At 44.5% G+C, this 537,265-nt stretch overlaps 6 protein-coding genes, 4 non-coding genes and 2 pseudogenes across 26 annotated transcripts; 5 read left to right on the forward strand and 7 right to left on the reverse strand.

Moving 5' to 3' along the window:
- Positions 1-4,880: 4,880 nt before the first annotated feature.
- Positions 4,881-59,130, reverse strand: KDM3A (lysine demethylase 3A). Of its 4 annotated transcripts, none has more exons than XM_036872644.1 (26): positions 59,014-59,130; positions 58,260-58,474; positions 51,022-51,177; positions 49,688-49,798; positions 46,909-47,011; positions 46,083-46,207; positions 45,384-45,456; positions 45,191-45,279; positions 38,754-38,917; positions 36,674-37,188; positions 33,021-33,225; positions 24,041-24,255; positions 20,974-21,126; positions 20,740-20,835; positions 20,232-20,359; positions 18,516-18,711; positions 17,065-17,237; positions 16,436-16,672; positions 14,985-15,156; positions 12,476-12,563; positions 11,352-11,482; positions 8,017-8,136; positions 7,797-7,933; positions 6,378-6,554; positions 6,161-6,295; positions 4,881-5,589 (listed from the first exon to the last, which is right to left on the reverse strand). In XM_036872644.1, exons 2-26 carry the CDS (start codon positions 58,443-58,445, stop codon positions 5,509-5,511), a joined length of 3,966 nt encoding a protein of 1,321 aa, XP_036728539.1. In that variant the 5' UTR covers positions 58,446-58,474; positions 59,014-59,130; the 3' UTR covers positions 4,881-5,508. The 4 variants fall into 4 exon arrangements, with proteins under 4 accessions (XP_036728539.1, XP_036728536.1, XP_036728538.1 ...); XM_036872641.1 differs by having other exon boundaries at positions 7,797-7,936; XM_036872643.1 differs by having other exon boundaries at positions 7,797-7,936; positions 58,260-58,475; positions 59,066-59,123.
- A 58,143-nt stretch (positions 59,131-117,273) lies between these two features.
- TRNAR-UCU lies at positions 117,274-117,346 on the forward strand. Its single transcript has one exon. It is a non-coding gene; the product is annotated as a tRNA-Arg (tRNA).
- Positions 117,347-130,927: 13,581 nt separating this feature from the next.
- REEP1 (receptor accessory protein 1) lies at positions 130,928-244,839 on the forward strand. Of its 4 annotated transcripts, XM_036873236.1 has the most exons (10): positions 130,936-131,060; positions 183,573-183,645; positions 195,281-195,357; positions 205,422-205,542; positions 208,048-208,161; positions 222,321-222,371; positions 228,595-228,772; positions 233,380-233,415; positions 239,585-239,736; positions 241,757-244,839. In XM_036873236.1, the coding sequence occupies exons 1-10, from the start codon at positions 131,029-131,031 to the stop codon at positions 241,826-241,828; spliced, it is 906 nt and encodes a 301-aa protein (XP_036729131.1). In that variant the 5' UTR covers positions 130,936-131,028; the 3' UTR covers positions 241,829-244,839. The 4 variants fall into 4 exon arrangements, with proteins under 4 accessions (XP_036729134.1, XP_036729131.1, XP_036729132.1 ...); XM_036873237.1 differs by lacking the exon at positions 233,380-233,415; XM_036873238.1 differs by lacking the exon at positions 222,321-222,371.
- Positions 244,840-248,348: 3,509 nt separating this feature from the next.
- Positions 248,349-258,810, reverse strand: MRPL35 (mitochondrial ribosomal protein L35). Of its 2 annotated transcripts, XM_036873240.1 has the most exons (5): positions 258,701-258,776; positions 257,611-257,625; positions 252,331-252,520; positions 251,543-251,687; positions 248,349-248,695 (listed from the first exon to the last, which is right to left on the reverse strand). In XM_036873240.1, the coding sequence occupies exons 1-5, from the start codon at positions 258,741-258,743 to the stop codon at positions 248,507-248,509; spliced, it is 582 nt and encodes a 193-aa protein (XP_036729135.1). In that variant the 5' UTR covers positions 258,744-258,776; the 3' UTR covers positions 248,349-248,506. The 2 variants fall into 2 exon arrangements, with proteins under 2 accessions (XP_036729135.1, XP_036729136.1); XM_036873241.1 differs by lacking the exon at positions 257,611-257,625 and having other exon boundaries at positions 258,701-258,810.
- Positions 258,811-261,332: 2,522 nt separating this feature from the next.
- On the forward strand, positions 261,333-311,754 carry IMMT (inner membrane mitochondrial protein). Of its 7 annotated transcripts, none has more exons than XM_036872922.1 (15): positions 261,341-261,512; positions 277,180-277,253; positions 278,149-278,338; positions 283,923-284,034; positions 285,921-286,058; positions 286,350-286,457; positions 290,895-291,031; positions 295,905-296,008; positions 298,477-298,612; positions 299,146-299,275; positions 303,928-303,942; positions 305,270-305,493; positions 308,543-308,674; positions 309,655-309,784; positions 310,802-311,754. In XM_036872922.1, the coding sequence occupies exons 1-15, from the start codon at positions 261,468-261,470 to the stop codon at positions 311,413-311,415; spliced, it is 2,289 nt and encodes a 762-aa protein (XP_036728817.1). In that variant the 5' UTR covers positions 261,341-261,467; the 3' UTR covers positions 311,416-311,754. The 7 variants fall into 7 exon arrangements, with proteins under 7 accessions (XP_036728822.1, XP_036728817.1, XP_036728820.1 ...); XM_036872925.1 differs by having other exon boundaries at positions 285,954-286,058; XM_036872926.1 differs by having other exon boundaries at positions 285,957-286,058.
- Positions 311,755-316,458: 4,704 nt separating this feature from the next.
- PTCD3 (pentatricopeptide repeat domain 3) lies at positions 316,459-346,235 on the reverse strand. Of its 2 annotated transcripts, none has more exons than XM_036872975.1 (24): positions 346,101-346,235; positions 344,256-344,308; positions 344,110-344,146; positions 340,308-340,353; positions 335,479-335,547; positions 334,880-334,984; positions 333,200-333,323; positions 331,234-331,349; positions 330,629-330,699; positions 329,424-329,511; positions 328,976-329,036; positions 328,328-328,413; positions 327,215-327,359; positions 326,489-326,539; positions 324,288-324,377; positions 324,011-324,039; positions 323,026-323,132; positions 322,034-322,112; positions 321,846-321,936; positions 320,191-320,276; positions 319,563-319,711; positions 318,020-318,061; positions 317,433-317,591; positions 316,459-317,140 (listed from the first exon to the last, which is right to left on the reverse strand). In XM_036872975.1, the coding sequence occupies exons 1-24, from the start codon at positions 346,202-346,204 to the stop codon at positions 317,062-317,064; spliced, it is 2,067 nt and encodes a 688-aa protein (XP_036728870.1). In that variant the 5' UTR covers positions 346,205-346,235; the 3' UTR covers positions 316,459-317,061. The 2 variants fall into 2 exon arrangements, with proteins under 2 accessions (XP_036728870.1, XP_036728872.1); XM_036872977.1 differs by having other exon boundaries at positions 340,308-340,493; positions 346,101-346,224.
- LOC118906520 lies at positions 318,509-318,644 on the reverse strand. The gene has a single exon (XR_005022502.1). It is a non-coding gene; the product is annotated as a small nucleolar RNA SNORD94 (small nucleolar RNA).
- A 334-nt stretch (positions 346,236-346,569) lies between the features above and the next one.
- On the forward strand, positions 346,570-423,768 carry POLR1A (RNA polymerase I subunit A). 3 transcript variants are annotated; one of them, XM_036873436.1, is made up of 34 exons: positions 346,570-346,749; positions 353,370-353,574; positions 354,730-354,879; positions 356,326-356,433; positions 357,972-358,057; positions 358,445-358,548; positions 363,606-363,698; positions 364,994-365,099; positions 365,384-365,546; positions 368,149-368,319; positions 368,451-368,573; positions 371,200-371,430; positions 378,116-378,370; positions 383,079-383,270; positions 395,661-395,810; positions 396,855-397,038; positions 399,366-399,448; positions 399,568-399,726; positions 401,577-401,675; positions 402,675-402,827; positions 404,129-404,211; positions 406,022-406,187; positions 407,027-407,248; positions 408,165-408,379; positions 410,341-410,508; positions 411,434-411,569; positions 412,070-412,227; positions 416,934-417,060; positions 418,387-418,497; positions 419,082-419,381; positions 420,133-420,333; positions 421,614-421,731; positions 422,218-422,382; positions 422,766-423,768. In XM_036873436.1, the coding sequence occupies exons 1-34, from the start codon at positions 346,673-346,675 to the stop codon at positions 422,864-422,866; spliced, it is 5,163 nt and encodes a 1,720-aa protein (XP_036729331.1). In that variant the 5' UTR covers positions 346,570-346,672; the 3' UTR covers positions 422,867-423,768. The 3 variants fall into 3 exon arrangements, 2 of the variants coding, with proteins under 2 accessions (XP_036729331.1, XP_036729332.1); XM_036873437.1 differs by having other exon boundaries at positions 363,612-363,698; XR_005022420.1 differs by lacking the exons at positions 420,133-420,333; positions 421,614-421,731; positions 422,218-422,382; positions 422,766-423,768 and having other exon boundaries at positions 416,934-417,040; positions 419,082-419,219.
- TRNAE-CUC lies at positions 362,268-362,340 on the reverse strand. The gene has a single exon. It is a non-coding gene; the product is annotated as a tRNA-Glu (tRNA).
- Positions 423,769-424,558: 790 nt separating the features above from the next.
- LOC118906319 lies at positions 424,559-429,242 on the forward strand (annotated as a pseudogene).
- A 21,947-nt stretch (positions 429,243-451,189) lies between these two features.
- LOC118906532 lies at positions 451,190-451,295 on the reverse strand. Its single transcript, XR_005022513.1, has one exon. It is a non-coding gene; the product is annotated as a U6 spliceosomal RNA (small nuclear RNA).
- Positions 451,296-492,738: 41,443 nt separating this feature from the next.
- On the reverse strand, positions 492,739-494,582 carry LOC118906376 (annotated as a pseudogene).
- Positions 494,583-537,265: the final 42,683 nt, after the last annotated feature.

A 537,265-nucleotide genomic window follows, 5' to 3' on the forward strand; every position in this document is an offset into this window, starting at 1 on the left:
AGTGTTAAATGGTCTCTGAATGCCTGACATTGTCCTGGACTCTTCATGAATGTATGTTCTGGCATACAGTTCTAGAACAAGCTTGTTTCATCAATATTAACTTTTTGTTCTGGCAAATATTTCTCATCCACAATCATCCTATATAGGTCTTCCTTAAAAGCTTCAACACCTTTAGCATTGGCACTCACTGCCTCACTGTTGAATTTCACATTATGAAAATTATGATGCTTTTGAAGCATTGAAACCTCCCATGACTTGCTATAAACACTTGTGTATAAAGAGTGAATCGAAAATACTTCTTGCCTTAGCCTGGGTCATCAGTCAGCTAAGTGGTGTACGTTTCTGTATCTGGTCTTCTATGTGACAAGTAATTTTTCAATATCATCAATTAGCCCAGCTCTTTTCTTCACGATGATGGTGTATTTAATTGATGCTGTTTCACTGCATCATTGATTCACTTCTTAACCTTTAAGATGGTTATCATCAATGGAAAATTCCTAACTCATGTGCCATGATCATTACTGGCTTGCCACCTTCGTGCTGGGCAATTACCTTGAGTTTTATCTCAAGAGTAATTGCCTTCCTCTTCTTCTTCCTACTAGAAGCAGCAGATGCAGATGGGCGTTTTGCAGACATTACAGGATGTGAAAACACAAACCACAATCTGTACAAAATGCAAGCAACACAGTACACCGAAGCGTATTGGTTGTTTACCCTCAGGATCATATGGCTGACAGGGAGCTATCAACATCCATTTCTAATAAAAACTCTCAACAAAGTGAATATAGAGGGAACACACCGGAATATATATAGTGTCATATATGACAAGGCCATAGCTAACATAAAACATACAATAAAAAATAAAAAAGGAAAATCTGAATAGTCTTAGATCTGTTGAAAAAACTGAATCCTCTGTTAAAAATCCTACTGCATGTTTTCACTGATGAAGTGCTTCTACTAAACATTTTAGAAAGAAACATTACTTCACATACATTTTTAAAAATTATTTATTTATTTATTTGGCTGTGCCAGGTCTTACTTGTGGCTGGCAGGATCTTCGTTGCGGCGTGCAGGATCTTTAGTTGCGGCACGTGAACTCTCAGTTAAGGCATGTGAGATCTAGTTCCCTGACCAGGGATTGAACCCAGGCCCCCTGCATTGGGAGCACGGAGTCTTAGCCACTGGACCACCAGGGAAGTCCCATACACATACATTTAAAGCTATAAATTCCCATCGAAGCACTGTTGTAAACTGAATTCCACAACTTTTGAATGGTTGTATTTTTATTATTCCGTTCCAAGTATCTCATTTCCATTCTGATTTCTTCTTGATCAATGGGTTACTTAGAAGTATGTTGCTTAATTTCTCGACATTTGAGAATTTTGTAGTTTTATCTTTGTTTTTGGGTAGTGTATGGTTGTTCTTGAATAAGCAATGTGCGCTTGAAATGAATGTGTACTTTGCAGCCACTGGCTTTAGTGTTCTAATAAGTGTCAATTTGTTTGATAGGTTCAAATATTTTATATTTGTATTGGTTTTATATGTTTATTGTATCAATTACAGAAAGAGGTGGGTGAGAATCTTCAACTGTAATTGTGAACTTGTTTTCTCCTTTAATTTTGTCAAATTTTGCTTCATATCACTTTGCAGTTCTGTTATTAGGTTCGTACGTACTTACTTTCATGATTGTGAAAACAACTTCTCTCTGGTAAAACCCTATCTTAAAATCACCCTATCTTAAAATCACTTTGGTATTAATATAGCCATATTTGCTTTCATACAATTAGTGTTTGCATGATATAACTTTTTCCGTGCTTTTACTTTTAACCTACAAACTGTATCTTTTGCAAGTAGTATATAGTCAAGTCTTTTACTTAATCCAGTCAGACCATCTTTATCTTGCAACTGGAGCACAAGTATCGTCCACTTGTTGAAAGTTCACTTTACACTACTTCACTTTTATGAAATACCTACATTAGTACCTGTTTTTGCTAACTGAAAGAAATCTGAAGAGGATATTTGCTTTTAACAAAAAAAAAGGCAAGATGCGAAAACAGCATTCAGCGTTTGTTTTGCAGAGAGGTGTTGCAGAGGCAGCGTGCATCCTGAGCAGTGAAAGCGGCCCCGCCAAGCTCCTTCCCAGGAAACTACACTCAGCATCTCAGCATCAAGGCGCCATGGCCTTGAGCTGTGTCTGTGAGCGTCTGTGCTTTATGTCTATTTATTTTGTGCATCCATTAGCAAGATGTGTCCTAGGGAACCTGCTTCTATGCTTGCAAAATGTTTCAGAGGAAACCTCTACTTTCAATACTTTCGAATAGTGGGGGAAACTTGCATTTAGAAAAGTCCCACTTGTTCCTTCTTTCCTACCTTTTTAATCAATTAAAAAAATAAGAATGTCATTTTCTCATTCAACTCCAAAAGCTTTTCCTACTTGGAGTTAATTTTTATTTTGGTTAAGATATACATAACACAAAATTGACCATTTTAATCATTTTTAAGTGTACAATTCAGTGGCAGTAAGGATATTTACAATGTTGCACAACCATCACCACCATCTATCTCCAGAATTTTTTCATCATCCCAAACAGAAAGTCTGTAACCGTTAAACAGTAACTTCCAGTCCCCCTTCCTCTCAGCCCCAGTAACCATCATTCTACTTCCTGTCTCTACTCTAGGAACATGACTGTCCCTCATATAAGTGGAATCATACAATATCTGTCCTTTTGTGTGTTTGCCATATTTCACTTAGTGTATTTTCAAGACTCATCCATGTTGTAGCCTGTGTCAGAATTTCTTTCCTTTTTAAGACTGGAAAATATTCCACTGTATAGATTTGCCACATTGTTTATCTGTTCATCTATTGGGTTGTTTCCACTTCTTGGCTCTTGTGAATAATGCTGCTATGAACATGAGTCTACAAGTACCTGCTTGAATCCTTGCTTTCAATTCTTTTGAGTATAAACACCGAAGTGGAATTGCTGGATCATGCATTAATTCTATTTTTAACTTTTAGAGGAACTTTATCCAGACTTCTAAAAATATTGTTCCACTGTTGCTTAAGATTATCCATGAATTTACAGTTTCCCTTGTACAACGTTTTTTCTTGCATCATGATGTGGGTTACTTTTTTTTCCTAAGGATATTCTTTTTTTCTTTTTCTTTTTTTTTTAATCCTAAGGATATTCTTTCTTAAAAGTTCCTTCAGCAAGGGCCTGAAGAGAAACTCTGGCTTTTATCTGAAAATGTCAGTAAGAACAGGGAAAATAATTTTGCTGTGTCTAGACTTATTTTCAGGCATGTTCTCTGGCACAGTAAGAGTGGCATCTACTTTCTTGACTCCCCCTGTTGTTGTTAAGAAGTCAGCTGTTAAGTCTGTCACCTCTTTGAAGATCATATTTTTCCCCATTGTGGGTACTTTTAAGAACCTATTTGTTTTGGGTATTCTTTTAACTTATTACTGTTACTTACTACCCACAGGTGTGGATATTTTATTTATCTTGCTTGATTTAGTTAGGCTTCTTCAATCTGACATGTCAGTACTGGAAAAATTTCAGTCTCAGAATGTCACCCTCCCTCATCAGTCTCTTAATTCTCTGTCACACTGATGGTCAAACCTATACTTTTCTGTGTCCGCCTTATAAGTTAACACTTCTTTACAGTTTCCTGTTACTCAATGCTGACTTGTGTTATTTTTACCAATCTTTCAGTTTGTAAAAGAACTTTTTTCTGCCACTTAACTCATGTGCTGAATTTCTAATTTTAACCATCATGTCTCATTTCTGTAAAAGTTCTATTCAGCTTCTTTCCAATCTGGTCATGTCTGGCAATCTCATTCTTTCATCATATTCCTATACTCTCATTTCTTCAAACAAACATACTAAACATTTCAGAATATGAAATAAGTGCTGGATCATTCCAGAACCTACAAACTTTGCAAGTTTAATAAATACGGCAGTTTCAGGTTTGCATTGACTCTTGCTCATGGTAGCTTTCAATTTTCATATTTGTGGATACAATGCATTTGATTGTGAATAACAGTCCTTGGAACTATCATCTGTGGGACTCCTTTGAGGCCTGGCTTGAAGGTGATTTCCTCTATAGAGAATCCAAGTTTTCCTCTTCTTTTGCCTATTGGAGATTTCTAATCAACAGTGCCAATTCTAGATCCAAAACTGTATAAAGAAGCTTCTGGTAAGAAATTCCCAGGGAAGACGTTTCCCACTAAGATAGGCAGATATTTCTACTTATTCTTTTCAGAAAACTTTGTTTTTGAAAGTTCATCCATTAAAGATTTTGGTTTGAAGAGGGCTGACATTAGGTGGGGATCTTTGATCTCCTACTCTGAGCTCACAGGTAAAAATCCAGGCTCTAGGCCTTGTCTACGCTACTTGGTTTCAATTTAATTCCTTTTAGTACAGCTACAGCTGTCCAGGAGAATCAACGAGCTATAGAAAAGTGGCTTCTTTATTTTATTCCTTCATAGAGATGATTATTTTAGATACTACTGTTCTAAAACGTCTAATAATTTCATTTTCCTTTGTAAACTCTTAAACTATAAAGGGTCAGAAGAGAGACAAAGAATTTTGATCTCTTACCTTTTGAGAACTATTTAACCCATCACTATTTGGTTTTTTGGTTAATTGTCACTTCTAAAGGTAGTTAATCAGTGGTGTTTCTTTACAGAAGTGTGACAGGAGTTTCAACTTGGCTGGGGAGAAACCTGTTTCCATGTTAGCATTGTAATAACCACTCAGAAATCACTACAGCATCAAATTTCTCTGCTTTTAAGATGAGTTCCTGGCGCAAACTCTTACACCTGTAACACTGATGAAGTGTGTGTTGACTCTGCAACCAGAGAATGATGCCAATAAACTGAGTCAGAACATTATATGAATACTTTAATGCAAAATGCTTAACACTTAAAATTAGCAAAGCTTCATTTAAATTAAAACTCCGTTTAACTAAAGATGGTTAACCCCAAGAATGGTGCAGTAGTTGACCTCTGCTATATAATGCCAGTCCTAAGGCAATACAACGTCCAAATGTCGGCGGTCGCTTCCTCCACTGCTCTTCTGAACCCTAAGGGGTCGGGGAGAGGGTACTCAGACACAACAAAACACAACCCAAATAAACTGCGCGGTGATTCCTAAGAGTTATAACCCATTTGACTAAGCTGTCCAACCACACAGCTGGGGAATAACTGCAGGTCTTGTTCCAGAGCTGATAAGGGGTTCTGTTTTTACAGCTGGGTAGAAGCTCTGCACTAGGTGAGAAGTCACAGTTTAAGGATGCATGTTCTGTAAATAGTTACTACATATACACATTTAGTGTCTGTAAACACTAGAAATATACATTAGACAGAGTACCCTTACCAGGTGGGTACAGTTTAAAAAAGAAGATGAGGTAACATGAGTCTCAAAGTCCACAGGATTCCTGCCTGAAGAGTTTGAACAGCTGCCAGTACTTCACTTCCAATGTGCGGGGGGTAAGGCGCCTCTGGGACCCTCAGGGTTTGCCAAAACTGGATTCACTGGCTTTCAGCATAGCAACCGCATCTTTCACTGCATGGTAGATAACATTCTTCACCTGAAAAATCGAGAGAAAATATGGTCAGCTTACCATGAAATCTAAAATCTGTCAGTAAGAATAAACCTTCCCCCTACCAATTTTATACCATGCTCTTGAAATTCAAAACTCAAAATTCAATATGAAATGTTAATAATACTTGAAAGGCCCCTGGGCTCCTTTAGGCTGTTATTTTATACACATTTTAAACCCATGCCTCCTTTGAAGAACTTAAACGCTCATTTTCCCCCTTCCAGAGGCTTTGATCCTACGTGGCCCTGCCCCCAGTGAGTGCAGACACAAGCAAGCCCCAAGGTACAGCTCTATTTTTCAGTTTATCTATTTCCCTAGTTTTCCAAACATGGAATCATATGTTAGATGATTCACTACTGAAAGCCTCTAAACCAAAATGAGATTTCCTCCATGTTTATTCCTCCTTTGCCTAAGTAGGCAGCAGAACCAGACATAAAGCCAGTTCATCAACTCACTGTACCAAGTGTGGTATGGCCAAGTTTGCTGATTATTTTTATAAGGTCAGTAATGGGCTATGAAGCCAGAGTCAGAGAATGCCAGGAATCACAGCCATTTTTACCTGTAATTTATCTTCATGATTTGTATGAGTCTGTGACAGATAGCGGAATTCCTGAGTAAGCCAGAAGCAGTGTTTAACATGTTCTGGAGAAACAAAATCTTCAGCCACTTTGATACAGCTATATAAGTTATGAACCTGGAAAACAACAAGCCACATCAGTCACACATGCCAAAGTTTGTAGTGTAAGGAGAATAAAGAATAAAGTAATGGTTCTTGCCTGATGTGGAGCTCCTGCTGGGATAAATACCACATCTCCAAGAAACTGCACGATAGCCCAGCCTTGAACTCCATACTCTTGATGAAGACGCTTTCTTAGTGATCGGTCTAAATACCAGCTCTGATCATGAATGGGATCGTGGTCTGCGGGGTTTTCTTGACCTTGCTCTTCTGATACCTAGAATACATTCCAAGTATTATGAAACTGAGTAACATGCTGGGTCTCCATGAGGGCATTTTGCCCCCTGGACAGTGTGGGCAGTTAGCCAGTAAATGTCAGGCCTTCTGTAACATGTGTCCCTGTTGGCAGAAAGAGAAAACAGCACTCAAAGACATTAACTGAGTGAACCAAGAGGAGACTGAAAGAAAATGTGGGTTCCCTTCTGTCATTTCCTATAAACCGTGACTGGCAGTCTGCATATTTTTGTAAACGCTGTGTTAGGACAGTATTTTGGCCTAGGCTTTTGAACGTAAGTAGACTTAAGCTCCTTAGAAATAGACTTGCTACACTGCAGTTCTTAAAAATCTGTATTCACTTAACAATTTGAGTTATGAAACAGTCCCAAAGTTGGCTGTAGGTTAAACTTCTTTATTCTAGACCCAGTATCTGGCAGCACAGACTCAGGGTGACACTATCAAAGGAACAATATGGTGACCAGCAGGTTTTCTGGAAGAGTCAAATTATCCTTAGCTAGAAACATCTTGATTGAAGCAAATGCTGGTTAAGGGTCTAACCTGGCACCAGGCAACACCACTCCCCATGAACAACTGAAGAATACCAGCCACAAATATCTGGGCTGCAACTAGCAGCCTCAGTGGCGAATAGGTTAAAAACTGAATATGCCCATCTTTCCAGTTGCCTAGAACTTCCACACAGAACCCTTGCTGAACAACGTGCTAACTACTGGAAACCTGGAATCTTCAAAGTCCCTGTATCCCTTTCCCGCATAAGCTAATGGCCACAGTAGGGTGTGAAGTCTTCCTGACCTACTACGAAATAAGGGTGGATAAAACCAACAGAGACCTTAGTAACTCACTTGCAACACAGCTATCAAGAGCAAAGAAATGACACATGGACTTCTGAAGTGCTTAGATTTTTAAGGCAATAAAAACAAATACATACTACGTGATGATCAGAGGAACTACCTTGAAGGTAGCGCACAAAAACCTCCAGGTGCGCTATGACGTAACACACAGACATAAGAAAAAAGATAAGTTTCCCTCTTTTCAGAGGTGTGAGCCTAATCATCTAGAAATCGTTGTTCCTTAGCAACCAGCTTCAGCCTATCCAATCTGAGATGCCCAGATCTAACTTTTGAAGCTGTGATTATTCTCCAGTAACCCAGTCAGGTCTCGACATGTAGTATAATACTGCTATTCTGCATATCTCTCTTCACATGCCATAGGGTAAGGAGCACACCTTTTTAAGAAATTCTCGTATCTTCTCTGTGTCCTTAGCAGCATATATGTGCCAGAGGGCTCCTGGCTTCTCTTTTCCTTCAATAAATCGCTTTATCGTGAGTTCATCAGAATCTCCATCTTGGATGGTTTTAAGGACTTCTGGAGCAAGAGGAAGCAAACATCAGACCACAACGTCCCAGCTCAGAGAATAAGCCCCACTTTTATGCTCAGCACCCTACCTTCTTCTTGGTCACACTGTCCTTTGGGAATTCCCACATAGACCATGACATTAGCTGCATCAGATACATCTAAGTGAAGATTTGTTGTTCCATATTTCCGATCTTCTGGAGTAATTAATCCTGCAAACAGAAAATGCCTTAAATTTACTGAGACAGCAAAAACTCCCTCAGTCTTCCCCACTCCCTGGAATACGTGGTCACAAAACTTAAAAGCTACCTTTCTAATCATGTAAAAGTAATGGAACAATATTTAATATTAAGTTATTTTATCCTTTCAACTTTGGGGAAAAAAGTTCTTATTAAATATTTATTTGTAAGAATAAAAACCCAACTCCTAATACTAGCACTTGTTTCTGGTGAGAGGCAAAATAGGTTTCCTCCTGCTGAGAACAACTAAAAATCCTTGATGAAATTATTTTTAAAAATATCTTTTTAATGAGTCAGTATGCTGGCAAGAAAAGAAGAAAGCCAAAACTAGAAAGCAGGACTCGGGAACGGTACAGTGGACTGTTGAGGCTGGGATCTGCCAAAAGGATGTTTGCTCAAGCAGGTGAGCTCAAGCTTCGGTTGACACAGACTAGAAGGACTCTGGGGTAAGACGTGAGTCTAACAGAAACCCCCTCAGAAACACGTAAAGCTGGGCCCTCAAACGACTATGGACTCAGTGCAAGAAGGAACGCTGCCCACATGTTCCCTGGATCCCTCAACTGTGAAAGAGGTGAGCCTGAGCACGAGGTCCACGCTGGTGCCCATAACCCGAGACTCTAACCTCTTACCCCAGGAGAAGGCGCATGTGTTCAGCATTCGCCCTGAGGCTCGTCAAGCCCTGCGGTTACCTTGGACGCACATCCTGACATGCGGTCACTGCTTCTTGAATGGGCAGCAGAGCCAAGCATAGCTCGAGGTGGGCAAGCCGAGGCTGTTTTCTAACCTGCCAGGCCCTGAAGCAGCCCTGTCTTGTTCGGAGGCCAAGGAACTTCTCTCTAGCTTGCAGGGGCCTGTGGTTTAGGAGCAGCTATACACAGGAGAGGGGACCTTATCATTTCAACCGCGGACCATGGCCCTAGGGCTCAGCTGCACTGTCCTTTCTTTCCAGTTTGCTGAAACATCAGCCCTAGGAGGATGTAAAGCAACAGATATTGGACAAAAATCATAGGATATATGAGATTTCCTTTAAAATAGTAAAGGAAAAATATAAAGGGAGGAAATAAGGAAACAATTATGGAAAAGAACCTGAGAGCTGTTGTAACTGGGGGATGAGTACAGGGGAAGTCACTGTCCTGGACTCTCACGTTTTCAGTGCATTTGGAAAATTTTCTATAGTAAAAAATGAACAAGTAAAATCTGAGAAGAGAAAAAAGCAACTAACAAGATAGAAGGCAAATGAATGAAATGCACAGTTATCCACGAGAGCACGGAGGAATATCCAGAAGTCTGATTCCATTTATATAAAGCTCAAAAGCAGGTTAAATACTAAAGGATATTCTGCAGGAACACAACCATATATGGTAAAACTATAAATGTAAGGAAATGATAAACACAAACTTCAGGATGTTGGTTAACACTGGGGGCAGAAGGAAGGAGATGGAGCTGGGAGGAGTGAGGAAAGGTGAGCAAGTCTCAGAGCCTCGTCAGAAGCTGCTTGCTCGTTTGGCTGTTGCCAAACTGAGTAAAAAGTGTTCCGCAAAAGAGGAAGGAAATGACACCTACCCAGCCATCAGCCCAAAGTCCAGCCAATCCCAGCTACGGGTGACTGCACACCGATGAAACCAGTCTCTAAACTGAGAGAGCCTGAACTCAGACGGAACCAAAAACAACGGTCCCAGGGAAAGGATTCCCAGAAAATAGAAAATCCTGAAACAAAACACACCATGGACTTTTATGAAAAGGACACAAGCTGACACAGTAGGGGCTGCTGGGTGACAGAGTACTGGGGTTGGAGGCTGGGTCAAGCCTAGAAATTAGGAGACTTAAGTCCTCCTCCCGGACCTGCTACTAGATGCCCCTTGGATATCCTGATCAGGTCACCGTCCCCTCTATCGTCCTGAAGTCCTGGTCCCCATGTGTAAAACTGGTGCTGGAGCTGGAGCTGGAGAGAGGGTGACTATGTGGTCTTTCCAAAGAGCCTTTCACCCCACGTTGTCTGTGGAGGAGTCACAGCTCAGTCACCCAACTTCTGAAAAACGACTGCTCTTTAACGACGTTTATGATAAGGTGTGAGGGGTTTGAAAATGAACACGTTTTCTTTATTTTCAACCCCTAACTGCTTACTCTGAACGGGAACAATTTTGATAGGAAAAGCTAGTAGAGAGTAACACTGCCCTCTATCTATTGGTATCTAGGAGGAAAAGAGCTGCTGTCAAGCCATTTAAACCAAGCAGACTATTTATTTTGAAAACTTCTCAGATAACCACTTCTACCCTATAAAGCTGCATAATTTCTATAAGGCATGGATAATCACTATGCAACATTACACCATTTGCTTTAGTGGAAAAATGCTTCCATTTACGTAAAATCATTGCAAATCTTCACTGTGAACAGAATATGCCCTGAAGTCCCACCCATCCAGCTTCTTTGAAGGGCTTGGGGGAAGGGAACATCCTGGGCATCTAGACTGTGGGAACTTCCCAAGGTAAACTCCCCTCTTGGAATGTTCCCTGACCTCACTCCAGGTGGTTCCCTGGGCCAACTCCACCGGAACAGAAGAAGTCAGGGGCTGAGGTCCAAGCTCCTCCCTCTCCCAACAGCATCTGGAGAACATGGCAAAGATGCCAAAGACTCTGGCTTGCCACCCTCAAGTCTGAGAGACTGGAGCTGGGATCATTATGGGAGGAAGGAAATAAATCGGAGAAATACAATTCTAAGGGTGTTTTCAGTACTAACTTAAGTAACTAACTACTACCCACCAACACAGAACACTGAATTTAAGAGTAGCAGTTGCTGAAACAGCTGGAATGCTAGCAGACTGACCTAAACGTCCGGCAACATTAAAACAATTAATAAAATTACATTCATTCAATTATGTACCATGCAACCGTTAAAAACGATCACACTGAAAACCATTAAGCAACATGTAAAGATTTTACTGTATAATATTAGGTGTAGGAGAAACTTTTTAAATGGCCTATGCCCTACGACTGCAACTATGAAATGGAAATATACATACACGTGACCAAGGAGTGAAAGGAAATATGCAAAAATGAAGACTACTGCTGTGTTAAGGGTTAGGATTATAGACGTTTTCCATCTCTCCCTCCCCAAAAATCAGTGTTCCAAACATTCTGACTTGCCTTACTTCTGTAATAATTTTTTCAAGTGAGCCACTTCTTCCTTACCATAAGCATTATACATCTTGGGACCCAGATCTGGCCTAACAAAGTAGTTTGGCAGCCTTGAGGCCAAGTTCAGTTTGCCATCTCTCCTTGTGTACTCAGGCAGTGGAATGTTGGCCATCAGATCATCAAACCTAGGACAAGAGAACCATGAAATCTGCAAAATAAGCTTATGTTTCTAATATATCGTGGGATTTGATTTGTTCCTTCTATACCAAAAGGAACAACAAAAATATCTGTGCTCGTGAAGATGGAGATAGCTATCATTAACAACATTTAACATTAGCATATGGTATCACTTATATGTGGATTCTAAAATATGATACAAATGAACCTATCTATAAAACAGAAACAGAATCAGGGACATAGAGAATAGACTGGTGGTTGCCAAGGGGGAGGGGGTTGGGAAAGGGTAGGAGTGGTAGTTTGGGATTAGTAAATGCAAACTGGTATATATAGAATGGATAAACAACAAGGTCCTACTGTATAGCACAGGGAACTATATTCGATATCCTGTGATAAACCATAATGGAAAAGAATATTAAAAAAGAGTGTATAGATATGTATAACTGAGTCACTTTGCTGTACGGCAGTAATTAACACAACACTGTAATTCAACTATACTTCAATAAAAAATAAATTTAAAAAAACCAATATTTAAGATTAGAATTATAGTGCTTATGAACAAAGACATCTTCTTTCTCTCCTACAACACACATATATATCAAAATGATCTAGAATACTGCAGACAGAAGATCTGAAAAACAAATTCCTGATGATAAGAAGTAACACTAAGGGATATATTATTCATTAGTTCTGAGGATTCTCTGCAAGGTTCAAGCTCAATTCAGGAAAATGGATCTAGCAATTCCGCTGTCTTGTCTAAAGCAATGATATCACACTGTATGATACCCAACCCCAGCATGTCTGATCTCACTCCTGCCTCCAAATCAGTGCGTGCACGTCTGAGCCGGCCTCTTCTCTGGCGGAGCACTACAGCGGAAATGCGTGGAGTTTTCACTAGTGAGCCAGATTTAAAAGTCAGTAACTTCATCTCACCACCTCAAAAAAAATTCATCCTACCAAGTCAAGGACAGGATCATCTCTCCCCCTCCCCATAATCGTACCTGGAGGGCATCATATCTCTAAAATCTTCTCCTGGTGGCCAGTCCTTAAGTTTCAACACCATGGGCTCTTTTTCATTTCTCAAGCGGTCTGCAAGGGAACCAGAGTTACTGAATTGCTACTATTCATAACTCGGAAACAGACCAAAATCGATGGCAAATTAGCACTTTAAGCCTTAACAATGCAAATAAAACTTATCTCTGCAAGATCTTCACAACCTGACACATTTGATATACAAATATTATTTTTCTTTAATATTCCCCTCCTGCAAATGGCCGATCATTTTATTTCTACAGTGCCAAGAAATCCGTTCATACCCAGGAAGCAGCAAGGGGTAGCAAAATGAAGATCACCAACTAGTTTGTGTTACAGCCCTGCCTTTTCTAAATGATTATTCAACTGCTACTCCTTCTTTGAGATTTCAGCCACTCCCTTCTTTCTATTCCACACAGGCGGTGTTTTGACAGATCCAATCTCCTCCTATACAGTGTTCTAGAAGAACTGAGCAGCTCCCCAACTAACAAACAGCAATTTAACAATCAAAGCACCACAGATTTTAGAAAACCCAGTTTTCTGAGGCCAGCATGAAATAGAAATGACTTACTTTGCTCAGAGAGACTGAAGCTACCTGATGTCCTGTCCAGAGACAACTAGGGCTAATAGGGCCCACTTTCCCCCACCTCCCCATCTTCTAGGTGACACATACAGGGTTTAGTCAGAACTATTTTCTTGTAATAGCGCAGTTACCCACTGCAGGTAATGTGAAGGAACCAAGAACCAAGGAGCTCTAATTGAAAAAAATATGTTGACGATTATGATTAACAGCAATGGTAACTATTATTTCACTTCTTGCTGTGTTCCAGTCTCTGCTCAGTGTTTTAACCATTTAGTCCTTACAACTAAATCCGACATCCCAGCAAGATTTGGCACTATTTAATATTTCTACTTTTGGATGAGGAAACTGACAGATGCCTGAGGCTGTCCAGCTATTGAAATTAAACAGCAGAACTGAAACTGGAACCGAGTTTCAAACCTTATATTCATGAGGACTAACATCTGTATAGTGTCCTATAGTCAACCGAGTCCCATAACCTAGTTTGAACAGGTGCACACTCCAGGAGACAAGAAACACAGGAAAATACGGGTACAGTGTATGTGCAGGACACCAGTGGCGTCTCGGCGTGGGTGGGGTACTGGGGGTCTGGGCAGCAGAATCATCAGTATGCAAGAGGCAGGCTGCGGTGGCCTCTGGGCTGCCTTAACCATTTGCAGGCATGAGGAAGTGTGAGCCCCAGAAAAATGCATTTACCAAGCTCACATACACAGCAAGTACATATCAAGAGTCAGGATTTGAACCCACGCCTAACTGGAAAGCACACTGTAGTATGTGTGCCCCTCGATCCCCTTTCAAAGGACCTGCTGCCCAGACACAGCTTCGGGGTCTGCGTCAGCTGCAGAGAGCCGGCCTGCCAGGTCACGCCCTCCCTGGGGCACCGGCACCTGGAGACCGAGGGCGGTGAGGGGATAAAGGCCCCGACTTTCCCCACTTCAGCCCAATCTGAGACAATGAGAGGCGATGCCTGCTCCAGAGCTCCCCGCCAGACTGGCTGAGGCTCCGCTGAGCCTACGCCGCAGCCAGCTCCTTCTCCAGCCCAGTCCTGCTTCCTCCTCCTCCATTTCACAGACGTTGATCCCCACGTAAACATCTTACGGCTGAAACTCAATCCTAACATCTACGTGTGGAAACCCCCATCATGCCCTACTTAGAGTTAGCTATACCTTTGTTCTAAAGTTCGTTGAAAGTATGGGCCATAACCTGTAAACGTGGGTAATGGGAAATAAGGAAGCAGGAGATTACAAGGTAAAACTATGTCGTAAAAGAATGAGAATGATAAATGAGCAAAGTTGAATTATTGAGTCCAATAAGCATGAACTGGCCAAGCCCTCCAGCGGGGGTGGCAGCATGAGGCCAGGTGCCTGTGCTGATGAAGCGGTTCTCGGAAACAGTTTACTGACTGGCCGGTCCACGGAAAGGGCCCAAGCTCAGCACCAGACACTCACGCCTCCTTACCACCACCATCGCCCCTCGCCCAGGTGAAGCAGGCAGTGACCAGGATAACCTGCGTTAAACGGATTCACGTTCTCTGGCACGTTCAGTTCTACTTATCTTGTTAAACATAATTAAAATTTTTTAAAAATAAAGAGGCGATATAAAACCACCAGCTTTGAGTCACAAGCCCTGGCTCTGTGCTCCCCTCCCCTTGGGCACATTTCTGTCACAGGACAGACCTGGAGCCACCTGAAGAAGAGGTGACTAAAACCTCACTCTCTAAGGAGCTACAAAGCGAATTTGCCTCAGTTCAAAAGCATAAACTTTGTAAAAAGAAAGGGGAAGAGGAGATAAGACACTGATTTTAAACTCCAGAGTCATAGAAAATGCTGTCGCTGCCGCTACTCCCGTGCCCCCTCCTTTCACATCCTCAACCCCCTTAAAAGGTCTTTAATACATACTCGGAACATCTTCAAATCCATCCCAGAAGTCTCCTACTGTGGCTCCTGTGATGATTTCATTGGTTCTGCAATTAACAAGGTCAACTTCCTGATTTCCAAACTCTTTCCTGAAGGATTCCGGTTTCCAAAGTTCAGTGTTCAGTTTATGATGCACTCCGGACACCATCACTGGCTAAGAGGAGAGAACGAAGACTTTAGTTTGAACTCCCCCAGCTCCGTCCCTTCACCCGAGGCAGCCCTTCCTCAAACAGCTGCTGATGTGTTTCTCTGTGGCTGGTCCTCAGTCTCAGATCCCAAAGTGACAGCTTAGTCCCCTGAGTCACCTGCTACACACACCCCTCAAACTACACTAGTGAGCTTCTAAGAGCAAGGATCACACCTCCCAACTCAGATCCCACTACTCACAGAACACCAATGCCAAGGCTCAGGGCTAGGCAGGGGATGTGAAGCAGAGACAAAGGCAGCGAGAGCGCCCTGTCCAAAGAGGATGCTGCCTCTGGCCTGCAGCCTATTGTTACCAGGCAGGAACAGGGCCCTGGATTGCCATGTCTTTTGGTTATCCAAGACAAGCCCGAAATCCTGATCTTTATGTGAAAGAACCTGACTAAAATATTGGCAACAAGTTCAACTTTTAAAAAACATTATCTAATCTAAACAAAACATGCTGGTGGACTGTATTCGGTCTGTCATTGTCATCGTGAGCAAATCTTGTTAGAACACAGGACTGAAAAAAATAATTTTTTTTTTTTGGTTAAATACATACATTTTTCTATTTGACAATTCCCCAAGTCCTGGCCTTGTCCAAGAGCAAAGTGTTCCTTTAGTGAGGACTCCATGTGGCCCAGAAGAGAAGACAAAGATCCAGAAAACATAAACCAAAACAAGAAAGCAGAGGAGCAGGTCTACAAAGCCATGCATCTCCTGAACTATCAACCGAACCTTAAGACTGAACATCACTGCCCTTTAAAAAGCAGGCTCCTTCCCTTGGGAGACTACACACCAATTCCAGGTTGACACCACACGGCTCAGGGCCACCTAAAACTGTCTTCAGCACAAGGTTCTAATTAATGGAAGAGGGATGCCTCATTTTTATCCTATTTTGTCTAATCCCCCAAACCCCACCAGCCTTAGTCATATTCCCACTTCTCCTATTGAGGTTTATCACACAAGAATCACCAAGAGCCCAGAATGCTCTCATCAAAAATCCAAGGATGACTGGTTGGAAGCAATCAAAATCTCATCAGAGAATACAGCTCAGGAATGTCTGTGGTAAGAAATAAGACTCATAGCCACACTCTGCTCTAATTGTATGCACAGTAAACAATAAAAAGAGATGAAGTATATGCCATTTATAATCCAGGAAGTGGGAGGGGACGGGGGGTCGTCAGGAGTCTACCAAAGGCACCAAGAAGGGGATGTGAAGTGGGTTGGAAAGCAGAGGCCCCGCTTACCTGCCCTTGCTTCCAGCACTCCCTAAACACATTCCAGTTGCTCTTGTTGTTGGGATCTTGCAGGCACAGCAGGCGACTATCACACAGCCAGTAGTGAGGAGTGTCAAAGCCCAGGATGCTGGGCTTGATGGTCAGTCCTTGCGGCCGCTTAGATAAATCGGAGCAAGTCTTATTTTGCACCAAAGAGGCAAAGATGTCATCAAGGATTTTTGGTGTATTCTTCAGTCCATTTTCTGTCTGAATTTGAAAAAAAAAACCCACGAGCCTTAAATATGTCATTCCCTACCATCAAAAAACCCATTCCTATTATGGTAGGATGAGTATACGTTACATATCCAGGACAGAATCTAAGCCACGAAAGAATCTTACCCTCAAAAAGGTAAGTCCTCTTCCTCTACCTGACATCACAACTCTCAGAAGCGGGTACAGGAAAAAGTGTTAACAGGTGAAAATGACCCAGCCCAGAATTCTAACCATGTGAAGCCCATGTGCCAATGACACAGCCTCTGTACCCACGAAGGAAAGCATGGGACTCACCCTTCTTTCTACTTTCTATTTCAGTTTCTCTCTACTCTAACTCCAATTCATCTTTACAAGGTGGAGTAATAAACAATAAAACAAATGCGTACCTTTCCTGCAGAGGAATTCAAGAGATTTCGGAGGAAACCAGAATTGTTGTTGCTTACAGGTGTCAAAATTGTGCTGTTAAAGGTGTGGAGGACTGTGTTGGATTTGCTCAAGGGAGGTAGGGGTGGAAGGCATTTGATTTCATTCTTTAAAATTGGCATCGTTGGTTGTTTTTCTAAAAACAAATCAAAAACATCCAGATGGAAAAGCATTCTGAAAAGGCAAATCCCTTACTAGTCTTCTATTGATGGAATTACTTTGGAACTTGGTTTTCATTTACTAGAACCAAAAAAACTTAAGAGGATAAATGACATTACTGATTTAGACATGGATTTCCAACTGCTATTAAAAAAATAAATATCCAATATCTAAGGTGATACTATGGTAAACTGCATTTTTTATTTGTTTGTTCCTGGTATACAAAATACAATTTATTTTAGTAAATTAACACTGTAACTATCAACCCTGATAGATATGTTTACAAACACAGATTCTCTTAAGACTTTTCCCATGTATAATTAGATTGCTTACAAATATCAACAGTTATATCCCTTTCTTTCCAATTCTAACATCTCTTTGTTTACCTTACTGACTTAAATAGCCAGAACTTCCAATACAATGTTTAATGAAAGAGTGAAAGCAGGAATCCTTCTCTCATGCCTGAACACAGAGGGAAACTGTTAAAAATTATTCAACCAATTAAAAAATTCAATCACAATTTAGGATGTTTGCTGTTAGTTTTATCGTAGAAACTCATTAGATTAAGGACGTTCCCTTCTATTCCTAATTTAAGGTTTTTTAAAAAAAAATTATAAATAGGCTTTGAATTTTACTCTCTTCCTGTATCTCTTCACGTGACTTTTCCCCCGCTTTTTTAATGTTAAAACTACAGCTGCATTTCTGAAGCTCTGCTTGGTCACCCTGTATGATTCCTTTATTTATAGTGCTAAATTCTATTCACTGAGATGTTGTTTAGGATCTTTGCATGAAAGAAACTGATCTGCAATTTTCCTTTCTTTGTAACACAGCCAGAAAGCAGAATCACCAAAATCCTAATCTAACTACCTGATTCCAAACCCATGTTCTTTATACTATCATCAAGCATCCTGAGACAACAGCACAGATGAGAAAAATAAAGCTGAAGCCAGAACGTTGCAACTTAGACAAAATAGGAAATATACACAGGGTTAAAGGCAGAAAGGTAAAAATCACTATTAAAACACACACGTCTCAGCCCACTCCACTCTTGCCAAACACAATCTCAGCCTTACCTAGAGTTCTACCATAAGCAGAAGTTCTCTCCGGCGCTGCATTTGTGTCAGGTCTCAGGGTGGCTACAGGGAACCACCTTCCACTCCACACTACTTCTAACCACTCTGTTCTCACCGTAACTAAGGCTGCCAGGACCCTCTGGGAACAGACGGAAGTTCTCGAGAAGGCAGGAAACACTCACCCTTGTTTTCCTTGTTGACATTGCCGCTGGTCAGGTCTGCCAGCCAGTTCAAAGGAGATGTGCTGGCTGGGCAGGCAGGCTTCACGCTGCTGGCCGGCTTGGACGCAGCCTCCCCACCTACAGCCACGGGCTCCAGCACCGAGGGGTTCTGCTGGAGCACGGCACCAAGAGTCGATTTTTCTCCAACCAAGGAAGTCTGTGGTGAGTACAGAAGGAGAATCTTCCACGAGCTGAAAAATTACGTTTCCCTTTTCTTACCTTCTCCCCTAACTGCTCACCAGTAAGAGAGAAATATCCAAAACAAAACCACCTAATAGCCCTGGACATCACCACCACTGCAGTAATCTCACGACAACAGAGCAGAACTATGTAGGAGAGATTTTAACCTTTTAGCTTTCAAGTATTACTAGTAAAAATATAAGATGTAAGTGAAGAATGTAAATACAGCAAGACATCCACCCCCACCCTCGTATCCTCCCTCATGCTCGTTCATATCCCTATCACTGCGTTCACCATGTTGCTTTAAAACGCCCAGTTTGTGCCCATCTCCCCTGTGAACTCACCCCTGTATCATGAATAGGCACTCAAAACCCAGTGGCTGAGTGAGTGAACGAATAAATGAGGCAAGGTAGGAAATACAGCTGTGAATTCAGAAGGAAATGGGATGCAGAAAAAAGAAAATGCTCTTTTGATTTAGCATAGTGTAGTAGGCTTTAAAAATTGATGAACAGCCCTAAAAAGAATTCAAAACATAAACTGAACAAGAACAACAAAAACTGGACAGACAGAACACACCTTATTTTCCTATTACTTAAAAAACTGCCTTGACAACTCAGCTAGTGCGTTTATACATACATAAGAAGGAAAAAGGAGGGTCAAATTCCTGTTGTGGTCCAGGCCCTCACTTTACATGTGATATAATTCTGTGATGCCCAATTACCAGCACTGTTTACTATTCCTCTATTACTGATGAGGAAGCTGAAGCATATATACATGAGTTCATCTGAGCCAAAGTTATACAACTGGAAAGTGGCAGAAAAAGAATTCAAATTCAGTCCTGACTACAAAGATCAAAACTCTTCTACCTATGCTGCCTTCAACACCACAGCTTTATCAAAATGTAAAATAATTTCTGATTACTAAAAACAATGTGGGATAATGATTACTGGGGTGAGGAAGAAAAAGGGAGACAGCTGGGGGGTAGATGGGATGGTGAAGGTCAAGGGAATGTCACCAGGAAGAGGCATGTGAGCACCAAGGAAATGTACATTTTTTATGTGGAGTGAGAGCTACATAAAGGTTTGTTTCAGTATTATTTCCTTCAATTCTTCATATATATTATAGGTAAAACATATTTAATAATTAAAAAAATTTTAAAGCTTATCTGAATAATTTTTACTGTGTAAAACATGAGAAGTTAAAGAACCTATACAAATTTGACAGCAACTTATTAGGTAGACTATAATAGAAAAGGTTTTTGCTTTTTCAAGGAACAAAATTAAAAGCCTACTAAAAGAGGCTACAAATGAGGTCCACAAAAATAATGTGAAACTTGAGAATGGGTCTATAAAGTATCACATGAACCACATGAACTATCTCTTTCCACTGACAGCTCTCCCCATGTTCCTTTCAAATACACTATAGAAATCCTTGGGTTTTTTGAAAACAGACAGACAACAATCACAAGGATGGTGAATCTAGCATAAACAGTAATACCTGTTTTATGTCTTCCTTTGAGGCTGGCTTTGAAAGGAGTTTGAACTGCCTGTTTGAACAGGGACAATTTGCCTTTATTCCCCATTTTGCTCTTACAGAATGAACAATGTCTCCAACATCATAGAGGGCTAAAAAAAAGGGCACAGGCAAACATCTGAACAAGGATATTAGGTACTTTCAACCTCAACATTACAAAGCAAAAGCTTATATTTCTAACAGGATAACTTTTTTTAGCAGCATTTTTTTTTTAGGGTGCTTACACTCCCCCCTTTACATCCTAAGTATGCCTTGCCCCAAATGTGCCATTTTCTTTCCTTTTACAAAACTATTTACAAGGCCTTTACCAGAAAGTTTGGGGGCATTATTTAATACATTTCTCGACAATTTATGGTACATACTAAAATAAAGTCAGCAAGTAATTGTACTATACAAAGTAAAACCGAACTACCAGCCCCTATGAGCTACCCAAAACACAGGAAAAGGAAAATCATTGCACCACACGAAATACCTTTTCCAGGAATGATCTGCGTAGGCATGAGGTTCTCTGGTTCATGTATCTGACTCTTCACACATCTCAGCCAAGAGAAAGTCTTGTAGGCAGCACCTGCAAATAACTGATTTGTAGTAATTGCTCTTTATGGACTCTGGTCCCAAAAGTTTCAGAAATCCATCAACCACACATCAATGAAAGGCTTAATTTAAGAGTATAAGGGGCTTGGAGAAGAGTCAAGTCAGTTCTCACCCTGTTGGCAATTTTTCCTCTTCATCCGATAGCAATCCACACACACTCCAAACCCACACCGAGGACACACCCAGTGCAGGTTGAAGATGGTGGTGTCACACACATCACACATTTCTCGAACACCTTTGACAGCTCGCTTCCAAGCAACCTGTCCTACAAAAATCAATAAATCACTTAGTCTTGGGGACGAGAGGGCTCCTGAAATAAAACATGAAGTGGGAGGGGAGCTGATGCCATTCCTCCCTCTCACTGGAGTTCCCATTAACTGTTCAGCCTCCAGAGCCCATCTCAAATCCCCCACCACCGCCATGAAGCTCTCCTGGATTCCTTCAGCACTCCCATCAACTTGTATTTGTACTTCAGACTCAGGCCTCTTCACACTGTATGCAGTCACGTGCAGTTTTACTTCCCTCTAGGAGACTAAACTCCACGCAAGCAGAATCCCTGCTCAGGCTGTACCCTATCCCCACATCCCACCCCACCCTCCAAGGAGCTCTGCATAGTAGGTCCTGCTGAGTAAGTCAATGAAAAAAGCAGCATTGGTTACACAAGCTGGAGTTCAGACACAAATATAAAGGAGCAGTGGTTCTTCACATTTTGGGTCATGAGACCGTCTGAGACTCTAAAGGCAACATGGACCATGCCCTTCTCCAAAGGAAAAAAAAACTGACTCGAATACACAAACCCAACCTTCACTGTCGACTGTCAGGTTATTCACAGATGCCCTGCAACCACTCAGACTGCCCATTAAAAACCCCAGGCCGCCGAGGGAAACCTGGAGGGAGCAGCACATAAACTAGCGGGGGGCACAATGGTCCAAAGTCGGTTCCGTCACGCGTCAGTGTCAGAAACTCAATTTTTAGAGCCAGGAGTGATGCAGGCACCCAGGACCGACTCACACTAACCAAGTAGCCAACAGATTGAGGCACAATCAAGAATTCTATGAAGTAGCATCTTCGGTTCCAGTGGCCAAACCCTGAAAACTGGAGGGAGGGGCCTTCCAGGACTGGGCAGGAAATCGTACCCCACCCCCCGACCATGGAGGAGTGCCACATACGGCATTAGAAAGCTTCAAGGAGTAAGAGCAAAGGGAGGACATTTTCCTGCGTCACAGAAAAGCCCAATGTCTGCTGATCAGAAGACTGTTTTCTGTCTGTCTTTCTCTCTCTCCTGAACAAGACAGGATCAATACTGTCACATTCGTGTTCTACGGAGAACATCTTTTCCTAATCCAGTCAGTGGTTACTTCTTTCTTCAGACTGTCCACAAAAGAAATGACTAACTTCAGTTTGCTTTAAGTTAATCCAACTGCTGAGTGAACCTCTGCCATTCATTACAATGTAAAAGCTCAGTGCACAATACATAGAACTTTAGGCATTTTACAGATGAGATTTTATGAACTTCACCTTGGTCACTTGGATTAGACTGTTTTATTAGAGAGTAGTCTTAGATCTCTTAGCCACCTATTTAATGATTATTTGTCATTGAAAAGACGGAATAAATGTATAAAGGCTGAGACCCGCTTCCTCATCTCAGGATCAGAGGGTACCCCCCAACCCCCTCTCTAGCGACACCTTGTGGTGGCATCTTTCAGTATCACTCACAGTGAGTTCCTCTCTCCAGCTGACCAGCTTGTCACAGAGGAAATAAAGGGGAACAGGATAATCAAATAGGCAAGGAGGAAAGGTTAATCACAATTACATCTTTAAGGACACATTTTTCAGACGACTCACCTTGAGCAAAGAAAAACCATCAGTAGCTTAAAACAGCCCTTCCGCTTCAGGAAGCTACTAATATATTCCAAAAAAATGTTTTTGCAACCCAGTCATTCATATACTACCTCTAGACCAGTTACTTAAGAACTTTTCTTTAAATCTTCTCTTACTTAAAAGTATATAAGAAGAAAGCTTTTGTATCTCTACTGAAAATGGGAAACCAGTATCACGTGTCCTAAATAGATTATAGGAAAAACAACTTTAATACGATTCTTGACTTATCAGAGTCTCTACCCCAACAGAACAGTGATTATAAAGCTGCTCTTCACTTTAGCAGGACCCCGGCTGCCCATGGAGCTCACAATCCCATACCCCACCTAGATCTGAATTCCCGCTCCTGGGAATGCCAGTTCCCATTCCTTGGACTCTGAGATATAACAGTGTTCAAACTTATCCAATAAGTTATTTTTGTGCTTAAGCTAGCTTCAGTTAGTTCCTGGGACCTACAACCAAAATTTTTAAGATCAGTACGTGTGGATGCTTATATTGAAACATATTTGGCTATGCAAAGTCTGAAAAGATATCTACCAGAGAGATGGAAAGGCTTCACTTTTAACTTGCAACCATTTGGGAAAGATAAAATGATGGAACGAAGTGTGAGACTTAAAAAGATAGATGCCCCTTGGTGCTTCTGGCTGGATATCTCACTTCTAAGGGCACACAGACAAGAGGTGTGCTGTCCTCCTCGACACCGTACCTTGAGATGTCATGAGGGAGGTCTGGCTCTAATGTGTCACCCACACTGATCTCTGTGGTTGACTGGGCTGCCAGATTAGTGTGAGAGTGCTCTCAGGGAGTGGGGACACTGCACACACCCAGCTGGAACCTCCAAGTCTTCCCTGAAAACCTTGACTCTAACAATCATTTTCATCTGTGCCTGTTCCCATTTTCATGCCTGGGTCCCAGCCTCCTCAGACCCTGATTCAGTAGGTCTAGGGTACAGCCTGTCCATTATCTTCTTTGAAATGTTTTCTTAAGAACCTTTGTCTTAAAATAAATCCCTTTTGGTGAGTCCACACTTGTTGGTAAGGCTATGCAAATTCCACCACCACCTCACCTTTACCTTAACAAAAAATTTAGTAATTGCCCTGAAACAAACCCTGCAGACAGATTACTGACTGATGAAATCAATAGGCAGAATCTGTTACAATAGGAAAAATGCAACTTCATTATACCAAAGTCATCTACACTTCTGGGTGAAAATGAAATCCATGCAATTAGGACTTAGGTGTCATTTAGGAACAAAAATCGAGTTGGACTGAAAAATCCTACCCCCTAAGAGATGCTCTTACTGTGTGGCTCAATAGTTGACATAGCTTCCTTTTCAGAAATCACCATTTGACAGAAGTGGTCTCCAATGTTGGCCAGGATATACTTTGCCGTGTCCAAATCAGTCCCAACAACATTTTTGGTTAAAGGCAACCACAAGCCAATTGCTTCACTGTCATACTTGTTTGGTGTTAAGAAGCCTTCTACCCGCAATACACCGTGTTTGTTGAACTGTAACCTAGAGGGAGTGAAAAAATAAAAAAAGGATGTTACATACACGAAATAGTGATTTACATCTTGTTCCTTTTTAAATGTTATTTAAATCAAGCATTTCCTTCCCAGTTTTCTATAATCTCCATGGCTTATTACAGCCAATTGCTACTTGGCAACATCAACAGAAAGATTTTTAAAACCTCCAAGTTTTCCCCCAAAAGACATGGGGGGTTGGCAGGGAGAGGGAGTTGTACTTTACACTCGAACTAAGATCTACTCATGTCATTTCCAAGGACAGCTACTGAACCTGCCTGACTTGGAACTTAACAGCAAGAATAATCACAAGTCACCACAGAAGTAAACTGATAACAAATAGAAGGTGACAAATAATCTGACCAAATTTGAATACAACTACTGCTTCAAGAATAATGCTCAGGAGGGGAAGGCTAACCCTAGACAACACTGAAGCCATGACCATACAGATCCATGAGGTACTCAACACCCTTAGGAATCCTAGCTACAAATTACCATGCAAGCTTCTGGAATAAGAGGCAGTGTTAAGATGGGCCTCAGTACCTAAGAAGGTGGAGCAAAAAGCAGAATATTTTCTCAGCATTCTCTTTCAGCATCTTTGACATCTGCAATGTTTTTTTCTAAGCTATGCAATAGTTTTGGACTTATTTAAACACAACATTATACGTCAATCTAGCTGGAGACACAGAAGTAGACATAAAACTCCCAGGGAAGTAGGGTATGACAGGTATCATAACAGTCATTGAGTCTTACAGGAGTCAGAGGAAGAAGTGCTGACTATGAGTTTTGTGGGTCTTATATGAAGAAAACTTCATGTTAGAGACAATAATTAAGCTTGGCCTTGCAAGAAAAATGCAGGGACCTTGATTTCTTTGCTAGTCATTGGGCAGCTGCCGAAACTTTTTGAGTCCACGAGACACACATAAAGTTGTGCTTTAGAAAAAGCATTTGTCCAGAACTGTGTAGAATGAACTGGAAGGACACTGGGAGTTGCATAACAGATGCAAATGTATTTCTAGGAGTCCAAAGGAGAGATGCAAGCTTTTAATTGATAGCCCAAATTAGAGCTAGTCATAGTTCTAAAAAATAAATTTGGAAGCCATTTCAAATGGGGAGGAGATGGAAAACAGGACTTGGCAACTGAGCTTTACCACTGAGACCCTACCCCCTCCCATTTCATCTGCAGAATTTAATGAGAAACAAACTTGATAAGACTAATGACAGTGTCGATCTTCACTCTAAACATCAGGAAAAAAAAGGCTTTGCTTTTACAACCATGATAGTCTTTTTACCAAAGAAGTGAGTTTGTTTGAGTTTCTAATACACTGACTTCTGTTAACAGTTATCACAGCTCTAAATGCTATACACACATATTATCATGGTGCTTTTGCAATTTACTCAGGAATGAATGGGACAAACTACCATCTAAAAAACTCTTGTTCATTAAATAACCCTGAATCTGAAAGTTATCAGCACAGATATAATTACTGATCATTAAAATGCCTGTGCATTTAATTCAGTTCATCAGCAATCTTTAATCTTGATAAAACTAAAGGAGAGGAGAATAGGAAGAAATTAAAGTCAACACTGCTGTTTATGATTAGAACTAGTTGAGAATGAAACTACCTAGATTTCTGAGAAAATGTATGATATCTAAAAGCTCATCTATACCCAGAACAACACTGCTCATTTATATATCAAAAAGACCAGAAGGCTACCTTTCTCTTCACTCAGGATGGAAGAATTTAAAGAAAATTAATTTGACTTAAAGAAAAAAAAAAAGCAATGTAAAAATGAAAGTTTTTGCCTATAAAAGCAGAAAAGATTTTTTAAAGATACACCGGCTGGCAAAGGTACATGGAGACAGGAATGTTCAAACCCTGCCAGTGGGCATGGATGCAGGGCTATTTGGCAGAACTTATGTATCAAAGCCTTAAAACACACACACCTTCTGACCCAGTAATGCCACTTCCAATAACCTTTCCAAAATAAATAATCAGAGCTGTGGACAAGCTGATGATCATTTCTGTATTATTTTTAGTGGCAAAAAATACATAATAATCTTAACACCAACAAGGGAATTGGTTAAGTGAATTTTCCAACACTCTTATTATGGGTTCTTGCATACTTATTCAAAAGTATTTGCAAAAAAAAGTTAACATGATCGAGTGGTTCCTATTACGAACTGGGAAAGTATGCACTGGAGAAAGTAAAATTCAAAACAGTATATAGGGACTTCCCTGGTGGTGCAGTGGTTTTGAATCCGCCTGTCAATGCAGAGGACACAGGTTCGAGCCCTGGTCCAGGAAGATCTCACATACCGTGGAGCAACTAAGCCCGTGCACAACTACTGAGCCCGCACTCTAGAGACCGCAAGCCACAACTACTGAAGCCCGTGCACCTAGAGCCCATGCAGTGCAACAAGAGAAGCCACCGCAATGAGAAGCCCGCGCGCCACAACAAAGAGTAGCCCCCACTCACTGCAACTAGAGAAAGCCCATGTGCAGCAACAAAGACCCAACGAAGCCAAAAATAAATACATAAATAAATTTATTAAAAAAAAAAACAGTATATACAACACGCCAAGTAGGTATGCTTGAATATATTTTATGACCACATAAACACTAAAATGCACTGAAAAGTTAACAGTAGTTATTTGTGGTGGTTTTTTAGAACCTTCAGAATTTTTCTATGTTTGTTACTTTTAAAAATAGAACTTTAGACACCAGGCCGCCCTGTGCTCCTCAGGCCGCCGCCCTGCCCCTCCAGCGGCTCCGGGTCCCCACTGCCGCGCACCAGCCAGGCGGTTCCAGGGATTTGGACGTCCGTGTCTTTGGGGGACCACTACTTCACCTGCCACATGCTTGCAGGATCTGGTTCACAGGCCGGAGGTCAGGCCCGAGCTCCTGTGGTGGGAGCTCCGAGTCCAAATGACCGAACTAACAGAGAACCTCAGACCCCAGGGAATATCAACTGGAGTGAGGCCTCCCAGAGGTCCTCATCTCAGCACCAAGACCCAGCTCTATCCAACTGCCTGCAAACTCCAGTGCTGGACGTCCCAGGCCAAACAACCAGTAAGACAAGAATACAGCACCACCCATCAAAAAAAAAAAACAAACAAACAAAAAAATATGTTACAGGGCTTCCCTGGTGGTGCAGTGGTTAAGAATCTGCCTGCCAATGCAGGGGACACAGGTTCAAGCCCTGGTCCGGGAAGATCCCACATGCCGCAGAGCATCTAATCCCGTGAGCCACAACTACTGAGCCCGTGTGCCACAACTACTGAAGCCTGTGTGCCTACAGCCCGTGCTCCGCAACAAGAGAAGCCACCGCAATGAGAAGCCTGCACACCACAATGAAAGAGTAGCCCCCGCTCGCCGCAACTAGAGAAAGCCCGCACACAGCAACAAAGACCCAAAGCAGCCAAAAATAAATAAATAAATAAATTTATTAAAAAAAAAAATATGTTACAGACGAAGAAGCAGGGTAAAAATCTACAAGACCAAATAAATGAAGATGAAATAGGCAATCTACCTGAAAAAGAATTCAGAGTAATGATAGTAAACATGATCCAAAATCTTGGAAACAGAATGGAGAAAATACAAGAAACATTTAACAAGGATCTAGAAGAACTAAAGAGCAAACGGTGATGAACAACACAATTACGGAAATTAGAAATACTCTAGAAGGAATCAATAACAGAATAACTGAGGCAAAAGAACGGATAAGTGAGCTGGAATATAAAATTTTGGAAATAACTGCCAGGGAGCAGAATAAAGAAAAAAGAATTGAGGACAGTCTCAGAGACCTCTGGGACAACATTAAACACACCAACATTCGAATTACAGGGGTCCCAGAAGAAGAGAAAAAGAAAGGGTCTGAGAAAATATCTGAAGACCTGACAGTCAAAAACTTCCCTAACGTGGGAAAGGAAATAGTCAATCAAGTCCAGGAAGCACAGAGAGTATGACACAGGATAAATCCAAAGAGAAACACGCTGAGACACATATTAATCAATCAAAAATCAAATACAAAGAAAAATATTAAAAGCAGCAAGGGAAAAGCAACAAATAACACACAAGGGAATCCCCATAAGGTTAACAGCTGATTTTTCAGCAGAAACTCTGCAAGCCAGAAGGGAGTGGTAGGACATATTTAAAGTGATGAAAGGGAAAAACTTACAACCAAGATTACTCTACCCAGCGAGGATCTCATTCAGATTTGATGGAGAAATTAAAACCTTTACAGATAAGCAAAAGTTAAGAGAATTCAGCATTACCAAACCAGCTTTACAAAAATGCTAAAGGAACTTCTCTAGGCAGGAAACACAAGAAAAGGAAAAGACCTACAAAAACAAACCCAAAACAACTAAGAAAATGGTAATAGGAACAAACATATCAATAATTGCCTTAAATGTAAATGGATTAAATACTCCAACCAAAAGACAGACCAGCTGAATGGATACAAAAAAAGACCCATACATATGCTGTCTACAAAGACTCACTTCAGACCTAGGGACACATACAGACTGAAAGTGAGGGGCTGGAAAGAGATATTCCATGCAAAGGGAAACCAAAAGAAAGCTGGAGTACCAATTCTCATATCAGACAAAATAGAATTTAAAATAAAGACTATTACAAAAGACAAAGAAGGACACTACATAATGATCAAGGAATCAATCCAAGAAGAAGATATAAAAATTATAAATATTTATGCACCCAACATAGGAGTACCTCAATACATAAGGCAAATGCTAACAGCCATAAAAGGGGAAATCGACAATAACACAGTAATAGTAGGGGACCTGAACACCCTACTTTCACCAATAGACATATCACCCAAAATGAAAATAAATAAGGAAACACAAAATTTAAATGACACATTAAACAAGATGGACTTAATTGATATTTATTAGACATTCTATCCAAAAACAACAGAATACACTTTCTTCTCAAGTGCTCATGAAACATTCTCCAGGATAGATCATATCTTGGGTCACAAATCAAGCCTTGGTAAATTTAAGAAAATTGAAATCGTATCAAGTATCTTTTCCGACCACAACACTATGAGACTAGATATCAATTACAGGAAAAAAACTGTAAAAAATACAAACACATGGAGGCTAAACAATACGCTACTAAATAACCAAGAGATCACTGAGGAAATCAAAAAATACCTAGAAACAAATGACAATGAAAACACGATGACCCAAAACCTATGGGATGTGGCAAAAGCAGTTCTAAGAGGGAAGTTTAAAGCAATACAATCCTACCTCAAGAAAAATCTCAAGCAACCTAACCTTACACCTAAAGCAATTAGAGAAAGAAGAACAAAAAAACCCCAAAGTTAGCAGAAGGAAAAATATCATAAAGATCAGATCAAAAATAAATGAAAAAGAAATGAAGGAAAGGACAGCAAAGATCAATAAAACTAAAAGCTGGTTCCTTGAGAAGATACACAAAATTGATAAACCATTAGCCAGACGCATCAAGAAAAAAAGGGAGAAGACTCAAATCAACAGAATTAGAAATGAAAAAGGAGGAGTAACAACTGACACTGCAGAAATACAAAGGATCATGAGAGATTACTACAAGCCAATAAAATGGACCACCTGGAAGAAATGGACAATTCCTTAGAAAAGCACAACCTTTCAAGACTGAACCAGAAAGAAATAGAAAATATGAACAGACCAATCACAAGCACTGAAATTGAAACTGTCATTAAAAATCTTCCAACAAACAAAAGCCCAGGATCAGATGGCTTCACAGGTGAATTCTATCAAACATTGAGAGAAGAGCTAACACCTATCCTTCTCAAACTCTTCCAAAATATAGCAGAGGGAGGAACACTCCCAAACTCATTCTACGAGGCCACCATCACCCTGATACCAAAACCAGACAAAGACATCACAAAAAAAGAAAACTTCAGGCCAATATCTCTGATGAACACAGATGCAAAAATCCTCAACAAAATACTAGCAAACAGAATCCAACAGCGCATTAAAAGGATCATACACCGTGATCAAGTGGGATTTATCCCAGGAAGGCAAGGATTCTTCAATATACGCAAATCAATCAATGTGATACACCATATTAACAAATTGAAGGATAAAAACCATATGATAATCTCAAGAGATGCAGAGAAAGCTTTGGACAAAATTCAACACCCATTTATGATAAAAACTCTCCAGAAAGTGGGCATAGAGGGAAACTACCTCAACATAATAAAGGCCATATATGACAAACCCACACCCAACATCATTCTCAATGATGAAAAACTGAAACCATTTTTCAGTGATGAAAAACTGAAACCATTTTTCAGGGCAACAAGACAAGGTTGCCCATTTTCACCACTATTATTCAACATAGTTTTGGAAGTTCTGGCCACAGTAATCAGAGAAGAAAAAGAAATAAAAGGAATCCAAATCGGAAAGAAGTAAAACAGTCACTGTTTGCAGATGACATGATACTATACATAGAGAATCTTAAAGATGCTACCAGAAAACTACTAGAGCTAATCAATGAATTTGGTAAAGTAGCAGGATACAAAATTAACACACAGCAATCTCTTGCATTCCTATACACTAATGATGAAAATTCTGCAAGAGAAATTAGGGAAACACTCCCATTAACCATTGCAACGAAAAGAATAAAATACTTAGGAATAAACCTACCTAAGAAGACAAAGACCTGTATGCAGAAAACTATAAGACACTGATGAAAGAAATTCAAGATGATACAAACAGATGGAGAGATATACTATGTTCTTGGATTGGAAGAATCAACATTGTGAAAATGACTATACTACCTAAAGCAATCTACAGATTCAATGCAATCCTTATCAAACTACCAATGGCATTTTTCACAGTACTAGAACCAAAAATTGCACAACTTGTATGGAAACACAAAAGACCCCGAATAGCCAAAGCAATCTTGAGAAAGAAAAACGGAGCTGGAGGAATCAGGCTGCCAGACTTCAGACTATACTACAAAGCTACAGTAATCAAGACAGTATGGTACTGGCACAAAAACAGAAATATATATCAATGGAAAAGGATAGAAAGCCCAGAGATAAGCCCCCGCACATATGGTCACCTTATCTTTGATAAAGGAGGCAAGAATATACAGTGGAGAAAAGACAGCCTTTTCAGTAAGTGGTGCTGGGAAAACTGGACAGCTACATGTAAAAGAATGAAATTAGAACACTTCCTAACACCATACACAAAGATAAACTCAAAATGGATTAAAGACCTAAATGTAAGGCCAGACACTATAAAACTCTTAGAAGAAAACATAGGCAGAACACTCTATGACGTAAATCACAGCAAGATCCTTTTTGACCCACCTCCTAGAGAAATGGAAATAAAAACAAAAATAAACAAATGGGACCTAATGAAACCTAAAAGCGTTTGCACAGCATAGGAAACCATAAACAAGACGAAAAGACAACCCTCAGAATGGGAAAAAATATTTGCAACCGAAGCAACTGGCACAGGATTAATCTCCAAAGTATACAAGCAGCTCATGCAGCTCAATATCAAAAAAAACAAACAACCCAATCCAAAAATGGGCCGAAGACCTAAACAGGCATTTCTCCAAAGAAGATATACAGATTGCCAACAAACACATGAAAGGATGCTCAACATCACTAATCATTAGAGAAATGCAAATCAAAACTACAATGAGGTATCACCTCACACTGGTCAGAATGGCCATCATCAAAAAATCTACAAACGATAAATGCTGGAGAGGGTGTGGAGAAAAGGGAACCCTCTTGCACTGTTGGTGGGAATGTAAATTGATACAGCCACTATGGAGAACAGTATGGAGGTTCCTTAAAAAACTAAAAATAGAACTACCATACGACCCAGCAATCCCACTACTGGGCATACACCCTGAGAAAACCATAATTCAAAAAGAGTCATGTACCACAATGTTCACTGCAGCACTATTTACAATAGCCAGGACATGGAAGCAACCTAAGTGTCCACTGACAGATGAATGGATAAAGAAGATGCGGCACGTATACACAATGGAATATTACTCAGCCATAAAAAGAAATGAAATTGAGTTATTTGTAGTGAGGTGGATGGACCTACAGTCTGTCATACAGAGTGAAGTAAGTCAGAAAGAGAAAAGCAAATACCATATGCTAACACACATATATGGAATCTCAAAAAAAAATATGGCTCTGATGAACCTAAGGGCAGGACAGGAATAAAGACGCAGACATAGAGAATGGACTTGAGGACATGGGGAGGGGGAAGGGTATGCTGGGACAAAGTGAGAGAGTAGCATTGACATATATATACTACCAAATGTAAAATAGATAGCTAGTGGGAAGCAGCCACATAGCACAGGGAGATCAGCTCGGTACTTTGCAACCACCTAGATGGGTGGGATAAGAAGGGTAGGAGGGAGACGCAAGCAGGAGGGGATATGGGGATATACGTATGCATATAGCTGATTCACTTTGTTATACAGCAGAAACTAACACAACACTGTAAAGCAATTATACTCCAATAAAGATGTTAAAAAAAAAATGGAAGTTTATATTTTTAAGCTTCTTTGCTTTAAAAAAATAAAACCTGAAAAGGAGAATGAGAAGGAAAGAATGTGTAATAAGATCTAGATTCCTAAATTGACAGATTAAAAAGTATAATCTGTACTCAGTTTTAGACTTACTGTTGGTAGGAGAAGAGGGAGAAAAGTACATTATAGGGCTCAGGGTATCTCAGCTTTTCCCCAAATGGCTCACCTCCTGAAGTGAAAGAAGCGGCAAAACACGGGCGAGTCTTTCTGCTGCTCCTTATCCTTTCGGAGGCTGTCCAAGCGACACTCCCGGCACTTGGGCAGCTGCGCAACGATGTTCACGCAAGAGTCGTCCTGCACAAAGGCCTCACCGCTCTGCTGCAGCTTCTTGAGTTTGGCTGGGTCTGTCAAAACCGACTTCCGGGATGGGGCTAGAAAAAAAGATGAAGGAAAATGGGACCTCAAATTTTAAAAAAATCACATCAATATTTGACTGAATTCTATTCAAAAGGTCAGTTTTCCCAAAGGGAGAACTCCTCTTCTCAATTACTGGTTCAACTGTAGTAATTTCTAAAAATGGCTTAATAGAAGACAACTATCAGAACAACTGGAAGTTTTATTCTCTTTATAAAATACATCTCACTTGGTGAATCCATTTGGCAACTTAAAACCCCAGACTCACAATTCCAAGTTAGTGCATACCTCTATTCACAACCCTAGATAAGAAGAATGCTTCAAGAGAGGACCGTGCGGAAGTCAACTGTGTCAGTTTTCACACTCAAAAAGACTGGTTTGAGATGTGTTTTCCAAAGCATTCTGCAAAAGCTAACCATTCCAAATGTCACAGGTCCCTTGGCCTATAAGAGTTATCCTCTAGGGCTTCCCTGGTGGCGCAGTGGTTGAGAGTCCGCCTGCCAATGCAGGGGACACGGGTTCGAGCCATGGTCTGGGAAGAGCCCACATGCCGCGGAGCAACTAGGCCCGTGAGCCACAACGACTGAGCCTGCGCGTCTGGAGCCTGTGCTCCGCAACAAGAGAGGCCGCAACAGTGAGAGGCCCGCGCACCGCAATGAAGAGTGGCCCCCGCTCGCCACAACTAGAGAAAGCCCTCACACAGAAATGAAGACCCAATGCAGCCAAAAAATAAATTAATTAATTAATTTAAAAAAAAAAAGTGTTATCCTCTAAATGCTTCTAAGAGATGCCACTTGACCCTTGACATATCTTCTATTTCCTTCACACATATGTTCCGTTCAAGATTAAGAGCATCGGCTAAAGAGAGGATTTTGATTCTAAGTAAATGCATGTTTTAAGTTTTAACTTGTAATGGGCAGGAGAACTTGAAAGGAAAAGTTAAGATGGTTTCTAAAGAAAAAGGGAGAAAAAAATAGAGATGTAACATTAAAGAGCAACCACTGCGTCAGACCAAATAACACAGAGAGGAATCCATTTCTAAGTCAAAAGCCTCGAGGTATACAGTGGGCCCTCTACATCCGTGGGTTCAACCAACCATGGACTGAAAATACTACACGACCTGTGGTCGGTTGAATCTGCAGATGCAGAACCTGCAGATGGGAATGGGAAGGCTAACTGTAGGGGACTGGTGCATTTGTGGATTTGTGGTATCCACAGGGGGTCGTGGAACTGATCCCTCTCAGATACTGAGGGACTGTATTTCATATAAAACCGACAGAAAAGACCTATTCTCGGGGTCCAAGGGAGCTCAGAAGAGGAAAGTGGATTCCTAGGCAAACAAAAAACAAAAACACAACTTCTGGGGAACCACTCAAGAGACGGGTGGGAGACGGTGGTAAGTAGTCTTGAAAGAAACTAGAAGAAAGATCTCAAACCAAAGAAGGCTTTAAATAAAATAAGCATCTTTAATAATTACCTTAGAGGTGTTCTAATCTTACCTCTCTTTTAAAGCACGACTAGAGCACACTGTAAAATGCTAAATGGATGCCATCAGGCCTTGACCCCTTAAACATTCTTATTCAGTTAGTGAAAGAGAAGGTAAAGCAAGAAAGGAGGGAAAATAAAGAAATCAGTAGTTCATGATGGAATTTTAATTACTCAGATATTGGAAACACATCATCCTTTGAGTTGGACCAGGTTTTCCCAGACCGAGTCCAAAGATTATCGTATCTGTTCTGCCTGGGCTTAAAAGAGGAAATACCTAGAAATAAGCCAGTTGAACTATCTAAATCTAGCTCTTCAGGGAGGAGAGGAACAGCTGATCCCCAATCAACTCAATTCAGAGCAGAGCCACGGGAAAAAAGCAACACCAACTTCTGAGGAGCCACACATCTACTAAACAGAAAAAGGGCAGCTGTTCAACTCCAGCTTGTTTTTGTTCTCCAACCCCTAAGCAAGCAAGGACACACGGCAGAGGAGCAGTTTCCAGTCGAGTCTCTTCATACCCACAGCAATACTGGTGGGAACAGCACAGAGGCGCTTCTGATCACACGGTCTTACTCCTCAGCCAAAAGTCCCGGTAGACGGCACGCACCGGGGTGCGGGCTAGGCTTTTCATTTCTCTTGAAATCATTTTAGTTGGAGCACAGCTGCACAACATGTTAAGAAAGACAAAGCTGGACTCCGAAACTCACTTCTATACCTATAATGTGCTTACTGGTCCAGAACTTTGTTTTTTCACATATTAAAATAATTTGCCTTAAAAACTAGCTGAATGTGAGGGCTGATGACTCAAAAAGAATAAAGAAATAGAACAGGGACGTGGTTATGAATATTCACTTTCTTCGGGGAGTTACATAACTTCTGAGGAACAGTAGAACCTTATGCAATTAATTTTGTGCAAATTACCAGCTATATCAACTTAAGCCTCAAGAATGAACAAGCTGGGTTAGAAGTATTACTCAGCAAGGAAAGTTGTTTTCCAATTCCTCCAACTCTACTTCAAAAAGACCCCCAAGTCAAACCCACCTCTAGTTTCAGAGGCCTGTAGGAAAAGCTAGAGTGTGGATTATTCAGTTGTTACTTACCCAAATGAATAGCGTTTTTATTAAGTTTTTTTTTAAGTTAATTTTCCCACACAGCTGACAATTATCAAATCTATTTTTAAACTGTAATAGGCCTGAACCTTTTGACATACTGAAGCCAGTTAGTTCTATTAATTCTAGTAAGAGAGCATCTGATAACTACCACCACTGATACTCATCCTCAAACTTAACATAAGCAGTGTGAAATACATGTGCCATTTTCTCTATAAGAAGAGTGCTTAGTTCTAAATTGTGGGTGCAGCCGGACCTCCCCTTAAGCAAAGAGACTCTGCCTGGTGTTTCAGCACTGTCCTTAAATTCTTTAACTAAAAATCCCTTTTCTAGAGGTGGTGATGCACTTCCCTTTTTAAAAAAATTTCAAATCTGGACTACCTGTGTGAGCATAAAATTTCAATCACTTCCTTCACTCCAACCTGGCTGTCACAGAAAGATAAGTAATAGGCTGAAGATAAAGCAATCATCAGATCACTTTAGATTTTATTTCAAAATTATTTTCTTACAACCAAAAATTGGGAACCACCTAAGTCATACGGTAAATGCATATAATGGAATCCTTGCAGACTTTAAAATGTTGACAGGCACCTACACTAATGCACTGGGTAAAACTGTTGGTATGAACCCATATGTGTAATAGTTTATCTGTGTTTCTATATACATGGAACTAAGTCCACCAAAATGTTAAAAGTAATCATTTCTGAGAAGATTTAGGGATTTTACTTTCTTCTTTGGACTTTTTTGATTGTACGAACTTTTTCTACAGTCATTTTCCTATTATTTTCTCATAAGGTAAGAAGAAGATATGTACGTACTGACAACCATTTCTTACCTTCTACCAATAAAGATATGCAGAAACACTCACCATTCTGGATTTTATTGTTGCTTCTTGTACAACAGCTTTCAGTATCTCCTTTTGCTGAAGACTCCTTTAAATTCTGTGACTGGCAACCTAAAGTTGAAGGTTCTACCTTTTTTTCTACACAACAATTAGGACTATTACTATTGACATCTGCTTTCTCTTCTGGCTTATTTGAAAGGACATCAGATGTGGAAGGTCCATGTTCGAGATGCTTCTGCAGTTCAGGAGTACTGGCAATTTCCAATTCTGCCGTAGAAGAAGCCTTTGTAGGTAAGCACTCCTTAGGAAGGTCAGTCGATGATGGAGGAAAAGATTCCAAGCTGCTTTCCTGGTCAGTGTTTGTCTTCAGCTGGGTATAGTTTCCCTTTGGTTCACTCAGGGTTTTCAAGTCTCCAGTTCCAATCTGAGAGGACTTTGAAGAGAGCAACCCTACTTTGCAGACAACATCTGGTGTTCTCACTATTTCAGGCTTTGTATTTAGACAGGAAGAAAGTTCTGGTAAAATCTGTTTATGACTTCTGAAAAAGAGTAATATGAAAACTAGCATCTAGGACTCTTTTATCTCTTGCCTACCTTCCAAAAATAATTGCTTGGTTCCCTAAAGTAACCAGTATGAAAGAGAAAAGAAAACCGCTTATATGAGAGAATTTATGACAGGTTTCTGTGGGCTGGAGTTAAAAGTAATCAGTCAATGGCTCTGCAAAAATATATTAAACACTAAGAAAAAGATAACCCTAAATCCTATTTGCATGTTCTCATAAATCTTTAACTACTTCAAGTTAGTTCTACTTCTCATAGCAAAATGAACCTCAGCTTTCCCTCAAAACAAACTGAGTATCACATGGAACCAAAATCACCAGCAGCGCAAAACCCTATCTGACTATGAACGTGTTACCAGCCTTAGTACTGGACTATTTCACTTTTGTTTGGTCAGTGATCAAGACCCAAAGCAAAGGGAAGAGCCAGCTGATTACGTACTTGTTCACAAACCAATCTGGTACTCCCTCCACCCCCAATAGGGGCTATCCTGAAAGAAATTTTCTTTCTCTGAAATTCATCCTAAAGTTCTTTCCCCAGCAAAATGCAAAGTCCTTTTTTCCAGTTACACTTGTTTTCCTTCCTCTAACAAAGGATCTCATCCTGGAGAAGTTGTTCTCACTTGAGTACCTATACTAGACATCTTTGCTTGGGTACCACCGAACTTCTTACTGCTCCCTCTTTCTGCTCTGAAGACCACTCCGCCCTCTCTCTGACTGTGTGTGACTATGTGTCCCTCCTTCAAGCTCTCTCCCAAGCAGCCCGCTGTCCTCCCAGTGAACCGATGTGCTCATCCACTCTCTCACCTTATTGCAGTGGTCTTCCAAGCCTACCTTTCTACACCAGTCTCTGACCCCTATGTTAGGTTCTTATCAACTGCCTGCACAGGCCACCACTCCTCCTAAAAGAGATCCTTCCCTTAAAACTCTTCTCTCCATTTACCTTGTAGCCACTTTAAATCTCTGATTAAATTTTACATTTCTTATTATCCTCACCTGTAACTTAGTAACTATGCCTCATGACTCAGTATTTTCTCTACTGCCACATTTCTCACCTATACTTGAGGTCTGGCCTGATGAGAACCACTCACTGGAACCCTGTCTCCCTCTTCTCCACACCCCCACTGACCTCAGTCTTCCACATACAACCAATCTGCTCCCTTTTCCTTGAAAGTGGACATCTATTCTCCAGCTGTCTGTAGTATTTCCATTGACCATTCTCCCTGTATCAAGTCAAGAAAGCTCCTCTTTCCTCACACCCCCTTCTTTTCTGTAACCTTTTAAATGTTGTTCTGTATGCCTACTACACTTACCACCTCTGAAGGCACCTGACCAACTTGGAAAGTCTAACCTCCCTGGACAACCTGAGATACACTGGATGGCAGGTAATTACATCAAATTGTAGCTGCACTAATAGTCTCTCTATAAACACTGAATGTAGGGTCAGTCCTGCCACCTGAGCAATGTCAGCTCAGACAGGAAGAACCATGGCGAAAATAACCGTTCTTTGCATTATGATTCAACATCTTTAAATCATAACTACTCACCCTTGAGGAACTTTTGCTCCAAGGTTAGGTGGAGAGTTGGCAGCCTGGGGAGTACTCTGATGTCTCGGGTCCTTACTTGGCGGAGTTGCTGCAGTGCAGCCGAGCAGTATCTCCTTAAAAACTGTTGTGGGAACAGACTGTACAGGACACACACTGGGAGAGGCCTAAAAGATACCAAACCAAACAGATATTAAAAGGAAAGCCCCTAGTTGAGGCATTACGAAATGCTAGCAAGATTCAAGTTTATTTGCTTGGTTTAGTAGTAAACAAGCACACCAACATCACCAAATAAAAAGAACAGGACAGTAGAACAAGTAGTAAATCACAAATTAAAGACTTATACCTGAGAGCTATTAAATAAGTCACTCCAGCTTTTCACAAAACTTGCGTCTTCCTATAAAAGATCACACGCTGATCTTTTACAGACCTCTGAATCATTATGCCAGGAAAATGCAGCCATGTGGCAATTACTTTACTAATGCAATGCACAGAAGTGAGCTTTTAATCAACAGTCTTCAAATGGTGGCAGCTTCACATGCATTCAGTTCAACATTACTAAGTGCCCACCACGCACTTACTGCGTAGACTGGCAGGAGACCAGACCACATAGGACTCTTGCAGGCAGTGGTGCCTACTGGGTACCAACTTAAGCCTTTACAATGCAATAAAGGTTGAGGACATGGTTCCTGCTGGTAAGTGGCTCATCAAGTCACAAAGGTCATCCCAAGCTGCAAAAAATATCAAGTCATGACAGGCCTGTGGGACAAAGTTAGAACACTTGTCCCCTTCCACTTTCGTGTACTTTTAACTTTACAAAAATGTTAATAACGGATCAACTTCTTCCCAGTTTATACTATCCAGTTTATACTTTCCCACCATGGAAAGAGAAGGAAGAGATTAAACTCAACTCCAGACAACTAAACAGTCTATGGCTTAACCAGATGAAACCCACTGACCATCTTCACCAGCCTCTTCATTATGTGCTTAAATCTAAAGTCACATTGTCCTTTTCAACTGCGTCTCTCACACCACAATGACCTTTACATTCACCTTACCAAATCTAAACTTGCAAAATCTTCAAAGTTTCGTCTTCTAGTTACTAACTTCTAAAATTTGATGCAGAACTTCCCTGAGTAAATTTTTAAAACCTCACAATTCTGAATACAGACTATGTAGTCTACTCATGAATCTTTTTCACAGACATTTACTCTGACAGCCTTGAAAATACTGTCTAGTATATGCTAAATACAAATATCTGAAAAATAAGAATTTACTTAATCACTATTACAGTTTCGGCATAGCTTCCAACTATTTTAACGTATCAATGCTAAATCATCTGATCATATATTACACTACGTTAGCTCAGTTGGTTAAATATTAGCAGCTTAGTGTTCCCCAGAAGGATTTTTGGGGGGAGGCTTTGGCTATTCTAAGGACATCCTTGGGCTAGCCAACTTTACCTCTCTGGGCCTCAGCTTCCTAATCCTTAAAATGAGGAAATCAGATATTTTTATTCTGTACAACATCCATTGAACTGCTCGAGCCAAAAAACCCTCCAAGTCATTTCCCATATCCGATCAATGAACCAGGAAATCCTGCCTCTATTTCCAAAATGTTTCTGGAATCTATAAATTTCTTTCCGGGCCACCGTTACCACCATCTTTCCGCTAGACTACTATGTGTATACTAACTGGCCTGACTCCCTTCCATTTTTGCCTAAACCTTTTGCCTCCTATCTGAAATTTATCTACCACAGAGCAATCTTTATAAAACATAAATCAATCAGATGGTGGCACTCCACTGCCGACAAGAATTCTACATGGTCTGGTCTCTGCCAACCCCTGCCCCTCATCTCACTCCATTTGTTTACAGTGCTCCAACTATACCAGCAGCTTCCTTTGTGGTCTTCAAATGTTCTAAGCTCTTTCTTGCCTGCCCCTTTGCACTTGCTATCCCCCCTGTCTGGGCAGTTTTCATGTGGTTGGCTGGTTCCATCCTTCACTCTCAAATCTGCTCAACTGTCACCTCAGTATCTCTGATCACTCTTTCCAAAGCAGTGTCCCACAAGCCACTGCCTTACGCTTTATTATACTGCCATGTTTCTATCTTTCATTGTACTACCACACTGTGAAAATACCTTAAGTTACTTTTTTTTTTACTGTCCGTCTCCTCACAATGAAACGTAAACCCCTATGGACAGAGACCCTGCTCTTGTATCCACTGTTATACCTTTTAAAGCCAGGCACATAGGAGATGCTCAATAAAAAAGGCTGGTGGAATGCATGAATGAATAAATGCTCTTAGCACTTAATATTTCAAAGAGCTACAACTAAGTCTTGTGAGATACCTCAAGAACCAGGCAGTAATGCTCACCAACGTCTAGCACATATTAAGTGTTCAATAAATATTTGTTGGAAAGCAGGATGGAGGAATAGAGGGAAGGGGGGAGGACTCTGCTGATTTTACAATGGTGCTTCACCACACCGAGGAAAGGTTTTGTAGCAGAGTGGCAACGACAGCACAGTGGCTAAGAGCATTGGGTTTTGGTGTTAGACCCTGGTTGGAATCCAGTCTCTGACACTTCCTCGCACATTATTTAACCTCTCTAAGCTTGTTTCCTCAATCATAATGAGGAGTAATGAATGACAGTAATGAGAAAAAAGGAGAGTAATGAAGCATACTGTACAGGGCTGTGCTTTACCACAGCGCCTGGCACATAGATTAGCTGTCTCAAAGCAGAAAAATATCCTGAAAAGTTTCTCGGTGCAGTCACCATGTGTTAGAATTATCATAACCTGGATGCTTTTCCTTTAAGAAAATGAAGTATATCACTCTACAACTTTACTGAGGTTTAGCTCAACAGGGATAGGGCTCCGATTCCAAAACCCATCTCCACGTGCACACCACTGCATTGGCCTCTGACTTGACAAGGGTCAAAGTTTCTTCTTACCTGAAGAGTTTTCCCTGAAGGTCTTCTATACCAGTCATGGCAATAGTTCCTCCCTGCCAGCAGACGGAGATAATATAATTGAGCGTATAATGATATTCCAGAAAGGACACTGCTGGCTCACACTCCTCAGCAGACTCTCTCAATTAACCAGGCAACGTCCTAACTCTGAGGAATAGTCTGCTAGGCAGAGAAGACCTTCAAGGAGCCAGATGTTACTGGCAAACAGGTTTACCTGATCCAAAAGTATTCATCCCAGCAATCAAGAGTGTTGTCAACCTCAACCTAAACTCCTGTCATCCAAAGACCACCAAACTCTTTGCCAGTCCAACACATCTGGAAAGTGCAGACACAGTGAGACGTGCACCAAGTGTGTTACTGTACTCACCTTTCACTCACACATGTAAATGAACTCTCTTTCTTTCCCCACTTCTTCCTTTACCTCTCCATCTCCCCTGAAATCTAGGCTAGGCCAGTGTTTCCAAAAACTTGCCTGATTACAAGGATCACCCAGGATATGGAAAAATATTCACAATGTACTGTAAAGGAATCAAGGAAGCTACACAAGAGTATGGCTTTTAGTTTACCAAAAAAAAAAAAAAAAAGCCTCCACGAATATACAGGAAAAAGAAAAAGAAAAAAAAACAGGAGGAAGACAGGTATTCCAAAATGTGAACAGTGAGAGTCTCTGAAAAGTATGATTATGAGTGATGTTTCTTTTCTTTACTATGCTTTTCTGGGTTTCCTAAATATTTTTAAATGAGAATAACTTTTTTTTAAATGTAAGAATCTTTATTTTGAAAACAAGTGCAATGTAAAAGGAGAATAACTTTTATAATTAAAAAAATAATAATAATTTCTAAAATGTCAATACCCAGGTAAAAATTTACCATCTCCAAATTCCTTTAGAATGTGAAGATGACTAGGATAGTTCTTAAGAGCTGGAACAGACATTTTTTAAACATCAAATTTATTTCCACATTTTAGATGCTGAAGTTAAGGCTCAAATAGGTTGAGGAACTTATCTCCCAACCAAAGTTCAGGCTTTTTTGAAAAACAGCTTCTACTGTGTCCAGTAATCAGTAGCACACAAACCTACTGAGCTGGACAGTATGCTGACAGAGAGCAAAGACACAAGCTCCCTGCCCTTCAAGAGCGTGAGTCAGGAAGAGAGGATCACTTACATACGTATATGTTACCATATTTTACAAGCACCTCCTTCAAGCTTATAAATTTACTTGCTCAATTGCCTATCACATCACTGATAAACTTGACACTTTGAAGAACTGGCACCTCCACCAACAGGAGGTCCCCACTGACCCCAGTCCCGCTTGTACCCCAGGTCGATTTCTCCATGATCCATCAGGATGCCATTTCCTCGGGTCTGGTCCCCACCTCAACATAACATCATGTGGCTCTCCTTTTCATCTTACCGAACGTTTACAGTGATGCCTTCTCCATGACAGGCAACATGCAATCAACTTCTCCAAACTGCCCTTCATTACCTCTACGCAAGACTGTTAACAATTTATCCAGTACAAAACCTGACAGGTTACCGTTCTGCTCTGTTTCTCTTTCAGCTTCTAATACCACGGATTACTTGACAGTATCCCCTGTGAGTCTGCCTCTAAGAGGCAATAATCACTTGCCTGACATCCTCAATTTACAGTCCTTACTACATTACTTCCCCTTCGTAAACTTTAAGGCAAAATGAAAAGGTGGTAATGCTAATTTCCGTAATTACCTCTTCATTCTTTCCTGAACCACCTGAGGTCAAGCCTACACATTTGGAAGGAAGACAGAGGTATTAGATATCCTGGTTTACAAAGTTTCTCATCTAGTATCAAAGTTCCTGTGGCCTGTGCACAGGCTTAAGACTCAGGAAAGCCAGTCACCTTAGCCGCCCAGATCGCTTAGTATTTGTGTAGCACGTGCTTGCTTCGGTTCTAGTTGATGCAGTCCAGCCTGCCCTGATCCACAGCCGTAGATGCGTTCACTGACCCTGACCCATTCTCACGCCGTCTCTCCTTGCCCTGCCCCCACCCAGGCTCCAAAGTTCCCTCTACAATGCTGCCAACAATCTTAATATCCACTTGATCAATTTTAAAATTCTAAACTCCAGGGACTTCCCTGGTGGCCCAGTGGTTAAGACTCCGCGCTCCCAATGCAGGGGGCCCAGGTTTGAGCCCTGGTCGGGGAACTAGATCCCGCAAGCCACAACTAAAGATCCCACATTCTGTAACTAAGACCTGGTGCAGCCAAATAAATAAATATTTTTTAAAATAAATAAATAAAATAAAATAAAATTCTAAACTCCAGCCTGGAGCAGAACATCATAAAGGCATTTTTGACAATTATAACACGGTAAACTTTCCATGTACCACAAGTGCATTTGGATACCTAAGTTGTGAGAAAAGTAATCTGTACTGTAATAGGACCTAAGGATTCAACTCACTTAAAAAAGAAAAAGCCTTAAGTTTCTTTTTTTCCCTCCAGATTTCAAAATTTGACCCTGTCATTTATACCCTCCCTTGAGAAGTCTACCCCAGTCCCCCATTCCCTCATTAGGCTAGTCTGTCTAGGTTAATCTTTTGGGAATTCTGAATAAAATTGCCCCACTGTGTACACTGTGATGTCCTGAAGACATGTACGAGTAATTACAAAGCATAATAAATTAGGGAATTTGACCTAGTCTGGGATATAGGTTAAAATGATTGTAGAGGTGTTAGGTATGGCTTCCCGGAGGAAGCAACATCACATTAGAAAGATAAATGGGAGTTAATTAGAGTGAAGATAGGATTAGAAGAGAAAGGAGAACAGTGAGTCCTAAGGTTGGAGAAAGCATGAGGACTTGAAGAGCTAAAGAAGGCCAGCTTCTCTACAACAGGGAGGAGAGGGAAAAGCTGACAGCCTTAAGTTTCTTGATCCAAATCCTATTTCAGGATAGAATTAAATCCAGTACTTGAACTCAACAGTGCCATTCACAGAAGCCTGTAGTTTTCTAGGCAGAAATTAGTAATGGCAAACCAACCACTTCCTTCAAAAAGTGAGTACGTTTGTTCACCCAATCATAAATGACCAATCAAACCTCTCAATTATTGAGGTGGGAGTCCTATTCCAACACCAAGTCTACTCAGAATTCTAAGGTTCCTCCCCTCTTCTCATGCAAGGCATTCTTCTGATTTGACACACACAACTCAATTTATCTTCAAAAATACCTCCATATGGTGAAACTGTCAAATCGATTGACAATTTTCAGGAAACATCGAAACTAAAAACTTTTTCTTGACAAAAATAGTAAACCAGAAACTTATATTATCTCCATCTGCTTGAGTATAGAAATTACGGCCAAGATCTGGGACTAGCAAAGAGCAGACACAACAGCACAGAAGAGCAGAGAAGACAGCTTTATTACCACTAAACAAACTGGCCATGCACTGTGAGAATTAAAGAAAGGTTTACACAAGTGGCAAAAATAAAGCAAGGTTACCTCAGAGCAAGATTTTGCTTGTTTGGAAACCAGGCTTCCATTATTCTCAGAAGATTTGCGTTTTACAGCCCCAATTCTTGTAGAGTTACCTAAAATATTTAAAAACAGGTAAGTTGGCGTCCCTGTTTCTCTTAATGTGAGAAGGATAAAGGGGAAAGGAGAACAAAGATTTTAATCAAACAATGTATCTTACCACATGTCACAAAGTTATCATGTACAACTTCAACATGAATCAGTGATGGATCGACAATTTTCAGTGCTGGAATCTTAAAAACAAATAAATAAAACAAAGATACTGGGAAATTTAAAAAATGCTTAGGAACACACCAGAAATTAGCTCTATCAACATAACAGTAGGGGCTTCTGGGACTTCCCTGGTGGCACAGTGGTTAAGAATCCGCCTGCCAATGCAGGGGACACGGGTTCGAGCCCTGGTCCGGGAAGATCCCACATGCCACGGAGCAACTAAGCCCGTGCACCACAACTACTGAGCCTGCGCTCTAGAACCCACAAGCCACAACTACTGAGCACGTGTGCCACAAACTACTGAAGCCTGCGCACCTAGAGCCTGTGCTCCGCAACAAGAGAAGCCACCATAATGAGAAGCCTGCACACCACAACGAAGAGTAGACCCTGCTCACCGCAACTAGAAAAAGCCCGTGCGCAGCAGTGAAGACCCAATGCAGCCATAAATTAATTAATTTATTTAAAAAAACAAACAATAGGGGCTTCTTACATATAATTTCTTTTTAAAATAATTGTGATTTTTTTCTACTCTGATATTTTAATACAAAATAATAAAGGTGTTTAGCTCCTATAAGATACTATAATTCCTTTTTATAATTATCTTTCCCTGTCAAGTTATCTTACACACAGTTATCATCATCCTTACCTCCTCACAGTTGACTTGAAGAGTTTTTGATGTTGGGTTTCCATTTACAATGGTTGCAGAAAACCACTGAGTAGATGGGTCCAAGCTATAAATTTTTACTTCTGAACCAACTAAGTTTTTGTCACCTTAAAAAATAAAAATTAAAAAAAATCCTTAGAGCAATATGCATTATCTCCCAACAGCACCATTATCCAGGATAATCTTTTCCCAAGTCTTTAAAAATGCAGTAGACAAAAAATAAACATTAAAAGATACTGCTATAAATGCAAGAAGACAGACATTTCAGCAAAGCTAGGAGAAGATTTAAACTGCCTATTTTTAACCTTCACTTTTCTAGTGATTTATCTTAGACTTGCAATATATTTATTCTAGCATTTGTAGCAGACCATGTAGTATCAGATAACACATTGAGACGTAACTCATTCTCCTATGCAGAGTTTTAGAGGATACAAATTCAGGAACCTCAGCAAAACTGCTAAGTCTGATAAAATACTTACAATTGTGAAATTGACCAAGAAAATCAATAACAGTAAATGGCAAGATCAAGATTACCAAATTAACGTTTTATTAATTTTATAAGACTGAAATTCCAAACATATCAAATTCCATGTCAAAATATAGCTGAGCTTGTTTAATATCTACTTCACTTTTATAGTCTTCACATGATCCCTGAGCTTTCCAAATTTCAGAGACTTTAGAATACATTACAGAATAAATAAAGTCCTCCACTCATCTAGTTGCATGGGAAAAGCAGCAAAAGAATTTCTAACAAATTAGAATTTTTAATGAGCAAATGAGTGAGAAGGGCTAAAACATAGCTTCTTACCTTGTAAAAGATGGCTTTCATCCAAATGTTTCACAATCAAAGCTTGAAATTCTTTACTGACATTCTGATTATCGATAAGTGAAAGTCGAAGATTGTTTACATCCTGAAAAATGGAAAATCATTACATTTTAAGGTAACAAGTAAGAAGAGTTGTTTAAATTCCAGTGGATATTTCAATCAGTTTAATCACAGGGATTAAAGTAGTGTCAATTAGCCATCTGATGGCAGCAAACCATTGCAACGCCAATGAATTAGACTGGTCAAATAGTAGGAAACCATCAAACCATCACAAATATAAGGCAGACAGAAGTGAAGTCACCCCAAGCTAAGAGGAAGACAGATACTAAGAGTGGCTCAAATTTTAAATATAATAAGCAAACAACCTAGCTAGTCAGTTGATGTCAAAAATACTCTGTATCCCAAACTCTATGGATTAGGGAAATCACAGCTCCAAATGCAAGGGGCAAAAGACACATACATAGAAATCACTTAGATCCACAGCGGCAATTCATTGAAATTGCTGTTTTTAACAAACATCATTTCACACAGATTCATTTACCCTAACTAGAATTCCAAACGCATTCTTGTTTACGAAGGGGGCCGTGGGGGTGAGGAAGGACAAAATCTGAATGAATAGCGTTAAGCCTTCAGCAAGCCAGTTTTGAAACATTCAATTCTTGGCAGCTCTATTTTTTGGCACTATTCCACAGTGCTCTGGCTTTGTGTGTACACTCAGTTATGATAAATGTATACAGACTGTCAATAGGAGGAACCTGCCAAACCCAAACTGTATAGCACAGAAGCCCTTCCAATATCAGGCCTTCATGCTTTTCTGCATGTGAAATGGGTACACAGTGGCCAAAAACAGTTCATCCATTTCTCCCATTGGAAAGAACAGTCTTTTAGAGAGGTCATACTGGAAAAATTTCTTAAGCCAAATAACATTAGACTTAAACTAGGGGTTTCATAAGAGCTCAAAATTAATAACCAAAACGGGCCATGTGTTTTTTTTCCCATGCTACTGCAATTTCAAAAACTTTAAATGTGTTCTTCAATTCCTACTACAAGGTAAAATATCATGTTAATCGGGCGAGCCACAAAGGGCTCTTAAATAAATAAAACTTACTGACCTTTTTCAACCTCAAGAAACAAAACTGAAAAGGTTAAACACATGAAAGATATAAAACAGAACTGTCCTGAAAACAATGCTAAGAAGTAAAAACTACTCTACTGCTCAGTGAAGCAGACATCCACAGCCCCTGCTTTATGTTCCTTGGTCCTTAAGAGCAGTCATTCTGCCTTTTAATGTAGGAAAAATATCAAGATGCCTATCTGACATATGAAGATAACTTGTATCTGCAATTAAGTAAAAGCATCTTCCTCTGTTCCATTTACTTAAACATTATAATATAGGGTTCAGAGTGTGAATCTTGTTTTCACTCACTTCGAGGACATGGAAGTAAAAGTAAGACTTGAGTAGAGAAAAGTTAATGCCAAGGCCCAGCAATGGCAATGACCCTTGGTCCTAAACTGTCTTTTAGCAAATAAACTGGTTTAATTGTTCTACAGGCCATAGAAACAAGTCAGGTCACAAAACAGAAGTGGGTAAAGGAGATTACTAAGCTTCACAAATGACATATAAAAAAACCAATGTTATTATAAGACCAACATTATTCCCAAGGTAGTGATCTGTGGCGGTAATCTGTGTGTTCTTCCCCTCCCTCCCAGCGTTTTTATAATAAAGGAAAAAATCACACACGAGCAAGACCCAAGAGCCTAAATGTTGTGAACAAAAAGTGGGAGTTCTGCAAGCTAACTGGAAAGAATATGAACACACACACACACACACACACAATTCACATTGTTTGTGGTAGTTACGTTAAGTCACCACAAACACTGAATTAGTGAATACTGAACCATTCCTAGCGGAAAGATGGGGTTAGGTTCCTTCAAGCCTCTGGTCACAACATTGTCGTCAACCAATCAATACATAACCTTGTTTTATGTGTTTCGGTTGAAAAACCCACTATTTACTATATATTGCTGCAATACTAACCTCGAACCCATGGCCACTATACCCCACGGCTGAATGAAGCTTATCTAACACATGTATTTTCTCCCTAAGACACATCACAGCCTCCTTGCACTTAGGAACACTAGAGAGCACTTCAGCACTACCCTTGGGGGCCATTTTAAACAGTGAAATCACCAACAAAAAAGCACAAAAATGCAGTACTAAATAGACCTTGAAAAGGACACTTGTTTACAGTAGAATAGAGGAAATAAGAAGGCAGAATGTCACCTTATTCAACCTAAGCTGGGAACATGTGTCAGACAACTGAAAATTTTCACCACTCTGCACACGTCTGTGAATGACCATGAAAGCACCAAAGTACTGATTGGGGGGTTACAAATATATTTTAGCAAGTAAGCAAGTTCCCAAATACAGAATCCTTAAATAATCAGGACTGACATATATGTATACAGATATATGTATATATATGAATGATAGTCTTAGAAATTATCTTCATATCACCTAGGTGTTTCTATACACACACATCATCAACTGTAGTACGTTTGTCCTTCCAACCCCAAATAAACAGTACCAACCCAACGGCTAACACTGAGCAATGATGTCTGACAACTTAGCTGCTCATAAGATGGGTCCTTTTCTCTGTTAGATATCTGAATTAGAGCAACCAACATCAATATGTTAGTTCTCATATCAAAGGAGTCTGTATTTCTATTTTTAGGGTTTAATATTGTTTCCGTGTTTTACCTGTATAGGCTTTAAAAGGTCTTTAGAAAGAAATACTCTTTGTTGATCTCCTAAAAAGCGAATAGACGTTATGGATCCCAAACCAGCTTTGTCCAGCAGAGATCTGTACATCTGAAACAAAAGAAAATGTTTTGGCATCATAACTGTGTCAGCATAATTCTGAAAATGGGGACTGGCAATTTTTCATACATGTGGAAAGAGATAAAGCCATTCAGTTGTTTATTTACTACCAGTATCTCAATAGTAACTATTTATGCAACCACAACAGGAGCACGTAATTTTTATCCAGAATCAATAATTTAAATGAGATACACATTTGAGAGTCATTAACATATAGGTCTGGGTCCACAGATGTATGGCTTTCCCCAAATTTATGCAAAATATTGCTTTATGTACATTTCTGTGGGGAGACAGGGCCATGTTTTTAGCAAATTCTTAACAGATGGGGGAAAAAATACAAAGAGCAAACTACAACTTCAAACAAAACCCGACATCACTCAAAAATCTCCAGCAGCTCTTCTCACCCATGTGTAAAATCTTAATTTTGCTCATACGGGCATGCAGGCCCTTCACAAGCTGGTCAGTCTTTCAATCATCCTCTCAGCCTTTCAGCTATCCAATCTGCCCCTTCCTCCTTCAAGCCCCAGCTCATGTCTCAAATAGCCTGAACTGTCCTCTCCTGATCACTATTTTCCTTTAACTGCACCAGACTTATGGTGTGGAAATGGCACAATCATATACTGACTGCTAGCATCTTTAAAGCCAAAGAAATATGAGCCAGAGGGAACCTTAAAGATCATGAGACCAAAAGTGGAAACCCTTACAGGGGCCAGGCAACAGCTACTTTTCAGCTTCAGCCTACTGTTGCGATAAGGAATTGCTATGAGGCTCCAGTGTTGCCGTATCTTGCCATTTTTCCAAGAAAAACTGAAACTCTAGATTTTTAAGGACATTCTCTACATTTTTTAAATGTAGACAACTAATTTAGATTTTCTTAAAACACTGTGAGGGTCAAACCAAAAAGATTTGTATGTCTGTATATATCTGCTGGTTTCTAACCACTGACCTAGACGTTCCCCACATGACCTCCACCCCCGACTTTTCAAGTGAAGAAACTGAGGCCCAAGAAAGTCAAGGGTCAGAGTTGCAGGGCTCCTAGCAGGGCTGACAGGAGGTCCTGGGGGTTTTTCTGAATCTTCTACACTGTCATATCTCTGTACTATTATTTTCCAGAGGACCAAATATAGGCATTACGTATAGATTTTCCCTGTTTCACTCATAACGGGTGAAATACCCTCTTCTCAGGAGTTCAAATAAGCCCGAGTTTTACTCACTATCGCAGGCCACTGAACAATTCGCTCAGAAACTTCAGGAGACTTTCGTTCAGCCAAAACCAAGTTATGTTCCACTAAAAAGGCTCTCCTTAGAAGGCTGTAGACGTCTATCCATCTTCTCTTCCTCCAAGATTCCCCATCAAACTCCACACACACCTAGACAAACAGAATTGAAGGAAAGCAGACTTGATTAACAAAAATAAACATGAAAAATGCCTAAGTTGAATTATACCCTCACCATTCTACTCGAGTCTTGTATCTGAATATGCTGCCCCCGACTCCTGCTCTCTTACTTCCCTTCTAAGCCCACAATAAACTAACCAGATCTGTTAGTCTAACCAACAAGCTTTGGCTCCCAAACCACTTTGGGAAGCAGAGTCAAGGGATATGGAGACCAGTCTCTGCCCTCAAAGTAACCTCTGGGAAGCCTTAACAAAAAAGAACCCCCACATAGAAGGTTTTTACATATGTTAATTAGACATCAGAGCTTTGAGAATTGAAAGACAGAAATCTGAAACCCAAAGTACTTCTCGCAGGGCATTGTAATTCTATGTTGACATTGTCAGTGAGTTTAAGATGACCGCCCATCAACACAATCCACCACTGGCTTCCGAATCCCTCTGGTAGCAGCAGGACTCAGCACAAGGCACTTTCAACGCTTTGAGTTGAATAAACTGGGAAATTTATCTCAGAGTTTGAAATCCAAGACAACTTTGCTACATACAGAAACAAGTAATTGATGCAGGACCCCAGAATTTTCCAAAACTACCTCTAACTTCTTACATGAAAATTAAACTACCTTTGAAATACTATTTTCCAAGTAACTATGAAGTTTTCTGCTTCTGATCTGCAAAATACCTTTTAGCCCTAAAGTTAAAACCCTTATAATTTGTACAGATATTTTAAAACATAAAAAAAGAATTCAGTCCAAAAGTGGGTCTCTGACAGTAACCCATAAGTAGGAGTCAGTCACAAAACCTTAAAAATCATATAAATGTACCAAACACCTTAGCTTCCTTAACCCATTATGAATATGCTACCCTTTAATTTACTCTAAGTCTTTTAAAATGTTTCTTATGTTTTAACTGAGATATAATAAACTCCCTCAATATTCAGTGTAAAAATCACTATTTTAATTTGATTTAAAAGCTCTCCTCTTACTAGAGTGATGTCTCATTTCTGGTTTCAAAGAATTAGTGAATAAATCTATCAATACTTCATAATTTCATAGACAATCGTATCTCCCTTTTCAACCTTTAACTTAAAAAAGTTTATTTAATTTCCATTTATTCATCAGAACCCAATTCAAAAACCCTTTCCTCAAGGAAGCCTTCCCTTACCAAAGAGCCCCCCTCTCTCCCAAGAGAAGTCCCCTGCTAATTGTACTCAAAACTCTGTACTCTTCCTTCCTAGCACTAATCCACATTTTGAATTATTTATTTATGGTTAACTGATTGACATATTAAAAACTCTAATCCGTCAAAGTCTGTCTTCTTTTACTTACCATGTATTTCATCAGTCAGTACTCAAATACTTGCTGAATGAATAAATTTCTCTCTGAATTGGGCTCTTACCTTGTTTCTCTCATCCATTTGGAAGGCAGGAAGTTCCCAACTGATATACCACTAGCCTCAATCCCAAACTTTTCCAGTCTTATGGCTATAGACTATCAATCTTTAAAATCAATATAATTTGAGACCCATCCTATCCTTCTCCCCCAACCACAAAATATGCACCCCTAATTTCCCAGGCAACTTCCCCTGAGAAGCTGCATATCTTCTTGGTATGGCAGGCTTTTAACCTTGCAGTTATTACAGAATAAGTGTAAATGTGTCAAGCACCTACTATGTGACAAGGCCCTGCGTACTCTACCTTGGTTCTGTGTATTCCATCCATCACCATAACCAACCAGTGGGCCTTCACATCGGGCTTCAGAGACTGCCTATCTTCCTTTCTGTTTGCCTAACCATAGAATCCAGGTCCTCCGACATCTCCCCTAGTCTTTTTGCCCCACAGCACATCAACCTCAAACCCAACTAAGCTTTGGATGACAGTTTTCCCATCAATGTAGTGTAAGAGGAATGCACATCTACAACATCAGAACCAGAGAGATCTGGGTTTGAATACCAGCTATGTTGAAGCTTTCTTAGAATGATTTTACATGCATAAAATAAAATATGTAGGATTACAAAGGAAACCAATTAACTGTACCAAGGTCAAGAAGCTAAGCTCTCTGAATCTTGTGTTCTGGTAGCTTCAAAATGAAAGTACTAACACCCACCCTTCACTGAATTGTTAGGTAGATTTTAAAGGCAATTTATGTTAAGTATCTGGCAAGGAGACTAGGTAGTTTTAAGACCTCCGTGGTAATTCAAATCTTAATTTATCAGAGTATCACTTCTTCAGTTAGGAATGGGAGGAGGAAGACTTCAATATGATTATCTAACATCTACTCAGAAAAAAAGTAATCTAAGATCTTAAGTGGCTTCCCAAAATGTATGCAATATCACAGTTCTTATCATATCTATAAGCTATCTATAAAGCTTATGATCAACCCTAAACCAAATTTTAGACAAGGTCCCTCTTTATATCTCAATTTTTTTAATATAAATTTATTTATTTATTTATTATTTATTTTTGGCTGCATTGGGTCTTCATTGCTGCGCACAGGCTTTCTCTAGTTGCAGCGAGCGGGTGCTACTCTTTGTTGCGGTGCGCGGGCTTCTCACTGTGGTGGCTTCTCTTGTTGCAGAGCACGGGCTCTAGGCACGCGGGCTTCAGGAGTTGTGGCACACGGGCTCAGTACTTGTGGCTCACAGGCTCTAGAGCGCAGGCTCAGTAGTTGTGGCACACGGGCTCAGTTGCTCTGCAGCATGTGGGATCTTCCCGGACCAGGGCTCGAACCCGTGTCCCCTGCATTGGCAGGAGGATTCTTAACCACTGTGCCACCAGGGAAGTCCCTATATCTCAAGTTTTGAGTAATCTGAAAATTAAGTTTAGTTCTTTAAAAATAAATAAGTTTGGGGCTTCCCTGGTGGCGCAGTGGTTAAGAATCTGCCTGCCAATGCAGGGGACACGGGTTCAAGCCCTGGCCTGGGAAGATCCCACATGCCGCGGAGCAACTAGGCCCGTGAGCCACAACTACTGAGCCTGCACGACTGGAGCCTGTGCTCTGCAACAAGAGAGCCCGCGATAGTGAGAGGCCCGCGCACCGCGATGAAGAGTGGCCCCCGCTTGCCACAACTAGAGAAAGCCCTCGCACAGAAACGAAGATCCAACACAGCCAAAAATAAATAAATAAATAAATAATAAAAGTGTTTTAAAAAAATAAAATAAAATAAATAAGTTTAGTTCTTTAAAAATAAATAATAATACTTTGAAGTATTAGGTTGTGTTGGTCAAAACTTCACATTTAAAAAGATGACTTTTTAAAAAATATAATGAAACCAACAAGTTGTGAGCTTTCTTAAACATTCTTTAAAAGTTTCCTGTTTATCATAACCACATATCTTTCATTTGTGCCTTGAGGTCTGAAGTTCTATATATAAGGACACCCCCCCCCCACCAAAAGCCTCTTTTACAGAAATTTCTATTTAAAAAAAAACAACGGTAAGAATTCAAATTCAGGGGGAACTAATGTGATTTGACCAAGCTCCTGCAAAGTGACAGATACTAGTTCTCATTCTAAATTGTGTTCTTTCCTCCACAATCCCTTGCTCCACAAAGGAGATGTTATCTGTGCTGTCTGACTCCAAAGGCCAGAAAAAGGCCTATTAATTACAACTTACTACCTATAATTTCCAAATTTCCTATTTAAAATATAGGGCATTTTGTAAATACGTGCCTATTAGCCTATAAAATTTCTTGACCAGATGTTGGATATTTCAAGTTAATTATTTCAAGCTGTTCTTCCCAGATGGATAAATCTCTTTCCTTTAAGATATATGAATTAATATTATCTAATCAAGCCAACCTCAAAACCTCCACTTTTAGTATACACTAATCTTACCTAAGTATATGATTATGAAAACTATCAGAATGGCCAACTAAAGTGTTTCCAAGTTTAAAAGTAGGCACTTACACAATGGCATGGTTTTTAATCACGAAGTTTTTAATGACGTATCTACTCTATGCCCAGTACTACGGTACAGAATACCACTTATTTCACTACTTCACAAATTAGGAATTAATTCATTATGCTTCTATTTATGTCTTCTTACACCTAGACTCTTATCTAAAATCCCAGAGTCTAGCATTCATTTATAGGGGTAAACAGTTTTTATTACACTGTGCTAAGAGTTTCTCATTTTACATGGGTTGACTGTCAACAGAATCCACCAACATTCAAGTTTCAACTGTATGCAAGGATGAAAAAACTAGGCATTGATTGGTCAAGGCATCCAATTGCCAAAAAGGGCTTTAACAGCAGGAAATGGTACATATAGTTGGCAAATACTACTCATCTGCTAAGGACATCCCAAAGAACTAAGAAGGGGCAGAAGACTCAAGGAAAAAGTAGGTTCAAAGCAAGGAAAAAACCTAGACAAACAAGTTGGGTAAGGAAGGCATTCCCAGCATGCATAAGGAATAAAGCCAGTTAGGAAGCAATCTGCCTCACACTCAAACAGAGCAGCATAAAAATAAGGTTAAAGAAGTCCTTATAATCACACCTAATTAAGATCTGTTGTTATCCCAGTTAAAGAGAATGCCAATGCTCCATCGGAAGATAATTTCTAAACTGCTTTTCTATATACAAGTAACAATTTTTATGATTCCTTCATTTGTTCAAATATTTTAGCAAAAACTACATGCCAAGCAATGTTCTCAGTGCTGGGGATACTGAACCCAGCAAAAGAGAGTTGCTCTAACCTCACTCTTATTAAAGCCTAGTGTTTAAGATCTGGAGACAAACTTGGTCAAGTTATTTAACTTGTTTAAGCCTCAATTTCTAACACTAAAAAAATGTGGTTTACTATCTAGGATTTTTGTGAGGATTAAATAAAAGTATTTACTGCATGAGAAGTATCTATTATGTCTTCACCTAACTTCTTTGTAATCAACTACTAAACATTGTATCTGAGTAAGTGACTTTGTTACAAAGTCTTTCTCTAGATGAAACAAAGTTAACAAGCCTTGGTCTCATTAATTTCAACCTCAACTAAGGAAGCAAGTCAGTCTAGACAGACTTGTACTTCTATCAGTACTAAAACAGTTGCACACTACTTGAATTTCATTCATTCATATTCATTGCAGTCCCCCAACCCACCCCCAAAAACTCAATATCCCTAAGCCCAGGTCTTAGGCATTGTCTTAGTTACTCAGTTCCTGCCTGCATCCCGCCAAACACAATTGGTTTCAATGTTTCAAAAACTGTTTTTGCTAACACAACATGCCCTTAAACTTAAACCAATTACTTTATCTGCTACTCAATTAAGGAATGCAGCAATAAATCATGATTGGAAAAGAGACACTGAGTAGATTTCTTACATGAGGGCTGAGTTGTGAAGTCTGTAGGTAAAGCAAAAAATCCACTATAGTCAAAATTGTTCTTGAATTAAAATCCCCGTCGTCTCCAGGTTAGGCACCTTAGTGCAGTGGAAGACACACATAGCCAACTATGCAAGTCTAGACAAGATTTCCCTTCCTAAATCTATTTCTTTATTCTGAAAATGAAGATATCACCACCACTTCAAAGGCTGGGTGTGGGGGAGATGTGGAGATTAAAAAGAACACACATAAAGGACCTCCTAGATTCCCTTCCTAACCCAACAGGTCCGCAATCACTGCTGAGTAAGGAAACACCTAGTCTCTCATCATCTGCCAAAGAACTAAAGACTGTAAGGATTAATCTTGTTTCCACTCAAATCGGGTAAAAACAAATGCACTAGAGAGAATTTTACTTGGCACGTAAAATAAAGCGCCACAACTATGACTGAAGTCTACTACACAAAGCCCATTTTATTGAGAAAGATTATTAGCCTAAGCAAATAGGCTGTACCACATTACCTTCTTTCTGTAAACATCAAAACGCACCTTGCTAGGAGTGAAACCAAATTTCACAGTGTATGACAGGAGTCCTCTGGTGGCAGAGCCTCTGATCAGGGAGCACGATGACTAAGAAGGTGGGCTCAAGGGTCAAAACTTTCTGGGTCAGAACACAGGTTATGCCAATTCCTTGAACAGTGTTTCAGCAATCAACATATATTCAACTGCCAATGCGAAAACTTGCTTCCCTTATTTGAGCAGTTTTCAAGAAAAAGCAAAGATAACGACCAAGTGAAGATACTGAAACATATCCGTTACCCAGGATGGAAAACTCTTCTGTTCTGACAAGCTTCCTTCAAGTTATCACCACTTCGGAGTCTTTGTTGGGGACCTTTTTTCAGTTATTTTTGCACAAAGGAGTCTTTGTTGGTACAATGGCTTCCTCACTGGTAGTTTCCACACAATCCTTTCACACCAATACTTCTATTAGGCAGTACGATCAGAATTCATCTCTTTTTGAAAAGATCTAACTGAAAAAGGTTCTGCGTGTCATTCTGATTAAAAATCACTGGCCGCACTTGTTCCCATTTCTCTCCCTCCCCTCAAACACCCAAATGGAATATTTCAAAGCCATCCCTCCAACACACCATATAAGGGGCAGCTCCACCCCAGCCCTCCATATATGGTCATATCCCACACCCACTCACAGACTCATCAGAGACAACCAGGAACCCACTCCTGCCCTGACCCACCATATACGGACAAATACCCACCTTAATATACTGAAGAGAATTAAGCTCCTTCCTCTACACTCACACTTCTAAGTCTGAAAGTTTAAGAAGTTGGGTGAAGAAATTAGAAGGAACAAACAAAAAACCCGACTGAAAGCACTTCTAAGCACTAGCGCTCAATTCTCAATGATTCCAAACGTCACCCACTTGCCCAACTTAATATTAACAACACTCCCCCTTCGGAGAAATCATCGTACAGCCCTAATGAGGCACAGCGCGTGCAATAACTAATCATGTCTGAGCAACCCTAAGCCCATTATTAAACACGGGCAACTCTAGGCCAAACACACCTCGCTCTACACACCATTTCAAAGACTTTCAAGGTCTACTTTTCTGCACCTTCAGATCAGATGCCAACTTTCTGGTCGCCTTTTCAGAAAAGGGGAGGGAGGGTTGCTGGCTGTCTCGTTACCAAGGTAACTAGGAAACGTCCGACTGCCGAGGCCCGGGAGCCGGTTTTACCTTCAGATCCTTCTTAGTAACGTCGGTGTGGGAGACGGCTCGAATGGTCCCGGAGAGCCAGGGCCACTCGGCGACGCGCTCCAAGTCCCAGCTGTCGTGGCCGCCGTCGCTGCCGTCGGCTGCGGACAGACTGAGGAATCGCTTCCCTACCAATACTGGCCAACTTTCTCCGAGCGTGAGCACCATGGTTTCCACGCTGCAGGAAGGGCTCCTCCCTGCAAAAACACAAAAACAAAATGCAACGGGGGCGGCCGGCGGGAGGGGGCCGGGAAGAGAGGTCGGTGGGGGAGGCCAGGGCGGAGGAAAGGGTCCTAATCCCGATCGGAGGAGGGGACCCCCGGCGGCGGCGGGTGAGACGGAGGACCCCGCACCCGATCTCTCCACCCGCGCCCTCCCCGCCCCCCGATCCCTCCCCCACCGCAAACGCTGGCCCAAGCGTCGCGTGACCCTGGCTCTCCCAAGTTTCGCTTTTCCAAAACCTGAAACCTAAACGCAGACAGAGTGAGGGGAGAATTATTTGTGGCTTAAGTGGATTTCAAAGTGTTCGCCCCTCACCCCGGAAAAGAAAAGGCCCCGAAGCAGAGGGCCCGTCCCAGGCGGCCGGGTCCCCGCCCCGGGCAGCCCCGCGGGAGGGACGAGCCCGCCGTTCCGCACTTGCCCCGCCGCCCCGCCCCGACACCCTTCTACTCGGCCGCAGACCCCCAGCCTGCGCCGCGGCGCGGGGGCGGCGGGGCCGCGGGCTTGGCGCCTTCACCTTTCTTCCTCCGCTCCCCTCAGCCGAGGCCGCGGCGCTCTTACCCCGCCTCCCGCCTCCCGCCTCCCTGAGTCACCGGCGGCGGCCACCGTTTCCAGCCGCCCAGCCGACTCTAGCTCTATGACTTGGTTCAAGAGCTCTCACAAGACACGCACAGCCTCCCGGGCCCGCCCCCTCGGAGCCGCTTCCATCGCTCATTGGCTGAGTCCAAGGAGCTGGGCGAGACTCGTGGGGAAGGAGCCCATCGCCATTGGCCGCCCCGGCGAGGGCGGGGCGAGAGAAAAAAACAATTCCTCGGCTGCCTCCTCCCTTTCCCCTCCCCCTTCCGACTCCCGGACGACCCCCATTAGGTTAAAGTACACCGAGCGTAAGCGAGGGATCCCTCCGCCACAGCCATTCTTTCCATTTGTTGCCCCACAGGATGCAAAAAAGTCCCGAGAAATCGGTCATCAACTTTAGGACCCAGAGGAAAATTGCAGTGGTGCACAGATAAGACTGAATGGCGAACCCCAGGGCTGTAAGTGCTTATTGGATTGCTTTTCAAGTGCGTAGGCTGTCGACCGAAGATAGGCTTTTCACTTGGCGGAAGAATCTCACAGGAAAGGGGTGAGGGCGGTGCAGAGTCAGCGGGGGAGGGAAGGGACAGGAACGTGCGGTTTGAAGCGTACTCAGCTAGAGGGAGGAGCAACGGTGCTCTGGAGACTCGTGCGCAGGCGCTTTGCAGAGCAGAGGCTGGAGCTTGGGCTGCTGGGCGAAATGGCCGCGGGAGGCGCAGGCGCACGTGGTGCTGATCATGGAACGTCTAAAGTCCGCCATTTTGAAGGAAAAATGAAGAAAGGCATGGAGTCCCTGGGAAATGACGTTAATTAAATCTAAAGCAAAAGATGCTGTTCAGTACAACGCAGAATGGGTTTTTTTCTTTTCGTTTTTTAATGTAAAGGGAGGATGAAAAGATATTCTGAGTCTTACAAAGAAATGGAAAGACTAGATCAAGGTCATAATGATGTAAGAGATATGAAGAGGAGGTGTCTTTGAAGGACAAAGGAGTTGAGAGGTGATTGTGTCTTTTGGACCTGAAGTTTTTTGGTTGAATGAAGAAAACATGGAATGAAGTAATTGAAGATCTCTTATTTTATAAAGGCTGATGCTTGACCTGGCATCACATTTAATCTTTAAGATTAAATGAAGATTAAGTGAAGAACTCAAGCTCCCAATTTTACAAGTGTCAAAACTGAGAATCGGAAAAAGTTCAGAAATGTATTCAAGGAATTATAGATACAAGTTAACTCCAGGTGTTGATTTTCAAAATATATGTTCTGAATACATGACATTAAATAAAAATTTTAATTAAGAATAAACACTGAAGAATTAATTTGACTTTTAATTTGCAGACCATTGAAAAGGGGGGAAATGGAACAAAGAAAACATGTCCAGTACAACATAAGTCAGAATGGGAAGAAGGGAGGAATAAAAAAAGAAAAAAAAAAAAAACCTAAGCAGAAATACAGTAAATACAAAAAAAAAAAAAAAAAAATTAGAGGAGTAAGTCTAAATATCAGTATTTACAATAAATATAAGTGGGTTAATTTACTCAGACCTTAAAAAGACACACTGGATTAAAAATAAAATCCATCTGTAAATTGACCACCAGCAAACTCCAACAACAACACAGAAAGCTTGAAAATGGTGGGTTAAAAGAGTTTGTAATCTAATGGTAATTGAAGAAAAGCGATATAGCAATGTTAATATAATTGAAAGCAAAGGCATCAAAGAGAAAAGGATTTTATACTAATAAAGGATAAAGTCCACAAAGATAACACACACTCTTGAACTATTGTGACTCTGGGAACATATTCTAGCCTATGCTAAGACTAAACTTATGAGAAATTTTTGACAATTTGTAATAAGAGTATACTGAAGATATTTATAAATACATCTACCCCAGAAAGAGGCATCTCAGATTTTTAAAATAAATGAGGGTATGGAGGATCTAGATTACATAATTAACTATTGATTTGAAAAAAAAAAATAGCCAGGAACAAGTTCTATCAAACTTCAAATAACATATAATTCCTAGGTTACATTCATGGTTCCAGAACTTAGGAAAGATGGAAAGATATCCAATGCATTTTGTAAAACTTGCAAACCCCTATTATCCAATCTGAACCAGTAGAGTACAAGAAAGGAAAACTATAGTTCAATCACACTTATGAACAGAGATAGAAAATTCTTATATACAATATCAGCAAGTTAAATCCAGTAGTATATTTTTAAAATAATCACCATGATTAATTAGGATTATTATATGAATATGAGGATATTTCAAGATTAGAAAATTACTATATATCACCACAACAGGTTAAAAGAGAAAAATTGTGTTCATTTTAGTAGAGGCTGAAAAGAACACACACTCACAATGAACACTGAACTACCATGAAAACTAGGAATATTAAGAGCACACACATATTTAATGCTTATTCATGATTAAAAAATAACTTTCAACTTCCTACAAACCTAGGAATATAAGACACCCACCTTAGAAAAACACCTGCAAATATGAACTAGGAGACATCAACAAGGTTGTTCATTTCAGCATTGTTTGTGGCTGTGAAAAATTAGAAATAATCAAAATGTGCTTCAACTAAATAAATAAATGAAATGTGATACATATAGTGAAAAGCTGTAGAGCATTTGAAAGGGAATGAAATATATTTAGATGTACCAATAAGGATAGATTAGCAAAACACATTTTGAATGAAAAAGTTGCATTTGGCAATATTTGAAAATACACACACAAAAATTACACTATATGTGTTCTATGAAATATATATATTAAAACTCATAATGATGGTTACTAGTATTGGAGGGTGAACACTAGTATTGGGGGTGTTGGTCAAAGGTGATTTAGCATTGTTTGTAATTCTCTCATTTTTATAAGGCAAAAGTATTCATGTTACTTTTGAAATTTAAAGCTATATTTTAAATCCTATGAATGTAGTTTACTACATTAACACTCAAGAGTATTCATGACAAATTATTAGAACTAATACAAGCGTCGAGAAGGTGGTGCAATAAAAAATCAACAAAAAAAGATCCAAAGAGTTCCTATTCCTCAACAAGCATCAATTACAACATAACACAGAAAAAATGAAACCATTTATGATCATGAAAACTACAGAATACCTTGGAAAAAACCATAACATGAAATGAACAAAACCTGTATGAAGAAAACTGTAGAACTTTACCAATGGAAAGATATCCATAAAATGTATGCATAAAAGATTTGAAAAATTCCATTTCCTTATATCACTTGATAAAGATGTCATTTCTCCTCAAATTAAACTACTTTCAAATTAAATTTCTTTCAGTGAATGAAAGAATCAAAATAGAAATACAGTAAGTCCCCTACATACAAACGAGTTCCGTTCCAAGAGTGCATTTGTAAGTCCAACAAAGTTAGCCTAGGTACCCAACTAACACAATCGGCTATATAGTACTGCACTGTAATAGGTTTATAATACTTTTCATGCAAATAATACATAAAAAACAAACACAAAAAATAAAGAAAACATTTTTAATCTTAACAGTACAGTACCTTGAAAAGTACAGTAGTATAGTACAACAGCTGGCATACAGGGGCTGGCATCAAGTGAACAGGCAAGAAGAGTTACTGACTGGAGGAGGGCGGGGAGGTGGGAGATGGCAGAGCTGAAGGATCATCAGCAAGAGGAGATGGTGGGCAAGCTGCAATTTCAGTCACACCTGACGTTGATGGCACAGGTTCTGGTTCCTTGCTGGATTCAATTCCATCTACCCTCTTGAAAAAATGATCCAGTGATGTCTGGGTACTAGCTCTTTTTTTTCCTCATCATAGATGACATGGTAGCACTGGATTGCATTCTGAACGGCTGCTGCAACCTTCATGTACCATTCTAGGTTCGGGTTCTATGCCTCAAAAACTAACAGTGCCTCCCAAATAAAGAAAATCCCCTTGCCATTTCCTGCATCGTGAATCTCTTTGGTTCTTCAGTTACTTCTTCTTCCTCTTGTCTCTCTTCCTTCTTTCTCTGGGCCTCCAATTCCATCAGGTCTTCAGTGAAGCTCCTCGTGTTACACAGCAAGGAGTTCAATGAAGTCATCCTCTTGCAGATCTAGCTTAAAATAAAGATACTCTACTACTGTACTCTATACAGTACCGTACAGTAAAATGCACAAAAGCACAACCACTTGTAGAGGATACACGCACGTGACAATGTATGCCAGACGCGTGAACTAACTTAAATGATTCGTCATGTGAACGCACATTGGCATCTTTGAAAGTTCGCAACTTGAAGGTTCGTATGTAGGGGACTCACTGTATGTAAATAATTAAGAGAATACAGAAACAGATCCATGTATATGTGAACAATTAATTTATGATTAACACAGCATTTCGAATGAAGGTAAACAATAAACTATTCAATATATGCTTTGGGGTCTATTTGTTATCCATTAGGAAAAAATAACAAAGTCAGATCCCCACATCAACATTCACAAAAATAAGTTCCAGGTGAATCAAAGAGCTTGATATAAAAAAACTAATAAAATATTTTAAGATTCCTTCCCCTTTTCCTTCCTCCTTCTTTTTCTCTTCCTCTTCCTGAACATTTCAGTCCTAAGGCCATTAGGAGTGCAGAGTAAAGTAGGTTTTCATAAGAAGAGGCTGCCTGGCATAGAATGTTTGGGCTAATTAGGAGTTATGGCCTGGCATCCCAGAGCCCAAGTGGGATGAAAAGGGTAGATATACAGAAGGTCAACCTGGCATGGGATACCTAGAGCCCAAGTAAGGTGAGGCGGGCATCCATGAATGAGGGTCATCTGGTGTGGTATGTTAGAGTCCAAACAAGGTGAAGAGACTGCTCTCGTTGGGGGAAAGCCTGGCACTGGAAGTTAGAGCCTGGGGAAGGTAAGGAGAGCATTCACTCAGGGACCAGCAAAGGACACTGAGAAGACTAAGAGATACCTTAGAAGTAGGAGGAGAACAGGAGACTGGTGCATCCTGGAAACAAGGCAGGAGAGAATTTCAATATGGAGAACCATTCACAGAGGTCAAAGGATAAGCTGAAGTCAAGGCAGATGGAGGACTGAGAAGCAGGATATTGACACTTCCAACAAATATATTTTAGCCTGGAGGTATTGCCATACATCACTTCTATTAGTTTGTAAAAACTATCATCCAAGCTCCAGCATAAACATTACATTCAAAATCCTGCCACTAATTAAACGAGTTGACTTTTACCCCAAGGGACATCAGAAGTTTCCAAAAGCCCTTAAGAGTTAGCAACTAGAAATTTGGAGTCTGTTTGGACCTTGATTCCTCAATTGCAGAACAATTAGAATACAATTTTCTGTCTAAATCTGCTTCTCTTAAATAGCACAAGAATAGTGTTTTGTGTGAAAATTTAAATGTTTTATGTTATTTCTGTTAATGCATTGCACCTGTGACAATTAATGAAGCAGACCATCAGTACTAAGCGCCTTGCCTCCTTTTTTTTTTTTAAGAATTCTTCTGTTGAGGAATCATCTCCAGAGAAATGCACAGATCTTAAGTGACCAGTTTCTTCAATTTTACAAATGCATACATCTGTATAACCCACACCCCTATCAAGATGTAGAACAGGGGTCAGCCAACTACAGGCCAAATCTGACACACCACCTAATTTTCTACAGCCTATGAAGAATGATTTTTACTTTTTTTTTTTTTTTTTTTGGTCCAGCCATGCGGCTTGTGGGATCTTAGTTGCCAGACCAGAGATCGAACCCAGGGCCCCAGCAGTGAAGCACACCAAGTCCTAACCACTGGACCATCAGGGAATTCCATATTTTTACATTTTTTAATGTTTGGAAGAAAACCAAACAGTAGTAATATTTTGTGACCATGAAAACTATGCAGAATTCAAATTTCAATGTCTATACATAAAATTAGAACACAACCTGTAAACAGAGGGACCTCATACCTTATTTTCTTCTGTAGTTTCCTTAATGTCTTCAAAATGTGGTCCCTAAATATCTCTAGATAAATTCCCTGGATTAAGTCCACTGGAAAGGCTAATACGCGCCCCCCACCCCAGCCCTCCCACACAAAAGAATCTCTTTCTTAAAATCATATACTTCAGTTACTGACTTCTTACCATCTGGCTGAATGACTCTGTGACAAAATATTGTTTCAAAAGTTTTGTAGAACTTGTCTTTTAGTTAGTTGACTTATGGCTGAATATATTGTTATTTCTCCAGCTGTTTTCTGTTCTACAACTCCGACCTCAACAATCTGTGCAATGAGTGGAAAAGGGAAAGAGGGAGAATTTCACATGGGACAGTTCCTAGATGCAACCTCTTGTTTGTTTTTTTCCCCCAATGCTTTATTATGAAAAAATTTTAATATTACCCATATGCCTACCATCTAAGTTCAACAAATAACATTTTGCCGTGGTTGCTTTATTTATATAATTTTATTTACATGTATATATATAATTTTTTTCTGAACCACGCAAATTTGCAAATATCATTGAACTTCACCACTAAATACACCAGTATGCATCTTCTAAAAATAGTCTTTTCTTACAAAACTATAGTATTGTTATCTAATATAATTTAACATCCTGTCAATTTTCAACTTTCTCCAATCATTTTGAGTTTAATTTTGAAAAACAGGCATTCTTGGATCTCAAATATTCCCTTAAGGAAAGAGATGATAAATAATCTATAATTAAGAAGTTTGGATCTTTCCCTGGTCTCTAAAACAAAGTGAGAACTAAAGGGATTTAGTTCATTAAAGTTGAACAAACAATTCTTTTATGCAAATCTTTCTGTCTCCCTCCTAAGAAATCACAGGATAGTAATTATCCCTAAGAAGTTTTCCAAATAAAAGATTATACATGTTTGGATTCTTAATATCTACCCCTCTCCCCCAACAAAAAGTGATTAACTGATTTTAAATCCTGATGATGATAAGTTCTGGCTTTTCATAGTTAAATGATTTGGGATGCCTAAAAAAATTTTTTAGAACACAGCCACACCCATTCGTTGTTTTATGTATGGCTAATTTCATGCTACAACAGAGATTGTATGACCCCCAAATCCTAACATATTTACTCTTCATCCCCTTACAGAAAAAATCTGCCAAACCCTGACAGAGAACATTCCATGACCCCTGAATGTTCCTAAGTGTTATTTTCTAGTCAATACCCCTGCCCAGGTAAACTTTGTTCCAATGTCTATTACTATAAATTGACTTTGCCTGTTTTTTAATTTTATTTAAATGACATAATACAGTATGTATTCTTTTGTGTCTAGCTTCCTTTACTCAGCATGTTTTTGAGATTTATCCATGTAATTATATCTATAAGATGTTTATTTCCGTTCATTGATAGGTAGTATTCCATTGTCTAAATATGCCATATTTCGTACGTCCGTGCTCTGTATAATATCTGAATTGTTTTCAGTTCTTGGCTATTATGAATATTGTAATTATGGGGGACTTCCCTGGTGGTCCAGTGATTAAGACTCTGTGTTTCCACTGCAGGGGACTTGGGTTCAATCGCTGGTCGGGGAACTAAGATCCCACATGCCATGAAGTGCAGCCAAAAAAAAAACCAGTAATTATGAATATGTTTGGGTTTAAGTCTATTTTCTTAGTGTTTGATTTCTGTTTGTCTTATCTGTTCTGCCTTTATACTTTCCAACATTTTAACTCTTTCTGCTACTGTTCATTCCTTCCTGCAAAATCAGATTTCTATTTCATATTATTTCCCTTCAGCCTAATGAACTTTTAAAAATGGATTAACAATTTATTCAGTAATTTAGATGGCATAAGGACAAATAATCTGATAATCTGATAATTGCTCACTGTGTAATTCTGACTACTGACAATGCTAAGCCAAGAATTTGATATATATTCCACTCAGTTGTATTACAAGTTTCCATGTGTGTGATTTGATCAACAACAACAAAAATAATGTACACAATGTCAAGCTGTTTTTCTTTTTTCTTTTTAAGAGTAGCTCAATGATTTGGGGAGTATTAGTACAATACAGAAAACATAAGGGGGAAATGATATTAAGAATTTTACTTTGGAAAGAATTAATGAGAAAGCAAATTGGAAGATAAGACTTCATCTTTGTTTTCAAATAAGTGATCTTAATTTTTCTATATAGAAAAAGTTTAATTCAGTTAATTATAAATATACCTAAACCATGAATTTTTGCAGCTTTCAGGTAGAACCCAGCACTTTAACACTAATGAACTAATTTTAGTAGATCTTACAGTGTGCAGATGTGCTGCAGATAAATTCTTTCAGCTTCTGTCCATTTAAAAAGTCATACTTTTAGGGAATTCCCTGGCAGTCCAGTGGTTAAGACTCAGTGCTCTCACTGCTGGGGCCAGGTTTGATCCCTGGTCAGTGTTCTAAGATCCCACAAGCCGTGAAGCTTGGCAAAAAAAAAAAAGTCATAATTTTACCTTCATTTTGAAGGATATTTTTGCTAGATATAGAATTCTAGATTGACAGGGATTTTTTTTTCCTTTTACCTTTAAAGATGCCAATACATTATCTTTTGGTCTCTATTATTCCTGATTAGAAGTCAGACATTATTCTTATCATTGTTCCCCTGTATGTAATGTATCTTTTAGTCTCTGCTGTCAAAATATTCTCTTTACCTTTGGTTTTTAGCATTTTGACTCTGATGTGCCTAGGTGTGGTTTCCTTTGTATTTAAACTACTGTAGATTTACTGAGCTTCTTAGATCCGTGGGCTAATATCTTTAATTAATTTTAGTAAAATTCTTAGCCATTATGTCTTTAAATATTTTCATTCCATCTCTGTTCTTGTGGGAATTCATTCACACATATATTAAACTGTTCAGTATTGTTCTACACACTCAGATATTTTGTTTTGTTTTGTTTTCACTCTTTTCCTCTTTGTATTTTGGTTTGGGTAATTTCTAATGACTTGTCTTGAAGTTATCTAATGCCTGTGTGTAACCTGCCCTTTAAAAAAATTCTTTATTTCTTATATCATTTTTTTTTTATACCTAGCATTTCCACTTGGCCCTTTATTATAGTTTTCCTCTTTCTGGGGAAATTCCCCATCTGTTAACATATGTTGTCCACTTTCCCCACTAAATCTTTTACATATATATCACAGTTATTTTAAGTATGGATTTTGATTATGCCAACATATGAGACAGCTCTGTGTCTGGTTCTACTGACTATTTTCTCTCTTGACAATGGATATAATTTTCTTGTTTTTAAAATGTCCTTACACAGGACTTATTTGACCACATTATTGAGGCAATTAGTCTAAGGCTTATTTTGCCCTTCTGAGGACCCTATCCAATGCCCAGTGAATTATGATGCATTCTACTCTGCCTGGTACAATCATGGATTATTCCCAGCTCTCTGGTGACTGTGTTCCTTTCACACAGTTATTACCCTAGCTATGGGTAGTTTACTTACTCAAATGCTCTGATCAGCATTTAGCTAACTACTCAAGGTGGACCTTTTACAGTTATCCAGAACTTTTTCTTTGTGCAGCTATTTCCCTTCTGGTACCCTGCCCTGTGAACTCGAGCCTCCTTGGCCTCCCCAGTCTCCCAACTCTATCTGTTCAACTAAAGGAGACCTCCAGGCTCTGCCTGTGTTCCCACTCCTTGCACTGTAACCTGAAGCCTCTCTCAAAAAAAGTAAGCTGGGGCAATTGTAGGGCACACTTCATTTGTTTCCCTTCTCTCAGTTCTGCACCATCCAATGTTATGTCTGTGACCCGTTGTTTCATATAGTTTGCCTTGTTTTTTAATTTGTTTCAGGCAGGAGGGATGAATATGGTCCTCAATACTCCATCTTTCCAGAAGCAGAATTCCATCAAAGGTGCAATTCAGATCAGGGAGGAGAAGCTGAATTGTTCAATAAATGGTGGCAGCACATATATTAATTGGGGGTCCTAATTTGCAGTTATAGAGTCCATTGTTGATAGTTTTAATAGAAAATAAATGTATGAAGCAATAGGAAGTAGAATAAAAATTTTCCAGAAGACTTGGAGAGTTAGACTTTGAAGTGAAGCATTTGGAAACTGAGTTAGCTTGTTCAGCTACCCAAAGGAATGGTTGCACCATTTCTGGTGCTGGCACCATACTTTCCACCATAGATGTGCTGTTGTTGCTGCTGACTTCTTCATGGCTTTCTGCTGCACTTCATCACCCTCTTCAGGAACTACGTTCAGGTGGAAACTGTCTCCTCATTCTGCTCTTTTCCAACTCAAGACCTCACTTGTGCATACCTGGTTAATGAAACCTAGGTCATATTCCTCTTAGCCACAAGAGAACCTGGGGAATCCTCTTTCCTAGCCACATGAGGAGGCAGGGCACATAACATGAGAATATCCCCAGATATAGAAATGGGATTCAAATGACACTAGGTGGCCACAAATAAGACACATGATCCCACAACAAAAACTGAATAATCATCTGAAAAAAAGGTAAAGTTGAATTCCCTGTTTCATACCTCACACCAGAAGGTCAAAGAGTTAAGCAGGAAAAAGTAAAACAGTAAAGGTACTAACAGAAAACTAAGAACAACTGAAAAATAACCTATTTTATTTATTTTTTTGCATCTGTATCTTCTAATAAAGTATCTAAGAACTTATGAATCTAAAATAAACAACATAAAACCCAATTGAAAAATGGGCAGATGACCTAAATAGACATTTCTCTGAAGAAGATATACAGATGGCCACTAGGCACATGAAAAGATGCTCAACATCACTAGTAATTAGAGAAATGCAAGTCAAAACTACAATGAGGTACCACCTTACACTGGTCAGAATGACCATTATTAAAAAGTCTACAAATGACAAATGCTGGAGAAGGTGTGGAGAAAAGGGAACACTCCTACACTGTTGGTGGGAATGTAAGTTGGTGCAGTCACTATGGAAAACAGTATGGAGGTTCCTCAGAAAACTAAAAATAGAATTACCATATGATCCAGCCATCCCAATCCTGGGCATATATCCAGACAAAACTATAATTCAAAGAGATACATGAACCCCTATGTTCACAGCACCACTATTCACAATAACCAAGACATGGAAACAACTTAAATGTCCATCGACAGATGAATGGATGAAGAAGATGTGGTACATATATGTAATGGAATACTACTCAGGCATAAAAAAGAATGACATAATGCCATTTGCAGCAACATGGATCCAACTAGAGATTATACTAAGTCAGAAAGAGAAAGAATAATACCATATGATATCACTTCTATGTAAAACCTAAAATATGACACAAATGAACATATCTATGAAACAGGAACAGAATCACGGACATGGAAAATAGACTGGTGGTTGCCAAGGGGGAGGGGGCTGGGGGAGGGGTGGAGTGGGAGGTCGGGCCTAGCAGATGTAAGCTTTTATACATAGAATGGATAAACAACAAGGTCCTACTGTATAGCACAGAGAAATATATTTAATATCTTATGATAAACCATAATGGAAAAGAATATATATATATATATTTTTTAAAGGGAGGTCCAGGGAGGGTTTTTTTTTAATTCATTTTTAATTATTTTATTTATTTATTTTTGGCTGTGTTGGGTCTTCGTTTCTGTGCGAGGGCTTTCTCCAGTTGCGGCAAGCGGAGGCCACTCTTCATCGAGGTGCACAGGCCTCTCACTATCGTGGCCTCTCCTGTTGCGGAGCACAGGCTCCAGACGCGCAGGCTCAGTAGTTGTGGCTCACGGGCCTAGTTGCTCCGCGGCATGTGGGATCTTCCCAGACCAGGGCTCGAACCCGTGTCCCCTGCATTGGCAGGCAGATTCTCAACCACTGCGCCACCAGGGAAGCCCAGAATATATTTTTAAATGCATATATATGTATAACTGCATCACTTTGCTGTATAACAGTAATTAACACAACATTCTAAATCAACTATACTTCAATTTAAAAAAGCAAAAATAAAATAAAATAATATAAACAACATTAAAATGTACCAATGAAATGCTGATGACCTGTGAAACAAACATAAAATCCAACTAAATGGCTCTGCCTTAGGCATAGGCTGTACTAGTAGGATATGGGAGGTGTCTCAAAGAGTCTACAGAGTTTTCTAATCTGTATGACAAAATATCCACAACCAATCAGCTGTGCTTCTGAGTCTTATCCTCTAGGGTCTCTATTTTTGTCATCAGGTACATATCCAACAGAGTCCTTTTAGCCTTTAAGAGCTGGAGGTGAGGGCCATTTCTTGTGGTGTTATTAACAGTGCTGCTGGAGGTTCTTAACTGCACTGTGGAACAACAGACAAAGGAGAGGCAGTTGTGCAGTGGAAAGAACAAGGGCTTTGACTCATGAGCCCTGGTTTGTGCCCTGGCTCCCATCACTTACTGGATGATTGAGCACATTATCTAATCTCTATGGGGCTCAGTTTCCTCACAGATAAAATTACCCCAGTAATACCTACCACACTGGGTTGTTCATGAGGACAAAATAAAAATAACATGTATGTAATCTTATTTTTATGAAAGAAGAGATGTTCAGTTATGCTTATTTTATGCATACATATTCCATCACAATATTTATAAAATCAATTTTAAAATAGCACTTTCCTTTGAAGAATGAGGAAAATTATCCTTCTAATATATCAAGGAAGACATGGTTTGCATTGTGGAACATGAAACACGTTTTAAAGTCACACATTTTAACTATCCAGGGGCTTGCAGTTGAATTGGTGAGCTCAGGGGTTAAAAAAATTGAGATGAGTGAGGGGTTTTCACTGTCACTAATTTTGGACTCTCATAGACTTTCAGAACTCCATCTCATTTGCCTACAGTAGGAGAACATCCCCCTCATTTCTTGTCACAGAGCTCTGCTAAATTAAAACTGGTTTTATCCATTCTATATTTGGAGAAACATGAGTTTCATCCTTGCAGTTCCTCGTTTAACAAGAGCTGTAGGGACATAATACCTAATGTTGGAATCTTGAGGATGTATCGTGAAAAATGAACTATTTAATAGACCACCTTCAATATATGTTCTAACAGAGAAATTATTATGAACATCTCACCTCTCAAACTCCAGCGTATTATTGGCTTAATTATTTGACTTAGTGACCTTGGCTGTTACAACCAATAATAAGGCAGATTTGAGGATACTGTTGCCATGATAAGGTTCTAGAAAAGTGAAATCCCCTCACTGGCCCACTTACCTGCCATGTGGCATCCTCAAAACCATCTTTCATACTACTGCTCACATACCAGAATGACCAAAATCCAAATTACTGACAATACCAAATGCTGACAAAGATGTGGAACAACAGGAACTCATTCATTGCTGGTGGGAATGCAAAATGGTACAGCCACTTTGGAAGACAGTTTGGCAATTTCTTACAAAACTAAACGCACTCTCACCATGGGATCCAGCAGTTATGCTGTTTGGTATTTCCCAAAGGAGCTGAAAACTATGTCCACCTGAAAACCTGCATTCAGATGTTTATAGCAGCTTTATTCATAACTGCCAAAACTTGAAAGCAACAAAGATGTCTTTCAGAAGATGAATGGATAAATAAACAGGTATATCCAGACAGTGGAATAATATTCAGTGCTTAAAAAGGAATGAGCTATCAAGCCATGAAAAGACATGGAGGAATCGTAAATGCATATTACTAAGTAAAAGAAACCAATCTGAAAATACTACTTATTGTATGATTCCATTTGTATGACATTCTGGGAAAGGCAGAATTGTGGGGAGAGGAAAAAGATTAGAGGTTTCTGGGGCTGAGACGGGCAGGGAGAGGGACGAGCAGGTGGAACACAGAGGATTTTTAGGACAGTGAAAATACTCTGTATGATACTATAATGATGGTTACATGCCATTATACAGTATATATACATTGTACATAAAATGTACAACTCCAAGAGTGAACTGTAATGTAAACTGTGGACTTTGGGTGATTATGTTGTGTCAATGTATGTTCATCAGTTATAACAAACATACCGCTCTGGTGGGAGATGTTGATAATGGGGAGGCTATGCATGTGTGGGGACAGGGGGTACATGGGAAACCTCTGTACCTTCTTCTCAATTTTGCTGTGAACCTAAAACTGATCTAAAAAAAAATGGAGTCTCAAAAAAAAAAAAACCATAAAAACTTTTCACAAAATTCCACCAGAGTGGTCCTCCTGAAATGGTTGTAGCAAAAATATTTCAGTGGCTGGAAAGAATAAGTCGAAGACCCTTACCATGGCTTTTGAGGTCTTCCATGCTTCCCCCACCTTGCTGCTGCCCTGCACATATTAATTTTTTTTTTCTTCTTGGCCGCACTGCACGGCATGGGGGATCTTACTTACTCCACCAGGGACTGAACCCACACCCCCTGCAGTGGAAGTGCAGAGTTCTAACCACTGGACAGCCAGGGAATTCCTGCACATGTTAATCTTGATTAACATAAACATACCTGTAGTTCCACACCTTCACGCTGATGTTTCTTGATTTCATGGTTTTGCGTATACTATTCCAAGAATCTAGAATAGCCATTACTTCTCCAAAGCCTGGCTAATTCCGGCTCACCTTTGAGACACAGATCCAGTGCCACCTCTCTGACACTCCTAGGCTGGGCTGAGGACTAAGCCTTCTGTCTCCTTCTTTCAGGGCTCATGGATTAGGGTGGGTGAGTGAGGCGGGGGGATAGTGAACAGAGAGAGTAGTGAATGCTATGGTGGGAAAGTACAGGGTTCTGGTGGCGCCCCCATCTCATGCAAGTGACACTGCAGCTGATAGCCAGCAAAAGGAGATGGAGAGAGAATTTTACACCAAGGGAAGAGCTTGTGCAAAGGCCCAGAGAAAGGAAGCCAAAGAGTTATACTGGGCCCAGGTGGAAAGGAGTTTTTGAGCCATGTCAAAGAGTTTGGACTTTATGCTCAGAGTAAAGGGCAGCCATTGAAGGATTTACGCAAGTTTAAGCAGATCTGCCTTCCAAAAGATCACTTTGATCAACTGTATCATGAATTATAAAACAGAGGAGGTGAGAACAACAGCAGGGCAGTGAGTAAGGAGACTGTTTTCTTAATCAAGATGGAAGATGATGGTAGCTTGATGTAGGTTAGCCAAAGAGGAGTTGGAGGGAAATGGAAGGGTTTGGAAAGTAATAAGGAATAATCAACAGGACTTGGGGATACTTAGAGAGAGGCTGGTGGTCCCAGTTTTCTGGGTTGGATGGTGACACTATCCATGAGAGAGGAGACAGGTGAGAAAACTGTGCAAATGTGAGTTGGTCTAATATTTTAGATCTTTAGAGCTCAAAATTTTAGATCTCAGCTACAGAAGAGTCATTCAACATTTAACAAAGATTTACTGAGCAACTACTATGTGCCAGACCCTCCTCTAGGCACTGGGGATATAGTAATAAATAAAACAGAATAAAATTCTTGCCTCTCTGGAGCATACATTCCAGTGGGGAGATGGGAGGAAAATTAGTATATTGTACAGGTTATCAGAAGATGATAAGTGCTAGGAAGAAAAAAAAAAAAAAAAGCTAGAATAGTGTCCTAAGTGAGAAGGTTACCTCTGGACAGAGACCTGAGGCTTTAGGGGAACAAGCTATGTGGGTAACCGGGGAAAGAGTATTCCTGGCAGAGGGACCAGACAGTGTCCTGAGGCAGGCGTGTACCCCGCATGTCCCGTGGAGGCCAGAGTGGCTTCAGCAGAGGGAGTAAAGAAGAATAAATCTAAACAGGTAGCAGAAGGCCAGTCGCAGTCCTGACAGGCACTGTAAACACCTTGGATTTTAAGCTGAGTGAAATGGGAAGCCACTGAAAGTTTTTCAGACTAAGAGAGAGATGACCTGGTATATGTTTATCCAGGATCCTCCTTGGGGCAAGAATGGAAGTTGGGGGTCCAGTTAGGAGGCTATTGCTGTGGTCCAGGTGGGAGATGGGGGTAGCAGTGGAGGTGGTGAGAGGCAGTCAGGTTATAGATGTATTCTAAAGGCTCTGCTAAATGATTGAGTGTGAGGGGTGTGAGAAAGGGGAGAGTCAGGGATACAACCATCCTGATACACTGCCTCGTTTTCGCACGGTGGCCTCGCTCACTGATGCACTTCATGAGTGGCATTCCCTAAGTGACTGCGCTGACTTCTGTGGTTCACCACGAAGTCTATTTCCATGAAACATTGAGCTTGATGGTGCCCATTATGGTGTCTTTAACATCACCACAGAATAATTGATCCATGTTCTGTATCCTGTTAGCATGACCCTCAAGAAGCACATGCTTTCTGTTCTTACATGCTGAATAATGTTTTGAAATACTTAATTCTTTGATTCTCCCTGAATTTTCCCCTTTCTCTCTCCTCTCTGAAAGCCCCCCTCCCACCCTGTTGAACTCAGGAGTAACATTTGTTGGCAAAAGTGAAGTGGATCACTTTGAAATCAAAGCTTTAAGAACTAGCCCATGATTCTCCACATTTCCTCTCCCTTGGCCACAATGACTGACAATATTCCATCCAGAGACTGCCCCATCAGCACGGGTCCAGAAGTGAAAACAACATGGAATAGAGACACAGCTTACTCCTCAATAAACATGTAGTCCAAGGGAGAAAACAAAAAAACAAAAAAACCCAGAAAACAAAAACAAACAAACAAAAAAATCTTTGCTGCTGTAAACAATTGAGATTTGGGGGTCGTTTGTTCCCACAGCATCATCTAGCCTATCCTGACTGATAGACTCACCTAAGGACATGTCACAATAAGCAGGGCTGCTGGGCTCCTGGGGCTCAAACCTAGACAGTCTGGCCACAGTTATTGATTGGTCACAATATGTAACACTGTCTCTTTGTACAAATACAAAAGTTGCAGCTCAGGTAAGCAATAGGTAGTAACTATTTCAAGAATTCAACCTCACTTCTGCTTCAAGCCTCTACTCCATCAGGGGCTATAAACTTCAGTGCAGGGTTGGGTCTAACACTATACCATGGACATACTTTTAAGTTAGTAGATACAGATTTACAGAATGATCTTCCTAATTTGCACTACTCCCCTGTTTAGACTTTTCCAATGACCTCTTTTGTATTCAGAATAAACCCCAAACCCTTACCATGACATGGACATCTTCCTGCTCTGGCCCTGCCACCCCTTTGGTCTCCTCTCCAACCTCCTGGCCCATCCACACAAGGCTTCAGCCACTTCCTAGCCTCACTAGACTGGTCCCCACCTAGGACCGTGCCACTGGCAGTCAAGTCTGGAGCTTTCTTCGCCAAGATGTTCCTAAGACTGGCTTCTCCTACTCATGCAGGTTTTCAACTCAGCATTTATTTCTTTAAAAGGGCCTTCCCTGGCAAGCCCCTCGCTGCACTGCCTCCGCTTTTCCTACCCAGCCCTGCCCACCACTAACACACTTATTTTATTTTTGAAACTTATCACACCTGAAACTATCCTGTTGATTTATTTATTTACCTGTTTATTATCCATCTTCACCCTCTTTCGCACACCAGAAAGAGAAGAATTGTTGTATGTCTTGTTAACTGCAGAAAACCTGACTAAGAACCCTGCAGGAAAAGGGCTTAGTGCGTGGAAAGGCTCAATTGTGGAAATATTATTAACGTTATAAAGAGTCTCGATACATATTGTCAAAATGCTTTCCAAAAAAATTGGACAACTTACATCTTTCCCTGCACTGTTGATAATATTGGAGATTTACAAGTTTTGGTTTTGCTAATTTTCTAGTAACCAAATTTGAATCTGGTTATTTCAAATCTGCTTTTCTTTGATTACTAGTAAGTCTGAATATTTCTTATCCTCTTTCTAAACATTGTTTATTCACATCATTTGTCCATTGATGAGTTAGGGAGTTAGTTCTTGTCTTACTGATTTATATGCCTTCTTTATAATGAAAGGTAGAATTTTGAAGATCAGTAACTTACTGGGAGCTTGAAATCTATTTTAAAATATCCCATTGGAAGCCCAGAATAAAGACATGCTCACATGGTTTGTTTTGTTTGTTTGTCTTTAAACTTTTTTTAATATTTATTTATGTATTTTATTTTTGACTGCATTGGGTCTTAGTTGCGGCACACGGGATCTTCCTTGCGGCGTGCGGGCTTCTTTCTAGTTGTGGCCCGCGGGCTCCAGAGCACATGGGCTCTGTAGTTGTGGCCTGTGTGCTCAGCAGTTGTGGTGCGGGGCTCAGTTGCCCCACAGCATGTGGGATCTTAGTTCCCCGACCAGGGATCGAACCCACATCCCCTGCATTAGAAGGCAGATTCTTAACCACTGGACCATGAGGGAACTCCCTGTTTGTCTTTATTGGAGGGGGGAGTGCACGCCTAGTTAATAAGCCATGTCAAGGGGAAGACTACAAGGGTAGACAAAATGCTTTTCACAATATGGTAAAAAAATCCTACTGAAAACAGACAGGAGCCTATAAGTGAGTCAGGTAGGTAAGCCAAAGTCCTAGCTCAGGGTTCAAAATAAGATTCAAGGTGAGTTCCAAAGGGAATTGTGAATAGAGGACTCCCTATGAGACCAGGATTAGATGAAGCTACAATTAATAATATTAAGGCGAATTTAAAAGGTAAAGTAACTACTTCTATTTAATGTTTATTAATTTGCTTAAATAATTCTTATTAACTCTGTGTACTTGAGCTGTTTTAATGAAAAGTTGATTTGCTGGCTACTTTGTATCTTCCCCTCCAGATGTGCCCATCTCTTGTCTCTGTGCCCCAGGAGGCTGACCCTCCTATTGGGTAAGAGGTTGGATGGTGGGAGAGGGAGGAGTTGGCATGTGTGTTCCCCAGGCTCTCCTTTCCCTGCTGGACCCTGGGTTAACTGCATTCCTTTAGTGAAGGTCACATCTCCTGCTGGGTGGCTCTCTCCTACAACCATAGCCTCTCCTTCTGCGCCCCACTGACCCCTTCCTCTTCTTGCCCCTTGAGGTAATGGGTGGTGATGGCTCCACCTTGTTGTTAGCCTTGGAGTATTGCACCGTCCTTGTGATTAACTTTAACCCTGCCCTGACCCTGTAAATACAGTCCCCTCATTACGCACTTCTTGGTTTTCTTACTTGAGTGTGCTGTTTGCTGCCAGGATCCTGACTGATAAAGTGATGTTCCTTAGTAAAAAGAAGGAAGGAAGGAAGGGAGGGAGGGAGGGAAGAAGGAGGAAGGAAGGAAGAGAGGGAGGGAGGGAGGAAGGAAACTGTCAATCTGGTACTAGTACCAATTGGTAGGATCATAATGTATCCAAAGATGAGAAAATCTCTTAACAATCAAACTTACAAATCTCAGCAAACCCAATGACACATTCCCCTTTTTCTCTGCACGTCTCTGCTTACATTGTGTCCCTGTAATGGAACACACCACCCTTTGTTAAGTATGTTGGCAGAGACAACTAGTTGTCTCTGCATGTCCATTATCCTCTCTTTTAGTAATGAATCCCCAAGTTTTAGCTGGACTCATAGTCATCCAGCTCAAGATTACATGACTGAGCCTGCTCTATAACTAGATGTGGCCATGTGACTAAGTGCTGGCTAATGGGATATGAGCAGACACAATCAATGAGGTGCACCTTCAGGTCATGCCTTTAAAGGGAAGGTGTGACCTCCATGTTTCCTCTCCCCTTCCTGCTGGATGGAGTATTACAGGGTGACCAATGGCCCCGGTTTGTACAGATTGCTGAGATGCAGGACTTTCTGAGCTAAAACTGGGAGAGTCTCAGGTAAACTGGGACATGTCGGTCACCCTAAATGTGGATGTGATCGTAGAGATTGGAGCAGCCATTTTGAAAGCTGTTAAAGACAGAGGAGCTTGGATTCCTGGCTCCATGACTCTTACATAATTGAAAAACAAACTCTTTTCAGGCTATTGTTATTTTGGCTTCTTTTACTGTACCTAAACCTGTATCTTGACTAATGCATGTTTTTTCCTTCTATATTTTTTCTCTTTCATTTTCTCCTCCTTCTTTCCTCTCTTTCATCATCTTCTCCTTGAGAGCTCTTACTTCCTACTGGAGTATTATAATGGTTTTTGTTAAATTTACTTGTTTTATTTATGTTGTATTTTTAAAAGATGGCCCATTAGACGTATTATTACCAGATGACCCTGCAATTCCACTCCTAGGTATATACCCAACATAATTAAAAACAGGTATTCCAACAAAAGTTTGTAGATGGACATAGCAGCATTATTCACAATAGCCAAAAGCTGGAAACAATCCAAATATCCATCAACTGACGAATGGATGAACAAGTACAATGGAATATTATCTGGCAACAAAAGGTAACGAAATACATTGCTACAACATGAATGGACTTTGAAAACAGGCTAAGTGAAAGAAGCCAGGCATAAAAGATGACATATTGTTTTCCATTCATATGAAATATCTAGAATATAATATTGTATAGAGACAAAGTAGATTAGTGGTTGCCAGGGTTTGGAGGAGGGGGAAATGGAGTGTCACTGCTAAGTGGATATCCTTTTGCAGTGATGAAAATGTCCTGGAACTAGATCGTGGTGATGTTGAACAGCATTGTCAATGTGCTAATGCCACTGAATTGTACACTTAAAGATGGCTGAGATGGTGAATTTTATCATACTCTCTCTCTCTCTCTCTCTCACATACACACACACACACACACACACACACAACTCTGTGTAACTGGAACTGAGAAAGTATAGACTGGTTGAAAAGTATAAAACTGGTTGAGTTTTCTTCCTCTCTCCAATGGGCTTTTCTCCCTGTTTTACCTCTCCTGTGACTTCCTGGAGAGCTGGGGCAATAATGTGTCCAGGGCACAGTGTCTCCTTGGCTTTCATCACAGATAACTAGACCCCACTCCTCCAACCCCTTTTTAGGGAAGGGGCTCTGTTTGCTATTGGACTGAGTGATGATACGTCAGAAGTCAGAGGCAGCATTCTCAACAGCAGGATTTTGATGTGTTAGATGGTCCTCCATGGCAGATCTGAATAATTTGTTCCTAGTAAGAGTTAGGTCTTAAAGAGCTAGGACACCTTAGCATGGACACTAGGTTAATCCTTAAGGGGGGATATGGTAAATAGAATAATGACCACCTAAATATGTCCAGGACCTAATCCTCAGAACCTGCAAATATGTCACCTCACATGGCAAAGGGACTTTGTAGGTATGACTAAATTAAGGATCTTGAGATGAGAAGATTATCCTGCATTATCCAAGTGGGTTTGATGTAATCCACAATCGTCCTTATATAAGAGGGGGCAGGAGGATCAGAGAAGGAGATGTGATGGCAGAAATGAGAAAGACAGAAAGAGAGAGTTTTGAAGATGCTATTCTGATCACTTTGAAGATGGAGAAGGAAGGGGCCATAAACCAAGGAATGCAGGAGGTTTCTAGAAGCTGGAAAGGGCAAGGAAATGGATACCTCCCTATAGCCTCTAGAAAGAATTTAGCTCAGCTGACACCTTGATTTTAGGACTTCTGAGCTTCAGAACTGTAAGACAATAAATTTATGTTTTAAACAAACAAACAACAAAAAAGTGGCATGGTTGAACCTTTTCTTTTTCTCCCTCAAGAAAATCCCAATACCATAAAAATGCTTTTCTTTCCTCTCTAGCTGTCTTGAAAATGAACTCTTTTCTCCTAATGAGTGAATAATGAAGGCTATCCTTTGTTGATTGCTTATCACATAATTTGTAAGCTTTATCTTGTAGAATCTTCAAGATAGCCTTATAAGGTAGGTATATTATTCTTACTTTTCTCAGGAGAAACTTGAGCCTTTGAAAGTTTAGGAAGCTTGCCTAAGAGCATGTAGCTAAGAAGGGTGAGTTGGTCTGTCTTCAAAGCTGGTGTGTCTTTACCCCAGTCTTATACTATTTGTGACCCGGGATGTTAAAATGTGTCTGAACTCTGCCGTAGACCATTATTGACTGCTGCAGCTGTGACTGCATGTGTGCAAGGGGCTGAGAGGGGCCTCCTGGCAGCCCAGTTGGTTTGACAGGTTTAGCTGACAGCTGCCTACTATTGCAGTGTGGTTTCTCCCAAAGAGCAGCCTGAAAGGGGCTCCCACAGGGGACTAGGGCCAGAGGACAGGGGTCCTGCTCTCTTGCTCTATGCCCCCCCTCCAGATTCCTCCCTATGGGGCTGCTTCAGCCCTAAATTCCTTCTTAAACACTCACCCTTGACTGTTTTTCATGAGTATATCTTTCCTTTTTAAGGGTTTAGTCTGAAATAGTTTTACTTTTGTAATTTTGTATTGTCTTACTTTGTTTTTTAATTCTGATTTATGTTGCTCTGATTTATTTTATTTTATTTTTATAAATTTATTTTACTTATTTTATTTTTGGCTGTGGTGGGTCTTCGTTGCTGTGCGTGGGTTTCTCTAGTTGCGGCAAGCAGGGGCTACTCTTCGTTGTGGTGTGCGGACTTCTCCCTGCGGTGGCTTCTCTTGTTGCGGAGCACGGGCTCTAGGCTTAGTTGGTCCGTGGCATATGGGATCTTCCCGGACCAGGGCTCAAACCCGTGTCCCCTGCATTGGCAGGTGGATTCTTAACCACTGCACCACCAGGGAAGCCCCTCTGACTTATTTTAAATGGTATTCTCTTATTTTTTCTCCTCTCAAGTCTTTATCAGTTTTCTAATTTTATCTTTTTAATCTTTTCATATTTGTTTTGCTTTGAAATGTTTCCTTTTAAACTTTTATTTTGTATGCAATTTTTAAAATATATAGCTTTCCTAACATTGTGTTTGATTTTTAATCTTTTTGTTGCTGTTTTTCTCCCTTTAATCTTTTTCTTTTTTTGCCCTGCTATCCTTTAGTAGTCACTATTTTATCTTCAACATTTTTGATCTTCTGGTTCTACTTGTTTCAATATATGTTTTTTTTTCCCAATTCTTTACATTTTAAATTAATTGGCTTCCTTGTTTTGATTTATTTTATAATTTCTATTCTCAAGCTCATTGTCTCCTTTTTATCTGAACACATTATATTAGCTTTGGGATTTATTTAAAGATTATTTGGTGGGTTTTTTTGATATTTATTTTCATATTTTATATTATTTTAAATTCCTTTAAAAATAATTTTATATTTAAACTGTGCCATTGATTTCACCAGATGAATTATTAAGCTTCTGCCTTGCTTTGAATTTGTTTCATGAATTTAAATCATGATTCTTTCCCCCTCCTTTTCATTTCATTTCTTTATCCCCTTAAAAAAGATAACTTCATCTTAATAGTTGTATCTATTTCTTCTTTTCTTAACTTCTACTTTTTACTGTTTGTGTTCATAATGGTCATCAAGAAGTTGCTGGGAGGGTGGAAGCTTCTGCAAAAACTCTCACCATAAACTGGCGAGATTTCTTTTCAGCTCTGGCTACAGAGGTCCCTCTGGCTTCTCTTAATAGATTTCACATGCTCCTGCACTACTCAAAAGATTTAAAAAATACCAATAAGAGAAACAAATCACCCCTCCTGAAATGAACGCCCTTCTGGCCGTGGAGAGCTTGCTGTGCATCAGCGGAGGGGCATGGATTTAGCAGACACCTTCCTTGAGCTCGGAGAGCAGCGTACTCCCACGCAGCCACCGAGGCAGTACCAGAACTACACACGTATTCAAGCGGCAGGCGTGCACCAGGGATTATTTTAAACTGATGTTCATGTTCTTGGTCCTTACGCTCCTGAAAAAAATGTCTTCAGCAAGCGAATAGGTGTGAATCTCAGTCCATAGATACAGGTATGTAAGAAATGGAAGCTTCTTTACTTTTTATAACTCACCTTAAATTCCATGTCCAGCCTAGCAGAAGATCTTGAGTCCTGGCTGGGGTCCCCATCCACAAGGTTGTGTCATGGTTTGAGGGCCTTACTCTGGTCCAAGAAATGGGCGTGCCTAGAGTCTGTCTGGTCATCAGTGATCTGAGCTGGGGCTCTGCCACTCTCCCGCCCCACACCTGCTAAAGAAGGGGCATCTTTTTGAGGCTGACAAAAAGACAGGATACCCATTCCTCCAAAACCCACAGGTCCTCTCCCTCCCTGGCCCTTACTATTCCGTCTCATTACTCTCCTCCCAGACAGTCTTTTTGGGTTTGGGGATGACCCTTCTCTCATCTGAAATTTCTTCAAAGCCCTTGTTTATGCCCAGGAATTTCCCTTCCTGGTAGAATTCATGGCAGATGTGTGGGATACTTCTGGTTCTACTCCAGAGCAAGATGGGAAAGCAAGTTACTTAATATCTCTATGCCGATGTTTTCTCACTTGTAAAATGGGAATAATAATGGTATCTATCTAAAAGATAGATTTGTTTGTTGTAAGTACAAGACACGAAGTGTTAAGACAGTGCCTGGTACATACATAGTAAACACAAGGCCCATGAGCCAAGAGGGGCTTATACAGTTTTAAGTGGCTGAAAAAAATCAAAGGAAGAGGGACTTCCCTGGTGGTCCAGTGGTAAAGAATCCGCCTTCCAATTCAGGGGATGATAGTTCGATCCCTGGTGGGGGAACTAAGATCCCACATGCTGCGGGGCAACTAAGCCCCTCGCACCACAACTAAGACCCAATGCAGCCAAAAATCAATCAATCAATCAATCAATAAATATTTTTTTAAAAATCAAAGGAAGAATAACTTTCTATGACACATGAAAATGACATAAAATTCACATTTCAGTGCAAAACAGAAACAAAAATGAAAAAACAACTTTCCCATATTTCTCAATGCCTAAGAATCAAGAATAGGAGAGAGATTGGGTCCCAGTGTCTCAACTTGCAAATTATTCTGGTGTCAGGATGACTGGACAATTCCAGAGCCCAAGAAGAGCTTCAGCCATTGGAATATATACCCAGAAAGGAAAACACTTCTCTGGCCCTGTGACTTGTTTTGACTTTGAATGCTTTGAATGCTGTGGAAGTGATACAGTGTGGCTTCCAAGGTCAGGTTTTAGGGGCACTGTCACTTTTGTTTTCAATGGAATGCTGCCTTGAGTCCACTGTGCTCTGAGGAAGCCCAAGCTATCCACCTGAAAAGATCACATGGAGAAGATCCAAGATACCCCAGCCAACTACCCCCCCTGAGCCCAGCCCCCAGCTGACCCACCAGCCCATCACCTATCTCAGCCAATATTGTATGGAACAGAAAAACCACCCAGCCAACGCATACAATGACAATCATCACAACAATTTATGAAGAATTGTCAGAAATAATGAATTATTGTTTTAAGTCATTAAGTTTGGGGTGATTTGTTACACAGCTGTACTCTCAAATGCTAGAGAGATCGTATGAGCCAGTGCATTCCATCTGCATATCCCAACCTAGTTCACCCCAAGTGAATGTATCAGCTATTACCATCCTTAGAATCTGCTTCCTAGAACCAATTTTGATACCAATCATCTGATGTCAATTTCCCTGGAAGTTTAGCCTGAGACAGGGATGCATGTGCATCTAATTTATTGAGGGTATGCTCTCAGAAGAGAGGGAGTGAGGGAAGCTAGATGATACAGGGGAAGGAGCTAAGCAAGGATGTAGTCTCAGCCTCAGCAGTGTGATCACACAGGGGCCCCAAAAGCATGAATTGTACCTCAGCCCTGGTCCTACCTTGAGGCAGGGAGCTGGCCTTTTTTAAAAAACAGCTTTTTTGAGATATAATTTCACATACCATACAATTCACCCATTTAAAGGGTACAACTCAATGGTTATATCCATTGCCCTTTAGTTATCACCTCCCTATGCTCCATCCCCACATCACATGCCTTAAGCAACCACTAATCTACTTTCTCTCTACATTTCCTTATTGTGAACATTTCACATTAGTGGAATCAGACAATGTGTGGTCTTTTGTGACTGACTTCTTTCACTTAGCATGATGTTTTCATGATTCATCCATGTTGTAGCATGTATCAGTACTTCATTCTTTTTTTATAAGTGAATAACACTCCATTGTATGGATATACCATATTTTATTTATCTATTCATCAGCTGATAGAAATTTGGGTTGTTTATACCTTTTGTCTATTATGAATAATGCTCCTATGACTATTTATATGCAAGTTTTTGTCTATGTTTCATTTCTCTTGGATATATACTTAGACATGAAATTGCTGGGTACTACAATAAATCTCTGCACAATTTTTTGAGGAACTGCCAGATTCTCTTCTGAACTAGCTGTACCATTTTATGTTCCCGCTAGTAGTGTATGAGGGTTCTAATTTTCCAGGATCTTTGACAACACTTGGTATTCTTTGACTTTTTGATTCTAGCCATCCTACTGGGTATGAAGTGGTATTTTACTGTGATTTTGATTTGTATTTTCCCAATGACTAATGATGTTAGTGTTTCCAAGTGCTCATTGGCCATTTGTATATCTTCTTTGGAATCAGATCCATTGCCCATTTTATAACTGGATTATTTGCCTTTTTACTGTTGAGTTGTATGAATTCTTTATAGGTTCTAGTATAAGTCCCTTATCAGATACATGATTTGCAAATATTTCCCCCCATTCTGTGGGTTTTCTTTTCACTTTATAATGGTGTCCTGTGTTTTTGTTTTTGTTTTTTAATTTATTTTTGGCTGTGTTGGATCTTCGTTGCTGCACGCAGGCTTCTTCTCTAATTGGAGCGAGTGGGGGCTACTCTTCATTGTGGTGCGCAGGCTTCTCATTGCGGTGGCTTCTCTTGTTGCAGAGCATGGGCTCTAGGCACATGGGCTTCAGTAGTTGTGGCGTGTGGGCTCAGCAGTTATGGCACTCAGGCTCAGTAGTTGTGGCTTGCAGGCTCTAGAGCACAGGCTCAGTAGTTGTGGCGCACAGACTTAGTTGCTCTGCGGCATGTGGGATCTTCCCCTACCAGGGATCGAACCCGTGTGCCCTGCATTGGCAGGCAGATTCTTAACCACCGCACAACCAGGGAAGTTCCTAATGGTGTCCTTTGAAGCACAAAAGTTTTAGATTCTAATGAAGTCCAATTTATCTATGTTTTATTGCTCACAATTTTGGTGTCATAACTAAGAATTCATTCATTGCCAAATTCAAGATCATGAAGACTTACTTCTACGTTTTCTTCTAAAAGTTGGTAGTGTTTAGCTCTTACATTTAGGTCTTTGATCTATTTTGAGTTAATTTTGATATGTGAGATTGTGGTGTTAAGGTTAGGATGTAACTTCATCTTTTGCATGTGGCTCTAAAGTTTTCTTGGTACCATTGTTTGAAATGACTATTCCTTTCCCATTGAATGGTCTTGGTATTCTTCAAAAATCAGTTGACAATAGACACATGGTTTTGTTTCTGGACTCAATTCTATTACATTAATCTCTTTTTAAAAATACATCTTTATTGGAGTATAATTGCTTCACAATGCTGTGTTAGTTTCTGTTGTACAACAAAGTGAATCAGCCATATGCATGCATATATCCCCATATCCCCTCCCTCTTGAGCCTGCCTCCCACCCTCCCTATCCCACCCCTCTAGGTGGTCACAAAGCACCGAGCTGATCTCCCTGTGCTAGGCAGCTGCTTCCCACTAGCTATCTATTTTACGTTTGGTAGTGTATATATGTCCATGCCACTCTCTCACTTTGTCCCAGCTTACCCTTCCCCCTCCCCATATCCTCAAGTCCATTCTCTACATCTGCGTCTTTATTCCTGTCCTGCCCTTAGGTTCTTCAGAATCATTTTTTATTTTTAGATTCCATATATATGTGTTAGCATGTGGTATTTGTTTTTCTCTTTCTGACTTACTTCACTCTGTATGACAGACTCTAGGTCCATCCACCTCACTACAAATAACTCAATTTCGTTTCTTTTCATGGCTGAGTAATATTCCATTGTATTTATGTGCCACATCTTCTTTATCCATTCATCTGTCGATGGACACTTAGGTTGCTTCCATGTCCTGGCTATTGTAAATAGTGCTGCAATGAACATTGTGGTACATGTCTCTTTTTGAATTATGGTTTTCTCAGGGTATATGCCCAGTAGTGGGATTGCTGGGTCATATGGTAATTCTATTTTTAGTTTTTTAAGGAACCTCCGTACTGTTCTCCATAGTGGTTGTATCAATTTACATTCCCACCAACAGTGCAGGAGGGTTTCCTTTTCACCACAGCCTTTCCAGCATTTATTGTTTCTAGATTCTTTGATAATGGCCAGTCTGACCAGTGTGAGGTGATACCTCATTGTAGTTTTGATTTGCATAATAAATAATCTTGAAAAAGAAGAAACAAGTAGGAAGACTCAAATTTCCCAATTTCAAAATTTACAAAGCAGCAATAATAACTTTATGTCTATCTATATGCCAATACCACACTGTCTGTATTATTGATGCTTTGTAAGTTTTGAAATTGGGAAATTTGGGTCTTCCTACTTGTTTCTTCTTTTTCAAGATTATTTAGGCTATTCTGAGTCTCTTGCAATTTTATATAAATTTTAGAATCAGCTTGTCAATTTCTACAAAGAAGTCCACTGGGATTCTGACAGAAATTGCATTGAACCTATAGATAAATTTGAGAAGTTTAACCATCTTAACAATATTAAGTTTTCCAATCCATGAACATAGAAGTTTTTCCATTTATTTAGATCTTTAATTTCCTTCAACAATTTTTTACAGTTTTCAGAGTATAAAATTTGCATTTCTTTTGTTAAATTTACCCCAAGTGTTTTATTCTTTTTGATGCTATCGTTTAAGTGGAATTGTTTTCTTAATTTCCTTTTTTGGATTGTTTATTGTAAGAATATAGAAATATAATTAATTTTTATATTGACTTTACGTCCTGCAACTGTGCTGAATTTATTCATTAGTTCTAATAGTTTTTTAAGTGGATTCCTTAGAATTTTGTACCTACAAGATCATGTCATTTGTAAATAGAGATAATTTTGATTCCTCCTTTACAATCTGGATGCCTTTTATTTCTTTTTCTTGCCTAATTGCCCTAACTAGAACCTCCAATACAATGTTGACTAGAAATGGTGAAAGCGGGCATCCTTATCTCACTCCTTATCATAAGGGGAAAGCATCCAGTCTTTCAGTATTAAGTATGATGTCATCAGTGGGTTTTTAGGTAGATACACTTTATTTTATTTATTTATTTATTTTAAAATTTTATTTATTTATTTTTGGCTGCATTGGGTCTTCATTGCTGTGCACAGGCTTTCTCTAGTTGCGGCGAGCGGGGGCTACTCTTCATTGCGGTGCAGGGGCTTCTCACTGCAGTGGCTTATCGTTGCAGAGCACAGGCTCTAGGCATGCAGGCTTCAGTAGTTGTGGCATGCGGGCTTCAGTAGTTGTGGCTCACAGGCTCTAGAGCGCAGGCTCAGTAGTTGTGGCGCACGGGCTTAGTTGCTCCATGGCATGTGGGATCTTCCCGGACCAGGGATCAAACCCATGTCCCCTGCATTGGCAGGCGGATTCTTAACCACTGTACCACCAGGGAAGCCCAGATAAGCTTTATCAAATTGAGGAAGTTCTTTCTACTCCTAGTTTATCTAGTATTTTACCATTATAGGGTGTTGGATTTTTGTCAAATAATTTTTCTGTGAATATTGAGACAGTCATGTGTTGTTTGTTTTTTTCTATTAATATGGTATATTACTTTAATTGATTTTGGATGTTAAACCAACCTTTCATTCCTGGAATAAATCCCACTTGGTCATGGTGTATAATTCTTTTTATATGTTGATGACTCTGTTTGGTAATATTTTATTGAGAAATTTTGTGTCCATGTTCATTAGAAATATTGGTCTATAGTATTCTTTTGTTGTGTTGTCTTTGTCTGGTTTTGGTGTCTGGTTATTACTGGCCTCATAGAATGAGTTGGGAAGTGTACTCTCCTGGTCTGTTTTTTGGAGGAGTTTGTGAGGAATTGATATTACTTCCCTTTTCAATGTTTGGTAGAATTCAACAGAGATGTTATCTGGGCTTTTCTTTGTGTGTAGTTTTTTTATTATGAATTCAATCTCTTGTTATAGGCCTATTCACGTTGTCTATTTCTTCTACAGTCAGTTTTGGTAGTTTGTATCTTTCTAGGGATTTGTCCATTTCATCCAAATCATCTAATTTATTGGCATACAATTGTTCATAATATTCTTTTTTAAATTTAATTAATTAATTAATTAATTAATTAATTATTTTTTGGCTGCGTTGGGTCTTTTTTTTTTTTTTTTTGCGTTGGGTCTTTGTTGCTGTGCATGGGCTTTCTCTAGTGAGAAAGCAGGGGCTACTCTTTGTTGCAGTGAGCAGGGGCTACTTTTTGTTGCGGTGCACAGGCTTCTCATTGCAGTGGCTTCTGTAGTGCAGAGCTTCTCTCATTACTGAGTACAGGCTCGGTAGTTGTGGCACATGGACTTAATTGCTCTGTGGCATGTGGGATCTTCCCACACCAGGGCTCGAACCCGTATCCCCTGCATTGGCAGGCAGATTCTTAATGACTGCATGACCAGGGAAGCCCCATAATGTTCTATTATAATCCTTTTCATTTCTGTATGGTGAGTAACAATGTCCCCTCTTTAATTTTGGATTCTAGCAGTTTAAGTCTTCTCTCTTTTTTCTCTGTAAATCTAATATTTACTAAAGATTTGTCAACTTTGTTGAGCTTTTACAGAAACAACTTTTGACTTAATTTTCTGTATTGTTTTTCTATTCTCTATTTCATTAAGTTCTGCTCTAATCTTCAATATTTCCTTCCTTCTGCTTGCTTTAAGTTTAGTTTGATCTTCCCTTTCCAGTGTCTTAAGATGGAAGATGAGGTTAAGATTTGAGACCGACCTTCTTTACAACTATAAATTTCCCTCTAAGCAGTACTTTGGCTTCATTCTATAAGTTTTGAAATATTGTGTCTTCATTTTCATTCATCTCAAAGTATTGTCTAATTTCCCTTTTGATTTCTTCTTTGACGCATTGGTTATTTAAGAATGTGTTCTTTAATTTCCACATATTTGTGAGTTTCCCAAATTTCTTTGTTTTTGATTTCTAATGTCATTCCACTGTGGTGGGAGAACATACTTTGTATGGTTTCTATCCTTTTTAATTTATTTTGTTTTATGGCCTAGCATAAGGTCTCTCCTGGAGAATGTTCCATGTGCTCTTGTGGAGAATGTATATTCTTGTGTTGTTGGGTGGAGTATAACAAAAATGCCTGTTAGGTTTCTAGTGTTGTTCAGGTCTTCTCTTTCCTTCTTGATCTTCTAGTTAGTTGTTCTATCCATAGTCGTAAGTGGAGTATTGAAGTCTCCAACTCTATTGTTTAATTGTCCATTTTTTCCTTCATTTCTGTTGATTTTTGCCTCTTGTATTTTGGTGCATATATGATTATAACTGCTATGTCTTCCTGATGGACTGACTCTTTTATCATTATTAAGTGATTTTTTAAATCTCTAGTAACATTCTTTTGTCTTAAACTCTATTTTGTCTGATAGTAGTGTAACTACTCCAGCTTTTTAATGGTTGTTGCTTACATGCTATTTTTCCATTCTTCTACTTGCATCTTTGAATTTAAAACACTTCTTTCCTAGGTAGCATATAGTTAAGATCTAGTTGAGTTTTTTAATACAGTCTGACAATCTCTGCCTTTGGACTGGATTGTTTCATCCATTCACATTTAATGTTTGTATTGATATAGTTGGATTTACATCTGCCACTTACGTTTTTATTTTCTATGTTTCTCATGTCTTTTTTGTTCCTCTATTCCCCCTTTCCTGCTTTCTTTTGTATTAAGTGAATATTTAGTAATGTAGCATTTTAATTACTGTAATGATTTTTCACTACATTTTTTAAGGTATTTCCTTATTGGGCTTATCACATACATCTTAACTTATTAGAAACAACATCAGATTTATAGTAACTTAATTCCAATGAGATATAAAAACATTACTCCTGTATAGCTCTTCTCTTTTCTCCTTCCTTTGTGGTATTGTTATACATATTGCATCTATAAATGTTATAAACCCAACAATAAATTGTTATAATGATTACTTTATATAATTTTATGTTTTATATAAGCTGAGAGAAGAAAGAACCATATATATTAATACTTTTTGTTATATTAACCTTGTTTTTTTTTATATTTACTTATTTATTTTTGGGTGCATTGGGTCTTCATTGCTGGGCACGGGCTTTGTCTAGTTGTGGTGAGCGGGGGCTACTCCTCGTTGCAGTGCACGGGCTTCTCACTGAGGTGGCTTCTCTTATTGTGGAGCATGGGCTCTAGGCACGCACGCTTCAGTAGTTGCAGCTTGCGGGCTCAGTAGTTGTGGCTCGCGGGCTCTAGAGCAGAGGCTTAGTAGTTGTGGCACGCCAGCTTAGTTGCTGTGTGTCATGTGGGATCTTCCCAGACCAGGGCTCGAACCTGTGTCCCCTGCATTGGCAGGCGGATCTTTAACCACTGCTCCACCAGGGAATTCCCTATATTAACCTTTTTACTTGTCATTTCTAGTTCTTTTTATTTATTCTTATGGATTCCAGTTACCATCTGAAGTCATTTCTTTAGCCTAGTACAGCTTTGCTCCCTCCCACCCACATCCTTTGTACTGTTACTGGCAAAAACATTACATTTCTATACGTTATAGACCAAACAATACATATTATTTTTGTATACATATATTGTTTTTTAAATCAGTTGAGGAGAAAGAAGAAAGTACATGCATTTATATTGTGTTTTTAAATTACTTCCCTTTACTTGTGCTCTTTCCTCCCACCCCCCAGCTCCCACTTTGTGGATTCAGATTGCTGTCTGAGGTCACTTGCTTTCAGCCTAAAGAACTTCCTTTAGTAGACTTGTAAGGCAGGTTTGCTAGGAACAAATTCTTTCAGATTTTTGCTTATCTGGGAATGTCTGTATTTTGCCTTCATGTCTGAAAGATAGCTTTGCTGGATATAGGATCCTTGGTTGACAGCTTCTTTCTTTCTTTTTTTTGGTGTGTGTGAGTTTGGCTGCTCTGCACGGCTTGCAGGATCTTAGCTCCCTGACTAGGGATCGAACCCAGGTGCACAGCAGTGAAAGCACCAAGTCCTAACCACTGGAATGCCAGGGAATTCCTGACAGCTTATTTCTTTGAGCACTTTGTATATGTGATCACATTGCCTTCTGGTCTCTATTGTTTCTGCTGAGAAGTAAGTTGTTAATTTTATTTAGTTCCCTTTTAAGTAATACATCATTTTACTCTTGCTGCTTTCGAGATTTTTGCCTTGTCTTTGGCTTTCAGCATTTTTTTTAAATTTATTTATTTATTTATGGCTGGGTTGGGTCTTCGTTTCTGTGCGAGGGCTTTCTCTAGTTGGGGCAAGTGGGGGCCACTCTTCATCGCGGTGCGTGGGCCTCTCACCATCGCGGCCTCCCTTGCTACGGAGCACAGGCTCCAGACACGCAGGCTCAGCAATTGCGGCCCACGGGCCCAGCCGCTCTGCGGCACGCGGGATCCTCCCAGACCAGGGCTCGAACCCGTGTCCCCTGCATTGGCAGGCAGACCCCCAACCACTGCACCACCAGTGAAGCCCTCAGCATTTTTTTAAAAATTTCTATTTATTTATTTTTGGTTGTGTTGGGTCTTTTTTTTTTAACATCTTTATTGGAGTATAATTGCTTTACAATGGTGTGTTAGTTTCCACTTTATAACAAAGTGAATCAGCTATACATATACTTATATCCCCATATCTCCTCCCTCTTGCGTCTCCCTCCCATACTCCCTATTCCACCCCTCTAGGTGGTCACAGCTTTCAGCATTTTTATTATGATGTGTCTATAGAACTTTCTGTGTTTATCCTACTTGGGATTCATTTAGCTTCCTGGATGTGTAGATTATTGTTTTTCAATAAATATGAGAGATTTTTCAGCCATTATTTCTTCAAATATTTTTTCTACTCTTTTCTCTCTTCTACTTCTGTTACTTGTGTTACATATGTATTGGTGCTTAATAATGTCCCATATTTCTCAGAGGCTCTGTTCATTTTCTTCATTCTTTTTTTTTTCCTTTGTTCTTCTGATTGCATAATCTCTATTGACATAGTTTTAAGTTCTTTAATTCTTTCTTCTGCCAGTTCAAATCTACTGTTGAGTCCCTCTAGCTAAACTGTCATTTCATTTATTGTACTTTTAAACTCCAGAATTTCCATTTGCTTCTTTGTCACAATTTATATCTCTTTATTGATACTGTCAATTTGATGCAACACTGTAATAACATTTTCCCTTACTTCTTTAATCATACTTTCCTTGAGTTTATTGAACATATGTATAATAGCTACTTTGAAATCTTTGTCTGTAAAATGTGACATTCGTTCACTCTCACAGGTAGTTTCTGTTGCCTGCTTTTTTCCCAGGGTGTGGGTCATATTTTCCTTTTGTTGTTGTTGTTGTTGTTTTGTTAGAAACTGGATATTTTAGATAATACATTGTAGCTTAATTTTGTGTTTAGTGACTGGCTGGATTATTTTAATATAGTCTATCCCACCCATCCCCAGTGTTTATCCTCTGATGTTGTTTCTTGGGAATGCAGCCTTGGGTATGCCCATGGTCACCCAGGGATGACAGTAGTTTTGGTAGGGCTCTTTTTGATTATCTCTTTTCCTGACCACGGCTCAGCTGTTAAGCTCCACTAATTGTCAGCTGATTTCTCCATTGTTTTCAACAATGTCCTGGGGCATAAATTGCTCTACAGATTAAACCAAGAAAATTCAGCTCCTAAGAAGGGATAGTTCCCAAAGTCAGTTCTTAAGATTTGATCCCAGACAAGCTCCTCCTAGCTGCCTCTCTTCCCAGTACTTTTGGAAAAACCTGCTGGCCTCAGATTTAAGCTATATGCCCAGTGAGTCCACTAATCTCCTCCTAACTGCCTTTCAGCACAACCTCCACTGTCTTCAACAGTGCCCTTAGGCTTGAAGTTCTTTATACTCTGTTCCTAATAAAGTCAGTTCCTTGAGAAGAGATTAGGAACTATTTGTTTTATGGCTTACTTCTCCTCCCAGGCAAAAATCTCTGAGCCACAGCTCTGGATCTGGGGGTAAAGACAGAAAAGACCCTCTTCTCTCTGAGTGATACCCCCATTTAGGAGTTTGACATTGGGTGGATTGGGGGGCAGTAACCTCAGATCTCCTTGGCTTCTTTCTCTTGGTGTGAAATCACTGCCTTATGAGCTGGGACAGGGGTATTTGGGTCCCAGTATTCTCAGTGACACCATGCTTAAGGAGCACTTCCTCCTCATGAGTGGCGGCTGGATGGAAAATGGCAGCCCCCACCAGCCAGCCACTTTCCTGGGACAGGTAACTCAGGGCCAGATGAGAAATGTTGATGTCCTGCCTGTTGGGCTGCACCACACAGGCCTACAAGGCCTGTATTTGCCCAGCTTCAAGACCAAAGAGCCCAGAGTCAGCGACAGAGGCATCAATGGTTTAACGGATGCGGGAGTTTACACATCTGAAGCAAGGTCCTGTAGTGACGCTCCACCGTGTGTGGTGGGTAGCAGGCAGGACATGGAAGCACTCTTCGCTCCCAGGGGGAAGTGGAGATTGCCAGTTATAGGGGGAATTGACATCAGGTTGGCTCATCAGTTACCAGGGAAACTAGCAGAGGGGCATGCCCCTCAATCCCCTTTGATAAGAACAGTCACTAGCTGGGGCAGGGGCAAGTATGTAGGGTCAGTCATGGGCATAATATGTAGGTGAAGCAGACACTGGTCAAGCAGCAATGTACAGAGAACAAGAGAACACCGCCTTGGGCTTCCCTGGTGGCGCAGTGGTTGAGAATCTGCCTGCCAATGCAGGGGACACGGGTTCGAGCCCTGGTCTGGGAAGATCCCACATGCCATGGAGCAACTAGGCCCGTGAGCCACACCTACTGAGCCTGAGCGTCTGGAGTCTGTGCTCCGCAACAAGAGAGGCTGCGATAGTGAGAGGCCCGCACACCGCGATGAAGAGTGGCCCCCACTTGCCGCAACTAGAGAAAGCCCTCGCACAGAAACGAAGACCCAACACAGCCATAAATTAATTAATTAATTAATTTAAAAAAAAAAAAAAAAAAAAGAGAACACCGCCTTGAGTGGCCTGACCATACACTGCCCCTTTCAGGAAGACAGTTCTCCAACTCAGAGCTGGGGAAGAGGGGTGGGAGCCCTGTGTTCTTGGTTGAACCAGTCTGGAGTAGAGTTTCCATCTTGCCGAGTTGGAAAGTTGAAGGCAGGGAGCACATCTGAGTTCAAATACCATAGAACTACTCATATGGATCTTGAATAAATATTTCTTCACTTGCTGTATGTCTTTGGAACCATTTCTAGAGAATTTAAATGACTTTTTAAAAAATAATCTTCACCAGTTTCACTAGGGAGTGGGTCCACAGAGCTCCAGAAGTCCCTCTTCCAGGATCTTTCTTTTTGTATACCTAAGTTAGTAAGTCTTTGGTTGTGGGATGCCCTTGGATGGGAAGCAGGAAGAGGGCAAAATATCCCAGCTGCTATCCCTGTCTCAGGTTACTGGCAAGTCAAGATGGCACTGTTTGCTCAGTCAGGAAGGATAGATGCTTCTCCAAGGTGATGTTCTCTTCTCTGTTTTGTTTACTGCCTTCGAAACACACACCTGGACTCTGGGGGTGGGGGGGCATTGGCAGGGAGCAACGTGTTCTCACTTGGCCAGAGGGCCTGGGGTGTGGCCTTGGCACTTGACACACAGCATTTACTTCCAGACCCCATTGTGAGCCTGGCCCCAGCTCACAGCAGAGTTCTCTTGGACAGTGATTCCAAACTTCAGTTGTCCCAGTGGCCAGAAAATTCTGCTCCAGGAGAATTGGACCCTTAGAAATGGGGATAGAAGAGCCAGGATATTCTCAGTCCCTCCCACCCATGTTGGCTGCCCCTGTTTAGCCTAACATCTTTTTTAACAACAAACTACAGCTGACTGGGACTTCCCTGGTGGTCCAGTGGGTAAGACTCCACGCTCCCAATGCAGGGGCCCTGGGTTCGACATGTGATTGGGGAACTAGATTCCCGCATGCATGCCGCAACTAAAAGTCCGCATGCCACAACTAAGAAGCCTGCATACCGCAACGAAGATCCTGCATGCTGCAACTAAGACCCGGTGCAGACAAAATAAATAAGTAAATTAATTAATTAATTTAAAAAAATACCCTACAGCTGACTGTCATTGCCTCCTATTCCCACCACACTGGGCTCTGGGCTACAGTTACAGTGGCTGCAGGACTCTGAAAAAGGAGTCTCAAACCAACCCAACCTTTAAACCCTCAGAAGGGAAATGCTGTTCTAAGTTAGGGGATCTCAAAAAAGGCCTGTCGGCCATCAGGTGGTTAGCAAAGTCTCTCCAAGACCTAGAGTTCAGGGGGCCTCATCCTCATGTCTGGTCTCAAGGCAAGTTGCACAGTGTGTTTTCACACTCACCCAAATCATTCAACTTAATAGCACTAATAATGGGGCCCATTGCCATAATGTGTGCTATAAATTGAATGTTTGTGTCCCTCCAAAATTGAAGCCTAATCCCAATGTGATGGTATTGGGAGGTGGGGCCTTTGGGAGGTAATTAGATCATGAGGGTGGAATCCTCATGAATAGGATTAGTGCCCGTATAAGAAGAGGCTCCAGAAAGCTCCCTCCCACTTTCTGCCATAGGAGGTTGTAGGAAGAAGACAGATGTTGATGAGCCAAGAAAAGAGCTCTCACCAGACACCAAATCTGCCCATACCTTGACCTTTGACTTCCCAGCCTCCAGAACTGTGAGAAATAAACTTCTGCTGCTATAAACAACCCAGTCTGTCGGATTTTGTCATGGCAGCCCGAGCTCGGCCAACGTGACTCCTCATGTGCTGCTCAGAGAGCAACACAACATCATCTGTGAAACATTCCTCCTAAAAATATTGAACTGAATGTGATCATGAGGAAACAGCCAGACAAATGCATTGAGGGACGTCCTGCAAACAACTAGCCTGGAATCTTCACAAATGGCAGTCATCCCTCCCTGGGTATGTGTGTGGGGGGGTAGGAGGTAGGCTGGCCCTGGGACACTAGGAGGACCAGAGGTTCCTGGGCAAATATCTCCCACCCCCTGCAGTCCTCAGCCCATCCCTGACCTGAGCACAACAGACACCCCAGCATGCCCACTGCAGAATCAGGCTGGAGCGCCCCTCCCTGGGACTTGATGGAAACCGTACTTTTGTTTCCCCTCTTCCCTTTCCCTGTCCTGCTGACCCCACTCTGTGATGATTTTCCTTGATAAGTCTCTTGCACAGGACCTCTACGGGTCTGCTTCTGGGGAATCTCTCCAAAGTGGGGGTACCACAACCTAGCAGAGATTTTCCACTTTGCCCTCAGAGACTCCTCCTCAGGCTCCTCTCAACGTTTGACATCCCAGCCACTCTCCTGGGCACAGCTCTTCTTAAAACCTGTGTCACGACTTCTCCTTTCTGCTTCCTCTCTAACACCTCCTCCTCTGTTTCTCTCTCTGGCTAAGAGTGCTTGCTCCACCCATGAAGGAAGTGTTCCCCAGAAGTTTTTTTTTTTCTTTTCTCTCTACATTTTCTCACTTGACAAACTCATGTATTGTCATAGTTCAGCTGTTATCTCCATACTGGGTGGCTGCCAAAATCCATCTTCTCTCCTGAGTTTCAGTCTCACGGTACCACCAGATCCTGGCAGCTCATCCTCACTGTCTAAAATGGGACTCTCACGAATTCCCTGGTGATCCAGTGGTTAGAACTCGGCACTTTCACTGCAGTGACCCAGGTTCAATCCCTGGTCAGGGAACTCAGATCCTGCAAGCCATGCAGCACGACCAAAAAATAAAAAATTTAAAAATTTAAAATAAAATAAAATGGGACTCTCCTCCAACTGGCTTTGCCTCCTTGTCTCCTAGTTCTGGGATCAACACCTCCACCCTACTTCACTGTCACCATGGGATCCTCACTCTACTTTGTTCCCCTTTTCCAAGCACTGACCAAGGACTATTTGTCTTGCCTCCACAATTCTTGACTCACTAGCCCTCCTTTCTCTGTCCTCTACCACCTCAGTGAATCAAATCCATATCCAGGTCTAAGCCCCTCCCATTCTGCGTGGTCTCAGGTCATTTCTGGTTCTACTCCAAGATGTCACAGAAGTTGGAACAGACCCGGGGATCCCAAATTTCTCTCTGAAAGCATTACTAATGAATTCAATGACTTATATCAGTTTATATCTAGTAGATCCTCATTACAGTATTGATGTCAGAAAATGTTAATATCAGGAATTACAGGCATTTTGTGGTCACAGAAAGAAAGAAAGCTTAGGTACTATGGAGTAGAGAGAAAAGGTAAGTTAAATTCAGTTTACCCCAAACCATGGCATAATAAAGCCCTTCATAAAAGATTACTATATAGTAAATGAGACACATTTTCATCTCATGGACATGCATTGAGTTGTGAAGCTATGGTAATTTGCTGAAAATATCTGGATTAAAATACCTTTTTTCTGAAACTTTAAGTAGTTGTTTGTTTATATTATCAAAAGATAAACACCTTATTCTAATTGTGTAAAAGACAATCTATTACTGACACCATCAAAATAGAATTTAAAAATATTGACTTGCTCACTAATTATGTCACTGACATGTATTTCCTCCATAGCAAAATTTAACATGCATCTGTGTGGTATATTATTATTTATATCATCTGCCGATAACTGCAACATCCTTCTTCTGGGAAGTTGTCCCTACCCTCCAGCCACACAAGTCTGCCATTCTTGATACCCTACACTTCCAGTCACCAGTGAGGATAGATCCAAAGGATTCCCGGACCCAGTTCCAGTGTGTGTGTGTGTGTGTGTGTGTGTGTGTGTGTATGTGCGTGTGTGTTTGCGCATGTGCACATGGACTTCCCCACACCAGCAAGGAATTCTTGGACGCCAGCAAGATGTCAGAGAATTCAACTCAGTTCTGACACTATCTACCCAGAGACAGAATCAGATTCCATAGGTAAAAGGCTCAGTCCCACAAGACCGCCCTCCACTTCAGACACGAGTCACAAGCCCAGGTTGCTACCTGTACTTCTGACTGACTGGCTATAAATCAGATGTTCCCATGACCTCTTCTTGAGGTTCAATTAATTTGCTAGAATGGCTCACAGAACTCAGGAAAACCCGGTTACTCACTAGATTACCAATTAATTATAAAAGAATGTTAAAGGTTACAAAGCAGCAGCCAGATAGAGAAATACATATAGCGACATCCCAAAGAAAGGAGATTTTGTCCTCATGGAGCTTGGGGCCTGGCATGGTAGCACTTGGAAGTGTTCTGGTTCCCTCATGGGGAAGCTTTCTGAAAAGGGCCATAAAGCTATCCTTTTGGGGTTTTGTGGAGGCTTCATTACATAGTCATGATTGACTAAATCATTGGCAAATGATGATTGATTCAACTTCCAGCCCTTCTCCCTTCCCCTGAGGTCAGAGAACAGGAAAGGACTGAAAATTCTAACCCTCTAATCACATGGTTGGTTTCCCTGGCAATCAGCCTCCATCCATAGACTCTACTAAAAATCACCTCATTCACATAACCAAAGACAACTTTCCCTCCACCTCCCCCCAAGGGATCAAACCCATGCCCCCTGCATTGGAAGCACGGAGTCTTAACCACTGGAATACCAGGGAAGTCCCAACAAAAGACAATTTTATTACTCTCCACACTTAGGAATTTCCAAGAGTTTGGGGACCTGTGAGCCAGGAACTGTGGATGAAGATCAAATATATATGAGAAATGTATTTTGGTTATCTGAATGACCAACTATATATTTCTTATAAATCACAATATCACGGTGGGTAGTGCAAGCCAAACATTAATTCCTAAGGCATAATGATTGGGCCAGCAATGAATACATGACCTAAGCCTGGACAATCAGAGTTTTTTTGTAGGATTTTTCTCATTAGAACTTGGAGAAAAGAGCCCTATTTCCTCTCTGGCTGTGTGTTCTATGGCCACATCTCCTACCCCATAGAGGAGCCAGTCTAAGAGAACAGGCTAGAATGAAGAGAGGAAAAGAGACTCAAGCACAAGAAGAGAGCCCTGGCAGAGTTTAAGCCCTGGATCCAGCTGAATCTGAAGGTAGATCTACTTCTACTTTTTCTGCAGTCTTTCTCCTTGAGCCAATATGTTTCCCCTGCATCTATTTTTTAAAAATATTTATTTATTTTATTTATTTATTTTTTTGGCTGCGTTAGGTCTTAGTTGCAGCACGTGGGGTCTTCGTTGAGGCGTGTGGGATCTTTCATTGCGGCGTGGCCTCTTCATTGTGACGCTCAGGCTTCTCTCTAGTTGTGGCATGCGGGCTTCTCTCTAGTTGTGGCAGGCAGGTTTTCTCTCTCCAGTTGTGGCCTGCAGGTTTTCTCTCTCTAGTTGTGGCATGTGAGCTCCAGGGCACATGGGCTCTGTAGTTTATGGCATGAGGGCTCTCTCATTGAGGCGCACAAGCTCGGTAGTTGTGGCGCGTGGGCTTAGTTGCCCCGCAGCATGTGGGATCTTAGTTCCCTGACCAAGGATCGAACCCGCATCCCCTGCACTGGAAGGCAGTTTCTTTACCACTGGACCACCAGGGAAGTCCCTCCCCTGCATCTTTAAGCTAGTTTGAAGAGTCTTGACTAGTAAATCCTTGTAGGCAGAAACCGTGTCTTGTATTGATTTATGCTTCATGGAATCTAGAGCAAGCATAGCGTGAGGTCTTAATGAAGACCTGCTTTAAAAAGTAACACACAATTATCTGAGTCAGGTTTAACTGATTCATTTCCTTGGAATCTCCAAGATAAGCATGCAAATGCACACAAACATACTCACATACACAACAGACTTACTTTGGCCTTCACCATTTAGCAGAACTGGAGTGCATGCATGTGTACACACACATACATGCACACATACAAATGCTATTTTCTGGAAACACAGAAATAGTCAAAGGCCAAACTGCCAAAGCCAAGTTTTTTAGGGAATATATCCAGCATTATATTCAAGACATGAAAGAAAAACTGGTATTTTTGAGGTCTTACTTTCCCAGGAGTGGGCTTTGTGTTGTTTTCTAGTCCCTCTCATTTGCATCCCACAGTATCCTGTCAGGTAGATATTATTATCCCCATTTCACAGATGAGTGAGCTGAAGGCTCAGAGAATTGAAGCTCAAGGCCACATATCTAGTATCTAAATCGGAATTCAGAACCAAGCCTGGCTCCGTGCTCCTGTACCACACCTTGTGGATTACAGACTGCTCTGAGGTGGAACAGAACACAACAGTTCATTTCTGAGAACACACCTCATATTTTCCAGAACCAAGAGAGGTACACAGCTGAGGTCTCAGGCAAACCCAAATTCTGGGGACTCATCCACATGGAGAGAGGTGGGCACTCTGTTGACAGGTATAGGGTGGTGTCGGTGGCCTTGCAGCTGGTTTGCTCTGTGAGTCTGTGGAACCCACACTGTGAGGAGCAGGAACAAGAAGACGGTGTTGGGGGCAGCGGGAGGACCAGGGTTAGAAAAGGGAAGTAGACAAGAGCCAAGAGGGCGGGGCAGAGACCCAGACCTCCTCGTCCCCAGTCTTCTAGTTTTGTTCTTTGCAAACCAATGACCATCTTTCAACCCATGAACCACTGACTGTACATTGATACATACCCCAGGCCATCTCTCCTTCTTCAGTAAGTGGATGACAGATGTAAATACTACTGAAAATGCTGTCTATTGGGAGGATTTCCCTTCGCCCCTGTCTTTCAGACTTGCTTCTGAGGGAAGAGGTAAAACAGCATCTGTTCACTTGAGGCTGTATCATACAGACCCATCTGCAAACTAAGCCTGCCCTTTGTCTTCCTCTGTCAACTAGTCGTAATTCCCCATGAGGCTGTGGATGTGGGCTGAGAGTGAGATGGTAAAACAGTAGGAGCAAGAACCATGGGAGTACAGCTGACCTACTCATGCAATATTCTTGAGCTTTTAGACCTGCTGGAGCCTTATCTTCTTCTTACCATTTCCATTATATACTGAGCGCTGTTCCAACTTTATGACTCAGTGGATCAAATAACATCTAGTTCATGAGGGACAGTTTGGGTTTCCTGGTGCCCCATGTTCAAGATTCAATCTCTATCAGGGCCTTGTTCTGATAACTGGTGCCTGGGGGCTTGCGGTTTCATGGGATTTCCGGACTATCTTCTCTAAAGGGCACAGGGCTTCCTGTGTGCAAAAGAGGACCTTGTACCAAAGGCTAATTGAAAATCTCCATCCGTAACATGGTTTTGTTGCTGCATAAACCAGGGTAATAATGACTAACATGGTTCCCACTTCTACTACCTTAGTTAACCTTCATAACAATTTGGTGAAGTAGGTTTTATGATCTCCATTTAACCAGAGAGGAAAACCAAGACATGGCTCTAGATGTTAAAAGCCTTGCTCAAGTTCACATGGCTCAAAAGTGGTGACAGCTGGATTCAGAATGCCAACTGCAACAGCGTCCCTTTGCCCATCCAAAGTAGCTGCCTAAAGGCATGTTCACATCATTGGCTTCTGGAGTCTTCTCATCGCAAACAGTCAAATTAGATTGATCTAGCTTTGGCCAAGGGAGAGGGCATGTTGGGGGTAGGGGTGGTCAAGGCAGGATATCAATGGCTATCAATGGGCACACGCTGATTTTGTTGAACTCCAAAGGACCACATTGTCAAGGGTGATGACTACATTGTGATATATATTGAAGTACTTATGGATAAAATGATATCATCTAAAATTTGCTTTACAATGGCCGGGAGAAATCAGTGATGCAATAAGATTGGCCATGTGTGGATAACTGTTGAAGCTGATTGATGAAAATATAACTCATTATACTATTCTTTCCACATAATAAAAAGTAAAAAATGTATTATATTCACCAAGATAGACCACATTCTGGGCCACAAAACACACCTTAACAAGGTTAATAGAATGGAAACCATACAATATCTGCTCAGACCACAATGGAATAAAACTAGAAACCAATAACAACAAGATATCTGGAAAAATCCCCAAATATTTGGAGATTAAACAACATCCTTCTAAATAACACATGGTCAAAAAAGGAATCCTTTTTTTCTTTTTTTTACTTGGAGTATGAGTATAGTTGTTTTACAATGTTGTGTTAGTTTCTGCTGTACAGCAAAATGAATCCGTTATACATATACATATATCCACTCTTTTTTAGATTTCCTTCCCATTAGGTCACCACAGAGCACTGAGTGGAGTTCCCTGTGCTGTGCAGTAGGTTCTCATTAGTTATCTATTTTATATATAGTAGTGTATATATGTCAATCCCAATCTCCCAATTCATGCCACCTCTCCTTCCCCCCTTGATAACCATAAGTTTGTTTTCTACATCTGTGACTCTATTTCTGCTTTGCAAATAAGTTCATCTGAACCATTTTTCTAGACTCCACATATAAACAATATTATATATTTGTCTTTCTCTTTCTGACTTACTTCACCCTGTATGACAATATCTAGCTCCATCCATGTTGCTGCAAATGGCATTATTTCGTTCCTTTTTACGGCTGAGTAATATGCCATTGTATATACATACCACATCTTCTTTATCCATTCCTCTGTTGATGGACATTTAGGTTGCTTCCATGCCCTGGCTATTTTATTTTATTTTATTTTTATTTTTTAAAATTTCATTTATTTTTTGGCTGCGTTGGTCTTCGTTGCTGCACGTGGCCTTTCTCTAGTTGCGGTGAGCAGGGGCTACTCTTCGTTGCAGTGAGCAGGCTTCTCGTTGAGGTGGCTTCTCTTGTTGTGGAGTATGGGCTCTAGGTGCGTGGGCTTCAGTAATTGTGGCATGCGGGCTCAGTAGTTGTGGCACAAGGGCTTAGTTGCTCTGCAGCATGTGGGATCTTCCCGGACCAGGGCTTGAACCCGTGCCCCCTGGATTGGAAGGCGGATTCTTAACCACTGCGCCACCAGGGAAGCCCCAGTAAACCACTTTTAAGAGAAGAGAGGTAAGAAAGAGGGAGCTACACAACTAAACAAATATACTGAGTATGAATCTTAGTTTGCTAAATTTACTTTCCTTAAATCAAGTTAATTCTGACTCTACGACTTCATCCTTCCTACAAAAATCCATCTTGGGCACTGTTGGGCCCCTCCCCCTGATGCTGAAAGCTCAGCTTCTCTGTGCACCGGTGCCAAATCGAATCTCGGAGATGGAGTTTTGGGTGAAGCAGAAAAGGTTAGCTTTATTGCTTTGCCAGGCAAAGGGGGACACAGTGGGCTCCTGCCCTTGAAAACTATGTGTCCTCACCCAGGAGGATTTGATAAGGAATCTTGTTTTTGTTTTTGTTTTTTTGGCCACTCGGCATGTGGGATCACAGGTCCCCAACCAGGGATCAAACCCGTGCCCCCTGTATTAGAAGCACAGAGGCTTAACCATGGAACTGCCAGGGAAGTCCTTAATGAGGAGTTTTATAGCGCTAGTTCAAGGGCGGGGTTGCTGACAAGATTAGGGTGTGTACAGGGTGTCAGGTGGTGGGTCTCCTAATCTTGATGAGCTTCTCTGGTCCCTTTAATCTTGCCTCAGGTGGTTTCTTGGCTGCTCTTCCCTTGATTAGCAATTGTTTGAATCTGCCATTTGGAACTCAGGGAAGGTCATGGAGGCTGGTGTCTCGCCTACAAGAAACAGGGGACAAAAAAAAAAAAGAAAGAAACAGGGGGCAAAAAAGGCTTCCATGCTCAGGAGCCCCACAGGGTCCTCCTCGGTTTCACCCCTCCCCCTGCCCCTGCGGGGGTGTCATGGCGCTCCAAAATGCTGACAGAGAGCCCTGAGAATCAGAGAAGGGTCTCTACTCTCCAGTTCACCACAGTTGCCACTGTCCCCGAGAGAGGGAACAGCGGGGAAGCACCACATTCTCCGTAAGGTAAGTCTTCCAGCCCCTGGCGGTGTCCTCATGTGGCCACGGTCACGGAGCTCACGCCACTTTGTAAGGCAGCATCCCCTCCTTAAGACCGAGTGACCCTGGAGGTTAGCATTCCTTTCTTTGTACCTAACTTCTGTACCTTCTGGGGGAGGGGGGCTCAGGAACGTGTGGCTGGCTGGTCCCCCATGCCACTTCAGAGCCATGGGAAGTTAGGTGAGGCCGTGCCAGGACCTCTGTGCCCCTGGCATCCCACTCAGCCATTTTTACTGTATGGCTGCTACTGCATGAAGGCTTGAGAAACTGCTGCAAGGTACCAGAGTTCTGGAGAGAAAGAGGGAACAGAGCTCTTCTGATCTCAGATCTCCAAACTTACTGCATCTCTTTCTGGGCCGCCCAGATGGTAACCACTAGCCACGTGTGGGTGTTTAATTTTAAATTAATTTAAATTAAGTACAATCTGGCGGAGGGATAAATTAGGGGGTTGGGATTAACATATGCATACTACTGTATATAAAATAGATAATCAACAAGGACCTACTGTATAGCACAGGGAACTCTACTCAATACTCTGTGATAACCTATATGGGAAAAGAATCTGAAAAAGAATAGATACGTGTATATGTATAAATGAGTCACTTTGCTGTACACCTGAAACTAACACAACATTGTAAATCAACTATACTCCAATATAAAATAAAGATTAAGAAATAAAATAAATAAATAAATATTTTAAATTAAGTAAAATGTAAACCTCACTGCCTCAGTCACACTAGCCACATGTGTCTAGTGGCTACTGCATTGGCTGGTGCAGATACAGACTGTTCCCATCATTGCTGAAAGTCCCACTAGACACCTCTAAACTACTGTTTTCCATTTCATTTGGATCTAGGTGGGAAACCATCAGTTCTCTTGCTTCCTCTCCGGCTGTCTTCTATTCCACAAGCCAGAGGGAATTTTTATCTCCTTTCATCTCCTTTCAAGAGCATGTTTGTGTGTGTGTGTGTGTGTGTGTGTGTGTGTGTGTTGGGAGGGGGGCGCATACTGGTTAATTACAACACCCCTCCTCTCAACTTTCCCATTCTTCTTCCTCTCCCATTATTTCCTCAGTGATACCTGTCATTAAATTGCTGACCTTTCCTCGGACTCATGAGAAGAGGAAGGAGTTTGTCACTCAGTGATTTATTAAAAGTGTCCTATGACAGTGCAATTCCTTTTATTATATAGGAAGCTATTAAAATGGATATTGATTAGTACTCTTTATTAGTCAACGTGAACATTAGATTTTTTTGTTATTATTATGTTTCATGCACTTCTTTTACCATAATTGAGGTCTGTTAAAAAACAAGATTCTGGAACGCTGATCTGGCAATTGAAAATCTGAGAACAAAAGGAATTTCATCTTATCCCAGGGATTGTTTCAGAGGGAACATCGAATGTGAATGAATTGGTAAATATCTAGCAAAGCAGGAAGGAGGTTTTGAGGAGGGAGGGGGCTTCTGCAGTTAATAAATAAACCAAAATGCCCTGCTGTTGGCTGTCAGGCACAGAGTTTTATGAATACCATACTGCTGCATAATTTTGTTCTGTCTCTCTCCTCTTTCACAAAGACAGGAAAGATTCAAGAGAGATGTGGAAAGGAAATGAGGAGGGCAGAAATAGACCCCCACCCCCGCCCCAGTGGTGCTGTAAATAAACAGTTAAATGTCTGTGCTCCTGGAGGGGAATCAGATCTTGAATGTAAGCTTCCATAAGGCACTGTGAAGTCAAGCTTTCCTCCTGCTACTGAATGCTGGAGATGTGCATATTGTTTAAAACGTATCATAGATTTTCTTTTAATTATAAAAGTAACACATGCTCAGTCTAAGAAATATAGAAAATATAAATAAATATGAAGAAGAAATGAAAAATTAATCACTATCCAGAGATAAACACTATTATAATTTCCTTCTGTTTCATTATACACAAACACACCTTTTTTATTTTAACACAATTGGGAATATACTACAGAAACATTATTTGACTCCTTTTTCTCTTTTTACATCATGAGTATTTTCCCATTTCATTAAAAATTGTTTTAAAATGTCATTTTTAAAAAAAAATAAATTTATTTATTTATTTCTTTTTGGCTGTGTTGGGTCTTCATTTCTGTGCGAGGGCTTTCTCCAGTTGCGGCAAGCGGGGGCCACTCTTCATCGCGGTGCATGGGCCTCTCACTGTCGCGGCCTCTCGTTGCTGAGCACAGGCTCCAGACGTTCAGGCTCAGTAGTTGTGGCACACGGGCTTAGTTGCTCCACGGCATGTGGGATCCTCCCAGACCAGGGCTCGAACCTGTGTCGCCTGCATCAGCAGGCAGACTCTCAACCACTGCGCCACCAGGGAAGCCCCTAAAATGTCATTTTTAATGACCACGTAATATTCCATCTTGTAAACACACCATAATTTATTTTACCATTCTCCTGTTGTCAGACTTTTAAGCACTTTTTTTCTCTTATAAAAAGCATGGCAATGAACTTTTTTTTTTTTTTTGCATTGGTTTATTGTGGATCTCTAGAAGTAGAAATTCTTGATCAAAGAGAATGAATTTTTACACATTTTTTGATGCACTCATAGCCAGGTACTTATTAGGCAGGTCTCCATCTGCCTAGATTCCAATTTAGACAAACTTAAGCTGTTTCCTAAGGCAATGTGAGCCCCATGCAAATCAAAGGATACTGTGTTTCAGTGTTCTGAACATTCTAAGATAGTTATAGAGTGTGCCGGTTATCAGTTTATTGCTTTCCAGCTCCAACTTCACCCTTTTTGACTGGTCTGTGAAAATGGGGCTGGGACCTTTAAACATTTTTCCTTTCCCAACTGGCCTGAAAGCTGTGTCAGTAGAGGGCGCTGGAGAGACGCCGCAGAAGGAAAGCTTTGCTTCCTCCTTCCAGTGTGCTTGTTTAGCAGGTTCCTGCAGCAGGCACAGCTTCCCCAGCCCCAGGCACAGCTTCCCCAGCCCCAGGCTCAGCTTCCCCAGCCCCAGGCTCCTGCAGCACCCAGAGGCTAGCAGCTTTCCCTGGCACTCCCACCTCTGGTGGTTTTGCAGCAGAGTGTCTCTAGTGACACCGCAGTGTGAGCAGCTTTCCTTAGCCCCCTAGAGGACTGATTCTCAGCAAGTTCTGCTGCTGCAGCCTCTGGGTAACCCTGCTATCCTGTCCACCATGGCAGCCCTGGGGGTAACAGCTGCTCCTTGTATTTGCTATGGCTATATTCTTTAGAGTCCTCTTTGCTTCTTACTGGCCAATCCTTTGTTATTCCAATCCACGATTATAGTGAATAATTCTTTGTATTAAACTTTTCCTGTTCAAACTGGTCTGTGGTTTCTCTTTTCTGATCAGACCCTGACTGGTCTTGGAGCTAGACTGCCCTGATCTCTCTCACGGGTGATGCAGCCTGACTCCTCAAGCCAGCCTGGGTCTCAGCTCTGACCCAGACCCAAATATTCTATGTTGCAGTATTAAATAAACTGCTGAAACACTGATTTAAACTTCCTTTTAAGCTTTCAGGTTGAAAGCCTTATTGATATTTAATTTAGGAGGCAAAGTATAGGCACTATTGAACTATTGCTTCTTCCTCTTTTCTGATGGCCTCTACTCAGTAGCCACCAAGTTCAGTCAATTTCTCCTCCTTCTCTCCTCTTCTCTCTGTTGATGTCTCTCCATTCCTCTTTCCCCATTTCAAGCATCTAACCCTCTACACACAGCAATGCATTCTTGCTGTCACCAGGTAATTCTCCTTTCCACCTATTGCTCTACTCAAAACCAGCGGCATCTGAGTTAACAGTCCCCAGCCATGACCCTGGGTGATTAGTGACCTTGTGAACTAATGAAGATCATATATTTTCTCTTTTCTGTTATCATCCAGAGCCACCAGCAAATGAGGCTGCCTGACTTACAGGGTAAATAAGAGATATCAAGGATAACAGCTGTTCTGCTCTGTTGAGCATAAAAGAAAACCCTGAGTTTAAGGATATTTGAACTGTTATTAAGTAATAATAAAGTCCTTCTTCTCTGCCTGCTGGAAATTGCACACAGCCTTCAAGATCCAAATCACGTGTCACTGTTTTGCTACCTGAAAACTGGGTTTGCCTCTTGGTGGGTGTTGAGCTAAAAGACACAACCAAGCCAAAGAGCAAGAGAGAGAAGGATTTATTACTTGCAGCAAGTAAGAACACCAGGGATCTTTCCCAAAGCAGTTGTCTCCCCAGACAGCAAAATTGGGGAAGTTTTTATGCATATTCATGAAGAGGCTTGAGCAGAGGAGAGTTCAGCAAAGAATTTGGGAAAAAGTTGACAGAGGCCAAGCTTTAGTTGATGGAAGTCATGAGAGTCAGAAAAAGCCAACGTCGTCATTCTTTAGATTCCAGCTGACCTGGTGGGCTGGAGTGGGGTTTGAATTCGGGAAAACTGCTCAAGAAAGTGCTTCAGGCTAATCTTTGCCATTGAAACAGAACTGGGAGTCTTTACAACTGATTTATTGCCTTTGCTATTGATACTTCTTTTGCCTGAAAACAGTCATTTGTTCCTTCATTCTTTTGTTCCCTTAAGGTCATTAATTACTGAGACCTGTTCAAGGGCAAGCATTGTGGCCAGGCTTAGATCACAAAATGGCTTGGGCCAAAAATGGCTTCTCTTAGGTCAAGAAAGCCATGCCTGGTTCCCTTTCTCCAGGACCTCCTACCCTATGTACCTAACAGTTTCAGTAATATTTTCCCTCAGCTTATCAGTGGGAATAAATCCCTTCTTTCTTCTGTGCCCTTAATGTGTTTATCCCTTGGCTGTAGAGCAGATCACAGTTTGTCTGGGTTGAAATCAAGTTTCCCATCAGATTGTGAACTCCTAAAAGAATTCTTGTTCACTTTCGTGTTGACTCATAAGTGCGTAATTAATGAATGCTATATTGTTATATTAACAGCAATAAAATTGATCCTATGTAATCAACATTCAGAGGACAAGCAACACCCAGAATAAGAAGAACTCTAGATAAGTGGTTCTCAAACTGTAGCTTGCATCAGAATGCTGGAGTGGGGGTGGGGTGGAGAAGGAAGGTTTGTTAAAACACAGATTCTATGGGCCCCGCCCATAGAGTATCTAATTCGGTAGGTCTGGGGTGGGGTCCCCAAATCTGCATTTTTAACAAATTCCCAGGTGATGCTGAAGCAGCTAGTCGGGAACCACATTTCGAGAACCACTATGAGACAGGAGGGAAGGGGGCAGGGCACAACCATTAAAAGAATGATACAGCCATTGAGAAGAACTGGATATGACAAAAATTGGTTAGAACCAAGTAGGCCCAAGATGGCGGAAGACTAGACTTCCAGGGGACTTTGAGCCTCATTATACGCTCATTGTAATATATTAGCATTTGCTAAATGACACACCCACCGGCGCCATGACAGTTCCGAGGCCGAGCATAAAAGGCTGAAAGTGGGTGGTGGCCCAATTCCTGGAAATCCCCTGCCCCTTCCCCGAAACAGCTGGAATAATCCTCCCACTCGTTAGCCTATGAAATTACCCAGCGCAAAAAAACTAACCACCCTCCACACCTCAGGGCCCTCTAGCTTTTTGAGACAGACCACATTCAGTCTCTGGAATGTGTACCTCTGCTTTTTTTTTTTTTTTTTTCCCCTATCTTTATTGGAGTATAATTGCTTTACAATGTTGTGTTAGTTTCTGTTGTACACCAAAGTGAATCAGCTATGTGTATATATATATCCCCATATCCCCTCCCTCTTGAGTCTCCCTCCCACTCTCCCTATCCCACCTCATTAGGTGGTCACAAAGCATCGAGCTGATCTCCCTGTGCTATGCAGCAGCTTCCCACTAGCCATCCATTTTACATTTGCGTACCTCTGCTTTCACTTTACTGTGTCTTGAATTCTTTCCTGCTCGAAGCCAAGGACCCTCACCTGGTGGCCCGTCCCAGAAACTCGTCTGAGACCTGGGACATGACTATCCTCTTGTGCCCCATTTTCCTGCAACCCCTTTAATAAGTAGATATTTAAAAATCTACTTCTTACCTATCACTTTGCCTCTCATTGAATTCCTTCTGCACTGAGACGTAAGGCACCTGAGCTTCATTAAGTCCTGGGACACGTTGTGCAGCTTCAGTTGTAAGATTGTGGGTTCAAGTCCCATCTGAGGTGCGGTTTCAGCTGGGCTAGCGCACCCCGGTCTTGCTCAGTATTTCCTCCAAATGTGCTTCTGTCATCCTCAGATTAACTCCAGGTGTGAGAAGACCCCTCCAAATGCACTTTTCCCTAAAGCAGCACCTGTGGTAGAATCACAGATTCTTGACACAGAAACTTCAATTAGAGAAACTTCGGAGTTTTCTATTAATTGCAGTTTTGTATCCAAAGCGGGAATCCTTTTGACTGTCAAGTGGTCCTCCGTACTTCAACTTTCGTCTTCTATAACAGTCGATTGTCCTATTCCCCTCAAATTTTGACACTTTCTGAGTTGGACCTCAACAGCTTTCACCTCACCTGGCTGCCTCTGACCCGCCGGGGAGTGAAGATGATGTCAGCTGACCAGCGCCAGGGACTGTCCTCTGTGAAGCGGGCCCCTCCGGGAACCTCCCTTGTTTTGAAATTCTCACCCACCCGTTCCCGATTCTAGATCCTCCCAGGGCATAAGTGTTGGGACAGTCCGGGTTTGAACTTGGGTTTAACTTGGTGACTTAACTGAATTGCCGTCCCTCGGGAAGAGCCAAGCGCCTGCTGAAGGCAGCGGGTCCTCGGAGCCCCGTCGGTGGCTTTTTTCGCACCCACCCCGCAAGCTCCCCCAGGGGGCGCATGAGCCCCAGGATAGTCTCGGAGACGTCCCTTCTCGGGGCCGCACAACGCGGGGCGGGCTTCCTCTTGGCGAGACGGTCTTGGGAGAAATCGGGTCGATTTGGACTTGGGAGTAAGATTGCTGGGTCCTGTCTGACACTGTATTCCTGCGTGACCATGGGCAAGTTACTCACCGTCTCTGAAACTTCGGGAAATTGCAGGATTAGAGTGAGAAAAATACATTTAAAGCACTTGCCGCCAGCCTGGTAGATAACCGTGTTCTAAATGTTCGTGGCGGTTAAGTTTGAATCCACTGACTTCCACTTGAGTCGTATTTTCTCATCTGATGGAGGGATGTTTGCAGGAAAGAGCCAGGGACGCAGGGTTCTGCAATTAGAGGAAAGGTTGGTGGGGGGGGGGGGGCGGGTAGATGAGGAGGGGGCTTAGCAGGCTGGGGTGCAGAGGAAGAAACAAGAATTCAGTGAATGCTGTGTGCCACTTGCTTTATAGACACTGTTTGATATAATCCTTAGAATGAAGCAAAGGAAATACAAGAAAGCCATCCTTATTTTACAGATGAGTGGTAGAGAGGTTACATAACCTGCCCAAGGTCAGCATGTGGGAGTAGAGCTGGGGTTTGAACCCAGGAATTGAATAGCTGTGCTGCTCTTCTTACTGGCATCCAGTGGAAGCCAGGGCACGAAGGAAGCTCAGGGTAAGGGGCACCTGGGTAAGGAAGGGCAAGGGGGCTTTGGTCATGAAAGACACTGTCCCCAGTAGGCTGCTTCACAAAGTCACCCCCAAGTCTGCCTGTCCCACTCACAGCCCAGCAAGCCACCTCTCTCTGCCCCTGAAATTATATCCCAACCCTCCTGATTACAAACGGATATGTCACTTGATTGAGGCAAAGTTAATAGCCTGGTGCCATGCCGCCTGGGTTTGCATTCTCACTCTGCCACTATCCAGCTCTGAGCCCTCAGGCAAGAGTTTCGGGCCTCCAGTTAGAAATGTCTGTGTATAAGCAACTACTACATTTCCTTTTCGAAATGATGTTGAGGATAATCATTGATTTAGTAGAATTTAAAAAAAAAAAAGAGTTTTGGGCCTCAGTTTCCTTATCTGTAAGATGGGAGAATTTTACACTTCCCCTCTTGGGATTGTCATGAGCTTAAGTGAGTTATATTTGTGAGGCCCTTAGCCCAGTGCATAGAGGAAGTGTAGGTCCGGGTTATGGGAGTGTATCCCACATGTCAAAAGTTGGTTTGGCTTGGCTTTGCTACTAGCCAGCCTGGCTGGAGATTGAGCTCTTCTAAAGCATTCTTTTCTTCTCTTCCTTTCTCTTATACCAGTAGGTGCCCAGAATAAGTTATTGCAGTTTATCATTCAAGTGTAAAATTTTTTTTAAAATTTATTTATTTATTCATTTATTTCATTTTTGGTTGCATTGGGTCTTTGCTGCTGCACGCAGGCATTCTCTAGTTGCAGTGAGTGGGGGCTACTCTTTGTTGTGGGGCGCAGGCTTTTCATTGCGGTGGCTTCTCTTGTTGCGGAGCACGGGCTGTAGGCGCGCAGGCTTCAGTAGTTGCGGCACACGGGCTTCAGTAGTTGTGGCGCACGGGCTTAGTTGCTCCGTGGCATGTGGGATCTTCCCGGACCAGGGCTCGAACCCGTGTCCCCTGCATTGGCAGGCGGATTCTTAACCACTGCGCCACGAGGGAAGCCCAAGTGTAAAATATTTTGAATCAATAATATATTTTCTGTTTTCTTTTGGTAAAGACTGGCTTTTATTAATGCACTTTCTATCCTCTGTAAACTCTTTTTGTGCTGAATGTTGGGACTGACTATGCTAAATAAAATTTGTTGCATAAAAAAAAAAAACCAAAAAACCTCAAGGAGTCACTTCCTGTCTCTGGTCAGCAGTTTCCTCCTCTATAAGGTGGCAGCAGAATCCTTTTGGTTTTGCTAGCGCTAGGTGTCAGCGCTGTCCTATGCTCTTGACATGCATTGAATGACCCCGGAAGATAGCTGCTAGTATTATCCCCAGTTCACAGTGGGGACACAGAAGCTCAGAGAGGTGACGTGATGTTTGCACATCACAGGACTCAGAGGGGCAAAGCTTGGAATCAGAGTCCCTTTTTCAGACAGAATCCCGTGATGAAGTCCTGGGGGCAAAATAGTTCAACAGTTTGGCCCAGGGTGGGGGAGGTAGGGAAGGGCCTGGCACCTGTTAACATCTGCCTTCTGCCCACCTGTCTCCCAGCAACTGTCAAGACCCTCCAGCTCAGGAGACCACAGAACACTTTCCCAATGCATTTTATTTTATTTAGCCACAGATATGTCTGTTTTCTTCATGTCATGTTCAGTGTAACACCTGGCTCCTGAATAAAATATACCCACTCCTGCATTTTTACTTTTCCTTAGATAATCTTTCCATCTGGAAGGTTCTGGCTCTCTGCCCTACCCATTTTAATAATAATTAGAATACCTAATATTTACTGAGAGCTTACACTATGCTAGACGCTTAAGAAAAAAATCCTTTGAAACATTAGCCCCTCAGGCTTCAGAACAACCCATGAGGTTGGAATTAATTTTGTCACTATTTTACAGGTTTTTCTACACTGAGTGTTGCTTCTCCTGCTAAATCATGTCCTTCAGCTCTGTTGTTTCTTCCTTTCTTTTTATGGGCACATGTCTTATCTGCCCTTCTCTGTTACCTACTAGCTTTTTGACCTTGGGCACATTATTTACGTCCAACGGCCTGATGAGAGGCTAAAACGAGACATTGTTTGTAAAGTGCGTGGCGTGCTGCCTGGCATGCTAAGTGCTCAGTAAATGGTAGTTTTCATCATTACATTATTAATAAGAACTGGATCATAACCTCCAAGTGCTTTTGCCTCCTCATTGTCTCCCCAGCACCCAGCCTTGCCTATTTTTAGTAAAATTCTGCTCATTCACTAATGTTACCTCCACACTGGCTCATTTTATCATCTCTACTATAGAGAGGGGGCAACTGCGCTGCGGACTGCCTCCTGGCCCTGGGCCCTAAGCCTGGACTTTGCACAGGGCTATTTTCACAGGGCGTCCCTGTGGCTGGCTGTTACAAACCCAGGGCCCTGTATGCTTTGCTCACATGACTGTGATTCCCACCCCGAGCCCCGCCAGGGATGCGGGAAGAGCCCAGCCTCCAGAGAACAGGGAGAAAACAAAGGCACCTCCCCAGAGATTCTGAAGGCAGCTGCCTGTACCAGTTTCCTAGGACAGCCGTAAAAAATTATCACAAACTAGGTAGCTTAAGACAACTCAAGTTTATTCTCCAATGGTTCTGGAGGCTAGAAGTCTGAAATCAAGGTGTGGGCAGGACTGGTTCCTTCCTTTTTAAAAAATATTTATTTATTTATTTGCATTCGGTCTTAGTTGCGGCAACCGGGCTCTTCACTGCGGTGCCGAGGCTTCTCTAGTTGCGGCACGTGGGCTCCAGAGCACTTGGGCTCAGTAGTTGCAGCGCCCGGGTGCAGGGAAATTGAGAACTCAGCTAAGGGGCTTGGCCAAGGGGGAGGGCTGGGGGCGGAGAGAAGGGAGTGGTTGGCATCCGGGCTCTGCAGAGGGAGGGGCTCTACCCGTCCTTTCCCCTCCTATTTGCCTCCCTCCCCTGCCCCTCTCCATCACCCCTGCTGCCCTCTGGAGGTCAGGCTTCTCTCCTCCCCTCTGGGGGGTGTCCTTGCCCCTGTCCTGGAAGGTTGTACAGTTAGCTATGCCACACTCTAAAACGAGCCACAGTCTGGTGGTGTCTGTCTGCTCAGAGGCCCCCTCCAAAACCTCCCTCAGTTCCCCATTCTGCCCCCCACACCCAACCGCTGCCACCTAAATGCAGGTGGCAAAACCGTGGTGCGTGGTCGGCGCGTCAGTATCACTTGGCCAGCGGGTTAGAAGGCAGGTTTCAGGCCCCGCCTCTCAGGGTTATCATGTGATTTTCACGGGCCCTGGGCACGTCTACCTTCCTCCATAAAAAAAATACTAAAAGTTATATTTTACCACGATGTTGGTACAAAGAACCTAATCCAGGCTAGACTATGTTTCTTCTCGTTTTAAAAGAAATTAAAACATTTTCGTGGGCCCCAGGCACTGTGCCTAGTGTGCTTGGGGGATATGGCAGCCCTGCCCTCCCCCGGATATTTTGACTGGGAGGGGCTGGGACTTCGCACTTGAACATGATGCTGACCGCACTTAGAGGAAGGAAGCCGTCGGGGTTTTTGGACATGTTCCTAAGTGTAAAGAAGCAAGAACAGGTCCCAGGAAGTGGCTTTAGGGAAGACTTCTAGGTGGCTGAGGGAGTCCTTGACCTCAGGACCGCCCCCACCTCAAGTGGGGAGTATGGGGAGGGGGTCTGTGTGTGGTGCCGTGTGCTGCCATGAGGAGAGTCCTCAGGAGAGGCAGAACAGAAGGTGAGGTGGAGCCAGACCTTCTAAGGTTTGGACTAAGACAAGGGCTTCTGACCTTTGGCTGGGGGGGGTGGGGGGTGGGGGGGGGAGGGGGGGTGTCATTGACAGCTCTGAGAGTCACGGGAAAGCTTTGGATCCGCTGCCCAGAATGATGCACGCATGCACAAACATAAAACAGCATTTAGGGACTTCCCTGGCGGTCCAGTGGTTAAGACTCCGTGCTTCCACTGCAGGGACACATCATGTTCCATCCCTGGTCAGGCGACTAAGATCCCACAAGCTGCGAGGCTCGGCCAAAAAAGCAAAAAAAAAAACAAAAAAAAAACACCAACAACATTTACACAGAGTTTCTGGGGTCAACAGCAGCAACCTGTACCCTGGAAAAGAGAAGCATTGCACCAGCAGTGTCTCCCTACCTCCTACACGGAGGCTCCCTGCTCCTGGGTCCCAGAACTCAGGCTGGAACGCTCAGCAGCATTGTGGGCTACTCAGAGAAGGCAGTGCTGTTCTGGACGGAGCATCAGTTTCCATGGGGAAATACAGGCCTGCTTCTACAGCAGACTTTTGAAGGGCTCTTGCAGCACGACTGAGTTTGTCATTTGGGGCTCGGTTGTCCTGACAGTAATCCACGTTAATGAGCTCAACAGTAAGAACAGACAAAGCAGCCTTTTCTTGTAGTCCTGGCTCTGAGTTGAAATGCTTCCTACCTCCAAATCCAAGTGTCCCACAAGCATCGCTCTCCCGTGCCATGGCTAGCCAGCTCTCATCACAATAGTGTGGCTCTGGGTGGATTAATTAGAGTTTATGGTAACAATTCACCCAGCTTCTGCAGAACCTGCTTCTGCCTGGAGAGCAAAAGAAAAGACTTTAATTAATTCTGAATTAAAATAACTAGAAAGAAATCTCTCCAGTCTACCAATCAGAGAAGGCAAACTGAAAATTAAGCTAACCACAGAGGCCAGAATTTCAAGTTTCACACACTCAGCTAGCTCAAATTATTAATGTTGGTCTTGTACTTGAAGTAACTGTTTTCAACTAAATCAATTAAAATATAAAAGCAAAAGATTATTTGGTTAAAATAATAGTACCTGGTCATCGAATGTAAAGAATGTAAATATCCAGAATAAATGGGGGTGTGTGGGGGGGGTGTGTATCCTTTTAAGTTATCATTTATGGGGAATTCCCTGGTGGTCCAGTGGTTAGGACTCCATGCTTTCTCTGCTGAGGGCCTGGGTTCAATCCCTGGTCAGGGAACTAAGATCCCGCAAGCCGAGCGGTGTGGCAAAAAAAAAAAAATTGATCATTTATGAACTTTCATTCTCCAGTTCAGTGAGATAAAGGCTGGTTGCGACAGGGAAGCAGGAGAAATTTAGGGAGTGCTTCCTTTGTGTCTACCCTGGTACTTGCTTCATATGTGTGACTTCATTTAATTTAATTATCTTGTAAATAACCCTGTAGGAGATCACCATTTTGTGGATAAGAAACTGAGGTTCCGAAAGCAGTAGTTTATCATTATCATCATTATTGTTGTTGTTGTTTTTTCTACTGAGATAGACTCTTCTTTCCTGGATAGCCTAAATTTTCTGTTTCCTGAAGTCAGATGGGTGAACCAGGTTTCTTCTGGTCTGGAAATTCTCTGCTTGTATAATCTACACAGTTCTCACGTGTGGAGCGAGAGCTACTTGTTTTTCCGGACATGTCAGCCAGGTCTTCTAGAACAATGGCATTGCAGGGAAGCGTGAACTTCCTTCACATTTCTCTGTGGGACATTACCCTGAAATCTAATCAACTCTCTCTAGGCCCTTGTCCGGAGGATCCTGAACCTTTGGGAAAAGAGGGGTAGGCAGTAAGCTCTGCTCAGCACTTGTCCAGCCCAGCTGTCTTAGTCCATTCGGGTTACTACAACAAAATACCATAGACTATGGGACTTCCCTGGTGGTGCAGTAGTTGGGAATCTGGCTGCCAATGCAGGGGACACAAGTTCGAGCCCTGGTCCGGGAAGATCCCATATGTCACGGAGCAACTAAACCCATGTGCCACAACTACTGAGCCTGCGCTCCAGAGCCCACAAGCCACAAGTACTGAAACCTGCACGCCTAGAGCCCGTGCTCTGCAACGAGAGAAGCCAACGCAATGAGAAGCCCGCGCACTGCAAGAAGAGTAGCCTCCACTCACCGCAACTAGAGAAAGCTCGCGCACAGCAATGAAGACCCAATGCAGCCAAAAATAAATAAATAAATTTAGGGGGAGAAAAAATACCATAGACTGGGTGGCTTAACTGACAAACATTTATCTCTCATAGTTCTGGAGGCTGGAAAGTCCAAGATCAATATGCCAGCAGATTCCATGTCTCGTGAGAACCCACTTCCTAGTTCATAGTCAGCAGTCACTTTGCTGTGCCCTCACTTGGTAGAAAGGGTGAGGTGAGGGAGCTCTTTTTTGAGGGCACTAATCCCATTCATGAAGACTCCACCCTCATGACCTAATCACCTCCCAAAGGCCCCACCTCCAAATACCAACACATTGGGGATTAGCTTCCAACATATGAATTTGTGGTGGGTGACAGGGGGGCAGGGGGTGACATGACACACAAACATTCAATCTATAACATCAGCTTTGTGAAGTAGTAAATGAACTCTTTAGATGGTCATCAGTGAGACTGTTAACACTCTAGAAAGACGTCTGGAAGCTAAAGAGTTTGGGTAGAAGCTGGGGATGTGGTGAGAAGAGCAATCAGCCTCTTCTCTGGGTTGGATACGAGGGAATAGAGATTCTTTGTCTTCTGGGACTGCCAACCTGGGAAGATAGAAGTCTGGGGCTGCTGGGCCATCTGTCTTCAGCCTTCTGTGTGGCTACCGCCTCCATGCAGACACAAATATCAGAGAGGCACAGTAAGAGAAATACAGCTCTGGTAAAGTAGGCATAGCCTGGGAGTTTGTCTAGTGTTTTTGATTGATTGATTGATTCATTCATTCAACAAGCTTATATGCAACACCTGCCACATGCCTACCATTGGGTCATGAGCCAAGGAGCCAAAAACCATGGATGGATAAGCCAGGCCTATGTTCTCTTGAATCTCCCAGTCTGCTGGGATTGAAAGATGTGTAAGGAAATACAAGGCATTTCACTACTCCCTGCTAGGTGTGAACAAAACTTCAGGAGAAACAAAGTAGGGAGTGATCAGGTTTGCTCCAGACAGGATCTTATAAGATGTAGAAGAGTCCAGGGTGATGAGAAAAGGGTCTTCTGACATTGAACACAGCCAGGATAAGTGCTAGGTAGATGCTGCTATGTTGCATGCCATAGAGAGAAAGCCGGCAGTGGGGGAAGCAATATTAAAATCCACCTACAAGAGGGAATGTGCTGTGGATCCAAACCCCACTCTTCCACAGCTGAGCTGTGGGGAGTCTGGGCTGTGCGTGTGGGCGTCACGGTTCTCATCGCAGAGAATCAGTACTTGGGGCTTGGTACGCCTGTAGTTGGCTGTTGGTGAATATCCCTCAGCATCTGGGAGTCCTCAGCAGTCAGAAAGTCTTTGATGGGAATAGTTGGCCCTTTGCACACCTTTATGTCCATCTGTGATCTTGTTTTCCTTTCCATTCTAGGAATGAATAAACATCTCATGGGAATAATTGGAATCATATTAAAGACTTTATGGGGCAGTTTCGTTTGAGCCTCATAACAATCTTATCAGGTAAGCGGGGCAAAGATGATTTCCCTTACTTTCTGGTGGAAAACAAAAACCTGAAGCTCAGACAGGTTGTAATTTGTTCCAAGGTCAATGGCTCACTAGTTGTGCAGGCAGAACTCTGAAAATTCTCTCAGTACAGTCCACATTGCTTAATCCACATTGCTTGTCTAGCATGTATCTTACCAGGCGTATCTAAACTTGTGTGGGATGAGTTCAGGGGCCTCAGAGGTCCCATGGACCCTGAACTGTTACCCCCAAAGAGCTTCCCTCCATGCCTGAGTTGAAGTTTTTGTCTCCAGGTAGCCCTTTTTAAAATGCTGGGCTCCTACCTTGAAGACCTCGAAGCTTGGGCTGCTATAAAAGAAATGCCATGGACTAGGTGGCTTAAACAACAGGAATTTATTTCTCACAGTTCCAGAGGTTGGGAAGTCCAAGATTAATGTGCCAGCTGATTCAGTCCCTGGTGAGAGCTCTCCTCCTGGCTTGCAGCTGGTCACCCTCTTGCTGTGTCCTCACATGGGAGATAGAGAGAGAGAAAGAGAGAGAGAAAAAGCTCTCTGGTATCTCTTTTTATAAGAGCACTAATCCCATATGAACACCCCACCCTCATGACCTCATCTAAATCTAATTACCTCCTAAAGGTCCCATATCCAAGTATATCACATTGGGGGGTAGGAATTTAACATATTAATTTGGGGGGAACATGGTTCAGTCTATAGAAACCTGCTATGTGAAACATAAGCACTCATTAATAGAATCCAAATTAATTGATCAGTTTAGTCAGACATCACCATGGAGAGCAGAGTGCGGGATCCAGAGGGAATAGGACACTAGGTCAGCTTCGCCTTCTAATAGATAGGAGAATAGTAGAAGCCTGGGCATTATTGGGGAGGGGGGAGCTGAGTAGGTTTGGGCACATGGGAGGGGGTGGTCCTGATGTGGGAGTGATGGCTATTTCTAGCTTCTTTCTTTGAGCCCTATGATAGCATTGTACTTCTTAGCTACTCTGTGGTAAGGTGGGACCATGAGAAAAGGGTCAATGAGATATGAGCTCAGGGGGTATTCATCACTTTTGGACTAGAAAATTTAATCATCAGTGTGAGACTCTCCAGGGTACCCCTTCCCAAGCCACATTTCATTGGTGGCTGTTCTGTCAGCCTCAGTCCCAGAGTGAAGACTTGTGGAGTAGCCAACCTGTGATTGTCACGTGGCATGAGAGAGAAGTAACTTTGTGTGATAAGCCATGGAGCGCTTGGGGTTGTTTGTTACTGTGGCACAGCCTAGCTCTCTTAGTTGATGCATCGGGATTCATAAAATAGTAGGAGACTATCCGGGGCATCCTGGTGGGAAGTCACAGGGGCTAGGTCTTCATGCTCAATAGTTGAGCACTGCTGGAATCACACAATTCAGGCACACAACTCAGTCCTGCTGACTCAGTCTTCAGGATGTTGGGCCCTTCTCAATGAGGCCAGTGAATTCCTTAGGATTTGTTCTTTTTTTTATGAAGATGGGCCGTAAGTCCATCCTGTATGCTGACCATGATGATTCTGGAATATTGGCTGCTACTTTAGAAGCCTTAGGCTGGAGGGGGTGTGTGGGGGGTGTCTTGTTGGTTTAAACAAGAATGTATCCAAAGCTCTTGTGTGATGTGAGAAACATAATTGTCTTACAACATTTATTCATTCATTCAACAATACAGCAGTGAACAAAATGAACAAATGCCCTTATTTTCATGGAGTTAACATTTTAGTGACAAGAGACAGATGTCAAACAAGAAAATTAAGTAAAAAGATAGTATACTGTAGCAGCCGCCTCTTTTAAGTTACTCATGTTTGCTGAAGGCAGCCTGATCTAGAGGAAAGAGCATGGAAGGCAGTCCTGGGTCCCAGTACTGCCCTTTGCTGGCTGGGTGGCCTAGAGTCTCAGTGGCCACATCTATGACTCTAAATGTATAGGCTGTAGAGGTCAAGGGCAGGTATAACCAACATGATTACAATTCCCCAGCTGTGAGGGACATTTAAACTATCATCAGATATTTCAGGCATACAAAAAATAGACAGAATAATGTAAGAACACTCACATAACTACCTACCAGCTTTAAGTCATGAAACTGCAAACTTAGGGTGGCTTTGTAATGTGTCAATTTGGCCGGCCTGAACTGCATTTCCTAGAATTTCCTTCCCTGTGTGTTTCTGCTGAATTGGGCCACCAGAGACTTTTCGTGAGATTTGGAGGGCAGAGCTGAAGCGGCAGCCATATTATTTCTCACACATGGAAAGTCAGGGCCGTTGCTCTTATTGCACATTGTTGCTTCTCTGCTCACCTTGGTGGCTGGGACAGCATCCAGGCCTGCAGTGCTCCACCATGCCCTGCTTCTTCCTTCAGTTTCCCTGACCGCTGAGCCAGGTGTGTGCTAGGCTCCGTGACAAGGAATGCCAGCTTCTCCTGCAGGACACCCTTCATCAGCGCTGGAGGTGGTGAGTGACGGACACGGCTTCCCGTCCAATCTTGTGGGTTTCAGCTCACGCTCATGGGTTCTACCGCGTTCTCACTCTCCCCAACTTTACAACCGCCTTCCCTTCCTTAGCCCACGTTTCAGCTAGAGCATCATATTATATACAAAGAGGTAGATTTTAAAAAATCGATTTACCGAGGTATAATTTCCATATAATAAAATTCATACATTTTAAGTGTATGGTTGGTTGCATTTTAAAGTTTTGGTTTTTTTTTAAATTTATTTTTATTTACTTATTTTTGGCTGTGTTGGGTCTTCGTTTCTGTGCGAGGGCTTTCTCCAGTTGCAGCGAGTGGGGGCCACTCTTCATCGCGGTGCGCGGGCCTCTCACTATCGTGGCCTCTCTTGTTGCGGAGCACAGGCTCCAGACGTGCAGGCTCAGTAGCTGTGGCTCACGGGCCTAGTTGCTCCGTGGCCCCTGCATTAGCAGGCAGATTCTCAACCACTGCGCCACCAGGGAAGCCCTGGTTGCATTTTAAAAAATACATATACTAGGCCACATCCATCACAATATATGTAGAGAGAACATTTCTGTTGTGCTCTCCCCCAGTCAATCTTCTCTCTCCACCTTATAGAAATATCAATCTGCTTTCTGTCAGTGCAGATTAGATTTGTCTTCCCTAGCATTTCCTATAAATGAATAATACAGTATGTATTCTTTTGTTGCTGGTTTTATTTATTTTTCTCAGCATGAAGTTTTTTGAGATTCATCCATGTTATTGCGTGTGTCAGTAGATCATACCTTTTTGTAACTGAGTAGTATTCCATTGTATGGATACACCACATTTTGTTTATCCATTCACCTGTTGATGGACATTTGGGTTGTTTACTGTTTTACCTGTTACAAATCATGCTACTGTGAACATTTGTTTACAAGTCTGTGTGATCATACGTTTTTATTTCTCCTAGGTAAAATACCCAGGAGGTAAACGTATATTGGGCCATTTGGTAAACATATATTTCTTTCTTTGTAAAGACTTATGCATCATCTCATATTTATGCACGTTATGTGTATATTTTATTTGATGAATGAAATTTTTAAAACATTTGGCATTTTATAAACAACCAACGTGTTTTCCAAAGTGGTTGTGTCATTTTTCATTCCCATCAACAATGTACAAGAGTTCCACTTGCTTTTGAGTATTTGCTTTCAGCATTTGGTATTGTTGTTCTTTTTAAATTTAGTCGTTCTCCTGGGTGGTGGGCTATCTCATTGTGGTTTTATTTTATTTTATTTTTAAAGATTTTTTTGATGTGGACCATTTTTTTAAAATTTATTTATTTACTTATATTTATTTTTGGCTGCGTTGGGTCTTTGTTGCTGTGCGCGGGCTTTCTCTGGTTGCGGCGAGCAGGGGCTACTCTTCATTGTGGTGCGCGGGCTTCTCACTGCAGTGGCTTCTCTTGTTGTGGAGCATGGGCTCTAGGCACGCGGGCTTCAGTAGTTGGGGCATGCGGGCTCAGAAGTTGTGGCACACGGGTTCCAGAGCTCAGGCTCAGTAGTTGTGGCTTAGTTGCTCCGCAACATGTGGGATCTTCCCGGACCAGGGCTCGAGCCCATGTCCCCTGCATTGGCAGGTGGATTCTTAACCACTGTGCCACCAGGGAAGCCCGATGTGGACCATTTTTAAAGTCTTTCTTGAATCTGTTACAATATTGCTTCTGTATTATGTTTTGGTTTTTTGGCCACGAGGCATGTGGGATCTTAGCTCCCTGACCAGGGATTGAACCCGCACCCCCTGCGTTTGGAGGTGAAGTCTTAACCACTGGACCGTCAGGGAAGTCCCCTCACTGTGGTTTTAAATTGTCTTTCCCAGGCCGTGTTTTAAGTGCTTACTTCTCACAACCACCTCATGAAGTATGTACTATTATTATTATCCCCACTTTACATATGAGGAAACAGAGGCACAGAAAGGTAAGGCAGCTTGCCCAAGGGCATGACATACCTAGTAAGTGGCAGAACTAGGGTTCAATCTGGGCCCTCTTCCTCCAGAGATCAGACTTTTAATTCCTCTGCTGCACTAGCCTCCCCAAAAGGTTTTGGGTCCCACCGCAGGTGATCATTTATAAAGAGGGCTGGCAGCAGCAGCCAGTCACCTGAAGGGAAGAGGTGCTGCCTAAGTCACAGCTTTACAGCCTAAAGATGGACGTCTGAAGAACCACGTGCCAGGAAACAGAAGAAGCCGCCACTGCCAGCCCACAGTTGGGGGCTGGGCCAGGACGAGGGCCAAGGGGCCCTGGTCTCAATCTCTGCCTTCCCCTGCTGAGCTCTGCCGAATGGCAATGTGGCAGCTCTGTCTGCAATAGATAGCACAAGATCATCCCTAATCCAGCCACTTCTGCTGTTTGAATCCTGTCGGCACCCGGGGAAGGGCCCCATCTGACTCAGTAACCGTTATAAGAATCTGGGGGTATGCCAGGGGAAAAACTGTCTTGCTGCCTTGAATCCTTTTTGGAAACAGGTGGGGTATAAATTATAAATCAACATATGTGCTAGTCCTATAAGGGAAGAGGGAACAACCAAAGAAAACACGAAACCCTACAACAATGTCAAGTTTCCTGTGTATCCACCTCTGAATCCATGATGCTCAGGGAATAGGACAGAGCAATGGCCCCTGGACTTCTGAATTTCAAATACCAGTGAAGCTTAAAAAAAAAAAAAAAAAAAAAAGGAACTGAAGGGAATGACATTAGTTTGGTAGCTTTTTACTTTGCCGGGAAGGACATTAGTAAAAGAACAACCACTAATTGCTATCACCATTATGTTATAAAAGAAAGGACATATTAAGAACCCCAAAGGTATAAAAGACAATCTCAGAATAAGAGACGGTCTTTTAAATGGCATATGTTAGCTTTATGAAAAATGCACTATGTTACCTTGATTTTTCTCACTGAAAATGCTATCATTGCCGGGCACTGGTTCCCAGGAACCACTGGTGAAGTAGAAAGTTCACGGTCTGGAGAATCAGAAAGATGAGTTCAAATCCCAGCTTTGCTACTACACCTGGAGCTTTACTTGGCATTCTGATTATCTGTCTATTGCTATGTAACAAACTACCGCAAACTAGTGGCAAAAAACAGCAACAATTTTGTTACACTTATGTATCCTATGGGTCAGGAATTTGGACTGGACACGGTGGGATAGCTTGTCTCTGCTCCAATGTATATGAAAACTCAGCTGGGAAGACTCCAATGGCTGGGGGTGACTCTAATGACTAGGGGCTAGAGACATCTGAAGGCTTCTATGTTCACATATCTGGTGCCTGGGCTGGGATGACTTGAAGCTGGGCTCAGCTGAGACTGTCAACTAAAACACCTACATACGGCCTCAGTGTAGTCACATTTCTTTTATGCGCCTGGTGGCTCAGTCCTCCGAGAATGAGTAGCACATAAGGCAGAAACTACATGGTCTTTTATGACCTGGCCTTGGCGTCATATGGCGTCACTTCCACTATAAAACAGTAAAGTACTGAGCTAATACCTGACTCCCTGCATTCTCCTGTGCTCATGGCCTCTCAACCTGAACCTTTAAGCCAGCAGGCCATACCCTCTGACCTAGCAAGTGCAGGAGCTGCAGGTGCCCAACACTGCTTGAAGAGAGGCCAGGGACCTGCCTTCTGCCTTAGCTGATCTATTCCTATAAATCTACTTCCCAGGCCCCCCTAGCTCTCTCTGCCTCCTGGTCTTGGCACTGATGAGAACTGAATCCTCCACTTACAATTTTATACAGCCAATGATTGGAAGAATAGTCACAGACTAGATTTTTGGCTCTGTACATTTCAAACCTATTTCTCTGTCACTATCCAAACATTTCCAGGGGCAAGGCTGTAGGACACATTCATACCATGATCATACCAATCTTTAGCTCTGTACCCTTGTGTCTGAAGCTGGGTGAGTTGGCACAGAGGACAGTAGGAGGATTCTTGGAAGCCGTTCCTCCAGTGGAGAGTAGCCATAGCTTAAATTAGACATGGAAATGACTGCAAGTCCATAAATCTATATCTCCAAACCCTAACAAAATGTATTCCCAATTCAATTTCACTTTAGCCAGCTCCCCAAAATGCTTTTGACCACTTGGATAATACTCAGTACAAGGAGAAGTATGATTGAGAGTTGGAGTGGGAAAAATAGCCACCCCAACAGATCTTAATTAAAATATTTTACTTTTGCACATGTAATCATGTGACTATATTGCTAGGGTCCTGCCTAGGGTCTTAAAAGGGAAAAAATTAGAGGCCCTAAAACTCAAGTTGTTTTTTTTTTTTCATGGTAAACCACTTCTGGTTTATCTGTACCTTATGCTGAGTTTTCATATCAATATCAATCTTTAAGGCAAAAAATTGTATACAGTAAAAAAATTATTTATATGGTCCATAACAGTCTAATACAATGAGTTTTTCCTCAAGCCATGAATCAGATCACTTTATATTTTTGTTCATTTCCAGATGAAGCATTGGAAGTGCCTAGGATGTCTTGCTTTCAAATAGGAAGGCTAGATATTGTAATGAAAAAAATTCTCACTAAATTAATTGACAAATCTTACCTCATAACAATTAAAAATAACCAGAAGTTCTTGAAATGAATAATACGACTCTAAAGTCTTATGAAAGTATAAATGGCAAGAATAACAAGAAAAATTCAGGAAATAAGTGGAGGAACTAGCCCTACCAAATAGTAAAATATATTATAAAAAGCTACATTAATTAAAATTGTTTGGTAATAACTCATGAATGAATGGGCAGAACAGAACAGAGTCCCGAAATAGACCCTGATATAATAACAATTAGAGTATATCATAGAGATGGTCTTTCGAAGTAAGGGAGAAAATGGTGGATTATTCAATGAATAGTGTCAGGACAATCAGCTAACTCATACACTAAAATAAATTCCAGATACACTGTAAGATAAAAGGTGTGAAATTAAAATTGAAGCCACAACAGCAGAAAGCATGGGGAGATTTTTTTAATTAAAAATATTTTTAAATTACAAAAGTTTTTTTTTTTAATTTATTTTTGGCTGCATTAGGTCTTCGTTGCTGCACACAGGCTTTCTTTAGTTGTGTCGAGCGGGGGCTACTCTTGTTGCGGTGCGCAGGCTTCTCATTGTGGTGGCTTCTCTTGTTGCAGAGCTCGGGCTCTAGATGCGCAGGCTTCAGTAGTTGTGGCACGTGGGCTTCAGTAGTTGTGGCTCACGGGCTCTAGAGCACAGGCTCAGTAGTTGTGGTGCACGGGCTTAGTTGCTCCGCAGCACGTGGGATCTTCCTGGACCAGGGCTTGAACCCATGTCTCCTGCATTGGCAGGCGGATTCTTAACCACTGCGCCACCAGGGAAGCCCCAAACACTTTGAAAAGAAAAAAATACCATGAACAATGTCTGAAGGAAAAAAACGACAAACTGGAAAAAAACATTTTTAATGTGGATTGAAAGACTTATGTTCTTAATATATAAAATTTTAAATCAATCAATAAGAAAAAGACTAATAAAAAACATGGTTTCCTAGAACTACTGAGCCTCACATAGCACATTATAAACTTTTTTTCCTAATTTTAAAGATTAGCTTTACTGAGATATAATTACATAAAATAAAATTCGCCAATTTCAAGTGTAAAGTTTGGTGAGTTTTGACAAATGTATATGGTTGGTAATTACCATCACAATCAGGATATAGAATTTTTTCATCACCCAAAAGTTCCCTCTTGCCCTTTTGCAGTCAATTCCCTTCCCCCATTCCTGGCATCTGGGCAACACTGACGTATTTTCTGTTACTATTGATAGTTCAGGTACAAGCAGCTAGAATTTGTAGAGCAAAAGGTTTTGTCTTGATTGGAATTTCATATAAATGGTTGAAAGTGGAAGTGTCTTTTTCCTATTTTCAACTTTAAAAATCCTAGGGGAGAACTTTGGTCTAGCTTATGTCCAGTGCTCACCCATGGCCAATCGAGGTAGTAAGGACCTGTGAGAAAATGACACTTAAAAGATTGGAAAATTAACACAACGTTATAAATCAACTATACTTCAGTTAAAAAAAAAAAAAAAAAAAGATTGGCGTGTGCGTAGAACCATTCCCCAATGCAAAATGGAGAGATCTTCCCAGAAGAAAGGGGAAGGGTACAGGGTGAAAACAGATCATAAGCATCCACATGAACAGCAGTTCACGTGAAAAATAACTTAAAGTGAACCAGCTGATAGGGCTTTAAGAGTCGCATTGTCTAGAAGGCTGTATCCATCCCCTGGCCTGATGTTTTCCAGGGTCAAGGACAAACTGGAAGGGGTCTATGATGGAGAGATGTAATATGTGTAACAGTTACCCTGAAAGAGATAGAATGAAATAGAAAAGCAACTTTCTTCTCTCTGTTCTTTCCCCTTCTGTGTCCGTCAGTGCTTTGCAGTGTTGAACATGTTCTTTCCCCAACCCTTGAGTGAAATCTGGTTGGTCCCACTAGTTTCCTGGTCCTCTTCAGATAACAGAAAGACTTCCAGATATTTTAATCCCATGAACAGTCTCATTTCCTTCATGAAAATGTCCAGTTGTGTGCAATAGTCAAACCTGAGAATTTCATTAATAGGAATGGGGGCATCTCCAGCACAGAACTAGCACATGACCAGTTTCTCCTCTAATTTCCCACCCAAAGGCTTTCTTTGAATCACGGTTTCCCCCTCCCCCAACTCCCTCACACCCCCCACCCAGCATCACTAACAGCATTTTCTGACCTGGGGTTGGGGGGAGGGGATGGAAGAAGGTCCTATTTGCTTGGTAATGTCCTGATCTGCCTAGTAGGTATTCCAAGCTTTTTCTTGTCAGGTACTGTTTTCACCATATTACCTTGGGGAAGGTATGGTGAGGCTGGATCGGGAGAGAGAAAGCAGAAGGTTTTACAGTTTTGTTTTGCTCACGGTTCCCTGGACAGAACACGGCATGCCATGTAGGGCCACTCACTGTAAACACTGGGGTGGCTTACGAGGCAGACAGACAGAGGGAAATTGTGGTTTCTGCGGGAAGGAAAAAGCAAGGCAGGATAAACAGGTTCAGGATTGGCTAATTTGAATAATTTCAGTGGGCTCGAGGGCGTAGGAGCTGTCCCCGGCCATCTGGTACCTGGCCCTGGGGTGATAAGCCAGGCGTATGGTGGCCTGTGTGAGAGCCTGATAAAGCAGGTGGTGGGGTGTGGACTTATTTGGCTGCCTAAGAAGGGGAACTGACCGGTCCCTGATGGGCCTCAAAACTGGGTCAAAACAGCATTAAAAACAACAACAACTGTATTACAGGTATTTTAGGGGTTCTTTGGAGACCCCTTATCACAGAGGATGTTTTGTCTGCTGTCCCTTTATTGTGGGCAAGGTCTTTCTTCAGCCTGTATCACACCCACTCTCTCTCTACTACCTCTGAAGGTACATTTCCAGCCTCTTTCCCCCAAGGTCTGAGGTCTCCTTGCCTGTGCTAGGAAGCTGTCTTGGGCAGGGTTCCTTTAAAGAAGGCTTCGAGCTAGCTCTTTCCTGTGCCTCTCGCAACCGACACTGAATTATACATGACATAGCATCAGCAAAGGAGGACAGTGCTCTGAGAGGGCACCATGGAGGCGGTGAGGAAGGCAGCAACCAAGGCCAGGAGCAATGGACAAAAGTTTTTCAAGAGCACAAGGAAACAGTGTACCAGGCAGCACTTATATAATAAGGGCCAGGATTAGGGTGTGGAGAGTGAGGCACTCTCCTCAGCGGCAAAATGTAAGGGAGTGCCACAAAATGCCGTAATCAAGATAAATCACATTCAATGCAATATTTTAAAAAACACATTAAAAACGGGCATACGATGCACATCTTCCCTTTTGCCTAAGGCTCCAAAATGGCTCCGCAGGGCACTGGCACTAGGCAATTCCAGCTTCTAGCTTCCTCCCAGCCAGATCGTACCCCTGAGTCACTTTGATACAGAAATGCTGAGCAAACATCTAGGAAGGGCTTTCCTCAGGCAATAAACTTTATCTGAGGCATGGGGTGTATGAACAGGGGAGAGGGAACAGCACTTGTCCAAGGCCAAAATTCCTCAAGTGGAAAGGGCTAGAGGGATATCTGGGGCAAGGTGGTGGCAATGAGTTTGCAGGCAGGGACAAGATCTTGTAGGGACTCTTTAGAATTTTAACTAGGGGAGACACAGGCCCAGATTTGTTTCTTATGCAGATAATGCCTTGTGGGGGACAACTGGAGGGGTCAGATCTGGACACAGTGAAGTCCCTTATGAGGCTAGCGCAGTAACCGATCCGAGCGAGGGATGACTGTAGGGATGACTGTATCTCAATCAGAACAGGTGGAGACAGATCCCCAAGATCCAGGCCTCAGTTTCCCCACTGGAGCACAGAGGGTGGGGCGGCCCCCGGGTCTCTGCTCTGCCAACTGGACCACCTCAGGGTCCCCTGTGAGCGGCGGGGGCACCGGGGCGCGCAGGGGAACCTCCCGAATTCAGCCTGGGGCCCGGGGCCAGCGGGGCGGGGCGGGTCCGGCTGGTGCCCGACCGGCTCGCCGCCCAATCGCCGCGGGCCCGCCGTGCCCCGGGGGGCTGGGGCGGCCGCCGCCGCCGGAACGTGCCGCGGCTGCGCCGACGCGCCAGCGCCGGGCAGGGCGGCGGGCGCGTTCAGTCTGGCGGCGGCGGCCGTGCGCTGACAGACGTGCCCGGAGCGCCGCAGCCGCCAGCAACCGAGACGCGCCGCGCCGCCGGGCCGCGCCCGCCCGCCCCCCGCCATGGTGGCATGGATCATCTCCAGGCTGGTGGTGTAAGTGGCCTTCTTCCTCGCGTCCCTTCCTACCTTCCCCTCCTTCTCTGGCCCCCGGCCCCCGGGCTGCGCGTGCCCCTGCAGCGCCCGCTCCGGTCGTTCCGGCTATTAATACCCGGCGGCCGCTAAATTTAGCAGGTACAGTAGCTGCCGAGGTCGCGGGCGAGCGGGCGGCACAGAACGAGGCTGCTGCCCTGCGGGGCCCGGCCCGGGCGCGGGGGCCCGGCGGGCGGGGCCGCGAGGGCTGGGGCGCACGGGGCTTCGCTGGGGTCCGCGTCGAGCCGCGCCCGGCCGCTTTGTTCCCCCGCTTGGTGGGCTTGGCCGAGGCCCCGAGTAAGTGCGCCGCGGGGACACGTGTCCCTCTCCTTGGGAAGAAATGTTGGCCTGGGGTCGCCCATTGCCGCGCCCCGCCGCCACGCTTTTGTCAGGTGAAAATGACAGAGCCCAGAAGAGCCTGGGGCGCTGCCTGGAGGGATCGGCGCGGAGAAGGGCGGAGAGCTGGAGGCAGGGCTCCTGAGGGGGTTGAAAAATACTCCTCCTTTTTAGGGTTCTCAAATTGACAGCGGCCAAGGCAAGTGAGACGGAGGACAGATCCGAATCTTGGGGTAGCCGCCCCGCGTCCCCTTGTCTGATTCCTTGGGCGGGGGGTTTGAAGGAGAGATAGAGATGGGCATCTCCGGGAATCCACGGGAAATTTCCAAGTGACAGATGGCCACACTGACGGTGGCGATGACACCTGCCAGGCCTTGCGGGAGAGCGCAGAGTCATCTGGGGTGAGGCCTGTGTGAAGCCATTGCGGGTGGGCGCGGGGGCGTTTTGCTCTGTCAAGCCCCAGAGCCGAGTGGACCTTTGAAGAGCTCCTTCCCTCGTGGATTTGTTCTCCTTTGGAGGTAGACATGGCCATCTATTCCAGTTCCCCTTCTTTCCTAACCATCCTTGCCTGAGTCAGGACAGATTTGCCACCTGCTTGGGGAGCCGGGGTGAAATTGTTCTGGGGAGTGGGAGCCGGTGGTTGCCATTCCGGCTTTTTCTTTGTCTGAGAAAGAGGGGCTCCCGACTCTGGTTGATTGTGCACCATCACTCCCCACGTTTGGGAACACCTCCCATCTCCTACCCTTCTTTCCTGATTTTCAAAGAAGCCGGTCAGGGTAGCCTTCTGAAGCCATTCTCAGCATTGTCTCCTGGCCACCATTATGGGCTTTCTTCCCAAGGCCAGTGTATGTCCCTCTCGGCCCCCAAGTCATTCATTCCTTGTGGGCCTCTCCACAGCTGTTGCCACCTGCTGGGGATTTGTGCTGTATCTAGAGGAAGCATGTTAAATGTTTGGAAGATTCCTCCGGGCAGAGCTGGCATGAATAACCCAGGGAAGTGGCTGGCACGGCTGGGTGCCTGCCACTCATGCCTGATCAAGGCCTGTCTTGCCTTCCGGGTGGTATTTTTTTTCTCCTGAAGTAGTGCCGTGATTGTCAGATTTGCAGGTGGCTTCCGTGGGGGTGGGGCTCAGGGTGGGTCAGAGAGTTGAGTTGGCCAGGCTGGAGGACTCACTCCCTATAGGTGCTCCTGGGCTGGGGCTGGAACACTGAGGAGCCAGGGTTTCTGGTCTGGGGTCCATGTCACCATCTTTAATTTTATTAGCACCCACCCCCTGTATACTAGACAGCTAAGAGGGGTGAAGGGGAGAAACATGTGTTTGGGTGGGGTCTCAAGGACTAGCAGTTACTTTCTAAAACAACCACACTCCCCAGAAGTGAAGAATTTCATGTCAGAGAATTTAAATGACCATGAGAACTGCCCCTCAGGTCAGCCCAGGACCCTGTGCTCCAAGGGAGAATTTGTGAGATGTGGGGTTGTTATTCCCACTGTCAACTCCAAAAGGTTAGAGATATGACCTATCCCTTCAACCCCTAATTCTGTAGAGAAACCCAACATGGATGTGTCAGTTGTGAGTTGTTAAAACCATTTTAATAAGCAGCACCTGTTTTGCGTAAATCATACCTGTTCATTATAGGAAAATTAGAAAATGTAGATCAATAGATGGAAAATCATCCACATTGTTCCCATACAGAGATAGCTAATGAAAATTTTGAGAAGTATATTCGTCAAGCTGTGTTTCCCTAGGCATATATGCACATATGTTTATATTTACCATTCGAGAAAATTATCGATTCAGCCCAAATTTCCACAAACCTCTTAGCAAAGAGTAGAAATGCCATGTTTGGAGTCAGAAAACCCTTGATTCAGATCCCACTTCTGCCTCTTGCCAACAGATCCCAGTTCAGAACTCAGATCACAGGGGATCCTAGTTCACAAGCACTAGTTAATCTCACTTTACTGTTGCAAAGATTTCGACGATACATGATTTCTAAATTGCCAAGTACCACAGAGGACATTCAGTCAATGAGCGTTCGCTCCTGTCTTCCGAGAGAGGGTGTAAGAGCTCTGGAAGGGGCTTTCAGACATTATTCCTGCAGTTTTCCAACTGGCTTCCCTGAAGGCCGCTCAGCCTGAGTGGGTGGGCTCTGGGCTCCCAGTCCTGATTCCTTTTCTTTGTTTTATATCCTGGGGTTCTATATAAAATATAATTTGGAAACTATATGGGTTTTACTGCTAATAAAAACCACTGAGCCAGTCCTCCCCTCATCTGTAAAACTGTAGAGGGAGTGTGCTTTGCCCAAGGACACGCGGTGAGCTGGTGAAGAACACAGGCTCTGGATTTTTGGGTCAGTGCCCTTTCCACCTCTGCCTGTCCTTGACCTAAACTGATCTCTTTCAAGCTTTCAAGACCTCTAGTATGGCATCCTATGATTTTGTCCACAGGTCCCTTTTCCTATAAGCAATCTTTTCATGGTTTCGTAAGCCTCTGTCACATCAAAGAACATTTAAGGAAGACCTATCACTGTGCTCTGAGGATGCGGAGGGAGCGTCTTCCTTCCAACCAGAGGCGTCAAGACAAGCTGATGGTGTCTGGGGACAGCCAGCTGTGATGGTGGCTGTCTGTGTTGCCATGGGCTGTGAGCGTTTTTAGGGCAATGGTGCTAGTTCTTTTCCCCCTCCCACCTCTCGCCCCCTCCCAAGGCTCTTTTTTGAAGTACCTGGCACCTCAAGTGCACTCAGTAAAGGTTGGTTGTGTTGAGTGAGATCAGAGGCCCTAGGATAAGCAGGGGAGCTGGTCAGTGTTATCCCCTGGGGACAGAGGTTAGTGGGCGTCGGGACAGGCTTGTGCCCACTGGGCAAAGCTCTTGGAATGGGAACCAATTTGAGACGCTGCTCTCTTGCCAGCTGTCTTCCTCCTAACTCCCTTGGCTTAGCTTAGGAAGAATTAAGGAAGAAATATTAGTGCAGTAGCAAGGTTGGCCTTGTTAAAACCTGGTTGATATCTGCAGGGAACATGGGAGCTCATTTAGGACTGGTCTGCTCGCCTCCTTTAAAATACTCTGTTTTCTTTCCAAACAACTCAAGGCCTAGGTGTGAAAGCATTTCAAACTGTGCATTGGAGCGGGCACACAGAGGTTGCTCTGTGCCTTCTTGGGAGAATGCACTATCTTTTTTTTTTTTTTTTTTTTTATTTATTTTATTTATTTAGTTTTGGCTGCATTGGGTCTTCGTTGCTGTGCAAGGGCTTCCTCTAGTTGTGGCGAGCGGGGGCTACTCTTGGCTGTGGTGTGCAGGCGTCTCATTGTGGTGGCTTCTCTTATTGAGGAGCACGGGCTCTAGGGTGTGCGGGCTCAGTAGTTGTGGCGCACGGGCTTAGCTGCTCCGCGGCATGTGGGATCTTCCCAGACCAGGGCTTGAACCCGTGTCCCCTGCATTGGCAGGCGGATTCTTAACCACTGCGCCACCAGGGAAGCCCGAATGCACTATCTTGAAGCACTTATTCCAAGGAGCAGGTTTTGCCTCTCTGTCTCTGGACAGAATTTTGGCTGAGGCCCAGGATGTTGGCTAAATGGATCCAGAGCTTCCCACCACTTACTGGGTTAGTAGACCAAAACTCCAACTCACTGCATGGGGAAAAAGAGAGTCCTACTTCATAAATAACCAATAGCTATGCCGAAAAATGCCATTTTTCCACGTTGCACATCTTTAAAAAAATGTTAGTTTTTAGAAAGTAGAGTCTGATGTTTAAAACAGTCTTGAGTTGATAGCTGAAGATCTAGCTAAGTCCTAGGACTGTTTAGAGCATGAAGTCTCTGTGCCCTGGGTCAGGGATGGACATATAGAGAAGCCTGGAAGGAATGTGGGTTGTCCTCAAGATGTTCCTCAACTGTTGCAACACAAATGGAAAAAAGAAAAAAACATACACTCTTAAACATAAACTTGCCTTTCTTTGGGGCCTGCTTTAAAAAGTGGAATGCAGAAAAATGATCCTGTTAATGGAGGGTTCAGGTTAGTTGATGATTTCTTTCCTGGCACTGGATGTGGTACAGGGTAGGAGCTGGGTGACTGTTTCAGTTGAATTGTGAGAGGAAAGATGTTGGGTTCTAGTCTAAGTGCTGGTCTGACCCGCCTGCAGAATCCTAAGGGCAACTCGCACCTGCGCTGGGGCCCTGCTCCCGGTCTATGATACAATGTTATTGGCCAGCATCATCTTGGAGGTCTTAATAGTTCCAAGAGCCAGTGCTTCTCTGGGCCCCTTCCTTTCCTTCACGTCCCCCAGCCGGCCTACATGCACTGTGTTTATTTATAAACAGGGGCAGTATCCTCAAGGAAGTGAAAAACATCGGCCTAGATTTCGCTGCTCTTCTGCTGCCCTGGTCTTTGTTTATTAATCCTGCCTGCCTGCTGGGAAGTAGCTTTTGTGCACTTCTTCCTGCTGTGTCTTATTTGAAGGGTAGCTGACAAATGAGGGTCTCACCTGGTTATTAATGGCTCAGTTTTCCTCTTCCGTCTAAAGCAAGCTATCCTCTTTGGAGTGTATATTGTTTGGGGGGAGGAAGAGCCCTGGGAAGAATGAGGGAAGGGGGGTCAGACCCTCAGTAGCCACCTAGTGAGGCTGCCATTTTGTATTGTGTATGTGTGTCGTGTGTGTATGTGTGTGTGTGTGTGTGTGTGTGTGTGTGTGTGTGTGTATTTTCCAAGGGATTTCAAGAGGCTTGGGGATGGGGTAGACTTGGCCGTGTAGTAGTCAGAGTGTATGTTACCTTTGCAATTTTATTGCCAGCAATGAACTGTGCACGTGCCCAACTGGTTACCAGGATTCTTGGTGTCTGTGGGAATTTTTCCGAGAACAGGAGGGGGTTTGCATTTGGGCCGTGAGAGTATTTTCCTCTCACTTCAGGGCCTTGGGAAGGCCCTGATGGATTGGAAGATGGATAGTTACATGCATATGGTTTGTTCTGAACTTTCAGATCTCATCCATTTTCATATAGAAACACACTGTTTTCCCTCTGGGTTGTTTTAGTCGCACCCAGGGCCTTTCCTTTGATTTTAGAGAAAAAGTAAATATAAAGGACCAAGTATCTGGCACGCAGTAGGGGTGTCTGAAGGAATCTTGACAGTTAATCTGGTATTATAGGCCCTCAAGCATGGCATGTGTACCTAGACCAGGATGGCTAGTAGGTTTTATCTCTTATAATTGATTGGAGGCTGCCTGGGACCTGTCTTGAGATGGGGTATGAAGCTGAGCTGGGCTCAGTGGGGAAGGAGACCCCTGAATTATGCATGCAGGGAGGATGGTAACGGGGGCACACATGTTGGCTCAGTATTTGCTCTCCCAGGACTTCTCTGGCGGTCCAGTGTTTAAGACTCCGTGCTTCTGCTGCAGGGGGTGCTGGTTCAATCCCTGGTCGGGGAACTAAGATCCCACATACCGCATGGTGTGGCCAAAAAAAAAAAAATTAAAAGTTTAGTGTTTGCTCTCCCACACTTGGCCTGTTCCTGATCACAGAAGGTCTGTCCCACTGTCAGAGTTTTAACAAGCTTCCCTGAATTAGGAAACAGGAGGCGCATCCTTTACCTGAGTTAACATCGCCTCCTGACATCCTGCCCCCACCAGGCTTTGTCAGTCACCTGGCAGTTCTAGGCCGTAGGTACCTCCTTGATGCCAGCACAGGGAGCTGTCCAGCCAGTGGCTCTCCAGTCTGCTTCTTTCCTCTTAGGGTGATCACACATATGCCACCTTTTCCCTTTCTCCTTTGCCCTTCACCAGTCGCAGCTCAGTTACATTCTGCCTTGGCTGCTCTCACGTACTTGTGCATTCACATCCTTTCCACCTCCTTTAGGGATCTGTGGATGGTACTCTGGGCTTCAAAACGCATTTCCCATTCCCCTCTGGTCACATACCCCATCCTGTCTCCCTCCACTCAACCATGGAGGTGGGCAGTGACTCAGGCCTAGCGACACATTTCCTTGGGCACAGAGATTGGTCCAGAGGCGGGTCTGTGGCCCAAACGGAACCCCTAGATCCTTCCCCAGGGTGTCATGATTTGAAGCTGGGAGAGAAGAGCCTTGCCTATGGGACCCAGAGCTGGAACGATGTGAAGGTGGGGCTGCTGGTGGCTGCCTGGCACATGGAGAAGGCATGGTGGCCAAAGGGGCGAATTATGGCAAAGCAGGGGTGAACAGAGATGAGATACAGGCACGGAGAGCAGGAAGCTGTCTCCAGAGTCTTGACTCTGGTGACTCAGGCCCCGGTTCCTGCAGCTCCTCGTTTAAGGCCTTGATCTGTCCCATAGCCTAGAATGAAGGCCTGGAATAGTGCTTGTATTAATTAAGCATTTATTGTCGTGGTGAGGATGGATTGGGCCATGCTGCAGTAACAGCTCTCACATCCCAGTGGCTGGAGACAACAGAGGTTGATTTCCTGCTTTATGCTGCCTGTGCCCTGTGGGTTGGCAGAGGCAACCTGCTCATTGCCATCACCAGAGGCTCAGGCTGACTGAGCCTTCTCTGTCTCAGGGCGCTCTCATTGCAGCACAGGGCACCAGGGCTCGCTGGGGTAGGGAAAGAGAAATGGAGAGTCACGCACCAGCTCTTAAGTACCTCTAACCGGAAGTGACACGTGTCACTTCCGCTCACATTTCATCAGCCAAAGAAAATCATATAACCAAGCCTGAATTCAAGCGGGTGGAGAATTACAGTGTTACTAAACATCTGTGAACAGCCCCAGTGACCACCATATATGTTGAATGAATGAATCCTAAGCAGCTTCGCAAACCTATAAATGTCCTTTTTTGTTGAAGTTGGTGTAAGACGGGTTGGTTTTTTTTTTCTTCTTCTTGCAACTGGGACAGTCCTAACACATTCCTTTACCTCTTCATATTAGAAAAATCTCTCACTCTCCTTTTGACCTCTGTTCTTTATCTTGTTTTTGAGTTTTAAAAGGAAGTCTTAATTTTGAGGAGAAATCAGCAACTGTAGAGAACTGATGCTATTCCATGGATAAAGACCTTGAAGGTGCCCTACGATTGTCATTACACTCTCCACGTTTGCCTCCATCTACCTTCCTCCAGGAAACCTCCCTCGGGTCCCCTAACTGAAGGAAGATTTCTGTTCCTGGGTCCCCAGTGTGGCATTGTCACTTTTTACCTTGTGATGTGGTGGTTTGTGCATTTACCTCCCACATCTGTTTCTTAGTCTCCCTCTCAGCTCTTCATGGGCAGTAAGTGCCTGATGAGTGTATGTTGGCTCATGAATGAGTCAGGACCTCTCTATTCAAAGAGTGGTCTGTGCACCAATGACATCAGCATCACCGGGAGCTAGTTAGGAATGCAGAATCTGGGGCCCCACCCAAGGCCTGGTGAAGCTGCATTTTGACAAGATCCCCATGAAACTTGAGAAGCACTGAGTCAGGATTCAGGGTGTCATCATCTCCCCGGTGAAATGAACAGAAATGGACTTGCCTAATGTTCCCACTATTGGCTGTAAATGGGAATTCAATCCCAAGGCATCCATTTGTGCTGGACTGTGGTTCATCCCTCTGATTCTGAGAGGTCCCACCCCTGACTTTGTATGAGTTCTGAATAGCCTAACTGGATTCCACCAACGCAGCGCTCAACTACGAACCTTTCACAAGTGGGCTGCCGAATTGTGATCTATGTAAAATTTAGTTTTGCTACAGCTGGGGTTTAAACCGCCAAGACAATGCCTGTCAGACAGAATATTGCGGTGAGCAGCTCATGCTATTCAGGAGGGTGGGTTACAACCCACCGTGAGAAAGAAGCTGGTGAAATACAGTTGACTCATGCCGGGGACTCACAGTGGGTTTACAGGAACATGAAAGGACTTTTTCTCATGAGCCCTTGAGGCCAAAAACCACTGGTCCCTAGATGTCCCTCCTGAGGAAGTCACAGGACCCAGTGGGCTCTGTAAATGCTTCATGCCAGACCCTGTGTGCTGTGGAATCCAGGCGTGTCAGTGAGTCCTCTCTGCCCTACCTTCAAACCCTCCCTGCCCAACCAACTCCCACCTCCACTGCCACCACCCTGTTCCAACCCCAAATTATTGCTCTCCTGGACCATTTCAAAACTCTCCTAATTGTTTTCCCTGCTTCTGCTCCCATCTCTCCAATGTCTACGTTGTTTAAAATGTAAGATAGGGGAATTCCGGGTGGTCCAGTGGTTAGGACTCGGTGCTCTCACTGCTGTGGGCGCGGGTTCAGTCCCAGGTCGGGGAACTAAGATCCTGCAAGCTGCATGGCGCATCCAAAAAAAGAAAAAAAAAAAAATGTGAGATAGGTCTTACATAGAAAACAAACTTATGGTTACCAAAGGGGAAAGGGGGTGGGGAACAGATAAGTTAGGAGTTTGGGGCTAACATACAAACTACTAAATATAAAATGGATAAACAATAAGGACCTACTGTATAGCACAGGGAACTATATTCAATATCCTGTAATAAACCGTAATGGAAAAGAATATGAAAAAGAATAAATATATATATATATATATATATATATATATATGTATGTATAACTGAATCACTTTGCTGTACGCCAGAAAGTAACACAACATTGTAAATCAACTATATTTCAATAAATAAATTAATTAATTAAATATAATGAAGGAAAAAAATTTCAAAAAAACCCCATAAAGTAGGTCTTAGCTTTCCCCTGCTGTTTAAAAACTGTCTAAAGAACTCCCATCACACTAAGAATAAAATTCAGACTCCTTACCATTGTCAACAAGACTCAGCAAGGCCTGGCGCCTGCCCACTGCCCTGACCTCACCTTGTACTGTTCCCCCCTCACTCACTCAGTTCCATCATCCTCACTATTCCTAGAAGGCGACAAGCTTGTCCCACCCAGGGGCCTTTGCACTTGCTGTTCCCTCTGCCCTGAACACACTGCCCTGGATCGTGCATGGCCCTTTCCCTCTTTCCATTTAGGTCTCTGCTTACATGTCACCTATTCAGGAGAGGCATCTTTTGACCACCTTCTCCAAGATACACCCCACCCACACGTCTGTGCTTTTGTCCCTCCCTGAAACTATGCTTCTAATTCTTTTGCTTGCTTGTTTCTGGTCTGTCTTTCCACTAGGATTTGATCTCCATGACTTTTGAGACTTTTATCTTGTTCACAGCCGTTTTTCCCAGCAGTTCTAAGCTCATAGAACATGTTTAAAATGTATACGAATGATGACTTTGTATTCCCTCTGGGGTTAGAAGATCCTTTCTTAAACCTAGGTTTGTAGAACCTTGATTTGTGACCATGGCAAGTAACCTAACCTCTCTAAGCCTCAATTTTCTCATCTGTAAAGTGAAAGATTTGACTTCTATTTCTGGCAATATAGAAAACTATATAGTCTGAAACCCCTCCCTAATAAAACTGAATTGAACATTTTTCTAAAAATTTTTCATGAAATATAACAGCGATCCCCTAAAAGTATAGCAGAGCTTTTAAGTAAGTAAATTTGCCAGGAGACAAAACAGAGAGGGAATCATTTTGCAAGGCTGTAAACCAGTACTGTAGCAGCTGCACGACAGGTTACCCTGAGATTTAGCTTAAAACAACAACCGTTTTGTTATCGTCTCTCCTGGCTCTGTGGTCAGGAAGTTGGACAGGACACCGAACACAAAACTCATTTCTGCTCCATGATGTCTGGGTCTCAACTGGGATGATGCAAATGGCAGTGGCAGACTGGCTGTCTCTTCCTTTTTTTTTTTTAAATTTATTTATTTTAATTTATTTATTTTTGGCTGTGTTGGGTCTTCGTTGCTGTGCACGGGCTTTCTCTAGTTGCGGCGAGTGGGGGCTACTCTTCGTTGCGGTGTGCTGGCTTCTCATTGCAGTGGCTTCTCTTGTTGCGGAGCACGCGCTCTAGGCGCGCAGGCTTCAGAAGTTGTGGCATGTGGGCTCAGTAGTTGTGGCTCGCGGGCTCTAGAGCCCAGGCTCAGTAGTTGTGGCGCACGGGCTTAGCTGCTCCGCGGCATGTGGGATCTTCCCGGACCAGGGCTCAAACCCATGTCCCCTGCATTAGCAGGCGGATTCTTAACCACTGCGCCACCAGGGAAGCTCTGGCTATCTCTTTCTTTTTGTGTGTTGCAAGGCCTCTTCATGTGGTCTTTCTATGTGATTTCTCCAGCATGGAGGCCTCAGGATAGTCAAGTTTCTTACATGGTAGCTCAGAGCTGCAAGAATGGGTATCCAAGAAGCATCAATAGAAACTGCAAGACTTTTTATGAGCTGGTCTCAGAAGTCCCAGGATGATACTTCTGCTGCATTCTATTGGCCAAACAGTAGGTCACTAAGGCCATCCTAGATCTGAAGAAAGGGGGAATTAGACTACCTCTCCATGAGTTGGGTAGCAAACGGTTCACAGCCATCTTTAATATACCGCATGGGAGGACTGGCCTAACTTGGTTTTAATATCTCAATAGAGAAAAGAGGGGCCTTGGACTTCCCTGGTGGCACAGTGGTTAAGAATCCGCCTGCTGGGCTTCCCTGGTGGCTCAGTGGTTGGGAATCTGCCTGCCAATGCAGGGCACACGGGTTCGAGCCCTGGTCCAGAAAGATCCCACATGCCGCGGAGCGGCTAGGCCTGTGCGCCACAACTACTGAGCCCGCGTGCCTAGAGTCCATGCTCTGCAACAAGAGAAGCCACCTCAATGAGAAGCCCATGCACCGCAGCGAAGAGTAGGCCCCGCTCTCCACAACTAGATAAAGCCCATGTGAAGCAAGGAAGACGCAATGCAGCCAAAAATAAATAAATAAAATAAATAAATTTATTAAAAAAAAAAAAAAGAATCCGCCTGCCAGTGCAGGGGATGCGAGTTTGATCCCTGGTCCAGGAAGATCCCACATGCCGCGGAGCAACTAAGCCCGTGCACCACAACTACTGAGCCTGCGCTCTAGAGCCCGAGAGCCACAACTACTGAAGCCCTCGAGCCACAACTACTGAAGCCCACGCGCCTAGAGCCCGTGCTCTGCGACAAGAGAAGCCACCGCAATGAGAAGCCTGCGCACCACAACGAAGAGTAGCCCCCGCTCGCCGCAACTAGAGAAAGCCCGCGTGCAGCAACGAAGACCCAACGCAGCCAAAAATAAATAAATAAATAAAATCTACATTTAAAAAAAAAGAAAAGAGGGGCCTTGAGTCTGTGGGGGTATTAAGTCAGAGCTGAACGCTGGCATAAAGTTCAGACTTGAAGGGCGATTCTGCAGCATAATCCTGAGTAAAAGCATAGACCCCCAATCACTGAGAGATGACAGTGAAGCTTGTCTGTCTTGCCCAGGGTTCTTGGTGGAGGGAAAATCTCCCTTGGGAATTTGAAACCACCTATGGACCTGTCCTCATCTGGATTTGGGGTTTAACACATTCTGCACGGTCTGTGTACCCTTAGCTGAGAGATTAACATAAACATTGGTCTTGGGCCAGCATTACTCCTGGGACATCTGACAGAAATTAATACAGTCTCTCTAAGAGCTCTGAATACACATCATACAGAATTAGCCCCAAAGCACATGAATTCATACTCCAAATTTACAAACTGCCCTCCTAAGCAGGAGTTAACAAACACTACAAGGCAGGATTAGCCCTCCAGAAATAAATAGGTAAATAACATACCTATATTAATTGTATGTTATTTATATAAAGTAACTATTAATGCTTAGAGACCTTAGAATAAATCTTTCTAAAATGAAAAAGTAAAGAACATATAAGAAAATAGCAGATGCCGGGCTGGAGCAGGGAGAGGAATGGACCCATGGGAAAAGAAGCAATTCTAAAAGTAAAAAATAAAGTATTAAAATTTAAGACCCAATGGATAGTTTGAAATGATGAGGGATTGAACACCAAGGGGGTGATGTTTTCCACCCTGCTTCTTGGAGCTAGAGGGGCTCTTAGTGATTTCAGGCTCTTGTTGACAGACAAGGAAGATGGGACATGAGGGTTTAGTTTTAGGTCATTCATCAAGGTCAGTAACATGATCGGCTAGGCCAGGACTTGAGGCCAAGTCTCCAATTTCTGAAAGTGTTTTGATGTGGAAGAAAGAGGTTTGTTTTATGTGGTTAGAGGCTTGGACTAGGACCAGTGGGCGATTAGAAGACAAGTTCTTGTCATGATAGAAGGAAGAGTTTTCTAGTCATTGGTGCTAAAGTGAGGCAATGAGCCCCTGGCTTCCAACCCTAAGACCTTCCAACTCTGAAACTCCAGGATTTTAATCTTTTCCCTTATTATAGTGGAGGAAGGGAGAGAAGAGTTGTTGGAAAGATTCTGTTTTTCAGTGGGTAGGCCTTCTATCCTTGTTCGAGATTGATTGATTCATTGCTTGATTGATTCATTCATTGATTAACTGCCCATTTATTGACCATTTGCTTTGTGCCAAGCATACACTGGGCACCAGGGATAGAAAGATGAATGAATTCCAGTTGCATCTTTGAGAAGTTTCTGAGTTCACATAGCCAGTCAGTGGGGAACTTGGACTTGGATTCCAGTGTCCTTCCTGCCTGGCCAGAGTTCTTTCCGTTGGGTGGTTATTTTGTGGGTGTGTGTGAACGACTCTTCTGGCTTTGGTTGGAAATTGTAGGGAGGAGCCCTTTCACAGGGGAAGTGGTACATCTGATGTATGAAAGGAGATTAAACCACTGCTGTATCTCTGCCTGGGAGACACTGTGGCAGCCAATGTTGAGAAAGAAGAGGAGGCAGAGGAGAGGATGTGCTGCGTGAATACAATCAGGGACAAAGAGGTGGGTAAAGTTGAACATCCTTATCCACTGTATTAGTCTACTGTTGCTGCTGGAAGAGAGAACCACACAGTTAGTGGCTTAAAACAGAAATTTAGTCTCTTACAGATCTGGAGGCCTGAAGTCTGAAAAGAGTTTTTGGGGGCTGAAACCAAGGTGTTAGCAGAAGTGTTTCATTCTGGCAGCTCCGTGGAGAATCCATGTTTTGCTTCTGGAGTGTCTGTTGGCTCTTGGCTTATGGTCGCATCTCTCCAGTCTGTGCTTCCATGGTCACATTGCCTTCTCTTCTGTCTTTATATCTTCCTCTACCTCTCTCTTAGAAGGACATTTGTGATTACATTTAGGGCCCACCTAGATAATCCAGGATAATCTTCCCATCTCAAAATCCTTAATTTAATCACATCTGCAAAGTCTCTTTTGCTATATCAGGTAATATTCATAGATTCTGGGGATTAGGACCTGGCCATCTTCGGGGACCATTATTCAGCCCATTAAACCCATGGCTGTTGGCCCTGCTGCCACCAAGCTGAGGGGAGTTAAGAAGAGCCTAAAGAAAGAACACTCTGGGGGAATTCCCTGGTGGTCCAGTGGTTAGGACTCCTTGCTTTCACTACTGAGGGTGCAGGTTTGATCTGGTGCGGCCAAAAAAAAAAAAAAAAAAAAGAACACTCTGATGTTCTAACATCTCATTTTGTCTCCATTTCCAGACTCTCCTTGATTTGTAAAAATTAATTATTGCATCAATAGAAAAGATTACAAAGAAGTGGTTAGGGCATACAGTAATGGATAATAATACAATGAATACTCCTTTACTCACCAACCAGTTTAAGAAATAGAACATTACCTTCATTGTATCAATATACCACTGTTTACAGACATTTGGGTTCTTTCTAATTTTTGTTTTTCTCTTGCTCTTGAAAAGAAAAGACTTCCGCAATGAACATTCTTACATGTGATTCCTGGCGCACTGGTGCACAAATTTCTTTAGGAATGGAATGGCTGAGACATAGGGTATATGCATCTTTCACTTGACCAAATAACATAAATTAAGTTTCATAGATGTGTGGGTCTGTTTCTGGGCTCTTTATTCTGTTCCATTAATCAATTTGTCTGACCCTGCACCAGGACCACACTGTCTTAATTACCATAACTTTTATGAAAATTCTTGATATCTGGCCTGCCAAGTCCCCTCCACATTTTGTTCATCATAAATTGCTATCCAGGGACTTCCCTGGTGGCGCAGTGGTTGAGAATCCGCCTGCCAATGCAGGGGACACGGGTTCGAGCCCTGGTCTGGGAGGATCCCACATGCCGTGGGGCGGCTGGGCCCGTGCGCCACAACTACTGAGCCTGAGTGCCACAACTGCTGAGGCCCGTGCGCCTGGAGCCCGTGCTCCGCAACGGGAGAGGCCACTGCAGTGAGAAGCCCGTGCGTCGCGGCGAGGGGTAGCCCCCGCTCGCTGCAGCTGGAGAGGGCCCGCGCGCAGCAGCAAAGACCCAACGCGGCCCAAGATGAATAAATAAATAAATAAATATTAAAAAATAATAATAAATAAATAAATTGCTATCCAAAATCGTTTTTCTCCAGCAACATATACAATTTCAGTTGTACCGTGTCTTTACCATCACTTGCTATTGTCACACTTGAGACGTTTTGCCAGTCTGGTGGGTACAGAATGGAATCTCATTATAGTTTTAATTTGCATTTCCCTGAATACTAATGAGATTGAGCATCTTTTCATATGTTTATTGCCCATTCATGTTCTCTCTCCTGTGAAGAACCTGTTCAAGTCTTGCCAATTTTTCTCTTGTCCTTATCTTACTGATTTGTAGGAGTTCTTTAAATACTTTAGATGCTAATCCTCTGTCACTGTGCATTACACATGTTTTCTCCCAGTCCCTGGTTTATTTTTTCATTTTCTTTATGGTGTGTTTTGATAAACAGAAGTTCTTAATATTAGTGCAATGGATTTATCAGTTTTTTTCATTTATAGTTTATACTTTTTGTATAAAAAAGTATAGGAAAACCTTACCTAATCATGAAGGTATTCTGAAATCATGAAGCTATTCTCCTATATTGCTCCTAGCTAGCAGTTTTATAGTTTTTTTCATTCACATTTAATTTCTTAATCCATTTTGAGATGATTTTGGTATATGATGTGGAGTAGGACTCCAGAATTTTTTTTCCATAAGGAAAACCAATTGTCCTAGCACCATTTATTATAAAATATGTCCTTTCTCTTTACATCTGCAATGTCCAGCCCTGTCATAAATTAAGTTTTCCTGGATGTGTAAGTCTATTCTGGGCTCTTTATGCTGTTCCATTGAACAGTTTTTCTGGCCCTGTACCAGTACCACTGTTTTAATTACCATAACCTTATGAAAATTCTTGGAATCTGGCCTGGCAAGTCCCCCCACCTTCAAAAGCGCCTTAGCCCTTTCTCTTCCATATACATGTTTAGAATTATCTAGAATTATATATTACAACACAGACACACACACACACACTCACTCACTCACTCAAAAATCTGTTGGGAGTCTGATTGGAATAACACTGATGTTCTTAAGATATTGACTGTTCCAATCCATATACATATATGTATACATATACATGGCATCTATCTATATTAATTTAGATCTTCTTTAATGATTTTCAATATAATTTTATAATTTTTACTGTAAATGTCTTGTGCATCATTTGTTAGATTTATTCCCAGTTACTTGATGTTCGTTGATGCCAGTGTATTTGGTATCTTATTAAAATTTTCGTCTTCCAACTGTTTGTTAGAACAATGCATCCTTGCCACACTATAGGTTCTTTTGGGCTTTCCAGATAGAGTCATGCCATCTGAGAATAGCACAGTGTTGTGTCTTTCCAGTAATTCTTTTTTTTCCCTTCCTCTTACTGTCCTGGTTAAGATCTCTAGTACAAGATGACTAAAAGAGGTGAAGGCAGATCTTCTTGTCTTTTCCTGGTTTAAAAAGGAATGCTTCAACATTTTCCCAGAAAGTATTGTGCTTGCTGTAGGGTTTACAGAAATATACTTTATCACTAAGTTTTCTTCTTGTCCTAGTTTGTTGAGAGTTTTTATAATGAATGATACTGTATTTTAGCTAATGCTTCCATTGAGACGATAATGGGGTTTTTTTTTTGGCCTCTAATTTGTTAAGTGGCAAATTGTATTAATTAGTTTGCCATTAAACAATTTTGCCTTCCTGGATAAACAAAATTTGGTCATAAAGTTGTGTTTTTGTTGTTGTTGTTAGAACAACCTAGGATTCAGTTTGTTAATATTTAGTTTAGTCTTTTTTCTTTTTTAAAGCTATGTTTGTGAGTGATATTAGCTGTGCTGTCTTGTCTGGTTTGGGTATAAAGATTATACTAGCCTCATAAACCATGTTGAGGGCGGATATATCCTCTTTTTTATACCCTGGAATAGTTTGTGTAAGATTGGATTTCTTTCTTGCGTGTAAAATACGTGACCTTACCAGTAAAATTATCAGGGACAGGTGTTTTTTCTGTGGGAAAAATTTAACCTATCTATTCGATTTCTTTAATGATTATAGATTTTCTCTATTTTCTTGAGTTAATATTAGCTTAGGAGTTCATTCATCTTAGTAATTTTTCAAATTTATTGATAGTTAACAACACTGCTTTTGCACTCCATTCCTTTTTTCCTCTTTTTCTGGTACTCTCATTTAGATATATGTTAGGTGTTCTTACTCTGTCTTCCGTATCTCTTCATTTCTTATTTCCGATTCCTTTTTTTGTCTCTGCTGCTTTATTAATAATTTTCTTCATGTCTATCTCCTTAGCAGTCTCTAATCAGCTGCTGAACATATTCATTGATTTTAAAATTTCAATTATTCTATTTTAGAAATTCTATTTAGTTCTGTTTCAAAACTGGTCATACTTTATGGCTTCTGTTCCTTCCACATAGTTTAAATTCATGGATCTTTTATCCATGCATAATTTGTAACATCACACTTTGATCATTTAGAAACTATTGGTTTACCAAGTGAAATGCAGATCTTCTAAATGCTGACACATTTCATTATACAATATCAAAAATTCACATTCATTAATATCACCATCAATCCCATCAGGAAAGTCTTTTAAGTGTTGGGACACTGTCAGTTTCATGGTAGTGGATAAAAATTTTCCAAAATTCTAGTTTTAGCTTGAAATTGAATATTATCATTGGCAATAAACACTATTGGTTTTTCTTGAAGTAATGGGCTCATTTCGTCCATTTCCTAAAACATGCTTGCCAACTCTGAATAACCATTGTTTGTCAGTCATTCAAGTAACTGTATTGTTCCCTGAAAAACAGTGGATAATCGACCCAAGGGCTTTTCCTGAAGACAATCATCATACTTGGTATGCAGCAGTACTTAATGCGTGCTTCCCATTTCATCACAAGATATTAAAAACACCTGTACTCCAGCGTCAAGATTTAATAAAATTGATGATTTCTGCTATATCATCAATGACATTCTTAAATGAAACAGGCATTTTTTTTTTTTTTTCCCTACTGCATCACGGTGAAGAATACAATGACTACTGGTAAAGTTTAGTGCCATTGCCTTGATTTGTGCAAAGGCAGCGGTTTTACCCCTTATTGTTCTTACACCATCAGTGCAAGTTCAACACAGTGAAAAAGGCATATGTTTTAGTATTATTATTAAAATTGTTTCAACCTCATGAACCCTCTGACAGGGTCCCAGCAACCCCTGGAAAGGGTTTTGGTGTCTCCCAGGAGTCTGTGGATCTTGCTTTGGGAACCATTCACTGTTCTGTACAATCAACAATCATTTCCATACCTAAGAAAATCAACTCTCATTCCACAGCTTCATGCAACATGTGGTCCATACTCAAATTAACCCCAATTAAACAAAAATCCTTTATTTATTTTTTCTTGTTTCTATTTGGATCCAGTCAAAGTTCATACATTGAATCTGGCTGTCGCATCTTTTGATCAACGTAGAACAGCACCTGCACCCCCCGCCCCCCAGCTTTATGAAGAGTCTAGGCCGACTGTGATGTAGACGTTCTGGACTTCTCAGACTTGTCCTCATGATGAGACTCAGGTCATTGTGTCTACATTGTGTAGATGATGAGGTGCACCTCCCACTGCCTTCTGTCAAGAGGACAGAATGTCAGGCTGTCCCATGAGTGGTGATACCAAACTTGACCACTTAGTAAAAAAATTTACAATTTCTTTAAATCTAGAATTTTTAGTTGTTGTCAATGGCAGGGTAAGTCAGAGTCTCTTGTCTGATACTATTGGAAATAATGGTCTCCTTTTGATTCTTCATTTTTGAGGTTCAAAGTTATAGAAGTTAGAATTCTTTTGGTTCCAAGAAAAAAAATACAACTCATGCTGGTTCACATAACTTAAAAGTCTAGAATGGCAGTGACCCAGAATCAGCACCAGTCCAGCAGGTTCTCTTGGTCTCTCCCCTGCACTCATGTTAAGGCTGGCTCCCCTTGTGGACACAAGATGATTGCCAGCAGCTTCTAGGGGGGTGAATTTCTCATTGGCGTCTAGCAGGAAAAGGGCGTCTCTCCAAAAAAGAGAGCATCTTCTATGGGACACAAGAAGGCTTCTTTCCCAGAAGTTCCTAGCAAGCATCTCGCTCTCCTGATTTTAATCACACACCTGTCCCTGAGCCAATCCCTATGGCAGGGGGATGGGATGTGTAGAATGACTTACACCAGCCAAGACCCACCCTGGATCTGGGGATATGGTCAGCTTCTCCGAAGCACAGGGGCTACATGGGGCTGCGGAGAGGACCCAGAGAGCCTCTGCATCCTGTATCAAGATGAAGGCAAATATCCACCAAGGATTAGTACCCACAATAATGGAAAACACTTGACTGAGTACCTAATATGTGGCAGATATTGTGCCATCCTGTTCCTCATTCATTCATTCAGCAAGTTCACTCAGTCATCTCGTATCTAGTGCGACGCTACTGTGGGCTGCGTGCTGGGCCACCACTGAGGCGAAACGGAGTCTTCGCCGTCACGGCACTTCTCATGTAAGGCTCCGTGATGTTATTAACACAGCAGTCATACAAGGCGGGCATTACTACTTCTTTCCCAAATGATAAAGCTGAAGCCCAGAGGGCTAGGTAGCCTGCCCCAAGTTCCCCAGCAAGTTAGTGGTGGAGCTGGACCCAGAGAAACATGGTGCTGCCAATAGTGCCACCTGGCCCAGGACTGGGTGGGCCTTTGGGGGTGTAGATTCAGGCCCCAGCTCCACCCCTGATGGGCTGTGTGACCTTGGGCTTCTCTCTCAGAGCTCCTCTTCCTCTCTGTAAAATCGAGTGGGGTCGGGCTGAACCTCCTGACATGCAGGTTCCCTGGTTGTTCACACCGTCCCACCATTTACATCTCCTAGGAGTGCCAGCTGCTCTGAGCAAGGTAGACCTTCTCACAGCCTCTCAGCCTCTCTCCGGAGTCTCAGGGGCCCTGCAGGGTCTGTGATGTTTATGGTGAGTAGCTGTTGAGGACAGGAGACCCAGGAAGGAAAAGGCAGGACCCTCAGGAACTGCCTCCACCCACACGTACCAGTCTCCCCATTCATAAAATGAAGTGGGAGGTGGGTAGCCAAATGCTCACAGGGGTCCTGCTACGTATGTCATCTGAGTAGTCGTTGACAGTGTGCTGCTCGGTGCTGGAGGGTCACAGATCTGCGCTTTGTTCCCAGACCTAAAGGCAAAACTTGGGTCCCTTTTACTGTAATACAAGTAAGTACTTCTATTGGCACATATTTATACTCCATGTCAGATGTTGCATTGGCGGTGTGCGTACATTATTTCACTTAATCTTGACAGTAGTCTGATGGGATAGGTACGTAGTATTATTTCCATTTTACAGATGAGCAGTCTGCGGTTTAGAAAGGTTAAGGAATTTGCCCAGTTCTTAATTGTTGGATCCATTGGCTCTGTCTGATTTCACAGCATTTGCTTTGTCTTTGCTTCAGTGTTGCTGCATCCCCTTTGTTGGAAATGATCATTAACGGTGGAAGGCCGGGGGCTTCGCTGTTGGCCCAGTGGTTAAGAATCCGCCTGCCAATGCGGGGGACATGGGTTCGAGCCCTGGTCAGGGAAGATCCCACATGCCGCAGAGCAACTGAGCCCGTGCGCTACAACTACTGAGCCTGCGCTCTAGAGCCCGCGAGCCACAACTACTGAAGCCCGCGCGCCTAGAGCCCGTGTACTGCAACGAAGAGCAGACCCTGCTCTCTGCAACTAGAGAAAGCCGCACACAGCAATGAAGACTCAACACAGTCAAAAATAAATAAATAAAACAAATAAATTTATTTAAAAAAAAAGCAGTGGAAGGCAGTGAGAGAGTAAGGGTGCACTAAAACTCACGGAGATTCCAAAGTACTGTGCGCTGGGCTGGCTGGTCCCCAGTACTGTGAAAGAGGAATGAATGGTCTTCCACATGCAGTTTGGATTCCCTTCTGCAGGGAGGGAGGCCCATGCCAGCTGATATCGGGTAAGGTGTAGGGGTGAGAATGTGCCAGTTGTGTTTGAAGGACCAGACTGGCTTGAGTTGAGACTTCACGTCATGATGTCTGGGGAGTTCAGGTGGGGAAGGTCAGTTTGAGGTCAAAGTACAGGACTTTGCTTTGAGGCAGGAGTGAGCCAGTGAAGGTTTTTATAAGGGGAGAGTGATGTGAAAACAGTTATATCGATGTCAAGTTTGAAGCAGTAAGGGTTGAACCAGAGTCTTGGCAGTGGGAATGGAAAGAGAGGACTGAATTGGTAAATCAGTAGAACAGAAATAATTGACAGGACCTTGAACCCCACATGTGTATAATTGGAAGGATTTTTGGAAGTCATCTAACTTTATCTTGTCCTGACGAGGGGACTCCTCCTTTGGTGACATCTGTCACAGCAGAGCATCCAGTCACTTCCAATGCAGGGTCAGGGAACAGTTGCTTACATGGCTGTTAGCTTCTGGAACCAGCACATAAGGGTGAGAGTTACTCAGTGTCTGCACTGACATGAATAGTGTCCCCCAAGGTTCATGTCCACCCAAGACCTCAGAATGTGACTTTATTTGGGAATAGAGTCTTTGCAAATGTAATCAAGTTAGGATGAGTTCACACTGGCTTGGGGTTGGCTCTAATCCAGTGACTGGTGTCCTTATAAGAAGAAGGAAGTTTGGACACAGACTGAGACATGCAGGAAGAATACCATGTGACAACTGAGGCATTTTGGAGCGATGCCTCTGCAGTCCAAGGAACACCAAGAATTGCTGGCAACCACTAGAAACCAGGAAAAGACAACGAAGGATTTTCCCTTCGAGCCTTTGGAGGGAGCGTGGCCCTCCTGATACCTTGATTTCAGACTTCTAGCCTCCAGAGCTGTGAGAGAATAAATTTCTGTTATTTTAAGCCATCGAGTTTATGGGACTTGGTTATAGCAGCACCTTGAAAAACCTATAGTCCCCTGCTGGTCTCTCTGTCGTAAGAAGAAACAAGGGCTGCCCGGCATGATTGTCTCAGAGGACCTGTGCAGGCTCCAGGTGCTTGTCTGTTTCCTTTCCAGTGCTCACAGTCATTCCATAATCGAGTCTAGAATTTTGCACTGATGTTCAGGGCCCTCCATAATGTATCAGTACTTCTAAACGACCTTATTTTTCACTGTTCCCCATGACCATCCCTACACATGTCATGTGTTTTCCATGCTTTGACTTGAGTCACTGCTACCGCACTCCTGAAGGCCATACCCCTGTCCCCCCCCCCCCAAGCTATATCCCACCCATCTTTAATGCCTACTTTTTCTTCCTGGACCATTTTAAACTAAAGTGGGTTCTCTGTCCTGCAACCTCAAAGCACGTTCAGCTCGCTAGCACCAGTCATTGGGCAATATCCTTCCCAGCTGTCCTGAGACATCTCACGTGTTTTCTTATTTCTTAACTCATAATTTTTTTTTTTTTTATTTTGCCTGTGTCGATGGCTTGTCTCTTGGGCTCAGGTCTCAGTCCTTGAAGGTAGACAGTCTGTCTTTTGCTCCCTTTTCTGCTCTATACACTTTATACATTGCTGTTACTCAACATACATATAGAGGACTTTCTATGCAATGATAGGTGATCATTTTCTTTGTCTGGGAAAGATTAAAAAGAAGAAAGGTTGACTAGAAGGGAAATCTTCTTGACCTTTAGGGTGGAAATCATACTCTGGCTCCGAGAAGGTGATGATATGTCTGTGTATAGCTTTGGAGCACAGACTCTTTATCCTTCTCTCAGTAAGTGTAGCCCCGTTTATCCAAAAAAACAACATCCAGGCATTGAACGTCGTCTGTGTGCCTGCTTCTGTTACGGGCATGAAGAGGTGGTGGTGGGTAAGAGAGAAATGACCTTTATCCTCCATGAGTGTTGAGTTTTGTGGGCGATATTGACCAAGAGGAATACTTCTTGACTTGCTGCCCTATGGCTTTTCATTCAGGTGACAAGGTACAGACAGGCCTGGAGATCAGGATAGGCTCTGGGCAGCCAGGTTTGTGCTGGATTATCTGTCCTCTCCACCTGGCTATGGCTGATTGGATCAGAGGTGGACACCTGACTCAGACTGAACCAATTCTGTTTTCCCTCTCTTGGCAACATGGAAGTGAGATTCAGAGGTAGCCAGTTGCCATGGACTGGATTGTGTTTCCCCCCAATTTATATGTTGAAGCCTTAACCTCCAATGGGGAAGGTATTTGGAGGTGGGACCTTTGGGAGATAATTAGGTTTAGATGAGGTCACAAGGGTGGAGCCCCCATGATGGGATTAGTGACCTTGTAAGAAGAGACACCAGAGAGCCCTGTCTCTCCTCTCTCTCTCTCTGTCTCTCTCTGCCTCTGTCTTTCTCTGTCTCTGCCATGGGAGGACACAGAGAGAAACTTGGACATTTGTAAGTCCTCACCAGAACCCAGCCATGCCAGTACCCTGATCTTGGACTCTGAGCCTCCAGAACTGTGGGAGAATAAATTTCTGTGGTTTCAGCCCTCAGTCTGTAGTATGTTGTTACGGTAGCCTGAGCTAAAACACCAGTTATTCAAGAGGCAGGAGCCGTAATAAGTAAGTGTGAGGAGGTGTGCAGGCTGTGTTCTGCCATGAAGAGCATGTGGAAGGTGGGCCAGCAAGGAAGGAAGAGTGACAGGAGACGTTCAGAAAACACAGAGGTGCCAGAAACACTGCATGGTTTCCCAGGCTCTTCAGTCCCTGGTTCTAGACACTAACAAAGCCCAGCTGCCCTGGAGTTCTGGCTCTACCCCAGTGTCCTCCCCACAAATTCCCTTTGTTGCTTACTCCAGCTTTGTCAGTTTCTGTTACTTACAACCGAAAGAATCTCTACCAAGACCCTCCCATTTTACAGATGAGGACAACAAGAGCCGAGGGCTACATTGGTGAGTGACAGAGTTTGGGCTGCAGTTCAGGTCCTCAGACCAGCTGTCTGCAGTCCCGCCCTTCCAGGCTAGCAGGGTGAACTTGTTAAGCAGACCCGGGAGGTTCTGGAACCATGAGGAGAAATGTTATTCCTCTATGGCCAACCGTTTAAAATACCACGATCTGTGTTTGGTCATACTTGAAAGTGCCTTTCCAACATCACATGTGTTTTCCCCTTTTTTCTGTAATCCTGTCAAATTGAGTAGCAGGGCTGTCACCACTTGCATTGTTTGCCTTTGAATCTTGCATCTAAGAGATTCTTAGCAGCCTGCACTGGCTGAAAACAAAGGTCTGCCCAGTCTGTCCTGCGTTCTCTGCATTTGTCTGCCTTTTGTTCTTGTCATCGGATACACGTTTCTATCAAGAACAGGTGATTTTCTCCGAGCTATATGATAGGGAACACCTGACACCCGTGCCTGGTTTGGTTTCTATATTTATTTTAAGATATATTTTTTAAAAATGAGCTCATCATTAATTGGAAACACCTAACAATAGAAAGGAAAAGTTGTGACTGTTTCTACCAGCCCACCCCAACTGCCGATAACATTGTAGAGAATCTCTCTGGTAGTTTTCCACTTGTGAACTTAATTTGTAAAAATATGTAGCTGTGATTATACATAGTAACAATTTTGTATTCTACTTTTCCCCTAAACATGATGCTCTAAACAGTTCTGTGCTGTTTAAGACATTTTGTAAATATCATTTTTAATGGCTGTATCCATTCTAGTAAGTTGAGCACAGTTAATTGTATAGTACATCCTTTTTGGCATGAATGACAAGAAATAAATACATGAATGTGAGAGCCGTGCCTCTGTGAGACATTTCATTTGTTTCTGATTTTGTGTGTGCGTGTGTGTGTGTGCGTGTGTGCGCGCGTGTACGCCTGTCTGTGTGTTTGTAGGGAATGGTATAGTTCGCCTTTGTTTTTCAGATCTTTTCCTTATACTAGTGGAATTATGGATAAACAGGTGTGAGTCTTTGAAAGGCTTTTGAGACGTGTCATCGAATGGCTTTCACACAGGGAGTGCTGATTCCCATGCTAACCGGCAGTGAGAGAGGCCCTATCAGAATTTTGTTGTACGGTTCTCGGCCCTAGGCTCTGAATAAGTAACACAAGTAAGAACAAATAGCTGTTTCTATTAGTGTTCTTTGAGGTCTGTTAGGAGAACTCCTAGCCGTCGGTTTGTAGAAGATCACATGACCCTTAGCAAGAGGGAGGGACATGCATTTTCTTCCTTCATTTGATAAAGTTATAGTAACTGTTTGTCTCTAATGTACGGAAAAATGTTGCCAATGTGGTACTGTAGATTTTTTTTTTTTTTTTAGAATTGAAACTGTAGATTGTTTTACATAAAAATCCATCAGTCCTTTTTTTTTTTGATGAATGGATAAAGACTAGGTAACAATGCAGACCAACTGGGAATATTTTATTATGATCACATTTTTCAAGCAAAGGTGGGAAAATGAGGAACTAGATTGTCTTTACTTGACTGTTTTTGTGTATTCTGTGTTTCAGGAAGAGAGCCCTCTGTGCTTTTTAGATGAGGGTGGGTGGGAGAAGTCTCACAGAAGAGGTGGGACTTGATTTAGAGGGAACGGGACGCAGGGTGAACGTGATGAGGGCCACGTGAGAACGCATGTGGTGTGTTGGGTTTGGCTGGATCGGCAAGTTGGGCCAGATTGCAGGATCCTGGAAAGCTGAGCCCAGGATTCTGGAAAAAGGTTACTACTCTGTATGAAGTCGTTGAGAGGTTCTGAGCAGGGAGGGAATGCAAAATGGTTCGGACACTTAAGAAAACAGTTTGGCAGTTTCTTATTAAGTTAAGCATACTTATCATCTATCACAGCAATTTCACTCCTAAGTATTTACCCAAGAGATATGAAACCATATGTCCACACAAAGGCTTTACTCAGATGTTCATAGCAGCTTTATTCCTAATAGCCAGAGGTTATGGCAGGAGAGTGTCCTGAGGATGGATCTGGCCATGATGTGCAAGGTGGACCATTTTGGGTCAGGGCAAAGGGAAGGGAAGCAGGTCAGAAGGTTCTCACAGTCCTCCAGGAGTGAAATGAGACGGGCCAGTGTCATGAGACGAATAAGAAAGGGCTGAGTAGAAGAGTCACTACAGAGGAAAAGGCCTGAGATGTGGCTTCCAAGGGAGAGAAGGAGGTTATCTGAACAGGGCAGGTGATGGTATCTCAGATGGAAACAGGGCAGTGGTCTTCACAGTGTGTTCCCCGGACCAGCAGCAGCACTACCTGGGAACTTGCTAGAAAGGCAGACTTGGGCCCTACCTCAGACCTACAGACTCAGACGCTCTGGGCGTGGCCCAGCAGTCTGTGCTTTAACAAGCCCACTGAGGAATTCTGATGCACCCTCACGTTTAAGAGCCACTGACATAGGGAGATTGGGTTTGAGTGGGGGTATTTGATCCAAGAGGAAATGCTGACGGGCTGTTGGAGATTGGGGGAGGAGGAGGAGGCTAGGGAGGGGAGTGGCGGGGCTGGTGTGGACACTGGGCTTGCCGGATCTGTGCACACAGGAGTGTAAGGGATGCTCTGCGAGACGAAGTGGGGCAGGGGTCCCAGGCATTCTTGGGGTGTCTCAGTGAGACTCTTTGGTTGCAAGTAACAGAAATCTGCTTTAGATCTGCTTAAGCAAGAGAGGACATTTATGGGAAGGATGCTGGGGCAGCTCCTGGAATATGAGGTGCGAGAGTCCAGACCAGGAGCTGAGCATGGAGAGAACCCCGAGAGCTGCTCCCTCTGTCTCTGTCTCTCTCTTAATTCACTGAACCAGCATCTATCCACCTCCTTACTATCTGCCTGTTTTAGGTAACAATGATGAGCTAAAAAAGGAGACTCAGCTCTGCCCTTATACAGCACGTCTGTCTCTCTTAGCATGAAATATTGTCTCTGCTTCTCTGTGTCCCATCCTTCTTTTTGTCTCTGCAGACATCCGTTTCTGCTCTGGTGAGCATCTGGCCAGACGTGGCCACCCCAGAGCTGCTAGTTTACAGTCCTCATTTTCAGTAACCCGCAGGCCTCTCAGCTCTGATTCTAAATTCCTGGGGAGGAAATCTGAGAGGCCCAGCTGGGAGCCAGCGCTGGTTGAATCAGTTCTGGCTGGAGGCAGGGTCCTTGGTACGTACCGGGAGGGTGGGTGGTCCTTATGAGAGAGGCGAACGCGCGGCGCGGCTGTGCCAGTGTCTGTTCCAGAGCGCCCTGTTTTCATCGTTACTGGTGTGATCTGTGGGGGGAAAAATGGCTTTTGTTTCCTTTCATAATGAACTTCTTAACGGAGCAGTCCCGCAACGTTGCAGGGCCCTGTTGAGGGTTTGTGCGCACTAATTATTAGGAACCCTTGTTGGCCGAGGCAGGGGGAGAGGAGGAGCTTGCTGGTGCAGAGGGATTGACACGGTGCGTTTTTTCCTTTTGGGGGCGGGGCAGTAGCCTTTAAAGCCGCTCCCCCTGAGAGTCTGTGATTACGCATGAAACCACAGAGTTTGGGCTTCCAAGCCTGAAGGATGGGTTCTGGGCTCAGAGGGGAGAGAAGGGCATTGCAGTGGCTTCTGTGTTTCTTCCTCTTGGCCAGAGTAGATTCACCTTCATCTGGTTGGTGCTGTGGTGAATTTGGGTACATGCATCTTTCTTTCCCGTGAAATCTAAGGCTTGGTTGCTAATGGTTTTACAGGAATTGTTCCTTTGTTCTACTGGAATATTTATTTAAGTCCTGGGAGACCACAGGGCGAATGTATGAATGGATCTTTTACCCACTTTCCAAAGGGGGAATGCCGACTCACTGGTTTCCTAACAGTCTTGGTTGTAAATTGCTTCTTTAACCTCCTCTCTGCCCCTGAGCCATTCATTCATTCATTCACTCATTTATTCATACCTTCTGGGTGCCAAGCACTGTGTGAGGAGGTAGAGTTCATCCTACTTCGTATTTTCAGTCACGCGCCTTGCCACTTTCCTCTTAAGTTTTCCCTCCTCCCCTCAGCCTTTGGAGTGACCCTGGAAGAAGGTGCTCTGGGGAGTGACAGCTCCCTCCCAGCCTGTGCCCAGCTAGCCTGGTCCCAGCTGCACTGAGCACCTTGTAGCCCCAAACCCACAATGCTCACTCCTGTTTCTGGGGTTTGCTCATGTTTTCTCCCCTCCTGGAATTGTCCCCTCCTTCCTCTCCAATTTACCAACCCCCTACTCATCTTTTAACATCTCCTGGAGCATCTTCTGCTAATTTAGTGGCCCAGCCTCAGATCACAGAGCGCAGTTGTGGGTGTGATGATCTGATTGAGTGTCATCCAGCTAGACTTGAACTTGGTGATGTCTGGGACTGTCCCACTCATCTTTATATCATGACAGTGATGGATAAAGGATCAAATGCTACTCTGGGCAATAGGATGAGGGAGAAAAGGAAAGGATAAAGAAGACAGTTTAAAACCACTCAGAATTCCATTACAGAGGTGCATCTGGAGGAATCCTTAGGACTTTTTGAATACAGAAATTTTGTGTGGTTGGAGTTATACCGTGTATCTTCCTTTCCCATAACATTAATATATTAATATATCCTCGTGTCCCAAAGATTTCTAAACAGGATTTTGGTGACCTTTTAAAATTGTACAGTCCATTCCTTTTTTTAAATTGTTGGACATCTATATGATTTTCAATTTGTTATATAATCAGAAGCCATGGATTGTATTTGTGCCTTGATCTTTGTTTGCCGCTGATGATTTCTTTTGGCTGGATTCCCAGGAGTACAATTACTAGGTCAGAGGGTAGCAAAGCTGTAAAGATTTGAGAGATAAGGGCAAGTTGCCTCCCAGAAAGATTGTACCAATCTCTACTCCCATCTGCAGTTTTTGATGATTGGGTTTGTAAATTCTTAAAGAAGACGGAGGCAAAAAAAATGAAGCACTGATAGCCTCTTACTTGGCTATGCCTTCCATCTGGAGGGAGTGGCAACTTTTCCTGTGTTAGGAGCCCCCTGCGTGGAGAAAAGCCTGTTGCTCTGCAGCCCGTGGCCTGGACATTGGCCCTCAGTGACAAGGGCCAGCGCTATCAGCACAGCTGCCCTTTCCAAGACTCGAGAGCCTCCTGCACAGCTTTCCGAAGCAGCGAAAGAAGCTGCTTGCTGACCTGTGGTTAGGGGGCTCCAGGCAGCAGCGCATTGGCCACACATCCATTAGTGAGGAGCTCAAGCTTCAGGAAGCCTGTCGGCTTTATAAAGCCTACTGGACATTAAAGGGAAATGGAGTGAGGATGAAGCATTTGTTGCCATCACGGTGTGGGGAGGTTTCTTCTACTATGCATTCATCTGCGTGGGGCCTCCTGGCCGGTTAAGCCCAGGAGCAAAGGTGGGTTCCAAGAAGTCATTCATTTGCCTGATAGGAAATCGGACCTGCCTGGAAACTGAACTTGCAGCCTCTTGCACGTGTACATCTGTTGAAGTATTAAGTATACTCTGCTGGTATTGCTTATTTTTGCTGACGTACTTTTGGAATTGGTGCCATTTCGAGGACACTTAAAAAATAAAATGAGTCCTAATCAAGTTTTTTATTTTCCAGCTGAGGATGATCTCTCATAGATTATGTTTTTAAACTGACATTATATTGTCACTTAGTAAACTGAAAAAAATTAATTAAACCATTTAGTATGAACAAGAAGGGAGATGGGAAGCTAACACCTGGTGAGTATTAAAACTCTTTTGTTTTAATACTCTGGTCCCTTTAAAATTCTCATTTCATTTAATCCTTGCAATGGGAACTGTTGTGATTTCTTATTTTTGTAGATGAGGGAACTGAAACTTAGAGAAGTTAAATAACTTAGTCAGAGTCATAAAGCCAGTAAGTGGTAGAGATGAGATGAGAATCTGTGTGTCTGCTCCAGAGCCCCTGCCCTTCTCGGTATTCGGGGGTGGTTTTTCTCCTGGCTCTGGCAAGGGCTGGAAGAAAGGGCGCTGTAAGCCAGCTGCCATTATCTGCTCCTGGGAAGGACAGGGCCATGCGCTGCTAGGAAAGTCTGTTGTGCTTTCTGCTGGGGCTGAGGTCTGCTCTGCGAGGTGCTTCGAAGCAGCTTCAAAGGGAACCAGATGGAGAAGTTGGACAGCTCCCAGCTTCTCCGGCCTTAGACCCTCACTGTGGGTGCTGGTGTTTAGTTGGGGTGATGTGAATTCTTACACAAACATACACTTTGGGTAGGTACTGCTCGACTGGATTTCTGGCTCTCTCAGCTCAGAAACTAAAGCCTCACCTTTTGGTACCATCATAATTGGGTTTGTTGGTGGTACTGAGGTGTGAAGGGCTTTGTGCACGTGGATGCATAATCTACCACCAGGGAGGCCTCCGTCAGCCCCAGTGGACGTGAGTTCATGTTGGAGAGAAGAAGGTTAAGGGGACCTGAGCTTTCAGGCATCAGTTGTCAGAGGCTGTGTCTTAGTCAAGGCTGCTTTCCCTTTCTGTTTTTTTGTTTTTGTTTTTGCATGAACCAGGATAGGTAAAAACCAACTGGGGGACTTCCCTGGTGGTCCAGTGGTTAAGAATCTGCCTTCCAACGCAGGAGATGCGGGATCGATCCCTGGTTGGGGAACTAAGATCCCACATGCTGCGGGACAACTAAGCCCTCAGGCCACAACTACTGAGCCCATGCCACAACTAGAGAGAAGGCCACGCGCCGCAACAAAAGCTCCCACATGCCGCAACTAAGCCCCAACGCAGCCACAAAATATAAATAAATAAATAAATAAATAAATAATGTTTATTAAAATAAATAAATAATAAAAACCAAACGGACTTAGCATGATCCAAAAAGGGGAATTCATTGTAAAGAGGCAGGGAGTTGCAGCTGGACGCTATAGGGTCCAAGCACCTGGGCTGGATGCTGTTGGAAAGCCTGCTGTTCTCACTTCCTCCTCCTCCCCCAGACCCTGGTCTCACATCTCTGCTTCTCTGGCCACATCTGCTTCATTTTCTCTGCGTGTGTATGTGTTTGTGTGTACATCTGTGCTGCTCTCTCTCTGACTCTGTCTCTCTCTCCAGGTTTCTACTTTTCATCCATATAGGGCCAAACATGGGCACCTACAATGACAGTCCCCACTCCTGAGTTCGTATCTCTTTAGTCTAAGTATCCAGCAGAAACTGCTAACTCAACGTTTCTCAGTCCCGGTGCCGAGCCCTGGGAGCTACACCCTGCCTGTTCAGGGTCAGAGGGAGGTGGTGTAGTATGAACCTGACTGCTGGGGCCCACCCCAGTGTTTGAGAGTGAGTATTCTCAGAGGGGAGGAAGGAGGGCTGGATCGATACCCTGTCAGTGGAAAACTGAGTGAGTAGATCAGTTGGGCTAAAGAGGTAGAATTTGGACTGGACCGAGGAATAGAAGCTCCCAGGTAACAGGTTTCAGGTCAGCAGAAGAAAGAGCTCCTTAGAGGGGTCCAAGGTAGACCAGACTGCTTTGGGTGATTGCAAGTTCCCACACATGCAGGGGTTCAAACAGAGTCAGGAGTAGCATCCTAGGAGATCCAAGTGTCTGCTGGGGGTGGACCATGTGACCTTAAGGGCCCCTTGTGGCCATGACAGTCTGGCTGTGAAATGCTGCCTCTGCTGCAGATACTTCCCCTGGACTCTTCTTGCATAGAAAAGATTGGAGGGACATGTACCAGTATTTTATTGGTATACTAGTAATGGAAGGACATATTCAGTATAGCAGTTTTTTAACTACCGTTATTGCTGGATGGTGGGATTCTGGGTGATTTTGATTTTTTTTTTTTTTTTTTTTTTTGCGGGATCTTAGTTCCCTGACCAGGGATCGAACCTGTGCTCCCTGCAGTGGAAGCTCAGAGTCTTAACCACTGGGCCGCCAGGGAAGTCCCTGTTTTATTCTTTTCTGTCTTAATTCTTTTTTCTACAATAAACGTAAACAAGTAATGTAAACAAGTTATGTTTGTGTTAACAGTAAGCAAGTTAAACCCAGTGGTTGAGTTTCACTAGGCCAATAGGTATCGAATGGCTTGTAGAAGATGAACAAAAGGTGGTCTTTGCCCTCAGGGAATTTATGGCCTAATAAGGAGGGGTGATATAAGCACACATAAATCAAGCTAAAAGGAGGCTATGTTAAATGCTAATAGAATATTACAAAGGGTGTGGAAGGCACACATATATGATATAATCCTCCTTCTAAGAAGCTCAGTGAAGGGTTTCATGAAAAGAGTAACACTGGATCTGGGTGTAAAATGGTGGTTCTCAACCAGGGGCTCTTTTGCCCCCAGGGGACATTTGGCAGTATCTAGAGATGTTTTTGATTGTCACACCCGGGATGGAGGGAATGCTACTGGCATCTAGTGGGTAGAGCCCAGGGATACTGCTGAACATCCTTCAATGCCCAGGACAGCCCCCCGCCCCGAACAAAGAATTACCTGGCTCCAAATGTCAATAGTGCTAAGGTGTCTAATGCAATGCAAAGGATTTTGGCAGACAGAGATGGGGAAGAACCTTCCAGGCAAAGAGAATGATGGCAGAGCACAGTGGCAGAAACGCATGATGTGTGCACAGGAGTTAGCAGAGGCGCATGAGGCTGGTGGGGTGGGCCTGGCTGGATGGTAGAGGTCCTCAATGCCAAGGCAAGCAGTTTCCCGTGGGCAGTAGGGAGCCATGGCAGTTTTTGGAGCAGTGGAATCGCCCCATCAAGAAAGGTGTCATTTCTTCTCAGCCCAGCTTTGCCTCATCGCTTGCTCACCTGCACATCCACAGACTAAAACGCAGCTGTATTTTCCTGTTTTCCACCCCAGTCCGTCCATTCTTTGTTTTCCATGCATCCGAAGGAAAGCTGTGTCAGCACTCTGCCTTGCTGACCCATGATTCCCATCTGCTGGTGACAAAGGGATACAGCAAAAACACGATCCCCTTTTGACCACTTTACTTCCCGCGGCAATTTCCAGGAATCCACCACGGCGAGGGGTGACTGTCCACCTCTGTCCTGATGGCCTTGTAGCAGCTTTGCTTGTTTGCTTATCACCGCCGTTTGGGTGTTTGCTGACATCCTCACTCTATCTCAGGATGCAGAGTGGAGCGGGGGGTGGTGACAAGGGGACAGTTCATGCTCAGTGGTGTCCACAAGGTGCAAGCGGCCGAGCAGAGGCCGGGGCTGGAGCTGGGTCAGCCTTCAGTCATGGGGTGAAAGGATGCCTGAGCTGGGGGAGGGGGTGCCCCAGAACTTAACAGGATGCTCTCCCCATCTGTTCACTGCTGGCTCGTCAGCAGCAGAGCAGTCCTGGACACCTGCTGTACCAGGTCATACAATAGGTACCAGGTCAGTAGGTCAGTGATTTCCGAATGGACGAATGAGGAGACCGAGGTCTGGGGAGAGATGGTGTGATGGCCCAAGATCACCCCTCTGGTTGGGATCAGAGCCGAGCCTAGAACCGTGGTTCCTGAAGCCCAGCTGGGAGCCCTTCCCCTGTGCTGCACCCCGCTTCAGCCCACAGGCGCCCAGAGATGTCGTCCTGGGCGCTGGCTGTTACGGATCTTCCCCCAGACCAGACACCTTTACCCGGCTCTGTGTGCTCCAAACCCCTCCTGTTGCTAGGATTCCACTGCTCCCCAAACCAACCAACCAACCAACCAGCTAACCAACCTACCCTCAAAAGCAACTTGCCTGCTCTACCTGCTGCCATGGCAAAGGAGCCGTAGAACTACCCCACACTACATCAGAGGCTTCCGGTTCCTTTAGTTATACCTCCCAGGATAGACTATCCCCCAGGGATACCTCCAGGGACGCCTCAGTCCAGGCACATTTCTCCACAGACCAGTCAGGGCAGGGGTGCGAGGTAAGATCCTACTGGTGCTGAAGTTTGGGCCGACCTGTACCATTTATAGTGAAGCCTTCTTGGCCAAATGCACACAGGGAGAGGGAGTGGTGTGAAGTAGTCCATCGTGTTCCTTCTCTATTTTGGGAGGGACGCAGGCCGGACCTCAGGTGTCCTCTGAGACCCCCAGAACCTTCTGGGAAGAGGCATTTCCCTGGTGTCACACAGCCAAAACGAAGCAACAGGTCAGGGTAGGGGGCTTTTAGCATTCCACTGAGACAGTGGCAACCCTCCCCACGCCTCCCAAAAAAATACGTGTCAGAAATGTTAGTGTCCACTTCCCCACCCAGGCCCCAGGGAGGGGCTTGCAGGCAGTGCTGTCCTTGGTCTCCCAGCCGTGGGGCATTCCTGGGTCTTATAGGCACAAGGGCTTGACCCAGCCTCACCCAGGACTGACTGGATAACTCCCACGGTGGCTCCTGCTTTACCCCTCTTGGTAGGGGGACACCACGGTCCTCTGCACAGAGCTCCCTTTCACAGATCTGTGCAGCGTTTCTTTTCAAAGTATTTTCTTGTGTATCATACCATTTGACTGAACTACCAGCCCCTGTGGGGACACCCTGTGGTGCAGAGGAGATAAAACCAGTGAGTCTCCTGGGTGCTTGTCCAAGGACCGTTGTCCGGTGAGTGGTGCAGCACAGACCAGCACTGAGGTCCCTGAGCCCCAAAGCCTCCAAAGTTGTCACTCCTTCCGTGGGCAGGTAAGGGTTCAAGCAACTTTACAGCCAGGCCACATCCCCCGTTCACAGGTGCTGACCAGCTCCTTGGACAGGGAAAGCCTCTGGATGTCATGAGCATGGGAGGAGATCGGGTGGGTGGTTTGCAGTGCAGTGCTGGACACGGAGCAGGCACTGGGTCTGCGTGTCAGAGGGGCGTGTGGCACACACTCCCCGGGATAGGGGGTGGGGATCCTGAGGAGGAGGGGTAGACCCACAATGTGGTGGGATCCACACGGTCCCTCACGCTTCCCTTTGCTTTCAGCAGAACCCAAGTCGTGTTACCGTTTGCAAGAGCCTTGGGAAGTGGGCTTATGTATTAGATATTCTCATTTTAGACAAACCAACCCTCATGATGACTTAAAAAGATTTCCTCAGCAAAGCCTGAGGATTCATCATCATACAGGTAATATGTGATCAAAATATTTTACTGATTTTGTGCTGTCAAAAAAGTCAGGATATCAGTTTAGCACCGCGGCTTTGTAATCTCACGTTCTAGTTTCAGCCCTGACATGGACTCGCTGTGTGACCTTGGCCTGATTACTTAAATTCTCTGATCCTCATATTCGGTGTGAGAAATGGAGATTAGAATCATGCCTACTTCCTTAGAGCCATGCTCAGTAATTGACACTGCTTATTATGTGATGTTAACTTTTTTCCAAAATGTGAAGCAGTCCTTCTTGGTGTTGATTCCCTGGATAACAGGCCATCCCTCACCAGGACTTTCCCTTATGCCTGCTCTGTGATCATGGCCATTTGGGGCTCACAACAAATGGAAAGAAAGCGTATTGTTTTCATTCTGAATCGAACAAAATTTCTTATATCACCATCCTCAAAGCCAGCTCTTTCTGTTATTTTGTGTTGGAATTTTTCTCTCCTTAGTGACCTAGTTTTATCCATTCTCTTCAGATCTGCAAAAGCAAATGGGACAGATGTTCAGAAGTAATTCTCATTCTGTGTAGTTGAGAGGAATTAGCTGTCTTTTCTAAACAAAGCAAACTCTTTAGTGTATTTCAACTTCTTAACTCTTAAGCAGTATTCCACCACACCTTTTAGAGCAGTACCAAGGATTACCTTTCCGAGCATCAAAACTAAAATGTTGTTACCCACACCAGGGTCTCGCCTTCCTCTCTCAGGGCCCATTTGCACTTGACGGCTGGGTCCCCAGGAGTCGTGCAGCCAGCACGGCCCCTCGGCAAGGCACTCGCTGGCCTTCTCCCAGGGGAGCCGTGGGCTGCCTTACATCAGCCGTAGGACAGGTGTTCCCGATGACGGGGGGGTGCCGCCTCGGGGGGTGCTGCCTCCCTGCCCCAGGCTTCCCCAGGCTGGCCAGCTCAGGAGCTGCCTTTGTGCCCTAACTGTCCCTCATGATTCACATAACTCCCTCACCGTTGAGACGTGTGCTGGAGAGCCTACTCTCAAAATATAAATTGCACTCACTGGAGGAAACCTGGCTGTTTTCCACTTTGTTTCCTTTTCTCGGACTTCTGTGGTCTCATTAGGGAGGTATTCTGGACACCGGCCAAACATCCCTGCTGCAGACAATCTCTGCTCTTCCATGAGCAGGTGAGTCAGGCCTGGGTGTGATTTGCCTTCCTCTAGCTCCTCCCACTTTGGGTGAGATGACAACAGTGATTTTGTTAGCTGCTCGATCCTTCCTGCTGACAAGCCCAGTGACCTGGAATCGTGGTAATTTCTTATGAGCCACACAGTTTATAACCAAGTCACCTCAGATCTTTTCCGGAGCAAATCAAGGTATAAAAAAAAAAAATATATATATATATATATATATAAGGTATCAATAGCAGGAACATACTTAATAGTGAAACTTCTGGCTAGAATGTAATATACAGGCTTTTTTTTCCCCTCTACAACCAGAACCATTTCAAAAATACATATTTGCATTGCTTGCTAATTTTCATTCATCTTAAATGTCATTATATCCTTTATAATGAATTGAGATGGGTTTACAGTGCCTTCTAAAATTGGTAAATTTTATTTTGTTTGACAATTTCAGGAAATTCAATAAATAGCATTGTACCATGAAGCAGAACAGATGTAACTTGAAAAATTATAAATTTTGTTTTCTTCTAAATTTGTTAGAATGAACCACTTATGGATTAAATGAGCCAATGGCCTATACTCAGTATATTCTGTTTTTATAAAACTTTCAAGTGTGCAAAGATTTTTTTGGGGGGGATTCATAAACATCATACATTTATTTATTTTAATTGTGGTAAAAAACACATAACAAAATTTACCATCTTAACCATTTTTAAGTTGTTTTAAGTTCAGTAATCTTAAGTATATTCATGTTGTTGTGCAATCAATCTCCAGAACTTTTTTATCTAACATATATAATTAGATTTTAAAGTATATATATACACATATACATATATACATATGTACACATATGTGTATGTGTATATATGTGTACATATGTATATATGTATATGTGTATATATACATATACATAGAGACAGAACCATTTTAAAATCTGAGCTGCGTTCTATTCAGTTAACTTGGCTGACTTTAACCATAAAGAAATCAGTAACTCCACCCACAAGACCAGCCTCATTTGGCTGTATTTGTTCACGTAGTATCACAGGATTGTCAGGATGAAGGGTGCCACCTCAGTATAGCTGAGTGAGAGGGTTGGAAGGACCTGGGTTCATACCTGGGCAGGTGTGTCTACCACAGACCCACATCCCTGCTGCAAGGGAGACTAGAAAAGTGAACATCAACCATTTTCAGTTTCAGGTATATAATGTGAAAGCTTCCCTCCACTAGGTGGTGGGGGTCATTGCTGTGTGGGGAGCCAGAAGAATGATAAAAGCTTGTTACACCAGCTCACCAGCATCTAGAATTGTCACATCCTGTTAGGTCACAACTGTCTACCTGCCTTGAATGGCTTGGCGTGGCTGAGGAGATCACACCATGACACGTGCACTTGGGTGGTGAACGTAAGTGTAGGACCTCCAGGTTCCTGGTGCCCGTGTGGCCATGGGGAACCTTGGGAAACCCCTGCACTTGTGTCCATGCTGGTTCTGCCCCATGGGTGGTCTTCCCTACCTCTCTCTCTGCCGGAACCAGGTCTTGCCTTTCTCTAGGGTCCCACTTGAGTCCAACTTCTTGGGAGCCCACCCGTCTTCTTTTTTTTGATCTGTTCTTGTACTTTTATTCAGGAGTGGATCTAGGTTTCATGGAGCCTGAAGGCTTTACAATGGAGGGAAGGTGCTTTCTCTGAAAAAGTCATAAAAAATTTGATGAGCACGTTGCTAGGACCCCTTCCAGGACCCATGCAGCTGGGGGGTCTTGAAGCTTAAGCTTCATTAGCTTCACTGTAAACCTACTTCTGCTTTTTATGTTCATTCTCTTTTTCTCTTTTTTCCCCATTAAAAAAAATTAGAGTATGATTTGTATACAGTGAAGTTTACCCTTTTTATCGTGTAGTTCTATGAGCTTTGACAAATGCATACAATCATGTAACCATGGGACCTCCCTGGTGGTCCAGTGGGTAAGACTCCACGCTCCCAATGCAAGGGGCCCAGGTTCGATCCCTGGTCAGGGAACTAGATCCCGCATGCGTGCCACAACTAAAAGTAAGCATGCCGCAACTAAGAAGTCCTCATGCTACAACTAAAAAAAAAAAAAGAAATTATGTAAACTTTATCACAGTATAAATATAGGACAGTCCCATCACGTCCAAAAATCTCCCCATGCCCCTTTGAAGTCAACTTCTCCCCCCAACCCCAGCCTCTGGCAATGCATCTGTTTCTATCTCTAATAGTTTTGTCTTTTTCAGAATGTCACATAAATGGAGTCAAGCAGCAGGTAGCCTTTTGAATCTGGCTTCTTTCACTTAGCATAATGCATTTGAATTTCACCCATGTTGTTGCGTGTTTCACCCACTCTGTGCCCAGCGCTGGAGATGCTGAGATGGCGAAGGCCCAGTCCCCGCCCTCAGAGAGCTCACAGTCTAATCAAGGAGGCTCTTGGGCCCATCATCATAGGCTTTTCCTTCAATATTTAGTACACACAGCTTTGCCCTGCTAACTATCTTATTCTGCTACACCTGGCACTCCAACCACTTGGTGATCACCCTGAGGATAAAATCTCCTGCCTTCTTGAGGTATCACTTGGATTGGAAAGAGCAAGGGGTTTGAAGCCACGAAGACTCTTTGAATCCAGCTCACCCACTTAGCAGCTGTGTGACCTTGTGTTAGACTCAGAAATTGGCACAGAGTGTGTACTGAATGAATATCTGTTGAATGAATGAATGTAACCTCTTAAGTCCCAGGTACCGCCTGTGGAAAAAGGGTATAGTAGTCTCGACTTCACCTGACTGCTGTGGGGATCAGTGCCTGGTGCAGCACCTGGTGGGCATCAGTAAAGGTTTGTCCTGTTCCGCTCCCTTCTCTGGAGCCCTTTGACACCCTCCTCGGATGGGCGCGTGCACCTTGTGTAGACCTCCAAGCTGGGCAGGGTAACACCAGCATCTGCCACGTGGGAGCCGGGAGGGGCATGAGCTGAGCAGACAAGTCCCCAGAAAATCCCACAGTTACTCCACAGCTACCACCCCAAGTCCAGCTCAAAGCACCCCTCAGGCTTATTCCCCCACCTCCCCTTTCATGGTACAGACAGGAAGGCCCATCAGTCCTTTCCTCTCACCAAGTATATTCCTTGCAGGGAGCTATAGAGAAAGTCCACCAGGAGGAGAAAGCCATAACCCTTTACCAGGGGACCCTCTGGCTGAGGGTCAGGTGTCTGGTTCTCAGATCCTGGGAGGCAACACAGGCTGGCAGATGGGTGGCCACAGGACAGTCATTGTAAAGCAAATCTGTTCTTCCCTTCCAAACACACTTGGCAAGATTCAACACATTAGTTGTCATTAATCAGTTATTTGTATAATTACCTATTTGCGGGCTGCCTTCCCTACCAGAGGGCCCAGGGCACATAGTAGATGCTCAACAAATACTTAATGATCAGATGAAAGCTGTTTTGTGCCTAAAAGAATTGGCATTCGCAGTGACTATTTCTGTAGAAGGAAAGGGAACTAGGATTTGTCATTCCTCTACAGTGTCTCTGGGATGTTAAATCCTTACCTATAGTCTCCTTGTTTAATCTGTGCAGTGGCTGTTGAATGTAGGTGTTTTTCTTTTCTATACTCAAGGAAACTGGTTCAGAGGAGTTAATAAACACTCACAGTCCCATAGCTAGTCAGTGATGGAGCTGGATTCAGACTCAGGTCCAATGCCAAAGCTCAGCCTCTGGATTTCTTAAGAATAGAAATCTCTACAATTTAGATTTTAAAAAAATATTCAAACTGATACTTGAGCAGGGTATAAGTGGGTTGGATTGCAGAGTTTAACGCTTAACAGCATGAATTGAAAATTTGCAGCATGTTCTGTTTTGTGCTTTTCTAAATTGGATTTGAGAGTTTAATGCTTAACAGCATGAACTGAAAATTTGCAGCATGTTTGTTCTGTCTTGTGCTTTTCTAAATTGGATTTGGGAGTAAATCCGAATTTCAAATTCGGATTTTTGCCACACACACATTACACACAGCCCTACATAAGCAATAAACCCCTCTCTGTGCTAGGGCGATGTGGGCTGTAGAATGGTCCTGGACTTGAGGGCAGGAGGCCTGGGTTTGAGTCTTGTTGGATAGGGAAGGGGCCTTTGGCAGGTCCCTGAACCACTCTGAACCTCAGTTTTTCATTAACCGCAGAAAGAACCCCGGTTATCTCAGAGGGTTGTGGTGTGGATCAAAGGAGCAAATAAGTGAATGAGATGTTTGTGAGGGGGGTTCCCCCAGGAGGAGTTTTGTATGTGATCGTTGTCCCAAGTCTGCAGAGAGGAGTAGGGCTTGAAACACACTGAAAAGAAAGAGTCTACAGACAGGGGTCAGCAGAATCATGTGTCAAGGTGAGAAAGAAGGAGGTGGTTTGTTTCTGTTCTGCCGAGATCAGCTTGGGCGGAGAGAGAACCTCGTTTGTGTGAAGTTTGTGTGCTTGGAACCCTGTAATTATACTGTCACCTGGTGTCAGCAAATATATAATGCAGGGCCAGAGTGGAATTCTCTTGGGCAAGGAAGCAGGCAACATTCTTCCTCCCTCTCTCCTGGTCCTCATTCATTCATTCATTCATTCATTCATTCAGGGGCCACTGCAGGCTCTGAGCCGTGCACTGAGGTCAAGTCAAGAAGGCAGTAGAGTCAGATAGATCTGGGTTTGAGTCTGACCCCCTCCCCCGAACAGTTGTGAAACTCAATTATTTGATTTAACTAAACTCCAGTTTCCTCATCTGTATTATAAGGAAAACAATTTCTGTCTCATGGGGCCATATGAAGATGAAAAGTGAAGATGCTTATAAAGAAGTCTGCACAGTTCGTGGTACATAATGAACACCCAATAAATAAATAGTAGATTATAAATCATAGTAATATTATTTCCACGGAGCCAAAATGCACAGTGGGCCACTTTTGCTGTTTTCCTATTTTCTCCCTCTAGCCTTTTAGAAGGTCACTGTGGGTAAGCAGAAGCAGAGGCCCGAGGGTTGGGACCCATGGCAACCAAAGCCTAGGTGGCTTGCTGTGCCATGGGAACCTTGAGCTGTGCACCCAGCCTGAGAAGCTGCCCAGCTTAAGTTTCTGAAGAACGACTGTGAGTAAGGATGCTCCGTACAGCAGCACAGTAAAGGTCAGGCTTGCTCAGTTGCATTTAGAACCCAGGCCCATAATACATCTAAGACAGTCCTTTCAGAGCTATAGTATTTACAGGAGGTGTATTATGTTTTTTGTGAATCCTTGTTTTGTCACACATGGACCCCTGATATCAGGAAGTTGTCTCGGAGCTTGGGGGCTAAATGCCTGGTCAGCTTTATGCATTTTTGGAGACAACTATACACACACACACACACACACGCTTATACTTGTGAGTGTGGATTCTTCCAAATGCTTTTTCTTTTTAAGGTCAAGCTTCTTGAGATGTAATTAGTAAAATCTACCCTTTTCAGTATGAGTGCTTTAAGTGTGAGCTTGAATTCTGAGTTCTGATAAATGCATACAGTTACGTAGTCACCACCATAATCAAGATGCAGGAAAGTTCCATAACTTTCCAAAATTCTTTCACTCTCCTTTGTAGTCAACCCTCCCACCGTCTCTAGTCCTGGCAACCGCTGATCAGTTTTTGGCCCCTATAAACTTTCCTTTTTCAGGATAACATATAAATGGAATCATACAGCATGTTGGCTTTGGGGTTTGGCTTCTTTCGTGGAGTGTAATGCATTTGGGACTCCAGATGCTTTTGATTGCAGCAAGTTGGGTGGTTCTGAGATCAACATGGAAAACCAAGAGCATTCCTGTATACCATTAATAACCAAGAGAAAATCTAATTTATTTTTTAAATTTATTTTTTATTTTTTAATATTTATTTACTTATTTATGACTGCGTCAGGTCTTAGTTGCAGCATGTGGGATCTTTCGTTGTGGCGCGCGGGCTCAGTACTTGCGGCGTGCGGGCTTAGTTGCCCCACGGCATGTGGGATCTTAGTTCCCTGACCAGGGATCAAACCCACATCCCCTGCACTGGAAGGCGGATTCTTAACCACTGGACCACCAGGGAAGTCCCAAGAAAATCTAATTTTAAAAATGCACAGTACCAACAAAACCCCCCTGAAGTACTTAAGAATAAAGAAAGTGAAACATGCCCAAGATATTTATAGAGAAATTTATAGCATATCGTGAAAAGACATTAAAGAGGACTCAGTGGAAGAGACCGTGTTCATGAAGAGGAAACCTGATAAAGATGGTGATTCTTCCCAAGTAAATCTGTAACTTCAGTGTACTCGCAATCAAAATGCAGATAAGGTTTTTCATGGAACTTGACAAGCTGTCATGAAATTCATATAGAAAAACAAAGGCTAAGAATAGGCAAGACAGTTTTAGGAATATCAGGATTTATTATAAAGCTATGGAAATTAATACACTGTGGTATAGGTGCATGGCTAGTCGGTAGACCAGGGTAACAGAATGGGGAGCTGAAATAATACTATACATGTTAGGAAACGTTACAAGTGATGGTAGAATTGAAAATCAGTAGGAAAGAATTCAGTAAATGTTATTTGGACAGTTGGGATCTGTACAGAAAAGAATAAAGTTGAATCCCTAACTCATAACATACATAAAGATAAGTTCCAGATGAATTAAAACCTAATAGTGAAAAAGCAAACATTAAACTCTTTTATGAGAAGATGTATGTGACCAGATTTCCTCAACAAGATATTAAAAAAACAAGCTATAAAGGAAAAGATTGATGCATTTATCATATAAAATTTAAAACTTCTGTACAACAGAAGACACCACAGCAAAGTTAAAAGAGCTTTTTATTGGGAAAAGATGTTTGCAATGCATATGTCCAAGGCATAATTTATACCCAGAATTCACAAAGAAGTCCTAAAAATGAGTAAGAAAAAGATGAATAACCTAATTGGGTGGGGGGGAGACGGAAGGGATATAAATAATTCAGTTAAGGGGGCCAAATGGCCAAAAGGCATAAAATGTTGATCAACTTCACTTGTAATTGAGGAAATGCAAATTAAAACAAACATGATATACTGTTTCACGTCAATCAGACTGGCAAAAATTTTTAAATCTGACTGTATTAATTTGGCAAGAATGGGGAGCATCAGAACTCGTTTACACTGCAGGAAAGAGTAAAAACTGGTACAACCTCTCTGGGGAGTGGTTTTGCATTGTCTGGAGGAAGATGCTATGCCCTGTGACCCAGCAGTTCCACACTGTGTGTAAACCCTAGAGAAAGTCTCACATGTGCGCAGGGAGACGTGTATAAGAATGTTTGTTCCAGCCCTGTCTGTAATAGTGACAACTTGGAAATATGCATCAATAGAATGAATAAATAAACCGTAATATATTCATATAATGAATTAGTATACAGAGGTTAGAAATGATCTAGAAAGACAAGTCTCAACCTGGATCAAAATTTCAAAAACTGGCAAAAGGAGGCATACATTTATTCACTTTGGGGGAGAAAATGTGTCAAAGTATATCAAAATGTTTAGGATATAAACCCCTTGACTCAATAATTCTATATCCAGGAATTTATCCCACAAATATATTCATACGAGAGTGCCAATATGTAAATACACACAAACACACACACAGATTTCTTTACAGCAATATTTATAACAATAAAAACTAAGAAGCATATTAGGTATCTATTGCTACACAACAAAATACCTAAAAAGTTAGCTGGTTAAACCTACAGTAAACATTTATTATCTCACATGGCTTCTGTGGGTCAGGAATTTGAGGAAACTTCAGCAGGATGGTTCAGCTCAAGCTTTTTTCATTAGGCTGTGGTTAAGTTATATGGGGGCTGCAGTTATCTGAGGGCTTCACTAGAGCTGAAGGATCCACATCCCAGATGGCTCCCTCACTTGACAGGCACATTGGCGCTGGATTTTGATGAGAGATTCACTTCCTCTCCAGGGCTGATTGTGTGTCCTTGCAACACGGTAGCTGATGTCCTGCACAGAAAGTAATCTGAGAGGGGTGAAGCCACAGTGTCTTGTATGACATAAGTCTCAGAAGTCACACATTGCCATTTCCACCTTAGTCTGTTCTTTGGAGGTGAATCACCAAGTCTGGCCCACATTCAAGGGGACCTAAATTAAGCTTCACCTTTCGAAAAAACGAATGCCAAAAAAAAAAAGAATTTGTATACATATTTTAAAATCATTACAGGAAAAAAACTTAAACATCTGTTAATGAAAGGCTGGTTCAATGAACTATGACTGTTAACCCCTTCAGTAAAAAAAAAAAAAAAATTATAATACACACGTCTAATATAAAAATATGAATTACAGGTGACACTTGAACAACATGGGTTTGAAGTGCACAGGTCCACTTATATGCAAATTTTTTTCAATAAATATATTGGAAAATTTTGGGGGATTTGCAACAATTTGAAAAAACTCACAAACCATGTAGCCTTAGAAATATTGAAAAAGTTAACAAAAAGCTATGTCATGAACGCATAAAATATATGTAGATAGTAGTCTATCCTCAAATAAGGTGTGATATTTAATATAAATTAATAATGTGTTAGTTTTCTTACTGTTTTATAACTTTGCTTTCAAATAATTACATTATCATGCAGTATGCCTCTCTCTCTCATAATTGGAGAAATTATGTATCACCCTATCATCACAGATAAGTGGGTTTTTTTAATGTAACAATGTTTCCAATCCTGTATTAAGAATATTACTGTTGGAGTTCCCTGGTGGTGCAGTGGTTAAGAATCCGCCTGCCAATGCAGAGGACATGGGTTCGATCCCTGGTCGGGGAAGATCCCACGTGCCGTGGAGCAACTAAGCCCATGCACCACAACTACTGAGCCTGCACTGTAGAGCCCACGAGCCACAACTACTGAGCCTGTGTGCCACAATACTGAAACCCGCACCCCTAGAGCCCGTGCTCCACAACAAGAGAAGCCACCCCAATGAGAAGCCCGCCCACCACCACGAAGAGTAGCCCCTGCTCAACACAACTAGAGAAAGCCCGCGCGCAGCAACAAAGACCCAATGCAGCCAAAAATAAATAAATTTTTTAAAAAAGCATATTAATGTAATACCGTATGCCATAACAACTTTCTAACAATTCATTCATTAGTGTATAGGGTAGGCCACCGTGAAGCAATTCTATCTATCACACTGGGCTACCATAAAACAATCACATTGTTGCTTCTTCATTATCAATGTACAAATCATTATACCTGTAAATAAATATGAATTTCTTTTTCTTATTACCTTTTCATTTTTGATGCCTAGTGTTAGTAATACACATAACATCTACAGTGTTTTGTATCATATAAGACAATATTGATGTAGGTACTGACAGACGATTCATCTTGTAAACAGATGACATAAACTTATGGTATTGATAAACACAGTACAGTACTCTAAATGTATTTTCTCTTCCTTACAATTTTCTTAATAACATTTTCTTTTCTCTAGCTTACTTTATTGTAAGAATACAGTATATAATACATACAAAATATGTGTTTACTTTTTACGGTATTGGTAAAGCTTCTGGTCATCAGTAGGCTATTCGTAGTAAAGTTTGGGGGGAATCAAAAGTTATACATGGATTTTTGACTGTGCAGGGGTTTGGCATCCCTAACCTTCACATTATTCAAGGGTCAACTGTATATTTTCCGATTATATACATATACGCTTGACAAATTAAAAAAAAAAAATTTCAAAAACTGGGAATTCCCTGGTGGTCCAGTGGTCAGGACTCCGTGCTTTCACTGCTGAGTGTGCGGGTTCAAACTATGGTCAGGGAACTAAGATCCTGCAAGCCGCGCAGCGTGGCCAAAAAAAAAAAAAAAAACTTCAGGGACTTCTCTGGTGGTCCAGTGGTAAAGAATCTGCCTTCCAACGCAGGGGATGCGGGTTTGATCCCTGGTTGGGGAACTAAGATCCCACGTACCACGTGCCACCTAAGCCCACGTGCCATAACTTCTGAGCTCACGCGCCTCAACAAGAGAACCTGCGTGCTGCAAACTACAGAACCCACGTGCTCTGGAGCCTGAGCACCACAACTAGAGAAAGAAAAACCCACACGCCACACTAGAGAGAAGCCCACACACCACAACTAGAGAGAGAAAACCCATGTGCCACAACTAGAGAGAAGCCCGCACGCCACAATGAAAGATCCTGCGTGCTGCAACTAAGACCTGACACAGCCAGAAAAATAAATTAAATAAATAAATATCTTTTAAAAAATTTCAAAAACAAGTTTGAGTGAAAAAATTTCAGTGGAATACATACAGTGTGATTCCATTTATATAATGTTTAAATAGATATAAATAATTTTTTTGTTGTTTAGGCATGGCTTATGTAGTTGATAAAAACATGGTGAGAATGATAAGCACCAAATTCAAGATGGTGCTTGTTTGGGGGAAGGAGAGAGAGAAATGTATGAGGAAGGAGTATATAGGAGACTTCAAATATATCTCTCACGTTTTAAGTTTTCCCATATTAAAAATTGTAGCATATTTATTGGAATGCCAAAAGGAGCTCAAGAACCGAGGAGTACCCTTCTGTTAGAGAGTGAAAATGGTCTTGGAAATTAATTCTCATAGAAATAAATCAAAATTGATTCATAAACTGTCAGGAAAAAACCTACAGAGGACAGTAATTCGAAATTGTATATTTTTTGCATCAATGCTGAGCGAGCATCGCTGCCAGCCCTGGGGCCCCCCAGCAGGGCTGGGAAATGGTGGAGCTGGCAGAGGCAGGGGCGACCGAGTGTTAATGGGAACCCGTAGACTCGGCTGAGATGGAATCGGGTGCGGGCTCACCCTCTGGGACCCTCCACTTCCAGTGGCTGCTGCCCTTGGGCTTGGTGAGCCCAGCCCTAGGTGGGGCTCGGTCAGGCTTTCAACAGACCTCCCATCTCTCTTCTTATGAAATTATACCTCCTTGGAGATTAACTAGAGAATGAAGAGAAGCCCCTAGGCCCTACTTAGAGCAGGTATCATGTCATTCAAGCTGAAAGAAAAGAGCATATTGTTCACTTGGAAAGGAATAACAACTCCCCTCGTTAAATGCCTGACTGCTAGCACCACCCAGCAAATATCCTCTACTACCAAGTTCCAGTAGGTGATTCAGCCGGTCTGTAATGAACAAAAGACAACTGAATGAGGAAATGGACTTGTATTACTCAGAGGAAAGAAGAATGTCTTTTCTTTCCTTGAAAAAGAAAGGAGACTGACAAAAATTCTTTGCTTGCCCAAACTTTCGTCAGGTTCCTGAACCGTCTCCTAGGCCCATCCGTGTAGTTTGTTGTAAAATCTGGTTTTAGCAAGAACCTCCACCCTGCGCCCGTATCTCATCACCCAAGATGTCTGATGAGGTTCTTTGTCCTCCACCCCGCTTCCCCGCCCAGTGATGTCTGATCACCCTGGCTTGTCTTCAGCAAGAATCTGTTAGATTGGTTTAGCCAGAATACCCCTCATCCCTGATGTTTCCTCTTAGTAATTTTCCATCCACTGACCCCCACTGTGCTCCTTGGCTATAAATTCCCCCTGGCCCATGCTGTATTTGGAGTTGAGCCTGGTCTTCCCCCCCCACCCCGTAAAATCCCTTTACAGTGATCCCTATACTTATGTCGATAATAAAGTCTGCCTTACCATCTTCAAAAAAAAAAAAAAAAATTCTATATTTTTATGTTATTAAGAACAAAAAGCACAAAATGTAATCAATGTAAATTTTAATACCTTTTAATGTTCAGAGGAAACAATGTACCTTCATGACTTGGAAGACCTTTTGTGAAAATTCATTTTTTTTAATCTTTTTTATTGAAGTAGAGTTGATTTACAATGTTGTGTTAGTTTCTGGTGAACAGCAAAGTGACTCAGATACATACATATATATATAATATGTGTATTATATATATATACTTTTTCATATTCTTTTCCATTATGGTTTATCCCAGGATATTGAATATAGTGCCCTGTGCTATGCAGTAGGACCTTGTTGTTTATCCGTTCTATATATATTATAATAGTTTGCGTCTACTAATCCTAAGCTCCAAGTCCATCCCTCCCCTACCTCCTCTCCCCCTTGGCAACCACAAGTCTGTGACTGTGAGTCGTTTCTGTTTTGTAAATAAGTTCATTTGTGTCATATTTTAGATTCCACATGCAAGTGATATCATACGGTATTTGTTTTTCTTTTTCTGACTTACTTCACTTTGTATGATAATCTTTAGGTCCATCCATGTTGCTGCAAATGGCATTATTTCATTCTTTTTTATGGCTGAGTAGTATTCCATTGCATATATATGTACCACATCTTCTTTATCCATTCACCTGTCAATGGACATTTAGGTTGCTTCCATGTCTTGGCTATTGTAAATAGTGCTGCTATGAACATAGGGGTGCATGTAACTTTTCGAATTATAGTTTTGTCCGGATATATGCATAGGAGGGGGATTGTTGGATCATATGGCAACTCTATTTTTAGTTTTCTGAGGAACCTCTATACTGTTCTCCATAGTGGCTGTACCAATTTACATTCCCACCAACAGTGTAGGAGGGTTCCCTTTTCTCCACACCCTCTCCAGCATTTGTTAGAAAATTCTTTTTTTTAATATGGCACATTATTTAATAAAAATTATATATAACATGTACATACAGAAAAGTACATAGAACATATGTGTACAGTTTAATATACATTTGTGATTATAAAGCAAAACTCTGCATAACTACCATCGAGGTCAAGAAATTCAGTATTCTGGAAGCCCCTATGTGGTGTACCATTTCTTTTTTTTTCTTTTTTTTTTCTTCAGGCTCATTTAATCCATACAACAAACCATGATATAGTTATTGTTCTTCCCCTTTTTACACATAAAGAAACTGAGATTGAGAGAGCTTAAAACCTATGCCAAATCACCATGTTACCATAGCATGAGCCGTAATTTGAATTCAGTCTGTCAGACAACCTCGAAACCCCATACCCTATTCACTACACTACAGAGACCTCTCCAAGCTGGGGTAGATCTTACTTTCTGCTCTTATGGTGTACCGTTTCTTAAATTCAATTTGTTTTATCATAACATGAACAACTGTACAAATAGGCCTGCTGTTTTACATTTAAAAATTAATTTCAGAAAAAAATATTGCTAGTATTGATTTTTTTTAATTTTCAAGATAATTTGGCATTGGGAAATGTTGGCCCAACACTAAGATGCCTGAGAAGACTGTGGAAGATACTGTCGTTTCATGGTTTACAAAAGTCTTGGCCCCAGTTGGTGACGGTGGTGCCACAGCTTGTAGCTGAGCCCTAGGCCAACAGTTGCTCCCCTGCAGTCACTCCAGGCTCCGGGGAACGGTGGGCAGTCCTTCTCAGTGACGATAACTAGTGCCACAGTTAACCGTTAATTCCTGTGAGCAATACCTCTGTTCCTTGGTCAGAAGTTGATAGGTAGCTTCAGAGTTGCATTTTCCTGACATTGGCCAATGGGGTAGGTGTATGGTCTTTGCCATTTTGGACTGCATTTGCTGTCTGCCTGGGGCTCTGGGCACTTTAAAGAAAACTCTTGGGGCAGATTGTCCGTGATGGTTGGGTGAAGGGCCCAGGACCCAAGGACCGGGAAATATCACCCTAGACCAGGATTTCTCCGCCTCGGCACTTCTGGTGCTGTGGACTAGGTCGTGCTTTATTGGGGCTGTCCTGTATGTTGTAGCACGTTTAGCAGCGTCCCTGGTCTCCACGCACTAGATACCAATAGCTTTCTCTCGGCTGTGACAGCCACTTTCCAGACGTCGCCCAGATGTCCCCCAGGCAGCTAACTCACCCCCAGTTGGGAACCACTGCCTTAGAGGGTAGAATTCACATGAGGCTCATGGTCCCTCCACTGCAGCTGTGGAGGAGGTAGGAGAGGCAACCCAGCTGAAGGCCCCTAATTTGGAGCATTAGGAGGAATTAGGGCAAAGATAGGAGGAATGCAGCAGGCAGACAGATGGAGGCAGTAAGTTGGGGAGGGGCCTTCTGGGTAGCAGTAAATGGCAGTGGGCAGAGGGAGGGTGGGTGCAGAGCTCTGCGGCTCTGAGGCGCCGGGCAAGGCTTCGTTCACAGAAAACTGGGAGGAGTGTATTAGCACAGAGCCCCGTCTCCTCTCTAAAGAATGGCACTCAAGGGCTTCCCTGATGGCGCAGTGGTTAAGAACCCGCCTGCCAATGCAGGAGACACGGGTTCGAGCCCTGGTCCGGGAAGATCCCACATGCCACGGAGCAACTAAGCCCGTGCACCACAACTACTGAGCCTGCGCTCTAGAGCCCGTGAGCCACAACTACTGAGCCCGCACACCACAACTACTGAAGCCTGCGCGCCTAGAGCGCGTGCTCCGCAACAAAAGAAGCCACCGCAATGAGAAGCCTGCGCACCACAATGAAGAGTAGCCCCCGCTCACCACAACTAGAGAAAGCCCACGCGCAGCAAGGAAGACCCGACGCAGCCAATACATACATACATACATACATATATACATAAATAAATAAAATTAAAAAAAAAAAGAATGGCACTCAAGCCTTCCCTTCCCACTCTTGAGCCGACCTTGAGCTCTTAAGCAGCATTAGATCTTTCTAAGAATTCTACCGCTTTCCTCTTGACCTTGTAGAGAGAGTTATGTGAATCTCTCAAGTGGGCTGGTTCCTTGGAGAGAGATTGCAATTGTTTGACATTTATTCACCCATCAGACATTTGTCCGGCACCCACTTGGGCAAGGGCTGTGTGAGGTGCTAGGGACCCCACTAATCACCCAGGCCTGGATGGTCTGACTCAACCAGCCCAGGCAGCCCTGGGAGAAGACAGTAAGCCTGTCGTCAGGCTACCTACCCAGGTCACATCCCAGCTCGGCTCCTGGCTATTGTGTCTCTTTGGGCCTCAGTGCCTAGTCCCTAGTCTGTAAAATGGAGTAGTAAGAATTCTTATCCCATATGGGCGTTGAGAGAATTGAGAGAATATACAGGCTGTAGAGCAGTGCCTGGCATTAGTGAGTACTCAGTGATAGTAATATCATTATTTTTAATTTTTTTAAAAATTAAAACTACTACATAAGGACTGTAATAGACTTAACAAGTGTCAAGAAAATTCTGAGGGACACGTGATCAAAGACTCACAGAAGTGGCTCTTTTGAGATGGGTCTTAAAGGATTAGTGAGACTTTTTCAGGGGGGAAAAAAAAGGGTTGTGGGAAGATCATGCACTAAAATTCAGGCAGAAGAGCGAGACAGCAGGAAGTCACAGATTGTGAGCTTGTGAGCCCGGCTCACTGGGGGACAGCTGCTGGCCTTAGGGTCCGGAGCTAAGGGAGGGGGGTCTGGGAGGCCAGGAAGGAGAAGGGCCTTGTCAGGGGGACTCAGTCTGAATGGACATAAGTCCCAAGCCCCTTTGGCTTGGACCTGCTTCATTTGTTACTTCTTTTCTCCAAAATAGATTTAGAAGAACTTGCCATTTTCATCCCATTCTCCCTCCCCTGGGCAGTGAAATACTGAGTCTGCTCCCTTCCATGTCTGCGTTTCAGAGCTTTTAGAGACTGGAAAACAAATTCGTCTTGCTGTCCCTGTGCTGTCAAAAGGGAACCAGATGGGGGGATGCTGGCAGCCACTTCACATGCAAGTCCAGCAGACGGACGGAGCACTGACCTCCCTTGCCTGGGTGCCCATGCTTCCCACCTCTGTGACCGCTCAGGAGATGTTGTTGGCCACTGGGGTTCACGGAGGAGCAGATCCGTGGGCCACTGGGTTGAGATGCATTTTCCACCTGTCTCTTCTGCTGCTCACACGCTGCCTCAGGGCAGGGGCTGGACACCACCCTGGCAGATGTGGCTAATAAGCAGGGCATGTGTGCCAAAGGACGGTGTGTTTACTTCTCTGGAGCCTGCGGAGTTGTGCCCGAGGCTTTGCTGAATCAGACCAGTGCTGTCTGGCATCCCCTTGCTGCTGAGACCTCAGTCCCAAGGTCACGAGTGTCCCCTGGATGGCTCTGGCCTTTGCTTCACCACTCTCTGAAACTTCCCAGAGTGAACATATATTTACTGAGCACTTACCAGACCCAGGGGGTGTGGTTACATGAGCGAGATAGACACCATCCTCGACTTTGTGGAACTTAAAAGTCTTGTGGGAGAGACAGACATTGAATAAACCATTGCACGTGGTATGGATAAGGGCTGAGAAAGGGGACTATCCAGGGAGTGGCAGTGAAGAACAGGAGAGGAACCTCATCTTCAGGGGGTGCTGAGGTCAGGAAAGGCTCACAGAGGAAGGAAGACTCTCCCTGGTATCTGAGAATACTGCTTAGGGGGCGGGACAGCATGAGGGTGTTGGGGAGACCCCCCCTCTCTGAGCTGGCTTGTGACAGAATCCAGTGGGCTTCCCCAAGCTGCCTGTGTCTTTGGCACTGTGGCCATCCCTCTCTTAAATTTCTTGCTTCCTTTCAGACTGCTCGTTTGTCCCCTTAGCTGTCTTATCTTGCTCCCCAGATATAATTTCGGCCTTTCCAGAGGATGGCCCCATTTTTGGCTTCATGACCTCAAACCACCCTGCTGTGTTGCCAAATGACAGATTGAAGGAAGTGGGTGTGGAGCTGTAACAGGACATAGAGGTTCCTAAGCATGTCCCAGCCATGGGACATTTGCCAGGGCATTCAGAAAAATTAATCAAGCCTCACAGCAGCATTTTCTGTAGCTTGGAGTATGCTTCTTGCATCGAAGATGACATTTTCCATCAAATAGGATGAATGAAAATCACATTTCTCTTTTTTCCCCTCTCTCTCCCCTCCAGGCTAATATTTGGCACCCTTTACCCTGCATATTCTTCCTACAAGGCTGTGAAATCGAAGGACATTAAAGAATATGTAAGTAGCACTTTTGGGGGGCGGGGTGGTGGTGGTGATGGGGTTAGATGGGGGAAGCTGGGCATGAAGTGCAGGGGCGGGGCACAGATGCCCTCTTTGGTGGGTACTGGGAGCAGGGCAGTACGGCGACCTGCTGAGTGTGACCCAGGAGTCCTCTCCCGGCTAGACCTCCTCTTTAGAACTAGAGTGTGGAAGTGAGCAGAGCGGGGAGGCCTGGCAAGAGGAAATGGCACCTGGAATAGGAGGCCCCCAGTGGCCACAGGCCACTCTATGGCCTTGGAAGAGTGACTTCATCTCTCTGAACCTCAGTTTCCTTGTCTGGACTGGAAAGCAGCATTACTGGGAGACAGTCTGGCATTGGGGGCAGGAGCACAGGTCCTCAAGTCCAGCAGACCCTGCCTAGCAATTCTAATCCCCGTGCCGGTTCTGTGATTTGAACACCACACTGTTTAAGCCCTGTTGCTTTGTAAGCTTTTAGAGGGCAGGAGTTACCATCGTCCTATGACTGTTTCCCACTGCACCTCGCAGAGGGTTGAACACACGGGCAGGGGATTAGGAGTACTTACTGGTGGGAGGATTGTATTACTGTTGGGTGATTTGGGTGCCCCAGTCACAGCCCTAAATGTGCTGGGCACCTCTGGGCAGGAGAACCTTCAGACCACACGTTGATTGAAGACCTGTGGGGGGTGGCTGGGGAGGGAGGAGTGTCCCTCCCCAGGGAGGACAGTATCCCAGGTCGAAGTACGAAAGATATAGATTTTGTCATCAAGAGACTGAAGTCAAGTCCTGGCTCTGACGTCTGATTGACACAATGCTTGACAAGAATCTTAACTTCCAAGAGCCTCGGTTTCCTTATCTGAGCAGTGGGTGGAAATCAACAATCCTAGCGCCTAGTGTTGTGAGGGACAAAGGGTCTTTGCTCTGCTTTTACTCAGAAGAGCTCACTTGGCAAGTTAGGCACAGGCAAAGAAATCATTCAAAGCAGGTTTGGAAGTTCTCAGCTTTCCCAGGATGTCTTTAGGATGAAACCAACCACCTCCAGATCAGCTCAACCAGAGCTGCCTACACCCTCTCTCTGAGTTCCCTAGAACTGCTTGCCTGGCTTGCATTTGCTACGAAGCAGGGGATCCAGACGGGGCGTGTTCTCCTGTGGAGGCTGGGTCCCCAGCATGTGTCTGTGAAGGAATCTCAGAGTGTGAACTATAAATAGCTGTTAAGTTGCAAGCACAGAACCTCATGATTCCTAATGGACTCCGCCCAGGGGAAAGCCCTGGGCAGCCTCCTCCAGGTCACCCTTTCCCCGACTGCTTCCAGCCTGGGGACGGGGGACGCTGTGCCAGGAAAGGAAGCAAAGCAGGGGTCACCGCAGTTCAAGGTCTGATCCTCCGATTTGCAGGGGTAGAAACTCAACGCTGTCCGCTCATCCGGGAGAGAGCAAACCCTGGTGAATTGTTTTGCTGTATCTAAACTCACAGGAGCCTGGTTTATGACTAGAACGGCAATCATTAATTTAAACTGAAAAGCAGAGCAACTGTTTGTGCTGGCGGTGAGCACGTGCTTTTCCCAGGAGGGAAAGCTTGAGAGCTAAGATTAGACAGTTTCTCGGTAAAAATGGAACTGGAAGCAAGGCGCCCAGTGATATTAAGGGAGACCTGCCTCCTTTTCCTGCGCTTTTTCACATGCGCTCAACTCACACACTTGCGTGCATGCTCGCATGCTTTCTCCCACACGCATTCACACTCACTTCTTTCCCTCCTTTTGACCAACAGACCCATTTGTCCAAGAGAGAAACCTGGAAACTTCCTTTAACTCCTGTCCCTTCCTCACCACCCATCCCCACCCAGACGCCCAGGTGGTGACTATGACCCTTCCTCTCTATCCTCTTTATAATCTTTCAAACCAGGTCTCTCCTTCTGTGCTACCTCTCTCTTCAGTGAGGCTCTCATCATCGTTCCCTGGAATGTCACAGTGGCCCCCTGTATTTGATTTTTTTATTGCCACGGTAACAAATTACCATGAATTTAGTGGCTTAAAAGAACACAAATGAGGGACTTCCCTGGTGGTCCAGTGGTTAGAACTCCAGGCTTCCACTGCAGAAGGCACAGGTTCGATCCCTAGTCGGGGATCTAAGATCCCACAAGCTGCACGGTGCAGCCAAAAAAAAAAAAAAAAAAACCCACAAATGTATTATCTCACATGGAGGTCAGAAGTTGGATGGGTCTCACTGGGTTGAAATCAAGCCTCCTTTTGGAGGCTGTAGGGGAGAGTCCATTTCCTTGCCTTTTCCAGTTCCTGGAGGCCACCTGCAGTCCTTGGCTCGAGCCTCCTTCTCCATCTTCAGAACCAGCAGCATTGCGTCTCCCACCGTTCTTCCGTAATCCTGTCTCCCTCTGACGACAACCAGGAAAGGTTCTCCACTTGTAAGGATCATGTGAATACATTGGGTCTGCCTGGATAATCCAGGATAATCTTCCCATCTGAAAGTCCTTACCTTAATGACTGCAAAGTCCCATTTGTCTTATAATGTAATATACTCACAGGTTCTGGGGATTAGGACGAGGACGTTTTGGGGGCAGGGGCTGTTATTCTGCCTGCCATACCGCTAACTGGTTCCTCCACCTCCTGTACCTCATCTCATGCTCTGTTGTCTACATCACTTCTACAAGACTTTGAAAAATGGAAATCTATTCATTTTACTCCCCCTGGATCCTTTCATGGCTGCTTATTACCTGCAGGATGAAGTCCAAACTCCATTAGACAGTGTTGAACCTTCTTGATCTTGCTCTCCCTACTTTCCAGCCACTTCTCTACAAGCATTCAATGCTTCTTTTTTTTTTTTTAATATTTCTTTATTTTCTTTATTTTTTTGGCTGTGTTGGGTCTTAGTTGCGGCACGTGGGATTTTTTTTGTTGCGGTGGGCGGGCTTCTCTCTAGTTGTGGCGCGAGGGCTCCAGAGCACATGGGCTCTGTAGTTTGTGGCACATGGGCTCTCTAGTTGAGGTGTGCAGGCTCAGTAGTTGTGGCGCACGGGCTTAGTTGCCCTTCAGCATGTGGGATCTTAGTTCTCTGACCAGGGATCGAACCCGCATCCCCTGCATTGGAAGGCGGATTCTTTACCACTGGACCACCAGGGAAGTCCCACGTTCAGTGCTGTTGTTCTCAACACCCAAAGTGTGGTCTGTGGACTGGTGTTATCGACATCCCCCAGGAGCTAGTTAGAAATGCAGAGTTTCAAGCCCTACCCAGACCTCCTGAAGAAAAATCGGCATTTTTAACAAGATCCTCAATTTGAGAAACACCGCTCTTGACGTTCATAGCTTTTTATGTCTTTCCAAACTTACTGCACTAGTCAAGGTTTTGAGACAAAAACTTATACAGAAAGGAATTTATGGGACTTTGTAGGATTAACTAGAAGCCTGGGGAAAGATACTCAGAAATTGGGGAAGATCTGAGAAGGCTGGGTGACAGCCAAGCTTATACGTCGGGAAGGGTCTGGTTAGGAAGCTGCTGCCCAGGTCACCACCATGGAACTGGCTGCCAGCTGCCCATGGCTTTGGAACATTTCCTGAAGATTCAAAACCCTGGATAGGGGCATTTGATTTTTCCAAGCCTGGATAATAGGCCTTGCCTCCCATAAAGACCTGCATGCTGGGAGACGCCCTCCAAATGAGAAGGCTTTGGATGCTGGTAGTTTAAAAAAAATACATACACACACGCGTGCGCACACACACACACACACACACACACCCTCAGAGATACTGCACGTTTGGTTTCAGACCACAACAATAAAATGAATATCACCAAAAAGTGAGTCACACAAACTTTTTGGTTTCCTACTGCATATAAAAGTTGTCTTTACATTATGCTGTAGTCGATTGTGCAGTAGCATTATGTCTAAACAAACACGATACACACCTTTATTAAAAGATAATGCTTTGGGGAAAATGGCACCAATAGACTTGCTTAACCACAAACCTTCAATTTGTAAAAAAAAAAAAAAAAAAAAAACAAAAAACCACAATATCTGCAAAGTGCATTAAAAAAAGCGCAGTAAAACGAGGTATGCCTGTATATTATATATATGAAAATATATAGTATAATGATCTATATTACAGTTACTTCTTGGGCTGCACAACATCCACATCCACTTTTTTACCCAGGTTTTGGCTTTTAAAAAAACCTTCCAGGGCTTCCCTGGTGGCGCAGTGGTTGAGAATCTGCCTGCCAATGCAGGGGACACGGGTTCGAGCCCTGGTCTGGGAAGAGCCCACATGCCGCGGAGCAGCTGGGCCCGTGAGCCACAATTACTGAGCCTGCGCGACTGGAGCCTGTGCTCCGCAACAAGAGAGGCCGCGATAGTGAGAGGCCCGCGCACTGCGATGAAGAGTGGTCCCCACTTGCCACAACTAGAGAAAGCCCTCGCACAGAAACGAAGACCCAACACAGCCATAAATAAATAAATAAATATTAAAAAAAAAAAAAAAAAAAAACTTCCAGGGACTTCCCTGGTGGCACAGTGGTTAAGAATCCGCCTGCCAATGCAAGGGACATGGGTTCGAGCCCTGGTCCGGGAAGATCCCACATGCTGCAGAGCAACTAAGCCCGTGCGCCACAACTACTGAGCCTGTGCTCTAGAGCCCGTGAGCCACAACTACTGAAGCCAACGCGCCTAGAGCCCGTGCTCCGCAACAAGAGAAGCCACCGCAATGAGAAGCCCGCGCACCACAACGAAGAGTAGCTCCCACTTGCCGCAACTAGTGAAAGCACGCGTGCAGCAACGAAGACCCAACTCAGCCAAAAAGAAAAAGAAAAGAAACCTTCCAACAAGAATTCTCTGCCACTCATTTATTGATGCTTGCTAAATCCAATTCTTCATCTGAGTCCAGCTCCAGATCCAGTATCCTCCGGCTCTGACAGGATCTAACCTTATATTCAACACTCTAAAAATTAAATTGTCAAGTGAACCATCACTGATACACCCTATATACTATATTAGGGGGAGAAGGAGAATAAATAAAAATAAAATTAGTTAAAATATTTAAATCTATACATAACACAGAAAGGAAGAAAATGGATAGAAGGCACAGTCCTTATTTAGGCAAGTGGTCATGAGTTCATAGTTGGTATTTATGTCTTTTGTTAAAAGATGATTTTTAAAAGGGTAAAATAATGATTCTTGTACAAATATAAAATTAACACATGTTGAAAATTTTACTTAACTCATTAAGTAATGAGAGAACCAGTAAGGTGTTAAAAAACAGTTCAAAGGAGACTCCAAAGAACAGATATATAGAAGCATTGAGGAATGACTAAATGAATTTGTTCATAGATATTCAACTGATTTCTTGGGAAGTAGGGCCATTGGACCCAATTGTACCTCCATTGGACAAAATTCTTTGGCACATCTATAGACTAAATTATTTGCATTGTAATCAGTTTTCTGAAACTTACAAAGTTGCAAAATAGCTCAAAGACATTGTAAAACAAGACACCTGCAGAATTAAGATAACTCAGAAGGCTGCTCTGGACAGCACCTAGCATTCCACGGGACACCCATTCCAAAGTCTTTCGCAACGTTTCCTATTACTTCCCTCTTCCACCATCCATCCAGTGCTCCCCGGTGCCTTCAGTGTGGCTTCTTCTCCAAGCGTGTGGCCTAAATCTTCATTCCTGAGGAATCTGAGGCCTTAGTAGTCTTACCTCTGTAGGGTTGTAGTAGTGATCCATTGACTTTACCTCTAAATAAGACAATACTAGGGGATCCCCTAGAGGACCCTTAAATTCCATCCACCCTCCTTCCTGCCACATTGTGTAGTAGCAACTCTAGTTCCCCTTGATAAGCAGGATCAGTCACCCCATGAAAGCCCATAAGTCCCTTTATTATCTATTTCCTAGTGGCATGGTGGTCTTGAAATGGCCAGGTGACCTTCTAGTCTCTGCTTCCACTTCATCAGAACCATTTTATATCCCTCATGGAAGCATCCATCTTTCGAGTACTAAAGTTATTAAAAAGCAGAGCTCAGAGGTTTGAGGATGAGAAGCAGAAGTGTTGTGAGTGGGTTAGACCAGTGATTCTCAAACTTTAACATGCATATGAATAAATAGAGAGTTTTATTAAAATGCAGATTCTGATCCATTAGCTCTGGAGTAGGGTCTGAGATTCTACAAGCTCCTAGGAGTTTCCAGTGGTGCCAGCCCATGAACCACACTTTGAGTTAAAAGGAGCTAGCATTAGGCTTAATCATAAGAAACACCACCCTCATTTCCTTGGCCCCTGAACCTTTAGATTCTGGCTAAGATGCAGTACCTTGTGTTGGTCACTAGTTCAGAGAGGAAACTGCATTCTCTAGGGCAGCATATCACCTCACAGAATGCTGACTCCCACCTGGTTCTTTTCTGGAACTCTCCAAAGCTCTTGTAGCATTGTATAAGGCCAGCTGCCTCAGGGCATTGGGGTACATGATTAGATCAGTGATTCCCCAAAACATCAGCCTATTGTCATATTTCTTTTGCTGTAAAAGAGAGCCCTTGGTCAGAAGCAATGTTGGGATACATCAAAATGAAAAGGGCACTCACTGAGTCCACAGCTTGCTCTATGGCTGCCAGAAACATGGCAGTGGGAAAAGCAAGTCCACATACCCAATAAATGAATATTCCAGAGAAGAGTCTATGCTGCCCTTTCTATGAAGGAAGGGGCTTGTTATGATGAGCGTGCTCCTAGGATGCTGGGTGGTGCCTTAAGATATGGTACTGTCCTAGAGATACTTAGTCACTACTGCTGGCAACTTGGTGTCTGAGCAGGGTCGTGGCCAGGTCGCCCTTGGTGAGAGGGATGAACATTGCTGAGCGCATGTATTCCCTCTGTCTACATGACCACTGGTCCATGAGCCCATTGAACATACAATATCATGCTGAGGTAAAAGGCTCATAGACATCCATAGGGCTGGTCATCTCATCCACCTGATTACCAAGAGCCTCCTCTGCCATCAGGACCTTTTGGTGAGCATTAGCAAGAACCACAAATATTTGCATTCTGGGGGCCCATTCATATAATTTCCGAACCACCTCAACACCAATCGCTCAGTCTTGTCCCTTCCAAGTACCTCATCATCTATCCAAATTCTTACCTGGTGTTTTAAAATGTATCCCAGATTTGTTTTAATCAGGTATGGTAAGGCATGCAGACACAGAAATGGCTCATGGAGGAAGAAGGTTTTACTCACAGTTCCCTGGAAGTAGGAGGCACAGCACACCATGCAGGGCCACATGGAGAAGCACCAGGGTCAGTGAGGAGTTAGAGGGAAAGTGAGGGGGAAATGTGGGCAATGACCTTTATCATGGTTTCTGTGGGAAAGGCAAGGCAAGGCAGAGTAAGCAAGCTTAGAACTGGCTAGTTGGAATAATTTCAGCAGGCTCTGGGGTGCGGGGGCTGCCTCTAGTTATCTGGTACCAGGTCCTGGGATGATTAGGGCTGGGAAGTATTGGCTCAACCTACGAGAGCTCCATAAAGGAGGTAGTTTGGAGTATGGATCCTGGATTGGTCAGTTTGCATGTTTGCTCTGGGGCAAGAATGTCTCAAGAATTAGCTAGTCCTAGAGGGGGCAGTCTCTCTCCAGTCAGCAGGACCCCAGATGTCACAGCATCAAGACTACAGAAAATAAGAAAACACAGTTAATAAACCTGGTGACAGTATAAATGTATTACCTCAGGACATTTCTCCTTCCAGGCTGACTGTGCTGCTCAAAGTTCTGCCTGCAGGGAATTTCCTTCCCCACTCTTTCCAGGTCACCCCTGACTATACAGTTGTCCACTGTGAGCTCATGCCAGCAGATGGTGCAGACTCATCTGTCAACCAGGCTCACATTTGTCCTTTCTCAGTCATTTGGCATAGGGAATTCCCCGTGAGGCTGAAGCAGGGCCCGGATGCAGGAGGGAGTGTGAGAGGCTCAAGAAATATTAGTGTGACGGCGTCGGGGAGGCTAAAGGTGAGGCGAGGCTAAGAGGTGGCTGAGTTTGCTGTCTCCACAGCTCATGGGGGAGGCCTTTTGCAGGCTCCCAGGAGCCCTGGGAGCAGGGTCTCATGGGCTGTGGGGTCTCAGCCCGCCTCTGTGGCTCATGGAAGGTCAACAAGCTCTGCTTCCCACCCTTTATTATGGCCTAGGGTTACCACTGCTCTCCTGTCTTCTCATTCCTGTGCTTGACCAGTCCAGAGGAAGTTCCCAGTTATGCTGTCAACTGTCCCCTCCAGAGTTGCCCCCAGCGATAACCTCGCAAATCAGCAATAACTTTCTGTCTCTTTTTTGTATGCCGGCCCACCCAAGCTCCCCCTCATCTTGCAGGGAATTTTGAGTAGAATCCCTCAAACCTGGCAAGTTCTATTTCAAATCTTGGAAAAATAACTTACATTTGGTTTCTCTGAGGCCTAGTGGGGAAAACCATTTCCAGGTAATTTATTTATGGTTTCCATGAATGAGTCACCAGTATTTCATTTACCTTGTTAAGCTCAGTGAGTCATTCTCAGACCCTTCCTTCTGCATGAAAGTGTTTTAACATGGAAGAGTACATGATGGAAACTTCTTTTAGGCTAACACTTCCAGCCTCCTCTCTGCGTTGGCTCCCTTACCTTTGTCTTCAGCCCTAACCCCCCTCCTGAGATTTAGTTTTGCCTTTCCAGAGGCCTGTTGGGCATTCTTCTTGGATGTCCTCCGGGACCCTCAGACTGTCCTCTGCCTCATGGAGCTTAGCTTCTTCTCCCTAAATTGACTCTTTCTTTACTTTCTTGCTAGTGTGAGAGGCTCCATCACTATCAGTCACTCATGCCCTGGCTTCACCAGGACCCTTTCATCCCGTGTATACCTAGCCATCCATCTCATGGGGAGCATCTGTTGCTTTGCAAGCTATCTAGTTTTGTCTTCTCAAAAAGCCACCTAGACCAGTATTTTCCAAAGTATATTCCATCTCAACCTTTTTGAGACCGTTCTTTCTTTTCCATTCACAACACCCAACATTCTAATCCAGGCATTTAAAACATATTCACCTAGAACCTACTATGTGCCAAGAGCTGTTTTGGGTACAAAAGATATAATGATGTGCAAGAAGAACTGGTCTCTACTCTCAGGGAACTTACAATGTAGGAAGAAAAACATCAGAATAAACAGGTACTTTCAAAGTATCTGTACCATTTATCATAAATGGGTATTGGATTTATTAATTATTGATTCATTTTCTAAAAGATATGGGCCCTTGGCACATTTTAAGTTGGGTTTTGTCTTATTATTGAGTTGTATGAGTTCTTTATTATTTGGACACAAATACTGTATCAGATATTGATTTGCAAATATTTTTTCCCATTTTGTGGGTTGTCTTTTCATTTTCTTGATGGTATCCTTTGAAGTACAAAAGTTTTAAATTTTGACAAAGTCTAATTAATCTATTTTCTTCCTTCATTGCTTGTGTTTTTGATGTCACATTTAAGAAAACATTGTTTAATCCAAGGTCACAAAAATTTACTCCTGTGTTTTCTTGTAAGAGTTCTTACATTTAGGTCTCTAATCCATTTTAAGTTCATTTTTTGTATATGGTGTGAGGTAGAAGTCCATCTTCATTCTTTCACATGTGAATATCTAGTTGTCTCAACACACATTTATACTTTTTAAAGTCTTTGCTAATTATAAAATCTAGGTCAAATATGGATCTGTTTCTGTTGACCAATTTCTCTCTTAACCATGGTGTATGTTTTCCTTTTTCTTCATATATATAGCTTTTCTTGTTTATTGGACTGTTATGTATAATACATCATAGGAACTCTAGATCTGTGTTGCCTTCTTGTGAAGAACGTTAATTTTTGTTCTCACAGGCAGTTAAATTCTGACAGATCATCTTGACCTTGTGACAGCTAGGTTTTACGTTTTATTGGGGCAGGTGTATTTCAGTTTTGCTCTTAGTCCTAGAGCTAATTTCTTAGTCCTAGGGTATAATTTTTATTCCTAAGGTATGGCCTTTTAGGTGTTTCACTGGAAATTCCCAAATGTTTACCAAGCTCCTCTAATTTGGCAGAACTTGAACTCCAAGCTCTATTTCTCCTCCAGTGGGCAGAAACTGAATCTCTGCTCAACTCTCAGTTTTCCAGCTGTATTTTACTCAGTCACCTTGGAATATTTCCTGATTCTGTGCAATTCAGGAGCCAGCCAAGAAACTGAAAGGAATTTATATGTGGATTTGGGGGCCTACCCCCTTATGGCTTCCCTCTTACTGGGGATTTTTCCTTTTCAGTTTCCAGCATCATTGGCAGTCTCAAACTCTATTTTCCACTTCCTCAGGCAAATAAGACTATGGGTTTCTTCTGGAGTTTTATCTGCCCCATGATTTGCCAGCTAGGGAGTTTCCTTAACTGCATCAACATGGATTTATTCTGGTGTGGTCCCCTTATTTCAAGAGTTGGATCCTTTCCAGTTTCTGCCAGCTTCTGATAGCTTTTCTAGCCTTCAAACAGTTGTTTTAAAATATTTTATTCAGGGAATTCCCTGGCGACCCAGTGGTTAGGACTCTGCACTTTCACTGCTGAGGGTGCGGGTTCGACCCCTGGTCGGGAAAGTAAGATCCTATAAGCCGTGTGGCGTGGAGCAGCAGGCAATCAATCAATCAATCAATCAAATAAAATATTTTGTTCAGAGTTTATTATCGTTATTGGCAAGAGGATTAGTCCAATACAAACTACCCCACCATTTCCAAAAGCCAGAAGGAGCAGACCAAGGAATTTGGACTTTATGCTGCAGGCTAGAAGATTTTAAATGGAGGATTAATAGGTTGAGTTCATGCTTTTGGGGAGATTAGTATGGGGATAGTTTGTAGAATGGATTGGTGAGGGAAAAGCCAAGAGACAAGGAAGCAGTCAGGAGACCCCTGCAGTAGTTCAGGAGAGAGGGGACCAAGGCCTCAATTGGAGAAGAGAGACAGTAGAAATGGAAAAGGATGGTCACATGGGGGAGATTAAAAGAAAAGATCCAGTTTCTGGGAGGGACTATGGAGCTTTCCCACATGGAAGGGTTTTTTTGTTTGTTTTTGTTTTTGTTTTTTTGCCACACCATGGCATGTGGGATCTTAGTTCCCCGACCAGGGATTGAACCCACGCCCCCTGCAGTGGAAGCATGGAGTCCTAACCACTGGACCGCCAGGGAAGTCCCTGGAAGGGTTTTTAAATGACCAGTGAGGATTACCATCATTCCATATCAGAGAATCTGGCCAGGTTAAAGTTTATTCCAGGGTGTGTCTCTGTGGAGGCTTGAAAACTTTATTCACCTGGTGTTAGTCCTGGGCAAATGACCTGACTGAAACCTGAGTCACTGCTGGTCTTCAGGTCTCCCTGGCTCACCTGAGGGCTATTGAAGGACACCTAAAGTCTACTTAGAGCTTGAGCCTGGGTCAGTTGTGGAAACAGCCTGTTTGCCGCAACCCAGCCCCAAGGTCTGGAGTAGAACTGGACCAACCTGGGGAAAGATAGGAAAAGGGGTTACCAATGCAGGCCACTCTGCCTGGACACATCTCAGCATCCACTGTCGGGGCCTGTTCTCTTCAAGTTCGTAGCCATTCATCCTTGACCTTTTCTGCTAGCTTTGTTGCTTTCTCTTTCAACAGGTCAAATGGATGATGTACTGGATTATATTTGCACTTTTCACCACAGCAGAGACTTTCACCGACATCTTCCTTTGTTGGTAAGTACTCCAGGAATTGGGACTTTTCCAGGAAAGATGTTGCCAAGTGTCAGGAGAGAGGTGGGAAGGTCTGAAAGCAGTCTCAAATCTTATCAGCACAGAGAAGCAGGTGCAGGAATGCTAACTGGGACATTTCAAATCAATTAGTCTGTAAAATTGTTCTTCAAGTAAATATTTATTGAATGACCATATAAGAGCAGGTATTGTTCTTACAGTGATATAATGATGGGCAAGATAAACACAATTCCTCAATTAATGGAGTTGGTAAAGAAGCATTCATATGTTAAAAATAATAAAAAGGAGAAAAGCAGTACACAAAAGTGTGCAATAAAACTAAGTTTCTCCCCTACACCATTCACTCTCACCATTACTGCTTTTCACAATTGTATATACTTGTAAAAAATGTATGTGTGTGTATATGTACACACATATACACATACTTTTCCTTTTTTTAAAACAATAGTACTGTAGTATACCTAACAGTTCTCTCTTTGTTTCTGAAATTTATTTTTGAAATACTTTGATGTAAGCATAAATAGATCTACCTACTTTTTTAGAGGCCACATAGAATTTCATGGTATAGATGGATCATAATTTATGTAATCAGTCCCCTTTCGATGGACAGCTTTTTCTCTCTCATGAACAATGCAGCTATTACAGCAATGGACCAAGTGAAAATCATAAGCTAGGTGTTTGTATTCATATATTGTGTCTTAGCTGAAAGAGGCTGTGAATAACATACAGTATCCTGTTTGTATCTAAAGGGTCTGAGTTTGTGCACATGTGAATGTATACTAAAAATAGTGTGGAAAATACTTGTCGGTTAGCAAAGGTTATTTCTGCAACTTGGGATCATGGGGTCAGTTTCACATTTGCTGTGTTGTATGAATGTTTTACCATGATCAGGTTTCATCAGGGAAAATAATAAAGATATTTCCATTTTGGGAAAAGAAAAAGTTCTTACCCCAAAAAGGATTAGCCTGGACTTACCCTCTGGGATGTCCTAGATCAAAGACATCCACTTCTCTGAACACTACTTCACTGAATCCTGTCTTGGGTCAGTGGCCTTAATGACCTCAGTGTGTAGTTTTTCCCCTGAAGGAGCCTGGCTTTCATCTCTACTGGGAGAGATAGATGTCTCAGCTATTATGGCCTTAAGCTGGAAGGAAGGAATCTGGATTACCTAATTCAATATGCTTGTGCCATTCTGCCCTGTCCTGTGCCCAGATAAACAACAGACTGAAGATGGGGCTGAGTCTCCAGGACTGGAGACGGAACTCTACTGAGCCATTTTTTTGTCTTCCCCAGACCTCAGAGGCTGGCACTAGGAGGTGGACCTCATTTTCTGCAGAGCTACAGTGGGGAGGTTCCTGTCTGTCCTGCAGAGATGAGGAGAACAGGCCAGACCCAGTGAGGATTGTATAGTCGATTAAAGAGCGTGGCCAGCACTTCATGTCGTGCAGCCTTCTTAATGATGCCCTCCTTCTGTCTGGTGCCAGGTTGCCTCCTGCTGTCCTCCTGTCCCTTATCATGAACAAAAGCGGAGAGAGCGTTAGTCTCATGAGCTCTTTCCTGGGGGTTTCTGGCATTTCAGCCTTGCTGCTCTTTCCTGGGTGGAAATCCTGCCTGATGATGGATATGCTGTTCCCTGGTAGCTGGAATATGTTTTACCCATGGCCCTGGAATTTTAGTCTCGTGCCTAATAAGTGCTCAACAACTGTCTCTGGGATTGATTTGATTTTGATTTTGGGAGATGTATGACTTTTCTTTTTTTTTTTAATTAAATTTTTGTTTATTTATTTATTTATTTTTGGCTGCGTCGGGTCTTGGTTGCGGGATCTTCATTGCGGCATGTGGGCTTCTCTCTAGTTGTGGTGTGTGGTCTCTGTAGTTTGTGACGCGTGGGCTCAGTAGTTGTGATGCGTGGGCTTAGTTGCCCCGCGGCATGTGGAATCTTAATTCCCCGACCAGGGATCGAACCGACGTCCCCTGCATTGGAAGGTAGATTCTTAACCACTGGACCACCAGGGAAGTCCCAGTGTATTACTTTTCTGTTGCTGCAGTAACAGAGTACCACAAATTTAGCAGCTTAAAACAATACAAATTTATTATTTCACAGTTTCTGTGAGTTAGAAGTCCAGGTGGAGTCAACTGAGAACTCTGCTGAGGAGCTCACAAGGCCAAAACCAGGGTGTGGGTCAACCTAGGCTCTTATCTGGAGGCTCTGGGGAGATTCCACTTCCAGGCTCATTCAGGTTGTTGGCAGAATTCAGTTCCTTGTGGCTGTAGGACTGAGGTCCCCATTTCCTTGACGTGTGCCACCCTGTCATCTTCAAGCCAACAATGGCATGTCATCTCCATCTTCTTCTGTTACCAGCCTGAGAAAGATCTCTGCATTTGCTTTTAAAGTCTCAGGTAATTAGATTAGACCCACCTCAGTAATCAAGTATAATCTCCCTATCTTAAAATAAGCTGATTAATTACCCTAATTACATCTGTAGAATCCCTTTGCTACATAAGAAAACATATTTGTGGGTAACATGGGGAGGAAGGCCATAGGATCAAGGTCATGTGCTGCATGCCACAGGAAGGCATCTGACAACTAGGGTATTTGGAGCCTGTGTACAGGTATGGGTAGAATCCCCCCTCTCTTCGTGACCCATGTGGAGGCCTCATCTGGTCGCTCGTTGGTCCCTCTGAACTGGCGCTGTCCAGGCAGTTTGTGGGTGGAAAGTGAGGGTCCCTTGCCTCTCTCCTGGCACCATGGGCTCTGCTTCTGCAGGGAATGGTTCATTGGGACCCTTCCCTGCCTGCCTCAGCTCACAGCCTGGACACGCCCTCAGCCTGCTTTCTCTTTTCCTGCCAACCTCCAGGTATTACAGATCATGGTTTCCTTCTAGGAGAGTCCTTCCTCTCCATCCTCCCTCTCGCCCTGGGAATGGACACAGGATAGACCCATCAGACACAGGGCCCTCTTTCCCTTTCAGGGAATGGACACCAACTCAGCTGCTCTAAGCTCTGTTTATAATTGAAAGGGGGGTGGGGTAGTCCTGCACCTTCTGGCTTCCTAGAAGCATCTTTAACTTTTGTTTACTTCCAGGACTGGAGATAACCCCTCACGTGTATACTCTTCCCCTCACTCTTCACTCATCCCCATCCTGCTCTCTCCACCCCTCCAGCAGGGCAGTTCCCTCTTCATTGGTAACTTTTAAAAACTTTCTATGTTGATGAAGACAGCAATTGTGTATGGTCACAGAAGAGATAGTATGGTGGCTTTTTTCACAATTTGTGTAAGTGATTTCATTTAATTTTTTAAAAACTATAAAATACTACATACACATGACAAAATAAAATTGAAACAATACACTAAAAAGTAAGTCCCTCCTCCCGCAGTCCCTCAGCTCCCTCCCCAGAAGTACCACTGTTAAAAGTTAGTTGTGTTTTCGGGACTTCCTGGGTGGTGCAGTGGTTAAGAATCCACCTGCCACTGGAGGGGACACGGGTTCGATTCCTGGTCTGGGAAGATCCCACATGCCGCGGAGCAACTAAGCTTGTGCACTACAACTTCTGAGCCTGTGCTCTAGAGCCTGCAAGCCACAACTACTGAGCCCACATGCCTAGAGCCCGTGCTTCGCTACAAGAGAAGCCACCACAATGAGAAGCCCGCGCACCACAACAAAGAGTAGCCCCCGCTTGCCACAGCTAGAGAAAGCCTGTGTGCAGCGACGATGACCCAATGCAGCCAAAAATAAATACATTTTAAAAAGTTAGTTGTGTTTTGGAAATTCCCTGGTGCTCCAGTAGTTTGGGCTCTGCGCTGTCACTGCTGAGGGCGTGGGTTCAATCCCTGGTCGGGGAACTAAGATCTCGCAAGCCGCAAGGCCAAAAAAAAAAGTTAGTTGTGTTTTCTTCCAGAAATTTTCTATACACATTAATTGTATGTGTTTTTGACAGTTTCGTCACTTGCCCAACCCTCTTCGAAAACCCTTACCCCTTCAAGTGTGAAGGTGTTACATTGGGAGGATAGAGAGACTACACCTGCCCCATGCACCCCAGTGCTCTGCGTATGCCTTGGATGTGATGGTTGCATCTGGCCTTTTCTCCTCAAACACGTCCTCAAGGTCAGGGCAGTTCAAGGGCTTATCCTTATGGAATGTGCAGGGTCCTTCACTTCTTGAATGAAGGCTGGGATGGCGGTACAATGGCTGGGAGTTGACTTGGTTGGTGGTGATTGTGTTGGTAGAGTCAAGATACCCCAAGACCTCTGGGAAACACAGAATCTGAGTAGCCCAACCTGGAGGCTCTTGTGATGCATGGCAAGAGCCTGGTCCTGGTGTGATGATTCCAGAGGCAGTAGACATAACGTGCACTTCAGCGTTCGAAACACTGGGTCTTGAGGTGGGAGGCTGAGACTTTTAACCCAGGCATCAGCAAACTCTTTCTGTAGAGGTCCAGATAGGAAATAGTTTAGGTTTTGAGAGCCATATGGTCTTTCTCACAAGTGCTCAACTCTACCATTGTAGCACGAAAGCAGCCGTAGACAGTATGTAAATGAGTGGGCATGGCTGTATTCCAGTAAAACTTTATTTACTAACATAGGTTGTCACCATGGATTTGGCCCATGGGCCACGGGTTATTGAGGCCCCGGATCCATTCTAGCAAGCAACAGAGACCACCTCTAATTAACTTAAGGAAAAGAAGAGAAAACAGTGAGACTTTGTTGGTAGATCCTGGAGTAAATCATGGAATGGAAGGAAAGCTGAACAACTAAGAACTGGAAGGAGAGAAGCTGGCCACCTCGGGGACCCCAGCTCTGAAGCTCAGGGACTTTCCTTCTGTCCCTCAGCTGCCCGTCACTCCCCTCAGCACTGGTTACGCCCATGCTGAGGGCCTCCCAGTTCAAAATGTCACTCTCCAAGGGTGGACAATCTGATTGGCGCAGCTTAGGTCAGCTGTGACCTAGAGGTCACTTAGTACAAACAAGGCCGCTGGGGACCTGCTTGAATATGTCTAGGACCGGGGGAGGGGAGGCAGCTCCTGGGGAGGCTGGTCGAGGAGGTGTCTCCACCATCTCCATATATTTGTAGAACCTACTGTGTGCAGTTTCATGTGGGTGCTAGGTGGTTTAGTCAGAGTCAGCACCTCTAAGCAGCCTTCTGGGAAGGAAGCTCACCTTGGGGCGTTGCCAGTCCCAGTGAGGCACAGGTGTGGAGTACATCTCTCTCTCCTCCCATCTCATACTTTTCTTCTGCTGTGAAGTAGGTGCCTCATCTTGTCCTCTATTCTTCTATGTTGGTGGCTTAGAGGCAGGATTCTTTTTTCCGCTGTAGTGTGTGTGTGTGTGTGTGTGTGTGTGTGTGTGTGTGTGTCTGTCTGTCTGTCTGTCTGTCTAGCCTCCCTCTGTCCACGCTCTTCCCTTCCTTTCCTGTCCTGGCTAAGATACACAGCCTTTACTCCTACCCAGGATATCTCGTTCCACACTAGAGAGGTAGGGAGGTTTCCCACTTATGTTCTGTGGCGTGAGGCTTTAGATTTCAGCAGGAGCTCTAAGCTTCTTTTGATACCACAGGGCAGCTGGCATCCCCAGGGACCTTCTCAGGTGGCCCGCATGCCTTACCGACAGTCACTGGCAACTTAGACTAAAACTCGAGGCCCACTCAGTCCTAAGGTCATCTCCTCACTTGAATCTGCAAAGGGGAGGGCCCTCACCCACCAGAGAGTAATGTGTAGAGACTTCTGAGAGATTTGCTTTGGGCCTACCAAGGTTGAGCTGATGCCAGGTACACAGTAAGAATTATGAAGTGGATGTTTGTGAGCGGCGGATGGAGATTTGGAGAGAAGCAAGGCTCTTGATCCTCACTAAGACATTGTTCCGTATCACATTGCACATTATGGGGTCACCTGTTGGTTTCCGCTCTCCTGCTAGGTGATAAACCCCTAAGGGCGAGGACATGCCTAACCTAACTTTGGTTTCCCTGAACTGCTTAGCACAGACCTTTCACCTCCCAGCTTTTCAATAGAATTTTCCCAATTCATTCAATTGAATGAATCAATCAATAAGCTAGTGGTTATCTTTGAGTAGAAACCGGGGCAGGAAAAAAGCTTGAGGAGAGAAATTGAAAGAAAATGTAGTGATTGCTAACAGTAGGAGGCAGTCTTGAGATTCGAGTTTTGCTACTAAGAAAAGACTCTAAAGGAGCCTACTTTTAACCAAAGTCCTGGAAAGGTTGAGAATTAGCAGGCTGTAACCTCTTCCTTTTTTCTTCTCTGGATATTCATGTCAGCTTTCTGCCCAAGGAACAAACCCATTCCATTGTGATTCTTCTACAACTGGTTGATTTCGCTTCAAAGGAAGCTCCATCACCCAAAGTGGACAGGGGAATACAGAGGAGCCCTCTGTGTCCTGGTCTAGAGATGCCAGGGGACCACCAAGTGAAGTCTGCTACCCCAATTGGTCATTGGAGATGCTTTGCCAGCCTGACAAGAGAAGGTTTGGGAGGTGAAGCCAGAAGGTTAGGAGGCAGGAAGGTCTTCAAAGGCTGCGTCAGCATGGATGGGGCACCCGGGAAAGATCCTGAAGAACAGGAGGTTCAGTAGCAGGCTGGCCAGAGAATAAAGGGTCTCTGGCAGCCCAGAAGGATTGCTCAGGATCTAATGTTCACCCCCCCACACCTCCGCCCAGCCTGGGACAGGCTCTTACGGTTGGTCCTACACTGTGGGGGTGTGACTGTGGGGAATCAGACTCTTGTACCTATATTTGCACAGAGGTACAACCTCTATCTGTAAATCAGATGCCCGCAGAAATTCCACTTCTGGGCATTTTTCTAAAGGCACGTTAGCATAGGTACGTAAAGAAGCATGCTCCAGGAGATTCACTGCAGCTCTGTTGTAGTAGCCAAAGAGTGTAACCTTTGTAAATATCCATTCATGGGGGTCTGGGTAGATGCTCATGCCCCCATACACAGCCATTAAGAAGAGTGACTAATAAGAACCTGCTGTATAAAAAAATAAATGAAATAAAATTCAAAAATTCAAAAAAAAAAAAAAAAGAAGAGTGAGGCCTGGGGAATTCCCTGGCGGTCCAGTGGTTAGGACTCCGTGCTTTCACTGCCAGGGCCCTGGTTCGATCCCTGGCTGGGGAGCTAAGATCCCGCAAGCCACGCGGCGCAGACAAAAAAAAAAAATCCCCAAAGTGTACTGTTAATCGTGTGTGTGCGGTCGGGGGAAGCAAGGTGTAGGAGGGGTGCAGAGAATGCCACTAGGTGAGCATGGGGGACATTACGGGAGTCATATATACCCACACAATTGTATATCATAGCCCTAGTCCACTTCTGGAAGGATGCACAAGAAACTGGTGATGTTTATGCTTTTGGAAAAGCATCCAGGATGGGAAGGAGACTCTGCTATATACTCTTTGGGACTTCTAGAATTTTTTAAACTATGTGCACGCATGACCTATTTTTTTAAAAAACCCGTCTTTTACGTAATAAACAAAAGAGCAGCAGTGTGACAGAACCCCCTGGGATTATCCGTGAATCTTGGGTTGATGCCTGAGCTTTGCAGGTTCATTTGTCCCTCGGGGCTGACAGATACTTGTTTTCCAGACAAAACTTCCTTCATTGTTCATCACCAGAGTGTTCAATTATGGGAGAATCACACCTCTCTTCCTTCAGCTCCTTCCCTTTTCTGGCTGTGAAACATTAAACAATCTTGACATGAAAGTGTCCTTTAGTTGCTAAGGGAATGTTCAGGAAGGGCCTGCCAGAAGCAGAGGGCAGTGAACTAGGATGAGGAAAGGAGGAGGGGGTGGAGCCGCTGATTGGAGTGACCTGAGAGGTAAAGGGCTCTGAAGCGACTTGCTAGAAATTTCTCTTTGTTTTGGCTCTCTTATCAGGAAGGATGCCTGAGAGGGGTATACTTTTCTGATTCCTCAGACTAGCCCAGGTGTCACTTTCCCTCATCGCATCTGTTTTGATGGTACCCAGACTTTGTTTTCAGGTCTGGTAAGACATGCAGACACAGAAATGACTATCATGAAGGAATAAGTTCGTTATATTCACAGATCCCTAGAGGTACAGCCCGCTGCGCAGAGCCACATGGGGAAGCACGGGGCTGATCAGGACGCAGAGGCAGGAAGTGTGGGCAAGAGACTGTATTGTGGTTTCCATGGGAGAGGCTGTCTCTCCAGAGTCAGCAAGGTCCCAAGATGTCAAAGCGTCAGAGTACAGAAAGTTTAAAAATATGGTTAATACACATCCGGCCTGCCAAGTATGGTTGCACAGGTTGTTCATAGCACAAGATATCTGGCCAAGGAGGCGAGTGGAGCTGAAATTCGGATGAAGCCCTGCTTGCAAGCCATGTGCTCGCAGGACTGCATCCAGCCGAAGGGCTTGGCTTTTCCTCACACGTGCAGAGGCACCACATGGGTTAGCAGAGGCCCGTGATGGCACTTGTCTCAGGTTGCTATTCTATATTAATTGTGATGATTTGAGCAATCTCTGTTTCCTTGACTGGACTACCAGTTCCAAGGACGCCAGAACCTTGTCTATGTTTCTCGCTATACTGGAAGCTCCAAGAGAGCAGGGGTCAGGCCTTCTTTGCTCCCCATTGTCTCCTTGGTGCTCAGCACCAGCTGCCACGTATGGGTGCCGGGTGAGTGTTTATGGGATGCATAAACGAATGGCATGCAGGACTTTAAACTTCAGAATCGTGTGTTATCTGTACCCTGAACTCTTCTTTCTTTTTTTTTTTTTTTTTTTTAATTTTTATTTATTTATTTTTGGCTGTGTTGGGTCTTCGTTTCTCGTTTCTGTGCGAGGGCTTCCTCTAGTTGCGGCAAACGGGGACCACTCTTCATCGCGATGCGCGGGCCTCTCACTATCGCGGCCTCTCTTGTTGCGGAGCACAGGCTCCAGATGTGCAGGCTCAGTAGTTGTGGCTCACGGGCCCAGTTGCTCCGCGGCATGTGGGATCCTCCCAGACCAGGGCTCGAACCCGCGTCCCCTGCATTGGCAGGCAGACTCTCAACCACCGTACCACCAGGGAAGCCCCTGATCTCTTCTTTCTTTTGGCACCAAAAAGATCAAGACCTTTTTGCCTGCTGTTGGTTTTTTTAATTAAATTTAATTTTTTTAGTTGAAGTATAGTTGATTTACAATGATGTGTTTGTTTCATGTGTAAGCAAAGTGATTCAGTTATATATATATATATATTTTTTTCAGATTCTTTTCTCTTATGGGTTGTTACAAAATGTTAAATATAGTTCCCTGTGTTATACAGTAGGTCATTGTTGGTATCTATTTTATATATAGTAGTGTGTATATATTAACCCCGAACTCCTAATTGATCCCTCCCCCCCTCCCCTCCAGCCTGCTGTTGATTTGAGCAGGGTGAGTAACGTCCTCTTTCCTGGCAAGAATTGGGCCCCCATCCCTGCCTCTTTGGGGACTAAGAAGGTAGCCAAGGAGGGGAGGCTTTCATTCTCAGTCTGGCGATTCTTTGTCAGCTCCGCCCTACTGAAAATCCTTCTTGGCCTCCAGTGAAGAGTGAATGACCGGGAAACTGGGCACGGCTGGTTGTGGCATCTGGGCCTATTGGAGCCCCGGCTCCAACCGAAATGAGCAGAGCTCGGAAGGAAGCTCCAGCTGCTGTCAAGCACGGTCATAGGGTGATTGCTGGAGAGACCCCAGGTCCCTGGCTTGCTTGACAGCAAAAGAAAACACGAACCGGCTTTGGGAATTCCCTGGCGGTCCAGTGGTTAGGACTCAGTGCTTTCACTGTTGAGGGTCCAGGTTCAATCCCTGGTTGGGGAACTAAGATCTCACAAGCTGAGCTGTATGGACAAAGAGAAAAAAAAAAAAGAAAAAAATGAACTGGCTTTCAAGAGGCCTTGGGCTTGTGCCTTGGATGTGCTTGTGTGTGCATACACCTTCATGGGAATCTGGGGGCCAGGCGGCCGTGGGCAGGCAGGAGAGGTGTCTATGCCCCCAGGTCTCATGTTTCAAAGGCTCAGGGCGGAGTTGCCGAGAACCTAATGGAATGTGTATTTTCTCATCTCTCTCCAGGTTTCCGTTCTATTATGAACTGAAAATAGCATTTGTAGCCTGGCTGCTGTCTCCCTACACAAAAGGCTCCAGCCTCCTCTATAGGAAGTTTGTACATCCCACGCTGTCTTCAAAAGAAAAGGTAATTTATGTTGCTCTGCCTTGCACTCCTTCCAGCGAGTGAAAAAAATTTTTAAAGTGATTTAAAAAAAAAAGGCAGATTGTTTTATTGCAGGAGACTCTCAATTGACTCTTATTTTCCGCCTCCAACATTTGTTCCTTCTAATCTTTCTTTTTTAAGTCTATTTTTATGACCTGTTTAGAAATAGTGGTGAAATTCTCAAAAGGATATTATTCATCATTATTTATTGTAAAACATTTCCATACATTGAAATAAAAAACAGAAAAGGTTCACTCATAATTCAACTCCCCAAACTGAATTTCCTTCCTTTTATCAGGCTCAGCCCCTATCCTTTTGCAGATAGGATTTTTACATAGACTATTAAAATACTTCAAAAACTTAACATAAACAGGAAAGTTGAAGCCTAGAGAGATTAAATGATTTGAACTTGTACCCAGATAGCTGCTAACAGAGACTGGAATATAATAAATTTCTAGTACGTTTGCTTTATTGTTCAATGATAAAATGTATGCTACCAATGAAATACCTGCTACTTCAGTAATTATCAGTCAATAAGTATTAATGAGAATAGTCATAATAATTTGTTTCATGCTGTTTATCTTTTGTGTTTGCTTCGCTTCAAAGTACTTCACATACATCCTTGAAATGAAAATGTAGGTTTGTCTATTGTCAGAGATGGAAAAAATAAGATAGGGAGAAATTGCAGGAAGGGGTCAACAATAACTAAGGATTCAAGGAAGAATTACAACTTACACCTCTTGAAAAGAAATTTAAGCTACTTATAAGATAATGTCACTGTCTATAAAATTATTTTTTGTTAACATCTCCACTGAACCTAATTTGCCGGATTTGCTTTCAATGGATTGTTCCATTGTTTTCTTAAGATTTCATACAATAGTAGATGCCGAGACCACTAAAATAAACATGACCTCTGTCTTATTAATTTGTTTGGTAGCTCCTTTTTTAAGTTCAATCCAGTCTGTGAAACGTTTCTTTAAAATAAAATTTTAAGCGTATATTAAAAAACAAAACAAAAAACCACTCCAAATCAAAAAGCAACAACAAAAAAGCTGAGCAGATGCAATATTTATCTTCTGAGATCTTAGACACCATGGCATATCATCCTTTTTCACTTGGTCTTCCTAATGACCCACGACAATCACCACACATAGTATATAGTTCCTTCTGTTGACTTCTTATCTTAGAATAAATTCTCAGGAGTGGGATTACTGGGTCCAACATTGTATAATTCATTAATGATAGTATATGACTTTCTAAACTGATTGTGTGGTAGGATTCTACAGTGTGAATTAGGAGCACTGTTGGTAGCTTGATATATTCATTTCTATTGCTTCTGAAAGTTGGATACTTTGGACTTCCAGGGGAAGCCTTTGAGTATATCGGTTGGATGAGCAGCCTACTGTAGATGTTTCTGAGAATCCGTTTAGGAACTAGGACACACTTCCCCGTCTCAGCGGGTGGATTTTGAGGAATGGTAATCCCTGTCTCGACCTGGTTATCAAATCTCTATTCTTCCTACTTCCCTTTCTCCAAACACTGGACTTACCCTGAAGCTGCCAATGTAATTTCCATTGAAATGAAGGTGACTGACTCTTAAGAGCTGCCAAGAATCACTTCTGGAGTCAGCCAGGGGTCACAATGGAAACTTAGTGTTGTGACTTCTTGAAGAAGCTTAAACAAGGACAAGGCAGGGGGTTGACTGCTCACCTGCATACCTCAAAGCAAAGGAAGTGCACCAATGTGCTGAACTTCAAATGAAATGGAGGCCAAGCGTCATTGACTGAACTCTGCAATGAGCTCCTGTGATTACACAACAGCTGTTTTCTTAAAACAGTGACAACAACAACCCAACCCAACCCAAACAAACAAAAAGAATGAGCCAGCGTTGATTCAAATTTGAACTAAACCAATATCTTACTTGGTCTTGGTCCCTGAAGTAGATGTCAATCCTCTTTCCCACCTCACCTTTACCTTGTGGTATGATGCTAGATGACTTCTAATTTCTGCTTTTATTTTGTTATCTGTAAAATGATCTTCTCTATCAACAAAAATAACACCTATTTCTTTCTACGTCCTAATCCCTCCCATCGATATATACATGGGGAAGGATTTGGATATTGTATGAAATAGCTATGGAATAATAGAATTTCAGAGCTGCCGGGGCCTGACCTCCTTGAGATAAGGAAGATGACAATGGTTGTTGGTTATTGAAACCAGCCACCGTGTCAGGTGCTTTCCTGGAATGATCGCATGTAATCCTCACCTTGCTCCACAAGTTAGGTGCCGCCAGGGTCCTCATTTTTCAGAAGACAGAACCGTGAATAGAGGCTAAGTACTTGCCCAGGTCTGACAGCCAGTTAATGGCAATGCCAGAGAGAATCAGTGATTGGGCAAGCCCCAAAGCTCAGCGCTCAGGAGAAGGGAGAAAAAACAGAGATTTGTTTGAGCTTTCCAACTCAGTGTGCCTCTGGTTTCCTTTGACAGGAAATCGATGATTGCCTGGTCCAGGCAAAAGACCGAAGTTATGACGCCCTTGTGCACTTTGGGAAGCGAGGCTTGAACGTGGCGGCCACGGCGGCAGTGATGGCTGCTTCCAAGGTACCATGCTGGGACCTGACCACCATGGCTGTAACTTGCCCAGAGACAGGCTAAGGACCAATCAGGTTCCTCATCCTTTTTGGGGTCCCATTGAAAATCTGAGGGGAAAAAGGGTGAATCTTGCCCCCAGAAAACTGCACACCCACACACACAAATGATTTATGCAATACTGAGAGGTTCCCAGAGCCCCTGAAGCTCATCTGTGGGTCTCATGTTAAGAACCTCTAAAGTACTTGGAGTGTAATCCTTGGACGAAGAGAAGAGAGAAGGGGAGGGGAGGGAGCTCTTCTCTGCAATTTCCTAAGGTGCCCTGGGAGAGTCACCTAAATAGACAGGTGCAGAGACTTATCACCTGAGTGAGTGGGTGCACTCCATGCTCACGTGGCCCCACAGATCCAGGGGAAAGAACCCAGGGTCCTAGAATAAGCTGAGTGGTTCAAACGTGGAGGACAATGATATGTGTAGCAGCAGTAACTAGAGGTAGAGGAGGTTTGGAATAAATACTGGTCTTGTGGGATATTGTGATATAAGCAATTACCTCCTTCTTTTTTCCACCCAGCCCTGTTCAAAGGCCCTCCATGTTCCTTCCCAGCTTCCTCTCCCATCACATTCTCCTTGTCGTTTTGTCAGCTTCTCGTTATGTGCTCAGCCCTGAAAAATTAAATTGGTAGATGTTTACTCTCAGAGCAAATTCAGCAGGTTGCCCTAGTGTTTCCTGGTGACAACACCTTCCTCCAAATCCAAAGGTAGAGTAGGGGTCTACAGTTGGCTGACGGTGGAGGAAAGGCAGTTATGCTTATGTCTGGAGAGATACGATGGTTGGGAGGTGAACTGTATTAGCAAAGGGAAGCTATGAGTCCTGGGTGGCGATGTGAGGGTTTGGGGGAAAGAGAGGGTAGAGCTGTGAAAGGGTTTGGAAGAGGACGATTAATACAGATTTTCATGATCCATGGGCTCCCGGTGGATGGTGGGATGGAGGGTGTTTTTTTTGTTTGTTTGTTTTTTTGGGGTTTTTTTTAACATCTTTATTGGAGTATAATTGCTTTACAATGGTGTGTTAGTTTCTGCTTTATAACAAAGTGAATCAGTTATACATATACAATATGTTCCCATATCTCTTCCCTCTTGCGTCTCCTTCCCTCCCACCCGGATGGAGGGTGTTGATAGCCAGTTGGGTCAGGGGACTGAGCTGGGTTTTCTGGGTCCTGAACCAGGGAGAGGCACTTTAGGAGCATTTCTGGGAGAAAAACTTAGCACACAGGGCTGGGAGTTTGAAAAGCACCTTCCACATAAAGTCAAGGAGTTCTGCAGACAAAGGCTGGCGGGGAGACAGGATAACCAAAGGGGAGTGATTCCTATTTCAGAGAAGGACCAGGTGCTTCTGTAACACAGAACCATAGTGAAGTGTTCCGCTGGTACCTGGAGGGGCCCTGTCCACCTTAGGTACAACAGTAGCTGGCAAAGCGATGAATCCCAATGAGTATCATTGGAGGGGAAATTCCGCTTTGGTATCTGGAGGAGATGTATCAGGATTTACAAAGAGCAGTGAATTCCAAGATCCTTCTGTTTGAGGTGCAATTGTTTTAGGCTTTTGTGTTTAAGCTGAAAGAAAAGAGAACTCAGAATTGCTAAATTCTGAATTCATCAGGCTAACTTTGCCACATAAAGCTACAGAAGCCTCCCAGGCCCTCTCTCCACCCCATCTTCTTTGCTTCTGCACCTGAAGGAAGATAGGTTACTGCTCTTTTCTCAGCTCAGTTGTAGAACATCAATGTGGTATATTTATCAGGGCGGCTCAGTACGGGTCACCAGGCCACTCAGCCGTGTGTGTAAATTATATTCTTATGGTAATTCTGTAGGGCCATCCTTTTCCAGGTCTGCCTCAAGCTGGAGCCTCCTGAGTCTTGATACCGTCTTGGCCAGTCACTGCCAGTCCCTCTGACCACCAGCCTAGGCCTCCAGCCGGGCACCTTACAACTAACCTGAAGGAAGCTCTAGATAGTCTGAAACTTGCCTCAGAAAATAACTGCTCATTAGTTCTTTCTAGTTGGGCTAAAGTAGTGAGGGATGCCTGCTTCCTGCTGAATTTGGTTTCAGACAAGAAAATTTTCTGCCTTGTGTGGGCTTTGCGTTTCCTCTCTAAATATCTTGAGAGAGAAAACACTCTTTCCCCAAAATAATGCCCTCTTGTCAGTCGCTGTTAGACTGAGGAACAAATCCTGAGAGCAGGTGCGGGGATTAAGAAGAGACGGGGTCAGGAGGGTGGTGTACAAGCACACACACACTTTATCTCCCATCAAAACTCTTTTTATAGATTGCAGTAGGCAATACACATTTTTGTTAAAATCACAAGACAGAATCATCGGACAGTATTTCCTTAATGTTGAAGTTATAGTACAAAATATTCTGCGAACCAGAATATAAACATGCGTGAGAACAGACTGTGATTACCGAAACATGCCAAGGACAAACTATAGTTAGAGAAACCGCAAGCAACCTCACGGTCCAAGACTCATATCTTCTCTAATAACTCTTTCGGGTCCTGTCAAGAATTAAGCAGGACTTTGTCATGCTTTAAGCTGCAAGGACTGTGTCAGCTTGCAACTGGTTCCCAACATGTCCCCCTTCCTTATTTATTTATTTTTTTTAGCATGAGGGTAAGGTTTTTTTTTTTAATTAATAGACTTTTACTTTTTTTTCTTTTAAGTATTTATTTATTTATTTATGGCTGTGTTGGGTCTTCATTTCTGTGCGAGGGCTTTCTCTAGTTGTGGCAAGCGGGGGCTACTCTTCATCACGGTGCGCGGGCCTCTCACTATCGCGGCCTCTCTTGTTGCAGAGCACAGGCTCCAGACGCGCAGGCTCAGTAATTGTGGCTCACGGGCCCAGCTGCTCTGCGGCACGTGGGATCTTCCCAGACCAGGGCTCGAACCCGTGTCCCCTGCATTGGCAGGCAGACTCTCAACCACTGCGCCACCAGGGAAGCCCCCCCCCCTTCCTTATTTTTTAATGTGAGGTGGTAGAGTCTGACTCGGAGTTCTGCATTTGCTCGTAAGCCAGTTCACAGGAGGACTGGAAAACAACAAATACACAATAATATTAAAATACCAATAACAATTATAGGATAAAGGAGGTTAATAAGAGAACTCGGGGCAAAAGTACGTGTAATCTGGGTAAATATGTCTCGAGCAATTTCCACTGGATTTACATCTAGGGGAACTGCATGCTGGATATTTGTGATATCCTCATGTAAGCGAACAATATCAAGGGATAGATTGGAATGAGACCAAATTCCCAGTAAATGATTCTTAATCTGAGGCCAAGGCCATTGCGAATGATTATATGGCTTAGCGGTTACACAGATTGCAGAAAATTCTGCATGACAATGCATAGAAAAGGCAGTTTTTAAAGCAGCTAATTGGTCTCCAAGAATAAGAGCAACTTCTTCCAATGCATTAACACGACTTTCTAATTTTCTATCAATAGAGTCCTGAGTTCCCAAAGCATTAGAGACATTAGTGGCTAAGTTATTCACAAATGTGGCAGTATGGATACTTTGAGTCAGCGCAGTAGAAGCAGCTACAGAAGCAATAACTGCAATGAGCGCTGTAATTCCAGCCATAAGTAGCCCCAAAAATCGCTTGGGCCATTGTAAAAGAAGGGGAAGTTCATGACCTGCAAACCTGAATTAGAATACTAAGGACCTGCAACATTTACAGGGAGCATAACAAAGGGAGGCTGATGAACAAGAAGAAATCCCCGATTGGACTCCCCCGTGGTTATACAATTTGTCAAATTACAATTATCACGATGTATGTCATAAAACCCTTTTTTTTCGAAAACGTACACAGAACCAGTAAGAATAGCATAGGGTGATGGAACACCAACCATAACAAAAGCGGTTAAATTCCGAACAGGATGTTGTCGAGTCGCATTCTCTTCGTATGGCGAGGGAGGGAATTCACCATCAGGTCCGGATCCATAATGGAAGGAAGGGAGTTCTCCATTTGGTCCGGATCCCTAGAATCTCACCAGGCACTCAGGCACCCAACGAGGATCCTCAGCGTCCCTAGGAAACACACAAACATGCCCTCGTCCCCATATTAATACAGGATCTGGACCATTCCATTGATTAGTAAGAGGATCCCGCCAACGGACTTCAACAAAAGACAAGGCACGAGGATGCCAAAATCTTTCTGCAGCTGTCTGTCCTTGCTTATCTACGTTCAAAAAATTTAAAGTATATAAAGAACGTCGCAATAAATTGTGCAGGGTTGTGGTATATTCCCCCTTCTTTATTTTAAACCCCAAAGAAGATATATCTTCCCCCTGCTTAGAAGCTTGAAATAAAGCAGTTTGGAGTGGAGAAGAAAGACTCACAGGCAGAGAGAAAGTAGAAGAAACAGACATAGACCCCCGAGCCACTGAGGGAGGCTCATCAGGAACTTTCGTTGGCAAGGAAAAACCAGAAGAATGCGCAACAGGGGCTAGGGAAGCATCTTGAGTAACATCATGTAAATGTTTTACCCAAGTTAAAGCTTGGGCTAGAGCAGTAAATGAAGTTTTATCTAATATAGGGAAGTTTTCAGATCCCGCAGGTGCATTCTTAAGGGCTGCAAAAATGCCATCATCAGAATCAGGATTGTGATATCGTGCAGCCTCTTCCTCCAATTCAGCCTCATCCTCTGAGGATAACTTATCATCATCCTCCAGGGACTCTGAAGATGGCATGGTCGCCAAAAAGGGAGGCGCAGTAGGAAAGACAGGCTCAGGTTCCTCAGACAAATTTTGTAACTGAGGAGCAGAAGGAGAGCGGCGTAAAGACGCTGCTTTGAATAACTTCTGAATCTCATGAGTTGGGTCAAGACAGTCCCTTATCAAATTCCAAAGTGAAAAAGTATCTACAGGAACCTTAGAAGGTCCATGAAGTGAATAGAAAGTTTTCAATTGCTGACCTATTTTTTCCCATGTCTGAATATTAACAGTTCCTCCTTCCGGGAACCATGGACAAATTTCCTGCACAAAATGAAGAAAACGATCAAGCTGTTTATGCGTAACCTTAACGCCCCAAATGGATAACGTAGAGTACAGTAGCTGAATGAACAGTTGTCGTTCCTTAGATCCAGTTTGCCCCATTTTTACTCCTGATGAGAATAAAACAGAAAGAAAAACTACCTGTAAAACATCCCCCGGCGCAATCTCATTTACCTTATGCGTGCACGCGAAGTATCTCCGGGGTCCCTCTCAACAGCCCACGTACTCAGGTCCCTGTTCAGGCGCCACTTGTCAGTCGCTGTAAGACTGAGGAACAAGTCCTGAGAGCAGGTGCGGGGATTAAGAGGAGACGGGGTCAGGAGGATGGTGTACAAGCACACACACACTTTATCTCCCATCAAAACTCTTTTTATAGATTGCAGTAGGCAATACATGTTTTTGTTAAAATCACAAGACAGAACCATCAGACAGTATTTCCTTAGTTTTGAAGTTATAGTACAAAACATTCTGCGAACCAGAATATAAACATGCGTGAGAACAGACTGTGATTACCGAAACATGCCAAGGACAAACTATAGTTAGAGAAACCGCAAGCAACCTCACGGGCCAAGACTCATATCTTCTCTAATAACTCTTTCGGGTCCTGTCAAGAATTAAGCAGGACTTTGCCATGCTTTAAGCTGCAAGAACTGTGTTAGCTTGCAGCTGGTTCCCGACACCCTCTGTTTTTGCAACAGATGTGTACTTAAAAAAAAAAAGAAAAGAAAAAGAAGAAGTAAAATTCAACCTGGCTGAGGGATAGATCAGTGGTTTCCATAGTAACAATGGACCACTCCAGGCCGCGGCCAAAGGATGATAAGTCATCACTGGGTTCAAATCTGGCTTTAGTATCCAAACCACCTGGGAAGCTTTGTTTTTCATTTTTAAACAGATTCTCAGATATGCTGAATCAGAATCTCAGGCAGTGAGCCCTTGAATCTCTATTTTTAACAAGTTCCCCAGATGATTTTTAAACAGCCAACTCGGACTTCCCTGGTGGCTCAGTGGTTAAGAATCCCCCTGCCAATGCAGGGGACATGGGTTCGAGCCCTGGTCCAGGAAGATCCCACATGCCGCGGAGCAACTAAGCCTGTGCGCCACAACTACTGAGCCTGCGCTCTAGAGCCAGCAAGCCACAACTACTGAGCCTGTGTGCCACAACTACTGAAGCTCCTGTGCCTAGAGCCCTTGCTCCCCAACAAAGAGAAGCCAGCTCGATGAGAAGCCCTTGCACCGCAATGAAGAGAAGTCCCCGCTCACCGCAACTAGAGAAAGCCTTCGTGCAGCAACAAAGACCCAACACAGCCAAAAATAAATAAGCAAAATAAATAAATATATTTAAAAAAATAAATAAATAAAATAAACAGCCAACTCTTTACAGGTCATTGCCTGAGGGCCCATCCAGAACCATACACCACAGGTGATTAGGGTTAAAACAGTTAACTTCTTTAACATTCCTGGGATGCAGATTTAGCTCCTTAGAAGCATTAACCTTGAGAATGAGAAAGCTGAGTCCAGAACAACCTTGTCGATTACCCCAGGGGAACAATCAAAGCAATTTTGTGAAAAAAAGACACTCTGCCTGGTCACAGTGGCTAGGGTGACCATATAATGTTCAAACAGGACACATCTGAGAGTGAAACGGTGCTGTAATTATTATGCTGGAACAACAGGTAGAAACTAGGTCTGTTCCAAGCAAACCGGGATTTATGGTCGCCCTACTCATGGTTCCATTTTACATCTCTTGGACCCTGCCTGTCTCCTCCCAGAAAACACCCTCAACCTACAAATCAGTTCTCACTGTAAATATCCACTGCATTTAGCCAAACAGTTGCAGGAGAGAGGGTGAGGTGACTGAGAGCCTCTCTCTGAGTTCAGACAGATTGAAGGGAGGCTGGGACCAGGTGACCGGATGAGGAGGGTCACTCCTTCCTCATCTGCTCTACTTTCCATCCTTTGATGGCTCCCCAGGAGGAAACTGCAGAGCTTAACCAGAAGAATGAAAGATCTTCTGCCTACACTTTTAGTTAATTCTTTTTTTCCTTATAACCTTGAGCCCTGAGCCCTTTCTCTAAAAAAATGAAAGTTTGCAGGGTTTTTGGATCATCATGAAGTGTGAAGAAGCTTTGTAAACCATATCACTGTACAAATATAAGTTGTTATTAATGTTAATGTTTTATCTTAGAATAGAAAAGCTAAAACAAACAAACAAAATTACACGTTGGAAATTTCTCCCCAGGCCTATTAACCCCCAGCCCACCCCCCCAGTTTTCCCCAAGGTCTAATCCTTGCCCCCGGGAAGTAGTGATGGATGCATTTTTTCTTTCAGCAAAAGCTGCTCTGTCTCCTTCCTAGGGACACACTTCGCTAGTACCTTCTTTCTAAGTGTCCCTAGTCTCTTGGCTGGCTCTGAGCTTAGATATTAGCTGTTTCCCAGCCAGTAATTCCACCCAGAGGGAAAATTGAGCCCCACGTCTTTTTAAGACTAGAATTGGAAATCTCTCTCTTTTTAAAAATAATGCTCTAGAAACTCATTAGTTAAGCAAAACACATTCTCACGGGAAGAGAAACAATAGTGAGAAAAACCAATTGATCCAGAGTTTTAAAACTGTCAGGTAGTTTTAAAACTGACTTCCCTGGCGGTCAAGTGGTTAAGACTACGCCTTCCAACGCAGGGGGTGTCGGTTCAATCCCTGGTCGGGGAACCAAGATCCCACGTGCCTCGTGGCCAAAAAAAATCAAAACATAAAAAAAAAGAAAGAAACAGAAGCAATATTGTAATAAATTCAATAAAGACTTGCAAAATGGTCCACATCAAAAAAAATCTTCAAAAAAACCCCAAAAAACTGTGAGGTATCCAGTCCACCTTATTCCCCTTGACATTTGAACCATATCCTAGGTCTCTTCCACCTGCCCACTTCTCAGGCCTGGTAAACCAATCTTGCTTTTTACCTGTCTCATAACTTGAAAAATAATGCCCTTTTACTTTCCCTGGAGATCCTATCCCTAGAACAGTTCCACTGCTGCCAATTGCGTTATTAAAGTCACCTGTTTAAGACAGCTGGTCTAAGTAGAGCTGGCATTCTGTGAATTAGGGATGCTTCTTCCCCAGATTGCGTGTGGGATTTTTCCCCCCTAGAATCTAGTATTTCCTGTTAGATTGTGAGCTTCTGGCCATGAGTGACTCTGGACTCTTTTCCTTTGTTTCTTGCTTAGAAAAAACCCAAAACCAAAAACCAAACTTTGCTAACTTCTCTGGTGTTTTGCACTCATTAAACCTTGTTGATTGATCTGAAGAATAAACTTTTTGATGCCTCCAATCCTGCTCCGCCCAAAATGGTAGCCACTTGCCATGTGTGGCTATTTAAATTTAAATTAATTGAAATTAAGTAAATTTTAATATGCAATTCCTCTGTCTTTACTCACCCCCTTTCAAGTCCTCAGCAGCCAGTGTGGCTTGTGGCTGACACAGGGATAGAACGTTCCCACCATTGCAGAAAGTTCTCTTGGGCAACACTGTCCCAAGCCCTCTGTTTAGCCTCTTGGGTTCTCTTTTGCCTTATTTCCATCTTCTTGCCTGCAGTGCTCTGCTTTGACAAGGGCCCCTCCCTTACCCACTCAGCCCTTTGGGGCCTCTGTATATGAGGTTCATGAGGAAAACAGGGAGATGGAGACTCAGCCTATAGCATTGCCCATGGTGGATCTTTCATTTCTTCATCTTCTCCCCTGGTCCGGCTCTGCTTTCACACCATGACCTCCACTTTGCTGACTTGCCAGCCAAAGCTCAGGTACTTTGCCTGCAGTTATGGTCAGTGGCCACCAGGGTATAGCCAAGCCTTGGTTATAGCCCTAGCATCTGAACATCTAGGCACAATCACAGAGAGATAAATTATAGTGTTTCCCCACTCATTAAAAAAAAAAATTCCCACTCAATTTTGCTTTAAAAACAAACTCTTTAAACAGTTCAGCATAAATAGTTTTAAAAAATGTCCTCTCCCTCTGATCCTTATTTTTTATCCATCACTGCTTTATCTAAACCTCTTGCTTGAATAAAAATACTGCTTTCAAATGACATGGAACTTTATTCTTGGAACCAGAAGCTCATTCTGGAAAGTTCATAAGCCTCGTGATTTGGGGCTTCTGACCAGACTGGAGTTGTTTGCCTTTGCCTTTGTTTTTTTTCTTGCCAAAAAAACCCCACAAAAGACAAAAGCAAAAACTACCTGTTTACGATTAATCAGAGGGCAGGTGTTAATTTTCTTTTTATAAAACCTCCCTGTATCCGCTCATGCTTTGAATGTATTTCCAAGGAAGAAGAGAAGACTGCTGTCCCTTCTGGGTCCCTGCGTCTCCCTTGTCTGGCTTCGCACACTTGTGTGTGCTGAATCTAAGTGGCTGAGGACTCCAGGAAGTTTCATGCTTGTCCCCTTCACCCCTCAGAGGAACATTTCCCAGCCTCTGCGCTAGCTTATGTCAAGTTAGCCCTCTTTCTTCTGTTTTAGCCAAGGACTGTGTGACATAAAATAAATATTTAGGGCTTCCCTGGTGGCGCAGTGGTTGAGAATCTGCCTGCCAATGCAGGGGACATGGGTTCGAGCCCTGGTCTGGGAAGATCCCACATGCCGCGGAGCAACTAGGCCTGTGAGCCACAACTACTGAGCCTGCGCGTCTGGAGCCTGTGCTCCGCAACAAGAGAGGCCGCGACAGTGAGAGGCCCGCGCACCGCGATGAAGAGTGGCCCCCACTTGCTGCAACTAGGGAAAGCCCTCGCACAGAAACAAAGACCCAACACAGCCAAAAATAAATAAATAAATAATTAAAAAACAAAACAAAACTAAAAAAACCTTTCAAAGAGCATCTTTGGGCAGTGTTTCTAATTTAAATTTAAAAAAATTAATATTTAGAGTTCACCATGGCAACCATTTAAACACCAAGACTACATAAACTGTTATGGACAACCTGCTGAAAAAATTTAGGTAGAGGGTAGGGAATACTTCCCTCCCAGACAAATCAGCTTGCACTGGAGCTTATTTCCGAAACAACCTGAAGCAGCACCAAGCAAGCCTTGTCCACTGTGGTTCTACCATGCTCGCCTTTGCTACTCAACACCCTGTCTTCCTCCCGACGTTTCTACTTGGAATGTTACCTCACCTTACTCCACTCCATAGATGGTGAGGTGCATTAAAACAAACGAGACTTAGTCTCACAAGTCAGCAGAAGGGCTGGCACTCACGCGGAGTTGCTGGTCTGATATCACTTGCCCAATCTCTGTTCCAAGTTTGCCTGTGGAGATCATATGTAGCTGGATGCATCGAGGGTCCCAGTGGAAAGAGGGAAGCCCACCTGCCTGCCTGACTTCTGAGAAGAGCCTGGTTGAACCTAGGAGGTCTGAGAAAGCACTTTTAGGATCAACTTGAGCGGGAAGAGCTATTTCTTGGCTGTGGCGATGCACCTTCCTTCTCGGTCACCTCCTCCTCCCTGAATCCTGTCTCCTGTCTCTCCCTCCCTCCTCCCCTCACTCCCTCAGTGTTGGGGGGAATTCTCCAGGGCCCCACCTTGCTCTCCTCTCCATCCCAGAGCCACCTCATCCTTTCCCTCACCTTCAGCTGTCAGCACCTGATGCTCCTGGTTCCCAGATCAGCTTCTCTCCCAGGTCTCAAGTCCAGCATTTCTGGTTCTCTGAACATCTCCTCCCTGTCTCCTGGTACCTTCAGTCAACATCTCTCTAACTCCAAATCTGTCCCTCCTCTTGTGTCCCAAATTTCTGATGATGACAAAATCACCATCCTCTCTGGACCCCAAGCTCCAAATCTCAGTCATCTTTGATGCTCCTCCTTCCTCCGATTTACTCTTCAAGTCCTGCCCGTTTGATACCCCTTCCGTCCTTCCTTCCAGGCCCTCTTCCAGGCACCCTCCCTTCTAGCTTGGACTATTGCAGTAGCCACTCAAGGGGTCACTGCCACTCTCCCTTCCTGTTTGAGGCCTGTGCATTTGGCCCTGATCCCAGCCTTCCTGTCTAGTCTCTCCTGACCTTTCTGGTTCTTGTATACTGTACTTACAGCGCCACCTTCAGTGCTGTTCTAGAAATAGCAACTCTGCTGTTTCTAGAATTTTCTCTTTCCTGCCTCTACTGATGCTAGTTCATCTGCCCCTGTTCCCACCTGTTTGAAATCCTGTCCACCCTTCAAGGTCAAGAGCCACCTCCGTCACAGCAGCCTCCTTAGATTCCTGGTGGAACTGGTCTCTCACTTCATGGCACCCCAGTGGCCCTCTTGTAGTCATTTATAGCCATGTCTTATCTGCACCCCTACTAGGTGCACAGTAAGTGGTAAAGGAATGAAGGATGGCTGTTCATATTTTTAGCTGTCACAGCCAGGAGAGCAGTGCTTAGCAACAAGTATGGGCTTTGGAAATATGCAGACCCAGGTTAAAAAAATCCCAGCTCCAGGACTTCCCTGGCGGTCCAGTGGTTAAGATTCTGTGCTTCCAATGAAGGGGGTGCATGTTCGATCCCTGGTCAAGGAATTAAGATCCCACATGCCACGTGGCCTGGCCAAAAAAAAAAAAAAATCCAGCTCCCCCACTTGCTGTTGCACCTCTATGAGCCTCAGTCTCTTCACCTGCAAAATGGGCATGATAATGGTTTTTGCCACAAAATAGTCATGAGTCGATGTCCATAGAGACTTCCCAGGAGGCAGAGCTCATGCTGAGGCTACCTGTTAGTCACTTCTTCTGTGTCAGTTTGCTCTCTAAGGTTGATCATGATCTTCACTCACTGTTGAACCAATAAGAGAAACAAGTCCGATGCTGGCATTGGGAAGTTATTTACAATCCAGACTCTTGTGGAGACGAGGCTGTCTCCTGCTTGTGTGGATCTCTTCCCGTCTTTTCTCTGTGGTGCGGTAGCTTGGGCACAGTTGGGGCGTTGCCTGTGCCCTTGTCCCTCCCTGTCCACCTTGCCTGTGCTGTGTGGCCCTGGGCAAGCCACTCTCCCACCCTGGGCCTCAGGTCCCTCATTGCTCTGGGCCCGACTTCCGCCTCCTGCTCAGCCTTGAGGTGAGCAGTGTCTGAGTGGCAGCGTCTATATAACACGTGAGCCCCTGCCCCAGTCCCCACCGAGAAAGAGAGAGAGAGAGAGAGAACGAACAGGAAGGAGCCTTAGGTGCACTTACTTCACAGGGGAGGACACTGAGATCCCAGTGCTGAGCGGCTGCCCAAGGTCATGCTGCTGTTAGATGCTGCCCAAGGTCATGCTGCTGTTAGATGCTGCCCAAGGTCGTGCTGCTGTTAGATGCTGCCCAAGGTCATGCTGCTGTTAGATGCCGAGCTGGGCTGAGACGGATACTCCAGTTCCCAGTCCTGTGTTCCTGCATCACTCCAGACACCCCCATGGCCCCCCCCTCCACACACACTGAACTGACAATTCCTGACCACATTCTGCTTGGATCACACCCCCAGGCCCTGAGGCCCCACGGCTGAGAGCCTGAGGGATGCCTGTCTGAGAATTCTAGAGCCAGTCACAGCCCAGGGTGCTTTTAAGGTTGTCTGCCTGCTCTTCTGACCGTTTTATCTGGGACACCTCTAGGAGTTAAGAAGGTACATTCATATGCAAAAGACAGCCAGCAACTGCCCCCAAGGCAGGCTCCCACTTTGCCTTGAGGCAAGGCTGGGGCCACGCTTAAATGCAGGTGGTGGGTCGCAAGTTACGTTAAGAGACTAAAGATAGTTTCTTTAAAGCTTTATCACTGTGTCCTAATATAACATTGTAAATCAACTGTACTTCAATAAAAAGAAAAAAGAAATTAGGATATTGAAAAGCAAAACAAATAAACACACAAAGCGTCATCACTGTGATAAAGTGGGAAGTTGTAAATGTAGCTCCACTTTTCACTGAGCAAATTTGTCTTGTGGATGCCCCACCTTTGGGTCCCCTACTCCACTCCTGCTCCTTGAAGAGAGATCTGCCACCACTTTAACCTCCCCTCAGGGCCTGGCCTCTCCAAGGAGGAAGCGTGGACCAAGCAGAGCTTCCAGCTGCATCTCTCTGGCGGCCTTCTACACATGAGGGCTGGACAGCTGCTGCGGGTGGAGTCCTTCCCGGTGACCCCCGAACGCCATCACCTGGGTGCTGGCCTGACTCAGATGACCAGGCCGTGCTCTGCTTTACAGGGACTCTGCTCATCTGTGTGCTGTCATTGTGCTGCACAGCCCTGTGTCACTTCCCAGATCCAGGTCCTCATGTCCTCGGCAGCTGCTGTCAGCACCTCAGATCCAGCCTGGCCTCAGGTGTTGGCCAGTGTTCCCACCCGGCCTTCCCTCACCAGTTAATGTTCATTTTTGCACTTCATCTCCCGTTAAGGGCACTTCCGGTCTTTATTGCAGACATCCATGTGCCCACCTCCAACCTGAGGAAGGAAGGCAGAGCAGATACCAGGGGCCGTTCTCCATGTGTGCCACGCAGTGTGTCCAGAATGTTCTCATGACTCTAAAATCCCACTGTCTTCACTTTGCTCACTACTCAGAAACCTTCAGTGGAGCTCTCATGGAAGTCCAAGTTGAGGCAAAATACAGTTTTTCCAGACTGATCTCCCACTCCTCACCAGCACCCGAGCCTCTTCTCCTCAGACTGGTTCAATCGCAGTTTCCCAAATGCACCCGGCTTTTCCACTCTCACACCTTGGCTCCAACCACTCTCTGACCACAGTGTCCTTCCCTCTCTTTCTGATGGTGCAGCCCTTGCCTCGCTCAAGTCTGAGCTCTTGGACGAGGCCTCGCCGGGTATTCTAGCCAACAGTGCTCTGTCTCTGTCGCCTGAACTTCTGTCGCATGTTTTGTCGCCTGTCATTTGCTGTCTCGTACGCGTTTGTGTCTCGATGCCTCAGCCAGACCGTGAGAACCTTGGGAGCAGGAACCGTGTCATGTTTCCTATTCATGTTTGTTTCCCCTGCGGGGCTTCACTCAGAGCTTCAGGTAACACTCCATCAGCGTTGGCTGCGAATGAAGGAGTGAAGAAGTGAGTGAGTGAATGAGTGACTTGTAGGAGGCCAGGGCAGCATGGTGCCCTTCAACCCATTTTGTCGGTTTGGTGCCCATGGCTTTTTTTTTTTTCTTTTCCCCTTTATCAGGTGGTTGGATTCTTTCCTTTTGTCTCCTCTTTGGACCTCAGAGAAGGGCAGGTAACCCCGCTGAGAGATGTGACTAACTCCAAACTGATCCCTTCGGGAAGGGAGGCCAACAGCCACCTGTGCCCACCAGCCCATGGTCTGGATCGGAGCCAGGTGTCTCTCCTCCCGACAGCCGTGTGTGTACATGTGCGTTAATCCCAGAGCCGAGGCCCAGCCAGCCTCCTCCCAGAACCTCTTATTGTGTTGATTTGGTAGCATCTAACATGCAATTAACTTATTTGGTTTTTTGGTTTGTTTGTTTCATGCCTGGAGAATGAATTGAATTTGACGATTGATGCCATGGTGGGAAGGATCCTTTCTCTCTCTTTTGTTTGTTAATCCAATTCTGTGTCATGAACGAGAGGCCCTTGCCTTCCTCCAGCATGTTGAGAAGGAGCCGGCTTGGCCTTGATGTGGAGCATGTATAGCTGTAGAGGTTAACTGTGTTAGCGAGGTGGGAACCCTGTGGGAATTTAGAAGGAAGTACTTTTTTTTTTTCAAATATTTGAATCGCCAGTGGGAAATGTGGTTATGCTGGCGGCTTTGTTATCAATTGCCTGACTCACTAAAGCCTTTTGTCTTCGTTCTCATTGTTATCAGTTGAAGGCAGTAGAAACCATGTGAGGTGAGGTGGGCTAAGCTTTGTGCTCTGCTGGAGCCCCCTCCTGTCACTTGTGTCCTTGTCACTGGTGTCCCTTCCCCTGTGTGTCCCTCTGGAAAAGAGGACGTCGTCAAGGGCTTGCAACCAAACTTAGTAACTGTTGAATCGGGGTTCTGTGGGCCCTAATGGCAGGTATTCTGTTGGTGGTAAATTGTTTTACTTAGAATATCAGCTTTTTAAAGGTCTGGGTTTTCCCAGGAATACACTCCCTCCTCTGACTAAGAAAAGCATCAAAATGTAGAAAATTTGCTGTGTGTTAGCTACATGGATTTCTTATTCCTTACAAATTGGGGGAAGGATTAGGAGTTAAAAGTTCTCAGATTCACAGCATTGCAAATCAACTGTACTCCAATAAAAATTAATTGTGAAAGTTAAAAAAAATATTTACAGTACATATACATATAAATATGTACATAAAAGTACATATGAGTCCCTAAGGTTTATATCTTGGATCCATCTATAAAATTAGAAAAATGTAGTAATTAAATACAAATGAAAGACTACATCAATAAAATTAAAATTGAAATACAGAAAAGATCTCAGATTAATAGAAAATTCAGTGACACAGTTTACTTTTTTTTTTAATTTACTTTTATTTATTTATTTTTGGCTGTGTTGGGTCTTTGTTCCTGCATGCAAGCTTTCTCTGGTTGCGGTGAGCGGGGGCTACTCTTCGTTGCGGTGCACGGGCTTCTCACTGTGGTGGCTTCTCTTGTTGCAGAGCACAGACTCTAAGTGCATGGGCTTCAGCAGTTGCAGCACGTGGGCTCAGTAGTTGCGGCATGCAGGCACTAGAGTGCAGGCTTAGTAGTTGTGGTGCATGGGCTTAGTTGCTCTGCGGCATGTGGGATCTTCCCGGACCAGGGCTCGAACCCGTGTCCCCTGCATTGGCAGGCGGATTCTTAACCACTGTGCCACCAGGGAAGTCCCCACAGTTTACTTCTTAAAGTCCAATTTTCTAAGAGTTTTAGCCAGGAAAAAGAAAAGATTAAAGTAATCAGGAATAGATTCCCCTCCCTTGCCCCCAAGATACTTCTGTGGGATTTCTGGGGCTCTAGGAGCCCAGCTGAGAGAGCCACTGGATCATATGTTGTTGACGTGCCCAGAAAAAAGCAAGGTGAGTCTTTTAAAACAAACAGCATGTAAACAAGCAGCCACAACAAAACTGGGTAGACCATGCTTATAATACTGTGGGGAATAAAGAGGTCAAAGTATGACAATACAAGTAGGAGATTAGTTTTCATGGAAGGCTGTGGATGTGTTCCTTTCTGGTCCCATGAGGCTGGGCTCTAGAGTGCCCATGGGCTCAGTTGCCCCGTGGCATGTGGGATCTTAGTTCCCCAACCAGGGATCAAATTCGTATCCCCTGCATTGGAAGGTAGATTCTTAACCACTGGACCACCAGGGAAGTCCCATCTACTTCTACTTATTAAAAAGACTCTTTTGGAGTCTTTAGACATAGATTTTTCTGTGTGTCACTTTTGTATATGCAATAAAGGATATAGGCACAATAAATTGATTGAAGTCTTTCTAACCTTCACTTTCAGAATCTGATTCTTCTGAATCACTTTTCAACTCCGTTCATCAGTATCCGTTTATGAGGAGGCCACATCGCTCTCTGTGCTTTCTAGAGCGTTGGTGATGCAGAGCTTTTGTCTCTGAGATTTTCATCCATGCTGCTGATACCCATTCTGCCAGTTCTGATGTTGCCATTTTCTTCATCTTACTTGAAGGTGTCAGTGGAACGTGTTTTAGGCAACTTAGACTCAGATTCCTTCTTCAAGTGGGTCTTTTTTTTTTTATCTTTTGGCTGCACCACACGGCATGTGGGATCTTGGTTCCCTGACCAGGGATTGAACCCGAGCCCCCTGCATTGGAGGGGCGGAGTCTTAACCACTGCGCCACCAGGGAAGTCCCAATTGGGTCTTAAATGGTTTGTTAACAGTGAACAGTCAGGAGTTTCCATCGTCTGGTCATGCCTTTGGGAATAACAACCAAGTGCATTCATGTGTAGGCAGTGCCAACAAGGACAAGGCAACAGCAATTGTAAGACCCTCCCTAGTTTTCAGAGGTGAAAAAATGTATGTCTTGTAATTGATGAGAATTATTCACAAGAAGTCTAGGAGTAAATGGGCACTGTCAGTATTCCAGTGACTTAGTGATGCCAAGGCTCCGGGTGGATGTCTCTGTGAGTCTCCTTGTCACAAGGTGGCAGTTCCCACACTCAAAGGCAGAAAGCAGGGATCAGGGTCAGGCCTTTCTCCTTCTGCATGTGAGAGAGAGAAAATATCTTTCCCAGAAATCCCTTAGCAGGTTTCCCCTTACCTCCCATTGGCCAGAACTGCATCACATGGCCATGCATAATAGCTAGGAGGGAGTTTGGGAAATCTGTTTTTTTCTCACCACTTCGAGAACGGAATTGGGAATGACTTTTGGATGGTCAACTAACAGTCTGTCCCACTGTGGTCAAATACATTTGGGATATGCTGAGTCAAACAACCCAAAACACTACGACTTCTCAAAGCTTTTAATATGTGGCTCATTGAATTACAGAATATGTTTTTAAGCTTTTCCAAATTTAGGGAGTCCAAATTTATTTTCCCAAAAATAAGGAACCCAATTTTGCAGAATACCAGAGAACCACTCTTGGCTGTTCCCAGAATAACAAAATGAAGATTCTCAGAGCAGAGCTGAATTGGCTGGTGGAATAAGGTTTGTGGAAAGTGAATGGAGATGAGGTTTGCAGTAGAGACTGAGCAGGGCTGAGAGGTTCACAGATGAAAGGGCTGTATTGATCTGAACCATCTCAGATTGTTTTGATGGGTACTGGCTAATTTGTTTTCAAGAGCCTGTATCCATGCTGCCGTGGTTTCTTCTGAGACAGGACTCAGTCGATACTGAGCTATTATTATCTCCTTTTCTTTCCTAACCTCTACCACTTCCAGTCTTCATGAAACTAGTGATACTGGAGCAGGCCGACTGGCTTCTGGGACTGGAATTGAGTGCTTTGCTGAAATGGTCACGGACCTGTGTGATGCCTGCTGCCTCTTTTCCTCAGATACATTGCTGAGCCTTTGTAAGAGCTGGCAGACCCAGGGAAGGAGTTAGTCTGCCACCAGTTATTTGGACTTAGAATCATGAAGCCCCTCCTAGTTTTTTTGCCCAGAAGTGATCTTTTTTTTTTTTTTTTGGCTGCCCCACACAGCATGTGGGATCTTAGTTCCCCGACCAGGGATTGAACCCATGCCCCCTGTAGTGGAAGCATGGAGTCTTAATCACTGGACCACTAGGGAAATTCCTAGATGTCATCTTGAATGTTTCTGAGTAGAATAATCATGGGTCATTGGCTGATGGATTTGGAGGGGATTATACTGGGGAGCTGGTCTCCCCCCTCATTTTCTTGGCAAAGACCATCCAGCTGTTCTGTCTAGAAGGTGAAGCCTCAAACCCCTTGCCCACCGTTGTTCAGAAGCTGTATCTGAGGCAACCAGGGAGATTTCTGCCTTTCTCACATAATGCCCTCCAAACACCCCTTTGCCTGGATTTAGGATTCTAGTTGTATATATACATTATTTTATTTTATTTTATTTATTTATTTTTAAATTTATTTTTATTTTTGGCTGCGTTGGGTCTTCGTTGCTGCACGTGGGCTTTCTCTAGTTGCAGTGAGCAGGGGCTACTCTTCGTTGCAGTGCGCGGGCTTCTCATTGCGGCAGCTCCCCTTGTTTGTTGCTGAGCACGGGCTCTAGGCACACGGGCTTCAGTTGTTGCTGCACGCAGACTCAGTAGTTGCGGCACGTGGGCTCTAGGGCTCACAGGCTTCAGTAGTTGTGGCGTGTGGGCTCAGTAGTTGTGGCACACAGGCTTAGTTGCTCCGCGACATGTGGGATCTTCCCGGACCAGGAATTGAACCCGTGTCCCCTGTATTGGCAGTTAGATTCTTAACCACTGTGCCACCAGGGAAGTTCTGTATATATATTTGATTATTTAAATAGTTTTCTTTCTGCCGTTGTTAGTTTCCTGGAGACATGGTTTTTTAAGTATCTTTGGTAGGTTGAGAACTTATCATTTTCATATTTTAATGCATCTTTGTTTCATTCTGACATTTTTTCTAAAACTGTCTGCAAGCTCCTTTGTTTTCCCCTTTGCCTCTAATGAACTCATTCTGCGTTTGCTCCTTTAGCTAACTGACTCTTTTGCTAAAGTTACTTCAGTCAATTACTGTGCTTTGTTGGCTCATTTTCATTACTATTTAAGTAAAGTGAAAAAAAATCTCCAAACCCTTCTGCCATCTCTGAAAGCCTCTTACTAATGCTGTCATGGCCCTTGTTGGTTTCATCAATCCCACCCCCCAGCCCAGAGCCCTTGTTAGCTGCTCTCGCTGATTTTGTGCTGATTTGTTGGTTCTTTTCTATCTGCGGTGCCTGTGGTCCCCACGTCCTCTAGCCCTCTAGGACTACTCTTTCCTTCATTATTCAAATAAAATACCTCCGCCCCCCCATCCATGCATCCCATGTACCTATGGGAAGTCTGCATGCCCGCAAGTGTTTCTGAAGATACCCCAGTTTATCAATTTGCCTAGTGGTTACTTGCCTGTCACCTCTTGCTCCAAATCCCAGCCCAGTTCTCAATAATCCACGTCTCCTTACCAGCCCCTCTGCCCTCAGGTTTCCTTCTCCCCCAAACACGAGTCTCCCCCTCCAGCCCCTGAGGCACACCTAAAGCAATGCTCTCATCCCTGGGCCTTCCTGATAATCCTTTCACTTTGACAGATTCTCTCATCCAGACAGCGAGGCCCTTCCCTTTCATACGTATAATGGATTGATCTTGCTTTCCTAAACAAAAGAAGTTTCCCCCTGAGACAGCTTCTGTGGCTCCTTCAGAATAAGAAATGGTTACAGTCAACAGTGTTTTGTTGCCTGTGTGTTTTTTTTTAATATCATCTTTTTCCTTCCTGATTCATTACCTTTGGGTATTTTATGAAGCTCAAATGTGACAGTGGCAGTCAGTGTGACTGATGAACAGTCATGTGAACAGATAAAAGAAATGGCTGTTGTCATACATTTAAAAAATACTGTCTGCATTTTATTTCCTTTGAAAAGAGTAAGGACTGAGCACATAGATTATTAAGTTCCGATATTCCAGCCAGATTCTTGTGTCCTGGGAACTGAGCAAAATGTAGCTCTATAAGGATTTTTATTTATGTAAAGCCTGAGAAGCCGCAGACAAGCCCTGGAGAGTAGGAACCAAAGGCAGAAGTCGTTTCCTCGGCCCTGAGTCTGGCTGAGGCTCTGGCTTATCGTGGGGGGCGTCTGAAGGAGAGGAAGGAGACTGGAGCCAGAAGAACAGTTCCTGAGCCCACAGGAGGCCCTAGAACATTCTGGGCCTGGACCCCCTCAGTGTTCCCTGCAAGTACACCAGGTAGCTGGCCCTCTGCAGAGTATTCCAGAGGACTGGCCTCCACCTTGCTGACTGTCGGAGCCCCCTCTTGGCCTCGGTTGCGCTCGCCCACCACGGCTGCCCTGGTCCGTGGGGCAGGCCTGTGACGTGCGCCCCGTCCTGTGTTGTCTCCAGGGACAGGGTGCCTTGTCAGAGAGACTCCGGAGCTTCAGTATGCAGGACCTCTCCACCATCAGGGGAGACGGCGCCCCTGCTCCCGCAGGCCCCCCACCACCGGGGCCCGGGCGGGCCAGCGGCAAGCATGGCCAGCCTAAGATGTCCAGGAGTGCTTCTGAGAGCGCTGGCAGCTCAGGTAGGTGTCACTTCCCTTCCCCTCTTTTCCGCCTCGTAGGCCTTGCTTTCGTGGAGAGAGACCCAGGCCCCCCTAGGGCCCTTGCCCCGAGGACTCGCCACCCATACAGACGTCCATCAGACCGTGCCAGGCCAGACAAGGGGCAGAGCACCGCTTGGGCCAGGACAGACGGCTGGCCTCGGGGACTCTGATGGGGGGCAGGGTTAGGTGCACCAAAGGGCCCCATCTCCTCCATCTGATTATCTGGGGGGTTTGGGAGGGGTTGTGTAGTAGTACCTGCACCAAGCCTAGAGGCGACAGGCCCAGCTGGACCTGGGCCAGGGCAGCTTTCTCTGTGTTCTTCTTCTCTGACCCCGCACTCCCAGGAGGGCTTACCTGTCATGAGCCCCTGAGCATCTCCTCCCACCCAGCCAGGGCTTACGGCACGGTATCCCTTTTCCCTGCGTGGTATTTCCTGTCCTGTCTCTCGCTCTACCACCTCCTCCCCTCCCTGAGCCCCCCATGCCCCATGCATAACCTCGGCCACCACACGCAAAGGCCGCACTAGCTCTGGGGTCTAATTCCTGTGGAGACCAGGGCTTTACGGAAACCACGCCTCTACCTCGATGTCTGCCCCTGGTAGAGGGGTACCTGGGCCAGGATTGACCTGGAACTTTGTTTAAAAGTGCAGAGTCCTGGCCGCACCCCACCCCCGCCCGCACCAGAGGATTCAGTAGGTCTAGGGTGAGACCCTGGTACATGATGCTGTCGAGGTTGCAGCCACATTTGGGACCCACTGACGTCTGATCCCTCAGTGGGTTTCGGGCTTGTGGAAGGTAGGGGCAGGTATTAGAGGGCTAGGGAGTTGGACCAGGACTCAGGGTTTCCCAGACTGTTCCTTGGGACGATTACGGGGACTTGGCTCTCAGGAGCTGAGCACTGCTGCTGCCAGCAGAAGGGTGATGGGGAGAGAGCTGCAGGGGATTGTTCTGGATCATCACTTCCACCCCTCCACCTTGGTGGGAAACTGAGCCTGGGGGCTGAAACTGGGCCACTGTTGGAATCTCTGGCTGTGACCTGTGCAGGTGGCTAGTCTGCCCTTAAATGTATAAACAGGGACATCCAGGCCACCTAGACCTACGCTGTGTGCTGTGAGGTGCAGCCTACAGGGGCACCTCAGTCCTGCGCCTGGGGTCCTTCCAGGCCCCACCTGACTTGAGGGTCTAAGACATGGATGGGAAAGAGGGAGCCTCACCACTGCCCTGGGAATGACAACCCATGCTCCCCTCCAGGGGAAGGAGAACGGCTCAGGGCCCGGCCCAGCGTCTGCCAGGTTCCAACCCTATCAGGAATGGCCTCTCTACCCCCGGCACCAGGATTGAAGAATGTGGCTTTTCTGTTGGAAGGGAGAGATTTTAACCCTAGCAGGGTTGGGGAGGTGGAGGCTTGGCCATGGGGGTGAGGTCCACCTCAGGTAGGGGAACCCTGTCCCTGTGCCAGGGGAACTTAGTGTGGAATCCCAAAAGGCCAGGCAGGAGGGGACCTTGGGGATCACTCAGTCTGATCCTCTGATTTTACCAATGAAGAGACAAAGACCCAGGGAAGGGAGCTGTCACCAGGGTCACCTGCTGGCGGCATTCTCCTGTGGCCCCCTGACTCCTAGGCCAGTGCCTTCTCTCCACTCACCTGCTGGCCATCAGGTTTCCTTGAGCATCTACAGCTTCTGACCTCCTGGGCACTGTCGCAGAAATAGGGATGTGAAATGCAATTAGATATCGCCTCCACCCTCGGTCAGCTTACCGGCTACGAAGCCTCAAGTGAAAGCTGTCATTGGAAGAAAAAGGGCCCCAATTCCGTGAGGCTCAGTGGGCAGAGCTGGAACCAGTGGGGTAAAGTTCCAAGGGGGTAGCCACTTACTAGCTGTGTGGCCTGGGCAAGCCGTTTATCCTGTCTGCACCGCAGATTCTTTATCTGAACACAGGGAATGACAAGCCCCATTTGTAGGGTTGTCGTGAGGACTCAACCGAAATAATCCATGTAAAGGTGCTTAGGGTTATGCCTGGCACTCTAGGTAGTAGCTGCTGCTATTATTGTTCTTCTTGTTGATATCTAACTCATCTACGGAAGCACTTTATAATATGAAAGTATCCAGGACAGAAATGGGCTGCCTTGTGAGGTAGTGAGATTCCTGACATTGGAAGGGCCCAAACCAAAGTCAAATAGTCATACACCAAAGCTCTAGGGAGGGATTCCTGCTTTGGCGAGGAAGTGGGCCTAGCTGGCCCTACAGTCCCTTTCCCTCTTAGAGTCTATATTGTCATTATAGAGGTGAACGAAGCAGAGGAAGTAGGCTCAGGGAGGTCACACACTGTGCCAAGGCCACGCAGGACTGGAATCCAGGCCTCCTGCCTACACCTCCCCTTGGTGGATTATTCGTGGCAGCTTCAGAACTAGGAAAGAGAGAGGTTTGGTAGGATCGAAAAGGTGATGGATATTACTCAGCCATAAAACGGAATGAAATTTTGCCATTTGTGACAACATGGATGGACCTGAGGGTATTATGCTTAGTGAAATAAGTCAGACAGAGAAAGACAAATACTGTATGTTTTCATTTATATGTGGAATCTAAGAAATGAAACAAACAAATGAATATAACAAAACAGAAACAGACTCAGAGATACTGAGAACAGACCAGTGGTTGCCAGAGGGGAGAGTGGTGTCGGGGAGGGGTAAAATGGGTGGAGAGGATTAAGAGCTACAAAGTACCAGATATCAAATAGATAGGCTACAAGGATGCAATGCACAGCACAGGAGTATAGCCATTATTATTTATAGTATCTGTATACAGAGTATGATCTATAAAAATATTGAATTACTGCACCTGTACACCTGAAACTAACATAATATTGTAAGTCAACTATACTTCAATACGGGAAAAAAAAAAAGGCGATGGGAGGCATCCCCTGGGCTTTGAACATCTTCCCAGACAATCACTAGACGGAAGCGGATTTGGGCTGATTTGTTTGGTTCTGACCCTGCCGCCCTCCGTCCTCTGCCATGCCCCGGGGGACAGGGGCAGCGCTTTGGTTGCAGGTGTGCAGGCCGAGCAGGTAGAGTTCGCAGAGAACCAGAGAGCCTGCTGTGCTCCACACGACCTGCTCTTCTCACTGCCTGCCCTTGGCCGTGGCGCCTGTGATGTCAGGGGGCCGGCAAGGGAGGTGCTGACCTAGCAGGGAGGGTAGGGACCATTGGCCCTCGCCCTGGCTGTTCTGGGCCTAAAATAAAAGTCATCTCGGAAAGAAAGACCAGTGAAAGATGGCCCATGGTCTGGGCGTGGGGCAAAAGCACCCAGATCAGAGGCTCTGGGGCTGTCGTAACCCCAGAGTGGAGGGTCCGGGTGCCTGGGAGGAAGTCAGCCAAAGGAGGCCCAGCTTTGTGTGCCCTCCCAGCGCCCAGCCTCGGATGCCAGGCATGGTCGGGTCGGGGAAACGGCCCCCAGTCTGGGCTTCCATCCTGGCTGAGTGACCCTGGGCCTGTGCAGAGACGGTAAATGCAACACAGCGAGGCAGACGTCACCAAGCAGTCACCACACCTGTTCCCTCTGGGTCTAGATTTCAGCCTCAGAACCTTCCTCAGAATGATACCCCAGATGGCTGCTATCAGAGGATTTGACCTTGGCACAGAAAACGAGCTCAACTCGCTTCAGGTTTCCTCTGGAGAAAAGGCACAGGAATCCCTATCCAGCCTACATCTTAGGCTTGTGAGGAGAGCAGTCAAGGTTATTTGCAAGCCCTGGCGGGTGGCACCTGTTGCAGGCAGGCTGGGAGAGGATGGGCAAGACGCGGTAGCTGCACCCGGTGGAGTTGTGTGCAGTGTCGGAAGCAACGGTTTCAGTGTACATACAGGTAGAGTTTGAAAACACGAGGCCTAGTGAAAAAAGTACAAAACGGAATAAGATATTATATAACAATTTATGTAAAATAAAAATATAGGCCCACTGGTGTAAAATAACACTATGCAGTTTGCATCGCCCACCCTGTAGAATGGACTGGGAGGCATTTTGTCAGACGCCATTTATGGAAAGTCTGGCACGGAACCCCGGGAAGGGTACAAGGGAGTTGAAAAAAATGATCCTTGCCTTCCGTGAACTTGGAGACAGCTTGTATTTAGTGAGCACCTACTGTATACCAAGGCCCAGATGTGCACCAAGACCAGTAGACCGTGTAAGGTAGCAACCAGTTAACCGTTTGGCCGCTTTGAGGGTTCAGCGGTCAGTTTCCTGCAGGTCATTCTGAACTGGGAGACAGAGAGAGGAGGGGCGTCTGGGCAGGCACAGTTGGAGTTATTTCTCAGAGGAAACTTGGACGTCGTCCCCTGCCTTCCCTTGGGCTGCGGGACACAAGGACTGACCCCTGTGGGCCAGGCAAGGTCATTTTCTAGCACCCGAGAGGAAGCTGGATCCGGAATGATCCCCTCCCCCACCTCGGTGTCTCTACAGAGACCCACATTCCTGGGACCCCTGTATTGAACACACTGGGATCCCCACACCTCCCTGGGACCTCCCGGTTTGCCTGGGGCTGGTTCCTGTCAACTGGGGGCTATCACTGATGGTGCCCCCATCCCCACAGTGTGTACCTGCTGCTTCTCCTGCAGGACCCGGAAAGGTGAGTAGACAGCCAGCATCTCTGCAGCGTGAGGGACTCGCCTCGGGAGAAGGCTCTAACCGTGAGCTGGTGTCAGACCTGGGGGCTCCCTTTCAGCTGCAGGGTCTGGGGGTGGAGTCAGGAGGTTAACTCCTTAAAACAGCAAACATGGATTAATTTACAGCGAAGCCAGGCTAGACGTTTGGGAACGGCTTCACTGGGTGGTCTGGCTCAGGGACTCTCAAGAGCTCTGGTCAGGATGTCGGCCAGGGCTGCAACCATCTGAAGGCTTGACTGAAGGTGGCTGTCTTGGGACTGTTGGCTGGAGGCCTCAGATCCTCACCACATGGGCCTCTCTGGGGCTGCTTGAGCGTCCTTACAACATGGCAGCTGGCTTCACCCAGAGTGAGTGATGCAGGAGAGAGAGGGCAAGCAGGAAGCCACAGTACCTTTTAGGACCTGGTCAGAAGTCACACACCACCACTTCTGCCTTATTCTGTTGGCTGGAAGTGAGTCATTAAGTGCAGCCCACACTCCAGGGGAGGGGAATTCATCTCCACCTCTTGAAGGGAGGAGCGTCAAAGAATGTGTGGAGCTATTTTAAAACCATCCCAGGGTCATAGTTCCTTGTGCTCTGGGTGATGATGACACAGGCCCTTACCCAGCTCCTCTGAAGTGATGGAGCCGCAGGGGTTTCGGTCCTTGTGCAGCCAAGGGAGCCCTGGTCCTGCTTTGCCACTTACCAGCTGTGTCACTATGTGCGAATCACCTAACCACTCAAAGCCTTGATTTGCTTCAAATAGAGATAAAGATCCCCGCTTTCCCAGTTCACTGTGCTGTTGTGAAAATGTCTGTGAAAGGACTTTTTGAAGGGTGGTGATGATGATTACTGTTACAGCCAGGAGACCTCAGGGAGGGGAGGGGCCTGGGCTCTCCCCAGCCCGGGCAGGCCCCCGCTGCCACCCTCCCTGGGTGTGGGTGATGGCTTAGCGCATTGTTCTCTCCCGACCTGCTCCTGCGCTTTCCCTGACCTTAACTAGACACGCGAGGGACCAGAGATGGTGCTGGGCTAACCCAGCCCCCTTTGCTCCCCGCAATGAAGGAGCTGCCTTTGGCTCAGAAGGCGAGAGGGGCCGCCCCTGGCCTGCAGCTGCTGGCTGGTGTGAGGGGAGGAGAGAAGCACGCCTGGCGCCCTTGTTGCCTGTGCCCCCAGCCCCGGTGCCACTGAGACGTGGCTCGTGCCTCCCATATCAGTGGAGGGCAGGAGGATGTGGAGCTGCATTCTGAGAAGGGTCCTGTTTTCCCTTTATTTCTTCAGTTTTAAGACTTTTCAGTGCTAAGGTTTTCAAAGGTCTGTAGAAGACATGGGGGTTTTGGAGGCCATAAACCTAACGAGGACAGATGGTCCAAGGAGTCCTGAGCAGGACTGCGGAGACCAGCATCGTGCTGGAACACAGGAGTGTATATATGCTCAGCAAGGATAAAAGAAACGGAGGGGCTGCACGCAGCTGTTTCCAGCACTAGCGGCCAAGACTCGGGCCTGGCGGACATACTAGTTCGTGGGAAACAACCACAGGTGTCCCAGGCAATTATGGTTATTTCTATCTAGTCACCCTTTACAATTTTGAGTTTGTAAATTCCATGAGCCATTCAGAAAGCCTCTCCTTCCGGGACCTTGTCACTTGGGGGACCAGGGAGAGGAGAGCTGCCTTCTCCTCCGTTCTTGCCTCGTGGGCCTGCTCTGTGCTGCCCTCTGCTTGGGGAAGCCCTCGCCCTCCCCATGACACCTGGTGGTTTCATAATCAGAGGCTGCCTTTCCAGTACGTTTAAATAGAATTACAGCTGATTGTGGGAACTGAGTAGAGTTCGGTCTTCCTGGGAGCTGGGGGGATGGGGGCTTCTTGGGGACCGGACAGCAGGTGGGGCACGGTGGAGGCCTCCGGCTGGGGTGGCCCTGCTCAGAGTTGTGATCTGGGAGCCTTTGCCCCAGCCCTGCCTTTCTGGGCCCTCTTGACACCCAGGGCCCTGGAGTTCTTCCCCGTCTCCCTAAGGTCTTCTTGCGAGGAAGCAGCTAGTGATTTGTCCACACCATTTCCCTCTGTGATGGTGGGAAAACCCCTTGGCTCTCCAGGCCTCAGTCTCCTACTCTGTAAAGGGGGAGGGGGGGCGGTTTGAGCTCGATGCCCCTGGGGCCCTTCCAGCTCTGACCCGTTTTCTGCGGGTGAAGGGTGCTGAGTGTGAAGTGTCAGCAGATGGTGTCGGGGGAGGTTGGTCTCACACCCGGGGCTGGGGCAGTGATGCTGGGAGAGAGGATTTCAGGGGGTCACAGACGCTTTGGTCAGAGGGGCCCTCCTGGTCCCCCGAAATGATTTCCATCTGTGCGTCTCAGGCCCCAGGAGAGCGTTCTGCTCCATTCCTGCCCATCTGTTAATCGTTTCCTGTTGTCTCCTGCACATCTGTCTCTCTTTTTGTGCTTCTGTTATTCTCTCTCTCTCCCGCTCTTACCTACCGCCCTTTCTCCCCTCTTTTCTCTCTACCTGCCTTGATGTTCTATAGAGCTGAAAACTGAATTCTATTACTGCTTGAAATTAGTCATAGAGGTGGGGTTTTTTTTTCCTTTTTTTAAAAAAAATCAAGTGCCTGCGACATATAAAAAGCAGAGTCATCTCTTTTTATCCTCTCTATTAAAAGAAAGAGAGAATTGCATCTTTCTTGAGGGTGGCCCCGGGGCAGTTTCTTTCCTCAGCAGCCGGAGCCGTCAGAGGTTTGGAGCGCGGGCAGAGAGTGAGCGTGTGTCCGTGTGTGTATACCTGTGTGTGTGCACGAACGCTCACACGTGTGTGTGAGTCTCATCCCCAAAGGTCCTTCCCTAACAGAATATTCTCTTCTCTCTCCTCGGTGGCTGTCGGGGGACGCTGATGTGAGTGTTCCAGATGGGCGTGCCCTCCTCCAGATGCCTTTGCTGACTTTCATTAATGGCTCCCACTAACGTGTGCTGCGGGGGGAGTGTTTGCTAACCCCAGGGTGTTTGCTGCACTGGTGGGACGGGGAGGCCCGGGGCTCCTGCAGAAGGATCAGCTCGGCCTTGGAGGGCTGGGAGTTTCTCCCTCCCTGGCCTCTCCACGGAGAGAAGAGGTGCAGCTGCTTCCTAGCCTGCTGTAGACACGTTTGCTAATACAGAACGTCCGTCAAGGCCACACACTCACTCCCCTGCTGACCCCTGTCCTTTCCTAGAGGCCGCGCAGCCTCGGGCACCATGGTCAGCTCTGCGGGCTCAAGGCCTTGGCTGCCGTTCCTTGAGATTTGGAGGTGGTTGTGGCCATGACCTTGCATGAGATGCTCCTCATACAGGTTGTCTTCAGGAGCCATCCGAGTATTAAGATGTGGGCAGCAGTACCCTTTTGGGTGAGAACCTATTCAGTCACCAATTCTATTTGGATCTACAGGGAGAGGAGTGCTGAGGAGGCCCACCATCGAATTTTCTGCCCAGCCACTCATCTTCGTCCTGGTGCCCATCTTGGTGGGACCAGGTTCTGTGGGGTTTATATCTTCATTTATACTCCTCCCTGTTCCACAAAGGATTTAAGTCTGGTTGTGGAAATACAGATGATAAATTGAACCAACTAAGAAAAATGAAGCTTGAGAGAAAGGGAATAGGCAGGTAGGATGGAGTCAGAGTGAGAAGAAAAGTTTAAGTGCATGTCACAAACTCACAGACTGTCCAAGATGCTGGGCTTCCTGGCAGCCAGTGCAAAGAGGGAAACGCAGTTAAGAGATTCAGCGTCATAACACGGTAGCCAACCAGAGGCTCAGAGGCTCAGCTTGTCCACAGTGGTTATTCTCATGGGTCCCGAGAGTCAGGCAGAACATTACAAACAACATTCTTGGCAAAACCCCTCCATGAACACAGTGACCAGTAGGATTCTCTTTTTGGCAGGTTCTCTCTGTGGCTTCCATCTGAAGCTACTTCCAGCCCCCAAGCTGCCCACACTAACTTCCTTTGCTCCCCACCTCTGCTGAGGTTGAATGATTGTTTTCCATTCCTGCCTGGATATCTGGGTTCCCCTTGATCCATCGCTCCTAGTAGGCTGGAGGGTCACTTCTTTTCTACCCTTTAGTCCATGCTCAAGGATGCAGTGGAGAACAAACTCAAAGCCATTTTTGTTTCAGTCCTGAGATAGTCGTTGTTGTTGTTATTATTATTATTATTATTTTGGTAATGTGTGAGTTCATTGCTGAGTCTCAGTGACTTCAGACCCTGGGAGCAGGCTGAATTGTTCGATGCCTGAGGATGTTTTGGTGACTCTGGGCTGCCCTCTGAACCCCAGAGTGATCAGTACAGAGAAAGCCCTGGTCCCGGATTTAGAGGGAACCACATGTGCAGAGGCACAGACTCACACCAGTCCCCTAGCCCGTTCTCAGGATGTGGGGTTCTGTGCTGGGGCGGACGGAGCTGGCCAGGCTGCTTCTGCAGTTTCTGGCCTCGTCTGAGAGCTTTCGGGCCTGGGCTGGCCTGTCTCTTTTTCCTCCTGTCAGGTGTCCAGAAGGAATGTCCTTGTGATAGGTGTCGAGTTCTGATCTGGGACAAGAGCCAAGCCCTCTGAGATGATGTCAGGTCTCCACCTCGGTTAGTGGGGTTAGTGGGCGAGCAGCCACTGTGGGTACAACCCCGGGGTCAGGTGCTCAGAGGGGCCGAGGAGGGTCAGCCATAGCTCAGGACGCTTTCTGTGGGGCTGAGGCAGTGAGACTGACGGACAGGAGAACCAGGGTGCGCGGCACAAGCCATGTGGTACACATTCCAAGCCCCGCTGGGAGTAGAGAGGCAGGCAGGACCGGAGCATTCAGGGAGGGCTCCCTGGAGTTGCCAGCCTTCATGTTCCTCGGTCCTAAGGATGCAGCTGATGTGGCCAGGGGAAGGGACCAGAGGGAACCTAAACCCGGAGGAGACAGGCTGGGGAATGCACTGGAGCAAAAAACGCAAAGGAAGTTTAATGATCTCGGACTTGGCTCTTACTCAGGTGCTGTCTGAGCAGGTTGCTCCCAGCCTACAATTCAGCTTTGAAATCCGTGGTTAAGACAGCCCTGCTCTCGTGCTGCCTCCTGCCGGCTGTTGGGAGTATAGCAGCAATGACCGGGAAAGCGGCTCAAGATTAGGTTAGTTTTACTAAGCCCACACCGGGTGCTGTTATTCCCCTTTTGATAGAGAGAACACGTTTGGTGGCTGAAAATGTTTTTGGGAGAAGTAGCAGGGTGTCCCAGAAAGAGCTCTGGTTTTTATCTGCAGGCCTCGGGGTGGTTGGACCAGGTGATCTGAGGGCCCCCTGGCTGTGCATTCTGTGATTCTAGGTAAAAACAATATACGAAGCCTAGAAAGATGTGTCTCTGGGTGTCAGATAAACTGGGTATGGGCAGGAAGTATTTTATATCTCAACTGAGATAGGACCACATGGCCAGATGACATGAAATATATGCTCAGCATTGAACACTGCAAAAATACCGTGCAGTCAGTGACACGAATCCATTCTGGTGCTTTCCCTGTGGATTAGTCACGGCAGACCAAAACAGGAATCCTGCTGTCGTTTTTGAGGGGAAGACTGCTGCTAGATTCTCCTTCCACTAGGCTCCTTTGCTTCTCTAGGACTTAGCCTTTGAAGTGAAAAATCTACATAGCTTTGCTTAAGGTTCTCTTTGAAGGCTTCCTGGCATTTTACATCCTGTCTCTTAAAGAATGCTTGGAGCTGAATGTGCAAGTGTAATTAAGGCACTGTCAGCATTGCTGGTTTGTATTATAGAAAACTGTGCTATTCCTCTCCAGAGGTCACTGCCACCATCTTTTCTAGAGATTCTTCCCCGGAGCATTCTTCTGGTATGGCCTCACAGCTCTAAGCTGCAGGGTTAGACATGTCTCAGTTAAGGCAGCGCTGTCCCCACCTCCCCTGGTAGCTTATCAGTAGATTCTGAAGACTGTGCTCGTTCCCATGCACAGCACCTCACAGTCTCACAGTTGCAATGATCCTGGATCCTCTGCAGTACCGCTGGAGGATACCGGGGCCTCGGCTCTCCTAACCGGCCTGGCTTGCCGTGCTGTGTGCCTAACTTTGACCTTGCGTGCCCTTCTTCGCTCCTTTCTACACTGATCCCACCTCGCTGTACTTTGTCTCCTCTGCATAGATTGTAAATGGACATTCAGTGGTTGAGGGGGATGTGAATGAGGGTGGTGTGAAGGCGTGGGAGCCTCACCAGGTCCAAAACCCATTGGCGTTTTCCGATGAGGAGGAGGAAGACCTGCTGGATTTCATATACAAGTATAAAGCACCTCGAAGGACGGAGTTCCCCGTGGAGGTACACGGTGTTGGGGGCTGCGGGGTGGAGCGTGTGTTTGCACAAAGGGCTCTGCCCTGGAGAACTGGGGCTCCTGGGAGCAGCATCTCTTGGGGCACCCAACATCTCCTGAGTGCCTGGGGTGGGGAGACCTCCCTCCATCAAACAGGCAGGACAAGCCACTAGGTAGCGTCCAGCTACTTGCCAAGGGGTGAAAAAGACCCTACTACTTTTATTTGGAAATAGGGGAGGTGAGATAGTGCCTAGGGATTAAAAAAACAAACAAACAAAAAAACCCAACTACCAACCTAAGGTGATGTGTGAATGAAAAGCAACCAAATGAGCGTTTTGGAGGAAGAAAAACTCAGAATGTGTTATATGACAAGTCTTTATAAATAAAGCGTGTTCATCCCTGTATCTCCATGACACAGCGTAGTGCCTGGTACAACACAGATGTTCATAAAATGTTACAGAAGGGGCACAGCCCTTCAAAATGACCAAAACAACACACTTGATCTGTGTACTCTTGCCAGTTGTAGATGCAGATGGAGTTTTGGCAGCAAGAGGGCCAAGCCTAGAGCCTCAGGGCCTTGCTCTGTGCAGGGTCACCAGCCTTGGGCTCGGGTGCCAGGGCCTGCAGAATCGGGGGACCCCAGAGTCTTCCTCTCTGTCCCATCACATCTCCCCTCCTCCCCCTTCTGCTGAACACTGCGGCCTGAGAGTCCATCTGAGGCAAGTTGGGAGTCCCCCTGCCCACAGAGCAGAGACCCTTGTGAGACTCAGGTGAGGCAGTGCATGGAAAAGCTGACCTCCTTCCCGGAGGGCAGAGAAGGTGCCAGAACCATTCTAGGTCCTGAGGCTTTGTGCCTTTTTGCTTTTGTTTTTGTACAGCTGCGCAAGCTGCTTTACTGTTTATGGTTAAACTGCTTGAGGCAGATCCCTAAAACAGAGGTTTCACTGATTCTTTTCTTACTGTGTCCAGAGGTGGCTGGTAAACATTTCCTAGTCGCAAAGGTGTAGCGTGAGGACTCAGGATGTGGAAGGCCAGAGCCTTCCGTTCCTGCTTCTTTCTCTTCCGCCTCCCTTCCGTGTGCCCGCTGGGCACCAAGCTCCTTGCTGGGAAACGGTGGTGAACTCGGCCCTGCTCCCAGGAAGTCACAGTGTGGCAGGGGACACAGTGCACAGAGCAGGCACGCTCCCCCCGTGGGCGCAGAGTCCTCTGATGCCCTGTCACGTGCTAAACAATGTGAGAACCAAGGAACTGATCCTGGCTGTGAGTGGGCCATGTGGGTGGGGCTCAGGAGTGACTTTGGACAGAGAAGGGAGGAAGGACCTCTGGTCAGAAGGGATGGAGGTATGAAAGGGCAGTGTAGAAAACGAAGCTGAGTACAGAGAGTTGGGGCCAGTTGTGAACCCCCTTGAGTGCTATGCTAGAAAATATTTCCCTTTTCTTTTATTGTGATAGTAACTTCCCCTGTGATTTGTGTGTCCCATGGAAGGAGGGGTCCCTTGATAGTCATCTGTAGGGAAGATTAGGTGGAACCCTTCATACTTAAAGGCAGTGTTTCCTCTGTGGTATGGTCTGCTGTGCATGAAGGGATTTCACCTCCAGAAAGAGGACTGGAAATTTGGTGATGGAAATTTTAAGCAGGTACCAAGTAACACGAGGCTGGTTCCCCAGGGGAGAGATGGGGAGGTCTTTCTGCTGAGTCACTTGGTAAGATCACTTTGCTCTCAAGGCAGAAACAAGATGTGTCACCCTTCTGTGTAGCCATTCGCTTGGGAGATCCAGGGACTTAGGAGAACATGAAGAGGGAGGCGCCGGGCTCCTCATGGCTCAGCTTCACGGGGATATTTGGGCTGTGACTCCGATTCCTACTGTGGACACTCCGAGTGGGCCCCCAGCCGCACCAGCCTCTTCACACACGCGTGCGTTTGACCAAAGGAGCTGGAGTCTCAACACAAACCCAGCCGGGTGCTGTCCTCGAAAGCTTCCATGCTATGCCAAATTGAGGGGTCCTTTTTCTGTTTCCTCTACCAGGCACCGCCTAGAATCCTTCGATCTCGCTTCAGGAAGAAAAGTACCTCATCCTCGGCCACTGAAACCACGTGAGTGAGATGAGCCAACAGCGCTGGATCCACAGAATGTTTCTTCTCTGCCTTAAAGAGCTATTTATTCACTAATAACATAGAAACCCGCAAGCTGGTGTACTGAGCGTGCAGCCTCGGACGTGGCCTTTCCTCTCTCCCCTGTTCCACTTTTAAGAGTTTCTCTTCCCCCCTCCTTTTCTTTCTTTTGCTGGGGAGAGGCTAAAGGGAAAGGTAGTGCGCCGGGGGTCAGCAGTTTTCCACAACTGGACCGGCGTACAGACAGCAGTGTTTTAGAAATAGAAGAGAATCACCCCCACTGCTGGGATGCACATTTGTAATTTCTTGGTTGCATACTTCGTTTTTAGTCCTGTATATGCAAACAAAGCAATTTTCTTTTTAACTTTTTTTTGTTCTTGCTACTAGTACTTTGGACTACGGTGTACATATTTACGGCTTTTGGCTTAATGTAGTGGACTTGTAAGGTTCTGATGTGTAAGAAAACTGCAAAAGCAGAAGTGTAAAAAATTATTTTGATTCTAGAGAATGTCTCAGATGTGCTTATGAAGCTTCCAAATACAACTCGAGTACAACATCCCTTTTCCTGCAGGGCGATGGTCCATATTCTTCAGACAGTTAGTCAACAGACCAGAGAAGTTTAGAATGAAGAGAGGCAACATTTTAGTGACAGGTGTGAGTGTAACGAAGTCAGGGGAACAGCCTAGAATAAGAGAAAAGTCACAGGAAGCTTGTCTCCCCCATGGATCCAGGATTAGGAGCTTCTGAATCCTGACAGGGGATTTATCATTGTCTTAGGCAGGAGCCTCGCCCTTGGTAAAACTTCTCTTGGGCATGTAGACTTACAGAGCTGTTGTAAGGAATCATTTTGAGTGGTTCAAAAGTGCTTGACGATGACTGCGTCTCCATAATAGTACCCAGTGCTGTGACTGATTTCCCCAGGTAGAGGAGCCTACAATGGGAGCGCCTTGTTTTAGGAAACACTAAGCGAAAACCAACCCATCCACCCAAACAAAAGCAACCCTAGAATCATGCTTTGCTTCAGATACGCGGTGAAGTACACCTGAGACACCTGGGTAACAATCCAAACGCTGGGTTCTAGAAAGGTTTCAGAGGTTGAGATCTTCATGGATGTGACTTGCTCCTCAGCTCAGGGGCAGCTCTGGCTCATGCCCTCTGTTCCCTTCCTGGCCTGTGCAGAATGTGAACGAGAGAGATGTCGCATGCTCACGGGCACTCATACTTCATACAAGCCCGCATCGCTTAGGAAGAGAACAAATCACTGTCTGAGGGGACTCCCTGCTTAGATTGAGAATTTTATCTGAAAAGAAGAATCTGGTTTAAATAGCATTTTGGTCTGAGGCAGCTGCTCTCCCCTGGTAGAGCTGAGCCTAAATGTAGGACTCATATACTTACGCTTAGAGTTGGTGTTTCCTTTCAGTGTGATGCATGCAGTGGTCACAACGCAGTTACTTATAATACTTGGATTGTGTTTGTTCATAGATAGGCCCTGAACACTAGAGAGTGTTATGTACCGCATAGAACCTACTGTCAATCAGCTATAAACAGGCCCAGTTAAAGACTGAGCTACGCAAACATACATCAGTCTCTGCTGGTGACACATTGGTTGGATCTTAGCCACCACGGAGAGGGTTTTACTTGAAGTTGATTGTTACCAGATGTGCATATTTATATCCCTTTTCCCCACAGTGCCTCTGAAGGTGACTTTGTAATTTACAAAAGGATTTAGGAAAATAAACCTAAAAGCAAATTTGTGGTTCAGAGGGCAAACAGAGGCTGTCTGTTCATTGTCTGTGCCCCATACCCACCAATACCTAAACCCCTTAGGGAAGACAGAAAACCTGTTTTCTTCAAGCTCACTGAATAGTTTCAGACAGAGGAAAAATATATGCTTTAAAATGTATTTACCTGTCATTGGGAGTACCCAGAATTATCAGAAACAAAAGCAAAAAAAGCTTAACTTATTAAGCAGCTTTTTAGCAATTTTTTTTTTTTGCCAAAATAATAAATGCCTTTAGCAGCAGAGATTAAAATCCTATTGTGAACAAACTATATTTTCACCATTTTACAAGGGAGAGTTTTAACAAGTATGGGCTTTGAAGTTTGCACTCAACTATGCCAAAAACAAGTTTGAAGCACTCTACTCTCAGACATGCTGTATTATTTCTCATTTAAGATTTAAAAAATATAAAGGTATCCAAACTGCTGTCTTAATGTAACTATTTTTCCTTCAAGTGTTGGTTAGGGAGTTGGATTCTCTCTTAAAAACACTCACTGTACAACTGAGAGCAGCTGTCATATTTCTGGCAAAACATGTTTACTTATCCAACAAGCTGTATATTTGTGTGGACTGACGTAAAATGTGAATGCCTCAAAGTGTACACGTAGTGATGTGGAGTTCTGTCTAGAGGATAAAACTGAATGTTTTTCATTGGCTGATTTACAGACGCAGGCTGTTTACAAAATGCTAGCTGGAAAGTCTGTACTTTTCATGTAGTAATTTTCGGTTCTTTGCTATTGAGCACCTGTTCTGTTTCTGAGAAGATGAGACGTGGTATTGTATTTATAAACTGGAGAGTTAGGCATAATCCCTCCTGGCTTTGTGTGAATAGCTTGCTCACTTCGCTGGCCTCTGAAATGTGTGTTCTCTGTAGTATACTGTCCATGTGTCTGTGATAATAGTGCTTGTCAACCACGACCACCACCGAGTACCTTCCTAGTTGTTCACCTTGCACAGTATTGGAAATGGTAAAGGATGTGTGCTTCATTCACAAACGGCACACACTCAGAGAGCTGGCATTCTGGACTGTGACCGTGTACACTTGCCCTTAGTTTATTGCTGTAATCCCCATAGAACGATCTGTAATCAAATAGTATACTGAACTGTGCATCAAAGGGATGTAAAATTACAGTATTCCAAAGGTTGAAGTTCTGCTGTTTTGTTATAATGCCTGATATATATCTTGAATAAAGTCTTAACATTTTTCTTTTAAAAGACATCTTTGTAATGTTGGGCTTATGAGGAAAGAGAAAATACATAAAAAAAAAAAATGTATTCGTCAGCAAGGATTAGAAGCTGAGTACTCAGCCACTAACTGGCCTGGTGCCTGGTGACTTGGCTTTGTGCCTACTGCATAGAATTGTTGCAAAGAGAAAAAAATTAACTGATATCTGTGCTTTGAAAACCAGTTGATCACATAAATATAAATCTGGTACTATGTTTGTTTTACGTTTTTAAAGGTCACCAGTGGAAACTAGGTAGCTGTGAAAACAGGGCAGTTCATCTGCAAGGCAGTTTTAATTCTGCAAACAGACCTTTGGTCTGTTGCTTTCCTTCTAGGAACCTGTGTCCTCATCTGCAAATGCGGGAGAAGGGATGCAGGTCAGAAGAGGGCGGGGCACATGGAGATGCACCGGGAGTTATGGATGCCCTTAATGCCACTGCAGCCCTTGCCTTTAAGATACAAACGGGTACACGGACTTCCCTGGCGGTCCGGGGGTTAAGACTCCGTGCTTCCACTGCAGGGGGCGCGGGTTTGATCCCTGGTCAGGGAAGATCCCACATGCCGCATGGTGCGGCCAAAAAAAAAACAAAAACAAAAAAAACCCAAAAGACTTGGAAACTCAAAATCTGAAACGTCACAATGAAACACTCATTTACTTTGCCTTTATAGTCCTGTGTGTTTGACACGAGGACTGTAAAGCATAGCAGCAGCAGGTAAAGACAATGATACAGAGGACTGAAAGAAAGAAGAGATGCAAAGGAAGGCTGAAAATCCACTCATTAATCATTTCCTGAGCCAAGTCCAATGTCAACAGAACTGATATTAACCAGGTTAAGAGCTGACAAATAACAGAAAAGCAAAGTTATAAAATTTAAAAGCTGACTTGGTTCAGTGTCATAAAGAAGTATTTAGTATTTATGGTGCTAGATTACAGTCACTTGTTGATTTTGATGTGAATTTTCATATGTTGTTAGACTTGACTTGGGGAAATACACAGGATTCCAAGGAGATGGACCCGGGTTCTGTGACTTACTAGTTGTATTTTGGGTAACGTATTTAACCTTCTGTGAGCTTCAGTTTCTGCAAATCTAAACTAGGGACAGATAATATCTCCCTTGCAAGGTTGGTATGACGGTTAGCCGTCTTGTGGATACATGCTGGGACGTAGTAGGTGTTAAATAAATTCCACTTTTACATATACTTGAATGTCATTTAGATAGACCCTTTAATGTAATGAGATGTTTTGTTGTCAAACCATAAAATCACTGTAGATGATAAGCCCTGCTACCCATAAAACAAAAATTACATGTATGAAAATTCCCTTTCCCCTAAATCATCTGCCTGTCAGCCCTTCCACTTCAGTCCATCTCTGGCTGCTGGGGCCTTAGCCAGCCCTTGTCTCTACCTCTCCTGCCCCTGGCCCAGAAGGGAAACCAAGGTGCTCTGAGGCCCAGGGACCCTGTTGTCCACATTGCACTAAGAAGTCGCGGAGGTGGTAGAAAAGGTTCCTCCTCCTCAGCTTCTTCGGGCACCAGATCCATCCCGCTTCCAGGGCTGAGTGGAAGAGGTAAGGAGCCAGGCAGGTGAGAAATGATGTGGAGGCCTTGTGAGGGACTGGCTTCTGCTACCCCAGAAGCACGAGGAAATGAAAACCCATCAAAACAGAAAGCCATTCCATGTGTCAAGTTCTTGAGATTCTTGTCTCAAATCAAATGTCTGTTCTTGGGCTTCCCTGGTGGCACAGTGGTTGAGAATCTGCCTGCCAATGCAGGGGACATGGGTTCGAGCCCTGGTCTGGGAAGATCCCACATGCCGCGGAGCAACTAGGCCCGTGAGCCACAACTACTGAGCCTGCGCGTCTGGAGCCTGTGCTCCGCAACAAGAGAGGCCGCGACACTGAGAGGCCCGCGCACCGCGATGAAGAGTGGCCCCCACTTGCCGCAACTAGAGAAAGCCCTCGCACAGAAACGAAGACCCAACACCACAGCCAGAAATAAATAAATAAATAAATAAAACCAAAAAAAAAAACCCATTAAAATGTCTGTTCTTTATTAACTGGTCCCATAAATAGACACACGCTTGGCCTTGGAGTTTTAGAACACTCTCTTGTCACCCTTTTTCCTTTTAGTGAACACACACTGGTTTCAAGGAGTTCCTCCAATAATCCTAGTCTGACATGCCACAGAATTCCAATTTGGTTACCTTTTATCTTCATCTATTAATAGAGGAACTGCATCTTATCATCACCAACTATTATATTAAAGGACCTGAAGCAGTAATTGAGGCATAATTGTATTTAATAATGGTTTTTCAACCAGTCAAAATGCTCTGCTCTTTGAAAATGCTTCCCAGATGATTCTGACGGGAGAGCGGAGAACCACTGCCCTAGACTATAAGCATCCTGAAAACCTGAATTTTCCTCAATGCCGCTTACCTGACCCTCTTCATGTGAACAATGCTTAACTTTTGCATCGTTTCTAAAAATGACTGAGATTACTTTTCCCCTTTAGATTCTACAATGTGTCTTTGGAAAATTTTGGAAAAAGTTTACCCTCACAATTAAAAATATGAAATCTCAAGTGGATAAATGAACTTTTATAAAATACAGTATCTTTTAACTCTTGGTTAAAAAGTTTTTGTCTCCACTTATACAGCCTCTTTAGCTTCACGAATGAGCATACTGAAAGGCTATTTCATTTACTCCTCTCAATAAAAATCCTGTTCCAATGAACTAAGTGAGAACTGTTATGAATGCAGTGAACCTAGTAACCCAGACGTGTTACCACCCCAGGCTCACCTCTGAGGGAAACTGCTCACGTCACTATTTTTGGCTCCATGTGAACCTGCTAGCCCAATCAGATGGGCCAGGGTGCGCTCCTGACCTCAGAACAGCCAGCCCTACACTGGTCGGTGACCCCTGGTGAGGCCTGGTGTAAAAGGACAAACTGACCCAGTCAGAGTCTCTCTGCAGTTAGTTAGAGACTGGAGGTAGGAGCTGAGGGTCACGACATAGAAAAGTACCTCAAAGGTGCACGCTAGCTTTACTATGGGAAGCAGACAGTAAGAGTAAACAAAAGCTGTGAATCAGAGAAGTTGGTGAGGAAAGAGAATGGAGCCAGTGATGTAAAAAGAACTGAGCCCCGTGCATGGCAGACCCCAAGCCTGAAGATCCACCACTTCTGCTGCTGAGGCCCCTGGAGGTGCCTCAGATCCAGTATCACCGTGTAATTTCTGCTCTTCCTGAGGCCTGGGGGTTAGTTCTGGGTGGGAGATGGGGCTGTGAGGTGCTCCTGTGTTCCCAGGCACATATCCTTAAGATAATGTCACACTGCTTGAGCTAACTTGTTAGCTTTACAGTCTTTTTACGTTTGTCCTAGCTGGAGATTCCTTGCAACTAAATAAGCCTAATTGGAACAACTATTTAAGCCATTACCATTTGTTAAAAATAATCAAAATTTAAAATTTCTATTTCTCTGAACAAATCTGGGAATGTTTAATCCATTAAGTTTTAAAACATTGGTTAAGTTTAATGTTGGTACTGCATGTTTCCATATCAGTTGGTACAATTTACATCATGTCTTATACTATTTCATCTTCGCAAAGACATCATATACACAAAGATACACATTCAGTAACTGGGAAATCATAAAACTTCTGATCTATACTTTCAAGTTTGTTCGGTCATGATACTTCTGATAAAGATCATCAGCATACCAGTTTCGCCTCTTCCAGAAAGACGTTGTCATTTTATCTAAGAGCTTACTTTGGGTTTTATTGCAGAAGACAAATTCCCTCAAGCGTCTTTTTCTTGCAACCGTCTTCTTCCATAATTTTTTCTTATAACCAGCCTGTTAGGTAATATTACAAAGACAATTTAAAACATTATATTATATAGGAAACAACAGATATGTTAACCACTCATGGTTCATAGGCCCGCTGGAAACAAAGACTAAACTTTCATAGGGGCTGGTATGTTTTTCAGAAAAATGTGATTCTCAGTGTGGGGTTAGACAGAGAAATCGTGTGTAGTTTGAAAAAGGAATATTAATAATTTAAGAGTTTTAAAAAGATTATTTAAATTAAAGCCACAGCAAATAAAGCTAAATAAATCGTTGTGGCTGGTGAAGTACAGGGTAATGATCTATAATTGTAACAGCTAACTTTATATGCATTACCTTATTATCTCTTCAACAATCTTCAACAATAACATACTATTATTCTCATTTTACAGACAAAAGAGAAACAATTAGAGCAGTTAAGCAGCAGGCTGAGGTCGGAGAACTAATAAGAGTTCTTAACCACTACACTGCTATCTTCCTAAAGTGGAGGATGATGAAGGGAGTACTGGCTAGTTGGTGACACTTACGTTCATTTAAGGGGGCCTAAGTATTACAAAGGCTGAGAAGCAGAGTTCTCAAGTATACTGTGTCATTTATTCTTTTCACACACTGGGGGGACCAGTTTCTACAGTAAGTACTTTTCTAAGGAATAATGACTGCAGGAAAACTATTATTGGGAGTGGTGAAGGAATAATCCATGCATTATTAATTTTGAAGAATTTTTGGAGAAATAGATAATTAGATCGAATATAAAACTATAATCATAGCCTGTTTATTTTTTTTCTTTTGGCCGTTCTGCACAGCTTGTGGAATCTTAGTTCCCCAACCAGGGATTGAACCCAGGTCCTCGGCAGTGAAAGCGTGGAGTCCTAACCACTGGACCACCAGGGAATTCCCAATCATAGCTTATTTAAACTAGAAGAGACCTTAGTTGCCCCTCAGGTTAATGCTTGGCTACAGTAATTTATAGGAGAGGTGAGACTAGAAACGCAGCTACTGGTAAGAGCATTTGGGTCCTTTCAAACCAAGGGCTCTTTAGGGCAGCACACTAACTGAACAAAACCACAGCTCTTTGCTGAGAAGGTGCCTTGGGGTTCCTGACATGCCTTAGTGTCATCACTGTGACCAGCAACTTCTACAGTAGTGATGCTTAGAAATAAGGAAGGGTTATTTCAGAGTTCTGGCTTTAAAATGCCAGAGATTAGATGGTTAATTCTCATTACTTACAATTCTAAGTTGAAAGATAAAAAGAAAAAATCCCCATATTTGTGTAACAATTTTCTAGTTTGCAAGCCAATCTGGGTCCCTGTGGATCTCTGACATACAAACAGCTAGTTTGCTGTCCTGCCCATCAACAGCAGAATAATCGCCTTTGAAGATTATTCTGTGGAATGTAACCACTGTTAAAATGCTCGAGACTTTTTAGACAATCTACAGGTTCAGAAATGGAAGGAGGGAATAAGCAATAAAAATTAGGGACACCTGGATGAAACTGTGCTGCAGAAAATGCTTTCTGTTTTTATACATTAGTGTAAATTAACCCACCCAGCTTTTTGTTTTCTTCTTAAAATTAGATTTTGATGAAGCAGGCCATTCTGCATATGGAATACTTTTGGGGGCCTTGAGCAGGGACTAGGTATTATGATTGGAGAATTCGATCAGGTCATTTGTAACAGTGTGAGGGTTTCAGGGCCCAGTAAAAGGGATGTGGAAAGGAAGGCAAGGAAAACCACCCATTTAATTTTATCTAGGGCCAGATGAGGACCTGGAAATAATTAGTATAACAAAGGGGAGGAAATGTTTCCAATGGTCCAAAATTCATAACTATCTGCTGAATTACTTAGTTCAGCTACTTATGGATTATATGAGCTTCTACTGACTAGTGTAGGAAACTAACTACCACAGTATTGTTCCAATGGAGAAGTGAGCTGAGAGTTCCAATTAACTTATTTGTCTACAAATTTAGGATTGTTTATAACAGAGTACCTTTCAAATAGTGAGAAAATGCTACCAATTATCTTATTTTCACAGGGAAACAAATTTTGATCTTTAAAGAATTATTTGTTTGTTAACTCCCAAGTAGTAAAAGGGAATTAGGATTTGAAGTTATCAAAACTCAAAGGTGTTTTGCAAAACTCTGGTCTTCAGCTGCTTTCTAATTATCACCTACTCTGTTTCCATGAATAATAAGGACATGAATGGAATAGACCTGCTGCTGTGGGAGAAGACAGAGTAGGAATACTCTGTCAGAGTCTGCCTCTAGAGGCCATGGTCCCTGGCCAGAATAAGTATTGGAGTTCTGTCTGATATGATCACCAATCATACACACCAACAGAGAAAAACTTACAAAGTCAAATTTAAAACAAGTATATGAGGGGTTAATGTTCCACCATAAAGATTAAGCCACCTGGAGAACCCAATCCAAGGTAGGCTGGAAGCTATTCGGTCCCAAATCTGCACCATGGGACTAAGTCCTCGCTGAAGTCCGCTCCGCTGTTTTAATGCTCTGGGCTTAAACAGAGCCTCCCCACAGGTTATTTACATATCGGGGGCTTCAAAGGGATTCCGGTAATCATCAGACAAGACAGACATGTAAGAGACCTGAGATGAACCTGTCCTGCAGTGAAGACTTTCACCATTGTGAATAATATTTTGTTATATGAATAGTTAAAAATGTTTTCTTCACATGTATTCACTTACATGAAGAGATGCCTGTGAAGCCAGGACTTAAGCACAGCACTGTAAAAGCTGCTGGTAGGATGGGGGGAAGATGTGTCAAGGAACAAGCTGACTTCTGCTTCAGTTTTATCTAACCTCACACTCCTTTTCTAAGCAAGTAACTGTGTGAAGACTCACCTTCCTCCTTAGCCACAGGCCAGAATGAAGTCGAAGAAACCTATAGACGGCAGCTTTCACAGTCTTCCTCTTGCCTTTTCTTGAACTGTAGTATGTTACAGTTCTGACTGGTGGCTTCAGGATGTTTGGGAGCAAGGGGACCACTCTAAAATATATTAAAAAACTTTTAACTCAGCAATAAGACATTAAAGGATAAAATCCACTTCTATACTTAGAAATGAAAGCAGCAGCTCCACTGGAATAGCGCTCACTTTCAATAAACATTGTTACTCCAAATGATCCGTGACACTACACATAAGAATGGCAACTATCATCAATTTGCAAGTCCTCCATAATCTACCCCCTCAATCCCTAGGAGAGAATTTATCCTGCTATATTTTAATCACCTGATTCCTTATCCATCTGCCACTAGATTATAAACTCCTTGAGGACTTTAACTTATTTTTATCTTCGTATCGTTTTTGCCAAGTATGGTGCTGGGCACCCAGGAGCGCTTAACTAAATATCTGCTGACTGAATGAGCATGACACGCAGCCGAGCCTTGCAAGTTGAGCATCTTGTTCACCCCCCCACTTTGGCTGACAGCTTCCACCCAGCAAACCACATCTTAGAACATCAGAAGTGGGCCCTGTGTAGTCATCCCTGATGCTGGCATGTATATTCTCCCATCCTTCAGGCAAAGTCTATATAATAAACCGGCAAAGAATATCATCTACTTCTAAGATGTTGTAGGCATGAAGATTTTAGAATTTTTGCCCAAGCATCATGTTTACTGAAATATACTCAACCTATTGAGGACTGTGGCAGTCTGCCCACATGTCAGGTTTCTGACAGATGTGATCAGTCTGGGAGCAGAGGACACAGCCAGTGTCTGAATATGACTGAAATGTCGGGAAGACAGTGCAGAACTAAGACAGGCATTCTTGGAGCAGTTTCGATAGGCTGAAGATGCCAAAATATTCAGGGGCCGTAAGATTCCTGGAGAGAGAGAGAAGCATATATACTTAATATGACACTCCAAAATACACATCCAGGGAATTCCCTGGCAGTCCAGTGGTTAGAACTCGGCGCTTTCACAGCCGGGGCCTGGGTTTGATCCCTGGTTGGGAAATTACGATCCCGCAAGCTGCGGGGCGTGGCCAAAACAAAAACAAAATTATGCATTCAGATATTTAAAACGAAGCAATGTAACAAAGCAACCAAGTATTATACATAATTAATGGGTCCTGAGCATCAGACTCACACGTGGAGCTTTTTATCCTTGCTGAGGTATAGCTAACACACCACAAAATTACCCATTTATGTACAATTCAATGCTTTTTAGGAAATTTAGAGAGTTGGGCAACCATCATCACAGTCCAGTCTGATGTGTCCTAGTTCTACATTCAACAGTAGGAGACAAAAGACGTGTGATGTTAATTCCCACCACATCTTACACTGTGAATACACAGAACTCCCGCACATAGGGAACGGCATGGCAGAAACACAAAAGCTCCTCGGCTCCGCAGAGACGGCAGGTGGCAGGAGGAGGATTCATAAAGAAAACAGAAGAGGTACTTGAGCTTCCCTCTAGAAAATGAACAGGCCATGAGAAGAGGAGACACAGAGCCCAGGCAGGATGAACAACGTACGCAAAGGCAAGGAAGCCGAAACAAATCCATGTCGGGAGCGGGGACTGGACCTGCCACAGAGGCTGAGCACTGTTTGCCTGACTATCGGAGGTGCCTGGGGAGTAGTGGGTAACAAGGTGGGCAGCTCAGAAGGCAGATCACGGAAGGCCTAGATGTGTGGACTGAACGCAGTCCTCTTTATCAATCCTTCACACCATCATCGGACTCAAGAGTCCACGGCTGCAAAGCAGAATCACTCACAGGGCTCTGACTCCACTTGTAGATTCTGAGTGAGGCTAGTGTGGGACTCAAGAATGTGCATGTTAACAGAAACAGAGTCACAGATATAGAAAACAATCTACGGTTATCGGGGGGAAGGGGGAGAGGGATAAACTGGGAGATTGGGATTGACATATACACACTACTATATATAAATAATCAACAAGGGCCTACTGCATAGCACAGGGAGCGCTACTCAATATTCTGTAAAAACCTATATGGGAAAAGAATCTAAAACAGAGTGTACATATGTATGTGTATAACTGATTCACTTTGCTGTACAGTAGAAAATAACACAACATTGTAAATCAACTATACTCCAATAAAAATTTTAAAAATAATAATAAAAAAAGAATGTGCATGTCAATAAAACTCCACAGGATGATGGAAATGTCTGAAAAGAGGATTGCGGTGATAGCTGCACAACTCACTACATCAAACTGTACACACAGGGCCTCCCTGGTGGCGCAGTAGTTGGGAATCCGCCTGCCAATGCAGGGGACACGGGTTCGAGCCCTGGTCTGGGAAGATCCCACATGCCATGGAGCAACTAAGCCTGTGCGCCACAACTACTGAGCCTGCGCTCTAGAGCCCGTGAGCCACATCTACTGAGCCCGCGTGCCTAGAGCCAGTGCTCCACAACAAGAGAAGCCACTGCAGTGAGAAGCCCAGGCACTGCAACGAAGAGTAGCCCCTGCTCGCCGCAACTAAGAAAGCCCACACACAGCAACGAAGACCCAACGCAGCCAAAAATAAAATAAATTAAAAAAAACTGTATGCACAAAACAGGTAATTTCATGGTATGTAAATTATACCTCAATAGTTGGTTAAAAAAAAGCTCCACAGGACTTCCCTGGTGGCGCAGTGGTTGAGAATTTGCCTGCCAACACAGGGGACACGGGTTCGAGCCCTGGTCCGGGAAGATCCCACATGCTGCGGAGCAGCTAAGCCCACGAGCCACAACTACTGAGCCTGCGTGCCACAACTACTGAAGCCCGCGCACCTAGAGCCTGTGCTCCGCAACAAGAGAAGCCACCGCAATCAGAAGCCCGCGCACAGCAACGAAGAGTAGCTCCCGCTCGCCGCAACTAGAGAAAGCCCACACGCAGCAACACAGCCATAAATAAATAAATAAATACATAAATAATAAATAAATTTATTTAAAAAAAATCTCCACAGGTGAGTCTGATACTAAGTGAGGGCTTGGAATCACTTTCTTATTGTCCACTGCACTGATTTCACATGACAAATGAGGGGCAGTGTGGAGAAGTGAAATGCCAGTGTTTGAGCCAGACTGGGTTCATATTCTAGCTCTACTACTTACCAGCTGTGTGACAATGGGCCAGTTAGTTAACCTCTCTGTGCCTCAGTTTCCTCAAATTTAAATGAGGTTAATCATGGGCTTTCCTGGTGGCACAGTGGTTAAGAATCCACCCGCCAAGGCAGGGAACATAAGTTCGAGCCCTTGTCCGGGAAGATCCCACATGCCGCGGAGCAACTAAGCCTGTGCACCACAACTACTGAGCCCACGCACCACAACTATGGAAGCCTGCACGCCTAGAGCCCACGCACCGCAACAAAGAGTAGCTTCCGCTCGCCGCAACTAAAGAAAGCCTGCATGCAGCAACGAAGACCCAACGCAGCCAAAAATAAATAAATAAATAAATAAATAAATTTATTGAAAAAAATAAATGAGGTTAACCATAGGCAGGTAATGAGAATTAAATAAGATAAAATATGTAAAGTACTGGGAAGAGTGCCTGGCATAGAGAAAACATTTAATAAATGCTAAAAGCAGACAATAGAAAAGAGCTGAGGAATGCTTAAAAAAGATGGTATAATGTTAACAGGTGGCAGAAGGAAGATGGAATACTTAAAACTCTTATTTTGCTTTTCTCTTCTCCATCAAAGATAACAATTTCCAGTCACCTGGTGACCTAGTGGTTAGGATTCTGGGCTTCCACTGACGTGGCCCAGGTTCAATCCCTTCTAATCTCCAAGTATAAATAATTAATATCTCAAAGAACTGAAACTATCTGCAGACATGATTACAAGCCAGGAGGTAATCTTTGAAAGATTAAGTGAATAGGTGGATTGTAGACAACAAAATGTTCCAATTTTCACAGATCATCGGAGCTTGATATATCTCAATTATAAAACACAACAAAACTCTCAGAAGTTCTTGGAAACTGCCCCTGAAGGAGGTGAGCAGATGCAGTCCAGAAATAACTGGGTAAACTTATCTGTAGAAAAAAAAAATGTTAGAATGGATAAATAGAAATGCACAGAAAAAAAAATTTTTTTCATCAACCGGGAGTGAACTGTTCCTTGAAAAGAACTTCATTTCACTTTTTGATGTAGTCACCAGCCTGAGAAATCATGAGAATATCTAGACAGTGTATCCTGACTTTAGGAAGGCATGTGAAAAGGTTTCTTATATTCTAAATAAATATAGAAATGTGGGCAGGACAATAAATTAGGTAAATTCCAAGCTGACTGGAAACTGTACTCAAATTAGTTGATTGCTGCTCTCCTGGTGGAAGTGTCTTCCTGGCTCCCTAATTGACTCTTATTTTTCCCCAATTTATATGAAGGTCCTGAAGCTGTACAAGGCATGTTTAGCAAATCTGCATAAAAACCAAGCTGGGAACCATGGCTTATTAACATATTTGTGAAAAGATAGGCTATCTAGACTCAAAGTGATCTCAGTAAAAGGAAAAACAGACCAAAATTAACAAAATGAAACCAGGGATAAACAAACTGAGGTTAGAAAAAAATGGTTCCTGGAACAACAGGAAGGGTGACTGTGGCTTGAGAGCAGTTTCTGGGAAAATGACTTGGGGGGGCTTTATCCACCATGCCCTCTCCTGGACCAACACTTTGATTTAACTTGTAAAAACCAAAGTCCAACTTAGACTGTATTAACCAAAGGGCAGCTCACAAATCAAGGGCAGTAATTAACTGCTCCTTCAGTCTTCTGCCCTCTTTGGGAATTTCACTACAGACAGGCTTTCTCTTAAACACCCTCTTGTATGGAGAACACTGATGTTTTCATGAAGAAGGTGACACAAAACCAGTTTCGAAGGAGTAAGAGGAGGTAGTGGAAACAGGAGGCCAAAAATGGAATACGTAGTACGTTTGGGGAGCTCTGGGGAATTACAAATAGCCCCCCTGTGGCAGGAATCAAAGGAACGTGGGGGTAGGGGGAGGTGAGTGTGACAGTGTCTAAACTAGTCTTCAAGGTTTTTTTTGATCCCATACCCTCTAAATGAATTTTGAAAAATTATGTACCCTTGCACAAGATTTCAAGTAATATCTAAAATTTTAAATAGTTTAAAAAGGATATAATTTCCAGTATATTTCTAAAACTGACATTTAAAAATAAGCTGTCGCATCACTCTTTTAAATGTTTTCAATGGAATCTAAATACCATAGTGAGTTAATACCCGCCTACATCATCAATTGTTAAAAAACAAGGACAATAAATCCAAGTTGATGAAAATAAGAACTTTTCATCAAAAGATACTTTAAACAAACTAAAAAGGCAAGCCAGAGTGGGAGAATATATTGGAAACACATTTAAATGAGAAAAGACACACATCCAAAATACATAAAGAACTACTATAAATCAATAAGACAATTCAATAGAAAAATGGGCAAAATATTTGAGTATTTCACAAAAGAAATTCAAATGGTTAATACACACGTGGAAAGGTATTCAGGCTCATTACTAATCAGGGAAATGCTATTCAAACCGCAACGAGACACCACTAAATACTCACCAGATTGAAAAAATGTATAGGTCTAACAATACCAACTGTTGATGAGGATATGGAGCACACAGTGCTCGGTGACTTTAAATAAGCGCATCGCTTTGGCAGCATCAGGCAATGCAGAATATATACATACTCTCTGATTCAGCAATTCCACAGCTAGTTTTATATGCATAAACACACACACACCTTAGAGAAACTCCTGCACTCATGCACCATGACACAAGGCCAATCAGCTTTGTACCTAACCGCCCCAAAGTGGGAACACCCAAATGCCCATCAATAGTAAAATGGAGATTTGTAGGGTAGTCCCATAAGAGACCATTCTATAGCAATGAGAAAGCATGACAGCTACGTGTAAAATGAATGAATTTCACAAAGAAAAAGAAGACACAAGAGTACATACTATGTGATTCCGTTCCTGGAATGTAAAAAAACAGGCAAAACTAAACATATATTACTTAGAGATGCACATATAGATCTTAGAACTATTACAGAAAAAAAGACAAGGTAATAATAAAAGTGAGAATAGTGTTTATGTTTGGTGGAAAGGGGCAATTTTGGTTGAAGAGGCACACAGAGGTGAAGGCTCCTGGTAGTGTCCTATGTCCTGGCCTGGGTGTTAGTTATACCGCATGTGTGCCAGAGAGTTATTTGTTAAGGTAGTCATGTATGCTATATACATTTTTCTTTATATGTTATATTTCACAATTGAAAAATACCCCACATAAACCAGCTCTTCTGTAACAGTTGGAAACTTTACACTTTTTTCTTTCTAGTCTTGTTCCACAGAATTTTATCCTATTTTGCGTGAACGTAATTTACCGATCATCGTATCTTATTTGAATGATCTTTAACTTTTGCAAAAGTCCCTACAGTGACGGCAACCCTTCACTTCTGTCATCTCTCTGTCAAGAAGTCCTTAAGGCTGCCCTAGGGCCGCCACTGAGTGAAGCAAGCAGCCGCACTCCCTGCACGTTGTGTGCACTTCATACAGCCACGCTACAGCAGCCGGGTACTACACGACGCGCTTTACGTGCTCCAGATCATGTAGTCCTCAGGTGGATGGTGTTATCCCTATTTTAGGGCCGTAGATCTGAAGTGAGAGATAATTAAATAACTTTTCAAGGTCAAAGCTCGTGAGTGGCGGATCCTAGCCTCGATGGGACTTTTCTGTCCTCCTCGCCCCCCATCCCAGTCCTTCTGGTTTGTTTTCTAGGGAAGGCGGAAGGGCTAGGAGCCGGTAAGGAAGCCAAAACTGCGGGACACCCCGGTTCGCGAGGGTCCAAGAATCTCGGGGATCTCCGGTGCTGGCGGCCGAACACAGGCCGCCCCGGAGAAAATTCGGAACAAACCTCTGGCCTCATATAACGACACCCCTCCTTTCTCTCTTTTTTTTTTTTTCCCTGTTAACCTCCACGCTAAACGCCCACTCCATCCCGCACCAGTCCCTCCTCCTGTGAAGGCATGAATCGAGCTCCTTGCTGCCCACTGACCTGAGGCTGCTCTCACAGTACACGCAAAAGCGGAGGCCGCCATCTTGCCGCATTGCTTTACGGCAGCCGAATTGGATCTAAAAGCTTCGGAGCAAGAGGGCGCTAAGGAAAAGTAACCTGGGCGGAGTCGGGGAAGGGAGTTAAAAACATGAATAAAGGAACGGTCAAGTCTATCTTTATTGAATATCTTCTTTATGCCAGGCTGTCCTTCACCGCTGTAAAACAAGTGCCTATAGAATAGTGCCTGGCATATAGTAGGCTCTCAGTAAATTCTTACTGAGCATTTGATTGAAAGATGTATTTAAGTACCAGCATATTTGAAACAATTTCTTTTTGCTCATTTCATTAAATTAGTTTGAAAGAATAAAATGTATCCTTCCAAAGCTGGGATACGTTAGGCTAAATTAACAGGAAATAGCAACATTATTAGAATTTTTTTAAAAAAGTTGAACGCCAACTCTAATCAAATGAATGTAAGTATCCCGAGGACATCAGACACACACACTTTTTTTTTTTCTCTCTCTAATCAATAACACTGTTATTTGGTAGAACAGCACCTCAACTCTTCCTGAACAATCTACATACCTTATCTTATTCCTGAAAATTAGTGATCATACATTTTTAAACAATGTTCATTCAAACAGAAAATAAACAGCAAACCTCTCTCCCATCCTTGTAGTCTAAGATACTTGACGCATATACAATATATGGCACTATTTACTGGTTGAAATGGGTAAGGGTCAAACACTGAGTCTCAAGGAGTTCACATTTAATAAGGAGACAACTACAGACCATAATAGGCAGATAAATGACTGATGGGGCAGTTCAAAGTTAAGGAGGGAAGGCTCCTGGTTGGGGTGATCAGGGACAAGGAGATAGAGTATAACATGGATCTTAAAGAATGGGGAGGATTTTTTAACAAGGGCAAGGTCACTGTTGGCAGTAAGAGCATCAAGCGCTAAGGTGAGACGAGAGGAAGCCAAGACAGAGAGACACAGGATTTATTTAGAGCAGTGGTTTTCAAACTTTTTGCTCTTGGAACCTCTTTACATGCTTAAAAATTGTGGATCCCAAAGACCTTGTGATTATATGGATTATATCTATTAGAATGTATTATATTGGAAAGTAAAATTGAGAAAAAATTTAAATGTATTGTACTAGTTTCCTATAGCTGCTATAACAAATTAACTCAAATTAGGTGGCTTAAAACAACACAAGTTTATTATCGTACAGTTCTGTAGGTCAGAAGTCCAAAATGGGTTTCACAAGGCTAAAATCAAGGTATCCAGGGCTGTGTTCCTTCTGGAGGCTCTAGAGAAGAGTTTGTTTCATTGTGTTTTCCAGCTTTTAGAGGCTTCTTGCCTCTTTCCATCTTCAAAACCAAGAATCACATCACTCTGACTTCTGCTTCCATTGTCACACCTCCTTTTCTGATCTGACCCTTCTGCTTCCCCCGTCACTCCTAAAGACCCTTGTGATTACGTTGGGTCCACACAGATAATTCAGAATAGTCTCCCCATCTCAAGGTTCTTAATTTATCACACCTGCAAAGTTCTTTTTTGTCATGTAAGGTAACATATTCACAGGTTCCAGGGATTAGGAGAATGTGGACCTATTGGGCGATAAGTATTCTGCCACTGCACTTATTAATTCATTTTAAAACAACAATTATAAGGACTTCTCTGGCAGTCCAGTGGTTAAGAATCTGTGCTTCCACTGCAGGGGCACAGGTTTGATCCCTGATAGGGGAACTAAGATCCCGCATGCTGGCGTGGTGCAGCAAAAAAACCCAAAAGACCTATTACATATTAACACAGATATTTTTATGAAAAATAACTATTTCAAAATTTTAAAAAAAATTAGCGAAGAGTGGCATTGTTTAAACCTTTTTTGCAATCTCTGTAAGGTCTGGCTTAATAGAAAAGCTGGATTCTGAAATTTGCTTATGCATTCAATTTGTTGTGGTATCACTTGTCAATGTATCTCGGGGAAAACTCTACAATTATGTAGAATTAGTAAAAAACAAGCACATAATATCTTAATATTACAAGGTTTTTTTGATTTTTTAAAAATATATTTATTTATTGTGAGCTGTGTGGGTCCTTGTTCAGCACGCGGGATGTTCTTGCGGCAAGCAGGATCTTTTAAGCTGCGGCCCGTGGACTCTCTAGTTGTGGCGTGCGGGCTCTAGAGCGCACATGGTTCTGTTGCCCCTTGGCATGTGGGGTCTTAGTTCCCCAACCAGGGATCAAATTCGCGTCCCTTGCATTGGAAGGAGGATTCTTAACCACTGGACCACCAGGGAAGTCCCATATGAAGATTGTTTTGATTTTATGGACCCTCTGAAAGGGTCTCAGGCTCACCAGGGGTCCCATACCACACTTTGAGAACCACTGAGATGCTTTCTTGCTTTAATTCTCCGGAGTCACACCTGCCCGGTTTCCGCGCGTACCAGAGCCCGAGTTTCACACGCACTGCTACCCCTCTCATTCACCGAGTAACCCGAGCTTGGGGTTAAAGCCAAGAACCCCGAGCGCGACCCGGAAGGAGAAATCGCCCTTTCCGCCTAAGCAGGACCCACCCTCTCCCAGCGGCCTGGACAAGGGCGAGAGGGGGCTGCGCGTGCGCAGTGGCGTTGGCTGCCCTTCCGGTACGCCCGGCGCGGAGAGGCGGCACGGACGCAAGCACGCACGGACGCAAGGTCTACCCTATTTGCGCCGCCGCCCTAGGTCCCACTTACACCTGCAGCGCGGTCAGCCCCGCAGAGATGCTGCGAGCCTGTCAGTTATCCGGCGTGACCTCCACCGCCCAGGTGAGGACGCGGGCGCCGGGAGAGAGCGCATGGTGAAACTGACTCCCGGCAACCGGCGGAAAATAAGGGAGGCTTTGGCTCTGCCTAGGCCCGGGGACAGAGGCGTGTCTCAGTGCCGCCCTTATCGCGAGAGTCCCGGGTGAGCCCTTGAGGCAGCTAATTCGGGAGTTCGGTGGACGGGGATGACTTGAGAGTTATTGCTGAATAGGGATGGGGCGTGGAGAAGAGAAGGTGGCGGGGAGGCGGGCGTAGGACGGGAGGCACGGCTTCGGGGACATGCCATCCAATCAGCCCCGCGCTGCCCCAGTCTAGGACCAATTGAGGCTGCTGGCGCCCGGGTCGCCGGTTGGGCGCTTGATAGGTTTCGCGCAGCCAGTGGTTGAAGGTCGACGGGGGAAAACTGCAGTTCCCAGCAGGACATGCATAGCCTTGGCTTGTTGCATCTTAATAAGCAGGTACCTGGACTGCTAGAGTCCGCGTTTTAGGGGGTCAAGGTTGTAATTAATCAGGAGGGGCTGCCTTTCTTTTCGTAGCGGAGAACACCTCTTGAGCTATTCTTACTCTGAACAAAAATGAAAGATTGTAATTTATGGAGCTCGAACACCTGGTACTCGAGGAAGGTTAGGCGTCATGACCTTGTGCTCATTTCTGAGATTAGCCTGAGGATCTGTGTCTCTAGGTGCTGGGACAATTTTGGCAGACATTCAAGGAGCCCAGACACCCAGTTATTTTTATTTCTGCATAATTATCAAAGTAATTTTCTGAAATTAAAAATAAAAAAGGAAACCTATTCCCATTGCTCACAATTTAAAGAAAATTGGTATTTTGGCAAAATGTGGTATTTGCAAAACACGTACTGTGACTCAAGCAATTGAGCAAAATCCCTGGACACAGTGAGTTAGAAATAAAAGTCAAGCTTTTTTTTTTCAAGTTTGCTTATCTCCCCTTTCGTTTCCAGGGTAGGAGAAGCAGCCTCTTCTGTAGGAAAGTGCAGGGTAGTGTTAGTTTTCTATTGCTATATAACAGGTGCCACAGATTGCGTAGCTTAAAACAACACATTTATTATCTTACTGTTTCTGGACATGAATGGTCGGGGTTCTCTGCTCGCTGTCACACAAGGATGCAAAGTGTTTTCCCTGCTGTGGTTCTCATTTGGAGCTCCTCTTCTAAGGTCCTTCAGTTTGTTGGCAGAATTCAGTCCCTTGCAGCTGTAGGGCTGAAGTCCCTGTTTTCTTGCTAGCTCTCACCTCACCCCTCCTGGGGGCTGCCTGAAGTTCCTTCCCGCAAGGTCCTCAGAGGCAGTTTGTAACACAAATGTTTACTTTCTTGCAGGCTACCAGGAGCTTGTCTCTCAGACTTCAAAATCTCTTAACTTCCCTGTTTCTGATCTCCAGACCCAGATTTAAACGGCTTATGTGATTAGGCCAGGCCCACCTGGGTAACTCCCTTTTGATTAGTTCAAGTCAACTGATTAGAAACCTAATTACATCTGCAAAATCCCTTTTGGTATGCAACTCTAATCATGGGCTTAACCTCAGGGGGCAGAGATCATGGGAGCCGTCTTAGAATCTGGCCTATCATAGTGCCCAAGTGGGGCTAGGAGGTTGGAGGAAGCAGAACTGCCTTTCAGGGCAGAACTGGTGAGGTATGTTTTTGGAGCCCTCCTTTCAGGCCCAGTCTTGTTACATCATGGTTGTCACTGATCTGTCTCTGTCTGCCCTGAAGTCCAAAATTACTTTTTCCTTCCTTGCCTTTATCAAAATATTTTCCACTTAATGGGATCCCAGTTAGGAAATTAGGAGAAAACTGGTTAAAACTTCATACTAAAATATGAGCAGGCTTTTCTAGCCTGCAACCAAGATTTCTTACCTTCCTAAAACTGCTGTCTTGAAAAATTCATTGGTTTATTCTTCTTATCTCCTCTTCATTCTATAGTATTTGCTCCTGTTGCTTTGTGAAACTCTTTTTGCTCTTCTCATGTAGTATCTTGGGTCCCATTTTACCCTTCATCTCTTTTATTTTCCTTTGTTGAGTCGACTTCTTCTTGTACCTCTAGGAACTCTAGTACCCCAATGAACTTTCCCCCTCTCCCCCTTTCTCTTTTCATTTAAGACATTTTTCTCTTTTCATTTAAGACATTTCCAGCAAACTGGAGGGCATTCCACATATACCCTGTGCCTGAGGGATGCATAGCCTCCCCCTGTATTAAGATCTGCCACTGGAGTGTTACATTTGTTACAATTGATGAACCTACATTGACATATCATAATCACCCACCATCCATTGTTGACACTAGCGTTCACTTTTGATGTTGTACATTCTGTGGATTAAGACACATGTATGATGACATGTATCCATCATTATAGTATCATATAGAGTATTTTCACTGTCCTAGAAATCCTCTGTGCTCCACCTGTTCATCACTTGCCTACCCCCACCTCCTGGCAACCACCAATCTCTTTACTGTCTCCATAGTTTTGCTTTTTTCAAATGTCATATAGATGGAATCATACAGAATGTAGCCTTTTCAGATTGGTTTCTTTCACTTAGTAGTACATTTAAGGTTCCTCCGTGTCTTTTCATGGCTTGATGGTTCATTTCTTTTTAGTGCTGAATAATATTCCATTGTCTGGCTATACCACAGTTTATTTATCCATTCACCTACGGAAGGACATCTTGGTTGCCTCCAAGGTTTGGCAGTTAAGAATAAAGATGCAGTAAACTTTTCAGTGCAGGTTTTTACGTGGACATACATTTTCAGCTCCTTTGTGTAAATACCAGGGAGCACGTATGCTGGATCATATGGTGAGAATATGTTTTGTTTTGTAAGAAACTGCCAGTCTGTCTTCCAAAATGGCTGGACTATTTTGCATTCCCAGCAGCAGTGAATGAGAGTTCCTGTTGCTCCACATCCTCACCAGCACTTGGTTGTGGTCAGTGTTGGGGATTTTGGCCATTCTAAGAGGCATGTAGTGATACTGTCCCATCTCTTTATATGCTCTCTTACTGGGATTACATCAATTCTCAGAATTTTAATTCCTAAGCAGATGATTGTCTAGCCTCCGCTTTTGAACTTTGTACTCAAATTTCTAAATTCTTGTTTGATTTTGTCAAAATCCTTTCCACTCCATCACACCATCTTCTTAAATGTCTTCTGGCTTTTACTGTTGCCCTCCTAGAGTCAGTTCTTCACCTAGTTGTTAACAACGGCCTTTAAAAAAGCATACAGACCATGTCATGCCCTCCCGTGACATCCCGTCTCATCAGAGTAAAATCTAAACTCTTTACCGTGCCCACTGGGCCCTTCATGATCTGGCTCTTTGCATATCTATTTTTCTACTCGGCCTCATTCTCTTCTTCTCACTGCCTTTTCATTTGCTGTTTACCCTGAAGTCCTCCCATACATCTTTGCTTAGCTCACTCCCTTCAGATATTTTCTCAGCTATCACCTTCCCTTCAGAGAGGCCTTCCCTATCCAAAACAGACCTCTGACCACTCTCTCCTTTGCATCACTCTGAACTTACCCTTACCCTACTTGGTTGTACTTTGTAGCTCCTACCACCACCTGACATACTGTGTATTTATTGTGTATTTTCCATATTAAAATGGAAGCTCCTCAAAGGGACTGTATCCATAGTACTCACAATCGTCCCTAGCTCCTAATAGATGCTCAGTAAATAAACATGTCTCATTTGTGGCGTGTTTGAATGAAAGAATAAATGTGTTCTGTGAATTTTTCTTAATTTCTGTAAGTGGATGTGACCTCCCTTAAACTTAAACCTCCATTGGTTTTAGAACCTCCAGAGAAACAGAACCGATAGGGTGTGCAAGTAGATAGAAAGATTTACTATAAGGAATTGGCCCATGCAGTTGTGGAGGCTGGCAGGTCCAGCGTCCGCAGTGGAGGCTGGCAGGCTTGATACGCACAGACCCAGAGGAGCTTGTGGTGCTTTTTCAGTCTGAAGGCTGGCAAATTGGAGACCCAGGATAGCTGATGGTGCAGTTCCAGTCTGAAGGCAGTCTGCCGGAGAATTCCCTCTTGGCTTGGGGAGACTGGTCTTTTTGTTCTATTCCGGTTTTCCATTGACTGGATGAGGCCCACCCACATTATGGAAGGCAACCTGCTTTATTCATAGTTCATTGATTCAAATGTTAATTTCATCCAAAAACACCCTCCAAGTTGACATATACAATTTACTATCACGGCTGGCATCTAGCTTATCCTCGTGTCTGGGCTTAATCATCCTTAAATTCCTTACATGTGGGTATTCAGCAGAAATGAATTGCTCTTTCTTTCTTTCCCAAAAGTGAGCTTCAGAGCTCTGGTTCTTCCTCACTTTACTTCCCAGACCTAACACCATCTGTCTTCTTTTAGTCCCAGGACTGCATGGCCAGGCCCAACCTTTTTTGAGGTGGGCTTTGGGTTTGGAGGACCTGGGCTTTCAGCCTAGCCTGGCCCTCTCCCAGACTACAAATTTGGGAGTGGTCATCTGCATGTGCATTGATCTTATCTGCTTATAATTTTGAAAAAGAGAAAGAAACATTATTTTTGAGGGTTGACTAAGCTACCTTATTTAACTAAGACCAAGTTTGATAGCAGGGCTAGTTTAGGACTGAACTTGTGTGTGGACATTTTTAGCTATCATCTTCTGGAATTCTTTCTTTTCATTAGGGTTATAAAACACTGTTACTCAATAATAGATGTAGGTAGTGAGGCACATGTGGTAGAAAGTAATTTAGTATATGATACAGCCTGTTTGCTTCTATGCATATTAGAATCCTTTTTTTTTTAAAAATAAATTTATTTATTTGTTTTTATTTTTGGCTGTGTTGGGTCTTCATTGCTGTGCACGGGCTTTTCTCTAGTTGCGGTGAGCGGGGGCTACTCTTCGTTGTGGTGCGTGGGCTTGTCATTGCGGTGGCTTCTCTTGTTATGGAGCACAGGCTCTAGGTGCTTGGGCTTCAGTATTTGTGGCACGCGGGCTCAGTAGTTGTGGCTCGGGGGCTTAATTACTCTGCGGCATGTGGGATCTTCCGGCCAGGGCTCGAACCCATATCTCCTGCATTGGCAGGCAGATTCTTAACCACTGCGCCACCAGGGAAGTCCAGAATCCTTTTTTATTATTCTTCATTTTCATTTCTCTGGACCAGTTGCTTTCAGACCATTTTGAAATACATTTTACATCGTAACTTAGAACACAGGATTGAGAGTATATAGGTAATATATATTTTCACACATATATGCAGAGAAAACTAGAGAAATATCACCTTCCTGCTTTTGCCATACTGATGAATATCTGCTATTTCCTTGTCATAACTGAAGAGCACTTTTTCTCCTAGATATAGAATATGTTTTTACTGGGAAATAATACTGCTTTCATGCCAAACTTAATTGGATTTGTGTATGTGATATATTTTTAACCTTAATGCATGATTCCTATAAAATATTTTTAGTCAACTATAGAAAGAGTTGTTGGATATTAATCTGTAATTCAAATGTAGAACTTGCCATTAACTTCTGGATACCTTTTGTTTGTTTGTGTGGGAGGAATCCTTATGACAAATCTCAAAACCAAAATGTCAGTTACAGCAAACAGCCACATCTAGAAGGGAAACCCGCAACCTCCAGATAGGGTTCATATGCGGGGACTTGTATTCTAGTCTCTGTTTCCAGGATTGTGGTTCCTTTTCATATGTTCACTTTAGTTTGGAAGAGCTAAGGAATAAGTGGTCTTTGCAAGAACATTACAGGGCTTCCCTGGTGGCGCAGTGGTTGAGAATCTGCCTGCCAATGCAGGGGACACGGGTTCGAGCCCTGGTCTGGGAGGATCCCACATGCCGCGGAGCGACTAGGCCCGTGAGCCACAATTGCTGAGCCTGCGTGTCTGGAGCCTGTGCTCCACACCAAGAGAGGCCGCGATAGTGAGAGGCCCGCGCACCGCGATGAAGAGTGGCCCCCGCTTGCCGCAACTAGAGAAAGCCCTCGCACAGAAACGAAGACCCAACACAGCCATAAATAAAATAAATAAATAAAAATAAAATAAAATAAACAGGGACTTCCCTGGTGGCACAGTGATTAAGACTCCACGCTCCCAAGGCAGGGGGCCTGGGTTCGATCCCTGGTCAGGGAACTAGATCCCACATGCATGCCGTACCTAAGAGTTCGCATGCTGCAACTAAGGAGCCTGCCTGCCGCAACTAAGACGGGGCCCAAATAAATAAATAAATAAAATACTTAAAAAAAAAATTAAAAAAAAAATAAAATAAACAGGAGCTGTTGTTTAAAAAAAAAAGAACATTACATGGGAATTGTGTGTTTTAACTCGCTTTTTTGGGGTTTGTTAAAATCATGTTTCTATAGGTTGGAAGCAGCAATGCTAACCTTATAACATTTATTACAAGGCTATGTGTCAAGGCAAATTGTTTTGAAACAGTATTGTCTTTTCTACATTGTTGGTTATTATTAATAAAAAGGTATTCCAGAACTAAGAAATGTCCAATATTTTGTGTGTTAAAGTTAGGACGTTTAGTTTATATAAATAGAGAGTTTAGTTTGGTGCTTAAGAAAGAGAGTTCTGAAGGTAGACCTTGGATTTGTCAGTGGTTTCTTACACGTGACACCAAAAGACACAAGATAAATTGGATTTCACAAAATTAAAAAATGTTTTGGGGCTTCCCTGGTGGTGCGGTGGTTAAGAATCCACCTGCCAATGTAGAGCCAGAAAGTAGATAGTGGCTGCCAGGAGCTGGGGAGAAGGGAAAATGGGGAGACTGCTTAGTTGGTACAGGAATTTACTTTTGGAGTGATGAAACTGTTCTGGAACTAGATAGTGGTGATAGTTGTACAGCATTGTGGATGTACTAAATGCCACTGAAATGTACACTTTAAAATTTAAAGTGAATTTTATAAGCCAATTTTACCACACAGAGAAAAAAACAAAACACTTAACACCAGGCAGTTGCAGATGGCCTGATATATACAGAGCTAGACTTAAATATATATATATAATTAAAGTAATATAAAATAATATATAATAAACTTGAAGTAGCATCCATTAGCCAAAAATGGGACAATTTGAGTCTTCAAAAGGATAACAGTTGCAACTGGTTTAAGTTCATCTAAAGTGTTTAAATCCATGAATTGATAAAGATCTTGTTTTAGTTTGCTAAGGCACCTTGAGCTTGGGGTAAAAGATTTATTTACTGCCTCCCTCAGTTCTGGGGGTTTCCTGGCCTCAGCTGGGCATTTTGTGTCCCTCGTGAGGTTTTAGTCAGGCCATGGCTGGGGCTAGAGTCATCTCAAAGGCTTCCTCACTCCCGGTGTCTGGCAGTTGATACTGGCTGCAGCTGAGACCTCAGCTGGGACTGTTGGCTGGAACACCTACATGTGTGTCTGGGTTTCCTCCCAGTTTGGCGGCTGTGTTCCAAGAGCAAGTGTGGCGAGAGGCAGAGCCAGGCAGAAGCTGTATCCCCTTTATGTCCTGGTCTCAGAAGTCACAGGGCCTCACTTTCACTGCCCTCTATTAGTAAACTAGTAACTAAGGCGTGCCCTGGTTCCAGGGAAGGGCTCAGTTTGCTGGAGGAGTAGCAAGTTTCTGGAAGAGCATGTGTTACAGGAAATATTGTTGTAGTCAGTTTTGGACAATACAGTCTGCCTTGTAGCCACAACTTGCATTCCTCCCACATGTGAATACATTCACAGCCTTCCTCATAACCCTCCAGAACCTCATCCCATCACAGCATCAGGCTTAGACTAACGGACCAGGATCTTGCTGTCAAATCAGATCCCTTTGCAGCTAAGACATCTTGAATGTGGTCTGTTGGGTACAGTTCCTTAAGTGCCTTTCCTTTCAGTCTAAAGACCTGTGAACTAAAGAGACAAGTTATCTGTTCCCCATATACCCTACACACAGTACAGCGTGACACTCCCATCCAGAGAGGCACACAGCAGTCACCGTTCACAACAGATGTCAAATCCAACTGGCACATGTTGCTGTTTGCTTAATTAGGACTGAGTCCTCTTGCTTGGGAATGTTTCTCCATAGCTCTTTTTTTTTGGCTGCACTGCGCGGCATGCCGGATCTTAGTTCCCCAAACCCGAGCCCCCTGCCGTGGAAGCGCTGAGTATTAACCACTGGACCGCCAGGGAAGTCCCCCTCCATAGCTCTTGGTTCTACCCTCTGGGCTTCAGATTTCACCCTTTGAATCATCCTTCCTTTTCTTTTTTTAATTATTTAATTAATTAATTTATTTATTTTTGGCTGCGTTGGGTCTTGGTTGCTGCGTGTGGACTTTCTCTAGTTGCTGCGAGCAGGGGCTACTCTTCATTATGGTGCGCGGGCTTCTCATTGTGGTGGCTTCTCTTGTTGCGGAGCACGGGCTCTAGGTGCACGGGCTCAGTAGTTGTGGCTCGCGGGCTCAGTAGTTGTGGTGCACGGGCTTAGTTGCTCCACGGCATGTGGGATCTTCCCGGACCAGGGCTCGAGCCCATGTCTCCTGCATTGGCAGGCGGATTCTTAACCACTGCGCCACCAGGGAAGCCCCATCCTTCCTTTTCCAGATATGTCGCCTGTTGGCAGCTGAATCGTTTTCTCAGACTGCTTTCTGTCTGTAGAAGTTCTAGAGTCCAAAAACCTCTATTTGTTTTATACTCTTTTCACCTTTAAATCCAGGCCGGCCTGTTTTTTTTTCATCTTAAGGACTTTGTGGGTTTCTTGTGGGTCTTACTGGGGTTTTCTCCATTAGACAAAAGCCACACCCACAAATCTGATCAGAATAAGCTCTTCTCCAATTTTGGGCTCGCTGTGAGGCTGCTGTGGTCTCAAACCCCTAAGATTTTCAGTTGCCCTGTTGTTTAATAAAAAGAATATGGGATGCATACTCTTAAGATCCTTAATGGGCCTTTTCTCAGTATAAAAAGTTCTGTGAGGAGCACCTCCTGAGATCTTTCTGAGGTCTTAAAGGATCGTTGCTAACTGGAGAGGCTGAGAATGAGAAACAGTCTTATTTTTTAACCCACCAAGTACTGGCTCCTTTATATTTCCTTCAAATTTTGCTTGAAAGCTAAACAGTTTTTTTTGGTTTGTGTGTGTTTCAGAAGCCCGGCTCTATCCTTATCATACTCTGCTAAAAGGAAGCAGTTGGCACTTGTGAACGTTCTGCTTAGTACTCTCTTTAGCTAAATCCATCAGTTCATTAGGTATAGCTGTACCTAATTTTCTATTTTCCATGTCTTACCACGGGGGTGACGATTTTGATAAACTTCTGCCACTACATACAAAGATCCCTCTTTCCTCCAGGTTCCAAAAATATTTTTCTCACTTTTCTTAAGCCCTCACCAAAACAGCTTCTGTGAAGGCCATTAGGCTTCTGCTGACAGTCTCCTCAAGGCCCTTCCAACTTTCACTCCCCACCCCCCAGTCCCAAAGTCATTAACACGTGCCGTATGTTTTATAGTAGCACCCTATTTCCAGGTACAAGCATTTGTTTGGTTATAGCTGTAAAACAGATCACCTCAAACCTAGGCTTTATTTATTCTTTTACGGTAAATAATATTTATTATTATACAGATAAAAATTATATTGTATTATATATACTTATAAGGAAATAACATATAAGTAAATATCTTTCATTTCTAAGGAGGTTCCATTAGGAGGTTCTTGGGGTCTCACGAGCTTGCAAGGTTCTGGGGAAGTGGCAAGGTTCTAGAAAAGCATGTGAGATGTGAAATATGGCAGTGTTTGGAAAATACAATCTGTCACAATTAATAAATGAAAACCAAAAAACCGCACAATTGTTCATCATCAGAGGATAACTGGATAAAAGGATAAGAAGAATCAACCATTTATCCTGCCTTTCCTATATGAACTGTACTATTGAGTAATCAAATTGTAGATGAGGGGAAGCATCTCTTTATAAAATACGTCAAATTATAAATGAAAAATAGAATTAGAGACCACTTTTTGCAACTTCCAATAAATTAATGGATCTAGACATTGTACATAAGCACAATTGATAACAGCACAAAAAGAGAGGCAAGCAGACGTTGTGTGCCTCCCAATGAAAGAAAACACCACCCTCTAAAGTCTTGCCAAAGAGACTAAACCTGAGTCTGATCAAGTGTCTGGTTCCAGCTCCAGCTTGCAGGAAATACAGAGGACAGGAACGTGTTAAATTGCACCTTGAACAAAATCCAGTCTGTGGAAAATTCTGCAGGTTGAACAAGCAGATTTCTTCAACTGAATGATTACTGGAGGGAACACCTATAGAGTAAAAGACCTATGGATTAATAGACTTAGAAGATATCCATATTTTTTTAATAGGCAAGACTAAACTTTGTATCTAGGGATTCATACTTGGGTGATAAAACCGTAGAAAACTTAAATTTCCTGACTCTTAAAGCTCTGTTTGGAATATGAAATGCAACATAGACTATGACGGTAGCCTAATGAACAGGATACTTAAATTTTTTAAACCAGGAGCCACTATTTCAGATAAAAATCTATTTATTTGCGTCAGGATACAATCAATTTTCTTTTTTTTTGTACAGAAGTATGAAACTTCTTTTAAATTAATTTTTAGGCTGCGTTGGGTCTTCATTGCTGTGCGTGGGCTTTCTCTAGTTGCGGCGAGCGGAGGCTACTCTTTGTTGTGGTGCGCAGGCTTCTCATTGCGGTGGCTTCTCTTGTTGCGGAGCATGGGCTCTAGGTGTGTGGGCTTCAGTAGTTGCAGCGCGTGGGCTCAGTAGTTGTGGCTCACGGGCTCTAGAGCACAGGCTCAGTAGTTGTGGCACACGGGCTTAGTTGTTCCGCAGCATGTGGGATCTTTCTGGACCAGGGATCAAACCCATGTCCCCTGCATTGGCAGGCGGATTATTAACCACTGCACCACCAGGCAAGTCCCAAGTGTGAGACCTTTTATTGCTACTATTTTTTGGTCATAAAAGACGAATTTTTTCACATTTTATCCCTTCTTAAATCAGGGTGCATATTACAGTTGTTTAATTGAAAGCTCAGCTTTCAAAAACAAAAACAAAAACAAGAATATCCAGAAAAATTCTGAAAAAGAATAGTACTAGAAGAGAGGACTAGCTCTACCAGGTTAAAACCTAATTCTAAGATGCAGTAGTTAAAACATTGTGGTATTAGTCTATGAATAGAAGTGTGTGAATAGGTGGAACAGTGGAACAAATTAGGAAATCTAAATGCATCAAGGAATTGAGTATATTTTAAGGTGGCATTTCAAATTGTTGGGGAAAAAAATGGATTATTCAGTCTACGACTTAGGGACCACTGAATAGACATTTAGGAAAAAATAAAGTTGAATCCATGCCGTATACTTTACACTGGATTCATAGATTTAAATATAAAGAAGATGAAACCATGAGAGTAAAACCATGGAAGACTTATTTTATCATCGGAGGGTGGCTTTCTAAGAATAGGAGAAAACCCGGAAGTCATAAAAGATGGACACTTTTGGCTATAAAAGTATCACAAACTGGATAAAACCATTTGCAAGTAGCAGGGACATGGCTAATTTTTCTTCATGTGTAAAGAACACTTAGAACATGAAGATGATCAATCTTATTTAAAAGTGGTCAAAGGATACACTCTGATAGTTCATAGAAGAGGAAATAAAACAGATCATAAATATATTAAAAGATGCACAGTCATAACAGAGGAAACTGTGGTTAAAACTGCACTGCAATGCTGTTGGAGAGGCTGTGGGAACCCGCGTCCCCTGCACTGGGAGGCGGACTCTTAACCACTGCGTCACCAGGGACGCCCCTAATAGGGCAACATTTACCAACGTTTCAGGTGTTACTTTTAGGAATACTTTTAGGAATTGACCCCAAATGATGTATGTTTCTCATTGTTTATTATAATAAAAATTTAAACAAAACCTCAGTCACCATCAAAAAGAGGCTGGTTAAATATATTAAGTGACAACTGTTGGAGGCCAGAGGGAATGAAATGTACCCACCGAACTGAGAGCGTCTTGAGACCAAAACACAAGGCAGGCAGCTCCACATAATCAACAGATCAGTTTATTATAAGGTAACTTACAGGATGGGATCCGGCAGACAGTGATCCGGAAGCGCTCACAACTGCACTCTGCATGTCTGAGGGGCTATTGGGACGATTTTATAGTTAACCTAGAGTACAGGGGTACGTGCTTGGGAACAGGACGTGCATTCCTAAGTCAAGATGATTGAGTGGGTAACTGGTCTCATGGGTAGGGGAATACGTCAGCAAAGGTCTTCAATGTTTGGGGACTAACAGAGCATAGAGGCCCCCTGGTCCTAATGATTATTAAACAATATCTATTAAGTACAAAGCCTTTGATGACAGAGTAGCGATTTACCACACAGTACCATCCTGGGCAGGGTCTGTGGAAGGACAGGAGGAACTATGTGGGCCTAAGATGGCATCAGTTATGCTAACAGCCGTGCAACCAACCATACAGTGGAGCACTGAATCACTCAGATCCAGTAGGAAGATTTTCATGTGCTGATACAGAATGAGCTCAAGTGTATATTGTTGAGTGAACTTTAGTACAGGACTGGGTGTATGTTATGGTTTCGTTTGTGTAAAGGAGGCGTGCCCGGAATTCTCCGTCACAAAATATCTGAATATATAAGAAACAGATTAGCATTGGTTGCCTAAGGAGAGGGAATCTTAAGTGGCTGGAAGACAGAAGTATGAGGGAGTCTTCACTCTGTATGTAACTAAACATTTTGAATTTTGATTTTGAATTTTAGATTTTAAATTTACTTAATGCTAGGAACTATAAACTTACAATCACATCAAATATATCTGTCAAAGGGAGGGAAGAGGGGCAAGGTAAAAGTAGAAGATGGATAAAGGAACAGATTAAAAAATATATATTGCTGTGAATTAGGGTGTTCTCAAACTCTAGTGTTGAATTTGGCTCTGTATTACACAGAATCAAGTATCCATTATTATGTTTGCTGCTTGACATTCCAATTAGCTAATTATCCACTGTTAACAGTGCCTTAATTTTTGACTTGAATACCTTTTTATACCCATTGAGGTAAAAAAATGCTTTCTTAAACAAAACATAACTTTAATGGTTTCCTAATATTTCATCCCTAAGTGAACAAAATGGAGTTGTTGATATATGAAAGTAGATGCAATTCTGTTTGAAATTTCATGCTACTTGTCTTATAGAACAGTAGGGAAACACCCTTTTCTTGTAATTTCGGTTGAGAATTCTACACTAAAGGTACTAATTGAAATACTTTTAAAATACCAATTATAGCTGCTTTACACATTGTAAAACATACAGTTTTTCCTCCCCCAAGTGTATTAATATGTTAATTTGATGTTTAGCTCTAGGCTTTGGCAAATAGAATGTAAATGCAGCTATAATTCTAGAGTAATTTCATGTGCTCTCTGACATGTGATATATTTTCTTAAAATTTAAGATACTTTTAAAAGGAAGTTTGTGTTTTTCTGTTATTCCTTAGATGCAGTTTCATCAAGGAACCTAGAGAAAGCATTTTTTTTCCCTTGCTGCTGTTTGATTTCCTACTTGGTATAAAGAAAGATATTATTTCTGGATACAATAAGTTTGAAATTTCAAATTGATAGCTATGAATGGCCTTAAGTTTATCAAAACCCTCCCCAAATAGTATTTAGATGCCCAATTATTTGTTTTATTTAAGGGATCTACATTTTGTTAAGAAACATTTGATGTTATGTGCTTTACTTTGATTAAAACAAATCACACAACATTGTCTTGATCATTTGCTTTTGTGTAAAGGTAGACAACTTATATGGAGATAAGTATTTACATGAACATTTATGACATTAGTAAAATTAGTTTTTTTTCTTAAAACTATTGACTTTTAGTCTAATTACACATTAGGAGAAACCAAAATGAACTTTTAGATTTAGATGAATGCCTGTTGGAATTGAGTAGCTACATAATCATCGTAGAGATGGGAAACTTGGTTTTCTGGGTAGATTAAGCTAAGGTTGGATCTCTGCCCTGAGTGCATTCATATGTATCTTATAGTGCAGTGTTGTTTGCTAGACTCTGTAGGTGATTTTTCAGATGTCTGCGTTTACAAAGTAAAAATAGATATTTTATACTTTGTTTTGTTTTTTCTTGCCAATTAAGAAAACATGGTGCTTCCCTGGTGGCGCAGTGGTTAAAAACCTGCCTGCCAACTCAGGGGACACGGGTTCAAGCCCTGGTCTGGGAAGATCCCACATGCCGCAGAGCAGCTAAGCCCGTGTGCCACCACTACTGAGCCTGCGCTCTAGAGCCTGCGTGCCGCAACTGCTGAAGCCCGCGTGCCTAGAGCCTGTGCTCCACAACAAGAGAAGCCACCACAATGAAGAGTAGCCCCCGCTCGCCGCAACTAGAGAAAGCCTGCACACAGCAACGAAGACCCAATGTGGCCAAAAATAAATAAAATAAATAAATTTATAAAAAAGAAAACATGGCAAATTGTCTCTAAGAAATAATTAGCATACATAACATTAAAAGTGCTGATTGGCACCCCAGTGTTATAGCAGCAGTATTTACAATAGCCAAGAGATGGAAGCAACCTAAGTGTCCATCAACAGATGAGCGGATGAAGAATATGTGTGTGTGTGTGTGTGTGTGTGTGTGTGTGTGTAAAATGGAATACTACTCAGCCATTAACAAGAATGAAATTTTGCCATTTGAGCAACATGGATGGACTCGGAGGGCATTATGCTAAGTGAAATAAATTAGGCAAAGACAATTACTGTATGATATCACTTATACGTGGAATCTAAAAAATACACAACAAACTAGTGAATATAACAGAAACAGACTCACAGATACAGAGAACAAATCAGTGCTTATCAGTGGGGAGAGGGAAGTGGGGAGAGGCAAGACAGGGGAAGGGGATTAAGAGATACAAGCTGCCATTTGTAAAATAAATAAGCTACAAGGATATATTGTACAACACAGGAAGTATAGCCAGTATTTTATAATAACTATAAATAGAATATAACCTTTAAAAATTGTGAATCACTGTGTTGTACACCTGAAACTTATACCATACATCAACTATACCTCAATTTAAAAAAATGCTGATTGATCATGGTCTCATAGTCCCTTTTTTTTTGAAATCTTAAAAGTAGTTTGGGCTTCCCTGGTGGCGCAGTGGTTGAGAATCTGCCTGCTAATGCAGGGGACACGGGTTCGAGCCCTGGTCTGGGAAGATCCCACATGCTGCGGAGCAACTGGGCCCGTGAGCCACAACTACTGAGCCTGCGCGTCTGGAGCCTGTGCTCCGCAACAAGAGAGGCCGTGACAGTGAGAGGCCCGCGCACCGCGATGAAGAGTGGCCCCCGCTTGCCGCAACTAGAGAAAGCCCTCGCACAGAAACGAAGACCCAACACAGCCAAAAATAAATAAATAAATTAATTAATTAATTTAAAAAAAAAGTAGTTTTATATGAGCCTTGGGGCGCAGGAAGCATCACTGTTTTTAAGGGTTTGTAAATATGTTTCATGGTAAGTTGGTTTCTGAAAGTAAAATAAATTTTTGTTTAATGAAGACAGTTGTATTTGTAATAAAAGTACTACTACTGAGTTCCCAACCCTAAAGTCCTCCCAGATTCTTATAACTCTGTTGGTTGTGGTGTTTTCTCCTTCTTTTCTAGAGTTGTCTTTGTGGGAAGTTTGTACTCCGTCCATTGCGACCATGTCGTAGATACTCCACTCCAGGCAGTTCTCGGTATGTAGCATGTCTCCTTGTAAATAAATAGGCTTTTAACTGTATGCTGAGGGGCGTGTGTGTGTGTTTGTTCTTTGGATATGAGAACATCTGCTTAAAGTCTTTTTTTTTAAGGGGTACAAACACTGGAGCTTTGCCGTAATATCTTTGGAGCATTATTTATTTGTAGGTGAAAATTCGTTATGGTGCTCCTTTTGGTTCTTTGGTGACTGAATGGCATCCAAGGTAGACCCCCCACCCCTTTATGGCAAATAGATTTACATCCAGAACTCAGCACGTTGGAACTTAAAAAGTATTTGTTCTACTTGACATTTGTTTTATTGTATTTACGGAAATGTTTAAGGGAGAGGACTGTTGAAAATTAGTGATACTTGTTTTTTGGGTTCAAAGGAAACCTCATGATTGTGAACATGCCAAGGTTTTTTTTTTTTTTGATGTGGACCATTTTTAAAGTCTATTGAATTTGTTACAATACTGCTTCTGTTTTATGTTTTGGTTTTTTGGCCCAGAGGCATGTGGGATCTTAGCTCCCTGACCAGGGATCAAACCTGCACCCCCTGCATTGGAAGGCGGATTCTTAACCACTAGACCGCCAGGGAAGTCCCTGAACATGCTAAGTTTTAAATGTTAAAGGGAAAATTGCTTCATTCTTCCTATCCTAGATATTACTGTTAAAAAATTATCCATAAAGAAATATTATTTTTTGTTGTGAACATATTAAAAAACAAATCAGGGAAAGGTGATGTGCAGCTGTGGTGATAAACTGGGCTGCTGTGATCTGAATCAGTGATAGAGAAATAGAGGCTTGAGGTCTTTGAGACTCTTACATTAGTCTAGGGAAGTAGGTTTAGGAGAGCCGAAAAATAAAAATGTGTTTCCTATTTCTTTCACTTAGGTTGTCTCCTAGCAAAATTGCCGGAGCTGGCATCTTGTTTGTTGGTGGCGGTATTGGTGGCACTATCCTGTACGCCAAATGGGATTCCCATTTCCGGAAAAATGTAGAGAAAACCATACCTTACTCAGACAAACTCTTTGAGATGGTTCTTGGTTCCCCACCGTATACTGTTCCATCACCAAAGAAGCCGGTAAGAGTTTTAAGCACAATTTCAGTTTATCCTAGAGAATACTTTGAAAAGCAGGTTGTTTTCATCTTGAAAATATTTTGCCGGGTATATGTTTTCATTTTTTTAAAAATTGAAGTAATATTATGTAGAGCTGGGTTTTTATCCCTTTGGAGTCCCATAAGTGCTCTCATTTAGTCCACATGGTATAGAAAATAATTATGTGGCACACAAGGGTAAATGGAAGGGGCAGCTCAGGCAGAAGTAACCCCAGCTGCCCTGTGGATGGAGGGGGTTCTGTGTCAGCCTACAGCATTGCAGCTCTCAAACTCTGACTTAGAAGACTAAAAACATAAATGTAGAATGGCCATGACACAGGACCCACATGTCATAGTTAGTAATGGCTCCTTTTAGACCTCAAAACAGCCACAGAATTTTCAGCTACATACTGATTCTGTGATGGGAATACCTTCTAGTATTCCTGGAAGTTTGTGCATATTCTTCAGTTTCACCCTTTTTTACCCCGATAGGCTTACAAATTTTTTTTTAAACATCTTAACATATTTCTTCTTTCAAACGGGTGCTTGAAAAAAATGTATAAAAGAGAGCATGAATTTTTGGTGATTTGGTATTGGATATTTCTTTATGCTGTGAGGCTGGACATGGCTGACCAGTTCTTTTTTTTTTTAAAGCCATCCCCATGGGGCCATTTTATTTTTTATTTTTCAAAATAAATTTATTTATTTATTTATTTATTTTTGGCTGTGTTGGGTCTTCATTTCTGTGCAAGGGCTTTCTCCAGTTGCGGTGAGCGGGGGCCACTCTTCATCGCGGTGTGCAGGCCTCTCACTGTTGCGGCCTCTCCCGTTGCGGAGCACAGGCTCCAGACGCGCAGCCTCCAGACGTGCAGGCTCAGTAGTTGTGGCTCACGGGCCTAGCCGCTCCGTGGCATGTGGGATCTTCCCGGACCAGGGCACGAACCCGTGTCCCCTGCATTGGCAGGCGGATTCCTAACCACTGCGCCACCAGGGAAGCCCCCAGTTCTTTTTTAGAAACTGAGTAGACGTCTGTTCTCCAGTATCTAACATGGTCTCGAGACCAATCCTATGACAGAGTTACTATGTGGAAAAGCAGGTGCCCTGTGATTTCTCTCACCTCCACCCCAAATGACTCAACATGTTCTTGGTCTTCTACATCATTTATTCTTCCATCTGAACTTTAAAATGTCTATGTGGGCTGAGGGAGGTAGTGTTGCCGCTTCAGTAGTCAAGGAGCAGAATCCTATGACTTCATTCTAAAGTCCTGGGCCTATTTTAAGCTCCATGACCTGGGAGAAAGAGCTGGAAGCAATTTCAGGAGCATACAGTCAGGCTGAACAGTTCAGAGTAGTGTTCTTTTCTCCCTTGACATGACTTCAGGTGTCATTCTCAATAGCCTTGGCCTCTTCTTGTTCCACTTTCCCTACCCTGCTGAACATCGCCACTTGTGAACTTTGCATGTCTGTACTCCACCACCTCAAAACTTGCACTCTTCCTGATTTGCTTTTCATGTATTAAAGATTGTACCATGCTGTCAAGTAGCTCCATTAGAATTCTTGGATTCATCTTCACAGCTGCCCATATTTTGTAGCTATCCTATCTTTTTTTTTTTTAAATGTCATTCATTTCTTTTTTTTTTAAATTCATTTATTTATTTATTTTTGGCTGCATTGGGTCTTCGTAGCTGCGCGTGGGCTTTCTCTACTTGCGACGAGGAGGGGCTACTCTTCGTTGTGGTGCGGGCTTCTCTTGTTGTGGAGCACGGGCTCTGAGTGCGCGGGCTTCAGTAGTTGTGGTGTGTGGGCTCAGTAGTTGTGGCTCGCGGGCTCTAGAGCGCAGGCTCAGTAGTTGTGGCGCACGGGCTTAGTTGCTCCGCGGCATGTGGGATCTTCCCGGACCAGGGCTCAAACCCGTGTCCCCTGCATTGGCAGGCGGGTTCTCAACCACTCCGCCACCAGGAAAGTCCTAGCTGTCCTATCTTGTTAGATCTCTAATGTTTATTCTTTTTCTTTCCACCATCTTTATCTCATTTCTGACCTTTATCACTTTGTATTTAAATTAGCCCTGTTCCTCTCCCCTGACACACAGCCTTTCCCACTTCCTCCCAGTCTCCAACCCCCCAGTCTCTCTTCCTAACATGATCTAGGCCATCCTTATATCAGTATCAGAGAATCTTTTAGAATATGTGCTGTGATGTTTTCATGATATTTTCATCATATCACTTAATCAAGAACTTTGATTGCTATTGTTTTAAAGACAGAAGAGAGATTGTCTCATGTTCTGAATAAGGAAAGTGAAGCCAGGAGTGGTTAAATGTTAACCTGGGAGCTGGCTATTGGTTCCTTTATTTCTGTCGTTTATGGCTTTTGCTGGTTCTTAGGTTGATATTTATTACCCTTGGCATTCTGGCTGTCATTTACATTTCCAGTCTTATCTCTGTATGGTCCTGCTCATAAATACTTAGTTTCATACTTGTTTACCTTACAAATATGCCTTGTGCTTTTCATTCATTCATTTACTCAAATGTCAATCAAGTGATTATTATGTACCAGGCATTGTTCCAAGGTCCTTGGTAAACTAGAGAACTAAAGAGTGATCCTTTCCATTTGTACAACTCTTCTCATGTCTGTCTTCTACTCAGAATGACTTCCTTTCTTTTGTCTTTCAGTGTTCTCTTCAAGGCCTGCATCCTTCACTACACAGCTGAATTCCAATAGGAATTAATGTTTTTATTTTTTTATTTTTTTTTAGGGCTGGGTTGGGAGGAAGGTTGTGACTTTATTTATTTATTTATTTGTGGCTCTGTTGGGTCTTCGTTTCTGTGCGAGGGCTGTCTCTAGTTGTGGCAAGCGGGGGCCGTTCTTCATCGCGATGCACGGGCCTCTCACTATCATGGCCTCTCTTGTTGCGGAGCACAGGCTCCAGACGCACAAGCTCAGTAATTGTGGCTCACGGGCCCAGCTGCTCCGCGGCATGTGGGATCTTCCCAGACCAGGGCTCGAACCCGTGTCCCCTGCATTGGCAGGCAGATTCTTAACCACTGCGCCACCAGGGAAGCCCAGTGTTTTTATTTTTTAATTTGTACCATTTATTCAGCACTCTATACTGTTGTGTGTTCTTACAAACTTGTTTCTTTTAGAAACTATGCATTTTATTTCATGGTAACCCTTTTAGTGTCAACATGGTTATTTACGCATAGACAGTAAATACTGAGAGAAGATAAACCTAAAATCTTTTTGATGGACATAGAATAAGACCTGTCTAAATGGTGACAAATGTTATGTTCCTGGATGGGATGTAATATTAAAATGTCATTTCTCTTAAATATATGCATTTCTCTCAAATCTCTCTTAAATATGTATATATTTGAGAGAAATAATGTTTTTATGATGTGTGTGTATGTGTACATAAATACACACACAGACATCTAATATGAATTCTAATTGATTTTTCCAGAGGGTAAAGAACCAGACAAGATGATTTTAAAGTTCATGTGGAGGAATAAGTAATGTATAAGACTAGTCAAGGACATTTTTAAAAAGTGTTGGGGTAGGGGGTCAGAGGTCACTTGCTTTTCCAGATACTGACTGTTATAATCCTACTTTCATAAAACAATAAGGTTTTGACATAGGAATAGAAATTAGAGGAACAGAACAACGGAGTCTGGAAATAGATCATATTTATACACAAACACATACACACACATTTGTTGTGAGAGTGTGAGTTGCCAGAACCTTATGTGAAAGTGATAATATCTTAAAAATATACAAGCCCTCTGACCCAGCACTCCCTCTTCTGGCAGCTATCCTGCAGACATCACACTCTAGTGCTTTTCAGTTGTCTGTGGACAAGAATGCTTAACAAAAATCAGGAAACAACTTGAATGTCCATAAGTAGGGGAGTAATTGACCAAATTATGGGATTTGCCACTTCATTAGGATATACAATTAAATTAGGATATTATTCAACTAAAAAGAGTTTCTTGACCGGAAGCGAATGTACATAATGTGTTGTTAAATGAAAAAAAGCAGGTTACATGATAATTTGTATAATATAAAATTAACTATTTTAGTTTGTTTAAAGAAATGAAAAATTGTATATGTATATATACCTGAGCTCATGGGTGGAAGGATTAATTTCAGGGCATTAGCAGTGGCTCCCTGAGAGTGCTGGAAGGAGCAATGAAGGGGCAAACTAAAACAATGATGTATCTTGATGTTATTTTGCTTGTTATATAGTGAGCATGCATTTCATGAGTTAAAAAATAACAAAATTTTAATAGTAAGAAAATGGCTATATTTCTGATTTCTGGTAGTGACAAAATTCAGAACAATTTCTATTATGTTTGAGTAGTCATCTTAGGGATATCTGAGTCCCAATGCCAAGTTCTGGCAAAAAGGGGGACAACATAGGTGGTAAATGAAAATATTTCTGTTACTCAGTAATTTTCTGTGGCACATCACCTGGCAGTCCTGTTAATGAGTGGTGCCTTAAACTTAAGGCAGGTGGTTACTGAGAAAGAGAAAAACAGGCATCACTCACAATTGGATCATATATCTTAGTGTGCAGGTACGGGAATCTGGAGATTAAAGAGAAAAAAGATGAATTTTCATTTTTACTCAGAGCCTTCTAAAAACAAATTTGATTTTAACTGAATTTATTTAGAAGACACCATAACTGGATTTAGAATGCGAATGGAAATAGCCTTCTCAGTGTTGTATATATAAAAGGAATGGTGTTTAAAGGGAAGGTCATATATCATGTACTTTATTAGTTGCCCTAAGAGAAGTCTTTGTTACTATTAAAATATAGACTAGTCATTTGGAATGACATTTTTGGACTGCGTTTTTCTAGTACGATGGCTTCTCTTACTATGGTTAATAAAATACATTGTTTTGGCACATATATACAATGGAATATTACTCAGCCATAAAAAGAAACGAAATTGAGTTATTTGTAGTGAGGTGGATGGACCTAGAGTCTGTCATACAGAGTGAAGTAAGTCAGAAAGAGAGAAACAAATACCTTATGCTAACACATGTATATGGAATCTTAAAAAAAAATGGTTCTGATGAACCTAGGGGCAGGACAGGAATAAAGACGCAGACGTAGAGAATGGACTTGAGGACACGGGGAGGGGGAAGGGTAAGCTGGGACGAAGTGAGAGAGTGGCATGGACATATATACACTACCAAATGTAAGATAGATACCTAGTGGGAAGCAGCCGCATAGCACAGGGAGATCAGCTTGGTGCTTTGTGACCACCTAGAGGGGTGGGATAGGGAGGGTGGGAGGGAGACGCAAGAGGGAGGGGATATGGGGATATATGTATATTTGTAGCTGATTCACTTTGTTATACAGCGAAAACTAACACAACATTGTAAAGCAATTATACTCCAATAAAGAAGTTTAAAAGAAATTAAAAAATAAAATACATTGTTGTAAGTTGTTGATACCTTTATGTTAAAAGCCTGAAAAACTTGACTTTTAAAATAATACAAGATACTTTGTGCTGCCTGTTTTTAAGAACACTATCATATCTGAAATGTTAAATGTTTTTCATTTCCAAGATTCAGTCTGGTCCACTAAAAATCTCTAGTGTATCTGAGGCAATGGAAGAATCTAGACAGCCTGCTTCACAGCTCCAAAAACAAAAGGGAGACACTTCAGCTTCAACAACAGGTACCTATATTTAGAATCATTCTTTTAAAATTATAGGTAAATGAATTGTTTTAATGTGTTTGTACCCATGGTCAAGAGGGGGGCCCGTCCCCATGAAGGACTCTTCCCTCACCTTGGGGAGGGAGTATTCTCACCTGTCATCTTGGCTCTCATTTTAAGGGTTGAGTGGGATATGAAATTGGGCTTTATTGTGAACAGCTACTAAGTAATGGTAACAAGAATTGTCTTGCCTGCAGCACACTTATTTTTCTGTTACTTTTTCCTTTTCTCTGACTCCTAGCTTTCCCTCTCTTTAGATTTTAAGATTTGTTCTCTTTCCACACCTCTTTTTTCTTCCTGTTCACCAGCTCTTTCTTCTCTCTTCTTTCTTAGTGATGAAGTGTCTTGATCTAGTTTTGATCTGCAGATTTTTTTTTCCCTTGATGATTGTAATCCCACAATAACTTATAGCACTTCCTAGTCCTAACCTGGTCTGCATGCATTTGAATTTATTATGTTTCTCCTTTCACTTCTGTCCTTGATTAAATCACCTGACTTTCACTCAGTAAATACTGAGTATCTACTGTGTGCCAAGTGCTGGGTGTCTTTTAGGCACTGGGGTTATAGCAGTGAACAAAACAGTAAAAACAAACACACAAATGCTGTGAAGATTCCTTAGTGGGATGAGGGGAGGGAAGTCGCATATAAATATACAAGTAAATTATGTATAGGATGTCATGCAGTGATAAGTGTGGGAGGGAATATTGCAATTTTAAATGGAGTGGGTAAGAAAAGTTTCCTCTGGAAGGTGTCATTTGGGCAGAGACTAGAAAGAGATGAGGGAGTCAGTCATGTAAAGGGCTGGTGGGGAAGAGCTTCCAGGCAGAAGGATTAGCTAGTGCAAAGGCTTGGCGTATTCTAGCAAGGAGCAAATGAAACCCAGGTAGAGTAAGAGGAGAATAATAGCAATAGTAGAGAGGGAGCAGAAAGCCTATAGTGGCAGTCTTCGGAGGCCATCATAAGAGTTTTGCTTTCTAGTCTGTGTAAGATGGGAAGTTGTTGGGAGGATTATGAGTCAGGGGATTGATAGCTGACTTTTAATAAGATTACTGGCTATTGTGGAGAATAGATAAAGGAACCACGGACAGAGCAAGGAGACCAGTTAATGGGCTTTGTGATAGTCCAACTTTAACTCTTAAATGGGACCTTCAGTTTATTTAAAAATTTTTTTTCTCCATTTTGTTGCTCCCCACCCCACCATCTATTCCACCTTCAGAATTACTCATTTCTCTTCCATCAACACTTTTATTTATAATTTATAAGCTCTTGATTTTTCAACCTTCTTTTCTTTAAAAATATGTCTATGAAGTAATTTTTTTAACTGAGTCCTGTCCTTTACTCACTTGCCATCTAAACTGTGAACTTTTCTTGTTTGTGTTTAAAATTGCCATCCTGTTCTTGCCCGCACCTCTTTCATCTCTACCACTCTTCAAAGCAATTAAAAAATGGTTTTTGGTTACTTTCTTTTATCTACCTTCTTCATTACAGGCTGTTTTCTTATTTGTTATTATATTTCCATGCTATGTAAATCTTATGTCCCCTTCTCATGTTAAGATTTAGTACCATTTAGCGCTGTTATTAGAAGGCTTGCCTGAGAATAATGGTTAAAATGCAGGTGGATGCTGACCAGACTCTCTTCTCTTGTGCTTTCCCAGCCATTGCTCATTGTGTGTGGGTTTGTGCAGTGGGCAGTGCCCCTGACTGTTTGTGTGTTTGAGTAGTGGCAGCACATGTGTTTGTGTCTTTAAGGAGTCAGATGTGAAGTGGGAGGTAATAGTAGTGGATTCCTGTATGTTTCTCTGTTAACCCAGGAAACTGTAAATACCATGTGTAACATATATTTATAGCACCTACAGATGCAGCTCAAATTATTTCTGCAGCAGGTGACACACTGTCCATCCCAGCGCCTGTGGTTCAGCATGAGGAATCTACAGAAACTGATCACCCTGAAACTGGTGAAGGAAAACCCAAGCCTGCAACTTCAGGTAGTTAAATTATCTGTATTTGTGGTTATGTAAATGATATGCTCATCAAAACTATGCAATGTCTAGGCATTCCCTAAATTTCAAAGTCTGAATAAATCTTTGAAAGCAAGGGGTTTAAGAGCTGACCCTTTATTTCTTCGTGTTGGAATCATTGAGTGATGATGTGGTTTTAGAATCTTTATCACAAAAATGCCCTCAAGTTGATACATCTGGCAAGCACAAATGATGGTGTTTTTATGTCCCCATTAGCTGTTGAAATTCTGTGCTGAAATTTGATTTCCTCTCATTTAGTTTTGCTGCAAGAGGAAGCATCCTCAACTTCTGTAAGGGAGCGGCCACCTGAAGAAGTTGCAGCTCGGCTTGCGCAACAGGAGAAGCAAGAACAAGTTAAGATTGAGTGTATGTAAACCTGACGCTTCTTAAGTACTTGGGTCATCTCTCTCGGTTGCTCTCTTCTTCAGCTGTCACACAAGTTTCTCATCTGTCGGCTCTTTGTGGTTTCTTTAGTGGTGTTGCTCTGTTCACCATCTTTATTTCATCACTTGTGTTCTTTCAATCTAAACTTTTACCCAGGTGACAAGGGCTATTCTAATCCGCATAAATTCAAGTGATTCACGTACTTTGTCCTTTTGTTTTTATTATGGTTAGTGCTGAAGATTCTTTGTACTCTGCGGAACAGAAATTATTTATGTTTTGGCCACTTGCCTAAGAGTCTTCTGTTACACTCATACATATATTTGTGCAGGTTGGAATGGCTCCCACTCTGGTTTATTACCTGGCCTCTGGACTCAGTCTAGCCGCCCCCTTATCTGACATCATTGGGGGATGGAATGTTCCACACATTGCTGGTTTCCACCTAACCGAAGCATATTCCTTTTTAAGTTTCAATTTTACATTAGGTTTTTTGATGGCTTAAAGAAAGATGTTAGTGGGACTTCCCTGGCGGTCCAGTGGTTAGGACTCTGCGCCAAGGGCCCAGGTGTGATCCCTGGTCGGGGAACTAAGAGCCCGCCTGCCGCAGGGCCAAAAAAAACACAGGTATCAGTTACCTAAAAATGTATTTTCCTGTCTTAAACACATGGAACATAATTTATTGTACTGTGCTGCAATATATTGATGTCCCTGGAGGTAGTGTGCATGTAGCTTTTTGCTGGACCAAGAGATGTTAGTTTTAAATTCTTAGGACAGCTGTTTATAGTTTTTTGGTTTTTTTTGTTTTTTGTCTCCACGTTTTTCTGTTGTTTTTTTTGCCTTGAGTGGTTCTTGTTTTCCTTCAACTTGCTGGCTCTGTCCTACTCCTGGGAGGCAAGTTTGTTAGAATTGTGTACAGAGTAGAAGAGCCAGAATGAGCACAGATGTAGGGCATTCGTTTGATTACTTGGATTTGGTTTTTCGTCTCAGCTGTGTGGGTTTATTTTGGGGCTCTTTATTCTGTTCCATTGATCCATATGTGTCTCGTTCTCTTTCAGTACCACACTGTTTTGATTACTGAGCTTTGTAGTGTTGCCTGAAGTCTGGGAGTGTTATCTTTCCAACTTTGTTCTTTTTCCTCAGGATTGTTTTGGCGATTTTGGGTCTTTTCTGGTTCCATATAAATTTTAGGATTATTTGTTCTAGTTCTGTGGATAATGTCATGGGTATTTTGGTAAGGATTGCATTAAATATGTAGATTACTTTGAGTACTGTGGACATTTTAACAATATTAATTCTTCCAGTCTAAGAACATGGGATATCTTTCCATTTCTTTGAATCATATTCAGTTTCCTTTATCGGTGTATCGGTCTTTCACCTCCTTGGTTAGGTTTATTTGTAGGTATTTTATTTTATTTTTTGGTGTGACTTTAAATGGGAATTGTTTCTTTACTTTCTCTTTCTGATGTTTCATTGTTAGTGTAAAGAAATGCAACAGATTTCTTTATATTAATCTTGTATCCTGTCACCTTGCTGAATTCATTTATCAGTTCTACTAGTTTCTGTGTGGAATCTTTAGGGTTTTCTATGTAGAGTGTCATGTCATCTGCATATAATGACAATTTTACCTCTTCCCTTCCAATTTGGATACTTTTTATTTCTTTTTCTTGTCTGATTCCTGTGGCTAGGACTATCCAGTACTATGTTGAATAGAAGTGGTGAGAGTGGGCATCCTTGTCTTGTTCCAGAATTTAGTGGGAAGACTTTCAGCCTTTCACTGTTGAGTATTATATTGGCTGTGGGTTTGCCATAAATGGCTTTTATTATTATGTTCTCCCACATTGGTGAGAGTTTTTATCATGAAGGGGTGTCGAATTTTATCAAATGCTTTTTCTGCATCTATCAAGATGATCGTGTGGTTTTTGTCTTTTCTTCTGTTGCTGTGGTGTATCACAGTGATTGATTTGCATATGTTGAACCATCCTTGTGACCCTGGAATGAATCCAAATTGATCATGGTAGATGATCCTTTTTATATGTTGTTGGATTCGGTTTGGTAATATTTTGTTGATGATTTTTACATCTCCATTCATCAAAGATATTGGCCTGTAAATTTTCCTTTTTTTTTTGTAGTGTCTTTGTCTGGTTTTGGTATCAGGGTGATATTGGCTTATAGAATGACCTTGGGAGTGTTCCCTCCTCTTCAGTCTTTTGGAAGAATTTGAGAAGGATAGGTATAAGTTCTTTGTATATTGTTGTAGAATTCCCCAGTGAATCCACCTGATCCTGGATTTTTGTTTGCAGGGAGTTTTTTTAAATTATAGATTCTATTTCACTTCTAGTGATTGGTCTGTACAAATTATGTTTCTTCTTGATTCAGTTTTGGCAGGCTGTATGTTTCTAGAAACTTGTCCATTTCTTCAAGGTTGTCCACTTTGTTGGCATATAACTGTTCATAGTATTTTCTTCTTAATGATTTTTTTGTATTTCTGTGGTATTAGTTGTTATTTCTCCTCTTTCATTTCTTATTTTGTGTATTTGGGTCCTCTCTTCTTCTTGGTGAGCCTGGCTAGAGGTTTGTCGGTTTTGTTTACCTTTCAAAAAACCAGCTCTTGCTTTGATTTTTTTTCATTTTTTTAATCTCTGTGTTATTTATTTCATCTCTAATCTTTATTATTTCCTTCCTCCTGCTGAATTTAGGCTTTGTTTGTTCTTCTTTTTCTAATCTTTTAGGTGGTAGGTTAGGTTATTTATTTGAGTTTTATTTATTTGTTTTTGAGGAAGGCCTTTATTGCTATGAATGTCCCTCTTAGGACTGCTTTTGTTGCCTCCCATAGATTTTTGTATGGTTGTGCTTTCATTGTTGTTTGTCTCAAGGTATTTTTTGATTTCTCTTTGACCTATTATTGGTGTTTTAGTAGCATGTTGTTTAGTCCGTATGTAATAGGTTTTTTCTCGTTTTTCTTTCTGTGGTTTATTTCTAGTTTCATGCCATTATGGTCGGAAAAGATGCTTGAAATAATTACTATCTTTAATTACTTATCCTCAATTTGTTGGGCTTGTTTTGTGTCCTAGTATGTGGTCTGTCCTAGAGAATGTTCCATGCGCACTTGAAAAGAATGTGTATTCTGGTTTTTTGGATGTAGTGTCGCTGTAGATAGCAATTAAGTCTAACTGTTTTATTGTGTCATTTAGGATCTCTTTTGCCTTGTTGATTTTTTGCCTGAAAGATCTGTCTGTTGATGTCAGTGGGATGTTAGTCTCCTACTATTTATGTATTCCCATCAGTTTCTCCCTTTATGTCTGTTAGTATTTGTTTTATGTGTTTAGATGCTCCAATATTGAGTGCATATAAGTTAATGAGTGTAATATCCTCTTCTTGTATTGATCCTTTTATCATTATATAGTGTCCATCTTTGTCTTTCTTCTTTGTCTTTCTCCATGTCCTTTATTTTAAAATGTATTGTTTCTGGTACGAGTATTGCTGCCCCTGCTTTCTTATTGTTTCCATTTGCATGAAATATCTTTTTCCATCCCCTCACTTTCAGTCTGTGTGTGTCTTTCGCCCTAACATGGATCTATTGTAGGCAGCATATTATAGGTTCTTGTTTTATTATCTAATCTGCCACTCTGTGTCTTTTGATTGGAGCATTTAGTCTATTGACATTTAAGGTAATTATTGATAGGTATGTATTTTTTGCCATTTAAAATCTTGTTATCCAGTTAACGTCTTCTTTGTTCCTTTCTTCTTCTTTTGGTTTTTCCTTTTGTGGTTTGATGGTTTTCATTTGTATTTTGCTTGAATTCCTTTCTTTTTGGTTTTTGTGAATCTGTAGCGTGTTTTTGATTTGTGATTACCCTTGTTTTCAAGTGTGTTAACCCATTGCTATATCTGCTTGCTTTAGACGGATAGTCATATAAGCTCAAAACACATTCTAAAAGATCTACATTTTCTTATTCCCCTCCCCCACATTTTGTGATTTTGATGTCCTATTTTATATCTTCGTGTTTATCCTTTTGCTGTTCACTGTAGTTACAATCGCTTTCACAAAATTTTTTTGATTGTTTCTTAAACTATATGCTGGCTCATTTAAGTGATCTTCAATCCTTTTATATATTTGCCTTTCCTATTGCGATCTTCCCTTTCATATAGAAAACACAAAACATGTTTTATTTTGAAAAAATTCAGATATACATAAAAGTAAAAATAGTGTAATGAACCTGCATAGATTCACCATCTGGATTCAGTTATTATTAATATTTTATCATACTTTTAAGTGAAATTTTGATTCACTTAATCTGTATTTTGTTTGTTTTGAGGGGGAAATGCAATGCAAGACTCAACAGGTGAAGAGGGAAAGATTAAAGTCATTTGGTAGGAGGGATCTAGTTTTTAACTTTTTTTTTTTTTTTTTTTTAACTTCAGCACTAGCCAAGAGCTTAGAAGATGCTCTGAGCCAAACTGCTTGCACTACTCAGCAGGCTATTGTGGCTCAGAATGCTGCGGTCCAGGCTGTCACTGCCCACGCCAACATACTGAAAACAGCCATGGACGATTCTGAGGTGGGCCAAAGAATGTTAGACATGATTTCTTCCTTCTAAGTTGGGCTTTCTCTCAGTAAGCGAAAACGAACTAGAATGATGGTCTTTTTAGAAAAACAAAAAAAAATGAAAAAAAAAATTTCAGGTGTTCTTTTTAATGAATTTTATATATGGTGCTTTATCTCACAACAGTGATATGGTATAAGAATTAGTTCAGATTTGCTTTCATATCTTCATAGTGCTTGAATGTATTTGTTGTTTGCCTTTTTTCTTTTGCTTTAAAATCGCCAACTATTTTTTAAAATAAACTTTTTTTTGTCAGATACTTTTAGATTGACACACAGTTAAAAGAATAATACAGAGATCCCAGGTACCCCAAAACACCAGCTACTTTAAATGCTTATGTTGATTATTTAACTTACATTGGACACCTCAAAGAATAAAGTAATTACACTAATTAAAATGTAATACTGGGACTCGGGGCTTCCCTGGTGGCACAGTGGTTAAGAACCCACCTGCCAACACAGGAGACCCGGGTTTGAGCCCTGGTCCGGGAAGATCCCACATGCTGTGGAGCAACTAAGCCCGTGCACCACAACTACGGAGCCTGCACTCTAGAGCCCGGGAGCCACAACTACTGAGCCCGTGTGCCACAACTACTGAAAGCCGTCCGCCTAGAGCCCGTGCTCCCAATGAAAGAATCCACCACAGCAAGAAGCCCGAGCACCACAACAAAGAGTAGCCCCCACTCGCTGCAACTAGAGAAAAGCACATGCGCAGCAACGAAGACCCAATACAGCCAAAAATAAATAGATAAATAAATTTATTTAAAAAAAATGTAATACCGGGACTCAATAAATTTCCTTTATAATTACATTCAGTTATTCAGTATATAAAAATGTATCTTGACACCAAGTCATTTAAAGAATAAAATGGGGGGCTTCCCTGGTGGCGCAGTGGTTGAGAATCCGCCTGCCAATGCAGGGGACATGGGTTCGAGCCCTGGTCTGGGTAGATCCCATGTGCCACGGAGCGTCTGGGCCTGTGAGCCACAACTACTGAGCCTGCGCGTCTGGAGCCCGTGCTCCGCAACGAGAGGCCGCGATAGTGAGAGGCCCGCGCACCGTGATGAAGAGTGGCCCCTGCTTGCCACAACTAGAGAAAGCCCTCGCACAGAAACGAAGACCCAACACAGCCATAAATAAAATAAATAAATAATTAAAAAAAAAAGTTCAAGTTTGGGTTGAAAAAAGATTTGGTCTGCTACTTCCAACAAATGTAACTTAAAAAAAAAAAAAAGAATAAAATGAAATAGAGAACCTATAAATCTCAGGAATCAGGATCATGCATGATCCGTAAAGTTACTTTGCTACCATGACTGTGGTTTTTAAAATATTTAAATACACTTCAGATTGCTTTAGTTGTATGTACGTGCATCACGAAGGAGTTAAATTAGACCTCTGATGCAAACGGTCAAGAAACTACAACCTTTGAAAAATTAAAAGAAAATTCTGTTTTGTTCAAAGTCCACGAGAAAAATTTAAATCTTAGTCAGAGTTCAGTCAGGAAAGTAAAAACCACACAGGAAATACTTACTATGCTGGTTATACACATGTATAGAGAAGGCTGGAAGTTGCATGATAGCAGTAAGTTGAGTTCAAACCCAAGTAGGTTCTTTCAAAAGGACAGTGATTAGAGGCTTTAGATGTCCATGGTACTGCTTTGGGGGAAAGCTGCATAAGAGGGTATTTCCTCTTCCCGCTGAACACATAACATGTAGTGCATGTGGATTAGACAGTATGAGATCGTTTACAATAAGGATGTTACAACTAAAGGATACTTTATAGTAGCACAGTTAACCAGATTAGGGAACATTAGCTGGTGTTAACAAAATAATCAGAAAAACGTATTGAACACAAGTTTTGAAATGTTAAAAATTGATCCCAACTCTGTTTCTTGTAGCAAAAGAAGCTGTAGGTGCACATGGGCTCGTTCTATAATATATACTGAGTTAATTTCTCAAAGCATTGTTTGTAAACAGTTGGACCAGGCTTGATCGTAGGGGAATCCAATGTCTGTTTTACAGGACAGCTTATCCTTGGACCTCTATAAACAGGAATACCTTTAACACAGGGAGACACATTTTGGCCCCCAGATATGTCATTGACATTTACATGATTCATGAGTCTGTTTGGGTTAGTTATGAAGAGTTACCTTAATACAATACCAGGGTCTTGTAACAGCATATGATAAAGTCTTGGAAAATTTTTTATACAGGATACTGATATGGCCCAAACCAACAACAGTTTTTGATGTATTTTATTTTGCAAGATGGCTAAAGTGGCAGTTCACTGAATCTTCAACTTGATTATTCACACCATGAAATTAATTGGTTTTGTCACTTTGCAACAATCTGTGTAGAACATAAAAATTAGAAAAGTGAGATACAAAGATAGAAAAAAAGTACCAACTATTTCTTCTAAAAGCAGGGGTTCTTAACCTAGAGTTGGGTCTGTGGATAGAATTCAGGGGCTCGCTGAACTTGGATGGAAAACATCTTTATTTTCCCTAGCCTCAAAAGCTTTTCCTTCAATTACGAATAGTGACAACAAAAGCAGTAGTGTTAGTAGTATCCATAACTTTATTACCAAGAGAAAGCACAGGTATTTTCATATTACATTATGGTACTTGCAGATCTCTTGAAATAGCATTTATGCTCATCACTACTTCTGGATTAGGGTATTTATTAGTTCTACTACTAGATCTTGGTTTCTATTTCACAAAATTAAAAAATGTAACTTTTATGACCATATTTCAATGTAATTGGGCTTCTCTGCAATCTAATAGTTTCATTTTAAGCATTTAAAAATGTTATCCTGAGAGGCTTCCTCAGACTGCCACAGTGGTCCGGTGGCAGGGTTAATCCTGCCTTAAGGAGCTTGGTTGTTTAAACTTTGCATTGATAATGGATGTACCTTTAAAATCGAGATCACACTAGATGTCAGTAGGAACATAATGTGGAGAATTGCTTGTGAATGACCCAAACCAGAGGCATTACTTTTGCTGAGCCCTGTTCCCCTTAAAGTAGCAGGCCTGGGGCTGCAGAGGCAAAACCACTTCTGTTTCTAACAAGGGAAGACACGGGTTGGGCATCCCAGGCCCAGGACACCGCACTGAGATTGCACTCATGTTTCAGGTGTGCAGCAGCCCCCGTAGTGGCCCTCTTTGGGCGACTTGAAATATAATTACTGAACCAATTCAGTCGTTTTTTTCTTTGATAAAAAATATTTCTTTCTTTGGTAATTTAGTATGTTCCTATTCCTCTCTAAGGTCCTAGCATAGTATATAGTTACCCCTCAGTATCTGCAGGGGATTGGTTTCAGGACCCGCCACGGATACCAAAATTCACGGATGCTCAAGTCCCGTAGTTGGCCCTCCTGCATCTGCGGATTCAGCCAACTGCAGATTGTGTAGTACTGTGTTGAAAAAAATCTTTGTATAAGTGGACCCATGCAGTTCAAACCTGTGTTGTTAAAAGGTCAACTGTACTTTGAAGAGAAGCCATAAGGTGGATTTTGCTTCATACCTACACATAATATACTACTTTAAACTATATGTACTTGGCAAAAGAAAAGGGAGGGGGAAAAAGTCATTTAAAATAGTTAATAACTAATTTTAAAAATAGTTTTAAAGAGTTGAAACAGTTCCAAACAACATTCCGCTCATTGTTTATATGATGCAAAGTGAGAGGGGGATGGAAGCTGGACTCGCCTATGCCACGCCTTCAGTGATCGGCTTTCTTACACCACCTCTCTTGTGTGAGCGTCTTGCTGCACTGAGTGTGATTATAGTGTTAGAGGTGGTTTTTGTTTTTGGTATGATGTATCCCCTAAGTATTAGCCAACTCTGCTCAGTTGAAGAAGTGGCTGGCAGTCAGTTCCAGTGCTGGAGCAAAACATGTTAGACCTGCCTGAGGAATTTTCAAGGGAAACATATATATATATATATATAAAGATAAAATTCACATTCTGTAGAAGTCAGCTCAAGGTGGAGTGGGGTTCTTGGGTTCTTTTTTTTAAAAATTTAATTACTTAATTTATTTATTTATGGCTGTGTTGGGTCTTCATTTCTGTGCGAGGGCTTTGTCTAGTTGCGGCAAGCGGGGGCCACTCTTCATCGCGGTGCGCGGGCCTCTCACTATCGCGGCCTCTCTTGTTGCGGAGCACAGGCTCCAGACGCACAGGCTCAGTAATTGTGGCTCACGGGCCTAGTTGCTCCGCGGCATGTGGGATCTTCCCAGACCAGGGCTCGAACGTGTGTCCCCTGCATTGGCAGGCAGATTCTCAACCACTGCGCCACCAGGGAAGCCCCTGGAGTGGGGTTCTTGACAGTAGTTGATTTTCTCCTTAAAAATTATGGAGGCTCATTCTTTAGGGTAATGTTTTGGAGGAGTAAGGACCCTACAAATGTGTAAACTTTCTACTTATTCTTACTATGATTTCAGTAGACCTGCAAATAAGAAAATTTTAAGCACCAGTGCTTCATTGAAGAATGATTTAATCAACAAACAATTCATGACAAGTTATTGTTCTTACTAATCTTTTCTGCTTCATATCTCCTTTTGAGACTCTGATAAAAAATATCTCTCCTTAGAGAATGCTTGTGCGCTGGAGCACAGTCTTTTACAGTTTTGGTGCGGGTGGTTGACGGGAGATGGTTCATGGATTTCTTTGAGCCTGTACATGAACATTAGATTAAGAGTTCCTCTTCCGGAGAAATAGTGTATATAACTTTTTACCTTTGACTTTCATGTCACTACTTTCTGCATTTAGTCATGTTATTGTGACAATAATAGCAGTTATTCATGTTTACATAATTAAAACTTTTTGTTTAGATTGCAGGTGACAAGAAGTCAGCTCAGTGGCGCACAGTGGAGGGTGCATTGAAGGAACGCAGAAAGGCAGTAGATGAGGCTGCCGATGCCCTTCTGAAAGCCAAGTAATTACTCATGGGCTTTAACAAGCAATTAGGGCCTCCTGGGGGCTTTCTTTGTACTGTCTGCATAGAAAGAGGAGGCAGAGAAACCCTTCCCTCCCCTCTCCGCCTGTACTGTATTGGTGATAGGAGCACGGAAGCTTAAAAGGGAGAGAGGGAAAAAAATATTGATATATAATCCAGCCAAAATAAACTTGGCAGAAGCCTATATAAAAGATCTTGTATAAAAATCAAATTTTTCTTTGGATTATTATTTAGGTGATATGTGTTCTACAGATTTACTGAGGCTCTGTCATCATTTCAAGATTTTTCTGGGATGGCTTGAACAGTTTTATTAGAAATTAAAGAGTATGTCACAGTCTCTTTGCCTTAACTACCAAAGTAGTTAGCGTATAATGAGTCTAGTTTTATGCCACCTTGACCTTTCCTGGAAGTTGGCTAAAACTAGGATCAAGCAAGCAAACCAAGTACAAGATCAATCTCTGACAATGGGAACCTACATTTGAATAAAGGGCTCTCATCAACATTATGGAATTGTTATTGGGTGGGCCAAAAAGTGCCTTCGGTTTTTTAAGTAAAAATGAAAAACGTATTTTTCATTTTCTCCAAGAACTTTATTGCACAGTGTTTTCACTCTTTTGTTCCACTGCCTTCTGCCATTTTTCAGGCAACTTCATAATTCCATCTTCCCAAAACTTCTTATCTTTTTGAGCAAAGAACTGTTCCAGGTGCCTTTTACAGTCTTCCTGGGAATTGAAATTTTTTCCATTAAAAGAATTATGTAAAGACCAAAATAAATGAAAATCCGAAGGTGCAGTCAATGTGTGGTGAATACGGTGGATGAATCAGAACTTCCCAGCCAAGCTGTAACAGTTTTTGCCTGGGCATCAAACATGCAGTCTTGCGTTATCCTGATGGAAGATTACGTGTTTTCTGTTGACTAATTCTGGACGCTTTTCGTCAAGTGCCACTTTCAGTTGGTCTGATTGGCAGCAGTACTTGTTGGAATTAATCGTTTGGTTTTCCGGAAGGAGCTCATAATAGAAGACTCCCTTCCAGTCCCACCATAAACACATCACCTTCTTTGGATGAAGACCGGCCTTTGGTGTGGTTGGTGGTGGTGTATTTCGCTTGCCCCACGATCTCTTCCATTCCACATTATTGTACAGTATCCACTTTTCATTGCCCATCACAGATTTGTTTTAAAAATGGAATGTTTTCATTACATTTCAGTAGAGAATTGCAGGCGGAAATATGGTCAAGAAGGTTTTTTCCGCTTAACTTACGTGGAACACAAACATCAAAGCGATTCACATAACCAGGCTGGGGCAAATGATTTTCAGCGCTTGATTTGGATATTTTGAGTATGTCGGCTATCTCCCATGTGGTGTAACATAGATTGTTCTCAATTATTGTTTCGATTTGATCGCTATCGACTTCAACTGGTCTACCCGACCATGGAGCATCGTCCAGCAAGAAATCTCCAGCACGAAACTTCGCAAACCACTTTTGACACGTTCGATCAGTCACAGCACCTTCTCCATACATTGCACAAATCTTTTTGTGCTTTTCAGTTGCGTTTTTGCCTTTCTTGAAATAAAGTGTAATATGCCGAAAATGTTGCTTTTTTCTTCCACCTTCAATATTAAAATGGCCACACAAAAATTCACCAATTTTGATAATTCTTTTTTTAAATGCGTGCTGATATGACAGCTGTCACATACAATCTAACGAAATTGTTTAAGTGCTACTAAAGCCATCTTACGGAAAAACCCGAACAAACCTTTTGGCCCACCCAATCAATATTTGTCATTCAAATTTTTGCTGTCTTCTTAACAAAATAGAGAAAGAGAAGCCTTCTAATAAAGCCAGCATATCTTTTAGGAGATTGAAGGCATTATGCTCACATCAGTCGACCATGAGTCAGGGCTCTGAGTTCTGTGTTCTGTGGTTGGGTAGCCCATAGTCCATCCAGCCTGAATCGTGAGGGCTCCTGAAGACCCAGCCATTTGCTTAGTGAGCTCTTAGGCCTCCTCCCTTGCCTTTGCCTTCCTCAAGCTCTCATTGGCAGGGGAGTCAACCTAATCCTTGCAAAAGCTGCCATTTATTGAGTGCTCCTGATGTAGCAGGCACTGTGCAAGGTACTTGGCATGAATTACCTCTACTCCCTATATAAACGTGAGCAGCAAAGGAGAGGCTGGTCTGGGAGCTGAATCCGTCTCTCTGGTTCTGAAGCCTATGTGTTTTCCTGTACACCATGCTACTCGTCCGGTTCACTCTATAAATCTAGCTTCTCACCAAGGTGTTTTCAATTGTTGGTGAGGAAAGGTTCTCTGCCTGTTGACTGAAAAAGCATTGAGTAGTTTTTTCCAAATTAAATTTTTCATAGACTTAACAATTGTTTGTCATATTCTTTAATAAAGTTGATGAGGACTAATACTAAACCTTTGTTTTGTTTTATTGGTTTCCAGAGAAGAGTTAGAGAAGATGAAAAGTGTAATTGAAGATGCAAAGAAAGAAGAGGTTGCTGGGGCCAAATCTTACATAACTGCTGCAGAGGGGAAACTTCACAACATGATAGTTGATCTGGATAATGTGGTCCAAAAGGTGTGTTTCTTAGATCTTGTACAAGTACCTTTTATTTTTAAATGTAATTGTTTTGTCAAAGGATTTTTAAGAATTCTGGAAAGTAGTAAGATTCCTATCATCTTTCTCTCTTTTCCCTTGAAAAGAATATTAGTTGTAACTAATTTTAAAAACTTGCTTTGGACACGAAGTGGATTCTTCAGTATTGTTGATACTTTTTATAATAGGTAAATATTTGCTCATGGTCATTACCACTTATGGAAATTTCACAAGTCTGCATTTGTGATGTGTATGGGTAATTTCCTGTGACCCAGAGAAAGAGGGACAGGGGCACAGTGAGATGGGACAGAGCCTGTCCATGGCATTTGAATAGAATTAGAAGGAAACAAAGACAAGACTTACATTCCTTTTTCTGAGCTTGAGATTTCTTTCTATATATTGCTTATATATTCACAACCAAATGTAAATAAATAAATGAATATGACTTAGAATATTCTGGAATGTTTATGGCACTTTTTGTTCACTTTAACCACATACCCCTTGTATCTGTTCAGGTTAAAGCAGCTCAGTCTGAGGCTAAGGTTGTGTCTCAGTATCATGAGCTGGTAGTCCAAGCCCGGGATGACTTTAAACGAGAACTGGACAGTATTACTCCGGAAGTCTTGCCAGGGTGGAAAGGGATGAGTAAGTACAACTGAAGTGTTGGTACTTTCCCTTTTGTGTTTTTTTTTTAACGACTGATCAACTGATCTAAACTTGCTTCAGCTCCATTCTCTAGTCTAAACCCCTCTGGCATGCATATCTCATCTGATATGCAGTATCGAGTTTTCAACATTTTATTTCAGTCACACCTGTGACAGGTGACACACCTGGTTTAGCCATGATGGACACAAGTTCCAGCCAGTGTAATTTGGAATCTAAGTGAGTGAAGTGACACAACCTTGACTCTATTAGCATATTATATATATGTAAAATTATTCAAAACCTTTGTTACTTTAAAAATATTCATAATGAATTACTTAAGGCACACCTTATGACTGCTCTGTGACAACACTGTGGTTGAGAACTCACCCAGGGGTGCTGGGTGAAAAGGAAGTCTGCTGTGTGGCCTTCAACTTGCAAATAGCTCAGACTGCATGGAACTTTGATGGCTCAACAATTACACGTTGTAACTGCAGGGAATGGTCACATTTCCTTGAAGCTCTGTGAGAATAATAAGAATCACGGAGATTACCAGTCTCAACAAAATCAAAACAGTACTTCCTAAATGCCAGTGTCTGTTAGAAACTGAACATCAGGTAGCACCTGAAGAACTGGCATTATAGACTTCTCTGGGGTGAAGGTGTCAAGGCTGCATCACAGAACCGTGGCTGGTCTAAGGAGCTCAGGTAATAAAGACAGTGCAGGAATTTTAACAGCGTCATAGCCAACCAAGGAGATGTCATGGCAAGAAGTAGAGTCAAGGCTGTTATTAACTCAGATATGTAGTTAGTTTTTTTAATGTAGTTGACTCACTTAAGAGGGAGATAGATACCAGATTCTTGTCAAAGCAAAAAATAAAAGCAGGATTTGTAAGAGAGGATTAAATGGAGAATCACACAAAGTTCAGTGTGGGAACAGTGAGTCAGTCTTATTTGAACATTGTTGGTTAAACTTCTTTAAACTGACTAGCAGCAGAGGGGACAGTGTGTCCTTGAGCAGGCTCCCTTAGGCCACAGCTGTACCATTTCCCTCACCAGAATTTTCCAAGGGCGGCTTCATTGAGGTTACAACTGAGACAGATGTTATTATCCCAGAGACATCCTCCTCCACAAGTCACTCTACCACGTTACCTTTTTTTTTTTTGAAATATTTCCTGGGAGAAGTTGAGAGTAAGGTTAGCTTTTTTTTTTTTAATAGTAATCTTTTATTTATTTATTTATTTTTATATTTATTTTTGGCTGTGTTGGGTCTTCATTTCTGTGTGAGGGCTTTCTTTAGTTGCGGCAAGCGGGGGCCACTCTTCATCGCGGTGCGCGGGCCTCTCACTATCGCGGCCTCTCTTGTTACGGAGCACGGGCTCCAGACGCGCAGGCTCAGTAGCTGTGGCTCACGGGCCTAGTTGCTCCGCGGCATGTGGGATCTTCCCAGACCAGGGCTCGAACCCGTGTCCCCTGCATTAGCAGGCAGATTCTCAACCACCGCGCCACCAGGGAAGCCCACGTTACCTTTTTTTAATCCTTCTGAAGTACTTACTCACTGGTTTTTGTTTGTTGTGTGTGTATCTCTGTTCATTGGATGTAAGCTCCTTAGCTTAAACCTGACGTTGGTAGACAGTAGGGAGTCTAGGTTGGCTGCAGTAAATTAGATAAGATTGAAAGGGCAGGTCACGCTTTGCCTATGGAGAGTTAGTTATGAGTGCCATCCCTAGAAATTTGCATTCTCTCATCTAAAATACTTGTCTTTGGTCTTCCCAGTAGGCTAAATCCTACTAATTTTTCCATGCCAGCCTGTGAAGTTTTTAGCTTAAAAAATTTGGGGGCCTGGGTCAGGGGGAATTCCTTGGTGGTCCTGTGGTTAGGACTCCGTGTTTTCACTGCCAAGGGTGCAGGTTCCATCCGGTCAGGGAACTAAGATCTTGCAAGCTGTGTGGTGCGGCCAAGATAAAAAAAATAAAATAAAAAATAAAAATTTTTTTTTGGCTGATTTAAAAAATGCCCATTGTAAAGCATGAAAACATTAAAGCAGGTGTTCTCAGCTCAGGGCATTTTGCCCCCAGAGAATATTTGCCGATGTCTGGAGACAGACTTGTCACATTGGGGGGGGTAGAGGCCAGAGGTGCTGCTCAGCATCCTGCGGTGCACAGAACAGCCCCTCCAACTAATAATTATCTGGCCCAGGATGTCAGTAGTACCAAGGCTGAGAAACCCAGCATTAAAGAAACGTATCGTATAGAAAGGGAAAATCCTCTGCAGTGTAATCTTTGGATTATTTTTTAGAGGGAGGAAGGCAACCTCCTTTTAATTTCTTATTTTTAAAATAGATTGAAAGGTACAAATGGCACCTGCTGAAGTTTTTCCCTTCCAGCCATGCCTACAGCTGCAGAGTTTTCCTGCCAATGCTGCTGATTTCTTGTGTCCCTCTGGAGATAGTGACTTGTTCCATGATTACCTCAGCCCTCAGTATATGTTCTCGCTTCTGAAATCTGAACTCTTCCAAGACCTATACTAAGCTCATTAGTACTTATTTGTGTTACCAGTTATTTTTCTCTTATTAGTCTTATTTCCCTAAGTTATAAGTATCCTGGTGATACTCATCTGTCTAGTACTTTTTCTGTGTTCTCCATAGCTGAGCACAGTGGCAAACATAACAATATTTAGCTAACATTGTTGAGCATTATGTTATGTCTAGCACTGTGTTCTGAGTGCTTCACATGTAGTAACTTTTTTAAAGTTCATAACAGTCCTTTGAGGTAAGTTTTATTATTATGCCCCTTTTATAGATGAGAAAACTGAGACACAGAGGGCTTAAGTAGTTTGTCCACGTTTGGGGCTAGGGCCAGGATCTCATTCTTACCTACTAGCCTCACTGTTCTCTGGCTGATTGATTCGTGTTGGCAGCACAGGACCCCCTTTTGAGCTTTTGAGAAGAGGAATGATGTGATTATAATAAGTAGGAAAATTCATTTTTATGAGCTTGAGGGTGAGTTTGACATAGGGAGGGATGCCTCAGGGTAAGGAAGCTATTCAAAGGTGCTGGAGTAATCTGAGGGCGAAGTGATATGGGTCACCCAGTGTGTATGCCAAGGGCACTGAAAATGAGGAATAGGAAAGAGACTTAGAAGTGATCATTCACCAATTGTTTTGTTTTGTTTTTGGCTACACCGGTGTGTCTTGTGGAATCTTAGCTCCCCAACCAGGGATCGAATCCAGGCCCCTGTCAGTGAAAGCGCCGAGTTCTAACCACTGGACTGCCAGGGAATTCCCAGCAATTGGTTTGTTGAACCATAACTTGTATCTAGTGAAGTTGACGATGTATATACTCCTGATCCAACAGTTCAGTTCCTAGGTATGAGCTCAGGAAGACTCACACAGGTGCTCAGGAAGATTCATTAAAATGTTTATAGCAGCACTGTTTGTAAGAGCAGAAAAATCAGAGACAGTTAAATACCACACGTATGGCAGTGCAAATGAATGACCCAGACCATTTCTCTTGAACACAAATGTTAAGGAAAAGCAAAAAGTTGCAGAAGAATATGTAAAATAGGATACGGCTTACATGAAGCTTAAGAACATGTAAAATGAAACTATATATTGTTTAAGGATGCATGCATATGTGAAGTGTAACAAAATGAATGATAAACACTATATTCAGATAACAGATACCACTGTGGGAGGAGGGAGGAGGAGCCACTAGGAAGTGTGCACATGGGTGTTGCCAGGATGAGAGGATGAGGTGCAATTTGTAGGTTGTCAGTATTCCTGAGGGACATTTCCTTTATTGCTAGTAGACTAGTATATATAGCCATACTTACGTGCCATGTTCAGACTGACCTATTATCTCCTAACCTTGTCCATCTTTTGCCGGTTTTTCCTGCAGCATTGGGACAGATCCCTGTGTCTTTGGTTGAATACCAGATTAAGTAGTTGAAATTTTAGAGCCATTTTGGATGAAAAATACTTGTCTTTGAACTTGTTGAATCCAAGGATCATACCCAGGATGTTAAGAAGCTTATTCCGAGAGGCAGGAGACTGTCTGCGGGTCCCCTCCTGTCAGGTGTTCACGCAGTGGTACTTGTGATCGTGGTGGGGTACATCATCCAAACTCTTCAGAATGTTATTTTTTTTTCCTTACCGCCACGTCAGGCAGTCGTAGTTCTTAGTTTAATTTGCACACATTAAGCACAAATTTAATGTGAGTTCACTGTTTTCACATTTCCAAAGAAGAAAAATTAATTTCTTAAGTATTTGCAATGTTAGGAGAGCCATGGTATTGAGAACACAGTCAGGACTGTGACTTCGTGAGTCTACGAACTAATGCAGATGGGATAAACGAGAATTGTAGTTTCCATGTAAAAACTAAGTTGATTGCTTTACAAAAGTAGTTAGAGATGAGTCCCCGGAAACCAAGACTACTTTAATATCATTGACTCTCTTATTTTCTGAAATGTTAGAATTTACCTTGATTTATGTAATGTTTTCTGATCCTTTAAAAAATTTTGCTTTCCAGTACTAAAGTATGCTTTTTCTACTACTAGCTTCTGGTTCCTTCTTGCTTTCTTTTGGATATTCCTACTTAATGATTAATAACTGAAACATGTACTTACTTTTTTTCAAACTTATTCTTTTTCTTTGTAGGTATTTCTGACCTAGGTGAGTAATTATGTGTATTTTATGTTTAAAGCCTTCTGTTTTGAGTCTTAAAAGACTCAAGTCTTTTTGTTTTGCCTATGGTTCTTATACTAAACCATCTAAATTAATCTAAAGTAGAATTATGTTGCATGTGATAAATCTGATTTGTATATTTTTGTCATCCGTGTGCTCTCAGGAACAAAAATGTTTTCACTATGTGATTGGAAACCTGTAGATGTGATAGATATATATGTATATACATTTTAAAGTTTTTATTTTGTAAAATTTGAAACATTAATAAGTAAGAAAACTATAATGAACTCCTGTTTACCCATCACCCAACTTTAGCAGTTACCAACACATGGCTGGTTTTGTCTCATTTATTCCCCCAACTTATGTTGAAGCAGATCCCAAACGTTATATTCTTCAGCTTGTAAAAACTTTCAGTGTGTTTTTTAAAAAATGTGATCACCATACCATTGTCCCAGTCAACAATAATTCCTTCATGTCATCAAAGATATCTCTTAAGTGTTCAAATATCCCTAATCACTTTATAGAATGAGTTTTTTTAGTTGTTTTGTTCAAATCAGTATCCAAAGGAGCTACACATGGTGAATTTGGTCAATAAATCTCTCATCCTCACTTCGTTTTTTGCTTTTCAATCTACATATTGTGGAATTGAGTTGTTTATCATAGTATTTCCCATATTCTTTATTTTGCTGTTAGAGCCATAATTCTTAACCTGTGGTAATATATCAGAACACTTCTGGAGTGTGAGATTGGGGAAAGAAAAAAAAACCCATCAGAACCAGACTCTTTGGGTATGATTATTTTTAAAAGCTCTGCAAGTGATTCTGATGGACAGCTCTGACTGCAGGTCACTGTCCTGGATAATATTATCTGTGTCAGAAAAAGTAGAAAACTCTTATTAGGGAAAAGTCTGAGAGAATTTGGATTTGATTCAAGTTTTAGCAGAAAATGGAGAAGTGAGTACATTTGTAAGCTTTGTGTTTGTAAGCTTTGTCCTTAGAGGCAAAATTACGGTGAGTTACAAAGCCAATTTATAATCAGTTCAGATTGGAAGTACTACTAATTTGGGTTCCTGGAAAAAAACTGATTCTGTACTTGGAGGCCTCCCTGAATTATTTTGCTTGGGATTGAAAATGCTTAGTTGCTGGCCACGAGCTGTGAATTTCTGATTACACGGCAGCCTCTACATCTCTTTTTAAGTGTCAGCTCCTCTTGGCTTTTCTTCCTAGCTGTTTAAATTACAATCAGTTGAGGCAAGTTACCTTGTATATGTATGATTTTGGTGAAATCATTAACATTTTCACGTGGTTTTGTTTAGCTGACAAGCTGTCCGCCGACGACCTAAACTCCCTGATTGCTCACGCGCATCGCCGCATCGACCAGCTGAACAAAGCGCTGGCCGAACAGAAAGCCACGGAGAAGCAGCACATTGCCTTAGCCTTGGAGAAACAGAAGCTGGAGGAAAAGCGGGCGTTTGACTCTGCAGTGGCAAAAGCATTAGAACATCATAGAAGTGAGATACAGGCTGAACAGGACAGAAAGGTAAAGAAATGAGCAAAACTGCCTAATGTTTAAAGTGAATCTAACTTGTTTGCTTCTAGAGGTAATACCAGCAGTCACTGACTTTAAAATACTAGCTGTAAGTCAGGCCAGCCCCCCTCTTGAATGGAACTTTGGCCCTTGTTCTAGTCAGAACTTCTAGGGAAGGATTGGTCTAGCAGAGAGCCTTTATGTTGAGCTGATGCAGGAGTGTCAGAAAGTAACGAGCTGCTGGCATCCAGGATTATCCAGCTTGCCTTTTCCCAGTGGAGCCTCTGTCCCCTTAAGCAGTGCTGAAAGAGTCTGTTGGATTCTGAGTATATTTTTCTCCTCAAGTGTTTTTTTTGTTTCTTTGTTTATTTGGGGTGTTTTTGGCTGCAACACATGGCCTGCAGGATCTAGTTCCCTGACCAGGAATTGAACCCGTGCCCCCTGCAGTGGAAGTGCTGAGCCCCAACCGCTGGACCACCAGGGACGCCCCTCTCTGCAAGCATTTCTAAGTAGTTAGTGGTGAAGCATGGATGAAGTAGCTGTAGTCTTCTGTCTGAGCACATCGTGTATTAAATAGGTGTCTACAGGCTGATTTGGGAACCTGACTACTCATCCTACCTTCGGGTTTTCTCAGCTGCACAGTTGACCATTCCCTCCTCCTTTTTTTTTTTTTTTTTTTTTAATTAATTAATTAATTAATTTACTTTTGGCTGTGTTGGGTCTTCGTTTCTGTGTGAGGGCTTTCTCCAGTTGCGGCGAGCAGGGGCCACTCTTCATCGCGGTGCGCGGGCCTCTTACTGTTGCGGCCTCTCCCGTTGTGGAGCACAAGCTCCAGACGCGCAGGCTCAGTAGTTGTGGCTCACGGGCTTAGTTGCTCCGTGGCACGTGGGATCTTCCCAGACCAGGGCTCGAACCCATGTCCCCTGCATTGGCAGGCAGATTCTTAACCACTGCGCCACCAGGGAAGCCCCCCTCCTCCTTTTTTAAAAAAATTAATTAATTTATTTATTTTTGGTTGCGTTGGGTCTTCGTTGTGGTGCGCGGGCTTCTCATTGTGGCGGCTTCTCTTGTTGCGGAGCATGGGCTCTAGGCACACGGGCTCAGTAGTTGTGGCGCACGGGTTTAGTTCTCCGCGGCATGTGGGATCTTCCCGGACCAGGGATTGAACCCATGTCCCCTGCACTGGCAGGCGGATTCCTAACCACTGCACCACCAGGGAATTCCACTTCCTCCTCCCTGAAGCTCTTTCTTCCCTAGGCTGCCAGACCCCACACTTGCTGGCCTTTCCCCCACCTTGCTGACGCTCCTTGGCTTCCTTTGCTCAGCCTCTCAAATACCGGTGTGCACTGGCATTGTTCTGAAACCTTTTATCCATCTAAGCTGCCTCCAGGTGCTCTTCGCTAGTCCTGTGGCCTTGAAGTTTAAATACTGTCTATTACTGACACTTATACTGCTGGCTCTGACCTCTGCCTTGGCTTCAAGGGCTGTCCAGCAGCTGACTTGATGTCTTCAGCTGGATTTTCAGTAGTCATTTCAAACTCAACGTGTTCAAAACAAATTTCTTGATTCTCTCCAGACTGTCTCCCAGCCCCTCAGCTGTTTCTCTCTAAATAAACCTCCATCCACTCAGTTGATCAAGCTAGAAATCATGCTCAGTTGTTCCTCCATCAGTTTTTGCATCCAGACCATTGACAGAGTCTACCAGCTCTGCATTCAGAATAAATCCCTAAACGCTCCACTTTTCTCTCTTTCAGTCACCACCACCTTAGTTCAGAGTATCATCTTAACAGGGTCCCTGTGTGCATACCCATCTTTCTATGTCTATTTACACAGGCAAGTGGTCCTTATAAAATGTATTCTCATCAGACACTATGCTGCTGAAAATTCTCCACTGACTGCCGACTGTATTTAATGTAAAATCCAAATTCTTAACTTATACCAAAGAAGCCCCTTGATCTCATTCCTGTTTGCTGTGAGCCAGGCTTCCCTTACTTCCCTTATTTCCCTAATGTACCAGGTACCTTGGGTCTTTTTGTTGTCGTTTTGGCGCCTTGACTACATCTTTTGCCCTGGGGTAGCCCTGTCCTGTTCCCTTCAATCTAAAGTAGAGTCTCTGTATTACTTTCCCTCATATTGCCCTATTTATTTTCTTAAAAACAAGTACCACAGTCTGAGATGTCCATTTTGCCTGTCACTGATTCCTCTCTTGAAATGTATACTGCAAAAGAGCGAGAAGTTTGTCTGCCTTGAGCACCACGGCATCCAAGCTTATAGTAGGCACTGCCTGGCACAGGGCTGGCACTTCATAAATATTTATGCACTGACTGAATGGATTCATTTATTAACTATATTGTTTCTGAGAAAAAGGAAGTTATGATTTCCAGGTAATTAGTATTAAATAATTTGTAATATGACCCATGGCTAATTGTTAGGCCAGACATTATAGGCTTTTCATAGTTTTGACTTGATTTGGCCTGTGTTGAATCTAAATTCATATTAAAATAAGCAGTTTCAGAGGAGCTTTCTTTGTTGAGAGAAACTGTGTTCAGTAACTGTCAGATACTTGTTACTTTTCTTAACAGTTCTGCATGGTAGGCCTTATTATTCACAGACAAGAAAATGGAGACTTAGAAGATGAATAATTTCCCTAAGGTTACGGTGGTGGTTGCGGTGAAGCTGTGTTTGATCCCAAGTCTTTGTAGTTAGTTCTGTGGTCTCGGATTTCTTGATTCTCAGGGGAGTATGTGATGCAGGAAATGAGTGTTTGCTTTGTACAGGAGGCAGCCTGGTGATATGGAAGAAACTCAAGTCTGGGGGTTAGAGAGACCCCTGTTTGGAATCTGATTTCGCCACAGCCATGCGACCTCGTTTGAGTCACCTTCCAACATTCAGCTTTCTGACTCATATGAGAACTCGAAATAAGAATGTGTTCCCATGCACGGCTCATCGTAAGGGGTTCTGGACGTGGAAGCTGCCATCATCGTGGTTACTGGTCTTTCTCTCTTGCTAAAAGCGTGTGTGGAGAATTGAGAATTCCTCATTACTGTACTTGGCTTCACAGGTGGAGGAAGTCAGAGATGCCATGGAGAATGAAATGAGAACCCAGCTTCGCCGCCAGGCTGCTGCCCACACCGATCACTTACGAGATGTCCTCAGGGTCCAAGAACAGGAACTGAAATACGAGTTTGAGCAGGTGAGGACCTGTCGTAAAGCATCGTCTCCCCTTCAACCTCCTTTTCCCCTTTACGTTATAAACAGTCTCTGCTTTCCTTCTAATGTGCTCCATGTCGTTCAGTCTGAGAGTGTGGAAGAACAGGGAAAGATTTCTAATGGTGCCTATCCTTGCTGGAGGGGGACTTTTGTATATTTCACATCTGCTCCTTTTTACATAAAGGTGTACCTATGTGTTACTGATCAGATGTGTTTTGTATTTATGTCCTAGTCATTTGGAGCCTTCAAAGCTTTAAGGAGGGTTGGTACAGGGGGTTTCAGGAATGCAGGTAATAATACTTGACACATGTATCGCCTGCTTTATCGCCACAAACTTGTGGATTATGTGGTAGTTCTGAGATTTTTATATTTGAGGAAACATCCCGGAGAGGTTAAGTTTGGAAACCACAGCAAACCATCAGGATACCTTTAATCATAATTAGTTTCTACTCAGCAAGTCATTTATAATATATTAACTTATTATTCTGTCTCACAAGAAGGGAATGAGGTTTTCCAAGTAAGGAAATCTTCCAGAAAATTGAAATTTATGCCAGTATGAAAAGGTATATTACTTTGAATTCTCTTTGATGAGTATTTTGAGAAAAGTGAACTCTTAAAGTGGAAGATATTGAATACAATTTAATGTCTGGGTGGCCACAGAGTTACTTTATTTTCTAAAGTTGTCATTTTCTCATTTTAATAGACTTCTTTCTTCCCCTCCTGGTCTTCTTCCTCTAATATTAGGTTCCACTGGTAAATTTGTAGAAGATGAACCATCACATATAAGCTTTAGGAAATTTTTGAAACCTTACACATAATGTAGGAGTTTCATGACACCTGTTTTGAGATGTTAAAGGCCCTCTTTACTTTTGGAGGCAGCAGTTACTGGAAGACTTAGTGGCCCGATAAGTGACATGCGCTGAGGTAGCATCACTTTTCTCTGTGCACTGTTTACCGTTTCAGGACCTGTCTGAGAAACTCGCTGAACAAGAATTACAGTTTCGTCGCCTCAGTCAAGAGCAAGTTGACAACTATACTCTGGATATAAACACTGCCTATGCCAGACTGAGGGGCATCGAGCAGGCTGTTCAGAGTAAGCACACGGGCCTCTTACAGCTAATTTCATTCAGCCCTACTTCTCAGGGTAAATTCTTGCTATGAGGATAATGGTATACGTGCATTGACATTAGGGAATAAAGATGCCGAAGTCCCTCTAATAAATTTTATTCATTTCTTAGAAAATTAGCCCCAGATTTAATAAGTTTGTAGTATAGAGAGTTGTGAGAAGAAATTTTAAAGGATCTAAAAATTAAACCTAAGTAACTTGAAGTTTTACTCCTTTTGTGACCGGCATGAGATCACCATTTACAAGGCGGTTTACCCAACACACTTTGGTTGTGTCTCACGTGCCCTGAGTGGAGAAAAAGGTCAGTGTGCTGCACGTTCGCCCTCCAGGCTCTGCTGTTGGAGGGTTACCTGGAGGTGGTGATTTGCTGGTTCCACCCACCAAATGGATGGTAGTTATGCTGAGGCCTCCATGTGCCACACTGGAAGGGAAATGCCCTGACAGTGAGGATGCTATTAATAAAATGGGTTTCTGTGGGATGTGATGGAATCTTTTTTGTCAGGTAAGCATAGCAATAGGCTAAGTACTCATGAAATTTCAAGATCCAGTAGTCTTCCGTTCCTTTGTAGAAAGTTTCTGATGGCCTTAATGTAAGTCTTGGCTTAATTTAAATATCACATTTCTTTCTCAAACATTTCTAAAGATAAATGTATCTGAATTAGATACCCTGCATTCTCCTAGATGTCACAGGAAGAAAGAAGGGAGACTCGTCTGTGCACATCCACCCTCCCAGCTTTCTCCACGGCTACAGTAAAAACAAGTCCTCAGCAGATTATGTCGTGCCTTGTTGCCTCGTGTGAAGAGGCCAGCTAGGAAAGAACGCACCATAAATAAGTGGTGGGCTGGGCTTGGAAGAGGCTCTCTCCAGCCCCGTCTTCCACTTCTGTGGAAGGTGCACCAGTTCTCTGTGTGTATGAGGACATAGTCAGGTGGAGAAAAAAGTCTGTCTTTGCCTTTTTTTTTTTTTTTTTTTTTTTTAAATAGGTCACGCAGTTGCTGAAGAGGAGGCCAGGAAAGCCCACCAGCTCTGGCTCTCGGTGGAGGCATTGAAGTACCGCATGAAGACGGCATCTGCAGACCTGCCCACTGTTCCCCTGGGCAGCGCAGTGGCGGCGATCAGAGTCGGCTGTTCCGACAGTGAATTTGCCCAGGCTCTAAGCGCAGCCCTCCCTCCAGAGTCCCTCACCCGTGGGGTGTACAGTGAAGAGACCCTTAGAGTCCGTTTCTATGCCGTCCGAAAACTGGCCCACAGGGTAGCCATGATCGATGAGACCAGGAATAGCTTATACCAGTACTTCCTCTCCTACATACAGTCCCTACTGCTGTTCCCACCTCAGCAGCTGAAGCCACCAGCAGAGCTCTGCCCCGAGGACACAAACACATTTAAGTTACTGTCATATGCCTCCTATTGCATTGAGCATGGAGACCTGGAGCTGGCAGCAAAGTTTGTCAATCAGCTGAAAGGGGAGTCCAGACGAGTGGCACAGGACTGGCTGAAGGAAGCCCGAATGACCCTAGAAACTAAGCAGATAGTGGAGATCCTGACAGCATACGCCAGTGCCGTAGGAATAGGAACCACTCAAGTGCAGCAGGAGTAAGGTCCAGGAAGAGCCTGGTAAACTCACATTTCATGTCAAAGGAAATCGGCAGTAATACATGAAGGGTTTGCAACAGGGTCTCAGAATTGCCTAGAAATGAGCAGGTTACAGGTACTGTTCTAAATGTTAACACCTGTTGCATTTATATTATTCCTTCTTGCTGTCATGTCAGTCAACTCCAGGAGCACTTTATTTGCAACTTGTGTAACATTTTCTGTTTTTCAGGTTTTACTGATCAGGCTTGTGAGCCAACCAAAATAATGTTTGCCATCACTGTTACTATTGGTTTTGCCCTTGGAGCAAACTGAATAAAACAAAAATTGAAAACTGAGTAGCTTATCCCTTTTCAAAAAGTATCATTTCTAGTTTGTTGTGTATATGGAAAATTTCCTTGATTAGCAGAAGTATTAGAAGTAGCAATTCCTGGGCGCTCAGAGTTTCCAGGCTGTGAACTGGGTTTCAGATGCCCTAGGCCTGTTCTTGGCTTTGAAGGTCCTGGTGAACTGACTGCTGCTGGTCAACCTCAAGAGTGATGTAAATATAAGCCAAAATGCCAGTATATTTATAATTGGAGATATATCATTTCCAGTGATTCAAAGGCACTAGAAATAGTGTGTATCCCAAACTTCGATTGCTACCACAGGGAAAAATTATATTTTATACTGGGACCCAATACACCCGCATGCACCCTTATGTGAATGTATACATGAAACAGTTTCTGGAACCATTGCTTCTCCTTTCTACTTGTGATGTACTGTGTTCTGGTCTGTGGCATTAGAAAAATGGTGTCTTCTCTGCCCACAAATTAATTCCACAGCCCTCAGAAAAGTTCATGGCTCCCAGTTCTGGAACACTGGTAGTTGACCTTGCTCCTTTCTGGTATGTTGACTGTGAATCTCTCCATTGAAGTAGGGGTGGTGAGCCCGGAATCTTAAAGGGATTCAATAATTTTGTGGTATATTTGAACTGGATTGCTGTAAAACCCAGAGAACTTGCTTACATAGTTCACTTCTCTGAAGATTAGAACAGTTGCCATATTGGATAAGCATTAACCAGTGTTTACCTTTCATTTTTTACTTCATGAAATTACCGTCAACATATTTTTTCAAAATCATGATTTTTTGTTGGTTTTTTTTTTTTTTTCTAAATTTATCTTATTTTATTTTTGGCTGCATTGGGTCTTCGTTGCTGCGCGCGGGCTTTTCTCTAGTTAGGGCGAGTGGGGGCTACTCTTTGTTGCAGTGCGCAGGCTTCTCATTGCGGTGGCTTCTCTTGTTGTGGAGCACGGGCTCTAGGTGTGCGGCCTTCAGTAGTGGCTCGCGGGCTCTAGAGCGCAGGCTCAGTAGTTGTGGTGCACGGGCTTAGTTGCTCCGCGGCATGTGGGATCTTCCCGGACCAGGGCTCGAACCCATGTCCCCTGCATTGGCAGGCGGATTCCTAACCAGTGCACCACCAGGTAAGTAAGTCCTTTTTGTTGAGGTTTATGTGTTCATAAACAGATTATTGAAGAGGCATTTTTATCTGAGCAACATATCTGGAAATCATGAAAAAAAGAGGGTTGTCTATATATTTCTGCAGGTGTATCCCAGCTCCTGATTGTTACACTCAAGTCTGCATGGCACTTGACGTTGTCCTTTGATTTGGGGATCCAGTGGTTCGTTTGGCGTCATTAACCGTCCTTATGTTCCTCCTAAGTGGATTCTTAATTCAACACAATACATCTAGTTTCTCTGACTGGAACACACACTTCGTGTGATGTCCTTAATCTCTGCAGGTAGAGGGACTCTTGGCACCTGTGGGCCATTAAGCTTTTACTAGAAGATAATGAGGCTGTTCTAAATTAAGCCTTTCTTCCCTTTGGAATAGCATGAAATTGTAGAATACATTAACTTGCAAAGCTGACTAACTTATTTGTCATGTTAGAAGTGTTCATAATTTTTATTTTACTCAGGAAATGTGTAAAACATTACAGATTAGGAGGAAATAAATTTCTCTAGGAGCCCAGGAATAACTTCCTTCAGATGTGATTATCTGAGCTCACAGGAAGCAAGCAATACTGAGCGGTTTATTTCCACTCTCTAAATCAAAATAACGAAAGCCACTGGCTTTCAGTTTTAGTATTCCTTTAGCAAACCTCCCCAACCCTCATTGCATATTGAGAAACAAGATGTTGAAAGGGGACTCTGCTTGTCCAGACCTTGATTTTTCTTCCTGATGCCCAGTAAGATTCACATCTTCCTGAGCTATCACTCAGCAACCCCTTAGGTGAAAAGGGTCTTTACTTGGGCCTAAAGAGCCTTTGCGTGCGTTCTCAGTTCTACCTTCAAGGAGGTGGAATCATTAAAACTCTGATCTTTGCCTTAATGTTTAAAGTTTCTAAATCAATAAAGAAGGAAAATGTAAACTTAGGCAGTCTCTTTTTTTTAAGGCACGGTACTTCTGTATTCCTGAGTATTGACTTAAACCCTCTGCTTTCTTAACAGGTTCTGCATAAAAGCAGTCTCCAAGTCCCAAATTAGTTGTAATTTAAACTTTTAAAGTAATTTGAACTCAGTGCAGAAGAACAGATAATTTAACATAAACGGGAAATAAAAAGTGGTTACATTTCAGGCAAATCACTCATCAGGTCCAGTGGGCACCATTTACCTGAACCAGGGCTCGGCTCAGCTCCCCTGGTTTCCTCCCTGTGGATGCATTCAGGGGCTGGGGGGGTCTGAGAAAGCAGAGGGAGCGTTGAGGAGGAGGGGCTTTGCCTGGCCACGCCACCCTTTTCCACGTGGGGTGGTGACACGGTTTCACTGCTTGGTCCGGGTTAGCTGTATGGACACTGCCCTGGGGTCTCAGGAAGAAAGAGGAAGGGGCTCTGGAGGGACTGGGGGGCACACGCCAGCAAAGGCGCTGCTGTCGTGGGAACAGATGGCGCTGGTATCGGCAAAGCTTAGGTTTTCCTGGCGATGAATTCTATCGTGACCTTCACTTCTCTTGGACGTTCTGAGTTTTCAAGAGTGAAGTCTTGCTGAGCTCTGTAAACTTGGGTTTGATGTCCAGTGTTCCTTCTAAAATCTTCTATAAAGTCCACAGCTATGCAGGTCAGCTAGACAACTTTTTTTTTTTTAAATAAATTTATTTTACTTACTGATTTTTGGCTGTGTTGGGTCTTCGTTGCTGTGCGCGGGCTTTCTCTAGTTGCGGCGAGCGGGGGCTTCTTGTTGTGGAGCATGGGCTCTAGGTGCGTGGGCTTCAGTAGTTGTGGCGTGCAGGCTCAGTACTTGTGGCACACGGGCTGAGGTGCTCGGCAGCATGTAGGATCTTCCCGGACCAGGGCTTGAACCCGTGTCCCCTGCATTGGCAGGCAGATTCTTAACCACTGTGCCACCAGGGAAGTCCAAGGACAGTATCTTGATGTTGAAGGTGATCATATGGATGATGGTTTCTTTGTCCAGGAAAGGCCCTAGACAACATTCTTTTACAGGTTAGGCTCCTTCCTGGGCCAGGCTGGAGACTCCTTCACCCCCCCCTTTGTGTACCTTACATTTGCTCACTCCATGTCCTAGCACACTGCCTTCATCAACCGAATAAAATATGCCCATTTCTCGGGTAAGTTGCCACTCTACCACTGAGATCTAATCTAAGTGATTCTGTAAACCTTGCCCTGCCCATCCACACTCCTGGTGACTGCTGTCTCACAGCACGTCCTTTTACCAGCAGTAAAATAATTTACATCACCATCAGGTACACTTATACGTGTTTATCATTATGCATACATCTGTGGTGCTGTAAAAATGTCACGAAACTTTAACGTATGCAATGTACTTAATTTTCTAATCCATTTCATTAAAATATTCTAGTCATCATCTGCAAAAATTGATCTCAAACCCTGCAGTTTGAAAGACGTAAGACAATCCATTTTATAAGAGTACTCAAATGTTCTATTGGACCAAAACCAAAATTGATAGGTTATTAACTTCGGCATAGAAAAACAGAACACCTTATACTATTAGAGGCTAAAGAGAGAATGGAGACCAGTCCTGCAGGCCTTCCTTAATTTTTTTCTGAAAAGCTGGAAGCACTTATTTTGCCCAGAATCGGAATCTGGAATATCTGTAGCACAGAGTTAAGACCACATGGCCACATCATCACCCACTTGGAAAGTCCACGACAAATTCATGTGCCATCAGTCCAGATGGACCTTTTCCCCATCAACGCCATAGCTGCAAAGCACGATGCTGAGGATTGTTCTCTGGCAGGATTCCCCGGCAATGGGAAGTGTTCTGCATCTGTAAGGATCGCACTGAATGGATACTCAGCCCAGAAGAATCAGCCATTTCCAGGTGCTGATGAACCAGAGGGAAGGGAGGGGCCGAGTTTACAGAAGCTTCCAGGTAGCCAAGTTCTCTTTGCAAGTTTTAAGGCAAGATCAGAGGCTAATCTGCCCTACCTATCCCTTTTGCTCATCTGCTATGTCAAGGGGCTACTGGGGCGATGCACATGAATACTTAAGTAGCTAGTTACTGTCATTTCCCCTGCCCTCTTTCTTTGTGTCTCACTTAGAATCTATCTTAAATTCTGGTGATCGAGGAGAAAACATACGAGTCAATACTTAGGTTTCTGAGGATGTATGACTGGGTCCTGGCCAGAGGATAGCAAATGGAGATGGGGACAGGCACATGTCACAGACACATGTACAATACAGCAGCCCATAAATGGCAACCCAGGCAGGGTAAGGATGAAGTTGCTCATCTGAGAACTCCTGGGATGCCTGGGTAAATCTGGTGATCAGATTATGAGCTAAGCAGCCTGCGCTAGAAACCCCCGAGAAGCTCCTGCAAGCCTCACAAGTTCCTGTTTGCTTCCCATACCACTTTGAAGTCGTAAGAGAGGCTGGAGTAGAGGTTCTTGACCTACTCGATTACCAGCAATACACAATCATGTCAAGTAAGACACTTCAATCCTCTTGTCACCACATACATTTAGACCACTTTAAGTACAGCACAACTGAAGAAGGTGCCAGCACTCACACAGAAAGGGAGAGATGAAACACTCCTGTGCAAGCCCCAAGCCTAGTGGGAGACTATGGGCTATTTTATAAAAATAATGGAAATGCATACATATGTACCTTGGTTACAGTATTTACAGTCTTCATCTTCCCAGCTGTGCAGCCTAAACTCCTGACGTCGTTTAATCAGTTCTAAGATGAATAATTTCCCACATATAAATATCCCTGAACTTGGCTACTACTGACCCAGCACCAACTGTGATGTAATTGTACAAAAACTTCCTTTAGACGCTTTCTGAGTTGGAGGAAGTGTCAGGTCATAGCATCAGCCAACAAAGGCTACAGTCCCCAATGGGGGAGGGGCAAACCACACTGACATCAGCTGACAAACACTGCAGTTGTGCGGAGCTTAAGAACATCACAACGTGTGTCCAAAGAAATGAAAATGGTAGTGCCCCTTCTGTTCACATGGTAACCCTGGCATGGATGGTTTAGTTCAGGAATTAAACGTAAATAAGCGTTGTTATCAAGATTCACCAAATCTGTATTCTCTTGTTTTCTTCACATTACAATTAAATACTAACGTCTCAGTTCTCAAGTGTAATCACAACAGCCATGCTAGGCCACAGGAGCTCCTGATTCGACCACTTTTATTTGCCTTCGCCGACGTCATTGTCACTGTCACTGCTGCTGTCACTGGTCAATGCAGTTAGGTCTCCCAGGGCTTCCCTGTAAGAAAAATAAATGGGAGGGTTACACTGCAACTCAGGCTTGGGGCTGGGGAACTCTGCAGCTGCACTATAGCAACAAAGGAAAAGGTTCCAACCAGCAAATAAACCTATAGGCCTCCCTGACTTTTATGACAAACGAAAAATATCATGAAACCAATACATCCTGACTTTCTGCAAGGAAAGGAAATTCAGGGGGTAGAAAGCTACAAACATCTGAATGGGCAGACAGACAAACGGTCTGCTCCATTTTCATAACTTTCCTTGATGGTGATGATACAGGACCCACTTACTTCTGCTCCTGGCTGAGGGTGAAGTCAGCCATTAATCTCTGGGTGAGGCTCTCACAAATAGGTAAGCTGAAGGCACCTGCCAGCTTCACTATCTCAATGGCCTGGGCAGGGCTGCCGGATGCTTTTGCACTGCCCATAAACTCATTCAGCAACTCATTCCTGTAAAAGGCAAAAATGTCAACATTCCCCAACTAAACCCCTCAAAGATTTACATACAAAATCTAGTATCTTATAAAGATCAGTCATAAAATCCTCAACAGTAGCTTTGCAGACAGTTACATGAAGTCTAACTTTAAAGGGCCAAATAGATAACGAACACTGATTGGTTCATTATGCCTTCACTGAGGATCTAGCCAATGTATCCCCAGCGTGCTGTGATCACTGAGCACAGATTAAAAAAAAACAGTGCTTGCCTCAGGATGCCTTAGATGGTAGGAGTGACCGATCACCTACTTGCCTAACAGAAAAGTGCCCAATTGCCATGGCTGAGGTATGTGAGGAAATTCCAACCCCCTTCCCGCAATAAGAGTTAAACGCATGTGGCTAATCCAGGATGTACCCAGGCAGCCCTGTTAACTTGAACTTACCTAGGGATCTTATTATGTTTCCTGAAAAGCCCCAGCATTTTCCTGTTCAAGATGAGATAGGAAAAAGATTATGAATACTAACAGAACAGAAGGCAATCGAATGACCATAGCTTTTCTCCTGGACTCAGAGACCAAGTGTCCTTCCTAACAACCAGAGAGGAAGCTCCTGAAGACACACGTCTGTGAGCTCCACCAGCTCCCAGCCCTGTCTTCCCATCAGAATCACCCCAGGTGCCTCAACCCCCTCTTCCCAAACTTCATATATGCACATTACGTTACAAATTTCAAAGGCAAATCTGCTTTGTTGCCAGTGTTGAGAATTGCTGGGGTACATCCTCCTCCAGAGAGAGGATCACTTCAGTCCCCCCAGGGAGGGAATGTATGATATTATGTGGGCAGTGGGAAGAGAGGGACGCAAATACAATTTGATCTCTCTTCTCTTACAATCCAGTGTGAGTTCAGTGTGTCCTATGATGACGTTATGAAGAGCAGGCTCAGATTCAGGCATCAGTCTCATGTAAGTGCTTGCCGTCATCCTGCCACACGCAGGACAAAGGAGAAACACGTACACTCAGCTCCCATGATCAGCTGAGGTCCGTACCCCTGCGCCAATCATCACAGCCTGGTTCATAACAAGCGTGTGTCACCCTGCCCTCGTCGACAAGTCCAAGTGTCAAATGTTTCTCAGCAGCTGTGTAGCCGGCTGTGTGATTCGCCACCAGCTACGATCAGAGGAGGCAGCAAAGCCTTTACCAGCCCTTCCTGGAGAGAGCAGACACCCACACCGTGGACTGACCATCAGGTTCAAATTAAGGTCCTCGCTAGTGAACAGCCAGGCACTGGCTCTTAACACCAACACACGGTTATATCCAAAACAATACACATCGGAACCACCCAACTGTGACCGCCCCTAGCAAGGACTCTTCCACTGACTTCTCCGCTTTTGGAAAAACCACTATGCATAAGGTCTCTATTCACAGTTAAACACCAGAAATTAGTATGTGAGTGAAGTGCTGAAGCACACACAGAACTAGAATACAGTGGCACAAACCAAAGACGGGTTCTAGTCAAGGCCAGGTTTAGTAAACACTGGTAAAATGCCAGTTTCCGGAAGTCCCAGTACACAGCCCACATTTTAAGCTGGGGGGTGGGGCGGAGAAGCATCCAGGAGAGGACTTGAATAAACCAAATGACCAAAACGTTTTCAAAATTAGGATTCTCTGATCACTCTGTTCTACTTAAGTGAACGGAGAAGTGACTTGCCCACGAATACAGAAAACGAAAATGGAAAGAGAATGAGCCCACTGAACCACATCTTCTCTTAAACACACCATGTATACTGGTTCCTCTTCCCCAAGTTTGCTTTTTTAGTTGGTATTTGGAAATTCCTATAGAAAACTCAGTACGTAGAAAACTCGTTTGTCTCCTGATAAACTACACAGTATACCGCCAAATTAAAGAAACTCTAATGACCAGGGTAAAAGTTCTCTGAGATCCAAGCACAGATGCTTCCAGTGACACGTGTGGCATGTACTGTACTCACCAGGCTTCCTGGGTTCTCCCGGCCCTTAAGAAGAGGACGGCTATGTAGTTCAGAGAGCTGGCCAGCCAACTGGGAGCCGTCTGTCTGGCATCCTGGCTTTCATAAGTCGATTTGATATCTGCAGCACAGTCAGCAAATGCCACCTGCAGCTGAGATGCTCTGAGAGTCAGCAGAAATGCCCAACTGGTTTTATGAGAATTTAAGTTCAGGAGACTCCATAGGACCATTAAAATTTTTAAGCAATGCATTTTACCGTGGGAACACATCACTTGTACAGCACACAGTAATACAGTATTTAAAAAAAAAAAAAAGCAAAGCACTCTGCCCTGGGGTAATAATGGGATCAGCCACATATTTCAAATCCAACTATGGGTTTTCTTTTTAGAGAGAAATTTAAAAAAAAGGAAGAAGAAGGCAAGCTGCTATTAATTGTCAGGATTGAGAGGATCCATTTTCATGCGGCTTGCTTTGGACTAGAGGAATAAGACTGACTTCAGACGGCAGAGTTCTCCACAGTGATAGGCAAAACCATGGAAATGACCCTCACCGGGCCGTCAGTATTAGAGGATACACTGGGTAGTATACATCTAACAACGACAGCAAAACCTGAGTGTCAACACAAGCTTACCTCTGGCGGGTGCCGATCCCTTGCCATGAGCATCAGAATCTCTTCTTTAAGGTCATGGCGAAAAGTATGACCGTATTCTTTACTATCTTGAAACAAAAAAGAACAGAGTGAGAAGTGATCACTGGCATGTAAAACCAAGACTCTTTGGCTGACCTCTGTCCACTGTCAGCAGTCACCCACATTTTTTGGGGGGGGTGAAAACACACTGCTGACATGTATTCCAGGATTCCAGAGAACTAGCAGGATGATTCATGGTAGGAAAGGACGAATGAGCAGTGAAGGCCAGCACCAGTAACGTGCTCCCAGGCAAGCGCTGACACGGCACGCGCACCACTCTCCAGCAGCCACCAGCTCTACGTGGTTTTACAGCACGTGGGAATCGTCAGTAGTCCTTGCACACGATCATTAGAGCAGCCTTGTAAGGTAGGAGGGCAGGGCTGTAGTCTCTGTCTCAAGGGAACTGAGGCAGACAGAAACTGATTTTATGATGAGCCACCTAGTGGATGAGATGCAGCATCTTCTGCAGCCAAGTTACACACATAACCACACACACAAACCCCCAGTCATGGCTGTTTCCTAGAAACCTGAGTGTCACTGATTGGTTAGCTTTTTTTAAAAATTTATTTATTTTATTTATTTTTTAATTTTTGGCTGCACTGTATCTTCGTTGCTGTGCATGGGCTTCCTCTAGTTGCGGCGAGCGGGGGCTACTCTTCCTTGCGTTGTGTGGGCTTCTCATTGCGGTGGCTTCTCTTATCATGGAGAATGGGCTCTAGGTACTCGGGCTTCAGCAGTTGTGGCATGCGGGCTCTAGAGCGCAGGCTCAGTAGTTGTGGCTCACGGGCCTAGTTGCTCTGCGGCATGTGGGATCTTCCCGGACCAGGGATTGAACCCATGTCCCCTGCACTGGCAGGCGGATTCTTAACCACTGTGCCACCAGGGAAGCCCCTGGTTAGCTACTGAAGCACAGTGATGCAACATGGTATAGAGGAACGAACGGCACAGGCTTTGGGGGTTGATATTTTGGGTGTCCCAGGTAATTAACACTCATGTCACACAAGTGCACAAAACCCAGCCTTTTCTTGTCAGAAAGGAACTAATTTAGGTCTTTTCCACTACACTGTCACTCATGCAATCCAATATGTAACATGAGCAAATGACCCTGAAGTAGACCTCAACTATTGCATTCAATTTAGTCAAAAATGGAAGTTTTTGGGACTTCCCTGGTGGCACAGTGGTTAAGAATCCGCCTGCCAATGCAGGGGACACGGGTTTGAGCCCCGGTCCAGGAAGATCTCAAATGCCGCGGAGCAACTAAGCCCGTGCGCCACAACTACTGAGCCTGCGCTCTAGGGCCCACGTGCCACAACTACTGAAGCCCTCGCGCCTAGAGCCCATGCTCCGCAACAAGAGAAGCCACTGCAATGAGAAGACCGTGCACCGCAACGAAGAGCAGCCTTGCTCGCCACAACTAGAGAAAGCCTGCGCACAGCAAGGAAGACCCAAACAAAGCCAAAAAATAAAGAGTAGTAATAAAAAAAAAAAAAAAAAAAAAAAAAAAGGAAGTTTTCTTCCCTAACAATGTTAACATGCTTGTTAATCAAAACATAAGACAATAAAATGAGATGTGTCGGGACACATAAGCTGAAACTGACCTTTCCAGATCTGAGGAATCAATTCTAGCCGATTGGCCACATCTAATGCTTGGAGAAGATCTATCAGTGTTTGGGAATGTGGAAAGAATACCTGATTCAGAAGAATAAAAATACATTTTCAAGTATTACTCAGCAAAGACACCCACAAACATCTACAGTGATAAATGGTAAGTAATGAATCATCTTACTGAAGGTATCAGGTCCTTATACCACTTCAAGGTGACATCAATTTGTTCCATTAGACAAAGCAGACCAAAGAACTTGGAACTGTAATGGAGAAAGAAAGCATGTTTAGTTTAAAATCCGTGCTTAATAGGGGAATGATTAAATTACAGCACAGTCATATAATGACATTACACAGAATTTAAAGACAATAAGTCACACACAATTTCCAGTTACACAGGCCAATGCTTGACCCAGGAGGTGCTGCCAACTGTGCTTTCCAGACTTCCCAGTTAACACCTTCTAATCCTCCACCGGTCACTGATGCCACCTCCTGGTTACACTCCCAGCTCATGGTGAGGAGAGAGTGGATATCCTATTCATTTTAAAAGCGTTCAACGTAAAGCGAGGATTTGGACCACATAGAAGAGAACCATCGCACACCTATAAACAGGCTGCCTCCTTAAGTTCTTGTTTTTCTCTGCTTAAAAGCAAACCCATTTAAGGAGTCTCTTTGGGCTCCAACATGTTCATCTTCAAAAACAAATGAGGCTGCGGTGAAATCTTTAGGGACCCACCCTCCCATGAATTCAAAAACATAAAATAGGAGGGTTTACAGGGAAAAGATATATGGATTTAAAGTGTTACAGGGACGTCCCTGGCAGTCTGGTGGTTAAGACTCCACGCTTCCACTGCAGGGGTTGCGGGATAGATCCCTGGTCATGGAACTAACATCCTGCACGCTGTGCGGTGAAAAAAACAAAAAACAAAAACAACAACAAAAAACCCCAAAGTGTCACAAATAAAAACAGCTTAAAAGATACACAGCAGACATCTCAGTCTGACAAACCAGTTTTACCACTGCTTGACTCTTCAAGTGTTCAATTAACTTACATTGTTAAGTCAGGGTCAAGCTGCCTAAAATCAGGCTGCCAACAGCCTCCCACTTGCAGAACTGACTACTGGTTGCACACAGGTGCCCCGTTAATGCAGAAGGATACATTTCCAATACACTTACTAATAGAAATTACGCCGATGATCGGGTCCAATGAATTTCCGGTTCTCTCCAGTGTTTAAAAGGTCATGGACCTGGTAAGCAAGTTCTAGATCTCTGAGAGATGAGCACTGAAAATTTACAAGTAGTAAATAAGCATCATTCTGCGATCCTTATCAGCCAGAGTGGCTCATTATATAAAGAAAAAAAGTACAGTTACCTGTGGAAACATCTATGCTGATTTAACATTATTACTGGTTGACAGCAAATGAATTACAAGAAAATGGGGGGGAGGGAGGAATCAAAACAAATCACCAAGTTCTGTGAAATTTAAAACAAAATAACCTTAATCTAGTAATTATACCTATATTTAGTAACTATATGAAAACACCTGGTTGCCATGCACAAGACAGCTGGAGTGCTCACTCCAGCATGACTACACTGGCAAAAAACCCACGAAATAACTCCAAAACCCACCCACAGAAGTCCTTCCCTCCTGTGAAATAACTGTACTGCTGTCAACAAACAAGATAACATGGAAATGAGTCTGGACATGCATGTTTGAATAACCAACAGAGAAAACCTGGAAGGACACACACTAAAATGTAAAGCAATTATCCTTAGGGAATAGGATATGCTAATTCATTCTGAAACTGCTTGAAAATTTTTCCTATGATTAGCATGATAAGATGAAAAACCAAACTTAAAAACCATCAATTTAAAAAGTTACCAATAGGCAAATATGAAATACTCTGAAACCTTACTTTCAAACCTTACTTTCTGAAGAAAGGTATGAAAAAAGATAATGTATACAATAAACACAGGGCAGGAATGTTGTGATTTTGTAGAGATTTTAGAGGAATAAAAAATTAGAACTAAAGACGTGAATATAAGTAAGAGTCAGGAAGTGAAAGAATCAGGGAGAATCCCCCCACCCCCGCAATGATGAATTTAGGAGATGGATAAAAGAAAAAAGGAAAACAAAAGTTAAGCGAGAAATTGTACTTACAACCCTCATGGCTGACTGAAAAAACATATCTGAAAATCAAAGTTCACAAGAGCCTTGGTTACTATGGATAAACGTTTTCAAGTCAGTAACATTAATAAAAATCCTGGCAACAAAACTGGTAACATCGGCGTAAAAACTCAGGAGAGGAAGCAGAGGAAGCATACAGGTTCCAAAAATTACTAAGCTAAATTAAACCCTGTCCTCATCACAAGGCTCTAAGACCTAGCAGTCAGGAAAACGGGGCTCTCTGTCTTATACAAGCAATTTCTGTACATACCGTCATCCGGGTCCTTTGGAGAAAATTTCTTTCCCATTAATTCGTTCATGATGTCATAGATGATGAGGGACGATCCTTTTGAAGGGCTTTCTGCAGAACAAGAAGGCAACTGGGTTTTCTCATGAGTCCACTTCCTGTACAACCACCGGGTGTGCAGAACTAGTCCTAAGGCCGCATTTCTCCTTCCTCCACCCAAGGCACGGAGCTGGCTGGGCACATCCCTGCTAGAGGAACGAGCGCACCCTCTGCACAGAGAGCAGCTCTCCCCAAGACCCGGGGCAGTTACAGGGGCTCCCAGCAGAGGCTCTACCCTTCCTTCTTAGGCTCCTCACAAGGTCGACTTGCATTGAAACCGGAGACAGACAGACCCTCACTAAGCCTGCATACTTAGAAAACAAACATGTTTTTGCTAATAAACATTTGTGCTCCTTTTAAATATAACCAGGATGAGAGCCAAGAAAAAGAAAACTGTAGAATTAAAACGCACCTATGACATTTCCAGTTAAACATTTCACATTATTAATCCACATCCCTTCCCCACCTTATCCATATGCAAGCGGTAATATACTTTCCATGACAGCCCAGATGTACTTTTGAAGTTCAAGCATGTTTTCATTTGTTAGCAATCCTAATTATTCTATTAGTTTTATAATAACCTATTTTATATGTATCATTTCTTCATTATTTTAGGCTTTCTCCTTTGGGTAAATTCCTAGAAATTATTATTACAGGCAGCCAACTTATATCCCTCAGACACACCAACACTCCTCCCCCCACGGCCCTGGGTATTACTTAGGAAGCACAAGTACCAATGACTTTAGTTAGCAACCGAACCAAAGTGATATGTGATGTTGAGGAGAAATGGAATAGGCTTTGGGGTCAGAAGTAATAGTTTCAGCAAAATGACACCAAAGTTGAGTAAAATTTTGGAAGACAGAATTACCATGGAAACTGTTTACCTGTTTTCAAGATAAAGTCAGTTAACTGCCCTTACTTCCTGATAGGTGAGAATGTGAATTTTGTAAAACTAGCCCTCCAAAATAGATAATCAAGGTTTTCTGTTGTTTTCACACGTAAAGTCTACCACAGGAGAGAAGGACTAGAATTGTCATTTCTGAACCCAGAGGTCCTTCCTCAGATTGGGGAAAATGGTTAAGAACCAACAGACTGTGAGCGCCTACTACCTGCCTTCCAAGCACAGGACAGGACATTGTGCATAATTCATTTCATCATTACACTGTGATGGCATCACTCAAGTAAGGTATCCAGTTCCTTCTGACACAGGTGGTAAATGGTAGAGGTGAAATTTCAACTCAGGTGTGCCCTGCTCCAAAGTCCATTCAATAGAGCACAGCTGACCTAAAACTAGGTGACAAACAGAGCCTCAAGGTTCTCCCATGAGGTTTCAAAATAAGGTCACTGTGGAGCAGCACTGTCCAACAGCTTCCTGCAAGGATGGAAACGTTCTGTACCTGCATCGCTGAACACGTTAACCAGCAGCTACAAGTGGCCACTGAGCGCTAATACAATGAAGGAATTTTAAATTTTATTTAATTTTAATTAAATAGCCATGTGTGGCTAAGTGGCTACTGTATTGGACAGCACAGCTCTGGAGAGCAAAAGGAACTACAGTTTCTCCTGACCAAAACTGTACACCATCCTTTTTTAAAAATAATTAATTAATTAATTAATTAATTAATTCTGGCTGCATTGGATCTTTATTGCTGCGCACGGCTTTCTCTAGTTGCAGCGAGCAGGTGTTACTCTTCGTTGTGGTGCGCGGGCTTCTCATTGCGGTGGCTTCTCTTGTTGCGGAGCTCGGGCTCTAGGTGCATGGGTTCAGTAGTTGTGGCTCGTGGGCTCTAGAGTGCACGCTCAGTAGTTGCGGTGCACGGGCTTAGTTGCTCCGCGGCATGTGGGACCTTGCCGGACCAGGGCTCGAACCCGTGTCCCCTGCATTGGCAGGCGGATTCTTAACCACTGTGCCACCAGGGAAGCCCCACCATCCTTGTTAGTATATTTAATGACCTCCCTCCCCTCCAGCTCAAGTTTTACATCACAAACAAGAAGTTACTCCCCTCAAGAATAACGTTTTGCTCAGGCTGTAGACAAGGTTATTTTGTGAACTGTCTAGTCTTAATTCATAAGCAGTGAAGTTAGCCTAATTTCTACATAAATTAGTAGCATAATGACATACATACCATGTTGATAAAACAGCTGAATAATATAGTGATACGTTGCAAGCGAGGGTTCTTATGTTACCAGGTACATAGAGGAAAAAAATAAAATAAGTCATACACAGCTATACAAAATACAGCCTACTGAGGCACACTGAACTAAAAACATACTAATGTTGGTATTTAAGTAAAAGATACATTTCGGTTCCTCTGAACAAAGACATTTGCTAGCTCATATGATTAATGTAAAGGTGGAAAGGTGTCACAGAGATAGAATTCCTCTTAGAAAGTCCAGACACCTATTACAGCCAATGCACAATGAGTTTCATTTAAGAACACTAAAGCATACTGAAATGAATTGATTCCCAAAACATCCTTCAATAAAGTAATTACTGAAAAATATACAATACACTAGCACACAATTGGGTTCAAATACTTAATTATGCTAGAAAATGTCACGAGTTTAAAACCAGCCAACTGTAGGAGAACAATTCTCCCTAGAATCAAGAAATCCATAAAAAAGTACCTAAAATACTAAAAGAATGTAACTTCCTATAAACAACACAAAGATGATAAAAGAGCTCCCATCATAGTAAATACACGTAATTAAAATGTGCCGAATGGTGGAAAGGAAATTCCCAACACACTATGTAAACAGCAAAAGAGTTTACAGTCTCTTTTTTGCTTGTCTGGACCTGAAACCTCTGGTCAGCACTGTCTTCAGTGAGGGACACTAGGACACATCCTCACCTATTCCAATGGCTTTCATTTCCCGTAAAGTCTGTAAGGCTGGCAATTTTCCAAATGCATGAAATCGTCGGAGACATTTCAGAATAGTATTAAAAGTCTGTAGGTTGGGTTTCACGTTCTGTGCAACCATTTGTTTCAGCAGGTCCTAGGTGAATCAAAAGCAGGAAGTCTTTTTTATGCCTGGTAGGTAATTTATCCAATAAACTAATGTAACATACTAAAAAAGACTTGGGCTCTGTGCCTATGTTTAAAGTAGATTAATAAATACATCCCCAATTTCAGAATTATCTAGTAACTAGCAGGACCAGTAACACTGCCCCTTAGAAAAGCCCCTCCATCAGTTACCCTGACCCCACGTCATCAAGGTGTCCAACTGTCTTTAGCGGCCTAGTGAGTCTGAGACTGAAGCAAGAGAGCAGACTAGAATGGATTGCATTTTTTCCTTTTTTACATGCGCAGTATGGTAATAACACGGTTTCTATTCCTGCCACTTCAATCCAGTGATTTCAATCTTTGTGTTGCTGCCGTGGGCTTTCTTTAGTTTTGGAAAGCGGGGGCTACTCTTCATTGCAGTGTGCAGGTTTCTCATTTCAGTGGCTTCTCTTGTTGCGGAGCAGGGCTCTAGGCACGTGGACTCAGTAGTTGTGGCTTGAGGGTTCCAGAGCACAGGCTCATCAGTAGTCGTGGTGCACGGGCTTAGTTGCTCTGCGGCATGTGGGATCTTCCCGGACCAGGGCTCGAACCTGTGTCCCCTGCATTGGCAGGCAGATTCTTAACCATTGCGCCACCAGGGAAGCCCCTCAATTTTTTAAAACTTAGCTAATAAATTTTTTCAATAAATGTGTCTCATTTTAATGAAAAAACCATTATGAGAAATAAGTAAATAAAGCAACCCAGGTCTTCCTGGATTCGAGCTGTATGCTTGGGTCACATGTCAGATACACCTACGTAAACTACACGGTCGCTGGAAGGGTGTGAACAGGTCACCATGAGCTGAGCGCCCAGCACAGTGACTGCCATGAAGATGTTCAGTGAATGCTGCCTCCAGCCCACGTACTCCTAGCAAGGGATATTTTAGGCCCATTAGAAGACAAAGTGAGGGTTCCTCCTTACCAATATATTATTCCATTTTTCTTCAAATTTCTCATTCACCACCAATGCTGTTGCTTCAATCAATGAATTGAAGGTGTGTACATCAGCTATAAAAGAAGACAACAACTTTAACAAAATTTGGGGTTGAAGATTAAAGGCAAAGTGGTCATGCACACATGTCTACAAAACTAGAAAACTACTCTTTTCTCTGGCTCTGAACTCCTGCTTCAATCACCAATACCACAGGAAAAGATTAAGAATGAACAAATGGGCTTCCCTGGTGGCGCAGTGGTTGAGAATCTGCCTGCCAATACAGGGGACACGGGTTCGAGCCCTGGTCTGGGAAGATCCCACATACCGCGGAGCAACTGGGCCCGTGAGCCACAATTACTGAGCCCGCGCGTCTGGAGCCTGTGCTCCGCAACAAGAGAGGCCACGATGGTGAGAGGTCCGCGCACCGCGATGAAGAGTGGCCCCCGCTTGCCACAACTAGAGAAAGCCCTCGCACAGAAACGAAGACCCAACACAGCCATAAATAAATAAATAAATAAATTTAAAAAAAAAAAAAAGGAATGAACAAATGACTGAGGTAAGATCCTGAGATTTTATAGATGCCTGAGAGAAGGAAAGAAAAGGAAGGACAGAGGGGAATTCTCCAAACGCACTTACCGCGAAGTCGGTTGTTTAATAATTCAGTGTACAAGTTTAATGCCTGCGTAGGAGCTCGGTGCTGGAAAAGGGAAAGTATGAAAATTAAGGATCATCAAATTTGTTCAGTTAAGAAGTATGTGCGTATCGACTGCTCTAGGGTTTGGGAACACAGCAGTAAACAGGCATGGTCTCATTCTCAAGAAACGTATCCTCCGTGCAGTGGTTCTCTACTGGGGCAATGCTGCTTCCCAGGAGACGTTCAGTAATGCTTGGAGACATTTTTGGTTGCACAGCTGGGGCGGGAAGGATGGACCACCGGCACGCAGTGGATAGAAGCGGCTCCTCAACGTCCTTCAAGGCACTGGACAGCTCCACAACAACAGATTATCTGGCCCAACTGTGAACAGTCCTGAGGTTGAGAAGCGCTGATTTAGGGGAAGATAAAGATATATAAAACAAACGTTACCTTCACCATTCCTCGGATCATTGTGCAGTAGGAATGTGCGTTTTTCTCTGGCATTAGAGCAAAGATTCTCTCAGCGTTGTTTTTTGCTCTAGACACAAGAAAGTAAATGTGAACCAGAGGAAACAGGAAAAACCGGTAATAGCCACCAACTTACCATGTTCCAGGCACCGTGCTAAGCATTTTATGCATATAATTTCAAGTAATTCTTGCCACCCAGAGAGGAAGACATGGTCATCATCATTTTGAAAACAGGAAAAACTGAGGCTCAAAGACCTTAAACTGTCCAAGGCTTTACAGGCTAAGTGGCAGAACCAGGACTTAAAAGGTGTAATATATACTCAAGGTATTAAACAAAAAGCCAACTGCACAGCAGGGTACATAGTGACGTTTCCCCACCCTCTTTCAATTGGATACAATTCCCCAGAGGCAACCACAGACAAGCCGTGTCTCTAGAATGCTTTGTCCTGTTCTAGCCTATCAATGTGCTATGTTATACAAATCACGCTGTACCTTGATTCTCCCTGTTACCAATATGTCTTGGAAATCAGACAGAACCAGGATTTGGGCCAAAATGTTACTCCAAAGTCAATGCTCTTAACCACTATGAGAAATTATCAATATCTACTGAAAAAATTTAATTTTTGATTCTATTCATTTTATCACTTCAAAAAAGACTTTAGATATTAATGGTAGCTTCCCTTTTCCAGATATCCATATGAAATACCTTTCTTTTATTTAGATACTTCTACTCAGTTAATTTAATTCTGAAATGTTAAATGATATTCACCTTTTGTTCGGAAGTGAATACTTCTGTTTGCTGGCCAGTAGTCTGAACTTAGAACTATGCTCTAGCATATGTGTATTCTAACATAATAAAAAATTATGAATCTTTTAGAATTAGAGGTATATATTGCAAGGTAGGACTACTGACGAAACTACCGAAAGAACCATACCATGAAGGTTACATGGAGTTAGATGGAAAAAAAGAAGTCAGGTGTCAACCTTGTGCTGCTGGTTGGAGGTAAAGATCTAATGAAAAACGGTCCAAACACATATGAAAACCAAATGAGCCATTTATACTGCACACCGAAAACAAACTGCATTTTAGAATATTCCAGGATCGTACCTTCTTCAGGGGCTGATGGGGAACATTCCACGCACTGTACAGAGCCATAACACAAAGTTCTAATCATGCTGTAACATACCTCCAAGTAACTCCAAGCTGATGACCAGCCTTCTTCTTAGGTTTCTCGTTATTTCCCTCTGTGGCCTCTTCCTGAAATGAACCATCACCAACAGATATAAAACAAAATATGACAATGGAATGCATTCTCTGAGGAAATTTCAGAAAAGCAAAGGACATACAGATGCAGTAGAAGGCAAAAAGGAACCCCAGTGTTTATTAAGAAGTATTAATTTCTAAAGTATAGAGTATGCTCACTCCTCTCTGCCCACATACGTATGAATCTTTGAGGGGGCTGGGGCCAGGGGTTTCCCCACCCCCGTCCCTTACACATCATACTATCACTTTAAGTAACAACAACAAAGGGGCCTGTCCAAAGATTTCTGGTCAAAGGTTTGCTGCATGTGGCAGGCAAGGTCAAAATATTTTTAAGGAGGGAACCAGGGCAAAACAATTGTTAAAATCCATCTCTTTCTCCACATCACTTTTTGTCCAGGCTACGTACTATGCCACACCACACCTCAGAACAAATCTCTTCGACCCTAACACATGGCACAAGAACCTGCCTTAGTCTGAGGAGGTATTACTACCAAAAGAAACTTTAAAAATCACTGCCAAAGCCATTACCAACTCTTCTGCTTGCTCACGTTGTTGAAAATTATAATTAGTTGAGGGCTCTTGGTTACCACAGTAACACAATAAATCCAAGAGACGGTTAGCTGTTTCCAGAGATACGGTGGTTCCTGTGGGTAGGAGAAAAAAAGGGAAAGAAACCTTGAAACATCAAAGAACTAAAGCCTATTAGATTAAAATTCTTCACTGTTTCTATGAGCTGTGGCCTTCCTGGCTACATATTCAGTCTCATCCACCACTTTCGCGATGGATGAGTGAGTGTGCACTCCACATCAGCTTAAACACCTGGAGTGATGCAGACAGGACACAATCCCTAACAGTGCTGTGTGACAGAAAAGATAAAATACAAGATCAAGTTTGACCCTGTGCTCATTTGTTTTATGTACTCATACCCCCAGAGAAATTATCTCACGGTTCTAACTATCACCTTCAAACTGAGCCCTCTGCAAATGATTGCCACGTTGTCCCCCGGGCCCAGTTCCATTTTTACAAATGCAAGCAGAACTATTCCACTTGGATCCAGGCCCTCACTGAAATCCTTGCCTAGAAATACTAGCATAAATGCCTAATTATAGTAGCCTTTAAAAAATTATTGCTCAAAACATTATGTTCTCATCTTGACTCTTACGAAGGGGGAGAAAAGGGAACAGGAAGAAGTATGAAATATAATTTAGTGCTTTAAAAGAAAATTAACTGCATTTTTCTAAAGAAAATATACTGATAATACAAATGCCCATCAGGAAACTTAAAAGCCCAGAAAAGACAGCATGGCAGAGTGGAGGGGACACCGGTGATGGAGTGTAACTTGACTGGGTCTTACCATCTCAAAGCTGTGTAACCCTAAAGATTACTTGTAATCAGTTTCCTTTATAAAATGACTATAAGCACACCAACTCATAAGGTGTTGTAGAATTACATGCATAGCAAAGTGTTTGGCACTTATTAGGGCCTTGATAATAAAATTTTGTTTCCTCTCCCAGTATGTTGCCTCATTCCATTACTCTGAATGAGTCGAGTGTTATGGCTTTGACACACTGTCTTTAGTAATGCTTACTGAGCGTCTGCATGTGCCTACACCACACAGTGTGTAAAACAAAGGAAGACAAGTCTTAGTACTAAGATGTTTATCGTACTCAACAAGCTGAGGGAAAAGCCTTCCTAAATGATAACCTGCATCAGCAATTCATTTGTACACCTGAAGCTTTAACAGGCTACACACCAATATTGTCAAATCAAACACAGCTTTCTGCAAATGTTTCTTGTTGTGTTTAAGACTGTATTGAGTGACTCAGTCCAGTTTCTATCTCTTGCATGTTTGGCTGATGTTTTCTCCTAAATCACTGAGCAGCACTCGGGATTCTAAAACTTAATGCTGTTGCCTTCCATGTTACTATAGGTACATTCTCATGACAGCTTACAAGCCCTGCCACCTAGATCTACACCCCTGGAGGTTCATCCAGATCAAATTCAGAGAGCTGCAGGATTTGACAGAAGTGACTTTTTCAAGGCCACAGTGCTAACTGGTGCCAGAACCTATCCAAACCTCTGATCCCGCAGCTTAGCGCCCTTTCCTTTTTAAATATTTCTTTTTTGTCTGCTTTATGCCTTCCAAACATACTTAAAGAATATATAGGAAATGTGAATAGAGTATGTACATACCTGATGTTAAAAACAGAAGCTAAGGAAGAATGGCTGTATAATTTCTCTACCTGTGATACAGCACAAGAGGACAACATACTAACAAAGTTGCAAATCTACCCCACCCACAGTTTTAAAATGATGCTCAAGCAGAACATGAAATATGACTTATTAAACTATAAAAAACACAAATATAGCCACTGAGCAGAGGAAGTAGCATAGCACTTGTAACTTGTACTCATAACTTATCTGGATCACATACGTAACTGTGGCCCACTTCCAAGCCCATGTTCCCAGAGAGGCTTCAAATGAACTTAGTCACCTGCTTGCAAGAGCTGATCAAACATGTCCACAGAAGCTTTGACTTTTCTGAGCTTGATTCGTTCCTGCAGAGCAGCCTCACTTATACCTTCAATCTGAGGTTCAAAGTACTCAGGCATAAAACACTAGGAAAACAAGATGGCTAAAGTTATTGCAAACAGGGCAACGTGAAAGGGAACTGAGTAGGACAAAATTTTGATCACCAGCACACCAAAATAAAACTTCACTGCTCCGATTCATGCTTCATGCACCAGATACTATTTATCATTTTAACAAGAATACCTCTGTAGGGAATATAACTTATTTCAAAAAACCTCTCCAGTCTCCAAAACAAGATTACTTAGCGATCTCCTAGCTTGGGGCAGAGAATTTAAAAGCACCCAAACATAAATATTTAATCCATATCTGAAGAATCTAATTTCCAACTAAACTTCCAATTTCAAGGTGAACTTATTTTTCCCTTGCTAAAACCATCCTTCCTACTTTCCTCCCTATCTTGGTTAAAAGTGCCACAGTACACCCAGTTTGCAAAGACAGAAACCTTTCATCCTTGATACTTCTTTTACTCTAAACGTTTAGTACTACCAAGGTATGTTGATTTTACCTCCTCACCAATGTACCCAAATATTTACTGAAGGCCTACTACTTGATGCCAGGCACTAAGCTAGACACTGGGGATAAACAGACGGAAGTCATTCTCTACCCTCAAGATGCTCACAATCTAATAGAGAAAGCAAATAAGGAAATAATTATGATACAGCGTGAATGATAAATGATGTAAGAGGTCTCAGAGGTATGGGAATGCTGCCCGCGATGGGGGCAGGGGATCCACGGACGGCTTTAAGCAGAAGTGAGCTAAACATAGAAGAGTAGCTGTTAGAAACATAACGGGGAAAGGATGGCCAACAAATGATCATTCCACTGCTGCCACTGTCTTAGTTCAGGATTCTAATATTTTTATGGACACAATCACACTGACTACCTAATTTGTCCCCAAGAGTCGCTGCTTGAGAAGCACAAGAGGGTGTGTGTGTGTGCGTGCTTTGGAAAGTAGGGAGATGTGAGAGGGAGCAGTTTTAGACATAATGAGTCTGAGTTACTATTTCCACTAATAAACTCAGGAGGGCAGAGCCCGTGTTTCGCTCACCACTGTATGACACGCTAAGCACAATGCCTAACACACAGCAGGCCCTGCACACTCCTCATGACTACAGAACAGAGGCAGTTGGAAATACAATCTGGAGTTCAAAGTAGAGATACCTAGGCCAGATATACAAGAATGCCAAATGCAGTATAAGGGTCACTGAAGCAGGAAGATTTTGGACAGAAAAAAAGAGAAAGTGACTGAGCATGGAACCCTAAGAAAAAGACACCAAGGCTTAAGGAGTAGATAGAAAAGCTACTGAGGGAAACTAAAAAGGAATAGTCACAGAGATAAAGATGTAAGAGTCTGGTGTCACAGAAGCCAAATGGGGAAAATAAAATGAAGAGCAAAGACATATAGTTTAAAAAAAATAATAATAAAGGTTAGTATTGTAAGCAAAGATAACCGTAAACATTAAAAGACTTTTCACCCAAATACTGTAGGCATTCAAATGGCTACTTAAATATCAGCCATGAAAACTTAGTTTAAGTTACAATTACATAGTATTATCTGAAAATTGCAATTACTTCGCCTTACCGGTATATGAGGTTCAGCTATGTCTTTCTGAAAATATTTGGGATATGAATTAATAACAAATTTTGCTGCATTCTCCCCGGACTTCTTTGCCAACAAAAATGAATGCTATATAAAGAAAAAGATTTAGATATAAGTTGATATTACCTGTAATTTAAACTCAAGAGATCAAAGTCACCCCCTCAGCAAAAATTATTCTGCCCCCTTAAAAAAAAAAGAGAATACAGTGATACACAGAATCCCCATTAGAGGTTAAACTACATAATTATTATTTATCTACCTCTACTTAGTGTGACATAATTTCAGGTCACATCTTATACACAGCTTGAGGTATATAAAAGCAATGTGTTTAAACCGAGTGGATTGCTCTATAGTGGGAAAGAGCCCTAAGTATTAAAAACCCAAACCAAATACTCTCTCCACAGCCAATCTCTAAAACTTTTTGATAAAAGTAGTAAAAAATTCAGAAAATCTACCAATTTATCTATCAGCATCTGCAAACTTTTCAAGAGTTTTTACAACTAAGCTAAGTTATACATGTACTCTTGTACCCAAACCAACAAGATAAAACAATACTAGAAAAGTTTCATAAAAATACTCACAGATTCCATAGAGGATGTTGGTATGAGATAAGGGTCATCTTGAAATGCGTAAGGGGCAGCTGTAGCATCCTGTGGAGAAGACACAGAAGTCTCTTTAGCTAGATTTTTATTAAGAGGACGCTGTGGGTTTTGGTGATGACTAAAAACTCTGTAAAGTAAGTTTTAACTATACATGTATCACAGAAGCAGAAATATGTATGTTTGCAGACACTAATACCTACACTGTACCCATGGCTCTGTAGACTTGGTTGTAATTATGCACAACTTACAGCAAACAATGGCTCAAACCCCCATGACTGCTTTTTAATTGAAGGCTGCTATCACCAGGGACAATTGCTGTTTTAAACTCAAGGTCAAGAGCTTCGGAATTAACTAGCCTGGGCACCAGCTTCCTGCACTAAGGTTTCCTGCAAACGGAGGACAGTAGTTCCTGGGCCCTCTCAGGAGGCGGGAACAGCAGCAGCTTCTCCCGCGTCCTGTTGCCCAAGGTTCTAGACTTCTTCAAATTGTTCTAGGTAGAACCCTGAGCAAAATTAACTCTCCAGCACCACTAGAGGCTCACTTAGAACGGCCCTCAAATTACTTCTTCTAGCCTTCTCCTATCCCTTGGAGCCCCCTTCCCTGGGCCTTCTGGCAACTTTGTTCCACAGGAAGAACTCAACTTACATCCTGAATGTCTTCTGTCCCCTTGATGCCTTGTCTTACCGACCCGGATTCTCCAGGGAGAGCCTCGCTGCGGCTCTCAGAGGAAGGGTGCTCATGCCTAGGGCGCGGAGGCAGTACTCTTTGGGGCCCTCGCTTCCTGATGCCCGATGCTGTATTCCCTTTATACTCATTTGAGGCTCCTTTCATCTGGTTATACCACTCTCCACCAAGATGTGGTGGGTATGTAACGGCAACCCAGAAGAAGCAGTTCTAGGGTAGCTGCCCTGGACTATTGCTCCCTGATTACCAACTGTTGCTTGGCTCTGTCCTGTCCACCATCCTTATCCAATACCTGTTTGGGGCCCCTAGTTTTGTGACATGCTGGACTTCCCTTACTAGACTTACTCTTACTATTTGTTTCCTACATTTTCCTCCCTCAATGATTTCCAAGCCCTTCATGGTTTCTGAGAAACAACTTCTCTACTCTGGCCCTGTAGCTCAGATGCCTCACACTAGATTTATCCCCAACTGAACTTCCCTGACAGAGCTACTTCTCCCTCCTATCTTCTCTATCTCAGTGAATGGTACCGAGCACTCTGCAATCCCAGCCAAAGATCCTCTCCTACTACTTCCATTCAACTAACCTGTCACCAGGTGTGGTCAACTCTAGCTCCTTAACATCCCCTACCTACTCCACCGTCCCTTATCCCCACTGCCACCGCCTTAGTTCAGTACCTTCCTTATTCATTCATTCCATATTTACTGAGCACCTCGTATGTGCCAGGCATTATTCTAGCTACCAAAGAGACAATAAAATCTTATCCCCCATAGAGCTCACTATTCAGTGGGGAAAAAAACCTCCAGAAAACAAAAATAAATAAAACATAGAGTAATTTTAAAGGCAATAACTGCTATGAGAAAGGGAGGGAGGGAGGGAGGGAGAACGAACTATCAGAGAAAAGAACCATACATTTATTTTTTTAATTCTTTTTTAAAAAATTAATTAATTTATTTATTTTTGGCTGTGCTGGGTCTTCGTTGCTGCGCACAGGCTTTCTCTAGTTGTGGTGAGCAGGGGCTACTCTTCGTTGTGGTGCACGGGCTTCTCATTGCAGCGGCTTCTCTTGCTGCGGAGCACAGACCCTAGGCGCATGGGCTTCAGTAGTTGTGGCACACGGGCTCAATAGTTGTGGCTTGCAGGCTCTAGAGCGCAGGCTCAATAGTTGTGGCGCAGGGGCTTTGTTGCTCTGTGGCATGTGGGATCCTCACAGACCAGGGCTCGAACCCATGTCCCCTGCATTGGCAGGTGGATTCTTAACCACTGTGCCACCAGGGAAGTCCCCGAAACATACAATTTTAAATGGTGTGGTTGAGGAAGGCCTCAATGAAAAGGCTTAAAGAGATGAAGGAGGAAATTATGTGGATATCTCAGGGAAAAATACTCCAGGCAGAATAAACAGCAAACATTAAAGCCCTGAGGCAGACCCGGGCCTACTAAGAAACTGAGAATTAGCTGCCAGGAGGCCATGTAGAGCAGAGCCAGCAAGGAAGATGGCAGGCGATGTGGTCAGAGTGGCAGTGGGGGTGGTGGCTGAACACGTAGGGCCTCAGGTGCCCTCGGATGGACTTCAGCTTTTATTTGAATTATGACAAATGAGAGGCCATTTTATGATAAATGAGAAGACAAATGAGTTCTGAGTAGAAGAGCGATGTGATTCAACATTTTAGCAGGTCACTATGGCTGCTTAATCGAGAACAGTCTGTAGGGGGCAGAGGAGGTGAAGAGGACAGAGACGGCTGTAATTAATCCAAGACGGTAAGAGATGATGGTGGCCTGGATGACCAAGGTGATCATTGTGATGACAAGTGCTCAGGATTTGGATGCTGTGCAGGAAAAAAAGTTACCAGGCTTGAAACCGCTATCCGTAGAAAGGCCTGCTTACAAGGCCTGGTGGGCATCCGGGAACTTGGATCTTGGAGGGTCCCCACCATTCCCAGTACTGATCTAAACTGTACTATGTGGTTTATGCTGAACTCCTGCTTTCCTCTGGGAGCGTGGAATTTTGGTATGTGCCAGGCATAGACTCCGGGCACTGAGTCTCTAAAGAGCTTTCCTGGTAGACTTTTCCACGTGTTGTCACAACTCTGCTGGAGGAATTAAGTGTGTCCTTTGTGACTCCACTGGGAAAACACTCTTGGAAGCTTTCTCCTGGTTTCCTTTGGACTTTACCCCACGTGCCTTCTTCTTTTACTGATTTTGCTTTGTGTCCTTTCGTTGTAATAAAACATAGCTGTAGGACCATATGCTGAGTCCTGTGAATCCTCCTAGCAAACCACTGAACCTGGGCGTGGTCTTTGGGACTCCGTACACAGATATTTTGATGGAAGAAACAGAGGATTTACTGAAGTGCAGCACATGAAAAAGAGGAGCAACCAGAAGCATGCAGCTGCCATTAATGAGATGGCAAAGAATGTGTAACTTTTAGAGAGAAAGGGGTTGGGTTTTGGACATGTTAAGATCATTATTATACATTTGAGAGGAAAGGTTTCCCATATCCACATTGCTGTCTTTTCTAAAATATGCCTGATTATGTCACACCACTGCTTAAAGTCTTTCAGTGGACTTGAATAAAAATCAGAAGTCCCTAGCATAGCATTCATGCTCTTGCCTCACCTCTCACTGCTCTACCCCACAAACTCTTGCTTCCCCCATACAACCTACTCATTCTATGCCTTTGTGCCTCTGCTCCTGGTGCTGCCTCTGCTAGGAATGCTCTTTCCCACCATCCTGGCTTCTCATCGTCCAAGCATCGATCCGATATCAGCTCTTCTGGAAGTCCTTTCCCAGTCTGGGTCATGCACCCTCTCCTCAGTGCTCCTTCAGCCTCCCTCTCTAGAAACTATGCAAGGACTCTGTCTTAATTCTACAACCAGCACAGTCCCTGGTATGCACAGATAAGGGCAGAATGTGTGGTTACTGAATGAATGAATGACTATCCCTTGGATTTTAAGTGCCCAAACCCAGACAAGTCAGACAACTGTACACATAATTCTATAACTTCTTTGACTTGAAGGGGCCCTGGGCCATTCTCATTAAAAAACTGAGAACAGTCTCAGTGGCCTATTTCACGAGTTTACATTTCAGGTGCCTATTTATGGATAAGTGAGCTGAAAATCTCAATGTCTTGCTAGTGTGGAGATGCAGTATTTTAAAACCCGTCCTCAGAAACTGCTAGGGTATATCAGTGCATATTTGGCCCGACAGCCTGTAAGTTTAACATCTACAATAGAAGAAAAATTCTGGAAATCTGTGATAACGGTCTCAGGGAGGGTCAGAATCCACACAGACGTTGCAGCAAAAAGAAAGGACTTAATTACTTTAGACATTTCCCCCACAGCTGAAATTGAAAGTACAGTTTGCAGCTAATGAAAAATACAATCAATCAGAAAGTTCCATTTCTGAGGCATTTACCAGGGTTTCAGTTTATCTATCAAGACTACAGACTCTATTCTTGAACTGTCAAGAGAGCAAATTATTCACAAATAAATCACCAAGATAGCTGGAGCAATAATGAAATAGCTAGCACTTACCGAGCATGTCCTTTGTGTTAGGCACTGTCCTAAACCCTTTCATGTACACTAACTTATTTAATTCTCACCCAAACCTCAAGGTTTGGTGCTATAATTAAATCTCCATTTTATAGATAAGGAAACAGAAGCATCAAGAGAAAAGGTAACTTTGTGATAAAGATGAAACAAAACATTTGGCTCCAGGACCCAGATTCTTAATCACTGAATTACTTCCAGCATGGTGGGTACACTATTCTCAAAGTTGGTCTACAGATCACTTGCATTAGAGTATCACACCCAAACCGTTCCCCAGGAACATGCATTTCAACAAGCTCTTCAGGAGGTTAAGTTTAAAAATCACTGGCATAGTATAAAAACACTGAATTTGGAGAAAAAAGACATGGTACTAAGTCAGGGTTTTAATATCCTAAGTAGCCCTGGGCCAATCATTTTAAAAGCTTTAGTTTTCTCATTTGTCACATGAAGGGACTGGACTAGATATTTCTAAGAAACTCTCTAGATCTACAACAGTTTAATTGTGAATCAGGCAGAGGTATGAACATTACATTTATTATTAGCTGAGTTAGATACAAAAACCTAAGATTCCTACTTACCCTGTGTACCGTGGATGCAAGTGCCTGAAGGACAGCCACTTTACCCCTAAGAATGAGAATCACAAGTTAACCCTCATGAGGGCTTTTCACACTCACAAAGCGAACAAGTGATCCTACTCTCGGAATGGACTGGCCAACAACGAAGTTCAGGTCTCAAGTAAAGCCAGTTCTGATCTCTCAAGATCACTAGAATAGTAAGTTAGAAAATGAGAAAACTGTTTAGTTCTTTTGCCCAAAGGTGGTTAGTACACGTTCCATGCTACACTCTCTGGCCTGGTCCCTATAACCATCACCCAGGGCTAGCAATTTTCACCCTCATCTCATAAAACTGTCTAACCTGAATCTTACCTCCTCCTACCCATTTTTCTATGCATTCTTACTGTAGCTTTCTGTAATATTCTTGCCTTTATTATCCAAACTGGTGGCTCTTAATTCAGCTGTATATAAGGATAAATCACAAGCTGCACTCTGGACTTTTGAATCAGGGCCCCCAGGTTCTATGGAGAACTGTCACATACATTCTTACTGAATTCCCAGATGATTCGAGTTTAGAACCTCTCAACTATATAACCTTTATAAGAAGTTCAGGCCAGCCACCCACTGTGACTATGGGTAGAGACATTCACTAACTACTGAAAAGAGGAGGTTTCACTGGAATAATTGACAAAAAAAAATAATTTGGTTCCAAATGTATTTTTACTTGTGTTAGATTTTATGTATTTCATTTCAAAAAGGGAAATAAGAATAAACTTAATAAACCAAATGTATTTTTCTAAATAAAGTTTAAACATACACTCATAATTTAAGTCATTTGAAAAAAAACACATAGGAAATTTTATACTATGTCAAGACTAATTCCCTGACGTACACAACATCTACTGGATTTTCTAAAATCACACTTACGTAATTTCAGCAAGAGAAAGATATTCTCTTTCATCTCTCAGTATTCCCTAACTAAATCTTACGTTAGCATATTTAAGTTGTATCAAGTGAGTACATCTTTACAACATACTGAACAAATGTAAGTGAAAAAATTATGAACATTCAGATCACTCACTAAAAATAACCTCAATGAATACATTATACTTAAAAAAAACCCCAACAAACTAGACTATTATATCTGGCGTCATTTTGTGACCCCCTCCTACTCTACTGTAAGTTTGGTGTTTATACTTTCAGAACTTTAAAGGGTACTTTTACACACATACCACCATAAAACTAAAACGAAAACATATACTGTCATTCTTGATACGTGCTTCCATAAGTTTGACTGTATTATCCATGTTACTACGTGTAAATCTAACTAATTCCTTAAATGTTATATTGTATGATAACGGCTTTTCACTATCCCCTTACATATGGGCATTTGGCTATTTCAACTTGTTATTATTCCCAAGTTGTAAAGAACACTGTCATCCATGTCTCCCTGGGCGTATTTGCAGGGGTTCATCCAGAATGGCTAACCGATAAGGTGTGCACATTTTAGGTTGTGGTTCTGCCAACTTTCCCTTCAAAGTGTTGTTCCAACTGACTGCCCAAGCAACAAATGTATCTGAGCATCCATTTCTCCACATCCTCTTCTGGCCAGTCTGGTAAGTTTTAACATCCATTCCTTTAATGAGCCCAGTTACCTATGCGCTGATCATAATTGGGCTCCCTGCCCTCTCTACGGTAACTACACCATCCAGATTAGCGTGCTCAGAACACTCTATCCTGTCACATTCCTATATGAAAACTCACAATGACGCTCTACAATTTGTTAGTCTTCTACGGCATCTGTGATTTGGGAAAGATGCCTTAAAAGCACCTTAACAGCCTTAAAAGATGCTTCATCTCTCAAATAAGGCAACAGGAATTTGTAGTCTTTATGGTTTCTTCTAGGTCTAAAAGCACAAATTCCTGAGCCTGGAAAGCAGAGGCTCTCTATCAGAGAGCCTCTATCAATCGCTTTGTCTGTAAAGGGACAGACAGTAGGTATTTTTGGCTTTATGGGCCGTGAGGGCTGTTGCAACTACCCACCTCTGCCTTTGGAGCATAAAAGTAGGCACAGATAGTAAGTTAAAAAATGAGTGAGGCTGTGTTCCAAAAAAAATTTAACTGATACTGAAATTTGAATTTCACATAATTTTCATGTGTCATGAAATAGTCTTTTTTCAACTATAAAAAATGTAAAACCCATTCTTACCTCATGGGCTATAAATAAATAGGCCTCAGTTTGCTCTCTATCAACTACCTTATTTCTCCTATTCTAATAGAGCATTTTTCACAGGCCTGCCTGCATGGTCTCCTACTACCACCAGACAGATCATGATCATGTCCCACCCTACCTTACTGTTTTCTATATTTGTGGGGCTTACACTTTAGGGTTTATAAGAATTACCTGCAGGAATATGTATTTTAAAAATTCCCCGGTGATTCTGATGCCAATAAAATCATCTGACCCCTTTTAAGGTACACCTAAACTATGTTTTCAATAAAACTCACCTTGATTACTGCAATACAACCACTCTTGATTTGATCATATCCCATGTAGCCCCTAGTCATGTGTAAACAGTTATGTACACATGTAAAGCGGGTGTAAGATATAAAATATAAAATATGCACACAACTCAACTAGACTGTAGTCCATCTGAACACACCCTCAATACACTCCCTCTCTTGTATTCCCTGTGGTACCTTTGTCAGGGATAGAGGCACAATGGGTTGGTAAAGTGCACTGGACTGGAATGTCATTCAAGAAATGCCTCATTCACGATATGTGTATCCCTACTCTTATCTTGGTTCTGATTCTCAGTCCAGGGAAGACAAAAATGACCCTGAATATAACCATATAATAAAATACTATGTAATCATTCAAAATTTAAAACAGAGTATAGAACGGTACATCTAACAAATCAATTCTGCTAAACTAAATGTATACGTACAACTTCAAATGTTATATCCCAGAACTTTAAAATAATAGGTATCACCTATTGAGATCTGATTATGTGGCAGGAACTGTTCAAATGCTCATTTAATCCTGAGGCAGGTACTGTATTACCCACATTCTACTATGGCACAGACAGATTAGGTAATTTGCCTCTGAGTACAGTGATTGCTGGTAATTTTACTTCCTTTCTGCAGGTTCAATTTATCCCACTGAACAACAACCATTAGCTACCTTACTAATTAATGGCAATAACCATTAATTACTTTAGTAATTTAAGAAAGTTTTTTTTTTTTTTTTAAGTGAGCCTGAATCTTCAGGTCATACTCAAAAAACACCTGGCTTTTTGAAGGATCTTTAAATGCATTCAATAATATCATTACTATACAAACTTTTGTAAGTTTTAGTTCTTATATATTCAACAAATGTTTCCTATATAAGGCAATTTGTTCAAGGATCTATCAAGTGAGTTAAAAAAGCTAAATTTTGCAGTGTGCACCATTTGTTTTATTCTACCTCAGTAAAGACCATAAAGATAATATTTTTTTTAATCTCCCAACAACGTGAAAACTTCCTTAAAAAAAAAAATTACTCTAATAATGATGCTCATAATTGACCATCACCACGTAAACACTAACCCAAATTTAGTTCAGAAGGTCTTTTAACTCTTAAGTAAATCTCATTCCCCCTTCACTCACTACTCTCTACCTTCCTCTTCTATGTTCTTTCAGACCCCTAAGCTTTTCTCTCTGCAATGGTTCCCTCCCCAAGAATGCTCTCCCATTGCTATTCCCATCACTAGCTTCTTACCTAACAATGTTTCGCTCATAATAAGCACTTAACCACTTGCTGAATGAACAATGATTGAATACTCACCAAGTTTTCTTTTTTGGAATGACCACTTCTTCAGTCCCTTAATGTGAAAAATAAAACAAAGTGAATCAGTTTCCCAATACTACTACTATAAAGAAGTATAATGCGTTAATATAAAAATGGAGTTATTTCAATATATTTTTATATACCTGTTGCATCAGCTCCTTCAACCTCTGGGACGGCTGCACTTCCAGAATAAAATCTACAAAAAAATAAAAGCCCTAAAGCTAATACTCATTAATGAACTTCCCACCTCACCTCCACTTATGTGCAACTCAGCCAAAATTTTCCAATTATCACAGATCAAACTGGATAATTCATGTCAACGTATGCTGAGAAGATATGGTCTCAATGGCAAGTTGAAAACGATTACAAAATATGTTCCAGATATAGACATCATATTGCCAAAAAAATTTTAAATCAGGCCATCTAATTAAATAAAATCAGGGAAAAAAGGAAAAATTTAGTAGCACTTGAACATTTGAGCAGCTTATCTGAAATATAAGGAACTTTCACCTTTGAGAACCCAAAACACTGAGGCTAAAAGGGATAATGTAATGAGCTCCTGATTTTACATGGATGATGCCCTGATGACAATAGAAGATTATCCCACTTAAAGCAATTTTGACAAATTATGAAACTAAGATCACCACAGCCTTTCATTCCACTTCCTTCAACAATCAGGAATGTACCAAATGTATGTGTCCTAATTTAAACTTGGAACAATTTATATTATTTTTTTAACCTAAAATATAGAATTACTGACCCATGATTGAGTTTTAAAATGTTCTGATCACGCTAAAAAAATAGAGTCAATATACCACACATATAATGTACACTACCCTGTAAGTATTTCCTTCCTAAATAGCATTGGTACCATTCAGAAAATTGTCACGATGTGATTAAATGAAGAATTACTTCCTCTACTAGTAACTGGTCTCGGGCATCATCTTAAAACAATACCTCTCTGCTAGGGATCAACTTCAGAAAGGGATCAATTCTTTCAAATCATGCTGTTTCTCGTGACATGTATGTCACATACACCACTCTTGTCTTGTGGGTGAATGCTGAGGGAGAGATGCTGCGTCCAAATCAAAGGAAATGGGTAGGAAAACAACAACGCTGGGCACCACCGGGAAAAGGACTGGGATTGAACAGCAGCATTAAGGCTTCTGCAGTACCAGGTGGAGCGTTTTCTCTTTTATGAGGATTGAGGGAAGGTGTTACATATAAGATGTATGTATATTGTAAATTACACACTTCACTTGTTACAATTTTCTGATGGCTACTACTAGCGCCAGTTTACACATAAGGGAATTTTGTCTACTATCATTTCACAAAGGAAATGGCAAACATCGAATCCAAAATTAGGTTATTCCCAAATTTTCACAAGTTCCTGCCTCTCATACTTCCACAACGCCAGTTTGTACCGAGTGAAAAAAACTACACAAATGATACATGCGCCAAGTTTTAACAATCACAGCAATCCTATTCAGATTGTGTTCAGATCTTTTAGACTTTCCTGTTTTTATGAACACCTGGATGATTTCTATGGCCAAACATCCCCACAACATCCAGCATACAGTGGAACTCGTAAACTGCCTTTAATTTGGGAAAACCTGATTTTCCCCCCTTCCTCCCGGTGGGTGAAAACGAGTTAAGAGCGGATACAATTTTTCTTTCTTTTAAAACTTGGGTAGGGGTTGCCAATAGAATGCAGGCTCCACAACAGCAGGATCCTAAATCTTGACAAGAGTTCTAACCCCGGGGGAGGCGAACCCCAGCAATCAATATCCCCCTAACTAGCGCGTGTGGAGCCCTCCTTCAAGTACGCGGACTCCGCGTGCCATCTTTCCGGGACACGCGGCCGCGAGCGCACGCACGCGCATTCCACTCCAAGGTACCTAGTTCCCCAGTTCTCCGGGGGGAAAGGGGATACATATGGCCCAGGTGATCCTGGGGTCTTTCTCATGGATTCTCCAAGCTTCTCTTACCTGCTACTGGGGGCCCGTCCGCAGAGACCTGCCCGCCGACCCGTCAGCGGTAGGCAAAGCCCGCGGCGGACCCTCAGCCAGCGAGCCGACGATACGGCCGCCATCTTTGGCGTCTTCGCATAGCGTGCGGGGAAAGCATGCCCTCCACCTTAAGGCGGGGGTGGGGGGAGATGGGCGGGGAATAGCTCGGCTATTGGCTGAGACGGAACAAGACGAAAGCAATCACAACATAGGAGGTTACAGTCCCATGGTTTGAAAGATTTTGCTTCGGAAGTTAAAGGCTCAGTACACCTCATTTGCCTCAAAGACATTTCCTAAAATATTATTTTAATGTCTTATATGTATTCCATTATTTTCAAAATAAAAGGGCGAGTGAGAGTCGTGAAATTATTTTCCTTCCCCCCCTAGATCGGAAATGTTATCGTCCACGTAAATCTTCCCGTGAGCCTTTCTCGCGCGCGCAAGCGCAGTTTAAATCACATGGTGGCTGCGGGCCGCAGGCCGCGTTAAAAATATAGCCGTGGTGACTGGAATTTCTCTCTGGGTGTCAGAGCTCGGAACTGACCTGGAGGATGTTGGGCTCAAAGAACATGCCCTGGCGGCGGCTGCAGGGCATTTCCTTCGGGATGTATTCGGCCGAAGAGCTCAAGTAAGGAGTTGGTGGGAAGCATACAGAGCTTCTTGGGGTCGGGGCCACAAACTACCGTTCCCAGAAGGTCTGGCGCCCGGTTTCTCCTCAGAGTCCATGGCTGTCTGGCGCATGGCCTTCTGGGACCCGTAGTTCCGGGAACGTCCTGGGCTAGTGAGCACTACCTAGAACCCAGTGTGGCTAGGGAAGAGTTTGCCCTTGGGAAGGTGGGGGTACCCAGATTGCAGCGTTATCATCCGTCAGTCTCCTCGTTAATTAGCCTGCGTTTGTGTAGTTATTATAATGTCTCTGACGTGGTTTATTAAGCTCATGGTTAGTCTCCTCTTGTCTATAAAATGATGATCGTTCGAGACTCAATTCATGCGACAACTTCTCCTTGCTAGGACCGCTTATATTCTCTGCCTAATTACTAAATCAAAGGGGCCCTCTTCAGTCCTCATTTTGATCACCGTAGCATTTGACAGTCTTTCTCTTTTCCAGCACCTTATTTATTGTTTTCAGGTTCTTCTATTTCTGTGACAAGTACTACTTTTCTTCCCTTTATCAACCCACAAACATTTATCCATCATCCAGTTTTTGCCAGGCACTAAGCTAAGCATTCGTGATACATTGGTGAACAAGGTCCTTGCATTCGTGGTTTATATTCGAATTCGTCTCAGGCTCCTTAGCTGATTCCTCTTTTACTTAAATCTTGCTGTTCCTTGAGATTCTGTTCTGGTCATACATGCTGCTTTTCTTGTCCTAAATGTCCTCCCTAGACAATTTCACCACTTTCATGAGTGATACTCTCAAATTCAAATCTCCAGCCCAATCTTCGTTTCCTGATTTTTCATACTCATTTTTTTCAGCTGTTTTTTGGACATCTCTATTTGAATTTCACACCGAGTTCTTAAACTCCTATACCAAAAACTCAACAACTACTTCCCCTAAAGGGAGAGGGAACTTGCCCCTCCAAAATGGTGTACCTAGTCTAGTGCAAAATGGTCACTATTTTGTGACAGGACAAATATTCTAGATCTATTTCTCCTGACATCTCATTTACTTATTGGGCTCTTACTGTGTGTCACCTACATGTCTATTCGTTCTATAACCTCCTTTTCAACACTACTGTTACTATCTTAGATCAGACCCTTATCTCTTGTTTGAATTGTCTTTTTCTTCCGCCTCCCCCGCCCTTACACCAGTCCAGTGCATGCTCTACATTGCTGTTAAAATTATTCTTCCAAAGTGTAGATGTGATCATGCTACTCTCACCCTTAAAACCCTCCAGAGGCTTTCCATTTCCCTCAGGTAAATGATACTTTCTTAGCTTAGCCTACAAGTTTACCCATGATCAGGCCAATGCTGGTTTTTGCTAAAGCATGATCCCTTCGCTAGCCCTCACTTGCACATTCCATAAAGTGCCATCAGGTTTCAACGTCTGGGCCTTACCTCAAGCTATTTCCTCTGCATGCATTGTCCTCTCTGCCAGAGGGATCTGCTTCTCTGCTCTTGCCCCCGACCCCCAGCAGACACCTGGAGAGCATCTCTCCCCCTCTTAAGGCTCAGCTCAACCTCCCTCATTTTTGAGGTCTTTCCACACCTAGTACAGCTGTCTATTATGGTGCCTCAGTTACTTTTTTTGCTTGTTTATATTTCTGCCTCTCTCCACTAGCCTTGAGCTTCCTCATTCCTTTCTTTTATCCTCAACTCTGGTTGAATGACTGGATGAATAAACTGAGCTACAACGGTATGCTGGCCCAGAAATTTCAATTATATCATCACTAGGCGTACATAGATACTATTTCATCCAAAAGCAAAAGAATTGAATTTTTACAAGTTAATTGCAGAGTTTTTAGACAGGGAACTGCATAAGCAAATTTATACCCATTACTAGCATTATAGTACTATTTGAGTCTGGGGTTGACAAATTTCAATCATTATGCTACCTTTTATTGTGTTAAGTTCTAATAGCTTCCTAGGTCACTTGGAGTAAAAGCCAAGTCCTTAAAATGCCTTGGAAAGGTCATTCTGGCCCCTGCTACTTCTCTGAACTTACCTCTGTACTCACCCTGGCCTCCTTGCTGTTCCCGGAGCACCATAGTCACACACACACCTCAGGGCCTTTGCACTCCCTGCTTCTTCCTCCTGTAAAGGTGACCATATGGCTCACTCCCTCATCTCCTTCAGGCTTTTGTTCAGTATAATCTTCTCAATATAGCCTCCCCCAGCCATGGGCCCACTCTATTGTCCTTCCCCTTTTCTGCTTTACTTTTCTTCATAGGATTTTCTGCCATCCAATAGACTGTGTGCTTATTTATCTTGGCTTTTGTCTCCCTGCCTTCAATAGGATGTAAGGCCCATGAGCACAGGGATTCTTATCTGTTTTCCCAGCATCTAAAGGTGTGTCTGGCACATAATAAGCACTCAGTAGATATTTGTTAAGTGCACTCACGGGTGGATGGGGGAGCTATCTTTTCAGCACTTGGTACTATCAGTCCTTACTGCAACCATTTGTGTTGGTGCCTGCAGTTACAGGAGAGGAAATTCCTGTCCAGAGAATAAAATGACTCTCTAGGAGGCAGCAAAGGTCATCCTCAAACCCAAGTTTGCTAGTCTTAAACTCTTTTCTCTGCAGTGGAATCCTTGCTGATTGCTCTTCCCGTTGCATCCCATTCCTGCAATGATTAGAGGAGTTTTCTCCTCCTCCTCAGCTAGAGAGAGGAACTTTGCTCCTTACCACATAGAAAGACTTAGGATGAAGACAAAAAAAAAAAAAAAAATACATTCAGTTTTGGATGTGAGCTGTTTGTGTTGCCTTGACAAGCACAGGACACAGTTCTTCTGCCAGTTGACACAGGTGTGTGCTGGCCCCACCTGCCTATTCTTTTTCCATCCCTGTAGGCTCCAGGCAAGGGAAGTGAAGTACCAACTTACAGAACACGATAGAAAGGGGATCTAGTGGTACAAGTTTTTGCACCCAGACCTAATTAATTTGTGTTTGCCTTATGCAATAAATGTTCTCCTTGTTTATAACTCCAGTTAAGTTTTAGAGCTTAGTGTAAAATGAACGAGAAGAAATGTAGATGAATATTTATCCAGCTTCGAAGGAGAAAGACTTAGCCCAAAGGTAGTGGAAGAAAGCAGCAGTGAGTTTAACTCATTAAAAAATTTTAAATTATGCAAACAATATCATCAAGAAAGTGAAAAGATGAGTCGGAAGAAATATTTGCAAATCATGTATCTGACAAAGGACTTGTATACTGAATATACAAAGCACCCTTACAACTCAATAATAAAACAGCAAATAACCCAATTATAAAACAGGTAAAGGATTTGAATAGACATTTCTCCAAAGAGGATATATAGATGGCCAATAGGTACACAAAGATGTGCTCAACATCATTGGTTATCAAAACCACAGTGAGATACTATGTCACACCCACTAGGATGGCTAGAATCAAAAAGTCAGATCATAAAATGTGTTGGCAAGAATGTGGAGAAGTTAGAGCCTTGGTGTATTGCTGGTGGGACTGTAAAATGGTGCAGCCGCTTTGGAAAACAGTCTGGCAGTTCCTCAAAAAGTTAAACATAGAGTTACCATATGACTCAGCACTTTCATTCCTAGATATATATCCATGAGAAATGAAAAAAATATATTCACACAGAAACTTGTGTACAGGACTTCCCTGGTGGCGCAGTGGTTAAGAATCCGCCTGCCAATGCAGGGGACACGGGGTGAGGCCCTGGTCCGGGAAGATCCCACACGCCATGGAGCAACTAAGCCCATGTGCCACAACTACTGAGCCTGCGCTCTAGAGCCCGTGCGCCACAACTACTGAGCCTGCGCTCTAGAGCCGGCGTGCCGCAACTGCTGAGCCTACATGCCGCATCTACTGAAGCCCGCGCGCCTAGAGCCCGTGCTCCGCAACAAGAGAAGCCACCGCAGTAAGCCCGCACACTGCAAAGAAGAGTAGCCCCTGCTCACCGCAAGTAGAGGAAGCTTGCGCGCAGCAACGAAGACCCAACGCAGACAAAAATTAAAATTAATTAATTAATTAATTCAAAAAAAAAAAAGAGTACCCAGGAAATTTCCAATGCATTTGTAATTTAAAAAAAATAAAAACAAAAAAACTTGTATGTAAATGTTCCTGTCAGCATTATTTATAGTAGCCAAAATGTAAAACTAACCCAATAAAATATGGTGTATCCATGCAATGGAATATTTTTTGGCTATAAAAAAATGAAATACAGATACAGGCTACAGCATGGATGAACCTTGAAAACATGCGAGGTAAAAGAAGCCTGCTATAAAGACCACATAGCATATGATTTCATTTATGTGAAATGTCCAGATGGACAAGTCTCTGGAGGCAAAAAGTAGATTAGTCATTGCATAGGACTGTGAGGGAGGTAGAGACGGATGGAGAGTGACTGCTAGGGTTTCCTTTACTGGGGACGAAAATGATATTGTGGTGATGGTTGCACAACTCTGTGGATACACTAAAAAACACCGAGTGTATACTTCAAATGGATGAATTGTATGGTACGTGAGTTACAGCTCAACGACGCTGTTTAAAGAATTTATAAACTTTCGCCTGTGAAAAATGACAAAAGACATCACAAGCTAGGAAAGTATTTGCCACCAAAAAAGGTTAATGTCCTCATATGTAAGGAGCTCATGTAGACAATAATAAAAAAGTTAAGATTTTAACTTAAAAATGAGTTAAATTTTATTTTTTTAATTAAGTAAAGGACCAAAATGGCCTTTAAAACAAAACATAATAAAAAGATTAATTAATGTGACAGGGAAGGGGGTGGGTGGGATGCTGATTCACTTTGCTGTACAGCGGAAACTAACGCAACATTGTAAAGCAACTATACTCCAATAAAAACTTTTTAAAAATTAAAAAAAAAGATACATCCTAATTTCTGTTAAAAAAAATGTTTAACGTCACAGTGGGTAGCATTTTTTCACCTTAAATTTGGAAAGTTTTTAAGTGCTAAGACTCAGTGCTGGTTAGGACAGACAGGCAATCTACTTACTGTTAACCCATCTTTTCTGGAATGCAAGATGGCAGAATATATCAAGAGCTTCAAAGCAGTTCGCCCTGGGACTTCCCTGGCGGTCCAGTGGTTAGGACTCCAAGCTTCCACTGCAGGGGCCCTGGGTTCAATTCCTTGTCGGGGAACTAAGATCCTGCAAGCCTTGCGGGAGGCCAGAAAACAAAACAAAACAGTTCACCCCCTTTGATTCAAGGATTTCCCTCCACCAAGGAACTAATTATATTTTTAGGAAATAGTTAAAAGTTTGAATTATGCTATGCAAAAATCTTTATGCAGATAGGTGGCATGAGCTTACTTATAGTGGAGTTTGGCTAAATGAATTATATTAATTGACATATAATGAAAGATTGGGTAATTCTTAATTACCCAGTCTTTCCAAAGAATTTTTAGTGACCTGAAAACACTTAATGCATAATGAAAATGACAAAGGCAATGCTAGAAATAGCAAATGATCCCAGTTACTGTTTTTAAAAATGTATCCATAGAAAGAAGTCTGTTAACAGTGGTTTTCTCTGCATTGTGAGATTTGGATTTCATTATCTTTATTTTCTAATTTACAAAAAAAAAAAGTTTAAAAGCAAACTTGGCATGAACGTAATTTTGGTAAAAGTAGTTAGGTGTCCTGTGGGAGCCCGCTTTCAACCAAACATAAAATACTGCAATGAAACCTTTAGTAAAGCAGGTTATACTTCTCAAAAGTTTGCATATTTATGTTTAACTTTTCTCAATTCACTGTTCCTATATACTGGGATTATTCCCTTTGCTGAACTCTGTGGGTTTGGGGTTAGGTCTGGTCCATATCTCACCACACCCCCACCATTCTGGGCTTTGTCACCTGAATTAAATCACTAACCACTCTGAGCCTGTTTCCTCCTCTGAAAAACGCATATAGTGACGCCCATCTCAGAGGGTTCAAGTCAGACTAAATGCTGCTTATGATGCGTTTGGCGTGTAAGTCAGTACTTCTTTGTATAAAGTCGGCCAGTGTGTTCGGTTAGCGCAAGATTTGCACTAAATCTGGATTTTAAAGATGTTACCACTCACTGCTCTTCATTCAGCACATATTCATTGAGCACCTTTTGAGTGCAGGCTCTGGGCTAAATGCTGAGCTGCAGTGGGGAGCAAGGCAGACACCGAGTCTGCCCTCTGGAGCCGTCAGCACGTCTGAAGACACAAACATTAAATCATCCCTTTGGGGCTTCCCTGGTGGCGCAGTGGTTGAGAATCTGCCTGCCAATGCAGGGGACACGGGTTCGAGCCCTGGTCTGGGAGGATCCCACATGCCGCGGAGCAACTAAGCCCGTGCGCCACAACTGCTGAGCCTGCGCGTCTGGAGCCTGTGCTCCGCAACAAGAGAGGCCGCGATAGTGAGAGGCCCGCGCACCGCGATGAAGAGTGGCCCCCGCTCGCCGCAACTAGAGGAAGCCCTTGCACAGAAACGAAGACCCAACACAGCCATAAATAAATAAATAAATAAATTTATTAAAAAAAAATCATCCCTTTGTAAGTGCCGAAGAGGAAATGCCCTAGAAGTTGGGTAACCTTGTCTCACCTGGTCTTTTTTATCTCCCTAGGAAATTAAGCGTTAAGTCCATTACAAACCCTCGGTACCTAGATAGCCTGGGGAACCCATCGGTGAACGGCCTGTACGATCTGGCTCTGGGCCCCGCAGACTCCAAAGAGGTGTGCTCCACCTGCGTGCAGGACTTCAGCAACTGCTCCGGGCACCTGGGCCACATCGAGCTCCCGCTCACCGTGTACAACCCTCTCCTCTTCGAGGTACGTTCTGGCCTGGGCCACCGTGGCCGCGTGGGTCTCAGGGCGCGGGTGGGATTTGTGAGTGCCACCCCTCTCCCCAGGGCAGGTGTCTCAGGAGGTCAGCTCCCGACACATTGAGTGAAAGTGCTGTTTACTTGGCGATTTAAAACCTTGAGGAGCGAAATCCAGTACATTCAACTTGTCCTCTAGCCCTGCCTAAAGGAACTTCGGTTTGATTCCCATTGAGAAGAGCCACAGCTGGATTCTGTTTACACAGAGGGGAGAGCGTTCAGATCCATCCCTAGACCTTTTGTTCTAAGGGCTTTATGTCTTTCAGAAATGTGGGTGAGGCTTCCCTGGCAATAGAGGACTTTGGAATTCCCCAGGCCTCCCTGGGCCCTTCAGGTGGATTTGTGGGCTCTTGCTTAGTGGCAGGAAGAGCAGAGCTCCAGAAGGCCCAGCACTGAGCTGAGAATGAAGTTACTGTGCAGTCCTACTTCAACACTTTCAGCTTCTTAAGTCAGTTAACCCAGCCTCCGGGATTTGTTTTAAGCAACACAGGTGATAGTGTACGTGGACATGATTTTCGTCTGTTAATCGTATTAGGGGAAGAGAATTGTCTTAGTTAAATACTAAACATTTGAAACATTATTTTAAATGAAACATTTTAATTAAAAGTTTTCAGTATTTAGGACTTCCCCTGGTGGTCCAGTGGGTAAGACTCCACATTCCCAATGCAGGGGGCCCCGGTTTGAACCCTGGTCGAGGAACTAGATCCCACATGCTGCAACTAAACATGAAACAGTGAAGATCCCACCTGCCACTAAGACCTGGTGTAGCCTAAATAAATAAATATTTTAAAAAAAAAGTTTTCAGTATTTAAATGAGTACTAAATTTAGTATTTAAATAAAATAAAGGTAGTTTCCGACCTCAGACCCAAAGTAAATTTCTAGTATTAATGGATTAAAATGAAATCATAAGAGAAAATATAGAGGAATATTTATCAAGTTCTTAAGGTGAAGAAGGGCTTTCCAGGTCCATAGGGTGAAGTGGAATTCTTAAAGGAGTAAACTGACAACATAAAAACAAAAATCGTAAGTATGTATTACATTGAAAATCACTTTGACTGCTACGTCACTTTCTAATATCCTGTCTCTTTTATTCCCTCTCTTCAGAAACTCTACCTGCTGCTCCGGGGTTCCTGTTTAAACTGTCACATGCTGACTTGCCCCCGGGCTGTGATTCACCTGCTGCTCTGCCAGCTGAGAGTTCTGGAAGTCGGGGCCCTACAAGCAGTGTACGAGCTGGAGAGAATTCTGTACAGGGTAAGTGGGTAGTGGCTGTCATGGCAATCAGGCAAGCCAGAGTGGTGGGTACAAGAGCTACTTGTGTGTGGCCCCTAAGAATAGTCACCAGAATGCTTGAGCTTTAAGTCTTGTGACTAAGTACAAATAGCTAGGTGTGAAAACATGAAGCCATAAGAATAATTAAAGGACTTCCCTGGTGGCGCAGTGGTTAAGAATCTGCCTGCCAGTGCAGGAGACACGGGTTCGAGCCCTGGTCCGGGAAGATCCCACATGCCACGGAGCAACTAAGCCCGTGCGCCACAACTACTGAGCCTGCGCTCTAGAGCCCGTGAGCCACCACTACTGAAGGCCTCACGCCTAGAGCCTGTGCTCCGCAGCAAGAGAAGCCACCTCAATGAAAAGCCCACGCACCGCAGTGAAGAGTAGCCCCCGCTCGCCGCAACTAGAGAAAGCCTGTGCGCAGCAGTGAAGACCCAACACAGCCATAAATAAATAAATAAATAATTTTTTAAAAGAAGATATTGTCCTTGTCTCCAGGAACTCCCTCTCTTTATCCTCCTCGTGTGCTTATTTTTGACAGTTTGTCATTGTACTTAGCAAATTCTTTGTAGGAATGATCTGAGGTCTGGGATGCTGGCTGCCTTCCTCCAGAGAGGGTTCTTATTGCTTTTGCAATACGCTTGGTGGCCTGGGACCATCGTAGTCTGTGTTCAAGGCTGGACTGAACTGCAGCCTATGGGAAGCCAGGTGATTCTGTTCCAGGGCTGGTCTAGTTCCCAAGGACATAGCCCTTAGGGTCCCCAGCCTCCTGTGTTTGTGGGGTGCGATATGGCATGAAGATATCCTGTTAGATTCCTGTCCTTGCACTAACTCTAGGCTTTCATTTCTCTCCGCTTTATCATTTAAGACCTTCAAAATGAAAAGTTCAAAATTTTTGGATTGTAGAATGTTTCCAAGGCCAGGCTAACGTGTTGTGCAGCTCCAGGGATCATCACAAGTCTGTCAGCATCTTCCCCGGAGGGACATAACTACCCTGAGGGTTGCCCGAGAGCTGTGCAGTGCGGCATCCCTGCCTCAGTGCAGCCTCGGCCCCTGTGCTCTTTGACCTGGATTCCCATTTTCCCTTCAGTTTGGCCTTGGTTATCCCTCACTGTCCTGTCAGTTCTTCGGAGCTTTACATTTTCAAAAATATTTTATCCTGTCTCGGTTCTTTTCGCTTTTCGGTTTGGTCTGAATCATCTAGCCGACCACTACTGGAAGCAGAATAGTCTAAATTTTTATTTTTATTTTATTTTTTTAACAGCAGTGTGGCCAAACTGTTTTGGAAATGCACCGCAGCAGCCATGAGGTTTCTTTCTCTCCCCTCAAACGAAACTCTCCCATCCTTGGAGAGGCTGCCCCCTGGTGCTGTGCATCATACACTTGCTTTACTTTGATCATACAGTTTTTTTCTTTGTTTTCCAGTTTCTGGAAGAAAATGCTGATCCTACTGCCTTCGAAATTCAGGAAGAGTTAGAACGATATACAACCAAAATCCTACAGAACAACCTCCTGGGATCCCACGGCGCACATGTGAGTTATCCTGTCTCTGTTTCCCAAACACTCGGTTTTTAGCATAATTATCACAGTTGCCGCCACACTGTCTTTTGCGTATCCTTTGGCTTCCCAAAGTTTGAATCCAAGCTCTGCCTCTCGTGAGGCCTCTGACCTTGTAAGTTACATAACCGTCCCTGAGCCACCAGGTCCTCATCTTTGATGCCTGCCTGCAGGACTGAGGAGAAGGTTAGGTGAAATTAGTGGCTTGGGTACAACATCCAGTGAGGCTTATGCTCTGGCTTACGGTCTCACTTGGAGAATGAGGCCCACGCCCTGTTCTTCTTTCTCCTTCCAACACTGCTGAATGACTGCTGCCTCCCTGTCCCCCCCATCGCACCTGTGTTAGTGTTAATTTGTTCAGGGAATGAGTGGTCTAGGTAATCAACCTGCAGGGCTAATCTTGAGATCTGATTCACCTCATGCCCAAGTTTCACACCAGAGATTCTGATTTAATTGGTCTAGGGTAGGGCCCCAGGGGAGGGTACAAAAGCCCCCCGGGTGGGTCTCATTTGCAGCCAGTTCAGAACCACTGGTGTAGCTTAACTGTGGATGTGCCTTCCCTCGGAACTTTGAGGTCCATTCAAGGGAGGCAGCAGCTGCATCCAGAGAGGTTTCTTTTTTTTTTTAATATTTATGTATTTATTTGGTTGTGGCGGGTCTTAGTTGCGGCATGCGCGATCATCGTAGTGGCATGGAGGATCTTTAGTTGTGGCATGTGGACTCTTAGTTGTGGCATGCAAACTCTTAGTCGCGGCATGTGGGATCTAGATTCCTAACCAGGAATCGAACCCGGGCCGCCTGCATTGGGAGCACGGAACCTTAGCCACTGGACCACCAGGGAAGTCCCCAGAGAGGTTTGTTTTATTTATTTATTTATTTATTTATTTATTTATTTTTGGCTGCGTTGGGTCTTCGTTGCTGCGTGTGGGCCCCCTCCAGTTGCGGCGAGTGAGGGCCACTCTTCGTTGCGGTGCGCGGGCTTCTCATTGCGGTGGCTCCTCCTGCTGTGGAGCACGGCCTCCAGGCATGCGGACTTCAGCAGTCGTGGAACGCGGGCTCTAGAGCTCAGGCTTAGCAGTTGTGGCGCATGGGCTTAGTTGCTCTGCGGCATGTGGGATCCTCCCGGACCAGGGCTCGAACACGTATCCCCTGCACTGGCAGGCAGATTCCCAACCACTGCGTCACCAGGGAAGTCCAGGTTTGTTTTAAATTAAAGTAGCATTTATTGATCCTTGCTGTATTCCAAGCCCCCCCATTGCATTCATGATGTCTTTATCTTAGTAACAGCTTGGTAAGGTGGTCATTATTCTCATTTCCATATTATGAATGAGGAAACTTAAGGAAAGAAGTCGCTCAGTGATTGGTAGCGTTTGGCTGTATTAGGGTTCTGTGGGAAATTTTAAGAAAGGGGTGGCTTCCTCTGGTTTTTCAAAAAAAGGTGAAAACCACAAAATGAATACCTACTGGATTCTCTTCAGAATGGCACTCTGAGTTTCCTTGCCTTTTTTTAATAGGTAAAAAATGTCTGTGAGAGCAGGAGCAAGCTCATTGCTTTCTTCTGGAAGTCACACATGACTGCTAAGCGATGTCCCCACTGCAAGTGAGTGCCTTCCCCTCTGTTGTTGTTTTAAATTTTATTAAAGTATAGTTGATTTACAATGTTGTATAAACTTCTGCTATATAACAAAATGATTCAGTTATACATATATATATATTCCTTTTCATATTTTTTCCACTATGGTTTATCACAGGGTATTGAGTATGGTTCCCTGTGCTGTTTACCCATTCTATATATAGTAGTTTGCATCTGCTAATCCCAAACTCCCAATCCTTCCCTCCCCCACCTGCCATTCCCCTTGGCAACCACAAACCTGTTCTCTGTATCTGTGAGTCTGTTTCTGTTTCATAGATATGTTCTTTTGTGTCGTATTTTAGATTTCACATCGTTCGGTTTTTTTTCTCTCCTCAAAACTGTCCTCGTGTCTAGAACTGGGCGGTCAGTTGTCCGAAAGGAGCACAACAGCAAACTGACAATCACATATCCGGCCGTGGTGCACAGGAAAGCAGACCGGAAGGACACTGAGCCCCAGGGTAAGCAGGCCGGGCCCTAGGAGGCCCTCGGCATGTCTTTCATGTGTGGCCATCAGACGTGTCCCGAGCCTCGGGGATCCCTGGTCCTCCGCACCACGTGTTTCTCAGCTGCACATTTGTGGTGGGCCAGCAGATGGCAGGTGTCCAGGCTCTTAGGGCCAGTGGGCATCCTGGCGAGCTCCCGGCCCCGGCCTCTGGCGCAGAACTGACGGCTGGGCTGCAGGGCGAGGCAGCCCCTCACAGGCTGAATGACGCACCTCTTGCCACAGGTGGTTGGTTTTCTGAAAGATTCTCGAGGAAGAAGTTAAGAAATTTACCTGGCAAATATTTCACACCATTTTGTTGTCAAACAAGCGTGGATTTATTTTGAAGTAAAATGTAGGTGTATTTTAGAGAAAAACTGTGAGCAGCCAAAGACTGTTAGCGCCTCCTGCAGGCTGCTCCTGTCCTCTCAGATGCCTGGAGTAGCTCTGCTCTGCCCGTGGGGGTACCGGGGAAGAAATCTGAGAGACTTGGTACTCCTGCTTTTTCATTTTTGTAGTTGTAAGTTTGTTTAAAGATGCTTTTTGTTTTCTCTTTTGAAGTGAAGATTAAATAAGGTGTTCCATTTGAGGTACTGAGACCAGTGCCTGCTATGTCTTAGGTGCTCTGTAGATATTGACCGTTTGTTTTTTGTTATACAGTCAGTGTACCAGGGCGGGAAAAGCATCACCTGTGATGGACACCTCACTCTGCTTCTTATTCTGAGGGGCTTAGAGAAGGTCACTTCTTGGACCTTAGGTTTCCATCTCTATATAGTGGCAGCGACAGAACTTCTTGCCCAGAGTTGAGGAAATTTCATGTGCGAAAGTCTGTAGCATATTGTCTCTAAACCTTATTCCAGAGTTAAGAACCATAGAATAGGCAAGGAAATAAGTTCTCTTCCTGGAGTTGCATAATCTGTCTTTCGCACTGAGGACTATGGCAAGGCCTGGAGTAAGTAACTGCCTTACCCATTTGGGCCGCTATAACAAAAGTACCATAAACCGAGTGGCGTTTATAAACAACAGACATTTATTTCTCACAGTTCTGGAGGCTGGGAAGTCCAGGGTTGTGGTGCTGGCACATTTGGTGTCTGGTGAGCGCCCACTTCCTCAATGACAGCCAACTACTCCCTGTAACCTCACATGGTGGAAAGAGGCAAAGGAGCTCTATTGGGGTCTCTTCATAAGGGCACCAGTCCCAGTCACGAGAGTTCCACCTTCATGACCTAATCACCTCCCAAAGGTCCGACCTCCTGACACACCACCATTTGGGGGGTTAGGATTTCAACACATGAAACTTGAGGGAATACAAACATTGAGACCATAGCAATAGCAAACGTGTTTATTATTACTTTTAAAATAAACCTTCTATTTTAGACTAATTTTAGACATATAGAAGGGTTGCAGACATGGTACAGAGAGTTACTGTGTACTCTTTACTCAGTTTGCCCTAATGTAACATCTCAGATGACCATGGTGCATTTGTCAAAACTAAGAAATTAACATTGGTACACTATTAACTACAGACTTTATTTGAATTTCACCAGTTTATCCAGTAATGCCCTTTTTATGTTCCAGGATCCAATCCAGTATACCACAATGCATTTAGAAAGCCTGTTTAATGGTTAACCATAAACAACCACAAGGGTGGATTTTTCTACACTATATATAGCCCTTAAAATAATTTTTAAGGTTGGGAACTGCTGCTCTAGCCCTTAGGGCACCTTAGAAAATGTTCATAGATTGAGAACAAAGATGGTCAGAAATCTAGAGGATAACTGTTTCTTTGGGGCAAATATCTAAAAGTTAGGTAGCCTTTCAGTGCCTTTGTCAAATCCGTTCTTTGAAGTAATTTTCACTGCAGCTATGAGAATATGATGGTGCCACCCAAAATTCTGTGCATTAGAAACAAGTCAGCTGTAGTCTTCGATACTTTTTGGATTGGGTTTTTAGTATTTAGCAGACATTTACCTGTTGGGCACTCAGCCTCGTGCCCAGGACCCTGCCTCTGGCCGAGTCCAGTGCCAAAGTGGAGACCTGACCTTGTGGCCTCTGCTCTTGGGGGAGGCTGCGGGTGACGCAGGTCAGTAACTCCAGGGGGAGGTGATGTGGAGGCAGGTGAGCATTAGGAGCAAGGATCTGGCCACGTTCCTGGTATCGAAGGGGTCCAGGCAGTGAGGCCGGTGCCTCAGTGATCCCCACGTACTGGTGATCCCATGAGGGGCGCCGTAAGCTCGTGAAATTCACGTTCACTCCAGAGTGTTCCTCAAGCCCCAGGATGCTAGCATTTTCAAATGAGAATTCTTAAAGCCGAGGTACTCCACCCACTGTGATCTAGTCTTCCCCAAGTTATTTGACTTCCCGATGTTTGTTTTTGACACGGCAGCTCTTAGAGCTAAACGAAACACACATTAGGGCCGTTCTGAGGTCCCATCGAGGCAGATTTCATTTTTTTTTTTTTTAAACTTTGGGTTTATTTATTTATTTATTTATTTATTTATTTATTTATGGTTGTGTTGCGTCTTCGTTTCTGTGCGAGGGCTTTCTCTAGTTGCGGCGAGCGGGGGCCACTCTTCATCGCGGTGCGCAGGCCTCTCACTATCGCGGCCTCTCTTGTTGCGGAGCACAGGCTCCAGACGCGCAGGCTCAGTAGTTGTGGCTCACGGGCCTAGTTGCTCCGCGGCATGTGGGATCCTCCCAGACCGGGGCTCGAACCCGTGTCCCCTGCATTGGCAGGCAGATTCTCAACCACTGCGCCACCAGGGAAGCCCCAGATTTCATTTTTTGCAGGCTGCAAAAGTGTCCCGTTAGGAAGGGTGCAGTCCATGTGAGGAGGTGGCATCCCACAGGTCTCTTCTGACTCAAATCCAGTGAGTGAACAACCCCGGTCTGCTTTAGTCTGTGACTAAACTGTGGTGGGGTCACTTTCTGCCCTGGCAGCCCTGGGTCGGGGGGCTGGAGAGCACTGCCAGATGCAACTCATCTGCCTCAGCGCATCAAGCCAGTTTACTAAGAGAGAGGTTCTTTCCAGAAGTGCCCGCAAAGTGGTTCTTTAGGTTAATGGGGTCTTTTCTCCCCACTGAATGCACGTAGCTTTCTAACTCTGTGGTTTATCCCTGAAGGTCAGAGCCTCTCTTCATTGCATTCCCCACACTTCCTTCAATTGCATTAATTGGTTGAAATGTTTTGCTTTTATAGGAATCAAAATTTTAGACGTGTAACATCTTGACCGAGCAATTCCACTTTAATGATTTTATCCTAAGAATTAGGCATGCCCACAGTATGAAGTTGTTTAAAATTGGAAATGACTACAGTGCCTGTTAATAGAAGTAATTAAATTATGGTACATCTATTAATTGTTATCCAAGTTACAGATTTCTCTAAAAACTTTCAGTGACGTGTCTTCTGCAGTTGGTAAAGAAACCAACTAGAGAATTGGAGGTGGAATGAAGCTGGATTTTACAAATGTGGAAAAAAGCAGAAGAGTAGGGTTTTTAAAATATAGATTATCTTACGATATTTCGAACATGTGTGTTCAAGCCAGTGAAAATTTAGTATCTGCTGGGTCCTAGATACTGTTAGGTGTTAGGAACACAGACAAGACACAGTTCCTGCCCTGATAAGTACATTAAAAAAGAATACTGAGCAATTAAAAAAAATTTTTTTGGCCACCCCGTGCAGGTTGTGGGATCTTAGTTCCCTGACCAGGGATCGAACCTGGGCCCTCAGCAGTGAGAGTGCAGAGTCCTAACCACTGGACCTCCAGGGAATTCCCAAGCAATATTTAATTTCAGTGAATGTATTCCAAAAGAAGTTGATAGTTTTGAACCTAGAGGGTCACATTGCTTACTTATCTTTGTTAATCATCTAAGTGCTTGGGGCCACACCTCCTGAATGGCAGCCCCAAGTGTGATTTTTCTGTCTTACTCCGGGTATAGCTGATAAACAGTATCCCAGAGTCATCTTGCTTAATCTGAGAAACCAAAATCAATCTACTTCTTACACACCAGCAAGATATTTGTAAGAAGAAATTGAATATATGTTTACCCATAAAAATGTTCATCCTCATTTCTCCATAATTCTGCTGTGAAACTTTCTGGTAAAAGCCATGTGCATAAAGCTATGTATCACAGTGTAACTTATAATAGTAAAAAGATTGGGATCAACTCAGATATCCAACTATTACAGTGTGGTTCAGTCACTCAGGAAACATCCTCTCAGAGGAATATCATGCAGCCATTAAAAATGATGGTGATTGGCCTGACCGGTGCCCTAGGCCAGAGCTTCATCTTCATGACAGTTGTGTATTTTGGTCCCCTGACCTGCTCCATGATCACCACAACTCGAAAGTTCTTCACCATTTTGGCCTCCGTTATCCTCTTCGCCAACCCCATCAGCCCCATGCGGTGGGTGGGCACTGTGCTTGTGTTCTTGGGTCTCGGTCTCGATGCCAAGTTTGGGAAAGGAGCCAAGAAGACATCCCACTAGGAAGAGAGAGACTGCCTCCACTCCAAGAATATTTAAGTTATTTTCTGGAACAGTGACATCTCTTGGGAAAACAGACAAAATAGAGATAAAGGACTAGGTTTCAGTCTGGGTAAAAAAAAAAAAAATGAGGGTGAGACAAAAGCTATAGGGGGCAACATGCAGAAATGCTCACAAGATGACACTAAATGAGCAAAGTAGTACAAAATAAATCCACACCTGAGATTATAATGATCTAAAACTGTATAAACCGAAGGACCAGAAAAGAATATATAAAAGTGGTAATTGTGTTAACATGATGAAATCGTGGGTGATTTTTTTTTTCCCTTTGGCTCTACTTTTTTAGATTTCATACACTAGTTACATGGTTTTCATTACTTTAGAAATTAGATTAAGGGGGGAAAAATTCAGAGCAGAGAGTATGCTGTCCTAGAGATTGATTTTTGTGGTCAGATTGCAGGCTTGGCAGGGTGGGGAAAAGAACTGATAAATCCCATTAAGGAGGGAGTGCCTGTAATTAACTTACTGTGCTCTGATTCCCCTCTTCGGCTCCAGGAATTGAGGACGCTCAGTTGGGAAAACGAGGATACTTGACACCCACCAGCGCTCAAGAACATCTCACGGCTCTTTGGAAGAATGAAGGTGCTGTACCAGCCTAAAGAAATAGCCCTTTGCCTTCCTGGACTCCTTTACCCTGCCTTTTTGTTTTTATGTTCTCAAAATTGTGATTCTTGTAGATGTCTCCTGAAATCAAACAGTAGGTTTGGGGCAGGCTTCAGGGTACATTGTTGTTGATGCCTTATAGTGTGGGGAAGGCATGAACTTGACAGTTACTGTAACTGAGCCTGGTCGTTAAATGACAGCTGCAGGTGGGCATCGCTTAATACAGTTTGACATAAGTCTCGAAGGTTCAGTGTAACTCACTTTATTTTAAATGCCCATAAATAAAAGTTGGGGTTTTTTTTTTTTAAGGTGTCTATGGGAATTCCTTCTGTGAATCAAAAAATGAACTCTGTTTTTTTTAAATTGGGATTTTCATACATTTTAATTCCCTACAAATAGGAAAGTCTTCCATTAGTCTTTGAGTTTATAAGAAAAGCCCACATATCACCCACCCTCTGAGAGTGTGTTCTGGAACACTGAATGTAACTGCTGTGTAATGACAAGCACTTAAAAATGAAAATCTTGCTAAAGGGATAAGTGATGTCAGAAAAAAAATAGCACTCAAGTTAGTATGAGTGTTGTTGGCCCTGACATGTTTTATTCATTCTCTCTGTAGCTTTTTTTTGGGTTACCAGACACTTGAAACACAGCTTTGATCCATAGACGATCTTTGTAGCATCTATGTGGAGGGTTTTTTATTTTGTTTCCTTTTGTTGTTTTTTTTTTAATTGGGGTATAGTTGCTTTACAATGTTGTGTTAGTTTCTGCTGTACAATGAATTGAAACAGCTATATGTGTACATATATCCCCTCCCTCTTGGACCTCCCTCCCCATCCCACCCATCTTAAGAAGACTCACTATTTTTTGATTTGATTTTTGTTTGTTTATTTCAAATACGTTTTCTTATAAATACCAGAGTAATAAGTGTGTGTGTGCACGTGCGCGTGTGAGTCTGATGATCCAGGAAGGTGACCAGAAGCACGTGAAAGTTTTTGTTTCCCATCCTTGCCCATCTCAGCCCCTGGGCTGAGCACTGTCATCCCTGTAGCACCCGTCTTTAAACCCATCATCTCCCCTGTGTGTAGGCTCACAGCACCCAGAGAATGTTTTTTTGCTCATTAGTTTTTATAAAGACAAATGTAATCTTACTCTACATATTGTCCTACGTTCTGGGATTTTTTTTTTTTTTTTCCACTCAGTAAAATTTCTGTGGTCATCCTTCCGTGCTCTTACATATAGATTTAAATGATCCTTTTGGTTTATTTCAAACACAGGATTCTTTCTGAATTACCTTTTTCTGGGACTGGAAGATGTTGGCATGGAGTCCAGATTCAATCCCAGTATGTTCTTTCTGGATTTCTTGGTGGTGCCACCCTCAAGGTAATGCCCTTTCATTGGCTTTATTTCACCTGACAAAGGTTTCTGGACCAATTGAATAATGACCTCTGGGAGAGGATGATGGAAGGGTCAAGGGCACTGAGAAGTAGCGCATCTGTTCCACTCCCAGGTGGCAGGTGGTAGGAGCATTTTCCTTTCCGTTCTTCCTGCGTGCAGGAGGGATGTGGGTTTCTTTCTGAGTGTGGGGGTGGAATAGGGGCCGGTGGGAGGCTGAGGAACACGCCCTTCATGCTAAGCATCCACTGACGCCACGCGTCCTCCTACAGGTATCGCCCCGTCAGCCGCCTCGGGGACCAGATGTTTACCAACGGCCAGACGGTGAACCTGCAGGCTGTCATGAAGGATGTGGTTCTGATCCGAAAGCTTCTGGCGTTGATGGCCCAAGAACAGGAGCTGCCAAGTGAGGTGGCAGCACCTGCCGCAGATGAGGTCAGGGCCGCCTTGGAGCTGATGTCGTAGTTCTGACTCCCTACACTCTGGGTCCTGGGAGATGCCTGTTAGCAGTTCTGTACAGCTGTGTGTGAGCCGTGGGTTTGGGAGGACCAGGCGATGTCTGGGGGAAAGCATGGGTCTGAGCGTGGTCCCCGCGATCACGCCCGGGGTGACCTTGGTTGAGTTGCTTTAACTTCTTGGTCTTGTCTCCACTATAAGATGCATGTGGTCTGTGGTGGGATTTTATATGTGGTGTGTTCTGGGCCACCTGCTCTCCCTGGCAGCTCTAGAAACACCAGTCTGCTGCCCTCAGCTCTAAGAATGTCCCTCCTGGGTTATGGTACCAGAGCCCATGCCACCCAGCTCTGGTTTTGGCTCAGGAAGGTCTCCAGCATTGGGGTCAGGAAGGCAGTGTTGTCATTTGTAGGAATTTCCCAGAATAGGACTGTCAGATTTGGGGCCTCAGCTTACTCTCCAGTAAATGGTGGAGCTGAATTCAGTTTTCCTGTTTCAGCAGACATTTCCCGAGCCCCTTCAGTGGGCCAGGTCCTCGGTGGGTATAAAGATGAGTCAGGCACTCAGGAAGTTTGCTGAGATCACTGACATCCTTCCCAGCTCTAAGATGCTCTCTGGATGTAAATAGGAAGGACCGTCTCAGCCTTGAGTAGATAGTCAGGGCTTCCAGGCTCCCTTCCCCTGCTGGGACAGGCCCGTCACCAGGTGGCGCCACTGTCTGTCCTGGACACCCATGCTCTGGGTTACTCGGCCTTTCTGCTTGGGGTTTCTTTGGTTTTGCTTAAGTTTTCTGATCTGCTGGGGCAAATGTGCTTTGAAAAATCCTCAGTATTAGAGAAATCTGCCATCTGCAGGTCCTAGTTCAGTTTCAGAGGGAAGGCCTTAGGATAGCCGGCTCCAGTGACCAGGGCGAAGGATTTTACGTTGATGTCCCTTGAAACTAGGGCAGCCTTTTGTCCAAGAGAAAAAGCTAAATCTCTGCAGAAATGAACAGTATCCTCTCTGATTCCTGAGGTCCTTACTACCTGAAGTCACAGTGCCCTCTTTCCATCTGATTAATAGGGTGTGTTGTTTCTTCCCACGCTTGCTCCCAACATCCCATTCCCATGGCGGCCCTCTCACGAATCGTGAATGCCTTGTGTGGGTGGGCTAGCGCCGCTCCAGGCACTGAGAATGTACAAGTGAGACAGGGTCTCACTCATTTCACAAGTAGTCACACGGCCCTGAGTCAGGTGCTGCCATGAGAAGTGAGTTAGTCTGACAGGGCCTCTGTCATCATGTAGGTGACCGTCTCTCCCTGTGAGGCTCCCTCTGCCAGAACAGAAAATACACCTGTCCTCTCTGTAACTGAGAAGACCCTTCTATTCCTCAGGATTGAGGACAAGCCCACTTTATCACTAATGGGTTCCAAGACATTCTCATTTACTGCGTCTTCCCCCACCCTCCGCTTTCCCTCCCCTCAGTGCTGGCAGCTTTCTTCTCTCATCTGACCCACACTGGGACAAAGGACCATATGTCTCTCTCCTGTGTCGTACCCAACCCCATGAGACCAGACAGTGTCAGTAGGTGGTGCTCTAGGGCAGCTTACTGCCTTAAGGCCTGTCACCTGGGCAGGTGCGGGAGAAGAGGAAGAGGCAGAGCCAGGGACAGAAATATTGAAAGGATTGGTTAAATATTTCAGTGAGGCCTGGAGATCAGCCAGTAACCTGACATAGCCTTGATCTTAATTGATGGCACAGGAAATCATAAGGCAAACATTTTTCCTTTTAAGAAATTACTTCACCTGCATTTTTATGAGTGCTTTGGATTAAGGTTTTCCAAAACCATAAATAAAGCCGAAACTCCATATTAGAATCAGTTATCTCGCAGGATAACAGAGCTACATAAGAAGAGTATTGATATGGGAATAATTTCCAGGGTTGCCTTAAGAATTAGATACTAAGGGACTTCAGCTGCTCCTAGCAGATACATCCATTACCTTCTTGGCTTGCACACTTTGAGGGAATAAGCTACCATGTTGGAGAAACCCATGCAGCAAATAATTGAAGGTGGCTTCTGGCCAACAACCAACTAGAAACTGAGGCCCTTGGTCCAGTAGTCCTCAAGGAACTGAATCCTGCCAACAGCCATGTCAGCTTAGAAGTGGGTCCTCCCCCAGTTGAACCTTCAGATGAGACCCTAGCCCTGGCTGACTCCTTTATTGTGACCTGGGGGAGACTGAAGCAGAGAACCCAGTTAAGCTGTGCCCAGATTCCTGACTCTCAGAAACTGTGAGATAATAATTGTGTGTCAATTTAAAAGGAAAGAAAGGAGACTTCTTAGAAATTTGAGTTCATTTTACTCCCAGAAAGAGACGGGCTGGTAAATAGGTAGTGGGGCTGATGTTTTGGACAAGATAGATTGTATATGGACAAGATAGATTTAGGAGCACTTTTGTCGCTGATCTGTCAAGTTCAAAAGACATAAAGGCAGACTCCAGAGCTCATCATTTGTCAGAGCTCTAGTAAGAAAGAAAAATGGAACCAGGCCTGGCCTTTTTGAGGTTCTTCCATCACGCCTGTTTTCTTGCTTGTGTCTTGGCCAGGAAAAAGACCCTTCGATCGCTATGGACCGGTCCTTTTTGAGTCTACTTCCAGGCCAGTCCCTCACAGACAAACTTTACAACATTTGGATTCGCCTTCAGAGTCATGTCAATATTGTGTTTGATAGTGAGATGGACAAATTAATGATGGAAAAGTACCCTGGCATTAGACAGGTGAGCAGTAAGTTGGATCCCCATTGCTAGCCAAAGGGGTTAAATAATAAACATGTTTGTCTTGAAGGAAGAAAATGATAAACATACTTGATTTTTTTTAATGCTTTCTGTGGACTTTTTTCCCCATAAAGATCCTGGAGAAGAAGGATGGTTTATTCCGGAAGCACATGATGGGAAAGCGAGTAGACTACGCAGCTCGCTCAGTCATCTGCCCCGACATGTACATCAACACCAATGAAATCGGAATTCCCATGGTGCGTGCTGTTAGGTGGCGGATGGGAGTGGCAAGGAGGGCTGGGGAGAAGGCATGTGGCCGACTGCAGTGGCTTGGGTGGGGACAGCCTCTGCCTCTTCCTGGACCAGCTGTTCGGCGGGGACCCTGAGGCCCTGGGGTAGCGTTGCTCTCACTCCCTGCCAGGTCTCCAGATACCCTCTACCCACAAGGAAGACCCACCTCCCGGGCCACCAGGGAGCAGGGCGGCTGGGTGCATATCCCTCCCGCCTGGCTTCTTCCTGCCTGTCTTGGCCTAAGCTTTAAGCCTTCCTAGTGAGATTGAACGCATGACAGAGATGAGGAGGGAAGCGGGGGGGTCTCCGTCCCGTGTACCTGCCGGCATCAGGAGTCAGGCCGCGGAGGAGCCCCAGAGAGCGGGCATCGCCCATCCTCCCAGGTCCACAGGGGTAGGCAGTTTGCCCCATCCGCCCATTAGTGTTTCCTCGAGGAGCCAGCCTCCTTGTCTCACTCCCCCACCACGTCAAGCTGTGGTGCTTGTTAGCAGCGGCCCCTTAATCGGCTTCCTCCTTAATGGGCCTTGAGGTCCATAATAGAAGATGGTTTAATTCCCTCCACGGAGAGGCTCATTTCCTTGTGCACGGTCCCCCTGCCGCTCTCTGGGGAGGACTAGGGAGGAGCAGAGAGCAGAGCTCAAGTGTTCCAATGGCCTCCCACCTGCTGCCACCTCGTCCCTTGGGCACACATGGGCTTCCTGGGCAAGGGCTCTTGTGTGAGGGGACAAGAGTCAGAGAACGCCCAGTCCGATGCCCATGGCCTCCTGGGAACCAGGGGTCTTTGCATCTGGAAGCTGGGTCGGGTGTCAGGGAAAGGCATTGGGAAGTTCCAGAGTCCGAGGCCCTGGGAGGAGACCTGTTTGTTGCTCTCTTTGGACAGAGGGCAGGGGCTGCCCCTTTTGGCTTTGGCCTCATGGTGCCTCCAGGGTCCCCGGCTGTGGGAGAGACCTTTAGAGTTGCTCCTCTTTCCACCTTCAAAGGTCCTCTCTTTCTTGGATCCGGGTTCATTTGGTAATGGAGGGACTCTGAATTTCCCCCTCTGCCTATCTCCAGCCTGCCCCAAGCCTCAGGGCCATGGTGGCCTGGGGTGTTACTCGCAGGATAGCCGTGAGGAGCAGGGTGTGTGAAGCTGCCTCTTGGTCCCTGTGGCACGCCCTTCCCGTCTAGCATTGTGGACAGGTGTTAACAGAAGCAGAGGAGGTGAAGTCTGGGAAATAAGCTAGAGACCCAGCAGGGAACCAGACAGACTTAGCATGTCCCCTGCGAGGCTTACATTCCATCAGTGGAGACGCATCAACAGATACACAAGTATAGATCTTCCTCGACTTACGATGGGGTTATATCCCTGTAAGTTGAAAGTGCCGTGGGTCGAAAATGCATTTAACGGACCTAACCTACTGAGCAGCACAGCTTAGGTCTAACCTACCTTAAATGTGCTCAGAACACTTATGTTAGCCTACAGTTGGGCAAAATCATCTAATTCAAAGCCTATTTCATAATGAAGTGTTGAATATCTCTTGTTGAGTTATTGAGTACTGTCCTGGAAGTGAACAACAGGACGGCTCTGAGTGTATGGGTTGTTTACCCTCGTGATCACGGGGCTGACTGCCAGCTGCAGCTTGCTGCCCCGCCCTGCTTCAGGAGAGTATCATACAACGTTTCAGTAGCCCAGGAAGAGACCTAAATTCAAAATGGGGAGTGCAGTTTCTACTGAACACGTATTGCTTTTGCACCATCGTAAAGCCCCCAGAATCCTAAGTCAGGCACTGTCTGCACATATACACTCTCTCAGGCAGTGGCCAGTGCATTGGCAGAAGTGGAGTGGGCCACGGGGCGGGGAGGGCCTCTCACATAGAGCCACTCACGTCGAGACCTGGCCAGCATTTAGCAAGTTTCTTTACCTGGGTCTTCTCAGAGTCGCTAATGTAGTTATACGTGCCTTTGGAAGCATCAAAGGGTTTTAATATTCAGTAGCTCAGACCTCGCTTAACCAGGGAATTCATTTTTCTTGGAGTGTGGTGCAGGTCCGGTGTGTCAAATGGAGCACTGAGTTTTCTCATGTATCAGGAGACCAAATCCGTTTCATCTCAGGCCAAGTAAAGAGATTTGGGTGGCATGTCTGGTCTCAGGGCATGGGCCACCATCAATTAGAGATGGCTGCTGGGGGCGTGGGGGAAGTGTTGGCGGGAGAAGGTGGTACTTGAGGGCGGGTATCTGCTGTCTCTCTCAAGCTAGCGTTCCATGCTATTTTCCGTCTTTTGGGACTAAATGAGTGTATTGGCAGACCAGGAAATGGTGAAATTTTTAAATGGGTTAAAAAAAATTCTATCGTATAAACTACAACACTCAGATTGCTCTCTTCGAGCAGACTCTGCTAGAAAAGAAGACCCAGTCTCTTTCCTTAAGGGAGCGAGTCTGGAAAAATGTGGAAAAGACAGGGAGGATGCTGCTTTACTTGCTGAAGGACGACCTTGGCTCAGAGAGAACCTCTGCATCTCAGGGAAAAAGTAACGCAGCCTGTTGAGTCGGATCTGGGGGTCCATGTAACCTTTCTGCCCACCCTGAATTTTCACATCCACTCCTTGTTTCCAGGTGTTTGCCACAAAGCTGACCTACCCTCAGCCAGTCACCCCCTGGAACGTTCAGGAGCTGAGGCAGGCGGTCATCAACGGCCCCAGTGTGCACCCAGGAGCCTCCATGGTCATCAACGAGGATGGCAGCCGCACGGCCCTGAGCGCCTCGAACCTAACCCAGCGGGAAGCCGTGGCCAAACAGCTCCTGACACCAGCCATGGGGGCACCTAAGCCCCAGGGGACAAAAATTGTGAGTAATGGGCAGATTTGGTCAGGGGCTCGGCCAGCTCCTGTTGGCTCCCCATGACTGCTGGCTGTCGGCTGTGGCTTCAGTGAGTGCCGATGCAGGAATGCTGTGAGAGCAGTTCCAGCCTCCCCTTCCCTCCCCCCGCCCCCCGCCCAGAGGAAGCTGCCCCCAGACGTGGGTGTTCCCTAGGGCCTGAACACCATGAATAAAACTTCATTTGGCCATCCCACACATGCAGTGCAATTCTGGGTGCATGTCGGGGCTTGAAGAACGCTCTTTAATTATAACTCCGTTGTGGTTTGCTGCCCCTGAACAGGGCTGCTCACAGGGTGGTCCTCAGAGCAGCAGCGTCCCTGGAGCTGGTAGGAAATGCACATTCGTTCCTTCCCCTCTCCCTCCCCCCACCCCTGAATTAGTCTCTCTGGGAATGGAACCTAGGAATCTGTATATCAATAAGCTCTGCAGAGGGTTCCTCTGCGTGCTAAAGTTTGAGAACTGCCCTAAAGGAAGGGAACATTCTGTGTCTGGTAACTGCAAACTGACAGGTTTCATGTGATACTTCACTTTCGGGGGACTGCTAGTTCTTGCCTGTAGTACTGTGTTAAGGGATCCTGAGGCTTTATCTGGGCTTCACCAGAAAGAGTACATGATCGATTAGCAATGTCTGCTGAGGACAGATGGGTGGGTGACATCACTTGTGTCTGTGTCAAATAATAACCATTCCTGCTGGGAGGGGTATAGCAAATAACGCCTAACCAGGCAACAGTGGCGGAAGTTGCTAGAGTGAAATGGACTAGATTTGGGATTAATTTGTGGTGACTGCCCAGAGTCAGGGGATGACTGAGTGTGTCTTCCGCACCCACTTGCACATTCGTTAGACCTCCTCTTGCCCTCTGACACATCCAGACCCGGTGGCCGACTAGGTCTTCTTTTTAGTGGGTTTGAGCTCTACAGAGGACCATTGGTCCTTGAAGGAACTTTGGTTGGAGGACAGACGGGGAGAGGAAGCCTTGTCATGGTGACCATTGGTCCCCACTGCTCTTCACCGCGGCCTGTCCTCTTGCTTCCTCTCCATCTCACCGCCGTCCCGAGGTCAAGCAGTAACAGGCCATGCGTTTTCTGCTTTGCTGGCAGGGGGCACATGGAGACACAAATCTAGTCACCTGTTTTGTTTTTTTTCTCGTGCATTAACTGAGGTTTGTGTTCAGGCCCATGGGATTATTCTGCCATTTTTAAGTGCCTAGTGTTTTGCTAGCAGCTGTGAGAAAGATGCAGGAGAAATCAAGGTGTGTTTTTCATAACTTATGGTGAAGCAAGGCAGACACTGGTAATCTTCATACTAACTCAAGTTGAGCATGTGGAACAGTCTCACAGTAGGACATTTTGAGAAAAAAATTGAGAGAAGAGAGCAGAGTGGGGTCAGGTGGTGCCATGCTCCACTTTGCCGGGCACCGTGGATGAGATCCTGCTGTCTCGGGGTGGACGGCCCGGTAGGGGCACCCCCAGGGAATGAGGCCATAAATGTGTCACCACTGCTGAGTGGCGTGGTGGACACAAGGGAACAGCGACGGGGGACGGTGACTTTACCCACATGAAGCTGGAGAAGAAAAGAGGGCTGTGGGCAGGGTGGGCGTGCAGGGCGAGTTTGGAGTCATCAGGAGGCAGTTGAGGGCCAGCCTGGGGGCTGCAGGGGAACCGAGGGTGAAAGCAGGGTATGTTTCAAGGGGACCTTGAAGTAGGGGGGCTTGGCTGTAGGCTGGGTGTCAGGGCTGTAAAAGAGCGAAGGTGAGAAAGAAGCGTGGTTTCCATTGCCCTGGAAGGAGGTGTGTCTGGACCCTTCTGAACTGAGGTCATGGTGGAGAATCTAAGGGCTAGCTAGTCTCCTGTAAAAGGTAGAAATGTGGCACTTAGGTTAGGGGGCATAGAGTTAAGAAATGAAATTATCAGGAATTCCCTGCCAGTCCAGTGGTTAGGACTCTGAGCTTCTACTGTGGCGGGTCACGGGTTCCATCCCTGGTCGGGAAACTAAGATCCCGCAAGTCACATGGCGCAGCCAAAAAAAAAAAAAAAAAGAAATGAAATTATCAGAGTTAAACTCTTTGAGCACAAAGTACAACAGAGAGGAAATGCGGTGGGGGGGGGGGGCGCCTGTGGAAGCAGGAGGCAGGTAGGGAAGGACGCCGAGGGAGAGGGGCCGGCCGGGCTCGCTCTCGGTATCTGCATCTGTCTCCCACCTGCGCTGGGGAGGTTCTTCCCGGTCAGGACCAGCCCCGGAGTATCTTTGCTTCTCCCAGAGGCACTTAGTAGGTGTTTGTGGAGTTAAATATGAAGTTTAAGAAGAGTGAGGAAACGGAAGGAAGATGCAGATTTGTCCACATGAAGGTCACGTGTGACCCAGGAGAGCCGTTTGAACAAAGTGGGGGGAGCTGGGCTTCAGGGCCTTTGTGGTGAGGTAGCGAAGCAGTAGCTTCATCTATGACTGGAGCAAAAGCAAAAGGATATGGGGGTTTCTGACATTATTGGGGAGTGAGGATGGGCAGACGCGCAGGGGAGCTTCCTTCCCGTGGCCTTGTTACGTCTGTGGGGCTGGGGGTGGGCTTAGGAGAGGGCAGGTTGGCCTCACTGCACACTCAGGTCAGCTCGTGGGAAGCGACGGAAATGAGTTCTCAGCAGCCGGGAGACTGAGTGAGGTTGGCCCAGTCGCCTGTCCCCCAGCCTAAGTTCACATCCCGAGCACGCTGTCCCTGCCTTGTCTCCCAGCCCCACCTCTTGGCGTCCCATCGATATGGGCCTCTTTCTCCCCTTCAGGCCTTGAACTTGCTGTCCCTGCTGGGAATACTCTGTCCTCCCCGACACTCCCCAGCCGTGGCCCACTCGTCCTTCTGCAAAGCCTTCGTTCCTCTAGGGCAGGGGTCCACAGCCTTTTTCAGCCAAGGGCCAGATAGTAAATATCTTAGGCTTTGCGGGCCACACGGTCTCTGTTGCAGCTGCTCAGCCCCGCCTATGTAGTGTGAAAGCCGCCACGGCAGTACAAAGTGAATGAGCACGGCCGTGTTCCAAAAAACTCTAGTTACAAAAGCAGGTGGCCTGCAGTTTGCCACTTTTACAACACGAATGGGGTCCCCCCCCGTGTGTCCCACCTCACCCCCCCACCCGCATTGCATTATGTTGTCACTCCAGGTACCCCCATCTGTCTGACCTCGAGTTCCTAAACCCCGTGAGGACAGGGCAGGGTGTTCGGCCCTCCACTCTCCCCAGCACCCAGCGTGTAGGAGGCGCTCGGGAAACCCCTGTGGACTGGACCGGTCCAGGATGAGGTGCAGGAGGCTCTGAGGTGTGAGGGCCACATGTGACCTGAGGATGTGGCCCTGGGGCAGAGACAGGAAGGGCACTTATGAGACAAAAGTGGTCCTTATATCGGGACCTGGGGCCTAAAGGTGATTATCTTTAGTTTCCAAAATCTCGGTGATGTCATATGTAATGTTTATATATGTAGTCAGATACGTGTGCACTTACAATTCATTTGTAATTTGTAAAGTAATTTTTTGGTTAATGTGTTCCGTATAGATCAGGACCTGGGCCAAAGGGCCGGGTGACGTGACTGGGGGGGAGAGACCCAGGTCCAGGAAGGGACGAACTGCAGGTTAGATGAGAAGGGGGAGGGGTGAGTGGAAGAAGTCATTCCCCCTGGGAGCGGTGAAGTCTCTGCCCCTTCTCCTGGGCCTCGTAAATGGAGTAGGAAGTGGCCAGGACGGCCAGGCCTCATTTCCCGGCCCAGCAGTCAGCCAGGAGCAGCTCTCTGGCTCCGGCTCTGCCTCTGGGAACTCTGACCCGGGCACTGGGGCACACTAATTTTCGCTGCGGTATTTATTTAGAGACAAGAGAAAGGAAGGGCCTCAGGTTTGGGTTGGCGAGGGGAGCACGCTGTGCTCCAGGGCTTCTGTTTGGATTGGCTGGTGCCTGCTGGCCGGGCCTGTGAGCCTTCCCAGCTGTGGGGTTTGCTTACGCCGGAGGATGTCTCGAATTTTCGAGACTCAGACCCGAGGCGAGCCCGGGGTTTGGGACCCAAGCCACAGGTCCCGGCAGTTTCTTCCTTGAGAAGCTAAAGAAATAGACCTTGAAAGTCAGTTCAGGCTTCGTGACATGCCCTAGGCAGCCACTCATGGGAATCCTCAGAATCCAGGTCTCCTTGGAAACACGGACATGGGGGTGGGGGGAGGACGGGTTTGAATTCCTTGGGGAACAGAAAGACTGCCTCCCCGCTAGCTGCTTTTAGGACTGCCTTTTAGAATTTGAGGGGTTTGCTCCCTGCTTCCCTGAGTTGGAGGACACTTTCAGCCCAGCCGAACAGGGATGGGGGGAGGTGGGTGGGGAGCATCTCTTGTTGACCTCTAGCCTCTTTCTGTAGCCAGCTTTCTGATACAACTTCATAATGTGGACGACATAAGAAGAAACTAGACCTGGAGTAATTTGTTTCCCCCCAACCCGTTATCTGCTGGATAATTTAGGGGAGACTTGGGGTGGGGGGAGGCCTCACTGAGTCTCCATAATTCCTCTGGGCTGCTAAGGGCAGCCTGCAGAATGATTGGGGTAGCAGTTGCCTCATGCATTTTTTTTTTTAATTAATTTTATTTTATTTATGGCTGTGTTGGGTCTTCGTTTCTGTGCGAGGGCTTTCTCTAGTTGTGGCAAGCGGGGGCCACTCTTCATCGCAGTGCGCGGGCCTCTCACTATCGCGGCCTCTCTTGTTGCGGAGCACAGGCTCCAGACGCGCAGGCTCAGCAGCTGTGGCTCACGGGCCCAGCTGCTCCACGGCATGTGGGATCCTCCCAGACCAGGGCTCGAACCCGCGTCCCCTGCATTGGCAGGCAGACTCTCAACCACTGCGCCACCAGGGAAGCCCTGCCTCATGCATTTGTTTTTTTATTTTTATTTATTTATTTTTATTTTATTATTTAAAAAAATTTTTTGGCCGTGCTGCAAGGCTTGTGGGGTCTTAGTTCCCTGACCAGAGATTGAACCCAGACCCCCGCAGTGAGAGCACGGAGTCCTAACCACTGGACCGCCAGGGAATTCCCATGCATTTGTTTTTTAAAGTGGCGTCTCTGTTCATCATTTGGGAAGCCCAGTAATTAACATAGCGTAAGATTCAGGGCCTTATACTAAAGTCAGCTTCGTGGGCGGAGGTGTTCTGTCAGGAGGACGTGACCAGTGGCATGTTGATATTGGTAAGGAACGAGAAAGCGTGAGCGTTGGTTGTCTTTAAGGAGTAAAGTTACTTGTGGTTTTCATTCTCTTTAAGTTTGTCTGTATTTTCTGTATTTTCCTCCACAGTAAGCATCACTTGTGCAGTTTTTCTTGCTTTCTTTAGAAACAGTCGAAGATCTTTTAAAGAAATTTCATAGAAGTAATACACGCTTGTCGTAACACGAACGTCACTAAGACGTATAAAGATAAAGGTGATAATCTGTGCCTTACTCTTCCTCCCGTGTGTCCCTGCCTCAAGGAGAGCATAGAAACAGCTCAGTGAGGATCTAAGTACCCTTTTCCCTCGTGTATATAAACCCGTAGAGTTGGGTTGGGTTTTATTATTTATTTTTTATTTTTGGCTGTGCTGTGTGGCATGTGGGATCTTAGTTCCCTGACCAGGCATCGAACCCACGCACCCGGCAGTGGAAGCCTGGAGTCTTTTAACCACTGGACTGCCAGGGGAGTCCCCTGGGTTGGGTTTTAAATTGCCTCATCCTATCACCTTAGATGGCACCTGGATTGTTTTTCTTTTACTGGAATACATTATTGCCATCGCTTCAGGACTGTTATAGGGTTAAGTCATCCTTTTTCATCATTACATAATATTCCATAGTACATACCATGATTTAGCCACCAATGCCCCTTCTGTGGGGCAGCCAGGTTTTTCCCAGTTCTTGCCACTGTTAACACTGCTGCATAAACATACACGTTCTTAGAACCTCGCGTTGACACCTGTTTTGTTCTGAAAGGCCAAAAGGAAATGAGTTTTAAATGTTTTAAAATCTATTGTGAAATTGCTTTCCCAGAAGACCATGAAATTTAAACTTATTATTAATTTTTAAGTGCAATAAAACATTCGCAGAGAGCATTGAACTGGGAATCAGGAACCCTGTGTTTCAGTCCTGGCTCTGCTGGATGAGGTTGGGCAAGTATTTCTAAAACGTGGAATTCACATTTCGAATAACGTACTCAGATGTGGCCATGGCGGGGATTCTAGAGGTCTGCCAGATCTTTCTAGATCTGGCAGACCAGGAGTTTTGTGGTTATATGTAGATATGCTGTCTTCAGATGTGTCTATTTCTTTCTTCAGATTAATTCGCAGAGGAATTCAAACTCCGGAAAGGTCATGCATCTCTGAAGAAGACAGAGATTACTGGACAGGGGCCTGTAGCCTCATTGGCTTATGCCTCTGTGCCCAGAGCCAGGACACGACTGTGCTGGGCTAGCAGCTGTTTCTCAGAGTACCAGAGGGGCTTAGTAGCTGTTTCTCAAAGATTTCTAGGGTTTCACTCCAGACTAAAAGTTCTCCTTTTATTTAGTTGAATAAAACCTGAGACAGACAGAAGGCACACTCAGCCCAGGCCAAGGTGAGCGCTTGGAATAGTAGCGACGTTGCCGAAGTTGCCGCCGCTCACCCTGTTCTCCCCTCTGCCCCCAGGTATGCCGGCACGTGAAGAATGGGGACATTCTCCTCCTGAACCGGCAGCCCACCCTGCACAGGCCCTCCATCCAGGCGCATCGCGCCCGCATCCTGCCCGAGGAGAAGGTCCTGCGGCTCCACTACGCCAACTGCAAGGCCTACAACGCCGACTTTGATGGCGACGAGATGAACGCCCACTTCCCTCAGAGCGAACTGGGCCGGGCCGAGGCCTACGTCCTGGCCTGCACGGATCAGCAGTACCTTGTTCCCAAGGTAGGTCTGACCTTGAGGCCGTTCCATGGTCATCGCCAGCACAACTTGGCAGTCCAGGTCCGGGCCCTTGCCAGCTCCTGGAGTCAGTGGGTGGCTCTAGGGCAGGGGCATGTGGAACAGAAGGTCTTGGCTTCTTCCGGGTGGGGTCTTCAGCTCTCTATAGTGGCTAGAGGCAGGGAAAGGGTTCTCTCTTGCTGCCCCTTAAGGTGGCAGGAGAGAAGTTGTAACAGTCATCCCAGAACGCTGAGTTTAGTAGCTGCATAACAGGTCTTGTCTTCCAGTCGGTTTGGATTCTACAACTTATTAGCCTCTGGCAAGCATTAGCATCCCAGCTGTGAGGGTCCCCAAGGTCCACAGATGACTCTGATCCTTTGAGTCTGGACAAGCAGGAGTTTTAAGAGACCACTTAACCCCAAGGGTCCAGTTGAAATTCCCCTCCAGCCCATGAGCAATCTCCTCTGTGAATCCCTTCCTTTATAAGCCGTTTGCGTCACAGTGATTCACAATGACACATCATTCATTTGGGCTGCAGTGTGGAATAGTAATAATAATAAAGAATTATGGCTACCGTTTGCCAAACACTTTTTCAGTGTCAGACACTACAGAGCACGTTGGAGGCCTCTCCTTTCTTCCTCCCCACAGTCCTTGGGGTAGGTACTACTAACGTCCACATTTACACATGAAGAAACGGTGTAGGGAATTCCCTGTCGGTCCAGTGGTGAAGACTCCTTGCTTCCATTGCAACAGGTGCAGGTTGCATCTCTGGTCGGGGAACTAAGATCCCACATGCAGCACGGCGCAGCAAAAAAAAAAAAAAAAAAAAAAAATGGTGTAACTTACCGAAGGACACAGAGCTGAGGAGGAGGAGGAAGGGCCAGGAACTCCCAGATCCTTGTGGCTTGTTCTTTTCCGCTGTGCGGGCCCTGCTGCCCTGCCACAGAAGAGAGGGAGACCTCCGCACCCAGGAAGCACCAGAGGCTGCTCGGACATGTCCCTCATCGATTAGTAACCTCTCCTCCTGGGAACTTCTCTTCCCCCGTCAGTCCCACCTGGGGAGTCAGGCACGTGGCCAGGGTCCTAGCGTCCCAGCCTCGTTGCCTACCAGACACACCACAGTGGCTTCGTCCTGGACGCAGTTATTTGAATATAACTTTCTTTCCCTTCTCCACCCACCTTAGCTGGCTGTTGATTAGTGAAGGGGCTGACAATAGGCAGGAGGGGTTTAAGGGCCCACTCAGGTCCCCCAGAAATTAGAAGAAATAATTTGATTAATTTTTACTAATAATGTTACTAGTAATTAGTAATAATTTTGCTAATAATTAGAAGAAAAAGAAGAAATAATTAGACTAATTTGAAAATTGGCTTTTTGTCTTTTTAAGTAAATAATATCCGTGGTAGCTCTGATGGTGGTGGCAATAAAAGCCACCGTCTGCTGAGCGCTCCCTGTGCCTCAGGCACTGCTCTGAGCAGTTTGCAAACATTCTTAGTCCTCACAACAGCCTTAGGAGGTGGGTGCAATTTTCAGATGAGGAAACACCGGTGAGTGACTTGCCAGCCAGTGACAAAGCTGGGACTTGAACCCAGCGCCGTTGACCCCCAAGCCTGTGTGCTCAGCGTCGTGTGTGATCAGCCCCGTTGACAGGCGAGGCTGGGCCTGGGTGAGGGCACGTGGCAGTGAGTGGCTCCCAGGACTGAACCAGCCGTCTGGCTCTCTAAAGGAAGTGTCACATTTCACCCCGGGGGATACTACCAGCGAGCAGCAGGTGGTTCATTTTTTGCTGGCAGAAGTACCCTTTTCCCTCGTGTATATAAACCCGTAGAGTTGGGTTGGGTTTTATTTATTTACTCTGGACTTCAGCCTCATGGGGAGTTGGGGGGTGCTCCGAAGTTCTCAGGCCAATGAATTTGAATGTGCTATACTTGATTTTGATTGAATAAGGTAGCATAGGGGACCTCATTGCTTACAGCATGTCCTGCGAAGGGCTGGACTATTTAAAATCCAGATGTGCCTCATCATATGCTCACCTGCCTGTGAGTTTTAGGTCCAGAGACAGGGAGAACACAGATAAATAAGCTTACATCAATAAACTGAATTCTTAAAAAGTAAAAACAAAAAACAACTAAAAAAACCACTTCTAGGGGATGACCTGAGGGTTCACTTTACTTTCAGACAGATTTTTTTTTTTTTGGCCACCCTGCGCAGTTTGTTGGGATCTCAGTTCCCCAACCAGGGATTGAACCCGCGTCCTCAGCAGTGAAAATGCAGAGTCCTAACCACTGGACCGCCAGGGAATTCCCTCAGACAATTTCTTTTGTCAGAGGTAAAGAGCTTTTGATTCTTGATAAATTTTGTTTAGTCCTCAGTGCAATTGCTGAGAGGTGGACTCGTTATTTTTTTGCTAATCATTATAAAAATGAAACATGTACTTTGGTGGCAAAGTCCTAAAAGGACAAGAGCTGGTTTCCCTAAGCCATTTTTGGGTAATTTTTCTTGGTGTGTCTTTATTTCCCTTTGTTTCTGTTTCCCTTTGTTCATTATTCTATTTCTTCTCTATTTCTAGGTTCTCTTCCTTGACTAACCATAGTACCAGATTTAAGTTCATTTTATTGTTGGTTATATGTGTTTAATAGGGTTGGAGGTTGTCTTCTTACTTAAAATAGGAGATGAATGGAACTTTAGCTGTTTCTTTTCCAAGAAAACAGTTACACTTTTCATTTACATGTTTCTTTGTGGATTCTTTTTTTTTCTTCTGTTTGTTGTATCTATTGAGGGCCAATGCTTCCTGGAAGTTTTTTTTAACAAAGCTTGAGACATAGTTTCCAGACTTTGACTTAGCTGGGAAATTCAAGTCACAGAATACCCTAATTCTCAAAGCATCCTGACCAAAGACATCAATTGTAATGTCATTTTGCTGTGATATTAAGTGGAATAGGATAGCTGACAATTATCTGGGTTTTTGATTCAGAGATGGTCTTTCTGATCCTAAGCAGATTTAGGAAATTCAGAACTGTAAGTAGACCCTTAGTAAATTGCTTTAATCAGTATTCCTCCCTAGAATTCATGATTATTGCATTGAAAGCAGTTTAGCCATTAAGGTAATTTTCTAGTCACGGAAAAATCTGGATGGAGAGAGAAGGCACTGACTAGATCCAATAACTTATAATTATGTTCTTTAAAGGAAAAAAACAAAAGGGAAAATCTATATCTGCCCCCAAAGACTGTGGGATGAGTCAAATGCCTAATACTGTTTTGGGTTTTTCCTCTAAGCAAAATAAAACCTTGTCTTTGGAATAAGACACAGAGTGTAATTTTTTATTCATGTTCATAACTCAGAGCCTTCGTAAGAAGGGCTGCGTGCCCCATCTGATCTTGCCTTCCATCTGCACCACCTATTCAGCTCATCTGTAATAATTATCTTTGAGTTTACGTAAAGCCCGTTGCCACAGTATTGAGACTGTTTGACAGGCATCCTTTTTAGCCTTTGAATTAGTGTATGTGGTTAAATTCCTGGCGCTTCTCCATGGCTGCATTTGTGAGTTCCTTAGTTATGAAACATGGCCATGATATTGGACAGTATTTAACAAATAAGCAAATGATAACAATCTGTAGATCCAAGGCACAGATTTTTCTCAAGTTCCCATACCCATTGAAAAGGTTGCAAAAACTGCTTCTTAGAGGATGTCAGTGGGCACAGCTATTTTTACTTTGGTGTGCCTTATGTTGCCGTGAATGCAGACCTGCAGATAGGCTTCAGGAGACTGGGGATCAGAAAGGCTGCGGAAAGATGAATGTACCCACCCAACTGGGGCTTGTATAAAGGCCCTTGTTTTGACATCTGGTAAATAACAGCCTACCATGAATACGTGCTCCATTATGAAGAGACGCTGACAGCAGGCATTCTTTCCTTCTTCAGTCACACACGTCAAAGCCCTCCACAACCCTCTTGAGGAACCTCTGCCCAAACCCCACCCTCCCTGAGCTGGCCCATTCCAAGTCACTCCTCAGGCCAAGATGCAGTCCTGCCCCTCAGAGAGAACATTCCTGACCATCCTCCCCACCCCAAATCTATGTGGTGACCCATCCTGTTATTTTCCTCCAGTATTTAAAACTCTTTGTGATAATGTATCTGTCCAATCATTTGTTTACTGTCTAGCTCTTTCTCATCATGAAGGATCGTGTCTGCTTGGGCCACTGGAGTAGATTGAAGGTCTAACCCAGTGCCTAGGCATACAGTAGGCTCTCAATAAATATTTGTTGAATGGATGACTGATTTAGAGGAGAACCAGGCCAGAAATGTGTGAAAAATACCGAAGCGTAAAACCAAAATATAAAAACAAGGACACAGCTAACAGCAGCCAGACCAAATTTATGCATAAGTGCCAGAAATATGCTGGAGTAACTAGAAACAGATAGGATTATGGAGAGAAGGCTAGGGGGCCTGGATGAATTTGCAGCAGTATTGATACAGAACAGTGGGCAAAAGGCAAAGGTGGGAGCTGGTCAGGAAGCCCTGGTCATGTGCTCTGGTAGGCAGTTTGCTCTCAAGATGGGAAGCCCAAGCACCGGCCTGGTGCGGCTCAGAGACAGGACAGTACGGGGGTGTAAAGGAGGGCTGTTGCTAGCGGGCAGCTCCCAAGCACAGGGTTATGAATTAGAATGCCACTTCAGTTTTTTCTTTGCTCTTCTCTTATCTGTTTTGGTTTGTAGGATGGCCAGCCGTTGGCAGGGCTGATCCAAGATCACATGGTTTCGGGTGCAAACATGACCATTCGAGGCTGCTTTTTCAGCCGGGAGCAGTATATGGAGCTGGTGTACCGAGGACTCACCGACAGAGTGGGGCGCGTGAGGCTCTTTCCTCCTGCCATCCTGAAGCCCTGTCCGCTGTGGACAGGAAAGCAGGTAATTGGGAGAAAACAAATGGTGGCTATAAAAAAGGGAAACCGGGCCACTCAGTAAAGAGGTTTTTGTTCCCAGGAGAGCCCAGGCCAGAAACAGAAATGGCAAATCAAACAATAGTCTGACTCTCTCTTTGCTGGGGTTTTTGGGTGTAGATGGTTTCAAGGGAGTGTCTGCTAAGCGTAAGCTGCATGGTTTCTGTCCTTTGCTTCTAACTTAAACTCAGTGTCCTCATAATCCAGATATGGTGGTAATAGGCAGTGGTGCTGATGGTAGCAGTAGTTAAGGTTTGTTGGGAGTGCTTCAAATACATTATCTTACTTAACCCTCACAACCAACCTGCGATGCAGAAACCATCATTACCACCATTTAGCAGATGAGGGTAATGAAGTTTGGAGAAGCTGTTACATGCCCACGTCCATAGGAGACAGAGCTGGGATTCAAACCCGGGACTTTCTAACACCCAGACCATCCTACTATACTTAATCAGTTATGTGATCTTGGCTCTGTCAGCCTCAGTTCTTCATTTATAAAACAAAAGGGTTCAGGTTGATGAGCTCTAAGGTCTCTCCCAGCTCTGCAGTTCTTTAAATCTGTGGACCTGGGACTTGACTGCTTTTTAGTTACTAAGCCAACTTGTATTCCTGAGATAAACCTTACTTGGTTATGAGGTAGTATTTGCTAAACTTTTGTGTAGAATTTTTTGTATCTGTGTACATGAGGGATTTTGATCGGTGGTTTTCTTTTCTTGTCATATGTTTGCCTGGTTTTGGTACCAGGGTAACATTGGCTTCATAGGATGAGTTGGGAAGTATTTACTCTTCTTCAGTTTTCTGTAAGAGTTTGTATAGTATTTTTTTTTAATAAATTTATTTATTTTTGGCTGCGTTGGGTCTTCATTGCTGCGCACGGGCTTTCTCTAGTTGTGGCAAGCGGGGGCTACTCTTTGTTGTGGTGCGCGGGCTTCTCATTGCAGTGGCTTCTCTTGCTGTGGAGCACAGGCTCTAGGCACGCGGGCTTCAGTAGTTGTGGCACGTAGGCTCAGTAGTTGTTGATCGCGGGCTCTAGAGTGCAGGCTCAGTAGTTGTGGCTTGCAGGCTTAGTTGCTTCATGGCATGTGGGACCTTCCCGGACGAGGGCTCGAACCCGTGTCCCCTACATTGGCAGGTGGATTCTTAACCACTGTGCCACCAGGGAAGTCCCCAGAGTTTGTGTAGTATTGATATTATTTTTTCCTTAAATGTTTGGTGGAATTCACTAGTGAAGCCCTCTGGACCTGGAGTTTTCTCTTTAGGAAGGTTTGTTTAACTAAAATTTTTATTTCTCTAATACATATCAGGCTATTTAGGTTATCTCTTTCTTCTTGGAGGAACTTTAGTGCTTTGTTTTTTCAAGGAATTTCATCTAACTTATTGAATTTATAGGCGTAAAGTTATTCATCATATTCCTTTACTTTCCTTTTCTATTTGTAGAATCTGAAGGTGGGTCCCCTGTCTCATTTCTGATAGTGGTAATCTGTGTCTTCTCTCTTTTTCCTGCTCAGTTTGCTTAGAGGTCTGTCAGTTTTATTGTTCACAGAGAACCAGCTTTTATTGACTTTCTCTATTTTTCTGTTTTCTGTTTCAATGATTTCACTTTGATCTTTTTTATTTCCTTCTGTTTACTTTGGGTTTGATTTGCTTTTCTTTTTCTAGTTACTTAAGTTTGAAACAGAAGCCACTGATTTGAAACTTTTTTCCTTTTTTAATATTGACATTTTATATATAAAATTTCCCCTAAGCATGTTGTAGTTTCATTTACATTCACTTCAGAATACTTGCTAATTTCTCTTTTTTTGACCCCTGAGTTATTTAGAAGTATATGATTTAGTTTCCAAATATTTAAGGGTTTTCCAGATATCTGTATTACTGATTGCAAATTTAATTCCACTGTGGCCAGAGAACATACCTTGGATAACTTGAATCCTTTTCAATTTATTGAGATTTGTTTTATGACTTCAAATACAGTCTGTCTTGGTAAATGATCTGTGTGTCCTTAAAAATAATATGTATTCTGCTGTTGTTGGATGGAGTGCTCTGTAAATGTCAGTTAGGTTCAGGTGATACATAGTTCAAGTGTACTATATCCTTGCTGATCCCTTTCCTTCATTTCCTAAGGTCACTGTATTGAAAACCTTTGTTTTATATTCATGTTTCATGTTCATGTCTGCTTTTGTCGTTATTGTTTTGTTTCTAGTGGATGTGAAATCAGATCACCATTGTTCTATCCTGGCCAGAAACAGAAGTTGATTTAACAGAATAGATGGGGAATTTTGCAGTTAAGTTTAGTTCAGGGATTGGTGAGCTTTTTCTGTAAAATCCAGATAGAAAATATTTTAGTCTTTGTTGGTCATACAGTCTCTGAGTTAGAACTACTCAGCTCTGCCATTGTAACGTGAAAGCAGACATAGACAAGGCTTAAATGAATGAGCATGACTGCGATTCAGTTTAACTTTATTTACAAAAACAGATGGTGGGCCAGATTTGGCCTATAGGCTGTAGTTTGCTAGCCCCCAGTTTAGCTGGTTATATGTATTTGTCCACTTATTATTCCTATTTATATTCTTTTTATTATTTCTTTTTTATGTCTTTATTTTGTAAGTCATCTCAAGTTATCTTGGACATAAAGGGATTTTAATTCTTAAGTAAGTGTCCAGAATTTATTAGGATTTTGTTTAAACATAAGCAGTGAGTTCAAAATAGAACCAAGTAGTGGACAAAGACTGCATATCTAGAGCTACGAATATGTTCATTCCCTTCAATCTGAGAATCCAGCCTAAGGAAATCATCTGAAGTATAGTAAAAGATACTTGAAAAAAGCAGTCCATGACATCGTGGTTTATAGTGGTGGAAATTAGAAAAACCTAGATACTCAGCACTGGGGCTAAGTAAATTGCGGGACATCCATTTGCTAAGATATTATGTAGTTGTTTAAAATAGTGGTTTTAAAAGGTTATGTAACAGTCTGGAAAATTCTCTGACATAATGTTGAAAGAAGAAACAGACTACACAGTTCTATGTGTAATCACAGTTGGAACATGTTAAAAACGTATATGAGCAAAAACTTTGACATAAAAAAGATCAAAATGATAGAGTAATTTGGTTTGTGTTAGGAATAATTTCTTTTTCACTGTTTAACATTTCTGGGCTATGCTTATTTTATAATGAAATAGAATTGGAAAATAGGCCCAGGTTTTATTTCTGTTGCAGTTGAGATTCTTCAGTGTTTTTTGAGAGGTTGGTACAGGCTGGTATTTCTTTGCAAATAGATGAAAAGGGGAAGAGTGACTGCACTGTGCAAGAATTTGTTAGTGACTCAGTGTGATTCTACAGAGAAAAGCCATGTTTTGAATCAGGAAATAAGGAACTTAGCTTGGGAAATTTATTTGTACTGCCCTAGAAAATTAAGTCTTAGGCTATTTCTCCAGGGCATTTTATACAGCCTCTTGAGTGGTTTTCTTTCCACCTAAGAATCGGAGGTCTCTCACCATTTGTTGAAAATGAGAGAGCATGCAAAGGAAGAAGATTTGCCCGTCACTGCAGATCTCGAGCATATAGCTCAATGAGTGTTCACAAAGTGAATACATAAGTCGTCACCTAGATCAGAAAGTAGAATATCACCAACACCCCCAGAAGACCCTTCCAGGCCCCCCTCAATTTCTGCCCCTCCCCAAAAGTAGCCACTCACCTGACTTCTAACACTATAGGTAAGTTTTGTCTTTTCTTGAACTTTACATAAATAGGATCATAGAGTAAATCATATCTTTGTGTGAGTCACTCATGTCATCACATATGGTGGTAGTTTATTCACTTTTTTTTTTTTTTTCCTTAAATTTTATTTATTTATTTATTTATTTTTGGCTGTGTTGGGTCTTCGTTTCTGCGCGAGGGTTTCCTCTAGTTGCGGCGAGCAGGGGCCACTCTTCATCGCGGTGTGCAGGCCTCTCACTATCGCGGCCTCTCTTGTTGCGGAGCACAGGCTCCAGACACGCAGGCTCAGTAATTGTGGCTCACGGGCCTAGTTGCTCCGCGGCATGTGGGATCCTCCCAGGCCAGGGCTCGAACCCGTGTCCGCTGCATTGGCAGGCGGATTCTCAACCACTGCGCCACCAGGGAAGCCCAGTTTATTCACTTTTGTTGATGTGTGGTATTATATGAATATACCATTATATATTTGTCCATTTTACCGTTGATGGACATTGGGTTGTCTTCGATCGTCTTCATTTGGCTATTACAAATAGGGCTACTATGACATTCTTGTACATGTCTTTTGTTGAGCATATGTATGCATTTTGATGGGTAAATGCCAAGCAATCAAATTGCTGAATCATAAGATCTACCTTCAACTCTAATAAATAGTTTAATAAACAGTTTTCCAAAGTGCTTGTAGCAATTTACACCTCCACCAGCAGGGCATGAGAGTTCCAGTTACTCCTTATTCTCAGCAGAACTTCATATTATTGTCCCATTTCGTTTGGGTGTTTTTTATCTTTTGTTTTTTCCCCCATCTGTGTAAATTTAGCCATTGAAATGGGTGTGTAGTGGTGTCTTATTGTGGTTTTAATTTACATTTCCTTAATGACAAGTGAGGTTGAGCACCTCTTCGTATGCTTATGGCCACTGGGATCTCATCTTTTGTGAAGTGCCTGTTCAAGTCTTTTGCCTTTTTTTTAGTCTATGCCATTCTCTTATTAATAGGTAAGCGTTTTAGAAATATATCCTAGTGTAAGTCCATTGCCAGATACAATGTATTACAAATACCGTCTACTTGATGGCTGGCCTGTTTGCCCTTTCACTTAATGCTGTTTTCTAATGATCAGAAGCTCTTTATGTACTATGATTCACCAGGCTTTGCCTTTTATGGCTAGTCCTGTATAAAAATTACTTGGCTGCCCCAAGGTCATGAAGGTATTTCCCTGTATCATTGTTAAGCAGCTTTATTGTTTCCCCATTCACGCTTAGGTCTACTGGCTGCCTGGAGTTGAATTTTGTGGATGTTGTTGATGTGAGGAAGGGGTCAGGATTCATTTCCTTCCCATAGGACTATCCAGTTGATACAACATCATTGATGAAAAGACCATTGTTTTTCCTCTGCTCTTTAGTATCTCCTCTGCTGTAAATCAACTAATTGTATGTGTGTAGGTCTACTCCTGGACTCATTTCACTTCCATTGATTAGTTTGATTCCATTGCACCAATACCACACTGTCTTAATTATTGTAGCTTTATAGTAAGTTTTGATTTTCGATAGTAAAAGTTTCCAGCCTTGTTCTTCTTCATGACTATCTTGAATATTCTTGGCCCTGTGAATTTCCATATAAATTTCAAAGTCATCTTGTGTATTTCTGCAAAAAAAGTACCTGCAAGGAGTTTTTTTGGGATTACATTCCAGTGTTGAATCTTCCAAATTATGAACACAGTATGTCTTTCAATGACATAAAAGTCTTGTTCATCTTTCATTAGATTCATTCCTAGGTATTGCTATTACAGATGATATTATGTTTTAAATTTCCTAATTGTTTATGGTTGGTATATAGAAATACAATTAATTTTTGTATATTGTCCTTGATTCAGCAACCTTGCTGATTTCATTTATTAGATCTCTGCCCTTTAAATTATTTTTAACTATAGAAGTAACGTAAGTTTTTCGTGAAATAAAGAGACAGTAGGGCTTCCTTGGTGGCGCAGTGGTTAAGAATCCACCTGCCAATGCAGGGGACACGGCTTCGAGCCCTGGTCCGGGAAGATCCCACATGCCGCGGAGCAGCTAAGCCTGTTCGCCACAACTACTGAGCCTGCGCTCTAGAGCCTGCGAGCCACAGCTACTGAAGCCCACGCGCCTAGAGCCTGTGCTCCGCAACAAGAGAAGCCACTGCAATGAGAAGCCCTCACGCCGCAACAAAGGGTAGCCCCCGCTCTCCGCAACCAGAGAAAGCCCGCGGCAACAACGAAGACCCAATGCAACTAAAAATAATAAATAAATAAAATAAATAAATTTATAAAAATAAATAAATAAAGAGACAGTAATATGAAAGGAAAAAGGAAAAATTTCCTCTCTGTCCAATCCCATTCTTCACGTATGTGCATACTCTCATAGAAAAGAAATAAAAATGGAATCATATTATACCTACTCAGGAGAACCGTGAACCATGATTAAATTTGACATTCAATTTTGAGCTTGTATTTAAGACCACTTCTTTATCCATGATATTCTGGTGCCTGAGGCATGCACTTACCTCATCCTCAGGCACGTCGACCTCAGTTTTAACTGGTCTGTAAGACGGCTTACTTTAATTGAGCCACCAGGTCCTCCAAAGGGAATCCCATTATTTCAGGCAGTTTGTATTTTTAATTTGAACCACCCTAACACACTCCAAATATAGCATGAAGTTTATTTAACTGTTTTCATGTGCTAGGTTGACAGAACCTTTCTTGTAATTGCTTTGTGACATATTTAGTTCGCTTAATGCTGTATCATGGGGTCCATTCTGTGTCTGTACGTGTAGATTGACTTCATTCTTCTTAACCCATTCTGTGTTGTACCCAATAACATGGATATATATAATTGATTTAACTGTCTCTCTATTGGCAGACATTTAATGAGTGTCCAGTTTTTTTGTTGTTGTGGTTTTTTTGTTTTGTTTTGTTTTTGGCCACGCTGAGTGGCTTGTGGGATCTTAGTTCCCTGACCAGGGATCGAATCCAGGGCCCCGGCAGTGAGAGCGCTGAGTCCTAACCTCTGGACTGCCAGGGAATTTCCTATTGGCAGACATGTAGATTGTTACCTGTTTTTTCACTATTCTGAACAGTGCTGTGGTGGACACCCACTTATATCTATACTAGTGTACTTTTCGTTGGTATATATTTTAAATGAATTCCTAGAATTGTGATTGCTGGCTTAAAGGGTATACACATTTCAAAACATTTTTAAAAAAGAAGTCCATTTAATTTTTAGAGCATTTTTTGAAGTTCAATACAGGCTTCATATAAATAATTTAAATAATAAATAATTCTAATTCTTGTAGATTTTGCCTCCCTTCACAGTTTAAAAGAATGTTGCAGGTATTATCTTTCCTTCCTAGCATAGTTTATGACCAGAAAGTAAATTATGCACTTCTAGAATATTACTGTAGGTAAGGACCTCAAATCATCTTGTCTGGCATCCTTGTTTTTTTTATTGAAATGTAATTCATACTTACCAGAAAAGTTACCATTTTTGGTAAGTATATAATTCAGTGATTTTTTTTTTCGGTGTATTCTTTATGTTGTACAATCATCACCACTAATTCCAGAACATTTCCATAACCCCCAAAAGAAACTCAGTACCTATTGGCAGTCAGCCCTGATTCCTCCTTCCCCCATTCCCTGGCAATCACTTTCTGTCTCTATTGATTTGCCTATTTTGGACATTTCATATACATGGTATCATACAAGTTAGGTATGCTTTTGTGGCTTGTTACTTTTATTTAACATAATGTCTTCAAGATTCATCCGTGTCGTAGCATGAACAGTACCTCATTCCTTTTCATGGCTGAATAATATTCCATTGTATGGTTATACCACATTTTGTTTATTCATTTGTCAGTTGATAAATGGAATATTTGGCTCGTTTCCACTTCTCGGCTGTTATAAATAAGGCTGCATTGAGTATTCGTGCACCAGTTTTTATGTGAATGTGTACTTTGAATTCTCTTGAATATATAGCTAAGAGTGAAATTGCTGGGTCATATGGTAATTCTATGTTTAACTTTTTTGAGGAACTACCAAACATTTTTCCAAAGCAGCTATACAATTTTACATTTCCACCAGCAATATACGAGGGTTCCAATTTCTCCACATCCACACTAACACTTATTTGTCTTTTGTTTTTTAAATTACCATCTTAGTGGGTGCAAAGTGGTGTTTCGTTGTGGTTTTCATTTGCCTTTCCCTAATGATTAATAATATTGAGCATCTTTTCATATGCTTACTGGCCATTTATAATATCTTCTTTGGAGATATGTCTATTCAAGCCCTCTGCCCATTTATTAATTGGGTTGTTCGTCTTTTTAATTGTTGAGTTCTAACAGTTCTTTATATATTGTGGCTATTAGATCTGTATCACATATATGACACACAAATATTTTATACCATTGTATGGGTTGTTTTTTCACTTTCTTGATAGTGCCCTTTAACACACAAATATTAATTTTGATGAAGTCCTATTTATTGACTTTTTCTTTCATTGCCTGTGCTTTTGTTGTCACATCTGAGAATCTGTTGCCTAACCCAAGGGTACACAGATTTACAGCTGTGTTTCCATCTAAGAGTTTTATGGTTTTAGCCCTTACATGTAGGTCTTTGATCCATTTTGAGTTAATTTTTCTATGTGGTGTGAGGTAGGGGTCCAGCTTCATTCTTTTGCCAGTAGATATGCAGTTGTCTCAGCACCATTTGTTGACAAGACTATTCTTTCTCCATTGAATGTTCTTAGCACCCTTGTTAAAAATCAGTTAACCACAGATGTATGGGTTTATTTTTAGACTCTCATTTCTAGTCTATTAATCAATATGTCTATTTTTATGCCAGTATCATGTTCTAATTACTGTAGCTTTGAAATAAGTTTTTTTTTTTTAATTAATTTATTTATTTATTTTTGGCTGTGTTGGGTCTTCGTTTCTGTGCGAGGACTTTCTCTAGTTGCGGCGAGCGGGGGCCACTCTTCATCGCGGTGTGCGGGCCTTTCACCATCGCGGCCTCTCCTGTTGCAGGGCACAGGCTCCAGACGCGCAGGCTCAGTAGTTGTGGCTCACGGGCCCAATTGCTCCACGGCACGTGGGATCTTCCCAGACCAGGGCTCGAACCCATGTCCCCTGCACTGGCAGGCAGACTCTCAACCACTGTGCCACCAGGGAAGCCCGCTGAAATAAGTTTTAAAATCTGGAAATGTGAGTCCTCCAGCTTTGTTCTTTTTCAAGATTGTTTTGGCTATTTGGGGTTCCTTGCATTTCCACATGAATTGTAGGATCAGCTTGTCACTTATGTAAAACTGGCAGTTGGAATTTTAATAGGGATTGCATTGAATCTGTAAATCAGTTTGGGGAGTGTTGCCATCTTAACAATATGAAGTCTTCCAATCCATGATGTCTCTCCATTTACTTAGATCTTCTTTAATTTCTTTAAATAGTATGTTATTGTTTTCCACTTACAAGTTTTAGACTTCTTTGGTTAAATTTATTCCTGAGTATTTTATTCTTCGTGATGTTATTGTACATGGAATTGTTTTCCTAATTTCATTTTCAGATTGTTCATTGTTAATGTGTAGAAATATGGTTGATTTTTTTAAAAACAAATTTATTTGTTTATTTATTTATGGCTGAGTTGGGTCTTTGTTGCTGTGCACGGGCTTCCTCTAGTTGCAGCGAGCGGGGGCTACTGTTCGTTGCGGTGCGCGGGCTTTGCATTGCAGTGGCTTCTCTTGTTGCAGAGCACGGGCTCTAGGCATGCAGGCTTCAGTAGTTGTGGCACGCAGGCTCAGTAGTTGTGGCTCGTGAGCTCTAGAGCGCAGGCTCAGTAGTTGTGGCACACCGGCTTAGTTGCTCTGCGGCATGTGGGATCTTCCCGGACCAGGGCTCGAACCCATGTCCCCTGCATTGGCAGGCGGATTCTTAACCACTGCACCACCAGAGAAGCCCTACGGTTGATTTCTGAATGTTGATCTTATATCCTTTAGCTTTGCTGAAATCATTTAGTAGCTCTCATAATCTTTTGTGGATTCCTTCGGGTTCTCTCTACATAAGGTTATGTCATCTGCAATTAGAGGTAGTTTTCATTCTTACTCTCCAATCTGAGAGCAGCTTTATTCTTTCCATGCCTGATTGCCCTGGCTAGAACCTCTAGAACATTGTTGAATAGAGTGGCAAGAGCACACATTCTTTTCTTGTTCCTGATCTTAGGCAGGAGGCGTCGTCTTTGCTCACTGAGAATGGTAGGTGTAGGTTTTTCATTGATGCCTCCCCTTTATGAGGTTGATGATGTTCCTTCCTATTCCTAGTCTGTTGAGTGTTTTTATCATGAAGGGGTATTGAGATTGTCAAATGCTTTTACTGCGCCCTTGATTTTACGGATGAGGTGGCGGGTCACATCTCCCTGTCCTTAGATGGTTGGATACGTATGTTACCTTTCTCTCAGACTTCCCACCCTGACTGTGCCCAGCTGGCGGTCCCCACTGGGCATGTGGCACTGTGGTTGAAGTGCAGCCTGTGGTCAGCATCCCGGGGAAGTCACCCTCCTGCCTGTACTCCTCACCCCCTCTCCTGGCGGTGCCAGCCTTGTGAAGAACGGGGGCCGTGACCTTCCTGGTCATTTTCTGAGGGATGACGAGGACTTTTGTCTGCTCTCTTTAACGATGCTGTTGCCAGGTGTCCCTGGTTCCCGGAGCACTTGCGTGAAAAGACAGCTGCTCTCGTAGCTGCCCCGACCCCATTGTGCACATACAGATGCTTCTTTGTGGGGCACAGGCACACAAAGGGCTGTTGATGCCAGCTGACGGCTCCCAGCCCCTCCTCAGCCCTGGGCCTGTCAGACCGCTCTGCCTGCCCCCAGCCTGCCGTGTCTTTGGGAACGCGTGCTCTTGGCCTCTGTGGAGCTGACCCGTGGTCGTCCCCAGGTATGGCTGCCCCCATGTGGCTTCTCTGCGGAGCAGCTGTTTGTGAAATCGCCTCTCTCGGCCTCCTGCTGGCAGCCGTGTATTGAGTGGATGGCCATACTGATGGGCCCAGTTGGGCAGGGGAAGGACTCCCCAGCCTTCCAGTAGCCATAATTAATCCCAGTCAAATACATTTATTTCTGGTATTAGCTGTGGAAAAGTGAATTGTGTGGGAGCCGTTGGGTGGCCGAGCAATCACATCATCGGCGCGCCCTGTGATAGACCTCACACAGAGACAGCGTCCCACGTGCTCCCCACTCAGGACGCCTTAATAACTGCTTCTAAAGTGCCAGTCCTTCTTGTCAGTGTCACTTGGGAGGCTTATTCTTTGCAGCATTTACTTAGCTTCAAAGTCCAGACCAGGAATGTATTTGGAACAAGTGATCCTGCTGAAAGTTAAATCCGAGCCTGTCACTCCTTTGATCACAACCTTCCAATTACCTTTCCTTCTCACTCAAACGAAAAGCCTTCTGCCCAAAACGCATGATCTGATCTCTGCAGGGCTCCCTTCTCCTTCGTGGTGAGGCTTTCCCTGCCTATCTTATGTAAAATCCCAGATACTCTCTCCCCCTGCTCTACTCTGGGTCCTCCTTCCCCGCTTTATTTTCCTCCAAAGCGTGGATCCCCTCGGGATTGGAGGCTCCACTGAGGGCAGAGACTGTTTTATTCATGACTCCCCCAGCGCCTGGCTCAAAGTAAGCACTCGGTATATAATTGCTGAATGAATGAACGGATCTCATCTGTATGCTACACGTGAGCAATGCTAAGGCTAAGAGAACGTAACCCTTTGCCCCACAGCCCACGGCCAGTCAGTGATGGAGTGGACCCTGGGGCACCCCCTTATCCCCGAAGTTTCACTGCAGCCCGCTTCTCGGTCACATACCTCGGGCCTCCTCTGTGAAGCTCTTCAGAGGGAAAACACTGGATTCTTAGTCTGTACATCTTTTCCTCCTTGGTGCCCACCAGAAAGTCAGCACTGCTCTGTGGGAGGACATTACTAACTGTATGTGATAATTGTCATCTGTTTTGATGTGGCCTGAAAATGAGAGCAGGATGCCTCTGACGAGTGTTCCTGGACCTTTGCCTCAGTCCTGGGGCTCACGCTTTGCCTCAGTCCTGGGGCTCACGCTTTGCCTCAGTCCTGGGGCTCACGCTTTGCCTCAGTCCTGGGGCTCACGCGTCAGGGCTGCCTTTCCCTGGGCAGTGTTATGAGCCCCGCCATCTCTCTCAACCCTGCTGTCTTTGTTTTCCTTTTTTTTTTTTTTTTTTTTTTAACCACATACAAATTTAAATCTTCCTCTCCTGTGATCCCACAGCAATTTATTTTCCTTTTCTTCCTTTGGGCTCTTCAAGAACTTAATTTCAAGTCTAGGGGATTGTTCACTCTAAGAAGAAGTGAAGTTCTTAGTGGTATGTGTTTGTTTCCGATCCTAAACTGCCTCCTAAGTCATGTAAGCAGAAAAGTAAAAACTGAGATCTTGTCCCACAGACAAGAAACTGTCCCTTTTTTGGTGGTGGTGGGTTTTTTTTGTTCGTTGTTTTCTGCTTCACCTCCAGCTCGTCAGAATGGAGTTGTCTGCGTTTCAGGATGAACAGGGACAGGAGGTCCTAAAAGGGAACGTCTCAGCTTCCCTTCCCGCCATCCGCTTTGTCTTCTCTTTCTTTCCAGGTTGTGTCCACGCTGCTCATCAACATAATCCCAGAGGATCACGTCCCACTGAACTTGTCAGGGAAGGCGAAGATTGGCGGGAAGGCCTGGGTGAAGGAGTCTCCTCGGCCCGTTCCTGGCTTTAACCCCGACTCCATGTGCGAGTCCCAGGTGTGGCTGCCCAGCTGTGCGGGTTGGAGACCTTCTAGTGCTGGGTTTAGGCAGCTTGATTTAAAACCAGGACAGAGAGATGGAGACACGTGCACAGAAAGAGGAGTCGTGCCTGAAGGGAAGGAGTCGTACCCAAACTGTGTCGACTTCGGTTTTGGAAAGAGTAAGAGTTGACCAGTAGCATTTGACTCTCAGTATAAAACTCATAACCAGCACGGAAAGGCTTCTGTGGCAGAAGGCCTCTGAACTTGACTCAGCAGAGCTTGGAAATGCAGACCCTGTGTTTTCCCCTGAGACCCCTGAGAGGCTGAAGATCATTACGCTGCTGTGAGGTTTCACACCCCCCAGCTCTGTGCTTAGGAACCAGGCCTCGGGGGCAGCCCCAGGGCAGCCAAACCCGGGGGGCACAGTGCTGCTGCGGGAGAGCGACACACTGAAGATTGCCAAGGCCTCTGTGTGCTCTTGGTGGGGGAGTATCCCCAAGGCCCCAGCTCACAAGTGCTTTGTCACAGGGTCTAACACACATTGCATTTGGAACCCAAGCTGCCCCTCTTCTTTCCCTTCGTAGATTATATGCTTAATGTGTGTGGCACTGTGCAACTGGAAGTCCTTCCTTGAATTAGCTTCTAATGCTTGAACCCAACTTTATGGAAGTACAAATTCAGGCCTTAAATGATATTAAAAAGGTTGTGTTTTTCTTATTCCCAGGGTACAAGGAAGGGAGTACCTAGGCCAAGGTCACGGTTATGAAGTTTAGACGCTAGGTGTTCTCATTTCCAGTCACAAGGCTTTTGTCAAGGATCCTTGACTTTAAGTCAGTACGGATAGGTGGAGGGAGCAGGGGGGCAGAAGAACACACTGAAATATCTGTGTGTGTGTGTGTGTGTGTGTGTGTGTGTGTATGTGTGTGTGTGTAGTCTTCTTTGCATCAAGGGCTTGAGGCAGGTTACAATAGGGTTAACAAGACACGAGATGGGGTGGGGTTGGGGGCCTCACACAGGAGGCGTTGCCTCCAGCCCAGCGTTGGTGGCCGTCCCTCTGCAGGTGATCATCAGGGAAGGGGAGCTGCTCTGCGGGGTGCTGGACAAGGCGCATTACGGGAGCTCCGCCTACGGCCTGGTCCACTGCTGCTACGAGATCTACGGCGGGGAGACCAGTGGCAAGGTTCTCACCTGCCTGGCCCGCCTCTTCACCGCCTACCTGCAGCTCTACAGAGGCTTCACTTTGGGTGAGTGTGGGCAGGTGGCCCTGGGGCCCCCTCCCCTGGCCAGCACGCCCACCGGCATGTCTCCCCGGCTCTACTAGCAGCCTCCAGGGGAACAGCGGGCTCCTTCTACAAAGGCAGCCTCACTCGGCCACCAGCGACATTTCACAGCCTTGCTCCTTCTCAGTGCTCCCCCCGCCCCCCAACCCCCTGTTTCTTCACACAGCACAGAATGACACCCCCCTGCACCTTCATCTCCATTTCCATTCTGTCCCTTTCTCAGCCCCACCCTTTCTGGTTTTCGATCCCTGAGACCTATGTTCTCACACTCACACTCACCTCCATTCTCTCTTGCAAGTGCCCTTGCAGAATCCTCCAGGCACTCCGCACTCCATCTAGGGTCCTCCCTGTTGTCAGAAGTGCCTACACCTCCCGACGCAGCAGGTGAGGTTGGAAACACCACGTTGGGGCCGACCTGTCAGGTGATCCTAAGATAGAAGGAGGAACTCTCTGGTTTCCTCCCTGGAAATGAGAGCCCGCTGTTTTAGGAAGTGGGCTTTGGTAAAGGAAACAAGTGTGCAGATACTTTCCGTGCCCTGAGCTCATTCAGGGCAGCGCGTCTCCAGGTGCGCAGAGCGGAGCCCGAGCCCTTCGGCAGTTCCCTGTGAGGAATGGGTGACGGGGTGCGTGCTGAGCAGGGGCCCCAGTGAGCGTGGGAATCGTCCAGCCGACAAGACCAGCAGCGGTGGGACTGAGACTGTGTGTCCGTGGTCTGGCTGGCGTGCAGACACAGGGCCGGCGGGCCTGCCGCAGCTGGAGTTTGCTCGTTGGCCTGCAGCGGGGTCTGCATAACTGTATAATTTATATTAACTGTGGAAAAGTCAAAATAATGTAGTACAGGTGTGAAAATAATTTAAAATCACCCAGCATTCCACTGCCAGAGATAACCAGCAATGTCGATTTGATGTGTGTCTTTCTAGACTTTCCAAGTGCAAACACATTCAGAAAAAAGGGGATCCTACACTACCTAGTGTTTTGTAATCTCTCCTCCCTCCATTTGCAGATGTGTTTTATAAATGTCCTCTTGGGTGAGCAAATATAAACCGACATCCTCAGGTCTGTGGCTACAGACTCTTCTACTTGTGTAGATGTACCGTAGCTTATTTAACCAGTTCCTGTTATTAGACATTTAAGCTCTTTCCTGGTTTTCACGATATTGCTGGGATGAACACCCTTGAACAAATATCTTCAAAAACGAAAAGTAGAGGAAGATCCCACACCCAGACAGTGACGAGGACCAAACCGAACAGTCAGCTCTGCTTAGCACATGGTACGAGGAGAAATTGGCCGAAGTGCAAAGACCATCTGGTGCCGAGAGACTGAGAGGGCGCAGGGCCAAGCTGGGCGTCGAGCTCGGAGGGAAGGCCGGGCTAGCCATGGTGCCTTCTAGCCCTCGCAGCTGGAGGTCACTGGAGGGACAGCAAGGTGGTCTGGAGCTGACCCCATGGAAGGGCCCACTTTCATGGTTGTGGCTTCCTCACAGAGGGACAGTTTCTTTCCCCTCCTGCTCACACAAGTTCTTTAGAGGCTCTCAAGCTTCCAGGAGATTGCATGTGGGAGTCCCAGCCATCTTAGCCCAGCTTTGGAACAGTGCAACCTTTGTCTCCCTTCCCACTCAGACCTTGACCGAGGGACTTTGGAGTCCAGTAGCTCTCAGATGTAGACAGAAAATAGTTCATTGAAAGAGAAAGTGGGAAGACTTCTTGCCCAAGGTGAGGAATTCCTCAGCCCTTCGAAGCCAGAAGGACAGGCTTAACTGAAGTGACCCAGGCTTTCCTCCTTCCAGGGCAATGAAGGGGACCCTGCGGTGGTGGTCCCTGTCGCCCAGGCTTGAGCATGTCTGTGTGTGTGCCTGCACACGCATTCTCACAACCATATAGGCTGGTCCCTATGACGTGTGACTTCTGGGAGTCAAAACTAGGATGTCCTCTCCCTCCCTCTCTTCTTTCCTCAAACTCAGTTTTTCACCCAAAACGTCATCTTCACCTCTAGCCCATCCATCCAACATGTTTTTATTGAATGGAGGGAGTATAGCTGGTGGCTAAGAGCACAAGTTTGGGACGTGGGCTTGGATTTACTTTCTGCCTCTCTGACTCTGGGCTCAAGTTCGAGCCTTAGTTTTGTCATTTGTAAAATGGTAAGCCCTTAAGAGATGGTACGAATGTCACCATCATTATTCAGGTGCTCCCTGCATGCGTGGCACCGTGCTCCGTGCCCTGACCTCACCAAGTTCACGGCCTGGTGAGAAGTCAGGCCCGGTTGCATCCTAGCTTGTCTATTTCACTTCACAGGCGTGGAAGACATTTTGGTCAAGCCGAAGGCAGATGTCAGGAGACACAGGATCATTGAAGAGTCCGCCCACTGTGGGCCCCGGGTGAGGAGGGCCTGGGCGGCTACTGCCTGCCGCAGAGGGTTGGCCGGGCTCCCACGAGATGAAGCCCACACCCCCCTCACTTGGCTGCAGCCTCCGACGTTTTCCTTTTCTCATTCTAGGCTGTCAGGGCTGCGTTAAACCTTCCAGAAGCGGCATCGTGTGATGAGGTCCGAGGGAAGTGGCAGGATGCCCATCTGGGCAAAGACCAGAGGGATTTTAACATGATTGATCTGAAGTTCAAGGAGGAAGTGAACCATTACAGCAATGAAATTAACAAGGTTAGTCCAGCAGTGTGTGCACTTACCACCACCATTTTGAATGCTGGTTTTTTAAAAAATTACATTTTGATTCTCACTCTGGGCCCTTTGGAGCAATTTGGCTGTTTAATAGCTGACTGGGTGAGATGTGAGGTGGGGCGAGTAGAACTGATCGTTTTGAAAAGCCAAGGACTTCATTCCCTCACCCGGTTGGGGTCTGGAAAGGTCTTTGATTAATGCTGAGAAAGAAGGCATTGCACTATTTTTCTTTTTTCCTTTTTTGTTTTTTTTGACCACGCACAGCTTGTAGGATCTTAGTTCCCCGACCAGGGATTGAACCCAGGTCCTTGGCAGTGAAAACGCCGAGTCGTAACCACTGGACCTCCAGGGAATTCCCCACTAGTTTTCATTTTAAATGTTTGTATTTTGGGGTAACTGCATTAAAGGGGACAGAAGAAAATCTTTCCCAGGGGCCACTGCAGGGTGGAGGGGCAGAATGAAGGATCAAAAACCACCAGTGCTGCTTGTATGGGGGACCCAGGGGTGAAGACCTGGGCTCGAATCCTGGCTCTGTCGCGGGCTTGCTCTGAGATCTCGGGCCTTGTGTGATGTGAGCGGTCTGAGCCAGGTGTCCTCCCCCAGGGGCGTGGGGATGGGAAGAGCACCGGTCTCGTGGGCTTGCAGGGAGGATTCAGGAGCTAATCTGCACAGTGCCCTGGGTGAGGTGAGCGCCCTGCCAGTCCTCCAAAGCCCCTTCCTGCGCAGCTGAGAAAGGAGAGGGACGTCCCCACACAAGCCAGGATGGCATCCCGGTTCTCTTGCCTTCTCAGCCCAGAGCTGGGGCTCCCAATCCTGCGGCTTGAAGGAGCCCACCTGGCTCTCACCCTGCCTCCTGGGCCTTGAGGCCCCACCTGAGGAGGAGAAAGGGAGGCGTGGCCGGTGCCCAGCAGAAGTCAGTGTTTGCTCGTGGAGCCCTCTGACTGGCTGTCAGCATCCCCTCAGCTGCCAAGAATGCAGACCCTGTTGGTACAGTTCCGTCCTTGAGAGGCGTGGTTCAGAGGAGCCCTCCAGCACTGCATGAAAACCAGGAGGCTCAGCTTCTAGGGCTGACTGGGGATGCTGCGTGGGGATACTGGGTGGGGCGTTGTCTCAGAAGCGTCTTAGGATTATTTCTTGTTCCTCCATCTCTTCCCATCCACTCTGCCTCTCCTGTGTGGGGCTGGGTCTCTGCAACCCTACGCAGAAGCTTAGATAGACTCAGAGCTCCCCCCACCTCAGCATCTCCCTGGTCCCCCTGGGGGCTTTGCCCGCTTCCGCTGGCCCAGGAGCCAAGGTGAGCCTCCTGCTTGGTACTTGGGCAGCATGTTGGGAAACGTGAATGTGACACAGACGTTGGTCATCATGGCTATTGTCCAGGGCCAGGCCATGCTCTGCTGGACAGGTTCCCAAGGGCACCACCTTAGGTTTTATTTTTAACCAGCTGCTTTTCAGAATCACGAACTGGAGATGCTGGCCCCTCTGCATCTCCTTTCCAGCTTCCTGGCAGAGGTGTCAAGAGAACGCAGCGCCCTGGGCCATCCTCTTTTTTTTTTTTTTCTTTTTTTTCTTTTTTTTTCTTTTTTTTAGTTTTTATTGGAGTATAGTTGATTTAAAATGTTTAAGTTTCTGCTGTACTGGGCCATCCTTTAGACTTCTCTCTAGGGCTTCTAGCCAAAGGGTTGATGCCGGATGAGATTTCTTACCTCGCGTGGGATCTGGCGCTTCTCTCTAGATAAATAGTCTGTGTTGGCTCCTGCATCCTGGATTTACCTTCTGAACCTGGGATTCCCAAGAGGGTGAGTCACTGACCAGTGCGTGTGTTCTATCCGCAGGCATGCATGCCTTTCGGCCTGCACAGACAGTTCCCAGAGAACAACTTGCAGATGATGGTACAGTCTGGAGCCAAAGGTTCAACTGTGAATACCATGCAGGTGTGAGCAAAGGCGGGTGCTGGCTGGTTTGCAGAAGGGTGAGGTAGTTGCAGGAGGCACTTTTCAGATTTGTTTCTATTTTTAAAAGGATCCACATTCCGTACAAAATGTGGCAAGTAATGAAAAATACAAAAGTATGTAGAAATCAGTGCAGGTGCTAACCACTGTTAAGTGTTATAGGCAGATAATGATATTAGTATCCAGATACTGATGTGTATCAAACAGATACATATTGTAAACTTACATACTGTATTATTATACAGTCACATTATATATAAACACGGTGTGTGTGTATTTATAATCTTAGCTGAGATCCTGAAATTTTGCATGATCTGCTTTTTTCATTTAGTATTACATTATAGGGATTGTCGTAGAGGTTTCTTAACCTTTAATTTTTGGCTCATTATCTCCTCCAATTACTGCAGTGCTATCACAGCATTTTCACAAATTTTAGCAACTTTTAAAAAAAATCTTGATGACCTTGAGAGGGTCTTAAGGACCCTCTCATTCTCTGGTGAGTAGAGAGCAATAGGAATGGGCTTAAAAGGCTGGAGGCCATCAGGAAGCCCTTTTGACTAAGTAAAATCCAGACCCGCTGCCCTTTTCCCCCCAAGAACATTAATAGGCAGTTTTATTCTCTTTTGACCTGAGAATGTCAAAGATCACAGTAAACTACTTTTTCTGCTAGTCTCAGTTTCCCTGTTAGGACCTGGGGGGTCCTGACACCCACGTGATGCTTCTGAAACATGGCTGCTTTTACAAACACCGTCCATTTCAACTGAGTCCAAATGCGAAAATTGCCGTCATGGAAAGGAAGACATGGTTATCTTCCTGAAAGGTCAGCTTTCTTGGCTCGTTCAGCAATCTGGGTTGGCCTTCAGGAACTTGGATCCCATGCAGTTTTTCTGGAAGAGCAGGCCCCCCCATCCTCTGCTGGGACAGAGCATCATTTAACGAGCATGTGGGTCTTCAGTTGCCTTTGGGTTTCCTTTCTCCCAGATCTCGTGCCTGCTGGGCCAGATCGAACTGGAAGGTCGGAGACCCCCGCTGATGGCATCTGGCAAGTCACTGCCCTGCTTCGAGCCTTATGAGTTCACCCCCAGGGCTGGCGGCTTCGTCACTGGCAGATTCCTCACCGGCATCAAGCCTCCTGTATGTATTTTGGTTTTTCCTTAGGGCTGTTCTCCTCATCTCTTAGGCTCAACAGTAAGAGGCCTATGACCTTCACCAGCAGCTTTAAGCAAAGACAGCCAAGTAATAAGTGCCAGGCTATCCCTGCTTACCCACTAGACCCTGGGGCCTGCAAGGACCAAAAGGACACAGCCATGTCGTGTTTATCATCATAATGCCAGAGCCCAGCACGGTGCCTGGCACATCGTGGGTGCTCGGGAAGGATTGCTGATGAATGGGAAGATGAATAAGATCAATCCCAGCTCTGCCTCTTCCTGCTTTGTGCCCTTTGTCAACCGGTTCTTCCCTGCATCTGAGGGCAGCTGGGGACGGGGAGGCCCCTCACCAGGGTGCTCTCTGTTGCCAAAAGGAGCATCACAGAGATTTACTTCACAAAGCTTCCCTAAGAGAGCCTCCCCTGGCTCCTCCCTGACCTTGGGAAAATTGACCAGCTGTAGCAAATGTCTAGTTTTCCCTCGGTCAGCAACAAAACTCTCCCTTAAGAGAAAGGTTTTCTCCTCACACTTGGCAGAAATGGCTTTTCGACTGTCAGTACCTCCTGTTCCCTGGTCTAGTGCGTCTCTGCAAGGACGCCTCTTGTGGTCAGACAACTAAGTCCAGGTTGTGAACGGGACCGACCCTTCGTGTCAGGGCCACCAGCTGCTCCCAGGGCTCCTCCCTCAGTCCCACGCGGACCCTCCAGTGGTCATCCGTGGCCTCTGGCAGAGGGTGGTGGAGAGCTGGCGTAGACCAGAGAGTTCTGAACTCTGGTTGCGACCCCTTAGTGAATCATGAAATCATTGTAATAGGTAGTGATTGACTTCATAGAATGAAACAGAGTAGGGTGGTAAAGAAAGCATCAGAGTGAGGGATGGGGTCATTTCATAGAGTTTTAGCTCGAGTCATGTTATCTTTATCGGCACGTGTGTGTATGTATGTACGTGTTTGCTGATTACTGTGATAAACCCATTTCTCGTGGAATTTTGGAAAACACTACTACATGATGAGGCACCAGTGCCATTTCTGTTTGGAAAGTGGGGTGCATGTGGGGTGTGGGACATGGCACTGAGGACGGACTCCTGGGAATGGGAGCTGGCACTTCTGTTCCACTTGTCCCTCTGCGCTCGGGCAGAATAAGACAGAGGCAACCCCAGGAGAGGGCAGAAGTCCCTGGGGCCGTGGGAGACATCACAGCTGCCAGGGGCACTGGCTTGAGCCACCCTTTAGGAAGCACACTGTCCTCACTGCCACCCCTGGGACCTGGGTCCCCGCTTCTCCCACAGGAGTTCTTCTTCCACTGCATGGCCGGGCGAGAGGGTCTGGTGGACACCGCTGTGAAGACCAGCCGCTCCGGCTACCTCCAAAGGTAAAGAGCACCTGCTCTGCCACCTTTAGGTGGCATCAGCGTCGCAGGTCCATTCACCTCTGTCATTTTTTTCACATTTTCATTGACAATTCACTTAAGATCCCTTTGGATGAAAAAACTGCTAGAAAAAAATGCCCATGGGTGGCCCAAGACAGAAAATAGCAAATATTCTTCCCCTCCTAGAGAACTGGTAAAGTGTGAGCTCAGAGGTTTATAGGAAGGGCCCGTGCGTCGGCGTGTGCGCCTTTCCCCGGGGGGAAAGGTCCTGGGTGGTGATGAACTGGTCCCCCCCCCAGCCCCGGGAGGGCTCTGTGGTTGGGGCAGAGAGGATTCCAGGCCCCCTGAGTCTGGCACTCGGAGCCAGGCCGGTCTCAGTTTTAAGCTTCAACCTCCCACCTGCCCAAACAGGCCAGTCAGAGAAGCTACGTGTTCCCTTTCCTCCCAGAGAGGAGATTACACAAGCAGGTCTGGGCTGGGGCGCCCTGAGTTCCTGCATCCGGCATAGATTACAGGGCCAGATCCACCTGTGAGCAGGGGTTACACGCCACCTCCATCCTCTTAAATCATTCAAGGATACCTGTGGAGTGTAGAAAAAGCTAGGAAACGAGTGATCACGCAAGTCTGGGGGTGGGGGATCTGTGTGGAGCCATCTGAATGCAGGGCAGGGAAGAGGAGGGTGTCAGGGATCCCGGCTGGAGTGAAGAGCAGCAGCCGCTGGGGCAAAGGGCACAAAGGTCCGCAGGACCCCTGTGCCCGTGGAGGGTCATGGCAGAAAGGGCGCGTGCCTTCCTTCAGACAGCAGGGGCTGTAGGCTGCCTCTTGTGGGTGGCGACGGAAAGGGAGAAGCCGACGCGGCAAAGACGTGGGGCAACCTGCTGAAATGCACAAGAGGCAGGAGGCGTCAGGCCTGAGTGGCAGCACAGTGGCACGGTGGACAGAAAGCAAGACGCTGCAGAGGGGAGAGAGAAAGTGTGGCTGGCGTGAGGGGGCAGCGGCAGGATAATCAAGGGGACACGTTCCAGGGAGGGGGCCTGAAGCTCGGGAGAGGCCTGGAGATGCAGCCTCCGGGGCCGTGGCTGGTGCTGAGAGCTGCGGCCCTGTGAGGTGAGTGGCACCTCAGCATCTTCAGCAAAGGGACATGGGTGCTCAGCTCCAGCCTTGCCAGGCCCTGGGCTGGGTGCCAAGAAGATAGTGCCGAGCTCTGTCCTTGGAGCTCAGGGGAACAGTGGCTCCTAGGAAACCCCCTCTGAAGGTGGCAGGAGGAGAAACCAAGGCAGGGTGGCCAGAGAAGTAAGCTAAGGCCAACACCAAGGCAGCAGAGGGGGCAGGTTGAGGGAGGTAGCTGACTGCTGGGAGCACTGAGGGAAAAAGGCACCGGGTTAGGGCTATCACATCAGCATGTAGTTCCTAAGATCCCCTTTGTCCCTGACAGTCTCTGGACTAATGGCGTGAGAGAAGCATTGGATGGGGAGACAGCCCCGCTGCTTTGCCTGCCTCCTGGGTCTAAGGACACTGGTCCCGGGGGAGCTCTGCCATGCCAGGGAGCGACAGAGCAGGCAGTGGTCCCAGCAGCTGGGGCTGGAGATGGGAGCCAGGGTCGAGCGGGGCAGCCAACCTCCTCAGACACGTGGCTGCCGCCCCTGGCCTCGAGGTGCTGTAGCTCAGAGCCTGGGCATGGGAGCCAGCCTGTGCTGGGGGCTTGCCTGGCTGCAGAACAGCAGTCCCCTTTTCTGCCCTCCAACCGCTCCATCAGAGGCTGCCCTGGGAGGTGGCGAGCGTGGTGGGCTCTGAGCCAGTGGTCTCTGTACAGGTGCATCATCAAGCACCTGGAGGGGCTGGTCGTCCAGTACGACCTGACGGTCCGCGACAGCGACGGCAGCGTGGTGCAGTTCCTGTACGGGGAGGACGGCCTGGACATCCCCAAGACACAGTTCCTGCAGCCCAAGCAGTTCCCCTTCCTCGCTAGCAACTATGAGGTAGTGTGCCGGCCCCCGGCGCCTGTGGGTCGTGGGGCGGGGGCCGTGCGGTGGGCCTCCCGCCCTGAGCCTTGCCACTCAGAGTGGCCGCTGAAAACTAGAGTGGGAAGAGTGCAAAAGCACCAGGCGATGCCTTGGCACGCCTGACAATGTCAGAGCCCCTCCCTCTGTGTGCTTCATCCCGTGAGATGGCAGAGAGGCACGCATACGTCTAGAAAAACTGCACCATGGGGCATTTGCCTTGTGCTGGGCCCTAAACTAGAGCGCACCATGGCTGCTGTCTCCCTTCCTCCTCCCTGCAGCCTGGGGACGCAAGTGGCCCTCTGCCCATTTTACAGCCAAGGCAGCTGAGTGTCAGGGTTTAAGTGACGAGCTGGTGAGTGGCAGGGCTTGTGTCTGCACCCAGGCCCTCTGACACACAAGCCCGCGGTTTTCATACCACACCTTACTGCCCCGAGAGCGATCGTCACCGTTGGCTCAGCAGTCACCCTGTTTTGCAGATTGGGAAACTGACACTGACATGGCCTGTCCAAGGTCATGAAGCAGGTGGTCGAATTGAAGGTTGTGCTCTGGGGTTGGCTCCTTTCCATCCTGGCGCCATGTTCGGGAGGGACTCTGAGTGTCACGGTCTCTCCCTCGTGACCTCAGCTCCTGAGACCGCCAGCTGCCAAGTCTGACTGGCACAGAGTGAGGGCCCTGGTTAGCAGTGGGTGCTCAGACCCCCCAGGGGCATCGTGAGGGCTCCACACGGGCCACCTCCGTCCTGTGAAGTTGTGTGACATGGCCCTTGTGTTACGTCCTCATCTCTTCGGTTTTGTCTGTGTGGTCTGTTTGTTTAGGTGATAATGAAATCAAAGCACCTCCATGAAGTTTTATCCAGAGCAGATCCCCAGAAAGCTCTCCGCCACTTCAAAGCCATCAAAAAATGGCAAAGCAAGCATTCCAACACCCTGCTGAGAAAAGGCGCCTTCTTGAATTATTCCCAGAAAATTCAAGCAGCTGTGAAAGCCTTGAACCTCGAGGGCACAAACCAGAACGGCCGCAGCCCTGAGACTCACCAGGTAGTGCTGGGGTTGGGGCGGGGGGGTGGGGTGGGGGTGGGCGATCAGTCAGGGGTTGAGGGGATGAGGAGTTGTTTTCCCGGTGGAAGGTGCAGTCATGAAATCTGGCTTCATTCGGTGCTGGTCAGGAAACATGGCGCTCAAATAGGGATTTAAGGAAGGGGATCTTTACAGAGGTGTGGACAGGGTTCCAGGAAACGAACTAGGGCTGGTAAGTTGGGTTCCCACCCGCCCCCCACAGGCATGAACAGTCACCAGGAGTGGAGAGGGTGGCCGTGGGCAGAGGCCAGCTGACAGGAGCCCTCAGCAAAGAGTTCTGGGCTCCGAGGTCCGTTAGAGAGGGCGGGGGATGAATGCCCAGCCTCACTCTCCTCCCACATGCCCTTCTGCTTCTGGGACCTCCCATCAGCCAAGCACAGCTGGGAGCCGGGAGGCAGGGGAGCGCTTTGAAGCAGTTGCTGTGGGACAGCTTTGGGGCATCGAGCGTGTGGAAGCCTGGGTGGGGGACAAACAGGGATTCGGCACAGTCACCTGGCTTGTGGTGACTGTGTCCTTGTTGACCTGAGACAGCCCTGGCTTTGCCTCTCATCCCAGTATTATTATTAATAGTGCCCCATTTTACGCTAGAAGACACTCAGTTTGGACAGTAACTTACGTGGTCACCCTGCCTGTGCTTGAAGGGCCAGGACGAATCGCTTGTAGAGTCATGGTCACGCAGTCCGCCCTGGGATGGGTTCGGTTTCTCCGTGTTTCAGATGTCGAGATGGCTTTCTCATTGCCGTCAGGTTTCTGTCTCTTTCCCCTATTCTCATTTGAAGCCAGTGCCTTTGATCCTCCTTATCCTACTGGACCTCCCAGGAAGAGAAGCCTATTCCTGGTGTCCTCCAGTGTAGCTGAGGCCCATCCTTCCTTTCAGATGTTGAGGATGTGGGCTGAGTTAGACGAGCAAAGCCGGAGGAAATACCAGAAGAAGGCGGCTCCTTGTCCTGACCCCAGTCTGTCTGTCTGGCGCCCAGACATCTACCTTGCATCAGTGTCAGAAACGTTTGAAAAGAAGGTGGATGGCTACAGTCGCGAGTGGGCAGCTCAAGCAGAGAAGAGTTACGAGAAATCGGAGCTCTCTCTGGACAGGTAATGACATTGATTTATTGCACAGCACACGCAGAGGGAGAATCTGCTTCTCAGGCCCTTCCCTGCCCACTCTGGCAGCCTCCTGGGTTCAAGACTCCAGCAAGAAGGAGGGAAGTGAAACAGAGGGCACCTTGCAGGCCCTGAGGGCTGTGGGACGGATGAGAGCAGGTAGGCAGGAGTGCACCACCCCCCACCTGGGCCACGACAGAGAAGAGCGCTCTGCGGGGACAGAGCCCTGCACAGGTGGCCCCTCTCTTGAGTGTGGTGTGGTGGGCACAGTTATGTGAGAATCAGGGAATCTGGTCAGCAGCTGCCAACCCTGTGACCCGGGACAGACCATTCTCTCCCCCGTGACACCACAGCTCAGCCTTTCCTAAGGGGTTTGGTCTGAATAGTCCAGCGATCCTTTGAGTTTTGGGTTTCGAAGCGTCAAGGAAGAAGGACCCCATGGAGTCCTGAGCTTAGACTTATTCGCAAAGAAATAAGACAGGAAAAAGAAATCTCGTGGCCTAGGCAAGTGGGAAGCCAGGCATGGACCAGCACTGAGCCACAGTGAGTTAAAGCATCAGAACTGCCCCCAGGGAATGCCTGCTGGGGCGTCGGCCTCAGACCAGTCATCCAGGGATCCTTCCCACTCCGCTCGCCAAGCCTGGCCTGCAGAGCCGGAAGCCTGAGACCATCCGCTGTAGCCGGGCTGCTTGTGCTGCACCCGGTGGAGCCCAGCCAGGTGCGCGGAGAGGCTGAGGGTCCAGGGACTAGGACTGCAGCAGGGGGATGAGCAAAGAAGAACACTTGGGTGGAGGACCTGGAGGGCAGAGACAGGGCTCTTACTTTTTATCCTTCGAAGTACTTTCTCCAGCCAGGCCTCAGAGATCCGAAGATGGAGTAAAGCATGCCGGGTTGTGATTTAGCTACCAGCCGGGCTTTCCCTAAAAGAGCAAGACCCTGCTCCCCAGCCCCCCTTCGCCTGCCTCCCTACAGCTCAGGATGCTGCCCTTTACTTTCAGAAGGACCATGTGGGTCCTCCCTCCGACTGTGCTGCATCCGGAGTGGGGCGAGCTTGGCCCTGGGGAGCATCACTTGGGTTCAGAGGGCCGAGATAGGGAAGCAGCGTATGCTGCAGTGGCTCTCACAGGGGACCTGTTAGCAAGCAGCAAGCTCTGGGTGCAACTCCAAAGTTCTGGAAGTATTTAAAGGTTTTTCCTGTCGGGAATACTGATAGGCAGTCAAACCTCACTGGTTTGAAGTGATAGGGAGAGAAGACACATCAGGGCCACAGAAAGTCTGACTTTTGAAAAGAACTTGCATAGAAACGTAGTTTTATTACCTTCCTCTGTGTTCAAACGTAATGTCCCGTTTAGTCTCTGTTTGTTGAGCCGCTTCCTTGTCCTATGTTCCGGGGTAATACAGTGTTCCTTGGCTGTTCTAAAAGGGCCGGCATTCATGGGAAGAAGGGTTAGTAAATTACGAAATTGTAGAGTGCGCACATTTCCAATGTGGCCTGTAGCCATTTGCACTAATTAAGAAAGTAAGCACCCCTTCCCGCCTCCCCCCCCATATCCCCATAATTGCTCAGTGAACCTCTTCCTAGTTTGCACAGAGGGAGGTTTAAGCCCTCTCCAAGCTGTCACAACTAGTGGGCAAAAAAGAATTAACAAAGGGAAACGTGAATAGTGAGCTCACTAGTTCCATGACGTTCTCAGGGTGAACGTGAACAGTCCGAGCATGGACGTCTAGAGCTTCAGCTACCCAGCTGGGCTCTGTGCCGTGTCATTTAGGACATTGCAGGGTCACTGGCCGGAATTTAAGGCTTAGAAGGACCATTTGCTTAGGAAAAAACAAGCCCAGAAAGAGGGAGAGGTAACAGGTGCATGTACCCTGCTTGCGGGTGGCATTGACAGCTCCTGACGGGCAGGTAGTGTCTGTGCCCCGACTCCTGCTGTCCCCTGCCCCATCTCCAGGCTGAGGACTCTTCTGCAGCTGAAGTGGCAGCGCTCGCTGTGTGACCCGGGAGAGGCCGTGGGCCTGCTGGCCGCACAGAGCATCGGGGAGCCCTCCACACAGATGACCCTGAACACCTTCCACTTTGCCGGCAGAGGCGAGATGAATGTCACCCTGGGCATTCCCAGGTGGGGGACTGCGAGGGGGCAGGGGCGGGGTCTGTCCTAGCCTGCTCCTGGGGAGGAGGTCATTTCATTAGAGAGAGAGAGAGAGAGAGTGTGTGTGTGTGTGTGTGTGTGTGTGTGTGAGAGAGAGAGAGAGAGGGGCAGGGTCTCATCAAAGCAGGGGTCAGGGTTGGAATCTCCAGAGCCCAGTGGCTTCTGTGGTTGGATCCATGCCCAGGCCTCTTAGCATTAGCATCTCCATTTATCTCTCCACCAACTCCTGTATCCAAGTTACCCGGGATGCTTGTGAAACTACGTACTCCTGGGGTCAGGCCGTCTGGTCGCCCAACTTCGGGGGCACCACTCACCTAGAACATGACCCAAAGGGGCCCTGGCCCTTCAGGTAAAGGTATGCACCTTGCAGGACGATGGCCGCTGGGCGAGGGGAAAGAACAGAGATCAGGCTCACCTGCCTGGCCCGGCTACTTTCTAGCAGAGTGACTCAGGCACCTCAGCTTCCTGTGGGAGGGAGGAGGGCGGGGAGCACCGTGCAGTCAGGCCCTGCAGGTTGACTGAGCCATGGCCGAGGTCTAGCCGTGGTCCCTGTGCCCAGTGGGAGCGCTGCAGACGCTGCTTCCCTTCCCGGCATCTCTCGATGGTTCAGTAAGCACCCACGCTGTAATGCGAGGCACAGGTGGTAGGAAACAGGAAGAAGACACAGCCCTGTCCTTGAGGAGCTCGTGCTCCGGTGGAGGAAGCTGACAGAAGAGTCCCTTGCTGTCACACGCGGGGCCAGAGCTGGGACTCCCTGATCAGCATATCTCCCCCACGAGATCCTGTGGTCTCTGGCAGATCCTGAAAGAACTGTGACATCTTTATGAGAAAGGCCTCGCAACAATACAGAATCCGGGTGCCTCTTACGATCAGATGCGCCCTTGTTCTGTGACAGGCTGAGGGAGATTCTCATGGTGGCCAGCGCCAACATCAAGACGCCCATGATGCGCGTGCCTGTATTCAGCACCAAGAAAGCGCTGAAGAAAGTGAAAAGCCTGAAGAAGCAGCTCACCAGGGTGTGCCTCGGGGAGGTAATTGTCTCCCTGGGACCCAGTGCAGGCGTTTTCCTGCATCCTCCCACCCATCCTCCCACCTGTCCTCCCATCCGGGCAGAACAGCCTTTGCCAGCTGTTCAGACCCTGCTCAACTCCACCCAGTGAGAGGGAGGCTTTCTCTGCAGCTGCTAAGCAGGGATGGATCAGGAAGCTTTAAAGGTAATCACTGGTCTGCAGCATTCCCACGTGCCTTAAGAATAAGGGCACTTTCTGGGTCAGCTTACCAGCCCCGCTGAAGCCTGCGCCCTACAGCCTCAGGCCGTTCTCTGGAGGTGTGCCTACGGGGGGGGGAGGGGGTCTCTCTCCCCACCCCCCGAGGGATCTACACCAGCAGAGCTTGTTGGAGTTTCTTTGGGATTTTGGCCTGTGGTCCCAGCCCCTGTCCCTGCAAACTCTCAGTTTTCCCATAACCCACTTGTAATGCTCAGTCCCAGGCTTTGGGCAAAATTAGTTTCTGTCTGTCAATCTGGTTCTAGGTGTTGGAGAAAATTGATGTCCAGGAGTCCTTCTCTATGGGGGAGAGACAGAACAAGTTCCGGGTGTACCAGCTGCGGTTTCAGTTCCTGCCACACGCGTACTACCAGCAGGAAAAGTGCCTGAGACCCGAGGACATCCTGCATTTCATGGAAACAAGGTCAGGACTCAGGCCGTGCTTATTGCTTGACTTTGTCATGGACCTTGAGGGCTTCTGGCCACAGGACTCCCAGAGACTGGGTGCTTTTGCCCAAATGATTCCTTCAAAGGAGGTGTTTAGAAAAAGAACAGGTCCTGCAGCCTAATCTGGCTTGTGGGTATGACTGCATTAACTACATTCCCATCTCTGCCCCCTATTCTTCTCTCTGGCCCATGAGTCTCGTGTACTCGGGTTTGTAGGCTTTGAGGTGGAGGAGTTCATGTACCATAAAGAGAACAGTGCTCCGTCGCAGTGGTGCTGCTGTGACGTCAGACCAGCACGTGGTGTTAATTTCTGTCATGATGTGGTTCCTGATTCGTTTATATTCTGTGAGGAAGGAGCAGTGTACTGCCAGCATGCTGCTCTTAAACACAGGTCTATAACCGGGGTTACCTTCAGCTGCTTAGAGAAATTCGGGTTCCCTTCTGGTGGGGAGAAGGAACATCCATTTTCTCTCCAGTTCAAGTCACTGTTGGACATTGGAAAGCACGGCCCACAGTGCTGAGTGCACAGGAGTAGAAGGGTGGTCATATTGGGGCTGGGGAAGCCAGGAAGAGCCAGCGAAGCACTTCTGACCGGCCACGTGACCCTGGATCGTGGTGCACAGACTCAGATGGCTGCGGGGCCGGCAGGTGAGAAGGCCGGTGAGGCAGGTTGGGGGCCCCCGTCCAGCTGGAGAGCACGCCACCGGCCTCAAGCGGGCAGGGGTGTGGGCCAGGGTGGCCAGACCTTCTGATTCAGATAAATAAGAAGAAGAAAACCGCCTCTCTTTTTTTCTTTCTTTGGCTGTTTGCTTGCTTTTACTTTTTATAGATAAATCTCTAATTTGTAAACATTGGCAACTAATTCATATCTTTTTAAAAGCCTGGTGAGGGGACTTCCTGGTGGTCCAGTGGTTAAGACTCTCCGCTTCCAACGCAGGGGGCACAGGTTCGATCCCTGGTCAGGGAACTAAGATCCCACATGCCACACAGCACAGCCAAAAAACTAACTAAATAACTAACTAACTGCGATGCAGCACAGCCAAAAAACTAACTAACTAACTAAATTAATTAAAAAAAAAAAAAAAAAGCCTGGTGAGGCTGAAATAGATCCCATATGTCAGCAGGATTTGGCCACGGACCACCAACCACCGTCTTCAGTCTAGAACAGCCCTCAGGTTTTCCAGAGCTGCTTGGAAGTAGCGAAGTGATGGCAGAGTCGAGGCAGGACGTCCGCGCACTCAGTCATCCCACAAATATTTACTGAGTGATGCCCACTGACAGGCTGGGCCCCAGGGCAGTGTAGCTGGGAGGGAGTGACTGTCCTGCCGTCACCTGAAGATGGGGACTGGCTGCAGCCTGGCCCCCTGAGCAGGTGGCACGTAGGATGGCGGGTGCTGTGGTAGATGAGCTTGGACGTGAACTCAGCCCTTTGGACGGGGGAGCTTGCTGGGCCTCGGAAGCACCTATGTCGCTCTTCACCCGGGTGGAGGAGGCTCGTTTTATCAGGCAGGCCCAGTGCTGTCGGGGTGCTGGGTCACGTCGCAGGAGACCTGTCTGTGCCCCAGCTGCCGGCTCATTAATTAACTGGGAGGAACGTCACTCCCAAGCGTGCCGCTGTTTGTGCTGGCCAGGCGGCCCTTTTCTGAGAAATAGGAATTCGGATCACGTGGCCTCCTGAGAATTACCGAGAGCAGGCGGGGTCGGCGATCTGCCCCATTTCTATGCATCTCAGGTGTGGGCCTGCCAAGCAGGTAGGTCGCACGAGGCGTGCCCCAGGCTGTGCTCAGAGTTCTTCCTCTTTACATTGCCTTGGGGAATTGAGAATTCATCACTTTTTAAAAATTTCTTCTTGGTAGGGAAGATCCCTGGCTTCTTCCCAGTGGTGAAATACTTAGTCAACTCCTTCTCTGTATTTGGCTTGTGCACTTGAAAAGCTGTGATGAACAAAGCCATGTGCAGTCGCGCTTGGTGGAGCTGCCCTGTGACTTGGGCAGGGGGGCCAGAGAGGGAGCAGCTCGTGGAAGGGGTAGTGGTTGGGCTGCCTTTGCCAGGCCTGGGCAGCGAAGCAGCCTCACGCAGGCCCCCTGGAGACCGCACGGGGATGGGTGTGTGCCTTCAGAAGAGGGGACCCCCCCACCGGGAGCGTTTTCTTTTTCCTTTCTCCTTTCCTTTTCCCCTCTCTCCTCTCTCATCTCCACCCCCTTTTCTCTCTCTTCCCCTTTTCCCTCCCTTTCTTCCCTTCTTCTTTCCCAGCTGTGGGATCTTGAGACTCTTTTGACACAGATTGGAGAAAAAAAAAAAAACAGAGACACAGAGGCACTTCCCTAGATGGAGGTGTATAAGCCGTGAAGCTCCCCTAAATATCTGTCCTGGTGCCCATCCCTTTGGATATGTGTGTAAATGATCTGGAAGGTGGGCCGGGGTGGTGAGGTGGCAGGAGTACTGAGCTAGGAGGCAGGGGTGTGAGTTCCGGCCTCCGGTCCCCAGCCGTGTACCACTGAGTCGGCAGTCTGCAGCGAGAGCTTCTGTGAGTCTGACTCTGCAAACAGCAGGTGGTGGAGCTGCTGGCAGGCACTTTCGGAAACAGCCGAGGGTCATGCTCCCTGTTGGTGATTATTTATGTGGGACGGAGGTTTCTCTGCAGCTCCAGTTCCCCCTCAGTTGCCACATTCTGACAAACAGCACGACCTTCACAGAGCAGTCACTGTGGGCCTCCGGTTTCCTGGCTCTGGGCAAAATCACAGAAGGGCAGACTCTTTGTACCCCCGGGAGAACTTCTGGCACACAGGTGACATGCCTGCCACTTACCGTTCAGGGTGTTATTCTCCTTTCTCACCTTCTGTCACGTTCTGCACTGGTCCTGTTCACCAGAAGAGGCGGGCAGGGTAGAAAGGAGTTGCACCGGGGGGATTAGGGAAGGTCTCTTGGGGGGTTCCATCTGCGCTTAGACCCCACCGTGGGCGTGGGCGCGGCTCCAACAGGTCGATGGGAGGCTGGGGAGATTGATGGTGGTGCACGTGGCCCGAACAGAAGCCCAGCGATGCACGTGCAGGGGGTGAGAGCAGGTGGGTGACGGGTTGAGGCCAGTTGCGGGGATTGAAGTGCTGGCGGGGGAGCCTCAGAGGGGTGATGTCACCTGAAGGGACAGGCCAGGGCGGCAGCCCCACAGCAGAGGGAGGCGACAAGCAGGTTGTGTGTGCGGGGCGGCCCAGCTTCACACCCCGTCCGTGTCATTTCACGCCCTGCAGTCTGCGCTGCAGGCTCAGGCATGGGGCAGGGGCGGTCCCAAGACTTACAGACGGGGTCAAGGCCCTCGTCTGTCTCTGTCTCCAGACTCTGGCAGAACAGAGACTTGAACCAGAGCCTGTCCTTTCGGAAACATCTCTTCCGCCCCCTCCTCCCGGGTGGACTGTGTCTTTCTAAAGTCAAGCCAGGCTTCCCCCCCCTGTCTGGCCCTCTGGTCCCTGTCCACAGCACCTGGTGACCAGGCTCTTCCTTGGATCGGTGGTGAGGAGGCTTTTTTCTGCCAAGGGCAGAAACTCAGCCAAAACCCTGTACAACTTTAAAAAGTTGGGGAAAAAAAAAATGGTAGGGAGGGAGAGTAGCAGTCTTTTGTTTTTAATGAACAAAATAGTAAACATCTGACCTGCCTGTTTCTCCAGTTAAAGCTCTTAAGTGCCTGTCTTTTCAGCCTTGCTTTGCCCTCAGGGCTGGCACATGGTGGGCCCGTCACAGGCGCTCGGAGAACACAGGATGGCTGGCTGGGCAGATGAGGAACTGATACTTTATATAATTAAAAGAAGGCTGTCTGGTCTGCTGCTATGGCCTGATGCAGAAGACAGGCAAGAGGTTATATGAAGAAAGGAGCAGGGGGCGGGAGACAGGGTGAGGCCCAGAGGAAGCATTAAATAGATAACTCAGGAGGAAGGGCCCAGGGGCCAGGAAAGGTCCTCTGGGCTCTGCCTCAAGTTGGTCCTTTTAAATTGCTTTCGTTCTAACCTGTCGACATGATTTACTGCCACAAAGTAAGTTGTCACCGCCTTGGAGATCCCGATAAGCTCTTCCACATCTTATTTCTCTCATCAAACTGTCGGGGGTCCCACACCGAGGAGACAGGAGTTGCCAGCCCTGAGCAGAGCCACTTCCTGGAGATGCGGTAGGCGGCGGGCTGGGGGCGGCCCTCGTCCCGGCCTGGCCTCCCCTCTCCCGCTGCAGGCCCTGCCACCCGAGTTAGACGGCCGCCACACAGCACCAAAAACTGTCACTTGCTGAGCAGCCAGCCTGCCAGGCCCCATGACAGGTATCGGATGTGGTGTTGTTTCTGATCCCTAAAGCAAGACTGCATGGTATCTACTAATACCCGCGTTCTCCGGAAGACAGAGGTAAAGCTCAGGAGACCATCTGTGGTGATCGAGGCCACGCACCCTGGGAGTGGCAGGGCACGTATTCAGTCCAGGCCTATTGGGTGTGGGGCAGTGTTCCTTCTGATGCACCATATACCACCCAGAAACAGCAGGAGGGGGAAAAGTGAGCTGAAGGGAGAGGCAGGGTCTCCGTCTCCTGTAGAAATCCCCGACATCACCTTCGGTGGTGTGAGATCCTTAGAGCGTCCTGTCCCCACAGGGAGGGGAGAATGGAGGTGCTGGTACTGAACGGGGCTGCGTGGCTTTCTTCTCGTTTCAGATTCTTTAAAATTCTGATGGAATCCATCAGAAAGAAGAATAGTAAAGCGTCAGCTTTCAGAAGCGTAAACACGCGGAGAGCTACCCAGCGGGATCTAGACAACGCAGGCGAGTTGGAGAGGAGCCGGGTGAGCGAGTCCCCTGAGGGCCCCTTGGGGAGGGTCCAGGGCTGGGAAGCACATCGGGTGGCGGCTCACTGAGTCAGTTCTCCTAGGACGGCTCTGTGACTATCCTTGGTGCTCCTCGAGCCCCTTCCTGCTGTTGGCCCATCTCTCCGCTTACCTTAGCGTTTCTCCACTGTTCTGAGAGAGCCGAAAAGCACCATTTTCTTCTTCTTGAGTGTGGCAGGCCGTGTCGGGCATGATAGTCTGCCTGGCCCTGGGCGAGGGCCCCAGGTCATCCATCTCTCTGCTCTCAGGGACCCCTCTGTCAGTGATGTTTTTTATCCTGAGGTTAGACTCAAAGTAATGGTACCCACCGAGGTCTTGGAAGTTCTTTTTCTGGTTTTGTTTACTCTGCCTTTGACTTCCCTAGGCCAGATGAATTGAGGCCCACAGAGTACTAGGCAAGGACCAGAGAGGCATTTTGAAGCAGGGAAGTTGGGCTACAGTGACGAAAAAGGATAGAGCCAGGGAAAAACCATTGGAGGCAAAACAGTCCGGGAATGATGGTACCTCATCTGCCAAGAGGCCCAGGAGCAGTGTGGGGCAGGTCCCTGGGTGTCATCTGAGCCGGCAGTTGGTAGGGCTGTGCTGTGCTTGGACAGGGCCACAACGAAGACTGGTCCTGTCCCTTCCCGGCTCGGTGACCTCAGCTATGTCACCTCCTCTCTCTGGGCCTGTCTCCTCATCCCTAAAATGAGGGCCTGGCCTACCTAGACAGAGAGAGTGCCAGGTCTCCTGCCCCGGGGTCTACCAGTTGGCTAACTCAAGCACAAATGGGCACGGGATGTCTTTGAAAGGCTGCCCAGTCTTAATTCTCAAATCACCCAGAAGGAGACTATAAGGAACTAAGAGCCAAGGCCAGGAGAAAGGTATAGATATTTGGTTTTTAAAATACCAAGACAACTCTTTCTCTTCATCTCCACCCATAACAAAAATACTTGGAATGACACTAGCACCATTTTCTTTTAATGACTTGAAAAGCCTTGGCACTTTCTTTCTTTCTTTTTTTTTTTAAATGCCAGATTTTGCGGGTGGTACGTGTAAAGAGTTAGGCTGCAGAGAAGGAAGCGTGGAATCCAGGGGTGGGTAGGGGGGTGGAAGGTAGGTCGATGGATAGTTGGGAAGGTGATAGGTGGCTGAACGACGAGTGGATGGGTGGGTGGGCAGGTGGGTGGCTGGGTGAGTAAGGAGAAAGGCAGGTGGATGGGCGAGTGTGGGGGGTGGAGAGATGGATTCACCAAGCACTGGGTATTAGAGCTCATCTTTCTCCTTCTTGTCCCCAAACCCCAGGGAGAGCAGGACGGCGATGAGGAAGAGGAGGGGCACATTGTGGACGCCGAAGCTGAGGAGGGAGACGCTGATGCCTCGGACGCCAAACGCAAGGAGAAACAAGAGGAGGAGGTGAGGGGACTCTGAGGTGACACCTTCGTCACACCTGAGGGCTCACCCCCTGGTGCATAAGGCCACCCCTCTGTGTCGTGCTGGAACCATCAGGGGCCTTGAAGCAAGGCAGTCTGCCCAGCGCACCACTCGATTGACAAGGCGCTGTTCATGGGGTGGCGAGTGGGCAAGGGCTGGCTGTCCCTGCGTCTGACTCAGATTCGAGGACCCGGAGGCCTTGGGCAGGGAGAGGAAGTCAGGCCGCCGTCTGTCTTTGCCATGAAAATACCTCCTTCTCCTCCCCGTTACTGGTCCTCCACTGCCACAATTGCTGCCAGGACGGAGGGCGGTGGGGCAGGGCGGAGCGGGCTCACGGGTGAGAGAGCTAGAGGCGGGGGGCGGGGTTCAGCTCAGAGGAGGGGGCCCTGGGACTGAGGGGCTGGCATCCCCCGGGGAAGAGGGGAGGACGGCGGCCGGGCCGACGGAGCGGGCGGGGCCGGGGTCAGCCAGCGGCTGAGGCCTCTGCAGGGGTGCCTGTTGTGCAGGCCAGGCCCAAGCGGCTGGTGGGGCCCGAGTGACACGGCCTGCGCTCCGCCCCGCTCCAGGTCGATTACGAGAGTGAGGAGGAGGAGGAGGAGAAGGACAAGGACGACGACGACCTGCAGGAGGAAGGGACCGTCCTCGGGGAAGGCGTTCCCCAGGCCCCGGCGCAGGAGGAGGAGGGGGGCTCAGGCCCCGAGGAGGACTCGCTCCCCGCCGCCCCCCTGACGCAGCCGTGGAAGCCCGCCCGCAGCCGGGAGCCCCAGGGCGCCGAGGCGGTGGAGCGCCGGGTGCGGGCGGTGCGCGAGTGCCACCCGTTCATAGAGGACTACCAGTACGACACCCAGGGCGGCCTGTGGTGCCAGGTCAGTGCCGGGGCGGCCGCCGGCTGCTCTCGTCTCAACCCCAGGTCCCTTAAAGAGGCTGGTGGCAGATGCGCACCTGCTGCCCCCGGTCATGGCCTCGCACATTCGACTTTCACACCCTCGTGGGCCAGTCCTCTCGCTGCGCGGGGATCTGAGCCACCAGACCCTACGGGTGCTTTCACGTTGTACTTCAGGCCTCGGTACAACACGTGCGTTAACGTGTATCAGTTGCCATAGAGACCAGCAGAGACACTTCCCTCCTCACACCGTCTTTGTTCCTGGTCCCCAACTTCAGCATTGCAGTGTTCCCTGAGAGGCCCGGTGGCTTGGATGCGTGGACGCCTACACACAGACTGGCTTTTCAGTCCTTTCCTTTGATCCGGTTCATTGGTTCCCAAATGGTAGTGTGGGTACGAAGCCTTGACCGGGATTACACACATGAAAGGACACGTGTTATGCTTTGTGGTAATTGAAAGGATACCAAGGGTGATGTGAGTGGGTGTGATTTTCACCGTTCTCACCGACATCTGTGAAAACGTTGCTCTGCTGTTTTCACCTCAGCCTGTGTGACTGGAAATGGCTGCTGTGTGGCCACGAAGGCACCCAGCGTTCACAGGCCCGGCCCGCCACCCGCTCGCCCCAGCATGGCCGTGGTGTTCCCTAGTGGGGCTCCAGAGGCGTCTCCCGGGGAGCCCGGGCGGTGGGTCTGGGGCGGCCCTCTCCCCCGCCCCAGCTCTCCCTTCTCTTGCAGGTGATGGTGAAACTCCCTCTCATCAAGGTCAACTTTGACATGAGCTCCCTGGTAGTGTCCCTGGCCCAAGGCGCCGTCGTCTACGCGACCAAGGGCATCACGAGGTGCCTCCTGAACGAAACCACCAACAGTAAGAACGAGAAGGAGCTCGTCTTAAACACAGAAGGCATCAACCTCCCGGAGCTGTTCAAGTACGCCGAGGTGCGTGGCCCCTCCGGGTCGTCTGCTGGCCCCTCCGGGTCCTCACGCCGGCTCAGGCTCCCTCCTGGGCCATTTGCGCTCCTAGCCCAGGGTCCCCAAACCGAGTCTGCATCTCCCGGCCCACCTCTCAGGGATCCCCGATGCACGTGAGCCTGGTGAGGCTTGCAGTACAGAACCTGCTTAATTTTACGGAACCCAGAGTTTCCCAAATTACTTTGAGTACAGTTTCTTCTCCTTGAAATTAAAACCTTCCCGAAGTAGACTTGTAAGAAGTAGTTTTCTGAGTCGCTGGCCTGGGGGCTGCTCACTTTACTGGGTGAAGGAGGCCCTGGGTGCAGAGGGGGCCCCGCCCCGCCCCCCACGCCCGGCAGAGGCCTGTGCGCCCTGTTCTGCCTGCTCCACCAGCTCACCCACCTCTCCTCTGGGCTCTCTCCTGCTTCCCCCCCGCTTCACTGAGCCTCCCAGAACCTTCCGAGGTGCTCTCGACCCGTGGGCGCGAGTTTTCCCCACAGAATTCTGAGTTGCCGGGACCAGCTCACTCTTCCGTAGTCCGCGCGCACCAAGCTGGCGAGGCTCTCACATGCCCACCCCACCCCCCCACCCCGCACAGCACCGCCCCACAAAGGCCCCCTTGTGCCCCGGAGCCTCTCACAGGCTGCTTTCCCAGAGGACGGAGCAGGCAGGGCTCAGGCCTCCCGAGAGCCAGCCACTGACAGGCCAAGCTCCGCGTCGTGCTCGTGGGATTTGTCCAGACGAGGCCAGGCAGGCCGCCAAGGTCTCTGCTGTTGCCTCTGGGGGTGACCTGCCACAGTGCAGAGCCACTGTGGGCCCCCTGGGGCAGCCGACCTCGAGCCCCAGGCCCCTGATGGGGCCCGGCTGACCCCCATGCAGCGGGCCCAGCCCTGCTCCCCGTGCCTGGGGGAGGCGTTTGGGTCTCTGCTGGGGAACTTGCCTCGCCTACCAGGGGAAGCTTCCATCCTAGGAAACAGGTCTCTCTGTTAAATAAACAAACACCTTTCTTCCTGTTGACTCTAAAGCGGGTACCAAGTCTTCCTCTGGCCCTGGTGATGATGAGACAGACCTTGGGGCCCGGCCAGCATGCTTGTTGGCAGCTCTGCCTACACTGTTTCCTTTCGCTAGTCCTGGGCCACCTCGCGACCACTTTGTCATCAGCTGCGCTTGAACGCCAGCCAAGGAGGGAGGGCGGCCTGGGCGGGATGTGTCCGCAGGAAGGGGCGGAAGGCCAGGCCCTCCTAACCAACCCCTCCCGCCTCGCCCAGGTCCTGGATTTGCGCCGCCTCTATTCCAATGACATCCATGCCATGGCCAGCACGTACGGCATCGAGGCCGCGCTGCGGGTGATCGAGAAGGAGATCAAGGATGTGTTCGCCGTGTACGGTAAGAGGGGCTGTGGGCGGCGCTCGGGAGGTCCCGGGGTGTCAATCCCGCTCCGCAGGGAACTGAAACAGGGACACGGTGAGCGTGGAGCCCGTAGGGGATCCTCAGGGCCACCGTGCAGAGGGAGTCCCTTGTGGGTCAGTCTTGTCAGTCCCGTCCCCGAGGCCTTCTAGTGTGTTTCTCGTCTGCTGGCCTCTGAGGGAGAGTCTGCTTCCTCATCCTGCCTTCAGGGTTTCAGTTCCCAAGTGCAAACAGTGCTTTAGGGTCTCGTGTCCTGCGAGGCTGCTTCCCGCGCTGCCGGATGGAAGTGGAGAGAGACGTAGTACTGGTGACCGGGGAGGGAGGGCTGCCCGCCGAGGTCAGGGGTTGGGGAGCTGAGTGAGCAGGTGACGGAGCTGGAGGGGGTGCCCTTGTGTCGGGTGGTGCTGCTCCCACCGTCCCCTCGTCACTGCTTAACCCTCCCTTCGGTCGCCGCCCGTGTGACAGGCATCGCCGTCGACCCCCGCCATCTCTCCCTGGTCGCTGACTACATGTGCTTCGAGGGTGTTTACAAGCCACTGAACCGCTTTGGGATCCGGTCGAACTCCTCCCCGCTGCAGCAGATGACGTTTGAGACCAGCTTCCAGTTTCTGAAGCAGGCCACCATGATGGGTCAGTCGTGGGCAGGTGCCCTTGGCCCCCCCTCTCCTGAGTCTGCTCTGGGCAGACGGGCTCATCCCTCAGGCACCTCTCCACACGCCTCGCATGCAGGGGAGATCTTGGCATCTCACTGCGGGAAGCAGCTGGCAGGGGCGGGCATCAGATGGGAGAGCTGCCTCTGCCTTTTGGAGGAGAGGGAGAGGGTCTTCCTCTCTTTGAAACACAGGAGCAGCGCGGCCTCATTCCCGTCAGCCCCCGAGCCTCAGCACCATCCCTCGTGGCCTCGGAAGTGCCCCACCCGCCCAGCCTCAGTGTTGAGGTCCGCCCCCCATCACCTTCCACCACCCCCGACTTCTCCCTCAGCCACCTAACGAGCACTCTTGTGTCTCTCCCAGGATCCCGCGATGAGCTGAGGTCCCCGTCAGCCTGCCTCGTGGTCGGGAAGGTCGTCAAGGGCGGGACAGGCCTCTTCGAGCTCAAGCAGCCCCTGAGATAGCAGCCCCTGCGCACTGGCCACCTGGCCTGCCCGTCACAGGAGAGGACCGGGAGACCGGAGTCCCGGGCGGTTCGTGGTGACAGTGCAGAGCCCGGCAGTGACTTTGGGGGGGTCCAAAAAGCAGCCGGCCTCTGGGCTGGACCGGCTTCACCTGGAAAGTGGCCACATTGCTCATCCTCGCCCCTCCCATCTCAGGATGCGCACGAGGTTCACCAAGTCCCCCGAGCCCCTCCGAGGCGGCCGGACCTCCGCCTGTGCTGCAGGAGGCCTTGGAGGTGGAACCCCCTGGCGCCCCCAGGGTAGGGGCGCGAGGTCTCAGTGCTGCGAGCAGCCAGTGACTGCAGGCAGGCTCCCTGCTGCTCCGTGGCCTGCTCCTCCTGGCTACGCCAGCCCCTGGGGACAGAGTCCCCAAAGAGTCCCCCGCTAAGCCCCTTTCTCTGGAACAAGCACAGGATGGTGGAGACCTCCACCCACCCAGCTTCTGTGCCTGGGGCAGAGCCCTGGCCCTGCTGGCATGTGGCTGCGTGTCCTTCTGAACCGGATCAGCCCTGAGTCCGGGGCTGGTCTCTTCGGGGCCCCAGCAGCTCACCCCCAGACATAAAACCCTGGATCCCCAGCCGGGCTGTACCGCTTGAGCAAGTTGCCCGGCTGTCTTTCCCTAGCTCTGCTCTCAAGCCAGCACTGAGGCCTGCGTCCCTGTGCAGGCTCTGCCCCATCCGGGATCATCCGGGCTCCCTTGACCTCTGGTACCCGCAGCAAGGGGCCTTGGCATGGACAGAAAAGTCAGAGGACTTGTACCGAGGCTTTGTAAAACCAGAGGCTGTTTCTATTTTTGTCTAATGTTATTCCAACTCAGGCTGAGTAATAAACATCACTGGAACTAGCTGTTGGGAGGAAAAAAATCTACAAGACTGCGGGCTTTTTGGTTTTGTTCTTTACTCTTTGGTTTGTGGTTTCTACGCCTGTGACTTGAGAGCCTGGGACTGGAATTACTCAGCGCAGTCACATCTCTGATCCCTCTTCCTGTTTTTTTGGCAGAGGACGTGGAGGGAGAGCTCAGCCCTGGCAACCTCCCACTCTGACCCCACCCTGGCCCTGTGGGGTCCCCCTTCCACAGCCAGCTTCTGGCCCTGAGGCCAGGAGAGCAGAAGCCAGTGGGAAGGAGCTAGCTATGTGTGTCTGGGCTGGGAAGGGAGGCCTCGCCTGGGGAGAGTCACCATGCAGCTCCCTCCAGGTACGTGACGACGGGACCCAGCCTGTGTGTCCTGTGCCCACACTGGAGAAAACCTGGCAGAAACAAAGTTCACCTGGGAATTCCCTGGTGGTCCAGTGGTTAGGACTCCGCGCTTCCACTGCAGGGGGCGCAGGTTCGCTCCCTGGTTGGTGAACTAAGATCCCGTGTGCTGCACAGCGTGGCCAAAAAAAAAAGAAGAAGAAATAGGGTTCAACCAGGGCTTGGGGACAGAGGATTATGGACAGCTTCTGAGGGGCGCAGGAAGAAGGGTCAGGATGGAATCCGCACCACAGGTGAAGATGTGCACTCGGGGTGTTAAAGGACCAATGTATAACCTGATGATTTCCACTCATACTGGACTGTGGGAGAGGGTCTTCAGAGGAGGTCACAAGGTACCCATTGGACAAATAAGCATGTGGTTACCTGGCCCTAGGGCTCGGCATAAGCACTTGAGTGTCATGGCTCGGCCCCACCTGGGAACTGAGGGTGCGGAGGTGAAGAAGCGAGCCCCAGACGTGGGCAGGGCCGACGTGCTTGCTGAAATCAGACCCCTGACCTGCGTTGGGAGGTGGGTGACGGCCCCCTGCCCTTCCTGCCCGACCATCCTGGGCAGCTCCGTTCTATGCGTGTTTCTCTCCTGGGAGACCTACCTCTGGTTTGTAAGCAGACGTTCCAGGCTTGCACATCTTGGCAGACCAGGACTCCCTTTCTCCCCTATGGGATTTACATGCTCACTTCAGTGCCACTCTTTGTTCAGAGCCTCTGGGGGTGGCCTCCTTTGCCATTTAAGATGGCATGTCCTTTGGAATATTCTCAGTATTGTAAAGGCTCCTCTCTGAGGGCAAAGTTGATTTTTGGAGAGAGCCACAAGTAGGTCCAAGTCAAATCTGATGAAGAGAATAGATCAAGCTGCATGATTTTTTTTTTTTAATATTTACCAACTTCATTTCTTTATTATTTTTTTAATTTTTTTATTATTTTGGCTGTGCCACGCGGCTTATGGGATCTTAGTGTACCCACACCCTCAGCAGTGAAAGCACGGAGTCCTAACCACTGGCCCGCCAGGGAATTCCCCTGAATGATCTTTTTTTTTTTTTTTTTTTTTTTTTTTTAATCAAAGTGGAATGGATTGTGATTGGCGGGGTTCCCAAACTCCACAGAAGCTACGAGTTCTTGCAGAACCCCAAGGTGCTAGACCAGACACTGCTCCTGGATGCCCTCCCCACCCTGCCCCTTCGTGTATCAATTTCTACCTACTTGCTTGCTTCTAACAACAGTTAAATTTTTTAAAAATCTCCCCTCTCTAGATTCTCATCAAAAACACTACCAGCATTCCCACAGGTACCCCAGTGAGTCTTTGAGACATTTTCTACCTGAACCGAGAAGAAAACCAAGGAATGGATAAAGCCCCCTGTCCCATTCCCAGTCTGTCCCCTTCCCCCAAAATACAGGTGCCAAAATACATGTAGGTTCCCCTGGGCCTCCCTGGGCCTTTCAGAGCTGGTACAGGCCATTACTCTGATAAACCACTTCTGGTGAAAATGTGGGCTCCTTCATGTGTGCCCACCCCAGAACTAGGCTGTGGGGTTTTTTTTTTTTTTTTTAACTTTGGTAAAAATAACATAAAATTTACCATCTTAACCATTTTTAAGTGTGCAGTGCAGTGACATTAATTAGTTTCATTGTTGCATAACCATCACAGTTACCTTCATCGCAAAACTAAAACTGTACCCATTCAACGATAACTCCCCATTCCTCCCTCCCACCAGCCCTTGACAACCACCATCCTACTTTCTGTCTCTGAATCTGACTACTGCCTGATATAGGTGGAATGATACAGTATTTGTCCTTCTGTGATTGGCTTACTTAACATAATATCCACAATGTTCATCTATGTTGTAGCATGTGTCAGAATTTCCCTGTTTTTAAGGCTGAATAATACTCCATTGTATGTATGTACCATATTTTGTTTATCCGTTTACCTGTCAGTGGACTTTGGGGTTGCTTCCACCTTTTGGCTCCTATGAATGATGCTGCTATGAACATAGGTGTACAAATATCTGTTGAAGTAACTGCTTTCAATTATTTTGGGTTTAGACCCAGAAGTAGAATTGTTGAATCACACAGCAGTTCTATTTTAATGTTTTGAAGAGCTGCCATACTATTTTCCACAGTGGCTGAACCGTTTCACATTCCTACCAACAGTGCGCAAGGGTGCTCCACACCCTTGCCAATACTTGTTGTTTCCTGTTTTGTTTTATATGTTTTATATACATAATAAAATCCATGATGAAATACCATATATATATATTGGCCATCGTGATGGGTGTGAGGTGGCATTTCATCGTGGATTTGATTTGGGTTGCAGGACCCAATAAGATGTTGGGGCCCTTAGGTGGTCTGCACCTACAGAGAATTAGGAATCACTTAAGAAGTGTCTCTTTGTTGCTTGCCAACCCTAAAATTTTGAGTTTACGATTGATTTGGGGGCTGTAGGAGTCCAGAGAATGCTCTTGAAATAGGAAAGACTGGTCCTCAAAAGCTGGCTAGGTGACAAGTCGTCCATCAGCAACTTCTCTGCTCTGTGACTTCAGCCACTCATGAGTGGGTGGCGCTGGACCGCAGCATGAGCGAACCAGTTGCCGCTTGTGTTTGCGGCCACGCAGTTCAGGTGATGGATTTGCTGGACTCTGCAGGTATCCCAAACCTGTTGTGATCTTCTTTCTCCTCCCTCGCTTACACAGGGCTCTTAGTTCAGTCACACGCGCCAAAATAGCTACAGTCTAAAATTTCAATATTTCTACACCATCAAGCCCCCCTTTTGCCAAAGTCCACTTAGAACAGAGGTCCTCAACTCTGCGCGTTGGAAACACCTGGAGAGCTTATAAAACCTGTGATTACAGGACCACTGTCCCAGAGATTCTGATTTAACGAGCCTGGGGCATGAGCCTAATGTGAGCAGGGTTGAGAATCACCGACTTAGAATAAGCCCAAAGTTGTGCCGAGTCACAGCCATCATCCCCTCCTATTGGTGTGTTGACTTCTCGACGGGTGAGTCATGGACGCCAGGTTTCTCCACAGAGATCTTAAGGTCTGATCCCTGTCTTCAGAAAGCAGGAGTGCGTGTGTGTGCTAAAGTTCTCATGGTGCCAAGAATACAGTGGGGTTCAAAGGACGCCTTGATCAGCTCTACCTGGGGGCTCAGCAAAGAAAGAGGTGGTGATGCTGCTTCCCAGCCCAGAACATCAGGGGCAACGGCTTTTTCAACTTACACGTTCCTACCAGCAGGGGACCTGCAGGGGCAGGAGGAGGGGACACAACCAGCAAGTGTTTCTAGAGGCAGCTCCAAGAGAAGTTTCCATTTAAGAAGCTAAGCTTGAATTACTGAATGAGGACCACGCCTCAAGTTCTTTAAGCAGCTCTTGTCTCCTCCCAGGAGAGGTAATCAGGAGCCCTGTTCAGTTGAAAACTCCTCACAGCTCTGCTCTGTTCACGGATCCAGGGAAAGGCCAGAACCTAGTCCCAGGGGGCAGAGCTGAGCACCTCAGCTCACCAGGGCTGGGCTTGGGTGTCACCGGAGCTGCTCAGCCCTTGAGCGACTGCCCCTCTCCCACCTCCTTCCCTCATCCTGCACCCACCCAATCTTGAAGCCCACTGCACCAGACCCCCAAGGATGCAAGAACTACCCAGGCTCTGCCTTCCCAGAGCTCACGGTCTAGGGCCCCAAACAGACGAGCCAACAGGAAATTCAGCCCACTGTGACCCGGCCACAGGTTGAGGAAGCCACCAGGCATCGTGTGACCATGCACCCGCCCACCTCCCCTGCCGCTCCGGGTAGGGCTGTTGCCCACCCAGCTGGCTGTAGCGGGGCTCTGGGGAGAGGGCAGTGTGGGAAGGACAGTGAGGAGGCACTTGGGTGCTCAGAGGCCAGAAGGGAGGGAAATGAGAAAGAATCAGGAGTCCAGTCATCAGCACCCACCTCCTGGCACCTGCCCCATCCAAGCTCCTCCACCTTCTCCCCTCCACCCCGGGGTTCAGCCTCTAGGCCTTTCTCTGCAAATGGTGGTCAGCCCTGCTCAGAGGTCAGGCGGCCCTGCTGGCTGATGCTTTTTGGACTGGCCGCCCAGCACTGTCATCTCAGGGAGCCAAGCCAGCCCTGGGGCTGTGGCCTCATATGTGACAGTTTCAGACACCACAGGCCTGGGCTCCCCTTCCCTGACCCGTGGTTCTTGCCTGGAAACGTGAATCTGAAGTCCCGGTACATTCAACCAGTCGAACCTCAAAAATGTAGTTGAGCAGCGTGGCTGCAATTCAGGCAAGAAACTGAGCTATGAAATCAGACTCCTCTTGGAATCTCAGGTCCTCAGCTGACAGTTACTTGGCCTCTGTGTGCCTCAGTTTCCTTATCTGTAAAATAGTGATTAAAATTAAATAAGTGTTCATTAAAGCATACGCAGCTATAAATGTTTACCTATATACCAAGTGGTTTTCAAGCAGAGGTGGGGGACAGTTTTGCCCCCTGGACATTTGGCAGTGTCATCCTTGGTCATCACAACTGGAGAGCAGGGGGTGTGCGACTGTCATCTAGTGGGTAGAGGCCAGAGATGCTGCTACATACCCTACAATACAAGGACAGCCCCTGCAATCAAGAATTGTCCCCTCCTTTCCCCTGGCTGGCAGCGCGGAGGCCTCACGACTCCTGGAGTTACTGTAAAAGACGTGAACCAGCGGGAGTCCATCAGAGTTCTGGCAGCCTTCCTCAGAAAGTCTGGGAAGCTTGAAAGGCCCTGAATGGGTGGACACTGTCAAGCTGGCCAAGCACAAAGAGCTCACGCCCTGTGGCTCTACACACGAGCTGCTCCCACAGCACTGCACCTGTCCCTCCGGCGTGGCGCCGGGGCGGCTCCATGACCGAGATCTCTGGGGGGACGGCAGAGAAAGTGTCCTGCCCAGCCATTTCAGCACAGGCTCCAGGAGCGGGGCCCGCCGGGTCCTCTGAGCCCCAGAGGGGCTGAAGGTGGTGGGAAAGGACCAAGATGGGGGCTGCAAACTGACATGTTCGGGACAGAGAGATCTGGACAGAATCGCTGGACAGGTGGCAGCGGCCAACTAGAAGCGTTACGACAGATGATGCTGGGTTAATAAGCTGCCTTATTCATTAAGAAAAAAAAAAAAAAAAGAATTATCCGGCCCTAAATGTCAGTAGTGCCGGAGTTGAGAAAACCCTGCCACATACACATCTATGGGGGCCGGGGGAGGGGGGAGGAACATTGTTTCTTTTACAAAATGGAATCATCGAAATTTTAGCCACTCTGAGAGGTAAACAACGCCTCTCATTGTTACTTTAATTTGCAATTCCCTATTCATACTTCTGAGCCTCTTTTCAGACGTGTATTGGCTAGTCTGATTTGCACTTAAACGAGAATTGTCTATTTGTATCCTTTGCCCATTTTCTATTGGTGGGTTTCTATTGACCTTTACTGTCAATTTTTAAGAGCTCTTATTTCTTACAGATATAGATAACCTTGTGTCATCCGCATTAAATACTTCCACCCCTTCCCAAATTAAATGAGATAATACAGGCCAAAAATTCAGTGCAGAGCCCACACTGTGGTTAAGGAGGTTCGCTGCTGGCCCTGCTCACCCCTAGACTCTAGTTAGGGCAGCTGGGCATCTTCTGAGGTCCGGAGATCGACTGACAGAGCAAGCTCTCCCTTGTGAGGGACCAACAGGAGGTCTGCACACAGCATCTCCATAGTGCTGCAGGGACCGTGGTAACAGCAGAAAGTTCCCGAAGTCAGCAGCAGAGCACGGAGAGGAGCCCTGCGCTCCTGCACAGCTGTTCTTAGCTGGGTCCCAGGTGCAGACACCCACCCTCCCCTGCGGCTCACCCAGGGCAGCGAGGGATACGGTTACGCTCCTCCTTCCCCCGGAACGCGTGGACACAGTCAACATGTGGAGGCACGAGGATCTGCAGCCCGACTGCGGACTCCAGAGCCTGGGCTCCCGGTCTCCACACTGTGCCCACCCCCTCTGCTCAGACCCCAGGGAAGGGGTTTTTGCATCAGAGGCTGCCTACGTGGAGCATGGCTGTCAGACGGGAGGGTACCAAATGCCTCCCCCGGCCAGGGAGCACCCCTTCCGAGTGTGCCTTCCAGAGGTACAGATGGGACAGCCAGGTGACGGGAGGGGGTCCTGTGCTTTGCCTGGCTGGGGAGCTGGCAGCTCACGAGATGAAACTGGAACAAATAAACAGCAAGCAGCCGCCTTAAGGAACTAAGAACCCCAACCTATGGCCCCAATCAAAGCGGAGGTAAATTTTGAAGAGTTTGAGAAATATGTCATGTGTGTTACCAGAAAGAATCTCAGAACCTGGGGGCCAGTCCTTGGCTGCAGAGGAGAGAGGTACCAGTTACCCAGGATTCCTGTGATACTAGCTGGTATGATCCCCTCAGCCCTTCGGCACTCGTCCTATTGGCCACATTTCTTGATTGAAGAAATAGGTCTGGAGAAGGTGAAAGCAATGCCCTGGGGTCAGATCAAATTCCAGGGAAGACGCCCAGGTTTGGCGTCCGTCTTGGGGCTGAGCCTCTGCAGTTCATCTCCTGGCGCTTTTGTTGGGTTCTGATGATGGACACAGGGGACCATATTAGGTTCCATTGATCGGATTGGTTTGTGATCTCCTTTGAAAATAGAACAGGGGGCCCTGAGGAATGAGACCCTGGTCCGTTAGGGAGGAGAGGGAAGGTCCAGGGAAGCCTGAAGGATGACTCTCTGGGAAGGTGGACTGCAGGGTCCACCATGGGTCACGGGGTGGGACACAAGGACGCTGGAGCCTTCAGAGAAAAATGTCACAAGCTGGCCATCTAAGGGCCAAGGGCTGGCTGCCCCTAGTGCCCGTGGACCTCTGCCCCTACTCACTGAGCCTCTCAGCCTGCTTTCCAGCCCTCAATCTGCGGGATCTTAGGTCCCCAACCAGGGATTGAACCTGTGCCCCTGCAGTGGAAGCGTGGAGTCCTAACCACTGGACCGCCAGGGGATTCCTCCAGCCCTGCCTCGGAAGACCTAGCCTGGCAAGCGCCTTAGGGCTGGGCTGCCGGGCCTGGCACGGCACCATATCAGGTGCCTCTCCCAAGACCAGCTCCTCACCCAGTGTCCTGCTGTGTGGGCACCACCTGACCCCGGGGGAAGGCTGCCCCGGCCTTGCACAGTGCCCTGGGCTCTTGCAGGGCCTGGAAGGCTGCTTGGGCCCTCGCCCAGAACCTGGTATTTTCCCTCCCCCTGGCAGCCTGACTCATGCAGACTCCTCTGCATCCAGTCACAGCACAGGCCTCGGGCCCTGGGCAGCCAAGGATCATCTGGTCAACCCAGGCCAGACTCTGTGCTCTAATAATAAATGTTGGACAAAGGAGGAAGGCAAGAAACAAGAAAGGGAGGGGAGAGGAAAGGAGGGATGGCGGGAACTCATGTGTCCGTGGTCTTCAAAATAAGCATGTTTTTTCCTCCATTTTCTAGAGCCGTGGTTCTCAGAATGCAGTCCCCACATCAGCAGCCTCAGAATCACCTCAGCAGCCTCAGAACTTGCAGGAGAGCAAATTCTTGGGGCCCACCCTAGCCTTCCTGAATTAGAAACTCTGGGGTGGGTCCGTTCTCTGTGCTAACAAGCCCTCTGGGGGATTCTCAGTCATGTTCTAATTTGCAAACCACTGCCCCAGAACTGTCTTGAGGAAGTGATCTTACTGAGCTGTCCTCTTTTTAGCTATTTCAGCCCCGGGGGCTCTTCCGGCCTTGTGGAAGCAGCCTCAGCCTTTGCAGACCGTCACCCCAGCAGTGCCCCTGTTTGACCCACCAAGAGGGGTGCGTGGAGGGCAGCCCGGGAATGGGGGGTGGGTCTCCAGCAGGAAGCAGCATCTCCGTGTCCCTCATGTCCATTAGTTCACTTGAACCTCCTGACAATCTGTGAGGTAGGCGGGCCAATACCAGCACCTCAGTTTTATAGCCAGAAAAAGAGAGGCTTAGAGAGGTTAAGGGCTGTACTCCCTGGAGAAATTACCAACTCCTTGGGGGGCAAGATCTATGCCTGATAAACAGTTAAATAACCGGGCAGAGAGACTTTCTGCACCTGGGTGGTGGGTCGGGGCTCCCACAGCCCCACCTCCCCCCGCAGCAAGTGAGGAGTGCCTAACCAGGACATCCTGGTGGGGAGGGGAGAGCAGTGAGGAACCTGGGGGGTCTTGGGCCTCCTCCTACTTTGCTGGTGGGCAGCATTTTCCCCTGGACCCCAACGAAGCCCACCAGCACCTCTGACCCATATAAAGTCCTTTATGTTAAAAATTCCTCTGGACACAGCAGTCCCACTTCTGGGTATATACACAAAAGAATTCAGAGCAGGGACTCCAAGAGATATTTGCATACCCATGTTCATAGCAGCATTAGTCACAATAGCCAAAAGGTGGAGACAACCCAAATATCCATCAATGGATGAATGAATAAACAAAATGGGGTTCATGCATGCAATGGAATATTACTGAGCTGTAAAAAGGAATGATGTTTCAATACATGGTACAACATGGATGAACAGTGAAGACATTATGCTAAGTGAAATAAGCCAGACACACAAGGACAAATACTGTATGATTCCACTTATATGGAATAGAGTCGTCAGCGTCATAGAGACAGAAAGTAGAACGGTGGTTGCCAGAGGCTGGTGGGAGGGGTATTGGAGAGTTAGTGTTTAATGGGTACAGAGTTTCAGTTTTGCAAGATGAGAAAGCTCTGGAGATGGATGGTGGTGATGGTGCCCAACAATGTGAACGTACTTAATGCCACTGAACTGTACACTTAAAAATGGTAAATTTCATGTCATATATATTTAACCACAATAAAAATTGCTATCCGTTAATGAGTCCCACTGTCCCCACCCCCCAAATCCTCTGGATGTTGGAACCAAGTTCCAGGAAACATCATCACACAGATCATTCTGCAAATCTCCTACACAACCATACCACCTCCCTGACACCATGGTGACAAGGGTAAGAAAGCCTTGGACATTGGGTTCAATTTCCTGGGCTCCCATGTTCTGGCACTGTGACCTCATCTCAAACTCGCAGTCTCCTCTTTCATGAAAGGGACCAATACTATCTTGTGAGGACTAAGAAGGAAGCGATCTGAAAGCTTCTAGCACATAACCAGTGCTCCATCAATGGTAGTTAATTTATGGTGTTTCCTCAGCCTGGAATGTTCTCCCCCTTCTCTGCAGGGTAAGCTCCTGTTCATCCTTCAAAGCCCAGCCAGCTCAAATCCCACTGCTTCTATGAAGCCTGTGGTAGCCCACAGGATCATTCACCAAAGCAGCTCCTCCTCCCTGTCTGACGTCTGATATTGGGCACAACCATGCAACTCGAAGGAGCCAGATGGTGCTTTGCCGTGACTTCTCTCCCTCTGCTCTGGCCACCTGGTCCCTGGGAGCAAAACCCCAGCAGCTCACAGTGGACAGGTCACATGAGTAAGAAACAAGCCTTTGTCACTTAAGCTTCTGAGATTTGAGAGTTGCTTGTTTCCTCAATGTAACCCAGCTCAGGGCCACTCAAAGCGTGGTTTCACTTCCTCAGCCTTGACATCCCCTGGGCACTGGTTAGGGATGCAAATTCTTGGGCCCCACCCTCGACCTACTGAACCAAATTCTGTGTAAAGCGCTAAGCATGGCTTCTCTCCCGTAAAGGTGTTCAGTGGCTGTTATTTCCCCCCCCCCCCGAAACTTCCACAGAAGACTCTGCTAGTGGCCTACTCAAAGCCGTGCTCCCCTTCTCCCTACTGAGAATTCAGGTTTTTGAGGGGATGAGAATGTGCTCAGGTGAAAACATTCAGTTTCCCAGACTCCCTTGCAGCTAAGCGTGTTCACGTGACCTGGTTCTTTTCTGGCCCAGAGGAAGTCAGAGTGGGGCTTCAGGGAGAGCTCGTCAAAGGCCACAGGCCCAGGTGGCAGGTGTCTCTGGCTTTGGGACTTGTCCTTTCCCTTCCTTCCTGCCTGTTACTTGGATGTGGTGGCAGATCGTTACCCAGTGGCTCCAAGGAATCACACCTCCCTCTATTCACACTCTTGGGCAATCCCCACCCACATTGAATCTGGGCTGGCCTGACCCTAACTCTGACCAATAGCATGTGGCTGCAGTGAGGTTCAGGGACTTCTGCTCTCAACCTGGGGCCTGCCTACAGGAGATCTCCCCATAGGAGACCACATTCCTGTCAAAGGGAGGGACATCCATCCAACCCATTGTCCAAACCTGAAACCCGGGACTCACCTCACCCCTTCCTCTTAATCTGCAGTCAAATGGTCAACAAGCCTGTCCTCTCACATGGCTCAGGTCCATCCCAGGCTTGATCCATGGGGCAGCTATCTACTGACCTCCCGCCTCCATCCCTGCCTGCCTGCTATCAAGCCTGCACATAGATGGATTGTCGTCAGATTGATTTCTTTTTTTTTTTAATTAATTAATTTATTTATTTTTGGCTGCATTGGGTCTTCGTTGCTGTGCGCGGGCTTTCTCTAGTTGTGGCGAGTGGGGGTACTCTTTGTTGCGGTGCACAGGCATCTCATTGCGGTGGCTTCTCTTGTTGCAGAGCACCGGCTCTAGGCACACAGGCTTCAGTAGTTGCAACACGCAGGCTCAGTAGTTGTGGCTCGCGGGCTTAGCTACTCCGTGGCATGTGGGACCCACCCCCAAGACCAGGGAATGAACCCATGTCCCCTGCATTGGCAGGCGGATTCCCAACCACTGCGCCACCAGGGAAGTCCCAGATTGATCTTTCTAAATGCGGACCTGAAGATCATTCCCCAATGCTTTTAGGGTAAGTCCCAAGGCCCTGGCATGGCCTACACATCCACATGTGCTATGGTGGCTGCCTCGCTCTCCAGTCCCATCTCTGTCCACTCCCCTCTCTAAGCATCATGGGCCCTGGACATACCATGCTGCTCCCTGTTTCTGACACCAACTTCACCTATCAATACCTCCATGTCTTTGCCCCAGGAATGACAAACATCAACCTTCATGTTGACTCAGTGTCTTGGTCTGCTCAGGCTGCTATAACAGAATACCACAGACTGGGTAGTTTGAACAACAGAAATTTATTTTCACAGTTCTGGAGGCTGGAAGTCCAAGATCAAGGTGTCTGCAAGGTAGGTTTCATTCTGAGGCTTCTTTTCTTGGGTTATAGGCAGCTGCCATCTTGCTATGTGTTCACATGTCCTCACATGTGAGGACAGGGAGAGAGGGAGTGAGCTCTCTGGCATCTCTTCGTATAAGGACACTAATCCTACAAGATCAGGACCCCACCCTTAAGACTGCATTTAATCATAATTGCTCTGTAGGGGCCCAATCTCTAAATACAGCCACCCTGGAGGTTAGGGCTTCAACATATGAATTTGGGAAGGAAACAAATATTCAATCCATAACATTCAATTAGGAGTAGCTGCCTAGAGAACTGTGTTGAGAAGAATTCTGAGGTCCTTCCCAGGTTCTGTGATAAAGAGAGCTATGCTTGATTAGTCATGTCTGCCTGGGGCTTAGAAAGGAGGGATTGTGGTGGCTCATGTACTGTATATTTTATTTCTCTGTTTTATGTGTTTATCTTTTCTACCCTCTCTCTTGGCTCAAGCACAATGCCTGACACATTATAGACTCTCAACACATTTTCGATGAATGAGTCAACAAGTGAGTAGTTGTCTCAAAGCTCATTTTACATCTATGATCTCATTGAAGTTTCACAGCCGACTGTGAGGTAGGGCAGAACGATCAAAAATGCTTGGAAATCTCCTTGAAAGTGTTCACCCCTCTCTCTCTTACCCCATACTGGAGATGCTACATCTCTACTGGAGATGCTGCATTTTTCCTATAGGCTACATGGATGCCTGGACCAGGGTCTGTCCGGATCACAAGGTGGCTCTTGCTGCCATTGTCTCCTAGAGCTGCCGAGGTCTTTGCCCTTCCTTCTGCCCCACCAACCCTGCACCTCCACTTATCCCGTCACTGCCAACCCCATCCTCTGGCTGACGTCACTTTGAATGAGAAGCAAATACATTCTGTGGCCTCCACGCCCGGTAGAGCAAGGGAGGGATTGATTTGTCTTCTGATGGGAGACAAGGGGCACGTGTTAACCATTGCTGTGACACAGGCAATCGAGAGCAGGTAAGGGTGTATGTGATGGGGAGAGGGTGCCACGGTTAAAGGGGAAATGGATTCAAGTCTCCAGTATACCTGTTAGAACGCAGCTCATGTAATTGTGAGCATGTGTCTGAGTGTGTGTGTGTTGGGGGGCTGCCTCTCCCCTGCCCGTCACCCCTGTTCCCAGGGTCAGCTGTGCTGCCCCTGCCATGTGCCACGTGCTTGAGCCCTTTGAGGGCTGCAGATGGACCCACTGCCCTGGCCCTTCTCCTGCTCTGTCTGCTGTGGCCTCTCCCCACTGAGCACTAGTTCTCAGCCAGCGCCGTGCTTAGCCCTGTGAAACGTGCTCCAGCCCGTGAGGAGCTCGTGGCCCGTGTCAGCAGCAGGACCACCCTGAGCCATGTGTTGGCAAGGCCAGAGGCTGTGCCCCCTTCTCGTTGGCTGGGGAAAGCAGGTGAGCAGGCACAGGGCTGGGTGGGCGTGTTTAGGCCAGTGCATCCCCCTGTTTGCCTGCAGTCGAAGGGGGGAGCACGGGGCTGAGGAGAGGAGACCATATCAGGAGGGATTGCTGGAGCCACACCGGACAGCGAAGAGCTAGCACCAGTGCCTGCTCTCTGGGCCTCACAGCCTTGAGAACAAAGCCAGGACTTCCTGCAGCTGGTTCACTCCGGGTTCTGTCTCCTTACCGTGGCCACTGTCTCATGTAGTTACTGCTGGGAGAGAAGGAAGCCAAGCCCAGCTCTGCTTAGGGCCCAAGGGGGGCCCAGGACCCAGCTCTCAACCAGGACCTGGCCTCCAGTGAGTTTCCCAAGGCTGGATAAAGCCTGTGATCATTTCCCAGGCCCCTCACAGGCCTTCCCAGGAGACCCACCCAGAGGGCGCTGGCCTTTCCACTTCCTCAGCATCTTCCTGGAGGTCCCACGAGTCCAGCCAAGAAGGCAGTCGAGTCCCTGGGGGTGGAGTCACAGGGAGAAGGTGAGGCATCTGTGCTCTGGGGGAGCAACCTCCCTGCTAAGTGCTCGGCGCCCTCAGAAGCACTTTGAGAAGGTCTCTGTTCGAAGCCTGCCTGTGGACAAACCCGAGTCCCGTGACAAGAATCCTGGGTGGCTCACTCTCTACGAGGCTCCTTACTCCCCAGCAAAGTTGTTTGATGTTTACTGCATTATAAAAATGGAATCTTTTCACAGCCATTTTCTGCGCATTTTGTGTCTTCTACTGTGGCCCCCAGAAGGGGGCCAGGGCTGTGCACCCTCGGTCCCTGCTTCCCTTACTAAGAGAGCCCCACTTTCAACCAGGCTGCAGTACACCCAGCCTCTGATTAGTCTAAGCCAAGAGTAACCCCACCCCCTTTGCTCTTGACCTTGGCCAACAATGACAAGTAAGTGGCTTCTGGGAAGATCCATGTTTTCCATATACGGAGGAGGGCTGTCCTCGTCCTTCCCTTCCTGCTGTGCATGGTCCTGCGAGGGTGCAGAGCTGAGACAGACGTCCTGCTGCCACTGGGAAGACCAGGGAACCCCTGGGAAGTGGCCAGAGGGCCACTTCCGGCTGACGTGGCAGAGCCTGTTGTCGTAACCGAGCAGGACCCTATTGGGCCTTCCTGGGACAGACCCCTCCCCCATATCCTCTACTGTAGCTCCTCTCTGAAGTCCCTAGATAGTAGTATCTGATGCACATTTTCAGAGTTGCTTTACAGAGGCTAAAACTCCAATCAAATGGAAGAAATTAACTAATTGATGACCATGAGCACGTAGGCCCGGACCTACTGGTGCCTAAGGGTGGATAATGTTAACCCCTGTGACACCACCCTGTGACCTCACCATCAGCCAATCAGAGAATTGTGCACGACCTGATCACAGACCCTGGGAGGCCCCTCCCTCACTTGGCCTTTAAAAATGCTTTGCTGAAACCCTTCAGGGAGTTTAGGGTTTTTGAGCATGAGCCACCCGTTCTTCTTGCTTGACACCTTACAATAAATGCTGCACTTTCCTTCACCACAACCTGGTGTCAGTAGATTGGCTTTACTACACGAGGGCAAGTGGACCCAAGTTTGGTTCAGTAACACTGTGACCAATTTCAATTCTGCATTGTATTTTAAAGTTCATCTATTGTCATCAGTCTTACATTTTACAAAGAGGACCATGCCTTTCACTGTTTTCCTAATTTTAAGAAAATCTGCACAGTCTTCCTATGTAAGTTGAGTAAATGAGAATGAGATCAATGAGGTCAAGGGAAGTTCACTGTCACCTGGACCGGTGGATAAGATCAAAGGCCTATTCAAATAGAATTTTCAACTTTATGTGAACAAACTCAGTTTTCTACAACAAATGTCCTGGTAAATGTTACTGGAATATATATATATACATATTCTGGTCTCAAGGTTTTTTTGTTTTTTAATTTTAATTAATTAATTAATTAATTTGGCTGGTCGGGTCTTAGTTGCAGCACGCGGGCGCTTTTGTTGAGGAGCGCGGGCTCTCAACTTCTGGCCCAAGCGCGCTCAGTAGTTGCGGCACGTGGGCTTAGTTGCCCCGCATCATGTGGGATCTTAGTTCCCCTGCCAGGGATCGAATCTGCGTCCCCTGCGTTGGAAGGAGGATTCTTAACCACTGGACCACCAGGGAAGTCCCTGATCTCAAGGTTTTGTAAGTCAATGATTCTTAGAACTAGCAAACTTTCACTATTTCAGGAAAACTCTGTCCTTCTTTATTAAGAAGTGAATAGACAGAAACTGAATTTTATGATGAAACTATACCAAAAAAGTATAGTTTTAACTTACATTGTATGGTAATAGGTATTTAAATATTTGCTTTTTCTTTATCTGATGAGATATAATGGCTAGCTCAGGACCTGTCTTCCTTAGGCAGCTGTGTCATTGACTCCCATTCTGTCAAGTTTTTTCATTAACCTCAGGCTTGCAGTCTTGAACTTGGATTAGACTTTTCTAGCCTGGGCTGAATTAAAGAATATGTGGCTCATATAGTTTCCTGTTTCCACAAACTCCTGAACCAACTTGGAACTCCTACCTCCAGGCCTTTTTTATGTGATGTAATTAAACATCTTTATCATTAAAGCCCAGGCATTTGGGTTTTCCGTCACTAGCAGCCATTGCATTCCTGACTAGCACAGAGAATTTGCAGGAAGGATTCCAAGGAGGTGTTTCCTGCAGACAAGTTTTCCCTTCTAGGGTTCCCTGTCACAGCTACTCACACCCAAAGCCTGGAAGACGTTGTTGATCTTTCCTTCACTACCCTCCACCCTCCCAATCTATCACCTACTTCCCAAGTATATTTTGAATCAGCCCATCTCTTTCTATTCTTTGCCATTAGTGGAATCCCAGCAATTATGTCACCTCCTGCCTCTGCTATGTCACCTCAGTAGCCTCCCAAATGGTCTCGCTGCTCCCACACTCATCCTCTTGAACCAGCCAGAGTGATCTCTAAAAAATATACATTTGATCCTGGCACTCCCATCGTTAAAGCAACCCATAGATTCTCCTTGGACACAAGATAAGATCTTAAATCCATAGCATGATATATTAGTTCCTTTTTTTTTTTTTTTTTTTTTTTAATGGTAGGTTTCTGCTTTTAAGATTTATTTATTTTTTGATTGATTGATTGATTGGTCGCTATGTTGGGTCTTCGTTTCTGTGCTAGGGCTTTCTCTAGTTGTGGCAAGCGGGGGCCACTCTTCATCGCGGTGCGCGGGCCTCTCACTGTCGTGGCCTCTCTTGTTGCGAAGCACAGGCTCCAGACGCGCAGGCTCAGTAGTTGTGGCTCACGGGCCTAGTTGCTCCGTGGCATGTGGGATCTTCCCGGACCAGGGCTCGAACCCGTGTCCCCTGCATTAGCAGGCAGATTCTCAACCACTGCACCACCAGGGAAGCCCCTATATTAGTTCCTTTTGGCTGCGTAACAAAATTACCACAAACTTAATAACTTAAAAGAACAGACATGCATAATCTCACAGTTTCCATGGGTCAAGAGTCTGGGTGTGACTAAGCTGAGTCTTCTGCTCAAGGTCCCACAAGGCTGCAGTCAAGGTGTCGACTGTCTGTGAGTGCTCATCCAAGGACTCATCATGGAGTGTCCTCCCACTCACGTTTCATTGGCCGAAGCTGTTTACATGACAACACCTAACTTCAAAGAAGGCAAGACAATGCAGCCCTGCTATTGATACTGAGCAGGACCCTGTGGGGCTCCTGGGCACAAAAGCCTTTCTGTGTCCCCCATTTCTTTTTTTTTTTTTTTAATTTTATTTATTTATTTATTTATTTATTTATGGCTGTGTTGGGTCTTCGTCTCTGTGCGAGGGCTTTCTCCAGTTGTGGCAAGTGGGGGCCACTCTTCATCGTGGTGCGCGGGCCTCTCATTATCGCGGCCTCTCTTGTTGCGGAGCACAGGCTCCAGACGCGCAGGCTCAGTAATTGTGGCTCACGGGCCTAGTTGCTCCGCGGCATGTGGGATCCTCCCTGACCAGGGCCCGAACCCATGTCCCCTGCATTGGCAGGCAGACTCCCAACCACTGCGCCACCAGGGAAGCCCCCCCCCCCCATTTCTTGATTACAGGAAATAGGCTTCATTCAGCCTCCATACTTTCCCTGAGTTCCTTGAGCAGGTTCAAATAGTTGCTAATTAGGGAAGGGAGGGGATGCAGAGACAGGGGAGGAACAGTCAAAAGACACAATAGTGCAGCCTTGGGGCAACGTCCTGGTTCCCCATCATGGGATACAGACAACAATATCTTTGAGCTGTTTTGCAGATACTGAAACCCTCACCAGGTGGGAGAAGTTAAAGGTTAATGATGGTCTGCTGCCCACAAGCACTAGACACTAGACCAGTTGGAACCAGAAGGTTGATGATGCTGACTCCCACTTACGTCACCACCAACCAATCAAAAGAATGGGGCACTAGCCCTCTGTGGCCCCCTTTGCCTGGCAAAGCAATAAAGCTATTCTTTTCTACTTCACCCAAAACTCTGTCTCCGAGATTTAATTTGGTGTCGGGATACAGAGGTCAGATTCGGCTCCACTATGTGAGTGAGAGGAGGAGAGATAGAATCTTTGTGCACAGCGCTAATGACTATCCCAGCTACTATGAGGGGCTTCATTATCTGCCAGTGGAAACCAATGCACTTCACCTAGTATTCTTTTTTTTTTTTTTTTTTTTAAAAGTTTTTTTCTTTTAAAGTACACCTGAATTATACATTATTTAATTTTTATTTATTTATTTATTTTTGGCTGTGTTGGGTCTTCGTTTCTGTGCGAGGGCTTTCTCTAGTTGCGGCGAGCGGGGGCCACTCTTCATCGCGGTGCGTGGGCCTCTCACGGTCGCGGCCTCTCTTGTTGCGGAGCACAGGCTCCAGACGCGCAGGCTCAGTAATTGTGGCTCACGGGCCTAGTTGCTCCGCGGCATGTGGGATCGTCCCAGACCAGGGCTCAAACCCGTGTCCCCTGCATTGGCAGGCAGACTCTCAACCACTGCGCCACCAGGGAAGCCCTCACCTAGTATTCTTTGACTCTTATCTCTTTAGTAGCTCTCTCATCTATCAGCCTGGTGACTCTACAAAGAAAGAATATGAAATGAGTTTGGCACGATTTATTCCTAGTAAACTTACACTGGCTCATCGGACTTCCCTGGTGGTCCAGTGGTTAAGATGCCATGCTTCCAATGCAGGGGGTGCAGGTTCAAACCCCTGTCGGGGAACAAAGATCCTACATGGTGCGTGGCCAAAAAAAAAAAAAGAAGAAAAGCTCACACTGGCTCCAAGAACCAGTATTTTCTCTACCTTTTATTTTATTTATTTTTTTATTAATTAATTAATTAATTAATTTATGGCTGTGTTGGGTCTTCGTTTCTGTGCAAGGGCTTTCTCTAGTTGTGGCAAGCGGGGGCCACTCTTCATTGCGGTGCGCGGGCCTTTCACTATCGTGGCCTCTTGTTGCGGAGCACAGGCTCCAGACACGCAGGCTCAGTAATTGTGGCTCATGGGCCCAGCTGTTCCGCGGCATGTGGGATCTTCCCAGACCAGGGCTCGAACCCGTGTCCCCTGCATTGGCAGGCAGATTCTCAACCACTGCGCCACCAGGGAAGCCCCTCTACCTTTTATTTTTAAATTAAAAAATGTTCCAATTTAAATTCTTTTTTGGGGGGATGATATAAATTATTTAGTCCTGCTTAATTTTTATCTTTATCCTGAATATGTTAGTTTGAAGATCACAGATCTAGGATTGGTAATGCCTGGTGATGACACGAGACCACTAATGAATGAGCATAATGCTCTTTAAAAAAAGCTAATGCACAATGTCACCAGGATAAGGACATAGGAGGCTCTTGAATTTCCCTCCTCTCATGGACACACTGAATATACAGCTACACATGGAGCAATTCCCTGTAACGAAAATCCAGAAACTGTCAACTTGTCTTCCAAAGTGTTGTACATTTTGCATTCCCACCAGTGATGAATGAGAACTTCTGCTCATTCATAGAACACCCTCACCAGCATTTGGCATTGTCTTGTTCTGTATTTTGGCCATTCTAATAGGCGAGTAGTGGCGATATTTAAATTCTTTTTGTTTCCAATCTATATTCTAAGTCAGCCATCCCCAACCCTTCTGGCACCAGGGACCGGTTTCGTGGGAGACGATTTTTCCACAGATGGGGTGGTGGGGGGTTGGTTCAGGCGGTAATGCGAGCGACGGGGAACCATGGGGAGCGGCAGATGAAGCTTCGCTCACTCTCCCTCTGCTCACCTCCTGCCGTGCAGCCCGGTTCCGAACACGCTGCAGACCCTGTTCTAAGTGATGACAATCTAATGTGTAGCTAATTGTTCTGGCATTCTCTCAGGGATAAACGAAACTTACAAATCTATGGTTTCTTAAGTCATGCATAATCAATTGCCAAAAAAGTAATTGCATGATATTCATTGTTACAGTGTCGTAAAGGCCTTTTTTTATATAGTCAAGGCAATTACAAAGTCTGGAATGAATGATCAAAAGTAGTATGGATCCTCAAAGCTCTGTGTGTGTGTAACCAAAGATGGTTGAAACCAACTGAGGCTTAACCTCAAATGCAACAGAAGACTTGGGTTTTCTAAGAAGACATGGGGTGTCCTGGCATTGACAGGCCAGGTCGGGACACGCCATCTGAAGATAAGCAGAATGTGCCGTGAATGCACCTCCCGGGGGAAGCCCTTCCTGGTACGTGCTTAAGATTCCCAGGGAGCTAAGAGCAACCCAGTGTCCAGGAATCCACAAGACTCTGACATAACCTTTGACCCAAGCATTTAAATGAGACAACCAGGGGTCCCAGGACTGTCTGTGAAGAGAGAAGCAACTAGCACCACCACCTGATGAAACCAGAGAGTGAAATCAGAGAATGGAGAGGCCTGAAGAGGAGATGACACCAAAGGGTCATCCCCTCAGCTCCTCTGGGATGGAGTTAGCTCACGGGGAGGCACACACAAGGTCCCCTGAGTGACCACAAGTGATATCCAAGTGGGCAAGCACAGACTCTTTAACTGGCCTGAACTCAGCTATCCTTCCCTCAACCCTTCCTCCTGGACCCTCAGCAGTCCTCTTCAGAATGGTAGGAGTTCAATGTGAGCAGTCACCTGTGGCTGAGAGGGCAGGGCAGGCCTTACCTGGAAGTGGATTTGGACTGCACATTTATTATTATTATTATTGTTATTTTTGGCTGCATCGGGTCTTTAGTTACGGCGCACGGGCCCTTCGTTGTGGAGCACGGGCTTCTCTCTAGTTGTGGTGTGCAGGGTTTTTTTTTTTTTTTATTCTCTCTCTAGTTGTGGCACGCGGGCTTAGTTGCCCCGCGGCATGTGGGATCTTAGTTCCCTGACCAGGGATCAAACCGGCGTCCCCTGCGCTGTAAGGCAGATTCTTTACCACTGGACCAGCAGGGAAGTTCCTGGGCTGCACGTTGATGAAAAGATGGAGCGGGTGGGGAAGGAGGATTGGCAGGTCAGTGAGGAAGCTGATTCATCAGGAGTGGGAAGTTCCTGGAAAGGGAGTTAGGCCAGAAAGTTGAGTCGGGGACCAACTGCAGAGGCCTTGAATGTCGTCGGGCTGAAGCTTTCAGATGTTTCACCAGGAAGCCGTGGAATGCTTCTGATGTGGGACTCGACGACATGCACAGGCCTGCATGAAACCAAGACAAATCTGACAGTGAGCTGTGGAACAGACTGGGCAAGAGAGACTGGAGACAGGGAGGTCTGACCTAGGCTATGGTCATGGTCAAAGCCCAAAGTGAGATGTGCATGGGCCAAACTGGAAAAGGAAAGGAAAAGACAGAGATTCTGGTGACCAATCCAATGAACTTGGGAGTGAAAAATACAGAGAAGTTGACAAATTAAAAATATCCTCTGTTCACAACCTGTATGATGCTCGCTCGTAGACAGCTGTGCCCTAAGAAAGAGAGAGGGCCCTAACTGAATTGGTAGCATATTCCTATTTCCAACTCTTTTATGTGGGTCACACTCTCCCAGGAAAATGGAGAGTTTCTTTCAAAAGAAGTAACTCCCCCTGCAGTGCACATGTGTTATTTTTCCCTACCAAAAGAATCCCGGCTATCTTCTCGGTTCTGGGTATCTTATTTATAATTTTTATCTCAAAGGCCTTCTAGCTCTTTATCCACTTCCTGTGGGAGCCAGAGTGGGAGGTGGAGCAGGGAGACAAACTTCTCCCTTGATCTCATTGAATCACCAGAGTCCCGGCAGGAGAGAGATGGCAACAAAGTTACAGCCTTGTTACCTGAGAGAACATAATAAATGGACCATGTGTAGAGACTTTTACAGAGATGTGGACAAGATGAAAGGAAACCAACCAAGATGGTAGAGCACCTTCTGGATAGTAACGAGGAGAGCCATCAGCATGGTCAGCTTGAAGGGACCAGGAGAGGAAGTGGTTACGAGAACCCAGAGAGGCCTGTAGCTGAAGGATGGGGTCACTGGAAAGCTGCTGTGGCCTTCAGTGTAGGAACCAGACACACGGCTGCCAGCCCACCCCCACTGGCAAGGCGCTAGAACAATCAACGCCCTGCAGGCTCTTTCCTCCTGCCCTCCTATTTCCTGCTGGTGCCTACTATGGGCTGAAGTTAGCCAGAACCCAGAAGGGGGGGGAGCTCCAGGGACAGTTCACACAGGTCAGCCCCTGGGGACGGAGCAAGGTGGAGGAGAAAGGGGAGCAGATCTGGAGGGACGAACGGAATATTCAGCAAGTTAATATTGACTTACAAATCAAAGCAACCCAGTAGAAACTGGCCTATCCTTTACAGAGCACAAACTATGGACCTAGCTTGAGGAAATGATGTAAAGCCAAGGCTTTACTTGGTGAGTGAAGGGGTCTTTCTCTTTGGAAGCTGGTCTGCAGGGAGAGGAGATGAGTTGAGGCCCCAAGAAGCAGGCACCCAAGAGCACGTGGAGACAGGGCAGGATGAGGGACACTGCAAATCCCTTTTCAGGGTCCTGGTTTCAGTTTTCTGAGAGGACTGGTGGCCTGTTTTCATGAAAGTACCTTAATTCCATAGAAAAAATTCCCCTTTTACAAAGAGCAGCTTGAGGAAGTTTCTGTGTGTTACAACCAAAGAACTTGAGGTCCGCTTCGTTTGAAACAAAGGAAGCTTGAGCACACGATTTCATTTAATCCACGTAACAGCCCTGATGGAAGGTAGGTCCCCTTATTCCCATTCTATTTTATTTTATTTTTATTATTACTACTTTTTTGGCCACGCGACTTGCGGGATCTTAGTTCCCTGACCAGGGACTGAACCCAGGCCCCGGCAGTGAAAGCGCGGAGTCCTAACCACTGGACCGCCAGGGAAGTCCTCCCTCATCCCCATTTTAAAGATAGGCTATTCAAGGTCTGAGTCAGATCAGGCAATCTTTGTCTAGGGGTCAGGGACTCACACACTCGGGTCTGCCTCCAACGCTCTGGAATTTTCAAGGACTCCGCAAGCTGGCAAGCCCGGCCAAAAGCAATTTCCAAAACCAGAAGGGAACTCCACCTTTGACCAAGGCACCCCGCGGGGACGCTGGCCTCTCCATCAGTTTGCCAGCTAAAGCAGCTGGAATTCTGGGAGGAGCCAGCAGGCACGGCCACCCAGCGCCTAAATGTTTGAAAGGGACCAACCTTGGACTTGGAAAACTGCAGCCGAGTTTTTTTTCAAGTACTCCTGGGAAAGCAGTGTATTTGCAAATGCCGTAATTCCTCAGCTAAATACCAAGGATGGGAGCATCCCCGCATCCCCCAATTCCAGAACCCCCAGCCCCAGAGGTAGACCGAGTTGTTGGAGGAAGGCGGCCTGCTCACTCCGGCCCCCAGGAGCCCGGGGTGGGGCTCTCAGCCCCCCATCTCATCCCCCCCACCCAGGCCCACTCCCTGTCAGCTGCCCCACCTCAGAGCCGGAAGGTGAAGTGAGGTAATGTCTCCACAGACCAGCGGTGGCCAGGAGATGAAAAGAATCTCAGAAACACTGTGTTAAATTTAAAGCAGACCCACCTGCCTTAGCCAGGCTGCAATTTCACTCAGAATAACCAGTTTGTTTTTCTTGGACATTCCAGGAACTAACTGGCCACCCCGTGTAAAACCCCAACAGGAATGTTAGGGGGGCCCCCTTGCAACTCAAACATTTGCTGCCTCGTTCTCCCTCAGGCCAGGGACTCCTGCCTCAGGCGGGGTCGGGCCTCTCTGGGGGTCACTTGAGGGCTCTCCCTTTGCTCCCTGTGGTTCCTTTATCCCCGAGAGCCTGACTTGGTGCCCAGAGTTGTGGGGAAAGGTCGTCAAATGGGTAATAGCCGCACCTGCTCTGTTCATCCAGCGCTCTCTCCGTGCCCTGCTAAATTCATCGTTTACTGTCCTGTCCAGTCCTTACCACATCCCAGGAAGGTGTGTCAAAAGTGTTTACTGCTCCCTTTTTACAGATGGTAAAGCTGAGGCTCGGGGAGGTTACCTAACTTCTCCCAGGTCACCCAGCTGGGACTGAAGCCCCCCAAGCGCTGGTCCGAAGCCCAGGCTCCTCTTGCTGCCCATCTGGACATCCCACCCCTCCCCCAGCCTGGGGGGCTTCAGGGACTCGGCTTAAAGGCGGTGTCCTTGTTGGTTATATTGTTGTCAAGGGAGTGCCCTGGGGACACCTGGGTGACAGATGGTGAGAGGCGGTGCTGTAATCACAAGCCCTGCCTTCTGATTTTGACACCCTCACTTTGGACTGGGTTGGCTTGGGGCCTTCCAGCCCCTGGAGGGTTTTGCTGCTTCCGGGATCTGTTGAACCCCTGGTTCCCAGAAGGGCTAAGCGGCCCACGTGGTGAAACGGGCGTGGGCAGGGCCCGGCCTCTCTCCAGCCTCAGCTTCCTCTCTGTAAAATGGTAAATGGGGATGGAGAGGGGGAGGGGCACGGGGCTCAGAGGTCTCGGGCCTCTGTTTGCCGGGCACTGGGATTCCTGCAGCTAGGCAGGGCCAGCAGGGGGAAAGCGGGTGCCTCTGGTGGGGTGGGGAGCCTGGAGCTGAGGCCTGGCAGGGGGACGGTGATAAGGGCCTTCTGAGGGGGGCCAGCTCAGGGGACAATGGGCTTAGTGTGGGAGGCCTGGGCTGTTGCTTTCCCTCTCTGCTCCCAAGAGAGGTTTCCATGGCACCCAGACCCGACTTGGACACAAGTGTCAATGGAGACATTGTGTGGGAGTCCTTGACTCCCAGCCCCTCTCTGGGGGGTGGGAGTGGCGGGGAGAACCCGCCCTAGGCCTGCAAATGGCCCCTAGCGCCGTGCAGAGGGCCGGTCTCCCCCACTCAGGAAAACGGGGAAGATGTTGGGGGTTTTCCTGGGAGGGGACTGTGTGGGGTCTCCACTGAGGCCTGCTCATCCCGGGAGGGGGGCAGCCAGGTGACACGTATCCTTCTTGTGCATTTTTCCCAAACCTAAGCTAATAAATGAACTCTCCCTTCTACTGACTCATCTGTAGGAATGATAAATTTTGGTGCCAAGTTTGGAGAAACGGGAGGCATTTCACAAATTACCAAGCCATGAGGACATGCCACTCTTTCTTTTTTTAAAGAAAGAAGCATTGTAGCTAGTTAACCTAGTTAAGACTTAGCACAAGGCAGCCAATGGCAAATGCTATCATTAATGTACAAACAAAATGCTGCCACAGTGGCCTGGAGGTTCTAGGAAGGGTTTGTAGAAGAGCTGGTATAGGAGCTGGGCCTCAGCAGGTACAGTCAGTAGGAGCAAAGGTGAAGAGGTGGGAATGTTTAGGGCATCTCGGGGCATGGGAGTGAGTAATGGAATATGGCCTACCATATCAGTAAACAAAGGACGTCTCCGTCATCAGCCATTGCAGCCACCGCTGGTGAGCTGGTGAGCCCTGAGGGAATTCAGGAAGGAAGGAATACCTGCCATCTAGCAGCCATCAGACTGCAGCCACTCCCCACTGTGAGCCCTGAGGAAACTCAGGATGGGAAAACACAGGACGCTGGCCCCAGAGAGCTGAGGTGCAAATCAAAGGAATGATTTAGGTGAGCCCAGATTCTTGCATCTTTCCATACATAGAAAAGCACGAAATTCCTTAACCGAGATATCTAGTTTTCTTAACAGTAATCTTTTCTTCCTACTACCTGCCCTTTGTTGCAAAACTGCTATATATCCTAGCTCCCCGCCTAGCCTCCTCGGAGCAGTTCTCTCAGGGTTACTTGAGATACTGCCTCCCGGGCTTGAAGTCCTAAAAATTCCCACCAACTAAAACATAACTCTCAACTTGTAGGTTGTGCATATATTTTTTTAGTTGACAGGCACATGGTACCAGGTAATGGGAGATGAGGTTCCCACAGATCACATGACCCTGGATTGGGCTCACGAATCTAGACTTTGTTGGGCAGGTGGGGGAGACACTATTTAATTAGAATGGGTCTTCAGGGCTTCTCTGGTGGCGCAGTCGTTGAGAATCTGCCTGCCAATGCAGGGGACACGGGTTTGAGCCCTGGTCTGGGAAGATCCCACATGCCGCGGAGCAACTGGGCCCGTGAGCCACAACTACTGAGCCTGCGCGTCTGGAGCCTGTGCTCCGCAATAAGAGAGGCCGCAATAGTGAGAGGCCTGCGCACGGCGATGAAGAGTGGCCCCCGCTTGCCGCAACTGGAGAAAGCCCTCGCACAGAAACGAAGACCCAACACGGCCAAAAATTAATATAAAAATAAATTTAAAAAAAAAAAGACCTAAAAGAAGAAATACATGGCGAATATCTTAAAAAAAAAAAAAAATGTGTCTTCACAGAAATAAACCCATGCACCTGTGGTCAGTTAATCTACGACAAAGGAGGCAAGACTATACAATGGAGGAAAGACAGTCTCTTCAATAAATGGTGCTGGGAAAACTGGACAGCTACATGTAAAAAAATGAAATTAGAACATTCTTTAACATCATACTCAAAAATAAACTCAAAATGGATTAAAGACCTAAATGCAAGACCAGATACTATAAAACTCTTAGAGGAAATCATAGGCAGAACACACTTTGACATAAATCACAGCAATATCTTTTTTGAGCCGTCTCCTAGCGTAATGGAAATAAAAACAAAAATAAACAAATGGGACCTAATTAAACTCAAAAGCTTTTGCACAGCAAAGGAAACCATAAACAAAATGAAAAGACAACCCACAGAATGGGAGAAAATATTTGCAAACGATGTGACTGACAAGAGATTAGTCTCCAAAATTTACACACAGCTCATGCGGCTCAATATCAAAAAAACCCCAAACAACCCAATCAAAAAATGGGCAGAAGATCTAAATAGACATTTCTCCAAAGAAGACATACAGATGGCCAAGAGGCACATGAAAGGATGCTCAACATCGCTAATTATTAGAGAAATACAAATTAAAACTACAATGAGGTATCACCTCACACTGGTCAGAAAGGCCATCATCAAAAAATCTACAAACAATAAATGCTGGAGAGGATGTCAAGAAAAGGGAACCCTCTTGCACTGTTGGTGGGAATGTAAATTGGTGCAGCCACTATGGAGAACAGTATGGAGTTTCCTTAAAAAACTAAAAATAGAGGGACTTCCCTGTTGGTGGGTGAGACTTCACACTCCCAATTCACGGGACCCAGGTTCGATCCCTGGTCGGGGAACTAGATTGCACATGCATGCCGCAACTAAGAGTCCACATGTGCAGCTAAGAAGTCCGCATGCTGCAATGAAGATCCTGCATGCCACAACTAAGACCCGGCTCAGCCAAAATAAATAAATAAGTAAATAAATATTTTTAAAAACCAAAAACAAAAAACAAAACTAAAAATAGAGCTATCATATGATCCAGCAATCCCACTCCTGGACATATATCGGGAGAAAACCATGGTTCGAAAGGATACATGCAACCCAGTGTTCATTGCAGCACTGTTTACAATAGCCAAGACATGGAAGCAACCTAAATGTCCATCGACAGGTGAATGGACAAAGAACATGTGGTACATATTTACAATGGAATATTACTCAGCCATTAAAAAGAATGAAATAATGCCATTTGCAGCAACATGGATGGACCTGGAGATTAGCATACTAAGTGAAGTAAGTCAGACAGAGAAGGACAAATATCATATGATATTGCTTATATGTGGAATCTAAAAAAGTGATATAAATTAACTTATTTACAAAACAGAAACAGACTCACAAACTTAGAGAATGAACTTGTTAGCACAAATTCATGTGCCTGATACACAGTGAGGCCAAACAAACCAAAACTTCGGAGTCTGGAACAGAAAAAGGTTTATTGCAGGGCCATGCAAAGAGATGGGTGGCTCATGCTCTAAAAACCCCGAGCTCCCTGAAGGGTTTTGGCAAAGCATTTATTATTTTTTTTATTGTACTTGATATTTACTTTTATTCTGATTGTATATGCATTGATATTCTTTTTTTTTTTTTCCAAAAAATATGGAATGCTTCACGAATTTGCGTGTCATCCTTGTGCAGGGGCCATGCTAATCTTCTCTGTATCGTTCCGATTTTAGTATATGTGCTGCCGAGTGAGCACTGGCAAAGCATTTTTAAAAGCCAGGTTTGGGGCGGAGGGGGTCAGGTTGCAGGGTATGTGATCAGCTCGTGCACAATTCTCTGATTGGCTGATGGTGAGGTAACAGGGTGGTGTCACAGGGGTTAACATTATCAACCCTTAGGCTCCAGGAGGCCTGGGGCTCCGTGCTCATGGTCAACAAGTAGTTAACATCTTCCATTTGGTGGGGGGGTTTTCACATCTGTAAAACAACTCAGGAAATGTGCATCAAATACTGTTATCTATGTACTTCAGAGAGGAGCTAAAGCAGAGGATATGGGGGAAGGCCTGTCCCTGGAAGGCCCCATAGGGTCCAGCTTGGTTACGAATTTATGATTACCAGGGGGGGAAGGGTTGGGGGGGAGGGATAGATTAGGAGTTTGGGATTGACATGTACACACGGCTACATTTAAAATAGGTAACCAACAAGGACCTACTGTATAGCACAGGGAACTCTACTCAATACTCTGTAATAACCTAAATGGGAAAAGAGTTTGAAAAAGAATAGATATCTGTATATGTATAACTGAATCACTTTGCTGTACACCTGAAACTAACACAACATTTCTTTTTTTTTTTTTTTTTTGGCTACGTGGCATGCAGGATCTTAGTTCCTTGACCAGGGATTGAAACCACGCCCCCTGCAGTGGAAGCACGGAGTCTTAACCACTGGACTGACCGTCAGGGAAGTCCCCTAACATAACATTTCTAATCAACTATGCTCCAATATGAAAAAAATTTTTTAAATGGGGCTTCTGAAAGCCCGCTCTGATAAAGAGCTCTGATCAGGAACAATGCTCTCACATAATTGTCATGAAATGGCTAATTGTGAAAGCAATCATCAATCCCATTTTCCCCAGTAAAATGTCCACCCCATATGAACCCGTGCCCTGCTGTATCACCTCCACAGCACTGGTGAGTGCTGTTGGGTGAAGTGTAGAGGGTGGATTTGTAACAGGGAAGAGACAACTCTGACCCCATATTGGATCTGTTTCTTTTAGGTTAACCTTTGCTTTTCGTTGCTTTTCTTACTATAATCATACATAATGGCCTGCCACAGAGAACCCTGCCCCTCTGCCTGAATGTTAAACTAAAGGGCCTTTGTTCAGCTCACAGGGAGGCATTCTGACCCTGCCCACGTGTGAATGGCTGTAGGAAAGAAGAAATTAACACATCCCCTCCCCCATGCAGGCCATGCGAGATGCTTTGCAAGACTGATGGCCTTTTTACTTTACTTCCTCCCCTCCCCCTCCCCCGGTTCTATAAAAGAATCTGGCATCCAGAGCCCATAAGATGGTTATTTGGGGACCTTAGTCCGCCATCTTCTTGGTCCACTGGCTTTCTGAATAAAGTCACTATTCTTTGTTTCAACACCTTGTCTCCTGATTTATTGTCCTGTTGTGTGGCAAGCAGAGCTTGGACTCGGTAACAGATTGGGGAGGGGAGACCAAATAAGGGACGGTGGAAGTAGGGACCGTGGAAGGAAATGGAGGGTGATAGGAAAGACACAGGGGGTGCAGTAACCTTGGCAAAGGCCTCTTTTACAAATGAAGAAACTAAAACTCAGATAGGTAATACTAGATCTGGCCTTGCCTCTCTGCAAAACTTGTCTTTTTCCTTTGGAGACCCTGAGTGTCAGGTAAGCAATTCTCCAGGAGGACAGATGTACAGGAGCATGGCGGTGGGGGGGCATGTATGAGAGGTGGGCGAACTTCTTCCCCCCCCACCCCCCGCAACCCCACTAAAGAAGATACAGGGCTCAGCAGGGTCAGAAGGGAAAGACCTGGGGGGCACACTTGATTCTTCTGCATCATCCTTTCTTTCTACTGGTGGCAGAGTGGTCCCCCAGGAAACAGACTCTGAGGTGGAGATTAGTGGGCAGGAAGTTTATTGTGCTGTGCCCTGGGGTTAATGCCCCTGGGACGGGGAGGTGGAGGCATGGTGGGGAGAAGCAGAAGTGAGCAACAGGAGAAATCGGGCGGCCAAGTGGTCTCAACAAGGGCCTCAGCCCAAGCCACAAGGCGCTCTGGAGCTGGGATGGCCTCTGAGAGCTGTCCTGAGTTGGGACAAGAAGGCTGGCATCTGGGGAAATAGCCCCCTCAGTCCTGGAGGAGGGTCTGAGCAGCACTACACACAGTCCAAGTGGGACCAGTGTCTCCAGCAAATGCAACTTCCCTCTGAGTTCCAGAGGTCACATTCCTGAGACAGAGGATGTGACTGACCCACTTTGTTTTTCGGAGCCAGGATACACAGGTCAAAGGCCACGGACCGGCCCATGGACTGGCTGTGTTTGGGTAAGCCATGCGAGATTCTCAAAACTAGAATTTCTTTCTTTCTTTTTTTAAAAACAAGTATGTACAACAGGAACTAACACAGTATTGTGACGCAATTATACTCCAATAAAGATCTATTAAAAAGAAACAAGTAGGTGTAAGTTTTGTAGTCAGGAAAAAAAAAATACATTTACGTTGTAAAAAATGGACTTTTATTTGTGCATTTATACAGCTGTGTGTTGTGAGGGAGGAAGGTGAGAGATAAGTGCATGGTCTAGGAAGGGACAAGCAAGAATAGGCTTGCGTGGCCACATGTAAACCTATGACTGCGAACACCCCAAAGCCCTATGAGTCTCAGCCAGAGAGAGGAATCTTGCAGATGCTATGTTGAACAAGAGATGCCAAAAGAGTACATACATCCTGCATGATTCCATTTATATGCAATTCAAAAACAGGCAAAACTAATCTATGGTGACAGAAATCAGAACGGTGCTTACCTTGGAGGGGAGGATTTGACCTGGGAGGGAACAGAGGGAGACTTCTGGGGAGATAGAAGTAGTCTGTGGTGATCTGGATGGTGCTAACCTGGGGAGATCTGTCTATCTATCATCTGTCTATCTATCTATCTATCTATCTATCTATCTATCTATCTATCTATCTATCTATCATCTATCTATCTATGTATCTATGTATCTATCTATATATCTATCATCTATCTAACATCATCTATGTAATAAGTCATTAGGCCATACTCTTAAGATGTGTGCTCTTTATTACACATGTTACATTGGAATTTTTTGAAAAAACAATAAAAGAGCAATTTTCTGCTCAGCCATAAGAAGAAACGAAATAGTGCCACTTGCAGAGACGTGGATGGACCTAGAGATTGCCATACAGAGTGAAGTAAGTCAGAAAGAGAAAAACAAATATCGTATAATATCACATATGTGGAATCTAGAAAAATGGTACAGATGAACTTATTGGCAAAGCAGAAATAGAGTCACAGATGTAGAGAACAAACTTATGGCTACCAAGGGGGGAAGGGAGGGTGGGATGAACTGGGTGATTGGGATTGACTTGTATAAACTACTGTGTATAAAATAGATAACTAATGAGAACCTGCTGTTTAGCACAGGGAACCCTACTCAATGATTTGTGGTGACCTAAAGGGGAAGGAAATCTAAAGAAGAGTACATATATGTATATGTATAACTGATTCACTTTGCTGTACCGTAGAAACTAACATAACATTGTAAAGCAACTATACTCCAATAAAAATTTTTAAAAATAAAAATAAAAAAATAAAATAAATAAAAAAGAACAATTTTCTCATGAAGTTATTTGCACTGAAGTTCAGTGGGGATCTAGGCCAAAAAAGACATTGGCTCTAATGATAGAACGTTACATTTTTCTAGAGGGCCAATGGAACCTTGAAGACACCTTCTAGGCTGTGGGATTCCATTTTCGTCAGCTCTCTAAATTCTGCCTCTGAATCTCCTGGTTCCCAGGCCACTAATATCCTGCCTCACATGATAGGGACTATTTTTAGAGATGATTCAAGAAAAACTTCCTCTGGACTCAGCACGACTCCTATCTCATGCCTGCAGAAGGGGATGCTGGGTGAGTGCAGGGCTCCTTGGGGTGGTCTGGGCCTCCTGAAAAACTGGGTTGGCCCTGGGCCCTCTGCTGACTTTTAAAGACTCTATTCCAACAACATATCAAACACGTTAAACACAACCTGCACTGACTATGATAGATGTATGTATATATACATATAACATACTCACATATATGTGTGTGTATATATATTTTTTTATTGCCAAGTATTTTTAACTGGCTTTAATAATTTTGCTTTTTAAAATAATAGGATATGAACAAACAACACATGTTATTTCTGGGCCATCTCCACGCACTCTTGCAGAGGAGAAAATGTTACTTTCAATTCATTTTTCAAATGTAACGAAATTATTATAAATACTAAATTTACCAATTAATGTAACTGACATAATGGTCCACTTTGTAGGCATTTAATTAAACATGTATTCATTTTGATTATGTAGTTTTTCTTTGTATATTTTGGAGCAAATTAATTTTTTCCCTGGAACTCAAACTTTTCCTGTGTGGATAGCAGTCAGTGGATAAACTGGGTCTGCCTGGGCTTACCTTTTGGGCCAGGTGGGTGGGCCCGGTCAGGCGCATGGGGATCAACAGCAGACCCCACAGCTGGGGTGGGCAGACAGGTTGTGGGTTGTGGGCAGTGAGCATGGGATGGTCTCAGAGAAGAGCTGACCATTTCCCAAGAGTTGGTGAAAGTCGTCTTTTCTCTCCTGTGGTGATGAGGAGAAAGTCAAGTTTAGCAGACCCTCGGAATCATGGCGTGCTATTGAGTCTGACCGAAAATATGAGTCTGATGAATCATTTTATTTATTTATTTATTTATTTATTTATTTATTTATTTATTTATTTATTTATTTATTTATATAACCAAGGCTCGTGGCACGCAGGGTCCTAGTTCCCTGACCAGGCATCGAACCCTCGCCCCCTGCTGTGGAAGTACGGAGTCCCAACCACTGGACCGCCAGGGAAGTCCCCTGATGAATCATTTTAAAAAGTCCTCTCACATGGTAGATCTTTACGAGCTGATGTGAAGAGATGTCCAAGGCAAGCCAAGTGAAAGAGGCAAATCTTAGCACAGTGAGTAGTAGCATCCTGCAGTGTGTGTATGTGTGTGTGTGTGTGTGTGTGTACACACAAGCACAGACATATCTGGAAGAATGCACCAAGGACTAGAAACACTGATTATATCTAGAAAGCATAATTATGGGGGAACTTTCACTTTCTAAGTCACCCATATCTGTGATGATTGAATTTTCACAATGAACATGTAAATCCATCTCCTGATTTATGTGATAAGTCCTGAAATATGTCAGTTCACTCAAGATGCTTACCTCGAAACTTCAAAATTAAAAAATCAAGAGCACTAGTGATATATTCCAGTAGGTTGAAAACAGCATGCCAGCGATGTCCTTTTTTGTCATTGATTAAACATAGACAGAAAATTACCCAAATAAACATATATTAATGATTATTCAAGGAAAAAAAAAGGCCACCTGGCAAAGAGAGCACCTGCAGCAGTGAAGCTGCAAGTGGTGACTTTGGCCTATAACCATTAAGTACGTGTTTCTCCTTTTTCTCCGTTTTTGAAAACCTTGCTTCCAAAATGTTTGCTGTGAGTGACATTTCAGTCTTTGTCCTTTAAAAAATTTAGTAGCTGTTTGATAAGGTGAAATTTGGTTGAAAGGTGAAGCTGGAGACCATTTCTCCAAGGGCTGACAACTTTTTGGTGATAACGTTTTGGCCACTTGTTCATTGAGGATCTCCCAAGGGTATCAACTGACATTTTTTTCTGTCCTGATATCCCTACAAGGTAAACTCCCGGGGAAATACACATCACAAAGTGTCATCTCAGACCACACACAGGACACAGCCTCCAGGGTAACTGGGAGCCCACGGCACTTTGCATCATGCTGTGAATGTCACCAAGTTTCTGAACTTGGTGGTCATGGAGAAGACCCAAAAAAGGAAGGCAGGTAGGTTATCCCAAAACAAGCTCTGTATATTTTAAAGGAATTAATTTCTTTAGCAATTTTTTCTAAAATGTGTAGAAATGAATACTGTGCAAGTTGACTGATCAGAATAAGTCCTGCAAATGAAAATTTCAAAGGAGAGGCTCCAGCTCTGGGTGTCCAAGTTTCCATTGGTGGATTTGCTTATTCATTCATTCAGCATTGGCTGCCCCTAAAGGAAGGGCTGAGGGAGGCTGATGCAGCAAGTAGAGTGGACATGTAGACAAGCCATATATGACGGTAAAGAACTCACAGTCTGGTATTTCCCAAACTCTGAGCACTGTCGTTGCATTGTTTGCCGTATCTGAGTACCACATGTACTATCGTTTACTTAAGATTTTTCTTTAGAGCAACTGATATTTTTTCCTTCAGTAAATTTGTTTCTAAGGGAGTCTATGTATCTATTATGGACTCTTTGTGTCCCTCCAAAATTCTTATGTTAAAAACCTAACCCCTATGTGATGGTATTAGGAGGTGGGACCTTTGGGAGTTAATTAGGTCATGAGGGTGGAGCCCTCATGGATGGGATTAGTGCCCTCATAAAAGGGACCCCAGAGACCTCTGTTTCTCACCAAGTGAGGATATACTGAGAAGGTGGCCATTGGCAACCTGGAAGAGGGCTCTCACCAGAACCCTGATCTCACACTTCCAGCTTCCAGAACTGTGAGTAATAAATTTCTGTTGTTGGTAAGCCACTCAGTTTATGGTGTTTTGTTATAGCAGCCTGAACTAAGAGAGTACCACTGTGAAATATAGATTGAATGTGATAGTCATAATTTTTCTAATATACATTAAAATAAATATAAACTATTAAAATGGCAGCATGGCATGTGGGATCTTAGTTCCCCAACAAGGGACTGAACCTGCACCCCTTGCAGTGGAACCACAGAGTCTTAGCCACTAGACCGCCAGGGAAGTCCCTAAAATGTTTTAAATACCTGCTCACATATCACCTAAAGACATCTTGATTATCACCCACGGAGTGAGCAGCAGTCAGGGAAACATTGACTTTGTAGAGGAGATTGGACATACACAATAGGCATTAATAATCATAACCTAAAACAGGGCCCAATTCATGGGTGTGAGACCAGGGCAGTCACACAGGCCCCATGGTCAGAAAGGCCCTGCATTCGCGGTTTAATGCTCTGTGGGCATTGTCTTGAAGTTTTGTTGGTTTTTTTAAAAATAAATTTATTTTATTTATTTATTTTTGGCTGCGTTGGTTCTTCCTTGCGGTGTGCGGGCTTCTCATTGCGGTGGCTTCTCTTGTTGCAGAGCACGGGCTCTAGGTGCATGGGCTTCAGTAGTTGTGGCTCGCAGGCTCAGTAGTTGTGGCTCACAGGCTCAGTAGTTTTGGCCCATGGGCTCTAAAGCGTAGGCTCAGTAGCTGTGGCACGCGGGCTTAGTTGCTCTGCGGCATGTGGGATCTTCCTGGAACAGGGCTCGAATCCATGTCCCCTGCATTGGCAGGTGGATTCTTAACCACTGCGCCACCAAGGAAGCCCTGCCTTGAAGTTTTTAATTACTTTTTAAATTGAGATATAATTGACATATAACATTATATTAGTTTCAGGTGATTCACATTAGTTTCATAATGATTCTATATTTGTATATATTGCAGAAAGATCACCACAATAAGTCTAGTTAACATCAGTCACCATTCATAGTTACAAAGTTTTTTTTCTTGTGATGAGAATCTTAAGATCTACTCACTTAGCAACTTTCAAATATGCAATACAGTATTATTAACTATGGTCACTATGCTGTATGTTACATCCCCATGACGTATTTATTTTATAACTGGAAGTTTATAACTTTTGACCACCTTTACCCATTCCTCCCATCCACATCCTCAATCCACCCCCTCACCGCCCTACCTCTGGCAACTTCCAGTCTGTTCTCTGTATCTATGAGCTCAGTTTTGTCGGGTTTTTGTTTTGTGGTTTAGATTCCACATGTAAGTAAGATCATATAGTGTTTGTCTTTCTCTATCAGACTCATTTCACTTGGCCAAATGCCCTCAAGGTCCATCCATGTTGTTGTAAATGGCAAGATTTCAATTTTTTTAAGGCTGAATAATATTCCATTGTGTATATATCTATGGATGGATAGATGGATAGATAGATAGATAAATAGATAGATAGATAGATACCATATTTTCTTTATTCATCTGTTGATGGACACAGGTTGTTTTCATATCTTGGCTATTGTGAATAATGCTACAATGAACATGAGGGTGCATGAAGCTTTTAATAATTTTATCTTTGAGTTTGCATTTTCTTTTATTTTCTTAATTTTTAATTTTTAAAAATGGGATCTTAGTTCCCTGACCAGGGATCAGGTCTGAGCCCCCTGTTTTTGAAGCTCACAGAGTCTTAACCACTGGACGGCCAGGGAAATCCCTTTGAGTTTGTATTTTGTAAGTGAAGTCCGATGGGACAGTGAAGCATGTCCTGGTGGTTTGGAGCCTTGGCTCACACACCATGCTGTCTCCCTTCACTTCCCTGGGATGTGGTCTTGGCTGCCCACTCCCCTGACCCACAGTGTCCCAAGGTCTCCCAGCTCCGCTCCTTGCTGCTGTCCAGAAACCACTGCCCCTCTTAGCCCTGGCTGGAGGGGCCTGGGCACACGGGCCCTGCTGTGTCTTGGGACAGGGTATGGTGGCAGCCGTCTCTGCCCTGGGCTGGTACTCAGCAGGGGCAGACCTCTCGGTCTCCCCTGATCCAGGTACCTAGTGCATCCCCCTTGGGGATTGCCCATCTGCCATGGGTTGGGGCACAGGCCCACGGGAAGGGAGATGCCTGGCTCTGCAGGCTGATCCAGCAGCTGTGGTGGGAGGGGAATCAGTCAACCAGTGATGGGTGAGCACCCAGTTGTGGAGAGCAGGGGTTTCTGGATGCCTGTGAGAGTCTGCCATCAGTATCGCCATGCCTGAGGGACCACCAACATTAAATAAAAAACAAAAACACCATGATAGGTCAAGAGAGAGCTTTCGGAAGAAAGGAAAAAGCTTTATATTTTAGTACCTTTAATGGTACCTTTTCTTTTTTTTTGAACAGAGGCCCCTGTATTTTCCTTTTGTACTGAGCTCACAAATGATGTAGCCGCTCCTGACCCAAAGCAGCACCGGGGAAGTCTCACTGGGGCTGTGCAGGTAGTTTCCAGGGGGCACTGGAGGATGTTTCCTGGTGGCCGGAGGCTCCAGGGAAGCGCCGCGGTAGATGGAGCCCCTGCTTTGGGAGTCAGATGGGATTTAGACCTGCAGGGCTGAGGCAAGGCACACTTCGAGAAAAGGAACAGAGGTGGGAACTCAGGGTCTGCCCAGGGGACTACAAAGGTGAGGTCCTAGGGGACTACACAGGTCAGGGAACAGGAACTGGGAAATGACTCAGAAAGTGGGTTGACTCAGGTCAACTGATCCAGGAAACTTGTTGTAGTCTGGGACCGCAGACAGGAAGACCCTGATAGCTGTTGATCAGGGAAGCAACAGGTGTGAGACTATGATGGTGGTGATGGCAAAAGGCCTAGGAAAGGAAATCCAAGTCTGGGAAAGGGGTGAGGTTGGGCCCCTTGAGGTGATTATACAAGTAGCAAGTCACCCTTTTCTTTATAAACCTTGAGAGGTCAGGAACTGAATTGCAGCAAGAGGTAACTCTGTGAGGAGAGAATGAGACTAAAGGCAGGGTGGGGCATGGGGAGAGTCCAGAGAGGAAAGAGGCTAGATGTGTGTTATCCAGGCCAAAAAGAAAAGATCTATCGCAAGTGTCTCCAAACTTTTTGGATCACACACCCATAAGGTATTTTTGAGCACACACCCTAAGATATATATATTATTTATGCATAAATTATGCACGTGCACAATCCTATTATGGTTGTTATGAAACAAAAGCAAAACCTACTTTTAAAAGGATAACTAGGGAATTCCCTGGCGGTCCAGTGGTTAGGATTCCGGGCTTTCACTGCCGGGGATCCAGGTTTGATCCCCGGTCGGGGAACTAAGATCCTGAAAGCCGTGAGGTGCGGCCAAAAATAAAACAAATAAAATAAAATAACAGGATAACTAAAAATGAGGATAAAAAGACGTTCTGATGTCCTCTTTCACCCCGCAGTGGGCTGCCATCTTGTCCCCACTGGAGCTCTGGAGCCTGGTATTTTGCCTGGAGGCCTCTTGCCCGGTTCTGTGTCCCCAGTGGCAGTTCAAGACTGTCTTCCCAGATCTTGTCAAGTAAAAGGGGGCTGGGCTTCTGGGCCTTTTGCATTGTACATGTGGGTGGAGTGAGTTCTGTGCAGAGTTGTGCGGAAGAGTCGGGGGTCGGGGCAGCAGATGCTGACTTAGTGGAGTGTCTGGGAAATTCCTGGGCGGAGAAGCCTTGGGGGATCCTCATAGCACCCCCTGGGCAGAAACTGTTGCCTCTAGGCTATTAGGAGGATGCTGGCCCGAAGTCACACAGCTTGACCAGGATTCAGACCCAGGTTTGGCTGACTCCAGAGCCCGTGTCTGCCCCACTGGGCTGCACCACCTCCTCTGGTCAACTTCGGGTCGGATCTGTGTTTCTGGGAAGGAGCAAGTTGTTGGGTTTTTCTCCGTTGCCGGAGGAGGGCTGGTTGTTGGAAGGGGAAGGCCACTGCAGAAGGCCCTGCCAGCACCCTGCCCACACTTGCCAAGGGCGTCCACCTGCAGGCTGTGACCCCCATCCCAGGGTTTTGTCCTGGGGTGCACTGGAAGTTGAGGGGCATTGGAGGAAATCTCCCCCCTCCGTCTCCTCTCAGGTGGGGCAACTCTGAAGGGTGGTCCCCACTCTCTCCCAGAGGAGCCCCAGCCAAGCCTCAGATGCTCTTAGAGGTGACCTACTTAGTAAGGCACCCTGCACCTCCCTTTCCCTTCCATCCCTTCCCTGTTTCAATCCCTGTTCCTAGTATCATTTCTTTTCTTTCCTTTCTTTCTTTCTTTTTTTTTTTTGGACCAAGCCACACGGCATGTGGGATCTTAATTCCCCAACCAGTTATCGAACCCGTGCCCCCTGCAGTGGCAGCACGGAATCTTAATCACTGACTGGACCGTCAGGAAAGTCCCCTGGTATCGATTCTTGAACAAACTGCTTGCACAAGAGTCCTTGTCTGGAGTCTGCTTCTGAGGAAGCCAATCTCAGCAGGCCCATCGGGAAGGAGCCTTGTCTCAGGGGATATAACTTGCCTGTCCCGTTCCCTCTGCCTAGGCCTTGGCAGACATTGCCAATCAATCATGGCCTTCCTCTCTATAAGCCCAGAGCTCTCCACGGGGCATCTCAGGACACTATTAGCAATCGGTTGGAATTGACGAGTGAGTTGGAATCTGCTTGCCAGAGACAGAGCCTAAGTGGGGATCACCACAGGGAAATATACCCCTTTGCTTCCAGCCCTTAGTGCAAAGAAAACCCACCACCAGGTTAGCAGAAGGGGAGAGTGTGAGGCGGAGAGAGGGGGCTTCTCCCCTACCACAGAGCACCCCTCCCCATACAGCTTTGGTGACAAGTCCCAGCAACCATAGGAACAGAGAATACAGTTAGAGGGAAAGTTAGTGCCATTTATCAAGTGCCTGCACCCTTTATAACATCATTGCTAAACCTCACCTGCGACCCAGGCCTCACTAGGCATCAGGTGCAAGTGGAGGGCCTGTTGCTGGCAAGGCCTGTATTCTTCCCACCCTGTGCTGCCCTGCACACAGCACAGGGCCTCCTAATTCAGCCCCCAATTTAGCAGCTCGTTAGTATTTGCCATCACACACGTGGCAAACGTACATCCCAGTTTGTCCAAGGTGGTCTGGCTCTCACAGCCCTTTACTCTTTTCATTCCAGCGTTCAAGCCAGGAAGCGTAGAGCCAGCCTTTGCCGGATTTCTATGTAATACAGATTATCGATATATTATAATACGTATGTAAATACAATTGCAAATCCGAAATCATTTGTCAGACTACGTGTCCTGGTTATTTTCATTTGGAGACCCTGATTGTTGTTGTGTCCGGGGCCAAACCTCCAGCGGGACTGGGGTGCCAGAGAAGGGCAGTGTCAAGGGGGTGTCATTTCTGAGCCACGGGCCTCAGTTAGGTCTTTCAGTTGGGCTTCCTTCTTTGGAAGGTGGCAATATCTAGGCTTTGGGAACAGAGCACTGCTTCCTTTCTGGAATGTGTTATTAAAACACCCAGCACATTTGCATGCTTTTTCTCTGCATCTTCAACATTTCTGGGAACTGCTACAACTTTTTTTTTTCTTTTAAAAATATTTCTTAAACTAAGGTGTCAGGCTTCTGCATTTCCATACAATTTGAATTTATTTGCATTCAGCACAGGTTGTAAGAAGCCCTGTTTCTCTTGTAGTTTCCTGTGCTTGGGATATGCACTTGGGCGGGCGAGACTCCTGGGAGAAGCTGCTGGCATTCGCCAGAAGCCAGAAGTTTACCCTGGAAGCTTTTGCTCAGTGTCCCCTCCTGCCCCCCGGGCTGATCCGTCCCAACAACCCAGCTCTGGGTAGACCCAGCTTTTGCCTTTTTAAGGACAAGAAATCTTTCCCTGCATGCTCCATTTAAGACACATTACTTCAACACCTCCTGGAAGGGTGACAGAAGGCTCAAGCTGGGTGTCCCGAGGGCTGAGGGACAGGAAGGCCCTAGGCTCCCAGAAAACCAAGTTCCTTCTCGTCTGGGCTGCACCAGTTCCTCTAGGTAATGTCCCCCCAGCCCCCTCCCATCTGGTCTTCCATCTGACTCCTAGTCCGAGATGACGGTGTTTAAAGTCCTGGCTTTACCTTTAGGGAAGTCTTGGTTTTACCTCTTCTATAAAGTGAGAACTCCACCCTCTTCCTCCTAGAGTAGATGTGGGATTAAATGAAATGTGAGAGAGAGCCTGGGAGAGCTCTCACCGTGAGGCCTGCCCTGAGACGAGCGGGTACCCCAGAAGGGGTACGTGTTTACTGCCTCAGGGTCCATATCTGCAAATGGCAGGTGTTCACTGCCTCGATGTCCATATCTGTAAATGGTGATGGTTACATTTCACTCACAAGGGATTCTCATGACATGGAAATAAAATATCCCATGTAGAAACTCCCACCCAATAAGTGCTGGTAATTAGTTCCCCATTGCTGACAATTGCTCATGAAGCCTCTGTTGTCCCGCCTAACCCCGGAACTATGTGAACGATGAGATTTCTGAGCCAACCATTCTTAGGAAAACCAATGGATACTGAGCACCAACCCAGTGCCAAGCACTGGGGATCAGACATGGAGGTGAGAGATGAGACACCATGACGCCTTTAAGGAGCTTGCACACAGACCAGAGGAGGAAGACAGACTGGTCCCCCCCATCGACAAATGTTAGGAGAAGATGCATAAAGCAGAGCGGAGGCACAGGTGAGGGAGCATGTCTGATCTGCTGGGAGCTGGGGGAGCTTCCCAAGGGAGACCCTGGCACCGGAGTGATGGGACTGAGCTTGTCAGGCAGAGGAGGGGGAGTAGGGATTCCAGGCGTGGGGAAGAGAGTGACAAGGATACCTGAGCAGGAAGTCATCTGGAGAGGTGTGGGGAAGCTGGGTGGCTTGGAACATAAGACAAGAGATGAGGCTGGAAAGGGGCCAGGGTTTGACTTTTGTTCCAGCATCACTGATAGAACATCAAAGTCCCTGCCCTTCCCTGTTCTCTCTCTGTCTAGTGTCTGGAAGTTGCCTCTCTGAGAAGAAAGAATAAGGCAGGACTTGAAGGGGACAGGGAGACAGGGGTGGGGGTAGGTTTGACACTTGATACAGGGTGATCAGAGAAGTCCTCTTTGATAAGATGACATCAAAAGTAAAGGAGCATGTGGGACTTCCCTGCTGGTCCAGTGGTTAAGACTCCGTGCTTCCAATGCAGGGGGCCTGGGTTCAGTCCTTGGTCAGGGAACTAGATCCTGCATGCCGCAACTAAGAGCCCGCATGCCACAACTAAATGCCGCAAAGATGATCCCGCACATGTCAATGAAGACCTGCATGCCGCAACTAAGACCTGGCGCAGCCAAATAAATGAATTAATTTTTTAAAAAAGTAAAAGAGCATGTGACTATCAGGGGAAATTGTCCCAGGAAGAAGGAGCAGGAAAGTGCAAAAATCCTAAGGTAAGAATGTGCTCAGTGCATCCAACCGGGGCCAGTGAAGCTGAAGCAGAGTGAGTGATGTGGGGAGGAAGTAGGAGATCAGGTGAGTGGGGCGGCAGAAACCAGATAATATAAGGCGTGTGGGCCATTGTAAGGACTTGGGCTTTTGCTCTGTATGAGATGAGAAGTTACAGGACGGTTTTGAGCAAAGGAGCAGTTTGATCTGACTTGAGTTTTAAAAGGTTTACTCCAGCTGCTTAAGTGGATGTAAGGTTGAGGGCAGAGGCAGGGAGACCATTTAGGAGGTTACAGCAGTAATTCCGGCGAGAGATGATGGTGGCTTGGACCATGTTAGAAGCAGTGGAAAGAAGCACTGGGTTCTGATGTATTATATTTTGAAGGTAAGCCAACATGATTTACTAATTATTGCATGTAGGGCATGAGAGGAAGAAAGGAATCAAGGATGACTTCCAAGTTGTTTTTTTATTGCCCGAGCAACTGGAATTGTCATTTTCTGAGATGAATAAGATCGGGAGGAACACTTTGGAGGGATAGGAGATGGTAAGTTTGGGATGTCCTTAGACATCCAAGTAGAGAGGTCAAGTTGTAAGTTGCAGGTAGAAGTTTGGAGTTTGGGGGAAAGATCTGGGATGGAGATCTAACTCTGGGAGTCATTCAGTCCTTGAGACTGGATGAGGTCAGTGAGGAGTGGTAGAGGGAAGGTCCAAGGCCTGAATCCTGGTGTCCCCCAACGTTTAGGGTCAGAGAGATGTGAACAAGCAGCCAATGAGGTCGAAGGAGATCCAAGGGGAGTGCATGTCCACACCAGGAATGTGTCAGGAAGGTGGAGTGAGCTGTTCCATCAAAGGGTCAGACAAGATGAGGTCAAAGAATCGCCCATTAGATTTGGCAACAAAAGGTCCTCAGAGGTCTTGACACAAACTGTTTCAGTGGAGTGAGGTGACAGAGCCAGTGAGGGTGGAACCAGCAAGAAGGGGAGAAGAGGAATTTGTGATAGGAATTGGACAACTCATAAGGAATTCTGTCTACGGGGAGCAGAGAGGGGAAACAATGTCTGAAGTGGGATGAGGGATAAAGGGGGAGACATCTGTTGTCACTTTGTTTCTCCATCTTGTCATTGATTAGGCCAGCTGTGCTGAGGTTCTGCCAGGCAAATACAACGGAGGATGTGGGTGTGGGCAAGAAATTCTGTAACGATGAGCTGTGAACTCTAGGTTGGGTCAGGAAGGGAATGAGGCAATGAAGGGGCTAATTATCAGTGAAAACATGGTTGAGTCATAGATTGTAAGTCCTGACTGGAAGAAGAATTATTGCAGTCTGAGTAAGAGAAGGAGTGAGCTGGAGAGACAGAGCAGAGTGTCTGGAGAGTGGCCACTAGAAAGGGAAATAACAGAGAGCTGTAGTCGGTGGTGGTGACGGGTCCCAGGGTATGACCGTGGGAGGGAGTGGTCGGGGTGGAGGTGTCAAGGTCATGAGTGGAGAGTAGGTCATGAACTGCAAGGCTGGGTGCTATAGACTGAATGCTTGTGTCCCCCTCAAATTCTTATGTTGAAACCTAATCCCCAATGTGATGGTATTAGGAGGTGGAGCCTTTGGGAGGTGATTAGGTCATGAGGGTGGAGTCCTCATGAATGAGATTAGCATCCATATAAAAGAGACCCCAGAGCATTCCCTTGCCCCTTCCACCAGGTGAGGACACAGCAAAAAGATTGTCATTTAGGAACCAGGAAGTCGGTTCTTACCAGACACCCAGTCTATGGATGCCTTGGTGATCTTGGACTTCCCAGTCTCCAGAACTGTGAGAAATAAATTTCTGTTGTTTATAAGCCACGCTGTCTGTGATCCTCTGTTATAGTAGCCCAAATGGACTAAGACACTGAAACATGGGGAGGATCTTCTATGTGGATATTGAAATCCCCATGAGATAAAACAGAAGTAGTGCTGGAGAGAGTGAGTGTGAACCCCAAGTCCTCAAGGAGCCTGGGGTCAGCGGATGCTGGCAACAAGCAAGAGGTCAACTGTAGAGTTTGATGAGATTCAAAGGGAGATTCAACCGGGTGGTTTTTTAGGAAGGAAGGAAGGAGGGAGAAGGGTTTGGCAGCAGCACTGAGGAGCAAAGATGATACCGACCCTCCCTCCCCTAGGAGCTGAGGTCTGAGAGCCGGAAGGCCAGCAGCCCTACTATTGGCTGCAGGAAAGTAACAGCTTCATAGGAGCACTTTCTGAGCCTCTGAAAGGCTCTACATATCATTTTCACATCACCTAAAGTGCTTGAAAGACAGTACTTTCTGAACCCACATGTGATGCTGACAGTGGACATTTTAACCCAAACCACAATTACCAATTCACATAACATTAGGACAGTTTTTCTCCTCCATTTATGCAGTAGGTATATATATCTGTCATCTTCAGAGCTTTTTAAAGGTATTTTTAAATGACCTTTAAAATCCCTGTTTACGAAAACATGCAACTCTTTTCGCTGTGAGGTCTTATCTCCAGGGAGACTTACTAAATTTGTGTTTAAAGTTTTTTGCCTATGTTTTTCACCAGTGTCATCAGATGACCTTTATAAACATACAAACAAGCACTGGTTGAGGTCATTTCAGACTAAAGCATCTTCCCCAGACAGTTGTCATAACTTCAGAGGAAGGAAGGAAGGGAGGGAGGGAGGGAAGAGGGAATGAAGGAAGGGGTGGGGAGGAAGGAAGCAAGCAGGCATGCAAGCAAGGACTCCCATGTAAGACTACTTAGAGTTAGTCTTTTCTGGGGGATCATTTTCAGAGAAAAACAGTGCCAAGAAATATTTGTGGAATGAATTAACTGATTGCTATTGCCTCCTAGTCCTAGCAAGGATTCCTTCTTGGCCTTTAGGACCGTGGGCCTGTGGTCCTAAGAAAAACAACTTCCCCTCCTACGCCCACCCCATGCTCTAGGTTTGCTCAGCTACTGAGCTCTAACTTGCTTCTTTTCTCCTCCAACATGTGTGTTCAGAAGCTCTTTGGCTTTTATTAAATGCAACTCTACTGTTAATACATTACAGAACATAATCTTGTGCCAGCCACACCCTGGCACTGGACCCGGCTGGGTAGGGGGCCAGATTTGGAACAAAGTTCTCCCCGCCAGTGATCAAGTTTGGTTAAGAGGTGGGATATTCACTGCCAGATGCAAAAACTGCAGAATGTTTTTCCATCTGCATTGAGGACTCTGTTGACGGAGTTTAGAGGTACTCTGAACTGGGAGTGTTGTGAGGCAGGAGCTATAACAGAAAGATGTAAATAAAACAGAGGTGAGGGCAGTATGGTGAGCTCGGTCTGGCCTGGAGGAGGAGAAAATAAACTATGTTGCTACAAGCCTCTCCAATCTTTTACACTCCTAACCCCATCTCTCTCCAGGAAACCTGTTGATGAAAATTAAATTAACTATCACGTTAAGAAGAAAAAAAGGGAATTTTATTTGAGCCAAACTGAGGATTATCACCCAGGAAGCAGATTCTCAGAAAGGTCTGAGAAATGTTCCGCCTGTTAGAATTCGAAGCCACAGTCATATACATTTTTGAGACAACGGATCATACATCAAAATGACATATTGATATTTTACATAAAGTTCATCAAGGATACCTAGTCCAAGTAAGCACTTACAAAGTGAGCAGCAAATCACCTTGCTGCTCATGACCCTCTACAGAGCTGGGAAAGAACACTATTGTTTTGGGGACTTCCCTGGTGGTGCAGTGAATAGGACTCCACACTCCTAATGCAGGGGTTCCAGGTTCGATCCCTGGTCAGGGAACTAGATCCCACATGCATGCCACAACTAAGGAGCTCACATGTTGCAACTAAGGAGCCCGCCTGCCACAACTAAGACCTGGTGCAACCAAATAAATAAATAAATATAAAAAAAAAAAAAGAGTACTATTCTTTTAAGAAGTTGCATTGCTAACATCACAAGAAAGAAAAGATTGATCTTTACGGTCGAGCAGGCGTTCCCATCTTTGAGGAGCTCTGGTTAATGGGTAATGCAGATGCACACTGCACATTAGGGAGGAAGGAGGCCCAAACAAACACACACACAGAGAATTTTATGTTTAATTTTTTCTTGGCCTGCCTTAAAATATCAATTTTATTTCATCAAGTCATTGTCTGGACCAGAGTTGGCTTTGAGAGTTCTGAGAGTGGACATTTTGATAACACATGGTGAGTTTCTAGACCAAAGCATATTGAGATGGTTTTCTTCGAGGAAATGCATAGTTCATTTTGCAGTCTCTTGTGGGGTCAGGTAGCTTTGTTTGGTTCCACCAAGCACTATTTCAGCCACAAGGGCACAGGGCCATGGTTTGGGGAAGAGTCCTCACAAACCATCCACTTGGCTCTTGAGTATACGATAGAATCCTCATTTGATGATCCAAGTCCTTATGCGCTCCGGTGAGATGAAAAGGAAAAACTTCCAGAGTGAGGCTCTACAAATACCTTTGAGGATGCTCCAGGTGAAACATCAGTCACTTGTAATGGCATGGAGAGTCACGTGTTCTTCCCACCTCTGCATCCTGGAGCCTGGAAATTCCTGAGACCTTCACAATGCAACTCAAGGCTAGGAAGGAGACAGATATAATTTTAACATAAAAAGGTAGAGCAGAAATGCTAGCAGGAGGTTTATTCTTCTAACACTATAGATGCACTGCCCCAAAGCTGATCATCACAGATCTAATCAAACCCACCATTCCACCTCTTACCTCTCCCTGCCCATTAATCAGCCATGGAAACAAACATGGCTGAGAAGGACCTGCCATCCATACTGGAGGCCAGGCGCAGGGGTAGCTCATAAAAAAGACCAAGGGGCTGGAGGAGCGGGGAGAGCAAGAAGGAGAGGCTCCAGGGGCAGGGAGGGTGGTCTTTGCTCATCAAGATGGTGGCCACATCAAGTGTCCTGAGTTTTCCATGCTGGGCCACAGCCATAGAGATCCATTCAGTGGTTTGGAGGAGTCACACCAAACCCCGACTCTGTGGCTTCCCTGGGAGAGACCTGAAGCAGGGGACCCTGGGCGACCCCCGTGTGCTGGAGGCCAGTGAAAAGATGGCTTGTCTTGAGCCCTGTGCTGCCCCTCTCTTCACAGCAAGGGCTTGAGGCATGGTTACTGTGACCTGTGTTGAGTGCCTCCTACGTACCAGTTACTTTAACACACATAGTTCCCTCAGCTGAGAGAAGCCATGTCGCCTGCCTAAGGTCCCACAGCGAGTGAGTGAGAACAGGGTAGCAGCTGAAGGCTGATATGTGCATCACAAATGAGGCAGCCTTTTTCTTCTTTCTTTCTCTCTTTTCTTTTTTTTCGGGGGGGCTGTCCTGCGTAGCTTGTGGGATTTTAGTTAGTTCCCCCACCAGAGATTGAACCTGGGCCCTCGGCAGTGAGAGCTCAGAATCCTAACCACTGGACTACCAAGGAATTCCCTTTTTTTTTTCTTTTTAAAGCACACACTGAGGCCCACCTCCAGTCCGAAACCCTGTCACACCTGCTAAGGTCCTCCAGTTGAGCTGCTTTCCTGCCTAGTTCGGTCCTATCTGGTGTGAACCCATTTCACACCCTTCTCTGATTTGTTCCAGGCTGCCAAACATACCATACCCATCATGTTCATTTCGGTATTTTGTTGAAGGTGAAAAAAACATGTTGGACGAAAGCTGGGAGAGTTACAAAAAGGAGGAACCACATTCTTGATGCAATTTCTTCTTTTCAGTCCTATTTCCTCCTTGGCAAAGACCCTCAGCACAGATCAGCGCTCCCATCTTGGGGAAAGGCAAGATTACAGAGACTGTCCACGCCTATGTCTTCTTATTGGTCCCCTAGCATAGACGTTCTCAAACCTTGTTGTGCTGAAGTAGCACTTGCAGAGCTTGCTAAAACACATTGCCGCCCGCCCCCCCCCGCCACCTCTAGAGATTGATGTTTCAGTAGGTCTGGGTGGGGCTGGGGCAGAATCATCATTTCTTCTTTTTTTTTTTTTTCTTTTTTCTTTTGGCCGCACTGCACGGCATGCGGGATTTTAATTCCCCGACCAAGGATCGAACCCATGTTCCCTGTAGTGGACGCGTGGAGTCCTAACCACTGGACCACCAGGGAATCCCCAGAATCATCATTTCTGACAAGCTCCCGGATGTTGTAGATGACACCCCAAAATATGGCACTTTGACATATTGAATGTCTTAAGCTGAAGGAGTTTGAGAAAATGGCAGAAGCAGGAAGGTCATTCTGATCACTGCCTGCTTCTTCCCTGAAACAAGTCATGAAACTCCCATGTGAAAGGTGCCCTCCCTGTACCAGGGGGAAGGAATACATTCTCATGACCAGAGACGGGGAATTGGGGCCAAGAAATCTGTACAAACAAACATTGTTAAACTAACCCTTATCTTCCTAGCTAATTCTTCACCACTTACTGTCCCTAGTCCCAACCCCTTTGTTTTGTCAACTCTTCAAAAATGGATTATTTCTTTGTCTAAAGTTATAAAAGCTTCCTGTTCTGGTCACTTCTTTGGCTCTTCATGCTCTTGTGAAATCTCCATGTGCATGTAAAAATTCAATAAAATTGGTAGGCTTTTCTCCTGTTACTCTGTCTTTGTCAGTTTAATTTTCAGACCCAGCCAGGTACCCTAAGAGGGTTGAGGAAAACTTTTTCCTCCCCCGCACGGAGGCTCTTAGTCAGCAAATGCATTGAGTGGCACTGCCTTAAGGATGACACAAGTGGATCTTCTCATGTCCTGGCTGGATTTGCCTGCCAGTGCTGGGAGAATGGAGAACTTTCTAGATTGCCCTGAGGGCTCCTGGGAAATGTGGTTCCTTAGGGTGTTACTCTTACCCAGGAATATCAGACTGTCCCCAACTTTCTCTTCCCCACAACAACTTGGTGGGGAGAGGCTTGGAAAGAGATGCAGCAGGCAGTAAAATAAACTTTGCTGAGTGGTAATTTTGCTGAGACCATACCTGCCCAGAGGTTTATTAGAAAACATAGCTGTGTTTGATCCAGATCTGAAGACTTGAGGTTGGACATGCATATCAGTTTCCTTATTTGTAAAATACAGAAAACACTACTACCTTGGGGATTGTTATGATTAAAGTCACAAAAAATAACTGTTGCACCAGAGCCAAAATCTGGTTTCTCAGAATTTCAGAACAGTGCACATATTAGTAACAACAGTATTAGTGGTTCCCATGGAGTGAGTGCTTACTAGGGTCCAGGCAATGTGCTAACTGCTCCATAGACAATTTTCCATTTAAATCTCACAATACCCCAAGGAGCAAGATATTATTATTCTTACCGTACCTCTGAGGAAGCCCAAGCTGAGAGATTATGTAACTTGCCCACAGTCACAGAGCCAGGGCTGGAACCCAGGTCCCACCCACAATGAGGTTGTTATCACCTCACGAATCCCAGGAATCTTCCCATCAGTGCCTCTCAGTAAACTATTAGATTGGCTGCAGCCCAAACAGGGCTGGGAGCGGGGAGACCTGGGACACAGTACTGACTCTGCTATCACAGAGCTGTGTGGGCATGGGCAAGCCACTTCCCGTCTGGATCTGTTTCCTTACCTGTAAGGTAGTGTCTAAGGTCCCTTCCAGTGCTAACATGTCTGCATCCTACTACTTTTTTGTTAGGGATTGGGAACCAAGTTTGGTTCCAGAACTTTCTCACATTGCCCTGGAACCTCCAGGTTTCCAGCAATAAACCAGGTCCCAGGAAACTACTTAGGATGCCTGTAATTCTCCCCAGCTTGTAGAGAAGGGGCCTCTATGTTAATTAAAAATATTAAAATCTTGATCAAAATACAGAATTTTCTAGGAAAATACAAATTACCAAAATTTATACAAGAGGACATAGAAAACCTGAATACGTCAATAAACACAGAAGAAATTAGAACTATTGTCAAAGTCCTTTCCCTTAAAACCAAAGCAAACCAAACCACAGGCTAAGATGGTCTTATTGGTGAACTACATCTAATTTTCAAGGACCTGATCGTTTCTAGGATACATAAATTCTTCCAGAGTGTAGGAAATGAACAAGGCTTTATACCAAGCTGGCAAGGGTAGCATGTGTGTCAGCTGCGGGCTCTGGGAAGCATATGCTGATTGGAGTTGGGCATACAGACAGTTTATTGTGGAGTGACACCTGTGAAAGGGAAAGGGCAGAATCCAGACTAGGCAGGGAAAGCTGTCAGACAAGGATGCAGGTCTGACCAAGTCTTTGCCAGCCCAGCGAGAAGCTCCAGAGCAAAGACTGCATTAGGGGATCCTACAGAAATGGTCAGGCACTTGTACCTTCTTTATAGTCTTGCTTAGTCATTACCTGGAAGCCTCCTGAGAAAAGCGTGACCTTGGCTCCCCACGTCCCATTAAGGAAGGATAGAAGGAAAGAAAGAAGGATGGAAGGGAGGAAGGGAGGGAGGGAGGAAGGAAACTATAGGCTAACCGCACTAAAAACTTAAAGGCAAAAATTCTAAATAGACTATTAGCAAATGAAATCCAATGGTATTTTAAAAGGATTATATGTAGGGACTTCCCTGGTGGTTCAGTCAGTAAGACTCTGAGCTCCCAATGCAGCAGCCCCGGGTTTGATCCCTGGTCGGGGAACTAGATCCCACATGCCTGCCGCAACTAAAGATCCTGCATGCCGCAAGGAAGACCCAGTGCAGCCAAAATAAATAAATAAATGTTAAAGAAAAAGAAGAAGGATTATATGTAAAGAATCCAAAGATGATTTTCAGCAGAGAATCTATTAATTTGCTACAGGACTAGATTAAAAGGGAGAGAAGATATTCCCATTACGATAAATGCTTTGATGAATGAATTTGATAACATATCAACAGATGCTTATTTCTAAATAAGAACATAAAATTCTTGGCAAGCTGAGGTGGAAGGAATCTTTCTTACCTTGATGAAGTCTAACTACCAAAAACAGTTAGCAAATATCCTATTCAATGGTGAAAAATCAGACATTCCAGAAAAATCAGGAAGGAGACAAGGCTGACCACAATCACCAGCACTATATAACAGTCTACTGGTGACACTAACCAATTCAATAAGGGAAAACCAATTTTTTTTTAATTGCCATTCATTGTTTTGAAGTTGATTTTGGTGGTGGTTGCACATTCTGTGAATATACTAAAGAAACATTGAATTGTACCCTTTAAATAGGAAAATGGTGTGGTATATAAATTATATCTCCAAAAGCTGTTAGAAAAATCATTATCTTCTCTATTACAAGATTTTACTATTTAGAAGATACTTCTCTATTTAGAAAATGAAAGAGAATAAACTTAAAAACTAGTAAAACTGAGAGTTTAGAAAGGTGACCAAGTACAGTCAACATACAAAAATCATGTTCTAATAAACAAACAGTAGCCAATTTCAAAACATCACAGAAAAAGAATCCTATTGACTATACACAAAGCTAAGAATAGACCTAATAAGAAATGTGGAAGACTTAAAACAATACAATTTTTTACTGCTGGAAACAAACTGGTATAAAGCATGGCTGCCACACATTCCCTGTGCCCGCCCCAGCCCCCCATTCAGGAATGGCTGGGGGGAAGTTCTTTCCAGAAGTGCCTCTGGACATCACAGGGACCATGAAGAATGTGACTTATGAACGATATTAAACGCCTGGCACAAAGTCTGGCGAATAGTGAGCATTCTACAAATGTTAATTATTTTTCCAGATTCCATGTACAGCTAGAACTCAGGATCACAGAAATGGAAAACTGAACTTGATTCAGTGGTGTTGGCGGATTGGCTGGGAGGGTAGAAATGCTCAGGAAGGAGCGTGACATTTCTTTCAACAAAATATGTCCCTGAGATGAGGGGATCTGACTGGATACAAGAGCTCCTGGGAAGATGAATCATTATAGTTCAGAGACAAGACTCACTCAGTGTTTGTGTTTTGGGGTGGGGAGAGCTGTCTTACTTGTGGTTACCAGATCATGAGACAGTGGGGCTCCCTTATTCCCAAACTCCCCCCCACCCCAAACCCAACAGCCAGCACCTGCAACTCATTCTCAAAGGGCTATCTTGAGGCTACAGAGAGGTGGACCGCCTGGGAATTTACTTTCCCCCAACAATTAATAGGGTGCTACAGCTGACCTCTGTTCTAATAGGTTGGGGACCTGAATTGATTAGGGTAAAGTGAGCTGCTGTAACACAAAATGTAGAGTGACTCAAGGATGAACACAGCTTATTTTTCAGATAACGTCTAAAATGGGTCTTCCTGATTTCTGGGTGGGTCTCCTCTAAGTGGGCATCTGGGGCCCAGGCTCCTCCTCTCTACACTTTGCCCTCTGAGCGCATGTCTTCCAGAGTCACTGTTCGTGAAAGATTTAGGGGTTGGGCTGGGAAATGGCACACATCACTTCTAATTACAAGGAGGCTGGGGAAGCTGGTCTAGCTGTCGACCCAAGGAGAAAAGGAAACTCGTTAGGTAAGCAGCTAAGCAGTCTTGGCCACTGTACCTGTGCCACCTTCGTGGTTAACTATTTTGGATGCCAACCCCGGTCAGAGGACGTGGATTTGAGGCTCGGCTTAAATCGTAACTGAGGGACCTTCAACAAGATTTTTAACCTCTCTGCCCCTCAGTTTTCTTTAACCTAAAACAGTGACGATAATAATGATAATAACAACCCCTTCAGGGTTATTTGGAATTATACAGAAGGTTGTTTGTTAAAGGGCCTTATAAATGACAAAGCCCCCTGGAAATGCTCTTCACTCACCTACCTGGAACACGCTGCCTTCTCCTGCCTTTATTTAGTTTCTATCCCCTGTTCAGAGGCTGGGTCTAATTCCTTGTGAAGAGTTCCAGAGTCCCCTATTCTACCAACTGTAGCCCTTTGGGGTCCTGGCACCACTGAATAGAAGACAAAAACCAGATTGCTTTGAAGTAGTTTGGGAATTTTTATTACCTGGGAAACCTGAGAGCAATCCTGACCACCTCAGCACTTACTCCTAATTCAGAATTGTTTGTTTCCTCTCCTGGTGAGTTTTTGGCAATTTGTGACATTCCTCCCCAAAGCACTGTGGATTCTTGGCCAGTGAGTAGCCAAATCCAACAACCAAAAAGGTGAATAACTCAGTGTAAGAGACATGGAAAAGAGGCTAGAGACTTATTCGTGCTTCATATTAGAAGAGCTGTGACTTCAGATTCCCCCAAATGTAAGTGGGGAGCCCAGGGCGGCTCTCTAATCCTCATTAATGTCCCCTTAACAACCACCTCTTTTATAAAACGTTCTCAAATGTTACCAGCTCAAATTAGGCTCCACTTTCCCCCAAGGGATTGCATTTCCTAAATGCCACATGACAGAGCTCCCACTTCAATTCAAATCCTTCCCTTGTTAGTTTTAACTCTCACACAGATTAAGTTACTGGAGATCAGGGACTGTGTCTTTTGATTCCACACGAAAGAAGATATGCAGATATCCGTAAAAGTGTGTTAATCAAGGACATTCCATGGGGAGTGGCATTCCTGGAAAGGGATAGTTGTGTTCTGATCCTAAACCCACAATATAACGGTTAGGTTATCTGGATCCTTGAAATGTGACGTTCTTGGGCATTTATCGACGCAGGTTAGCACTGCCCCGTGGCACTGCTCAGAACTGAACAGAGAAAGGGTGGATCATAGAAGGGTTTCATTCACTCCATTCGTTCATTCATTCAACAGATAATTGCAGGGTTCTAAACTGTTCTTAGCACCAGCAAGGAGCTTAAGGAGAAAAGGGAGATAAAGATTCATTTTCCAGTCTAGTAGAGTGAGACCAGGACAGAGCAGACCAGTAAAGTTGGACAAAGGACCAGGCAAGCAATTTAGAAGCAAGGTTGGGGGCAGGTAACTTTAGGGGCAGGCATGCGGGAACATGACCCAGAAAGAGGCCCGGAATGGAACAGATTTCAACAGCTGTCTTCACTTTTCAGACTGGCAAACATTTAAAGATTGACAACACCAGGTGCTGCTGGAGTGTGCAGAGCCGACTCTCACACATATCGCTGGGATGGTGTAAATTTGGGTCAACCTTTCTGCAGGGCAACCTCACAAAATGTGTCCATGTTTAAATCGCACATACATATGACTCAGCTATTCCAAACCAGGCATTTATCCTGGACAAATGAATGATTGGACAAATGAAAAAAGATGTCACTATCAGTATAGCATATTCATTGCGTCATTACTTGAAGAGGGGAAACTTGTAGGCATTGGATTGGGTCATACGCTCATCCTTGAACGAATCACAATGACCAGAGGGATCAGGTCCTCTGATTGGCTGAACTTTAGTCATGCATCTCTCCTGTGTTGCCAGGGTTTGGAGGAGAACCATGATGGACAGGCAAGGATGAGGACCAGGGGAAGGGAAGTTGCCCAAAGGGAAAAAAAGAAGAGTACTATTACCAGAAGAAGACTGGGGATGAGAAAGACTATTGAGTAAACAAAATCTATAGCTGCTTCCATCCGCTATAGCAGGAGTAGCTGGGGCAGAGGGAAGGATGTTTCATGTAGAGAGAATAGATTATTCTTAACAGATCCTCAGGGAGCCTTTATAGTCTGTGATGAAGATCCTTGTCCTGAGAGGATGAGCAGGGACATTGGGGAAGGTCAGCCCTTTGGAAGGAGAGCCAGATTGATAAATCCAGACACATGAATAACTGAATAACTTGAAAGATGGGGTTGAGACTGGGGGAGGGGGAAGTTTTAAGAAAAACATAAACAGGACAGTTGAGAATGCTATGAGTGGGATCAGGAAAGGTTCTGACCCTGGATGGGCCCATGTCATGTCCACATATGTCAGTGTAACATTGGACAGATGACTTCATCACTCGAAACCTCAGTTTCCTTATCTCTAAAACTGAAAGAAGAGACCAACCTCATGGGTTGCCTGGGAGAATTTCATGAGACTGTGTAGGTGAAAACCCCTAACACAATGTGAGTTGAATCTAAGGAGAAGGGCAGGCCAGAAGGAACCCTCAAATTTAAACAAAAAGAAAAACAATTTGCATGGAAGACGTTAATTATGGTGGCCCCAGGAAGTCTGAAAGCCAGAGCTTTGTTCTAGGGCAAAGGGAGCCCTGGAGTTTAACTTGGGGACAGTAATGAGGGTTACAATCCTACCTGTAACCTGAAACTATGTTGAAAAACCAGAACTTGCCCTTCTGCAAGCTCTTAACCGTGTACAAATGGAACAAGTGTTTACTTTTACGTTTTTATTTTTCATGCGCACTTTTGCTGGCTGATGAAGCACTTGAGAACAGGAGCTACTTAAACTCCCCAAGGCACCCAAGCCCCACCACCCTGATGCTCTGCTTTGCCCTGTGTCCATGGTACCTCGGGCTTTGCTTCTGCCTCGCGTGCCTCTTCTCAGGATGGAGGATGGACCACTCATACAGAGGCTGCCTTGAATTTCCTTTGCCTCAAGCTCAGAACCAGTGAGTCTTGTGCCAACAGGGTGGCAAGCGTGTGTTGCCCTGTCCAGGAAGGAAGGAGAGGGCACGCCCCTGGGAAGGAGTGAGTGGGGAGAGAGCCCAGATGCTCCCACCACTCTTGACCTCAAAGTGGTCCAGTCTGTGTGCAAAGAGCCTTGAACCAGGAGCCCAGAGGCCACTGGGTACTGGACAAGGCCTGACCTCTCCAAGCCCCTTTCTTTTTTTTTTTCCCCCCCAGGAAATATTTTATTTTATTAAAAAAAAAATTTTTATTGGAGTATACTTGCTTTACAATGTTGTGTTAGTTTCTACCGTACAGCAAAGTGAATCGGCTATACGTATACATATAGCCCCTCTTTTTTGGATTTCCTTCCCATTTAGGTCACCACAGAGCACTGAGTAGAGTTCCCTGTGCTATACAGTAGGTTCTCATTAGTTATCTACTTTATACATAGTATCAATAGTGTATATATGTCAATCCCAATCTCCCAATTCATCCCACCGCTCCAAACCCCTTTCTTCACTCTTAAAATGGTGGCAATGCTATCTCAGAGGACAGCCGAGGGGAATGGGAGAAACCCTGCGATGACAGAGCCTCATAAACAGCGGGGCCCTGAGCAGGTGCCTGTTATTATCACCCTTCCACGTCTCACGGGGTTTACAGGGCGTCGGAGCTGCAGTCTATGTCCCAGGGTGAGAAATGGGTGGTCCATCTGGGTCAGATTACCAGGCACAAAAACGAAGCCAAGAACCAGCAGTCATTTCTGAGAGCCTGTCTTGGGTTTTTGTCTGGGATCCAAAGCAGTGCTGTTGCCATGGACACCAGGAGTTCCTTGCCTGTGTCCAGAGGGAGAACTGACGCGGTGGTCAGGAACTCGCAGAGCTGTTGTGGATCAGGACGGAAGTAACTCCGCTGTGCACACAGAAATGGGTGCCCATGGAGAGCAGAAGGGAACAGAACGGGAAACAAGGAAGGAAGCAGAAGCGAACTTTCTCTCCCTTCCTTGGCACCTCGTCACACGTCCCGGGGCTTAACCAGCCCTGGCATCAGAGCCCAGCCACCACCAAATGGCTTCACCCCACCACCATGCGGTGGGCTCTCCCTAGAGGTGAGGTAGGGGCGCCACCAAAACAGATGGTAGCGCTCTGAGGCAAAGGCTGCATTCCAAACAGCACGCGTGAGACAATTCCTACATGCCTGCCCTCTGCTTGGTGCTTTGGGAAGAAACCAAAGACACAAAAGGACCTGTTGGCACAAGACGCTCAAAACAAACAGCTGTTCCGTATAGCCACCCCTGAAGAGGGACTTCCCTAGGTCTAAGCCACCAAGTAACATAGGTGCCATTAGGCTCACCCTCAGGCACATCGCTGGTCACTGGTGTCCAGTGTCCAGAGGGACGGCCTGAGGGACGAGAGGGTGGGGTTCGCTGGAGTGTCGTATGGCCCCCGGCCAACATGGAAGGGGCCCCCTGGAGGTTAGGTCAGGTTACTTGGCTTGAGAGAAAACACCAGATCAGGGCAGGGCAAATCCAGCAGAAGGAAGGCTGTACCATCAAAGGGTGGCAAAAGCTCTATCAGGAACACGAATGGCAGGCAGGCCAGGTGTGCTTAGGTGATGAGGGGAGGGGCCCCTGCTCGTGAGGATGAAACCCTCTTCTTTCCCTCCCCTCGCCCTTCTTCTCCCCCTTTTCCTTCTTTCCTTTGATTCAGCAGCTTTTGACTTGATTATTTCCCAAACAGCTGGATGTCTTGGAGATTTTACTGCTCTCACGGGCACTGAGAATCTGAAAACTGCCCCGATGGTTCCAGCTCTTCAATATTCCTTAGTTGTCCAAAAACATTTCTTCTGAGGGGAAGGAGTAGCTGCACCTCCCGGGCTTATGTAGATTTTTAAAAAATTAATTAATTAATTAATGGCTGCGTTGGATCTTCGTTGCTGCGTGCGGGCTTTCTCTAGTTGCTGCGAGCGGGGGCTACTCTTCGTTGCAGTGCAGGGGCTTCTCATTGCAGTGGCTTCTCGTTGCCCAGCATAAGCTCTATGCGAACGGGCTTCAGTAGTTGTGGCACGCAGGCTCAGTAGTTGTGGCTCTCGGGCTCTGGAGCGCAGGCTCAGTAGTTGTGGCACACTGGCTTAGTTGCTCCGTGACATGTGGGATCTAGTTCCCGGACCAGGGCTCGAACCCGTTTCCCCTGCATTGGCAGGCGGATTCTTAACCACTGCGCCACCAGGGAAGTCCTTTATGTAGATCTTTTGTCAGTTAACTTCTAGCCCAGGGTCTGGTGAAACTTTGGGAGAACACATTCTGCTGCAGGAAACCCCTGGTCTCATCAGCAGTACATAGCCGTCTCTCAGGTGGATCATTTCCTCAGAAGGTCACATACTTTATCCAACTCTCTGGAGTGTTGCTCTGAAGCTCAGGGCCACGTGGATTGATCCTTCCCTCACGTATTCAGGCCTTGAGCCTCTCTTAGCATGTAGGCTCTTTCTTGGGCCATCACACCCTCACAAGGTGAACTGAAGTGGATGGAACATGCCTGGAGCTTGTGCTTGGTTGCCCCGGGTGGAACCTTCCCTCTTTCCACCACGGGCACACTCAGGCCATCTAGTTTCCATGGAACACATGCCCCAGCATGTTGAGATCTGAATGGAATCTTTCTAGATGACAGACGCCTAACAGTCTCCCTTATCCCCCAGACCACCCCCAGGCTGGCCAGAACTATTTAAAATGCCAATCTGAGCCATCCCTCCAGTTGAAAAGCATCTCTGATCTTCATCATTACATCTCCAGCCCAATCGCCCTTAATTCTGCCCCAATAAACTGCTCAGAACGACTCTACCCCCGACTCCTGCCAGTACCCACCGCTCACCACCAGCTCCTGATAACGCCCTGTGTGCACACACCATGCCTCTCCCGGAAAATCGGTCCCCATTCTCCTACATCCGGAGCAGACATGGCTGCACTGTGCACCTTCTCCTCCCACGGGCATGCTGTCATTCTGTTCTCAGAAGCTGGCTGTGCCACCCACATGGGATAACGGTACCTCAGCTGTTTAGCATCTGCCCCCCACCCCCTCTACCAGGGCAGCTTGAAGGCAGAGGCTGAGCTTAGCACCTGATAGGTGCTTATTACTTATCTACTGCTGCAGATAAGACAGATGCTAGAAGCTCTAATTGGAGAAGAATAATAGTGCATTGAGTACGTACTACGTGCCAGAAATTATTTAAGCTCAGTTAATACTCACAACAACCCTATGGGACAAGTACTATTACAGTCCTTACTTTACCGTTAAAGAAGCAAAGAATGGTTAAGTAACGTACACAAAATCTCTCAGCTACTAAATAATAAAGCCAGGATTTGAACCCACAGTTTCCACTCTTAACCACTAACTTGTAATGCTTTTCAAACTAAGTAAGAATGGTCAAGAACTCAATTTTAGAAGTTTAGAGGCCTCAGCGTCAAATGGACCAGGGTACAAACTTTGGCTCTGACCTTGACCTTACTCAACCAGGCTGAACCTCAATTTCCTCAAAAGTAAAATGAGCACAAGAATAGTATTTTGCCCTATCTACTGTTTGGTTGATTTTAAAACTATACATATCTTCTATAATCTACAACTGCAATTCAGGGGTGTGGTGGCCTTGTGAGGCTTTTAGATTTGAATTACTGCTGCCAACTCTAATCTCAACCCTCACAGAGAATTTCCTGGAGAATATGTAGGGTATCTCCTTTAGATTAGCCAAATTAATCAAAGGCTGTGCACTTGAACTCCTTTTTTTGGACACTGACTTTCCCTCAAACTATCCTACTTGCTTCCATGATCATTGCCCCTGGGTGCGGGGCCCTCACTGTGTACCTGAGATGATTGGGTTTCTTGTGGGCATTGGTGGTGGACACACTGAATGTGATTCAGTGCCCCTTACATGAGGGTCATAGGGACACTTCTCTAACACGAGTATTCTCTTCATCACAGGCACAATGCTAAAAGGAGGGGAACTGTTTTGATCTTTAATTGCTGTTATTTCTTAGGCAGGAAATAGTGCTTGTTTGGGAAAATATTTTGATAAGCTGCGAGGCGTGGGAGTAGGAGACCAAGATCTGCGTGTTTCCTTAAGTCAAGCAACTCAAGATAAGGCACAGACTGCTCTGCCTGAGATCAGGAGAGGAATTTGACCCTTGAGAAGGAGGAGAGGAAATTCAGGGAAGCCAGGTGAGAAGTGGGAAGGGATCCCTGTGAGAGGGTGGGTGAGGTGAAGGCCAGTGGCAGAGGTGCTATATTAATTTGCTAGGGCTGCCATAATAAAGTACTGCAGGCTGGGTGGCTTAAACAAAAGAAATTTAATTTTTTCACAGTTCTGGAGGCTAGAAGTCTGAGATCAAGGTGTCAGCAGAGTTGATTTCCTTGTCCTGTGGGTGGCTGCCTTTTCCCTGTGTCCTCACGTGGTCTTCCCTCTGTACATGTCTGTGTCCTAATCTCCTCTTCTCATAAGGACACCAGTCATATTGGATTAGGGCCCATCCTAATGACATCATTTTTAACTTCATCTTTAATGACCCTATCTCTAGGGACTTCCCTGGTGGTCCAGTGGTTAAGCCTCCACGCTCCCAATGCAAGGGGCCTTGGTTCGATCCCTGGTCAGGGAATTAGATCCCACATGCCACAACTAAGACCTGGAGCAGCCTAAATAAATAAATAAATATTTTAAAATAAATAAATAAATACCCTATCTCTAAACACAGTCACATTCTGAGGGACTGGGGGTTAGGACTTCAACATATAAGTTTTGGGGGGAGCAAAATTCAACCTATAATAGGAGCCAAAGGACATTTGAAGACCACCCCCCATCCTCCCAACCATGTCTTCCTGTGTAAATCTTCACTAGCTGCTTTGTGTGAGTGGAATCTTTTGTAGAGGTCAAAGCAAAGGTAAGCCTCACATCTGGGAGCCATGTGGTGTGGAAGATAGGTACCCCTTGTGGGATCAAGAACTGTGAGAAAGGAAGCCTCCAGGGAAACAGAAGGAAACTTGGGACATTCTTTGGACCTCCCCGGGGCCTGGAGATCTTGGCTAGCATCTGGTTTGTATCACTGATCATGCTTCCTTCTCGGCTTTCATCGTCAGGAAACTCAGAGTCATATTGGAGGTCCCTTATAAGAAATGTTTGGGAACTTATGCAGAGTTACTCCCCAAGCTGTATCCTACTATTTGGCCTTCATTTTCTCTTGCCCCTCTATTGTGAACCTTTCTTGTCTTTGTCTACCCAGCATCCCTTCCTTTGAAGCATTTCACTCCCCTCCATATAGTCCCTTCAAAGCTGCCAATCATAGCTCCCGATGGGGAGTCTTCCCCTACACCCTACTGAGCAATGGCCTTAGAAATCCCTAGACAAGGGGGTCCTTGCAATTGTAGGAAAGGGGGCAGTTGGTTTGGCTGGACCAGACACTGACTGCATTGCCTGGACTGTCCCTCTTTCTGCCCTGCAGAGCATGGAGTATCCTAGGAGCGCTCTGCATGGTTTTTCCTTCTCTCTGTTACCAAATGGGAGACATATTGCATTGTTTCTGTTGTCTCTTTGTCACTGGGTGGTGGGTATATTGGAGGTGGTGGTGATGGTGGTTAAACTTATCTTTTAGCTCTAGGCTGCCAAATCCATGAAAGGCCACTTTGGAACCTGATGGGAGAGGAAAACCCATCAACCAGAAATTCTGGTCTTGAGACTGAATGTGGCAACTAAACATGATCTTGGTTTTTAGTGTTTGTTTATAGAGGGGTATTATAGAACTGTATTTATGGGAAGAAGGATGATTTTGTTTGTCAAGCTTCCTTCCCAGGAAGGACCATTTTTCTGACCCCATGTGGTCTTGAAGGGTCTAGGAGTCAAGACACTCCCATCCTTATTTCCATCTCCACGAAGACGGAACCTAACCCAGGCTGGTCAATCAGAGAACCCCATCTCTCTATCTATAGTGATTGGTTCAGTTATGGACACATGACCTAAGCAAGGCCAATCATGATTGACAGATGAGCATTAGACAAGAGAGGTCCTCTTTACCCAGAGAAAGCTGAAGAAGTAAAAGTGGCTTCAAAGTCAGCATTTTCTGAAAGGTTCTCCAGTCATTCTACCATCAGAGATTTTTCCCTAGCAGTTTCACCTTGTAAAAGTTTGGAACCACAGACCGTCAGTTTTTCTTGGACCCTTGGCATGAGTTATTTAGATGATATGTTTTAATTTACAAATCTATAGATTTTTGTTGCTACTGACTAAATTCATTGTTTTTGTTAGAGAATGAGATCTGTATGAATCTGTATGTGATAAGTGTGTTCAGTTCTTTGAACTTTATTTAGACTTGCTTTATGTACTAGTGTGTAGCCAAGTTTTGTAAAACATATCTTGGGTGCTTGAAAAAAACGTTTTCCTAAATTGATTAGTGCAGAATTCTATGTAAGTCAAACATTTTTGCGTTGTGCAAATCATCAATATTCCTACTGATTTTTATTTGTTTTTTTAATCTACTTGGTCTGTAAATTACAAAGAGGTGTATTAAAATCTCCTATTATGATGACAGAGAAGTCAATTTCTCCTTGTTATTCTAATTTTTGTTTTCTATTTTTTAAAAACAACAACTTTTTTAGAGCAGTTTTAAGTTCACAGCTAAATTGAGCAGAAAGTACAGAGATTTCCTGTCTACCCACTGTCCCCATACATGCATAGCCTCCTCCACTATCTATATCCCCCACCAGAGTAGTACATTTGTTACAACTGATGAATTTACATTGACACATCATCACTCAAGGTCCATAGTTTACATTAGTGCACACTTGGTATTGTATGTTCTATGGGTTTGGACAAATGTATAATGATATGTGTCTACCATTATAGTATCATACAGGATTGTTTCACTGTCCTGAAAATCCTCTGTGCTCTACCTGTTCATACCTCCATCAGTGCTAATCCTTGGCAACCACTGATTTTTTATTAATTAATTAATTAATTAATTTTTGGCTGCATTGGGTCTTCGTTGATGTGCGTGGGCTTTCTCTAGTTGCAGCGAGTAGGGGCTACTCTTTGTTGTGGTGCGCGGGCTTCTCACTGCGGTGGCTTCTCTTGTTGTGGAGCATGGGCCATAGGGCGTGCAGGCCTCAGTAGTTGTGGCTCGCGGGCTCTAGCGCTCAGGCTTAGTAGTTGTGGCGCACGAGCTTAGTTGCTCTGCAGCATGTGGGGTCTTCCTGGACCAGGGCTCAAACCCATGTCCCCTGCATTGGCAGGCGGATTCTTAACCACCAGCAAAGTCCAACCACTGATTTTCTTACTGGTTCCATAGTTTTGCCTTTTCCAGAATGTCATAAATTTGGAATCATACAGTATGTAGCCTTTTCAGATTGGCTTCTTTCACTTAGTAATGTACACTTAAGGTTGCTCCATGTGTGAACGTAAATCTTCAACTCCTTTGGGTAAGTACCAAGGAGCACAATTGCTGGATCCCGTGGTAAAACTATGTTTACATTTTGTAAGAAACCACCTAGCTCTTTTCCAAAGTGGCAGCTCTATTTGGAATTCTCACCAGCAGTGTATGAAGAGTTTCTGTTGCCCAACAGCCTTGCCAGCATTTAGTGTTGTCAGTGTTCTGGATTTTGAACATTTTAATATATGTCTAGGAGTATCTCGTTGTTGTTTTAATTTGCATTGCCCTGATGACTTATGATGTGAAGCATCTTTTCATATTTTTATTTGACATCTGTATTTCTTCTTTGGTGAGGTATCTGTTAAGGTCTTTGACCCATTATTTAAAAATTAATTTTTATTGGAGTATAGTTACTTTACAATGTTGTGTTAGTTTCTGCTGTACTCTCTGACCCATTTTAAAATCAGGTTATTTTCTTACTGTTGAGTTTTAAGAGCTCTTTGTATATTTTGAATAATAGTCCCTTATCAGATGTGTCTTTTGCAAATAGGTACTTTCTGTCTGTGAGTTGTCTTTTCATTCTCTTGCAGTGACTTTCCAAGAGCAGAAAGTTTTAATTTTAATGAAGTCCAGCTTAACAATTTTTTCTTTCATGTGTGTCATGCCTTTGCTGTCATATCTAAAAAGTCATCACCAAATCCAGGGTCATCTAGATTTTCTCCTATGGTATTTTCTAGAAGTTTCATAGTTTTGCATTTAACATTTAGGTCTATGATATAATTTTGAGTTAATTTTTGTAAAAAGTGTAAGGGCTATGTCTACATTCATTTTTTTTTTTTTACATGTGCATGTCCAATTGTTCCAGCACCATTTGATGAAGAGACTGTTTTTTCTCCACTGTATTGCCTTTGCTCCTTGTCAAAGATCAGTTGACTATATTTATGTGGTCTATTTTTGGGCTCTCTATTCTATTCCGTTGATCTATTTGTCTGTTCTTTTGCCAACACAACATTGTCTTAATTATTGTAGCTTCATAGTAAGACTCAAAGTTGGGTAGTATCAGATCTCCAACTTTGTTATCTTTCAATATTATGTTGGCTATTCTTTTGCCTTTCCATAAAAACGTTAGAATCAACTTGTCAATATCTACAAAATAACTTTCTGGAATTTTGACTGAGATTGCACTGAAACTGTAGATTAAATTGGGAAGGACTGACATCTTGACAATCTTGAGTCTTCCTATCCATGAACATGGAATAACCTCTTCTTTAGTTCTTCTGTGATTTCTTTCAACAGAGTTTTGTAGTTTTCCTTGTACATATGTTCTTGTACATATTTTGTTAAATTTATACCTAAGTATTTCATTTCAGAAAATGATAACGTAAATGGTATTATATTTTTAATTTCACATTTTACTTGTTCATTTTTGGTATATGGGAATGCAATTAACTTTTATATATTAACCTTGTATCTTGCAAACTTGCTATAATCACCTATAGTTCCAGGAGGTTTTTTTTTTTTTTTTTGAATATTCTACATATATAATGTCATCTTTGAACAAAAACAGTTTTATTTCTTCCTCTCAAACAGTATACCTTTCATTTCCTTTTATTATCTTATTGCATTAGCTAGAATTTCTAGTATGATGCTGAAAAAGGGCAGTGAAAGAGGACATCCTACTTTGTTTCTGATTCTAGGGGGAAAGATTCTAATTTTTCACCATTAAGTATGACATGATATTTTTTTCTCAGGTTGAGGAAGTTGCCTGTATTTCTAGTTCACTCAGAGTTTTTATCATGAGTGGGTGTTGGATTTTGTCAAATGCTTTTTCTGCATCTATTGATATGATTTTTCTTCTTTAGCCTGTTGATGTGATGGGTTACATTAATTGATTTTCTAGTGCTGAACCAGCCTTGCATAGCTGGGATAAATCTCAGTTGGTTGTAGTGTATAATTGTTTTTATACATTGTTGGATTCAATTTGCTAATGTTTTGTTGAAGATTTTTGCATCTGTGTTCATGACAGATATTAGTCTATAGTTTACTTTTCTTGTAATATTTTTGTCTGACTTTGGTATTAGGGTGATACTGGCCTTATAGAATGAGTTAGGAAGTATTCTCTCTGTTTCTATCTTCTGAAAGAGATTGTATAGAATTGATAAAAATTTCTTCCTTAAATGTTTGGTGGAATTCACCAGTGAACCCTCTGGGTCTGGTGCCTTCTGTTTTAGAAGGTTACTAATTATCAATTCAATTTCTTTATAAATATAGGCCTATTTGGATTGTCTATTTCTTCTTCTGCCTTTTGTGATTTTTAAATGAACATATTGTGTCTTTAAAGGAACTGGTCTGGTTCATCTATGTTATCAAATTTGTGGGCATAGAGTTGTTCATAGGATTCCTTTATTACCTTTTTAACATCCAAAGGATCTGTAATGATGTGTTTTCATCTCTCTTCTTACAGTGCTCATCTGTTCTTGAATGCTGAATATTTTATCCTTAGAGACCTTAGCATATTAATCATAGTTATTTTAAGTTCCCTGTCTGATAATTCCAACATCCAAAATCTGGTTCGAATGCTTGGTCTATCTCTTCAAACTGTTTCTTTTTCCTTGTAATTTTCTCTTGATAGCTGGGCATGATGTAGTGAGTAAATGGATCAGTTGTAAATAGGCCTTTAGTGATGTGCTGGCAAGTATAAGGAAAGGGGAAGCATTCTATATAGTCCTATGATTAGATCTCAGTCTTTTGGTGAGCCTACGTCTCTGGACTACGAACTTCACAGTGTTTTCAGTTTTTTTCTGCCCCTTAGGTGGGACAGGAAGAGTAGAGTGGGCTGGAATTAGGTATTTCCCTTCCTCAAGGTCAGTTAGATTTCTGATAAAACCCAGCATGTTAGGCTTTGGTTAACTAGTTTCTTCTAAGGGCAGACCTTGTTAAGAAGAACAGAGTGCTCTTGTATATTTAAAAGCAGCTCCTTCCCCATCCCACACCCTGCTCAGAGCACAAGGGGATTTTTTTTTCTTGATATTTACTGTGAGAACCGGGTAGAGCTCCTAGAGGTAAAACTCAAAAAGCACACTCTCGCCCCTCCCCCCATAATTTTTAACTCTCAAACTTGTCCACATGTAGCCTCCAGCAATTCATCAATTATAAGTTTGCCCTACCCCACGCTGGTTCCTGCATAGACTTCTGCTCTGGTATGTTGTGACTTTCTTTAACCACTTATCTGTTTCTCCAACTTGGGGACCAGAAATTTGTCCTGTGACCTTACTTCTCTCACAGATCTAAAAAGAATTGTTAATTTTTCAGTTTATCCAGCTTTTTACTTGTTGTTAGGATGGAATGGTGACTTCCAAGCTCCTTATATGCAGAAACTGAAAATCGCTCTCTATATTTGGAAAATGTGTTAGTAGATATTTGCAAGTCTGAAATTATTAAATCTTCCTGTGAAATAAATTTTGTATCAATATGTGTAACTCTTCATAACTAGTAATATTTTAAACCTTAAAGTCTATTTCATCTATTATCAGTCTAGCTGCCCCAGCTTTCTTTCAATAGAATTTGCCTGATATATCATTTTCCATGCTTTTAATTTCAACCTTTAATGTTCTTATGTTTTACCCTGAGCTTAAAGACAACATATAGCTGTAGTACAAAAAGAATCAAGCTGTTAATCTTTGTCTTTCAGCTGGAGAGTTTTGCCCATTTACATTTATTACAGATTAAAAAAAATGTTTTTTGGCCATCTTGCATGGCATGTGGGATCTTAGTTCCCAACCAGGGATCGAACCAGCACCCCCTGCAGTGGAAGTGCGGAGTCTTAACCACTGGGCTGCCAGGGAAGTCCCTATTACAGATATATTTGAATGAATTTTCATTTCTCCTTTTGTGCTATTTGTGTTACTTTTATTTTTTCTTATTTCCCATCCTTTCTTGACTTCACTTTAACTGATTGGATTTTTTCCTATCTTTCCTTTTTTTTTTCTTACTATTTTTTAAATGGCTATTTGAGAAATTTTAACACAAATATTTAACAAAGTCCAAAGTTAGTATGCATGCTAGTTTGGGTTGCCTCAGAAGCAGACCTTGAGGTAAGAATTTGAGTAAAATAGTTTACTGGGGAGATGGCTTGAGTAAACACTGATAAGGGAAAAGGGAAATGAGACAGGGAAGGGAAGGACACCAATCAAAGGTCTCTATTTATGTTACCAACGTGGCCAACTAGTGCTAAACCCCAATAGGAAGCTCAAGGAGACAGTGTAGAATGTGTGCCAAGGAATGCAGGAGCTGGAGTATTTATCAGCTAATTCCCATCAGTTCTTAGTTGAGGGCTTCTTTTGGAGACATTAATTCCTCAGCACTTCCAGCTTGTCCTGCCCATGTACAGGAGAGCTGTAATGGCCAGAAGAAGCCCTCAGGAAAAGTTTCAAATGTTTCCATTTATAAGTTAAGCTAGAGTCCGGAAATGGTAAAGCCCAAGGCTATACAGGCAGGGCATTGATAGCATCTGTACAGCTACTATCTTTACCTTCCTCCCCAAAATACAAAGGCCTTAGAATGCTTTAACTCAGACTACTCTCTCCCAAATTATATGCTATTGCTGTCCAGAATTTTAGTTCTTTTTAACCACACGAATTAGAGATGACGATGATGATGATTTTATATGGTCGAGTGTTTATTTAGATTTCTCCATGTTTATAATTTTTATTGCTCATTTTTCATTTCTAACACCTTTGATTGTTCTTCTGAGGTCATTTTTATTTTTCCTGAAGTATATCTTCTGAAGTTCTATCAGTCAAGGGTCAGTGGGTGTAAGTCCTGTCTGAAATGTCTTTATTTTGCTCTTGTTTTCAAATGAGAATTTCCCCGGATATAAAATTCTACACTGACAGTTATTTTCTCTTCATATTTTGAAGATATCATTGAACTGTTTATTGGCCTCTGTTTGTGTATTGAGAAGTCATTCCCAATTCAGTTTGTCATTCTTGAATTTAGTCACATGACCACACCTAGCTATAAGTGAGGCTGGGAATTATAGAACTTTAGTAGGTTGAATTACCTTCCCATTTATTTATTTATTTGCTTTTTTGTTTGTTTGTTTGTTTGACTAGCAGAAAGACAACCTTCCTGTTTAATCATGCAGTTTGAAGATACCCTACTATTCCAATACTGATAAATCACTCACAGCTACGTCACGCTAGGAGGAAACAGCTGACCCACTGGCTCTTTGTACACCCAAGACAAATGTGTCTTTAAGACAGAAAGGACCCCCAGTCAGCCCCACCCCTCCTCCAAGCAGTGTGTGCAGAGGACCTGATCACGACAGCCAGCCAAGGGGAGAACTCTGGGAATTAGCAAAACCCGGAAACAATCTCATCACGTTACACAGGGCGGTTAGCACTGGGATGGAAATTACTCAGACACACAGAGCCAGATCAAGTGACAACTGTCGGATGAGATCGTTTCAGTGAGGATTAAGAAGTAAGCTTCTTAGAACTGATTTTTTTTGTTTTTTCCAATCCCTGGCTGAGTATTATGGTCTGGGGAAAAAACAGCGACCACTGATCACCACCGTGCGTGTGGGAAAGGCCCACTTTTGCGTTCCTGACACCGACCGGCAGGAGGGCTGACTCCACAGGGCTCCACTAACCTGTGGCAAATCAAGGACAGGTCCAGCCCAACCAGAAGTTGGTATACATTCATCTATATGTACTTCTGAACATTAAATTAGCTGGTGGAATAATCACTATTTCCTTGTCAACCTCCCAAATTTAAAGGCTGGATACATTTCAGGAATGACAGGTTAATAACTTGGCAGTTCAAGTGATTATTAACTCCAGTGTCCACAGATTGATTTGCTTATTGTGTATTTTGTTGAACTTCCTCAAAGGATTTTCCTTGTCAGACCAGGTGCCATGATTAGCTGCATCTGTGCCTCATTTAGGAGATGTGCACCATATTTCTTGGCTCTACCCCGCGCTCAACCGTTCAGAACTAAGGAAGGAAAATTACAGCATCAAAAGGGATTAAAACAAGAGATTTGCTGTTTGAGCCTTTCAAAAAGATCTGGAACACCTATGCTTCAGCAAATGGAGAATAACTTTAAGAAATAAAAAATCATTTAGTTGCCAGGGCAATGTGCTCCATAAAAGTAAACACTCTATGGAAACCCATTTCCTAAAGGGTGCCTCCAGGTAATGAAGGCTTAATATATTCTCTTCCATTCCCGTGTTCATATGCCATTTTTATATTCTGACTCAGGCCTGTCTACTACTTCCTTCTGTGCCCTTTGTGGGGTTAGATTAGAGAGGTAAGGTGTTAATGGTGGACTTGATGAAGATTGAAGACCCACTTTCTCCCTCTGGAGACCAGCCTGATTTGAACAAATCGGGGAGAACAAAGCAGCCCTTTTGTGTCCTTGGGAGGAAACCTGTTCTATGTCCGTTTCTGCAGCCAGGTCTGCTCCTCGCAGGGAGGGATGGGGGTTAGTCCACAGGGATCCCGGCTCGGGGAGGACACAGTTCCTGCGCCATCTGGGCCCACCCGAGTCACTCCACACGTGCACCACCTTTATTGGTGCTGCTGGATGGCTGAGTACGAGTTGGAGCCTGGGCTGGAAGGCAGTGAGTTGCCGCTGGGGGCCTACAGGACGTGCGGGTCGAGCTGCTGACTGGCCAGGCTGGTGTCCCCTGTCCCCAATTCCCCACTGTTTTCCTCCTTCTGGCTGCTCTGCTGCTCAGGACACTCAAAGTGGACGTAGTGGAACACCTCGTTTGCAGTGTTGTGTGTTCCAACGATCCGGATGAAGGAGGCCGGCTGTCTTTCAACAGTTACTGATTGCCAGGACTTGCAGGCGACTTTAGTTCTTTCGGCTACTATGGTCCACTGCTGCTGGTTGGTGGAAACCTCAACATGGTAGCTGTAGCTCTGATCTTCACAGTCCCACAGTAATAACCACCTTGACCCGATCATGTATGGCTGTGCCGGTTGAACCACAATTGTACCACTTCCCAGCTGATGACATGTATAGCCAGAATCCCAGTCATAGTTCTTGGTGTCCTTGTTCAGCAAGGTATTTTGGCTCTGACTGACCCCTTCAATCACACTGGCGCAATCAGCAATTGTTGCAACGTTCTCCATGGGCACTATTAGCCCCTCCTCCAGAGTGAAAGTTTTGTTTGTAAACATACATTCAAGAGCCACAATCTGAAAAATTTTATTCACTGTGTTATGAGTCCCAACTATTTGAATATACCTGCTGACATGGGCTGGAAGATATAACGTTTGCCAAGAACGACCCAGATATTGTGAATGATCAATCACTCTGATCCAATCAAGTTCATCCATTGACACTTCAATGAAATATGAATGAGACCGCTATCTTGGTCCAACAGGAGTATATCCGAATATGATTGCTAGTGGACGGCTGACACAGCTTAATCTCGATGCCAGAACTGCAGTCATCATCAATCAGATGCCTAGAAAATCCATGATCCAAATCATAATTTTGAGTGTCACCGTCTGATAAGGCAGACTTCAGCTGCCCTTTTACCACCTGGGCTCCATACTTCATAGTTGCAATGTTTTCTTCTGGTATGAGCATGTCTCTAAAATTGAGGTCCATGTCCCGGCTCTCTGATTGAACTTTAATAGCATCCAGAATGGCATCAGGGGACCACAGTCCCAAAGGCCTCACATCATTCGGAAGTTCAGTGAGACTCATCAAAGGCAAACACACAGCCTGCATGATTTCAGCATGATTCTCCTTTGAATTATGCTTACATAAGTTTAACAAGGCTAGGAAAATATCTTTTTCGGGAGCTGCAAATGAATCTTTTAATACGATGTTTAAAAGTGCTGTTTTAGAAAGGGAGAGGAAGCCTTGGCTTGAGAATACCTCCTGAGCATTTCTGTCCATAAACATGCTGCACATGCAAGTTAACTTGGGAAGTAAGTAGAGACTGGCAACATCAAAAGTCATACAGACATTCTGAATGCTAAGTTTGGCGCAGAGGTACTCAGAGATAGAGTACTCCAGTTCTGGAAATCCATATTATAGCCAGGCTCAAAAAGTCCAGCAGCACCTCCTCCTTCTTATCTGTCAGCCTCGCCTGCCTAGTGTATTGAATAGATGTATGTAAGTAGCATTGCGAATGCTTCTGCAGTGGTGTCCTGGAGAGGGATTTTGACTTCAGGCTGAGATTGTCACATTCCACCATACAGTAATGCTCGAAAATATTGGCACCTGACTGCTAAAATTACCCTGTGGGCAAGAAAACGTTTCTTTTCCACAACAAATGTGACATAGCCATATTCTTCCCCAATCAACAAGGCACAAATATGTTCAGACAAATGTGTACGTGATCAATTTCCCCCACTGCAGTAAAGCTGCAAAGAGGGCGGCTGTTAGTCATCTTGTAGAACAGATGATAGTCGTGGATCCCCACGATGTTCCTCTGCGACCTCACCGCCCTTACAGACGCCTCTTCCATCCATTCCGCACCCCCATCCTAGCCACGGCCCCCTCCTCCGCCGTCCTCGCCGCCCCTGCCTACCTTCCCATTTAAATTTGTGGTTCTGACATAAGGAAAAGGAGGACAATGGCTCCTGGCATAGGCAAGTAGCAAATCTCTACCACAGTCTGTCTTTTGGCTATTAAGCATCCATTTTGGGACTTCCCTGGTGGCGTAGTGGTTCAGAATCCGCCTGCCAATGCAGGGGACACGGGTTCGAGCCCTGGTCCGGGAAGATCCCACATGCCGTGGAGCAACTAAGCCCGTGCGCCACAACTACTGAGTCTGCACTCTAGAGCCAGCAAGCCACAGCTACTGAGCCTGTGTACCACAACTACTGAAGCCCGCCCGCCTAGAGCTCGTGCTCCACAACAAGAGAAGCCACCGCAATGAGAAGCATGCGCACCGCAACAAAGAGTAACCCCACTCACCACAACTAGAGAAAGCCCGTGTGTAGCAACGAAGACCCAACGCAGCCAAATATAAATAAATAAAATAAAATAAACACATCCATTTTATACTCCCTTCCCACATCTAGAACACACTCGTCTTCCAAAAGAGAAACCTCAAAAGCCTCACCCTCTGACATCTAGCTCAAAGTCCTTCTTTTCAGGCTCAGATGTGACTCTTCATGTTCCAGTGACGTAAAAACTAAATGACAACCCATCTGCTGAACAATGATTGAGAATAGGTTTTAGTGGTTAAAACTCTCATTCAAAAAAGGGGAGAATGGGCAGCATGTAGCAGTCACTGGTCTGTAGCAATCACCAAGTGCAGTTGAGTAGGATAGCAGAGACCTCCAGCCCTGGCAGTAGGGTCTGCTGCCTGGTTCACTGCCAAGTTCTCTGGGTCTTTTATCTCATCACCCCACTGCTTTATAGCCCATGGTTTCCTTTCTCAAGGAACAAGGTGGCTTCTGGAGCTCCAGCCCTCACACCTACGTACCAGTCAGTTGGATGGAACAAGGAAGGGAGAGACACTATAGGACATAAAGGTCTTTTGTGGCTGTGGCTCTGCCTTCTCAGTTTCTTCCCTGTCTCTCATCCTCCATGGCCACATCTGTGTGGGCACTGGAATGTCTGCTTCTCGGAGACTCATTGCCTTCAGTCTGCTTCTGCTGGTGCGGACTTGGGGTTTAGAGTGCACTTTGGAGCGGGTTGAATTAACTCTCACAGGTTATATCAGGCCAGTCTTGGGATTTTTTTGGCAGTAAAGTTCCATTGAAAACTTAGTAGGCTTCCAGACATTTTTGCTTTCACTTGGAATCAAGATTGTTTCTTTTAAGCCTCAAGACCATCATCTTTCAGCTACTGTCTCTGTGCTGTCCATCCTTCTCCCTTTGAAATACTCTATTTCATTGCTTCCAAGGCACAGATTTCTTTCTTTTCATTTTTATTGAAATGTAACATATTTACATAAAAGTGTGCAATTTACAGTATACAGCTTGACAAATTTTCACAAACTGATCACCCCTATGTGACCGACACTCAGCTCAAGAAACAGAACATTACCCAGAGTATAAACCTTCTAGCTACTACTTCCCTCAAGGGTAACCAACCACTATCCTGACTTCTAACATCATAGATTTGCTTTGTTTTGCCTATTTTTAAATTTATAAAAATTATGTATAAATGGAATAATCAATATATGTTTTTTTGTGTCTGGATTCTGTTGTTCAAAGCCTTAAATGTTTGTGGGTATCATCCATATTATTTTGTGTGGCCATAATTTGTTTATTCTTATTGTTGTGTAGTATTCCACTCTGTGAATATACCACAGATTATTAATCTATTCCACGATTGATAGGCATTTTGAGGTAGTCACCAGTTTGGAGCTAGTACAAATAGTGCTGCTATGAATATCCTTGTATTTATATTTCGGTGAATTTATATACATATTTCTGTTAGGTATTGTCTCAGCTACCTATGGCTGCATGACAGTCTCATTGTAGTATACTCATTGATTCTGTGGGTAAGGAATTTGGATAAGATACAGAAGGTACAATGTGTACTCTGCTCTACCTTGTCTGGGGCCTCAGCTGGGAAAACACAAATGGCTGGGGGTGATTCAGTGGCCAGGGGCTGGAATCATGTGGAGACTTCTTCACTCACTTATCTGGTGTCTGGGCTGGGGTAACTCAAAGCCTGAGCTAAACTGGAACTAGACTTCAGGGTACTTGTCCACAATCTCCACCAGTGGCTGAGGCTTCCTCACAGCATGGGGGCCTCATGTCGTCAGACTTCTTACCTGGAGACTGGGAGCTCTAAGAGAAAGTATTCTAGCAATCAAAATGGAAGCTGTAAGACCTTTTATGATCTGGCTTCAAAAGTCACACAGTGTCGGGACTTCCCTGGTGGTCCAGTGGGTAAGACTCTGTGCTCCCAATGCAGGGGGTCTGGGTTCGATCCCTGGTTGGGGAGCTAGATCCCGCATGCATGCCACAACTAAGAAGTCCAAGTGATGCAACTAAAGATCCCGCACGCCACAACAAAAATCCCACTTGCCGCAACTGAGATCCGGTGCAGCCAAAACAAATAAATAAATAAATAATTATTTTTTAAAAAAGTCACACAGTGTCACCAACACCACACTTTACTGGTCAAAACAGTCATAAACCCTCTGTGGTTCAAAGGCAGTGGATATAGACACCTGTTTTTTGATAAAAGGAGTGTCAAAGAATTTGCAGCTGTGTTTTAAAACTGCCACATACCTCGGACTAGAATTTTGGGGTCTTAGGGTATGCCTATGCTTAGCTTTTAGTACTGCCACCCATTTATGTGGCATACTTGTATCAATTTGTTACATGAGCAATGTATGAGAGTTCTGGTTGCTCCACATTTCTGCCAACACTTGATGTCACCTTTTTCATTTTAGCTACTCTGGTGGTTGTAAAGTAACAGCACGTTGTGATCTTAATTTGCACTTCCTTTGCATTTTCCTGACAACTAATGATACAAGCTTGAGTGCGCTGAATGGTGCCCTCAAAAGACATCAGGTCCTAATTCCTGGAAGCTGTGAATATTATCTTATATAGTAAAGTTTTTGCAGATGTGATTAAATTAAGGATGAGATGAAGAGATTATCTTGGATTAACTAGTGGGCCCTAAATGCTATAACAGGTGTCTTCATAAGAGAGAGGCACAGAGGAGGAGGTGGAGGGCAGATGGAGGTAGAGATTGGAATGATGCAGCATCAAGCCAAGGAATGCCAGCAACCACCAGAGACCAGAAAATGCAAGGGATGGATTTTCCCTCAGAGCTTCCAGAAGGAGTGTGACCTTGCCAGTATCTTGATTTCAGACTTTTAGCCCCCAGAACTGTAAGAAAATAAATGTCTGTAGTTTTAAACCACCAAGGTTATGGGAATTTGTTATAGCAATCCCAGGAAACTAATATAAGAACATTTTCATTTATTTATTGGCCATTAGGATATTCTCTTTTATGAACTGCCTATTCATATATGTTGCCTGTTTTTCTATTGGGTTGTCTGCCATTTTATTTATTGATGTGAAGTGGTTCTTTTAATGTATTCTGGATATAAGTTGAACTGACTTGAGTTCTCTGGGAAGCAGAGACTGAGGTGGAGTAAGTAGTATGCAAAGCTTATGGTGGAGTAGCACCAATGAAAGAAAAGGAGAGAAAGGAGGATTGGGAGGGGGCCATCAGACTACAGTGTAGACCTGAAGCTCTCTGACAGCCCAACAGGGAGCTCTGGAGCAAAGGCTGCCCATTAGAGGAGCCCCATGGTGGGGTGGAAACAGCTAGGACCTTGTACCAATGCCTTGCTTATCTTTGGTTGAGGAACACCCTGCAAAGAACATGGTGGTTATCAGTGCCTTTTTCAATCATTGGTCAAGAGCCACCACAAGAAGAACATGACCTGGGCTCAAAATGCTGATGTGGACCTGAAGGAGCCAACAGCAGGAGGTTGTGTGTTAACCACACTCCTCACGGGTCTGCAGTGAGTCCTCTCTTGAAGAGGGATCTGAATTGGGCATCTCAGTCTGCCATGTGAGTCCTTTATTGTAAATATCTTCTCCCACTCTGTGCTTGCCTTTTCACACTTTTAATGGTGTCTTTTGATGAACAGAAGTCTTTGATCTGAACGTAGTCCAATGTATCATTTTTTTCCTTTTTAACTTGTTGTTTTGTGTCATGGTGAGAAACATTTGCCTACCTCAAGTTTTATCCTTAAAGATTAGTTTTTTAACCTTTCACATTTAGATCTATAATTCACCTAGAATTGATTTTCATGAATGTGAGGTAGGGGGTCAAGATTTATTTTGTCCCTTTGGCTATTCAATTGCCTTAGAAAAGAACATCTTTTCCCCTTTTCCCCACTGTACTACTGCAGGTGTTGGCTTTGTCATCAATCAGGTGAACATATATGTTGATTTGCATTTCCCTTATGACTAATGATGTTGAGCATCTTTTCATGTGCTTATTAACCATTTGTATATCTTCTTTGGAGAAATGTCTATTCAGGTTCTTTGCCCATTTAAAAAATTGGGTTATTTATCATATTATTATTGAGTTGTAGGATCTCTTTATAGATTCTAGACACAAGTCATTTACCAAATATATTATTTGCAAAAATTTTCTCCCATTGTGTCATTGTCTTCTTACTTTCTTGATCATGTCCTTTGAGGTACAAAAGTTTCAATTTTTGATAAAGTCTTATTTTTCTCTCTTTTTTTGTACTTGTGTTTTTAGTGTCATATCTAATTCAAGATCATGAAGATTTGCACCTATCTTTTCTTCTAAGAGCTTTATAGTTTAGGCTCTAATATTTCAGTCTTTGATAATTTTGAGTTATATTTTGTATATGGTGTGAGATAGGGGTCTAGACTGATTCTTTTGTATGTGAATATCCAGTTGTCCCAACACCATTTGCTGAAAAGATTTTTCTATTCCCCATTGAACTGCTTTGGCACTCTTGTTGAAAATCAATTGACTCTAAATGTGAGAGTTTATTTCTGGACTTTAAATTCTATTCCATTGATATATATGTCTGTCCTTATGCCAGTACCACACAGCCTTGATTACTTTAGCTTTGTAGTAAGATTTTTAAAATTGAAATATAGTTGATGTACAATATTATGTTAGTTTCAGGTGTACTGTATAGTGACTTGACACTTGCATACATTATGAAAGGATCACCATGATAATTCTAGTAACCATTGGTCCCCACATAAAGTTATTACAATGTTATTGACCATATTCTTTATGCTGTATATTACATCCAGTGGCTTATTTAGTTTATAACTGGAGGTTTGTATTTCTTAACCTCCTTCACCTATGTCACCCCACCCCCACCCCCCGCAACCACCCATTCGTTTTCTGTATCTATGAGTCTCTTTCAGTTTGTATTGTTTGTTCGTTTTGTTTTGTTTTTTAGATTCCAGAAATAAAGGAGATCATATGGTATTTCTCCTTCTCTGTATGACTTATTTCACCTAGTGTAATATCCTCTAGGCCCACTGATGTTGTCATAAATAGCAATATTTATTTTTTTCATGGCTGAGTGATATTACATTGTATATATACACCACATCTTCTTTATTCATTCATCTATTGATAGACGCTTAAGTTGCTTTCATATCTTGGCTTTGTAAATAATGCTGCAATGAACTTTGGTGTACATATATCTTCTCAAATTAGTGTTTTTGTTTTCTTTGGGTAAATACACAAAAGTGAAATTGCTGGATCATATGGCAGTTCTATTTTGAAGTTTTTGAGGAACCTCCATACTATTTTCCATAGTGACTGCACCAATTTACACTCCCACCAACAGTGCATAAGGATTCCCCACATCCTTGCCAACACTTGTTATTTGTTGTCTTTTGGATGATAGCCATTCTAACAAGTGTGAGATGGTATCTCATTCTGGTTTTTATTTGCATTTTCCTGATGATTAATGATGTTGAGCATCTTTTCATGTGTCTGTTGGCCATCTGTATGTCTTCTTTACAAAAATGTCTATTCAGGTCCTCTGCCCATTTTTAAATTGGGTTGTTTGTTTTTTTGATGTTGAGTTGTATGAGTTCTTTGTATATTTTGGGTATTAACCCCTTATTAAATATATGATTTGCAAATATCTTCTCTCATTCAATAGGTTGCCTTTTCACTTTGTTGATAGTTTCCTTCACTGTGCAAAAGTTTTTTAGTGTCATGTAGTCCCATTTGTTTAATTTTGCTTTTATTTCCCTTCAGTGAGGAGAGAGATCCAAAAAAATGTTGCTAAGACTGATGTTAAAGAGCATACTGTCTATATTTTCTTCTAAAAGTTTTATGGTTTCAGGTTTTACATTTAAATCTTTAATCCATTTTGAGTTATTGTGTATATAGTGTGAGAAAGTAGTCCAGTTTGATACTTTTGCACATAGATGTCCAGTTTTCCCATTTTTTGAGAAGACACCATTTAGTGAAGAGACTCTCTTTTCCCCATTGTATATTCTTGCTTCTTTTTTGGGGTGGGGGGCTGCACCACGTGGCATGGGCTCAACCAGGGATCAAACCCACACGCCCTGCAGTGGAAGCATGGAATCTTAACTGCTGGACTGCCAGGGAAGTCCCTATTCTTGCTTCTTTTGTCATAGATTAATTGATTATATAAGTGTGTGTTTATTTCTAAGCTCTCTATTCTGTTCCATTGATCTATGTGTCTGTTTTTGTGCTGGTATCGTACTGTTTTGATTCCCATAGCTTTGTAGTATAGTTTGAAATCAGGGCACATAATACCTCCAGCTTTGTTCTGCTTTCTCAAGACTGCTTTGGCTATTTGAGGTCTTTTAGAATTACTTGTTCTAGTTCTGTGAAAACTACCTTTGTTATTTTGATAGGGATTGAGTTGAATCTGTAGATTGCTTTAGGTAGTATGGTCATTTTAACAATATTAATTATTCTAATCCATGAGCTTGGTATATCTTTCCATTGGTTTGTGTCATTTTCAACTGAAGAAAGTCATCAATGTCTTATAGTTTTCAGAGTACAAGCCTTTTGCCTATTTGGTTAGATTTATTCCTAGGTATTTTATTCTTTTTGATGCAATTATAAACAGAATTGTTTTCTCAATTTCTCTTTCTGATAGTTTGTCGTTAGTGTATAGAAATGCAATAGATTTCTGCATATTAATTTTGTATCCTGAAACTTTACTAAATTCATTGATGATATCTAGTAGTTTTCTGGTAGCACCTTTAGAATTTTCTATATATAGTATCATGTCATCTGCAAACAGTGACAGTTTTACTTCTTCCTTTCCAATTTGGATTCCTTTTATTTCTTTTTTTGTCTGATTGCTGTGGCTAGGACTTCCAATATTATATTAAATAAAAGTAGTGCGAGTGGGTATCTTTGTCTTATTCCTGATCTTAGAGGAAATGCTTTCAAATTTTCATCATTGAACATGATATTGGCTGTGGATTTGTCATATATGGCCTTTATTATATTCAGGTATGTTCCCTCTATACCCACTTTGTTGAGAGTTTTTATCATAATAAACGTTGACTTTTGTCAAAAGCCTTTTCTGCATTTATTGAGATGATCATTTAATTTTTATTCTTCAGTTTGTTAATGTGATGTATCACAATGACTGATTTGTGGATATTAAACCATCCTTGCATCCCTGGGATAAATCCCACTTGATCATGGTGTATGAACCTTTTAACGTATTGTTGAATTCAGTTTGCTATTATTTTGTTGAGGATTTTTGCATCTATGTTCATCAGTGATATTGGTTTGTAATTTTCTTTTTGTGCTGTTTTTTCTGGTCTTGGTATCAGGGTGGTGCTGGCCTCATAGAATGAGTTCAGAAGCATTCCTTCCTCTACAATTTTCTGAAATAATTTGAGAAGCATAGGGGTTAATTCTTCTTTGAATGTTTTGTAGAATTCACCCGTGAGGTCATCTGGTCCTGGACTTTTGTTTGCTTGGAGATTTTTAAATTTAATTAATTAATTAATTAATTAAGGCTGTGTTGGGTCTTTGTTGCTGTGCACAGGCTTTCTCTAATTGCAGCGAGCGGGGGTTACTCTTCATTGCAGTGTGCAGGCTTCTCATTGCGGTGGCTTCTCTTGTTGCGGAGCACGGGCTCTAGGCACACAGGCTTCAGTAGTTGTGGCATGCGGGCTTAGTAGTTGTGGCTCGCGGGCTCTAGAGCGCAGGCTCAGTGGTTGTGGCACACGAGTTTAGTTGCTCTGTGGCATGTGAGATCTTCCCAGACCAGGGCTCGAACCCATGTTCCCTGCATTGGCAGGCAGATTCTTAACCACTGCACCACCAGGGAAGCCCGCTTGGAGATTTTTAAATTACTGATTCAGTTTAATTACTGGTAATCTGTCTGTTCATATTTTCTATTTCTTCCAGATTCAGTCCTGGGAAATTGTACATTTATAAGAATTTATCCATTTCTTCTAGTTTGTCCATTTTATTGGCATATAATGGTTCATAGTCATCTCTTATTATATTTTGTATTTCTATGGTGTCAGTTGTAACTTCTCCTCTTTCATTTCTTTCTTTTTTTGTTTTTCAGAGACATCAGTGGTTTAATGGATGGGGGAGCTTACACATCTGAAGCAAGGTCCTGGAGCAAACCCCCACCATGTGCAGCAGACAGTGGACAGGACATGGTGACAGTCTTTGCTCTCATTTCTGATTTTATTTATTTGGACCCTCTCATTTTTCTTAATGAGTCTGGCTAAAGGTTTATCTTTTTTTTTTTCAAAGAAGCAGCTCTTAGTTTCATTGATGTTTTCTATCATTTTTCAGTCTCTATTTCATTTATTTCCACTCGAATATTTATTATTTCTTTTCTTCTACTAACTTTGTGTTTTGTTTGTTCTTCTTTTTCTAATTCCTTAAGCTGTAAGATTAGGTTGCTATTTGAGGTTTTTCTTGTTTCCTGAGGTAGGCTTGTATCGCTATAAACCTCCCTCTTAGAAATGCTTTTGCTGTATCCCATAGATTTTGGATTGTCTGTTTCCATTTTCATTTGTCTCCAGGTATTTAAAATTTTTTCTTTTTGATTTTTTCAATGACCCATTGGTTGTTTAGTAGCATATTAGATTCCACATGCTTGTGGGATTTTTGCAGTTTTTATCTTGTAGTTGATCTCTAGTCTCATACAGCTGTGGTCAGAGAATATGTTTGATATAATTTCAATCTTTTAAAATATGAGACTTGTTTTGTGGCCTAGCATATGAGCTATCCTGGAGAATGTTCCATGCACACTTGAAAAGAATGTGTATTCTGCTAGTTTTGATGGAATGTTCTATATCTATATCTATATCTATATCTATATCTATATCTATCTATCTATCTCTCTCTCTATCTATCTATCTATCTATCTATCTATCTATCTATCTATCTATCTATCTATCTATTAATTCCCATGGGTCTAATTTGTCATTAAAGCTAGTGTTTCCTTATTGGTTTTCTGTCTGGATATCCATTGATGTGAGGTGTTAAGTCCCCTACTGTTATTGCATTACTTTCAATTTCTCCCTTTATGTTTGTTAAATTTGCTTTACGTATTTAAGTGATCCTATTTGGGGTGCATGTTTATTTTCAATTATTATATCTTCTTGTCGGATTAATCCCTTTATCATTATGTAATGTTTTTCTTTGTCTCTTGTTACAGTGTTTGTTTTAAACTCTATTTTCCCTGATATAAGTTTTTTTCCCTCAGCTTTCTTTTTCTTTTTCTTTTTTTGGTTGTGCCACCCAGCTTGCAGGATCTCAGTGCTCCGACCAGGGATTGAACCTGGGCCACGGCAGTGAAAGCCCAGGATCCTAATCTCTAGGTCATTAGAGAACTCCTTCTCAGGTTTCTTTTTGTTTCTGTTTGCATAAAATACCTTTTTTCATCCCCTTTCAGTCTGTGTGTGTCTTTAGATCTGAAGTGAGTCTCTTGTAGGCAGCATATATATGGGTCTTGTTTTTGTATCCATTCAGCCACTGTATGTGATTGGAGGGTTTTGTCCATTTATATTTAAAGCAATTATTGATATGTATTTACTTATTGCCATTTTGTTAATTTTTGGAGTTTTTTTCATAATTCTTTTTTGTTCTTTTCTTCTTCTTTTGCTCTCTTTACTTGTGATTTGATGACTATCTTTAGTGTTATGTTTGGATACCTTTCCCTTTCTTGTGTGTGTATCTATTATAGGTTTTTGGTTTGTGGTTACAATGAGGTTCATAAATAACAACATGTGTGTATGTGTGTGTGTATATATATACACATATATATAAAATCATATATATATTATTATTTTAAGTTGATGATCTCTTTTTTTATAAATTTATTTATTTATTTATATTTTAATTTTTTTTGGCTGCGTTGGGTCTTCGGTGCTGCATGTGGGCTTTCTCTAGTTGTGGCGAGAGGAGCTACTCTTTGTTGCGGTGCATGGGTTTCTCATTGCAGTGGCTTCTCTTGTTGCGGAGCACGGACTCTCGGTGTGCGGGCTTCAGTAGTTGTGGCGTTCAGGCTCAGTAATTGTGGCACACATGCTCTAGAGTGCAAGCTCAGTAGTTGTGGCGCATGGGCTTAGTTGCTCCACAGCATGTGGGATCTTCCCAGACCAGGGCTCGAACCCGTGTCCCCTGAATTGGCAGGTGGATTCTTAACCACTGCACCACCAGGGAAGTCCAAGTTGATAATCTCTTAAGTTTAAATGTATGCTAACCACCCTATGTTATTACTCCCCCACCACGTTTAATGTTTTTGACATCATATTTTACATCTTTTTGTTTCGTGTACCCCTTAACTACTTATTGTGAATATAGGTGATTTTACTACCTTTGCCTTCTAACCTTCCTACTAGCTTTATAAGCAATTGATCTACTACCTTTACTGTATATTTTCCTTTACCAGTGATAATTTTTCCCTTCATAATTTTTATATTTCTAGTTGTGGCCTTTCTTTTCCATGTAGAGAAGTCTCTTTAACATTTCTTATAAAGCTGGTTTAGTGGTGCTGAACTCTTTTAGCTTTTGCTTGTCTGTAAGACTATCTCTCCTTCAAATCTGAATGATAACCTTGCTGGGTAAAATGTTCTTACCTGTAGGTTTTTTCCTTTTATCACTTTGAATACATCATGCCACTTCCTTCTGGCCTGCAGAGTTCCTGCTGAAAAGTCAGCTGAGAGTCTTATGGGAGTTCCCTTGTATGTAACTAGTTGCTTTTCTCCTGCTGCTTTTAGGATTCCCTCTTTATCTTTATTTTTTGCCATTTTAATATAATGTATCTGGGTATGGACATCTTTGGGTTCATCTTGTTTGGGACTCTCTGTAATTCTTGGACGTGAGGTCTGTTTCTTTCCTCAGGATAGGAAAGTTTTCAACTATTATTTCTTGAAATAAGTAATCTGCCTCTCTCTCTCTCTCTCTCTCTCTCTCTCTCTCTCTCTCTCATCTCCTTCTGGGACCCCTATAATGTGAGTGTTAGTATACTTGATGTTGTTTCAGAGGTCTCTTAAACTATCCTCATTTTTTAAAACTTCTTTTTTTTCTGTTCAGCTTGGGTGATTTCCACTACTCTATCTTCCAGATCACTGATCAGTTCCTCTGTACCATTTAATCTACTCTTCATTACTTCTAATGTATGTTTAATTTCAGTTATTGTATTCTTCAGCTCTGTTTGGTTCTTCTTTATATTTTCTAACTCTTTGTTGAAATATTCACTCTGTTCATCCATTCTTCTCCCAAGTTCAGTGAGCATCTTTATGATCATTACCTTGAACCCTTTATTGGGTAGATTGCTTATCTCCATGTCATTTAGTTCTTCTTCTCTGAGGTCGTATCTTTTTCCTTTGTTTGGAATATATTCCTCTGTCTCCTCATTGTGCCCAATTCTCTGTGTTTATTTCTATGTATTAGGTAATTTGGTTATGTTTCCCAGTCTTGGAGAATTGACCTTTTGTAGGAGGTGTTGTATGGGGCCCAGAAGCATGCTACCCTCTGGGGACCTGAGATATATGCTCTAGGGATGCCTCTTATGTGGGGTGCATGAGCCCTTCTGTTGTGGCAGGGCTTAATACTGTGGGTGTGCTAGTAGGTGGGGCTGGCCCCAGCCCAACTGGCTGTGAGGCCCTGCCTTGAGCAGTGGCTGCAGGCCTGCTGAAGGTGGGTGAGGGAGTAGGCCTCTCACCCAGTTGGCTGTGCCCAGGGGGTCGAGGGGCTGATGACAGCCTGCTGCAAGTCAGGGCCAGGTCCCTGAATGCTGGTCACACAGCCCTGTGGGGCTTGGGGTTGGTGCCAATGTGCTGAAGTTTTAAGTTTGGTGTTACATAAGGAGTATGAATTCCAGCTCCTAAAACAAATGTAAATAGGCTTATGATTAGGGATTATTAGAAGAGATCTTTTTTCCATTTCACTCAGAACCAAGGCCTAGACAACACTTTGAGGGTTGAGGCTTTTTTTCTAGTTCACCAACCAAGACTGTTACCTTTCAGAGGTACTGGCTTGATGAAAGAGTCTCTAATCCTACTTCCCAGCCCACATACATCCCAGAGTTTGCTCCTGTTGCCAGTACACAAGACCTAGCACAGTACACAAGCTCTAGGCCCCCAGGGATTGGCAAGTATCTTCTGGGTGAGTTCTAACTTCAGCATTTGCTTACCTCTGTATTTGGGTTTGCTCATCTTGGACCTCTATAGATTTCTCTTACTTTCCCTCTACTTTAACCCTATATTTAAAAAGATATTTAAAAAAATATTGTATCCAGCACTTCTGAGTAGTCTACATTGGCAGGGTTTCTCTGGCACCTTTGCTGGGAATGATCAAGTCTGGATGGCTGCCTGCTGACAAATTCAGCTCCAGGTTGACCTGAGCATGTCCAAACCTACCAGGTGACCAGAGCTGAAACAAAAGGCCTATTGCACAACAGATTTTCTTCTTAATAAGGCAGTTGTAGTTGATCATAGAATTTGTTCCTTTCTGTTACAGTTCATACAGACAATTTGGAAATGATCAGTTGCTCTCAACTGGGGGCAATTTTGCACCTTCCTTCCCCACAGGAGACATTTCGCAGTATCTGAAGACCTTTTTGGTTGTCACAATTGAGAAGGGGGTGCTACTGGCATCTAGTGGGTAGAGGCCAGGATGTTGCTAAACAACCTACAATTCACAGGATAGCTCCCCCGTAACAAAGATGATCTCCCCCCAAGTGTCAAAAGTTCCATGATTGAGAAACTTTGGATAGTAATCATAATGTCTTTTAAAAATCTTCCTACAGGAATCTTGAGTACAAGTGTGACTGTTAACTGTCTCTTCTAACTCCTTTGGCTTAGATATAAAAGTTGAAAATGTTTACTTGTCAAAAATAGATGAAGGAGGATGAACATTGCTACCATCGATGGAGCACCTTTTCTGCTTCAGGCATGGTGCTAACTGTGTTAATGAAGATGGTACCATTCATTTCATCATTTTCTCCAGAACTTTGGTGCTTTGGGTCAAAGGTTGACATAAAGCTTTCAGAGCAAATGATAGGTAGTCTGCAATTTTCAAGTAAATTATGAAATTCAAAGCAGAAACAATCTCAGTTGAGTTTCTAGGTATGAAAACATGTGGCATTTTGAAGTTAAATTTTATTAGGTCAGCATATCATAGTGTGATTGATGTGACCACATCAATAACTTTCCTCTGACTTTTGGAAAAGTTAGAGACACAGAAACAAGCCTGACTTAGCAGCATTGTGAGTCAGGCTGCAGGTAAGAAACGCTCCTAGAATCACTTCCCTGGCCTCCATGACTCTACCTGTATCAGCCTGTGTGGTCTTCCTTGCAGGGCCTCCCTTTCAGGGAAGGGGGAATTGAGTAATGACTTGAAAACTTGATCAGCAGCATCAAGCCCACTTGACTGGTTAGAAAGAAAAAAAAAGATAACAAATATTCTCACAAATATAGTGCCATTTGACTTGCAAAATCCCACAGGATTGTCCAGGGATCAGGGCAGTGGACAGGGATGGACCAAGCAGCTATAAATAAAAAATGGAATAAAGGTTTTATCTTGATTAGGAAGGACAGTGTAGGGTGCTGAGAATGATCCTGAGGCAGTGTCCAAATCCAATGGGAAAGAGTACAGTCATCAACTGATGATAATTGGTTTATGCCATATTTGCTATGTCCTCTCTAATGTCCTGCTTTCATTTGAGAAAGGCATGACCAATCAGGAAAAGTTATGGGTTGTCTCAATCATGCCAGTTATATGGGGTTAGGAGCAGGGTCATCCCACCCTTATTAGCATACACAGTAGATAGGGTACAAATCCAGCTGAGTGTAGGCTCATGTCATCAAATTCATCCAAGCTTCCCCATTGTCTTATAACAATTTCTGGCTCTCATCTTTCCTGGACCTAGAATTGGTGGGTTACAGGGGATGCACATTTACTATCTTGGTAGAGATTGCCAGATACCCTACAGCAGTATCACTCCATTTTTTTTGCTCCCATCAGCAGTAGATGATAGTGCCTGTTTCCTCACATCCTGCCAAATTTGGGTGTCATCATTCTTCTTAATATTTGCCAATCTGATAGTTGAAGATAGCTGCTGATTTTGATCCACTCTTGTTGGCTCACCTTTCAATCTTGTGTTCCCACATTTCTGCCCCTAAAATTACTGTAATTACTCCATAGTCTAACTTTTACCTAGCCCTTGGGCCCAGTGGTTGGGTCTCTACCACTAGAAACAGATCTTGGAGGTCAGGATTCTTAAATCTCAAAATTTTATTTCCTTTTCCGGGGCCTTCAGTATTTGAGGAGGGTACAGGATAGCCCCAAAAATGCTTGCTGAAATGAGTGGACTTAGGCCAATGTCCACGTGGAGGAAGAGTGGAATGTTGGCTCCTGCATGGTTGGGAATTGGGTGTGATCGGCAGATTTGGGATGCACATCTCCCAAAGACCCTTCACTTGGGAAGTGCTCTGCACCCCTTCAGAAAAGGGGGCAGCCTGAGTGGCCATATTTTCTTGGGAGACTCACCCTTGGTCATAACCGATTGGACCACAGGGAAGAACTGATCCAAGCTGAGCCAATTAGATTCTCGGGCATTCAAAATAAGAGACACAGAAACCAATCTATTGTGTTGTATTGTGGGCCACTGGAGTTGTAAGGTCATGGAGGGTTGAAGCTGTTTGGGGTAGAATGGTAACTCAAAACAATGAATTATTATTACAAAGCAGGAGATATTCAAAGCCTGAAGCAAAAGCTAAGAGAAGAAGAGACGAAGGAACTCAGGGAGGGAAGGACTGAGAGAGAGAGAGAGAGGGTGGAGAAAAAAGCCACCAGATCCTGTGAATCCTGGCTTCTGCAGGTGTGTTCCCTGAGGTTACCTTGTATCCTTACAATAAATTCTCCTTTTACTAACCCATCCTTGACCAAGGCTATGAAATTATTGCATAAGTCCAACTCTTTTTGCTCATTTTTGAGAGTTCCCAAACAACCTTCTGAGAAATGCCCTTGACATCACGATATAGGAACACACACCTGTCAGTCTATGTTTGCCCATTATAAATGTGTGATTACAAAGGGGTTATTGAGTAACCTCATGTGTCTGGAGCTATGCTGGGGGCCATGTACACACCAGAAAAGTAGAGGACATAATTCCTCACTCCAAGGAATTAAGGTGGGAGATAAAACTAATATATGAAAGAATTACACCCCCATTTATCCTAAGGGCTGGGCCAAGAATGTCATTCCTTGAGAAGACTGCTGAGATCAGATTGACATGTACCAGACACAGCTGGAAGGCACGAGGGGCAGCTGCTGGGTCAGGGGCAGCTCTAAAGAGGAGACGTCAGGTTGTAGTTGGAGGGACTATCCTTCATGCGTCCACCCACCACACAGCCATGTCCCGGCAACTTGGGGACCTCCCAGGAGGCTGACATGCCCTCTGGGGAACAGCCCTAAGGGCCAGTAGGTGTGCCCACAGTAGTGTTGCCCTACAAGCTGTCCTTTGAAAGGGGCGAATTGTTGTCCTTGTTTTGGGCTTTGCACAGAGGCAGGGGGAGTGGGAGAAGGCATTGAGCTTACCAGCCCAGGTGGGATGGAGGGGTCAGAGGACCTGGTCCACTCCAGACCCTGGACTCTCCAGGTGAAAAGCCTCCATCTCATTTTCTCTAAAAAGAAGGACACTTCGCTTCCTTCACAGGATAAGTTTTAAGACTTCAAGAAGCCAATGTGGGGAAATTACAATGCAACTTTTAAAATGCTATTTGAAAGAGAACTGTGACTATCCTGGTGATTATAACACTGAATGTTTTTTGTGTTTTTTTTTGACATTGAGCATTTCTTTTAAGGTAGCAGCCAATTGATTAGTTGTAAGTCCAGGCCTGCAGGCCCAGCCTGCCCCCTTTTCTGGACCCACTCCTGACTTGGGGTTTAGGGGCCCAATCATGGCTGATGTGAATGGACACATCGCACGCCACGTAGTTCTAGGTGCGTTACATGCATTATCTGTCTCCATCCTCCAGAAGTGAGCACTACAAGGATTCTACTGAGGTCGAGAAGGCCAAATGACCTTCCCAAGGTCACACAGCTCGGAAGTGGCAGAGTCAAGATTCAACCCAGGCAGGTTTATCCCGGAGCCCTTGCTCTTGACTCACTCTGTTGCCCTTGGAAACCTGCCTTCCCCAGGTGCTTTCCCCCTGATCCATGCCAGCACCGTGGGCCACCCCTTCCCCTGTGTGCTCCAAGCATCCAGATGGGAGAAATTCCTTTCCACTCTTTGAATAAACCCATTTCTCTCTTGCCTCGGGGTCTTCGCACCTGCTGCTCATTCCTCTCCATCCTTCTTTACTTGAACAATTTTACGTATTGTTAGGGTCTCAGCTTAGACCACATGCCCTCGGGGAAAGCACTTCCTGAATGCCCTGGGTCTGAATTAGTGCGGCAACTCTGGGCTCCTACAGAACTTCCCCTATTGTAGGGCTCATCGCTTTGGATTGGAATTGCCTTTTGATGTCTCTGTCTACCCAGCTGTTAGCATAAAGGGCTGCATTTGTTTCCCCCCACCCGCCAGGGTTAATCTTGCTCCCCGAGCATCCTGAGTGGTTAACACAGTGCCTGGAACATAGGCGCCCATACATACTTGATGGAGAAGGAATCAACTAATGACTGCTCGGCCCCGCTTCCCTCACATCTCCACCTTGGACCGTGTGCGCGCTCTCTGGGCTCCCGCGAGCCCTTCTCAGCATGTGCTCGCCTGGCAGTGGGGCCCCGTCTTGCATGGTGCTGACTGCTGGCCCAGAGCCCGCCCCCCAGACCCATTGTTTGTCTGCTGGACTGGATGCCCTTGCGGTGCCCCACGTCTGCCCCACCTGGAGAGCAGGTCTGGCTGGTCTAGGTCTCTCCTGGGACTCTCTTTCCACTGCTACCCCTGGGCCATATCCTGTTGAGTATCCATCTATGTCTCCATTCACAGAGATGGGCTTAACCCATATTTAGACAACATAAGTTTGACCATCATAAAAGACTTCAAAGCAGGCAAAGCTACCTTTCACCCATTCCCTGAGGACAGGAATGACAGTCAAAATACAGATAACAGGTATATCACGGACCCCAGTTGATCACAACCAAGGGACCAGAATCTGGTCTGGTCCTTGATATGTAAAGCAGTAACCCTTTCTTACGGAATCTGGGGAGTGTGGGCTTCAGGGGCCTAGGGACAGCAGGTGTGTACGAACTGATACAGAATGATTTCAATACCTAACAACTGATAATAGCACCTTGGTGTGTTCTAGCTGAGCGCGTTGTTTATGATACGGAATTGGAGTGATTGGGCTGAATGACTGGAAAGGCAACTTGTCTGCTGTTGCCTAAAATAGCATCATCAGTGCGTATCAGCAAATTATTCATGGTCAAGATGGGGAGACAGACAATCCGCCCCTGGTGACATTTCCCTGTGACCTGGGGATTGAGAAGCACACTGGAGTCTGTGGAAGGACAAAAGCTGGTACCAACTCAGTTCCTGCCCAGAACAAGAGTTGACAAGAGTCGAGTGAGTGAACGTGTGTGTGTGGTGTCTAGATATGCACTATATGTGTGTGATGTGTGTTTAGGTGTGGTCTGTATGTGTGTGTGGGGTGGGGGATAGTATAAGAATGGTGTGTGGTGTGTGTGTTTCTGTGTTGTGTGCCCTGGATGTGGTGTGGAAGTGTGGTTGTGTGTACATGCCTCTGCGTTCTGGACGAGACCAAGAAGGTGGTGGCTGGGAGAACAAAGAATGGAGGGGGCCCTCCCTTAGCCAAGCCCTTGAAATACATTGTACGCCATCATCCCAGGAGGCCGGGTGAACAGGAGACTGGCTGGGACCAACCAGCAACCGGCAGCACTCAGCAATGCTCTCTCCTGATTGGGAGGTTCTTCTCACCTCTGCAGGGTGGGAAGCAAACCTCATTCCAAAGACAATTTGACAAAAAAGGAAAGAAAGGATTTTCCAGCTTCCTTTGCAGCTTCTACACTGTTTTTTGTTGGTATGTTGTTTTTTTCGGTATAGCTCTTTGCCAAAAGAACTTGCCCTATTGAGCCTGTTGGGGAAAATTTACGGCCTGAGTCAGTCTCAGGCCACATCAAACAAAGCAAAGCCTTCAGCCCAGAGGAGATATCCGCCTTTCCTGGCAGTGACAGTAGCATAGGGATTATAAAGGATTTTGGTCAAGGGAGTGTCATAATGAACGAACTGTTCTAGGAGCCTGAGGCCCTGGATAGATTGGAGCAGGGGTAATAGACGCCTTGTCCAAGGTCACTGCACTGTTTCTTTCTGGCTGGGTGTCAGCATGGCTGGGGATGGATTTTTTTTTTTTTTTGCTTTGTTTTGTTTTGTTTTTTACTTTTTATTTTATATTGGAGTATAGCTGGTTAACAATGTTGTGTTAGTTTCAGGTGTACAGCAAAGTGATTTAGTTATACATATACATGTATCTATTCTTTTTCAGATTCTTTTGGGGATGGATTTATTGGTCAGTGTAGGTTATTGGAAGAACAAAATCTCACTCCAGGCATCCTGACCCCCAGCTAACAGGATCCTCCAATTCTGTGGCACCTTCAGAATCTGATGATTCACGTGGGGCTGTGACCAAAATGTCACCATCTCTCCAGTCCCCAGGTCTGAGGGATTGGACAAGCCCTGCTCCTCAGCAAGGGAGCATAATGGGACCCTGACATAAAAGTCACCAGTAATGACATTTTGAGTTTACTGAGCAGAACCTGAGAGCCACTTGTAAAATTACTTTAAGAACCTAACTGGGGGGACTTCCCTGGTGGTGCAGTGGATAAGACTCTGCGCTCCCAGTGCAGAGGGCCCGGGTTCAATCCCTGGTCAGGGAACTAGACCCTACATGCATGCTGCAACTAAGAGTTTGCATGCCACAACTAAGGAGCAACTAAGAAGCCTACCTGCCACAACTAACACCAGGCGCAACCAAATAAATAAATAATTTTTTTTTTTAAGAAAAGAACCTAATTGGATGGACCTCATTCTCCATTTTCAGAAACGCTTTCATAAATGATTAACTGATGATACGAAACGAAACTGTTTCCAGTTGGCTGCCGACCACATGTTCCCCCAACTGCCTCTCCAGCTGGAAGGTCATCAATGTTTCCATTAATGTTCAGGACACAGATCTCCTAAGTTTGCTCTTAGACCATTTGAGGAAATAGCCTGATTTTTAAAAAATATTTTTTATTGAGGTATAATTTACACACAGTGAAATGCTCAGATCTAACCTACAGAGTGTGATGAGTTTTGACAAATATTTACAAGGTGGAACCACTATTCCAATCAAGACATAAAACATTTCTATCACCTGGAAAGTTCCTTCTTGTTCTTTTCCAATCAATCCCAACTCTTCTTTCACCGTAGATTGGTTTTGTCTTTTCTCGAGTGTCTGTTATGGGCTGAATGTTTGTCTCCCTCCAAATTTCATATGTTGATGGTATTAGGAGGAGGCCTTTGGGAAATGATCAGTTCATGAGGGTGGAGCCCATATAAGTCCCCTTATAAAAGGAATCCTGGAGAGATCCCTCACCCCTTCCACTATGTGAGACACAGTGAGAAGATGGGAGCTCTATGAACCAGGAGGAAAGCCCTCACCAGACACCGAAACTGCTGGTGTCTTGACCTTGGACTTCCCAGCCTCCAAACTGTAAGAAATAAATTTCTGTTGTTTATAAGTCATGCAGTCTATGGCATTCTGTTATAGCAGCCCAGATAAACTAAGATTGTGTCATATAAGTGGAATCATGTAGTCTTCTGTGTCTGGTTTCCTTCACTCAACATGTCTGTGAGATTCATCTGTGTTGTTTTGTATATTGGTAATCCTTTTCTTTTTATTGCAGAAGAGTTTTCCATTGTATGTGTAGTCTACAATTTGTTTATCCGTTCATCTGCTGATGGACCGTTGGGTTTTTCCAGCATTTGGCTACTAAGAATAAAGCTGCTATAAACCTTTATGTAGATTTCTTTGTGTGGGCTGGATATAGGTTTCATTTGTCTAAGGTAAAAGTATCTAGGAGTATAACTCCTGGGCCATAAAATAGGTGGATATTTAACTTTACAAGAAACATGCGGCTTGTTTTTTAGATTACCTTTCTGAAAGGACGTTTATAAGTCAGCTTGCAAAGACCACACCAAAAAAATCTGCACAGGAAGAAGGTGGTAGCAGAGAGGTCACAGCCTTTATTGAAAATGGCTGTTTCAACCAACTCCTGAGTACATGCTAACTTTGGGCTGTACACCAGAAAATGCTATTTGCATTACTAATGGAAATGGACTAAGCAGAGTGGCAATACTGAAATACACAGAAGGTTATTTATGCCAAAAGTTTGACCAAACCTTTCGGAATGTTGCCTCAACCAATTACAATTTAGCAGGTTGATTTATTGAGAATGTAAACTATGGAAAGGTCACCCTTTGAAAAGCTAATCTGAGTTCTGAATTTTCACTTCCGTAGACTCCGTCTTACCCCGGGAAAGATAAACAGGCTTTTCTGTGATTAGAGGGCCTGGCTAACTGGGCCTTCACTGTCAGCCAGGTGTATCAGCAACCCTTATTCTATGAGAAAGCAGCACGAGAAAGGTTTTGTGTCTGGGGGACTGAACAGGAGAAACGGATCTTACCTTGGCTGGACCCCTGGGAACTGCAGTAATGGAAAATGGCAGCCTGGTCCCACATGGAAGAGTCCTGAATCTCATGGAGACCCTGCTTCTCTTGGCAAGACCTCTGAGGAAATGGTGACAGGGTGGCTGGTGAGGCCGGGAACTAGGAATTGTGGCCTAGAAAGCTTATATTGGAGGCTGGGCTAGCCTTGTTCTCCCACCTGGAAAATGGGGCCATCAGAAGTGGGGAGCTAGAGCAGGAGACTGCAGTTAAAGAAACAGCAACATCACTAGGCTCCTGGGAGGTCTTGGGGGACCAAAACCACGGATACTGCATTTCCTGGCAAAGTTGGTTGCTCTCTGTCATAGGATGAATCATTGTTTACCATTTTTCAGACCCTTCCTGAATTAGAATTTTACTCTCACCGTCTTTGACATGTGACTTTGCAGTGGTACGCATTAGTGTGAATGGACTATACCTCTGCCTTTGATGTTGGCATGGCCACGTGACCTGCTTGAATCAATGGAGTGTGGGCGAGAGGGGCTCAAGAAGACTCAGGAGGCATCATGTGTCTCTGCTCAACTTCCTGGGCTCCTGCCATTTGCCATGAAAGGAACATGCCCTAGTAGGGCTGGTCATAGGAAAATATGGAGGAAGGTAGACGAGAGCCAATGTGAAGCCTTCAACCTAACCCAGAAGATTTGTAGCCTCAAGCAGAGCTTTCCCAGCCCAACTACAGACCTGAGAGCAAGAAAGGTCCATGCACATTGTTGTATGCCATTGAGTTTTGTGTGACTTGTTATGCAGAATAATTATAGCATTTGCTGACTGATACATACACCAATACTGTTCTCCTCTTCTTTCATAATAATGCAAATCCCAGTTTTCATTGGCTCTTTGGAATAAGGCTAAATACCCCAGCCTTCCTTGCAGCTCTGTGTGGCCGTATAACTGAGTTCTGGTCAATGAGATGTTAGTAGAAGTGTTGTGTGGTAGCTTCTGAGACTCTTCATTCAAGGCCAACGGCATGCAATGTTCACCCCTTTCTGCATCCTGCTATCTGGAACAAGGATGTGATGGCTGGAGCTCCAGCTGACATTTCAGATCCTGAGGAAGAAGGCCGTATCCTAGAGAAGATGAACAGTGAGTTACCTGGAGTTACCTGGGCTATTCTATGAGACAGAAATAAACTGTGGTCTTTAAGCTTTTTTCTCTTTAAAATTCCCCTGCTGAGCTTACTCCTGACACAGTTCTCAAGACAGTTTTTACTAAATCTGATACGTACTTGTGATATTACTTAGAAGCAGACTATTGTGCAGCAACAACCAACTGTTACTACTAACCAACTGTTTGATAGAAAGCAAAATGGGTACAACGTTAAGCAGTCTAAAAATAAGTCTCTCGGGAGGGAGAATGGGGAGTGACTGATAATGGATGTGGGTCCCTTTAGGGGTGATAAAATTGTTCTAATATGAGATAGTGGTGATGGCTGCACAACTCTGAATACACGAAAAACAATGAAAGTGTATCCTTTCAAAGGGTGAACTTTACACTCTGTGAATGATAGCTCAATAACCTGTTAAAAAAAAATCGCTCACTTGTTCACTGCTTGCACCCTCGTGAGGCAGGTGCTATCATTTTCCCGTACGTCTCGGTACCTGAAACGAAGTCTCAGAGAGCTGAAGTGACTCTCTCAGTTTGTCTACCTCATAAATGTCAGAGACCAGACTGGAACTTAGGTCTCCTGACACCAGTGCCCATGCGGCTCCTACCCCAATCCCCCCGGTGTGGTTCCCACCTCCACCTTAGGGCTGCAGGGAAACCGGACTCAGGGGCGATTTAGACAACACTGAATTGTGAGTAAAGCTCATTTTCTGCTCTTCCTTCTAGCACTTTCTCCTCTGGCACCCTCTTCCCTCCAGCCACCCTCTCTTATGTCAACGGCCCTAGTGATTCAACATCCCTGCCCACTCTATTTTACAAGCATTCTTGTCAAGAAATGTAAGAAGATACTTGACTGATAGAAATCAACGTACGACGTAATTGCAAGTAATTTTTCCCACCTTGCCAGGTACCTCGACTCCCAAGTGCCCCTCCCCCACCACCAAGTGTCTGGGACAAACCACCGAGGGGCTGCCAGCTTCCATTGTTGTGGACGAAGCCTTTGCAAACCTCGGGACCCATTTCATTTAAAGCTGCCATCTTTTCCACATTTTTATTTGTTGGGGTGGTTTGCATTTTATGCAATTGGTTTAAAATCAGTTTTTTCTTTCCCCTTGCCTAGGAAGAGTGGCAGAGGTAAATGAGAAGTAAGTGAGAAGATGCCAAAGATGGATGGGGTGGAGCAAAGTGATTTACTGGGTCACGGTAGATTTGCCATGACAGAGCCTGGCAGGAGACAGGCTATAACCATCAGTTTTCCATTAATTCTTGGAACCAGACCCTCCCTGGCACAGTGGTTAGGAAGGCAAGGTTGATTTTATGCTCAAAAATGTTGGGACTGGAAATTCCCTGGTAGTCCAGTGGCTAGGACTCCGTGCTTTCACTACCAAAGGCCCAGGTTCAATCCCTGGTTTTGGAATTAAGTTCCCGCAAGCCGTGCGGTACAGCCAAAAAAAAAAAAAAAAAAAAAAATGTTGGGACTGGAAGGGACCTTAGAATTACCTAGTCCAGTTGTTGTCAAGCATTTTTAAAGCCATGGAATCCATGCTTTAAAGGAAATCTTCACGAAAGCCCAAATTCTAAAAATAGATCAAACAGGAGCTACTCTGGCTAAAGTGAGACTGGGGGCCCAGGGCAGTTTAAGAATCACTGAGTCCACATAGACATAGAAAACAGACTTATGGTTACCAAAGGGGAAAAAGGTGGGGGGGATAAATTAGGAGTTTGGGATCAGCAGATACAAACTACTATATATAAAATAGATAAGCAACAGGTCCTACCGTATAGCACAGGGAACTATATTCAATATCTTGTAATAAGCTATAATGAAAAAAAATATATATATATAACTGAATCACTTTGCTGTACACCAGAAACTGACATAACATTATAAATCAACTATATTTCAATTAAAAAAAAATAAATGAAAATGACCAACACACACACACACACACACACACACACATATGAAGTACACTAAGTCCAACCCCTGTGCTACAGGTGAGGAAACTGAGGCCTAAAAATGAGAATGACTTGTCCAAGGGCACACAACCATTTAGCGGCATAGCAAGCTCCCAGACCCAGACCTCTCAGGCTCCTTTAGCCTCATGCAGGTCAAAAAAGAGCTATTTCTAAAATTCTAGAAGACATTGGAGCACAAACAGTACATTGCTGAGACCCCTCTAACAGAGTGACACCGAGCAGGGAGAGATGTTCCCTCCCACACTGCCATAGGCACTGTGTCAGCTCTACTTTAACAGGACCGAGTAGAGTTATCAATGATGCTCAAGGGGAGGTGGGATGGCCCCAAGGATGTATATACAGTGGAAACAGCAGTGGTGTCTATGTGGTCAGGGTCCTAAAAGGAAGCAAATGGCATCTCACACTAAGGAGAGTTTGAAGAAGGACCATTTACAAAGATGTGAGCAGTGAAGGGAAACCTATAAGGGGTTGGAAAGCATCCCAGGGCTAACAGCAGCAGGAAGGCTTTACCTCTCCTAGACCTGAGGGCACAAGCAAGGAAGTGGCCGCCTGGTCAGAGCTGCAGCCTTTGTTAAGGGAATCAGCCAACTCACTGCAGGAGGGAGCAGGCAATGAACACCCTGCCCTCAGTGCCTTCCACTGGCTGAACCTAACCAGAGGCCAAGACAAAGTAGCCTTGGATGAGGCAATTCATAAAGGTCAGCTTTGCAGGGCACTGAGCATGGCAGGGAGGGTGGGGAGGGAGTCTGGAGGGGCAAGTAGAAGATATCCACCACAGTGTGGTCCGGTGGAAGCAGCAGTGTCCAGCAGACCTCAGAAACAGCTGACTCTGCGTGTTCATGAGAACACCCCCAGGTACTCCCAGAAATTCTCATGGGGCATAGGCACTTCGCAGGGGTGGATGTAGGGAAGAACTTGAGAAACAAGGTCATGAATGTGACCTCATTTGTACCTATGGGGCCTGGGGAAATTTGCATACTTCATTACTGAAGTCCAGCTCCTCTGACGTTGTCAATGGAGGAACATGCCCCAGTTGCAAGGGCAGGTGAGGTCTGCAAAGGTCCATTTTGCCCCTGGAGAGCTCCTCGTCTCCAGCACTTGCTACCATGGCAGCCTCAGGAGAGCGTGGCTTCCTCTTTGCCTTTCACATCTGCATTCCTGCAATGCAATTCTGAACCTAACTACTCAGGGTTAGTGCAGACTCCACAGGCTAAGGGCACAGTCGCCAATAAGACTGCCTTCGTGCAACATGCCGGCCACAAGTTCAGGGGTCCCTGAGCCACCCAGACTTCTGACCAACTGGCTACAAATTTGAGGGTTCCCACTACCCCTGCAGGTTGATAATTCACTAGAATGACTCTCAGAACTCAGGAAAGTGCTAGGCTTACAATTTCAATTTTATTATAAAGGATACAAATCAGGACCAGCCAAGTGAAGAGGCTCATAGGGAAACATCTGGGAGGGTTCTGAACCCAGAGCTTCCATGTCCTCTCCATGTGGAATCTAGAGCACATCACCCACCAGCACTTTTATGTGTTCACTAGTCAGGGAGTTCACCCGAGCCTCTGTGTCCAGAGTTTTTCTTGGGGTTTCATTACACAGGCTTGATTAATTGAATCACTAGAAGTGTGATTGAACTCAATCTTCAGCCCCCCACCCCTCCAGACCAATATCACCTGACTCAAAACCCCAACTTTGTAGTCACCTGGTTGGTCTTTCTGGCTTGGCCAACCCTCATCCTGAAACTCCAGGGCCCACCAGGAGTCACCTCATCAACACGAGCTCAGGTGTGGTCCCAGGGCCCGCTGTGAATAATAAAGACACTCCTAACATTCAGGAAATTCCAAGAGTTTAGAAGACCCATCCCAGGAATCCAGGACAAAGACTGAATAAAGTATTATACAACAATATCCCATAACATGGCTATCATAGGCTGAAATATTTAAGCTGAACCTGACTAAAGGCGAGCACTGAGATGGCTAGGATTTTCCTTGGGTCCCAACCTACAATGATTTTAGTGACTGCCTGCAGTGCTGGGTGTGGAGGGAGGGCAGATTCTGAGACCACATCCAGGATCAACTGGAAAGAGTGATATGATTAACCAGCCATGACAGACTTAGCATAGAAGAGGATTAGAAGGGGAGGGTGAGAGCATGCATGTTTGGTACTTACTAACCCTGTGCTAAGGGATAAAGTTTTTAAAAAAGGAATAACTACCATATGACCCAGCAATCCCACTACTGGTCATATACCCTGAGGAAACCATAATTTAAAAAGAGACATGTACCTCAATGTTCATTGCAGCTCTATTTACAATAGCCAGGACATGGAAGCAAACTAAGTGTCCATCGACAGACGGATGGATAAAGAAGATGTGGCACATATATACAATGGAATATTACTTAGCCATAAAAAGAAACGAAACTGAGTTATTTGTAGTGAGGTGGGTGGACCTAGAGTCTGTCATACAGGGTGAAGTAAGTTAGAAAGAGAAAAACAAATACCGTATGCTAACACATATATATGGAATCTAAAAAAAAAAATGGTACTGATGAACATAGTGGCAGGGCAGGAATAAAGATGCAGATGTAGAGAATGGACTTGAGGACACGGTGCGGGGAGGGGGAAGCTGGGGTGAAGTGAGAGTAGCACTGACATATATACACTACAAAATGTAGATAGCTAGTGGAAAGTAGCAGCATAGCACAGGGAGATCAGCTCAGTGTTTTGTGATGACCTAGAGGGGTGGGATAGGGAGGGTGGGAGGGAGGCTCAAGAGGGAGGAGATATGGGGATATATGTATGCATATGGCTGATTCACTTTGTTGTACAACAGAAACTAACACAGCATTGTGAAGCAATTATACTCCAATAAAGATGTATTTAAAAAAAAAAAAAAAAGGAGGGCTTCCCTGGTGGCGCAGTGGTTAAGAATCCACCTGCCAATGCAGGGGACACGGGTTCAAGCTCTGGTCTGGGAAGATCCCACATGCTGTGGAGCAACTAAGCCCGTGCGCCACAACTACTGAGCCTGCGCTCTAGAGCCAACTAGCCACAACTACTGAGTCCACGTGCCACAACTACTGAAGCCCACGCGCCTAGAGCCTGTGCTCCGCAATAAGAGAGGCCACCGCAATGAGAAGCCCATGCACTGCAACGAAGAGTCGCCCCCGCCCACCACAACTAGAGAAAACCGGCGCGCAGCAACGAAGACCCAACGCAGCCAAAAATAAATAAATTTTAAAAAAAATTTTAAAAAAGGAATAACCTCAGAGTAATAAAAATGATAATACTGTTTGCAAAGACTGCTCATTAGAACATGTAAGACCCATCCCACTTTAGTTCCCATCCTAATGCCATGTAGCAAGTACCATGTTTAACCCTCGCCAGCAAGGAGGTCATATCTTTTTATTTCACCTCCTTAAAATCTAGACTCATGAAAGGAAGACTGAGAAAGAGATGGGAGTGCCTCACCTGGCCTCTGAATTCTGATTTCCAAGCTAAGGAATCATTTCTACCCCAAATGACTGTCCTAGTGAATGGGGGTCCTTTTAGGGACTATCACATCAACCCACATCTGGGCCGATATGCACTAGTTGCCATACCAACTGTTAAGTTAATCGAAACGCTTCATACAGGTTGGTTAAAAAAAATTGCTGCTCCCTATTCCTGGAATGCACTTCTACCATTCTGACTTTCTACCCCATTCATGTGGGTAGAATGCACTTCTACCCACCCTCTGCTGGGACTAGGATGGCTACCTACAATAATTTTTAGAGCCCTGTGCAAAATAAAAAGGCAAGACGCCTTGTTTAAAAATTGTTGAGAATTTCAGGACAGTGTCAGCTGAGCATTAAACCAAGCACAAGACCCTCTGAACACATGGGGATCTATACACCTGCACAAGTCACACGGCCACGAAGCCAGCCCTGCCCAGGACCCCTCCACACCTCCTCACAATCTGAGGAAAGGGCTTATCCTGGCACAGATGGGGCCTCCAGGACCTCCTCCAGCTGCACGGCCAGCATCCTTCTGATGAACTGTAGTTGACAGAACACTCCTCCTGCTTACCCCCTCCCCACCAATGCAGGAGAAGCAGGGTGCATGAGCAAGAAATAAATCCGTTTTAAAGATACTAATGGAAGGTTGATTGTTACTGCAGCATGACTCAGTGCATCCGAACTAATACATACCGATACCCTACAAATTCTTACATATTTTGACAGTCACCCTGCCCATGTGGTTGTCTCCTTGATGCCCAAACAGGACAAGCAGAGTTGTTTTCTTGGAAGGAACATGACTTGACTCTGTTATCAGAAACCCGCAGAAGTATACAAGGCACAACTATATTACCCAACACTATTTTTAACATGTGAACTTTGCCAGTAAACTCATTTTGACTTATGTTTTCATTGGAAGGTTTTCTCCTTAAGAAAGTGCCAACTTCCTCTCACTGCTGGATCTGAGGTGAGGCAGCCCAAGAAGGAGGAAGGGAAGGAAAGCAGACAGGTTCAACTTTTATTGATTTGTGAGGATAATCTTCTTCACGGAGGGATATTGGGTGAGCAGAAGAAAAGAACAAAGCTGAGAAATGCTGGCCTCCTCTGGAAGCTCCCAGCCCCAGCCCCTCCAGCCCCACCCCCCACTCCTACTCCACCCCAGCGAGGTGGAGCACGGAGGTGGGTACAGGGAGTAGAGCATTTGGGATTTAAAACTAAACATAGCCACAGGATTTTTTTAGGCAGTGAAACTATTCTATATATGACACTATAATGGTGAATCCATATCATTATACATTTTGTCAAAGCCCATAGAATGTACAACACAAAGAGAGACCTCTAATATAAACCAAGGACTCTAATAACCAGGTATTATTGGTTCATCAATTGTACCTAATGCACTACACTAATGCAAGACGTTCATAACAAGGGAACCTTGGTGTGGGCGAGGGTGTGTGTGGGAGCTCTGTATTTTCCATAAACCTAAACCTAAAACTGCTAAAAAAAAAAAGAGTCTATTAATTTAAAAACTAATAATAAATGTATATTAGAGGAAATGCTCTCATTCTTGCTTCTCTCTGCCTGTTATTACTCTTTCTCAGGCAGACCTGTCCTAACCAACAGACTGGAAAGATAAAGAGGAGATTTTGTTGTGAGCTCAGGGGAAAGGCCAAAAGATGGCCTTGGACCCAAGGTCACCGTGTACAACTGCCCAAGGCACCTTGTGCCACTGCACAAGGGCACCACGTCAAAGAAGGAACGTTGTCCTTGTTGACATTAGAGCTTTGTGTACTTATTATGCAAAATCCAAGAGGTACATTTCCCTGTTTTGCTCAAGGCTAGTAGTAGTCCTAGGCCCTAAATCTTTCCAAGGTGAAGAGGTGGGCCATGGGGCCCAACCTTGCCTACCTACCTGGAGGCAGCTTTGGGGTTTGGGGAATAAAAACCTTTCTGCATTTACCTTTCTTCAGAACTTTGAGGTGTGGCAGGTCGTGGGGAGACCTGTGCATGGGAAGCCCAGAATCAGCCATAAATGCAAAATTGGAAGCCCTGTCCCCCAGGTCCAGAGAAGGAGAGATTTCCCAGGGCTGGTTCAGCCACAAGGTCAGGAGGAGCTGAGTAGTGCTGCTTCCTGAATGGCAGAACTAATGTCACATATGAGAGCATAAGTGGTTTCGGGATGCTGACATGGCTGGGGGTGTAAAAGGCTGAGTGCCCGCAGCTCTTGGCTCCTCCACCCAGGTTGCCGAGAACACCGAGTTTCATGCCTGCCCACTGGAGGTATGAAGGGGAGTTGCGTCCATCCATTCATCACCACCTTTTACACAGCTTATTTGCTGTTTCGAGAGCAAGTAGGCGCCCTGAACGCACACATGCCTGTCCTCTGGACTTGACTTAAGGTGTGGCCTCGGGCAGGACACGTGGAGTTGGCTGTGGCAGCTCAGTTGCATGGGCAACTCTCTCCATATAGGTAAACGTCTCTTAGCCCACTAGCATACTTACAGTGATGCTTTGTAGGGAAGAATTTTAGGAGGAGACAATAGCAGTAACATTTTGGAAGTGGGAACGCAAACCAAGGAGGAATAACGGGCCGAGCAGTCTTTTGAGCCCAATCCCAAGTCTGACTTGGAAAAAGATAGAGCAAATGTTTCACACCACAGATTCCTCAAACGGAGGAAGCGGGAGCCCCAGGGACTTCTGGATCCGGCAGGCAGATCATGTGTCATTAGGTGAGGGTTAGGAGAAGCGCTGTTTGAGGAGTAGTCAATGTATGTAAATATATGTTTATATATGCAAACAGATATGTAAATTACCTCATAATTTACCTGTAAATTACCTTACATACCTAGGATATGTAAATTACCTTGGACTTACCATCAGCAGTGTTCGCACTTGGTAAGCAATCTCTGAGTGTCTGCTATTACTACATTTCCTAGGTCCCTTGAGACCCTTTTTATTCCACTGGGCACCTACCCATCTCTCGCCGCAGCAGAAATCTGGAGTTTTACTCTCTGGAGAGGGTAACAGAGTGGGCCTCTGGGTTGAGGACCAAGGCACAGTGCAGTGTGGGGTGCAGAACAGAAGGATAGAGGACTCATGCTATTAATTTCTTTCACTCCACCCCCAGGCTGTGCTGTGTGGCTTGTGGGATCTTAGTTCCCCGACCAGTGATCAAACCTACGCCCTCCTGTGCCTCGGCAGCGAAAGTGCGGAGTCCTAACCACTGGACGGCCAGGGAGTTCCCTCATGCCATTAATTTCTAAATTCAGGGAGTCCCAGCTCTTCTTGCCACTCGGGGTCCAGACATGCTGGCAGCCTGACCCCACCTTCCAGGAAGGAGCCTGGAAGATTCCTCTCTGGGGAGTCTGTGCAGCTCTGGGCTGCATGGGAAACAGCCCACCCAGATCCCCTACAATATGTTCAAGCTCCATCTCTACATGCTTGACTGATGAGGAAGTGCCATCTGAGATGGGCCTTGGGAGGCTTTAAGAGGGAAGTTAAAGAAATTGGGGTGGAAGGAATAGTATAACAAGCGTGCAGATACAGGATAATTTGAGGCCTTTGAAAGAGGCAGTGAGAGGGTGCTGGGCTAGGGAGCAGGGCAGGGAGAAGGGAGAATTAGGAGATGAGTTTGGAAAGGGTGTCTGGGACCAACAGGTGTCTGACAAAGGCACCGGGGTGAGCAGGGCAACGGGGCTCCCCGGCAGTTCAAATGCCCCTTTCTGAGCCTTGCGCCCCAACCTGGGGCTGCATCAGCCAGTGGAAACAGTGCGTCTGGCTTTGGGTCTGTGCTGGCTGTTGCCCTGGGGACCAGATGGAAGAAAGCCGAGCTCAGGAGATGGAAGTTATTTCGGTAGATAATGAGGAGCCTGATGAGAGTTTGGAAACAGGAAAGTGACATACAGAATTGAGTTAGACTTGAGAGAAGAATTAATTTATGAGCCAGATGCTGAGAAAGGCGATGCGGGACTACACCAAGGTGAACTGGAAAACTCTGATGAATCAGTGTCCATATTTATAGGATAAAGAAGAGATCAGGGACTCGAAAACGGAAATCACTCAAAAAGGAATTGAGCCCTTTGGATAGGAAACAAGAACTCTGATGGAATGCAGGAGGAAGGATTGAGCAAGAGAGAAAGAAAGCAGCTGCCAGCCTATCCCATGAAAACAAACACCTTGAACTTGACAGGCGACTTCAAACGTTACTAAACTCTTTGGCAGTTTTCTCCCCCTTAACCAGCCTAACACAGGAATGCAAGGAGAGAATTATTTCCCTTTCCCACTGCTGTGGTGTTTTCAACTTTCCAACTGAAAACAGCCTCATGGAAGCATCAACTTGTTCCAAGCAGCTGACAAACGGAGGAAGTTTGGGAAGTTGGGTTTCCCAGCGGGTGTCTTGTCCTTGGAAATTCTTTTCCCCTCAGCCTTCTGCACAAGAACTTCCCTGATGATGCAGATAACAAGGTCCGTCCTTTCATGAGGAGAGAGATGGCAATGCCAGCAAAGTCTCCCGTGAAGGAAGCAGGACCCTCCGACTCAGAAGTCCCTCTTCTCCACCTGCCTGCAAACTTGAAATTTATTCCCTACTCTTTTCTCTGAATAAAGACATGGGAGGTCTTGGTTACAAATGCAAATAATTGTCCGGAAACGGAAATGAAAAGTTCATTACTAACCATTCACACCTTGGTTCATGTAGCAGGGCCCGAAGGAAGGAAGGGGTTCCAGAATAAATCTTAGTAATATATACTGATCAGGCTTTAGAGTAAATTGAAGACGTTCACACTTATCAACTTGATCCTCAAAGTCACACTGAGGACCTTATAGGATTATTATCTCCCTCTGACAGCTGAGGGAGTCAAGACCCAGAGAAGCTAAGTGACTTGCCCAAGAATACACAAGTAGTTGGTGTTGGGAGAATTAGGACTTGAGCTCCCGATGTCCAGTTTGGTGCCCTTTTCCCACGTGTGGAGGTGGTAGGAGCTGTGACAGTCTGGGTTATGTGTGGTGGAAGGGTCCAGAGGACCTTGGGCACACCAGCACCTGCTAGGGTTGAAGCCACAGTTAGGGTCCTCTAAATTTCACCCATTGCCAAGGCCTCTTCCTTCAGCTCTGAGTGAGACACAGTAAAGAGAAGAGAATAGTGGGCAGTAAAACCCTGGCCACACATCAATCCCAAAACCCAACCCTCCAACCCAGTTCTTTTCCTCTAAAGGAGACAGTCCTGGAGAGTCAGCCCTACAATCACTACACGCTCCTGATTTCCCTGCCAGAGCTGATATCGCTGTCTAAGAACTTGGCCCCTTTTGGGGAACTCTGTCCTCCTGACATGTGACACTTTAGCTCACAGTCCAAGGTCCCTGAGGTGCTCAGAGCAGGGAGTTGACTGCCTGTGCGTCAGCCCACCATCAATGGTAAACACGGAGGCAGCTCTGGATGCTCTCCAGAAAGGACTTTGCCCCCCAAGCTCAGGCCCTGGACAGAGGTTCACAGGAACTATGTCTGAAAGAGGCAATAACATGGCTATGACTCTGGATTCAAACACCTAGATCCCAAATAAGCTGCCTCTGAGGCCAACACTACCCTTCCTCAAGGCCCCCATGGGAGATCTATACAGAGAGGAAAAAAGCTCAGCAAGAACAGTTGATAACTTGCGGGGGCTTTGACCCGACCTCAGATGTGGAGCTCAGCAAGGCCTCCTTCCTCTTCAAGGCCAAAGGAAGGAAGCAGGGAGGCCAAAGTGTTCTTTGGAGCTGAGTCCCTCTGGGAATTCAAGGCGAGCTCTGAGGCTCCTCCCCGACCCTCCCCCACCCCATTCCCCAAGGTGCACACTCACTCAACAGTTTGCACATGATCACTGGGGTTTATAGGGCTGGTGCTGCCCATCTAAGGACTTCAGTTTGATGACCCCGGACCCGTAATGAAACTGGATGACCACTTCCTTGCCCCTTTCCCTCAGGCCTCACAGGGGAAGAATAAGAGAATGGGAAGAGGGCCCTCCCCGGGATCCCACCCTTGACTCAGACCATCTTATCAATATATCATTTGAAAATAAATAATCATTAAAAATGACCAGGATAGGCATTCACCTTTGACTCATCAGAACATCTTTCACACTCTAATGCTCTTGATGGGCCCAATGAATGCAATTTAATTCGACATAGCACAATGAAGGGGCTATTTGAGTCAGAAAGAGAAATCCAGCAAGATCATTCATAGAAGCAGTCATAGTGTCGTCAGGAAAACACATACACAACTAGTCACCATTCAGGCCAGTGTTAAGTTAGAGTTTTGGGAGAACAGGGGAGGCAATGATCCTTTCTGGATAGAGGAGAAAAGTTAGGCAGCAAGCATATATAGAGGAAGACGTGTTTGGGTCAGGCCTTTGGGCCTCCCCCTGGGAAGGCCTCCCGATCAAAGCAGAGAGGTGAAGTGCAGGTGTGTCTGAGAAAAGGCAAGTACTCTGGGAGGGCAGATGCAGGACACACGTGAGTGTTGGGTTAGGGGAAGGAAGGAATGAGCCAGCTGTGATCCAGGTAAATCTGGGGTCCAGCAACAAATGGAGCAGGACAGGGAAGGGAGTGTAAGAGAGAGATTACTAAGGGGACTTGCAATACAGTAAGTCCCCTACATACGGACGAGTTCCATTCCAAGAGCACATTCATTAAGTCCAATTTGTTCGTAAGTCCAACAAAGTTAGCCTAGGTACCCAACTAACACAATCGGCTATATAGTACTGTACTGTAATAGGTTTATAATACTTTTCACACAAATAATACATAAAAAACAAACAAAAAATAAAGAAAACATTTTTAATCTTACAGTACCTTGAGAAGTACAGTAGTACAGTACAACAGCTGGCATACAGGGCTGGCATCGAGTGAACAGGCAAGAAGTGTTACTGACTGGAGGAGGGAGAGGAGGAGGGAGATGGTAGAGCTGAAGGATCGTCAGCAATAAGAGACGGAGGGCAAGCTGCAATTTCACTCACGCCTCGCGTTGATGGCACAGGTTCTGGTTCCTTGCTGGAACCAGATGCACATTCGCATCTTTGAAAGTTCGCAACTTGGAGGTTCATATGTAGGGGACTTATTGTATTGAACACTCGGGCACTGTTATCAGAACTGACCAGTTTCTCCCCTGAGAAGTAACATTTACGGTGAGAAGTGCATTGAGTCGGGGAGACCATTCCTAGCTCTGGCGCTCACAGCTGGGGGACCTTGGAAGAGTGAGTTCCCTCCTGGGTATCAGCTAGCACCTGTACAGGTGGAAGGAAGGGATGCCTACCATTGGTGATGTTTGACATCGCATTCCTCCTAGCAGGAAGCAGATGGCCCCATGAAAGGGAGAAGTTGAGGAGGGCTCAGGGAAGGGATTGTTGACAAAGGGATGGGCACAATTAAGGCTGCCAACAGGAGATGGTAAAATGCCGGGGACTTGCAACATCTGGAAGCCATGACCACTCCTCGACCTGAAGGGATGTGTTGAGAAGCTAGAAGCTGGTGTATTGAATTAAGAATATGCCGATTATGGGGCTTCCCTGGTGGTGCAGTGGTTAAGAATCCGCCTGCCAATGCAGGGGACACAGGTTCAAGCCCTGGTCCGGGAAGATGTCACAAGCCGAGGAGCAACTAAGCCCGTGTGCCAACTACTGAGCCTGCACTCTAGAGCCCACGAGCCACAACTACTGAGCCCATGTGCCACAACTACTGAAGCCCCCGCACTCTAGAGCCCGTGCTCCGCAACAAGAGAAGCCACCACAGTGAGAAGCCCACGCACCGCAACGAAGAGTAACCCCAGCTCGCCGCAACTAGAGAAAAGCCCGCACGCAGCAATGAAGACCCAATGCAGCCAAAAATAATAAATAAATAAAAAATAAAAAAAAAAAAGAATATGCCATTATGACCTGCTGAATAAGGAGACAGAGCCACTCCTCGAGGGGCATGGCCCGGAACTCCCTCAGCAACCGAGCTCCCACTTCAAGGAAGTGAAACCCGTGGGGTCAACTTGACTGAAGACACAGTTCTAATACACCCACACAAAGGAAATAGAGTCATAAGATTTATTATTCACAAGATTCTAGAAGCTGGGGGAAAGGCAATCCTACAACCCAGGTCACGAGCGAGCAGGACAGAGAGAGCAGGGTAGCAAGCTGGGGTGGAGGTCACTAGGTGTTCAGGGGCTTAACTCTAAACGGTTATTTTAAAGCTGCCTCTGGGAATTCCCTGGAGGTACAGTGATTAGGACTTCGTACCTCTACACTGTGGGTCTGGGTTCGATCCCTGGTCGGGGAACTAAGATCCCACAAGCAATGCTGCATGGACAAAAAACAAAAACAAACAAAAAAACTGCCTTGCAAAGCGGGAACTTAGGGCGGGCAACCTAAACTCAAGCCCATAACTAAAATGTCCAGACTCTGGGTGTGAGCAGGGTGATCATACTGTAAAATGCCTAGGCAGTAACTCAGAAAAAACAAAAGTTGTTTTTCTCATCACAAGGGGCAAGAAGATGAAACTATTAGCTGTGAGAGAGGGTCTGCCTGACCAGATAGATCTGCAGCCTTTGATAGAGAATGTGGCCACTGCCAACTGGGGAAGGGCAGGGCAGAGGCCAGGGGCATGAATACCCTGACCTCTAGCTACCCTCCAACGCCTCGCAGCTGAACACACGCAAAAGCCAGAAGGCAAGGGAGCTGCTAGAGGCGGTCTGCAGGGGTCAGCTTCCCAGACAGAGCAAGGCAGGGATGGACCAAAAGGAGACACGGAGAATATATCACACAGGAAGCAGCAGGCTGACAAATTTATTTAAATAGTTATGTGTTTATTTTTTTAAAATATCTGTCTCATGTTCGAAGAGGAGGTTATTTGAAACTGTAGTCTTTCTTTTTAAGCTTTTTTTAAAAATATATTTTTATTTATTTTTTGGCTGCGCCGGGTCTTAGTTGCGGCATGCAGGATCTTTCATTGAGGCGCGTGGGCTCTTTGTTGCAGGGTGCGGGCTTCTCTCTCTCTAGTTGTGACATGCGAGCTTAGTTGCCCTGTGGCATGTGGGATCTTAGTTCCCCTACCAGGGATCGAACCGGCGTCCCCTGCATTGCAAGACAAATTCTTAACCACTGGACCACCAGGAAAGTCCCTATGTGTTTATTTTAATGTGTAATAGAACATAGCTAGCACATCAAAGCTATCTGTTCACAGCTGTCATTGCTTAAGGTAAGGCTGAAGCAGATCTTTAAATGATAAAAAGTTAGACAGTGGAAAGAAAAATATTAAGTGATGGTAAGGTGGTACAAGAATATGGCAAAAATCACCGCAATGGCATTTGTACAGTTGAAGTTTGGGAAATTCTGGGCTGGATGATATATAAGATTTCTTCCATCTCTGACTCTCATTGAGTTTCTAAGTGTCTCCACGTAGCTACACTGAGTACAAGAACTATCTCAGATCATCTAGGTTCGGTAAAATGTTATGATCACGAGTGACAGGGTGGGATGACAGCGGGACTCCTAGTGACTTCACTACTCTCTTAAGATTGTTCTTCCTCTTCTCGAAGGTTAAAAAAAGGCACAAGGCCACCAAAACACATGAATAAGACCATTTACAGCATCACTATTTGTTATAGTCTCAAATTTGAAACAACCCAAATGTCAATCAAAGGGATAAAAAAATTGTCATATATATCCACACTAGGCAGCAATGAAAATGAACAAATTTAAGCTGCATTCGGCAACACAGATGAAACTCACCAACCCAACATTGAATGAAAGGAACCAGACACAGGGTCCATACAGTGGGATTTCTTTTGTATAAAGTTCAAAAACAGGCTAAACAAATCTATGAGGTAGAGATCAGAAGAGTGGCTACCACTGCAGAGGGGAGGGTGAAGGTGGTGGCCAGAAGGAGCCGTGAGGCAGGCTTTGGGAATGTAGGCTACGTTCTCTTTCTTGACATGGTATCTTCACTGAGTCAGAACTCACTGAGCTGTACAGTTGTGATTTTTTTTAAAAATTAATTTATTTTATTTATGGCTGTGTTGGGTCTTCGTTTCTGTGCGAGGGCTTTCTCCAGTTGTGGCAAGCACGGACCACTCTTCATCAAGGTGCGTGGGCCTCTCACTGTCGCGGCCTCTCTTGTTGCGGAGCCCAGGCTCCAGACGCGCAGGCTCAGTAATTGTGGCTCACGGGCCTAGTTGCTCCGCGGCATGTGGGATCTTCCCAGACCAGGGCTCGAACCCCTGTCCCCTGCATTGGCAGGCAGATTCTCAACCACTGCGCCACCAGGGAAGCCCCAGTTGTGATTTTTGAACTTCTTGGTTGGTCTCTTATACTTCAGTAAAAATTTTAATTTTAAGTGTATAGAAAACAGAAAAGCTGTGATTATTCCCTTGTTGATCCTAGTAAAATGGCCACAAAGGATGAATTGCCCCTCTGGGATAAGCAGAGGTGACATGTCCCTGATGGTCGAAGGAAATTTATGGGAATTGTCTTAGGCTTGGGTCTAAAAAGCATGTCTCTAGAGGTGATTTGCTTCTTATAGGAATCTGAGAGAACCAACCTAGGACCACTTTAAAAGGTTTTTGGTCCGAAGGTGATATGAACTCCAGCCCCAAACCTGTATGAGTGCAGGCTTTTGGTTGAGAATTCTCAGGGGAAGATTTCCTCTTTATTTTGGTTCCACTCTGAACTAAAATTAAGTATCTTAAGGCAAGTAATTACCTATAGTGAGTATTCCACTGTTTCCCTTGGGGAGCAAAATCTGACTACACCCATTGAAACTTCTACCCTTTGAGGGTTCTGGGGTACCCATAAGGATCGCCATTCTAATCTCACATTCTGCTTCAGCCTAGGTTTTGTCTCCCATCTCCAATCTACTTGACAAGAATTAACAGATGACTCCAAGGCAAACTCTGTTTCCTGCTCACCTCTCTGTAGTCACATTTTTCCATTGTTTCTGCCTCAGAGGGGCAGCTCAGCCTTCCTGTAAAAACATACCTTTGATAGTTTCCTCAGCATCTTAAGGATTTTTTAAAATAAATTTATTTATTTAATTAATTTATTTTTGGCTGCATTGGGTCTTCATTGCTGCACATGGGCTTTCTCTAGTTGCAGTGAATGAGGGCTACTCTCCGTTGCAGTGCGTGGGCTTCTCATTGCGGTGGCTTCTCTTGTTGCAGATCACGGGCTCTAGGTGAGCAGGCTTCAGTAGTTGTGGCACTTGGGCTCAGTAGTTGTGGCTCACGGGCTCTAGAGCGCAAGCTCAGTAGTTGTGGCTCACGGGCTTAGTTGCTCCGTGGCATATGGGATCTTCTTGGACCAGCGCTTGAACCTGTGTCCCTGCACTGGCAGGCGGATTCTTAACCACTGCGCCACCAGGGAAGCCCCCAGCATCTTAAGGATATTTGACTTGGCAGATTTCTCCAGAATTTAGCCTGCCGTGTTGCTGGAAACATGGCATTCACTTTTCTATTTTCATTCTCCAACGGTCTCTCGGAATCCTTTGCTAATCCTATTTCCTCTTCCTGGATTGATATTCCTCATCTTCTCCATTTGCTAAATCCTACTGTGGTAGGCAGAATTCTAAGATGGCTCTCCAAATCCCAAGCCTCTGGTGTACACACACTTTCTCCTGGTTATTCAATCAAACACTAAACTAGGTGTTGCTGTGAAGGGATTTTCCAAATGTAATTATTTCCCAAATCACTTAATCTTTTTTTTTTTTGAATTGAAATGTTATTATTATTTTTTTCACACACACTGTATTTTATTTTTACAAGAGAGAAATAAACTGACACCAAGCATTGTAAATGGATGACCACAACAAAAGCAACAATGATTGCAATTACCAAACATGAAACACACTCATACTATGTCATAATATTGACATTCAGTCCAGTAATTCTCCACTGTAACAGCTCCTTTACTTTGCCGTGAAAATTGATTTGTATATTTTTTGCCTCTGAGTCCTTGTGAGATTTTTCTTTTTTTTATTCAAACAGAAAGTCACAAAAATTATAATCATCCTCATCAGTTCACTCAGTCCCATGTAATTAATTTTTTTTTCATCTTGATCTTTTGTTAGCACTTTTATGAATTCATCAGTTTTCCATTAGAATAGTTAATCTTTTTTTTTAAAAAAAGATGTATTTATTTATTTGGCTATGCCGGGTCTTAGTTGCAACACGTGGGATCTTCATTGCCACATGTGGGATCTTCTTTGAGGCATGTGGGATCTAGTTCCCTGACCAGGGATCGAACCCGGGCACCCTGCATTGGGAGCACAGAGTCTTAACTGCTGGACCACCAGGGAAGTCCCCCAAATCAGCTAATCTTAAAATAAGGAGATTTTTCTGTGTGGGCCTGACTTAATTACATGAGATTTTTTTAAAGCAGAGAATTTATCTGACTGATAGCAGAAGAGATAGTCATGGAGCTGTGCTCTGGCTGGCCTGGAAGAAAGCAAACATCCGTGTTGTGAACTTCCTATGGGGCCACAAAGCAAGGAACTGTGGGCAGCCCCTAGGAGCTGAGGGTGGTCCTTGGTCCACAGCTAGCAAAAAACACGAGGACCGCAACCCCGGAACTGCAAGGAAATAAGTTCAGCCAAAAACCAGTGAACTTGACTGAGGACCCTGAGCCCACAAGAGGACTGCAGTCAAGGCCAACACCTTGATTTCAGTCACGTGAGATCCTGAGCAGAGAATCCAGTCACACTGTACCTGAACTTAAAGTGTGAGATAATAAATTGGTGTTGTTTTAATCCGCTAAATTTGCGGTGATTTATGCAGAAACAGAAAATGAATACAGCCCCAAACGAATGTACTTGCCAGTCTACCTACCCTACCTTTGGATGCCAAATTCAAGTTTCACCCCTCCAAGAGATGTCCTTGAGCTCTGAGGCAGATCCAGCCATGTCCCCTTGATGCTCCCTTGGTGCTTTGTTCATTGTCTTTCTCTTATATCTCGTGGCGTGACTGGTTTTGTTCGTTCATTTGTTTTTCAAGTGTCTTTCTCTTTAGTTAGACCATTTGGTCCTGAAGGTCCTGAAGGTCCTGAAGGGCAAGGACCATGTCTTAGGTGGACTCTGGAGTCTGATAGCCTGGGTTCAAATCCTGACTTTGCTACTTCTTAGCCATGTGACCTTGTGCAGGTTATTTCCTTTCCCTAAGTTTCCCCAGGCCTCAACTTCCTTAGGTAAGACATCCCTCACCTCAAAGGGGAGTTGTGAAGATGAAACGCAGCCCTGACCAACACCTTGATTAGCATAATACCATATACTACTAATAATTATGGCACCTAATAGGCACTTGGCAAATGTTTGTGCAATGAACATAGGGGTGGAGGATGGACGGAATGAGGGCCTGCTTGAATCTCTGTGTGTGAAGACATGTCCCACAGCTTCCAAAAGGATTCAGTCTGTTCAGAACTGTTTCCTCAATAAGCCGCCCTCTGCCAACAGACAGCCTCCCCTGATGTTTCTGTAATGTCTCTTTCCCTCCCTTGTGTTTTACTTCTGCTTCTCCCTTGATTGTTCACAGGAAACATTCCTAGTAAAACCTCAAGGGACCAACTTTCTTTGTGCTTTGGGGCAGCAGAGAGAGTCTGTGTTGTGTTGGCTGCAGCTGTGCTCCAGCCCCTTGGGGCCGAGGGAGGCACAGCACCTCCGGAGGACTCGGATGGGGGTTGAACAGAAGGTGAAGCACACCAGGGGGAAAAGACAAAGACAATGCCTGGGCCAGGACCCCCATGAGGTGGTGGTGGAGGGCGAGGGATTCCTGAACCCTCACCTCACCCGCATCCTCAGTCTTGGCTGCTACAACTTCCTTCCCTTCTTTCCTTCTGGCCGCTTACAAAATAGTCGCATCAGCATCACCACTAACAGTTTCAAGGATGCCAGGCCCTGGGGAAGGCACAGCTTCTGTCTCGGTGTCATATGAGAGCCATTTGGCAGGTGAAAAGAAACAGGCCATCTGGAGAGGCCTCTGAGACCTCGGTAATTTGAACCAATGACTCCCCGCATTTTTAGTTATTGTAAAAAAACAACATTTAGCAACATGGAAGGACATTCCTTAAAAAGGAAGAAAAGATTATTCATGATCTCACCACCCTAATGCTACAACTGGTTTCTTTTTCCAAGTTATCTTCCAGTTTTTGGCCACATGATAGAAATTTGCATACAATCTGTATCCTCTTTTTGTTGTTGTTGTTTTCAATTAAGTTCTGTCTTAAGCCGTTTCCAGTGTTGGAATAATCTTCACATTTGTCTCTCTCTCTCTCTCTCTCTCTCTGTTTTTTAACTGCAAATATTCCAGCCAATTTGATTGAGGCATAATTAATGATTCCTTAACCCTTTGGGATGTTGTTCATTCCCTTGAATCTTTGAAGTTGACTCCTGGCAAAGCTGGAAATGAAAGGAAGTTTGTTTCCTAGGCTCATCTGCATGCCTTACAGATCTTCTTACTTCCCTGCTAGCAATTTTAGCCCAAGAGTTCTCTCGCTGTGGGAGCAATCTGCTCTCCAATCCCAACCTGCAAAGTCTTGCCCCCATTCGATGGGCTATTAAAAAAATAAGAATATAGTTCTATTTTTTTCTCTACATAAAAGTGATGCATGCTCATGTTATCCAATCTGAGAATACATAAAAGCAACAGAAAATAAAAATCTACTATAATCTTCCTATTCAAGATCAGATGCCACTGTTCCTTGTTCCTCTCAAAAATGTTGTTGGCACTTTTGATGCCACTTATCTGTGCTAGGTTCCTTTCCTCCCAGACCCTGCTCTGCCTTCCAAGTTCACCTTAGAAGCTAATTTGTGTTGCAGTGATGAGGCCTGAATGAGTAAACCCTAGAAAGTATAT

The sequence above is a fragment of the Balaenoptera musculus genome, chromosome 13 (assembly GCF_009873245.2).
Source record: "Balaenoptera musculus isolate JJ_BM4_2016_0621 chromosome 13, mBalMus1.pri.v3, whole genome shotgun sequence".
NCBI classification, from domain to species: Eukaryota; Metazoa; Chordata; class Mammalia; order Artiodactyla; family Balaenopteridae; genus Balaenoptera; species Balaenoptera musculus.

Coding starts and splice junctions, on each gene's coding strand:
- REEP1 (XM_036873236.1), top strand. CDS start 131,029: ATGGTGGCATGGATCATCTCCAGGCTGGTGGT. Junction 205,543..208,047: donor CGCTGTCTTCAAAAGAAAAG/GTAATTTATGTT, acceptor TTCCTTTGACAG/GAAATCGATGATTGCCTGGT. Junction 222,372..228,594: donor TGGACCTCAGAGAAGGGCAG/GTAACCCCGCTG, acceptor TGTTGTCTCCAG/GGACAGGGTGCCTTGTCAGA.
- PTCD3 (XM_036872975.1), bottom strand. CDS start 346,204: ATGGCGGCCGTATCGTCGGCTCGCTGGCTGAGGGTCCGCCGCGGGCTT. Junction 328,414..328,975: donor ATTAAACAACCGACTTCGCG/GTAAGTGCGTTT, acceptor CTTCTTTTATAG/CTGATGTACACACCTTCAAT. Junction 319,712..320,190: donor GGGATCGGCACCCGCCAGAG/GTAAGCTTGTGT, acceptor AGAGCATCTCAG/CTGCAGGTGGCATTTGCTGA.
- IMMT (XM_036872922.1), top strand. CDS start 261,468: ATGCTGCGAGCCTGTCAGTTATCCGGCGTGACCTCCACCGCCCAG. Junction 286,059..286,349: donor ACCCAAGCCTGCAACTTCAG/GTAGTTAAATTA, acceptor CCTCTCATTTAG/TTTTGCTGCAAGAGGAAGCA. Junction 291,032..295,904: donor CAGCCATGGACGATTCTGAG/GTGGGCCAAAGA, acceptor CTTTTTGTTTAG/ATTGCAGGTGACAAGAAGTC.
- MRPL35 (XM_036873240.1), bottom strand. CDS start 258,743: ATGGCGGCCTCCGCTTTTGCGTGTACTGTGAGAGCAGCCTCAG. Junction 251,688..252,330: donor ACTGCCACAGTCCTCAATAG/GTTGAGTATATT, acceptor AATATATTTTAG/AGTGGTCCCCTTGCTCCCAA. Junction 248,696..251,542: donor GCCTGTGGCTAAGGAGGAAG/GTGAGTCTTCAC, acceptor ATTACCTAACAG/GCTGGTTATAAGAAAAAATT.
- POLR1A (XM_036873436.1), top strand. CDS start 346,673: ATGTTGGGCTCAAAGAACATGCCCTGGCGGCGGCTGCAGGGCATTTCC. Junction 365,100..365,383: donor TTGGTGGTGCCACCCTCAAG/GTAATGCCCTTT, acceptor GTCCTCCTACAG/GTATCGCCCCGTCAGCCGCC. Junction 419,382..420,132: donor AGGGCGGCCTGTGGTGCCAG/GTCAGTGCCGGG, acceptor CTTCTCTTGCAG/GTGATGGTGAAACTCCCTCT.
- KDM3A (XM_036872641.1), bottom strand. CDS start 58,445: ATGGTGCTCACGCTCGGAGAAAGTTGGCCAGTATTGGTAGGGAAGCGA. Junction 18,712..20,231: donor CAAAGGAAGACATAAAACAG/GTATTACTGTTT, acceptor TACTCACCACAG/ACTTCCTTGGTTGGAGAAAA. Junction 7,937..8,016: donor ACAGTGTGACCAAGAAGAAG/GTAGGGTGCTGA, acceptor CTCTTGCTCCAG/AAGTCCTTAAAACCATCCAA.